Consider the following 575,924-nt stretch of genomic DNA (forward strand, 5'->3'; position numbering starts at 1 on the left):
GTTGAAGATGTAGCTTTGGCCAGGACAAGGGGCCTGCTACTTCAAAGATGACCAGTGGACTTTTCCTCCACCCCCGTCCCCTCCCCTCGCAATTCCAAAATATCCTCATCAGATTTAGTCAATTAACACCACAAAAAAATAATCTTATTTTTAAAATAGAGTTTTGAATGCAATTTGGCTGACAGGTGTCATGATATTACAATGAAAATTACAGAGATATATTTCCTCAGCTGCAGAAACAAAAAGATATAAAGGATTCATACACTTACTGGCAGGATGTAACTATCCATAATTCTCTGACTTTAGTATTTCATAATATTTAACAATGACATGAAGAAATAGATTGTATACCCAAATCTGCAATAATCCTAAAACGAGAAGTATAGTAAATGTCGTAAATATAAGTTGATTGTTATAGACAAATTATGCAAGAGGAGAAGAGTGTAGTAAATGGACCCCAAGAGGAAGCCTGGCGTCACTCTGATTAAAGCATGAGGAAACAGAGCATTTTCCAAATATTGAAAAATGTAGAGCTGTGGAGAAAATATAAGTTTACATAACCACCAAAAGCTTGTGGGCGAGCACCAAAAAAAAAATTAACCAATGCTCATTGAAATGGACATAAAGTGCTGGAGAAACTCAGCAGGTCAGGCAGCATCCCTGAATAACATGGATAGGTGACGTTTTGGGTTGTGACCTTTCTCCAGTCTGAAGAAGGATCTCGACCCGAAACATCAGTGATCCATATTTGCCAGCAATACTGCCTGCCCTGCTGAAATACTCCAGCACTTTATGTCCTTTTATCTATTAACGCGCATTTGGAGTTCTTTGTTTCTAATAATTCTTATGAAATGTTGGTATCTCAAAGAATCTGGATCATGACAGAGAGAAAGTTATATTTCAATTGTATAGAACATTGGCAATGCAAGTCAATTTGTCATTATGTCCTCGGTAACACACAGGTATTGAGCGGCACTTTTGTGTACTGATACTGTTGATCAGTGTTTACACCTTGGCCAGTATCGCTGCACTTTGCGTGTTGGCCTTCTCCAATTTGATCGCTTATACATTCCTTGACCACTGCCTTCAGCTGCTTAGAACAAAACTTAAAATCTTCAGCCTTACTTGTAATGCCTTCCTTAGAGTAGCTCTTGTAACCAATATTTTTTGCACATATCCTGAATCACTCTTGCTCAATGTTAAATTATTGTTTGATCATACACCACAAATCATCTTGGAACAAGTCTCTATGTTAAACAGGTCCTATTAAAATGTAAGTCATTGCTTTAAGAAGTCAATATAACAATAGGATTTTACACACATCACAGGAACCTAATTAATAATTCAGTTGTCTTATTTAAGTCCAAGGACATTGCTGCCAAAGCAAACAGCTACTGCCCATGAGAAGCTGGGATTCATCCGCCTTGAATCACTGTCTAATACAGATTTATCAGAAGCGAGTAGCTCGTTGGACCATTGTGAAGAACTGTTAATAAACGACACATTATCCTGGTGTACGTTACAAGGAGGAACAGAAACAGTTTAACTCACTGTTACCCCATTCCAGCATGCAATGTAATTCCAATCATCTGCCATCTCTCATTTCATATACTTCTGCTCTAAATTATAAGCCCAGTAATCTCTAATCAGTTTTATGTGCTGGCAGCCAGAGAATCGCTCATGGAATTTGGGTGATGGGGCGGGATGATTTGAAGATAGCTGCGCATGGAGACCCCTCACGATAAAAAGGATACATGCCATACGCTGCATACTGCCAGCCTTTAAACTGGCCGGCCACTCCTACCACACCGCCGATCACCAGAACTAGAATAAGGAAATACAAATGAAAAAGAAAATTGGGTTAAACATGGGGGGAAAAAGCCAGATTACATCCCCAGACCCAAATATCATCAAACTCCGGGGTTGTTGAAAATACGGATGGAATTACTGCACTGGGAACTGGTAGCTTCATACAAAAGACAAATTCTGACATTCAAGGTGAGCAGATGAATCCCAGTGTTTAGTTTGTTGTTTAAAGCAGAGCAGAGACATGCCCTTTTACACTGGGACAACGACAACCCCAGGCATTCCCGCTCTGTAGAGGCGAGGGGAAGTTCGCCACTTGGTGCATATGGAAGGTTGGCGGGTTCACCCTCCACACCTAGTGGAGGACTAGTGGACACAAGTTTAGCGGAGTTTGGCGAGTGGCCGGGTTTACTCACTGAGGCCGGCGGCCAGCGCCTGCTCGTTTGCCCACATTGCCCACTCGATCTGCCCCATGGTCAAGCGCGCTGCCTGGCTCCCGGTCCGGTTCGGTTCGGTCCGATGTGATGTGGTCACGGCGGCTCCCGGGCTGAAGCTGCGACCCAGCACCGGCGGAGCTGAGCTAATTGATGCTGTGTTGCAGCAGCTCACTGAAACTCAGCGTCATTTCCCCCTTTGCCCTCTCGCTACGTGACCAATCGCGACTGCAACTGGGCGTTGTCAACACACACGACTACGAGAGACAGCAGAAAGAGGAAGCGATCCCACATACACGGCTGGGCGGGCTGGCCAGCTCTTCACCCGCTCAACTACACTCACTTCCTCATCGCCCCTCTCAGTCAGTGCTGTCTCGAATGGCGCTCAACAGGGTACAAATCTATAATCTTTGGTACAAAGGGCGGGGGGAGATCTTCTAGTTCGCAAAAGAGGAGTTTCCTGGCGATTTCGCCATGAAACTCCTCTTTTGCAAGCTAGAAGATGTCGTTCAGCTCAGGTAGACACACAATGCTGGAGTAACTCGGCGGGGTTGGCAGCCTCTCTAGCTCCAGAGATGTTGCATGTCGTTCAACTTGTTTCCTCTAAAACTCCTGCCACCCGTTTGCTCATGGAGTGAACTAGTGTAACCTCTGAGGTCAGGGGAGTGGGCAAGAGTCACTGGTTCGCACAATGTTAACGCGAGCAATGGGTACCTGAAAATAGACACAAAAAAGCTGGAGTAACTCAGCATCTCTGGAGAAAAGGAACGGGTCGAGACCCTTCTTCAAACTGAGAGTCAGGGGAAAGGGAAACGAGAGATATAGACGGTGATGTAGAGAGATATAGACCAAATGAATGAAAGATATGCAAAAAAAGTAACGATGATAAAGTAAACGGGCCATTGTTAGCTGTGAGCTAGGTGAGGACGAATATGTGACGTGCTAAATAGGTAACTCAGAAATTAAGAAGCACTGTATTTTCCAAAGATGATCAGCCAAAAGAAACGTTCGACCTAAAATAAACCAAAGATACTAGAGGAGCTCTAAAACCTTTGAAATAAACGTTGTTTCTCTTTCCGCGGATGAAACCGAGCTGCTGGGTATTGCAAGCATTTTCTATGTTTTTATATTTTTAATTAAATAGTGACGTGATGCTGTTCAAAGCGTGAAAGCCAATTTGCAGGTGCAGCGAGTGATGAGGAAGATAAAAGATATGTGGAGCTTTTTTTTTTAAACAATAAAAAATGAACAGACAAGGAAGTCTAACTGCAATTTGAATAAGAGGACCTTGGTGAATTTGCACGTAGACGTCGTGCACAGATTTGGATTTCTTGCCTGTGACGGAGTGAAGACTCACGAGGCAGGTTTGGCATGAAAGATGAAATAGATAAGGACAATACGTCACATTTAGAAGAATGTGAGGCCATCTCATTAGTTGACAATGATTGTTACAAAGTATGTAGACTGAATGTAGAAAGGACTCGATTTTGTTTGGGGAGGTAATGTTGAAAGTGCAATGCACAAAATGGGTATTGGAGAATCAACAATCCATTTCTGCGCCATATTTCACTTGGGCAGCTTACAACCCATCAGTATGAATTTTGATTTTTATAAATTCAAGTAACAATTGCATTTTTTTCTCTCTGTCCCCCCACCCTCGTCATCCTACTAGTTTCACTGTCGTTCTGCTTAGTGTCACTGTTTATACACTCACCACCTTCTCTAGTCAACAATGGACCATTGTGGGCACCACCTTTCTTTGATCATGATTGCAGGGTTTGATTTGTTTTGTCATATCTTTCATTCATTTGTTCTTTGTACCTTTTCATACCTCCAGTCTCTCTCTCCGTGTGAAGGGTCTCAACCCGAAACATCACCTATTCTCTCTCCAGAGATGCTGTCTGACCCACGGAGTTACCCCAGCATTTTGTGTCTAAGGCATTCTACAACTCTACCAATTTTCTTTTCCACTGATTTCAAGTGGAATGTGTGTAAAACAATCAGATGATTTATTTCACCAATTTGATTTTGTTGAAGTGAAATTTCATCACTAGTAATTCAAATGTTGTAAGGAATTGTTCCATTGTCAACAGGGTAAAAGTTTCAAGTGAATAACTGAGACACATAACTAAACTTCAAGGATTGCTATGACCTTTGTCATAATGGTTGTTGGCCAGGGTGGGCATTGTTTGCAAGTTGTGCCGAAGGGCCTATTTCCACACTGTATCACTCTATGACTCTATATGAGTTAGCTAAAACAAGCAGTTTCAATTGCAACATCTCAAGTATCATATTAACAAGGAACTTTACAATCATTATGCAATATTGGAAACGTTATGGATAGATCACGCTAACCTGCATCATACACTTAGAAGACTGGAAAAATATGCTTGCATCTATTTTAAAAAATGACATAAAAGGGTGACACGGTGGTGCAGTTGGTAGTGTTGCTGCCTCACAGTGCGTGTAGTTCTGCCCTTGTCCTCCCACATTCCAAAGATGTGTAGGTTTGTAGGTTATTTGGCTTCTATAAATTGCTCCTGATTATAGGGAGTGGATGAGAAAGTGAGATAACCATAGAACTACAGTGAACAGATGATCAATAGCAGGTGTGGACTCAGTAAGCCAAAGGGCCTGCTTCCATACTGTCTTAGAAGTAAACTTAATGACACCGTTCAGTGGCCCCAACATCCGCCATCGTGAAGTGCTTCAAGAGACTGGTGATGGCGAATGTTAACTCCAGCCTCCCTCTGCAGTTTGCCTACCATCACAACAGACCCACAACACACAGATGTCATTGCCCTGGCTCTGTACGGATCAGCTGGCAGAGGGATTCAGACATCTTTAACCTCTCACTACTCCATTCTGATGTCCCCACTGCTTCAAGACAACTATCATCCTGGTACCAAAAAGCAAGACAGCATACCTTAATAACTAGTCATACAGCGTGGAAGCAGGCCCTTTGTACCAACATGCCCCGTCTACACTAATCCCACCTGCCTGCATTTGGCCCGTTTCCCGCTAAATCTATCCTATCCATATACCTATCTAAATGCTTCTTGCACATTGTGCTACCTGCCTCAACTACCTTCTCTAGCAGCTCGTTCCATACACTCACCCCCCTTTGTGTAAATAAGTAACCCCATCGGTTCCTATACTCCCCCCCCCCCCCCCCCCCCTCACCTTAAACCTATGACCTCCTGTTCTTGATTCCCCTACTCATGGCAAAAGGCTCTGCATTTATCTGATCCTTACCTCTCATGATTCTGTGCACTTATCCTCCTGCGCTCCAAGGAATAAAGTTCTAGCCTGCTCAACCGCTCCCTATAGCTCATGTTCTCGAGCCTTGGCAACATCCTTGTAAATCTTCTCTGCACCCTTTCCAACTGGACACCATCTTTCCTGTAACATGGTGACCAAAACTGAACGCAATACTCTATATGTGGCCTCACCAATGTCTTATATAATTGTAACATGGCCTCCCAATTTCTATACTCAATACTCTGACTGATGAGGGCCAAAGTGCCAAAAGCCTTTTTGACCACCCTATCTACATGTGACACCACTTTCAGGGAACTATGTACCCGTACTTCTGGATCCTTCTACTCTACAACATTCCCCTATCATTCACTGTGTAGGTCCTGTCCTGGTTGAACTTCCCTAAATGCAACATGTCACATTTTCCTGTATTAAATTCCCGCAACCATTCCTTAGCCCAGTTGCCCAACCAATTAGGATCCTGCTGCAATTTTTGACAACCATCTACACTATCGACAATACCACCAAAATGGCCAACTTGCTAATTATGCCTGCATGCTCTCATCCAAATCATTGATATAGATGACAGATTAATGGACCCTATCACTGAACCCTGAGGCACTCACTAATCATAGGCCTCCAGTCCAAAAAACCTTTCCATTCTCACGCTCTTGAAGCCAAATTTCTATCCAGTTGGCTAGCTCTCCTTGGATCCTAACCTTCCAGAGCAGCCTACCAAGCTTGTCAAATGTCTTGCTGAAATTCATGAGATACAATCTCCCACGTACAAAACCATCCTGACTTTCCCTTGTCCATCGCGATTAATATATACCATGTTCCTCAGAATACTCTCTAGTAACTTTTCAACCACAGATGTTTGGCTCACTGGCTTGTAGTTCCCAGCCTTTCCCTGCAGCCCTTCTTGAATAGAGGCACAGTCGCCATCTGCCAGCCTTCGGGCACCTTACATGTATTTAATGGCCACCTGCAAAGCTCAGCCAGAGCATTTGCAATTTGCTCTCTACCTTCCTACCATGTCCTTGGATAAATCCGACCAGGCCCAGGAGATATGTCTATCTTCATATGTATCAGGAACTTAGGCACCCCTGACTGTAATACTGACTGCTCTCGAGCCACTTCCATTGACTGCCCCAAGTTCTTTGGTCCTCTTATCTTTATTCACAGTAAAAACAGAGGAGAAATACTTCCCGAGGACCTTACCCATCTCCCGTGGCTCTACAAGTTGACCGCTTTGATTCCCGAGGGGGCCCATTCTCTTTCACTGGACTACTGTCCGATGGCACTGACATCCACATCATGAGGTGCTTCGAGAGACTGGTGATAGTGTACCTTAACTCCAGCCTCCCAGCCAACCTTCATTCACTTTGGTTACTGTCATAACAGCTCCACAATAGATGCCATCTCCCCGGCTCCAATCTCTGGAACATCTATTTATAGACTATAGATCTGCTTTCAACACCATTATCCCATGAGGTGAACAAAGGGGGGAAAAACCTAGGTGGATATGCACGTGTGCGTGGGTGAGAACAGCAGCGGAGTAGGTCCAATTTCAGGTAAACCACACCCTTGGTATTCCCCTCCCACACACAATCACCCATCACTGATTTTTCTTCATCCTTCCACACACCCATTTCCATCTGCCCATCATCCACTCTGCATCTGGTTCCATTTACTTACTTTTATTATTATCTCCCTCCCTATCTAATCATACTGCTATTTACTGGCAATCTTTCCTCTCAGTCCTGATGCATAGTCTTAACCCAAAATATCAACTTACACATTTTACCTTCACAGATGCTACTTGACCCGCTGAGCTCTTCCAGCATTAGACGCTGGGACCTTTCAGACATTATAAATTTTGATAAAACTTTGAAAATAGTAATGTACCTAGTTTGTGCTTTACTTGATATTAAAATAGGATTTTCAAATTAGGAAAATATTATTTGCTAAGAAACTAACATTTCTATTTATTTGATATGCAAGTTTCACTTCAATACATTATTAAAAATGTTGCTACTTCCTTAGAGTATATGAAAATGATACTCTTAGATATACTCTTAATAGACTTACACTCTTAATAAACTGTGCGGATCGGTGGCGCAGCGTCAGAGTTGCAACCTTACAGCGCTTGCAGCGCCAGACCCGGTTTCGACCCCAACTACGGGCGCTGTCTGTACGGAGTTTGTACGTTCTCCCCATGACCACGTGGATTTTCTCCAAGATCTTCGGTTTCCACCCACACACCAAAGATGCACAGGTTTGTAAGTTAATTGGCTTGGTATAAGTGTAACTTGTCTCTAGTGCGTGAAGGGATCGCTGGTTGGTGCGGACGCAGTGGGCTGAAGGTCTTGTTTCCACGCTATGTATCTACACTAAAAAAACTAGACTAAAATTATTCACGCAATAGCATAATCTGTTGATGATTTAATTATATACAAATTCAGTTTTTCCTCACTGTAACTTCTGCATTGCATGGTTTATTTAAATACTGTTTGGCATGTACAGCTGCTCCAAAATTGGATCTAGCACAAACAGATATATACAAAATCAGCAAAAGTATCCAAAATAACAACGTTTTATAGTTCACGGTAGAATGTTGGCTCACCACTATAAATCACCTTACACAAAATAAAAGAGGTAAATAATTTTTCAACATGGTGTAAAGCCCCAAGTAAATCAGAATATGAACTCAAATTGCATATATTGACGCCCATCCCACCTCATCAAATGGACTGATTATTGGCTGGTGGGTGGGAAAGAAAGCACGGCAAATAAAACCATTTATTTGTAAATAACCAGAAATAATAAATATAAAATGCCAATAATCCTGAGAAAATGTACAATAAAAAAAGAAACGGGCATAGGTAACCAATTTGCCAACTTTGCCATTAAACATGTCCTTGAATAACAATGTTCACCTCCGCAAGCACAGCTTTTCCTACAAATGTACCATTAGATTTGGATTTTAGTCAGTAATAGTATTTCAAAACATTCTCTTTTAATAAGTTTTGTATGTTTTTTGGGAAAAAGTGTTAATATATTTAATAAGTGTTGTATGTTCTTTGGGAAAAAGTATTATTCTGATTGCACACATGACCAATTTAACTTTTTGAAAAAAGCAAAATACTGCATTTACAGTTGCAATTGCAAATCCTGCAGTTTATCAGTTATTACAATGTGCATGTAAAGGAAATACAGTAGTTAACTAATTAGACACAGGGATGTTACACTGCTTGTTAAAGCCAAGTGATTTTCCAGATGTGCAGCTTATCGTTTTGCACATCAGCAGAATTCACCCGAGTGAAACACTAATTACAAATTCTACATCCTGAATTTGATTGGGAGCAAATGATTAGTTCTAGTAAGAATATTGACTGGGATTTCATTAGGTTACATTAGAAAGTTTTGGATAAAGATATTGCTGAATGAACACAGCAGTTATTATTGCTGTACTAGCAGCGATTTTGTGCTCTTTATTTTAACTAGTGGATATGACCAGGATTCGGGAATACAAATTTTAAATTATAATAATAGGCTGTGAGTTCTAAGGGGAATGAGTTGATGAACAATATATTGAAAACCATACTTCACATTTCCACCTGTACACGGTGTTAGGACTATATCCAAGCACCATTTGTATTTTGTTGATACAGACTAAAAGCAGTGACTGCATCTTGAACATACAAGTTATATCATACATACAGGTCAAGATTGTTAGTTAACATGAACGTCTTGCAACTTGTCCACGTTTTTGCAAAAAACTGTCCTTCAGTCACTATTGCTTGGCAAGTCCATCTTCTCCAATGAGATGGTGGTTGATGTCTTCTATCAACTGTGGCCCTGGTCCTGCCTTTATAAAATGATACAAACATTTAGAGCAAATATTAAATTCAAAAAAGAACAATGTGCCATGAACAAAGAAACATTTAACTAGTGGTACTCTGCTTCTGAAGGAGGTATTAGGGTCTTTCTACTTTCAATCATCTCCAGAAACAAATACAGGCAGCCTTCAAATTAGAAAGTTTTGAAATTCATTCCAATCCCAAGGTGGAAAAACATCCTCTCAAAGGAAACTATTTCAATGTTATTTCATCTAACCTATATAATTCTATACAAAACAATCTTATTCAGAACAAGATGGGAGATTCTAAATGCATTTCAACTGTTTCTAAAGTTAGAACAGCTCTACTGGTTCTAAAGTTAGTAAAGTAGTATGAAATAGGTGAACTCTTATTCTGGAACAAGGTGCCCTCTGATGCTAGCTACCCCAGATATGGCAAACACCCTCTTAGCACCCATGTTATAAATCCATCCTCATTCTTCCACACTCCAATGAGTATAGGTCCAATTTTCTTGACATGTCAACCCCTTTAATCAACTTAGTGCATCTTCACTGTGCTGCCTCAAATGCATACAAATTCTTCTTCAAATACATAAGCAGTACTCAGCAAAATTCTGTAAAGTTAAAATAACACTTCCCTAATTTGTATGTTGCATATTGCTTTCAACATTCCATTAGCCTTTCTAATTAATTGCTGTATATACATGCTGACCATTTATGTTTCATGTTTGTGGACTCCAGATTCCTTTGTAATGCAAACAAGTTATCGTTTCTATGTAAATAACAATGTTCTTTTTTCATTCTTTCTGAAGTAGACAACCTTGCATTATGCTCCATCTGCCAATGTCTTTCCCACTCACGTATCCTTATCTATATCCCTCTGCAGACTCTTTATTCTTCGCACAACTTGTATTTGCTTTAGGTATTGCAGGTACACTCTGTCCTTCTATTTAAGTCATCAATATGGATTGGAATAGAAGATGCCCAACACTAATTCAAGTGACAACTGGCTAGTTACTTGATTAGAATTCTTACCAGGATTAGCCTGGGACAGCATGCAATGCATATATGTGGTATATAGAAATGACAGGGAATACAAACTATGTGAAAAAACATTTAGCTGCAAGTGAATTAAAAATATTAAAAATATATATATTTTTTTTAAACTCAAAACTCTTGAGAGTCTATTCTATCCTGAGTATTGGAATTATTTATCTAATTCCCAATTTCCAGCAATTTCTCCGTTCTTAGCCTTGTCAGTGAAAAAAAATAATCAATTGTATATAAAGGCAATTTAAAAACAATTATATTCAGGGCTTCTGTATTCACAGATCGAGTTCCAGAACCCCAGTAGTCTGATCAAGAATATTTTGCTTCAACTATCCTCTACTCCAAGTGCTAATTATGTTAAATTCATGCTTCTAATTTGGGCCTTTCTGCTCAGGTAAATCAGGTTTGTATTTGTGCCTCTCATACTTTTATGCACCTTGCAGAAATCATCCGTTTACATAGATAACAATCCTGCTAATCAATCTCACCTTAGAATTAAACTTCTTCACTTTAGGTGACATCATTGTGAATTTCCCCTGCACCCTCTAATGTTATCACATTTTTCATACAACTGTTAACTGATCAGTTTTTCCCCTTACATTTCCCTGCAGTTTTAATCAATGGTTTAGTGAATAAAGTATACCAATCCGTTCTAAACCACCTCATCCTTTGCTATGAGATCTGTAGATGCAGCCTCAGCACCCAACCATTTATTGCACAATCCTCATGCCTTCCATGTCCTCCCCAGGTGCATTAGCTCACATTTCCTGCAATGATTTCCGATGCTACTTCTTTTGCCAATCTGACCAGTCTATTGGTGTGTTCCTGCTACCTTCTTCCTCGCTATTAAGATTGACAATAATGCCCCCAACAATGTCTTTAAAGAAAAGGAATCAAATGATGCAAACCACAAAAAGGTGCTATTACAGAATCCAATTCCACACAGACTGAAGCAGTTAAATCAGGAGGCAAGGCCATGTTCTGAAGATATAGATTTGCTACACAAAGAGCAGACAGAATAAAACATTTTCATGCAGACAGAATCCTGAAACTGGGGAAAAAGCAGGAGAGAGGAAGTAATATTTTAAAGAGTTACTTGAGTATTAATGATGTATCGAATACCACCCTTAATTGGATCCATGGGGATACTCGACTTCAGTGGCTCTGATAGAGGGACTGGATTTACAGGCAAACCTTTCAGGAACCTAGAAAACAAAAGTTGTGAGGAATGTTAGGAGAAAAAACACCGCTCCTTGGTATTCTTCCCCCCCCCCCACATAACAATGTAATCACCCCATATTTCAATTATTTGCATTTTGAAAGCCATATGCATGAAACTAAATATCCAAGAAAGTGAATTGTAGGTTAGGATTGGAATTGCTGAAACAAGAATCTTCAATCTGACAGAGCCTCTGTTCCCAGCATTTCCAGAATTCAAGGTAAAAACTACCCAACTCTCTCCTGAGTATCTGCACGTATCAACACAGACATATCTAGCTAACAGGAATACATTTTTGAAAGATTTAATCGGAACCCGAGGGGTAACTTTAAAAAAATATAAACACAAAGGGTGGTGGGTTTATGGAACGAGCTGCTGGAGGAGACAGGTATTATAGCATTTAAAAGACATTTGGACAGGTAATGGATTGGATATATTTAGAGAGTTATGTGCCAAGTACAGGCAGGTGGGACTAGTGTAGATGGGGCATGTTTGTCGGCATGGGCAAGTTGGGTTGAAGGGCTGCTTCCATAATGTCAACTATGACTTTCTGGAACTAATTTCACTTGGATCAGAAGGCCTGGCTCCAGGTCCCAAATTGGAAATTTGAGCAATAAATCCAGGATGACATGTTAAGACAATATTTTGAAAGCACTGCACTGAGAGGTATCTGCTCTCCGTTGAGACATTAAAGCAGTACCACAATTTCCTCTCAAACAAATAGAGAAGTTTTCATTGCACTATTTTGTGGAGCATAGGAATTCTCATGCAATACAGGAGATGCAACCCTTATAATTTACCTCTTCGCTTCCCACCATCTTTCCTCATAGGGTAGCGGAGAAATCTTCTACGTGAAGCAGCAATTCACTTGTACTTCTTCCAATCTAGCATTCTGCATTCAGTGTATACAATGTGATCTTCTCTACACAGCGGAGGCCAAATGCAGATTGGGTGTCAACTTGGTGAAGCATCCGATTCAGTCCCCGGATGAGAGCTCCCTGCAGCTTGACACATTCATTCTCCATTCCACTGACTAGTCTGTGGTCTCCTGCACTAGGCGAACAAGGCCAAATGCAAACTTGAGAAACAGCACCTTAACTTCTGTCTGAAATTGCTGTAGCCTTCCAGTCTTGTTACTGATTTCTTCAAATTCAGGTAACTAATTTATCTGTATCATTTCTGTTGCAATTTGTTTTTATGTGTAGAGGCAATTTTCCCTCTCCTAATTTTCTTCATAGCAACTCAAGATAAACAATATTTCGTTCACTCAACTGAGTATTCCAATTCCTTCAAACTGCGAAATCCCTTCAAATTCAGCTCATTAAATTCCCTTTACTTCAGATCCAAGGCCTGTTTATTTACAAAATCTACAATTTCTTCACCAGTATTCACTTCAACTCACTGATTTGACTTGCTTTACTACTGTACTTTTCAGAAATCCATAAATTCAAACAAACCTAGTAAATTGTTCAAGAAGGAACTGCAGATGCTGGAAAATCGAAGGTAGACAAAAATGCTGGAGAAACTCAGCGGGTGTGGCAGCATCTATGGAGCGAAGGAAATAGTCAAAGTTTCGGGCCAAAACCCTTCTTCAGACTCAATAGGCAATGTTTCGGCCCGATACGTTGCCTATTTCCTTCGCTCCATAGATGCTGCCACACCTGCTGAGTTAAACCTAGTAAACCAAGCCGGCGCCCTGTCAGGAGCGTGTCCGTTTTTTCCAATTTTTTTTGTTTTTTTAGTATGCTTTAAAGTATGTTTTTTTGTGAGTTTTGTGTGGGGGGTGGTGCGGTGAGGGGGAAACCGCTTTGGTCGCCTCCTCCATGGAGAGTCAACTTTTTCCAGGTCGCCTCCCTCGTGGCCTAACAGCAAGGATCGGCGTGGACTTTCCTGGAGACGCGCCCGGGGCTTCAGCGGCGGGCGCAGCGGGGACTCTCGGCGTGGAGCGGGTGAGCCCTCGCTGGGGCTCGCCAGAGGAGAGCGCTCCGTTTCGCTGGCTCGCTGCAGCCGGCAGTTTGAAGCCGCGGTCTGCACAGCTCCAGCTGGCGCGGCATCCGCAGCCCGGGATCCCTCGTGGGGGACCCGGGGAAAGAAGAAGCTTCCACCGCCGGCCCGCGGCCAACTTCTACCACGTGGACTTACCATCACCCCTGGAGGGGGAGCTTCGACCGCCCTCCCTGCGGTCTGCGATGCTTCTGGCTGCGGCGTTGCGAGGACTTTAAATCTTCGACCGCCGGCCTGCGGCCTACACCATCCTGAAGCCGCGGTCTCCGGTGGGGAAGAGCCGACTATGGACTGACTCTGGACTCTGATCCCGACCACGGGGGGAAATGGAGGAGGACTGGCCAATTTTTGTGCCTTCCATCACAGTGATGAATGCTGTGATGGATGTTTGTGTTCAATTTTTATTGTGTACTGTGTGTTCTTTCTCATTGTATCGCAGCTGATATATTCATTTCACTTGCACTTTATGTGCAATGTGACGAATAAACCCGTATGGTATTGTAAACGGGGTTTTATACCATCCTCCGCAAAAGATGCAATTTCTTGAATTGAAGATTCTCCTGACAAACATTTTTCTATAAATCACCTCACATGACATATTGTATTTTGTTGATTTGTTGGAAGAAATAGCAGATTCATTTAACTTTAAAAAAATATATATATACGAATACACACAACCCTGACATCCTTAGAAATGTCATAATTAAATTTCTGTAACCTTATCGGTTAAGGTAGAACTACTTGTATCATGGTACGAAGACAATTTCCTAATTAAAGTGTACATCAATTTACAACAGTGTTTTTGGATCCATCTGAAACACCGAAGTATAGTCTTGCTATAGTCGGACTATGGGTCCATTATCAGCCAGGGCAGCATTCGGCTAGCCAGGCCGTCTCAGACGTCAAGCTCACCAACCTCGCGATCCGTGCTCCACCCAGCCCCATTGGATTAAAACTTCTCCACTCTTGGACCCCAGTCTTTGTGGTCTGACTGATGCAGAAACATTCCTTGGACTTCTCACATTCCCAGTGGTGGAAGTGTTATATCTCTTGCCAGCTTTGGCCTGTTAATCTCCAAAATCTTATTAAATTCTTCAACTCGTGCTGCCATGATATGCATAAGGCAAAGGACCGATGGAGTGCAAGGTGAGGTTTGGAGGTGAGTTAGTTATAGTGACGGAATAAGGTGAAAGAAAATAGAGTGGGAGGAGGCGATAAGAGATGAAGCTTGGGGAGGGCAAGGAACAAAATTCAAGGACATTTTTGATCGAACTGTGAAATAACTGTACCATGGAATATTCACATTCTGAAGAGAAAAGGATGACATTGGTGCAAGTAGCAGAGCTGCTGCCTTGCAGTGTCAGAACCTACAGTACTATCCTGTGTTCTGGTGTTGTCTGTGTGGAGTTTGCTTGTTGTCCTTGTGATCGTATGGATTTCTCAGGGTGCTCTGGTCTCCGCCCAAATACCAAGGATATGCGATTTAGTAGGTAAATTGCCCATTGTAAACTGTCCCCATGTGTAGGTTTAGGGAATTGATGAGAATAAAATAATGGGATTAACATAGGGTTAGTGCAAATAATCATTGATGGACAGGGCAGGTTATGGGTTTAAGGGCCAGTTTCCTTGCTGTACAACTTTTTTTCCCCCCAATGTAGACACAAAGACTTTGGCATCTTTTTCTCTCCTACCATAATACCATCAACCCCATCGTCCTTCTAATATTTTACCTTCTCCAACCAGCCACTGACCCTAATCCTATCCTGGCAACAGAACACCTCTTGGATTACCATGGGCCAGTTTTCTAATTATGTATCTCTGCACTAAATGTCTTGTTTTTTTGCAGTCTTTTTCTTTGCAGTCTTGTAGAATTTGTAATACTCATGTATAATTTCTGTCTTTGTGTACTATCGGAATCTATGTGGCTGTGTTGCATTTTCATTGTATCTGTCCTTCACCGTACTTGTGCATGTAACAATAAAGCGGCCTTTTCACGGGGCGACTTGACGCAAGAGTTAACCAGAGTTTAACATCGTGGGAACCTCGTGCGATAACAGTACGGCATTCGTGGACCACCGTGGACCACCGTAGCGCTAACGGCAGGTAATCGTGTATCTTGATCACTCGGGAGAAAATTCAAGAAAGTTTGAATTTCTCCAAGAGTGACTTGTACACTTGTGGTTGAGCATTGCAACATTATATGGACGTAGTGGCCAGTGCGATATCCGTAATAACTCTTGCGGGTACCGTGGGAACTCCTGCGAACGGTGAACCCGGAAGCTGGACAGAGGGGACAGAAGGTGAGTAAAAATTGTCTTCTGTGGGATTGAATTTAAAAATAAATAAAAATAAAGATTTGCATCCGCATATGGACATCAACTTATTCATGAGTTATGTTAATGAGATTCAAGAAAATAACTATAATCTTTAAAAGGGACTTTAAAAGGGACTTTACTGAAAGGTTACGCATTTTTATGGTCCGTGAGAAAATTTTCACATGTACTTCTTTGAGAGATACAGGTCTGAGTCCTCGCCGACTAGCGATCGATGCCTTTCCGAAGCAGGGCCCGGAACGCTACCAATCAATGTTGTACAGAGACCCGTGTAAGGAGTGAACTGCACATGCTGGTTTAAACCGAAGACAGACACAAAAAGCTGGAGTAACTCAGCGAGTCAAGCAGCATCTCTGGAGAAAAATAGCTGATGTTTCGGGACGAGACACATCTTCAGACTCAATTCCGATTAGGCTGTCTGAAGAAGGGTTCCGATTCGAATCGCCACCTATTCTTTTTCTCCAGAGATGCTGCCTGACCCGCTGACTTACTCCAGCTTTTTATGTTTTTCTTCCCAGATCTGACTTACCTGCTGAGTTACACCAACATTTTGTGTCCTTCTGTGCGTATTAACCAGCATTAACCAGCGTCTGCAGTTCCTTTAGACATTACCTAACTTCAGATTTTAGAGATATAGCGCGTGGGAACTCCTGCGAACGGTAAACCCGGAAGCTGGATAGAGGGGACAGAAGGTGAGTAAAAAAGGTGGTCTCAATATCGACACGGGAACATGTGTCCTTCGAGGACGTCCCACCTAATTGTCATTGTTGGATAATCTTTTTAACAGGAACACTTGCAGAGATGGCTCCCAGAAAATCTCAAAGAAAGGGGGTAAAGCGTGTCAGAGATGTTTTTGCCATGTTGCTCTATTCAGTTTCTATATTGTTTCAGTTTCTATATCTATATTGTTGCTCTATTCAGTTTCCCAGGGGGTCGGGACGGGACTGGAGTTGGGAGGGAAAGGTGGGGGAGTCGAGGGAGAGGAGGGGGAGACAGATGGGGGTGTCTTCATTTACTAGCGGCGGGTGTCTGTCACTGAAACAGGCAGGTGAGATTTCACATCCACCTTGTGTGTGCCTCTCTCTCTCTCTCTCCCTCCCTCTTACACAGGCTGAGAGACTCTGCCTCTGTGAGTGTACGTCTCTTTCTCCCCCTCTCCCACACACAGTAAGACCGAGGTACTGTGCTCAGTCCATCTGTGTCTCCCACATACACAGTAAAACATGTCTCCAAATGAGCCAATTCAACCAAGGGAGGATATTTATAGTGTGTGAAAAAAAAGTTACATCATTTGTGTCACGTGTAGTTCACGATGTTCATTCAAGATTTAACGCGAAAGCTCGGGAGACGGACAAGTCACTCGCACAAATAACAGAAATGCCGAGTACCGTGGGAACTCTTTATCTACCCCCCGTTATATCGTGCGAGACTCGTGCTGGACCACGACCACTTCACTCTGGTGACATCTTGCGTCAACTCGCCCCGTGAAAAAGCCCCATAAGATTGATTTGTATTTTGACTTGATTGACTGACTATCTGGCTCCTAGTTGCATTCTGTTTTTTTGTGCATAATTCTTTGTGGTACATCTAATCCCATTACGTACTCTGCTGCAATCAATGGAGTTCTGGTATGGATGCAAGTTTCTGTTTTGCAAACCTTGCAGTCAAGGAATAATTTGTCCCGCTGAGTTACTCCAGCATTTTGTGTCTACCTTCGATTTAAACCAGCATTTGCAGTTCTTTCCTAATCATTTGTCCATGCAGTGTACAGCTAAATAACAGTAAAAGTTAAATAACAGTATTCATTTGGGAAAATAATCTACTGTTAAAAGACAAGCACCTGGACAGTTAAGACTTTTCAGATTTTGTCTAGCTGTAGCCTATTCTATAACTCAAGCCGTCCAATCCCTACAACGTTCTTGTTAATCATTTCTGCATCCTCTCACATGCTTCATATTGCAGTTTTGTTTGCCATGCTCCATATTCCAGATACACAGTCTCACCAACAACCTACACAGCTGAAACATTTTGTCACAACTCTTGTACTCATCTGGGCCATAGAACAATTTCGATAGTGACAAGCGTGCAATAGAAAGAGTAAATATTTTGCTTGCATACCAGTATATTTGGCAATTGGTAATGTTATATCCAGCATCTGCCTCTTCCCTTCTACATTAAAAATAAAACTACAGAACATTTTTCCTTAAATACACTGTTGATTTGCAATAGGAATATACCGTTAAAAGACAGCCATCTGGAATTTTTAGATTGTGTCTAGCTGTTGCCAAATAGCAAAATACGTGCCAAGGAAGTGAATAGCAACCGCATTAATTTTGGGTGAAGGCAAATTAAAATGGCTGTTTGCCAAATGACACATTTAATGTTCACAGAATTATCCCTCTACAATTGAGGAACCTTTTATATTCCTGAAACTTAAATATAATTTAGATGAACAAGATTAACCAATTTGCAATACCACTTTCTTGATCATATGATCATGTGATAAGAGTAGAATTAGGCCATTCGGGCAATCACGTCTACATCCATTCAATCATGGCTGATCTATCTCTCCCTCCTAACCCCATTCTCCGGCCCTGCCTTCTCCCAATAACCTCTGACACCCATGCTAATCTCACATACAACTTAAAATTTCTCCAATGCAGCAGAAAATTAAGCCATTATTAATTTAAATAAAATTGACCATAGCTTGTGCACATAATGCAAAGGCAAAGACAACTCTACTTGTCTGTGCATCGAACACTAAAATTAAAGTTTACCATTTGAGGAAGAAGGCAGCTAGAAATTTATGATAAATATTGAAACTGCCAACTAGAGAAGAGTTTTCACTTCCAGATGTACAACTACCCTCCAAAAAAAAAGTAAATGGTTCATTCATTAGACATCAGACAGTAAATTAAAAAGACTGTTGTGTGCAGTGGTAAGAGAGCCACATTCATTAAAAAGTATCCACATTAACAACATACTGTTCACCATTTTCTTCTGGAGGAAAATAATGCTTCACAACTTCTACAAACTTATCCACTTGCTGCTCGAGTGTGAAAATGACTGCATTGGGGCCAGCATCAAACGTGTATGCTACCTAAAAAGAAGGGTAAAGTAGATCAGAAACAGATTATATTTCCAAGTGCAATTCAAAGGTTTTTTAATCCATAGACAATCTATATGTTTAGTTTAAAGAACCGTGCACATCATAAAGAATACTGTCTTTCAACAATTAGCTGTTCATTTCAATGAACTATTGTAACAATAGGGAGCATCAACATGCAAATGTAATGATTGAGCAAATGCTATAATGCAACAGAAAAATTACCATTAGATTCTTAATAAATCAGACAGCAGCCTTTTACCACCATAAATAGAATAAAGTTATATTCAAAGGTAACAGTAATGCTGAAACATATGCAATTTGGATTGTTAGATCAATTACTCCTAACAAATATCTTAGCTGGAGGAATAGATAGCTCTTTTGGAGTTAAATAAAAGTTGTAAGTTCTCTGAAAAAAGTTATTTTGCACAATTTTTCTGCAGTAAATAAAATGCCTGATTAAAAAGTCCATCTTGAATCTGCAACAATTTGGTATACCAGTCTAAATTACATTGCTTTTGCAGGAACAAGATCCTGCCAGTAATCAATGTAACTGCAGTGAGTGGCAAATCAGATGTACACTCTCAAGCACAGAGGGCGGGGGTGGAAGAGAAAGGTTAGAATGTAAGTTGCAAATGTTAAACTTAGTTGGGCTGCTGTTATTCGCCATATTTAAATTTTGATTCCATTCACTCCAAAACAAGAGAATTTCGGAGTTAACTACTTTACTGTCGGTTCACTCCAAGCAGCAACTCCAAGCAGGGAGATTCCCCCCTCCCATTCCCAATCTGACCTTTCTGTCCTGGGCCTCCTCCATTGTCAGAGTGAGGCCCAGTGCAAATTGGAGGAACAGCATCTGCTTGGGTAGCCTACACCCCAGCGGTATGAACATTGACTTCTCTAACTTCAAATAGCCCTTGCTCTCCCTCTCTCTCTCCATCCCCTCCCCTTTCCCAGTTCTCCCACGAGTCTTACTGTCTCCGACTACATTCTATCTGTCCTGCCCACTCCCCTGACATTAGTCTGATGAAGGGTCTCGACCCGAAACGTCACCCATTCCTTCTCTCCAGATGCTGCCTATCCTGCTGAGTTACTCCAGCATTTTGTGTCTCCTTTCTTTTCAGGGTATTGATTTATTTTTGTCAGATAACACCACTTAGCTGGGGCCTGCTGTCTCTTTATTTCACTTTAGACATACATCGTGGAAACAGGCCCTTCAGCCCACTGAGTCCACGCCGACCCGCAATCACCCTGTTCACTAACACTATCCTACACACTAGGGACAATGTCTTTGGAGTGCAGAAGGAAACCAGAGCACCTGGACAAAACCCGACAACTGCATACCGACAACGCCTGTAGTGAGGATCAAACCCGGGTCTCTGACGCTATGAGGCAGCAACTCTACTGCTGCATCCCTGTGCTGCCCGGTGTCATTCTTAATATACAAAAATGAAGAAGATTAAATGAAGTTAACATGTGGCCCTGCTGATTTACTCAGCATTGGGGAATAAGGAAAGGGAAATGAAATTAAACAAATATTCTCTATACACCTTCACAAAAAAGACAATACAAAATTCCCAGAAACAATGGAGCACTATAGGTAAATAATAGATGGGAAACTAAATAAATTACCATTGGTTTAAAAAAACTTGGAGAAATTGAAGGGACAAAATGGTGATAAACGCCAATGATTAAATGAGCTGCATCCAAAGGATCTGAAGATGGCAACTATACAGATAATGATTGAACCAATTGTCATCTTCCAAAATTCTTTAGATTCTAGAACAGCTCCCAGACATTGTAAGGTGAAAAATGCTGGAATCCAATATTCAAGAACTAGATAATTAACATATTTATGAAAATCATATTTGTGGTCGTCATTGGCAGAATGGTGGATAGGTGATATGGTATATTTGGACTTTGCACTCAAGATTACCAAACAAAAATAGGGTACACAATGTTGGAGGTATAGACTGGCATGGATTGGTTAACAGACTTAAGGTTTGGTTAATTGACTAAACAGTAAGAATAAATTGATTATTTTCAAGTTGGAAAGCTGTGAGCAGTGGGTGACCATGAAATCCATATTGAGCCCCGGCTGCTCTAAATCTTTTAACTGGATTGTGATCAGAGATCTGGTTTGCTTGTGGCACGCATTAGATTGCTAAATGGACATAATAAGATGTTTTGAGGGATTTTTTTTCGGTGAAATAAATGTATTCCATCTCCCATGTCATGACTATTTGAATAAATGTGATGTCATCTACGTGATATAAAAATAGAACTGCAGAGCAACTTTTTAAAATGGTTAGTGTGAAAACTGTTGATATTAAGAGGAATCAGATTGTCTTTATATACAAATCATAAGTGGGTGGGCGGCGCGACCGACGTCGCAGCGGCCTCTGCAGTCTGTCTGTGTTTTTTTTTGTTTTTTTGTCCTGTTGAGGGTATAGTTTGTAGTGGGCTTTTAAATGTGTATGTGTGGGGGGTGGGTGGGGGAAACTTTTAAATCTCTTCCCTGCACGGAGACCCGACCTTTTTCTCTGTCGGGTCTCCGTTGACGTTGGGGCCTAGCACCGTGGAGCGGCCTCCAACCGGAACGACCTGGGGGCTCAAGTTACGGAGCCTGCGGAGCTGCGGACCTACCATCGTGGAGCTGGCCAGCTTCGGAGCGTGGAGAGTTCGGAGTGTGGAGAGCTGCGGTGGCACGCGGCTGCAACCCGATGGTGACACTAGGAGCTGCTTTGCGGGGCACCGGCAACGGCGACTTCGCCCGCTCGAATTGCGGGGTTGAGAGTGACCTGGAGCGGGGCTTTACATCGCCCGGCGCGGCTTTAAATTGCCGCGGGTTCCAACATCAATACCCGGAGCAGGGCCTTACATCGCCCGGCGTGGCTTTAAATGGCCGCGGACTTGTTAGCGCCCGCCGGGGGCTTTGACTTTGACATCGGGAGAAGAATGGAGAGCAGGGGAGAGACAAGACTTTACCTTCCATCACAGTGAGGAGGAGATTCACTGTGATGGATGTTTGTGTAAATTGTGTTGGTGTGTGTCTTGGTTCTTTTCTTGTATGGCTGCAGAAACCAAATTTCGTTTGAACCTCATGTGGTTCAAATGACAAATAAATGGTATTGTATTGTATAACGTGCCTAAGTGACATGTTGGTTTTTATTGCATGAAGCGTAAAATACATATAGAACTGTACATGTATATGTCTGAACGGTCTCAACCTGAAACATCACCCATTCCTTCTCTCCAGAGATGCTGCCTGTCCCGCTGAGTTACTCCATCATTTTGTGTCTACCTTCGATTTAAACCAGCATCTGCAGTTCTAGTCCATATTTCTGATAACTCAAGCCATCTCCAATCCCAACAACACCCTTGTGAATCTCTTCTGCACCCTCTCTAGCTTAATCACAGGCTTCCTATTGAACAGTTCTGGTTGCCTTACACAATATTCCAAATAGAGTCTCACCAACAACCTATATAGTTAACACACAACGTCACAACATTTCAGTGTTGGCCGCAGAACAACTTTAGTGTTGAGCTTGTGCTGGAAAGAGGAAATAAATTCTGTCACATACAAGAACGTTTGGCAATTGTAAACATTATATTTCGCAAATGCTGGTTCTTCTATATTAAAATAAAATGCAGAACAGTTATGAAAAACAGAACAGCTTGGCACTAATCCTCAAATTCAGATCATTTTTCTTAACTTTAAACTTTAAAACCGTGTTATTTGAAGGTTAGGGAATAATCTAGGGCAGAAAGTGGAATGTAAGAACAACACAAATTCTGTTTTTCTTGCCCAATTAAAAATCTGATTCTTAACAGATGTCAAATATTTTGCAGCGATCAAATTCTAAATTGCATCGGTTAATTGCAGTTGTTTGAGGTGTACATGTAGTTAGGAAGGGTAACAAATATTTCATGTCCTGAAGCTCAGTTAGAAGTAAGGAATGCAAATAAACTTTTGTTACACCAATTAGTGTCCAATGGTGTTTCAGACTAAAGTTTTAAGAATAGTACAATATCATTTAAATGTTCACAGAGCAATTCAGTCAGAATATGCACCAAACTAGTAAAATACTTTGTTACATCAATTTTCCAAACAAAAAAATTCAAGTATTAAAAATAGTTTAGGAAAGAGAGGGTGATTTTTAGAGTAGGCTTATATACATATATACCTTTTAAATGTCAATGTCAGGAATATCGAGATAACAGTGGTCAACGTACCAGTGTCTCATCAAAGTGAGAGTTATATCTATGTACCAAATTAATGATACATTTGGAAATTTCATTCAGATAGAAGATTGGTGGAAAGGTATCAAGACACGTGGCATGAAACTGGTTGCTGTCCTTCATGGTTAACTGAGCAAACTTTTCAAAATCTCGTTGTTTGATCGCTTCACTCATTTCCATCATTCGTTTTGGAACAATTTCAGCACGATACTGCAAAACAAGAAATTCACACATCAACCAGAAATCATTGGAAATACTCACCAACTACATATTTGGAAAGAATGAATGAAATGAATGAAAACTTAGTCACATGTGACAAGTCACAGTGAAATTCTTTGTGTGCATTGCTTGCCAAAAAATTACAACCCCCCCCCCCCCACCCCATGTTATTCCCCCTTCCTTCACGGCGGTCCCCCCACGCCAGGTCCTCCAAGAGAAACAGCTTTAATGCTTCAAGTCCCATAGAATATAAAAATTCACATTGTTTTGGTTACAAACTGTTTCCCACTAGTTTTCAACTCAAGTTTAGGTTTATTATTGTCACCTATACAATTAAAACCTTTGTTTTGCAAACCTTTGGTATCCAATCAAATCAGATAATACTATACATAAATACAATCAAACCAAACTCATGTACAATAGGTAGAGTGCAACACAGTGGCACAGCAGTAGGGGTGCTGCTGTGTCTGAGGATTCGATCCTCTGGTGCTGCCTATTCGGAGTTTGTATGTTCTCCTTGTGACTGCATGGATTTTCTCCAGGTGCTCCGGTTTCCTCCCACTCCAAAGACATACAGGTTTGTGGGGTACTTGGCTTCTATAAGTTGTAAATCATCCCCAAGTTGCAAGTTGTAGGATGGTATTAGTGTATGGGTGATCGCTAGTCAGCCTGGACTCAGTGGGCCGAAGGGCCTGTTTTCACATTGTATCTCTAAAGACTGAAGGGAAAGATACAGTGCAGAATTGACTCAGTCATCTACTTTTTATTATCTGCTGATTGAGCTACAATCAACACAGAACAAATCCTGCAAGGATTGTGGCTGCCTCAGAGTCTGATGGGTGATTCCGTTATGGTTGCATGCAAAATGAGGAAGTGTGCATGAATCATGTGTCCTCTCAGGTTGATACAAGGAATCTCATAGCACAATTGAAGAGCAGCAGTGGAGCCAACATTTGATGCCTTAGCCACCGTTTACCTCTCATTTAACAGAAAAACAGGCCATTATTATACTGTTGTCTACTGGAGCTTTGTGTAAAATAATCACCTTAGTTCTTAGCCTCACCCACTGAGTTTCTCCAGCATTTTTGTCTACTTTAGTTCTTACAGTGGCCAGCCTTCAAAAATACCTAATTCACTGTAGAGTATAACCCTAGGCCATAGAAGGAGCCATATAAACACAAATCATGTTTCCCTACACATTTCACACCTCCGGTGGCGCTGCGATTTGGCTGCCTCGCCTGCAGCGGGTTTGTTGTTTCAAGAATTTTTTGTTTTTTAAAGTATGGCCAAAAGTATGTTTTAGTGTTTCTCTGATAATAATAATAATGCATTTTATTTATGGGCATCTTTCAGGGCTCTCAAGGACACCTTACAGATTAAGACAAGCAACTTACAAACATATAAACAAAATGAAACAAAAACAAGAAGTAGTAGGGACAGCAACAATACACAAATCGACAAGAGAGCAGCGGCAGCTAGTCGAGCCAGCATTGACTCTCACTTCCGGCAGCCATCTTTGAAACAGAATAATCAAAAACACATTTTAACTGAAGAAGGGTTTCGGCCCGAAACGTTACCTATTTCCTTCACTCCATAGATGCTGCTGCACCCGCTGAGTTTCTCCAGCATTTTTGTGTACTTTCGATTTTCCAGCATCTGCAGTCCCTTCTTGAACACATTTTAACTCTATGTCTTGCGTGGGGGGTGGTGGGTGGAATAGGGGGAAACCGTTTTCAGGCACCTACCTCGATGGAGATGCGACTTTCTTCCTTGTCGCTTCTTTGCCCAACCCCTCCTCACGGCACTACAGCTGGTTTGGTGCGGCCTTTCCCGGAGTCAGGCCCAGAGCTTCAGCGGCGGCCCAGCAGGGACTTTAACCGCGGACCCCCTTGCTGGGGGTTGCCGGGGAAGCGCTCCGACCGTTGGCTTGCGGCCTACAACATCCTGGAGCCTCGGTCTGCGGAGCTTCTGGCGGCAGGCGTGGAGCGGATCTTTCATCGTGGTGTGGGCAACCCCTCAACCCCTCGCCGGGGGTCGCCAGGGAAGAGCTCCGACCGCCGGCCTGCGGCCTTTAACATCTGGAAGCCGCGGTCTCCAGTAAGGAGGTGGCCAATTTGGGAGCTCCGGGCCTCGGGGTGTGCTCGACCTTTCCTGACGTCGGCGTTCCGACCATCCCGACCAGAGGGCTTGAACATTGGGCCGTCTGTAGCGGTGACTAGAGGTTCAGGATCCCCACCACGGGTGAACAAGGGAGGAGGACTGTCTGAACTGTATTGCCTTCCACCACAGTGAAGAATACTGTGGTGGATGTCTATGTTGAATTATGTTGTGTATTGCGTCCTTTTTTAATTGTAACGCTGCATGGTAAATTACATTTCACTATAGTGCATGTGACAAATACATTTGAACTTGAACAGTTGATAAACCACAGCACCAATCATTCACAAAATCACAACTGGTTAACTGTTAATTAAATCAAATAGATCATTCATCAATTATCAAAACTGAAGTCGTTCACCTGCACTTTTGAACAGATCATTTGTCTAATGGTACAGCAGAACGACTTCAGTTTTACCAACAAGATGTAATGGTTAAATCGATGCCAATTTAAATATGGAGTGAAAATGATCTATTTGATGCTAACATAGATGTTGCCAGATTTATTAAATTCAAATATTCAGTTTACAACAATAAAATTTGACATGATTTCTGGAATGATAATACAATAATGTAAACACTATATTGCCATGACCACGAGTTATCTGGAGTTTGCCTCAACCACCATTAAATGTACTATAACTTTAACTTATGCTGCATTGGTACTACTTAAGTTCCTTGTTCTTACATTCTGTGATTTACACCATTTCTTTTAAAATAATATTTTTTATACCAAAGGACAGAGAGGAGGATGCAGTCACCAGTTGAGATTAGGACACAATGACTGGCTGCAAGAAGGACTGATGAATATGGTATAAACACATGCTGGAGCAACTCAGCGGGACAGGCAGCATCTCTGGAGAGAAGAAATGGGGATCTGTATCTCTAAAGTCTAAAGAGTGAAGGGAATGATACAGAGTGCATAATTGACTCACAGTCATCCACTTTTTATTGTCTGTTGATTGAGCCACAATCGATACAGAATAAATCCTTACGGTATTAGTTTTGTATGCAATAACATTTTAGTTAAACAAAAATTCAGAGAATACTTCCAAAGTAAGAATTTCACACCTTCAGTAGAGGACTCGTCTTGACGGTAGTTTGCATCCCAGCAGTACTACTAACCACCTTTTGCTCTGCATTAACCTGAAAAAAAGTGGACCAGAAGATCAGCCATTCACTACCACAAGAGAACAAAACACTCAAAAGGAACTTTATAACAAGAGGAATCAAATATAGGAGCAAAGAGGTCCTTCTGCCGTTGTACAGAGCCCTAGTGAGGCCACACTTGGAGTATTGTGTGCAGTTTTGGTCCTCTAATTTGAGGAAGTGCATTCTTGCTATTGAGGGAGTGCAGCGTAGGTTTACAAGGTTAATTCCCGGGATGGCGGGACTGTCATATGCTGAGATAATCGAGCAGCTGGGCTTGTACACTCTGGAGTTTAGAAGGATGAGAGGATATCTCATTGAAACATATAAGATTGTTAAGGGCTTGGACACGCTAAGGGATGGAAACATGTTACCGATGTTGGGGGAGTCCAGAACCAGGGGCCACAGTTTAAGAATAAGGAGTAAGCCATTTAGAACGGAGACGAGGAAACACTTTTTCTCACAGAGAGTGGTGAGTCTGTGGAATTCTCTGCCTCAGAGGGCGGTGGAGGCAGGTTCTCTGGATGCTTTCAAGAGAGAGCTAGATAGGGCTCTTAAAAATAGCGGAGTCAGGGGATATGGGGAGAAGGCAGGAACGAGGTACTGATTGGGGATGATCAGCCATGATCACATTGAATGGCGTTGCTGGCTCGAAGGGCCAAATAGCCTACTCCTGCACCTATTGTCTATTGAGATGGATAATACACGAATTAGGTTTCAGGTTCATACTAATATTCATGGGCTAGCCTGAATATGAGGATTACTTTTTTCAGAAACTGAGTTTAGTATAAACAAGGTTTCCTTCAAAGAATAACAAAAACAGAAAGCATAGAGAAAGAAAGAGCAACATGCTATTTTCTAATTAATATTCATGAATGCATTTACATTCATGTTAGTACATTCCTTTCTTTGCCAACATAGAAATAATGGGTTCATATTAATAAACAATAGACAATAGGTGCAGGAGTAGGCCATTCAGCCCTTTGAGCCAGCACCGCCATTCAATGTGATCATGGCTGATCATCCCCAATCAGTACACCGTTCCTGCCTTCTCCCCATATCCCCTGACTCCACTATCTTTAAGAGCCCTATCTAGCTCATGATCAAATTATAATATTTATCTGCTGAAGGTCACAGGGACTTGGGTCAATATTATTACCGTTGTAAGAGAGGAAGAAGCAGATTGTATAGCGAAAAGTTTCTGATAAGTTTAGACAATTTTTAAAAATCTGATATCACAGAAGCATGGTAGATTGATGACACAGGAGGTCATTTCCTCCATACCGTCTGTGCCAGTCAAAACAAAACGCCCAATCTAATCCCACTTTCCAGCTCAAGGTCCTTGTAAACATTTTTTTTAATTATCCTGTTTAACTTTATTTTGCATTCATTTTTGGGTGGAGTTCTTATAACAAGACCGCTTATTGCAATCTTTAATTGTCTTTGAGAAGATATTTTTAACCATTTTCTTGGCCACTTTACCTGTGGTTGAAAGTTTTGATATGATTGAGTGCTCTGAGGCAACTTCCAAACAAAACGTAAGACAATGACAGTGCCGTGGGCAGCCCAGAAGGGAAACATAACTGCTTTCTTTCATCTAGTGACGTACGTGATCAACTACCTGTATTATTTTTTTCATTACAGATATTGACATTAGCTATTTTTACTCCTTAGCCATATCATAAAATTCTTTGACTGCTTTGATTGTTTGCTGTAAATACATGTTTTTTATTATTCAAACTATAACACTGTTCTACTGTACTCCAAATAACTGTTTACATGCGTCTTGAACTCTTCAAAACCACAAAAAATCGCCATGTTAAATGATAATTAACAAATATCTGAATCAAGAAGTTCTTTACAAAACAAGATCATTATTTTTGCGTGGTTTATGTTGTGGTTGCTTCAGAAGAGACATTGATAATACACTACAGTGAAATTCATCACCTGTTACTAACACCAAACAAGCACACACATTGGAACATATTTTCAAACTTCAGCTCCATTGAAATCAACAGACATTTTGGTGACAGTACAGCAAATTGTCTATTCGACATGATGCATGTGACTACCAACTGGTGATGAATTTCTTGGCAGTTGTCTGCATAAGTGCACTTGTTTCCTTTTAACATTACCATGACCTCTGGAATGGTCCATCTCCCAATTTGAAAACCTTGACAATGCAACAAGCCCATGCAATCCAACTTCTTAAGTGCAAATTAATTAACTTTGAATAATTTAAAAATATTGACGTTAAGTAGTTCCTCATCAGAACATTATCAGAGTACATATAATTTATATCATGCCTCATTTAAGGGTCCATTTACTAATACAGAGATGCATAGAACCACTTGCCTCCTCTACCCCATCCTTCTCAATGTATAATTAGTCAAACTTTTATTCAATCTTTTACAGAAATATTTAGAGAAAATTAATAGAAAGAAATTAGGCCAATGGTTTCTCGTGCCATATATTCTACATATTAATAACAAGGCACAGAAAAAATGTCATCATATGTTTTCCTTCTGACAAACATTTTGCTGCATTGTGTTCACCACTCTTGTGGAACGGAAGGAACTACACTATGCTATAGAAATTATGACTAGTTTAGTCTTTAATGAAACACTCTCTCCCACACATCATTTTATAGATATACAACAGCTACTCCATCTACTTTATCATTTACTTCTTTACTTGTTGCCTCCTTTTACACCATTTCGTGATTCTGTCATGCATCTGTCCATCAACCAAATCACAGACCAATCTTTATATAGCCAGTCCCCCTACTCTACACCAGTTGAGTGTTTAAAGCTCTGAAGTTGTCTTATTTCAGAGCCTCTTTTAATTTCAAACATGGTCCGTGAAAAGTTTCACATTAAAATTGTTTTTGTGTAGGAAGGAACTGCAGATGCTGGTTTACACTGAAGATAGACACAAAATGCTGGAGTAACTCAGCGGAACAGGCAGCATCTCTGGAAAGAAGGAATGGGTGACATTAAGGGAAACATCACCCATTACTTCCATTCAAAGATGCTGCCTGTCCCATTGAGTTACCCCAGCATTTGTGTGTATCTTCAAAAATAAATCTTACTTGCCTACAACTTACTGTATGGACGCAGCCAATCCTGCACGAAGAATAAAGCAACATATTTTGGATGCTATTGTTACAAGATGCAGTATCTGCAAAATGTAGAGTCAATAAGGTAAATTATCTAGGGCATATTATTACAGAACAAATGACAGATGATGAGGATATTTATAGGCAACGACGCATGCTGTATGTACAGACGAATATTCTCTTGCGTAAATTTGGTGCGTGTGCAGATGTGGTGAAGATGTCGCTATTTAGAGCATACTGCACACCACTCTACACTGCGCACCTGTGGTCGAACTATGGAAAGACAAGTTTGCAGAGACTAAAGGTGGCATATAACGATGCCATGAGAACACTGCTAAGGAAACCTAGATGATGTAGTGCCAGTAATATGTTTGTAGCTGCAGGAGTCAGTACTTTAGAAGCTATCCTAAGAAATCACATGTATAAATTCATTTGCAGGATAAATTACTCTAAAAATGTAATTATTGTGTCCTTGTCAAACATAAGGGTTAGCACTACACGCTACGAGTCCCAGCTGTGGAGACACTGGTATCGTTGTCTCGTTGTAGGACATTGATCATTCTTTTAATCTGGATTTTTAACATGTATTGTGTTTTTTTTTAAATATATAATTTACTAGACTAGTAAATTACTATATACTAGTAAATTACTATATATAATTTACTAGACTAGTTGGGTCCAATGTTCACATGGGAGGGCTGGTCCCCCGACGCAATATTCCACCTCTCCACCAACTCCAATATTGGTGGCCAGTGGGGGGGCTTTCTGGAGTGCTGGTATGGGTTCTTGGGGTGGCAGCTCAGTCCCTCAAGCCTGATCTGCTGGCAGCTCACTCACGGCTGGTGGGCTGGCAGTTGACTCATGACTATTCCTTGAAATTCAAATCCATGTTCCTACCATTTGAAGCAGGGTGCAAGGCCACCAAATTCAAGTGCAGTTTCTTACCACTATGAGCAGGGTGCAAGGCCACCGAATTCAAGTGCAGTTTCATACCACTTCATGCTGGATCCAAGGCCACCAAATTCAAGTGCAGTTTCATACCACTTTCAGCAGGGTGCAAGGCCACCAAATTCAAGTGCAGTTTCATACCACTTTCAGCAGGGTGCAAGGCCACCAAATTCAGTGCAGTTTTATTCCACTTCAAGCTGGGTCCAAGGCCACCAAATTCAAATGCAGCTTCATACCATTTCATGCAGGGTGAAACCACCATAAAACCACACAAAACACCAAACTCACAGTTCAGTAGGCATTCAGTGTGTTCAGTTGATTCACAGCTCAGACAGAGTCATGACCTCTCCCTCCACCATCATGCAGAGACTGAGCCACACCCACACTTCCGGGTTTTATAACCCCTCCCTCTCCCACCGGAAAAGGTGTGGCTTTCAGGGCGTGATTGACAGGAGAGATTCTCAACATTTTTTAAACACTAATAACACTTTTATTTTTCATTGATGGGAAGAATTCTCTGCACCTGCTCAGGAGAGGGTGGACTGAGTAAGATGGCCAAAAATCACAGCCGTAAGTGTAGCATTTTATCCAAAATCAATACACAGTGCAAACAGAAAGTGCATTTGCAGTAGTGCATTTTAACTTCAAGCCAAAGCACCCAAGCCGCCAGTAGCAGTAAGTAGTGCCTTTCAACTTCAAGCCAAAGCACCCAAGCCACCATTTGCAGTAAGTAGTGCCTATCAACTTCAAGCCAAAGCACCCAAGCCACCATTTGCAGTAAGTAGTGCCTTTCAACTTCAAGCCAATGCACCCACGCCACCATTTGCAGTAAGTAGTGCCTTTCAACTTCAAGCAAAGCACCCAAGCCACCATTTGCAGTAAGTAGTGCCTTTCAACTTCAAGCTAAAGCACCCAAGCCACCATTTGCAGTAAGTAGTGCCTTTCAACTTCAAGCCAAAGCTCCCAAGCCACCATTTGCAGTAAGTAGTGCCTTTCAACTTCAAGCCAAAGCTCCCAAGCCACCATTTGCAGTAAGTAGTGCCTTTCAACTTCAAGTCAAAGCACCCAAGCCACCATTTGCAGTGTAGTGCCTTTCAACTTCAAGCCAAAGCACCCAAACAACCATTTGCAGGCAGTGCCTTTTTACTTCAAACAAACCATATTTTCATTTTCAAACCACATTAAGGGTACTCACAGTTGTGTAGACATTTGTTCAGTGTTATTCAGAGCTCAGAGAGACGTGACCCTTAGCTTCATCCATCTTGCAGAGACTGAGTGAGGCACACCCCTTCCTGGTTTTATAGTCCCTCCCCCTCCCTCCAGCAGGGGCAGCAGAGAGAATGGTGAATTTAAAAAAAACATTAATATCTGATTTGTCATCGATGGGAAAAATCCTTTGCACCCGTAAGGCAGAGGGAGGCTCTGAGCAAGGTGGTCAAAAATGACGGCCGTAGGTGGCGCCGTTCTGTCGGAAATCGCAGCACAATGGGCCAAAAGCAGTCAAGATCAGAGATTTAGTAATATAGATGATGCTTTTATAAGTGATATACTAAGATTTTAAATGTGTTTTATGATATTTTTTAATATGCAATGCATTTTTATATATTTTTTAAAGGCTCCTTGTCTGGACCTCGAGTCCGTAATAATAATAAAGTAATAGAGGCATTCCCAAAACAGAAGGTAGACAAAAATGCTGGAGAAACTCAGAGGGTGAGGCAGCATCTATGGAGCGAAGGAAATATAACTTCCCGAAACAGAAGTTCTTTACTCGGTTTCTGCACTCACCACTAATACAAGAAGTCGAAGCTCAGGCCAGTGTGTTTCTGGTTCAATCTGCTGAGCGATGCTATCACTTCCATCTTCTTTCACTCCCATAATCCACTGAACAAACCCTCCATACATGCTTCTACATGCACTTCCCGAGCCCTGGCGAGCAATCTCTGATAGCTCCCCTTCTAAACCATACAGCTTGGCAAGTGCATACACTGCAAAACAAAAGTAACATGATGTAATCTATAAGACATAATATACCAGGAATGGATGGATGTCAGCAATATTCCCGTATCAAAGTATTAAAAGCACCACACAATTGAATTATTTTCTCTCCATTTGTGCATTTGGTATTGCTGACAACCCAAAATTCAATTTTCTTATACAGGCCTTACTATAACTGTATTTTGACTGTAGTTAAAGCTCATGATATAAGCTCCAGAAAACAAAGGACCGCTGCATGCTAAAATGTTTATAAAGAATTTCCAACTTACTTACCCAGGCAAGCATAACCAGCTGCAGAGGATGCCAGCCCAGCTGCTGTGGGGAAGTTATTTACAGAGCAGATATGAACTTTATAGTTGAGAGTTAAGGTGTTGGAATTTTCATCACCACTGTTTCTTCTTTTTCTTGCCAGACGACGGACTGGGAGGGGAAGAAAATCCAAATTCAAGCATATTTGCAAACCCAAATAATTATGCGACGACAGAGTAGTTATGCAACTACTGTTTAATGGCATCAGAACCTTGCCAGAAATCAACTATGTCTGAAATTGATATGCATGCAAATATGAAAGACAATTCAACCAGCAAAGTGTGGCACATTTTGGAAATTGTAAAATTTAAAAAAATAAATTGGACATAGTCAGATACAGTATCTTTTACTCAGCAAGACAGGCAGCAGAGACAAATTCTGAGGTCAATTACCTTTCTTCAGGAAAATGTTTTGGTTGCAAAGACAGAGGCATGTAGAGGACTTAGGTAATACTTGTGACAGGCTGGAGAGCAATAAAAGCTGAATGGCAAAAGTGGTGTGGGTGGTAAAGGGTTGTTAATCACAGCTGATCTGTCTGTATAAGACGAATGACGGAGAACAAAATAATTGCAAGAACCATGAGACGCAGACACAGCAATTGCTGGAAATAATCAACAGGCCACAGTGTAACTGGAAAAAAAAGAAACAGAATTAAGAATGCAGGTTGTTTAAGAAAGAACTGCAGATGCTGGAAAAGGTAGACAAAAATGCTGGAGAAACTCAGCGGGTGAGGCAGCATCTATGGAGGGAAGGAATAGGTGACGTGTCGGGTCTTCTTCAGACTGAATGTCAGACGCAAGCTATCTAAGAATGCAGGATGATGACTCTACATCCAAACTGATACAAGCCAGAAAGACATCTATATTTTAGAATTTAACTGAGTCCTAAGGGAATGCAGATGCGATTTGTCAAATTTATTCAAGGTTTCATTGGAATGGTGCAATGGAAAGAGGTGCGAGTGGGAGTGGAAAGCACAAGGTTACCTGTGCAGATTGAATGAAGACATTCTGCAGACTGTCACTCAATTTGAAAAAAATATTTATTTAACTGAATTACAGATTTCCATGATTGAATGTATAGTCTGCAGCTGCATATTGCACATCTCCGAAGACAAATACAAATGACTGAATAACCATACGTATTAAGGTTGGCTTATTATTGTAAAATGTACCAAGATACAGCATGCTATCCAGTCAAATTAAACTATACATGAATACATCAGCCATGCTTAAGTAGAAAAGTAAAAAGAAAAAAAATGTAGTGTATATCATAGTATTACGGCAAGTACAGAGAAAGTGCCTTTAAAAAAATGCAAGGTCTGCAATGAGGTAGGCTGGAAGATCAGGACTACACCCTAGCTTATGAGAGGACTGTTCAGTAGTGTGATAACAGTGGGGAAGCTGTTCCTGAATATGGAGTACATGCTTTCAAGTTTTTGTACCTTCTGCCCAAGGGGGCAGGGCACTAATACAAGAACTCGAAGCTCCCACCACTGGGTTTCTGGTTCAATCTGCTGTGGGATGCTATCACTTTCATAATCTATCACTCACATAATCCACTGAACTAACCGTCCATACATGCTACGGATGAAAATATTCCTCTATTATGATGTCTGCTTTCCCAAGGCATGGCAAAGTGTAAATGGAGTCAATGGGAGTGGGGAAAAGAGGCTGGGTTGTGTGATGGATTGGACTAAATCACAATTCACTGCAATTTCTTGTCTTGGGCAGGTCTGTTGCTAAACCTGGAATATCTAACAGTGAAGTGCCATCCCTAGTACTTACCACGGGAATTTACTTCAGTTATCCTAACAATCTAAAGCGATTCCTCCTACATATATAAAACCAAAGCTCAGCTGTGATCGGAGCAACGTCGTGTACAGTTGAGGCACAATTTTCTCTGTACAAAAAGGTCCACATTCCTGAAACTGAACTAGGATTTAGTCTCCGTCACCAAACATCCATACCTGCTTATCCCCAAAAAACTGAACTGGAAAAAGTGAGATATATTGTAGTAATATGTAGAAGAATCAACACCCAACACGCAGCAAGCACCAGCAGAACATATTCTAATGTGATAGGCTACTTAGATTGATATACACCTTCTCGTAAGCAAGTCTGCAGCCTTGGGTTTCCGATATTCTCCTCTTTTCCATTTATCCATATTCTGTCTTCCTTGAAATGTCGACTTGCACCAACTGTCGTTGTACTTTTCAACTGAAATGACAGAAACCAGAAAGGACATGCAAATTAAATCATTTGAACAACTTAAGATCTCAATTGGATATGATCCATCACACAGAATTTTTACAGCAAATATTAACATTGCTATTTGTTAGAATATTGAACTCCATACCAGTTAATACAATAATTTGTTCAAGTGATTTTCTCATAATTAATTAGTTTAACATCGATCAACACATCGCTAAAGGGTCCTTCAGTTATCATTCCTTCATTAAAAACAAGGGAAAGGTTTGACTTTAGACAGTGCTTTCAAAACTCAAAACCTTCAAACTGTATTTTATCCTAGTAATTTCTTTAAGCATTTGTGTGACAATGTAGGAAATGTTGCACACAGAAAATTACCATTATATAAAAGTGAATTACCATGATAGAAAACTGATCTGTTGTTAAACAAGTGATAGTACAAAGGTAAATCTTTATTTAATCTTCTCCTTTTATGACTATTTTCTGTTAGTATGAAAACAGTCAGCTACAAGGATGGAAGGATACCTTCCTAAGGATGAGATGGGCAAAAGGTTTGGCACGAATTAGGTGGATTTAATTCATGTTTCTCTACTGTCCAACTCGATGACAACATTGAAACCATCTTTTATTTTTTATGATGCCAAAGTTTCAACATGTTTCAATCCAACAGGTTGAACACGTTCAAATAAATTTCTAACATGGTGTTCCCGTCAATAAAAGTACTGCAAAAATAGGCTGGGATTTAGAATTCAACAATCAATATCATGGGTTAAAGACTAGATAATGCACGAGTCTGAAGGGTCTCGACCCGAAACATCACCCATTCCTTCTCTCCAGAGATGCTACCTGTCCCGCTGAGTTACTCCAGCTTTTTGTGTCTATCTTAGATAATGCAGGAAGCAAGATATTAAATTGCTCAAAAACTGTGTTTATTTGAAGGTGTTCAACCTGTTGGACTGAAACATGTTAAAATTTGCACCATTTAACAATTATGTTCAGACTGTACAGGGAATGTAACAGTGCAGCAAACACACATAGGAAACTGTCTGATGGAGACAGCCAACAAATATTCACTACCACGTGTGACAAATTTACCCTTTCAATGTCTTCACTCACCTTAAACCTGTGCCTCCATCTCCATTGACCACCGGGTGGCGCCACAGTGGCTGTATCGCCAATTATCTCTCGTCCTTTTCCTTCTTTGTTGTTTTTAGTATGTGTTAAATGTATGTTTTAATGTTCTTCAGCTTGTTTTATGCGGGAGGTGAGGGGGGTGGAGGGAGGGTGTTGGGGAAAACTTTGTTTAATCTCTTACCTCGACAGATTTTTTTTTTTTCTGTATCGCATCTCCGTCCGCACTGCGACCTAACATCGTGGAGCTGGCAGCCTCTTGCTGGGGACCGACTTTGGGGAGCTCCAACCGCAGGAGCCTGCGGACATTAACACCGTGGAGCTCACTGGTTAGCGACCCATTTATATCAATGGTCGATGGTTGAAAGGGTCAAGAACTTCAAATTCCTGGGGGTGCACATCTCTGAAGATCTTTCCTGGTCCGAGAACACTAACGCAATTATCAAAAAAGCTCATCAGCGCCTCTACTTCCTGAGAAGATTACGGAGAGTCGGATTGTCAAGGAAGACTCTCTCTAACTTCTACAGGTGCACAGTCGAGAGCATGCTGACCGGTTGCATCGTGGCTTGGTTCGGAAATTTGAGCGCCCTGGAGAGGAAAAGACTACAAAAAGTAGTAAACACTGCCCAGTCCATCATCGGCTCTGACCTTCCTTCCATCGAGGGGATTTATCGCAGTCGCTGCCTCAAAAAGTCTGGCAGTATCATCAAAGACCCATACCATCCTGGCCACACACTCATCTCCCTGCTACCTTCAGGTAGAAGGTACAGGAGCCTGAAGACTGCAACAACCAGGTTCAGGAATAGCTACTTCCCCTCAGCCATCAGGCTATTAAACCTGGCTCGGACAAAACTCTGATTATTAGCAACCACTTTCTGTTATTTGCACTACCAGTTTATTTATTCATGTGTATATATATTTAGATCATGGTATATGGACACATTTATCTGTTTTGTAGTAAATGCCTACTATTTTCTGTGTGCTTAAGCAAAGCAAGAATTTCATTGTCCTATACAGGGACACATGACAATAAACTCACTTGAACTTGAACTTGACTTATGTAGTTTTATGTACAGTGTCCCATAATGTTCGGGACAAAGACCCATCATTTATTTATTTGCCTCTGAACTCCACAATTTGAGGTTTGTAATAGAAAAAAAATCACATGTGGTTAAAGTGCACACTGTCAGATTTAAATAAAGGCCATTTTTATACATTTTGGTTTCACCATGTAGAAATTGCAGCAGCGTTTATACATAGACCCCCCATTTCAGGGCACCATAATGTTTGGGATACAGCAATGTCATGTAAATGAAAGTAGTCATGTTTAGTATTTTGTTGCATATCCTTTTCATGCAATGACTGCTTGAAGTCTGCAATTCATGGATATCACCAGTTGTTGGGTGTCTTCTCTGGTGATGCTCTACCAGGCCTGTATTGCAGCCATCTTTAGTTTATGCTTGTTTTGGGGGCTAGTCCCCTTCAGTTTTCTCTTCAGCATATAAAAGGCATGTTCAGATCGGGTGATTAACTTGGCCCCTCAAGAATTGACCTTTTTAGCTTCAAAAAACTCCTTTGTTGCTTTAGCAGTATGTTTGGGAACATTGTCTTGCTGCAGAATGAATCGCCAGCCAATGAGTTTTGAGGCATTTGTTTGAACTTGAGCAGATAGGATGTGTCTATACACTTCAGGATTCATTATGCTACTACCATCAGCAATGTATCATCAATGAAGATAAGTGAGCCAGTACCTTCAGCAGCCATACATGCCCAGTCCATAACACCCTCACCACCGTGTTTCACAGATGAGGTGGTATGCTTTGGATCTTGGGCAGTTCCTTCTCTCCTCCATAATTTGCTCTTGCCATTACTCTGATATAAGTTGATCTTTGTCTCATCTGACCACAAGAGTATTTTCCAGAACTGTGGTTGCTCTTTCTTGGCAAACTAACCTGGCCATCCTATTTTTGCGGCTAACCAGTGGTTTGCATCTTGCAGTGTAGCTTCTGTATTTCTGTTCATGAAGTCTTCTGTGGACAGTGGTCATTGACAAATCCACAGCTGACTCCTGAAGAGTGTTTCTGATTTGTCAGACAGGTGTTTGGGGATTTTACTTTATAATAGAGAGAATTCTTCTGTCATCAGCTGTGGAGGTCTTCCTTGGCCTGCCAGTCCCTTTGCAATTAGTAAGCTCACCAATGCTCTCTTTCTTCTTAATGATGTTCCAAACAGTTGATTTTGGTAAGCCTATGGTTTGGCTGATGTCTCTCAGTTTTATTCTAATTTTCGTTCATGTTGATAAACAGCAATAAAAGTTTCCAAAGGTGATGGAAAGACTGGACGAAAGACTAGGTGCTGAGAGCTCGCTTATATCTGCCTTAAGGAGGCATTTAAACACCCTTGAAAAATTACAAACACATACATTATGGTTCCCTGAAATGGGGGGACTATGTATAAAACAGCTATGGTGAAACCAAAATGTATAAAAATATCCTTTAATAAAATCTGACAATGTGCACTTTAACCTCATGTGATTTTTTTTCTATTATAAATCTCAAATTGTGGAGTAGAGGCAAATAAATAAATGATGGGTCTTTGGCCCAAACATTATGGAGAGCACAGTAGTTGTGTGTCTTGTTGCTTTTTTTAGTATGGTTGTATGGTAATCGAGTTTCACTTTACCTTAATCGGTGCAAGTGACAATAAGTGAGTTTTGAACCTTTGAAGAAAAATAAAATCTTTATATCCTATTTTAGCCGCTCTCAATTTTGTAAACTTCTATAAGTCACCCCATCAACCTCATATTTCAGCAATCCAGCCTATATAATCCCTCCTTATAACAGTCCTCCATTCCAAGCTATACTTTAGCGAGTGTCTCCTGCACTCTCTCTATTACGATCAGATCCTTCTAATGGTGATCAGAACCCTACACAACACTCTATATGCGGTCAGACCAATGTTAATAATTCATAGGCAGATACAAATTACACAGAAAGAACACCCTATTATTTTAGGAAACAATTCACAACATCTATATTTATGTATTCTCAATTAGAGGAACCAAATGGAATTTCTTCAGACAATGCTAAATTCAAAGTCAGCTGCAATATTACCAAGTTTGGCAGGTTACAGAGTTTATTGATATATGCTACAAAATATCACTTTCGATTCACTCGTATTGAAAAAGTATTCCTTAATTAATAATCTAATTATAGTCGACTTCAATAGTCCATTCCCCTTTCTTTGGAAATCCCAACAGTTCAGCATTTGGCTCACCTGGTGCTGTATCCCACACTTGTATTATACTCACAGGGGCCCCATTTCCCAACTTCTTTTTCAATTCCCAGGGCCTCACTGGAAAGTTTATTATACTAACATGTAACACCTAAAAGTAAATTAAAAGTGCACACACTCCCCGACTTAAGCAACGGTTACATTGCGTAAATGCAAGCCAGATTTTACACGCCAGAATCCTTAAGACCAGACAGAAACAAAGAACTGCAGATGCTGGTTAATACACAAAACAACACAAAGTGCTGGAGTAACTCAGCAGGTCAGGCAGCATCTCTAGAACATGGAATTGGTAACATCTCAGCTCGGGAGCCTTGTTCAGACTGAATCACCTTAAATCTAACAGTTTCACCTGAACCTTAGATGCCTGTAATGGCAATTTCTTAACATTCCAATGTCCAATCATTGATTGCCATTACTACTCAGGGATGTGGTGGAGATATAGTTTACCGACTCGTCGATAGCAAAAACGAATCTTCCAGTCATTGTTTCTTGATTAATTAGTCTTTTATTGAAGTTATACAAAACAAAGAAATGATTCGTATAACTTTTCGTTCGTACTAACTGTTTAATCCGTGTCGTGTAAAGTACAAGTGAGTCTTATGGTAGTGATTGTGGTAAAAAAAAACTGTTGTCTTCACCATCCCTCGAGGATAAACTGAACTCCCAATCTATGTGTGTGCAGTAGCCTCTTCAGATATAGACACTCCCTTCTACGTATCAAATCCCACCCACAAGCATACAAAAAAGATAAAACTAGAAATATCTAGAGATGGCTATAATATACTAACTTAAGCATAAATGGCTCCTACAATGCCAATGCATCTGGTCAGCACCAGCGAGTCCTTCTTCACCGGCTGCCGCACTGTCTGGATGACATGGTTGTTGTTGTTGTGGCTCACAGTGTAGCCCCCGGCTGACAGCGCTTTCTTCAGGCCACCGCTTCAGACAGGACACACTTGGTCACTATGGGGCTCCCTCCCCCCATATTAGCTGCTGGTTCGTCATGTCAGCCATCGCTTTGTCCACTCCGCCCGCTCCCACTTCAACCGCCACCTTCTCCTTCTCCCCTGGAGTCGGATTCTATCGTGGGAGAAGGCAGCAGTGGAGGGGGGAGTGATGGAGTGGCCATAGTGACGGGCGGAGGAGGAGAACAGAATGAGTGAACAGTGAGGAAACAAAGCAATAGTAGCATTTCAATTAGGGCCCTGGCTGTGGTCAATTAACATAGAGCCAATGGCCAAACCAAAGAAATTGTCAGCCTGGCTTACCACTGCGATAGTTTCATTAATTAGATCTCCAGAGGACCACTTGATTGACGATGAAGTAAAGAACAAATATATATATATATATATACAAATGGTTTTGATTTAGTCGTGTAAAGTTTCAATCACCTTCAAAATCTTTGTAACCTCAAAGCTTACCTGATCTTGATGTAAAGTTACACTCAGTGAGGAATTAATTGGTAAAATCAAGTCTGCATTTCGTTTCCCCCCTATGTGCAAGAAATAAAATAGTTTTAGGTTCTCATGATTTTTATTTTTTTTTAATCAAAAACCCCAAAATTATGGACCATACCAGAGAAATCTTAGATTTAAAAACGCATTAACAATTAAAAATAAATAAATACTGTTACTTTACGTGGGGCAGCGCAGCGGTAGAATTGCTGCCTTACAGCACCAGAGACCTGGGTTTGATCCTGACTACAAGTGCTGCCTATACGGAGTTTATATGTTCTCCCAGAGACCGCGTGGGTTTCCTCTGGGTGAGTCGCTTTCCTCCTGCACTCCAAAGACATACTAATTTTTAGGTTAATTGTCTTTGGTAAAGACTGTAAATGGGCCCTAGTGTGTAGGAGAGTGCTAGTGTATGGGGATTGCTGGTTGGCATGGACTCAGTGAGTTAAGGGCCTGTCCCAGTTGGGTGTCATTTGCGCGTCATCATTTACGCGTCACGTGGTGCGCGCATAGTGCGCATTGCGCGTGCATGGTGCGCCATGACGTAGGCAGTGACGCGCGGTCGCGCGCGGCGTCCCATTTTGGGATGGACAAAATCTTCACGCACATTCTGCATGACGCGCAAATGATGCAAAAGTGGGACAGACCTGTTTCCGTGCTGTGTCTCTAAACTAATCCCTTACATTTCACTGTTCATCCAATGTGACATTGGTTGTGCTAACAGATTTCCCAGGTTAAGTGGTGGGGAATTGGTTCAATGATGATGTTTACTCCGAAAATACTGACTAACAGCTGGAAGAGGTTGTGGACGTCCTCATTCGAGCTGGAAGGTTGTACAGGAATTTCAAACTTCCCGGATCATGGGCAAAAGCTCCATACAACATTCTTTGCAACTCCCCACAATAACCTGAGCTACAATTTGATCGCTATCCTCTGTATTTCATTAACAACCTGTTCATGGACTATGGAGGAACATAAAAAAACCTAACCAAACCCACATTTCCCATTCTATCCTAGCAGTATCCAGGGATCAATCTTGCCAATGCCTTTTATTCCACTGACCACTCATCATTCTCCCTTAGTTACTGCCTAAGAATCATTAGCTAGCTCTCTACTTCCCTCCAAAAACATCCATACTCTATTAGAGGTATTCAAATTCACCATTCATCAGCCATATCCAAACTGGTTTTCGCTATGGTTTGGACCTTATCACCAAATCATGTTTTAGTCTTCAACTTCCCTGGACCCCTCCTATTTTGGTGACCTCATCTTCTGTCCTTCCAGATTTTTTTAATTGTCTATTCTCCACCTGAAATTTGCATCTTTGTATCCTACCTCCTTTATTTTTTTTACATCCTTCTAATGGAAATATGTCATTTTCATCAATTGCAATTTCAGTCTGAGTTCTTCTTGCCCCTTTCCTTCCAATTAAATTTGGTTTTCAGGCATATCTGCATCTCCTTGCATATATGAACTTTGGTATCTACATTCCCTTAATCACACTATTAAATTTCAATATTTCATTTACATGACAACATTTGCCAAATTCTCTGCTTACTCCCAGTTACACATTGTTTACATCTCTTTCAATGTCACTTTCTCCTATGTCTCAGAGGTTTTCCCTGCAGTAGTAGGCACATGTTTAATAGTTCCTCAAACTAATCCATCAGGTCTTTGGCTAGAAAATGTTACTACACCACCACTGTGATCTGCCTCACCACCCTTATCAATGCCTTTCATGCTTTGGCACATAGTGACGCAGCAGGTAGAGCTTCTGCCTCGCAGCGTCGGAGACCCAAGGTTCAATCCTGACAGCAGGTGCTGTTTGTGTGGACTTTGCATGAGTTGTATGGTCATCCCTGTGACTGCATAGGTTTTCAATAGGTGCTATGGTTTCCTCCCACATCCCAAAGATGTCAGTGTTTACAGGTTAATTGGCCTCAGTAAATTACCCCTAATATGTAGGGAGTGGATGAGAAAGTGAGATGACACGTAGCGTGAACGGGTGTTTGACGTGGACTCAGTGGGCTGAAGTTTCCATTCTGTATCTCTAAACTAACCTAACACTAACCTAACTCTGTTACCCATTCCTGACCAATGCCCTTGCTGTGGACACTCTTTGCTTCCTCAAGTACAAATGGGTGCAAAGTTAAGGCCATTCAATGGATATTCAACAGACTTGTCAAGAACAAGCACTATTGGGCCACAACTCCTCATCTAACCATCGACTGCTTGGACAATACTAAAAAATGCTAACTAACCAGCTGTTAGTTTGTATTAAGCACAACCTTGCAAACGATACAAGCCAAAGCTGCTGTTCTTTTCAGGGAAAATAGCAACCCAAAGCAAACAGAAAGGAAACTTAATTGTTTTAACTATTTTTTTCAAAAGCTTGGCAACTTAAGTTATTAAGAATGCGAACCGTAATAGGAAAGCATATGTAATGGTTCAGTAACTACCTGATAACAGGCATTATCTAGTTATACATTGCTCCACAAATATTATTGGGTGGAATTTAAGATCAGCAACAAAAAGATGATCCTCTCTCGACGTGAAAATGAAAATGCTCACAAACCCTATGGACTAAAGCTTCAACTATGTTCACTTTGAATCCAACACCTCATAAGGGACACGAGATCATCAAATCAGTTGAACAGCCAATTGATTTGAAACTGTTTTTTTCTGATAGGAAACCAAGTAGTGAAAAGCAGTGTTTGCAATTTAATCATTTAGATTATTTTTCTGTAAAAGTTTGGTTATACTCATGGCATTGAGGCCAAGTCAGAAATAAACATTGAAAAAAAGCAATTTACAATAGGTATATTTGACTCCACTTTGTAAAATTAGATTTTCAGTCAGTTTTGTTCAAACATAATCATAGCACCTTAACCTACAAACCTGCAAGTCTGTGAAATGTGGGAGGAAACCAGAGCACCCAGAGAAAACCGATGCAGTCACAGGGAGAATGTACAAACTCCACACAGACAGCACCCTTAGGCAGGATCGAACATGGGTGTCTGGCACCGGGAGATAGCTACTGTACAGCTGCGCCACCATCATAGTCAGACAGCATAAAAATAGACCCTTCAGCGCAACTTGTTCATGCTCACCAGAATATCCCTTCTACGCTAATCCTACCTTTCTGCGTTTGGTCCATATTTCTAAAAACTTTCCTATCCATGTATCTGTCCAAATGCTTTTTAAGGGTTGTTTAGGTACCTACTTGAACTACCTCCTCCAGCTTGTTTAATACTGAAAACACTGCCACTCAGGTTGCTATTACATCTTTCCCCTTTCACCTTAAACGTATGCTTGGTTCTTGATTCCCCTACTCTGGGTAAAAGACGTCCGTTTACCCTTTCTATTTCCCTCTTGATCTTATGCATCTCGATAAGATCACCCCTCATCTTCCTATGCTGCAAGGAATAAAGCCATAGCCTGTGCAACCCCTCTCTATAGCTCAGGCCCTCGAGTCCTGGCAACATCCTCGTAAATCTTCTCTGAACTCTTTCCACCTTAATGATATTCTTCCTCAAAATTGAACACATTATTCCAAATGCTACCTCACCAACATGTACAACTGCAACATAATATCCCAACTTTTACACTCAACACTTTGACTGATGAAAGGCAATATACCAAAGCCTTCTTGACCCTATCTCCCAGTGACGTCACTTCATGGTATGATGGATTTGCACTCCTCTGCTCTACAACACTCCCTTCGGCCTTACCATTCATTCTGAAGATCCTGCCCTGGTTTGGCTTCCCAAAATGCAACACCTCACACTTATCTGAATTAAACTCCATTAGCCACTCCTCAGCCCACTTGGCCCAGCTATCAGCCTTCCCATTCTCATACTGACCTATCTGTCCTGGGCCTTCACCATTTCCAGAGCAAGGCCATGTGACATCTGAAGGAAACGCACCTTATATCCCACCACTACAACCTCCAAATAAGCTCTGAACTACATAGACTATTATTGTTATTATTGCACATAGGGTGGGAGATTGCAACCTTCACGTGGTCCACCCTGTTTCGACGAATGCAATCAACCTGGCGTGCACAAACAGAACAAGTTGTCTTACAACTTTAGGCTGTGCACACCATACGCAAGAAGCAGAAGATTATTGCACTATTATTGTTTGTTTGTTTTTTATCTGTATGTTTGTGTGTATATAGACACAAAATGCTGGAGTAACTCAGCGGGACAGGCAACATCTCTGGAGAGAAGGAATGGGTGATGTTTGGGGTCTAGGCCCTTCACATCTGTGGAGTCTGAAGTTCCTTGGAACCATCATCTCCAAGGACCTGAAATGGGAGGGCCACCACCGACTTCCCCCCCCCCCCCCCCCCCCTCCCCTCCCCTCCCTCCCCCCTCCCTTCCCCCTCCCTTTGATGAACTGTACACTGCAAGGGCCAAGAAGCGAGCGGGTAAAGTAATCTCTGACCCCTCTCACCCTGGCCACAAACTCTTTAAAGCACTTCCCTCTGGAAGGCGACTCTGGACTTTCAAAGCTGCCATAGCCAGACATAAAAACTGCTTTTTTTCCCATGAGTAGTAGCTCTACTCAATAACCAAAGTCTGTAGCCTGATTTTGCTCTGGTATTTTATTTCATTCACATGTTTAAACTAATGTTTTATTATTAATGTTTTATGTGTTATTCTTAATTGTTACTGTATGTCGTGTTGTTACTTGTGAGCGGGGCACCAAGGCAAACTCCTTGTATGTGTATATACTTGGCCAATAAACTTATTCATACATTCATGGTTCAGACTGATGGTAGTGAGCGGTACAGAGATAAAATGTAGTCCATTAGTTTCACAATTCGCAACTCTTCAATCAATTTGTCTCGCATCCTCTGTCTTTTCCTTTCTAGCCTAGTTTGTCCAACCTTCATCTGTATCTATTCACCACAGACAATCAGACTGAAGAACGGTCCCGGCTCGAAACCTCACCTATCCATGTTTTCAAGAGATACTGTCTGACCCGCTGAGATACTCCAACACTTTTTAATACTTTATACAGTTATACAGTTCCTTGTTCCTGCGATAGATGCTAAAGCAGGGAAGATGGTCATTCGGTTTGAAAAAGGTGTCACATTTAATCCCACGTTCCCGATACAATATAATTTGAGCACCTCAACATAACAGGTGCGCTGATGAGAAAAAAAATAGGAAGCGATAGGAAATACTGGGAGCAAGACGAAGCCAGTCTTAGGTTCAGCGTGGATACATACTCACAGTATTTTATCACAGCAATATTCACCGGAGCCGTGCAGGTAACCCGCGCAATGTTGCCGTCCTCAGCCATCACCACGGCAGGGCTGGAGAGCCGGTTGTGCGGGGAGGGTCTGCAGATGCGGCTTTACACCGAGAATAGACACAAAATGCTGGAGTAACTCAGCGGGACGGGCAGCGTCTGTGGAGAGAAGGAATGGGTGCCGTTTGTGTGGGTGGGGGGGGGGGGGGGGGGTCGAGAACCTTCCTCACACTGACAGCAGCTGGGACCATGGAGCGCGCGGCGCCGACAGTCACGCCATCCCGCCTCCTCGCCGTCGCTGCACGGCGATTGGCTGAGGGCTCGCACCATGCAGACCACCCACCAATAGGCGACCGCGTCTCGTCGGACGGGACAGCCATCCACCAATAGACGAGGGCGTTTCATCGGACGGAACGGCCATCCACCAATAGGAGACGGCATCTCATCGGACGGAACGGCCATCCACCAATCAGGAACCGGGCCAGCGTCACCACGTGGTGTCGGCAGCCGTTGACCAGGGCGGGTGGGCGTCGCCGCCGCCGCGAGAGGAGGGGAGGGGAGTGATGTCGACGCGGGGTGAAGGGCACGATGGCCCCCTCGCTGTAACACTGGTTATTGTTGAAGATTCAGGTCGAGACCCTTCCTCACGCCCGGAACGTCACCCATTCCTTCTCTCCAGAGACGCTGCCTGTCCCGCTGAGTTACTCTAACTTTTTGTGTCTGTCTTCGATGTAAACCTGCATCTGCAGTCCCCTCCTACTGAGATTGTTTAATGATTGGGTCTAAAGGGGTCAGGGTCTTGATAGTGAGGAAGGGGCTTCTGGCAAGCGTGTATATAGTGGCGGTGCACGTTTGGTAGTCTAAGGCAAAGATCTTATAGGATCTTTGGTCTAAGGTGTGAGCTGGGATTTGCAATTTAGCTGATTAGTGTCGTTTTGGTCAGGCAGCAACTGTGGAGGGAAGGAATAGTTGACGCTTCAGGTCAGGATCCTTCTTCGTTTTAGGTCGAGATCCTTCGAAATGTCACCCATTCTTTCTCTCCAGAGATGTTGTCTGTCCCGGTGAGTTACTCCAGCATGTTGTGTCAATCTTTGGTGTAAACCAGCATCTGCAGTTCCTTCCTACACACTATGTCTTACGCCAGCCTTCGCTGTCAGACTGGTTATTGTTGAAGATTCAGATCAAAGATCCTATAATCTTTGATTCAGATCGAGACCTTGAGGGTCCTGACCTAAAACGTCACCCATCCATGTTCTCCAGAGATGCTGCCTGACCCGCTGAGGTACTCCAGCACTCTGAGAGACGTCACCTCTCCGTGTTTTCCAGAGATGCTGCATGCAGGACCTGCTGAGTTACTCCAGCACTTTGTGTTATTTTGTGTATTAACCTGCATCTGCAGTTCTTTGTTTCTACGGGTTATTGTTGATTTTCGACTGCTGATAAAGTTGAGAACAGGCTGAATCTTCTCATGTTTCTACAGTTGTTCAATTACTTGCAGCTGCAAATGACATCAATCTCTTGTTGGACTTGAGCGACATTCGAAGTGCAGCGTGAGTCTCAACCGTGCGTTAAACGTGGTGTTTTGCCACACCTGGATGGTGCCAGCACAAAACTATCCAGTGGTGTGGGATAGACAGGTGTAGGAGCTCATGGTGGGCCTTGTCATGTTCTTGACAGCAACACCAACAAACAAAAAAATAAACGTGTAGGAAGGAACTGCAGATGCTGGTTTACACTGAAGATAGACACAAAATGCTTGAGTAACTCGGCGGGTCAGGCAGCATCTCTGGAAAGAAGCAATGGGAGACGTTTTGTGCCGAGATCCTTCAGACTGAGAGTCAGGGGAGAGGGAAACTAGCCTGGACAAGCCGGGAAGTCAGAGTCATGTTTTTTTTACTTCTCCAGTGCTTTTAACACGATTTGGCCTGCACTGCTAGCGAGTAAACTGACGAAGATGCAGCTGGATGCTCCATTGGTGTCCTGGATCACCAACTACCTAACTGGACGACCACAATATGTCAGGCTACAGAACTGTGTCTCGGACATGGAGGTGAGCAACACAGGGGAAGGTCTTCTCTCCCTGTTTACCATCCACACCTCGGACTTCAGATATAACTTCCCCGCCTGCCATCTGCAGAAGTTTTCAGATGCCTCTGTAATGTGGGCTGCATCAGTGAGGGGAGGGAAGCTGAATACAGAGATGTAGTCAACCACTTTGTTGAGTGGTGTGGGCTGAATCACCTGCAGCTCAACACTGACAAGAATAAGGAGTTGGTGGTGGACTTTAGGAGGAGAGGACACCCATGCCAGGGGGTTACAATGCTATGTCTCCATCAATGGTGTGGATGTGCAGTTTACCAGGGAGTACAAATACTTGGGAGTGTACCTGCACAGTAAACTGGACTGGTCCAGGAATGCTGAGGCCCTGTACAAGAAGGGACCGAGCCCACTACTTATTGAGAAGGCTCCGCTCTTCAACGTCTGCAGTGAGATGCTGAAGATTTTCAACCAATCAGTGGTAGCCAGTGCCATCTTCTTCGCTGCCGTGTGCTGGGGCAGCAGGGCGAAGGCTGCGGGTGCCAATAGGATCAACAAACTCATCAGGAAGGCTGGCTCCGTCCTGGGGCCTGAGTTGGATTTGTGGGAGGTGGTCTTGGAGGGAAGGATGCTCCTCAATCTGCGGAGCATCTTGGACAATACAGCTCACCCCCTCCATGACACACTGGTGAACCTGAAGAGTACCTTCAGCAACAGACAGGGCAGTACTTTACAACTCCTCCCCCTTCTGTCATGGGGTAGACGGAGACTGATTCCCCCCACCTCCTCAATCATTGCACATCCGCAAAGCCTTTCCACTCACTTTAATTTCATGTATTTTGTGACTTTTATGACTTGGCAGATTAATTTTCCTCCTGGGATAAATAAATTTCTATCGTATCATATGAAAGGGTAAGGTGTAAAAACAATAGATTAAAGCAAATACTGATAAGGAAATGTAGAATGGTTTATTGTTAGCTGAATGGAAGGTGACAACGAGGCATACAATCATTAAAATTAATTAGAAGGATGGTGAAACTAGTTCGAGAACTACGGTGGGGAATGGACAGAGAGAGAAGGAAAGCAAGTGTTACTTGAAGTTAGAGAAATCAAATTCATACCGCTGGGTTGTAAGCTGCCCAAACGAAATATGAGGTGCTGATCCTCCAATTTGCGTTGGGCCTCACCCTGACAGTAGAGGAGGCCTAGGACAGAAAGGTCATTGTGGGAATGGTAGGGGGAGTTAAAGTGTTTAGCAACTGGGAGATTGCGTAGGCCACGGTGGACTAAGTGGAGGTGTTTACTGAAACGATCGCCGAGCCTGCACTTGGTGGCAAGCAAATTACATTTTGTAATTTAGCAATTTCATGTTAATTTGGATGACTTATTTCAAAATCTCGAATGGGAGAGGGGGCTGGCAAAGAAAATGGTTAACATTTGCCAGCTCTCGGCCATCCTGAGTATGGCTTCCATCCACTGACTTAATTTGGCTGGCTGTGAGGTAAGAAAAGGAGAAGAAATCTGGCAATGTATTAAAGAGTCCTTTACTATATTATTGTTTGGTTATTTTTGGCTTTCCTTTATTATCCCTACATCCACGCAAGTATCTGGTGCCTGACCTGTGACATTCAAAACATTCAAACCAGCCTAATTCAGATTAGGGATTGATTTAAAGACAATGCTATTGCATATCTACTGTTAATCGGGTAAACCTGTAACAGGTTTGAGTCATAAAATAATAGTCTGGAAATAGGCCATTGGGCCCAACTTGCCCACGCCAACCTAAATGCCCAGCCACACTAATCCCACATGCCCGTGCTTGGCCCATAACCTTCTGAACCCATCCTATTCGTGTACCTGTCCAAATATGTTTTAAACATAATGATAGTACCTGCCTCAACTAACTCCTCCGGCGGTTAGCACCATATACCCATCACCCATTGTGTAAATAAGTTACCCCTCAGATTTCTATTAAATCTACCCCCCAACTTAAACCTATGTCCTCTCAATTCCCCTACTCTGGGCAAAAGACTGCATTTATCTGATCTATTCCACTCATGATCAGATCACCCCTCATCCTCCTGCACTCTAAGGAATAAAGTCCCTGCCAACCCAACCTCTCCCTATAGATCAGGCCCTCAGGTCCTGGCAACAGCCTCGTGAATATTCTCTGCACCCTTTACAGTTTGACAACATCTTTCCTATAACATGATGACCAAAACTGAGCACAAAACTCTAAATAGAAGTCAAGCGATCCTGAGCAGTATAAGGAAGCCCACCATGAACTCCACAAAACCATCAAGGATGCCAAGAGACAATAGCTGGCCAAACATGAGTCCCAGCATACTCAGACACAGGTAGCAAGTTCTGAATAAGATAACAGGTTGCAAAGCAAGGTCAGGCAACATCATTGGTGATAGTGCAACCTTACCTGACGAACTGAATGCTTTCTATGTTCACTTCGAGCAGAAGGCCAACAAGGTGACTCCTGGCCCTTCAGACTGCAGTGTGCCTCTCTCCAGGGTGACGAGCAGAGGTTAGATCAGCCTCCCTAAGGGGAAACCCACAAGAAGCAACTGGCCCAGATGGAGTTCCTGTCCATGTCCTTAGTAGCTGCAGGGACCAGTTAGCGGGAGTATTCGCAGACATCTTTAATCTCTCTTTACTCTGTTCTGGGGTAACCTCCTGCTTCAAGAAGACCACAAACATGCCAGTGCCGAAGAAAAGCAAGACCTCGTGCCCAAACGACTACTGTCCAGTGGCATTGACATCCACCATCATGAAATGTTTTGAGAGCCTAGTTATGGAACAAATTAAATTCAGTCTACCCAGCAGCCTTGACCCACTGCAGTTTGCCTACCGCCACAACAGGTCCATGGACAATGCCGTCTTCCTAGCCCTACACTCAGCCCTAAAATACCAGGATAAGAGAAACACCTACGTCAGACTCCTATTCATAGACTACAGCTCTGCCGTTAATCTATCTATACATAACAAACTCTGATCTTGTTATCTTCTGGTTTGGCGGTCATTCGATTTGCGCAAAAACGGTACGCGATAGCGCTACAATTTTTCACCAGCTTACTCATCTTTCTCCTGTGCTGCGATTGCAGCAAGTTTCGTTCCAATCGGTGGAAGCTGGTAAGAGTTATCGAGGTTTAAAAATCTTTAAAACTGCATGCGCAGATCGCGGATTGGTTCCTCCTACTGTCACTCCGCGAGACGGTCCGCCCCTTCCTGCACCATCGCGTCTTTACTGCAGCTGCAGGAGGCTGGCGGAGGTCTCCAACCGGACACAATCTTCGGAAGGAGGGACCGGAAATGGCCTGACCCAGGCCAACCCATCCCTGCCCAGCCCGGCGAGGAGTTGGAGATGCCACTGACGTCGCCAAACGGAAAGTGGAGACTCTGATCCCGGCGGAGGAGAACGACCAGCGAAGCGACCAGCGCCCGCTGTGAGTCCCCATCAAACCGCCAACCCCTTCCCCTCGCTGGCTCCTGCCCCCCCTCCCCCGTGATACCACACTCTCCCCCATGGCTCTTCCCCCATCTTTTCTCCGAGCTCTCCCCCCGCCCACACACCATTCCTCCCCACAACGCCGCCCCCACACCCCTCCCCCCCACAACCCCTCCCTCCCACAAACCCCTCCCTTCCACACAACCCTTCCCCTGCCCACAAACACCCCTCCCACATATCCTCTCCCACAACCCCCCCTGCCCACACACCCCTCCCTACCAGACATCCCTCCCCTCCACAACCCCTCCCCTCCACAACCCCTCCCCCCCACAACCCCTCCCCCCCACAACCCCTCCCCCCCCTCAAAACCTCTCCCTGCCCACACACACCCCTCTCCCACACACCCCCCAACCCCCACCTCCCACACAACGCCACATCCCCCCGCCCACAAATCCCTCTCCCCCACAATCCCCCTCTCTCCCACAACCCTCCCCACCCCACCACAAACCCCTCCACAACACCCCCTGCCCACAACCCCCCTCCCCCCCACAATCCTCCCACCCGCACATAACCCCCGCCCACACACACACCCCTCCCCTCCACACCCACCGCCCACATACACCCCTCCCCCAAACAACCCCCTCTCCCCTCCCACAACCTCCCTCCCCCCTCACAAACCCCTCCCGCCCACATACACACCTCCCCTCCCAACCCACATCCCCCCCACCACACACCCCCCGGGGTGACTGGGACCCAACAGATCCCACTTAGTCTAGTACCATTATACTATCCAAGCTTATCACCAAACTCGCAGCACATGGTGTCAGTACTCATCTCTGCATCTGGATCCTCGACTTCCTGACCAACAGACCCCAATCAGTGAGGATAGGGTACAAATCATCCTCTATGATAATCCTCAACACGAGGGCTCCGCAAGGATGTGTTCTCAGCCCCCTTCTTTACTCCACAACTGTGCAGTCTAGTACAGACTTAATTCCATTTTTAAATTCTTTTTTTTTTATTTTTTTAAAAAAATTTATTAGAAGTACGGTAAATTACAATAACACACAACACATATATCTTAATACATTTTTTGTACCGCTTCATTTTTTTTTTTTTTAAAGCTTTAAGAAAAAGATAGAAGTAAGGAAAGTAAAGAAGGTGCGCAAGAGTTGTGAAGTGCAGGAGAGTGTTGGGAAAAGAAAGCCCCTTAGAAAAGAAGTTAGAGAAGGAAGTAAAGTAAGAAAGTAGACCCTAGAAAAGAAAGAAAAAGAAAGTAAGGACAATCGCTCTATTATAACATTAAACTCCGCAGAAAGACTACCAACCAAGTCTGTTTTTGTTGTTTTATCTCCCAATTCCATTTTTAAATTTACAGACGACCACCATTGTGGGCCAGATATCAAATAACGATGAGACGTAGTATAGGAAGGAGATTGAGTACCTGGTGTCGAGACAACAACCTTTCTCTCAATGCCAGCAATACAAAGAAGGTAGTGGTTGAGTACAGGTAGTGAAGCAGTACACATACCCCAGTTTGCATTGACGGAGACGAAGAAGAGATGGTTGAAAACTTCAAATTCCTGGGAGTCAATATCGCCAACAACCTCTCCTGGACCACCCATATTGAAACAACAAGCCAGAAAGCACATTAACACCTCTACTTCTTTGGAAGGCTTAGGAAGTTTGGCATGTCCACTACAACTCTCACTAACTTCTACAGATGCACCACAGAAAGCATTTTATCAGGATGCATCACAGCTTGGTTTGGGAACAGCTCCATCCAAGACGGCAAGAAATTGCAGCGAATTGTGGACGTAGCCCAGACCATCACACAAACCAGCCTCCCTTCTATTGACTTCACTTATACCTCACGCTGCCTCGGCAAAGCGAGCAGCATAATCAAGGACGAGTCACACCCTGGTCACTTCCTCTTCTCCCCTCTTCTATCAGGTAAAAGGTATAGAAGTGTGAATACGCACACCTCCACATTCAGGGACAGTTTCTTCCAAGCTGTTATCAGGCAACTGAATCATCCTACCATGACTAGAGAGCAGTGCTGATCTATTGTCTATCTCATTGGTGATGGTGACCCTCGGACTATCCTTGATCGGACTTTGCTGGCTTTACCTTGCACTAAACATTATTCCCTTATCATGTATCTATACACTGTAAATGGATCAATTGTAATTGTGCATTGTCTTTCTGCTGACTGGATAGCACGCAACAAAAGCTTTTCACTGTACCTCGGTACACGTGACAATAAACTAAACTAAATGTGGCCTCACTAATGCCTAATACAACTGTAACATGGCCTTCCAACTTCTATACTCAGTACTCTGACGAATGCCAATGTGCAAAAACCCTTATTGACCACCCTATTTACTTGTGATGCTACTTTTAAGGAACTGTGCTGCTCTGCTAGATCCCTCTGCTCTACAACACTCCCCAGAGCCCTACCATTCACTGCGTAGGTCCTGTCCATGAGAGATGTCCAAAAATGCAACACTTTTCATTTCTCTGTATTCAATTCCATCCACCATTCCTCAGCCCACTTGGCCAACCGATCAAGAACCTGCTACACTTTTTGACAACCATCTTCACTATCTGCAATACTACCCACCTTCGTGCCATCTGCCTACTAATCATGCCGTACACTCATTCAAATTATTGATAGAGATGACATACATCAATGGGTCCAGCAGCGAACCCTGGGCCACACCACTGGTCACAGGCCTCCAGTCCAAAAATCAACCTTCTACCATTACCCTCTGCTTCCTTCCATTAAGCCAATATTCTATCCAATCAGTTATCATTGGATCCCATGCAATCTAACCTTCCGGAGTAGCCTACCTAAAACACGATTATAATACCTGCCCCAACCTACCACCTTGCCAAATGTCTTGCTGAAATCCATATATATGTCTACAGCTCTGCCCTCATCAACCTTTTTGGTCACAACTTCAAAAAAACTAATTCATATTTGTGAGATACAAACTACCACGTACAAAACCGTGCTGATTATCCGTAATCAGCCCTTGTCCATCTAAGTGCATGTGTATCTTATCCCTCAAATACTCTCTAGTAACTGTCCGACCACAGATGTTAGGGTCACTGGTCTGTAGTATCCAGTCTTTTCCCTCCAGCCCTTATATAGAGCACAACATTTTTCTCCCCTCCAGTCTTCTGGCATCTCACCCATGTTTAATAAGGACTCATAAATTTCAGCCAGGGCACCTGTAATTTCCTCTCTAGCTTCCCAGTGTCATCGAATATATCTGATCATGCCCGGGAGATTTGTCTACCTTCATATGAGTCAGGACCTTCAACACCTCCTTAACTGTTATGCCCCTGTCCCACTTAGGAAACCTGAATGGAAACCTCTGGAGACTTTGCACCCCACCCAAGGTTTCCGTGCGGTTCCCGGAAGTTGCAGGTGGTTGACGGAGGTTGCAGGTAGTGGAAGCAGGTAGGGAGACTGACAAAAACCTCCGGGAACCGCACGGAAACCTTGGGTGGGGCGCAAAGTCTCCAGAGGTTTCCATTCAGGTTTCCTAAGTGGGACAGGGGCATAATACTGACTGCCCTCAAGATGCTCCCATTGACTGCCCCAAATTCCCTGGTTGTTATGTCTTTCTCCACAGTGAAAACAAGAGAAATACTCATGGAGGACCTTGCCCATTTCCTGTGGCTCCACCCCACGGTTGACAGCTTTGATTCCTGAGGTGTCCCATTCTCTCTCTGGTTACCCTTTTCCCTTTATGTACATACAATCTCTTGGGATTATCCTTAATATTACCTGCCAGAGTTATCTCCTGTCCCCTTTTTGGCCTCATAATTTCCTTTTTTGGCCTATTCCTTAGTTCCCAAAACTCCTCCAGGGATACACTTCATCCCAGTTGCCTATAACCTGCCCCATGCCCCCTTATTCTTGGCTAGAGCCTCAATTTACTTCATCATCCAAACTTCCTTACGCCCACCTGCCTTGCCCTTCACTCTAACAAGAACATGCGTGTCCTGGACTCTTGTCAGCACACTTAAAAACACTCCTGCTTCCTGACTTGCCTTTTCCTTCAAACAACCTGCTCCAATGAAATTGAGCAAGTTCCTGTCTATTACCTTCAAAGTTGGCCTGCCCCAATTTAGAATTTCAACTTGTGGGCCCATTATGTCTCTATCCATAACTATCTTAAACCTACTGTAGTAGAACAGTGGGCGCTGGTCCCAAAAGCTCATCCACAAATACCTAATGCACCTGCTATTCCCAATTTCCCAAGACAAGATCAAGTGTTACCTTCTCCCCTGTAGGGCCCTCTGCACGTTGCCGGGAGGAAACTTTCCAGAACACATTTGACAAATTCTGCCCCATTTTCATAAGTCATACGAGAAGTAGGCCATTTATTCCATCGAGTCTACTCTGCCATTCAATCATGGCTGATCTGTCATTCCCTCTCAACCCCATTCTCTTGCCTGCTTCCCATAACCCTTGACACACTTACTAATCAAGAATATGTCAATCTCCACCGCAAAAATACACATTGTCTTGGCCTCCACATTCTATGGCAATGAATTCTGCAGATTCACCACCCTCTAAAGAAATTCATCCTCATCTCCTTTCTAAATGTAAGTCCTTTTATTATGAGGTTGTGCCCTCTGGTCCTAGACTCTCCCACTCATGGAAACATCTATACCTTTTAGACCATTTTGGTGCCAGTCAAATTGGGAAAGTTAAAATCCCTTACTACAACAACCTTATTAGTCCTACAGCTGCCTGCAATCTCCTGGCATATTTGGTCTTATTTCCATTGACTATTTGTGGGCTTGTAGTACACTCCCAACAAGGTGATCATCCCTTCCTTGTTTCTCATCTCCATCCATACATCCTCACTGGCCAGACCGTCAGTAGTGTCACCTCTGACCGCTGCCGTGACATCCTTCTTAATCAATAACACAACTCCCCCTCCTCTTTCACCCCCGCCTCTGTCTCTCCTGAAGCACCAGCAAGTTCATTCAAATGTGACCCACTCATTGTAAGTAACTGTTTATTGGAACAAGCAATTTAAGCACTGAATTTCATAGTCCATTACCAGGAAGGATCTTTGTCTGAACTCTATATACTGTATATCAGGCAATCATTAGAAAGTGAGCAATGATTTACCTTCATTTTTAACTTGTCTAGCTACAAAAAATGTAAATGGTATAATTTGTTACTTGCATTTGGAAAATTAATTCTATATTTTCATTTTCTTTCAAGCTGTCATCTCTACATTGTTCCTGGTCTGCAAACATTATTACAACCTGGATCACGAGGATATTGCTGCGAATTGCAGGAGTTATCACAATCCAGCACATCAGTTTTCCTTTTTTGACATAATAATTAGGTTGAATAGTAAGTTATAATAATAGAGATGTAGCTATGTGGTCAAATATGGTGATACTAGGAAGAGTAGAACTTTTAGAAGACTTAATTTACGTATGTTGTTAAGTTTACTAGCTTCAGAGTTTCTCACTTTTGTGCCATGGATTGATTTGCATATGGAAAGTATTTTGGAAATTACAGTTATTTTCATTGTAGCTGAAATTATCAACTATTACAGCACAGGGAAATAGCTGCTGCCTCACTGCGCCGGGCTCTATCCTCTCCTTGGGTGCTGCCTGTGTGGAGTTTGCATGTCTCCCTGTGACCACGGGGGTTTCCTCCAGGTGCTCTGTTTTCCTTCTTCATTCAAAAAAATGTGCAGGTGTGTAGGTTAATTCACCTCTATAAATAGCCTCTAGTGTGTACGGAGTGGATGAGAAACTCGGAAAACAGAGAACTTGATGAATGGGTGATGAATGGTCGGCATGGACAGTGAGATGAAGGGCCTGTTTTCATACTGTAATTCTAAACTAAACTAAGAATAAGACCATTAATCCATCATTCTTGTGTGAACACCTTGGTCAAATTATCGGATAAATCCTCCCCAATTAATAAAAGAAACAAGAGAATGATAGTATTTTGTTTAATTCATTGTCATAAAGAGAGACATCAGGAAAGTTGAACAGTTTATAATGGAGAATTCCACCGTCTAAATTATATTTCCTCCTGGAAGTTTTCTGAATACATAGATTCTTGACTGGTTGAGCATTGAAAATAGATCCTCCATTTCTCCAAGCCACTCACAGATAAGTCCTCGGAAGAGAAAGAGACATTTATCATAACTGGACTCGAACATTTCAGAGCAGAGCATTTTAGTTTTGTTTTATTTAGTAAGTTAACTGTCTAAAACAATGCAATAAATTTTAAAATATGTTAATGTTATCAGATGTTAATTTGATCTTTTTGTTCGTAATTTTTCTTCTGGTTTGTGTATTTTTGATGCCATTTAGGGTAGCAGGAAGGGATGGGTATCAAGTATAAGCTTACGATCCAGAAGACAAAAAAATAAATCAAAATCAGCACATTGTTTGTTTGCCATAGGAACTGCATAATATAAAAGATAGAATGCTAGAAATTGTGATGTAAATGAAAATACCAAAATACTCTGCGGGTCAGGTAAAATTTGTGGAAAAGGAAACAAAGTTTCAGATTGACACCTTTCATCAGAATTGTAAAGAAATAGCAGCAGAGAAGATTTTATGTTAGAAGCAATTGTACAAAAAGAAAATGATCGACATAACAGTTATACAATTTTCGTACTGCTTCAGCTTTAACATTTTATGAACTAATAACTAGATAGGAAAAAAGGAAAAAAAGGGAAAGAAAGAAGAAAAGAAAAAGAAAAGAAAAGATTTCAAGAAAAGCAAGAAAAAAAATCCGGAACTAACAAAGGTGTAAAAGAAGTGGAGATATGTCCAACTACCCTTCCATACGCCCGCTCACCTGACCCTACCATCGATTTTGAGTTTGTGTTCAACCTTTATGTTGTTGAAGAAATTCAATAAAAGGAGACCATATTTTTGAAAATTGATCTGGTTTGTCAGTCAAGACACACCTTATTTTTTCTAGATGTAGTGTCTCGGTCATTTCTGTGATCCACATCTTCACTGTGGGGACTGTTATCTCTTTCCAGAATTTAAGTATAAGTTTTTTCGCAGTTATTAAACCGTAGTCGGCGAAGCGTCTTTGAAATATCGTTAGATTAGGGCAGCCCTCTGACATTCCTCATATTATTAGTTTTGGATCTGGCTCCAATTGAGTTTGAAGTGTTTTAGAAATAATATTAAATATTTCTGTCCAGAAGTTTTGTATTTTTATACAGGATATAAAAGTATGAGTTAGGGTGGCTTCTTGAAAGTGACATTTATCACAAAGAGGAGATAGTTGAGAAGATCTTGTTCAATTTGGTCTTTGAATAGTATAACCTGTGCAATACTTTAAATTGTATCAGGCAGTGCCTGGCATTTAAAGAACAGTAATGTATGTATTGTAGGCTTTCATCCCATATATCCTTCGAAATGGGTAAACCTAACTCGTCCTCCCATGCTCACCTATAAATCTCAGAAGGTGGAGTGTCAATATTTAGAAGGGTGGTATAAATGTAAGATATCAACAGAGAAGATTTTAATGTGTCAAGCAAAATATCAACTGCTTTTTCTTTTTGCTGACAACCATATGTATTGGGTGGGGAATAAAAATAATAAAATTAATTACCAATTTATTCTGATTCACTGCGAATATTGAACAGAAAATACTGACATTTTAGACATAATGTGCTTTATATGCAAAGGAAGAATTATTTGTTCTTTTTGGAGGTGGAAAGTAACTATTGCCATTACACCAAAATAGCATCTTGGTCAAGTTAGTCTGGTTTGGTCGCCGAGGAGGTTTAGCAAACCAACACTAGGTGGCACATAACACTAAAATTGTAAAAATGTACTGATTACTCCCTCTAGACAGAACAATGATAAGAGTTCTCCTAGTCCTTGCCTTTCACCCTACCAGCTTCCACATCCAACACATCAATCTCTGGCATTTCCACTACCTACAATGTGATCCCACCACCCGTTATGTCTTCCCATCCCCACCCCCATTCGTAGAGACCACTCCCTCTGTTAATCCTAGATTTGCTCACCCTTTCCCACCCAAACCACCCCCTCCCCAGGTATTTTTTCCTACAGCTGCAGGAGATGTAACACTAGTCCCTGTACCTCCTCCCTCAGCTATAGCCAGGGATCCCAGCAGTCAATCCAGGTGAGTCAGAGGTTCACTCTAACCTCATCTACTGTATTCAATGCTCCTGATGTGGCCTCCTTTATATCGGCGAGACCAAGTGTAAATTAGGCAACCGTTTTGCCTAACACCTGCGCTTGGCTGCCAACGTCTGCTGGATTTCCCCATTTTAATTCCCCTTCCAATCCCCATACTTACCTTTAAGTCCTGGGCTTCCTCCATTGCCAGAGTGAGGCCAACTTTAAACTGGATGAACAGCACCTCATATTTCGCTTTGGTAGCTTACAACACAATAGAATTAACAATTTATTCACCAATTTTAGGTAAACCCCACCCCTTTTCTCCTTCCCATTTCCCCCTCTCTTCCCTATAACCCACCTATTTCTCCCTCCCCCATCCCCTTCCACATATTCCTTCCTCTGGCTTCATATTTCACCAATACTTATTTCACTTTTTTTTTCTGTCTTTTCATCTCTGCCCTTTAGCCAACCATCTGCCAATTAACCCCCTCCTCATCTGTATCCATCTATCACTTGGCAGGTTTTGTCCCGCCTCCATCTCTGTTCTCGCTTTCTCTCCTCCCCACTATTTAGTTTAGTTTAGAGATACAGCGCGGAAGCAGGCCCTTTGGCTAACCGAGTCTGCACCGACTAGCGATCCCCGAACATTGACACTATCCTACACACTAGGGACAATTTACACATACCAAGCAAATTAACCAACAAACCTGTACATCATTGGAGTGTGGGAGGAAACCGAGGATCTCGGAGAAAACCCACGCAGGTCACATGGAGAACGTACAACCTACCGAAAGATAGCACCCGTAGCCGGGATCTAACCCGGGTCTCTGGCGCTGTAAGGCAGTAACTATATCGCTGCGCTACCCTGCCATCACTATAATTAGACTGAGGAAGGGTCTGACCTGAAGCTTCGCCTATCCATGTTCTCCAGAGATGCTGCTTGTCCCACTGTGTTTCTGCGCACGTTTACTGTTTTTTAATTGAATAAGTAGCTTGTTTGATTCGTTATCATCTGGATAATGACTTTATCCTCTTATCTGGTTTACTGGAGACTTTACTTTTTCAAAAACTCTGAATTTTGCTTATTTTAGTTTCTTAAATGTTTTATGTGATTTACAACAGTAAGCAACTGGTAGAACAGCTGACAAAAAGGAGTGCAGCTTTTGGCATCAATAACAGGGAAAAGATTTAAAAGCCGTTCCTATGAAGGGACGGAAATACATTTTAAAAAGGTTGCCTGTATATTGGTGAGCCAGCTTTATTGAATAGTCCATCATTGCAATTCATTAATATCAATAGTTGTTCATGTTTTACTTGTCAGCTTTGAAAACCATACATTTAAAAAAAAACTGTTGTTCAACTTTTGGCTTCTATGGTCATAGCTGAGCTTCACACATGTCCTAAGCCAGCTTCTGCATATCTAGGAAGAATCCGAGTTTGGGAATTCAGGCTTTTTCCGTTCTCTCCTATTTGTCATGGGTATCATAATGTAGTTCTACATTCATCCTGTGTAATTTGTACAATCTGGAATCTTTTGCATTTTAACTAGGCTTAGGAATTGCTGGAGCTATGTGATTTTAACCAAATAAAATATACTTAGGTAACCATAGTGTTTATCTTTTTTTTGACACTTGATGTGAAAGGTAGTGTACATTTCCTTGGAATGATGAAAGTTCCAAACCTTTCTGCATAGGTACATGGGTTTCAAAACAGTAGCATTAGTGCAGCTAGTGAATTACAGTTTTGCTCAATCATCACTCCTAATACAGATAAATAACTCATACCAACAAAATCAACAAGTACAGGTCCACCACCATTTCCCCCCGCAACGTTTGGACCTTCTGGCACTTCCTTTAATCCAAACAAATGACGAGTACATTTGAAATCTCCCCCGGAAATCCCCCAAAAATGTGGAGTCCAAGCCGGTGAGGCGACCAATCCTGACCTCATTAGGACTTCCGTGTCGATCGATGGGTGAAATTTGCACCCTGCAGCCGGGGCTCTGAAACTCCAGCTCAGCCGGAGCTGGCAGATCCGTACCCATTATCGACTGCCATGGCCAATGTTACGGCCTGATGGTTTGACAGGGCGATCTGATGGTTTGACAGGGCGATCTGATGGTTTGATGGGGGGCAGCCCTGATGGATCCACGGTGGGGACCTGATGGTTTGACGTTGGGGGGTAATTAGTAAGGGTGTCAAAGGTTATGGGGAGAAGGCAGGAGAAAGGGGTTAAGAAGGGAAAATAGATCAGTCATGATTGAATGGCAGGGTTGATTTGATGGGCTGAATGGCCTAATTGTGCTCCTATTTCATATGGTCCAGGACAAGTGCATTGTGGGGAATTTAGAGTGATGCAGCACAGAAAAGGTCCGACAGGCCTCCAGGCCATGGCAACCATAAATTATACATCTGTAGTGAACCCATTTCCCAGCACTTGGTCTGTAGCCTTATTCACCTTCGCAATACGTGTACTTGTCCACATACTTAAATATTATAAGAATAAATTCTTCTACTACCCACTCAGGAAGTATGTTCCAGATTCCAACCATCCTCTGAGTGAAAAAGATTAACCTCACATCTTACCTAAAGTCGTCCCCCGTCAAACCTCTTTCTCCTCTGGTTTTTGTCACCCTGCTATGGGGAGAGGTTTTCTACTATCTACTGTAAGAACTCAGTGAGCCAGGCAGCATCTGTGCATAGACAATGTTTTGGGTCAGGACCCATCATCAGACTGATGGAGTAGAAGAATGATGATTGATAGAAAGAGGTGAGGGGAAGGCATGGGGCAGGAGCTGGTAAGTGATAGGTGGAACCACTGCTGAATTCCTCCAGCAGTTTTTGTGCAAGATTCCAGAGTCTGTAATATTTTGTGTTTCCTACTATCTACCTTATCTGTGCTCTCATAGTTTGTGTATATCACTCAGGATGCCTGTGATGAACCATGCCTCTCTTCTCATAAGTGAAACATACAGGTAACATCCTGGTAAATCTCTCCTCTATGCTCCATCATCCAATGGTTTCCTTCCCAAGGTGTAGTGACCAGTTAGGCCACAGTGTAGTGGCCTAACCAATGTTTTCTAAAGCTGCACCATAACCTCTGCTCTTGTATTCTATGCCCCAGCTCATGAAGGCTTTATAATAGTGGTGATGGAGAGGGACATTCTATTAATTTCATAGTCTGTCAAAGGATGGCTGCTTCACTGACTGTCGCTGGAGAATGTCTGCAGCTCAAGAATGGAGTGGAAGTCCTGAAGCTGCTGTCAGGTTCAAAGTGCAATGATGTCAAAACAATTGCTTAATCCTAGCTAATCTCTCTTAGCAAAGAATGAATTCTCTCTCATCGTATTCATCGAATAGAAAGCTTAATCTTAGGTTAAAAAATCTAAAGATGATAGTTTTAAGATTTAGAATGAATCCAGTTCCGGGCCACATCATACTATTAATGAGTCATTAATATGCTTAATCAGCTTGCTCCTTATTACCTGATGCTGTTTCAAGAACCTCCATTTGATATTGTGAACAATTAATGGAAAAAGTTATTCTGCATGAAGCAGAGGACCTTTGGTTTTGGGTTATTATTGGATTATTTTCAATGAACATTTCTCTATCATCCGTGTTCATTAAAGAAACAATATTGAGCATTTTAAAAATGGTATCATCTCAATGAGATACGAGTACTGGCCACAAATGCTGGGCGCGACCTTGCCAGGTTCAGCATTTCAATACAAAGGCACACTGGTGGGGTCACAAGATTGTGTCTCCGGCTCCATTGCCAGGATATAAATCACAGCACCGGCTTTTTTTTAACCCAGTTTGTCAATGGAGGTGGAAGTATACTTAAGATCCTGGTGAATAAAAATAACTTTTTTTATTATCCATCTTGTTTTGTCCTGTTATTTTCCATTTTTTTCCCTCATTCATTATAAGGAAACTTTTACAGGACTCAAAAATTAAAAAAAATATGTTGCAGCTTGAGTCAAAAAATAATTATGTCAAAAAGGGACAACTTCTGCGATCAGAATTTGCAATCATAAACCTGTTTGTTTATGGTTGGAATTCCTCTTCGATCTCACAATTTGATTAGAGTTAAACATCCTGGAATTGTTCAGTGGAATAGAGAATGAATCTTTTTGCTCTAATTATTTGACAGCATGGGTCCTTTTCCATGCCCTGCCCTGTCTCCACGTTTCTGCCTTTGTCAAAAATTAGCATAACCTCAGAACCTCTCAGTATTCATGCTTGAAAGGTTCCCCGCAGCAATGTATTGATGGTGTATAATGGGCACAAAATGGCTGGATTTTTGCATGAAATGAAACAGGTTGCACAAAAGACTCTCAATGGAAATGAAGAACATTGATGGACATTTTACCTTCTTTAAAATGGGAATGAGCTGAAGGTTACATTTCAGCCTTTAAATTCCACCACAGTTATTTTCATCGTACTCTCTGTGTTGCTTTTCACTCTAATTTTTATCATGCTCTTTTATTTTTGTTTGAAATTAACCCCTTGCCCATAATTGGAATGCCTTGAAGGAAATTAGCATCCTGAAGAAGACCCCAATGTTTAAATGATTGCTTCAGCTGGCATTTACCATCTCCTAGAAACTAGGCTGTGTCAATCTGAGGTCATCCAAATGTAGAACAAAAAATGGTCGCTGCAAGAATGGGTAAGATGGTGAGGAAAAAGTGGAGATTGCCAATAACCATATTCATAACTTTATTCAAAATTATTCATCGGGATAAATATAGTTGATGAAAATGTAGCCCAAATGAAAAAGAGAACAAAATCTGAAAGATATCACAATAATCCCCACACAATATTCTACGCAGTAATCTAATCAGCATTCCAAAATTGAGAAAACAATTGTAAGATTCAGGGTATGAAACAAAAATTGATAGTGGTGATAAACTCTTGACCCTGAAATATCTGTCTAATGATTGAGACAAATGTACATCGTATTAAATTGCAGCACCTGATATTTGTTATAATAACATTTTGCATTGCATCCAATCGCATATTAAATGCACCATATTATTCCAACAGCCAGTCTTTGTATGATTTGTTATTTCTGTTCTCACCCAAGTGAAGACAATATGTTGATTTGATTCAAGACAGTAAGAATGAAATTGGCTTTGATGGCAAGAGAGTTTACATAGCGTGCAGTGTCGTGGAATTGATTTGATGTGGGAGTTTTACTTGGTAATTCCTTGAAATCAGCAGTTGCATTATGAGATCGATGCAACATTATATAACTAGATATCATTTCTGATAGTAACTTTCAGCATTTGGAATCTTAAAATTTTTGTTAAAATTAAAACACTTATTTTTACTGCACCTATATCATTCTTCCCAGCTTTCTCTCAACAATCCATATAACCTTTAAGAATGAATGACCTTATTCATAAAGATGAATGCTTCATTCTGTAGAATCATAAACATTTGTTTATAATAAAAACAGCATCTATTTTTTTATAAATCACAACCTTTTGCTTCATAATGCATAAACATTTAAAATTTTTGAATATTTCACAATTTGATTTTCCAAAGTTATTGCAAGTCTGTGATGAGCCTTTAGTTCTGAATATGAACTGATAACGTTGGAAAATCAAATTGTGAAATATTCACAATAATAAAAATGTTGGGAGTACTGTATCTGTGTTTACTCTACAATGCAAAAATATACATGGTAATTTAAGATCTTTCATGGAATGCTCAAGTTAAGTCACTAAAGGGTTAATTGGCTACTCCAGTTTTTAAAAATGCAGTTATATGATTATAGTGAAAAACTAATGATGAAGGATAAGTGTTTGAAAGAAGAAAACATCGATACAGTATAAAAATAGTAGTGATTTAGAGACCAGAGAGAAACAAGAATTATATACCACAAAGATTCTGGGGCCAAATGACCTATTTCTACATTGTATTATCTGTGTGATTCTATGTTTGTGAAGAGTGAATGAATGGAAGAAATTGTGGAATGGAGGAGAATAGGGAGCCAAATGTAACAACATAAATGAAAGAAGAAGGACAATGAGGTGACAGAGAGCAGCAACTTACGAAGGGAGATGGTTTGGGGGGGGGGGGGGGGGAGCAAAAGAAGGAAAGCTTCGAGTAATTTAGCACGTGGGAACCACCAGTTTGATGAAATACGGGAGTACAAAGCTACATTCTTTCAAAATTGGGCTTTACTTAATTGTACCCTTGAGTTTCCCTTAAAAAACTTTACATATCAACAACAAGTTTTACTTCGTTAAGCATTGCAGGACTATTGTGTAAGTGATGGGGAGTTGGGGACGGCCAATGACTTGCGTTGTACAGCGTAATTATCTAGAGTGAATAGGCTCCGAGAGACTGCAGGGACCTCCATTCTGTCCCTTTCTTCTCCGTGAGTGCCACGGCAGTGCAATCTTGGCCAACGAACGTAAACAAACAGCTGTTGCCATGGCAAGGATTCCCTTTAAAATCCTTTTTTTGGTAGCTGTGTCTGTGCACACTGAAAACCCTTAATGCCATAGAGATGGAGGAGGATGAGAAAGCATCCACAATCTGATAAACTTTGTACAGACAGTCACAAAGCACCTGCAAGTAAGATGAAATCTTAAAACTGTGCTGTCCTTAGAGTGGCCGAGGTGAGGAGGAACAATGTGAGGGGGCTAACAGATGAAATGTGACTGAACGTTTATTTAAATGCAAAACCAAATGAAGTGTAACTTAGTTTAGAGATACGGGGTGGAAACAGACCCTTCGGCCCACCAAGTCCATGCTGACCAACGATCATACATTAGTTCTATCCTAAACACACTAAGGACCATTTACAGAAACCAGTTAACCTACAAGCCTGCACATCTTTGGAATGTGGGAGGAAACCCGAGCACCTGGGCAAACCCACGCGGTCACAGGTCGAATGTACAAACTCCATACAGCCAGCACCCGTAGTCAGGATCGAACCCGAGTCTCTGGTGCTGTAAGGCAGCAACTCTACCGCTGTACCACTGTGCCACATTGTTAACTTTTGATGAAAGAACAATTGATTTGAAAATCCCACTTGAAAAATTATTCTGAGTTACATGAGTAATGTTGGATTCATTTGTATGTGGTATCTGTTTACATAGAGCGTAGAATATGGCAAAGTACAGCACATGAACTGGCCCATCAGCCCACAGTATTTGTGTTTAACACGATGCCAAGATAAACTAATATCATCTGTCTGGATAAGATCCATAACCCTCCATTCCCTGCAGATTCGTGCTTATCTAAAAGCCTCTTAAATGCCACTGTTGTATTTGCCTTCGCCACCACCACCACATCAAGCACTCTCCATGTAAAAGAAACATGCATGAAACCTACCAAGACTGACAACATCTACGTACTCTCTGGCATTGTACCCCCTGGAATCAGAAGAGCTGTCGCTAGTCAAAAACAACGCCTCAGACAATCAGAGGATGAAAGACACCCCTCTACATGACCACCCTTTGCTACCTCAGTGTTTGAAATCACACAGAGGTTTCCTCTCTTCTGTCCACCCCACGGAGTGCAGTGCATCCTCCAGAAGGCTCAAACTCTGGGAAGAGAGACTAGAGAAATCTCCGGAAGACATTCACATGGCAATCGATCGATCCGAGAAACTCCCACCAGCTTCCGACCGACCGTAGATAACCTGGCACAGTCTCAACAGACAGCGGACAGGGGCGGGGAGGAGCAAATCGAAGATGCTGGAGTGGGGATGTACTGAAGATGCGGCAGTCTGCGAGTGCAGACGGGGCCTCCAGACTGTGAAACATCCCCTGAGCTGTGACATGCTGCACGACACATGCACTGTAATGGACCTTGCAGAGGCCAGCGATGTGGGGCACTAAAATTTGCTCGCTATTGGCTAACAGTTGTGTGATGACACAAAATAAAATAAAATGTAAAAAAAATGCCCCACGCGTCTCCAGTAAACTTGCCCCTGTCGCCTTAAAGCCATGCCCTCCAGTCTTTGACATTTCCACTTAATTGAATGCAGTCTTGCTGTAAAAATATTGAATTAAATGGAGTGTCTTTTTAGACAAGTCGTTATGGCTTTCAATGAAACATAAGATCCATAAATGTGATATTAAATAACTGGGGGTTCGTGAGTTCTAATTCGTGAGTCGGTTTTAACAAAGAATTTAAGATGCTAAAATAAAAGATTCTATTCATAGATTGTAATAAGAAGAATAAACAGCATAAAGATATAAGCCCAATTCTAACTTAACTAAGTTGTTGATGAAGCCACTGTTGTTAGGTACAGCGCTAGTTTTTCACAACATAATTTTCCAGTAAAGCCAATGGAAAACATTATTAGGTGAAATATTAAAAGGACAGTCTGCCCAGGATGTCGGAATCTACCTACACTTCAAATTAGAACTCACCTTCCTGGTTTGCACAGATCATTTAAATATTCAGTAGAATAGGTGTAAAATTCAGTAAAGCCCTGTAATATTCAATTCTCAATGCATCTCCCAGCTTCCCAACGAATGTCCAGGAACCCAATGTGTAGTTTGGCGAAGTGGCTGGAATGGGAAGGTACGGATTTAAGGTAATCCCAAAAGGTGGAAGATAAGAATAAAACAGCTTTCTCAAAGAATAATTAGAATTAAATTGTTGAGAAACATCTCTGAATAAAAGTCAGTCATGATGCTCACTCAGCCCTCGGAGTCCATGACGGCTCCTTTTAGAGTAATCCAATCATTTACACTCAGTGCCACTTTAATTTGTCTAAAAGCTAAACCCAATTCAATATATTTTACAGCAAGAAGAATACCCTGAATTATAAAAAACGTGTACACTCAATACTATTCATATTGAATTATTCATATATATGTATATATGTATATAATATTCATATACATGTATATATGTATGTAGTTTGTTTGTTTATACTATTCTTATAACAAATGTAAAGCACTTTGGCCAACGAGAGTTGTTTTTTAAATGTGCTATATAAATAAATGTGACGACTTGACTTGAATTGAATGGAATCTCATCATCTATCTAATGTCCTATCTACATTGCTGTGTAGCTCTGCAACTTTGAATCACTCAAGTGTTTATCTAATTTATTTTTGAAATTATTAATCACATCTGCTTCCAGCTTCCAGAGAGACAAAAAGATCCTGGTTGTTACAAATCACTACAAAAAAGAATGTTCTTCTGCACATCTTCCCGAGATCTACTGCTCAAAACCTCACACACACCTTCCCTAGTCCTGACACCATGAACTAATGAGAAGTAGTCGAAGGTAGTCGTAGATAGTCTTCATCATAGTTGAAGGGAGGGGTCGAAGGAGATCGAAGGAGATCAAGGGAGGTCGTCTTCACTCTCCACTATTCGGTGTCCAATTTTCCCGAAGTTAGTCGTAGTTAGTCGTAGCTAGTCAAAGCTACATTGTCGAAGGAGGTCTTCAACATGTCATTTTTTTAAACTCTTCTAAACTCGCCAATTAGGTCGCCCTAGTGGGACAGCCCTTTAGACTGTATTACTCTATGTGAGATAGGACAATGCAGAAGCATTGACGGAGCAGTGCTCAAACACAATCATATATATGTCAAGAATCATTCCCGCCATTCATCTTTCTTTCCTGTAATCCTTGCCACATGATTCATTTGTCCATGAGTGGATTTTCACAATAATGAACTCTTATACAGCAGAAACCACACAGCCCATCACCTGACTATGAAGCATAATTTTGCTGGGTGCGTACCTATTAGCTACATTTGATGGATTGTTATTGCACATGTTTTGTTTTCGGCTGTTTGATTGGTTCTGTAATCTGTCACTGAAATCTTGCTTAATCAAGGTTTCTGTTTAAAGATGACATCCACTTTGAGGGCAGAAAAAGGGAATAGATTCCTTTTTCATCTCTCCTTCAGTTGATCTTCAGCTGTTGCACTGTGATTTAGATAGGACAATATGGCATTATTGGGCTAATGATGATTGAGCGATAGAGCATGGAAACTGGCCCATCAGCCCATTGAGTCCACACTGACCATTCATCTCCCATTCATATCTATATATAACTAAAAGTCTTCATCTTGTTTGTGTGTGTGCCAATCTGGGTCTCCTATCTTCTTCCAAACGCTAGGCCACAGCCTTCCCAATTTCACACATCCTACCCACATATCCCCCCTGGTGGTGATAAACATCTTCCCGTCGTATTTCCACCTATATTTCCGAAGTTATTCATCGTTGAAATTTAAAAAACAGCCAAACCCGCCTTCTCACATACAGCTTCCAGCCTTCTCACAGTGATGATGTCACAATGCCTCTCACAGTGCACCAATCACAATGGGTTCTCAAGCTGGCTGCCAACTGCCACAATGTCATCATAATGGGACGTTGCCAACGGTAACGAGGTTGCTGCCCCTCTACCAATATCTGAAGGGGCTACTCATCAAGTTCTGGTTGCATTTAGGTCCCACGATCCTGGTGTTTGGGCACAAGGCATGGAGTGGGGAGGGCTGATCGGGGGGTTGGGGAACACACACGCCCCCCTCACCCCCCTCAAACCCCCCACCCACACACCCCATGTCCCCCCCACACCCGCCCCCCCTGCCCCCGCACCCTGCATGAGAAAGAATGGATGGAATGGAAGAAAACTAATGGCAAGTGATCGCAGTTTTCGGTGAAACTGTTGCTTAAGTGCGTGTGGAATGAGTTTATGGATTTTAGACACAGAAGTTTAGTTTAGTTTGGTTTAGTTTTGTTTATTATCACATGTACTGAGGTACAGTGAAAAGCTTTTGTTGCGTGTTAACCAGTCAAGAAGGGTCTCGACCCGAAACGTCAGCCATTCCTTCTCTCAAGAGATGCTGCCTGTCCCACAGAGTTACTCCAGCTTTTTGTGCCTATCTTCAGCAGAAAGCCAATACATGATTACAATCCTTCCATTTACAGTGTATAGATACATGATAAGGGTATAACTTTTAGTGCAAGGTAAAGCTAGCAAAGTCCGATCAAGGGTTTAAGAAGGAACTGCAGATGCTGGAAAATCGAAGGTAGACAAAAGTGCTGGAGAAACTCAGCGGGTGCAGCAGCATCGATGGAGCAAAGGAAATAGACAACGTTTCGGGTCGAAACCCTTCTTCAGATCCGATCAGTCCGATCAAGGATAGTCCAAGGGTCATCAAAGAAGTAGATAGTAATTCAGCACTGCTCTCTGGTTGTGGTAGGATGATTCAGTGGCCTGATAACAGCTGGGAAGAAACTGACCCTGAATCTGGTGGGGTGCCAGAAAGGAAAGGACGTGGCTCTACAAGAGTTATCCAAGTGCTCTGGTTGAGCTCCCTCTGAATCTGGTTTCTGGGATTTTGCAGGACAGAGCACTCAGTCTGACCTGAGGTCGCACTCCACAGCATCATCCAGAATCATGGCTTTTGCAAAGCGCTGGGAAACTCTGCCGAAGCCCATCTACAAGTAGATTGATGAGCTCTCAAGTTGTTTTTAATGCAGAGAGGCTTTGTATCTCTAGTGCAAATGCTCAAAGGCTGTGGAGTGGAGCAGGTGTAAGCTCAAAATACTGGAATCATTAAAGAGGCAGCAGTGATACGATGCAACAGAAAAGGTTTTATTTGTTTTCTTTATATTTTGTATAGTTATTTCTTCACCCACAGCGCAAAAGCAACTACAAAAGCTTTTCATTGGCTGTGAAACACTTTAGGATACCCTGACATTCTGAAAGATGCTAAATAAGTGTTTCTTTCATTCTTTTTTATTTAATTTGTATTTAGTGACCTGTTCTTTTCTGAAATCATCATTACGCTTTATTTTTTGATGAAAAAAAGGCACAAAGCGCTGGAGTAGCTCAATGGGCCAGGAAGCATCCCTGGAGAACACGGATAGATGACGTTTCTGGGTAAGGGCCCTGCTTCAGGGTTCTTTGATGTATCAGTTTGCAGAAAAACACAGAAATTAGCAAATGTGATTGATAAAGTGAAGGCTATAGGAAGTTAAATGTAAGAATAATAAACTGTATAACATTGAAGAAGGATTTTCTGCCTGATATGATAATGGCAACCAGCCTAATCCCGCTTCACAATTGATAACCTGCAGCCTCGTAGTATGGAGATCATTAAATGTTCATCCATGTACATTATACTGTAAATGTGATGGACATTACTGCTTCCTTTGCTCTTTCAGGCAGTGAGTTCTAAACCTGCACCTCTTCATTTTTTCCCCCCTTCAACTCCCCTCTAACTGCGCAACTCCTCCAGTTCAACATCTGAAGGAACATTGCAACACAGACCAATAGTGTAAAATGTTACAAAGAATGCATTTTACAACTATTTTTAAACATAATTCTCCAGCAAACGTTTGAACAACATAGACTGACCCACACAAACCGTGCAGAGTTTGGTGATGGGTAGGCTGGGTTTGTTCTCACTTGAATATAGGAATCTATAGGTGACCTTATAGAGGCTTATAAAATTACTAGATTAAGTGGGACCCGTTGGGTCCCATGTTCACACGGGAGGGCTGGTCCCCCAATGCAATATTCCACCTCTCCACCAATTCCAATATTGGTGGCCAGTGGGGGGGGGGGGGGGGGGGGGGCTTTCTAGAGCGCTAGTATGGGTGTTGTGGGCAGAAGGGACTGGTTTTTAGAGGGCTAGTATGAACATTGTGGGCCGAATGGATTCTTCGGCTGGCAGCTCAGTCATTCAGGCCTGGTGGGCTGGCAGCTCAGTCACTCAGGCCTGGTGGGCTGGCAGCTCAGTCACTCATGCCTGGTGGGCTGGCAGCTCAGTCATTCAGGCCTGGTGGGCTGGGAGCTCAGTCACTCAGGCCTGGTGGGCTAGCAGCTCAGTCACTCAGGCCTGGTGGGCTGGTAGCTCAGTCACTCAAGCCTGGTGGGCTGGCAGATCAGTCACTCAGGGTTTGTGGGCTGGCAGCTCAGTCACTCAGGGTTTGTGGGCTGGCAGCTCAGTCACTCAGAGCTGGTGGGCTGGCAGCTCAGAAACTGCCAGAGTTTCCACCCAAAACAGGTGAGAGACTCTGTGAGAGAGAAGGGGGAGAGGGTGGAGAAACAATTTTAGACATTTTTCATCTATTTCTGCAGATCACAGCAATGAAGGAGGAAAGTCTATCCTGGCTTGGATCTCACAGGGAGCCAATGAAAGGAGGGAGAAAAATACTGGGGTGAGGTTTAATACCTGCAGGGGGAATACTTACTGATGGGCCGAAGGGACTCTTCCTGGGCAAGCACAGGCCTGATGGGCTGAAGGTACTCGTTTAAAAAAATATCTGTGTGAAATCTCAGTGAAAGGCACTTTTTCTGGACTTTTCCTGCATTTGGGCCAAAATACTCTGGGCTAATATGGGCATTTTGGGCAAAAGGGACTGGTTTCCCCGCTAATAGGGGCCTTGGGGACCGAAATGAGCGGTTTCAGGCAGGCCAAACAACACATTTCCTTTTCATTTCATTGCATTTCATTTCCATTGCCATTTCAGTTTCAAGCACAGGGCAGGCCATACAACCCATATCATTTTTATTAAGGGCTAACAAATGATTCATTGCAAGTACATTGCAGACTCACGGTTCAGTAGACTCACAGTTCAGTTGACTCACAGCAGAATCAGAGGTGTGGCTTCTCCCTCGCGATCTTCCAGAGTGACTGACTCATGTCCAGGCATCGAGGGTTTTATAGGCCTGCCCACCCCGCCCCCCTGAAGGGGCGTTTCCTTCATCATGGTGATTGTCAGGTGAGAGGACCAATCAGCTTAATCTCAAAAAAAATTTAAACACTCATAACTTTTTAAATTTTCATCGATCGGAAAATCCTCAGGGCTGTCTTAGCGGAGGGGACTGCGAGCAAGAAGGCCAAAAATCATAGCGATAGAGGGTAGCGTTTTTTCTAAAATCAATAAAATCAAACGCAACCCCACTTTTTAAGAAGGGAGGGAGAGAGAAAACGGGGAATTACAGACCAGTTAGTCTAACATCGGTAGTGGGGAAACTACTAGAGTCAGTTATTAAAGATGGGATAGCAGCACATTTGGAAAGTGGTGAAGTCATTGGACAAAGTCAGCATGGATTTACAAAAGGTAAATCATGTCTGACGAATCTTATAGAATTTTTCGAGGATGTAACTAGTAGCGTGGATAGGGGAGAACCAGTGGATGTGGTGTATCTGGACTTCCAGAAGGCTTTCGACAAGGTCCCACATAAGAGATTAGTATACAAACTTAAAGCACACGGCATTGGGGGTTCAGTATTGATGTGGATAGAGAACTGGCTGGCAAACAGGAAGCAAAGAGTGGGAGTAAACGGGTCCTTTTCACAATGGCAGGCAGTGACTAGTGGGGTACCGCAAGGCTCAGTGCTGGGACCCCAGCTATTTACAATATATATTAATGATCTGGATGAGGGAATTGAAGGCAATATCTCCAAGTTTGCGGATGACACTAAGCTGGGGGGCAGTGTTAGGGTGAGGAGGATGCTAGGAGACTGCAAGGTGACTTGGATAGGCTGGGTGAGTGGGCAAATGTTTGGCAGATGCAGTATAATGTGGATAAATGTGAGGTTATCCATTTTGGTGGCAAAAACAGGAAAGCAGACTATTATCTAAATGGTGGCCGACTAGGAAAAAGGGAGATGCAGCGAGACCTGGGTGTCATGGTACACCAGTCATTGAAAGTTGGCATGCAGGTGCAGCAGGCAGTGAAGAAAGCGAATGGTATGTTAGCTTTCATAGCAAAAGGATTTGAGTATAGGAGCAGGGAGGTTCTACTGCAGTTGTACAGGGTCTTGGTGAGACCACACTTGGAGTATTGCGTACAGTTTTGGTCTCCAAATCTGAGGAAGGACATTATTGCCATAGAGGGAGTGCAGAGAAGGTTCACCAGACTGATTCCTGGGATGTCAGGACTGTCTTATGAAGAAAGACTGGATAGACTTGGTTTATACTCTCTAGAATTTAGGTGATTGAGAGGGGATCTTATAGAAACTTATAAAATTCTTAAGGGGTTGGACAGGCTAGATGCAGGAAGTTTGCTCCCGATGTTGGGGAAGTCCAGGACAAGGGGTCACAGCTTAAGGATAAGGGGGAAATCCTTTAAAACCGAGATGAGAAGAACTTTTTTCACACAGAGAGTGGTGAATCTCTGGAACTCTCTGCCACAGAGGGTAGTCGAGGCCAGTTCATTGGCTATATTTAAGAGGGAGTTAGATGTGGCCCTTGTGGCTAAGGGGATCAGAGGGTATGGAGAGAAGGCAGGTACGGGATACTGAGTTGGATGATCAGCCATGATCATATTGAAAGGCGGTGCAGGCTCGAAGGGCCGAATGGCCTACTCCTGCACCTAATTTCTATGTTTCTATGTAATATACAGCGCAAAAAGGAAGTGGTCAAGATGAGACTTTTAGTTATAGAGATGATCTGAGGGACAACTTTTTTACGCAGAGGGTGTTCCGTATTTGGAACGAGCTGCCACAGGAAGTGATGGTGGTTTTGTGAACTGTAATGACATTTAAAAGACACTTGGACTAGTACATGGATAGGAAAGATTTGGAGGGATAAAGAATTAGCACAGGAAAGGGACTAGTTTGGTTAGGCAACTTTGACTAGCTGGGCCAAAGGGCATGTTTCTGTGTTGTATAGCTCAATTACTCAATGAGTAGCTTCAGGAGAGAGAGTGGCAATCTTTTTCCCAGGGCAGGGGAATCTAAAATTAAAGGGTGCAGGTTTAAGGTGAGAAGGTAATAATTTAAGGGAAATCGGAGTTTGGTTTTCCACACACAGGGTGGGGAATATCTGGAATGAGCTGCCAGAGGAGTTAGCAGAGCAAAATACAATTACAATGTTTAAAAGGTATTTGGTCAAGTTCTTGGACATAAAGGGACATGGGTTTAATATAGGCAAATGGGCATAGCGTATACACACACCCCATACCACATGTGCATACTCCACACATGCACACGATTATCACACGTGCACACACAAAGCACAGATGTGCCCGCATAGCATGTGTGCACTCAGAGCATGTGCACATACAACATGTGCACACACAACACATGCACACGCGTGCACACACATGCACATAAACATAGAGTGCGCACACACACAGTGCACACACAAAAAAACACACAGACAAAATGCATGGACGCACACAGCCAGACGCAATACACACACACACATACACACAAACACACACAGTATCTGATTTCATTCTAACAAGTGCATACATACTCTTCATTCACTCCATGCTTGCCAGACCAATCTGCGGTATTTTTATACACAAACACACACAATGGAAACTATTTAGCAAGGGTTAGTGGAAGGCACAGCAAGCTCATAAATAAATATATCCGAATCAGCTTTCAGCAAGTTCTGGATATTTATAACACAGTATTCCTTCAGTCGGTATTTGAGATCAAGTCTACACATCTGAATATTACAATCAGATTTTCCAAGCTGAAATCTGAGTTACACCGTAGTCTTTTAAATAAAAATAAAGAAAATCATCACGTGTTTAACTGCTTATCTGCAAAGTCAAGTTTGGTTTAGTTTTGTATAGAGATACAGTGTGGAAACAGGCCCTTCGGCCCACTGAGTCTGCACTGACCAATAATCACTGGAACACCAGTTCTATCCTACACACACTAGGGACAATTCACCCAAAGTCAATTAACTTACAAACCTCCACATCCTTGGGATGTAGGAGGAAACTGGAGCACTCGGTGAAAACCCGCACGGTCTCAAGGAGAACGTGCAAACGCCGTACAGACAGCACCCGTAGTCAGGATCGAACCCGGTCTCTTGCGTTGTAAGGCAGTGACTCTACTTCAGTCTGAATAAGGGTCTCGACCTGAAACGTCACCCATTCCTTCTCTCCAGAGATGCTGCCTGACACGCTGAGTTACTCCAGTGCTTTGTGTCTATCTTTGGTATAAACAAGCAGCTGCAGTTCCTCTTTATTATACTAGTCTAAAGGAAGGTCTCCACTCATGAGCCCCTGAGGACAGTCGTCAAAGACGAAACTTCCTTTAAAAGCACAAGTAAAGAATTTAATTCCCTTCTATTCCCTGTCCTTTTCCCACTATTTTAGAAAACACTTATTATATTAATTGCCTTTTGTCACAAGGAGAACACAGAATTGTTGGGCAAATCACCTGATCCGTTGAGAAGAGTCTGTGATGCCTGTGCTTTGGGTCACTTCATCGGTTAAATCTCAGTTCCCTGCCAAATTGCTAGGATTATACCACACAATCTTTTTTACAGAGGTATTTTTAAATTAAACAGAAATAATTAGCTAAGGCATATCATTTCTCTTTTGCTGTTCTGCTTTACGACGTGAGCAGATATTATTCAGTTACCACAATGGTACAATATTACTCACTAACTTGTGCATAATTGTTCCACTTCTTTGTCGAATGTATGGTTTATATCTCGACACATTGTGGCAAATGTTTAATATGGTGAGAAGTGGCTTTTCAATATGAGTCCAAATCCATGCCTGGAGTTACCTGTAGCTCTGGCTGAATTCAGTAGTAAAGGCTGCAGCAAAGCAAAACCAGTTCCTTCTGAACTGATCAGCGTTAAGACCCTGTCCCACTGTACGAGGTAATTCAAGAGCTCTCCCAAGTTAAAAAAAAATCAAACTTGTGGTAAGTACGTAGAATGTACGTAGCGGGTACGTCGGAGCTCAGGACGTCTCTTAGCGGCTTGTAACGCTAACGGTAGGTACTCGGGAAACGCGGTAAGCTCGTGAAGATTTTTCAACATGTTGAAAAATGTCCACCAGAGCCCCGAGTACCTACGAGCGGCTATTATGGTAATTCTCCGAGTTCGAATCAGGGGAAGCTCGGGAGAACTCTTGAATTACCTTGTACAGTGGGACAGGTCCTTTAATGAACAAAGGAGGATAAATGAGATAATGGTTGAAATGACAGACTGTATCATTGGTCTAAGAAGTTTTGAAATATTGGTCGAGTGGTCACCAATAGTTTTAAGTGTGATTAATGTAAGAAGGTTCTTTACGGTGATAGAAACAAAGGAAATAATACCAACAAGAAGTGGTTGCTAAAACAGGGGTTTGCTCAAAGATTTAGTTTTAAAAGAAAGAGTTTAGATGAGGGTAGGATGGTGACCAGACGTAGGGCACTTCCAATGGAACCAGTGTAAATATGCAAAGAAAGAAAAGTGAGCACAACAAGATGAGCAAAATCCTCTGTCAGCCCATATTGAAGCAATTGTACCTATATAGCTATAAATGAAAAGCAAGTTATACCAACGGATGGGGCAGCATCTATGGAGCGAAGGAAATAGGCAACGTTTCGGGCCGAAACCCTTCATCTGAAGAAGGGTTTCGACCCGAAATGTTGCCTACTTCCTTCGCTCCATGGATGCTGCCTCACCCGCTGAGTTTCTCCAGCATTTTTGTCTACCTTCGATTTTCCAGCATCTGCAGTTCCTTCTTAAACATACTAACGGATGGGTTTGGCACAGTGGAAGTGCATTCATAAATAATACAATTCCCACTGTTCAGGGTTGTACAGTTTTCATGGAATGCTTTCACTCATTGGAAACAAGATTTCAGTCTGACAGGATATATTGGTCACGTTCTTTATCCACACTCCCACTTCAGTAGCAGGTCTCTGTCGATTTGTAGTCCTTATAATAACAGTGGCCTCACACCATGTCAGGTTATATAGAGATTATTGGGTACAAGCAATACAACATCTCACTTAAGAGTTCACTTCTCCCCATTTATTTCCTAATTCTGAGCCCCCTGCCTTCTTTCCCTGTAATCCCATCTCAGGCTCCTATCCTTGGCAGTTTGATCCCCTGTCCCCTCAAACCAGTATTGATCAAAGCTAAGTAAAAATGAACACCTTCAACTTCATTGATGGCTGGTGTCAGCTTTTCAAACACCAAAGATAGACACAAAATGCTTAAAAGGTATTTGGTCAAGTTCTTGGACATAAAGGGACATGGGTTTAATATAGGCAAATGGGTATAGCGCATACACACACCCCATACCACATGTGCATACTCCACACATGCACACGATTATCACACGTGCACACACAAAGCACATGTGCCCGCATAGCATGTGTGCACTCAGAGCATGTGCACATACAACATGTGCACACACAACACATGCACACGCATGCACACACATGCACATAAACATAGAGTCCGCACACACACAACACACACAAAAAAACACACATACAAAATGCATGGACGCACACAGCCAGACGCAATACACACAAACACACACAGTATCTGATTTCATTCTAACAAGTGCATACATACTCTTCATTCACTCCATGCTTGCCAGACCAATCTGCGGTATTTTTATACACAAACACACACAATGGAAACTATTTAGCAAGGGTTAGTGGAAGGCACAGCAAGCTCATAAATAAATATATCCGAACCAGCTTTCATCAAGTTCTGGATATTTATAACACAGTATTCCTTCAGTCGGTATTTGAGATCAAGTCTACACATCTGAATATTACAATCAGATTTTCCAAGCTGAAATCTGAGTTACACTGTAGTCTTTTAAATAAAAATAAAGAAAATCATCATGTGTTTAACTGCTTATCTGCAAAGTCAAGTTTAGTTTAGTTTTGTATAGAGATACAGTGTTGAAACAGGCCCTTCGGCCCACTGAGCCTGCACTGACCAATAACCACTCGAACACCAGTTCTATCCTACACACACTAGGGACAATTCACCCAAAGTCAATTAACTTACAAACCTCCACATCCTTGGGATGTAGGAGGAAACTGGAGCACTCGGTGAAAACCCGCACGGTCTCAGGGAGAACGTGCAAACGCCGTACAGACAGCACCCGTAGTCAGGATCGAACCCAGTCTCTTGCGTTGTAAGGCAGTGACTCTACTTCAGTCTGAATAAGGGTCTCGACCTGAAACGTCACCCATTCCTTCTCTCCAGAGATGCTGCCTGACACGCTGAGTTACTCCAGTGCTTTGTGTCTATCTTTGGTATAAACAAGCAGCTGCAGTTCCTCTTTATTATACTAGTCTAAAGGAAGGTCTCCACTCATGAGCCCCTGAGGACAGTCGTCAAAGACGAAACTTCCTTTAAAAGCACAAGTAAAGAATTTAATTCCCTTCTATTCCCTGTCCTTTTCCCACTATTTTAGAAAACACTTATTATATTAATTGCTTTTTGTCACAAGGAGAACACAGAATTGTTGGGCAAATCACCTGATCCGTTGAGAAGAGTCTGTGATGCCTGTGCTTTGGGTCACTTCATCGGTTAAATCTCAGTTCCCTGCCAAATTGCTAGGATTATACCACACAATCTTTTTTTACAGAGGTATTTTTAAATTAAACAGAAATAATTAGCTAAGGCATATCATTTCTCTTTTGCTGTTCTGCTTTACGACGTGAGCAGATATTATTCAGTTACCACAATGGTACAATATTACTCACTAACTTGTGCATAATTGTTCCACTTCTCTGTCGAATGCATGGTTTATATCTCGACACATTGTGGCAAATGTTTAATATGGTGAGAAGTGGCTTTTCAATATGAGTCCAAATCCATGCCTGGAGTTACCTGTAGCTCTGGCTGAATTCAGTAGTAAAGGCTGCAGCAAAGCAAAACCAGTTCCCTCCGAACTGATCAGCGTTAAGACCCTGTCCCACTGTACGAGGTAATTCAAGAGCTCTCCCGAGTTATAAAAAAAATCAAACTTGTGGTAAGTACATAGAATGTACGTAGCGGGTACGTCGGAGCTCAGGACGTCTCTTAGCGGCTTGTAACGCTAACGGTAGGTACTCGGGAAACGTGGTAAGCTCGTGAAGATTTTTCAACGTTGAAAAATGTCCACCAGAGCCCCAGTACCTACGAGCGGCTATTATGGTAATTCTCCGAGTTCGAATCAGGGGAAGCTCGGGAGAACTCTTGAATTACCTCGTACAGTGGGACAGGTCCTTTAATGAACAAAGGAGGATAAATGAGATAATGGTTGAAATGACAGACTGTATCATTGGTCTAAGAAGTTTTGAAATATTGGTCGAGTGGTCACCAATAGTTTTAAGTGTGATTAATGTAAGAAGGTTCTTTACGGTGACAGAAACAAAGGAAATAATACCAACAAGAAGTGGTTGCTAAAACAGGGGTTTGCTCAAAGATTTAGTTTTAAAAGAAAGAGTTTAGATGAGGGTAGGATGGTGACCAGACGTAGGGCACTTCCAATGGAACCAGTGTAAATATGCAAAGAAAGAAAAGTGAGCACAACAAGATGAGCAAAATCCTCTGTCAGCCCATATTGAAGCAATTGTACCTATATAGCTATAAATGAAAAGCAAGTTATACCAACGGATGGGGCAGCATCTATGGAGCGAAGGAAATAGGCAACATTTCGGGCCGAAACCCTTCATCTGAAGAAGGGTTTCGACTCGAAACGTTGCCTATTTCCTTCGCTCTATAGGTGCTGCCTCACCCGCTGATTTTCTCCAGCATTTTTGTCTACCTTCGATTTTCCAGCATCTGCAGTTCCTCCTTAAACATACTAACGGATGGGTTTGGCACAATGGAAGTGCATTCATAAATAATACAATTTCCACTGTTCAGGGTTGTACAGTTTTCATGGAATGCTTTCACTCATTGGAAACAAGATTTCAGTCTGACAGGATATATTGGTCACGTTCTTTATCCACACTCCCACTTCAGTAGCAGGTCTCTGTCGATTTGTAGTCCTTATAATAACAGTGGCCTCACACCATGTCAGGTTATATAGAGATTATTGGGTACAAGCAATACAACATCTCACTTAAGAGTTCACTTCTCCCCATTTATTTCCTAATTTTGAGCCCCCTGCCTTCTTTCCCTGTAATCCCATCTCAGGCTCCTATCCTTGGCAGTTTGATCCCCTGTCCCCTCAAACCAGTATTGATCAAAGCTAAGTAAAAATGAACACCTTCAACTTCATTGATGGCTGGTGTCAGCTTTTCAAACACCAAAGATAGACACAAAATGCTGGAGTAACTCAGCGGGTGAGGTGGCATGTGTAGGAAGGAACTGCAGATGCCGTGGTTTAAACCAAAGATAGGCTGGAGTAACTCAGCGGGACAGGCAGGTTCTCTGGAGAGAAGGAATGGGTGACGTTTCGGGTCAAGACCCTTCTTCAGACTTCGAGCACCAACTGGTTTTGGTGCAACTCAATCAACAGTCAAATAAACTGAACGAAGGAAGAAGACGTATATATTGGCTCTGCCAACTCATACGCATGGCTGTATCATGAACCCTAGCAACATTAACAGGCAAGTTACTGATGCTACTGAATAGCCTTGTTTATCAAGCCATCATCTTGATAGCAGCCTGTTTAGTCTTTGGTTGGATTTATTCCCACAGTTAAAGGATGATTGAAACCTGTTGCTCTTAATCACAGGTGTTCCCGTTGGCATTCAGCTCATTTGCAGTCTGTTTTTGGAGTCTCAGCAGCATATGTGGTTCCACACACGGCTGCCAGTGGTTTATTCTTAGGCGTGGAGGTCTGTCGACACGGGTCATGGTATAATTAGCAACAGAGGAACTATTTTCAAACCATCACCTCTAATAACTACAAGGCTAGATTTACCTCATTCCAAAAGTAGGTTATATTTAGCAAGTAGTAAGCATCTAGTGGAGACGATTCATTAAAAACAGACCTTACATTGGCTGTATCCCTGGATGCTCCACACAGCTGGATACTATCTATTGCTGGCCTGCAAAACCAAGGCTAAGGGTATTTATTAATAGTATTTTTCCATAGTAAATAATATGCGAACTGTTTGACATGCTGAGATTGATATCCATTTTGCTTTAAACCCAAATGAAAAGTTGTTATTGGTTTCGTAAGAAGTAAAAGGTTTAGATTTGAATTGAAATCAACATTACATTAATGAAGGTTGCACTGTTAAACTTAACTTTTTAAACATTTAACTTAAAAGGATTGGAAATATTTCAATTTCTACAGACTTTGAGCTTGTTCCTCAAAGAAACCATCCTCTCCTTTAAGGACGGAGTGAGCTTGAAGGAGTCAAGGATAAGAAAAGCCGTTCAGCTCTTTGATCTGGCCCTTAATATTCCTTTATACTCACTTTAATTTCCAATCACAATTTTTAATATTTGTTATATATGATTCCACTTGCTTACTAGGCTTTTATCCTCCAATGTCTGTGTTACACGCACATCAGTATTATTCACTCTATATAATTACCATGCAAAAGAACCTTGCAAAAAGATATTTCTTCATTTTGCTTTTTATAGATTACTCATCAATGAAAGATTTATGGACATACAATTTGTCTTTAAACTGTTGACAAAGTCAATAGTGTTCTGGGTTACTGGACCAGCCTCTAACTTGAGCAGACTCAACATCAACTCTCCAACGCCCATCAACCCTCCCAGACAGTCACGAGCTTCCAGTGGGAATCATCCTTCCACAAGCTACAACCTCATAGTTGCTTTGACTTTTCTCCATATGACTCACAGTGGGCGCAGCGGTGGTGCAGCGGTAGAGTTGCTGCCTTGCAGCACCAGAGACCCGGGTTCGATCCTGACCACGGGCGCTGTCTGTATGGAGGATAGAACTAGTGTACTGGTGATCGCTGGTTGGCACGGACACGGTGGGCCGAAGGGCCTGTTTCCACGCTGTGTTTCTAAAACTAAAACTAAAATTAAAAACATAAACACGATTGACTTGGTTGATCCATCATTTCAGCCCACTTTACACACAGAAATAATTGATTTGTGTCTTTTGACTTTTTTTCTCCCTTATCCACATCAATGACATTTAATCTACATTAGACCTCATCTACTGTGTCTGTTGTTCAAGGTGTGGACTCTTATACATCTCGAGACCCAACGCAGACTGGACGATTGTTTCATGGAACATCTTCGCTCAGCCCGCCTGAACCTACCTGATCTCCCGGTTGCTGGACACTTTAATTCTCCTTCCCATTCCTACACAGACCTTTCTGTCCTCGGTCTCCTCCATTTTCAGAGTGAAGCTAAACGCAAATTGGAGGAACAGCAGCTCATATTTCGCTTGGGCAGCTGACAACCCAGTGGTATGAATATTGATTTCTCTCACTTCAGGTAGCCCCGGCATTCCCTCTCTCTCCATCCCTCCCCCACCCAAGTCACACTAGCTTCTCATTTTCACCCTACAAACAGCCATCAATGGCCTGTTTCTTTTATCATTGTTACTTTTTTTGCATATATTTCATTCATTGTCCTTTATCTCTCCACATCACCGTCTATATCTCTCGTTTCCCTTTTCCCTAACTAGGCTGAAGGGTCTCGACCCGAGACGTCACCCATTCCTTCTCTCCAATGATGCTGCCTGTCCCGCTGAGTTACTCCAGCTGTTTGTGTCTATCTTCAATTACATTTCTGTTGCCTTATGTGTTTCCAGTTTCCTTGCCGCAACCAGCTGATCTTCATTAAGGACACCCAATTATTTACACTCTCTAATCATATCTGGATGACCTTCAGGACCTTTGTTTCATCCTTGAGCAGATGTCCACTGAGTTCTCCTCCATGACCATCTTTCTTCACATCTCTGAACACATTTTCAATGTTCCCTTGTGATGGAAACTTTTCATATTTTCCTTCAGCTGTGCTGGCTCGCAGAGCAATCCCTTCCATCACGTCCCCCTACTTATTTCCCTGCGAGTTCTTATTCTCATGTTCATCCCCTCCACCCTGGTTCTCCTGCCACCCATCAAGGGGAACGCAGTAGCTAAATAACCTAACAACACATCTCTGGTATACAGGAGTAAAGTGGAACGCCTTGGTCAAGGTTGAACCCAGGTCACTGGAGCTGTGAGGCAGCAGCACTAACTGTTACACCATTGTGGATCCAAGCACTTATTTTCACTATGAAAAATGTATGAAATATGTTTTGTTTCACTCTTACCCAAACCTCCTCCCTCACCTCTTTTTCTGGTGTTGACCATCATTTCCTGCTATCACCCACAGTCACAATGCTTTTAGTAACTCTCCTGTCTATTTTGACCTAGTTTTCATCTTTATGCGGTCCATCTCTAACTCTTTACTTCTTTGTGATTTCTCTACCTCTTATCTCCATTTCAGATGACAGGTTGGTGACCAGGATCCATTACAACCCCACAGACCCCCATCCTGCTTCCTGGAAGGACCCTATTCCATTCTCCTAGTTCCCCCATCTTCTCTGCATCTGTTTCCATGGTAGTGCCTTTCACACCACAGTTTCTGATATGTTTTCCTCTTATCGGAACACAGATTCTCCCTTATGGACAGTATTCATTCTATTTCACACACTATCTCTGACTCCCATCTCCCCATTTGCAGAACCAGGATAAAATCCTCTATATCCTCACTTCTCCAGACACATCCCCTCTCTTCCTCAGTCACTATTCCAAAGGGATCGATCATTCCCTCCAGGATGATTCTGTCCACTCACCCATGTCCGTTCTATTTCCCATGCATACTCGTTGGCCTCTCTCCTAGTGAGTTACTCCAACACTTTGTGTCTTTTTTTGGCAAACCAGCATCTGCAGCTCCTTGTGTCTACAACTTCGATCTCTCTTCTTCCAGGAAGACTAACAGGTGACAAGCACCATGTTAAAAGTTCTGGCCACAGTGAAGATGGAGCAGCGTGACTCACAGTTCACACACTATGGCTAAAACGATGCAAGGTTGTTGTGTATAGCCGCATAAAAGACTGAGAATCATGGCCCTTTTAGTGCATTGGGAACTTGCATGAAGTGCACAGGAAAGAAATCAATACCCAGTAGCATTGGAAGAAAATGGTGTCTCTCCATATAGTGCCGCTCAGCAAACAATGAATTTCTAGGTGGTTAAAAGATGTTACAGATTTCACACAATTTCATTCAGCTTTATTTAAAATATAGTTTTAATTCTTCAATTATTATTATTATTTTTATTAAAAATGTCTGCCCTTTTTACCACATGATCTAACTATATTTAAAGTTATATGTAGGCTTTTCTCATGTTTAATGTTTAAAATATATCAGTGGACTCATATGTACTGCCTTGACCTTCTCAGTAAAACATCAATGGCTCCAGACTTTCCTTCCATCGCCTCTTAGCTCATTCTCATTCTGCATCCTATCCAAAAACGACAGCGTAAAACCTGCCCCTCTCACAGGTCTAGCCCCAACCCCCCTGTAGGCAGGTAACATTGAAGTACTCGAGCACTGAGATGATCTGGGGGGAGTTTAGTTAGTAACTCTTCAACCCGTGTTATCATTTACTAAATGTAAACTTTTTCATAAATATCTACCTACCTACAGCTGTTACCAGATGGAATGTAGTGGAGAAAAGAAACAAAATGAATGAAATTGAAGGGTTAATATGTGAATTGCAGGAATCATTATTTTATTTGAAGCAGTAATATTGTCTTAAACAGCAAGTAAAAGGCTTCCAAAAATACAGCATGTACAAGTAATCAAACTGTGGAACATCTTTGTGGCCAAAGCTGAAGCAGTTTAATGGACTGATGAGAATATAGTCTTGATCCTTTTCCACCTGGCCCAGCCAGACTTTGCCTCCATATTATTATAATTATCATTTTAGCCCATTATCAGTTTAGAATCTCAAAGATATGAATGCAATCAGTATTATTACACCAATGACTGGTGCTAGAAGTTGGCACATGTGGATCTTTGCTGAGCATAGGGTTTAACTCAATTGAATGTCTAAATTTGTTTGAGGGACTTGTCATTACTCAACGCATGCGTAACACCAACAAGGTCACAGGGAGAACGTACAGTGCAGACTGCCCCGTAGTCAGGGTAGAACCCAGGTCTCTGCCTCTGTAAGGCAGCAGTTCTACTGCTGTGCCACTGTGCTGCCACTGTGGTGGGGTGAAGAACTGGTAGAACATCTTTGAAGTTATTTCCATGCAAAGTGCACATTTCCCCACTCGCACACACACACACACTGTTCATAATTAAGGGTCCTGCTGAGTTACTCCAGCATTTTGTGCCTATCTTTAGTCTTGGTACATCTTTGGCTCATGTTAAAATATTCTCAAGAATTCTACTGTTAAACAGGCATTTTATTGAACTGCTATTATGTTTATATTACCATTATCACATAGTAAAAAGTACATGACAAGTGAAATGATGTTTTCACAACCTAATATGCAAGAAAATCACAGCGTCATTTATATTTACATTATGTACAGTATTTGCACATGTCCATTCTCCTTTCATTGAAGTTCCAACTGTTGTTTTTGTCAATTTAAAGTCATTTTTTTAAGCACCATGGACTACATTTATTTCCAATGTTGCTGCCTCCGAAAGTGTGGTGGTTGTTGAGTTGACTTAGATTTATTGAGGTATAACAGTTAGGATTTTAGTCTGACTTCCAGCATGAGCAGACTGTAGCAAGAACAAAGGCAGTCTTTTGTAAAGTGGAATATTGGCTTCTTCTCTCCAAAGTGTGCTGGAAAGCACAATCAGATGTCTGAAGAAGGGTCTCGACCCGAAACGTCACCCATTCCTTCTCTCCAGAGATGTTGCCTGTCCCGCTGAGTTACTCCAGCATTTTGTGTCTAAGCACAAGCAATCAGAAGCAGGATTTAAGCATTCCAGAACCACTTTTCCTTCAGAATAATATAGACGCGAACTTTGTGACAATGTGTCTGTAAAACAGAACCCTCCATGACATTGTTTTTTAATGAAATGTTCCAACTAAATCCTTGTATGTAGGTATTTTAAATGACCAAAGAGTGAACTTAACCATGGATTAAAAACCTTACAGAGTACAGCAGTGTTTTAGTGTTGGAATAAAGCCTGCTAGGTAATCCATAGTTGCAATCCATAGGAAATCTAGATGCAAACTGGCAAAATAAAAAGTACCCATCACAAGTATTGAAAGTTAAGTTTTATAAGCTGATGCAAGTTAATAAAAAAACATTCTAATAACCAAACCCAAAACTTTATGGAATACTAGACCAAGGGGGACCATTTGGGTCCTGTCCCCTCAACGCGCGGTTGCGGGGGGGGGGGGGGGGGGGGGGGGGGGGGGGTGGCTGTGGCATCACACACACACTAACCACCCCCCAAACACACAGGGGGGGGGGTGGGGGAGGGGGATGGAGGGGGGTTGTAAGAACCCAGGCGCACAATTAGACAGGCCAAAGGGGGCCATGAAATACCTTTGTTGAGTCAGTTGAAAGCAAATCCCAAACTTCTTAAACCCATATTAAAAACAAGGTGGTAACCAGGGAGAAGGTAGGACTACTCAAGGACAAAGAAGGGAATTTATGCTTGGAGTCTAGGCAAGATTTTCACCAAGGAGAAGGATATTGTGAGGTCAGTGTGAAGAATGTCAAAACGCAAGGATAGTTTGAGATTAAAAAGGAGGATGTGTTGAGGCTCTTGAAGAGCATTAAGGTGGATGTTGTCAACATGGATTTTAGTAAGGCATTTGATGAAGTCCCCCATTGAAGGCTGATCCAGAAGATTAAGACGAACAGGACTAACAGTGACTTAGTCGTATGGATTCGGAACTAACAGTGACTATCGATAGAAGACAGAGCATTGTGAAGGAAGGACAATACTCTGGCTGGAGGTCTCTGGCCAGTGGAGTTCCACAGGGATCTGTGTTGGGACTGATGATTGTGGTATATATAAATGACTTCAATATAAACGTAAACTGAATGGTTAGTAAGTTTGCAATTGACACCAACATTGTTGGGGTCACAGACTATGAGGAAGACTGTCAAAGTATACAGTGGGATAGAGCTCAACTACAAAAATAGGCAGACACATGGCAGATGGAGTCTAATCTGAACAAGTGTGAGGTGTTGTACTTTGTGAGGTCAAATGCAAGGGGAAAATATAACATTCACGGCATAACCCTTAGCAACATTGGTGCACAGAGTGATCTTGGGGTTCAAGCCCATAACTCATTGAAAGTGGCAAAACACAAGTAGATAGAGTGGTAAAGAAAGCATATGGTATGGTTGCTTTCATAGGTTGGGAAATTGAGTATAAGAGTCAGGTAGGCATGATGCAGCTTTATAGGGGTTAGGTTCGGCTACATTTGGAGTATTGCGTGCAGTTCTCTTCACCCATTACAGGAAGGTTCTGGAGCCTTTGAAAAGGGGCAGAGGGGGTTTAGAAGAATAATGGGTGGAATACAGGGTACTGGCTAGAGGCTGGACAGACTTGGATTTTGTTCTCTGGAATATTAGAGGGAGTGGGGCAACCCGATAGAAGTATATCAAATTATGAGACATAGATAGTGTAGACAGCCAGAACCTTGTTCCTAGCATGGAAATAATCAAATAATAAAGGATATAGTTTTATAGTGAGAGGGGCAAAGTTTAATGGAGATGTACAAGGTTTTTTTCCCATAAAACAGAGGGCGGCGAATGCCTGTAACACGCTGTGGGGTGATCGGTTGCAGCAGACACAATAGAGGTATTTAAGAGACTTTAGATAGACATGCAGATATGCAGGGAATGGATGGATGTGGTCTTGGCAGCATGTTCAGCACAGGCAGTGTGGGCCAAAGGGCCTCTTCTTGTGCAGTAGTACCACTCTATGTTCCATGGACAAAATGGTTTTATGTCATAACTAATAGAGTCAACATTGATAGAGCTTTAGCCGATTACATCTGCAGGTCTCCATTAGGGTGAAATTATTTTGAGAATTAACAAACCAACAAGTACAGCACTTCTTAACCATGTTCAATGATATAATACTAAAATAATAGGCCCTCAACACTTTGCAAAACTCCAGCCTGCTATCAAATCAGAATGTAATAATATCACAGAGTTTGCATCAAGATAAGGGGCAGCATCCGGCTTCCTTGTGTTTGGATAGAAGAGACATTCTGGAGAAAGTCTTTGAGCAGCTCTTGCAATGATATCTCTTCACATCCGAGTGTGTCTGCAGATGTGCGCGCAGGTTTGAGCGATCTGCAAAAGCCCTGCTGCAGTGTGGACAGGCAAACGGCTTCTCCCCTGTAAAGAGCAAAAATATAAATCAGGGAGGAATGTTTCACATTACCCTTAGCAAGAAGGATGTACGATTTTAAAAAGATACCAGGCTATGGACATCACAACATTGATTTTCTTTTGACTCAGAAAAATAACCATACCCCATCCCACAGTACACCATTGGTGAATGCCCAATCCCCTGTTATGTTTAACAAATACATAAATAAACAAACTATAATAAAACCTGTGAAATAATTTGCTAAAACACCACTATAAACTGTATACTATATCATGCACTTTATAAAGCCATTTGCTTTTGAGTGGCAAATATGTTGAAATCCTAATTGAATTCCATATGCATGGACATGAAATTAAATTCAATCCAGAGAAAATGTCAACGCTCTACTGCATCTTGAACATTTTCTATTACCAGTCAGACATTCATAATATTGGAGCTCCATCTTCAGAATTTAGCCAGATGCCTCCGGCAATCCTTACAGCAGGTATGTTGCTTGGCTATTGGACCTGCTTTGAAAATAGCATGACATGAGAGGTCTGTGCTGCTCTGCCAGCAAGCAGTACTTTGGGCAACTTCAAAGGTCATCGAAATAGTTAAAAACAAAACAAAAACTCAAATTAAGATTCACTTAATTTTCAACAAATCACAATTGCAGCTCTTGCTATGAACTGTGTTACATAATTTAAATGAGGTGCTTGCTATCTATCCTACATGCCGATTCACAGCTGGATAATGGTAATCCATGTGGGGAACTTGGAGATTTCGTAGCAGAATGATAGAGGAACATAACCGCAATGCCCATTGCTTCAAACACATTATGGCTCCAGTAGAGTAATATCATGTAGTATTGAAGTACACCAATATATTTCTGAGTCTGTCTTAGGAAAGGACTATTTTTCTGCAGCAGGCATTGTATAGATGAATCAAGCCAGCAGTTGAAAAAAAAAGATAGACACAAAAAACTGGAGTAACTCAGCGGGACAGGCAGCATTTCTGGAGAGATGGAATGTGTGACGTTTCAGGTCGAGACACTTCTTCAGACCTGACCCGTCTCGACCCGAAACGTCAGCCATTCCTTCTCTCCAGAGATGCTGCCTGTCCCATGGAGTTACTTTTGTGTCTATCTTCGATGTAACCAAAGATACCAGAGGAGATACTACATCCTCTAGTATCTTTGGTTTAAACCAGGATCTGCAGTTCCTATTTACACAAATGAAAAAGGTTACATTTTGTTTTCCCTTAAGCAAAAGGTTAAATCTACACTTTAATAGTCTTTTTTCTTAAATTGGAAACCCTGATGGTGTTAATGCAAAATTCTTGCAGCACAATAAGTGTAGAGATAACATTTAATTTAATTAACATGTACTTTATATCCAATCATTTTTGCCTCCCCAGTGTTTACCTTCAGGGCAGTCCTTTGTCAGACTATATGTATGAGCCACACAGTGAGTGCCCTCGGTGGCAAAGAAGACATCACTGCTGCGCCTCCGTCCTGTTCTCATCCTCATTTTCATTGATGAACTTTTCAGCAGGTCACTGAATAATAAGCAGTGGGAACTTGGTGGTTTTTCACCCCTTTCCCTGACCCTAATGTTTTATTTGTACTTACCGGTATGTGTTCTGATGTGCCCCTGGAGGAGCCATGGTCTCGAGAAGGCTTTGCCACAGATTTTGCAGACACAGGGCAGAGTGTGAGTCCTTATGTGCATCTTCAATGCACCCAGGCTGACATATTCCTTATCACAATACTTGCAGTTAAAATATTTTGTAGTCTGTGATTCACAATGCAGCTGTCTGTGTTTAGAAAGACCAGATGAAGTATTGTATGCCTTGTGACAATGAAAACACTCAAACCTCTCCAGGATTGCTTCAGCAGTACTTTCAACCTCAAGGGTTTTCTCCTGTGTTTCACCGTCTCCTTTAAATGTGCCATTGTTTGTCTCCCTTCTCTTGGCTCTTTTGGAAAGGGACAGGCTGAGGTCATTCACAGTGTTCCTTAGTGGGGTGTTGCTGTCCCTGACAGCCAGGCATTCCTTCACACTGATCTCCAGGCTCGGCTGGCTGCTGAATGATGCTTGTGTTCCAATCTCAGCATCCAGGGGCAGGGGCAGGGGCAGGGGCAGGCACATTTGGAGACTGATCGGAGCCCTGTCCCACAGTGCTGGTGGGTCACAACTGATGGGGGCGAGAACCTCAGGCGGTGCCATCAGTGGAAATGTCAATCCCTCGTATAAATATGGCAAAATAGCCGAGGCTGCAAAGAAAGCAGAGTCTCAACTCGTGCAAGTCGATAGAAATACTAACTGGTGAAGCATGAAAAAGGATTGCCTTATCCATAATTAACAACCAGATCAAATAATATTATTTCACCTAATCATTGTGTTTAAACAAGTTTTCCAGTCCCAGCAATGAAGTATTTTTAAATGAATGGTAGTGAAAGTCTTCTTTAACAGGTAAAAATAGAGAATACAGAAGTACAATTCTTTGTGCTAACTAAACACTTTTCCCCAAGAGGAAATTGATGGCCATTGAAAAATCAAATCAAATGCTGTTTGTCAATCTCTTTAAATCCCGAATCAAATCCCGAATATCTTTACAAAAGGAATGGATCTATCCACCACTCTGCTTGCATGCATTGATTTTTGTACCAAACAGTTAACTCCCTTTGTCATTCACACTTCCACCACCACCACCACCCCTTTGCAATTCATCTATCCCGATGCGAAAAACAGGCTGTGCTGCCTTCCCTTTTGTGAGGTAAAAACCCTGGGCAATTAGCAAAAAATTCTACAGGAAATGATTCACTTAAAATAAGAGACCAACGTACCTCAGAGTGGTCCCCATAAGCCAAAATGGGAAGTCTAGTATGGAACAGAAAACAAGCCACTAAAAATAAACGACACGGGGGACTTCTGAAGGAAGAAGTTTGCTTTACAGTAAAGCGGTTTTTGTTTTAGTAGGGGGCGGCAAACAGAATACTTCAGAAAGCAGCCCAAACATGCTTGTTGCTTATTTAAGACGAATACCAGCCTGGTGCTGGAGGGCGATCCTGTGAATAAGAATGGGGACCCGCATGCAAGGCGATGCACCTGCTGAGTCGCGCTTTATCTAATAAACCGCGCTCTGAAAACTATTTACTCAGTGATTCTACCCAGAAGAATTTTTACTCTTCGATTGTGACAGGGAAAGCGCGCACATCACTGCACCAATATCAAGGCAGTGCAATTACATGTTTAAAGAAATTGACAAAGTTAATGAGAACATTCTGTCTCAACAGAAGCGAACAAGTACATTATACTCCAAACTAAATGTTTAAAAGTCAAAGAAATACAGTTTATTTGCACAGCTAATAATAACAATGTGAAATAAATCACAGTGATGTCCTTACCATTCTGGATCTCCAGTTGGCTGTAGTTGGGTTTCTTGGTGCTGCAGTGTTTCTTGATCAGGAAGGAACGGGGCATGACTGTTTATTCCCCCTTCTCCCACCGGGACGCACACAGCCTGAATGAAGTGCGCTCCCAAAGCAGCGATGCCCCAGCTCAGATCTCAAGACGGGGGAAATTAAAATAATGACAGGAATAACCAGTGCATCAGCAGGACGCGTACAGCGAGGCCGCCCCTCGCATTCCTCAATGTGGAAACTATCTGGGCAGCAGGTGCCAGCGGTCAGACCTTGTGAACATGGACCTCACGCCGGCCCAATTACACACACAGCCCTCCACACCAGGAGGAGCTAGCGCCTGTCGATCTGCGCCCTCAGTCCCTGCAGCAGAACAGGTGGATCTCAGAACCACAGCCCGGCACTTGGTAACGGGACCCTGCTATAATGGACTGCAGCGGGCGAAGCACTCACTGCACGCTGCACATGCATTACAGGTGCCGAGAGTCAAGAGTGCTTTATTGTCACGAATGTGTAGGGAGGAACTGCAGGTGCTGGTTTACACCGAGGACAGGCGCAAAATGCTGGAGTAACTCAACGGGACAGGCAGCATCTGCGGTGACCCTTCTTCAGACTGTCAAACTTCAGTCTATCTTCGGTGCTTTGTTGCATGTGTCCCAGGTAGAACAACGAAATTCCTACTAGCAGCAGAACAGTTGAATATGTAAACATAGTACACTGCAAACAATATGATCAAGGAGAAATAAAAGTTCAGTGTGTGTATATGTACACAAATACAGTACATAAATATTAAATATATATATGTCCATCTTATATATATATCTAAGCTGGAGTAACTCAACGGGTCAGTCAGCATCTCAGGTGGAAAAGAGAGAGAGAGAGAGACACACACACACACACACACACACACACACACACACACACACACACACACACACACACACACACACACACACACACACACACACACACACACACACACACACACACACACACACACACACACACACACACACACACACACACACAAAACAAAAACAGACAATAATAGTGCAAAAAGACAAATCAGCATTTTCAGTGTTTATTCATCCTATCAGTCTGAAGAAGTCTGGACCTAAAACATCACCCTGCATAGATGCTGCCTGACCTGCTAAGTTCCTCCAGCACTTCGATAGACAATAGGTGCAGGAGTAGGCCATGAGGCCCTTCGAGCCAGCACTGCCATTCACTGTGATCATGGCTGATCATCCACAATTAGTGTTCAAAAGGGAACTGCAGATGCTGGAATATCGAAGGTACACAAAATTGCTGGGGAAACTCAGCGGGTGCAGCAGCATCTATGGAGCGAAGGAAATAGGCGACGTTTCGGGCCGAGTCTGAAGAAGGGTTTCGGCCCGAAACGTCGCCTATTTCCTTCGCTCCATAGATGCTGCTGCACCCGCTGAGTTTCCCCAGCAATTTTGTGTACCATCCACAATTAGTACCTTGTTCTTGCCTTCTTCCCATATCCCTTGACTCCGCCATCTTTAAGAGCTCTAACTCTTTCTTGAAAGCATCCAGAGAATTGGCCTCCACTGCCTTCTGAGGCAGAGAATTCCACAGATTCACAACTCTCTGGGTGAGAATGTTTTCTGTTTTCTGTTCCGTATTTTATATATATTTTTAAATTGTTCATTGGTTTAGTTTAGTTTATCGTCACGTGTACCGAGATACAGTGGAAAGCTTTTGTTGCGCGTTAACTAGTCAGCAGATTACATGATTACAACTGAGTCATTAAAGTGTACAGATACATGACAAAGGGAATTACATGAATAACGTTTAATGAAACATCGGGCCCACCGTAGCGGCAACTGCGGAAGCCTCAACAGGCCCGACTATGGGTGGACAAGGGGATGGGGACTGGACTTTGTGCCTTTCCTCACAGTGGGAACCATTGTGGGGGGATGTTTTTTATGTTTAATGTTAAATTCCTTTACATTGTTATGTTGTATTCTTATTAATGTGCTGCAAAGGCAACTGGAATTTCACTGCACCAATTGGTGTATGTGACAATAAATAAACCTTTGTACCTTTGAATGGAATGAAATGCATTTTCAATGCTTTTGGAAGATATTTATATCTTTTGACTAGTTTTCTTTTACATATCATTTTGTAGATACTTGCATACGTATAATAAAAATAGATCCGCTAAAGATAGCTACAGCGAAATAAAGTGCTGAGAGATATTTAAAGTCATAGAATGATCATCATCCAATGATGAAATAGGCCAGTTGGCCTAACACGCACATGCTAACCAAGATGTCTATCCACGCTCATTCCTGCATGTGTTTGACTCATATCCACTGAAACATTTCCTATCCATGCACCTGTCCAAATGTTTTTTAAATGTTGTTTTTATGCCTGCCTCAACAACTTTGTCCAGCTGCTCATCCAGTAATCCAGCCCTGTTATTCTTAGGTGTGCCTGTACCACCAGTCCCTGTGGCTGATGTTAAGGTCTGAGAGTGAATCCATGGACAGCAACTGGCCTGGATAGAGTCCCTCAGGACTTGCTGAGACCAGCTGGCAGGAGTATTCACAGACATCTTTGATTTCTCACTACTCCATCCTGAGGACCCCACTGCTTCAAGAAGACCACCATCATCCCAGTGTCATCGAAAAGCAAGCTAGCGTGCCTTAATGACTGCTGTCCTGTGGCTCTGACATCCACCATTGTGAAGTGTTTGGATAGATGGCGATGATACTCATTAACTCCAGCCTCCCAGCCAGCCTTGGTCCACCGCACTTTGGTTACCATCGCAACTAGCCCACAGTAGATGCCATCCACCTAGCTCGAACCTCCTCTCTGAAATGTCTAGACAACACGGACATCTATGTCAGACGTCTATATGGACATATAGTGTCAGAGAAGGGTCCCTTTCTCCTGACTCAGTCTGAAGAAGGGTTTCAACTCGAAATATCACCTATTCCTTTTCTCCAGAGATGCTGCCTGTCCAGGGAGCATTGACCAGGGAGTTATGGTGGGAGCGGTCTTTGCGGAAAGCAGACAGGGGGGGGGGGAGATGGGAAGATTTGGCGAGTGGTGGGGTCACATTGGAGGTGGCGAAACTGACGGAGGACTATTTGTTGTGTGTGACGGTGGAAGGTGAGGACTAGGGGGACTCTGCCCTTGTTCCGAGTGGGGGGATGGGGTGAGGGAGCAGTGTTGCGGGGTATTGAAGAGACCCTGGTGAGAGCCTCATCTATGGTATGGGAGGGGAACCCTCGTTCCCTGAAGAATTAGGACATTTTCGACGCCCTGGTGTGGAACACCTCATCCTGGGAGCAGATGCGGCATAAGCAGGTTGGGAAGAAGTGTATTCTAGATAGCCATGGGAGTCAGTGGGTTTATAGTGGATGTCGGTCAAAAGTCTATCACCTGCGATGGAGATAGTGAGGTCAAGAATTGGTGTGGAAGTGTCAGAAATGGTCCTGGTGTATTTGAGTGCCGTATGGAAGTTAGAATAGTCAGCTCAGGGCAGAGTATCTCATCTGACAAGACATTTTACAAATTTCTGGACCTATTATTGAATGTAACAAATTTAGCTTTTTGCAACCTTGACAAGTGTCAGCTTAACTTTATCTTGTTTGGTTGAGTTTCTGTTTGTTTATATCCTTCTGTTCCAATGAAGAGTTCTTAAAGTAACTGTGACTTTGGCCCACATCCACATCCTATCCCATTCAAGGGATACAGTCTCAGAAACTCCAATTCCACCCCTTCTGCTTTTGACTTTGAATTAGTTTTGAAATATTATGTACGTAATTATGATTCTTCTGACTGACTGTGGTGGTGGGGGAGGGGGGGTGGGAAGAAACCAGGAGATGCAGGACAAAGCCTGGCTAATGAAGTGAAACCTCAGCTGTCTGCACCTATCACTTGCCAAGCTTTGTCCTCCTCCTCTCCCCCCCCCAATCAGCCTGAAGGCTCACGACTCCCCAAAACGTCACCTATCAATTTTTGCCAGAGATGTTCCGTGACTCTCTGAGTTACTCAAGCATGAGGTGGCACGGTTTCGGCGCCAGGGATGCGGGTTCGATCCTGACTGCAGGTGCTAGTCTGTATGGAGTTTGTACGTTCTCCCCGTGACCCCGTTTTCTCCGAGATCTTCAGTTTCCTCCCCCACTCCAAAGACGTACGGGTTTGTAGGCTAATTGGCTTGGTAAAATGTAAAGTTGTCCCTAGTGTGTGTAGGATAGTGTTAATGTGCGAGGGTCGCTGGTCGGTGCGGACTCGGTGGGCCGAAGGGCCCGCTTCCGCGCTGTATCTCTAAAACTAAAAACAAATGTAATGATTCTTTATTCCTATTCCGAAACCATTATCTCTGAAGTCCTCCCTTTTCTCATCGTCACATTTGCCCTTCAATGAAGGCTGCGAAAAATATCAGGATTTACAGCATAGCATCAGGGCTATCACCATCTCTCAATGCCTCTTGGATCCTCTCCTCCACGGTGAGGCGACTTTTTCCATGGTGTCTCCCTCGTGGCCTAACATAGAGGATCAGTGCGGCCTTTCCCGGACATGCGCCCGGGGCTTCAGCAGCGGGCACAGCGAGGGCTTTTGGCGCGGAGCGGGCGAGCCCTCACCGGGGGTCGCCGGAGGGGAGTGCTCCGTTCGCTGGCTCGTGGCAGCCTGAAGCCGGGGTTTGCGGAGCTCCAGCTGGCGCAGGGTCCGGAGGCGGGGATCCCTCGTTGGGGACCCCGGAGAAGAGCTCCGGCCGCCGGCCTACTTCTACCGCGGGGCGCGGCGGGGACTTACTATCCGGAGCGGGGTCCCTTGCCGGGGATCCCTGGAGAGGAGCTCCGACCGCCGGCCCTGCGGTCTGCGGTGCTTCTGGCTGCAGCGCGGCAGGAACTTTAAATCTTCAACTGCCAGCCTGCGGCCTACACCATCTGGAAGCCGCGGTCTCCGGTGGGGAGGCACCGATTCTGGACTTACCTTGTCTGCACATCTGGACGCCCGCAGCGGCGACTGTGGAGGGTTGTGGTCCCGACCACGGGGGAAATGGAGGAGGACTGACCAAATTTTGTGATGAATGCTGTGGTGGATGTTTGTGTTAAATTTTTATTGTATTGTGTGTTCTTTTCTTATTGTACCGCTGCTGGCAAATTCATTTCACTGCACATTATGTGCACGTGACGAATAAAACTGACTTGACTTGATCTCAACATGTACATACGGCAATTTAATACTGCATAAGAAAGGGTTCCCTCAAATATTGGGAAGACCACAATTGCATTCCTCAGTTGGCTCCATTCCATCACCAACAAGTGCATCCCTCTTGCCTGACAATGACAGAGACAAAAACACATTTGCATTCTTGTAATTGATTCTACGTTGAGCTTTGGCCATATACTTGCAATCACAAAAAATGCCTTTATTTGATGTTCATAGGTGATAGGAACAGAATTAGGAAATTCAGGCCATCGTCTACTCCGCCATTCAATCATGGCTGATCCATCTTTCCCCTCTCAACCTCATTCTCCTGACTTATCCCCTAACACCCAGAGTAATCAAGAATCTATCTCTGCCTGAAAAATATCCATTGACTTGGCCTCCATAACCTTCTGTGGCAATTAATTTCAGATTCACCACCCTCTGACTAAATAAATTTGCCTCTGTAATATTGTCCAACCCTGCTCTTCTGTTTTTGAATCCCTTATTCATACTTTTATCATCTCACGTGCTGCTGGTGGGTTAATTGGAATGTAAATCACCCCTTTGAATTGTAAATTGCAAAAGAACCACAGAGGAATTGCTGGGCATGTGAGAATGAAGGTTCTGTAGATCTGAATGGGGGAAGGGAATGAGCCAGCTCATGGCCTCCATGCACCATGATAACAAGTAACAAGCCGTGGTTCCCACCGACTTGATTATCCACAACCCTGCAGTCTGTTCTGATGGAAAGTTACTGACATAAAGCATTAATTGCATTTCTTTCTCCATAGATGCTGCCTAATTTAGTCGGAATTTCCATTGTTTTCATTTACAATCTCAATTTAGATTCATTTATCTTCCTTCCACTTCCTGCTGAGCAAAGCCTGAAATTTAAAACTCCCAACTTAGTTTTAAAATTCACTCGCAGCATCAATCCTCCACAACCCTGTATTCTCCTCCAACCATCCAAATGTTTGGAAATCTGACCACTTGGGATTTCTTAACAGGACATGCTCTCCCTGGGGTGGTGATGCCTTTAGCTGTCAACCCCACAGTAATAGACTTAGTTCTCAGTTCATATCCTTACTTCTGGATTTACTTCCCACAGACTTTGCTTTCCTCCTTAAAGACAGTGCACTTTGTGACTCAGCATTATTTTTCAAAAAATGTTTGAAAAGCCTTGTAATGGGCCTGTCCCACTTAGGCAACTGCAGGAGACTATGCAGTCACATGTCCGCGGGTGGTTGCCGGGTAGTCGCCCTCATGGTCGTGAGGAGTTCCTGCATTCTGGGAACTAGTCGCGGCCTCATTTAAGGTGGCCGCAAATTTGTCAACACGTTGAAAAATTAGCAGCGACCAGAATGAAGCCGCCATGGAGAGTAGCGAGAATTCTCGTGCCGTAGGTGCAGTGGTAGTAGGTTGCCAGATGGTCGAAGGTTTGTCGTAGGTTCTAGCCAGTGCTGACCGGTTAATTTCATTGGCTCATTGGGGAAAAAAACGTACACAGTAAACCAAGGATAACCGACCGGTAATGTTAATGTCCGCCGAGCTTCACAGCCGTGTATCTGGCTTTTTAAAAGTAGTTTCCACTCCTTCTTTTAAAGGACTTACGTGACCCTTCCCGCCCCCATAACGGGCTGGTGAACGAAGGTGTGTGTGTGTGTGTGTGTGTGTCCGACAGTCGCCTGAAAAATCGCCTAAGTCGTGCAGCCCCATAATCTTTCATTTTATTAATAGATGCTTTACAAATGCATGTGGTTGCTAGTGGATCATGGCAGTCACATATTCAAATATCTTGGTTTAATTTGAGCCTTTACAGGAAGCAGAAATGCCAAATGATAAGTGACAAGGCAAAGGGACAAGGCAGGAGAATGGGGTTCGGAGGGAGAGACAGATGAGCCATGATTGAATGGCAGAGTGGACTTGATGGAACGAATGGCCTTCTTCTTCTTCTTGCGTATGGCGTGCACAGCCTAAAGTTGTAGGACAACTTGTTCTATTTGATCTTACTTGATTGTGCACGCCGGGTTGATTGCATTCGTCGAAACAGAGCGGACCACGTGAAGGTTGCAATCTCCCACCCTGAACGAATGGCCTAATTCTGCTCCTATCACTAATGACAATTAAGTCAGAATATCCAAGTTTCCAAGCAGTAAAATCTTTGCTTAATTAGGACAGTTGTAGTTAAAATATCTTGGGATTAAGTAATAAAAATGAAACAGATGAGTTGCTGAACAATCAAAATTTTATTTACAAATTGTCCAAATGTACACACTAACTTCACACAGCAACAAACAATTCCTAAAAAACTAGTTTGAAAATGTGCACTGTAGTACATTAAAAATATTAGAAAATTAGACAAGGTTTGCTTTACAGTTTAGCATAAGATTTCTATAATCATTTTTTGCTGCTTGATGGAAGAATGTGGACTCTACATCTCACAGCTCTGCAGTCAGAGGATTACTACTGAACCGGAGTAAGTGAGGAAATCACACCAACATTAGCTCAGTGGCCTTGCCTCAGTGAAATCCACAGCTCGTTTATCATCATTGGCCAGTCCCCAATGGATAACTTTAACTATTTTTACATGCTTGTGTATTGGAACTTGGCTTACATTAGAAGACAAAACATTTGTAAAACTTAAAGTATAATTGAAGCCAATTTAAAATTCAAAATTGCATGTCTAATTGAAAGGTCAAAACAATGGGAAGAATCTTTTTAACATTACAATTCCTATTCAGATACAATCTACAGTGTTGAAGATGATGATGAGCAGCTAGCAAAGCGTTATTGGTAACGAATACCCACATTTATTTTTGCTAGTGAGCTGCAAGCCAAAAAGGTAATGCCCAAAAGAAATTAAATATAAATTTTAAACTTTAATAAATTAAGATATAGAAGAAATATAACTTATCTTGTACACCTGTATATTTGCAAATACAAACTGCAAGCCACCAGCAAGTTCTACCGGTGATCTCAACAGTTTCAAACACTGATCTCCACATTAATTAAATCGTTTTCACACTCTAATATAACCGTAACACCTTTTTTTGAAATGATGAGCTGGAAATTTTCACTTGTGCTCAGTTGGTTGGGGATTAAACTATGGAGCAGAATGAATGGGGTTTTTTTTGTAACTGTTAGTTACATTTTCCCTTCTGTTATTCCACTTCAAACCAAAATCCAACAATTCTCGAGAGTCTGAATATTAAATACCTGGCCAGCTGTATGGATTCTTGGTTCCTGCCATCCAAGTACAAATGTTGATAATCACCTAGATTGTCAAATTCTCCCTTACTGTGAAGCACTACAGAAATTCGTCTGAAAACCTTCTGTACTAAACAACATAAAAACCTTCAAGATTTATTGTAACTGAAATTTTCATTCCATGCCTTGAAACTAAGTCTATCCACAGCTGAGACTGCCGATATCTCTGATTACTTCTTATTCACTGATGTGCTGCATGTGATGGATCTCAGCTGACCTGTTATTAATTACAAATGCCTCAAGGTTTTGCTTCCTTTCACTCATTTATCACCGCAACAAGAGTGTAGGCATTTAAAATTATAGCAAGTTTCTCCCAATGGTTTTTAAATGTAGGTTTAACCGTTCTTCCCAATCACTAACTACCCTGTCTGTAGCTTTAAAAATATATTCACTCAGCACTTGCTTCATTTTTTTTTTGGTTCAGCCGCTTCTTAATGTGGAAGAAACCTGCTAAAATGATTTATCTGACTCGCGTGAATCTAACTGGTTATTCGTGTTCCCCCTTGAACATACAAGAGTCACATTATTTCAAAACGATAAGGAGATAACAAAAGATTCACCACCCAGCAAGGAATGGGCTCGAGATGACATTACACATTAATAGAATGTAAAAGGCAAGAACAAGGTAGAAAAGAAAACAATGTTTTCAGAGCTCGAATTTCATTCTGTGAGGTCTCCTTACCACATTTTATTTCTCTAATCAGTTAGTTATACAGTTACGATTTACTAGCCGAAACTTTGCAAATCCAAGACCTCAAATTTCATGCATCACAGTATTAGTTTGGCAGAAACTAAGCATGGGAATGGATTTAAACTACTTCCACAAGTGGAAATAAACTTACTTACTTTTACCCTCATATGTCTCTAATCTTTAAAACACCATCTGCACAATGAAAAAAATCTAGCCATGATAAACTGATTCCTTGAATACAAACACACCATTGGCATTTTGAACTGGAATTAAAATAGAAATAAAGTGATGTCACCTCCCAGTTGTTAGTGGGAGTCATGTAGGTTTAAGATTTATCTCCTATTCTCATTAACATCATAGAAAAAAAATCTCTTGCATTTATAGTGGTCAAAAAAGTGTACATATTTTCAAGATTTGGTCCTGAAAGAGGATTTTTCGTGGAATTGTATGACCCTGCATAAGCATAAGAACATTTATCAACATACCTGCTGCACGTGCACAGCCTGCAAAAGCAACAAGGTTGTTACAACTGCAAAGACAGGTTATGAACTGGGGAGAAATTGAGATGGAAATTGAGCTACAAAATCTTTTCCAGATTAGTCAGGAGTCAGTAAAATGTAGTATCAAGGAATGACAGTGGATTATAGAGTTTGAAAATAATTACTGGCTTCCATATAGAACTCACATGTTAGGCAGTCATTCAAAGATCATCCAAAGTGTTGACTTTCATGCAGGATGGGTTTAGGACATATCAGCAGTGACTCTGATTAAGATATAGTAATCCCCAAAGCAGTAAAAAAAAATTAAGTATGCGTGACTTTCAGAATCAGATCAAAGCTCAATAAAGGACTGCATGGCCATTCATCTCTGCTACAGCTGGAATGTTTCTACATATACGAAACGCTGTTCATGAATTAGCAATCCCCTTATGTCCTCTCACAGCAGCATATGGAATTGGCTTGGCTAAAGCAATTGCTAACCACCAGGATATTCATCGGATGAGTTTGTGCGGTATATTCAATCTTCTTAAGCCATTTTAAACATCTACAATAATTATTTAATAGCTTCCTCTTCCTTGAACTTTGGAATTAAATTTTTAATTTGCAGATAAGACCAGAACTAGAATTTGTCATTGTTCCTTTTACATTAACCGAGAACAACCAAAAACATTGTTAAATAGCAGCACAGTAGTAGCATGAAATACCATGGGGTACTTTGCTACATTAAGGCATCGTCCAAATACAAGTTGGTACTGATATATATATATATATTAAAAGGAATGCATTATCAATTTATATTTAATACCCATTTCAATGCAAGCTCTGTTAAGAAAATGAAAGTAACAAATTATGTCCTTGTGATACAATGGTGCAAGGGTACAGGATTACTGAAAATAAACCCAATAATTCTGAATTTTCTCTGGTAATGGAATCTTAACGTAGTATTCAAACATATGAATTATCACAAAATCAACAGCGAATACCGCATTCATTAATTGAACAAGACCATACACCATTGCTGCACTAATAGGGATAACAATGTGAGTTAGAGTAGATATAGCCTTTGTGTCAAATTTTTTGTAACATTTAATTCCTGTTGCGAAGAATAACGATAGAGGGATCCTGGCAATATTCTTCAGTGCCTGTCCATATCACATTCACAATGTTGGAAATATGATATCAACTGTGACAATGAAGCTTTCTCCATTCATTTCCATCACATCGCCAAAGAGGAAGGAAAATCTGGAGGAATTATGAGCTATTAACATGGATGTGTCCATGTTTGGAAAATAAAGCATATAGAATGTTGTAGAAATAACTCAAATGGTAATAATGATAACAAGATGAGAATAAAATACATTATCTCATGGGATAAAGATGCAATGTCAGAGGTTCACCCATATCCTTTGGAACAATATTACAAGAGCATACAACAAGAACCAATTATTCTCAGATATGCACAATGATTTCCTTAGCTAGTTCCTTCAGACCATGACGGGAAAAGAATCAGTTGGTTATCCACAAGAATGTCATAGCAACAGTTTTACCCAAAATTAAAGCTATTCTTTACTCCCTAAAGATTAAGGTTTAACAGCAGCTGAAAGCTTTCCCCTCTGAGCCTCCACTGAAGTTCTGCCTCAGAAATCTACACCCTGACATTTTGGAATGAACTGTGAAACCTGTCCTTACCAGAGATATAAAAAATATATGCATCTGAGACGAGTCTCCGAGCTTTGGAAGGTTTCAGAGGAACCATTTTTCGGAATTAAATATTTGACAGACGTTATCTCAGGCAAGTCTGGGTTGCTTTTGATCGTTCCTATCCAAAGTTGGGTTTAGTCTGCCAGCGATTATGCACCCTCTGATTTTATGTTCTATTGTTTTTATGTCTGTCTTTAATTTTACATTTATATTTGGTGAGATAAAACATCAGTACATCTGCTGACATTGGTGATGAAACAGTACACATTCACACATGTGCATCCACATCCATGCACGCTTTTTGCATAAACCAAAGCTTTCCATTCACTTTTGAGCTTTTGAAGAACTGTATACTTTGGTCATTTGCTGATAGCATTCAGATAGTTAAAGTCTGGCCTCCAGAATACGGTTTTCATTCTTTAAGCAACCGGGCTATGTGCATCGCATCTCTAAGAAGTAAAATAAAAGTCAGTCGGATCTCCTTCACGAATAGAATTAAAACTGGATTGAAGCATCTGCTAATAAATACAATTTAAATTTGGGTTTATTTTCTGACCGTTTCCCCTCCTGTGGTTCAAGGCACTTAGCCTCATCTACATAAAATTAGGTAGATCAACATTGTTTTAATTTCCTGTGGAAAATTGGTGATTATTTAAAAGTGGTTTATTTGATGGATTGATCTGAAACAATCATTCAATTAATTCCATTACTTGGACAGTAATTGCCAATATTTTATTTGCTTGGCCTGATAAAAAAAATTGGGCAGATTACAAGTTTTGATACATTTTATTGGAAGTACTATAAGAATTACACCCATTAAAAACTGGACATATTGGATACATATTGTGGGATAAAATTGCCTGATCTTTGACAAGGCACAGTACTGCCCTAAGGTCCATGCTGGTTTTGTGCGAGACCTTGTGCTACACATTTTGGTCTATCAGATTAAGATCCTTAGTGTTTTGGGAGGTTGCCAGACATGTTGAAAGTATCTTCTGTGCTCCCAAATACAGTCTCTCTCAGCGATTGTTGGCAATAAAATACTGTAGGTGCTCTTTAAAGAAAGATCCACCTATACGTGCTATTCATTCCAGAGGACATTGATATGATGCAAATGCTACTGTTCATTTAATCATGCATGCAGCTTCCAAGTCTAAGGACTTTCAGTACCAACTCATCTTGGACTTGGGATAAGGGCTGTGAATATGAACAGGCATTCCCAGATATCGCCAAAAGCCAAAACAGTCAAAAATATAGTTGCAGTACCCACGAATGACATGGCAAAAAAAGGCATTTCAGTTATCCAATATATCCAGAATTAACGTCTGCAGGTTCCTGCAACATGAGAGTTTTACAGCAGTTCCCAAGAGCTTCATTGGTATTCATAAACTCCATCTTTTGTAGCAGGATTGGGCAAATATTGACAATTGAAATCTTGGAAACTGCTGATATCTTCATTCAAGAGCAAGAGGTAACACAGAGTTACAACTTAAATAAATATTTAAGAATAAACAGGCTTCCATACATAAAAGATCTAAATATCTGGCACTTTGCAAATCATTGGGTTCAACACCATTCAGTGATACTGCAACATCTGAGGTAATCAACCAATACTGCCGACCATATTTTTCATTGAGATAACAGTTAGGAGGCTAAGCGTTTAAGAAGGATGATGTTTTCCATGGCAGTTAGCTAAATAGAGACAAATTCATGTCATGGGTATGCACCCCTCAACCCTGTTTACACTAAATTTACAATCTATTAGCTGTAAAATTCGAGCTCTGATTTGCAGGAAAATAACACACATGGTACATGAAAGATTCTTTCATTCAGTTCTCAACTTTTCTATTCCCACCTGTAACTGTTTTTAAAATATCCTTTCATATTTTAAAATCCACAATGACCTCCAAATTAAAAATAAACTTAAAATTAAAGATCCCCTTCCCTAACTATGTAGAAATATGTGAGTAAAGTTGTACCCAATACATCTTAACATACACGAGTGATCTTTTAAAAAAAGATTTGAGTAGAGGCTGTGACTGGCTGAGCTACTATAACCCTACAGGATGCTGGGCAAGTGAGCATGATCTGTGCTCAAGTGCGAAAAGCTAACTTGCATTGAGCATGAGAGCGCCCTATGGAATACTTGCAAGTGGGCCAGACATTTCCTCTTCCTCTGTACATATGAAGAAGTGACCTGTGCAAAGGATGACAGCACCTTCCTGAATGCTGGGAGAGGACGTTGCGTTTGCTCAGATGAGAGAAGGTGACTTGTGCAGAGGATGACAGTACCTTTCAGAATGCTGGGAAACAGGTGCCCTTTGCCCAGGAGAGTGAAGTTAACCTGTACAAAGGATGTCCACTGAGATCTCTGTGAAGATAGCGGTTTCATTTCTCAGTGAGTGAAAGTGCTATTGCTGCATGTAATGCTGCATCTTCATCAATGCTGTAATCCTGCAAAGGAAAATGACAAATGCAGGTCATTCTGACACCTAGTGGTAGAAAGCACACACAAGCACTTCCTCAACACCAGCAAAAAAAAAGAATTCATTCTGCAGTTAGAGACGTGAAACTTGCATAAAACGTGCGAGCTGGGAGATGGGGGCGTGTATATGAGAGATGGGGAAGGAGAAAAAGATGCAGAAAAGCTGCTTGTAAAATCAAAATACAACCCCGCAACAGAATGGAAAATGAAAATATTTATCAATGATTCCAGACCATGAGAGGTGTAAGCTTTTCTGAAGAAATAAATACATATTTCCGAATCGTACACATGCTCCTCAAACAGCTAGAAGCTGATGGGTTGTGAAAAACTTTAGGCCCTTATTTCAGCACTGTCCACGGGACTAGTGCAATTACTTGGTAACCATTTATTGAGATAAACAGGCATCTGAATAAATACCATTTTGTATTCCACTGTGTAGTCAAATTCCCAAATCTTCCACCTGAGACACGTCTTTGGCCCAGTCTCCTTTTCTCACATAGACTTTGCCTCAGTTTCCACCACTGTTATTATGATTTTGCAAACACCTCCTCCAGCACCAACATGATTTAATTCAGTGAGAACCTTAAAGTCATTTTGTCAAATCCCACATTCAAAAGTAAATGATAAAATGTTCATTTAAATCAACAACCATGCAGTCTTCCGACCTTTCTGGCTGCACTGAAGCACTTAACTCAAATGTTTATAGAAAGGGATGTAGAAGAGAGGGAAACCATGGGTGAATCCAACCCTGCAAGCCTGACATCCATACACACATGCACTTTCCACCAGTCACTGATCATTAGTCTAGAATATGACAGCTAACCTTTCCAACCCTAATTGCCAATTCATCGAACTGAACAGCGAGCAATGATCAAATCTGATGGTGCCCTGACCTCTAAGAATCGAGAATTTTTTATACTTGACTACGCATTTCTAAACCAAGCTACTGACATTTTCTAATTACACTTTTCACTATGATTATTGGTATTGGTTTATTCTTGTCCCGTGTGCTGAGATAGTGAAAACTTGCTTTGAACGCTAAATCCAGGTAAATCGTCCATACACGACGACAATCAAACCAAACATGCGTACAACAGTGTATGATATCTGCAGATGGGGATAGACCCGTCCATGTTCGCCTGAGATGCTGCTTGATCTACTGAATTATGCCAGCACTTTGTGTCCATGCGCGTACAATAGGTAGCGCAAAATAAGAGAAAGGAAACGAGTACCGAAGACAATGTTACATAGAAAATGCACATAAAAATCATGCAAGGGCTCAGCGACATAGATTGGGTGATCGAGAATTCATTCTTAACATACGAGAGGCACAATCAAGAGTCTGATAACAGCAGGGATAGAATCGGGTGGTACATGCTTTCAAGGGTGTATATCTTCTGCCTGATGATACAAAAGCTTGAAAACATGTCCCATGTAATGAACTTGTGCTTACCACGAATGTATCATAGGAGAACTTGTGCCTGTGAAGCAAGTGTTGGAGAAAATTGGCACTCTTGTAACTTGGATCTCCCCACGGCATTGCCACACAAATTGGACATACCTGCACAAGCAGGGGAAAAAAATGAAGGAGGAAATAAAATGATGAGGACCAGTTCATTTTACTTGTTATTTCTTAATGTGTTGTGCATTTGTTCAGCGGTGTCAATGCTAGAAGCATTCCTAAAGCATAAGCAGGACTGGGTCAATTCTGAGTGTTTTCTTAACCCCTGCTTCCAGTAACACGCCACACAAATGCACTTTGCCCTTCTCACCACCTCTCAAAATTGTACACACACACATATATATATATATATATATATATATATATATATATACATATATATATATATATATATATATATATATATATATATATATATATATATATATATATATGTATATGTATATGTATATATATGTATATGTATATGTATATATATATATATATACATATACATATATACATATATATATATATATATATATATATATATATATATATATATATATATATGTATATATATATATATATATATATATATATACACACACATATATATATATATATATATATATATATATATATATATATATATATATACACACACACACATATATATATATATATATATATATATATTTATATAGCTATATATTCATATATAAATATACACTGTTTTGTTTTCTCGTTTATAACATTGTCTACAGAGTACTATGTTTACATATTCTGTTGTGCTGCTGCAAGTAAGGATTTCATTGTTCTAACTGGGACGTGAGAGAATAAAACACTCTTGACTCATGTCACTAATGTGTGGGATAAAACGAGTGTATGGTGATTGGTGGTTGGTGTGGACTCGGTGGGCCAAAGGGCCTGTTTCCACGCTGTATCGTTAAATTAAACTAAAAACACTAAATCCAGAGGAAATCTAAAGAAGGGTCTCTATCCGAAACATCAACAAATTTCTTCTATCCAGAGATGCTGGCTGTTCCATGGAGTTTCCCCGCACAATTAAAGCATGGAATAGTCGTCACCCTACCATAGTTACCTAACCAGACGCAACTAAATTTAAGGTAGCTCTTTTTTGCTTTTTTGCTTAAGTCCAAGTCAAGAGCACAACAGAATATGTAAACATAATACAGAACAGGAGATAAAAGTTCAGTGTGTTTATATACCACAGACCATATATATACACAATAAACAGATAAAAGTGCAATAGGCTATTATTGTTCAGAGTTTGGTGATGGACCCTCCACCATCTTCAGTTTAAATTCCATTTGGAATATTTTGGAGGACCAGGAAACCAAGAAGCAAGAGTTACTCCAGCTCCAGGGAGTGATTCTGCGTTGGGTTTCAGCAGTCACGGCAAGGCGGCGACCGGACAGCAATGGCGGCCAGATCTCCCACAATGCAAAGGGAGGGAGAAAGTGCCCGGCGCCGACCAGTTGCCGTGGCAGTGCGCATGTGCAGGGCGGCCGATGATGTGCTGGCCATGGTTGTGCACATGTGCAGGGGGAGGATGTGCAGGCCGTGGCAGTGCGCATGTGCAAGGCGGCTGGCCGTGCCGGCGGATGAGGAGCGGCCGGAGAGCGGAGACTCGGCGGCCCGGTCATGGATGGCAGGCGGAGGCGGAGTGTGAAAGAGAGAGAGAGAGAGAGAGAGGGGTAGAGAGAGGGGCCAGCTCAGAATTGAACGGTAAGTATCCCGGGTGCTTGCCAAGCCGGGCAAAATGACACGGATTTTAGGTTGCTCAACATGGCCATTGGCAACCGTTAATTTCGAGCCCTGCTCAAGAGTTAGTTCTGGCATCCCAGAACCACCCCCCTCAATACCTGCTCTCACCACCTATGCTACCCGTATCTGCTAAATAAAGGAAACTACAGATGATTAATTCACTCAAACAAATGCTAAATACTTACAGCCAGCCTTAAACAAAGAAATACACATAACACACTTTATACACTTCCTTTCTGCCCCCAACTGACACTGTATCTTCTCCACCAAAGTAACATGACCTACACATTCTATTTAGATATGCCAAAAAATCTCAACCTTTAGTTAATCTTAGTAAATAAGAAGCTGGAGGCTCACCACTTTGTTGGGATCACTGCGATGATTTTCCATGCAATGTTTGACTAGTTCCTGTTGGTCAAGGTTTCGTGCCCCACAGTATGGGCAGACAAATGTGGATCGGTTTGGAATATTACTGAAAGAGAATTAGTAGGCTTTAGTAAATTGTGAACATACATTTGTACAAGACATCGGTGAGGGATTCTGTTCAGTCTGCTCTGTTATAGGAAAGGTGTTGTTAAGCTGGAAAGAGTGCAGAGAAGATTTAGAAGGATGTTGCCAAGACTCGATGGCCTGAGTTTAGGGGAAAGTTGAGCAGACTAGGACATTCATTCGAGTGCAGTAGGATAAGGGGTGTTCTTATAGATCATGTATAGGATCATGAGAGGGATAGGATAAATGGAGTCTTTTACCTAGACTAGGGGAATTAAGAATGGGTGGACATTGATTTAACGTGAGGGTGGAAAAGATTTAATCGGAAACCGAGGGCCAACGTTTTTTACACTAAGGGTGGTAGGTAAATGGAACGAGCTGCCAGAGAAGGTGGTTGTGGCAGATTTATCACAATGTTTAAAAAACATTTGGACAGGTACATGGATAGGATAGGTTTAGAAGGATATGGGTGCGTGTTGGTCGGTGTGGGCACGTTGGGCTAAAGGGCCTGTTTCCACACTGTATGGCTCCATGACATTTACTAACATGTCCACTGTATTTGCAAAGTCAAGGAAAGGATTGTATCTGGGTTATTACAGGCCTTTTATCCCCTTCTACTTTGTAGGCAGTGCAGGCTCGAAGGGCCGAATGGCCTACTCCTGCACCTAATTTCTATGTTATTCAGGAAATTAAGATCACATAAGGAGGAGAAATTAAAGACAATTGCCAAGTGAAATAGCTGGATTATCTGTTTCTGAATTCACCAATTGCAAAATGATATTAATAAACATAGTTTATATCTTGCAGCACGCAAGTCATTAACTAGAGAGAACACAGAAGGTTACAGGTGAATTGTAAAGTATTTTTCTTAACCAGAGGATCAAGGGAAGATCAGGGAGAAAGAGCTCTGTTGTAAAAGGTCAGGAAATCACTGCTCGAGAAAAGATGGCAGAATATTATTGTAATTCAAAAGATATCTAGATAGATATATCTCATATGTACAGGTCAATAGCCGGCGAAGGAGATTGGGCTGAATGACCCCTCCATGCCATAAATGTCTACGATCTGCTCACTCCAAACTGGATTCATCCCAATGCTCACACTATTCGAGCATCTACATTTTTACTTACATATATTGAATCTTTAGCATCATTCTATCAAAGAGTTTCACTTCGTCATTGAGCAAATAACAAAGTGCTGGAGGAACTCAGCATTTCAGGCAGCATCTGTGGAGGGAATGGACAGATGACTTTTGGGTTCAGACCCTTTTTCAGACTGATTGGACTACTCCACTTTGCTTTTTGCTCAAGATTCCGGCAGCAGTGGGTTCTTATGTTTCCACTTCTTCAATGCCCCACTGGGTCTTTATCTCAATACACAAAGAATTCAAAATTCTGATCCTTCTTTAAAAGTTTCTTTGCAAGTCTGTACCTCTTCCAACTGCCAGTACACGCAACATGCGCACGCTCTCTACTTCCTGCTGACATGCAATTTCCTCAATCTTTGTTACACTTCTGTCGCAACTTTCAGCCTTACATTGAAAAGGTCTCGGTGTTGATTTCGATACTCCTGGTTCATCTTAAACACTCAAAATTTTACTTTCATTTATTTGTTTTCATTTATTTTTCCATAGATTCTCCCTTCAATGCTCAGCTAGATTTCCATGCAAGAAAGATACCATGGTAAATAAAGTATAAAGTTATTTTTTTGCAAATATATTCAAACTCATGGAAAGTTTGTGTTGAAAGTCACAAGCATTTTAATAATGTTTTTTAATAAAAACTTGACATGGCTGTTTCGTAATTTTTTTTTCTTCAGAAGATTTAAAAAGCATTTCCCATTAAATGAAGATGCATGAGAATAATTTATACATTTCAGTTAACTCCTTCTCCAAAATACTTAAGCTGTACTCTTAGCATGAAAGTGATCATACTCTGCAGGTATCAGTAGTAACTGGTAGTTGAAATGCTTTGCAGTTGATAACTCTAATAGTGGGTTAACTCCAATAACCTCTTTGGACGAGGCAATGTTACAACCAGTAGTGCAGATATCTTACCTGGGAATGGGCTGTGTAGTAGGAACAACAGGTACAAACTTTGGACAGTTGTCCATCTGTTCTTGAACTTTATAGCAGGAAGAAACGTGAGTCCGCATCTTCACCAGAGTCACCTTGTACAATGATACACAGATTATGCACGTCAGTCAGAAATTGTGTAGTTAACAACATAGAATAGTACAACAGCCAACAATGTCAGTGCCAAACATGATGCCCAGCTAAACTAGTCTCTGCCTGCACGTGATCCATATTTCTCCATTCCCTGCATAATCCACGTGCCTTCCAAAAGCCTCTTAAACGCCACATTGTATCTGCTTCCAACACCAACCCTGGCGGTGCGTTCCAGGTACCTGTCACACTTCGTGTAAAAAAAGTCCTGCATATTTCCTTTATACTTTGCCCCTCTCACCTTAGAGCTATGCCCTCTGACATTTCTATCCTGGGAAAAAGGTTCTGACTGTCTACCCCATCTATACCCATCATAAACTTCATATACTTCAGGTTTCCCTTACAATCTCCAATGCTTCAAAGAAAACAATCCAAGTGTTTCTAACTTCTCTTTATACTTAATACCCAGCATCCTAGCAAACCTCTTCTGTACCTTCTCCAAAGCCTCCAGAACTGGACACATTCATCCAAATGCAACCCAACCAAAGTTCTAGAAAGCAGCAGCATGATTTCCTGAATCTTTTACTCATTGCCCAAACTGCTAACGGCAAGCATACTATATGCCTTCTTTACCCCTCCATCATCATCTATTGCCACTTTCAAGGAGCAAAGGACTTGGACCACAAGATCCCTCTGCTTATCAATGCTGTTAATGGTCTTACCCTAACTGTATATTTTCCCCATACAATCAACCTCCCAGAATGTGACAGTTCACACCTGCTTGTATTAAACTCCATCTGCCATTTCTCTGCCCATATCTGTATAGAACTATATTCTACCGTATACGTTGACAGCCTTCTTCATTGTCCTCAACTAGACCAATTTTGATGTTGTCTGCAAACGTAGTAACCGAACCATCTTCATTTTTGTACAAGTCACATATATATCACAAACAACAGGGGTACCAGCACAAAATCCCACTGGTCACAGATCTCCAGCCAGAATAACACCCTTTCACCATTATCCTCTGTCTTCTATGGATGTCAGTTCTGAATCCAAACTACCAAAGCACCATGCATCTTAATATTCTGGATTAGTTTACCTTGAGAAACAGCCGACCATGAGTCGCACATGCAAGAATTTTTTATTTTTTTCTTGTTTCAATTTTAATTAAAAGCCATGTTGGGTCCTTTTGTTGGAAATTTGTTGCTTAATTTAGGGAAGTCACGTAATTACTGTTATTGAGTCTTGGTCACACAATCCATCTTTCATGAACTTCCTCATCTGAACACCATGGACCTTGATATGGCTCATTCCTCACTAACAGGGGATAACATGATCACACCAGGCGCCAAAGAATAACTCTTACACAACTATATTTACCCCACGGACAAAAATATTTTCCCACCAGTTTCTGTATCTGAAAAATAAAGAGAAAAATCACTGAACGTTGAGATGGTGGAGCATGCATAAGCTTGCTCCAAGGTCAATTTCATTTTTCTAAGCAAACTTGAGCCTATTGCAGCTATTTGACTACAGCTGACTAGACAAGGGAATTAATTTCTTAGAAATAATAAATAAATTTGTCATGCCTATAAATTATAGCTTGTCAAGCTTGCATAATGACAAAGCTGAAAAACGTAATTATTGCTAAGTAAGATATTGGATGCAAAGAAAGTATTCACAATGTTTAGAGTATACCCAATATGATTTGCCAATGAGTTATGGAGGGAGCGGTCTCTACGGAAGGTAATGTGACTTGTGGTTGGATCATATTGAGGTTACGGAAATGTCAGAGGATGATGTGATGGAGGCACAAGCCGCTAGGCCTCCTGTACATCGGCACGACCAAGTGTGGATTCGGCACACGACCCGCCAAGCTTTACCTGATCTCCCTGTTGGTAACCATTTTAACTCCTCTTCCCATTCCCATACTGACCTTTCTATCCTGGACCTTATATTGCCAGAGTGAGGCCACATGTAAACTGGAAGAACAGCACCTCATATTTTGCTTATATAATTTACAACCTAATGGTATGAACACTGAAATCTCCAAATTTAGGCAACTATACCACCCCCTCCCCCCTTTGGAACTCTTCAATTTTTTTGTCTCACACCTACTGTCTTTTCATCTCTGGCCTTTGTCTAGCTGTCTGCATGAAAACAAAAACCCTGTATCAACTTATTACCTATCAAGCTTTACCTGCCCCTCATCTCTTCCAGCTTCCAGCTTTCCCTCCCCCCCCCCCCCCCCCAATCAGACTGCATGTGGCAAGCGCTACCAAACCGGAAGCGGGGGCCGCGCGGAGGTCGAGTGAGTGACGTGAAGTTCGAGCGAAGTCCGCGCGTGACGTACGGCGTCAAGACGCTGTGTATGCCCGTCGAGGCGGTGAGTAAGGCCTCAATGCGGCTGCGGGCCGGTAGGCCGTTGCCGCGCGGAATTTTTGAACACTGTCAGTTTTTCGGAGCCCCGCGCGATGTCGGGACCAGCTCCGCACAACTCCATACGGCTCCGGCGATCGAAGTGGGACCGGCCCCGCGAGGCCGTACGGCTCAAGCGACCACGTTAGGTCGCGCTTGCCGCATGCAGGCGCATGCTCGTGGGACAGGCCCTTTATGCAACAGGACAATAAACTATTTTAGAACTGTAAACTGCACTGGCGAAATATGAATGAACAATCCACTTTATTAATCAGATTTTTAAAACAATGTGATTTTTATTTGGAGGAACTTGCTTTGTTTTAAATTACCTTTTTATTGCATCCCCGACACGGAGCCTTATACGACGACAGCTGTTTCTCCACATTAGAGGCCTTTTCCACCTTTTTGGGGTCAAAGGGCATGCGGCAAAGTGGGCACAACGGTGACACAACTTGGAGGCAGGGTTGCAAACATTCCCCACAGAACCTGAAAGATAATGGATCATTGTTAGCCAGTAGTTTACAAGGTGCTTATTCAAAAGCGTCATTCGCAAACAAGGAGATTTCACTCTGCAGCTCAGCAAAATCTAACAAAACACCCCATTAGCAGGTTACTATACAGGTTGAACACTGATTTTGAGGCAACTGATAGTCCGTCCACCATTGTAATCTGCACAAAATTACGGGAGTTCAGTTGAAGCTCTTTCTGGTCGTGTCCCTCCGTCATGAAAGAACCCACTATGCTCTCAATCTCCTGTCCTAAATATTTCATAAAGACGATACAGTAAACCCTCATTTTAACGACCCCCTTATAACAGATGTTGGATATAACGGACGGACCTGCCGACCCATCCCCAGCTCACACTGCGTCCCTGGCCCCGGCTTCCGACCCCACTCCCAGCACAAAGTGCCCTTCATCACCCACCTAAGGACACAAAGTGCTGAGTAATTCAGTGGGACAGGATCTCTGGAGAACGTGGGTAGGTGACAAAGGGACCCTTCAGTCGGCTACTGTGTTGTTTCATGTTATAACCAGGCACCGAAGCTGTGTCTGCAGCCGCGAGCCCGTCTTCACCGGTTCACACGGCTTTTGTTGCGATTCACACTGTAGCTCTTCAGTGTGCCTCCTCGCACTGTGGGGCTCCTCCCTCCCCTCTCACCTGCTGTAGCTTCAAAGGTGAAGTATGTTGGGGGGGAGAAGGAGGGGACGGTGACCCGAAGGTCGGAAACCGGGCTCCCCCCCACTCCCCCCACGATTAGTGGTTTTGGCGCCTGGTTTTAAAGTACAACGACACGAGGTGCTGGAGTAACTCAGCTGGCTGAATCAATCTGAGAAAGGGTCCTGATGTCTCCTCTCCGTGTTCTCCAGAGATCCTGACCCAGCCAAATTTTGGTGGGTGAAGAAGGGCTCACTGGTGCACCTTGCACGTCGGGAGTGGGGTCGGAAGCTGGGGCTCTAAACGGCCGGGGAGATGATGGGAGCTGGGGATGGGTCGGCAGGTCATTCCATTCACATTCAGTTTACATTTTATATTTATTTTATTTAAGTATCTGGCACTCCGTGGTGCTTTAGGGAAATGGGAGGGTTGTCATTAGCGAGCCAGGGGTATAATGTCGTTTCATTACCACCTCTGTCGGTCCAGAAAAACAAATAATCCAGAAAGGCTCTGGAACTGAGGGTGCCGGAAAACCTGTATTAAGCTTATAAACAAAAATAACATTTCTAAAACCCTTTTCTGCAATGTCACATATTACAAAAAGAGATTTACCATGCCAACGATTCAAATTAGAGCAAGAAACTAATATGCAAGTAATCTGTTTGAGTAATATTGATTGAGGAGTAAACTTTAGTTAACAAAAAAAGGACAGTGCTGGAGTAACTCAGCGAGTCAGGCAGGGTCCCTGGAGAACATGGATCAGTATCTGCAGGTCCTCTTTTTCTACAACATCTGCAGTTCCTCTTTTCTATGACCCAGGCATCCATGTTCTCCAGGGATGATGCCTGATCCACTAAGTCACTCCAACATTTTATGTCTTTTTTTTTTTGTAGACCAGCATCTGCGGTTCCTTGTTTTTACAAACATTTGCTAACATTTCTTTCAGGCCCTCGAATGAGCCAATATAGAGACAAAATGCTGGTGTAACTCAGTGGGTCAGGCAGCATCTCTGGAGAACATGGAATAGGTGAAGTTTCAAGTCGAGACCCTTCATCGATGTTTAGTTTAGTTTATAGAGTTTATTCAGGCAAATCATATCATACATAATCACATCAGGTTGTGCAAAAGTGAAAATAGAGTGCCGAATATGATGTTACAGTTACAGGGAATGAGCAAATTAAACAATTGCGAGGGCCGCAACAAGATAAATTGGAAGATTGAGAATTAATTCTTCACATTTGACGATATCTGCTCCACAGTGGGATAACAGTGGGGAAGAAGCGGTTGTTGAATCTGGTGTGTTGTGCTTTCAGTTTTGTATTTTCTATTCGATGAGAGGAGAGAATGACTGGGGTGCGAGTGAACCTTGACTATGTTGGCTGCTTTCCAAAGGCTGTGTGAAGTATAGATGGTTGGGCGGAAGGTGGGGGGAAGGGAAGGCTGGTTTGCATGGTGGACTGTAGAGGCACTTCTATGCTTTCTCTTGGCTGCAGTGTCAATGGAGTTGGACCAGGACACATCATTGGTCACGATTACACCTAGCTGTCATTCCTTGATACTACTTATATCTAAAAACTGTTGATTCTTGCCTTGAAAAGACAGTAAATAAGCTTCTACATCTCCCGTAGTAAGAATTCCATAAATTCACTGCCTTCAGGGTGAAGAAATGTCTCTCGTCGGTCCGAAATGGCTGACCTTGACTTTAACATCATGATGCCTAGTTCTAGATACCACATAACAGCTTGCATCATCGACAAAATGTGTGTGTTTAAGTGAAATCGCCTCTCAATCTTCTAAACTCAGGAGATTACATGCTTTTTTACTTCTTATGGCCAATACAATAATCCCACCATCCCAGGAATATACCTGGTGAACATTTGCTGCACTCTGTCCTTCATACATACATCCTTCCGTTTACACAGAGCTCCACCCTGTACACAATATTCCTTATGCAGTCTCACCTATCCGATTGGAACAAGATTTGCCTTCTCTTGTACTCTGATCCCCTTGATATTAAGGGTATTTGCCTTCTTAACTGCTTATTGTACCCGCGCATTGACTTCCAGTGATTTACTTACATCCAAGTCCCTCTTAATACCAACATATTTAAATCTCTCATCACATTATAAAATAAATCAGCTTTTCAATTTTTCCAGCAAAGTGAATTTTTCCAACATTTTCCATTGGTCATTTTTTTGTCCATTCAATGAATCTGTTCATATTCCCCTGAACTAAGTTGGCATCATAAAATGTTCACATGCAGATTACACAATGCTTCTTAACGGGAACATTTCAGGTTTTCATTTAGAGTCAAAATTCAGAAAAAAAGCGTATTCGTTAAAATCTAATGGGGGCAGCCATATACATTTCATTTTCCTGAACAGCACAACGATGGGATTCAAGCTGGAAAAAGACCCACTAAAATCGATGCATACCTATTTTTAAAAAAGCCTGTTAGAGTTCAGCCTGTGGTTACTGCCTTCATTGACAAGGTGGCAAAAACATATTGCTGATGTGAGTTTTCTCTGGGATTTACACAACAGATGCTCATTGCATACCAAAGTTACAGGATTCAGCAGTACAAAAAGCACAAATGATTAGTCATTGAGGTCAATAACTGCACTGCAGTGTTTTCTGGACAATACTTATGTAACAGTGAGACAGAGTCACAACTAGTTCAGAAAACTACTAAAAATCCAAAATATGGCTGCAGTATCATTATTTTACAGCATCTTTCATTAGGAAAAACACATCATGTCACTCGATAGAGGAAAAGCAAGTAAGTCTTTGTGAAAGGGAGATGCCCAAATATTGTAAACCACTGCAGCAAGACTTTTAACGATGAAGACAGCAGATATAGTTTCTGCCCTCCAATGTTCTGCTCCAGAATGCTCTTCAATATTTTTTGCTATAAAGGTGCTTCCACTGACAAGGGTTAACGGCGAGCCCAATTTCCTTCTGAACCAAATATCTTTAAAATCGTACCATTATGGAGAAACACCAAATATAAAAACCAAAAAGACACACCAGCGGTGCCTTTCACAAATCCATTAACGTTCAAAATGCTCAACAATTGGCGAAATACTTTAGAATGCACTCTTTATTATAGAAAACATGGCCTGCCAATTTGCAGATGACAAACTCCCACAAATGTCAATGCTAATAATGAACGGCTGATCTACTTTAGCATGGTTCAGTAAGGTTAAATGTTTGGCATGGGAGGATTCCAACTGATTTTATCAAACAAACATACTCTTGAAAGTTTTAGCTTTCCAATTTAGCTTTGTACACTTAGTACAGTACTTTTTTTTTCCACCATCTCAAATGTTCTCTTCTTGTTCCTGGAAACAATGAATGCTTGTCAGAGTATAGTTCTACATACAGGTCATTGGTGGCGACAAATATCATGCCAAACTGCTTACAATTGTGCCCTCCTGCTGCTCAGACCAAGCTCAAACATCTCTCACATTTAAAAATACAAACAATCAAGAGCTTACGATAAAAAAAAGTCTCAAAGAGGAGCATAACTGTACCTAAAACAGAGCTTCAGAAGTAATTAATTAGCCATATTGGCAATTAATTAGCCTGTCGGCAGCGTGTCCGTCTTTTTTCAACTTTTTTAATTTTTTTAGTATGTTTAAAAGTGTGTTTTTAATGTTTCTTTGTGTGTTATGTGTGGGGGGTGGTGTGGGGGGGTAAGGGGGAAACCGTTTCGGCCGCCTCTTCCATGGAGAGGCGACTTTTTCAGGTCGCCTCCCCCGTGGCCTAACAGCATGGATCGGTGCCGACTTTCCTGGAGCTTCAGCGGCGGGCACAGCGTGGACTCTCGGCGTGGAGCGGGTGAGACCTCGCTGGAGGGGAGCGCTCCGTTACGCTGGCCCGCGGCAGCCGGCAGCCTGAAGCCGCGGTCTGCAGAACTCCAGCTGGTGCGGCGTCTACAGCCCGGGATCTCATGTTGGGGACCCGGGGGAAGAAGCTTCCACCGCCGGCCCGCGGCCGTCTTCTACCGCGGGTGCGGTATGGACTTAACATCACCCCTGGAGGGGAGCTTCGACCGCCGGCCCTGCAGACTGCGGTGATTCCGGCTGCGGCACGGCAGGTACTTTAAAACTTTGACCGCCGGCCTGCGGCCTACACCAGCCTGAAGCCGCGGTCTCTGGTTGGGAAGAGCCGATCCTGGACTCACCTTGAATTTGACTTTGTCCCTTACCATCTGGACGCCCGCAGCACGGCTGTGGAGGGTGGTGGTCCCGACCACGGGGGAAAATGGAGGAGGACTGGCCAAGCTCTGTGCCTTCCACCACAGTGATGAATGCTGTGGTGGATGTTTGTGTACATTTTTTATTGTGGTTGTGTTCTTTATTATTGTACCGCTGCTGACAACCCAAATACCACCGACCTTGGTTGTGTGGCAATTAAATTATTTCTATTCTATTCTATATGTTATCACAGCAGTGGTGAGAAAACTAAGGTAGATGACCAAGGAGTTAACATCCAAACTGTATAGGCTGCACCTTTTGGTTGGGCGGGAGGAAGTTGAAGATTGGTGCTTGGGGGCAGAATTGTTGGGCGAGACTTGGTAAAAAAGCTATGTATAAGATGTGGATGCATGTTTTCTTTCTGGTTCGGATGGTGTGGGTTTGGTAGATTAGCCTGGAGGCCAAGGAAGACTCTGAGGCTGCCAACTGAAAGGTACAACCTGCAAAGGTTTGAGGTGCCATTCTACAAGTCTTTGGGCGACCACACCTATTATACTGTGTATAGTTCTGGTCCCCTAGCTACAGAAGGATGTCATTAAGCTGGAACGGATTCAGAATGATTCACCGGGACTGGAGCTTGGGCTATAAGGAGAGACTGGGGAGGCTGGGGCTTTATTCCTGCCGCAGCCTAGGAGGCTAAGCGGTGAACCTCCAGAGGTTTATAAAATCATGGAAGATTCTCTTGCTTTTCTCCTGTAGCCCTGCAACTTGTTCTCTCACACACATCCACAAACTCCCCTTTATTTGTTTTTCAATTTACCTTCACTGAGGGATAACATACAGTAGCCAATGGCACATCAACAACAAGCACATCTTTGGGACAGAGGAGAGCAGCACACCTGCAACACCACAGGAAGAATGTTTAAACTCCATACATTTAATAACCCACATTGGACTTGGGTCGCTGGAACCAGGGGCAGTAGTACAAACGGTTGTGCTGTTTTGTTATCCCTTAAAATTGTCCAAAATCATTTTTAGGATAAGCAAACCAATGTCAGCAGCATCCACAACATGTAGGCCTTAAATTACACTTGGCTGGCTACAATGGACAAGCCACATCGCTCACACACCTAACACCAGGCCCTTGACACTGACACTCTATTCCAAGCTGCAAGATGGCAAGAGATTACCAGGAAGACAGAGGAAACAATGAAGGTGGCTCACAAAGCTTTTTTTGAAAAGTTTAACATGCCTGTAGCGGCGCCTGCTGGTATCGAACCCGGCGTTCGGAAGCCGCGGTCACGTGACTCGGGAGGGGCTGCTGTTTTCGCGCGGTTTCACTTTCGCGCGGCAGTTGTGTGCTGACCACCGTTGTGGCCAGACGTGTTTGTAAGGACCTGTGAATCAAGAAGTTATTTTTGAAATAAATAAGTTAATAAAACTTAGTTGTCGTTCTTGCGACCGCCAAGGCCCAGATTCACAGAAATTCCTGGCTCATGACTGTTCAAAAGGGAGATGGAGCATGAAGGAGGACTTTGATAATGCCCATTTGTCATCTGCACATAAAAACCATGATCCGTGAACAATGCAAGGAATGAATCGTCTTCCAAAAGCAGCTCCTGCCCCACCCAATGCGGAGACTGTAAATTTCACACTGGCCTCCGCAGAACCCAATGAACTAGGATGGAATGAGGTTACCTGCTTCCATTAGGTCTGCTCAAAATAACAAATAGATAAAGTCAGAAAACGCTTCATTTATTTCAAGAGCATGCTGTCCTACAATCTTGTTAGCTTAGATACAAACTGAAATTCGATGGTACCATCCTCAAAAGCAAGATATCTATCATAGTAATACAAACAAATTGCAGATGTAGGTTTATACCAAAGATAGACACAAAATGCTGGAGTAACTCAATGGGTCAAGCAGCATCTCCGGTGAAAATAGACGTGACGTTTCCGGCTGGGACCCGAAGTACTGCTAAGCACATGGTGGGAAAAGGGCTGATTTAAGATTTTATTTATTTATTGTCATGTGTGCAGAGGTACAGCAAAAAGCTTTTGATGCGCGCTATCCAGTCAGCGGAAAGACAATACATGATTAAGTTTAGTTTAGTTTAGCATGGACAGCATAAATACATGCCCTTCAGCCCACTGAGTAATCACTGACCAACATTCACCCTGTACACTAGTTCTCTCCTACACTCTAGGGACAATTTACAGAAGCCCAAATAACCTACAAACCTGCACGTCTTTGGCATGTGGGAGAAAACTGGAGCACCCAGAGAAAACCTACTCGGTCACAAGGAGAATATGCAAACTCTGTACAGACAGCATGCATAGTCAGGATCGAACCCGGGTCTCTGGTGCTATAAGGCCCAAACACTACCTCTGCGCCACTGTGCCGCCAACCAGAGATAACCAGAGAGAGAATAGGGTCCCTCATGAATAAACGTAATCAACTGGGTATGGAGCCACAGGAGATGGGCAAGGTCCTCAATGAGTACTTCTCTTTTTTTACCACAGAGAAAGACATGAAGACCAGGGAACTTGGAACAGGCAATGGTCGTGTCTTGACAGCAGTCAGTATTACAGTCGAGGAGATGCTGAAGGTCCTAATGTGTATCAAGGTAATCTCCTGGGCCTGTTCAGATATACCCAAGGACATTGTGGGAAGCTAGAGAGGAAATAGCAGAGTCACCATTAAATATGGATGAGATGCTGGAAAACTGGAGGGTGGCATATGTTGTGCCTCTATTTAAGAAGGGCTGAAAGGAAAAGCCTAGGAGCTTAAAAGCCTATTGGCCAGTCAGTCTAACATTTGTGGTCGGAAAGTTACTAGAGAGAGTATTCTGAGGGATAAGATACACATGCATTGAGATGGACAAGGGCTGATATGGGACAGTCAGCATGGTTTTATATGTATGAGATCTTGTCCCATGAATCTGATTGAGTTGTTTGAAGATGCTGCATGGTAGGCTGCTCTGGGCTGGAAGGTTAGATTGCAAGAGATCCAAAGACAGCTAGTTGACTGGATAGAAATTGGCTTCATGGATGGAAGCAGAGGGTGATTGTATAAGTTGTTTTTCAGACTGGAGGTCTGATTGGTAGTGTGCCTGAGGATTTGGTGCAGGGAATCTCTATATCAATTAGCTTGTGATGTATATTATGCTATATCAATGAGATGTCAGAGAAGGTAGTTGAGGCAGGTACTAACACAACATTTAAAAAACACATGGAAAGGATAGGTTTGGAGAATATGGACCGAATGCAGGCAGGTGGAATTAATGCAAGTTGAGCTTATTCAACACTGTATGAATTACCACTAAGTTACTCCAACATTTGTGTCTATCTTGGTCTGTCACAGTCACGGTCACAATGACGCAGCGGTAGAGTTGCTGCCTTACAGCGAATGCAGCGCCGGAGACCCGGGTTCGATCCCGACTACAGGTGGCTGTCTGTACCCGAAGGGCTAGGTTTCTGCACTGTATCTCTAAATTAAAAGAATATATATATTTGGATATCTAAGGCCATTTCCCGCTTCCATTATACAAGAAACTACAGATGCTAGTTTCCAAAAAATAGACACAAAGTGCTGGAGTAGCCTTGTGGGTCAGGTAGTATCCCTAGAGAACATGGAGAGGTGATTTTTCGGGTCAAGAAGGGTCCCCATCCTAAAACAAAATCACATATTCATGCCCTCCAGGGATGCTGCCTGATTTGCTGAGTTACTCCAGCACTGTGTCTTATATCCAGATCTGTAGTGAATCCATAGGAGTTACAGCTATTAAAGATTAGCCATTGCTAGAAATTCAGCAAACACCTTGACATGCAAGATATACAATACACCCTCCTTTTTAAAAGACCCCTTGGATATAGACCTGCCGAAGCCACGATGTACCAGTGAGCACTGTAGAAGACATGATTAGTAACATTGCATTACCACGCAAAGGGGTGGTATTGTAGATAGAATAGATCATTCTAAAAATTACAGCAGGATCTTGATCAGTGATCAGAATCTTGATTACGAGGATGTTGCCAGGACGAGAGCCTGAGCTATTGGGATTTTATCCCTTGGAATGCAGGAGGATGTGCTGACCTTAGAGTGTAAAATCATGAGGGGAATAGATGGGGTGAATGTACAGAGTCTTTTACCCAGAGCAGGTGAAGCAAGAACCAGAGGACATAGATTAAAGATGGCGAAGGATATATGGAACGAACTGCCAAAGGTGGTAGCCGAGGCAGGTAGTAATACAACATTTAAAAGACATTTGGACAGGTACATGGATAAGAAAGGCTTAGAGAGATATGGGTCAAATGCAGACAGGTGGGACGTGTAGATGGGGTATCTTGGTTGGCATGGGCACTGTTGGGCCGAAGGGCCTGTTTCCATGCTGTATAACTTTTAAATTTTTTATTATTTTAATTTAGACTTATTAGTCACCCATATTTGTGTAAAAGCTGAGCATTTAATTATTCTCAAAGCCTCCATCTTATTAACAAATTTGTTTATATTTATGACTTACTAGACTAGACCTGTCACACGGGAACACAACCAGTTCCCCAACGCAATATTCCACTACTCATCCGTTCCCCCAATGCAATATTGCACCACTCACGCAGAGCCCACAACTGCACAGGCGCGGCTCATTTCCCCTCATCCCCCAGCATTCCCTCCCTCTTCTTTCCCCTCCCCTAATCCCTCCCTCGCCCCTCCTTTTGCCTACCCTCCGTCACTCCCTCCCTCCATAAAAAGCAGCATCTGCAGCTCCTTCCTCCACAGGTAATTCATTGTCAGCTGTGGTTTAGATCCCGTTGACTTGACGATTGGACCAATTTGTGTGTGTGTGTGCACGCGCGCACACGCACAAACTGCTCATCCACCCTGCAACCCGACTCTCCCTCCCTCTGCCGACTCCGGCTCAGCTGCCGCTCGGCTCGTCCCCGCCTTGCCCACCCGCCTGCTCGCTGGTGCCGCCGGTCCGCGGAACGGGGGGGGGGGGGGGGGGATTGAAGTCGGTGTTCATCACGATGGGGTTCTCCACGAGTTTCGATGAGCTGGTGGAGAAGATGTCCTCCGAGAAGGCCATGAGGGCGAGTTACCGCAGCGGCGGTGGAGACGGACCCGGGGGGACGGGTAGACGGGACCGCCATTGCCGCAGAGGGTGGGCGGGGGAAGAGGGAGAGACTGGACCAGGGCCTCTACTGAACCACACCTCCCCGCGGCCGCCGCCGGTGGTGGGGGAAGACGACAGACAAGTTACTATGAGGTGGGGAGAGAGGAGATTGTGAGTGAGGCGGGACAGGCCGCTGCCAGTGGGGATGGAAAGTGCGTCGCCATCCCGGCCATGGCATTGACCGACGGAAGATACCAATCTGCGTGGCGCTGAATGAAGGAATCTGAGCACGCGCGTTTTTTAAGATTTTTAAACCTTGATAACTTTTACAATATACCACCGTTCTGAACGATACGTGTTGCACTTGCAGCACAGGAGAACGGTGAGTAGCCTGGCGAAAAATCGTAGCGCTATCGCGTACCGTTTTTGCGCAAATAGAAAAACTGTGCAAAGCGGAAGAGCACAAGATCAGAGTTTTAGTTGTGTATAGATGGTTGTGAACCCAACATTGATCCTGTGGTGCACCAATAATTACTCTGAACAAATTAGAGAATTGTACATTATCCCTAATCTCTGTCGTACTGTTCATCCAATTTCTTAACTACGCCAATATTTTCTCGTCAATTCGGGAGAGTTATAATTTTACATTATAGCCATTTATGAGTGACTTAACTAAATGCTGAATGAAAGGTCCTTGATTATTTTTTGAATGAATAGTGCACAGAGAATGTCTTCAGATATTATTTAAGAAATCGGATTGAACAGGCACAGGTGACAGTTTACAATTCCATCCTGGCTCTTTCAGATTGTTTCAAGATGTTTCGTGACTCTGTCTTGAACTCCAAACAAATGATTTTACAATATGATGTTTGACTTCATGGCTTCTTATTCTAAATATTGCTAAGCAGCAAAGTAATATGCATAATTTTCCAGTCAAAAGAATCACTTCCAAATTAAAGGAAATTTTGGAAGGTCAGGATATCTGCACAATCCTTAACTTTTTTTAATAACCAAGAGATGAAAACATCTGGTCTGTTGTTGCTCCTCAGTGTCATTACTTATTACAATAATGAAGGTGGTCATACAACCAAATCAGATCCATTCCAGCTCCCAATACAACAATACTATCAGTCTCATTCCCTGAATCCCTTCAACTTACCAATACTAAGGAGAAATTGATATCAGCTAGTGAATCTACTGGCACATCTTTGAGGTGGGGAAATCCACAGTTACAAGGAGAAGGTGCAAACCCACTTATAAAGTATTCGATGCGAGCATTGAACTTGGGTCTCTAGAGGCGTGAGTTTGCAACACAAACTGATGCTCCAACCTGCCACTTCTGCATACTTTGTTTTTTTTTAATAAAGTTTAATTCTGATGCTACCATCTCCGATCCAACATTATTTTCCTGACACCCATGTCTTATAATATAAATGCAATAATTCAGTATGCCTATTATATCCATATTTTGAATTACCATATCATCATTTGGCCCTCTATATTCCTGGCCAACTTTTGCTTAATTTAATCAGGAATATACTTTGTGTTGACTTCCAAGTTTCTTTTCATGTTCATGCTTTGTATCATGTTATCACCCTTTCCTGCACAGTGCATGAGGATGTTGCCAGAACCTGAGGGGCTTAGCTATAGGGGGAAGTTGAGCACGCTGGGACTTTATTCCTTGGAATGCAGGAAGCTGAGGGTTGATCTTACAGAAGTGTATAAGATCACGAGGGCAATCGATAGGGTGAACGCACAGATACTTTTATCCAGGATAAGGGAATCAAAAACAAGAGCACATTTGTTTTTAAAGGAGAGAGAGACGAGATTTAATGCAACCCAAGGGGCAACTTTTTCACTCAGAGGTTGGTAGGTAAATGGAATTAGCTGTTCAGGGGAGGTAGTTGAAGCAAATACTATAACAGCATTGAAAAGACACCTGGCCAAGTACATGGAAGGAATGGTTTAGAGGGAAAAGGGCCATGTGCAGGCTAATGTAACTAGCTTAGATGGGGCATCTTGGTTAACATGGAGGAGTTGGGCTGTGCCGTATGACTCTCTTGATTAATCCAGTCACCAGGATCTATTGACATTTTTGCTTTTATTTACCATTTATTTCAGTTTTAGTTTAGAGATGCAGTGCGGAAACAGGCTCTTCGGCCCACCGTGTCCGCGCCGACCAGCGATCCCCGCAAATGAATACTATCCTACACCCACTAGGGACAATTTTTACATTTACCAAGCCAATTAACCTACAAACTTGTAGGTTTTTGGAGTGTGGGAGGAAACCGAAGATCTCTGAGAAAACCCAAGCAAGTCATGGGGAGAACGTACAAACTCCGCCCAGACAGCACCCGTAGTCGGGATCGAACCCGGGTCTCCGGCACTGCAAGGCAGCAGCTCTACCGCTGCGCCACCGTGACCGCCCTTTGTACTGCCCTTTATTTCATCAGTCACTTGTGGATTTTATTTGCAAATTGAGCTTTTATCACCTTTAGGGTATAAATTGATCCTGGATCAAACTAAAATTGTTTTTGTGAACTTCTCCCACCTAGCTTATGTTGTTTACCCATTAACAGATCTTCTAAGTTTAGCAGTAACAGTTTTACCACACTGCAAAGAAGTCATCTCTGCATATATCTGAAATCTCACTAACTTTATCACATTTCTCTTTCAAATGAAAGTTACGATGAACACAATCACATCGTGATAACTACTTGATAAGTATTCACACATCATTAGCACAATAAATATAGTTCATTATCAATTGCTAGATCTAATGTAGCCTGCCTTCTTCTTGGTTCTGAAAAAATGTTGCACACTCAAAAAAACTTATTCCTATCCATGTAAATGTTAAACCCCCCATTTAGCTACCACTATTTTTGTCAAGTGCAAGAACATTGTCTGAAATGTTACATTCTATCACTTCTCTGCCCCTTTCAGGGAGCGTATACACTAATTTCCATGAGCTATTAATTCTCTTTACTTCTCAGTGTTACCCGAGTCTCAAAGCATGCCTAGCTTCATAATATTTTCTCTCGTCAATAGATGATTTTATCTCAGCAAAGGCAATCCTTCCTCATACAAAATTCCTTATCTTCCTTGCCGACACTATAAAGCGTGAAGGTACACAAAAATGCTGGAGAAACTCAGCGGGTGCAGCAGCATCTGTAGAGCGAAGGAAATAGGCAACGTTTCGGGCCGAAACCCTTCATCAGACTGATCGGGGGTGGCGGGGAGAAGAAAGGAAAAAGGAGGAGGAGGAGCCCGAGGGCCGAGGGATAGGAGGAGACAGCCCAAGGGCTGAGGAAGGGGAGAAGACAGCAAGGGCTAACAAAATTGGGAGAATTCAATGTTCATGCCCGCAGGATGCAGACTCCCCAAGCGGAATATGAGGTGCTGTTCCTCCAATTTCCGGTGTCACTATAAAGCGAGATATTAATTTCCTAGTTCTAACTATCCTGCATTCTGCATGCGATTCCCTCCAGATTGCAGACCACGCTGACATGGAAATATGTCATAGGTCCTTCATTTCTGCTAGGGCTATACACTGGGACTCCTATCCAAAAGCTCTCTGGGAATAGTTCCTCCTTGACTGTGAGGTCTGTGGTAGTGGCACAATTAAGGGCAGGCACGAAATGATGGCTTTGCCAGATCTACTTTTTGATTGAACTTATATACTTTTTATGTTGAGAAGCCTGATTTTATTTTAGAAGATCTATAATACATACACATACCTGGAACAAAGGTACAACAGAAGAGTCAAACTTACTTTTTGTTTATGAAAGGAGAAACAACCCGATAAAAAATTATCCTTGATTCTCACCAACATTTGTCACCCTTGGGTTCTTTGCAGCGATGACATAATCATATACCGGGAAAAGCCTTCTCTAACAGATTATTTTATCTACTTTTTGTGGTATTAGATAAGTGAAATGTGGGTGTATTAAAAATGATTTTGCAATAGATGGCAAGGCATTAACTCGTCAGCTTTATTTTTACGAGTCACTAAAGTACAGCAAATGCATGAAGATGATATCCCTGGCACAAAAAAAAAGGTTTTTGAAGGGGTTTGTTGCCAAGGACAGCCAAGCAATAAAATTATAGCATACAACTGTAATATTAATCATTTTTTGTGCTGGTAATTATTCATTAAATATTCATAAAATTATTGCATTTTAGGGCATTTGAGTTAAGTATTTTATGATTTTCAACCTGTTTTGTTTCCCAAGAATGGGCGAGAATACACAACTGTATTTTCTCAGGTCAGATTTTCCTTCCAATTTATGGGTACTCAGCCACGAGGGCAAACAGTGCTTATTGGTTCTTGTTTTTTAAAATTATAGCCATATCTCTGTGTCTCCCTCTCCCCTGATTCTCAGTCTAAAGAAGGGTCTCGACCCAAAACGTCACCCATTCCTTCTATCCAGAGATGCTGCCTGTCTCGCTGAGTCACTCCAGCTTTATCTTCAGTTTAAACTAGCATCTGCAGTTCTTTGTGAAACAGTGCTTATTAGTTTACACAATTACTTTACTCCCACATTTTAAAATCTTCTCCCTGCGTTCTCTTGTATTGCATTGTGATCAATGAGCATTTTAGGATATCATTTAGGTGCCAAAGTTAAATTATTGTTCTAATTTCATGTGTTTAAAGAGCGAATCTGAAGATACTGCACGCTGTATCATATGCAGTCTTTGTGCCTTCAGTTTATCATTTACAGGCACAGCAAATTAATAACATCACTCCAGCCCTGCATGGTGATGTGGGAGACATAATTCAGTTCCATGTTTTCTGAAATGACGTGGAAAATTTATCTTAAGAGATACAGCATGGAAACAAGCCCTTCGACTCAGTGAGTCCATGCTGACCATCGATTGCCCATTCACACTAGTTCTATGTTTTACATCCATTAGGTTCAATTTACAGAGTCCAATTAACCTGCAAACCCGCATGTCTTTGCGATGTGGGAGGAAACTGAGAACCCAGAGGAAACCCACGTGGTCAAATGGAGAATGTGCAAACTCCAGACAGACAGCACTTGAGGTCAGGATCAATTTTGGTCTCTTGCGCTGTGAGACAGCTGTTCTGCCAGCTGGGCTACTGGGTCGCCCTTGGCCGTAACTAAATATATATTGTGTCCCCCTATTATTTTCTTTGCTCACAGTACATGGTTAACACACCACTTCACACTATTACCTGCCCAATTTTGATTGTTACAGCTTGCAATTGGATACCCAGGTGTTCTTATTATCATTCAAATAGATATAGGCCATATAATCCCTTAAATTTGCTCTGCCATCAATCATGCATGATACTCTACCTTAACTCCACTTTCGCACCTGATCCTAATTATCCTTAGTTCCGAGTATCCAAATAATCTAGAAATCCCAATCAATCTTGAATAAATATGCACAAGCTGAGCATCTATAACCCGATGGCCCTCTGAGTAAATACATTTCTCACCGTAGTCCTAGATATCTCTGAAGCCCAAGCAAACATCCTTTCAATGTCAAAAAGAGAAAGCTGTTAAGGGAACACAGTGGGTCAGGCAGCATCGGTGGAGAGAGATGGATGGTCAACAATTTGGGAAGAGACCATTCCTGTGCCCACCATCCATCAAGCCGCTGATATTGCAAGGGACTCTCACCACTCTAAATAGATGACCCAACGCATTGACTGTCCACTGCCTTCCACAAATGATGCCTGCCCCACCTCGTTCCTCCAGCAGCTTTCCTATTTTGCACCAGGCTACAGCAACTGCAGTCTCTTGGGCCAGATTTTCATTCTTATTCAAGCAAAGAGGCCAAAATAATGAATAGTACTCCATGTTCTTCGATATAATATTTGCAAATCTGTCACCATTTGAAAAAAAAACTTTTCCCTTTGAGTTTGTCTTGCATTGTACAACGTATATGCATCACAAGTGAATAATTTGGTTAATGTGCAAACACAGCGCATTCTTTGCAGTGAGAAAATGGTGCAGGCACTTCCGTGCATGTACAGCAGCATGCAGAGTATGTCTTGATAATACAGATCCCTACAAATAATAATTGACAGCCTCTCAACTAAGATGCTACCACATTAAAAAAAATACAACATCGGCCATTCACACAAAACTGTACTTTAACAAAGCACCATGCACAGCATTTTACCATTTAAAACTACTAATAGCTTTATCCAGAGATGCTGCCTGTCCCGCTGAGTTACTGAGTTGACAGATGCTGCCTGTCCGCTGCGTTACACACCAGCATTTTGTGTCTACTAATAGCTTTGTTGTAGGAAGGAACTGCAGATGCTGATTTAAACCAGATACACACAAAATGCTGGTGTGACTCAGCAGGACAGACAACATTTCTGGATAGAAGGAATGGGTGATGTTATGGGTCAAGACCTTCTTATAGCTTTGTTTTGGAGTCAGAAAGAGATGATTCTTAAAAGGGCTTAAATAAAGAGGCTAAAAGAGTGCTCAACTGTACTTGTTACTCATTTCCTACTAGGCCTTCAGCACAGCTAGGAGCAAGAGGAAATGGTCAGAGGATCATTATGGAGAGAAAGAAGGCCAACATCTTTGGGAACGAGCCACAGTCCTAACTACATGTCAGTTCCTCCAATTGTGACCATGCTGACCAGACACTTTAGGGGGTACACCTGTAATATTCTACAGAGTGTGACCTTGCATTTGGTTACATCAGTGACAGAGTGGCTATGACGAGGGCACAATTCTAATTTAATTTTCAGCAATGGAAACATTAGCAGAAAGGAGGAGGAGGAGAGGTCTCACTAACAAGAAAGGCCTGCTATGTATGTGTGCCAGACTGGCCCACCTCACAGGCCAGAGATATCCCTCTCTTGCTGACTTGGGGAATCAACACTGATCAGGAAGAATGTCACTACATGACTCATTGTTTACTCTCATATGGATCACAGATGTCACAGCTATAATTGAATCATCTTTTTAGTCTATCACTAAACCTGATTTCTAGGATACAGGAACAAATGATGCAGAAAATTCAGAGTGCTCCCTGATATAAAAGTCCATGAACTGGCTCTGCTGTTTAAAGCACAATGAATAATGATCTAACCCATTCAGCAAGGTAACAGCAGCTTCACCTGAAACACTGAAGGGAACCGCTCCATAATTGCTTACTTCACTCAATTGACAAGTTGCACTAAGTGCCAAATATATGAATGACCTTGTGGAAACATCACACTTTCACCTATTGTCTCTGCAGTCACAACATATGCTATATGGTTTGAAATGGTATCAATTCAACTAATTTGTTATTAAAGATCTACAGGTCCACCATATCCAGCCACAAGTGGCGGTACATAATTCAACAGCTACAGGGAAGGTAGCACACATCTCCAGCCTTGATGTTTGTGTGGTTGGGGTGGGGAGGGGGGGGTGAGGGTGAGGGTGAGGGGGTGAGGGGGCAGTTGGTTCTAACAAGTCACTGCTAAATACAAGGCTGAAGCATCTGCAACCTTATTCAGCCAGAACTGCCCAGCAGACGCTACATCCTGTTTAAGATCCCCAACATTAAAGCCAATCTGAACCCAATTGAATTAATTCCATGTGTTGTCAAGAAACAGTAACGGATACTGCAAAGAATGCAGAACTAAAAAAAACAACCCATCCCAGCTGTAGAACTGAAGAGCTGTGCTCCAGAACCAGCTGCCTCTCTAGTCAAGTTGTTCCAGTATTGTTGCATCAATGGTAAATAAAACTATCTGTTGATGCGGAAAATTGGCAACACGTCCTGTTCACAGAAAGCAGGACCTGTCTAATTACCACCCAAAATTGTCTGCTCTGTTTCATTGGCATTGCGACAAAAGACGAGGATGACAACACTACCAAGTAGCACATACACACCATTGACCTGCAGACTATGGCCAGTGAGTTTTGTTAGGTCCACTCAGTGCCTTATCGCAATTTGATCCAAACATGGATTGAAGAACAAATTGCAGAGAGGAAGCAGGAATGACTGCTCTTGATACAAAGATAGCATGGCATCAAGAACCCTGAACTGAAGTAAATTGGCATCAAAGGTTAAATACTCTCTCTAATGGCTGAAGTCATATTCCATTCAAAGAAAGAAGGTTGAGGTCAGTGGTCAATCATCTCAACTCCAAGGCATACTGCAGGAGTTTCTCATGGTATTGTCCTTGGCACTTTCATCTTCAGCTGTGTCAGTAATTACCTTCCTTCAATGGTAAACCCGGAAATTGGGAATGTATACAGATGACTGTGGAACATTCAATTCCATTTCAGGGATAGGCTAACACCCAATACTCACAATAGGCTCGCCGACTCCCATTGCTACCACGATAGTCACCATTTCATTCTCCAAGTTATGGAATGCATCATTTATAATTATGAATTATTTCTTTGTAGAAAGATTGGGGAATTAAGCGCCATCTGCATCTGGTACAGAGGAGGAAGATCTGGGATAAACCAGCCATGATCATATTGAATGGCGGGGTAGGATGGAGACAGGGAAGGTTTGAGAAGCCAAACTGCGTGATACTGCTCTTATTTGCATGTGTTCTTGCATTTATTTATTTGCAATGGGTGTCACTCTCAAAATCCATGTAAAATGTTCCCATTTTCCTACTGAGTCCTTCACAATGCAATTATTAATTGACCTCGTTTCATTATATACAAATGCTAAAACTGTGTGTTTTCTAGTTCCGTTTCATAATATATTTATTACTCCAGTAAACTGTTCGATATGTATTCATTAGTACTATTCTGAAAATGTAAAATAAAAATACATCCCTTGGATTCCTGGTGTTTATTTGTAAATATGTACTTGTGAATAATTAATGTATGTTTGCTAGAGGAATTCAGTATACTAATTAAATGTTGAAAACCTTAAGTGTAATAGAAAACTTGAAAACACTGAAGGAACTTTGCCGTGCTTGAGTCTTTATTTTTCTTAATGCCCTGTATGAAAGCATGTGTGATATGAAAACTCAGCTAACCACACGTACAAATACATTATCAACTGATAATGAAGATAGACACAAAATGCTGGTGTACCTCGGGGTCAGGTCAGGTAGGAGCTCTGGAGTAAAGGAATAGGTGACGTTTTGGGTCCAGATCCTTCTTTAGGCCATCTGAAAAGTCTTGACCCGAACATCACCCATTTCTTTTCTCCAGACATGCTGCTTGTCCCGCTGAGTCACTTCATGACTATGTGTCCATTTTCGGATTAAACCAGCATTTGCAGTTCCTTCCTAAACATGAACTGATAATGGTTGTTTCTGTCATTATCAGTCAGGGGCACTTCCCTTAAAACATCCTGGAGACACAGAATCTACATTATTTCAAAATAATACATGTTGCTTCAAATGATTAAAAGCAAAAAGTGAAAACAGATTCCTTGGTTTAAAGATACAGCATGGAAACAGGCCCTTTGGCACATCAAATCCACAAAGACCATTGATCAGACGTTCGCACTAGTTCTTGGTCATCCCACTTTCTATACCGACTCCTTACACACAAGGGGCAATTTACAGAAGCCAATCAACCTACACACCCACATGTCTTTGGAGTGTGGGAGGAAACTGGAGTGCCTGAAGGAAACCCAGTCACAGGCAACTCCGCACTGGAGATCAGGATCGAACCCAGGTCTCTGGCGCCGAGGCAGCTGCTCTACCAGTTACACCTCTGTGTCAATATATGAATATATAGTAAGAAACAATTAATTTCATAAAATGTATTGAAGCAATTGAGGGTACATATTTTATTGAGAAATCCTATATAACTGTATTACCTATAGAGAAAACTGATTTTGTTATCGTCAGATAAATCCTGTTGAGAAATCAATGAAAATGGAATGCAGACATTGCAAAATCAGTATATAATGACAAATAATCTCATCACGTATTAGTTTTTTTTCCCTTTGAGGCAATCAATACCTTATAATAAACAAATTAGAACAAGATATCCACACTTTCTTTTCCCAAGTGTCACCTTTGCATATTTGTTTTACCTCTCGTTACTCATTGTCACAGAATATTTCATACTACTCTTTGCCAATTTAATCCACTAATTCCTGGATCTCAGCTGCTCAAATCAGTATCCATTGAAAGATCTGTCAACTCAGTTCGTCAGAGCATTTCATACACACCCTTCTGACAGCACGACATAGAACTGTGAGGATCCATTTAGAAACTTAAAATCGGCTAGATGATCAGCAATACTTAATTGGGATCAAGACTAACAGAAAGTCAGATTTCCAGCAATTTCTGGTTGGTTTTGGACAGACTACAGCCTGTGTTCACGGGTGTAGTATTGTTTATAATTTTCTGCTCGTCGCTAAATTAAACGGGTTTTCATAAATGCACGCCGAGCAATGGTTATTTTGTATCAAGGTTTGTCAATAATCAGATATATGGGAAGGTAGAAGAAACAACAATGGATTTACATATAAAAACGCACTGGCGCTCATGTGAAACACTTGTTATAAGCACCACGAACTTCAAAATTACGGTCACGTTTGTTTTTAAACACGTCCACAAAACAGGAGGGTGTGATATTTCAAAAATTAATAAAATAAACATCAAATCTTCCATAAAAACGCTGTCTCGGATCAAGCAGTAGGTGTCTAAAGGCCATTAATTGCACCGCTGTGTTGACCTAACAAGCAGTTAGAAGCCTCCGTGTGGTCTGGCCGTGCATCCGAACATGCACCACCGATCCCACAGTGAAGATGACGCCATCGAATTAGCTTCACAAGAACTTCACGACATCCTCCACAAAACGCATTTTAAGCAAGACAGGAAACCGCAAGTTCCTGTGGAGGGGCAAGATGACCTTCCTCCCGCCGGCTCATTGAAGGCTCGTTGCCGGCAAACACAGGTGAACTTCCCCCCGGCTGCACACACACACACACAGCCATTGTCTCATCCCCAGACCGCCACTATTTGTCTACCGATCCACACACACACACGGCTCCCCGTCACCAACTCACGCATGTCCGCAGCTTGCTATTGACACCGGCTTGTAGTACACCTCCAGGCAGATCGGGCAGCTGTACGTGTCGGCCAAGTTATCCCCCGATGCCGCCGCTTGTTTTGTCTGATTCCCGGAGACGAAACTCCGAAACATCGCCATCATCTACCTTCCACAACCTAAACAGTCATCATCAGCCCGCGACATTCGGGCGGCCCCGCGTCATCACACCGCGTCGCCCACAACAACCCGACGTCATCGACGGTCTGGAACCCAACCTGTTTCTACGGAAACGCCGACATTTTGCTTTGTCAAACCCGTGTTGTTATCAGCAGACGCGGCCACGCTGCAGAGGAGCGGCACTGGTGGACGGGGCTGCTCAATGCGAACAGCGCAGCGTTTTAACGAAAGACACTTGCAAAAAAAAAAAATAATCAAGTGTTAGCAAGGAGTAATATTTAATCGGTTTCTTCCGATTGATTCATCGGCTGGCGCTGGTGAGCGGACCCGCGCCATGTGTGAGGTGGAGGACGACTATCCGGGAGAGCCGCTGTACGAGGCGGTGGCGACGACGGTGGCGGTCTCGGCCACGAGGTGGGAGCGGCGCGCAAACCGCATTCATTCTCTCAGCGCTTTGTGTTGGCTGGGGTGGGGTCGGAGTGGATGGGTAGGGTAGGAGGGAGTAAAGTAGGGTAGGGGGCGGTGGAGTAGGGTAGGAGGGAGTGGAGTAGGGTAGGGGGTGGTGGAGTAGGGTAGGAGGGAGTAGGGTAAGCGGCGGTGGAGTAGGGTAGGAGGGAGTGGAGTAGGGTAGGGGGCGGTGGAGTAGGGTAGGAGGGAGTGGAGTAGGGTAGGGGGTGGTGGAGTGGGGTAGGGGGGAGTGGAGTAGGGTTGGGGGGAGTGGAGTAGGGTAGGGGGCGGTGGTGGAGGGTAGGAGGGAGTGGAGTAAGGTAGGGGGCGGTGGAGGAGTGTAGGGAGTGGTGGAGTAGGGTAGGAGGGAGTGGAGTAGGGTAGGGGGCGGTGGAGTAGGGTAGGAGGGAGTGAAGGAGGGTAGGGGGTGGTGGGTTAGGGTAGAAGCATAGAAAATAGGTGCAGGATTCGGCCCTTCGAGCCAGCACCGCCATTCAATATGATCATGGCTGATCATCCAAAATTAGTAGGTACACAAAAAAGCTGGAGAAACTCAGCGGGTGCAGCAGCATCTATGGAGCGAAGGAAATAGGCAACGTTTCGCTCCATAGATGCTGCTGCGCCCGCTGAGTTTCTCCAGCTTTTTTGTGTACCTTCGATTTTCAAGCATCTGCAATTCCTTCTCAACAAAATCCAAAATTAGTACCCCCGTTCCTGCTTTCTCCCCATATACCTTGATTCCGTTAGCCCTAAGAGCTATATCTAACTATCTCTTGAATACACCCAGAAGCAAAGCAAGAATTTCATTGTCCTGTCTGGGACACATGACAATAAACTCTTGAATCTTGAATCGGCCTCCACTGCCTTCTGTGGCAGAGAATGCCACAGATTCACAAATCTCTGGGCGGTGGGGTAGACGGGGGCAATGCTGTTAATCCCGTCTGATTTTTGTTATAAAAAAAACGGCTGCATATCACATGGTGAACAGATTTAACGAGGGAGTTAACTTTTAATTTATGTTCATCCAGCAAGAATTCACTTAAAAACACAGCGATTTTGCAAATGCATTAAAATAGAAGCTGGCAGAAAGCATGTAACTAAAAGGAAAAAAATATTGTGCTTATTTTAGAAATGGCAAAGGCATTTGGTAAATGCCAACCAAATTTTTTTCACTTCTCAGAAGATGTAAATACAGTAAACTGAGTTAAAATAGAAGTGAATGGATTCATGTCAGTGATGGTTTAATGGCACTTGTCATTAACATCGTTGTGGAGAAAATAAGGGAACTAAAATTGCTCTGAAAATGGGTCTCGACCCAAAACATCACCCATTCCTTCTCTCCAGAGATGCTGTCTGTCCCGTTACTCCAGCTTTGTGTCTAAAATTGGACTTGACTGGTAACAGTGTTTTCTTCCAGTTTTGTGAAACTGTCTTAACAGATATTTTGATCCTGATCTTGTATGCTGTCTGTGTGGGGTTTGCAATTTTTCCCTGTGACCAGTTGGATTTCACTGGGGTGCTCTGGTTTCCTTCCACATCACAAAGATGTGGAGTCTTACAAGTTAGTTAGTTTCTGTAAATTGCTCATTGTGTGTAGGGATTGGATGCGAAAGTGGGATAACATAAAACTTGTGTGACTGGATGATCAATGGTCAACGTGGACTCATTGGCCCGTTTCCATGCTGTATCTTTAAATTGTTAACCAATTGTTGGCAACATGTTGGAATCCAATACTAAGGACATTGGTAACAAGGCTTTAAATAAAAAAATCTTTGGTCACACTCTGACCAAACAGAGGCAGTATCATTTTATGAAGAGAAAATTGCTTTTGACTAATGTAGGGGGATTTTTGAGAATTAACTGGCAGGGTATTTTAAAAGGAGCAAGTGAATACATTTGCATAAAAACAAAAAATGCTGGAGACACTCAGGAATGGGTAACGTATCAATTGTTTCTCCTACCATCGATGATGCTTAATCAGCAGTACACTCTGCTCTTATTCTGCTGAGTGTTTTTGGTTTTCATTCACAGTTGATATGGTATATCTTATTTGGCATTCGACAAGTCATTTCACCAAGGCCATTTTGCTTGCATAAGAGTGCACAGTTGTAATACTTTTTTTCTCAAGTTAGCAGTATATTACACAGAGTATTTCAGGTAGTCATAATTTAGATTAAAAAGCAGTGTGGAACAAAGTTTTCTGTGTATTGATGGGAATTTGAGCAGCAAAGAAGATGCAAAAAGTTTGCAAAGAGATATAGGTAGGTTACTGAAGTGGATAAGATGACTGACTGTGCTGGTGACTAAGGCTACAAGGACAAGTGAGAAACAGAAAATCCTACAATAAGACAAAAAGCAGGAGTAACTCAGTGGGACAGGCAGCATCTCTGGGGAGAAGGAATGGGTGATGTTTTGGGTCGAGACCCTTCTTCTGATTCTATATTCTTCATAGCCCTAGACTCCCATAAACCCCGACTCTCCTATTGATTCAATGACTCCACTGGTCTTTGGAGAATCCTCTTCCATAAAATCTATGTCCTCGAGGAGAAAAGTTTCCTGTAGTTTACCTTATTTATTATACCCCGTAATGTTATATGCCTCCATCTATTAACCTCCCCCAATCCATGGTGAACAAACCTAGTTTCTCCAGTCTCCTCATAAACACAATTCTCCATCCCATGCAATGTCATGGTGAATCTACTCTGTACTCTTTTAATGCTGTCATGTCCTTCCTATAGCATGCTGTGTGCTGCCAATACAAAGGATGTTGACTTGTACTTCATGGCCCCTCTGTTCCTCAATACTCCATTAGTCCCTACCATTCTTGGTGTATAGCCTCATCTCATTAGTTCTCACAAAATGCTATTTTTCAGCCCATTTCAACAACACTACTATCTGCAGCCTAAGACTACCTATCATACTATTCACAACCCTGCCAATTTTCATGTCATTTCCAAAATTATCATACCTCCTGCATCCATGTTGAAGTCATTCACTGGGTATCCTGATCCTGTGGGACACCACTTGTTACAGACATCCACTCACAAAAAAAGTCCTCCTACATCACCCTCTGTTGCCTATTGCCAAACCAATTTTGGTGCCAGTTTGCCAACTTGCTCTGGATCCCATCTAGGACCTTGTCAAAGGGCCTTATTGAAGTCAGCATAAATCACATCTACTGTCCTGCCCTCATTGATACATTTTGTCTTCAAAGATTTGAATCAAATTGATCTGAGATGATCTGCCCTTGACAAGGCCACATTTGCCGACTCTGATCAGTACCTGCTTTTCAAAATGATCATTAATCCTCTGCTTCAGAATTGTTTCCAGTATCTTCCTTGCTACTGATGTTAAGCTGTAGGAACAAGGATGTGTTGATGCTGGTTTATTAAGGAAAGCCACAAAATGCTGGAGTAACTCGGCAGGTCAGGCAACATCACTGAAAAACGTGGATAGGTGACTTTGGGACAAGACCCTGATGTCAGGCAGACAATTCTACAGTTGTCGGGCTTTTCCATGCCATCTTTCTTGAAAAGGATGATCGCGTTGACTGTCCTTTTGTCATCTGGTATCTCAATTGTATCTGGTGAAGATTAAAATCTCAGCTAGAGCCCCAGCAATTTCCTTCCTTGTAGCAGCCTGGGATAAGTTCCATCCAGAGCTGGGGAATTTTTATCCACCTTTAAGCCCACGATGGCATTCAGCACCTCTTATTTATGGAGCGCTGCACTAAACATAGAAACATAGATAATTCCTTCATTAATTCTCCAGCTGCAAAATCTGTTTCCTTTGTTACTACCAATGAAAAAATAATAAGTTAGGACCACACCTCGATGTTCTGGTTCCATGCCCAAGTATTTCATGGGTCCTAGTTTTTCCCTGCTTATTCTTTTGCTCTTAAGGTAAACACAAAATGCTGGAGTAACTCGGCGGTATAGGCAACATCTCTGGAGAGAAGGAATGGGTGACATTTCGGGTCGAGACCCTTCTTCAGACTGTTGCTCTTAAGACTTTTGCTCTTAATATATATATTGAGGTCCTTCAGATTTAATAATTTGCCTGTCCCTCTTAGCCTTTGTAATTTTGTTTTCTTTATGTGCCTCTACACTTTTTATATTCTTGATAGGTTCCCCCTATCATTTGTTCCCTAATCCTGTGGATTTGGTTAGACGATGCATCTGTATAATTCGAGTTAGTGTTTTATTCCCATATGTACCGAAATGGAACAATTAAATTCCTACTTGTAGCAACACAAAAGATTTGTAAACACAGTACTCAACAGATAATACTATAAACAGACATTAAAAAGTTAAATAAATAAATAAAACCGATGTATCCAAAAAACAAAACAAAGCCCCCCGTGCAACCAAGGCAGAGGTTAGTTTATAATAGTGCAAAACAGATTTGCTAGTTTAATTGCTGCATTGTGGAAATAGTTTTTAATGGAGAAATCAAGTAATTCTGACCTATATACTCACTTGCATTTCAAAGATTGAGAGTTCATTGAGAAATATAATATTCAAAAAGCTTGCAAGTTAAATGCTGTGCTGTTGATTCCTTTAACTGAAGAACCTAGAACAGCTGATGTAGTTTTGGGATGAGGAGTTGGACATTTGGAATTATGAGGAAATTTTTCTTTATAGGGAGGTTATACATCTGGAATTTACTTTGGAAGGCTGTGGGTGTTTAATTGTTCTGCATGTTTACAGTTGAAATAAATGAATTTTTGGACTCGAGGGAAGAAAAGTTGGCAAGGCACAGAGTTAGCTTTGATCATGATCATATTGAACGTCAAAGCAAACTGTTGGACCAAATTGTGTTTTCCCTATGTTTCAATTGATCCTTGATTTTAAAATATTTTTTTTGTTGCATTTTGATGAATTGCCAGAGACCACCATTGCTTTTTCTAAAGGGAACATATTCTGATAATAGAGCTATTCCTTGCTAATTGCATGAGATTGTTTGTGTTTATGATATACTTTAGTCACTGAGGGCATATATTCACATCCTTCTGAAAACATAGGAGCTGGAATGGCAATTTGATCCCTCAAACTGTTACATCACATATCGTAGATCACAAAGTGTTGGAGTAACTCAGCAGGGCATGCAGTATCTTTGGAGGATATGGAGATGTGACTCTTCGATTCGGGACCATTCTTCATACTAAAAGGGACAATGTATTGAACCCTTGAACTGAAAAAGAGTTGGTTAATAACAAATGTAAAAAACAATTTGTAAGCTCTATAGCTAGCTGATTTTGCTGACTTACTACAGCGCTTTGTATTCTACACAAGATTCCAGCATTCGCAGATCCTAGTGTCTTCATCAATTGGCATAATTTATATACAGATATCAATTGTTTGCCTTTATTTTGTTCCATTTCCTTGATACCCTGAACTAATAACAAAATTCTATCAACCTTGGTAATGAAAACTTCATTTAATTGAACATCGCCAGTCTTTCGGTGAAATGACTGAGATTTATGTTAGACAAAAATGCTGGAGAAACTCAGCGGTGAGACAGCATCTACTGAGCAAAGGAATAGGTGACATTTCGGGTCAAGACCCTTCTTCAGACTGATGTGGGGGGGAGAAGAAAGTAAGAGGCAGAGACAGCAGGCTGTGGGCTGGGGAGGGGATGGAGGGAGAAAGCAAGGACTGCCTGAAATTGGAGAAGTCAATGTTCATACCACTGGGGTGTAAACTGCCCAAGCGAAATACGAGGTGCTGCTCCTCCAATTTGCGGTGGGATTCACTCTAGCCATGGAGGAGGCCCAGGACAGAATGAAGATTTATGATGGTCTTTCTGTGGTTGTGCCATGCTCAATCTAGAGCCACATCCAGGTAGCATTTTGTTATTACATTGTGGACTTAAACAAACACAACATTATCCTGTTGTACTCTCCTCATAGCATTCTGTTTTATGTTTTGAAGTAATTGAAACCCAATATTGGGAAAGGCGTCCAAAGACTGGCCAAAACTATAGTGCTTGAGAGCTATTAACTTTATTTTCTACTAAATAATCATTGTTCACTTTTTTTTCTGTTCATGTTTTCCATGCATTGTCCCTTTCTTCCGTTACCAACTTTTTAAAACTATCATACTAATTTCTTAAAGTATTAATGTTTGTCCTTGATAAAAGTTATATTTGTTCAGAAGTTTCATGGAATATCTGTAAATGATGAAGTTGTTCATAATTTATAATATAAATTCTATTCTGCAGTGTTGTACAGAAATGTATGAAATGCAAGACCAATTCAGCAGTGTTGGTCATTCGAGTGGGAGATGCGTTTTGCAAGTAAGTATCAAATCTTATTACTGAAAATGTCAAAACGTGTAAGGATTGTTTGATAAACAATTAATTGACAGTACAGAAGAACAAAATCCAGCTACAGAAATGATTTGTGGAAATGACAGATGGAGTTTAATCCGAGCAAGTGTGAGTTGCTGCACTTTGGGAGGTCGAATGTATGAGGAAAATATACAAGTAATGGCAAGACCCTCAATGGCACAATGAACAGAGGGTTGTTGGGGTTCAAGTCCAGTACTCCCTGAAAGTGGTAACACTAATAGATAGAATAGTAAGTAAGGCCTATGGTACGCTTGCCTTCACTGGTCAAGGCAATGAGTATATGAGTCAGGAAGTCATGATGCAGTTTTTTGTAGGACGTTGGTTAGGCCACATTTGGAGTACTGCATGCTACTCTGGTTGCCCCAATACTGGAAGGATGTTGAAGCTTTGGAAAGGGTGCAGACATGTACCCTTTCTGGCATTAGGAGGTGTTGGTTGCAGGGATATGTTGGATAGACTTGGATTGTTATCTCTGGAATGCCAGGGTTAAGGGGAGATCTGATAGAAATATATAAAATTGTAAGAGGTAGATAGGGTAGACAGTCAGAGTCTTTTCCCAGGATGGAAACATCAAATACTAAATGTCATATGTTTTAGATGAGAGGGGCAAAGTATGAGGTAAGTTATTTTTACACGGTGCCTGGCTCACACTGCCAAGGGTTGTGATGGAGGCAGACACGATAGTGGCATTTAAGAGACTTTTAGATATGTAGGGGTTCGGATTATGTGCGGGTTGATAAGAGTTGGACTGTTCGGTACAGACATTATGGACCTGTTCCTGTGCTGTACTCGTATTAATACAGGAATAGGCCGTTTCACCTCTTGAACATGTTGCTGTTTAATTAAATTGTTTATCTGCATCTCAAATCTAAATTAAATACACTTCAATCATGACAAAAAATAAATAGATACTTTTACGTTGATATTGATTGCACATTGGCATTGAAGTAGGCCATTTAGCCAATGTTGGAGCAATTCCACCTCCCTACTCATCTCCCTGTAACCCATTCCCTCACATCTTCCCCACCCGGGAATTATCCTAAATCCTGTCCGCACTTTCACATTTTATAGTAGTCAATTTACCCAACGACCAGCACATTTTTGGGGATATGGGAGAACCCAACAGTCACAGGGAAGCATGTTGAATCTGCAGACAATGAAAATACATTTTTCAAAATTTAGGTATAGAAATGAAGTAAAAATCGACATGAAATAAATATGACTGATAACAGTTTGTGAAGAGAGTTTAAAACATGAAAGAATAAAACGGGATTGTCCAAAAGGGAATAAAAATGAAGGAAGCATGTTATTTCTAGGCACCAGTACATAGCAAAATGGAATTATAAATATTAGTTTTTACTGTGGCAATAAATTGGCTTTAAGAATAGTTTAGGAGTATTTGCAGGATAATAAGTTTTCCAAAGGATGCTGTACAAAATAATTTATAGATTTAAAAAGTCATTATAAATAAATGGTATATAATACAACAGATCGATAGATTATTAAACTATGAGATTAACAAAGTATGAAGTATATTCATACTACACAGATGGTCCCTTCGGCCCAACACATCCGTGCCGACCTTTTTGCTCATCTGTACTAATCCAGACTTTCCTAAACTTTTCTAAGCCTCATAAACAGTAATTGTATCTGATTTCACCCCTTCCTCTGGCAGCATGTTCAACCAACTGTGCAAAAAAAAAAAGACCATCCGATTATCTTTAAAGCACTTTCTTCTCTCACCTTTAATGTTTATCCTCTTGTTTTTCATACCCTTACATTGGAAAAATGATTTTTACTTTCTACACTATGTCATACATAATCATATACATTTCTATCACTCCTGGGATCCAGGGAAAACAAACCCAGCCTATCCAATCTTTTCCCAACACTAAATGTCCATCAATCCAGTTGAAAGAAGTTTTGTCATGTATGGGTACAGTGAAAAGCTTTGCATACTTTGCTTTCCAATCAGATGTACTGTACATAAATACAGTAAAACTGTATGTACTGTACTGTGCATAAATACAGTAAACTGCAAAATATTCATCAAGCTGAACGGACCACCTGAACAAGCCAAAGTATTAGTCATTAGGGACCAGGATGAACTGGATAAATACCAAGGTGACAAACCCGAACAAGGTAATGGAATACACTTAGTAGCAAATAAAGAATATATAAAATAAAAACCACAACCATGATAATTCCTGACGAAAAATATATATCTCTATCAGGACTAGAAACCTTTGCCTATACAGAGCATAACACACATGACGTCGAAAATGATATTGATCCAGAAAATAATTTACTTAACAATATCAACAACAGCTGCAGTTATTACACAGATGAGCAATTCAATATAACTTTCCAATCAGAACATAATATATCAATTATCCACTTTAATAGCAGAAGTCTATATGCCAACTTCCGCACCATAAAAGAATATTTAAGACAGTTCAAGAACCCATTTAACCTTATAGCAATATCAGAGACCTGGATCAGCCCTGAGAAAGGTGTGGACTTTGACATGGATGGCTATGAACTGAATTATATAAACAGAAGGGAAAAAAATGGAGGAGGTGTGGCGTTCTATGTGGATAAAAGACTGAAATATAAGGTGGTGGAGAACTTGACAACTGCTGTTGACGACTTGTTGGAATGTATTACAGTAGAAATTTGTATGGAAAAGACCAAAAATGTTATTGTGAGCTGTATATACAGAGCTCCTGGATCCAGTATTGAAATATTTAAAGATTGGATGGAAACCATGTTTACAAAATCATTACAAAAGATTATGTTCATCTGTGGGGATTACAATATTGACCTGTTGAATCCAAAAAAGCATAAAATGACAGAAGAATTCATCAATACTATGTACAGTATGGGTTTATATCCTAGAATAACCAGACCGAGTAGAATTACTTCTCATTGTGCGACATTAATAGACAACATATTCACAAACATTATGGAAAATAATACAGTAAGCGGACTATTATACAGTGACATCAGTGATCATTTACCTGTTTTTATTGTTTATCACTGTAGTTATAGGAAACCTAGGAACACCAGTCATTTCAAATACAAAAGGGTGAGAACCGAAGAAAACATAAATGCATTTAAGAATGAATTACTGAAACAGAATTGGAGGGTAGTATATGAGGGTGAAGATGTCGACAAAGCATACAATGGATTTCTAAATATTTTTAAATCACTTTATGACAAAAACTGTCCTGTGAAACAATATAGTGATAGACAAAAACAAACAAATAGTCCATGGATCACTAAGGGTTTAAAAAATGCCTGCAAAAAGAAAAACACACTATATAGACAATTCATAAAATATCGAACTTCAGAAGCAGAAAATAAATATAAAAAATATAAGAATAAATTAACTGATATTATGAGGATATATAAGAAAGAATACTATAATAAAATGTTAGAGAATAATAAAAACAATATGAAAGGTTTATGGAACGTGCTAAATAGTATTATTAGAAATGGATCAAAAAATACAGGCTACCCTGAGTATTTTATTGAGGATGAAAAGACAATAAATAATATGGATGATGCGGTTAATGGTTTTAACAAATTCTTTGTAAATGTGGGACCAGATTTGGCAGAAAAAATTAATGACCCAGAAACAAAAGAAGGGGCAGATACTGATCTTTGGGATAGATATAATAGCTCTATCTTCCTTAGAGCAGTCGAAGGAAAATAAATCATAGACACTGTAAGAAAATGTAAAAGCAAATCCTCTACTGATTGGAATGATATTGACATGATTATAACAAAAAACGTTATTGAAGAAATTGCCGAACCACTAACTCATATCTGTAACTTGTCTTTTCAATCCGGTAAATTTCCGAACAAAATGAAAATAGCTAAAGTAATACCATTATATAAAACTGGGGATAGACACCATTTCACAAATTACAGGCCTGTTTCTTTACTCTCCCAATTCTCCAAGATCCTTGAAAAACTTTTTACAGAAAGACTTGACAATTTCATTGAAAAACATAAGCTTTTGGTCGACAGTCAATATGGATTCCGGACAGACAGATCAACATCTATGGCACTAATGGAACTAATTGAGGAAATCACAAATTGCATAGATAATAAAAAACTTGCAGTGGGAATATTTATAGATTAAAAAAAAGCATTTGATACCGTAAATCACGACATTTTACTCATGAAACTGGATAAGTATGGCATCAGAGGGGTTGGACTATAACATAAGTATAGAAAGAGTATATGAAAATAAATTTCTTGGTGTGATCTTAGACCACAAAATCTGCTGGAAACCACATATAAACCACATCAAAGCAAAACTGGCAAAGTCTATAGCAATATTGGGAAAATCAAGACACATTCTGGACCACAAATCATTACATACTTTGTATAATGCACTCATATTGCCATATCTGAGTTACTGTGTGGAGATATGGGGTAACACCTACAAAACCAACCTACAGCCATTACAAAAAAGAGCAATAAGAATTATCAATAACGTTGGATATCTTGAACATACCAATTTATTATTCTTAAAGTCACATACACTGAAGTTCACTGATCTGGTTAAATTTAAGACTGCGCAAATCATGTACAAAGCAAGAAATAATTTACTTCCAAGAAATATACAAAAACTGTTTATGGAAAGACAGGGTGGGTATAATTTGAGAGGGGAACATAATTTTTAAAAACTCAATGTCAGAACAACTCTTAAAAGTATGTGCATAGCAATCTGGTGTGAATTTGTGGAATGGTCTGGAACAGGAGATAAAACTTAGCACAAGCACAATTCAGTTTAAAAAGATGTACAAAAACACTTGTTTAAAAGGATATTGGGATGAGGATAGGTGATTGTGATATTTGATATACTGATTGTATTGGGAAGGGTGATTATAGGGTGATGGGTTGTAAATATGACTAAGATACTGTATAGTATTTGCAGGTTTTTTCTTTTCTTTTTTTTTCTTTTTTGTATGGCTTTGTAAATATTTGATTAGTGTTCAAATGTAAATAATTTGGTGTACATATAGTGGCTGCTGTACATATGGTGTACATATAGCTGCTAAATTTGTATGAGATAATTACAAGCAGTTGAATAAGGGGTGGGAATTAATAAGCTTTGGCTTCTTCCTGCTCGTTTTCGGACACATATGATTTCATTTATTTATAGATATTGTTTATGACACTTTATAAATATTTGTGTTTTGTTTTTTGTATGCTGTTTCACATTTGCTTTTTATTCTTTTATTCTGTCCGAAATAAATAACGAATAAATAAATAAATAAATAAAATACAATCGCTTCTAATTCAAGTACAATAAATCGAGCAAGGGGTAAATCGATACAGAGTGCAGAATATGGTTCTCAGCATTGTAGTACATCAGTTCCATAGGCAAAGTCCAATGTTCATATTGGGATAGAGGTGAATCAGACAATACCCTAGCTAATGGAAGGACAGTTCAGAAGCCAGATAACAGAGTGAAAGAAGCTGTTCCTGAGACTAGTGTTACATGCTTTCAAGCTTCTGTACCTTTTGGAGGGGAGCAGGGAGAGGAAAGAATGACTGGGGTGGTGATTCCTTTTCTCACTGATTGTGGTCTGGGGATCCAGTGGCAGAGTGGGGTGGTGATTCCGAGGACCAAGAGTTTGATGATCAGTTTGGATAGCATTAAGGTGTTGAAGGTGGAGTCCAGGAGTACCATTGCTGTCTTGGAGTTCCAGAGATGATTAGGGCCAGGGAGTTGGCGTCTGCTGTGGAATTATTATTACGTTAAGAAAACTGAGGTGGATTAAAGTGGTCTGGGAGACTGGAGATAATGTGCACCATTATTAGTCTCTTGAAACACTTCATGATGTTAGTGGATGCCATTAACATGACTAATGGTGGTCAATAAGGCACGCTGCCTTTTCTTTGGCATCAGGATGATCATGGTCTTCCTGAAGCCGGTGGGGACCTCCGAATGGTGCAGTGAGAGGTTAAAGATGAATATCTCTATTCGTGATATGCACGGGTCCTGAGGGTGTGGCCAGGGACTCCCATCTGGGTCTGGACCTGGAAAGTCCAGATCCGACAAGTCAAGTAGTATGTTTTGGGGGAAGAGCAAATGTAGATTGTAACTTAATGAGAAAAACTATCAATTTAGGATTGCAAACAGAGGGACTACTAAAGGATGAATTCCAGGTTTACAAAATAAAAGTCAGAGGAAATGAGAATATGGGTAGTAATCATGAAGGCACCGAATTATGTGTGTATGATGCTGATTGCATTTAAATATGAGAATTTGTTACGGTTTTGGGCATTCCATTGAAGATGGGATATTGAAACCAAATTTAAAAATATTGAGAACGGTAGCAGGAGTTATGAAGGAATGTTTGAGATAATTATGGGTTTCACAAAAGATTTTCATATTATTTTGAGAGGAAATGAAGGGTAAACACGGGTAATTGGTCATGGAGGAACAACTTAAAATAAATTATCTTCATTTTTTTATGATTGCGTTTTGCATTACATTTAAATAGTGATAAAACTGTTGATTGTATAGCACCAACAATATTTGAATATTCAGAATTATTCAGTCGGAATTGTTCTTCTTTTCATTCAGATCTTGCTTCAAAGAATATTTTGTGCACAAATTCCGTGCCATGCTAGGGAAGACACGGTTAATTTTTCCAGGAGAACAGGCAAGTAATTGAAGTAATTCTTTTTTTTAAACTTTTTTTAACGTAAGAATATCCTAGCACTAGATTTAAATTTGAAGCAACACTGTTCAGTTAAAAGAAAAGTCAAATGTGATAGACCGAATGATACCTGGGTTTTGGGTTAAATTTGCCTTTTACATGCAAGTCTTTTTGCATGTAAGAATGTAAGTCTACTTCTGAGGAGTTAGTACTAATCACTAATTAAATTAGTAAGACAAAGTAATCACAATTTGATAGTAACAGAATCAGAAGTTCACAGGTGACTTTTATTTTCCATTTCTCTTCATAATTTTGGTTGCTTGTTTTGTCCAGGTCCTGCTCGCATTATCTGGTGGTCCGACATCCAGTGCAATGCTTTGTCAGGTTCAAGAGGTAATATATTTTAATTTCCTGCTAGGTTCCTTTCTCAACAAAGGCTCAATGTATGTGGAAAATAAGTAAAAAGCAATAACTTGTTATGGATTCGATCTCTCATATTAATGTGAATGTAGTACTTTAAGTGCCTGTTTCCTTGTTATATCGTTAAACTAAACCCGTTTCCATCGATATGGGAAGGAGAATGGAAATGGCTACCAACCAGGAGCTCCAGCAGGCCGTCGTGGACGGAGCACATATGTTTGCCTAGTCTATACTTGTTCTCGCCAATGTAGAGAAGGCCATATTCAGAGCACTGAGGGCAATAGACCATGCATCTTTCACTACCCATCTGAAGAAAAATCCAGACCCAAAGGGTTATGTGTCCTTTTCCCACCATAGATGTTGCCTGGCCTGCCTATTTCATCAAGCACTTAATTTGTTTGCTTTTGCATTATCTTGCACATTTAGAAATTGAAGCTTGAACTCTTTAGTCTAGGTCATTAATATAGATTTTATTTTTAAAACCTATGGCTCTAACATGGAGAGACAAGGAACTGTAGATGCTGGATTCTTTAGCAAAACACAAAGTTCTGGAGGAACTCAGCGGGTCAGATAGCATCTCTGGAGTCTGATGAATGTCCTGATCAGAAACGCAGTCTGTCCATTCCCTCCACAGATGCTGCTTGAATTGTTAAGTTCCTCCAGCACTTTCTATTTTCGGCAATAGCCCAAACACCTGGAAAACACCACTGTTCACTTTCCTCCAGTCTGAAAAACAACCATTCATCATATCCCCGTTACTTAGCCAACTTCATATCCATACTATCAATGTCCTTTCATGATGATGTCTGTTATATAGCACCTTATCACAAGCTTTCTCAAAATCCCTGTATAGCAAACCAATTGTATTCACCTCATCTGCTCTACCCGTGACCTCATCAAAATGTTCTCTGTTGTTATGAATTAAAGTGCAATATTTCAATTAGTCAGTTGACTCAAATGATACAAGATGCAAATAAATAAATGATATGAATGAATGGTATAAATGAACACAACTGATACATCTCCAATTTTACTTTAACGTGTGGCTGAAGTTAACAGCTATGAATGTAACGCAATGTCAATAGAACATTTGAAATTTCAATACGTTAATATATTCTTGATTTAGATATTGCAGTACATAAATTGGCTTTGTATTCTTAGTAAGTAGATGTATATTCGCAAAATATTGTAAATTCCTATTTCTCTTTTAGGGTTTGGCCAGAGAAGCTCCAAAAAAGTTGCGCTTTTCACCTGGGATAGTGCATATAGACGGTACAGTATGAAATATATTCCATCTGAATAAAAAGTCATCAATTAAAATTTTTTAGTGTGACCACGTGTCAGTTGAATTGCAACCACGTGTACATTTCAGCAGAGACTAAATGGAATTGGAAATACTAAATCTGATTTATTAACGATAAGGAAGGGATTTTGAATGATTGTGAATTGATCTCTAACAGAGTGGAAACCAAATTTAATAAACACAGTTAATGCTTGACGTTAAAGGATAAATGTTATAAAATGGGTCTGCGAGAAATGGTGAAAAGGGGATGGGATTTTTGAGAAGGTATGAGTAAAAGTGAGCTTTGAGCAGGCTGAAGACCACCAGTGTGAGGGGAGGATGAATATCAACAAATCCCAAGGTTTAATTTCACATTCATATCTAATGCTACAACAGGATACTGCTCAACTGGGAAAGTGGGCAAAGGTATGGCGGATGGAATTTAATTTGTACAAGTGCAAAGGGATGCATTTTGGGAAGTTAAATCAGGGCAGTAAATACATAGTGTCTGAATCTTATTACTGGGTGCCTGTAAAGCTGCATCAAGTAAGAATTTGAATTGTTCCTGACCCGTTGCATAAAACAAGTAAATTATTTGGGCAGTGAATGGTAGGGCTTTGGGTAGTGTTGCTAAACAGAGCGACCTGGGAGTACAACTGCATAGGTCTCTGAAAGTGGAAACACAGAGTGACTGCTCACAAAATGGTATAGCTAGCTTGTCTTCATCGGCCGGGACATTGAATACAAAATTGGAATTTCATATCATAGTTATATAAAATATTGGTTAGGCTGTGTTGCATGATTGTGTGCAATTCTGGTTGCCAGACAGCAGGAAAGATGTGATCAAGCTAGAGAAAATGCAGAAAGGATTCACAAGGATATTGCCTGGATTGGAGGATTAAGTTATAAAGAGAGATTGGATAGGCTGGGTCTGTTTTCCCTGGACGAAAGAAGCTGTGACATAATAATGAGAATCTATACAATACAAACTATATAGAGAGTCTACACAATTATGAGAATGTCATGGCGGCACTCAGAAAGGACATAATGGAGGGTTCACAGGGCTCTCACTTAACTTTTTTTCCCTGTTGCCAGCCGGGCAACCTCGGCAGCTTTTAGGTTGCCAAATGACAGTTTAGGTGGTCATTTAAGATGGCTTGCATGACACGTGCGATAATGTGCTCGGACGAAGTGCATAGTTACCAGTCGGAATTATGCTCAATGAAGCATTCACATAATATTTCTGCTTCAAATAAAGTCACAAACTAAACATATTCACCAATCAGGACATGATATATACCACAATGACATGCAGCAAAATTATAATACAGCATCTCATCTCTTTTTACACGTTGCAATTAATGCAATTTCTATTATCTCTTTCCACTTCCAAACAAAAATGTGGTAGGATTATTCAGCGCATGATCAACCTCGGTGAGACCAAGCGCAGGCTTGTCGATCGCTTCGCACAACACCTCCACTCAGTTTGCAATAACGAACCTGATCTCCTGGTGGCTCAGCACTTCAACTCCCCCCTCCCATTCCGAATCTGACCTTTCTGTCCTGGGGCTCCTCCATGGCCAGAGTGCGGCCCACCGCAAATTGGAGGAACAGCACCTCTTATTTCGCTTGGGTAGTTTACACCCCAGCGATATGAACATTGGCTTCTACAATTTCAAGTAGTCCCTGCTTTCTCCCTCCTTCCCCTCCCATTCCCAGCTCTCCCACAGCCTACTGTCTCCGCCTCTTCCTTTCTATTTTCGCCCCCCACCCCTCCCGACATCAGTCTGAAGAAGGGTCTCGACCGGAAACGTCGCCTATTCCGTCGCTCCATAGATGCTGTCTCACCCGCTGATTTTCTCCAGCTTTGTCTACCAACGGGATCCCACCACTGGCCACATCTTCCTATCTCTTCCCCTGTTGGCTTTCTGCAGGGACCGCTCCCTGCCTCCCTCCATAATTCCCTGGTCAATTCGTCCCTTCTCACCCAAACCACCCCCTATCCTGGCACTTTCCCTTGCAACTGCAGAAAATGCTACACTTGTCGCTTTACCTCCCCCCTTGACTCCATTCAAGGACCCAAGCAGTCTTTCCAGCTGCGGCAGAGGTTCACCTGCACCTCCTCCAACCTCATCTATTGCATCCGCTGCTCTAGGTGTCAGTTGCTCTACATCGGTGAGACCAAGCGTAGGCTTGGCGATCGCTTCGCCCAACACCTCCGCTCGGTTCGCAATAACCAACCTGATCTCCCGGTGACTCAGCACTTCAACTCTCCTCCCATTCCGAATCCAACCTTTCTGTCCTGGGCCTCTTCCATGGCCAGAGTGAGACCACTGTAAATTGAAGGAGCAGCACCTCATATTTCGCTTGGGCAGTTTACACCCCAGCGTTATGAACTTTAACCTCCAATTTTAGGTAGTCCCTGCTTTCTACTCCGCTTCCCAGGTCTCCCTCAGCCCACTGTCTCCGCCTCTTCCTTTCTTCTTCCCGCCCCCCCCCCTCCCCCCCCGCCCCTGCACCCTGACATCAGTCTGAAGAAGGGTCTCGACCCAAAACGTCGCCTATTTCTTTAGCTCCATAGATGCTGCCTCACCTGCTGAGTTTCTCCAGCATTTTTGTCTACCCATTGACACAAGTTCTGTTATCCCACTTTCCTCACCCACTTCCTGCACATTAGGGGCAATTTTACAGAGACAAGTTAACCTACAAAGCCAATGCATCTTTGGGATGTGGGAGGAAACCCACATGCTTGCAGGGAGAAGGAGCAAATTCAACACACAGTGCCCGAGAACAGGATCGAACACAGATCTCTGGCGTGTGAGGCAGCAAGTCCACTAGCTGTGCCACTATATTTTATTTTCCAACACACAAAAAATTATACGTAGATAACTTTGGTTACTAAAAAGAAAGAAACTATCCATTTTCAGTCTTAAATCTCTAAGTGACGCTATGCCCCCCTTTACAGTATGTTTTAACTCAGTTCAAGACTATGGGGCAGTACATTGGCCATAAAGTTGCTGCCTAAAATTGCCAGAGACCCGGAATTGATCTTGAATATGGGTGCTGTCTGTATGGAGTTTTGTTTTCTCATTTATAACATTGTTTACAGAGTACTATGTTTACATATTCTGTTGTGCTGCTGCAAGTAAGGATTTCACTGTTCTAACTGGGACGTGAGAGAATAACACACTCTTGATTCTTGGCTTACGTCGCTAATGTGTGGGATAGAACTAGTGTACGGGTGGTCGGTGTTCGGCGTGGACTCGGTGGACCGAAGGGCCTGTTTCCATGCTGTATCTTTAAATTAAACTAAAAACAATAAAACCAGAGGAAATCTAAAGAAGGGTCTCTACCCGAAACGTCACCTAATTTCTTCTATCCAGAGTTGCTGGCTGCTCCATGGAGTTTCCCCGCACAATTAAAGCATGGAATAGTCTACACCCTACCAAAGGTACCCAACCAGACGCAACTAAATTTAAGGTAGCTCTTTTTTCCCAAGAACCCTTTTTTGCTTAAGTCCAAGTCAAGAGTCAAGAGAGTTTTATTGTCATGTGTCCCAGATAGGGCATTGTAATTCTTGCTTGCTGCAGCACAACAAAATATGTAAATATAATACAGAACAGGAGATAAAAGTTCAGTGTGTCTATATACCATAGACCATATATATATACACAATAAATAAACAGATAAAATGAAATAGGCTGTTATTTTTCAGAGTTTGGAGTTTGGTTGTAGTGAGTCCACTCCAGTTTAAATTCCATTTGGAATATTTTTGGAGGACCAAGAAACCAAGAAGCAAGAGTTACTCCAGGAAGTTACTCCAGCTCCAGGGAGTAATTCTGCGTTGGTTTTCAGTGGTCGCGGTGACGTGGCGACCCAACAGCAATGGCGGCAAGATCTCCCACAATGCAAAGGGAGGGAGAAAGTGGTGACGACGAACAGTTGCCGTGGCAGTGCGCATGTGCAGGGCGGCACGTGCGCACAACCACGGCCGATGATGTGCGCATGTGCAGGGGGAGGATGTGCAGGCCGTGGCAGTGCGCATGTATAAGGCGGCCGGCCGTGCCGAGCGGAGAGCCAGAGCCGGACACAAATGGCGGGCGGAGATAGAGAGTGACCGAGAGAGAGAGAGAGAGAGAGATAGAGATAGAGAGGGAAACACTCAGGATTAAACGAGAGGTGTTCCGGGTGCTTGCCAAGCCGGGCAAAATGGCATGGCTTTCAGGTTGCCCGGCGGGACTGTAGGTTGCCATTGGCACCCGGGCAACCGTTAATTTTGAGCCCTGGTTCATCCTCTCCGGCAATAAGGGCAGAGCTCAAAAATATGAACGTGTAATCACTCTAATGGGATTTTATTGTAGGCCACCCAATAGCCAGCAGGAGATAGAGGAACAGATATGTAGATAGATTACTGAAAGCAGGGTTGTTGCAGTAACTTCCCCAATATTGACCAGGAACTACTTAGTGCACAAGGCATAGCTGGGGCAGAACTTGTTAGGTGTATTTAAGAGAGTTTCCTAAAACAGGATTCAGGGGATCCTAGGGGAGTCGGGAGATATGGGGAGGAGTCAGGATCAGGGTACTGATTGTGGATGATCAGCCATGATCACATTGAATGGCGGTGCTGGCTTGAAAGGCCAAATGGCCTACTCCTGCACCTATTGTCTAGGATGTGGATAGTCCAACTTGAGCAGGGTCCACATTGGACCTTGTGTTGCCAACCAGTGATGTTTCAGTGGCAAAGTATTTTGGGAATAGTGATCACAACTCCACACGTTTTAAGATAGTTTTGAATAGGGATAGGTCTGGACCTCAGTGGGGGGGCGGGACTAAATTGGAGTAAGGTAGATTGCAACATTATTAAGCAGAAGTTATGGAGAGTAAATTAGCAGCAGTTGTTATTGGGTAAGTCCAAACTTGATGTGGCAGTTGTTTAAAGGACAATTGACCAAAATGTTCCGTACCTTTATTTTCCAGCAAGAAGGAGGGATAAGAAGGGCAAGGTAAGGGGACTTTTGATGACCAAAGAGAATATGAATTTGCTTAACAGGTAAAAGCAAGTGTATGTAATTTTTAAGAAGATGAAATTGGACAGGGCATTTGAGGAATATAAAGCAAGTAGAAAATAATCCAAGCAGGTGGTTAACAGGGCTAGCGGGTGCATGGAATGGTTGTGAAGGCAGTTACAATAGTGGTGTTTAAGAGGCTTTTCAATTGTCTCATGGATAAGTCAGATTGAAGAAAGTCCCAGGGCTCATTATACATACATTAAAAACAGGGAGAAGGTAGGACTGCTCAAGGATAAAGGGGGGAATTTGTGCTTGGTGTCAGAGGATGTAGGTGAGGTACAAAATGATTACATGTGTGTTCACAAAGGTGAAGGATAGATCAGTGTGAAGAATACTACTATGCAAGGGTAGTTTGAAATCAATAAGGAGTTGGTGTTGGGGCTCTTGAAGGGCATTAAGGTGGATACATCCCTATAACCTGATGGGATCTATCCCAGGTTATGAACAGAGGCAAAAGAGGAGATTGCAGGATCTTTTGCAAAGATGTTTACATCTTCTCTAGCCAAAGGTGAGGTGCTGGTGCATTGGAGAGCAGCCATTGTTGTCCTTTGTTTAGGAAGGGAAGTAGAGGTTAGGGTTAGGCACGTAGATAATGGAGGGGTAAGGATCATCTACAGGCATCGTGTTTGGCGCACACATTGTGGGCCGAAGGAGCTGTTTCTATGCTGTACACTGTTCTATGCTTCTGCCATAACTGACCACTATCAATTATTTCCAATGCATAGTAAATAGACAATAAAAGAAAATGGTGAATAAATGCAAAGGGAAGTAAGAAACACATTTTATAAAAGAAACTGTGAAACTAAATTATCGAGGAATATAAACAAAGTAATTTAAAGATTTAAAAAATAAGTCGGGACTGAAAAAAGACTACCAAAGAACATGCAAGTTAAACACCGATAATATCAAAATAACAGAATTATTATTATATTCTGTGTCTCCCTTTGACCCAGGAAAGTAACAAACTGGGCAAAATATTAGAAATAAGACAGACATAGGTCAAATAGCACAAAATCCAATCTCAATATAGGAATAGTATTTAATATGTAAGAAAGAAGTGCAGGTGCTGGTTTAAAACAAAGATAGACAAAAAAGCTGGAGTAACTCAGTGTGACAGGCAACATCTTTCCAGAGAGAATGGGTGACGTTTCAGGACGAAGGGTCTTGACCCGAAACGTCACCCATTCCTTCTCTCCAGGAATGCTGCCCGTCCCGCTGAGTTACTCCAGCTTTTTGTGTCTAAGGAATAATATTTGATGTCTATTAATAATAATAATAATAATAATGGATGTATCAATTATTTTTCATTTTGTGTCTTATTGCGTTGGAATTAATGGATTGTGGTAAGTTGTGACAGAAACAGACCATGTTGCGGTGGTTGAAATAAACAAGTCACATTTGAAATGTAGTACAAGAACTTCCCAATTCTCCTGCCTCCCTACAGAAGACAGTGGAGGCCAATTCGCTGGATGTTTTCGAAAGAGTTAGCTCTTAGGGCTAACGGAATAAAGGGATATGGAGGAAAAAGCATGAACAGGGTACTGATTTTTAGGTGATCAGCCATGATCATATTGAATGGCAGTGCTGGCTTGAAGGGCCTACTCCTGCACGTGTTTTTCTATGTTTCAATCACTGACTGTTGTATCTTTCCTACTTTACCTGCAGAGGGAGCTGTATGTGGAAGGAGCCTAGAGGAAAGACAGGAAACTTTATCACAGCTTGAACGCATGTTCCAGGCTTCAGGATTTTCTTACCATATAGTCTTTTTAGAGGAGGTAATTTTATAAAGTTATCCTAAACATTACGACATTGTAAATGTTTTTGCAACTTTTCTCCAGAGATGCTGCCTGACCTGCTGAGTTACTCCAGCTTTTTGTGTCTGGCTTCGGTTTAAACCAACATCTACAGTTCCTTCCTACACACTCAGATTCTGTGTTGTTTTTGACCCTGTAAAATAATTTACATTAATTTTAAAGTATTTGGGATAAAAAAACAGACTGCTTTTATTCTGCAGGTGTTCAAGTTGCCAAATTCCATGTTACACAGTGTATCCTGCAGTCCAGCTAGCCATGGCGAAAACTACAAAGAGGCAGTGGATGGTTTCCTACAAAAACAAAGAGAGACTCTGGTTCATGCAGAGCAAAAGCCTACAGCTGTGGAGCAGTTGAACTTCACCCATGCAGAAGATCCGGTTCAAAGAAAACTTGGTCAGCTCAGTATTGATGATGTATTTACTGACCTGAGTTCTGGAAGCACCTTGACAGAAACTTCCACTCGTGCGAAATGCAAATTTACCCTGGCACAAACAGAAGCAGTAAAGGAACTGTTCAGTTCAATAAAAACTTTGACTGCTAAAGAGGAATTGCTGCAAACATTACGGTAAAAAAAATCTTGAATATTACAGTGTAGATTACATATTTTGCTTATTAATTAAATTATGATCTGCCGCTGCAATCTTCCCCTAAGTGATGTTGGCAACTGCTTCTACAATACAGAAACAGGACTTTGTGCTCACTGAGTCTACACTGAATACCCAATTGCACCGATCCTACAATAATATCAATTTATTCTCTCCATATTCCCATCAACTCCCCCAGGATTCTTCCACATATGTGCACACTAGGAGCAATTTACAGAGGCGCATTAACCTACAATCAACATGCTTTTGGGATGAAGAATAACAAAGAGTCCATGGCAATCCCACACAAGTCATAGGGAGAATGTGCAACTCCATGCAGCACCAAAGGTCAGGATTGAACCAGGATATGATTTGTGAGGCAGCAGATCTCGTAACCACAATCCTTCTCTTCCAGGAGAAGCAAAGTGCATTTTGGTTAAAAGCACTTAAAGGAAGCAGTCTCTATAGACCGTGGAAGTGAATTTTCACTTTATTTTGCAATTTTCAAAGAAACTTGCACTTTAGAAAAAGTTATGGCAGCCCGCAGTGAATCTGTGGGCCTTTTAAATAGGTTATTTTCATATTTCCCTCATTTTGTTTGTAACTTACATTTCTCAGCCTCATATACATGTCCAACTTCTTTTTGGCTTTATAAAATTGGCTTCCAATGGGTATTCGGGTAGACTCCCAGAAATTGAATGGAAAATTAATCTTTAGCTCTTGTGTAGAACTTTAGCCAATGATTTTGTCACTAGTCCCTTAAACCTCTCATCATCTTCAACTGTTATCAGATCATCCGTTATTAACTTTTAATGTCCAAAGAAAAAGTGTCCTATATTTTCACTCTACCTTCATAACTGAAGTCACTCTTGATAACATTCCAAAAAATTCTCCTTCACTCTTTCTAACTTTTACTCTCCTAATGCTGCATGTTTTACCTGTCCAGTGGTTCCATGGGTGCAGATTTCTTGGATATTGCCTGAGTGACCAATCTTCATGTCAGTCTGGACAGTTGAGTGTCAGTATGCGACGTGGGCAGTCGTTGCTAAGCACAATGCATTCATTATCATTCAAGTGCACTTTCAAACATGAATTGTTCTTAAAATATCCTTTTCCAACTGCACCTGTAAACTAATGCAACATAATGACTGAATTCTTGTCTGCAAAGTGCTTTTTTTTTCTGATCATTGCCAATATTACATTTCTCAAATAAAAATGCATTTCTCAACAGACATCATCTGCTTTTGTACACTGCAAGGATCAATGGCTACACAAAAATAATGATGGGAGACAGCTGTACCCGATTGGCTGTAAAACTGCTGACTAACATTTCATTGGGACGTGGAGCCTCACTTGCCATTGACACAGTAAGGAGTACCTACAGTATCTAAAAAATCACTTGCATTTTTCTGGATTTTAATTTAATGTAAAGCTATTATTTTTGATTGGCTAGTTTATTACACAGATATAAATGACAGGATCACACTTACATCCCTCAAAAATTTTAATATTGTTTAATTTATGATATTTTTAATATACCTAGATCCGTGTTTTTGCTCTTTAAATTACGCTGGTGTTGTTTAATCCATGGGAATTCTTACATTGAAAATGTTAAGTAATATTAAGATCTCTGGTATTTACTATATTACATAAGTTTTGTCTTAGTGTTGGTCCTTTCTCAATACAGGGTTTTTCAGATAATCGTTACGGAGATGTCATCATTGTACGGCCAATGAGGGAATATTCGTCTAAAGAAATTGCTTTCTACAATAAGCTGTTTGATGTTCCTAATGTCTTTACCCCAGCATTGGATACAAAGGTAAGATTATCCATTGCATTAAAAGCTTCACTATCTGGCGATTATAATTAAATCCATTCGTAAAGTTTAATGCACCAGTGAACGTATATAAAGTGAGAGTTATGCACTATGCCTAATAATTTCTGTAGTGAAAACTAGTTTAAAATTTAATGGGTTCCATTCAGTAATTTTTTTTACTGCATCTATACTGTCTCTGTTTTATTGATTGTTACTATCTATCAAGAGGTGAATTGAAAAATATTACACTAAATACGGATTGCATATGGATATTGATGAAGGCACAAGAGACTGCAGGTGCTGGAATCTATGACAGAAAGGAGGAGTGGAGCTGGAAGAACTCAGCAGGTCTGGCAGCATCTGTGGAAGGAAGTGGGCAATCACGTTTTGGGTTGAGACCTTCATCTAGAATGAGAGTAGAGAGGATGAAGCCAGTATAACCAGGTAAGGGGAGACGGGTTGGAGCAAATGCAAGCAAACCGTACGTGAACACAGAGTTTGTCAGGTGAGGGTAGGAAGAATGGAGGTGATTACAGATGTGAGATCATAAGTGAAGAATAAAAAGCTCCAGATTCTGGATAGGGAAGGACGGTGATGAACAGAAGTGAATAAGGAGAAGTGGCAGATGGGGAAAACTAGGAATGGTGGAGGTGAGTAGTAGTGGACAGAGCGAGGGCAGTTATCTGAAACTGGAGAGTTCTGTGTTCAAGATTTGGTACACAACCCTGACAGAATGTGAGGTATTATACCTCCAGTTTATATATTTGGCCTCAACTGGCAATGTAAGAGTCAGGACAGACACGGTTGGTTTGGGAATGGGAAGGGGAATTAAAACGACTGGCAACCAAGAGATCCAGAGACACATGAAACTGCAGATGCTGCAAACTTGAGCCAAACAGAAAGAGATGGAGGAATTCGGCAAATCGGGCAGCATCTGTGGAGGGAATAGGCAGATGACGTTTCAGTTTGGGATCCTTCTTTGGACTGATAGTAGTTTATTTTCAGTGTAGTTTTGTTTATTGTCACGTGTACCAAGGTACTGTGAAAAGCTAGACATCAAATGCTGGAGTAACTCAGCGGGACAGGCAGCATCTCTGGAGAGAAGGAATGGATGACATGTCGGGTTGTGATCCTTCTTCAGTCCGAAGAAGGGTCTTGACCCGAAACGTCACCCATTCCTTTTTTCCAGAGATGCTGCCTGTCCCACTGAGTTACTCTAGCATTTTGTGTCTAGCTTTGGTGTACACCAGCATCTGCAGTTCTTTCCTGCACATACTGTGAGCAGCTTTTTTACATGCTAACGTATCAGCGGAAAAAACTACACATGATTACAATCAAACCATCCACAGTGTACAGTTACAGGATGAAGGGAAAAACACTTACACCTCCTCCAACCTCATCTACTGTATCTGCTGTTCTAGGTGTGAACTCCCATATATCGGCGGGACCAAGTGCAGACTCGGCGATCGTTTCACTGAACACCTTTGCTCAGTCTGCCTGAGCCTACGGGATCTCCCAGATGCTAAACACTTTAACTACCCCTCCTGTTCCCACACTGACCTTTCTGCCCTGGGCCTCCTCCAATGTCAGAGTGAGGCCAAACGCAAATTGGGGGAACAGCACCTCGTATTAAGCTTGGGCAGCTTACAACCAAGCGGCATGAATATTGATTTCTCTTAACTTTAAGTAACCCTTGGTTTCCCTCTCTCTTCGTCCATCTCCCACCCTAGCTTTGACTAGTTTAATTGTCCTGGTTAATTTTATTATTTGTAAGCCTCGTTGTCACCATCCCCTCAGCCAACAATGAATCATTGTACATTTCCTTGATCATCGTTTGCTTTGATCTGTCCTTTTCACATCGTACATGCTCTTTGTCCCCTTCCATTTCTGCAGTTTTTCTCTCCAGAGATGCTGCAGCATTGAGTTACTCCAGCATTTTGTGTCTATCTTCAATTAATATAGACAATAGGTGCAGGAGTAGGCCGTTCGGCCCTTCGAGCCAGCACCGCCATTCCATGTGATCATGGCTGATCATCCACAATCAGTACCCTGTTCCTGCCTTCTCCCCATATCCCCTGACTCCGCTATCTTTAAGAGCTCTATCTAACTCTCTTGAAAGCATCTAGAGAACCGGCCTCCACCGCATTCTGAGGCAGAGAATTCCACAGGCTCACAACTCTCTGTGTGAAAAAGTGTTTCCTCATTTCCATTCTAAATGGCTTACCCCTTATTCTTAAACTGTGGCCCCTGGTTCTGGACTCCCCCAATATCGGGAACATGTCTCCTGTCTCTAGCGTGTCCAAACCCTTATTAGTCTTATGTTTCAATAAGAAAACCTTTCATCCTTCTAAATTCCAGAGTATACAAGCCCAGCCGCTCCATTCTATCAACATATGACAGTCCCGCCATCCCGGGAATAGTTTGTCTGTTGAGGTGGAGACGGATCAAGAAAGGGGAGAAAAGAGTTGTAAATGGTCCAAGTAAATTTATGGGAAGGATGAAAGTTAGTAGCAAAACTGATTTTTTTTTTTTTAAATGACTTGTTCCGTATTGGTGCAGGAGGCAGCACCAATACTATAGATCAGTGTAGCTGGGATAGCCAGGAAATGGTGCAGAGTTCACTTGGAACAACGATCGCTCTACGTAGACATCATAGAAACAATCAATGCTTGGGCTCATGGCTATACCTTTAGTTTGAAGGAAGTGGAAGGAATCAAGAGAAATTAAGGGTGAATGTTAGTAGAAGGATATTTTATGGATCTAAGGCATTTTTAAAGGGATCTGGTGTATGGGGACTGGACCTCTATGGTAAAGATATGGTGGCGGGGGCTAGGGAAGTGGAAGTTGTTAAAATGGTGGAGAGCATATGACATGTCCCAGATGTAAGTGGTAAGGAACTAACAAGGGGGTGGACAAGATAGATTTAAGATATGAGGAGATAGATTCGGTGGGGCGGGAGCTGCGAAATACAGTGGGTCTACCAATGCATGCCTGTTTGTGAATTTTGGGTAGGAAATAGAAACAGGCAGTGCAGGTTAGGGAACTCGGGTTGGAAGGTGTGGAGGGGTGATCTCCTGAAGTGTGAAGATCTATGATGATGCGGCAGACAGAGGCCTGCTGTTCATTGGTGGGTTCATGGTCCTGGGGAGATGAAGAAGTGTCAGCTGCCGTCTGGCCTCTGCAAGGTACTGGTGACACCATCCTCGTCTGCAGTTTTTTTGATAAGGTTGAGATTGGTGTGGAGAGCTGTGTTTATGCAAAACTTTCCACCCACTAGAATTTTGAATTTCATTCCTTCTAGTTCAGTAAGAAGACATTGAATAAACAGTCATTGTTCTGAGCAACATGTAAAATATCTGTTCTTTTCTTTTGTAGGCCAGTGATAAAGCTAGCATCCATCGACTGACTGAGAGTTTTGTGAACAAATTGCAGGCTGATTTCCCATCCACTGTAAGCACTGTTTACAGGTAAGGATTGTGCTGTTCCCTACCTTGTATAAATGCTTTCCTACATCAAGAGCTGTACTTTGTGGGAAAAATGAAACTAGAGGTGCAGAGGAAACTGGACTAGAGATACTACTTCCTATTTTTTCTTTCCATGCATGGATGATTTTATCCCTCTATTTGAACTGTACTGTTAAGTAAGAACATCTTTCATTTTTACTAATGTAATTTCTACATGCCAAAACGAAGTAAAATATACGATGGTTAATAGTAAACTCAACTACTTTTTCATGTAGGACCAGTGAGAAACTGAATACAGCCTGTTCTGACTTGTGTGGAGCTGAACAGCCAGATAAATGTTTGCTGTGCCTCTGCGCTATGAACAGTAAAATAGGTAAGTTATAAATAGTAAAAGATTGCTTTTTTTTAAATGCTTGCCTGGATGTTTTGGTTTTAAAAACAGTTATTTTCCACCTTTCCTTATTTCCTATCTTTTCAATTTAATTCCTTAAAATGCAAATTATTCCTAACATGGAAAAAAAATAGGCCTTTTATGCACTGCTTCTTAGATTCTCCTGCGAAATATAGAAAGTAGATCACAATTAAGAGTCGCAGACTGAATTTATTGTTTAAATTGCATAAATTGTAAAAAAAAAAAAAATACTATTGTATGTTTTCTCAAGAGGAAGCCTCAGCGTTTCATGCCACCCTAATATCAGAAAAATTGTCACTCAAGCAAGTTCCTGATCAGATGCCAGAGGTCCCTGAGCAACCCTGCTGTGGTGGTGGTGGTGATGGAGAGGAAAATAATGGAAAATGCTGTGATATGCAATCAGAAACAGCGTGCTTTTCAACAGACTGGTAGGTGTTTATGAGCAAGGAAATGTTTTAAGATGGTAGAAAGAGTATTGAAATCTGCAGCCTTTTTTCCATTATCCATTTGATTTTAATCCTTATCAAGGTGGAAAATTATTTCAGTCATAAAAACATGTTCATCCTTTGAATTTATCAGTGCAGAAGAACTTGGAGGACTAGGAGTCTAGTCCAGTTCCTTCTGCACCTCTACAGTTTTATGTTCATCCTTTGAATTTGCCAGACCTCTGTTGCTGTACTGAGAAGAAAGTTAATGGAAATATGGTACAGTTCTTCGGACAACCCGTAATTCCTATTTCTTTTTATTTATATAGTATCCAAATAAAGGTGAAAAAAATCAATATCATCCACTTAAGCTTGAGAAACGATTGTCTTTGACCCTTGTCACTGACATTTTTCTGTAGCTGTAGAATTTCATCTGGCTTTCTCGGCTGTAAATCTATATTTTTCAGACTTCAGGAGGTCTTTAGGCTTCTCTATCAAGAACTGCATTTACACCCATGTACCTCAGCCTGTTTCAACCTAGCCAGTCAGTACTGTAATTGGCATCCTGTTGGTCTGCCTAATACCCACTAAATAAGAAAAGACAAAGTGCTGGAATAACTCAATGGGTGTGGCAGCAAGTCTGGACAATATGAATAGGTGACGCTTTGGGTCAGGACCCTGCTTCAGACTGAATGTTGTTTGGGGGTGGGTGGATAGCGGAAGGAAGCTGGAAGAGGAGGGGCAGGATAATGGGGTAATGGGTGGATATAGGTGATGTAAGGTTTTAACAAGCGGATGGTTGGACAGATGAAAAAAAACAAGGTGTGAGACAAAAGGATTGAAGAGTTGCAAATGTAGTCAGCTACCCTAGTATGAGGTGCTGTTTGTCCAGTTTGCCCGTGGCCTTACTCTGGCAATAGAATAGGCCCAGGACAGAAAGGTCGGTATGGGAGTGGAAAGAGGAGTTAAAATGGTTAGCAACCAGGAGATCCAGTAGTCCTTGGGGACCCACGCGCGAGTGTTTGGCGGAATGCTTGCAGAGTCTATGTTTGGTTTCGCTGATGTACAGGACAGGAGGCCATGATGGGAACACCGGATGCTGTAGTTGAGGTTAGAGGAGGTGCACGTGAACCTGCATCTCACCTGGAAGGACTGCTGGGTCTCTGGATGGAGGTGAGGGAGGAGGCAAGGGAACAATGTTACATCTCCTGTGATTACAGGGGAAAGTACTTGGGAAGGGATGATTTGGATGGGTGAACCCAGGAGGTGTGGAGGGAGCAGTCTCTGGGAAGGGGTGGGGATGGGAAGATGTGACGGGTTGTGCGGTCAAGTTGGAGGTGACTGAAATGTTGGAGAATGTGTTTGATGCAGAGGCTGCTGGAGTGAAAGGTGAGGACCAGGATAACTATACTTGTTCCGTCAACAGCAAGAGAGAGCGAAAGCAGACCTACAGGATAGAGGAGATATGATGTGGGATCCATCTATGACAGCAGCAGGGATTCATGTTTACTACTGAAAGGAATCATCTAGGATGTGCGTAGGCTGGAAGTCATTCAAGACTCAGTTGCTTGTATCCTAACTTCAAGTTATGTTAAACTATTACACTGCCATACATTCATGAATATTAGCTTATTCTCACTTGTGTTCAGTTCCCTCTGTGGCCTTCTTCCTGCCCCAAAACACTTTCCAATCCAAATCATTTCATGCATTACTTATTAGCTTTGCAATAATACTGCCAGCTGTGTCTTTGGGCATTTGTCTATGGAGTTCTGATGAATTACTCTTTTTGCAAAGTTTATACCCTGTTGTTATAATATTAGATATTGTGGAACAGTGTAAGTTTGCAAAATTACTCTTATAGCAACTTTATAAAATACATTGTACATTTCTTTGTGTTGTTCATGTCAATAGCAAATTAGAGAAAGTTTAAGATAATTAGTTAAAATGTATTTGTTGTTTCAGTGGGAATAGAACCACCAATCTCCTTGCACTGCTTTGCTACAGTTGTAGACTAACTATCAAAGATATGGTAAGTCATATTGTAAAAAAATGCAACTTCCCAAATTTGTTGTTACAAGCAATGTTGATTTAATAAATTAAAACATTTCCCCATCTGGTTAGGCAATATCTGTAGAGGGAGAGCCAGTAATACTTGGGACTGATTAAAGTAAAATTTGTAGAATAATGTTTGACATGGGAGATCATAGTTGAACTCGTATTATGAATTCTGATGTAATAGTTATGCAGAAACCATTTAGTAGATTGGGAGAGACCTAGGGTTGCAGGTATATAGTTCCATGGAAGGGGCGACAAAGGTAGACAGGTAGTGAAGGTGGCATTTGGCATGCTTTCTCTTAATCGGTTGGTAGCTGGGATCAAGCAGGTCGCTTGTATACTTCCACATCCTATTTGCGTGTTCTTTTTGCTCTCGAGAGAAATCAGGAGGGCAAAAAAGCACGCAAAATAGTTTTGGCAGGCAGGTAGAAGAGATTCTAAAAGTATATTTAAGAGTCAAGCAGGAAGAGACTCGGGCCCTAAACAATCAATGTGTTAATTTATGTGCTAGGCCACAGGAGATGGGCAAAGACTTAATGAATACTTCTCGTCTAGATACTGCAATGAAGGTTACGGAAGCCAGGGAATTAAAAAAGGGAGTAACGATGTCTTGAAACATATCCACGATACCAAAGGTGGTGTTGGTGGTCTTAAAAAACAAAAAGGTGGATAAATCCCTGTGGCATTAAATATATCCCAGGACTGAAAAACTATAAGAAGCAATTAAAGGGCCTCTGATGGAGCTATTTGCATCATAGATAGCAATGGGAGAGGTAGCAACCAGAAGGCTAGAGCATGGCTCATGTGGTGCCTTTATTTAGGGAAGGCTGCAAGGGCAAGTCAGGGGACTGTAGGCTTGTGAAACAGCTTTAAGTGGTGGGAAAGCTTGTGGATGCTGAGAGACAGGATCTACCTGCTTTTGCAAAGGCAATGACTGTTCATGGATAGTCAGCAATGTCATCGCGCATTGGGAATGGCATTGCCCAAAATTGAATTTTTATTGAAGAGGTTTGATGAGAGCAGGGCAATGGACAACAAAGAGCAAAGCCTTTGACAAAGTTCCGCATGATAGGCTGCTATGGAAGATTAGATCACCTGGTATCCAGGGTCAGCTAGCCAATTGGATACAAAATTGCCTTGGTGATAGGAGTCAGGGGGTGGTAGTAGAGGGCTGTTTTACAGACTTGTGGCATGTGACCAGGGTGCTGCAGGGAATAGTGCTGGGTCCACTATTGCTAATCATCTGTAGAAACTATTTGGATGGGGGAATGTAGTTGACATGGTTAGTGAGTTTGCAGATGACTTCAAAGGTGATGGTGTCATGAACAGTGGAGATTATCCATGATAATAACAAGGTCTAGATTAACTGGGATAGATGGCCAAGGATTGGCAAATGGAAATTAACTCTGATAAGCGTGAATGAATACAGTTTGGTAAATTAAACCAGGGCAGGGTTTACTCAGTAAATGGCAGGGTCCTGTTGAATGTTGTAGGACAGAGACCTGAAGTACAAGTACATCGTTCCTAGAAAGTGGCAACAGGTAGACAGAGTAGGGAAGGTAGTATTTCGCAAGCAGGTTGGCTGGGTGGCAGAAGGTGAAAAGTGGCAATAAAGGGGGCTGCTAGTGAATAGCAGTGTTCTGCAGGGGTCGATGCTGGGGCCGCTACTCTTCACGGTAAAAAAAAAAAGATTTGGATTAGGGAATAGAAAGCTTTATGACCAAATTTGCAGGTGATATGAAGTTAGGTATGAAGGTGATATGAAGGGGCAGGCAGTGTAGAGAAAACAACGACTCTGCAGAAGGACTTGGACAAGTTGAGAGAGTGGGCAGATGAGTGGCAGATGGAATACTCCATAGCAAAGTGTGGAGTCATGCATTTTGGTTGTAGGAATAAAGGTGTAGACTATTTTCTAAATGGGGAGATAATTCAGAAATCGGATGTGCAAAGGGACTTGGGTGTGTTGGTGCAGGATTCAGAAAAAGTTAATTTGCAAGTTGAACCGGTAGTCAGGAAGGCGAATGCAATGCTAGTATTTATTTTGAGAAGGCTAGAGTACAAAACAAGGATATAATGCTGAGGCTTTATAAGGCACCAGTCAGACTGCATTCGCAGTATTGCAGGTAGACACAAAATACTGGAGTATCTCAGCGGGATAGGCAGAATCTCTGGAGAGAAGGATTGGGTGCCTTTTCGAGTTGAGACCCTTCTTCAGACTGATGGTTCAGATCTTTGCAGTATTGCAAGCAGTTTTGGGCCCCAATGTGGAGAGACTGTAGAGGAGGTTTATGAGTGATCCCAGGAATTATTGTGTTTACATATGATGTGTTTGAAGGCACTGTACTTGCTGGAGTTTAGAAGGATGAGAAGGGACCTCATTGAAACTTACTGAATAATGAAAGGACTGGATAGAGTGCATCAAGAGAGGATGTTTCCACTGGTGGGAGAGTCTAGTACCGGAGGCCATAACCTCAGAATAACAGGATGTACCTTTAAAAAGGAGATAAAGAGCAATTTCTTCAGTCAGAGGGTGGTGAATTTGTGGAATTTATACATGTTAATTTCTACATGGTGAAACCAAAATGTGTAAAAATTGCCTTTAATAAAATCTGACAATGTGCACTTTAACCACATGTGATATTTTTCTATTACAAATCTCAAATTGTGTACAGAGGCAAATAAATAAACGACGCGTCTTTGTCCCAAACATTATGGAGAGCACTGTAAATGTACTTAAATCTCTTGATCAGAACCTAATTTTCTCTTGTCGTCCGGGGTTCCCTGCTCATGCCAGGCTTGCCCTTCATTCTTACAGGAACATGCTGGCTCTGATCTCTCTTCATCTCATGTTCAAAGCATCCCACTTGCCAGGAGTCCCTTTACCTGCAAAGTTTATGTCCAATACTCTCAAAATTGGCCTTGCCCCAGTTTAGGATTACAACTTGTGGTTGGGTCAGTGTTTGTATTATATTTCTGTATTTTCTTAACCTATAAGAATACTCTTACCATTGGCCCAGCTATGTACTAATAAAGATTAATTTTGTCTTCATTTGGTTATTACACTCTAGGTATCACTGGATCTGTTACCACAATATGTCCTCTCTGAAGCAGAACGCAGGAAACGCAGGTGATTTTTCTTTTAAATGCAATGAATTACAATGAAGGATAAAGTTAAATTAACTGGGGTATTTATAAAAATAATTTGATGATATTAGATTAACTCCATATATACTTGAAAAAATGTCATTCTACTTACTATGAACCTTCGTGCTGATGTCATTAGTTATCAGTGCCTTAGGCATTGATTACTAATTAATTTCTTATTCTAATTAATGTTCAATGTTTGCTTTATGTACTCACTTTGCCTATTGTGCCAGTGTGGTTTTATAACAGGTAGATTTATTGAGTGAGATCTAGCATTCACAAAAACTAAGCAGTGGACTTGCAGCTGATATATCATTGAAAAGGAACCTTTTACTGTCGGGGATAACTTTGTTCCGCGTCACAGTTAAAACGTTGAAATGAAAATTGACTATTGACTAATTGAAAATTGACTAACAGGTTTATTCGTTCACCAGCAGAGTTGAGGGCAATTCTCATTAATAAAGTCGCGCTCCCTGAAAAGCAATGTATGATTTTGCATGTATAAAATCTTGTATGTAGCAGCATGGTCCCTGACTTCGACAAAACTTGGGCTAAAACAAAACCTTCATCCTACTCATTTTTCAGCCAATTCTAGAAATCACCGCCGTCTACTGCAAATCAAGGTTGCTAAAAGAATTAGTAGTGAAAGATCAGCACTGTAGGCTTCGTGATAAATCCAAAATAACTTGCCTTAAAATCTCCAAATCAGATTACTATCTGTGATATCGAACTTCAAACAGTGATGTTCTTATACAGGCTCACTTCAGTTTAAAAGTAGTGACTGAACAAATGCTGCTGTATATTTTTATATTTGAACACAATTAAGAAACCAAGATGTTTTACTGAACGAACTATGCCCAATATTTAGAATGTCAACAATCACTGAAATTACAGTGGGGTAGAAGGTTTCTAGCAGCTGATTCATTGGCAACACTGAGGATGCAGAGATCTTGTAACATACCAGCCTGCATAAGAAGTACTGAATTAGAAGTTTGAACTGATGAGGAACTAAAATTAGGATTTAATGTTTATTATTTCTTGGGCTGAACTGATATTGAAGATTGCACCTTGAATGTAATAATAATTGATGTATTGTTTGTTTTAGAGCACAGGTGAAGGAACAGATCGAAGAGTTCCTGTTGGCTCCTGAGAAGGAGACAGATGTTGCTAGTTCCTGACCCGTCAGCCTGAATTTGCTATATTGCAGATTATATACTGACTGTCCAATTAACCCAGAAGCAAATGTGTTATGAATAAACCATGAATTGTAACTTGCCTTCTCATTTTGGCACTTAAAGTTCAGATAATTAGATTTCCACCTTCAGTCCTAAGGGTTTGCATTAAGAACTCCAGTGCAGATTGTCCATATATTATTCATAATCACAAACCTCATTTTGACTTATAGTCATGTTTTGTTTACCTATTTACTTTGTGCTGCTCTTGTCAAACATTAAATCATATTTGTAAATAAATTTGAAATATTAAATTCAAAATTGTTCCTCAATTTAGAATGGTGAGATTTTCTATTGCATTAGTTTTGAAGATTGTGTTGTTTTTAATGTGTTATTTGCAAATGGGTTAGATGTGTTATTCTGTCTGTCAGATTGATTTACTCCTATCTTGAACAGCATTCTTATTGAGCTCAACTGGGTGGAAAGAGCACCCGTCATTGCTCCAACAACTAAAGTTCAATCCTGGTCTCTAGTGCTATAGCTAGAGTTTGCATGCTCTCCCTGCAGCCATGTGGGTTTCCTCTAAATGTTTGAGTTTTCACCCACATTCCCAAAAATACATGGGCTGGCAGGTTTTATTAGCGACTGTAAATCGCCAATACTATTTAGATGCTTGGTAGAATTGAGGAGGTGGTTAATGGGAATTTGTGTGTGGGGGGTAGTAAGGGAATAAAATTGTGCTTAGTCAGCACAGAAGGGTATGTTTCTGTGTTGTATTACATCGATGGGTTAATTAAATACTGAATACAGAATTTAACTTGATCAAAAGGAAAGCAAATTTCAGAATTTGTATGTGTCTTCTAGCAGTACTCAAACCAGATATGCCATTTTCTTCAAAGCTTGAATAAACTTTGTTTACAAGCATTATGTATTTCTATAACTTGGTTTTTACTAATAAGCATTTCTAACCATTTTGAGTGTAGATATTTTCTGCAGAGCAGCAACATCTTTTCCCAGGAATTGTGCAACCTTCTGGAATGAACTGAAATGTTCAAAGTCATGCAAATTGCTCTCTCAAACTTCCCATTATCACACCATCTTGCTTGCCTTGTTTCGATAACATTTCTTCTCTTGGGTCTTAACCAATCTCCATTTGGTCTCATCTTGCATCTCACTCCTTCCACAATTCGGAGGAAGGGAATGTTAGCTTGTTTCCTGTTCCACAGATTCTGCAGTTGTTGGAAGAACTCAGCAAGTCAAGTAGTTTTATTTCTTTATCTTAATTTTCCCAAGTACACCACCTGGTATGTCACTGGAAAAAATGAAAATCCCACATCCTATAGAGCTGCTTAGCATTGGGGTAATTTAGGGCAGGATAATAAATGCGTACTTTGCTAGCAACATTCCCTACATTAATGAAAATAATTATATAGAAGTAAAGATTGGATTGTGTGAACTACAAGATGGGTAATTTCATAGTTGTAAACGTCATGCTTAAAATTTAATTTTGTCGATAAACCTGGTGGGGCTGATGTCTACCAAAGTGTTAGGTCAAGGATAACAATTTGGTGTAAGAATGGGTGATTTGGAGTTAGAAAAGAGGACGGTATTCCCCACAATTTCTTAATGTTTGAGTCTGAAGAAGGGTCTCGACCCGAAACGTTGCCCATTTCCTTCACTCCATAGATGCTGCCGCACCCGCTGAGTTTCTCCAACATTTTTGTCTACCCACAATTTCTTAATGTCACTTGTCTTGTCAGAGTGAATGGTTTATCTATTTCACAAGAAATATCTGACAAGTCACGAAGATGTTCTCATAGTGTCAATAGGCAGGTACACACCAAATTGTAAGGCTTGGATACCAGCATTAAACCGTGTAGGAAGGAACTGCAGATGCTGGTTTACACTGAAGATAGACACATAAAGCTGGAGTAACTCAGCAGGACAGGCAGCATCTCTGGATAGAAGGAATGGGTGACATTTTGGGTCGAGACCCTTCTCAATCCGAAGAAGTGTCTCGACCCGAAACATCACCCATTCCTCCTATCCAGAGATGCTGACTGTCCTGCTGAGTTACTCCAGCTTTTGTGTCTTATCTCCAGCATTAAACCATTCACAATATGTACAAGCTAACAGCTGCATTAATATGGATGCAATTTGGCCCACCAATCCTCCACCGTGCCTTATCACATCAATGTCTGCTCTGCCTACTCGACTGACTCTTGAATCTGCTTTCTAACCCAACTCCCTAAATTTATGTTGCAGAACTGCATCTCTTTTCCTGTGCACTACGACTACTTCCCACTTCTAAATGCCCTGTAGCCAAACTAAGACGTTCCTGAGACACAAGGAACTGCAGATAGATGTTGGAATCTTGTATAGAACCCAAAGTGCTGGAATAACTCCCCTGTAAAGATAAGGAAATAGATAACATAGAACTAGTAAGAACGAGGGATTGATAGTGAGTGTGGACTTGGTGGACTGAAGGGTTGTTTGCTGGCTCTATCTCTAAACTAAAGTAAACATGGTCATCTAGGACTCCCCCAAATTTGCATATATTACAGGAGGAATGTTGTAAGGGTCTAAGTTCTATTGCCATTCCTTTGGACTCAGAATTTAGTTATCTCCCTTTAACTTAGTCCTGGTTCCACAAAGGAGCGACTTTCTACTTTAAATACCAACTACTATAATTCAAGAAACTGAAAGAGTTCATGAGGGGTACAAAATATCAAGCGTTTTGATACCCACCAGTGAGCTAGCTCCACCACCATGTATACATTTACTTCAGTGAATGAAAGAAGCAAAGTAGAAATACCCTCCTGTCGTTACTCACCAACACACTCCTCAAAGCCCACACTCTGCAATCCACTGTGCAAAAGCATGTTGTGATTTCTGCCTCTCCTATTTTATCTCCCCCCCCCCCCCCCCCCCCCCAAAAAAAAATCAGCTCTAGCCCAGACAGGTGAGGTTAATTACAGGCCACAATTCCAATTGTAAAGAGAGGTCCCTCATTAAAGGTACCATGTTCACCTGCTCACCCAAAATCTGCAAGCTTCAGCATAAAGAAAATGCTGCAATATTTTAACTGTAACCAAAATACTAGTTGTGTCATAAGATAAACTTAGTAAAATAATGGAGCAACAAATACAAACCTGTTGGAGCAACTTCGCAGCATCTCTGGAGGGAAATGTACAATTGACGTTTCAGATCAAGCTCCAACATCTACCCACTTCCCTCTACAAATGCTACCCAACCCACTGAGTTCCTCCAGTGGGATTTTAGTTGATCCAGATTCCAGAATGGGCAGTCTTGTGTTTGTGTGGATTAGTACTAGATTTTTCACACGTTAGCCTATCATGTCACACGTTTTATTCCATCTGAATCTGTAGGCATTATGTTATTTTCCATCTTCATGCATTCACTTTGATGCAGTATTTATGGTTAATAAAATATTCTTTATCAACTTTGGTGCACTAGCAGGTTCATGTAAGATACCAAGTCAAATTGTGTGCATTTTACTATTCCATGTAACAGAGATTTCATGACAGAATTATAAAGTTATCGTCATACGGCATAGAATCAGGCCCTTCGGCCCAACCTGCCTCTACTACACTAGTCCCACCTGCGCATTTGACCCATATCTCTCTAATCCTTCCCGATCCATTTGGTAATAATTATCCACATATTTATATTTAGAAGATTCTAGAATTTGCCAGAATCATATTAATTCAGTTGAAAAGGGAAAGGTAAGCCATTGTCCATTAGGTCATGGTTAATTTATTAATAAATTATACCTTTGCACACTGTTACTGAACTTGCATCGCAACTGAAATTTTTGCCTAAACATTGCTACTTTATCAAATTTTGTAACTGATATTAATACAATTTCAGCTCAGCATATCTCAATTTTGGAATCAATGAGAAATAGTTTTTTTTTAGTTTAGGGATACAGCACGGAATCAGGCCCTTTGGCCCACTGAGTCCTCGTGGACTAGCGATCCCTGCACACTAACACTATCCCACACACACTATGGACAATTTACATTTATACCAGGAGGAAACCAAAGATCTCGGAGAAAACCCACGCAGGTCACGGGGAGAACATAAAACTCTACAGACAAGCACCCGTAGTCAGAATCGAACCCGTGTCTCTGGCTACACCACCGTGCTGCCCAAATATTAGAGAAATGTAAGAGAACTTCTCAAACCAGATTCGAGACGAATTGTGTTTGAAATTGCATTAAGGGCCTGTCCCACTGTACGAGGTAACTCAAGAGTTCTCCCGAGTTTTCCCCTGATTCGAACTCAGAGAATGTCCGTAGCGGTTCCGTAGGAGTTCGTGGATGTCTTGTAGCGGCTGGTACGAGTAAAAGGTAAACATTTTCAGCACGAGTATTTTTTTACTTGTGGACATTTTTCAGTGTTGAAAAAAATGTTGCGAGTTTACTGGATTTCCCGAGTACCTACCGTTAGCATTACGAGCCGCAACGAGACATTCACGAACTCCTACGGACCCGCTACGGACATTCTCCGAGTTCAAATCAGGGAAAACTCGGGAGAACTCTTGAATTATCTCATACAGTGGGACAGGCCCTTTATCCCCCTTATCCAGCAACAAACTTAATGCCTTTAAACATTAAACACAAGGCAATTAAAGTCATGTTACAATCACCAACACATGTATCCCCGACTGGATGGTTTGACGGCCCCGTCCGTGGGAGAATAAGGAAATAAGATAAGACTTTATTGCCTTCCATCACAGTGAGGAATGTGGAGGAGCCGCTGTGGTGGATGTTTATGTTAACTTTTATGTAGTTGTGTTACTGGTTGCTTTTATTCTGGTATGACTATGGTAAATCAAATGTCACTGTACCTTAAATGATACACGTGACAATAACCGTTGAACCATTGAGATTGTATGCGATCATTTTTCATCCCAATCGAGGAATCATGTTTTATTCTCACAATAGGAAAGTATACAACCGTAGTCATTCAAAGGACTTCTTTAATTTAGAAAAAGGTATCATTTTTATCATTTTCATTTCCTTTACAAATATTCTTCATTTATATATAATATATATATGGATATCCAGTAATTAGAATCAACTGCGACTTGACCTTTAGTAAAAGGTTGGATGACTGGGTTGTTGCACAAAAGCCCCATTGAACATTAAAGCTGCTCAAAAATAGTAATTTTACAATTATTGCAGCCAGATTAATGAGAATCGCAGGCACTTTTGAGAAATTGCACTGGGCCACAAATTCATCAGTTTGAAAGTGTGTAAAATAAACATGATGTTCCTTTGGCATAGCTATGATGTCCCAGTGCCACACTGCTAAAGGTGTAACCTCACTAAAGCAGCCCGGCTTCAAGAATTCAATCTGACAAACATTCAATGATTCTTCTCAACGTGTGACGTTTAATGAAGGTTCCTCAGGGAGTGTTTCAAGTCATCAATAATATTTTTGTATAAATGATCTTCTGGTAAGCAGGTTTTCCAAAAATAATCTATTTAAAAATATCAAAAATGTATCAATGATGTACAAGGTCTCCATATCCTTGTGATTTCTTTGCAGAACTGAACGTTGTGAAACTTTTGTCGGTCAGGAAGTAGAACCGTATAGTCAGTCTTCTTCACGTTTCACCAAGTCCCATGAAACAGGTAACAGGTTTAGCTTTCCCAGTTGACCTGGATAAATAACCTGCCCTGCAATTCTGACTCAAACTAAATGACTAGCCAAAGTCAGTATTTGATTAAAAAAAACACATTTTTGATGCAAGCAGGTGGTAAAAACAAGACAGCCCAGTTTCTTCCCCATTCAACACGCAGTCTTCAAATATACGACACTGCCACTGGTTCATTTCAGGGTTTAAATCCAAATCCAGGAGTAGTGTTTGCATACCATGGCATTACGTTCATTTCATTAAAACTAGTGAAGGAAGATTGTTCTCCAAGGAACAAATATAATCAGCTAAAGCAGGCACGAGAGATTTGTGACAATCTGAGGTAATTCTGTGTGCAGGTCAATCAGGGTTCAACTTGGCTCAGTGAAGAGGAAATGGGAGAGTGGCAGAGAAAGAAGGGACCAAAGCAGAAAGAAAGAAACTCGCTTCTTAATCCTTCTCTCTAGTCCACTTGATCATGGTTTCAGGTGACCTGTACAAGAAGATCAGTTTGGCATAGAGCTCTTCTTCCACATCCAATTCTCCGTTCTCTCTCACAAGGAAAATATCATGGCAGAGTTTTAAGATACGATTCACACAAGGCAACTCCTCAAACATGATGGAATAGGAGATTTCACTGAAGAAGCCTCGCACGAACTTCCCGACAACCAACACAATTGAGATGTAGAGACCCATTATTCTGAAAAATAAAAAAATCCAAGGTAAGTTTATCCAATTTAGCAAGTCTCTCCTTTAGAAATATGATCATTATTAGAATGTCTATCCTTCATCGCAACAGTCAATCCTTTAAGAAATATTTTTTCATTCTCCATCTCTTGGATTAAAACAATACTATTAATATTAATTTCATTCTCAGTCCTGCTTACCAACAAATAGTTGTCCAGTTTCTTTTGATCAGAAGGTTGTGGGTTCAGAAAGAAGCACATAACTTTTCACAGCACTACTCCTACTTTAATTTAGTTTAGTTTAGAGATACAGCGCGGAAACAGGCCCTTCGACCCACTGAGTCCACACCAACCAGCGATCCCCGCACACTAACTATATCCTACACACACACGAGGGACAATTTACACTTATACCATGCCAATTAACCTACAAACCTGTACGTCTTCACAGCTAAAATTATACATTTATACACAGCTAAAACTAAAATAGAAGACAGTAAAATGATAAATTACCTAGATAACTAATCTACCAAAACTGGATATTTTAGAACAAGAGGAATTAGGAGCTCAGATCACGTGAAGAAATAAGAGAAACAATAAAAGAACTGAAAAATGGGAAGGCACCAGGTCCAGACAGTTTTAGTAATGAATTTTATAAAAGATTTCAGGAGTTAATGGTCCCACGGTTATTTAAACTATATACGCATGCTTTTACCGAAAATAAACTACCAGAAACACTAGCAGAATCTACAATCACGTTTATACCAAAAAAAGATAAAGATCTAGAAGAACCGGGCTCATACAGAGCCATATCACTTTTAAATACAGATCAGAAAATTTTAGCAAAGACTTTAGCAAGAGTAAATATATTAATAAATAGATAAATCCGGACCAAACGGGGTTTATACCTAAAAGACAATCATCCAATAATCTGAGGCCTTTTTAATATAATGTATTCATATAAAACAGAAAAGGAAGATTTATCAGTTGTTTCTTTGGATGCAGAGAAAGCATTTGATCAGGTAGAGTGGCAGTATTTGTACAAAGTACTCCAAAAATTTAATATGGGAGATAATTTTGTCAGATTGGTAAAATTACTATATGATAAACCGATGGCTAGAATATTAACTAATAATATGTTATCTCCAAAATTCCAATTATCGAGGGGCAATAGGCAGGGATGTGTATTATCAGCCCTGCTATTTGCACTTATGATAGAGCCTCTGCCTGAAAGGTTAAGAATGCATCCAAATATTCAGGGATATAACACTAATGACTCAAATAACAAAATTTAATTATATGCAGATGATATACTTTTAAATATTACAAACTCACAAACGAGTATCCCGACCTTATTAAAGTTAATAGAGGAATTCGGTTCTTTTTCAGGATACAGAATAAATTGGAATAAAAGCGAAATTATGTCATTAAAGCCGCAGAAAGCGAATCACCTATTAAAATTTCCATTTAAAATTGCAACAGAAAATTTTAAATATTTGGGTATCCAAATTACTAGAAGATATAAATCATTATTTAATGCTAATTTTATGCCACTATTAAACAAACTGAATGACTTGATTAAATTCTGGAAAACGCTTCCGTTGTCATTAATTGGCAGAATAAATGCTATAAAAATGATATTTTTACCACAAATAATATATTTATTTCAATCCATACCAATATATATACCAAAATATATATATTAGATTCTAATATTACCAACTTTAGTTGGGACTATAAAGTACATAGAATTAAAATAAATCATTTGTGTAAACCCAAAGAGGTCGGGGGACTTGCACTTCCTAATTTTTTGTATTACTATTGGGCAGTGCATATCAAGAATATAAGTCTGAAGAAGGGTTTCGGCCCGAAACGTTACCTAATTCCTTCGCTCTATAGATGCTGCTGCACCCGCTGAGTCTCCAGCTTTTTTGTTTACCTTCAAGAATATAATTTACTGGTTGGACAGTTCTTCTCAACAGATGGAATGGATAAAAATGGAAAAAGAGGATTGTACTCCGTGCGATATAGGAGCGATCCTCTTCTCCCCGATAAAATTGAATAATACATTATATAAGAAGAATCCAATTATACATAATACAATACGAATTTGGAAACAAATAAAATTAACTTTAAAATTAAGAAATCTATCAGTGCTAACACCTATAGTGAACAATCCGGTATTCAAACCATCTCTTATGGATAAAACATACAGACAATGGGAAAGATTGGGAATTAAAAAGATAGGCGACATATACGAAATGGGAAATCTGTTATCATTTCAACAATTAAAATTACAATTTAAACTGAATAACAACCAATATTTCAAATATCTACAGATATGTGACTTTATGAAGAAATATACACACAGATTTCAAAGTATAATCTCAGATTCATTGGAAGAAGCAATGAATATAAATGTGGATTAATATCATACTTATATAATAGTATTTTAAATAGAGAATTACCATCAACAGAGGCATAGAAACATAGAAAATAGGTGCAGGAGTAGGCCATTCGGCCCTTCGAGCCTGCACCGCCATTCAATATGATCATGGTTGATCATCCAACTCAGTATCCTGTACCTGCCTTCTCTCCATACCCCCTGATCCCTTTAGCCACAAGAGCCACATCTAACTCCCTCTTAAATATAGCCAATTAACTGGCCTCAACTACCTTCTGTGGCAGAGAATTCCAGAGATTCACCACTGTGTGAAAAATGTTTTTCTCATCTCGGTCCTAAAAGATTTCCCCCTTATCCTTAAACTGTGACCCCTTGTTCTGGACTTCCCCAACATCGGGAACAATCTTCCTGCATCTAGCCTGTCCAACCCCTTAAGAATTTTGTAAGTTTCTATAAGATCCCCCCTCAATCTTCTAAATTCTAGCGAGTACAAGCCGAGTCTATCCAGTCTTTCTTTATATGAAAGTCCTGACATCCCAGGCAATTAGAGAAGACTGGGAAAAAGAACTAACGATATTAATTTCGAAAGAAATATGGGAAAAGTATTTGATATATATACATAAATGTTCGATTAATGCTAGACACAATTTAAATCAATTTAAAATACTTCATAGATTATATTATTCAAAAACGAGGTTGAATAAATTTTACCCAAATATCTCTCCCATCTATGATAAATGTCTTTCTCAAAATGCCAATATTACACATTCTTTTGTTTCTTGTACAAAACTTCATAAATGTAGGTGTGATATTTTTGATATATTCACAAAGCTATTTAAGATAAAATTGGAACCTAATACTGAAAAGATTCTATTTGGAGTAATGGGAGACGGGAACAAATTAAACACATCCCAAAACTCATTTTTTAATTATGGGTTAATAACAGCAAAAAAACTCATACTTACATTTTGGAAAAATGCTACTATACCAACGCTTAAAATGTGGATTAGTAATATGTTGGACACAGCACACCTGGAAGAAATGAGACTCCTCCTAATAGATAAACGACCAATTCTTAACGAGTTGGTCTCCATTTATTGGTTTCTTGGATTCATGTGGTGCAACAGTATTGTAAAAATTAAATGTTTCAGGTATGGGTGAAAGATGATCAACAATATAAACAAGCGTCTATTTGATAATCTCCCTCCTGCTCACTTTTCTCGCTTATCCCTTTTCCTTTTTTATCTACACACACTACACTTTTCTTTATTCTTTACTATCTCCCCCCTTTTTTTTTCTTATTTCTCTCTTTAAAAAATAAAAAATGAAGTTGTACAGAGAATGTATTCTGTCAACATATATTAGGCACCTGTAAAAAGGTACCACTGTATTGTACTTGCTTCTAATAAAATATATATATATATTTTTTTAAACCTGTACGTCTTCGGAGTGTTGGAGGAAACCAAAGATCTCTGAGAAAACCCACGCGGTCACGGCGGGGGGGTGTGTGTACAAACAGCGCCTGTAATCAGGATTGAACCTGGGTCCCTGGCGCTGCAAGCACTGTAAGGCAGTAACTCTACCGTTACACCGCCGTGCCGCCCACGTATGTAATGTTTTTGAATAAGTGACTTACAATTAACTTCCTGGATGTTATTAAAAATATATAAAAAGGGCCTCAAACATGTTGGCCCAACACTAGGAAGTTGATGTGCTAGGGATTTCATTTTACAAAGGTACACATTACAGCATGGAAGAAAGTGGGGGTACTTGGTAGTTGCTGAGGAGAACCCGTCAATTGTAACTCTTCGCATCTGTGATGCAGAGGCTTTCAATCGAAAACGTTAGTGAAGGCATCTGAAGGGCCTGTCGCACTTGCATGCGATTGCAAACGTTTGGCATGACGAAACGTGGTCGCTTGAGGCGTACGGGCACCGTATGGCCGCGGGGGGCTGGTCCCACTTAGAAGCGCGGAGTTGTGCGGGACTGGCTGTAGCGCCCAGATCGCCTGCGAGCCCTGGGACTAGCTGCAGTTCCGCTGTCCGGTCCCGAGCTACTGAGTGAGTTGCTGGCATGATCCCCCACCCCCTTCTTCTCAAAACTCCTGCCCTCCCCGCAACTTTACCCCTAGCGGCCCAGCCGCGCTGACCCAGGCCAGACTCCCCACACGCTGTGGAAGGAACTCTCCCAACCCCCCACCCCAGCGGCGCTGTCCTTTTACAGCTGCTGTATTGAGGGATAGCCAAGTATATCTTTCTCGGCTAACAATCTAACCTTCGGCCTCCAAGACGCAGGTAAATTTTCGGGCCTTATCTTAGCGTCTTCATTGCTGGGAAATACGGTAAATACATTTTGAGATAAAATTGAATCAAATTATAACATAATTATAATCATAATTTAGTATTTAATAATTTCCATTTCCCGGGTCTCTGCTGCTGCAAGGCAGTAGCTCTACCGCAGCGCCACCATGTGTTGTGCTGTTCTACATTTTACACTCTCACTGCTACCATTACTGTGTGGGATCCTGTCTCCAGTTTCAGTGACACGATCACCGTGGTTCCACAACAATATCATTTCAAAAGTACAAACAAAATAGAAATTATATGCTCAGCTCCATTCTCCTCCTCTATGCTGCTGCAGTGATTTGTACGAGCAATGTAACCTCAGCAGGCATTCCGCATTCCAGAGATGTAGACTTTGGCTATGAGAGTCTTACTGGCTTATTCAATGGATTTTCAATGAATGGGATACACTCTGGTCGAAGATTCATCACAATGTAGAATCTATACATAACTAAAAGTCTCATTTTGTATGTATGTATGTTCCCGAAATACAGCCAAAACGGTACAGGATAGCGCAACAATTTTAGGGGCGCCTAACTCACCATTCGCCTGCGGTGTGCAGTAGCAAGTTTTGTTCGATTTTACAAAGTTTTTCCCTATATAAACTTTAATTTACTTTATACCGTGAGCGGCACTGCGCTCCCACTTTCCGGGCCCGTCAGCTACACCTGCACAGTTGGGAGAAGGTTGCCGGGCCCGCCGCGATTTTCAATTCGCCATTTTGACTGGCATCGCAACGGGAATCTCTGGCGTCATAACAGACACCCAACGAGTCCACGGGTCGTCTAGTCTTTTATTAAAACTTTGCACGATAAAAGAAAATGACATTTGTAGTTGCAACGTTTATGACAGAGACGTACCCGTGTCCAGCGAGGAAGCCAAGGCTTGGTGGGCTGACCTTGTCACTAAAGATGACCATCTGCAGTTCATTACACTCGTTCTGTTTACACTCCTCAGTTTTGGCCTGGATCACCCACCATTCCAAGATTCCGTCCGGATCATTTGCATTCCTGCCAACGTGCCTTTGCAGTTCCATCGTCACGTTTAGATAATTGTTTTCATGCTCTATCAATAGTGAAACATTGTTAAAGAGTTACTTTGGAAGAGGAAGTATCATCTCATCAAGTCTAACTGGACACCTTCGATTTTTCTTGTCAATATATATTATTACAATGGACCAAACCCCCACAGAGTACTTACTACCAGCTCCTTCATTGCAGAACTCTATCACTGTACAATAGTGACATATTATTATTTAGTGTGTAGGAAGGAACTGCAGATGCCGATTTAAACCGAAGCCAAGACACAAAACGCTGGAGCAACAGCGGGTTAGACAGCATCTCTGGAGAAAAGGAACAGGTGACATTTCGGATAGAGACTTCTTCAGAGTCAGAGGAAAGGGAAACTAGAAACATAGATGGTAATGTAGAGAGATATAAAACAAATGAATGAAAAATATGCATAAAGGTAACGATGATAAAGGAAACAGGCCATTGATAGCTGTGGCCTGGGTGAAAACGAGTTATAGACAATGAGACTCAATAAAACGGCTTTGAAGCTGGTGCAACTACTCGCTGGGGAGGGATGGAGAGAGAGGGGATGCAAGGGTTACTTGAATCAACATTCATACCGCTGGGGTGTAAGCTGCCCAAGCAACATATGAGGTGCTGTTCCCCCAATTTGCGTTGTGCCTCACTCTGACAATGGAGGAGGCCCAGGACAGAAAGGTCAGTGTGGGAATGGGAAGGGGAATTAAAATGTTTGGCAACCGGGAGATCAGGTAGGTCCAGGTGGATTAGTGTGTCGTGATCCACACAATCAATGTACGTGTCCAGTCGCAAAGTCAATGGGTGAATTCAGTGTCAGTTCTTCTTTGAATCAGAAACCCTATGTTTCACTCACCTGGGTTTAATGTGTGATGTATTATTTATTTAAAGATAACATTCGATCACACATCTTGACAGTCATGAAAATCAAAACTGTAAATCTGTTTATCAACTGGACAACAGAGGAACGGTCCCATTCACTTTTAGTTTGTTTGGATTTATTTAATTTCTTTGAGGAACATTGACGAGTAGTTCAATTAAATGTTCATGAGACAACAATGTTCCAAAGAAAAATGAAGACTGCCCGGTGAAAATTATAACATGCAATTTATTCCCATCAATCAGCAAAGGATTTAGTCGGCAAACAGTTTCAATCGCCGTTTTTAAAACAAAAGAATCCCAAGGAATAAAATATATACCTGAATTTATCTGTTCAACAGGATTGGCATCTGGGCCATTTGGAGCTCTGATGTACTTTGGCAGCATATGTGAGATCAATCTGTAACAGTTGTACAGAAATATCAGGTTAACATACAATCCTGCAGTTGCAGCACCTTTAATGGAGAGGAATGCAGATTGAGCATGGTACAGAAAGTTCTAGATGTGGACACCATGACATCGTTCACTAATCCAGAGGATTATATTTTGTACAATCCATTCTGTAAACTTGCCTCAAAATAAGAGTGTCATTCCAAATATATAATTAACCATCACATGTTAATTTTCATTTGAAAAAATGTCAATGGGTACCCGTTTGCAAGCCTGAAGGGCCTGTCCCACTTTCACGATCTTTTTTATTCGTGGACATTTTTCATCAGGCTAGAAAAACGCCCCGACCTACTTGATGCCACGAGTACCTACGACTAGCATCATGACCTACCTATGACCTCCTACGACCTCGTGACGCCCATGCTGTGAGTATGAGTCAAGGGCAAACTCGGCAGAGGTCGTGAATTAGGTCTTGAAAGTGGGACAGACCCTTTATTATTTGGTCACAGCCAACTTTTACTCTAGTTTCCAACCTCTCACCATATTCGGTGAAACGTTGCCTAGTCTCTGCTTGAAGTGTGTCAAAGAAACTGTTTTGCCACACCCGTGCTTGGTCTGCCTAGGCCTGCTGCATCTCCCGGTCGACAAAGTGAGTTGAAATCCAAGGTAATAGTGCAGTCAGTGGTGGGCGGATCAGAAAAAATGAATAAATACATAAAGGCATACACTGGTTCCTTGCGCGTTCCCAGGAGAAGACCGGCCAACTGCTCACGCACAGGGTTCTCCGGTTCCAGATCAATATTGTGCTTCTCGGATGCGTGTTCATGGACTCCACCTAGACTCAAGTCTCTGCATAAAAAAACACCAAATGTCCATCTTAATAATCGAGGAGAATACACAGGATCGATCACAGGAAGCATGAACAATTGTACTCTGATCACGTAGGTGGTCAAATGATTAGAAAGTTAATTGCAAGTTAAATATTATATTGCACAATAATAGATCACCATATACATTAAAAAACATTTTAAAATCATATTTAGTTAAATCGTCCAAACTGCTTTAAATTAATTTCAAGTATTTATTTATATAATGATTCTGTTTCAGTTTTAAATATTCTTAATAAATATAGATTTTTAATATATTTTAATCAGATGGTGTTTTTTATTTCTTTCTCAGCAATTATTTTGGTGAGGCTTATTCTGTCTTTTCTTCCCCAACTTGTTCCATTAACCTCTCTCCCCATGCACTGGTTGCGGAGGTGGGACTGCAGCATACGTGGCCATGATCTGCAAACTCCCTCTTTCATGCCCAGTTTCTCCAGCATTTTTGTCTACATTGGTGAGACCAAGCGCAGGCTTGGCGATCACTTCACCCAGCACCTCCACTCGGTTCGCAATAACCAACTTGATCTCCCGGTGGCTCAGCACTTCAACTCCCCCTCCCGTTCCGAATCCAACCTTTCTGACCTGGGCCTCCTCCATGGCCAGAGTGAATCCCACCATAAATTGGAGGAGCAGCACCTCATATTTCGCTTGGGTAGTTTACACCCCAGCGGTATGAACATTGACTTCTCCAATTTCAGGTAGTCCCTGCTTTCTCATTCTTTCCTCTCCCCTTCCCAGCTCTCCCACAGCCCACTGTCCCCCTCTTCCTTTCTTCTTCCCCCCCCCGAGCCCCACATCAGTCTGAAGAAGGGTCTCGACCTGAAACGTCGTCTATTTCTTCGCTCCATAGATGCTGCCTCACCCGCTGAGTTTCTCCAGCATTTTTGTCTACCTCCTCTTTTATGCCCGTGATTTGCTTATGTACAAATATGATGCATGGACTCCTGCAAATTTCAGTCACATCCAAAGCAGCACGGTGGCGCAGTGGTAGAGCTACTGCATCACAGAGCAAGAGACCCGGGTCGATCCTGACTACGGGCGCTGTCTGTACGTCCGTTTGTTCGTTCTCCCCCTGACCTGCGTGGGTTTTCTCCGAGATCTTCGGTTTCATCTCACACTCCAAAGACCTAGTTTAATTGGCTTGGTATAAATGTAAATTGCCCCCAGTGTGTGTAGGACGGTGTTAGTGTGGCTGGTTCGCTGGTCGGTGCGGACTGGGTGAGCCAAAGGGCTGGTTTCCACGCTGTTTCTTTAATCTAAACTAAACTATACTAAACCCAAGGGACTGAATTGGCGCTGTGTGTTTTCTGGTGTAAGTGTGGGCTAAGAATGAGGTTGATGTGGGCTTCAGGAGAGGCTGAGTGCTGACAACCATGGTCTGAGGGCTGGAGCCTAAGCTGGGTTGGTGAGCAAGACTACGGTCATGGAATGGGTGAGGGTGGCTGCAAGGACTGGGTCTGTGATTGGGGCTCATTCTAAGCGAGGCCGGGAAGGTGGAGATCAGAGCGATCATTGGATTATCCCCGGCTGAGCAGATCGGACGAATTTCCTGCCAATAAAATTGATATTAAAAATGATCTTACCTCTGAAAATTCCACATAAGGCGAAGCGTCATCACGGATTCATCGCTTTTGAGTTCAGCAATCATTGCCTGGCGACTGGGTGGACTCACACTCCACAATGACCCCGAACTCCCCTCGATATGCGCAGTCATGATATCCTTATATCCATAGAGTGAAATAAACTGCATAGCAGCCTTCAGGGTGGGAGAGGAGAGAGAATGTTTGGATGTCAGGAATTCTGGTGCAGAATCAATGAACCCCGAACTTTGCCGAATACGTTACTAATAAAAGATTTTATGTATATGCTTGAAATAAGAAAACTAATGGCTGATATCCTGCAGCTCGGCCCTTGCTCCCCCTCACCTCAGTCGCAACAGAGACAGTCCCCCATATTCCTCACCTTTCACCCCATCAGCCATCGCATACAGCACATAAACCTCCGCCATTTTCGTCACCTCCAACGGGATCCCACACGAGTCACATCTTCTCATCTCCTTCCCTCTCCGCCTTCCGCAGAGACCATTCCCTCCGCAACTCCCTGGTTAACTCATCCTTTCTCACCCAAACCACCCCCTCCCCAGGTACCTTCCCCTGCAGCCGCAGGAGATGCAACACCTGTCCCTATACCTCCTCCCTTGACTCCGTCCAAAGACCCCGACAGTCCTTTCGGGTGAGGCAAAGGTGTTGCACCTCCTCCAACCTCATCTACAGTATCCGCTGTTCCAGGTGTGGACTCCTGTGAGACCGAGCGCAGACTCGGCGATCGTTTCGCTGAACACCTCCGCTCAGTCCGCTTTGGCCTACGAGATCTCCCGGTTGCTAAACATTTTAACTCTCACGCTGACCTTTCTGTCCTGGGCCTGCTCCATTGTCAGAGTGAGGCCCAATGCAAATTGGAGGAACAGCACCTCATATTTCACTCAGGCAGCTTACATTTCCTTGTCCACCATCCGCTTTGATCTGTCGTTTTCACATCTCACCCTTCCATATCTCTCGTTTCCCTCTCCCCCTGACTCTCAGTCTGAAGAAGGGTCTCGCCCCGAAACGTCACCCATTCCTTCTCTGGAAAGATGCTGCCTGCCCCACTGAGTTACTCCAGCATTTTGTGTCTGTCTTTAATGACTGATTAACATCTTAAAACGTCACCACATTCCGGTACAGCCCAAATCCAGCTTTTGTGTCACAACTTCCATGCAAATAGACTGACTTGCTATAAACAGCCCTTAATCCTGCCCTGTGATGAGCGGCCCAGAGGAGCACTGGGATACGAGTCCTAACTAGTCACGTGTGTGTGTACCTGTATCCCAGTGTTTGTTTCACAGAACAGAAATGGTGGGGGATTTCGTGAATAGGAACTGATCATGTATTTTACCAAAACAGATTATGGAATCGTTTCTGCCTGTTGCAATGAGACTCCTTCTCACCCGCTTCACTGAGTGCACCTTTCTTACGCTCTTCCCCTTCCCTCTCCCCCATCCCAATCCAATGCAGAAAGAGTTCATACACTTTTTGATGCTTCCAGCTCACGTTGACAAGCCCTGGCCCCATTGGCATGCTCTGCCTCTGTTTCTCCATGTGCAAGCATGAAATGAAGGGGAAGTGAATGTGGGATACAGGCTGGTGCTGAGTATGAGGAGATAAGAATGGCCAACAGAAGGTAGAACACTGCTGGCCATGACATGGGATGGGGAAGAGATGAACCTGGCCCATTATGGCAATCACTGACACAAACCAACCTCCCTTCCATTGACTCCATCTACACTTCACAATGCCTCGGCAAGGCCACCAGCATAATCAAGGACCCGTCTCACCCTGGTCACTCCCTCTCCTGCCCTCTCCTACCAGGCTAGAGGAACAGAAGTTTGAAAACGCATATCTCTAGATTCAGGGACAGTTTCTTCCCAGCTGTTATCAGGCAACTGAACTGTCCTCTCACCGGCTAGTAGTAGGTTGTGGTAGGATGATTTAATTGCCTGATAGTAGCTGGGAAGAAACTGTCCCTGAATCTGGAGGTGTACTCCCAGGGAATTTGTTCGAGAAGATAGAATGTTCTATGAGGTAATTATGGATGGCAATGAGCTCTAGACTTGGCAGAAACATCCACATTGTATAAATATAATTATGCTCTTAAGTGGGATAAACCAAAACAAAACGGCTGCTTTTACCAGCCATTCTTGGTGAAAACATAAGGTTGGATGCACAGAACCTCTTTGAGTGCCGAGTCCAGCTGGAGAGAGGAAGGTCAGATATACAAGCATCTTATGTGAGTATAGAAGTTGGGAGGTCATGTTGCAGTTGTATAAGACGTTGCTGAGGCTGCATTAGGGGCATTGTGTTCCGTTCTGGGCACCATGTTATAGGAAAGTGTTGTCAAGCTGGAAAGGGTACAGAGAAGATTTACAAGGATGTTGCCAGGACTAGAGGGTTTGAGCTAAAGGGAGAGGTTGAGTAGACTGGGACTCTATTCCTATAAGATGAAGGGTGAACTTATTGAGGTGTATAAAATCATGAGAGGCACAGAGTCTCTTGCCCAGATTAGGTGTATCGAGGAGCAGAGAACATAGGTTTAAGGTGAAGGGGAAAAAGATTTAATAGGAATCTGAAGGGTAACATTTTCACACAAAGGGTGGTGGATGTATGGAACAAGCTGCCAGAGGAGGTAGTTGAGGTAGGAACTATCCCAACGTTTAAGAAACAGTTAGACAAGTACATGGATAGGACAGGTTTGGAGGGATATGGACCAAATGCGGGCAGGTGGGACATGTACCTGGGAAATGTTGGCCGGTGTGGGCAGGTTGGGCCGAAGGGCCTGTTACCATGCTGTATCTCTCTATGACTCTATTTCCAGCCTGTCTCCTACATTCACAGGGAAGTACCTGCCTGGGAGAAGACTTCACCAGATGTTTTCTACAGAACTACAAGCAAATGGCAGGATCTTTACAGGGCTTTCTCTTTGCTGGTGATAGCTGGATGGAAATGGCACTCATGTGAACGGGTTGTATTTAGTTTGTACTATTGCATTAACATAAAACAACATGCTTTAGAAACTTACTGGATTGCGTTCAAACATTGAACAGAGGTTATTATAATCCTTTTGGTCGAACGGTTTAAGTGAATGTTGCTGTGCACTCATTGTAAACAGGGGCTGCAAGTATAAGAGTAAAGAAATGTTTGTTATATTTCTTGAATCACATTTGATCAACATTGCAATTTAATATAAAGCACCATTTTCCTTTCAAGCACAATCCACACGATCTGAGGCAGCGGTAGAGTTGCTGCCTGACAGTGCCAGAGACCCAGCTTCGATCCTGACGACAGGTGCTGCCTGTACGGCACTTGTACACTCTCCCTGTGGAAGTGTGGGTTTCCTCCGGGCGCCCCGGGTTCCGCCCACATTCCAAAGACATGCAGGTTTGTGGGTTAATGGGATCGTTGGTCGGTGCGGACTCAGTGGGCCGAAAGGCCTGTTTCCATGCTATATCTCTAAAACTAAACTAAATACCAGGCAAAGTACCAGGGCTTGAGTCTCACTGTAAACTGTCACGTTGGTACAGGGGAACTGTGTCTGTGCTAGTACACAGAGGCCAAGTAAACCCATCTCTTGTGTTACCTGGAACGACCACTCACGTGAACATTACAATAATGTCATCCATGGTGGGGGGGGGGGGGGTGTCCCTGCATGACCCGAGGACCCCAGGGAATTTATGTGTGTGTGTGTGTGTGTGTGTGTGGGGGGGGGGGTAAAAAGGAAAAGGAAGTGGCCTAGTGATGAAGCAGGTTTTAAATTGCTGCAGCAACAGCTGGAACCACTGTAATCACGTATAGTGTTTTCTTTGACTGGATAATACACAGCAGAAGCTTTCCACTGTGCCTTGGTAGACTTGACAATAATAAACCAAACTAAAAAAGGACTTTGTTGTGCGAGAAAATAGAATGTTCCACCACATCTGCAGGCGGGGTGTTCCAAACTCCCAGCTGTCTATACCTGACTCGCACTTCCTCCCAAAATTTCTCCCATCGTCCAGAGTTCCGTACTCCTACCTGCCCTGCTCTTCAATCGAACAGGAACACGCAAACTTGGAACTTCCACTATCACACGTCTAAAAGTATCCCAGCTTTCTTTGCCTGCACACAACCAACGCTCATCGGCTTTTGCAAATTCCTGTCCAACACTTTGCAAATTGACCCAGCCCCAATTTAGAACTGGTGGAACAGCCCTATCCGTATCCATAACTATTTTAAAGCTATACAGAACAGTGGTCATTGATCCCAAAAGGCTGACCCTCCGACACTTTGGTTGCGTGTCCTGCCCTATTCTCCAGGTCAAGCTGTACCTTCTTCTTTAAACATCCCCCTACATATTGCATGAGTACACGTTCCTGAACACACCCTCCCTAAGCCCTTGGCACCATGGCAGTCCCTTCCATGGTGATCTCCTTAATCAATAAATCAACTGGGGTCAAGGAAAGAGCGTTCACGTCGCGACCCTCTTTCCACCCACATGCACAAGAAGCGCAAGACAGACACCATTATACGCAGATGCAGAGAAGTGTGCTCAGCTCTGTCTGAACAACTTCTCATCTTGTTTAAGAAGGAACTACAGATGCTGGAAAAATCGAAGGTAGATAAAAATGCTGGAGAAACTCAGCGGGTGAGGCAGCATCTATGGAGCGAAGGAATAGGTGACGTTTAAGGGTCGAGACCCTTCTTCAGATTCTAATCTTGTGTGTGGACTCGATAAGAAGAAGAATAAATCAACTATCCCTTCACTTTTAAGCTACCAGTCCTATCTCTGTAATGGCTGTAACATCCCAGTCACACGTACCTCAAGATGGCGCCCAACGCAGGCGACCATTTGCGTGCTAGCCACAGATGTAGATCTACAATCAATTATTACAATTGCTCCACACTTTTAAATCTCTACTCCTACAGATTTATACGCTGTGAATGGCTGCATTGTAATCACCTATAGTCTTTCTGCTGGCTGGTTAGCAGGCAACAAAAGCTTTTCACTGTACCTCGATACACGTGACAATAAACTAAACTAAACACGACTGTATCTCTCCACACCCTGAGTTGATCCACCTTACCTGTTAATCCAATCATCTTTCCTCCACCTTGCTGTGCTTGTGCCGACCTTGTCTACTGAACTTGCAGTCACTGAATTTGTAACGACTTGTGATTTTCTGTCGTTACCAAACCTTCCCCAGCTAACAATTATGGTTATATGGTTATATAACCAAAGCATGGTTATATGGTTGTTATGAACTCCACCCTTCCTGAGGTCTTCTGTTGCTAGTCCGGTTTTGTTCAGGCCTTCTCGACCTTTCAGTCTGAAAAAGGGTCCCGACCCGAAAAGTCACCTATTCCTTTTCTCCAGAGATGTTGCCTGACCCGCTGAGATACTCCAGCATTTTGTGTCTATATATGATTTTCCAGTTGGCTATGGGAAGGGGTTTCAAGAGACAGGACTCATGTTATGAATTAGCTGTCCAATATATTCTCTCATCCTTTGTGCCTGGATATTGCTGGTAGCTGCTAACCTGTTTACCAAAGGTAGGCAGCATGAGCCAAACACATACAGTACCTGCACCAACGATGATGCTGAAGCAAACTGGAGAGAATCTTCAGAACAGCAATGCATTTGATCAGTCAGCAGCATTTTACCAAGTGCTGCATCTGAGGCTGGTGCAGTTTAAGTTTAGTTTAGTTTAGAGACTGCTCTCACCCCAACCATGGACTGTTTACCCTCCTACCATCCGGGAGGCGCTACAGGTCTCTCCGTTGCCGAACCAGCAGGTCCAGGAACAGCTTCTTCCCGGCGGCTGTCACTCTACTCAACAACGTACCTCGGTGACTGCCAATCACCCCCCCACCCCCCGGACACTTATTATCACTTATTATTATTTATTTAAATCATTTGCTATGTCGCTCTTCCAGGGAGATGCTAAATGCATTTCGTTGTCTCTGTATTGTACACTGACAATGACAATTAAAATTGAATCTGAATCTGAATCTGAATCTGAGATACTATACGGAAACAGGCCCTTTGGTCCACCGAGCGGGTAAGATCATCTCTGACTCCACTCACCCTGGCCACAAACTCTTTGAATCACTTCCCTCTTGAAGGCAACTCCGGACTGTCAAAGCCGCCACAGCCAGATATAAAGACAGCTTTTTTTTCCACGAGTAGTAGCTCTACTCAATAACCAAACATCTGTAGCCTCCTTTTGCTCTGGTATTTGATTTAATTCGCATGTTTAATCGATAATGTTTTATTATTAATGTTTAATGTTTTATGTGTCATTCCTAACTGTTACTGTAGGTCATGTTGTCACTTCTGGGCAGAGCACCAAGGCAAATTCCTTGTATGTGAATATACTTGGCCAATAAACTCATTCATTCATTCATTCATTCAATCCATGCCGACCAGCGATCCCCGTACACTAGCACTATCCTATGCACACTAAGACAATTTAGATTTATTCCAAGCCAATTAACCTACAAACCTGTACGTCTTTGGAGTGTGGGAGGAAACCGAAGATACCAGAGACAAGAACCATGCAGGTCACGGGGAGAACGTACAAACTCCATACAGACAGCACCCATAGTCAGGATTGAACTTGGATCTGTGGCACTGTAAGGCAGCAACTCTAGTTGAAACATATTCTCAGAAACATTTTATTAACTCAGCTAGTCATCAATGACGGCTCTCTGACACCTAGCACTGGCTGACTATAGTGATGTGGCGAAGAAATAGGAACGGCTTTAACTCTCAGCTAGGAAGGAGGAAGGAAAATACATAATATGCATAACCAGCATGGAAAGTGTGACAATGTGTTTACCTTTGGCCTGTCCATTGGCTAAACCCTGTCAAGATTTTGGAAGCAATTTTACTTTAATGCTGTAATTAGACATTTCTGGACAATAAAGTTACCTGATAGCCACCAAGTTGAACTGTGACTGTCACATCGACCGGGTGATTCACTACACCGACTACCGATCTGACCAACGACATGAAGAGAAGAGGAAACCAGATGATGCAGATGAGGAAAAGGATGATGAGGCCTCCCATGCCATACTTGACAATCTTCTTTTTCTTCTGACCCTTAGGCTGTGGATAACGCTACAAAAATAGAAAACGCTTGTTACACCGTTTTGCCAACTAACAAGCACTGAATAAAATTTCTGTTGAATCCATTCCTACTTCTGTTTGATATTGTAACCATTTCAGGCAGAATAGATTCCTGTTGTCATACTATTAATGAGGTAATAATGATGAGGCCCTATCAGTCTGAAGAAGGGATTCGGCCCGAAACGTCACCTATTTCCTTCGCTCCATAGATGCTGCTGCACCCGCTGAGTTTCTCCAGCATTTTTGTGTACCATGGAAAGTAACTAGTTGGTGTTGAAGACATTCCACCAATTCCATCCCCAAAATGGTTCCACCCTGCTTGTCTCTCCATTCAAATGCACTCTCTGTGGCAATAAACATTAATAACCAAGGATGTGGACGCCATTCCTTGTTTTGTTATCCTTTTTATTGCTTGTGTACTCGCCCTTGATCTTATTCCAATGCTTAACTCTGCATATCATTTTATTTTGGTCATTTGACATGAACTACAAACTAACTATGGAACCTGTGGAATTCATTGCCACAGACGGCTGTGGAGGCCAAGTCGATGGATACTTTTAAGGCGGAGATTGACAGATATTTGATTGGTACGGGTGTTAGGGGTTATGGGGAGAAGGCAGGAGAATGGGATTGAGAGGAAAAGATGGATCAGCCATGATTGAATGTCAGAGTAGACTTGATGGGCCAAATGGCCTAATTCTGCTCCTAGAACTTATGAACTAACCAAGTCACATTGCTGAAACATGCACTGGCTACTCAGTCTTAATGGGATACTGAGTTGGATGATCAGCCATGATCATATTGAATGGCGGTGCAGGCTCGAAGGGCCGAATGGCCTACTCCTGCACCTATTTTCTATGTTTCTATGTTTAATGCTTTTGTTTGTGGATAGATTGTGCGCTCACGGTAACTTCGGACAACTAATGATCTGCAGGTAAAATATTAAATAGGCAAAGGGTGTGCCTGATTAACGATTGGTGGCATTGTAAGAGTTGATTTATTTGGTATTAATGTGAAAACATTTTTTTAATTCATTTTGGTAGGAAAAGTGAAGAAGCATTCTATCCAACAGACAAGCTATTGCAGAACTCCAAATATACAAAGGGCCTTGGGGGGTCTTACTGTACCTTATTATGTGAACCTTATTATGGAGGCACGTCACCAAATTAGCAAAGCCAACAGAATGTTTGTGCTTAATGTGAGGCAAGTTGAATGGAAAAGTATTCTGTAATATAGAGCACTGCTGAGGCCCCATCAGAAGTATTCATTGTGTTCAGAATTGGTCTTCTTTTTCAAGCAGTTCAGCAAAGTTTTATTCGACTGCTACGCGGGATGGGCAATCTGTGTAACAAGGACTGGTTAGGTTGCCTAGGCCGGCCTCACTGGAATTTAGGAAAGCTGGAGGGATTTGATTGACTCACAAAACATGATGAGCGGTCTTAATAGAGCAAATGTGGAATGGATATTATATGTCGTGAGAGAATCTAGAATTGAGTGAAAAAAATGTTAACCCATTTAAGACAAAGACAAGAATATTGGGTAGGATCTTGGGTAGAAACTGCATCTGCAGTTCCTTCTTAAACAATAAGACAAAGACAAAGTGATATTTTTTTCTTTCAGAGGGTCTTGAGCATTTGGAACTCTCTCCCTCAAGGGGTGGCAAAAGCAGAGTATTTGACTATTTTTAAATCAGGGATAGATGGGTCCCACGTGTAGGAAGAAACTGCAGATGCTGGTTTAAACTGAAGATATACACAGAAATCTGGAGTAACTCAGCGGGACTGACAGCATCTCTGCAGAAAAGGAATAGGTGACGTTTTGGGCCGAGACCCGTCTGAAGAAAGGTCTCGACCCCAGACGTCACCTATTCTTTTTCTCCAGAGATGCTGTCTGTCCCGCTGAGTTCCTCCAGCTTTTTGTGTGTATTATAGATACAGTAGATTCAAGATTCTGGAGAAAGGTTGATGGGATTATGTGGCGGTGTGGAGCTGAGGTTAGGTCAGGGCCGAGGATCGGGTGTCCTGCTCCAGCTCCCAATTCGCATAGTTGTAGAATCAGCTGGTGCCGCAGTTGAGCTGTATTTATACCCCTGAATACGTGGATATTGGGCATAGAGGGTCAAGAGCAGACCAAATACCTTTTCTGTCTCACGGCTGCACTTGATTATAAATATGTTGGCGTAGATGTCCTCCACGCACATCCAGTTTGACAGGGAGAGCGTGGTGTCTGTGCAAACCCAGTCCATCACAGCACGGAGCTCCACCAGAAACGGCACCAGGCGGAAACTACAAAGTAAAGAGATAACCTGAAAGTTGATAATGGCGACCGAACAAAAACACATGATATCGATCCTCTGAAATATCACAACGACATAATGCCCCTGTCCCACTTAGGAAACCTGAACGGATACCTCTGGAGTCTTTGCGCCCCACCCAAGGTTTCTGTGCGGTTCCTGAAGGGTTTTGTCAGTCTCCCTACCTGCTTCCACTACCTGCAACCTCCGGCAACCACCTGCAACCTCCGGGAACCATGCGGTTCCCGGAGGTTGCAGGTGGTTGCCGGAGGTTGCAGGTAGTGGAAGCAGGTAGGGAGGCTGACAAAAACCTCCGGGAACCTCCAGGAACCGCACGGAAACCTTGGGTTGGGTGCAAAGTCTCCAGAGGTTTCCGTTCAGGTTTCCTAAGTGGGACAAGGGCTTAATAAAATTAGTTTATTGTTTGTAATCCATAATGAGCATTTTGTCATTCAGATACTTATATTTATATTACTTCAGATACAATATATACAGCTCTATTTTTTCCGACCTACCCTTGGAAGAGAAAGAGGTTGACGTGATTGTATTTCTTGGTGAGGAAGTTGCCGAGGATGCGGGTTGGGTATCCACAGCGGATCTGGTACGCCGACAAGGCAAAGTAGATGCATTTCACAAAATACCACAGCTGCACCACTGTGTTCTGATTAAACATTCTGTTTGGAGAACAGATACATGAAATAAGCATGAGGTCAGAAGTGATAGGAGCAGAATCAGGCCATTCGGCCCATCAAGTCTACCCCACCATTCAATCATGGCTGATCTATCTCTCCCTCCTAAACCCCATTCTCCTGCCTTCTCCCCATAACCCCTGACATCCGTACTAATCACGCATCAATCTATCTCTGCCTTAAAAATATCCAATGACTTGGCCTCCGTAGCCTTCTGTGGCAAAGAATTCCACAGATTCACCGCCTGACATCACATCTGATGTCTTATCAGGATAGCGAACAATTACGTGAACAACTAATTAACCTGGTGTTGAGTTACGTTGCACTGACACATATTGTCTCCACAATTTGATTGTGTGTGGGATCCAATCACTTTAATGAAATACTTCATTGGTTATCTGATGCTGCAGCCTCAGAGCTCAATATTCTAAACATTTTGCCCAATTTTCATTTCCATTTCCCATATTTTAAGGCAACAGTGTCTTATTTATAAATGTCACCGTAAAAATATAATGCCACCCTAAAACTCTGACAAATTCTTAATGGCTGTGAAAAGTAATTTAGATTTTTTTAAGCATAAAATAGATTTTGCACAAATGTACATTTTACAAACTTGGGTAGAAAATGCGTTTCAGATCAACAAACAAACTGTGAGTGAACGTTGCTGGCATCTGCAGTAGTGGCAGAGCATTGCTACAATTCACACATATCAAAACTGAAGTCCTGGAAATCTAAACTAAAGACAGAAAATACTGGACAAGGCAGGTCAGACTGCATCCACCGGAAGATAAACAGAGTCAATGTGCAGGAAGGAACTGCAGATGTTGGTTTAGACACAACAAAGCTGGAGTAACTCAGCGGATCTGGCAGCATCTCTGGAGAAAAAGAATAGGTGATATTTTGGGTCGAGACCCTTCTTCAGACTGAGAGTCAGGGGAAAGGGAAACGAGAGATATAGACGGTAATATAGTGAGATATAGAACAAATGCATAAAAGATATGCAAAAAAGTAACGATGATGAAGGAAACATACATTGTTATCTGTGAGCTAGGTGAAAACGAGTTGCAGACAATGAGACTCAACAAGACGTTTTTTAATCTAGTACGACTTGGGTGGGGGAGGGATGAAAAGATGGGGGTTACTTGGATTAGAGAAATGTTTCAGAGTCAGAGTCAATGTTTCAGGTAGAAGACCCTCCCTCAGAACTGGGAAGGGTATCTGATCTGAAATGATGACTGTGTTTCTCTTCCCACAGATGCAGCCTGGCCTGCTGTGTCTTACCAGCATTTTGTGTTTTTTACATCAAAATAAATTGTTCTTAATCTTTTGCTTACTTTTCTCCCATTTCCTTTCAATCTCCACCAAATGTTCCAGGTACTTACCGCTCTGTGACTACGGGTATGATGAAGAACATCCAGATATGTATCCCGAGCACAAGGATTATCTGGAAAACGAGCTTTCCCAGTAAAGTTTTGCGCAGGTATAAAGCACGATCTATCACCATTGTGGAGAACTGAACAAGCACCATCACCAGGAAAGCTTCAGGAACCTGATCATCAGACAGTGTGGATGCAATGTCGGCAGCTGCTGAATACTTCTGTTCAAGCACAAGTGTGGAAGAAAAATCAAAAGATGCTTAAAAGGTTATTTACAGTTTGACTGCAGAAAGTAGTTACCCATTTGGTATAAAACGAAACCAGGAAGCAATGCAGACTAGAAAGATCTGTCAATGAATTCTAGGAATTGATCTTATTCCCACTGCCTTTACTTGACAGATATTTGCATTAAAGCCCTGTCCCACCGTACGAGTTCATTCAAGAGTTCTCCCGAGTTTGCCCTGATTCGAACTCAGAGATTTACGTTAATAGCCGCTCGTAGGTCTATGGGCTCTTGTGGACATTTTTCAACATGTTGAAAAATCTTCACGAGGCTTCCCGAGCTTACCGCATTTCCCGAGTACCTGCCGCTAGTGTTACGAGTCGCTAAGAGACGTCCCCGAGCTCCGACGTACCCACTACGTACATTCTACGCGCTTCCATGAGTTTGATTTTTTTTTAAACTCGGGAGAGCTCTTGAATGAACTCGTACAGTGGGACAGGGTTTTTAGGATGGCTGTAATATCTGGGAAAATGGATGGTGAAAAGCAAGCCCCATTTAAACATATTTGTCACACCTAACCCCAGATTCTAGTATGTTTAAGAAGGAACTGCAGGTGCTGGAAAAATCGAAAATAAACAAAAAATGCTGGAGAAACTCAGCGGGTGAGGCAGCATCTATAGAGCAAAGGAGTAAACGACGTTTCGGGTCGAGACCCTTCTTCAGACTGAAGAAGAAGGGTCTCGACCCGAAACGTCGCGGACTCCTTTGCTCCATAGATGCTGCCTCACCCGCTGAGTTTCTCCAGCATTTTTTGTCTACTCTAGATTCTAGTATGCTCATCTAAAAGCTGCCATTTGGAAGTAAGGGACAAATAAATATTTTGTAAGTGCATATTGAATTAAATCTAATTTATCTGTGAATTCGAAAATTTAGGGAGATACATCGCTATAACAAACAGGAATATTCTTTTTTTTTTTAACATGGAGATTAAAATCATAATGAAACCATGTTATTCATTCCAAACACTATTTTATCTTCAGGGACTGAATGAACTACTTTGACCAGGGAGTTCCAGGGTAAAGTTTCAGCTCGGACTGGATCTGCTGATGGGGTTGGGATTTGGGAATCCCAAGGATTTAGGAGAAGAGATCAAAGGAAATGAAAATAATTTGCAAGGATTCCAGGCTTTCAACAAACACTGAATGGATCCAGACACAGTGTGGCTCCTAATTGCTAAATCAACATTCATGGCTGAGGTTCAATCATGAATATGCCAACTTAATAGATGAATGCCTTCAAATGTGAAGGAGATGGACGAAGATATTAAAAAAATAAACTTATATGCTAAAATGTAAAATGGTAGAAACTTACTCCAAATGCCCAGAATCCAAAGATGATAATCACAAAATCTACCACGTCAGCCAAAAACATGAGTGCGTATACATCCGTTGCCGCACGGCATTTTGTATGTAGAATGCTGTAGAAATAGTTGCGCAGAGGCCTACAAATACTCTGCACCCTGAGAACACAGCAAAATAGAGAAATAAATGAAATAAAACAAAACAATGATAGACGTTTAGGCATAAGACATTCGTTTAGAATATTCACAATTAATACAGGGAAGTAAAACTAATTGGCTGCATTGTAATGTCACAGCATGGAGGTAATAGTGTAGGTCGGAGTAGTTACAAGGTATCTTTATTTTATTTGGTTCTGACTTATGCCAAAGTTAGGCCTGGTTCTTAGAACAGCGTCGACCATTACTCGATGAGTGCAGTCTCACAGCAAGGCATATCAGATTCCCAAAGAAAGGCAGACACAGAGAGATGTGAGTGGATCACCAACATCCTGACAGACAGGAACTTTGGTTGAAAGCAGCATCTGCAGTTCCTTCTTACACCTATCATCCATACATGTGCATAGCAATCTGTGGGGTGAATTTGTGGAATGGTCTGGAATGGTCTGGAACAGGAGATAAAACTTAGCACAAGCTAATTCAGTTTAAAAAGATGTACAAAAACACTTGTTTAAAAGGATATTGGGATGAGGATAGGTGATTGTGATATTTGTTATACTGATTGTATTGGGAAGGGTGATAGGTTGCAAATATGACTAAGATACTGTATAATATTTGCGGGTTTTTTCTTTTCTTTTTCTTTTTTTCTTTTTTGTATGGCTTTGTAAATATTTGATTAGTGTTCAAATGTAAATAATTTGGTGTCCATATAGTGGCTGGTGTACATATGGTGTACATATAGCTGTAGCCTCAATTATATTTCAATTAAAAATTACTGTTAATTTTGTTACAACCTTATACACCTGCAAATCATGGTATGTTTCACACTTTAATTGTGTGGACTTTGGCTGCACTTACATCTTAAAAAGGAAGTTTTTCAGCTTCATCCAAAATTCAAGTAGTTTCTTGCTCGCCTTTTCCTTTTTGGTGCGTTTCTTCCTCGGCTTTCGGGATGAACTTTCCTTTACTAAAAGAATCATTTTCCAATCAATCAATTAATCAAATAATTTTCCAATTGAACTTGTATTCAACTGGAATTTCCCAAATAAATGTTCACACCTGGAACTAATTATGGTATTTGTTTGTGCACTCATCATATGCCCTATTATTACTGGCCCATAACACAATGCATTGAAGATGGATCACAAGTACCTGTTGGGATTGCCCCTGGTTAGAGACTCAAATAGGGTCTGAGGTTAGACCGAGTCTGCAAGTAGGTGGCAGTCAATGGAAGGAGGTGGGAGATGAGGCGAGGATCGATGGGCCAGTTAAGTCAGATGGTGGGAGAGATTAGTATGAGACATGGACCATTGGAACACCAGAGTAGCAGATTATAAAATTAAACATGCAAAAGTTACTGCAATGGTTTCAGGGAGCTGAAGAATTTGGAGGAAGATGCTGGCAATGAAAGAGAAATGGTAGTGGAAAGAGGATTGCTGATCCCGACATATTTACATCTTTTCTTACACAAAGAGAATAATGCTGAGCACTGAGTCCAGAAATGGTCCCGTTAATAACTGAAACATTGCAAGCTACTTCTAAGTTTAATTCCCCAGCAAAAAGCAGTGACATTCAGTTGCCTTTCCCAAAGACTTTTCCTCTAGCTCTTTACTAGCCTTTTGCTAATCATGGAATGTCCAAAACGTTCGCACCTTTGAGCTCTGTACCATTGATATGATACTTTTGTTTTCCCATTGACATCAAGAAAAGCAATTTCACCCCCATTCTACCATGTTCAAGTATATAATTGATGAATATGTCAATTTTACATGAAATCACAAAGGATCTTATTGCAAACAATACATTTTGTTTATTAATTTAAAGAGCTATATTGCCAGTTTGTAAAATATCACAAAACTTAGCATTTAACATAAAAATCCGTTGTAGAACAAAAATGTAATCTTACTATTTTAACACCAAAGGTCTAATGTTTCAATTATCATATAACCATGGATGTATTTATTAGTTACAGACAAAAAATGAATATGTCAGCGATATATGTATCGTTGCTCATTTGTATTAACAACAATGTGATAGAAATCTCTCCTGAAAGTTTACATTTCTTTATTGAGAATGTGCCTCTAATTGGACTTTGGATGTTCACTTCCAGAAAGTTATGTGTTCCAGTCTAATTGCCAGACCTAACACGCAATCCACGCAGAGACAAAAACGTTGCTAAATTCTTATAATTGGAATGATATATTATTGCTCTCTCAAAGCAAACTGAGAAGCAAAGCACCGACCCCCAGCGGCAACAAGGAAAAATAAGACATTTACCCAAACTTCAAGACTATAGATGGCAATTTTGTGCTACACCCATACCCTGTATCTGGTGTAACTCAGATAGGCACAAACTCAAAATAAAACAGCTCGTAGATCACTGGTCTAGTCTACTGAACAAGTTGCTTTTTTTGAAGGCCTTAACAGTGCGCCAGGAAACACTCTGAGAGAACCCAAAGCGTTTCAAAGATTCACAGTACCTACAGCATTTTTATATTCTCATGACACAATGGTTACTTGTGGCTTTGAAATAAGTCATCATCGATCAATGTCTCTGTAAACTTTCATCTTTGTCTTTCTCCAAAGTTATTTCTAACCTTATGTTTCCTGTTATTTGGTATACCACTCCCCCTCATTTGTTCCAAAAATGTTGGTATCTCTGTATGGAGAAGTGATGGGCCAGTTTATTTTTAAAAAAAAGGCTGTTCATTGCTGGGTACAGTGACAAAGAGCAGCTGTAATCTCAAGATTGCCACGGATAAGAACCAAGACAGAACTGCAAACAACTATCTCCCCTCAAAAGATAAGGAAGCCTGCTTTTCACCAGTGTATTCGTTTTAGCTATTTTAATTAAACAGTGCTGTGAAAGCTAAATACATTGACACATCTATTTATTACCTTCCTAATATCATGCTGCCCATTTTTCCCATCATGCTTCCCTAGTATGTGAGCTCCAGGGTTAAACAGACTAGAACCTACTCCTTATAATTTCCGACAACAAACACAAAAGCTAAAGACAGCCTCGACTCACAGAACCCATAAGACTTGAGAATAGATATGCTGTATAACATAAGTGACTGAGTTATTCACGCACTTTGTTTCCTTTTCTATCACATAAATGGTGCTTAGTTTAGTTTAGAGATATAATACGGAAACTGGCCCTTTGGCCCATCGAGTCCGCACCGACCAGTGAACCGCGCACACTAACACTATCCTACACACACTTGTGACAATTTACACTTATGCCAAGCCAATTAACCTACAAACCTGTACGTCTTTGGAGTGTGGGAGGAAACGGAAGATCTCGGAGAAAACCCACGCGGTTACGTGGAAAACATACAAATTGCGTACAGACGGCGCCCGTATTCGGGATGGAACCCGGGTCTCTGGCTCTGCAAGCGCTGTTATGCAGCAAGTCTACCGCTGCGCCACAATGCCGCCAGTCTTTTAAAATGTTCTGCACTTATCTATTATTGAACTCAGATATGCGTGCTAGATTCTAGGAATCCAAAACATCACTAAATACTACACTATCAGTGTTATTATGTAGTGTTGTTATTATAACATCTAACCTTTGGTTTGCTTCCTCCTCCTGAAGAGAAAGCCAGGCTTTTCCACTTCCTGCTCTGGTTGCAAGACAGAAATGTGGTCGTCTTCAGCCACAGCATCATCCAGGTTCACAGCTGGTGGTTTTTGCACGGCCTCCTTGTCTTTTGCATTATCCTTTTTCTTTTGATCCTCTTGATCATCCCATAATCCATACCGCTAGATATTAGTGTAGAGAAATGGTATATTTACGTGGTGGAGAAATCGATGCTTTCCTTACTTTAAATAACGCATATTAGCAAAATAAAAAAAAACAATATTCATATATATATATATATAGAGAGTGAGAGTGAGAGAGAGACAGAGAGAGAGACAGAGAGAGAGACAGAGAGAGAAACAGAGAGACAGAGAGAGAAACAGAGAGAGAAACAGAGAGAGAGAGACAAAGAGAGTGAGAGAGAGATGGAGAGAGACAGAGACAGACAGACAGACAGACAGAGAGAGAGAGTGAGAGAGAGAGACAGAGAGACAGAGAGACAGAGAGACAGAGAGAGAGAGAGAGAGAGAGATAGAGAGAGGGAGATGGGGGGAGAGGTGAGGAGACAGAGAGAGTGAGAGAGAGAGTGAGAGAGAGACAGACAGAGAGACAGATAGAGAGGGAAAGAGAGAGAGAGAAGAGAGAGAGAGAGAGACAGAGAGTGAGAGAGAGAGAGAGAGAGAGAGAGACAGAAAGAGAGAGACAGAGAGAGGCAGAGAGAGAGGCAGAGACAGAGAGAGACAGAGACAGAGAGAGACAGAGAGAGTGAGAGAAACAGAGAGAGAGAGACAGAGAGAGAAAGAGACGGACAGAGAGAGACGGACAGAGAGACAGGCAGGTGTGTGTGACTAGTGAGTATAGAGATGATTCACCAGAGGCCAGGCCAAGACACATCCAAAATGAACCCTCAGTTTATTTGCACGAATCCGCTGAGATGCAGGCACTCATTGGACATTACTAAGTCAATACTATCTCAATTTTTGACTTCTTTTACTGAAAGACCATTAAAATGAGTTATCTTTTCTTCATTTCACATTTCCATCCATCACATTTACAGCAGTCTTTATGGGCCTCGTTGATGATTTAACGTCCACTTACTACTGAAAACAGAGTATCTGCGGGCCCTGGCAATCAGTGAACCAAAGCAGCCTATTTACAAAGCACATTTGTGTAATGGCAACATTTCTTATCTCAGTGCAAACAATTGTTTTATCAACAATATTGAAAGTTAATAATGACTGACCTTTAGCAGTGACTGATGGAACAGGAGTGCCAGAAGTTGTATCAGATCATATTTAACATAACTCTCCATTTTCTCCAAGCCAAGGATTCGTGCTGGGAAAAATGGTTTGTCTTCATTAAGTAAAGCGACATGGGGGCTGTTCCACGGGAAGAATCCAAACTGGAACAAGTATTTAATGACCACCATCACCTGTGAAGCCAAACAAAAGCACGTCGTATGAACCTCGACATTTATTCTTTTATAAAACTCACAAATATATTTGACACTGAACAAAATGAAAAGAAGTAAAATCTCAGAGATCACCAATGAGAATCTTAACAAAACAACATTTTGCAGCCAAGGAAATGATTTTAAATTATGGTCAACGTTGCAGAGAATCGTAGCAAATGAATTTGCAACTTGGTCTCACAAAGAATATTACTTGTTTTTCCCAGTTGACTTTAGGATACATATTGCTGAAAGAACCAGGAATACGGCTGCTCCTCTATAAGCAACACCTCTGCGTCTTTTACTTTAGACTTTACTTTAGGCTTTAGAGATACAGCGTGGAAACGGGCCCTGCGGCCCACCGTGTCCGCGCCGACCATGTTCATTCCGTACACTAGCGCTATCCTATACACTGGGGACAATTTTACAGAAGCCAATTAACCTACAAACCTGTCCGTCTTTGGAGTGTGGGAGGAAACCGGAGCATCCGGAGAAAACCCACGCGGTCGCAGGGAGAGCGTACAAGCTCCATACGGACAGCACCAATAATGAGGATCAAAGCCGGGTCTCTGGTGCTGTAAGGCTGTAACTCTATCGCTACATCACTGCGCTGCCCCTAGCCTCCACCTGACTGGAGCAAATGGACAGTGGTTTTAAAAATCGCACCTGGAGTGGCTTTCTTTGGACGTGCACGGCCCAAGTGTCAGCCAGAGCAACTGGCACAAGCATCAGGCTTGAATTTACCATTCTGTGAGACAAAAGTAGGTATCCCATCTCTCAGCCAATGTAGATTACGTGGTACAAATTTTAATTCATGAAAAATCTCATTTGGACAAACTCCATACCTCATGTTATTATCAAAACAGAGGAAAACTGCTAACGCCACTGTTTTTTAAGCATATAAAAATATGTTAGTGTACATAAAACATCACAGCACTTAAATCCGTAGCATGATAAATATGCAAAAGTCTCACAGTTCACCTCGGTGTAGATGATTGCCGTCATCCAAAACCGTTTACTGGGCCTGGGGATGGAGAGCATTGCCCAGAGGAACATGAGGATTGGAAGGAAGAGTGTGATTACAGAGGCCGACGTCAGATTGTTCAAGATAATGATGAAGTAGCAGGCCAGATCAGATTTAGCGGCAACAATGTAGTACATTGCAAACAGCAGTTTCAACAAGCGATTCTGGGAGTCATAAAACTTCTTCGACTCTTCCAATTCTTCAATGTAGTAGTGGCTTAAAAAATGGAAAGCACAGGTATTAAAGGTAACATTTGTACCATTCACTGTCACCTAATCAAGAGGGCATCCAATGACAAATTTCTAGTTTCATCACAATTTTACAAGAACTTTGACATCTTTAATGCACTCAGCTCGGTGCAACAGTTGCCTAGTCTACCTTGGTCTCATCAGTGGCCACATCAGGAGCACCGAACACAGTAGATGAGGTTAGAGGAGGTGCACATTTAACACCTGTCCCTATACCTCCTCCTTCACACCCATCCAGGGACTTCAGCAGTCCCCTCAAATAATAATAATAATAATGCATTTTATTTGCTGGCGCCTTTCTGGACACCCAAGGACACCTTACAGGACATAAAATCACAATACATTTATCAATATTAAAATCAAGTTGATTAAAAACAAAAACAAAAAAACAAAAAAAAACAAAACACACAAAACATTTTAAGTCATTAAAATCAGGGTGAACATGGTGGAAGTTATGTCGGGTATGCTAATCTAAACAGGTGTGTTTTGAGTTGTGATTTGAATTGATCGATAGTGTCCAGGTGACGGATGGGAGATGGGAGAGTGTTCCAGAGACGTGGGGCAGAGCAGCTGAAGGCTCTGGCACCCATGGTGCTGCGTCTAATGAGACAGACAGACTCATGTCCGCCTCATCTGAAATCTTGCTAACCATTTTAATTCCCCTTCCCAATCCCATTCTGGCCCTTTCAGTCCTGGGCCTCAATGTCCTCCTGCATTGCCTGAGTGCGGCCACATGCAAACTGGAGGAACAGCATTTCATATGCGTTTAGGTAACACGTTAGGATTAGCAAACTCGGCATATCCCTTTCAATTTCTTTTTCTTTCTTTTTTTCTTCTCTCTTTTCTCTTTTCCACTCTTTTTCTTTTTGCTTAGTTCACATCACCGCTTCTTTTCTTTTTCGAGCTATACAATACTTTCTCTCTCTATATTTCTTGCTTATCTTACCTTTTTTTTTTCTACTATTAAATTTAAAATAAGAAGTTGTACATGCAATGTAATATGTTATTCATGTCTTATATTATTATTATTGTACATCACTTCACATAATAAAAACAATTATTTAAAAAAAAGAAGAAAAGATTAACAAACTCATCAGGAAGGCTGGCTCTGTCCTGGGGGTGGAGTTGGATTCATGGGAGGTGGTCTTGGAGGGGAGGATGTTCCTCAAACGGTGGGGCATCCTGGACAATACAGATCACCCCATGCGTGACACACTGGGCAACCTGAGGAGCACCTTCAGCAACAGACTGGTTCCACCAAGATGCAGCACATAATGCCACAGGAGATTCTTCTTCCCTGTGGCTATATTTTGTACTGTACAACTCCTCCTCCTCCTGTCGTGGGGGTAGACTGAGACTGACTCCATGCCCCTCCCCTCCCCAATCTTTGCACATCCCCAAGCCTTTCCACTCATCACTTTAATTTCATGTTTCATGTATTTTGTCTTTCTATGACTGTTGGCAGATCAATTTCCCTCCTGGGATAAATAAAGTTCTATCGTAATCTACAATCTAACGGTATGAACAAAAATTATAAAGTGCTGGAATAACTCAGTGGGTCGTGCAGCAGCTCTGGAGAATATGGATAGGTGAAGTTTTAATTCAGGACCCTTCTTCAGAGATTGAATTCTTCTATTTTTGTCAACCGACCTACAACACCCCACTGTCTTTTTCCCCACTCTCTCCCTCTCTCTCTCTCTCTCTCTCTCTGTCTCTCTGTCTGTGCCCCGCATCCATTTCTCCCTTTCCCCTATATCTCTACCCCTAGCTTCACATTTCACGTGTCTTCTATCCTTGTCTCCTTATCTCACACCTTTTGTCTTTTCATCTCATGTCTTTGTCCAACTATCAGCTAATCAAACACTCCCCTTACCTGCATCCACCCATCAACCGGAAACGTCACCCATTCCTTCTCTCCAGAGATGCTGCCTGAGTTACTCCAGCATTTTGTGTCTACCTGTCAACCTTTGCTCCCTCCCACCCCACTACAACAGTCTGAAGAAGGATCTCAACCCAAAACTTTGCATATCCATATTCTCCAGAGATGCTATCTGACCCACTGTGTTACCCCAGCACTTTGTGCCTTTCTTTGAGGAAAGATAATCCATGAATTCCTAAGACAAGACAAAAACGAAATCAAGAACTGTAACCAAACTTTTCCCCGAAAGAAACTGCAATCCATTATCTTTCATTGAAAGTTTTTGTTCGGATCGGGCAAAACGTCACATAAATGTCAATTTCTGCAAACGGGACTATTGAAAGGGATATTTGTCACCCATTTCATGTCAATGTAATTCAAGTTAGAACATCGGAAAGAATGATGAACACAAAGCAATTTTGGTCAATCTCGGCAGTGCAGCGTAGGTTCACGAGATTGATCCCTGGGATGGCGGGACTGTCATTTGTGGAAAGATTGAAAAGACTAGGCTTGTATTCACTGGAGTTTAGAAGGATGAAGGGGATTCTTATAGAAACATATTAAATTATAAAAGGACTGGACAAGCTAGATGCAGGAAAACATTTCCCAATGTTGGGCGAGTGCAGAACCAGGGGCCACAGTCTTAGAATAAAGAGGGGGCCATTTAAGACTGAGGTGAGAAAAAACATTTTCAACCAGAGAGTTGTGAATTTGTGGAATTCCTGCCACAGAGGGCAGTGCAGGCCAAGTCACTGGATGGAATTAAGAGAGAGTTAGATAGAGCTCTAGGGGCTAGTGGAGTCAAGGGATACGGGGAGAAGGCAGGCACGGTTTATTGATAGGGGACGATCAGCCATGATCGCAGTGAATGGCGGTGCTGGCTCGTAGGGCCGAATGGCCTCCTCCTGCACCTATTTTCTATGTTTCTATATCCATAAGGTTTCAATAAGACCAATTCTGTACCTGGTTGCAAGCAGCTCGCTGGCAGTTTTAGATCGGGCGATGGGATAGACATTTGTCTCCTCTGAGACTGTGACAGATTCGGCCGATTCCAGGGAATCTACAGCCAGACTTTGTTCTTCAATTCCTTTGATTTTACTGATCTCGGGAACTGCTTTACTCTTGTCACAGGTCACCAAGGCTTCTTGATCTTCTTCCGAATTACTGAATTGAAAAAGTACATGCAATAAACAGAGAGTGGGAATACCATTGTCTTCACAGCTGATCTCTATTGTACATCATTGAGCCGACTCGTCTCCTCTCATGAATTTCTGCTCCCTCTGCAGCAGGCGGTCCATGTCCCACCCTCCCCACCCTGAACCGGGGACGGATGTTGACTAAGTCCCATCTGCCACCTTCCTCTGAATGGCTCAACTTACCATCACACTGAATAACATCTACTTTTCCCCTAAAATTGAAATTTGGGTAAACGATAGAATGGAATGCGATTAAACTTTATTTTCAACAGAGAATTCACGATGATCTGGAATTTACTCCCAGAAATAGCGGTGGAAATAGAATCAGTGTCTTCAAAAAGACTTGTGGGAGATTAGCTTAGTTTTAGGTTAGTTTTCGTTTAGAGATACGTTATTGGTGCTAATACACAAGGCCTTGGCCTTTTGGAATTGAGGCATAAACAAAACGTGAAGAGAACCAAAAGGTTGCTTGCCCACTATAATACACTGTTTTCCTGTTTCTTGTTGGAGGATCCCTCTGGGTCCCAGCAGGAAGTTTGGTTTATCCCCAGTCAAAGCTTCCCGCCTCTCAAATCCACCCCCAGTGTTGCCCAGTGTGCTTGGGAACACCATGGAATCTAAAATCCTATTCCCACTAACAGGTCATGCATTCTTCCTACCAGGTCTCGTGGCAGAAACAGATTCTGGTTCCATGCTCGATGACTCTAGGTGAGTGAGGCTAGGCCATTAAACCTTTCTCTGGAAGGTCGCAGCGCATTTTGTCTGCATCACTCAACCCTTATCAAGGATCGTCACCATTCTTAAGATCGCCTTCACTGACGAAAGTAGAAATCTACATCGCGAAAAGCTAGGTAAAATGCCTATGAAATTGTACTTCTGCACCTGCCTTGGTGCGGTATTGAGTTGTGGACTACTTCCCGCTGTTATTTCTTCAGGATCCATGTTCTGCTGCTGTGGCCGATTGTCATCTTCTGATGTCTCATTAAAACCAGCTAGAGGTTCTTGCATTCCCTCACCCTGAAGAGGCAACAATATAAATAAATATCATGTAGTGGGAATGTTAGAAGACTACAAGAAGCGGAACAAATATAAATCATATTAGATTATTTTTGGTACTGGAGAAAGGTGAAAATTCATGTCCAAGTCTTAAAAGATTAACTTTATTAAACTATTTTAAAAAATACAATTGATTCTTGTACCTACAGTCAATTAAAATCAATCAATCAATCAATTTTATTTGTATAGCACATTTAAAAACAACTCACGTTGACCAAAGTGCTGTACATCAGAGCAGATACTGATCAAAGCCACTAAAAGATCGATTTAAATGGCTACACAATCATTTGTTAACATTGTTAAATTGAGAAGATACATTTTGAATAGGATTTATTTGTAAATGTTTCATTTTAGAAAAAGTGTCTATGACTATGTCACCTTCAAAGAAAAGTGGTTCATGTACTAACCTGGGCAAGTTTCTGTGTCAATAGATAGCGCTCTATCCACAGAACAGTGAAGGTATCAAGATATTGCTTTGCGACAGTGTTTAGCCATTGTGTCAATCCATCAACCATGGCTAGGAACAGGACCCAGAGAAATCTCAGAATATACGTTAGACGCTGTATTGCATTAGCCTTAGCTGTAAGACAACGAAGCAGGTTATCATTAGAATCAGTGAAGAATTCCAGCACAAATCAAAGAATGAAATAGCACAAAGAGAGGCCAGTTAGCCGACCTTGCCTGTCCCGGGAACAATCCAATTGGTTCCCTCTCCTGCCCTTTCCTCACAACCCTAAACACTCCTTTGCTGCTATGATTGTTCAAATGCCTTTTTTTGTTAATTGTCATTGATTCTGTCACATGTTCCAAAACCTAACACAAGCAAAAATCCCTTTCTTACATGAACTGTGTTTTTGTTGCCAGCCATGTTTGTCATCAGCATAACGCCAAAAGGAAGATATATCCGGTCCAAATATCCATGTTGGAGCAGTTCCAACAAAGCTACTCCTAATATGTTTCTATTGGGGGGCTGAGGAACCCCAGCCTCACTGGGGTCTTAACATAATTGCCACAATGTGAGTAAATCTCATCTGTTCCCCCTCCAAAACCTTCAAATCCTTTCTATTGTTATTCACCAAAATCACATTACTCCTTCTGGTTGACAATATTTCTTAATTTCTTATTTCTTCAATATTTCTTATTTATGATGGCTTATGATAACATTCCCCCCCCCCCCCCCCCCCCCCCCCACAGTCCTTGTACAAGTTATAACACATGTAGACAAATGTTGCCCAGGGTATGATATTTTCTTGTAATTTCAGGGTAAGAAATTAATCTCACAGCAAATGAGAAAAATAACTGCACAAGATTCGATTTTGATGGTGTGATGTTTGCTGGACTGTGTGGGGTGGGAGGACCCGTTGCTCCTCCCGTGCTGCAGGCGGCGCTGCACAGGACAAAGGGAGATGTTTTGTATATAGTTTTTCCTGTCTGTAGACAGTGTGAGTGTTGCAGCCATTTTGAGTTGTCTTGCTGCCAGCATTGAGTAATATATTAAAGACTTCTGTTGTACCTTGAAGACTCTCATGTTTCATGCAGACCTAGAATAAGAACATGAAAGATGGCAGTAGATGTTTTGTCCTTTTTGCTCACAAAAAAATAGTATTGACTATAATATTATTTTTTGGTTCCGTAGCTCCCCCTAACCAGAATGTTTCCTGGACATCACCTTACTCTCAGTAATGAGCTGAATCTGAGAACAGAGGACTGTGCATCAAGATCTACAGATTACATAAAACGAGAGGCATAGATAAATCACATCGAAAGGATATAGCTAGATTATTGACAAACAGATAGAAGGACAGCAGACAAATAAGGTGGCAGCTGGATGATCATCTAAATAGCAAGCGTTCAGGAGGGGATAGCAGGGTGATATCTCAAGGCTTAGGAGACCAGCCATACATTAACAGTATCTTTTCTGATGTGATGAAATTTTATCTTTACCATGAAGAAAATTTGCACCAACGCCCTTAATAGCACCACCTCAAATTGGATTACTTGGACCTCAGAAAGGCAGATCTCGGCCTTTCACTGAAAAGCGTTTCACTGTACCTCGGTACACTTGGCAATAAACTAAACTTAAAAACAAAACCTCCTATTGTGTAAAGTACAAGCTTTATGGGGTTTCCTGTTTCTACTTGCATTTAATTTCTTCTTCTTCTTCTTCCTCCTCTTCGTCTACTTCCTCCACTTCTTCTTCATTTGAGGGCTGTTGCAAAGCTTCATCTCTTTCTTTTACTCCTGCAAGGGATGAGCAGTCTCAACATTTTGTATTACTTCACAGAAAACATTGCCTGAGCAGTGTTAAAACTCTGTGTAAAAAGCTGATAACATAATGAGAAGCTGTCTAGTTTAATAACAGGAAGCATACACCTCCCTCAACACAGTTCACTGATATTCTGTTGGGGTTGTTTTCATACAGTGGAATCATGTTAGAATTCTCAACACTTTAATGTGGAAAGAAGCATCGATGCTTGCAATCGAAAGTTTGGATGAAGAAGAGTCGCCCATGCCTCCATTCAAATGGCAATCTTCCTTACACTTACAGCACTATGAGAATGAGCTTCGAACATCTACTTACAGGGTACTGGAGTCAAATTGAAAAGTGTAGAATGGTACATCTGTAGATAGTACATTGTACATAATACATCATATAGTACGTAGTCTGAAAGGTCTCGTCCCAAAATGTCACCTATTCCTTTTCTCCAGAGATGCTGTCCAACCCGCTGCATTACCCCAGATTTTTGTGTCTATCTTTGGTTTAAGCCAGCATCTGCAGCTCCTTCCTGCATATCATATGTGTATCATACGTGTAATGAAACCAATGCCCCCAAGTCTATGTAGTTTGAAGCTCGTTTGGAGGGAGTCCATCAAGTTTTTAATAGCTTGATGGTTGTAGGAAAGAAGCTGCTCCTAAACCTGGACGTTACAGTTTACGGGCCCCTGTACCACCTTCTCAATGGCAGGAGTGAAATAAGAGCGTGGCCAGAGTGGGGTGGGCTTTGTGACGATGCTGACCGCTTTTTTGAGGCAGCGATTCCTGTGGATTCCTTTGATGGTGGGGAGGTCAGCACCTGTGATCCACTGGGCAGTTTTCACCAAATCAAAAGGGAATATGAAAGAAGAATTTGAACGTATTCACATGGTCACTGTCAGTTTCTGCAAGAGTTTGTTTGGAGTATATATACATATATAGTGTTTACAGAGTGCAATGTTTACAGATCTGTTGTGCTGCTGCAAGTAAGAATTTCATTATTCTGATTCGGGACATATGACAATAAAACAATTCTGTGGAAATATGTTGTAGCGCAAGCAGAAAGTTTGGCTTGAATATAACGTTCGCTTATTGAAATTAAAATTAAATTGATTTTCCTTATTACTAGTCTTTTTCCAAGTATTTAGTATTTGAGATTAATGCTTTATTGCTGTTTATTTCTATTTGCTCATATTCACGTTCATCCATGCGATCGTTGCACATAACCTGGCTGTAGCTCTGAGGGAGTGTTTGAGCCTAAAGAGCTGCCAAGCCTTGAGCCTCGCCACACAATGTGCTGTGTGGACCATCTACTTAGCCTTTTCCCTCTCCAATGGCATTCAAAAATGTCCTATATTTGTATGCTATGCTCCGTCACAAAAGGCAGATAAAGTAATTTTTAAATAACTTTTTACATTAAGAAATGTGCATAGTTTCGATTAGTTTAGTTTACAGACCCTTCGGCCCACTGAGACCGCACCGACCAGCGATCCCCGCACATTAACACTACCCTACACACACTAGGGACAATTTACATTTATACCAAGCCAATTAACCTACAAACCTGCACGTCTTTGGAGTGTGGGTGGAAACTGAAGATCTCATAGATAAACCCCTCGCAGGTCACGGGGAGAATGTACAAACTCTGTACAGTCAAGCACCTGTAGTCAGGGTCGACCCCGGGTCTCTGGTGCTGTAAGGCAGTAACTCTACCGCTACACAACCGTGTCACCATAATGTAAGTGGGATCTCAAGGTTTGCAATGATATTTAACCTGCAACGACAGTCTCACCTTTTAGTGACCGCCTGTGTGTCTCAGCATCATGTTTAAATTTCTGAAGTAGCTTTTTATGCTCTTTTCTATTCTTTAAGGCCAATTTTGCATTTGTTACCCAGGCTTGGTACGCCATCTAGGAAAATGAAAAAAAACGTAAGTAACAGCGTGATTAATTACAGCAGGTCGATTAACACCAGCTTAAATTGATTATTAGCAAAACCTGACACTAGTGATGAAATTCACCACTGCCTTCAATGTGTCAGCATGGCCTTTAGCTGATAGAGGAAAATAACATAGAAACATAGAAAATAGGTGCAGAAGGAGGCCATTCGGCCCTTCGAGCCAGCACCGCCATTCAATGTGATCATGGCTGATCCTCCACAATCAGTACCCCGTTCCTGCCATTTCCCCATACACCTTGATTCCGCTAACCCTAAGGGCTCTATCTAACTCGCTTCTGAATGCATCCGTGAATCGGCCTCCACTGCCTTCTGAGGCAGAGAATTCCACAAATTCACAACTCTCTGGGTGAAAAAGTTGTTCCTCAACTCAGTTCTCAATGGCCTACCCTTTATTCTTAAACTGTGGCCCCTGGTTCTGGACTCCCCCAAAATCGGGAAATGTTTCCTGCATCTAGCTTGCCCAATCCCTTAATAATTTGATGTTTCTATAAGATCCCCTCTCAGCCTTCTCAATTCCAGTGAATACAAGCCCAATCATTCCATTCTATCAACATATGACAGTCCCGCCATCCCAGGAATGAACCTACGCTGCACTCCCTCATTTGAAAGTAAAAAGTTCAGATTTGATGCAAATTGGGTGGCAATGTTCCCTGCCCCCCTACATCCTTCGGAGACCTCGGCTACTGCAGATAGTGGTAAATGCTACCTATGCTCTGCACGATATTCTCTAAATTTGTTGGGATAGCGAGAGAATCACTATCAGTGTCCTCTCCCCAGCCAACATCCAAGAGCATTGAGGCTCCAGTTGCTTCAGCCAACCATGCTCGGCTGGTCATGTTGTTCTCAGGCCCAGCTGTCCTAACAGGCAGTCTATTCTGAACTGTGTCACAGAAGAGATTATTGGGTGGACAGAAAAAAATCTTCACTACCAACATTCAGACAAAAAAACCACTACGTCAGTCTGAAGAAGAGTCGCGACCCAAAATGTCACCCATTCCTTCTCTCCAGAGATACTGCCTGTCCCGCTGAGTTACTCCAGCATTTTGTGTCTATCTTCAGTGTAAACTAGCATCTGCAGTTCCTTCTTACACTTCGTATTTATCTCTAGTTCGTCATCATTGTTTCCATAGAATTTGACGACAGATTTGCAGAGTGAGACATGATTACCATCCGAAGTGTTCCTTGTTTGTGAGGTGGAAACTTGACATATATTGTGCACATACAGATGATCATTGTGGCCTGAGCTCCATCATTCTCTGATACATCATCTTAGCATACAAACGCGGGCAGGTGGGACTGGTGTATACAGGACATATTGGCCGGTGTGGGCAAGTTGGGCCAAAGGACCTGTATCACGTTATGACACACCTGTGCAATCCTCACTTAAAGTTCAGCTCTGTTGTACAGTACCTGGAAGGCACTGTGTTTGGGAGGCTTCTGCTCTTCCTGCACACATACTTCATCTTCCTCACTGTCCGACTCAAACAAATAATAGTCTCCAGATTGAAGCACTGCGCAGATAAATGCAAGAAAGACACAAATCATTACAGAGGCGGCAATGGTGCAGTCAATACAGTATGTTCAATGAGAAGTAACCTCAGTCAGATGTTAACAATATGCCAGTTATTCTCTGAAAGAATTGGTTGTATCGACATTGTTCCATCAATTGTACATCTACTTTTCCCAGCCTGCTCTTTTTACAAGCTTCAAGTACAGTTATAAAACAACATCCATGTACAAAGTATTTCAGTGCTTGGGGCAGTGAAAGCTACTTAGTACAGTGAGTTACTAACTAGGCATTTAAAAGTGTGGAGTTGAATTATACAGCGCATGTAGTCGAAGTTCACAAGCGTTCTTTTTGACAAAGATTTTGCGACATTTTTGAAATGTCTGATGTATAAAATTCTTGCACTGTAGACAAAGCCTACAGCTGCAGAGTGCACTTCACTTCTAGAAAGACATCTCTGAGCACTTTACAGAAAAAGGGAAGGGTGGTATTAAACTGATTTGAAAGCAGGGAAAGACATGTTGAGATGGAGAGAATTCCTGGGTCATGAACTACTCTGATGTGATATCATGTAAACTGTGGTCTGCATGAACCAGGCTAACACTGGCTGTAGGCATGTGTCTATTAACAGGGTGGTCATGAATGACACTGCAAACGTCACAGAAATACAACAAAAAATAAAGCTTGATCTCACAAAGTGAAACGTCAGTTGTGCTGAGATCAACATCGATCAAGGCTTGGATAGAGTGGATGTGGAGAGGATGTTTCCACTAGTGGGAGAGTCGAGGACTAGAGGTCATAGCCTCAGAATTAAAGGGCGTTCCTTTGGGAAGGAGATGAAGAAGAATTTCTTTAGTCAGAGGATGGTGAATTAGAAGGCAGCAGAGGCCAAGTCAATGGATATTTTTAAGGCTGAGCGATAGATTCTTGATTGGTACGGGTGTCGGGGGTTACAGGGAGAAGGCAGGAGAATGGGGTTAAGAGGGAGAGATAGATCAGCCATGATTAAATGGCAGAGCAGACTTGATGGGCTGAATGGCTTAATTCTGCTCCTAGAACATGACCTGATGAAAGTGTATTAGTTATTGGTTGCTTGAAAGGCCAAAAATTCCACTGAATTCTTACAAGATTCTTACAGGCTTGACAACTACCTGCAGGTTGGAGGATTCCCTGGGTGAGAAGTCTGGAATCAGGCGGGTCACAGACTATGAATGTGGAGAAATATCTTCATTCAAATAGTGGTGAATCTTTGGAAGTGTGCATCGCGGAAGACAGTGAAGTCACTGAGTTCTTCCAAAATGGAGATGCATAGATTTTGGCGTGGTAAGGAAATCGTGCGATACTGGAGACTCGGGAAAATACATCTGGTGTTGAAAATCAACTGTGATGTGAATGTTGGGTGGAGCAGGCCCACAGGGCCAGGTGGCCTATCTATGCTCCAATACATTAAGCCTTAGTCTTGGATCTGCGTCTTGTTTTGTTGTGAAGCCGAGAGCACAGAAGCAGGCCCGACTATGGGTGGACATGGGGATGGGGACTGGACTTAGTGCCTTCCCTCATAATGGGAACCATTGTAGGGGGATGTTTTTTATGTTTAAATTTCTTTATTATTGTTATGTTGTATTCTTTTTTATGTGCTGCAATGGCAATCCGCATTTCACTACGCCAATTGGTGTATGTGACCAATAAAGAACCTTTGAACCACAGCAACTGAGTAGCTCAGGATGGTTTTAATGCTGCATGTTTTGTTGGTAGTTTATTTTACACGCAGGTCATCTAGTTTGTTGCAAGTCCACTGCAGCTTCGCTGATTGTCCCGCTGGTTCCACGGACAGCGCGGGTTCACAGTGATCAGAGGTGTTGACATGAGTAAGCTCTGTAATACCAAAACTAAACGCACCACGACTGAGCATCAAGGGAAAAGTAAACAGAGTCTGAGTAAGTGACAGTGTGTGATAAAAGTCACAGGAAATACAGTAAACCCTCGTTACAACGGACCTTAGAGGGGGAATGGTGTTCGTTATTGCCAATTGTACTTTATAACCGAGTAAGGTATTATCACTGTTTGTATTTGAAACAAACAACTGCAGATGAAGGTTAATACACTGCAGGATACAAAGAAGGAACTGCAGATGCTGGTTTAAACCAAAGATAGACACAAAAATCTGGAGTAACTCAGCGGGACAGGCAGCATCTCTGCAGAGAAGGAGTGGGTGACGTTTCGGGTCGAGACCCTTCTTCAGAGACACAAAGTGCTGGAGTAACTCAGCGGGTCAGGCAGCATCACTGGGGAACATAGAAACATAGAAAATAGGTGCAGGAGGAGGCCATTCGGCCCTTCGAGCCATTCATTGCGATCATGGCTGAACATGGATAGGTGATGTCGGGACCTTCTTCAGGCAGATTCAGTCGGCTGAATTACTCCAGCACTTTGTGCAGTTTCACTTTTAAACTAATTGCCGATGCCGCTGGGCTGCACCAACGAGCCCTTCCTCACCAGTTCACAAACAGTTGTTACGGCTCACGTTGTAGCCCCTGGGGGACAGTGCTTTCTTCAGGCCGCTACCATCAACAATGTGCTCGGTCAGCATGGGGCTCCCTCCCCTCTCACCCTCTGCCGCTTCCAAGGTGGAGTATGTCGGCGACTGCGGGGAGCAGGAGAATGAGGGGGGGGGGGGGATAGGCTAAATGGAGTGAATGATGGGAGGAGGAGGGGGCAGTCGTGTGGGGAATGGACAAAGCCACCAACGCCAGCAAGAAGCAGCAGGTGGGAGGGGAGGAAGCCCCATGGTGACAGAGTGCATCCTGTCGGTAGTGGCGGCCCAATGACAGCTCTGCCCCCAGGGGCTACAATGTGAGCCGCAGCAACAGCCGTGTCATCGGACTGAGCGGTGGGTGAAGAAGGCGGTCACTGGTGCATCTTGCGAGTCGGGGGTGGGGTTTGAAACCGAGGCAGGGAGATGGTGCGAGCTGGGGGTAGTATCGGCAGGCCCATCCGCTACATCCGAAACCCTTTATAAAGGAGTCCGTTAAAACGAGGGTTGACTGTAAAGGAGTTCATCATCAGATGAGGTCCAGGCAGATGTGGTTAAATTAAATCCAGCAGAATTGTACAATGTTTCCCTTACGTGAAACAGTGAGCACACACGACACACACCGAAGAGCAATGTAGCTGAAGTGTTTATTTAATGTCACGACCAAATTTTAACCAAATCTTCTCACTTAGTGAACTACAGGTTTAAATAAAGCAAAAGCATCGTGGCACTGGGCCAAACAGACTGGGCTATCAAAAAGACACTAAGCAGTCACACACATTAAATACCTTTCGTGTGGTTTGCCCAGGGATGCCACCATTTCCTTTTCTCCTGGGACTTCTCTTTCGTTGCACTTTGTTCTGCCATACAGGAGACAAGCATGTTGTTTCCACATCAGGAATCTCCACAAACTTAAGCTTGCAACATGACTTACTGAGGCAGGTTTACTGCCGCTTTCCCACCACAGAATTACAAAAGGAACAAGAACACATAAGGTTACCAGTAATTATTTTCAACCGGCTGTGAGAGGGGTGCTTGAAGCAGCACAAACCCATGTGAAGCTGATACATGCAGCTTCAAGTAGGCGACAAAAGCATTGCAAAAAGCAATTCATGCCATCAATGCACTTTGTCAATGTTGGTCGCTACTATCAAGGAGCAATGCCATAGCAGCTTGACTTCCATGCACATAAGGACAACGTTTTGCAAACAGATTGTACCTGCAGAGTAACAGCAGCTTTCGAACATATTCAGCAGCTGGAGCATGTTGAACATCACAGCTTGCCACAAACAGGCCCGAGGTTAGCAAACAGCGGCAGACGCACACTAAATCATTGCCAAAACGGTCACATGTTTTGCATAATAGAAAATCAAAGGCTGGCACAAAGCTACATGTCCTCCCTTTCACCAGCAAAGGCAACTTAAAGAGCACTACCGCTGGGTGAATGAGAGGAACAACATTTGGACCATCAGTAACAATGCAGATTTTAAACAAAGAGCTATGGGTGTGAGTGAGGTAATGTATGTGTATGTACACTTGGAATGCTGCCTGTGGTTCTTGTCCCCAAGTTGAAGCATATTTGTTTACAAAAATAAGGATTCGACCAGAGCAGAGAGAATGCGACAATCTGGAAAGATTGTTACTACTGAACACATTTGCACTAAAAATAAGTTTGCAAAGGGATCCAACACTGGTCATCAGTGATTTCAGAGGCTGGATATGGGGACATGATTTCCAATAGAGAGCAAGGCTCAAACAAATGACACACTATGTAATGGCTGTTCATGGATCAATGCTTGTTTATCAAATATCTCACATAGTGAGAAAGCACAAGTTTCTGAAATGTAGAGTGCTGGCTGACAACACTAGTTAATAAAAAATCCATGAGGAGGCTTGATGGAGAAAATAGAATGTGAATGTGAACAGTGGAATGGGGCTGAATGGGAAGGGGGTAGGTGGGATGAATGGGGAGGGGGTAGGTGGGATGAAAGGGGAGGGGGTAGGTGGGAAGACATAATTAGAGTGGAGGTGACGGATGTGGAGTATAATTATTTGCACATACCAAATAGATTAAATGTTTAAGAAGAAACAGCAGATGCTGGAAAAACCGAAGGTAGACAAAAATGCTGGAGAAACTCAGCGGGTGAGGCAGCATCTATGGAGAGAAGGAATAGGTGACGTTTTGGGTCGAAGAAGTCTTAAAAAGGGACTGGACCCAAAACGTCGCCTATTCCTTCTCTCCATAGATGCTGTCTCCTCCGCTGAGTTTCTCCAGCATTTATGTCTATATAGATTAAATGGTTTGTTTCTGAATGGATTTAAATGGTTTGTTTGACCCAGAGGATTCTACTGCTTAGAGATTCTTATGCACCTTTTTAAGACTAGCCTGGCAGGCCACAGTTTCGATGGTGGGTCAAGTTGAAAAATTCAGATGCACCTATTTGCAATTGAAGAAATTATTGTTTGAGACTGAAGTTGGTTTCAGGGGTGGAGAGAGCTTGGTGCAAGAGCAAGATGGTGCTGGGTCAGGCCTGGGGTGGTGCCTGAATGGTTCTGGGCTCGTGATCAGGGCAGCGGACATAGGAACAGCACGGTGGCGCAGCGGTAGAGTTGCTGCCTCGCAGCGGCAAAGACCCGGGTTTGATCTACGGTGCTGTTTGTACGGAGTTTGTACGTTCTCCCCCGTGACCTTGTGGGTTTTCTCAGAGACCTTCGATTTCCTCCTACATGTCCAGGTTTCCTCCAAAGACGTTTTAGGTTTGCAGGTTAATTTGCTTGGTATAAATATAAATTGTCCCTAGTGTCGGGTAGTGTTAATGTGTGGGGATCGCTGGTTGGTACGGACTCGGTGGGCCGAAGGGCTTGTTTCCACGCTGTATCTCTAAACTAAACTGAAGGATGTCGTAACCTGAGGATGACCTGTGGGTGGGGGGGGGGGGGGGGGGGGGGGGGGAGAAGCAGTTGAAGACAGGGGCTTCGTTAGGGGAATTGTTGGGTTGGGAGTGTTGGGGTGTAATGGTGCAGTGTGGAGGGGCAGGGTGTCTGAGGCAGAAGCTAGAACGGCATAAGGGAGTAACCTTACTGTGAATCCAACCCTGCACTCTGATGTGAAGGTCTGACTGTTCTAGGAATGTCAACACCAGTGTTACATGGGGACAATGAGACCCAAAACCCTCACCCTACTCCAACCGGAGTGCTGCATGTAATATGACTACATCCCATGCATAACTATGCAGCGATCAAGATGGGAATCAAGGGTGGCGTGCCTAGGATTTACCTGGTAAAGCAGTTAGATTTTTATGAAATAAACTGGGAAAAGTTGTGACCATGTTTCACTCTGGAAAAAAATGATGTTAATTTGCATGATAGGAAAATAGCCTATGCCAACAAACTCCGAATCACGTGTAATCCTATAGGGGTCTATTGGCTCAGAAATATATTTTACAGTGTTCTAGCAAAATTGTCAATGGGGATCCTGTTAAATTTTAGTGTACTGAAAATAAAAAGAAAGTTCCAATGATAAATCACAGTTTAGTGTGATGAACTTAGATGTTGATTATGAAGTTTGCAGGCAGAGAGGGGATTTTGAGTAAAACACGAATCCCTAATCTTCGGATGACAAAATAAGACGAGGTACTTCAGTGAAACACCATAGAACTGTGTAACAGCGTCCATCATGAAAATCAGAACCTCAATAATATAAAATGGGAAGAAGGGAATATTATTCAGAAACCTCTGCCCTCTTAAAACAGGGATCGAGTAATAGAGATGGGGTCAAAAGGGAAGCAGCAATGTCATTATTAATCATTTCTTTTGTTGTATTCATTCATTCATCATCGTTGAAAACATTAGCGACCCAGTGGTGCTGGTTTCCAATGGGAACGGTGACGGACGCACCACACATCTCTGTCCTCCAGTTCCTGCGGACTTCCGCCGCTGGAAGTATAGGATTTTGGTGGGTGTGCTTTATCATCGTTCCTTACAATGGTATGTACGACCGTGATCGCAACTTCTACTGAAGTGTGGATGGCCGTTGGCTCACTAGAAGTTCATCCGCCCTTTGACAGGTCTTGCTATTGGTCCTGCTGGGGGTCCACAGCCCCCTCCTCACCTGGCAAACCAGGTGGGGGAGACGGTTTAGTCACTGACTATCTGACCATGGAGCAGGTAGCACGGGGTTACATGGTACCCGTGGCGGGGGAAACTCTCCCCGACCTGACCTGAGAAATGATTTAGTTGTAGAAATGATTAATAATGACATTGGAATCATAATGATTGTGTAAACTTGTAATTAAACTCTATGTCCCCCGCATTAAAGCTTGTTTGTGATAAAGAATATGATATTCAGGCTAAACATGGATTAAGTGCTTATCCAATTCCTTTTAAAGTGACACTTTAATGAGCCACTACCCAGATGGGCACTAGTAAAGCATTCCGATTTCTAATAAAATAAGATGGTGTACTCTTTTCATCCCGAGTTTATTGACATCCCAAGATCTTCCTGAGTTTATGAGCAGCCTTCTGCATCACCCTTATACTGTTATCAGCAATTAATATTTTAAGTGTTTTAGCTCAAACTGAAAAGCAAAATGCGAGCATGTCAACTGCACAATCTTAGAAACAAGGAAGCAGAGAATCTAGTGGAAATGAATTAAAACATAGAAAGGACAAAATGAAGACTGCACAATAATGGTGTGGAAGAAAGCAGAGGTGAACACGTCAGATTCATCGACAAACCAATGACAGAATGCTAGCAGTTAACATGCTCAGAAGATGATTGAAGATCACCACCCTGATGTGGATCAAAGATTATTTTGGAAGAAGAAGAATTTAGAAAATCAACCTACAGGATGTTCTTCTGATAAAGTGGTGATTAAAATGTAAAATGCTTTCCAGTATCCATTAATAAACTGTAGGAATGTATTTTATTAATTTTTAAATATTATATCTCATACCATAATTTGGAACTTGTTGAATATCAACTCTAAAATAGCACCTGGCATTTATATTGTACTTTGCTGATGAAACAAACAATGTTTCTCAGAGACAGGGGAATAGAAAGTGGCTGACAAGACAGAAGAGGCAATATCAGAAGGGGTAAACCAAAATTGCTTCTTTAAAAGCTTTCTTCCAGACCACTGAATCAAAATGTTGCCGATAGACTTTTAAAAAAGATATAAGCCTTGGAAAAAATTCTGATTTTTACCAATATCACAAAGTATTAGCATAAGCGATGTACACTGAGGAGAATTCGATGATGGGAATGTGAATCTTGAGTACATCCAGAGACGTTTCCATTTTGCATGAGAAAAAAGTTAATTTTGAATTATTCTTAGCTAATTACTAGAAAGGTTTATTAAAGGCCATGGGCCAATTGTATATAATAGCAATAAATTTGACCAGAAAATTGCAGAGGACGTGGAAGACACTGAATAATATTATTTGGATACATAACTCACAATTATTTTCCTCTTAGAACTAACTCTCTTTAATCAGTGCAGAACTCACTGCTGGTGCGCTGGCAGTTCTAAAAGGGACCACCTACACCAGATGTAGTTCTGGACTACATCATTATGGACTTCCATGCCTATGTACTGCAGTATAGGGGTATGAAATGTACTGGAGAACAACCACAGTGCACCTGATATCTCAAACCACCACAAGGATAACCACCAAGCCAAAGGGCATTCCAAACTGCCATTCCCAAACATCATGAGCTGCACTTTGCATCAGCACCCTATGTTTTATGAATGGGGTCACCAACCTTCACTTAAAGACTAAGCAAAGGTGTTTCTTTGAATTTTAAATAACGTTTTAATTACTTTTTATGATTCGGTGCATTGAAGTAGATTTGTACATTAATTAAAATAAACAAATACAATTATATAATTTTTTTCCAGTGTTTGTGAATGTCTCCAATGATCAGTTAGAAAGCGTACAAGAGGCCATTAACATCACAGGTTGGGGCAGCCTTTGGGTGGGATTTTACATTCAGCTGCGTGCTGAATAATCCTGGCTCACCTTCACTATATAAGGGAGGAATGTGAGAGTGGTTAGTGAAAGGGACAAACGGGGTGCCCTGAACTCAATGGGATCCTGAACAGTAGGTTGGAAGGTAAAGAAGAAAGTAAGACATAGTAGCAGGAGGAGCCTGCTCCATCATTCAATATGATTGTGGCTGCTCTTTTACTTCAGTGCCATGTTTCTGCACTAACTATCTTCCTCAATTCCTTTGATACGTAAAAATAACTATCGATCTCTGACTCAAATATATTCAGTGACAGAACGTGAAAGCAACCACGGTAAATTATATCAAGTGTCCAGCACAATCAGTAGATCCACAACATAGTCATATTCACAATGGTAAAATAACATTTGTGCATTTTAAACCTTTGGTAAATAGGTATGCCAGCTAATTATATCAAAATATTCAATTAATAATCAATGATCAAAGTATTATCAAAAATATATTATTCAATTGAGAAACAGTGAGACAGATACATGGCTAGGGCAGGTTTGGAGGGATATGGGCCAAGCGCAGGGAGGTGGGACTAGTATAGCTGGGGCATGTTGGGCAAGTTGTGTGGGCAAGTTGGGCCGAGAGACCTGTTTCCACACTGTCTCATTCTACGACTCTATTAGTCAGCTGTTTTTTTTAGTTTTAGAAGAATGCATATATCAGATAAATGTGTAAATATTGTATTATTCGTTGCCTTAATATGATACCAAAAATGGGATGCTTTTGATCACTATATGGTTTCAGCACAAACTACAAAGCTTTGAGTAGCCAATGCATGCGGAGCACACACAAAACAACAGAGCGCGACGAGATACATATTGAACATCATGCTGGTCATACCAAACAAGCATTAGGTTGCGGCTGCCATCGTTGCGATCATTAATGCGGTAATCCACGCGGCATAAACACAACTTAATACAGTTGAAGAGATTTATCATGAAAAACAGAACTAATCTACTGAATGCATTCAGTGTTTGGTAAAGCAACACTAACAGTAGTTCATCACACAGCACACTTCTATCTGTAGTTTTATTATGCAGGAGCATATTAACTATTCTGCTTCATTTTATTTAATGACTCAAACATTTACTCTGTCTCGTATTTCTGCACCTTAAATTGTACCTTTATCTTCTTCATCTTTTTCACTGGGATCATTGGGATTTCTTTCACCTCTCCTGTATTTCTCCTGTTTTCCCCGGATTCTCTCCATTCTACCAGACAGAAAATGTTACCGCAAATAGTCAGGTGAAAAGCAATAGCAATCATTACCAGGCACGTAATTACTGAAGCTTCAAGACACTTATCAACCAAATTCTGCTTCAGGCATAAAAGAAGATGTGAGACCTTCATTTTACTTTATCTAGGCAGACCTTATTTTATCTATGCCTCTATATCTAGGAAGACCAGATCTTATCTAGGCCTCTTATAAATTTGAAGTGTAATAAAGGCATGACCATTTAACAGTCACATTGGAAAATGGTACCTTGGCTTTTAATTTGCTAATTTAAAACTAAATAGTTTTCCTTATTATGCAGGAAGGAACTGCAGAAGCTGGTTTACACCAAAGATAGACACAAAATGCTAGAGTAACTCAGCGGGACAGGCAGCATCTCTGGAGAGAAGGAATGGGTGATGTATCAGGTCAAGAACCTTCTTCAGACCTGAATGTTCTTCAGTCTGAAGAGGTGTCTCGACCCGAAACATCACCCATTCCTTCTCTCCAGAGATGTTGCCTGTCCCGCTGAGTTACTCTAGCATTTTGTGTCTATTGTTTTCTTTATTGGTACTGCGGCCATACCTTAGCATTGAGTTTAGCATTGTGATTGGGTCCTTAACCATCTTGTACCACAGGCTAGATTATACTGAGATTATAAAGTGGGAGAGAGAATTTAAAATACTATACACTCCCATTTTGTAAGATCTAAGTGTCCTCAATGTGGGAAATCATGAAAGCACTTGAGCAGACATTGCACATAGACTCAGTCATTTATGCATCGGTTGGTAAAGAGACAAATAAATTAATTTCTATGTCTCCAATGTTGTTGAACTAATAATGGGTAATGAGTCAGAGTACAGGTGAGAGACTGATAATCTGATTGAATGGTGCCAGGACAACAATCTTTCTCCCAGCGTTAGCAAGACAAAGGAGCTGACTTGACTTCAGGAAGGGGAAGCTGAGGATCCATGAACCTGGTTTCATTGCTGGAATGGTGTGATGAGAGGCAACAGCTTCTATCTCCTGGGAACCTGAAGATCTGTCCTGGGCCCAGCACGTTGATGCAAACAGACAGACAGCTCATCAAGGCTTCTACTTCCTTAAAAGGTGGCTACAGAGAATGGAAGACATTGCCTGGTCCATCACGCCGACTGACCTCTCCAGCATCGAAGGGATCTGCAGAAGGTCAGTAAGGCAGCCAGTATCATCAAAGACCCACATCACCCTGGGTATTCTCTCATTTTGTTACAACTATTAATAAGGTGGAGTAGGAGCCTGAAAACCAAGAACAGCTTCTTCCCAGAAACCTCCAGGCTCTTGAACACTGCACAACACTAACCTCTACCTCAGCAATGATAGTCTTCTATGGACTGTGAAACATACGTTGCCTATTGGTTGTAAAACATACTTCAGTTTTGCACTATTATGGTTATCTATTATCACTGTTATTAACTACTGTATTAATTACCGTATTCTTCATTAGTAAATATTTATTTGCGTATTATTGCATTAATGGGCCAGTTAAGTTGTCACAAGTAAGAAATTCATCGTTCCAATGCTGAAACACATTACAATTGCACTCTCTTGATAATAGAACTGAAGCATTTTATGGTTCAGCTAAGCTTACCATACTCCTTACCTGCTACCCAGTGCTCCTACAGTCACACATGATTTGAGTCTCATTATTGGGGTCAACAATTTGGTGTAGATCTGATGGCCTGGCTTGCAAGAGACGAGATAATGCACAGTATTTTCATGTATTGATGATGACAGTCGATGCCGATGGTGGCAATAATGAAACTCGAGTGAGGATTCTGTCCATTTGGTTTCAGAGAGACCATGGCCCTGGACCTCAGCTAGAACATTGATCGGAAGACCACCAACAATCTTCCACGATAAGCTGACGGGGCAATGCCTGAGGGAAACAAATGTAACATCCTCCAGAGCACTGGGCTGGCTATCCCTGTAGTTTGGATCTGTCAAACTCTGCATTGGGATAAGTAGTCTTGGCCTCATGGGCGAAACACTCACGTTCCATTAGACAGACAAAAACAAACAGGTGTAGGTTTTCCACAACTTGAACCAGAAAATTCTGCCCTTAATAATGTCGGAAATTCAGCTGACTAAAACAAGCCCTTCAGTTGCAAGTCTAAGTAGAAACATAGAAACATAGAAAATAGGTGCAGGAGTAGGCCATTCGGCCCTTCGAGCCTGCACCGCCATTCAATATGATCATGGCTGATCATCCAACAGTATCCTGTACCTGCCTTCTCTCCATACCCCCTGATCCCTTTAGCCACAAGGGCCACATCTAACTCCCTCTTAAATATAGCCAATGAACTGGCCTCAACTACCTTCTGCGGGAGAGAATTCCACAGATTCACCACTCTCTGTGTGAAAAAAAGTTTTCCTCATCTCGGTCCTAAAAGATTTCCCCTTTATCCTTAAACTATGACCCCTTGTTCTGGACTTCCCCAACATCGGGAACAATCTTCCTGCATCTAGCCTGTCCAACCCCTTAAGAATTTTGTACGTTTCTATAAGATCCCCCCTCAATCTTCTAAATTCTAGCGAGTACAAACCGAGTCTATCCAGTCTTTCTTCATATGAAAGTCCTGACATCCCAGGAATCAGTCTGGTGAACCTTCTCTGTACTCCCTCTATGGCAAGAATGTCTTTCCTCAGATTAGGAAAGTACTACAATGGCATTAACAGATTCTGTTTTCGGCTTCCCAATCAACCATTCTGAAAACATGCCAACATGCCCAGTGATCAGAGAGATGGCAGAGTTCTATGCAGCTGACTTACTGTCTCTTTATTTGTGCTTTGGACTTCATCTCAGTTTCACACAGGAAATTCATGTTTTTGATGATGCTGGCATTGAATAGTTGGAAGCCCCTAAGGATAAAGAAAGACGTACATTACAGAACTTAGTTGACATTTAGTACTATTGCTGGACAAAGTCAAGATTCTAATATGTGTTATGGCCTGGTTGCTTTCAACTTGTTTGCCAAAATGGGACACACCTAGTTTTCCATGTATTATGTGGCCGGGATCCATACATGTTCCTGAATAGCTTACAACCCAACCATATGAACACCGAATTCTCCAATTTTAATCTAATTTAACTACAAACTACCCCTCCCCCTTCTTCCACCCCCTCGCATTCTGCAGGAATTAAAATGGTTAGCAAATGGTACATCAGTCTTGGTGAACAGAGCACAAGTGGTCGCAAAACAGTCGTCAAGTCTACACTTGGTGTCCCCTACGTACACCAAGGCCTACTGGATCTCCCCGTTGCTGAACATTTTAACTCCTCTTCCCATTCCTATCCAGACCTTCCTATCCTGGTCCTCCTTCACTGCCAGAGAGAGGTCACATGCCTCACAATTCACAACTCTTCAGTCTATTTTGTCTTTTCACCTCTGGGCTTTGTCCTATTAAAAAACTCTCTCACCAGTATTCACCTATTACCTGCCAGGCTTTGTTCATGTCCCTCCTGTCTTCTATTTCCCCCACCCCCCCACCCCCACCCACAATCAGTCTAAAGAAGCATCCCGATCCAAATCGTCACCTATCCACATTCTCCAGAAGTGCTGCTTGACCTAAGAAAGACACAAAAAGATGGAGTAACTCATCGGGTCAGACAGCATCTCTGAAAGAAAGGAATAGGTGATGCCGCCTGTCCCGCTGAGTTATTCCAGCTTTTTGTGTCTATCTTCGGTTTAAACCAGCATCTGCAGTTCTCTCCTACACATTTCATGCTGCTTGAGCTGCTGGGTTCCTGCGCCACTTTGTGTCTTTTTTTGCAAACCGGCACTTGCAGTTCCTTGTTTCATCCATTTAGATAATGCTCTGCCTTTCTGTGTTTTCTACTTCTGGGTAGCTTCACATTTATCCACACTGCACCGCATCTGCTCATTCAATTAGCATTTGGTGCCTTGATGCCCCTTGTATCCCCCTCACTAAACAGCGGGGGAATAAGACAGGAGTTATTAGAGAGCTTTGAAACATTTAATTCCCTCATTAATATATATTGTGAATTGCTGCGTGCAAGCACTGATCCCTCGGGCCCTTAGTTTCTGCCTACCACTCCGGAAGACCTACTTAATCCAAGTTTTCCAATTTTCACCACACCTTTGGCCTTTCTCTCAACCAATTCATGTTAAATGCTCAAAAAATCCCTTTATGTTTTATCAATTACTATTTCCCTTTCAGAAATCGATATCGATTTCATCTAAAGCTTCTGATATTCAATATCTGAAACACCTTCCTTCTTGCAGAAACATGGCTTGCCCACTGTTGCAGTTGATGGAGCCCTCACTCACAGTCCCTCCATTTCCTACACATCAGCTCTTGCACTACCACCACTCCCCAGACAGAGCAGAGACATGGATCCTCGGCCCTCACCTTTCACCTCACCAACCTCAGCATCCAGCACATCATTCTTCACTGTTTCTAATGGGATACCACCACCACTCACATCTTTCCCCCCCCCCCCCCCCCCCCCCCCCCCCCCCCCCCCCCACCCCCTTTCAGGTTTCTGCAGCAATCCCTCTCTCTGAGATTCCCTGGTCTGCACCTCTTTCCATGATCATCCCTCCCTAGTGCTTTAACCCTGGGAGGTGCAACACTCCCTCACCACCATCCAGGATCCTAAAGGGCCTTTCAAGGTGAGGCAGAGATTTTCTTGCACCTTCACCAACCCGTCTGTTGCATTTGAGCCTTCTTGCTGTGGCCTTCACTAGATAGGTGTGGACTAAGGCACCAGGGCTCTGTCCACAATGGTCATATTGAGCTTATGATTGCAACTCATTCCCATTCCCACAGACGCTCCCCTCCTCAGCCTCCTCCACAGAAGTGTAATATAAGTAAGTGGTTGTTCCTCTGGTTACATTCCACTTGAGAAGCCTACACCCAGCTGCATGAACAGACACAAAATGCTGGAGTAACTCAGCGGGACAGGCAGCTTCTCTGGTGGGAATGAATGGGTCACGATCACTGAATTTCCTAATTTCAGGTAATTCACACCCTCAGTGTTCCTTTCCCACTCCCATTAGTCCACGCAAGGTCTATCTCCCTGTATTCGCCTTTCCAATCCCCCCCCCTACTTTGCCATTACAGGGACTTATCACCCTCCCACCCCTGTGCCACCGGCTCATCACACACACACACCTATCCATCTGGACATCCTCTGCCTTGGTTCACCACCCCTTTGCCCCCCCCCTCCCCACCGTCTAATCTCCCCCCCCCCCCCCCCCCCCCCCCAACCTATCTAATGTTTGCAGCAACATGCCCACAACTGAAGCAGCCTTTGGTGACCATCAGAGCATCCATTGAGGATCAAAACCATTTCTAGGCCGTTATCAGCACCAGTATTTTGCAGGACACATTTTTACTTTGTACCACAGTGACGGTGTTGCTGTACCTGGAGGCTTGCAGCTTGGAGGCTCTCATGTCAGCCGTCACGTGGATAAAATAGTAGCTGAGGAAGACTCTGCGCTGAAGCAAAAGGAAAAAGAAGCAGATGCTGTCCCAGAGAACGCCAGCTTCACCCACGGGCAAACTACACCCTGGATTCTTTAAATCATTCTCTGAAAAAGGACGAATGGGGATACAATGAAGTCGGCATTAAAACCTACTGGAAACAATGGTGCATTTTGTAAATAGTGGAAAATATAGTTGATCAGTAGTTTCAACACAGCTAACATACAATCCTTAAAGGGCCTGTCCCACTTGGGCGTCACGCAGATGGCGCGCAAAGATTTTGAACATCCCAAAATCCTGGGGCGCCGCGCGCGACCGCACGTCACTGCCTATGTCACCACACACCATGCGCGCGTAATGCTCACCATGTGCGCATCACGTGCGCGTCATGCGTCGTGACGCATAAATCATGTCGCGTAAATTACGTGCAAATTACGCCCGTGGGACAGGCCCTTTACTGAACGCTCAGCAATGCGAAGAAGGACAACAACATATAATAGGTGCTATCATGTCTCTACTATTTATTTCATTCCCCTTACATGTTTTTCCTCTACATGCTCAATTTTTGTAAGGTGTCCTTGAGACTCTTGAAAGGCGCCCATAAATAAAATTTATTATTATTATTATTATTATCACATTTGAAATAGGTGTTTCACCTTGACCACTATCACAATATAAGCAGCTTATACGACTCTTCTTATGGCTCACTGCTTTCCTTTGATTTTACTGTGACCAAACACATCTCAAGCACTGATGACACTGACCTTGAACAACAGCAGATGATTCACAATATTAAAGACTTTTTTTCTCTGCAACACAAGAACATGCAAATGAATGGTTTCTGCTGGATTCCATAGGAATAACTTTCTTGTGGAAGGCAGCACAAATGAGCAATGGTGAATCTGCAGCCTGTTTGCTTGATCTTGTTTTCCATTGTGAAGCAAGTTGGACAAGGCATGGAATTGATGTGGATTCACGACCACACATTCTGTGTCACTTGTCAAGCACAGTTCACCCATTTGCCTCAAACAAACTTCAATAACGGTGCACAAAAGAAACAAGCTCTTACCATTATAGTAGCCTTTGATAGTGCAGTGCAAACTTAATAACTGGATCATCCAACAGAAGTTACTTTGGAGCTGCTTCAAGAAGACACAGGCCAGGAGCTGCAGAAATCAGCACACATTACTACCTTAACTTTTAAACAACCTCATCTTGAAGTAATACTCAACATTTGGGGCGGCACGGTGGCATAGTGGTAGAGTTACTATCTTACAGCGCCAGAGACCCGGGTTCCATCCTGACTACAGGTGCTTGTCTGTGTGGAGTTTGTGCGTGCTCCCCGTGACCTGAGTGGGTTTTCTCCGAGATCTTCGGTTTCCTCCCACACCCCAAAGATGCACAGGTTTCTAGGTTCATTGGCTTGGTATGAATGTAAAATTGTCCCTAGTGTGTGTAGGATAGTGTAATGTGAGGGATCGCTGGTCGGTGTGGACGTGATGGGCCGAAGGGCCTGTTTCCGCGCTGCATCTCTGAACTAAACTAAAAAAAGAAATATAATGACACAGAGCACGAACAGGCACTTTGGCCAACGATGTCTGCGCCAAACTAAACTAATCCACATGAGATCCATATCCTTTCATACCCTGCATATGTATGTGCCCATCTAAAGTTCTCTGGAATATCACAATTGTATCTATTTCCATCACCACCCTGGCAGCAAATTCCTGTCACCTACAACTCTGTGTGAAAAAATACTGTTCCGCATTTCTGCTTCAAACTTTCCTCCCCGATGACCTTAAAACTAAGTCCACTAGTATTTGGGATTTCCATTCAGGCGATAAAAACTCTGACCGTCTATCCTAACAATGCCTCCCATCATTTATAAACTTCTGTCCTCAGCCCCCAATGCTCTAGGCTAAACAATCTGACTTTGTCCAATCTGTCTTTATAGCTAATACCCATTAGTCCAGGCACTTACAGTGGATTCTGCACACTTCCATTTTGGGGACAAAAACAGGAAAGCAGACTATTATCTAAATGGTGGCCGATTAGGAAAAGGGGAGATGCAGCGAGACCTGGGTGTCATGGTACACCAGTCATTGAAAGTAGGCATGCAGGTGCAGCAGGCAGTGAAGAAAGCGAATGGTATGTTGGCTTTCATAGCAAAAGGATTTGAGTATAGGAGCAGGGAGGTTCTACTGCAGTTGTACAGGGTCTTGGTGAGACCGCACCCGGAGTATTGCGTACAGTTTTGGTCTCCAAATCTGAGGAAGGACATTATTGCCATAGAGGGAGTGCAGAGAAGGTTCACCAGACTGATTCCTGGGATGTCAGGACTGTCTTATGAAGAAAGACTGGATAGACTTGGTTTATACTCTCTAGAATTTAGGAGATTGAGAGGGGATCTTATAGAAACTTACAAAATTCTTAAGGGGTTGGACAGGCTAGATGCAGGAAGATTGTTCCCGATGTTGGGGAAGTCCAGGACAAGGGGTCACAGCTTAAGGATAAGGGGGAAATCCTTTAAAACCGAGATGAGAAAAAGTTTTTCACACAGAGAGTGGTGAATCTCTGGAACTCTCTGCCACAGAGGGTAGTTGAGGCCAGTTCATTGGCTATATTTAAGAGGGAGTTAGATGTGGCCCTTGTGGCTAAGGGGATCAGAGGGTATGGAGAGAAGGCAGGTACGGGATACTGAGTTGGATGATCAGCCATGATCATATTGAATGGCGGTGCAGGCTCGAAGGGCCGAATGGCCTACTCCTGCACCTAATTTCTATGTTTCTATGTTTCTATGTTTACAGCAAATTATATATTTGTAATGTTTAAGAAGGATCTGCAGATGCTGGAAAATCGAAGGTAGACAAGCTTCTTATATCTTTGTAATAATCACTGTGACTGTTTTACATTGCTCTCAGACGTCATTATTGGGGGGGGGGGTCCCTTATTTAATAAAATGATCACTAACATTAAACCACATAACATAGTTTAAGAATCAATAGTTACTTATTTCTAATTGCTCACTTATTCACAGAGGCAATATTTCCAATAACTATCAACATTTTCTATTACCAACATTAGCTGGTGAAATGCAATAATATTTTTGAAACCAAGAAAAAAGTTGTATAAGTTTATCAGTTTAGAACTGTATATAAATATTTATATTGCAATGTGCAGTATAAACATGTTTTACATATTGGCATAATTATAGATATACATATTGAAGTAAAGACCCTGTCCCACTTTCCCGAGTTACTTACGAACTCGTGGAATGTCGGTAGCGAGCTCGGAGGAGCCCATAGGAGGCCGTAGATGTTTCGTAGCGGCTCATAATGCCAGCCGTAGGAAGTCGGGGCATCAGGTAAGTCGGGACATTTTTTCAACATGTTGAAAAATGTCCACGAGTTAAAAAAATAGCCCCGAGTACCTACGGACGGCTATTACCGTAATTCTCCAAGTTCGAATCAAGGGGAAAACTCGGGAGAGTTCGTGAATATCTCGGGAAAGTGGGACAGGGCCTTAAGCCTGGGATAATTGAATTTTGTACCAATTAAAATTTGCCAGACATGGATCAGGTTTTATTTTTATTTAATATTCTTAGTTCTTGTATCAGATTTAATGAAATTGATTTTAGTCTCTCTCCTGTAATGTGACATTATAATCATAAGTATTCAGTGATTTATTCAGTCAGAAAAGCTTACATTGAATCTGCAAACAGTTCTTCAATGCTACACACGTCTGTTTGCACCACTTGCTAAATGTCAAAGCAATGGTAATTCAATCAATAATTTTCTCATTTGGTTTAGTTTAGTTTAGAGAAGCAGTGTGGAAACATTTAGTTCAGAGATACAATTTAGTTTAGTTTACTGTATCTCTAAATGTTTCGTTTCCTACACACAAGGAGCAATTTACAGAAGCCGATTAACCTATAAACCCGCACGTCTTTGGAATGTGGGAGGAAACCGGAGCACCCGGAGAAAACCCAAATTGTCACAGGGAGAACGTACAGCCTCCACAGACAGCACTCATAGTCAGGATCGAATCCGAGTCTCTGGCTGTGAGGCAGCAGTTCTACCGCTGCGCCACTGTGCTTCCCTTATAAAAGATGCGGAGGACTGACAATATAAAGAAACATTCCTATGTTGCAACTCTTTGCATCCCATTTCAAAATTAAAATCGAAACACTTAAAGCCCTGCCCCACGGTACGAGTTCATTCCAAGTGCTCTCCCGAGTTTAAAAAAAATCAAACTCGGGTACGTCGGAGCTCGGGGACGTCTCTTAGCGGCTCGTACCGCTAACGACAGGGACTCGGTAAGACTCGCTAACGGCAGGTAAGCACGGGAAGACTTGTGAAGATTTTTCAACATGTTGAAAAATGTCCATGAGAGCCCCGAGTACCGACAAGTGGCCATTACCGTAAATCTCCGAGTTCGAATCAGGGCAAACTCGGGAGAGCTCTTGGAATGAACTCGTACCGTGGGACAGGGCTTTTAAGCTTCTTCCCAAATTATCTGCATTTGTTAAGCCAAAGTGTAAAACCTGCTTTAACATTAGGGTGAAGCTGTTCACTTCACAACCCATACACTGGGCTTTATTTTTCAGTTTTCTTTTCTATATTTCCTTGATGTTTTGGTCATGGAAGGACTCACCGAGAGCATATTCTTTGCAATCATCACAGTAATGTTGTACATAATTAAGCAATCCCAAAAGTTTAAACGATTCGCTGCTGGCTTCAGTAAAAGTCTTCGACCGAGTAAAAGCAAATAGAAGGAAGCAAGGAGATAGCCCAGACCAAATACACTTATTCGAGTGGAGCCGGCTGCGAAGATGACTGCTGCCACGAGCCAGAAGAGATATCGGAAGACCACGGCTTTTATCATGTCCAGGTAACATCTGCAGGACAGAAGAGACTGCATATGAACTAATCTGTGTCGGAAGGAACTGCAGAAGCTGGTTTACACCGAAGATAGACACAAAATGCTGGAATAACTCGGCGGGTCAGGCAGCATCTCTGGATGGACGGAATGGGTGACGTTTCGGGTTTCTTCAGACTGCCAATGTCTGAAGATGGGTCTCGACCCTAAACTGCTGCCTGACCCGCTGAGTTACTCCAGCATTTGTATGAAACGGGTCTTCCACATTCAATTACAGAATATACTGCCACAGCAACCAATTGCAATCAATAAAGATAATTACAGTATAATTTTATTTAGTGTGCTGATGAAATGTGCTGCAAATCATAATCATTTTGTCCCACCGATCTTTTCCCAGTCATTATATTGCAACTCCGTCAGGAGCAAACATGGAGCTAAATTTGTGAGGTTGGACAACTGATAAAAGTGCTAAAACAAATCTATTTTAATTAGCTTACTATAAGAGCATTACTTTATCACCAGAACAAATATTAAAAGTCAACATTGGTTTCTAACACCTAAAAAATGTTGTTGTCAAATCAGGAAATGCAGAGCAGCCTGTATCAGACTCACCGACAGTAAAAGAAGTTTGGCACTGGGTTCAGATCCTTGCCCGTCATGGGATCTGGGTTATCTGTATTTTCACCAGCTTTGGTGTTAACTTCTTCCTTCCTTTCATCAATAAATACTTGCCATTGATGGGATGAACACATCAGCAACAGAAAGTCATCTGCAGTTAAAATGAATCATTAAACTGAGAACTGATTATTTCAGCAAATTAAATAACAAAAGGCAATATTCAACTTAGATACCAGTATCCACTGGATTCTACCACAGAAATCCACTGGACTGCAACATTTCAAACACTGCAGACATTTGATTCTGAGTGGCAACAAGTAATACATTAAAATGTACTCTCCCCACTTGCTCTTTCATTGTTATTGTTCACCTGGCCTACCTGCTCTTCCCCACTGACAAACACGTTATAGGTTGATAGCTTGCCCTGGTTAGCATGTTATACAATCACTAATGGACAAGTACATGTTGCCTTCTACTTTGCTTAGAACTCCAGAATCCATCAAACTGCACATGGGGTGCATCGTGTAAACCAGGGTCGGCAACCTATGGCCCCCGGGCCGAATGCGGCCCGTAACCCAAAATCATCCGGCCCGCAGGCGGATTTTTTTCCCCGTGATCATCCGGCCCGCCGAGCGCCGAGCGAGGTCGAGCGCCACCGAGTACAGCCGAGCGCCGAGCTATAGCTGTACCGCATCATGCGCAAAGCCGCTGGCACGGCCGCACACCTGCTGCGAACACGTTTAAGAAAGAACTGCAGATGCGGGAAAAATTGACGGTAGACAAAAATGCTGGAGAAACTCAGTGGGACGTGCAAGGATTGCATGAGGCTGCCTCACCTGCTGAGTCTACCTATGCATATCCCATATTCCTCCATGCCCTGCATAAGCCCATCCAAAAATAATTTAAATGCACTAACATATCTGCTTCAACAACCACCCCCCGGCAATGCGATCCAGGTATTCTCCACCCTCTGTGTAGAAAACCTGACCCGCATATCTCCTTTAAACTTTTCCCCTCTCACCTTAAAGCTATGCCCTTGAGTATTTGATTTTTCCATCCTGGGAAAAAGCTTCTGACTGTTCATCCTATCGATACCTCTCATCATTTTATATATTTCTATCCGATCTACCCACAACCTCCGGCATTCCAGAGAAAACAATCCAAGTCTGTGCAACCCTCCCTGTAGTTCATACCCCTAATCCAGGCATAGTTTTGGTAAACCACTTCTGAAATATTTCCAAAGATGTGCTTTACCAGATTTTAAACAATAATAGCAGATTAAAATGTCTAATTTGGCAAGTTATTTACATATTCAAATAAAATAATCAGTACTTTGAGGTCCACTGGTTTGGCTCACAGCAATAATTCCAACATTGACTGCAGCCTAAAAAGACCAAATCAACAAGTGGTTCACAAGAAAACCATCAAAACCTGTTTTTATTCACCTGAATCTGGCACCAAGAACACATTCCTCTAACTTAGGATGGTGTAAATCCTGGCCAAAACGGAGCAGGAATAGAACCAAAATTTAGCAGAGGATTCATGCATTGCAAGGCCATTTTGGTCAAGTCTGTGTTTCTGTATATAAAAAGACAAGCTGCTGAATGGTGCCAGTAAGTCTAAGGCCCAGATCAGTGTTGCAGATAAGAAATGTATGAGTGTCTGTTCAATTGTCAGAATGAATAAGATAGACAGTTACCCTGCTGTTTGTTGATTGGCCAAAGCCTTGGCAGGTTTGTTTTGAGTTCCAGGGTAAATGTTGCATTATTCAGTTAAGTTCAAGAAGCTTCTCCAAAAAACAATTATGGGAGACTCTGTAATTAGTTTGGGGAACTGTCTATAAAGTATTGATGTGATTAATATGTTTAATTGGACTGTAAAGAGACCACCCTATGTAGTTCGGCCCCTCAAGGTTCGTGGACCTATAAAAGGTGGCTCCATCTTAGATCGATGTCGATCTTCTGGAGGGACGCTTGGGACTGCGTGACTTTTTGGAGTGTGTCTGCTTGCCGAAGCTGAAGGGCTTGGTCAGGCAGAGACAAGGATCGAACCCGCGGTGGTTTAGATATCGTGTCGGGGAATTTGCTGTTCAATCTAAAAATAAAGTTTAGTTGTTCCAGTGCTTGACAGTGTTTTTTGACTGAACTAGATTGGGGGGTAAGCTTGAGAAGAGCGTATTTACAGCAGCACACTGCAGCAGCAGTAGAGTTGCTGCCTTACAGTGCCAGAGACCCTGGTTCGATCCTGACTACGGGTGCTGTCTGTACAGAGTTTGTACATCCCCCTGTGTGACAGTGTGGGCTGTCTCCATGTGCTCCGGTTTCCTCCCACATTCTAAAGACGTGCAGGTTTGTAGGTTAATTGGCTTCTGTAAATTGTCCCTTGTGTGTAGGATCGAACTAGTGTACGGGGGATCGCTGGTCGGCGCGCACTCAGTGGGCCAAAGGGCCTGTTTCCACGTTGTATCTCTAAACTAAACTAAAACTAAACAAGTTTTCTTATTTTCCCATTTTAGAACTGAAGGTGTGTTTCTGAAAGGCTTACATAGTGAATTTATGCAGTGAGATTGAGATGGCAAAGAATTTATGCAGCACAAGTTCTTGAGTACCTCATTAGCACGACAGATCACACCTGACAGATCCCAGACATCCTCCATTAGAGGCAGCTAAATGGTTTGAGGAGCTGGGATTACTTTGTGAATATAAATAATAGTCACACTTAAGTGGGAAGGGAGAGAAACATTTTGACGGTTAGTTACTAAAACTCACTTGATTCACACATCTATTTATCTGGCACACAAACAGTGCAGGCACATGACTGAAAATCATTCAGCTATCACTGGGGAACTGGTATGTTTGATAGAGAGAGGGAAAAGGGAGATTTAGACAGAAATATAAAAGTATAAATGCTGCTAACAGCACTTTCGGCCACACACGATGAAAGAGAAAAAGAGTTTAATGTTTCATGTCCAGGATCTTTCATCACAATTAGGAATGGTGACAACCAGAGTATGACTGGCAAATCCAGTAATAGTCATAAAGTTCCTTAAACCACTTAACTCTGAATTTATAGTGCAAATGTCAAATTGTTTAGAGACTCTCCTGGGCACTCCAGTGAACTGAAATGCCTGAGCTGATTTTATTAAGGGAGGCTGGATTCTGTCAGATTTTAAATATTGCTGAATGAAGGCAGCATTGAACCGGCCAAAGTTTGCAGGTTTAGAATTAAGAAAAGCACTAGATATCTGATATACGTGCATTGAATTGACACAAAAAAAAATCACACAGTCCATCACTGGTTTTTAAAGTGAGCGATATATTTTATACTTTGGCTTTTACACTAAAGACTTAAACTGTTTCTATTTGCACACTGCAGGGCGTGTCCCACTTGGGCGTCATTTGCGCGTCATTTACGCGACAGGCCGGTAGTAACTGTCGTGCGACAATCGTCTAGCAGTACGACAGTCGCGTGTCAAGTACTCTTGAGTGCCCTGCTTCTTTTGACAGCCATTTGCAATGTCGTTCGTGCTTAGTCCGATCTCCGTGGCAAGGATTTTCCCAGTGAAAACATTTCAAAACTACGCACGCTTTATACCCGGGTGGTCACGTGGTGCGGCGATCATATGACGCGCGAATGGCGTACTGGCGACGCATGGTTATGGATGTTGACACACGGTGACGCATAATAAATTAGCATAGGCCATGTTCGTGCGCCATCGTGCGTAACCATGCGTCACCACGCGCTACACGTATGGCGTCAGTACGTCAGCGTACACCATCAGTACATCAGCGTGCGCAAGGGATACGTCACGCAGGTGGCGCGCGAGGATTTTGAGCATTCCAAAATCCTGAGGCGCCGCGCGTTACCGTGCGTCACTGCATTTGCCACCATGCCTCACCACGTGCCATGCGCGCGTCACGACGCGCCAACCAATTTTGTCATGGACGCGCAAATGACGCCCAAGTGTGACAGGTCCTTGCATCTGCCATGAACTGTGTGCCTCGGGACACGTGTGTGAGAAAGTGGGAAAACAGGAAGACAAGGACTGGCACTCAGATTCCAGGTAACTGACAAAGTAATCAGTCTGGAGAAGCTATCTAGACTCCGGTTCTATCCTGACTACGGGTGCTGTCTGTACGGAGTTTATACGTTCTCCCCGTGACCACATTGGTTTTATCCGACATCTTCGGTTTCCTCCCACGCGCCAAAGACGTACAGGTTTGTAGGTTAATTGGCTTGGTTGACTTGGGTCCCCTGGCACGGTATGTGAAGCCAACAGTTTTGAACTTGTGTTTTAGGATGGACAGTGATTTTAAATTAGATCATCAAATAGGCGCGGTAGTTAAGTCCAGCTTCTTTCATTTAAGGCAGCTGGCAAAGGTGAAGCCCATTCTTGAGCGGCAGCATTTTGAAACAGTAATCCATGCCTTCATTACATCTAGGCTGGATTACTGTAACGCACTCTATTTTGGAGTTACTCGATCTTCCCTGGCTCGTCTCCAGTTGGTTCAGAATGCTGCTGCTCGTCTCTTAACTGGAACACGTAAGAGGGAGCACATAACGCCAATTCTGGCCTCCCTCCACTGGCTGCCAGTGTACTTTCGAGTTCATTTTAAGATTCTTCTATTCGTTTTTAAATCTTTAAATGGTCTCGCCCCGCCTTACCTCTCTGAGCTGCTTCATCCCTACGCTCCTGCCCGGTGCCTCAGGTCAGCTGATCAGCTGCTCCTGGAGGTACCGAGGTCTAAGCGGAAGCTCAGAGGGGATAGAGCCTTCTCTGTTGCTGCTCCGACATTATGGAACACTCTGCCGTTGCACATCAGACAGGCCCCCTCACTGTCCATCTTCAAAACCAGTCTGAAAACCCTTTTCTATTCCTTGGCTTTTGACCCTGCATGAGACTTTGCTCCTGTTTTAGTGTTTTTAATGTTTTTTATTGTTTTTACTCTCTCTTTTAATGTTTTATTGTCGTAATAATTTTTGTTCATGATTAGTCATGTACACCACTTTGTTGCAACAGTGGTTGTTTTTAAAGTGCTCTATAAATAAAGTTATTATTATTATTATTATTGGTAAATGTAAGCATTGTCCCTAGTGGGTGTAGGATTGTGTTAATGTGCGAGGATCGCTGGTTGGCGCGGATCCGTTAGGCCAAAGGGCCTGTTTCCGCGCTGTATCTCTAAACTAAACTAAAGTTCTTAATTAATAACACCACCTTACAAGTCGATGGAAAAAGATACAACAATTTGTAATGCATTAATCAAATATGTCCGGTTGCACTCATTTTATTAATTTTGACAGATAAAAGCCTTGTTGATTTTCATCAATGTGAATTTTCAAGATAGAAAATTTGGGTATATCAATAATTCATCCCTATAATGTTCTTTAGTCAGTAACATAATACCTGTGCGGAAAAAAAAATGAATGTACAGACAAATTCAATTCATTTGCTTCAATTTCTTATGAATTGTGAGAATGTATTTTGTTGGTTTATGAGTGTGAGCTGAAATTAATATTTATCAATATTTAATGTTAAAAATAAAAAGAGCCTGATCCACCTAAGTCGCGAGTTTAGAAGAGTTTGCCCTCGATTCATACTCGCAGCATGGTCGACACGAGGTCCTAGGAGGTCTTTGTAACTCTCCTTCATGCTCGAGTAGTCCCCGCGTACTCGAGGCCTCAGCTAGGTCGCGGCGTTCGTTTCAACATGCTGAAAAATGCCCGCGATTAAAAAAAGGTTGCCATGAAAAAACTCGATATTTTTTTACTCGTAGGTTTAGTCGAGGTAGGTTGTAGTAGGTCGTAATGCTATCGTAGGTAATCGAAGGCAATCGAAGGTAATCGAAGGTAAAGCTCGTTGAGATAAAAAAGGTAAGTAAACCGACCGGTAATGTTAAATGCCCGCTAAACTTTATTAAAAACTTTGTTCTGGCTTCTTAAAAGTGTCTCCACTCCTTCTCCCCCCCCTGCTCCCCCCTTCTCTCCTCCTCTCTCCCCCGCTCTCCCCCCGTCTCCGCGCTCTCTAAAGGACTTACTGTAACTGTGCCAGCCGTCTTTTACCTTCCTGTTCATCGCGGGTGTGAATTTCAGACAGCGCTCCCCCACTTTCCCTGGCCCCTGCCTTTGCGATGTGTGTGTGTGTGTGTGTGTGTGTGTGTGTGTGTGTGTGTGTGTGTGTGTGTGTGTGTGTGTGTGTGTGTGTGTGTGTGTGTGCGATGTGTGTGTGCGATGTGTGTGTGTGTGTGCAGATGGTCGTTCCGGCTCATGGTTTCAATAGACAATAGGTGCATGAGTAGGCCATTCGGCCCTTCGAGCCAGCACCGCCATTCAATGTGATCAGTACCCCGTTCCTTCCTTCTCCCCCTATACCCTGTCTCCGCTATCTCTAAGAGCCCTAGCTAGCTCTCTCTTGAAAGTATCCAGAAATTTAATCGCTGATGGTCGATCCAGCTCAAGGTTTTTCAGGCGAGTGTCCTTGAGCTTGAAGGTCGAAGACAGTCACTGAAAAGTCGCGTTAGTGGGACTGATCCATTATGCTTCCATCCACAACATGTAGACCACTGGACAGATACAATGGAGCAGAGTTCTTGTGACATGTATCGCGCAAAACTGTTTGGTGCAAAAAAATGTAGCAATTGTTGAGCTGAAGCCATCTTGTGCATGATTTGGTGGCGGCTCTACCTTACTCTAGCCATTGCTGGGCACAGCTTGTGTCTACCTACCTCAACATGCTGATAGTGATCCTCATAGCGATTGGTGATCTCCTCACACACCTCAATTGTCTCCCTTCACCCAACCCTTGTCTTCCAGTCCAATCTCCTGCCCTTCTTATCAACTTCATGTCCACCCTTACAATCATCTGCCCTCCCCCCCCCCCCCCCCACCTCCTTGACCAAACCCAATCACTTGTTCACCTGCACCCCACCGAACGAACTCTCAACACTGGTGCCCACCAATAAGTTACTCCAGCATTTTGTGTATTAACCAGCATCTGTGTTTTTATTGTTTCTACCTAGTTTTAAGGCGATTCCGCGTGTAACATATGAAAGGGTCTATAGAACATAACTGTGATATAAACTTGGGAGTGCCTGTAATCACAAATTAAACCAAACCCCAACTTTCAACCTACATGTCACCATCTCCACTATGTCCCGTATACTTACCCCATCCCCTTCCCACACTCCTCCCTGTTTACAGCCCAAATGATTTCCTCCCACTGCTATCATCTTTATCATGTCAGGGTTTCCTGATGAAGGGCATCTGTGTGCTCAGAAACTTGTGAGGATTATGGTTCTTGTGTCTCCCACAAAGCTGCTGTAGCCTCTCCCTCTGCACCAGACCACGTTACTATGTCCTTCCAGCTGTGTTACGCTCTAGAGGCTAAAAGCTGTAAAACGTTGGATAGTACGAACAGATCACATAAACCGTAAGAAACTCTAAACGATTTAAAAGGAGAAACTGCTGCAAGTGCAGAGCGTATCAAACGCGATCCTCATTGAGAACAGGCAACCTAATTTTGTTATGTCGAACATGGACACAAAATGCTGGAATAACTCAGCGGGACAGGCAGCATCCACATTTCGTCTGCCCCACTGCCAAATCTCCTCAAGGTATGCCTGCTTTGAAGAAGTTCTCCTCCTGCATTTTGTGTCCATCTTCAGTGTAAACCAGCATCTGCAGTTCCCTCTTACTACTGGTTTTATGTTATGCACTAATTCAGAACCAAGGTTCTTTTGTTGGATATTCTGGTACATCATTAGCAATAGAAAGAAAAGCATTCAAGGCCATTCTACAATTGAGGAGAACACATTAATCTCTGTGACTGGTGAACGTGAATCAAACATGGATGCGTACTTACAGAAAAGATGTATGGAGCTAGGGGTAACCACAAAGTCCGGCAGATAGAACCATTTAATGAGGCTAGAGTGAATGGTGATCGGGGATGGCCATCTCCATGGGTAATCTGTGGATTCAAGTACAATTCTGCTCACTTCATTAAAATCATTTAACATCGTAGCCTGATATTTGTAAAACTAGAAATCTTATAAATCACCAACCCTCAGTTCACCAACATCATAAAGAGACCACAAACATCCTGGCCAGGCAGAAGCTTGCTGTCTGCCCATCACCCCAAAGGCACTCAGCATTGTTAAACAGTCTTGCAGTAGAGCTGTTTCATACTCATGGTGATGTGGTCAAAACAGAATTCGGAAAAATACTCTGGTGTGAAATAGCTTTGAACTGGATAAACCAGATGCTCCTTGGAGGAAAAAGGATTCCATGTCCTTCCAAATGCTGCCTCTGCCTCTCCCTCTCATTCCCAGGGCTTGGATCTTCACCCAACACCCTGCATGGCACTGATCTCTTCCTGTGCCTTCATTCCCATGGGATCTACATCCAGCGGTTATCTTGCTGGGAGATTTGGAATGGAATCTTTCTAATGGGAAATGCAGGTTAATGCAGTACAGGCTTCAGATGCCTAGCACAAACTAAACCATGCCTGAACACATCAGCAGCCAACTTGATAATAAAGAGTGTGACAGATCTCTGAAAGATATGAATATCAATCTCTCTCTTTGTTTCAATATCACATCATTGCTTGCTAATAATACAGAGCAGTGGAGAACAAATGTCCTTTCTGTCCAAATATCCGTGCAGATGGCTATGGAGATGACTATATTGGGGAAATAGTATTGAAGGTCGTACATAATTCCTATCTACGTATAAGAATAGTGTGGAGGTCAATTTTTCACAGCCCAAGTACCAAAGATCATGTCACACCTGCCAGAACCACAATGGGAATTGGGCCCAGGTTAATCACAAAGACGTCAAGGTGCAACTAATTGGCTCAGCTTCAATACCATGGCATTGAGCGTCGATGTGGGCAAACGTCATTAAGAAATTAGAGGGTATCAGCACAAGCCTTATTTTCCGTCCTTTAAAGTGAATGGAACAAAAGACAATCTCACTGCCTGGTATCTGGTTTCTTCCTGCAGAGTTTTGTCCTCTGGCCTCCAACACTGGGTCACAGGGAATTATTGAATTGATTTTCACATGCTCCAGGTTCCTGCTCTGGTAGCGGCAGCTGTCGTTCCAATGCTCAGTACCTCATGGAATTTACTGGTCATGAGAATAGCTTCAGCAGAGGTCAAACTGCCAACATTCTCATTCAAGAACATATATCATATTATTTTAAATAATGTTTATGTCCCTTCGCTGCATGCTCTTCCAAACTTGGCTTCATAATCAAACCGTATAATCATCACTTATAAAGTCATTGGGCTATAGAGCGACTCTCCACAATTTTCACATTAGTTAGGAGGCCGCATTAATGTTGCAGATAATCAAGATGATTATTTAAGGAATATATTTAACCTTATTGCTTTAATTGATTTTTGTGTGTCATATAAAAGAGTATTTTGGATCAAGATACATTTATACTTGGTCCTCAATGCAGGGGTTTAAAAAAATCAGAGCCAAATTAAATCAAAACAAATTGGGTTCAGACTTGGGGACATATAAAGTGCACTCCATGCTTAGGAATGGTCTAAAATTACAACCAAACATGTGGCCGCGAGGTGTTAATTTCCACCATCTCTGCGTGAAGTGTTCTATTACTGGAATTTGAAAATTCCACGAGTCACCTGAAACTAAAGATGTAATGGAGGGGTTGCCTTGACCTTCCGAGAGACATTGCCACTGAGTTTACAGCAGCCCACTGGACTGGCATCTCCTCTATCACTAAAGCACTGTGTACCATCTAATACACCGCAGCATCTTACTCAGGGACCTTCAGGAGCTCCTCCCCAACCCATGGCCTCCACCTCGAAGGGCAGGCATGAGGCACCGCTTCCTGCAAGTTTCCACAAAATCACACATCATCGCGACTTTGTCATCAAACTGGGAAACACCTCATAGCACAAAGGGGGAACCTTTGTCACCTACACCAGCATGGTTCAACAATTGGTTCACACCACCTCAAGGGCATTGAGCAGTTCACATTAAGTAGTGGCCTTGCCGACAACACCCACATCCCACCTGACAATTGTAGATAAACTCAATACCTAGACAGAGGGCTGGAGGAATTCCGAGGCACAATAGGTATTGGCACAGCAGGAAAAGGGACTGGAAGATGCAGTACTTGGGCCAGAGTCTGGCTATCGCCTGCCGTCGACGTCTGGTCACAACGGCAATCAACCAGCAAGCGTGAATGATCGCAAGGAAGTTCATCCGCTGCCCAATCACATTGACTGTCATAATGAGGCAAACCTGTGCGACAAAGATATAGATGAGAGAACAATTAAAGGAAAACACACCTCATAAAACAGCACCTCATATTCCGCCTGGGTAGTCTGCGGCCGGTGGGCATGAACATTGAATTCTCCCAATTTTGCTAGCCCTTGCTGTCTCCTCCCCTTCCTTAACCCTCGAGCTGTCTCCTCCCATCCCCCCGCCCTCGGGCTCCTCCTCCTCCCCTTTTTCCTTCCTTCTCCCCCCCCCCACCCCCTATCAGTCTGAAGAAGGGTTTCGGCCCGAAACGTCACCTATTTCCTTCGCTCCATAGATGCTGCTGCACCCGCTGAGTTTCTCCAGCATTTTCGTGTACCAAAGAAAAACACAAGAAGCTTTGTCTTTGGGGATCGGTACATGGACATATATAATGTGTAGGAACAAAACATAAATAGTCTGAAGAAGGGTCTCGACCCGAAACTTCACCTATTCCTTTTCACCAGAGATGCTGTCTGACCCGCTGAGTTACTCCAACTTCTTGTCTCTATGATGCTGACATATGAGGCAACACCTACAATTTAAATCCATGATATTATTAAATTACTTATGACAATTTGATGATATTAAGAGGGTCTGCTTGTGCATGTTAGTCCCCAATACCTAATCATTTTATTGTTGCTGGAACAAGTGAACTCTCCCTCAGGGTAAGTGTTTTAAGTTTTACCATGGCCTTAGCCAAAGATATTGAGAATACTGTTCAACAATAGTAACAGCCACGGCAAAATACAGTAAAGCTAATTATTGAATGCTGAAGGTCAGTTTTTGGATGAAGAAATCATGATGTTAAGAATGTTATAGCATGACCATTTTTTTGTTCAATAGAGTCGTGAACCGGGTTATACAACAAAGAAACAGGTCCTTTGCCCCACTACATCCACGATGACCCACCCATCTATATTCATCCCATTTCTTGAATTTGGACTCTATGCATGTGACACAAGGGACTGCAGATGCTGGAGTCTGGAGCAACACACAATCTACTGGAGGAACTCAGCAGCTCCAGCAGCTTCCATTGGGAGGAAATGAAATGTCAACATTTCAGGTCAAAAGCCTACATCAGGAATAGAAAAATAGGTGGAGGAGTAGGCCATTCGGCCCTTCGAGCCAGCACGCCATTCAATATGATCATGGCTGATCAACTAAAATCAGTACCCCGTTCCTGCTTTTCTCCCATATCCCTTGATTCCTTTAGCCATATGAGCTAAATCTAACTCTCTAATCTAACTAAGAATGTATTCTTACTGTATCTGAGTAGCCAAATTTAATTTTTCTTTCCAACAAAACCACCTTAGTTCCTTTTGATAATTTAAAAGTACGCTATTTACATGCGTACATGATTAGTGGCATTTCACAATAGACAATAGGTGCAAGAGTAGGCCATTCGGCCCTTCGAGCCAGCACCGCCATTCAATATGATCATGGCTGATCATCCCCAAACAGTACCCCGTTCCTGCCTTCTTCCCATATCCCCTGACTCCGCTTTCTTTAAGAGCTCTATCTAACTCTCTCTGGAAAGCATCCAGAGAATTGGCCTCCACTGCCTTCTGAGGCAGAGAATTGCACAGACTCACAACTCTCTGGGTGAAAAGGTGTTTCCTCTTCTCCGTTCTAAATGGTTTACCCCTTATTCTTAAACTGTGGCCCTTGGTTCTGGACTCCCCCAACATCGGGAACAAGTTTCCTGCCTCTAGCGTGTCCAATCCCTTAATAATCTTATATGTTTCAATAAGATCGCCTCTCATCCTTCTGCATTCCAGAGTATCCAAGCCCAGCCGCTCCATTCTATCAAAGGCGGTGGAGGCCGGTTCGCTGGATACTTTCAAGAGAGAGCTAGATAGGGCTCTTAAAGATAGCGGAGTCAAGGGATATGGGGAGAAGGCAGGAACGGGGTACTGATTGGGGATGATCAGCCATGATCACATTGAATGGTGGTGCTGGCTCGACGGGCCGAATGGCCTACTCCTGCACCTATTGTCTATAACATATGACAGTTCCGCCATCCCGGGAATTACCTACCTCTAAACCAAACTTGTAGAAGAAGAAATTGCTGAAATACTTGGCACAGCTGGCAACACTTTGATCGAGGTGCTGCCGAGTGATCTCTGGGAATAATGTACTGGTGGTGGGCCTGGCCATCTGGTTATACTTGCGGTAGTGCTCCTGGTGCCGGTACACAGTTATCTCAAAAACTAGTAACATTAGCAGAAGAAGATGATCCTGGAAAAGGTGGAAAACAAAGTGTAAACGCATTATTTCACAGAGATCTCTCTGCCACTGGAAAAAATGTCCACAATCTTGACTGAGCAAAAAGGGTTTCCCAGCATGCATTCTCAATGACTAAATTTATGATCTCAACGACTGAATATACGACTGTCTTATAATCCTGGTATGCAATGCCACTGTGCTGTAGACTCTGACAGGATAAAGGGAGGCGAAGGGTCATTTGGGCATCTTTTATTCCTGATGTTCTCATGGCTTAAGAACCAGATGGTTCAGCACGGCAGACTGAGAATTGATAGTAGATACCAAATGGAAAACATACAAATGCTATTCTCCGAATGATCACAGCTTTTCCAGCTGTCCTTGATTCCAAAATGGGCTTTGTATAAATGACAGGGTGGAAGTTGGCATCTAGTGAGCAACATGAATAGCAGATGGAAGATGTGTATTCACATCCATTCAATAGTGACGGAAGGATGGGGGCCCAAGGAACATTTATAACCAGAGGCTGGACAGAGACACCACCCGCTGGTGGGGCAATGCCAACTCCAGGCTAGTCAAGAGCCCGTGTCCTGAGTCAGTTCAAACAGCTGCTGAAATAATTATTTTGATCTTGGGCTTTGGCTTTCATTGAGAACAGTACAACGCTTGAACAGGCCCTTTGGCCTACAATGTCTGTGCCGAACATGATACTAATGTACCTGTCTGTACATGATCCCTAGCCTTCCATTCACTGCATGTCCATGAGCCCATCTAAAAGTCTCTTAAACACAATTTGCTAATGTGGATGTAATCATAACTCAAGGTAAAAATCAGCTGAAGGAATGGTCATTACATTTTTTCTCATGAAGGACAGAGAATCTAGGGCTTGAAACTGGGAAGGTGGGGGGAAGAGATGGTGGGCAGCCAGGGCTTTAGGTAGACTAAAAAGACTACAATTTTAATCTGCAATTTGAGAGGGAGAAGGTTAAATCAGAAGCGTCAGTGATGCAGTTGAACAAAGGGGACTATGAAGGCTTGAGAGAGGAGCTGGCCAAGGTCGACTGGAAAAGGACTGTAGCAGGAATGGCAGTGGAACAGCAATGGCAGGAATTTCTGGGCATAATCGAGAAGATGCAGGATCATTTCATTCCAAAGAGGAAGAAAGATTCTAAGGGGAGTAAGAGGCAACCGTGGCTGACAAGGGAAGTGAGGGATGGAATAAAACTAAAAGAAAAGGTGTATAACATAGCAAAGAGTAGCCGGAAGCCAGAGGATTGGGAAACTTTCATAGGACAACAGAAGGTAACAAAAAGGGCAATACGGGGTGAAAATATGAAGTACAAGGGTAAGATGGCCAAGAATATAAAGATGGATAGTAAAAGCTTCTTTAAGTATGTTAAGAGAAAAAGATTAGTAAAGACAAATGTGGGTCCCTTGAAGGCAGACACGGGTGAAATTATTATGGGGAACAAGGAAATGGCAGAAGAGTTGAGCAGGTACTTTGGTTCTGTCTTCACTAAGGAAGACACAAACAATCTCCCAGGTGTACTAGAGGACAGAGGATCTGGGGAGACAGAGGAACTGAAAGAAATTTGGGTTAGATGAGAAATAGTATTGGGTAGACTGATGGGACTGAAGGCTGATAAATCCCCAGGGCCGGATGGTCTGCATCCCACGGCACTCAAGGAGGTGCCTCTAGAAATCATGGACATATTGGTGGTCATTTTCCAATGTTCTATAGATTCAGGATCAGTTCCTGTGGATTGGAGGGTAGCTAATGTTATCCCACTTTTCAAGAAAGGAGCGAGAGAGAAAATGGGAAATTATAGACCAGTTAGCCTGACATCGGTGGTGGGGAAGATGCTGGAGTCAATTAGTACAGTGGTAATAACGGCGCATTTGAATAGCAGTAAAAGGATTGGTCCAAGTCAGCATGGATTTATGAAGGGGAAATCCTGCTTGACTAATCTTTTGGAATTTTTTGAGGATGTGACAAGTAAAATGGATGAAGGAGAGCTAGTGGATGTAGTGTATCTGGACTTACAGAACGCCTTTGATAAGGTCCCACAAAGGAGATTAGTGGGCAAAATTAAAGCACATGGTATTGGGGGTAGGGTATTGACATGGATAGAGAATTGGTTGGCAGACAGGAAACAAAGAGTAGGAGTAAACGGGTCCCTGTCAGAATGGCAGGCAGTGGCGAGTGGAGTGCCGCAAGACCCGGTGCTGGGGCCGCAACTATTTACAATATATATTAATGATTTAGATGATGGAATAAAAAGTAACACTAGCAAATTTTCAGATGACACAAAGCTGGGTGGCAGTGTGAACTGCGAAGAGGATGCTAGGTGGTTGCAGGGTGACTTGGACACATTGAGAGAGTGGGCAGATGCGTGGCAGATGCAGCATAATGTAGATAAATGTGAGGTTATCCACTTTGGTGGCAAGAGCAAGGAGGCAGATTATTATCTCAATGGTGTCAGATTAGGAAAAAGGGAAGTGCACTGAGAGCTGGGTGTCCTTGTACATCAGTCACTGAAAGTAAACATGCAGGTACAGCAGGCAGTGAAGAAAGCTAATGGCATGTTGGACTTCAAAACGAGAGGATTTGAGTATAGGAGTAAAGATGTCCTTCTGCAGTTGTGCAGGGGCCTGGTGAGACCACATCTGGAGTATTGTGTGCATTTTGGTCTCCTAATTTGAGGAAGGACATCCTTGCTATTGAGGCAGTGCAGCGTAGGTTCACAAGGTTAATCCCAGGGATGGCACGACTGTCATATGAGGAAATATTGGAAAGACTGGGCTTGTATTCACTGGAATTCAGAAGGATGAGAGGATATCTTATAGAAACATATAAAATTGTAAAAGGACTGGACAAGCTAGATGCAGGAAAAATGTTCCCAATGTTGGGAGAGTCTAGAACCATGGGCCACACTCAGACTAAAGGGGAGGCCATTTAAAATTGAGATGAGAAAAAACTTTTTCACCCAGAGAGTTGTGAATTTGTGGAATTCTCTGCCACAGAAGGCAATGGAGGCCAATTCACTGGATGAATTAAAAAGAGAGTTAGATAGAGCTCTAGGGGCTAGCGGAATCAAGGGATATGGGGAGAAGGCAGGCACGGGATACTGATTGTGGATGATCAGCCATGAATGGCGGTGCAGGCTCGAAGGGCCAAATGGCCTCCTCCTGCACCTATTTTCTATGTTTCTAAGACACTCCCATTGCATAAACGGATACGTCTAGAAATTTCATTACATAATACTGTTTTTACCCAGGGCAGGGAACAGAAAACTGAGAATGACCACTTCCAATTGCTTGACCTCACTCTGGAGATGAATCATGCACCTCTAGCCCTGCACCATCTCTGACCTTCCAATTATTCAGCATCATCCCATGTATCCTCATTTCCGTTCTGTCACTGTGCGGTTGTTCTTTGATGATTAGACAGTGTTTAGAGTCATAGAGTCATATCGCGTGGAAACAGGTTCGTCGGCCCAACTTGCCCACACCCTCCATTATGTCATCTACACTAGTCCCAACTCCCTCCCTATGCCCAGATCCTTCTGAACCTGTCCTATCCATGTACCTGTCTAATTGTTTCTTAAATGTTGGGATAGTCCCTGCCTCAACTAGTTCATCTGGGAGCTTGTTCCATACACCCAGCATCCTGTGTGTGAAAAAGTTACCACTTAGATTCCTATTAAATCTTATTCCCTTCACCTTAAACCTATGTCCTCTGGTCCTCGATTTGCCTACTCTGGACAAGAGACTACACGATCTATTCCTCATTTGCAGTTAGTTAGATAATTAAACAGCCTTTGACCCATGCATCTACAAGTGAACAACGTTCAGGCTGGGCTCATCTGGTTATTAGCATTCAAGTCAGGCAAGCAAATTCACTATAGCAGGTCAGAATCTAGGTACTCTCTATGGTGGCTCAATGCCCGACTTCATCATCTACACGATACATAGGGAGAGTTATAAAATACTCGCCATTGTTTAAATGGGTGCATTCACAGAAACAAGATGATTGACACTAGCTGTTTGAGAAGGGACTACAGATGCTGGAAAATCGAAGGTAGACAAAAGTGCTGGAGAAATTCAGCGGGTGCGGCAGCATCTATGGAGCGAAGGAAATAGGCAACATTTCATCCCGAAACGTTGCCTATTTCCTTCGCTCCATAGATGCTGCCGCACCCGCTGAGTTTCTCCAGCACTTTTGTCTCCCCTCTGGTTGACACTAGCTATGCTTTTGAATGACATTCCCAGACCACAATCCCTTTCCACCATCTGTGATGTATTGCAACAACTCAGAGACTTTTATCAATGTTAAACCCAGGCAGCCCTTCACCAAGAAGAACAATAGGGTGAGGGGTGATCTTATAGAGGTGTAAAAGGTCATGAGAGGAATAGATCGCGTATTTGCACAGTCTCTTGTGAGTAAGGGAAGAGTAAGGGAATCGAGGACCAGAGGACAAGGGTTTAAGGTGAAGGGGAAAATATTTAATAGGAATCTGAAACACACACAAAGAGTGGTGGGTGTATGGAACGAGCTGCCAGAGGAGGTAGTTGAGGCTGGGACTATCCCAACGTTTAAGAAACAGTTAGACTGGATAGGATAAGTTTGGAGGGATATGGACCAAACACAGGCAGGTGGGACTAGTGTAGCTGGGACATGTTGGCCGGTGTGGGCGAGTGGGACCGAAGGGCCTGTTTCCATGATGTATCACTCATGACTGATAGTGACCGGTGTTTGATCGCACCATCACAAAATGTTTCCCTCCAACTCACACCCATCCTGACCTGGATGCACAGTTCATAAGATCATGTTAAAGGAGCAAAATTAGGCCATTCGGCCCATCAAGCCTTCTCCGCCATTCAATCATGGCTGATCTATCTCTCCCTCCAAATCCCATTCCCATTCTAATCCCACTGGAAGACGCACCATCACCACCCACGAGCATTGATGAAACAAACAGTTTTACCAGCGATCATGCCTTACAGTAAAGTTAAAATAGCCCTTACATGCTAATAGAGTGTATTATGGGCCAGAGTAATTTAAAACAGCGTCACTCGAATTTCACGCTAATTGGCATAGACTTTAATGACTCACTTGGAGGTAGGCAAGAACAGGAAATTCTTTTCTGAATCCAAACCAGTTGGCCGGGTCTATGGGCCCTCTGTACAGACCAGAATGCATGATTTCATTCGCTTTTAGATTAGTCTCATTTGGAGAGTGCTGCAGAGAAAAATATTTCAATCTAAACAAAACGTGTGCGAATGAAACATAAATGGCAACACTTGCATATGCTTAGATATACCAAAGATTACAAACTTCAGGTGATGAAAGCAAGGGGAAAAAAATAACAAGACAAGCTTGAAGAGATACACATTTTCTGAAGACCTTCAAAGCCATGAATAAATATGGTTATCAGTGTCAGATAAATCAATTCTAACAACACCTATATTTTTTTAATTGGAAGAGCAAATTGTGAATGTATTGTATCATTGAAAGCAATACGTGATGAAAAAATTGCCACAAATGCACTTTTAACCAAACTCATGAAGAACCAGCACCCAAATCAATGGCTCATCCATCATGTGTCCACTAAGCGTTCTTGTGACAAGGTTTAGATTTATTATTGTCACATGTATCGAGGTACAGTGAAACGCTTTGCTTTGCATGCTATCCACGCAGATCAGATATACCAGACATAAATACAATCAAGTCAAATTGAAGCACAAGAGATTGAGCGAAGGGGAAGATATACACAGGGCAGAACATAGTTCTCAGCAATGTGGCACTTTGTAGTGCATCAGCTCCAGAGACAAGGTCCAATGCCCTCAGGAAACATCTTCCAGATGTTGGGGGAGTCCAGAACCAGGGGCCACAGTTTAAGAATAAGGGGTAAGCCATTTAGACTGGAGATGAGGAAACACAGAGAGTTGTGAGTCTGTGGAATTCTTTGCCTCAGACGGCGGTGGAGGTCGGTTCTCTGGATACTTTCAAGAGGGAGGTAGATAGGGCTCTTGAAGATAGCGGAATCAGGGGATATGGGGAGAAGGCAGGAACGAAGTATTGATTGTGGATGATCAGCCATGATCACATTGAATGGCGGTGCTGTCTTGAAGGGCCGAATGACCTACTCCTGCATCTATTGTCTATTGTAGAGGGATGAGAATATAGATGGAAATTTACAGAGTTTATCTTGTGTTTACAGTATATTCAAAGAGAAAACTTAGCTGAATCTTTTTCTGTGACCATCTGTGAATTATTCTCTATACATATCAAATGTACAAATGAGCTATTTCCTACCGCTGTGCAGTTGCTGGAATATTCGGTTGGGTTTACAATCTTCAGCTGATACAGCATTTTGCAGACCACAATGATGCACACCCAGAGAGTGGAAATGCAGGAAGCCATTGGTCGGAACTTGGCGAACGGCATCGCAAGTGCCCAGAGGACGATGAAGAGAAAGTTCATGACTGACGGCTTGAAAACAAGGAGACAAAAATTAGGAAAATGTAGTTTGTTTTCCTGAAACCTGCCAGTTAAAGTAATTAATTTATTAGTTACCTAACCAGCTCCCGTTATGTAACGGTGGCACAGCAGTGAAGATACTGCAGACTGATCGTGACATTTAATAATAAATGTGGGGCAGCGGTCGAGTTGCTGCCTTACAGGGCTTGCAGCACCAGAGACAGAGGTTCAATCCTGGCTATGGGTGCAGTGGTAGAGTCGCTGCCTCACAGCGGCAGACCCGGGTTTGATCTCCAGGTGCTGTCTGTATAGTGTTTGTGCGGTGTTTGTACGTACTCCCCGTGGCCGCGTGGGTTTTCTCCGAGTTTTTCGGTTTCCTCCCACACTCCAAAGATGTACAGGTTTGTACATTAATTGATTTGGGTTTGTACACTTGGTATAAGTATAAATAGTCCCTAGTGTGTGTGGGATAGTGTTAATGTCCGGGGATTGCTTGTCGGCACGGGCTCGGTGGGCCGAAGGGCCTGTTTCCGCGCTGTACTTCTAAAGACTGAAAAAATGTTTTTTTTTTTATTATTCATTATCATAATCAGTGCAATATTCAGAAAATGAAATTGCACTAGCATAGGCATTGTGAATTTTTGATTTACGTGCAAGTAGGAGATAACTCGACAAGGTTTATTGCTTTGTGACATAATTCTCAATTGACACAATCTTTGGATACCATTGCTGAGACATTCATACCTCCTTTAATGCGACCCACACACTGAACAGTGCCACCAGCTTCATCATATGTAATTCAAGGAGCCTCCAAATTTTCACTTGGATGGAATTCAGGACTTTGGAGAATTTCAGGAAAAGTACCAAGAGGCGGTCAATAACCAAGCCCCATTTATTGCCAGCAACTGCAATAAAACAAGGAGAGAATTGTTGGCAGACCATCTTGGTATGAAATCGGCAGCATGAGCAACACAGATAAGCTGCTTCTGTCACAACAACCTAGACATTCATGTGAAGGAAGGGACTGCAGATGCTGGTTTAAAACTAAGATAGACACAAAATGCTGGAGTAACTCAGCGTGACAGGCAGCATCTCTGAAGAGACGGAATGGGTGACGTTTCGGGTCTGAAGAAGGGTCTCGATCCTAAACATCACCGATTCCTTCTCTCCAGAAATGCTGCCTGTCCCGCTGAGTTACTCCAGCATTTTGTGCCTATCTTCGGTGTAAACCAGCATCTGCAGTCCCTTCCTACACATTATACGTTGATTTTGTTACACATGTAAAAACAATGTACAGTCAATATTGTAGTGTACAAAATGGAATTTTGTAACAAAATGTACACCTATATTAGTTGGCACATCAAATAATGCAGAATTCTAGGCACATGTTGTCACCCAGCAGGCACGAGAAGCTAGAGATGACAGAAAGGTGAAGTCTTGTCTAAGTTAATAGCAGTATTAATTTCAACGTGATCTCTTCCCATCCCAGTCACACCTTCCCATCCCCACCCCGTTCCACGTACTGCAGAGATCAAATTCCTTGGTTCACTCAGCCATTCCCAACCAACCTACCCCCTTTCCAGGTCCCCATGAGATGTCACACCTGTTCCTCTATCTCCTCCTTCACCTCCATCCAGGAATGCCTTCCAGATGTGCCAGAGGTTCACGTGCACCGCTTCAAACCTTGTCTACTGCATTCGGTGTCAAACGTCACCTTTCCATTCTTCCTCGGATGCTGCCTGACCTGCTGAGTCAGTCCAGCACTTTGTATTTTGCTCAAGATTCCAGCATCTGCAGTTCTTCCTGCCTATCTGTATTTCTTTATTTCCTGCCCACTAACCAGCCAGACTGAGGGCATTGACCAGAGGGAAAACTCATGGCTGGACACTACCTCTGAGGACATTGCTTTAAATGCCCAGCCAATGATGAAGGTGGGTGCAGGATGCAGTGGCTTCGAGCAGAGCAATCGAAGGGAAAGGTGGAAAAGAGGGATATGCAGATTGAAGAGAAAGGAGAAAGTGGAACAGAGAAAGAAAGAGATGTGGGGTTGAAAGGGAGTAAATTGAAGCAGTTCAAGGCAGCTCACTCACTACCTCCGCTCTAAAGACAATGAGGGATGGTCATTTAAATGCCGGCTCAGCCCGTGAAGCTCACATCATTTAAACAAATAAACTGAAAGTAAAGATTAAAAAATAGTCTAGCAGTGTGGAAGAGAAAATGGAGAGGGGATAGAGAAAGACAGCGTGAGAGCGCGAAGTGGGAATGAGAGAGAGAGAGAGAACGAGAGAGAGAGCAAGGGAGAGAGAGATTGAAAGAGAATGGCATACACACAGTGGGAAAGAGAAACAGACAGAGGAACAGGAATGAAGCAATGATGAGACTCTAACGATGTATCAAGGAGCATCACAGTGATGGGGAGCAAGACTCCGTCTTTATTAACAAATGGCAGCAGAAATTTCAATGAAAATCTTAGAAAGTGCGAATAGGGCCGGTCCCACCAGCATGCGACTGCATGCGGCTAGCGCGACCTAACGTGGTCGCTTGAGCCGTACGGCCTCGCGGTGCCTGCCCCACTTCGATCGCCGGAGCCGTATGGAGTTGTGCGGAGCTGGTCCCGACATCGCGCGGGGCTCCGAAAAACTGACACTGTCCAAATATTCCGCGCGACAAAGGCCTGTCGGCCCGCAGCCGCATTGAGGCCATATGCAGCGCCTAGACGGGCGTACGCAGCGTCTCGATGGCGTACGCAGCATCTTGACCGCGTACGCCTAGCGCGTGCCGTTGCGTGATGACGTAACCGCCTGACGCCGTGCAACGTCCAAATTCAGTCGGCCCGCCTCCTGCCCAGCTGATTGGTGAGTATGATGTCGGGACCAGCCCCGCACAACTACAGACGGCTACGTGGTTGGAAGTGGGACCGGCCCCGCGAGGCCGTATGCCTCAAGCCACCACGTTTGGTCGCGCTAGACGCATGCAGTCACATGCTGGTGGGACAGGCCCTTAGGAACAACTAGCCCGGAGAGCTCTGGAATAGCAAGATGTACAGTTTAAAAAGACATTGCTGAGGGTTGCAGCAGCAGATGAGCCATGGCAGAGGCAGATGTAAGCGGGTGTAGGCAGTGGTGGGGATAGAGCGAACACAGCTGGAAGTTCACTTTGTGGGTCAGACATGTTATCAAAGTTGTAACGAGACTGGTTCAGCTTGAGCCAGGTGTCAGCACATGGCTGGAGTTACTGGCATTAAAGGAACCTTCTAAGCAAATGGCTCTGGTCTTCCCACTTACTAGCCACAAGGAATTTTGGTCTTTCAGGACTGCGAGACAAATCCCAGAGAATCCTGCAGGGTTGCTCTGAGGTTGAGTTAGAAGTTATCATTGTATGTGCAGAATATCGAGTGTTTTCAAATGAAGTAGGAAAGAAATGAGCTTCCTCACCCAATAGACAATAGGCAATAGACAATAGGTGCAGGAGTAGGCCATTCGGCCCTTCGAGCCAGCACCGTCATTCAATGTGATCATGGCTGATCATCCACAATCAGTACCCTGTTTCTGCCTTCTCCCCATATCCCCTGACTCCGCTATCTTTAAGAGCCCTATCTAGCTCTCTCTTGAAAGTATCCAGAGAACCGGCCTCCATCGCCCTCTGCGGCAGAGAATTCTACAGACTCACAACTCTTTGTCGGAAAAAATGTTTCCTCGTCTCCGTTCTAAATGGCTTACCCCTTATTATTAAACTGTGGCCCCTGGTTCTGGACTCCCCCAACACCAGGAAAATGTTTCCTGCCTCTAGCATGTCCAAACCCTTAATAATCTTATATGTTTCAATAAGACACATATAAAAATCCCATCCAGCGTTCCACATTAACATCTGTTGCCTTGGGTTCCTCTGTGTGAATATATCTATTATTTAACTTGCCGAATGTTAAGTGCTGAAGATGATTTTTCAGATGTGAAATCTTATAATACTTATATATGACCAATAACAGATATTTACTCTTCAATCGGTTACTGGTTCATGTCACCAGAGAAGAATCCTTTATCAAATGTGAAAAGGGATATAAAACTAAAAGGAAACTGGTGCAAATACAAATACATACTTTCTCCTTCAAGCCTGCTCTCCTCTGCCACTGGGCGTTCATTGTCCTCGCTGTCTGTGCCTTCCGCTGCCCCGTTCCCAAGGAGTTCAGCCGCTCTGCATTGCAACAAAATCACCTTGAAATATTTCTTCCTTTTAGAACATTTATTATTGCGCAAATAAATGAACTGTTCAGTATTGCTTTTTTGACAACCATCATATTTATGTAGGTCATTGTGGATTAAACACGGGCAGGTGGGACTGGTGCAGCTGGGCCTTGTTGGCCGGTGTTGGGCAAATTGGGCTGAAGGGCCTGCTTCCACGCTGTATCACTCAATGACTATGTGAATAGGTGATGATATTTGTACTGATAAACTGCTTGCCATTTACCCCCTATCATTCTGCTGCATTCATCAATAAAAGATGAATATCAGCAGCATATTAATTTCAAAGAAGGAAAGAGGCGCGTCCACCAACATAGTTTATTTTTTATCACAAGATCCTAAGATCATTAGTGATAGGAGTAGAATTAAGCCATTCGGCCCATCAAGTCTACTACGTCAGGTACACAAAATTGCTGGAGGAACTCAGCGGGTGCAGCAGCATCTATGGAGCGAAGGAAATAGGCGACGTTTCGGGCCGAAACCCTTCTTCAGACTCAATCTGACGTCATTCAATCATGGCTGATCTATCCCTCCTTCCTAACCCCTTATAACGGGATGCAAGCAGAAGCCTCCACGTGGCGCACCCCGGGCAATGCTGACGACAGAAACTGTATCCCAGTGACTGATTGAAGCAGCCAATTCTGCAACCACCGACCGTCAATCGTCACTGACCGACCGGAAAGACGTGATATAGAAGGTGGCCGGACACGAGGAAGAAGAACCCCTTATAACAGTAGCTTGGCACGGATGAATTGGGCTGAAGGACTCGTTTCCACGCAATGTAACTTTACGACTCTAAAAACCAGGACCCACCGCAGTGCCAGATCATCACAATAAAAATGGCACTCAACATTTTATTGGATAAAAAATTGGGATTATTTGATATGGCTGTCCCTCTCAGCTTCATGGCTGTTTCATTTATGACAGAAGAATGGGAGAATATTAATCCCATACACCCACCACCCATTGTGTGAAAATGTTACCCCTTAGATTCCTATTAAATCTTTTCCACTTCACCTTAAACCTATCCTCTGGTCCTCGATTCACCTACTCTGGGCAAGAGGCTATGTGAATCCACCTGATGTATTCATCTCATGATTTTATACATCTCTATAAGATCACCCCTCATCCTCCTGCGCTCCAAGGAATAAAGTCAGTCTACTCAACCTCTCCCTATAGCTTACACCCTCTAGTCCTGGCAACATTCTCATAAATCTTCTCTGTACCCATTCCAGCTTGACAACATCTTTCCCATAACATGGTGCCCAGAACTCAACACCATACTCTAAATGTGGCCTCACCAACGTCTTATACAACTGCAACATGACCTCCCACCTTCTATACTCAAGTTCCTGAATTTTCTACTTGTCTGTACTCATCCAAGGGTCATTGCAATGGGACAGCACGACACATTAACAAAGAACTGCCAATACTGTATTCGGGTGGCGTTTCTTAACCTTTCAACAATCTTGCACAAAACTGTGGCCTCTGTTGCAAGGATAACATTTCTGTGTAATTAGTGCATTTTTATCTATGTTTTACCTCAACCAGACAGCCGGTTCCAAAATTCATTGCAACAGTTACTAATAACTTTTACAAACACTATTAAAAGTAGCCACAGTGGTGTAACCATATTGTAGCAAGCTGTGGGTTAGTATCTGTTGACCAAATCTCAACTGTGTTATGAGGGAGCGTTTGCTGGTTGAATCTTGGATAGAGGAAGGTTCAATAATGATATGGCCAACCCTGAGCAGTTGTGAAGCTGAGTGCAACTGATAACAGAAAAGGAGTCATCTGTAATTAGATTGTTACTGCACCAGTCATACACATGCGAGGACTGATAGTCCTGACCCACGGTACGAGTTCATTCCAAGAGCTCTCCCGAGTTTTAAAAAAAATCAAACTTGTGGTAAGCATGGAGAATGAACGTAGCTGGTACATCGGAGCTCGGGGACATCTCTTAGTGCTAACGGCAGGTACTCGGGAAGACTCGCTAACGGCAGGTAAGCACGGGAAGACTCGTGAAGATTTTTCAACATGTACTCATCCAAGGGTCATGTTGAAAAATGTCCACGGGAGCCCCGAGTACCGACAAGTGGTCATTACCGTAAATTTCCGAATTCGAATCAGGGCAAACTCGGGAGAACTCTTGGAATGAGCTCGTACCATGGGACAGGGGTTTAACAGTGTCAAGGCAAAACATCACACAAATCAAAACAGGAATGTGACTAAATTGATAAAGCAATAAGAATAACAATACTTACTCCTCAGAACGCGCTACTAAATTTTCCTTCAGCCTAAGTATGCAAAAAAAGCAAACAATGGAACTTGATAAATGATCTTATAAATGATATCATTATAAATGAAAGATGCACTTAAATTTAAAGAAACAAATGTAGGAATGTTACATATGGCTAATCTTCCCATCAACGTTCTAATTGCTAGTTTAAGGTTACCAATGATCTGGGTTCATTTTAAACACATTTTTCGACGAGAACAGGAAGGCAGTTAAATTCTCAAAAAATGTTATTTGCCCAATGCAATGCCATGGGTGCTTCCTGTGTGGAGTTTGCACGTTCTCCCTGTGTCTGTGTGGGTTTCCTCTGGTGGCTCCAATCTCCTCCCTCATCCCAAAGATGTGCGGGTTTGTAGGTTAATGGGCCCCTATAAATTGCCCCTAATGTGTAGGGAGTGGATGAGAAAGTGGGATAATATAGAACTGGTGTGAATGGGTGCTCGATAGTTGGCGTGAACGCAGTGGGCCGAAGGGCCTGTTTCCACACCTTATCTCTGAACTCAACAACATTTGGAATTCCTACTTTATGCCCATGTGGTGAATTGAATATATACCTCACTGTCAGCACTGGAGATCTGTCTTACAGTAATTTCAGAATTACCTTCTGTATGATAATCATTATCTGATAAAGGAGATGATTCTGAAACTACTGTAAGACTAGGATTTCCAGTGCTGATAGCGAGGTATATTTTCAATTCACCACATGGGCATAAAGTAGGAATCCCATAGTCTATAAATGACACTTCATACTGGGAGATATATTAACTTAAAATCAGTCTGTACTTCAATTCATAATCAACAGGGCATAACTTAGTCCAGGAGATTCAGGGTCAAGTCAAGTTGAGTTTATTCCCGGTGGCTCAGCACTTCAACTCCCCCTCCCATTCCGAATCCGACTTCTCTGTCCTGGGCCTCCTCCATGGCCACAGTGAGCACCACAGGAAATTGGAAGAGCAGCACCACATATTCCGCTTGGGCAGTCTGCACCCTAGCGGCACAAACATTGACTTCTCCAATTTCCGGTAGCCCTTGCTGTCTCCTCCCCTTCTCAGCTCTCCCTCAGCCCTCGGGCTCCTCCTCTTCCATTCTCCTTTCTCCCCCCCCCCCCCCCACCCTACATCAGTCTGAAGAAGGGTTTCGGCCCAAAACGTTGCCTATTTCCTTCGCTCCATAGATGCTGCTGCACCCGCTGAGTTTCTCCAGCACTTTTGTCTACCTTCGAGTTTATTACCATATGCACAAGGTGCAATGAAAAACATGCTTGCAGCAGCATCACAGCATATAGACTCAGAAACCTTCCATTGTAGGTTTCCTGTCATTAGTGTAGAAACATTATTGGACTAGATCCATTTACCATCAGCATTAATTTATTTTTGGGTAAGCAACCCAGGTGTGTACAAGTCTTACCGTTGCAGTGGGCCACTTCCCTTTGTGGGTACGTGCTCCAAGTCAGTGATCTGCATGAAACAGCGGTGGAAGTAGTGCAGCTGCAGAATACAGGACAGCAGGAAAAAGGCAGGGATCAGGATGCTGGAGAAGAGCTCACTGACACCGAATTTCTCCAATCCCATATCACCTAACCTGGATTATCAAAAAAATAACATTTATCCAGACTAAGTATATTGAAAACCTCCTCAATAACAATATGCCTTGTCTGCCCGTCTTGCTTTTCGACATGAATGAAAACCCTTTACCTACTGCAGTTACCGCAGGCTGGAAACACCGAGGCGTCAAGGAGATTTGAGGTTTAGTGACTATGGAGTGTGTGCCACTGTACACAATGCTCGGCCTTGCCCAAGTCACTGCTGTGCTTTCCGATGTTCATGCATCCAAGGCAGCTCATTGTTAGGGCAGTGGAGGGTTTGTAAACACTTTCAAATCTAAACCTTGTACTGCATTCAGGAATAAAACCATCTGGCTGTTGAAGGATAGCACGGGCTTGGGGGATTTATGGACCAAATGCGGGCAGGTGTGACTAGTGTAGCTGGGACATGTTGGCCGGTCTGGGCACGTTGGGCCGAAGGGTCTGTTTGCACACTCTATGACTCTCTAATTATCAACAGTCCCTTAAAGTCGTGGAGGAAGGAACTGCAGATGTTGGTTTAAATTGAAGATAGACACAAAATGCTGGAGTAACTCAGCGGGACAGGCAGCATCTCTGGAGAGAAGGAACGGGTGATGTTTCGGGTCGAGACTCTTCTACAGACACGAGGCATCGTCTATTCCTTTTCTCCAGACCCGCTGAGTTACTGCAACTTTTAATGTCTATCTTTGACTTAAACCAGCATCTGCAGTTCCTTCCTACACATGTCACTGACGCAGATTGGTTTTTAAATATGTTAGTTTCATTTTCACTGTTACTGATATTAGGTTTTTATTTTGGATATATTTAATTGATTGAATCTAAATTTCGCTGATGCTGTGGTGGGATTTCAACTCTGGTCAATAATCCTCGTCTCTGGATTACTGGAGTAGTAACATAACTATCCTATCAAAATTGTAAAAATTAAAATCTCATCTCTTTGTTAATTCCATCACCATACTGTTTAAAGCAGAGAAATCCAAAAGATGAATTGCTTTTGTTTTAAATGATTTGGTTTTGGAATTTAAAAAAAAATATAATCTTAAATCCCTGCTCCGATTGGACTAATTGGATAGGATTTATTTCAAGAGGACTAGAATATAAAAACTGGGATGTAATACTGAGGCTTTATAAGGCACTGGTCAGACTGTATTTGGAGTATTGTGAGCAGTTTAGGGCCCCATATCTGAGGAAAGATGTTGGAGAGGGTCCAGAGGAGGTTTATGAGAATGATCCCAGGAATGAGTGGGTTAATATATGATGAGCGTTTGATGGCACTGGGCCTGTGCTCGCTGGAGTATAAAAGGATGCGGGGGAGGGGGTCTCATTGAAACTGACCAATTCATGAAAGGACTGGATAGAGTGGATGTGGAGAGGATGTTTGGGAGTGTCTAGGACCAGAGGTCATCGCCTCAGAATAAAAGGACGTGGCTTTAGGAGCCAAGGAGGAATTTCTTTAGTCAGAGGGCGGTGAATCTGCGGAATTCATTGCTACAGATGGCTGTGGAGGCAAAGACAATTAATTTTTTAAGGTGGAGATAGACAGATTCTTGATCAGTACGGGTGTCAGAGGTTATGGGGAGAAGGCAGGGTTGAGATGGAAAGATAGATCTGCCATGACTGAATAACAGAGTAGACTTGATGGGCTGAATGGCCTAATTCTGCTCCATGAACCTATGAACATTCCAACCATCTTGACCAGAATGGAACCACACTTATTCCTTTCATCTCCAAAGAAAACTGTAATTCGGCAAGCTTTCATATCCTACGAAAAATCTTTTTAAAAACATTTTAAAAATAATACATTATGAAAACAAAATCACATAGAACAGTAGAGCACAAGAACAGGCCCGTCGGCCCACCTTGCCTGTACCAGACATGATGTCAAGATCAACTCTTACTGCCTGCATATATTCCATATCCACATCTTTAGAATTTTCTCATTATATGATCGATGAGCGTGAGGGGGGAGGGGAAGACAATGGGGACCCGACGTGGGGGGATCTGATGTGAGGGACGGTGGGAGAACAAAGGGGGACCCCGTGTGGGGGAGGGGGGACTCTAGCTTAGAGCCCTCTACCATGGGGATAGGTCTGTGTTTCTTTGTCCGTTTGTTCATTTGTTCTGGTGAAGGCGCTGCGCATATTGTCTTTTTCTTTTTGATTTCCCTTTAAATTTCAGGTTTTTGTGTACCGTGTGCGTTGTGACTGTCGGCAGACCAGTTTAGTTTAATAAAGTTTTATCGTATCGTATAGACCTAATAAAGTTTTATCGTATCGTATCGTATATGTCTGCAACTTACGAAAAGCAAGTTTACTAATAGGTTTAGGTTTATTATTGTCACTTGTACAGTGTAAAGCTTTGCTTTGCGTGCAATCCAATCAGATCAGATAATACTATACATAAATACAATCAAATAAAACTCAAGTACAAAAAGGTAGAACAAAGGGGAAGATACAGAGCGCAGAATATAGTTCTTAGCATTGTAGCACACCAGTTCCATATAATCTTTTTGACCTGTCACAGTTCAAGCATTAATCCTACAAATTAGCACACAAAACAGTTAAATTATCTAGAATTGAAATGGCACATACTGTTTCTCTGTTAATCCTGTAATGTTCATCCAGTAATGTGGGAAGTCATCAAACTGAAAGGTGTACACTGAAATGAGCACCAGCATTGTGTAGGCAACAACTAGCCACCAGAACAGTTTCAGCAGCTTCCGCCACAGAAAGTAACAGACCTGGCAAAATGAACAGCAAGAATGTGACATTAGCAAACAGCAGCAGACATTCAACACTTCAGCAGTAGAGGCTATTTCTAAAGTGCATGAAATAGCACATTATTACACACCTAATTTTAGTTTAGTTTAGTTTAGAGATACAATGTGGAAACAGGCCCTTCGGCCCACCGAGACTGCACCGACCAGCGACCCCCGCACATTACTAGTGCTACCCTGCACACACTAGGGACAATTTTACATTTATACCAAGCCAATTAACCTACAAACCTGTACGTCTTTGGAGTGTGGGAGGAAACTGAAGATCTCGGTGAAAACCCTTGCAGGTCACGGGGGGAACGTATAAACTCCGTACAGACAGCACCCGTAGTCGGGATCAAACCTGGGACTCTGGCGCTGTGAGGCAGCAACTCTACCGCTGAGCCACCGTGCCACCCATTCTTTCACAGGATTTGGATGTCCCTGACAAAGTCAATATGGATGCTCATCATTCATTCCCCTTTGACCTGCGCTATTGCTAATCCACACCAGAATCCACACGGATGCATCCGGAGTAGGAATAGCAGATTTGCTTCCATTTATCCAGATAGGGCTTTTACAGGAAAAATGTCAAATGAACAGGTCACAGAACTATCCCCTTTAATCTTCCAAATCCATCTAGAGGCGAGCACACCAGAAGCTTTCCACCATGACACACATTTACATCAAGCCTTGCATGCATTTCATGACGATATTTTATGAAATTCCTCTCTTTATTAAGACTGATTTCTGATGGGGTGAGGTTCTTTGCTGTTAATTAGTCGTTACTATGTTCTCACCTGATAGAATGACAGGCAAAGGAGGAAAAGGAACATATAAACAATTTTATAGACCACTATTCTTCCAGCGAAACTGACCACGAAGAACATCCCTCCACAAATGTAAATCCAGTACTTGGCATAGAAACTCATGACGAGTTCGCCAAGTAATTTCAAAACATCGTTCTTCTCCTGACCTGTAACAGGAACAAAAAAATATTCAATGAAAACTTGTACGTTGCTGAATTCAATATTTGGGGATCATGCTGGATGTTAATTGAAAGCAACAACATTTTTGTTTGGAGTAAGGTAGAATATGGTCACATTCTAGCCTGAATGGTCAAACTGTTCTCCATATCTAGTCTGCAGTAATGGTGGGGAGGGGGGAGGGGGGAGGGGTGGATTTTCTCTGATAGTCGAATTATAGGGACAGATTGGTCAAAAACTAAAGGGCCTGTCCCACTTAGACGATTGTTTAGGGGACTGCCGGTGACTGGGCTGCTGCCACATGGTTGCCGGGGTGTCGCCTGTATGGTCGTGAGTAGTCTCCTCAGTCTCCCAAAGAGTCGTAGCATTTTTCTGGTCACCGCTGGATTTTGAAATGTTTAAAACCTTTCAGCGACAGTCGGCGACCGTGGGCTTGTCGTAGCTTGTCTTCCCCTGACGTAGGTGCTGTCGTAGGTTGTCACCAGGATGGCGTAGGTTGTCGCCGGTGCTGACTTCGGTGAATTCCATTGTCGCAGTCGCCAAAAAAATCGTCTATGTGGGACAGGCCCATTAGTCCAGTCGCTGTTTTTTTGGCGACCTGCTACGACTATGACAGTCGTCGGCAGTCGCCTAAAAAATGGCCTAGTGGGACAGGCCCTTAATGCATTATTTAAACTAGGCGAGTGTCTGCTTGAATGCAATCGTTCTGTTTAGGAGTGAGAGCTGCAAGCCTTCCATCTGAATCTGCCCATTTGAAATAAAGGTTCATCAATCCACCAGTCATAAACTTGGATTGCTCACCTTCTGTTGCTGGACACTAACTAATTGTTTGCTGAAGGCATTGTCCAGCGTAGTTGAACAGAAACAGGTAATGATGAGTACCAAAGGGAGATTGATAGTCTAATTGAATGAATGCATGAATGTATACAGTACATATTATATGCAGTTATGTTTCCTCTTCACTTGGCACTTAATTTTTCTTAAAAAATGAGTTAATCAATGTGAGCATTTCTGGCTTGAGCTGAATTTATTGTCCTTTAAACCTGAATTCGGGACTCGCTAGGCTTTTTCAGATATAGATAATTGTCGATCCCATTGCTGAGAATCTGGAGTTACAGAAAGGCCTGATTGGTCAAAGTTGACAGAATTCCTTTCTTGAAGGACAAGCTAATTAACCAATTAGTGAAATAGATGGAGTTGTTTAACGAATATCGGTTACATGCTCATCGTTACTGACGATTACATTTTATTCCAGGTTTATGGAATGTTAATTCTCTGTTCCCTTTGACAGGGTTCGAACGTCGGTTTCTTCGTTGATTGCCCAGGCCCCTGGTTCTAGAAACTTAATTTTGTCAGAATGATCAGAAAAGGGAATGCTGTCATCTCTCTCTGGATGAAGATGTTGGTGGCAGAGAAGTCCATTACCCACCTGGTTCAGGCACAGTTACTTCCTTCAGCAGGACCTCTTTGTGCTTCAAGCATTTTTCTTTGACAAATTGGCGCAATAAGAGCCAAAACGTGAGCGTATACAACAGCTGAGGATAAAAAAAAGATGAAGTAGTTAGTGAAGACCCAAGAACTGTGTTGCTATGAAACGTCACCTAATCATTCCCTCCACAGTTGCTGCCTGACCTGCCGAGTTCCTTCAGCACTTTGTGATTTGCTTGAAATAGTAAGTGTTCATCGATTTAGCTGAAGGACTTTAAGTGAATGCAGAGCAAACAAATTACTTTTGTAATGGAGAATAGAATGTTAACATCTTTCGGTTTTCTGTTATCTCCAGTGACTCCTTTTGTAAAAAGTTGTGAGTGCAAGATTAGGATGAATTCAGTGGCAAAATAGCTCCGTTGTTAGCCCATCCCAAGTTATGAGAAATTTGGGTTAAATCTTGGAGCTCTTCAGAGATCGAGGCAAATAAGGATGGAGGAAGATGGCTGATAAGATAAGTTTAAAAGAAAATCCCGAAGGAAGAGAAGAAGGATTACAAGAGGGGAATTGCAGGGCACAATGACAAGTACTTGGCACGTGTGCAATGGGAAGGTGAAGGTTTGGGAGATGGCACAAATACACAGATCCAGTGGGGAAATGCTTCGCATTACTGGAACAAATCATAGAGGCAGAGATGGGTCATGACTTGAGTACAATGTTTAGAAATTGAGAATTTAAATTTGAAGTGTTGGGAGGCAAGGTGAGATCTTGCAAGCTCAAGGAAGCAGCATTTATGGGGAGGATGAAGACAGGCAACCATTTTCAGGATATACTGAACTTACAAATACTGGAGTTTGCGAGGCTGCCAAAGGGCATGTTGTAATAAACACGTCCGAAGCCCACAAGGGAACAGAAGGTGGCACGGTGGTGCAGCGGCACAGCTGCTGCCTTACAGCGCCAGAGTCCCGGGTTCAATCCTGACTACGGGTGCTTGTCTGTACAGAGTTTGTACGTTCTCCCCATGACCTGCGTGGGTTTTCTCTAAGATCTTCGGTTTCCTCCCACGCTCCAAAGACATGCGGGTTTGTGAGTTAATTGGCTTGGTGTAAATGTAAAATTGTCCCTAGTGTGTGTGTGTAAGGTAGTGTCAATGTGTTGTACCTTGATGTGCGTATGACCATGTCATTACATGGTGTCAGAAGTGGGATTCGAAACCACGTCTCCAATTGAAGACCAGAACTATGTATTGAAGCGAGTCATACACATGTCAAGGTACAACACATGTTTATTAAAGTTCACTCACAGCATTCTTCTGCATGGTGTTACAGTAGGCTAGCAGCTACTCAGACTTCAGCAGACTTCTGGTAATATAAACCGCATGTAGGCGGAGCTTCTACTAACAAGCACTACAATTGGTGAGTAAGAAGTAACCAATCTACAATGAATGAACAAACTGACCATGACGCCGAGGCTGAGGCAGTGATCCTCCATGTGGGCTAGGCCCAGCTGCTTCAGAACCACAAATCCGATTTTGGTTGGAAGTTCTTCAGTCAAGTCCATTCCCCAAACATAGTGCAGGCTGCACAGCAAGATCCCATACAGCAGAATGAATGGCGAGCAGAACAAGGCAAGGTGTCGCCGGCTACGGACAATCCAGATCAGGCAAGCCCAAATCAAAAGCACAAAGGTTAGCCAGCTGTGAAACGTAATACTCCAAACCTGGGGGAAAAACATATTCAATCACTCAAAAACATACATGACAAAGTGATCTCTAAACGCTTTAAAAATTAGCATAAAAACTGCCCAACTTGTGCATTATCCATCTTAAAGGCGCCCACTGTCATTTTGGATCCAACCTCCTAAAAAACTAACACACGGTTCAGAATGGTCAGGCTTGTTTGTGTTGCCCTGGGCCACATAGAGCAGCAGTGCTGCCTAATCATTAACTGGAATCGACATTGCTTGTTATCCTATCTGTTATCAGCATAGATGCTTCAGGGACTGAATACAAGCTCTCCAATGACACCAAAAGTCAACCTTAGTCTCTTAAAAGAGCAGTGCATTAATGTCCTTGACGACAGACAGGTAGAAATGTACTTGTGCTCACGTTACTGGGATGGGATTTGAGCCCACAACCTTCTGAATAAAGGGAGGAATCAATGCCACTAGTAAGTCATAGTGCATGACAACACGGGATGGCACAGTGGTAGAGTTGCTGCCTTGCAGTGCCAGAGGGTACAGGGTTCGAACCTGACTACTGGTGCTATCTGTAACGAGTTAATACCTTCTCCCTGTGACCAGGTAGGTTTTCACCGGGTACTCCGGATTCCTCCCACACTCCAAAGACATAGAGATTTGTAGGTTAATTGGTATGGTAAAATTGTAAATTGTCCCTAGTGTGTAGGATGATGCTAGTGTACGGGGTGATTGCTTGTCGGCAAGGACTTGGTGGGCGGAAGGGCCTGTATCCAGGATGTATCTCTAAAGTCTAACATTGGAGATGTTTTGAAGGATTTGTTCACACCTTTGTTTGTTTTCCCCTAATATTCCTCTTTAACTTCACAAACCCTGCAGGTTTATCTGCAGATCATCCATTCAGAAACGTTTCTCTTTCTTGACGCAAGTCCCTGCCATTTCTAGCACTGAGGACATGAACATGATTTGCCTTTTAAACATCATCCTTCCAGGTGACAAAGAGACATTTGATCCAGAATGGTGTCTCAGACACCAGATAAAACGTATCCATGCAGTGTAAACTTCCGCAAGGGGGCTGGGGAATACTGTGTGAAGAGTGCAGCCTTGACAGGGAGAAGATGGCAGGCTGGTCAAGCCCATTGAAAAACTGATGGGCATTCACAAGGAAATGCCCTGGGTACCAAGTAGCTTGATGATAAATGTGCAAACCATGGTATGACAGAGACTGCCTTCAGCTTCAGCCAAAGCTTCAGACCGTGCATGGAAACCATTCTGTCCAGCAGGGACCAGGAGAGTACCAGAGCATCGCACATCCTGTGGGAGGTGCTTCTCACTTGCACAGCTACAGGGGCTCGCTCTGCTGCAGACAGACAGCCTTTATTTTTTTTAGGTTTTAGTTTTAGGTTGAGATACAGCGCGGGAACTGGCCCTTCGGCCCACCGAGTCCGCACCGACCAGCGATTCCTGCATATTAACTCTGTCATACACACACTAGGGAAAATTTACATTTATACCAAGCCAATTAACCTACAAACCTGTACGTCTTAGGAGTGTGGAAGGCAACCATAGATCTCAAAGATCGCTGCGCTGTATCTCTAAATTAAACTAAATGGAAACCCAAGCAGTGAGAAGTGATCGCATCAAATATTACCTGGTGGAACAGATGTTGAACCACTGGGATTTCTGAACAGTGGATTGTGCATGTTTTACTGTATGCTGGTGAACAATACATGCGCGATTACAATCTCTTTCTTTACATCCATTCAAATGGCTTTAAGTAAAGGTCTGCTTCATTGATTAGAGTAATAATAGCAAGTAGTAACAGTTTATAAGAGCAAATGAAAAATGTTGTGGCTTCAGGCTTGGTCGCTAAAGGTAAATGAGGCACCAGGACACGAGGAATCGGGTTGAGGGTATAGTTGAGTAATTGGCAGGGTGGAGATGGAGGGGAGTGCGATCAGGTAGAAGCAGATTATGTATCTGACAATATAATAAACATTGTGATAAGTTAGCACACACTGCAAACAAAAGGAGCAAAGATTATGGGGTACTTACCATCATGATGATGAGAGCGCAGATGTAGCTCTGTTGCATCATCACGTGCCCGAGGCCATGAAGCAGTGAATGGGAGTATCTCGGTGCAAGTGTGGGAGGGTGATTCACTGCAGAGAACAAACAGAAAAATGTAATCTATATATTACTAAAACTCTCATCTTGTCTGTGAGTGAGTTTGCGTGTTTGTTTGTGCTCGTTCTTTTCATGGCCTGAACTATGCCAAAATGGTACACGATAGCACAACAATTTTTGGACCACCTTACTCACCACTGTCCCGTGGTGTGGTATATCATGTTTCTTTCAGATTGATGTTATATTTTACAAGTTATTCACATTTTTAACTTACAAAATCACAATTGAGAAAAATTTCTTCCTTCTGCACTGGCATTAACAGCTATGATGTCACAATGGGATCATAGCCTGGCCCGCTACAATGTTGCAATCCCAGGACACTGAGTCCTGCCAGCCCTAGCAAGTGCAATTGCATTTTTAATAAAGTTTAAAATGAGCGAGGGTGAATAAAGGGAAATGAGCAGCCACTGCGCAATTGGGGGCATGGGTGAGTGGTGCAATATTGTGTTGGGGAAACGGGTTGCATTGGGGGAACAGGTGAGTGGTGGAATATTGCATTGGGAACAGGTTGTGTTGGGGGACCAAGCCTCCCGTGTGACAAGGACCCAAAGGGTCCCACTTGGTCTAGTCCTTTATATAATTACCATTCATGAAGCAATAAAGAATATTACTGCCTCAACATTGAATAAATCAATACCGTGCATTATTTCCAGACACCCGGAAACCATGATGGTAATCAGTATTATTTTCAGCCGACTTAGAACCTATGCCTTGACCATGATCCCACAGATGAACTCCAAGGCACCATCTCCAGGACCATTACTGATCTTATCACTTCTGGTGATCTCCCCATCACACCAAACCTTACAGTTTCCTCGCCCCACACTGCTCACTTCTATCTCTTACTCAAAACCCACAGACAGGGCTGCCCAGCAGACCCATGGTTGTTGCCTGCTCCTGCCCCACCGAACTCAGCTCCAAATACCTTGATTCCTTCTTCTCTGCCCTTGTCCAGTCCCTTCTGACCAACATCCGAGACACTTCACAAGCCCTTCAACACTTCAATAACATTCAATCCCTAGGCCTTTGTTGCTTCATCTTTCATTGGACACCCAGCCCCTTTACGTCTCCAAAGCCCCATCAGGAAAGTCTCAGGGTCCTCCAGTTCTTTTGTGAACGGAGACCCAATCAGTTACCCGCTACAAAGACTCTTCTCTGCCTGGCCAATCTTGGTGCCTCGCCCTCAACAACCTCTCTTTTAACTCCTCTCACTTTCTCTAAGGTAAAGGTGTAGCCACGGGCACTAACATGAGCCCCAGCAACGCCTGACTTTTTGTTGGTTACTTTGAACGGTACACGAGCGTACAGCTTTCCGAACATACACCGGCACCAACCCCAACTCTTCCTCTGCATCCTCGACGACTGCTTCAGGGCTGCCTCCCGAACCTGTGTGGAACTCATTGATTTCATTAACTTCACCAACAACGTCTCCTAATCTGAGGAAAGACATTCTTGCCATAGAGGGAGTACAGAGAAGGTTCACCAGACTGATTCCTGGGATCAGGACTTTCATATGAAGAAAGACTGGATAGACTCGGCTTGTACTCGCTAGAATTTAGAAGATTGAGGGGGGATCTTATAGAAACTTACAAAATTCTTAAGGGGTTGGACAGGCTAGATGCAGGAAGATTGTTCCCGATGTTGGGGAAGTCCAGAACAAGGGGTCAAAGTTTAAGGATAAAGGGGAAATCTTTTAGGACTGAGATGAGAAAAACATTTTTTACACAGAGAGTGGTGAATCTCTGGAATTCTCAGCCACAGAATGTAGTTGAGGCCAGTTCATTGGCTATATTTAAGAGGGAGTTAGATGTGGCTCTTGTGGTAAAGGGATCAGGGGTTATGGAGAGAAGGCAGGTACAGGATACTGAGTTGGATGATCAGCCATGATCATATTGAATGGCGGTGCAGGCTCGAAGGGCCGAATGGCCTACTCCTGCACCTATTTTCTATATTTCTATGTTTCTATGTTTCCCCCCTGCCAACAAATTCACCTGGACTATTTCTGATACTTCGCTCCTCTTTCTTGATCTCTGTCGCTGTCACAGGGGAACAGACTATCGACTGACAACTACTGTAAACCCGCTGACCCACATTTATCTGGAGGTAGACAAAAATGCTGGAGAAACTCAGCTGGTGAGGCAGCATCTATGGAGTGAAGGAAATAGGCGACATTTCGGTCGAGACCCTTACTACACTTTGCCCGTCCCTGCTTCTTGCAAAGATGCTACCCTCTCATCTCATAATTTCTCATCCCTGCCGCAACTACTCCCAAGATGAGGCTTTCCATTCTAGGACATCCAAGATATCCTCTTTCTTTAGTAAACATGGATTCCCCGCTACTCCCCCATTCCCCAGATGGAACAAGAATAGTCCTATCCTTTTAGCCCACCAGCACCCGCATCCAATACATCATTCTCCGACAATTGCATCATCTTCAGTGTGATCCCACCACCGGTCACAGCTTCCCACATCCACTCTTTTCTGTTTTCTGCAGAGACCGCTCCCTCCACAACTCCTTGGTTCACTCATCCCTTCCCACCCACACACCCCTACACCCTCCCCAGATACTTTCCTCTGCAACCGCAGGAGATGGAACATCTATCCCTATACTTTCTCCCTCACATGTATCTAGCAGCCCTTCCAGGTGATACAGAGGTTCAGATGTACCACCTCTAACCTTATCTACTGCATCCTGATGTGGCCTTCTTTACATTGATGAGACTAAACGGGACTGTTTTGCCAAACACTTGCGTTTGGGCCACCAAGGTCTGCTGGACCTCCTGGTTGCTAACCATTTTAACATCCCTCCCCATTCCCACACCGACCTTTCTGTCTTGGGCCTCCTCCACAGCTAGAATGAGACTGCCCGCACACAAGCTGGAGGAACAACACATCATATTCCGCTTGGGTAGCTTGCAATCCAATGCCATGAACAATGAATTATCTAATTTCAAGTAATTAACCAACAACCATTTCCTCCATCGACCATCCTCTTCCATCTATATCCCTTCCTTTGAATCCACATTTTGTGCTTCTTCTCTTCTTATCTCACAGCCGTTTGCCTTCTTCCCATCTCTGGCCATTGCCCACACATCTCCCAATCAAACCCCTCTCCTGTATCCACCTACTACTTGTCCAGCCCCCACCTCTATTCCAACTGTCTCCCCCTATTACAATCAGTCTGCGGAAGTAGCCCGGCCAAAACTGTTGCGTGTCCATGTTCTTCACAGATGCTGCCTGACCCATTGAGTTTGTCCACATTTTTACAACCTAGTTCTATATTTTCACATGTTTATCAAAAAGCAGTGATTTACACAAAGCATTGGATAAATATAGTCATGCAATAGGGCCTTCAAGCCCGTGCCAGCCGTCATAAACTACTGAAAGCACAAATGTAGAAGATATAATTAACAAGTAACCATGACAAATCAGTGTATTGTTTACAACTGAGTAAGTTCAGCCAAAATCCACTATACACTACTTGGCTATTGCTCACTGTCTAGTAGTGCAATGTTACTGCTTAACTGCCAGATAAATATTACTGGAACGTTCAATCTCAAAGAAATTCATCATGGAATTGTTTTAAATTTTCAGAAAGAATCATAACTATTCATCTTATAAAACTGTTCAATCCATCAGCCTGAGTGCATTAGTAGTATGGATGGTCAAGTATCTTAGCCTTGCCAATGGGGAGAGGCTGTGGCCCAGTTGAGCTGGGTCATTCCAGGTCAATGTCTGATCATCAGAAGTAGAAAACTATTTGGTTTTGAAACTGAAGGTCTGGGTTTAGATTCTCCAACAGCATAGAAAAATGTAATTTGTGTGGGAGTTGGCTGCTATCACCGGGTGCTAGCAAAGCTAGTGAAATGGAGGAGGAGTGGCCAAATTTTGTGCCTTCCACCACAGTGATGAATGCTGTGGTGGATGTTTGTGTTCAATTTTTAGTGTGTTTTTGTGTGTTCTTTATCATTGTACCGCTGCTGGCAAATTCATTTCACTTACACTCTATGTGCAATGTGACGAATAAAACCATATTGTATTGTATTGTACGCTCTTCTTGACGCCCTTGTCGTCCTAACTGACCTGCAGCTTGCAGCTTCTGTTCCCAATGCCCTACATGGAGCTACAATGGCAGAAAAGATGTACCCTCACATTGAACAAACCCATGTGAGGCACCAACCACACTGATGTGTTCAATTTGCTTTATTAATGGTTATTCTACCACGATCAGGCATGTTTTACAATGTCTACCAATTGTATTGGGCACCCACGGTTATGTTTCATTTATACGCAAATGTAGCTTTTGTTTTGCATGCATGTGCAGCACTTTTTGGTGACCATTAGCAAAGCTAGTAGTAATTGCCCATCATTAACTACTCTTGGGAAAGTGCTCCCAAGAATGCTCACAAGTTCACAGGTTACTGGAGTAGAATTAGGCCATTCGGCCCTTCGAGTCTAGTCCGCCATTCAATCATGGTTGATCACTGCCTTCTCCCCACAACCCCCGACAACCGTTCTAATCCTGTTGGGCCAGGAGCTCCAAAACTTTGACCCAGCAATAATAAAAGACTGCAAATATATTTCTATGTCACGATGTTGAGAGATAGCAAAAGAAACCTGGTCAAGGTGGTGGATTTTGGAGATCCTATCGAATAAACAGTAAATTGACAAAGTGAATCCTCGTAGATAATACTTCACCAAAATACGCCAGCAAATGTGAATGTTCGAGGTACTGAGTGGATTGGGTGCTATCAAAGCAAGTTATTCCATGCTCAATGCTGTTGGACTTCTTGACTACATTGGGTATTACCTTTGTCCATGCAAGGGAGGCCATGTATCACTTGTGGGTGGATAGAGACAGATTGTAAAGAATTAAAAGGTTATTCATCAGGCTTTCATCAGTCAGAGTATTGAGTATAGTAGTTGGGTCATGTTGCAGTTATATAAGATGTTAGTGAGGCCGCATTTAGAGTATTGTGTTCAGTTCTGGGCACCATGTTCTAGGAAAGATGTTGTCAAGTTGGAAAAGGTACAGAGAAGATTTACGAGGATGTTGCCGGGATTCGAGGGTTTGAGCTATAGAGAGAGGTTGAGCAGGCGAGGATTCTATTCCTTGGAGTGCAGGAGGATGAGGGGTGATTTATAGAAGTGTACAAAATAGTGCGAGGAATAGATTGGGTAAATGCACAGTCTTTGCCCAGAGTAGGGGAATCGAGAACCAAAGGATTAAGGTGAAGGGGGACAGATTTAATAAGAATCTGAGGGGTAACTTTGAGCTGCCAGAGGAGGTAGTTAGGGCAGGTTCTATAGCAATGTGTAAGAAACAATTAGACAGGTACGTGGATAGGACAGGTTTAGAGGGATATGGGACAAACGTAAGTAGGTGGGACTAGTGTAGATGGGGCATGTTGGGCCGAAGGACCTGTTTATCGCACTGTAAGACTCTATGACTCTATTCACTTAGCCACCGACTGTTAGAGCAGCCGCATGATTTGCCCATTGATCCAGTTACGTTTCTAGTCAATTGTGACCCCGACCCATTCTTGTCCCACCCTCGAGATATTGATTGTGGGAAAAATCAGCAATAATAATCGGGCGCTCTGCAGATAGTTAGATCTGGGAAGATCGGCGGGGAGGCTGGCTGGACTATGGTACCTTCCTCAACTTTGGTGCCATTGTGGAGTTATATTGTGTCGTGGACTTCTGTGTTTGTGCTTTAAAAAAAAAAAAAGTTTTATTTATTTATTATTAATTTTATGTTACTTGACTGTAAGGAAAATCCATTTCGTTGTCTCTGATGAGATAATGACAATAGATTGAATACAATACAATACAATACAATACAATTTTCCTTGTCGGAGATGCTCCTGTCTGGAACAACTGTGGCCGGAATGATGTGTCACGCATCCGCCCAAAACTCTTCCAAAACTATTCAAATACTTACATATCTCGAATAAACTCCTTGAGGAGCACAAACTGAAATACACGTTCAACCAAAAACAAAAGCATATCATCCATTACAAGTGTTACATTTTTAATGAACACACTAATTATCTACAATGGCCATGTCAGATTCGCTGTGTCTTATATCAAATTCTAACTTACAAGTTTCAACTGCATCCGGCTGCCCTGGTACACCAATGACGTGCACAGTGACGCTGTCTCCTTCACCTGTGATCCCCACCGGCAGGTTGCAACATTGGCTGGAAATCACCATAAAAATTATAGGTTAGGAATCAATGAGGCTGAGTAATTTGACAGTACTGGAGTATGGATGCATAGTAACATGAGCTGGTAAGATATAGACGAGAGGCACAAAATGCTGGAGTAACTGCGAGTGACCCTTAAGATCCAACCTGAAACGTCAGCCATTCCTTCTATCCAGAGATGCTGCCTGTCCCGCTGAGTTACTCCAGCATTTTGTGTGTATCTTCGGTGTAAACCAGCATCTGCAGTTCCTTCCCACGCAAGATAGACAATAGACAATAGACAATAGGTGCAGGAGTAGGCCATTTGGCCCTTCGAGCCAGCACCGCCATTCAATGTGATCATGGCTGATCACCCTCAATCAGTACTCCGTTCCTGCCCTCTCCCCATATCCCCTGACTCCGCTAATTTAAAGAGCCCTATCTAGCTCTCTCTTGAAAGCATCCAGAGAACCTGCCTCCACCGCCCTCTGAGGCAGAGAATTCCTCAGACTCGCCACTCTCTGTGAGAAAAAGTGTTTCCTCGTCTCTGTTCTAAATGGCTTACTCCTTATTCTTAAACTGTGGCCCCTGGTTCTGGACTCCCCAACATCGTGGACATGTTTTCTGCCTCCAGCATGTCCAAACCCTTAACAATCTTATATGTTTCAATGAGATGCCCTCTCATCCTTCTAAACTCCAGAGTGTACAAGCCCAGCTGCTCCATTCTCTCAGCATATGACAGTCCCGCCATCCCGGGAATTAACCTTGTAAACCTACGCAGCACTCCCTCAATAGCAAGAATGTCCTTCCTCAAATTAGGGGACCAAAACTGCACACAATACTCCAGGTGTGTATTGTGTGCAGTTTTGGTCCCCTAATTTGATATATATGATTATGTTTCCTACAAGGCTTGGTTCCTGGCCACAGTCCGGGAGTTAGACAGGCACCAAGCACAGGTCATTATTTTCCCCATGGTGAGAAAACAAAAGTACAGAAAACAGGGATTGTAATAATAATTGCAGGCAGGCATTCAGGAGTCCCCAATGGTAGAAAAACCAGTTAGCATGTCAGGTCTATGACCAGTCATACACATGTCTATACAAAAGACAGAGGATGGTCCAAGATATCTTCATGTAGACAAAGCTTTGTTCAATATCTGCCCAAATAAATATTGTGTAGCATGAAAAGGATAAGACAAAAGTGCTAACTATGGTGCGGCACGGTGGCCCAGCGGTAGAGCTACTGCTCTGCAGCACCAGAGACCCGGGTTCGATCCTGGCTACGGGTGCTGTCAGTACGGAGTTTGGACATTCTCCCCGTGACATGTGTGGGTTTTCTCCGAGATCTCCGGTTTCATCCCACACTCCAAAGACGTACAGGTTTGTAGGTTAATTGGCTTGGTGTAAATGTAAACATGTCTCCAGTGTGTGTAGGGTAGTGTTACTGTGCGGGGGCTCGCTGGTGGTTGTGGACTCGGTGGGCCAAAGGGCCTGTTTCCACACTGTATCTCTAAACTAAACTAGACGTAGTTTAAACATTTAACACTAACTATTTCTATTTTTAGTTATATAAGCCTCAGATCACAAAATAATTTCTATATAAGCTAAAATTAATTATTTTAGCATCTGCTCGAGGCTTTAAGGTCAAAGCTTCAAGAGGGCAGCACGGTGGCGCAGAGGTAGAGTTGCTGCCTTAAAGCGCTTGCAGTGCCAGAGAGCCGGGTTTGATGCTGACTGTACGGAGTTTGTTTGTTCTCCCCGTGACCGCGTGGTTTTCTCTGAGACCTTCGGTTTCCTCCCACACTCCAAAGGCGTTACACAGGTTTGTAGGTTGATCGCCTTTGTATAAGTGTAAATTGTATGTGTGTAGGGCCTGTCCCACTTAGGCGATTTTGTAGGCGAGTGCAGGAGACTCTGCGCTCGCCTCATGATCGCCACATGGTCGCCACATGGTCGCCACATGTTCGCTGATGGTCTCTGGTGAGTCTCCTTCATGGTCGCGAGGAGTTCCCGCATTCTAGGAACTAGTCGCTGCCTCAGTCTGGTCGCCGCAAATTTTTCAACATGTTAAAAAAAAATTTGCGACCAAAAATTTGTCGCCGTGGAGAAAATCGATAATCCTGTTGTCGTGGGTGCAGTTGTAGTGGGGTTACCATGTAGTTGTGGGTAGTTGAGGTAGTCGTAGGTAGTTTTAGTTAATCGCCTTTGCTGACCGGGCATTTTCATTGGCTCATTGGGGAAAAAAAACATAAGCACGAGTTGTCGGAACCAAGGAAAACCGACCGGTAATATTGAATGCCCGCCGTAAAAGTGTCTCCACTACTTCTCCCCTGCCCCCACCCTCCCCCCTCTTTTAAAGGACTTACCGTACACTGTGCTAGCTGTCTTAACCTTCCTGTTCATCGCGGTGTGTGTCTGTATCACCTTGGCTTTGCACCGTGTGAATTTCAGACAGCGCTCTCCCCCGCTTTCCCTGGCCCCGTGTGTATGTGTGTGTGTGTGTGTGTGTGTGTGTGTGTGTGTGTGTGTGTGTGTTTGTGTGTGTGTGTGTGTGTGTGTGTGTGTGTGTGTGTGTGTGTGTGTGTGTGTGTGTGTGTGTGTGTGTGTGTGTGTGTGTTCCACTCTGACAGTCGCCGTTCCAGTTCACGGTTTTTCAGGCGACTGCCGTGAACATGACAATCGCCAGCAGTCCGTTGAAAAATCGCCTAAATGGGACAGGCCCTTTAATGTGTGGGGATCGCTGGTCGGTGCGGACTCGGTATGCCAAATGGCCTGTTTCCCCGCTGTATCTCTAAAACTAAAACTAAAATCCACCTTAGTTCTAATTTACAGAAATGGGTGCATGCAATAATGCAGTATTACATCATTTGGTTACCATCATTGAACAAGGTAATTGAGAAAAAAGGGTTGACGAATAGATCAGAGGACAAAAACTGGCATGAAGTTCCAGTTTTAAATCTTTTATATGGCTATTGAATGTGGGATGTTAGATCTAATCTCTTATGTACTTGTTTGCATGCAAGAACAGTTTTATTAACCAATATAAGCTGAGCATTGCTTACTTTAGCTTCATCTTCAGATTCATTCTGTTTCATTGGCCAAGGCTCAAGATTTACCAGTTCAACATCCTCGCCATTCTTCCGAGCCACATCCTTTTTGAAATGACACAAAAGCACAGATTGGTCATGTCAGCTGTTCATGCACATTGATAATTATCACATGGTTTATCAAATGTTTTATAGAATCTAAGCGTTAGTTAGGTTGGCACAGGAGTACCTGCCGTTAGCGTTATGAGCCGCTAAGAGATGTCCCGAGCTCTGACGTACCCGCTACGTACATTCTACGTGCTTACCACAAGTTTGATTTTTTTTTAAACTCTGGAGAGCTCTTGAATTAGCTCGTACAGTGGGACAGCCCCTTAAGTGATAATTACTTGGTATGAAGTTTAAGATAACAATGTCAATTTACAAACAAACATAACTCGTCCACCACACTAGAATTAAAATACTCTGCTCCCGCTGAATCACTAGACTACTTAGCTTGCAGCTGCCTTTTAATTCCAATACAAAATTCACAGGAATGTTTGTTGCAGGTAAAACTGGTGAATGAAGACAACTGCCCTTTTCGTGTTATAGCCGCCCACTTTATTAAAGTTGACAATGTATTTTGAAATTATTTCAATTGGTTACTGAGATTTGTCGTCTTTTAAGAAGCCACTCATGTCAGGAATGAAAAGTGAGAAAAATTGCAAAGAGGCAGTAAGTAATGCAATCTAATTTATGGCCAACGAGCAAAGAGGAAAGAACAGTGAGGTTCAACTACTATTGTTTGAACATTAAAGTACGTTGCCATTAAACTGTTCAATTTGCACTTACTGTGGGGCCTGGTTTTTTCTTCAGCTTCAACAGTGATGCTACAGAGTAATAAAGTAGCAGCAACACTGCAAAGTTTGCAAACGCTGGCCATGTATGATTCACATTGAGGACAAGCTCATGAGGATGGCTGCAGTTTGAGTGGATAATATCCTTCAGGCCAAACAATCTAAAAATACAAGGATTCAAATTATTATTGTACCCAAAATGATTAAATGTTAAAAATTGAACAACAATCTATACTGTAAAATATATTTTTTAGTAGAACTTAGGATCCACCTTATTCTCATACTAGGCAGTGTTAAACCTTGGATTCACAAAACAGAGAAGAAACAGAGACCTGTGTTTATGAAAGAACTGCAGATGCTAGAAAAATCGAAGGGAGACAAAAAATGCTGGAGAAACTCAGCGCGTGAGGCAGCATCTATGGAGCGAAGGAAAAGGCGACGTTTTGGGTCAAGACTCTTATTAAATTCCAACACAAAATCATGGAGGGAGGTCACAGATGGAGAAATACTTCATTACGGACTATGTTAGGTCGACAAAAAATGCTGGAGAAACTCAGCTGGTGAAGGGTCTCGACCTGAAACGTCGCCAAATCCTTCTCTACGTAGATGCTGCCTCGCCCGCTGTGTTTCTCCATCATTTTTTGTCTACCTTCGATTTTTCCAGCATCTGCAGTTCTTTCTCAAACATTACAAACTGATACTGAAGATGGCGGCATTATGGCCAACAAGTTGCTGCAGCAAAGACCAGATTCCTGGAACCCCAGAACAAGCTCTGTGGAAGAGGAGTCATGAGGGTGCTGGTGGGTTCCACCACAGCAGAGCTGGGACCAATTTCTCCAAGGGCAGGATTTAAACTGACTTGCTACTGGCCTAGGCTTGATGTAACCAATGTCCAATGGCCGAACGCTTTGAGAACTATGGATCCAAAGCCACAAAAAATATTCTGATTATTTCCAGTTCCGCAGTTTGCATCCATATCACCTCTTGTGTATCACAAGCTAAAATATCTCAGATTTTCCCTTTCCTAAGATGCTTGCTGAATATTTCCAGTCTTGATGGTCCAATTCTATACTGTCTGTCCTCACCTTCTCCATCATGATCTGGTTTGGCTCAGTCACCAAGCACGACATCCGGAGGCTGCAGCGAATCGTTCGATCAGCAGAGAAGGTTGTTGGCTGCAACCTTCCTCCCCATTGACGAACTGTACACTGCAAGGGCCAGGAAGCGAGCGGGTAAGATCATCTCTGACCCCTCTCACCCTGGCCACAAACTCTTTGAATCACTTCCCTCTGGAAGGCGACTCTGGACAGTCAAAGCCGCCACAGCCAGACATAAAAACAGCTTTTTTTCCACGAGCAGTCGCTCTACTCAATAACCAAAAGTCTGTAGCCTCCTTTTGCTCTGGCATTTCATTTCATTCACATGTTTAAATTATATTGTTTTATTCTTAATGTTTTAATGTTTTATATTTTATTCTTAATTGATTACTGTATGTCGTGTTATTACTTGCGAGCGGAGCACCAAGGCAAATTCCTTGTATGTGTATATACTTGGCCAATGAACTTATTCATTCATTCATTCATTTATTCATTCATTCATTTTTTGTGGGGTTTTTTCAAGTTGTCAGCACATGCAGCATTTTGTTTTGATTCAATACTTTGGGGCAGGTCTCAGTGGCACAATCCTGCCATCTACGGCCACCACACTCACCCAATTACCTGGTCCAGATGCTCTGGCCTACTGTGCAGGCCCAAAGCCACCTGGACTCGATCAACGTTACCTGAGCAACGGCAGGTGCTGTGCATCCGAGAATGCGCTGAAGATGTTAAACCTCCAAGATGCCCCTGAATGTTTGGCCAGCCAATGTCAGCATGGCTGCAGTTGGGGTCAAAGTTTTAAGGGTTTGGGATTTTTTTTTAATAACACTATGAAAAATTAACGAAAAATCATTAAACAAAACTAACATTTTCAGCAAAGGGACTTCCCCACCCCTTTCCTTTCTTTCCCAAAGCCCTATAATCTCCATTGAACTCTTTGGGGTCACAGATCATACACTAATTCTAATCCAGCACTAGAGTACTGCTCAACATCAATACTGGGATGTTTGCGGATAGGACAGGTTTGGAGGGATATGGACCAAACGCGGGCAGGTGGGACTAGTGTAGATGGAACATGTTGGCGGTGTGGGCAAGTTGGGCTGAGGAGCCTGTTTCCACACTGTATCACTCTATGGAGTGTCTTCCCAATTCTATGTGTGGCATTTCAAAACATTTTCTGCCAATTGTTGCCAGTTTTCCACATTTGACTGCACATTTGTGGAAATCCCAAGCTGACACCATTTAAAGAGCAAATACCAGCAGTCTATTTTAATTTAGAGATACAGCACGGATACATGCCCTTCGGCCCACCGAGTCCACACCGACCAGTGATCTCCGCACATTAACACAAGCTTACACACACTAGGGACATTTCACACTTCTACCAAGTATACAAACCCAAGCTGATTAACCGACAGACCTGTACGACTAAGAGCCTCCAGCTTTTACCAGCAAGAACCCAGCCTCACTCTTGCTCTGTGCATGAATAATGTTGAAAGTATGACTGACAAAAATCAGCAGAGTGCAGTCAATGCAAAAAAAAAAAGAACTGGTGGAATAACCCAACTTGCATCTTATAAAAATATTAATGAGCATAAAGAAATTATATCTAGATGTAATCTCAAACATGATATATATAATAATTATAAACTTTCAGATTCACTAAGGAAGCAATGATTTTGGCATGCTTATTGTCTTATATTTCACAATTTTTCTGTATGAAATTTCTCAGATAATTGGGCGAAGGAACTTGTGTACATGGAATCCAAATATTTCCACAGGAATCCCTGAATGATTATTTTCACTTTGAGTCACAAGATGGCACCATCAACAAGAGCACATCGCAGCTTGAAAGTGAGACAATTACATTTTTTCCCCTCCAATCGATATAAAAGCTTATTCATGGCAAATGTAAAACCCATCAACACCTTCACCAGGCAGATATAATAGTGGTGTTTAATAGACAATAGAAAATAGGTGCAGGAGCAGGCCATTCGGCCCTTCGAGCCAGCACCGCCATTCAATGTGATCATGGCTGATCATCCCCAATCAGTACCCCGTTCCTGCCTTCTCCCCATATCCCCTGACTCCGCTATCTTTAAGAGCCCTATCTAGCTCTCTCTTGAAAGCATCCAGAGAACCTGCCTCCACCGCCCTCTGAGGCAGAGAATTCCACACACTCACAACTCTCTGTGAGAAAAAGTGTTTCCTCCGTCCCCTTATTCTTAAACTGTGGCCCTTAGTTCTGGATGGTTAAGAGGTTTGCAAAGAGGCACATGAAAGTTCAATGAATAGATGGATATGGATCATGTACAGACAGATGGGATCAGTTTAACTTGGCATCATGTTCGGCATAGACATTGTGGACCGAAGGGCCTATTATGGTGCTGTACTGTTCTATTTTCTATCTTCTGTGGAATTACCAGAGTGGAGCTATAACCTTTGCTGCTCCCACCTGCGAAAGCACTAATCCCTTCGTAATTTCTTTAACAATAGAGCATTCATGGCACAGACACTTTGGGCCTGAGCTTAAATTGTATAACAATGTTTATTTAAGCACCATACAACCAAATGTTTACTTAACTCGGAGTGAAACACAATGCACATTGGATGAGAAAATTATTATGGTTTTTGCAAGTGCATCTTTTCTTCACTCAGAATCCCCATTCTCCTGCCCCCACCACCCCCACATCAGTCTGAAGAAGGGTCTCGACCCGAAACGTCACCTATTCCTTTGCTCCATAGATGCCGCCTCACCCGCTGAGTTTCTCCAGCATTTTTATCTACCTTCGATTTTTCCAGCATCTGCAGTTCCTTCTTAAACATTGTTTCCTGATCTAATCCTTTCCCCTTTTTTTCTTCTTCCTTCTTGGATCTCCCTGGTTGAATTTCTGAATAACTTGCAAAAACCCAGAAATAGCTATTATCACATTCCACTGCAGGTGGCATGAAAATGTTCAAATGCATACCACTGTAATACTCAGCCTGATGCTATCTAATTTCAACACCAATGTAAATGCAATCATGTTTCATTCATGCCTTGTCAATGCATGCCCTGGCGATTTACTGAAGTGTTTCCAATCCTTTGGATGAAGTTACAGTACATCAACAACAAAAGCCTGGAAGAAATTGAGCGTTATTCTTGAAAATATAATAACGGGACCACAACAGAAGGTGTGAGATAAAAGGAGTACATTAAGGCACTGCTTGAGAACGTGTGCTGCCAGTTAATGCAATCATACGAGGCAGAAGAGCAATAAGAATTAAAGTATGTAACACTTGGAAATTTGACTTAAGAACTAACAGTTGCTCATGAGTCAGCACTCATGTGATTCACAATTTGCAAACTCTCATTCTGTGTGTTTGGTGGGAAAAAAAATCCTCTTTAAGCAGTTCAAAACATCACTTCCCAGCCAAAAGTAAAAGACAGGTGATCCCATGATCTGCTGGTACCAGCCTATAACCAAGCCCGAAAGCGGCCAAGTGTGACTCACTCCTTAATTATTTCTCTCCCTGAATGGAAATACTTTGCTTCAAGTGTGCCAAGTGCCCAGCTGAAACTAAAGATTTCCATCTGAGGAACTCTAGGCGCAAAGACTACTGTGTAGAAATGGTTTGGATTGTAGCGGTTATCAAAGCACAGCCTTCATTTCTGTTATACGTTGTCAACCGAGCTCTTCGCTGGTCAACAACCGGGTTGCTACGACTGTCCTCAACGTTGCTGTAGTAACGGGCTATTAATAATTTAAGGCTGACGCCTAGGGGGGGAGATATTGGGGAGGGAGGGGTAAGAGGGAAAAGCAGTCATGTGAGGTATCGTAAACTGACCCAGTAACTAAAGGTGAACTCAGTAAACTTTGGGAGGGAGGTTCCAACACGATCCTATCCTCAGTTCATGGGCCTACCTTTCTGCCGGCCACCTCAGGTGCTGACGTATCTGATACGGTGTAAGCCTTGAGGTGTTCACCAGTGTGAGAACTAAGGTCCAAACCTCGATGGCTCAGGCCCCTTCTTGTCATTAACTGACAGACATCCACCATAACTTTCCCTTTTACTGTCCTTTTCACTTCCTCACTCAGTATTCCTTTTTCTAATCCTTTATCCTGATATAGTCTTTTCTCCTTTTCACTTTTTATTTATTTCCTTCATCTCCTTTCCATCTTACTGCCTATGTCCAACAAATTCTCTTTTTCATAACATAAATGCATCAATCTTGTCTCTGCTTTCAATTCCTTTGGTCAATTGGTGAAAACCAGTCTCCCATGTGTATTTAAGTGAGTTTTGAGGGGTCATGGGCATCTAACAGCCTCCCTATTAAGGCTATGCCTAGGATCATTGTAGTCCAAGATGGTGGACAATAAGCATGGCTTCATGTACAAGGCTGCATCAAGCATCCAGCTGTGATAAATCACACTACAGTCAATCTCAAAACTCACTGACTTCATCCACTTCACCACTCAAATTCACCTGGACCATTTCCGACATCTCCGTACCGTTTCTAGGTCTCAGCATCTCCATCGCAGGTAACAGACCACTGACCGACATCTACTACAAACCCACTGACTCCCATAGCTATCTTGGCTACACTTCTTCCCACCCTGCTTCCTGTAAAGACTCTATCCCCTACTCCCAATTCCACAGTCTACGCTGCATCTGAGCCCAGGATGAGGTGTTCCATACCTGGTCATCCGAGATGTCCTCATTCTTTAGGGAACGGGGGTTCCCCTCTTCGATTATAGATGAGGCTCTCACCAGGGTTTCCTCTATATCCCACAGCTCTGCTCTTATTCCCCATCCACCTTTTCGTAACAGAGTCCCCCTTGTCCTCACCTTCCATCCCATCAGCCGTCGCATACAACATATAATCTACCGACATTTTCACCACCTCCAACAGTATCCCACTACTGGCCACATTTTCCTATCTCCTCCCCTTTCTGCTTTCCGCAGAGACCGCTCCCTCCGTAACTCCCTGGACAGTTCATCCCTTCTCACCGAAACCATCCCTCCCCAGGTACTTTCCCTTGCAACTGCAGGAGATGAAACACCTGTCCCTTTACCTCCCCCCTCGACTCCTTCCAAGGAAGAAGGGTCTCGACTTGAAACGTCGCTTCATCCTTCTCTCCATAGATGCTGCCTCACCCGCTGAGTTTCTCCAGCATTTTTTGTCTACTTTCGATTATTCCAGCATCTGCATTTCTTTCTTAAACCATTGGGATCTCTTGTTTCAAGTTTCTGCTTTCAATAAATTCTCAGACAACTCGTCTTCTGTGGCAATTATAACTAATATGCATTAATTCCTATTAGCAGAGTTTAAAAGCAGTAATGTCATACTAACTTGATAATCCTCAACAGATGATCACTATTAGTTCCCCTTATCTTATTTGTTGACACCGATATTGTAACTGCACTATAGATTTCCTGTAGTTTCACACCTGGCTTCCATTTGTAATGGGGAAAAGCTATACGTGAATAAAAACAGAACATGCTGAAAATACTCAAGAGGTCCGTCAGCATCTGTGGAAAGAGAAACATTCAATGCTTCATGTTCAGCACCCATCATTAGAACTGAGAAAGAGAGACAACAAGTTAGTGTAATTAGCAGAGACAGAAGGGAATTTAGTTTAGTTTAGAGATGCAGCAGGGAAACAGGCCCTTCAGCCAACCAGCGATCCCCGCACATGAACACTATCCTACACCCACTATGGACATTTTTACATTTACCAAGCCAATTAAGCTACAAACCTGTGCGTCTTTGGAGTGTGGGAGGAAATCGAAGATCTCGCAGGTCACGGGGAGAACGTACAAACTCCGTACAGACAGCACCCGTAGTCGGGATCGAACCCGGGTTCCCGGCGCAGCAAGCGCTGTAAGGCAACAACTCTACATCTGTCCGCCCTACATGTCAGGATTGACATGTAGAATAGAGAGAATATCAATGATAGGCTATGTACAAATGATTAAAGTTGGCACCTCGAGGTAGTTGAATGTTCTATTTATGTAATGTTCTGCTAAAGCAGGGCTGTGGGACATGCCCAGTAGGTCAGGCTATACTGGCAGAGAGAGAGAAAAACGGAGCCAATGTCTCAGATGGCTGACAGCAGAAATGCCGGTTCTTGGAGTGGCACAATGGCGTAGGGATAGAGCTACTGCCTCACAGCGCCAGAGACCCGAGTTCGATCCTGACTACGGGTGCTGTCTGTACGGAGTTTGTACATTCTTGCCATGACCTGCATGGGTTTTCTCCGAGATCTTTGGTTTCTTTGGTTTCTTTGGTTTCCTCCCACACTCCAAAGACGTGCAGGTTTGTAAGTTAATTGGCTTAGTAGAAATGTAAAATTGTCCCTAGTGTGTGCAGGGTAGTATTAATGTGCGGGGATTGCTGGTCGGTGGGCCGAAGGTCCTATTTCCACGCTGTATCTCCAAACTAAACTAAAAACTGATACAGACAGGAACAAGGAACAAGGTATCTACATATGCCTACAAAGGGCTCTCGGATGACCACTGGAATACGCTGGCCGGTAAACCTGTAATATTTTAAGAGTTTATTTCAATCAATCAATCATTCAGTTTTATTCGTCACTTGCACATAAAGTGCAAGTGAAATGAATTTGCCAGCAGCGGTACAATGAAAAAAGAACACACGAAAACATAATAAGAATTTAACATAAACATCCACCACAGCATTCACCACTGTGGTGGAAGGCACAACATTTGGCCAGTCCTTCTCCATTTCCCCCCGTGGTCGGGACCTCAACCCTCCGCAGCCGCCGCTGCGGGCGTCCAGATGAGTAGACAAGATAAAAGTCCAGGTAAGTCCTGGTAAGTCCTATTTAATTTAGTCCTTTTTAGTGATACCAGAGAATGACACCAAGACAAGCAGGTGTGGGAAGAGATGAACAAGTGACAGAGTCTGCAACCAGCCTTATCAATTCAGCATGTCCAGCTGCAGAAAATGCTGACCATGTTTCTTTACTTTTAGGCTACACATTGGAAAAATAGCAATGATTTTTCAGACTGAAAGCTTAATGGACCGGCTTCAAAGCACCACTGAAGCAGACGGGAAATGGCAAATGACCATAACCACTGTTGAATATAATTTATTCCAGCTGTAAGTAGCAATGAAATTAGTGTTATTCCTAATTAATAAGATGCTGAGCTACATACATCAAGAATTTGTCCTTGTAACAGCCAGCCAGTAAATAAAGAAAAATGAACAGAAGTTGAAATACTCAAATCAGTTCACTTTCAACCTGTAACTAGAAAATCAATGGTTGATGTTTCGGGTCGAGACCCTTCTTCAAACAGACAATTGCACCCATTCCTTCCCTCCAGAGATGCTGCCTGTCCCGCTGAGTTACTCCAGCATTTTGTGTCTATCTTGGGTTTAAACCAGCATCTGCAGTTCCTTCCTACATACTAAACAATAGTTTAGTTTAGTTTAGAGATACAGCGTTGTAACAGGCCCTTCGGCCCACCGAGTCCGCACCGACCAGCGATCCCCGCACATTAATACTATCCTACACAAACTAGGGACAATTTACATTTACACCAAACCAATTAACCTTCCAATTAACCTTGTATGTCTTTGGAGTGTGGGAGGAAACTGAAGATCTTGGAGAAAACCCACGTGATCACGGTTAGAAAATACAAACTCACTACAGACAGCACCTGTAGTCAGGATCGGACCAGGGCTGTTAGTGCTGTAAAGCAGCAACTCTACCGCTGCGCCACCATGCCGCCCCTTGTAATACTGTAAACTTAGTCTAAAGACAGTTGATGCTGATTAGTAATTCAGGTCATGGATGCTTCCTCTTCCTCTCCTCAGACGCAGTCTGACCAGCCGAGTCTAACCAGGATTTACGGATTTTGTTATTTCGGCAAATTCTGAAAATATTGTTCTAGGTATAGGTTTATTTTTATCATGTGTACCGGTGTACAGTGCAAATGTTTATTTGTAGCTACCTAGTCAAATCATACCTTACACGTCCATTCAAGTCATACACGTGCTTGTACAACGAGAGAAATACCAGAGTCCAGAATGTAGACTTATTATATTATATAGACAGCATTATAACGTTACAGTTACATGGAAAGTCAGATAGGAAAAAAGTGCAAGGGCTGCAATGAGGTAAGTTGGAAGATCAGACTATTCCCTTAGCTTAGGAGAGGACCATTCAGTAGACTGATAACAGTGGGGTAGAAGTGTTCCAGAGTCTAGTGGTCCATGCTTTTAAACTTTTGTATGTTCTGCCCAACAGGAGAGGGGAGAAGAGGGAATGACCAGGGAGTGAATACTCCTTGGATATGCAGGCTGCTTTCCAGAGGAAACCTGGTGGTGATGCAATTAATGAAACCTCTGATAATCACAGCAGCTCAGCCAAGCTAATTTGGTGGCCTTTTATTTCTTATGCCATGTTAAAAATGTGCTATTTTATTACTTTGAATATCTTGTCATTGCAAAAGAATGTGAATAATATGCAACAACTCTGATAATCAAGAATCTGATACTTTAGAAATCTGGATTTGCCTGGCATGTGGCTCATTCATTCATCCCTAATGTGAGCTGGGGCTTGAGAGTGCAAGTGGGGCGTGCAACCACAGCCCGGGATCTGAGTCAGCGGAGTTAATCTGAGCTTTGGGAATATCAAAGGCCGGGAACATGATTAGGTTTACAGCAGCCGCCAGGGTCCTGAGTGCTTGTATATTTCCCACTTCCTTTAAACCCACAGAGTTCCCAGGAAAGTTCATTGTTCTGCTGTGCGACCTTACCAATGTACCTCGAAAACCACTTTGCCTTCCTGTTCCCTACCATTGCATGTTTGCTCTCCACTTCCTTATTTACATCCAGATGACTTAAATGAGAGACATGGGAGCAGCTTCCAAGTTTAACTGAGGACACCCAGGCCAATCTAGCTGCTGGACTATTGATGCCAATACTGCTTCGTTTTTGTGGTCAAACATCCGGAAAAAGTAAAAGCACCTTTAGTTGGTCACCAACATCAGGAAAAGTAAAAGCATCTTTTGTTGGTCACTAACATCAGGAAAAGTAAAAGCATCTTTTGTTACCATACATTTTGTCACCATAAATACCCTGCCTTTGCTACCAACTCCATCACTATGCACTGCCTTTGTTTGAACTATCTCAATATATGTTAAATGTCCAGTTTTGGAACACCATGCTCATCTTAGCAACCACCATCAAGACGGAAGACACAGCCAAAATAATTATCTCTTCATCAGGAAGATGCCTAAAAATCCATCAGGCGAGAATGAAATGCTCGGAGAAGGAGAAAGAGGTGCAGCGCACAGGCCTTGAACCTGGTGAGACGCAAGAGGAGCCCGGCCGGGACTCACCCCACAGAGCCCAGTCCCTCCACGCACTAGAGTCTCCCAACCCCTGCAGAATAGTTATTAAGATGACTGAACCGTGGGGGGTTGTTGCTGGGACACAAATCGGGGCTTGATCAACCCCGGCTGGGTCGTCTGGGCGAGGGTGTCTGATGTTGTGAGACCCGAAACACCCGATGACCCCAGGTCACATCACTGAGGATGCGTCCTAGCGCATCTAGAAGATGTATCTTTTCCACCCTGTTGCAAATTACTTCTTCTATCATTTTTCCCAGCACAGGAAACCCAGGAGAGGGGAACTTTCCAAAGCTGTACCAAAGATATTAAATATGGACATCATTCAAAGTACAAGGTATATTTTGTACAATGCCCGCCATGCCAATACAACTTAAAACAGTTTGGAATCATTTTGGTGGATATAATGACCACATACATTCATCTTTTAGTTAATGCATTTCCTTACCTCGACCAGAGTCCATCAGAGGGGAACATCTCCTGGATAAATGCAGTCTGATAGATATACAGGCAGATGATATGGCCTGCAGTGTAAAACGCAACCATAACACATATTGTGTTAAATCCAATACGGCTCATTGGAAAGTGACAGGCCCACCATGTGCAAATTCCAATGAAAAGCAAATAATAAACTCCAGAGAATGCAGATGGAACTGTAATTCCTGCAAAATTAAAACAACAGAAACAGCATCAATATTATTACAAAGTAAACATGCAGCAAGATATCTGTAATGGTCTTACAGTAACTTCAATATATTTCTCAAACTTTATTTCTTCTGCTCACCTGGTAGTCACCGACCTTAACATCACTTTTATTCAGTTGTTGGACATATTTGTAAAACATACTGTATCATCATTCACATGTAATAACTAAAGATACATTGCTGCAGATATTCATTATAATTCACCTTCAAAATTTAGTTCCATTGATGTCAATGGAAGCAAATTCTAGAGACAGAGTATGTTTAGTTTAGTTTAGTTTAGGTTAGAGATACAGCATGGAAACAGGCCCTACGGCCCACCGAGTCCGCACCGGCCAGCGGTCCCGCACAGTAACACTATCTTACACACATTAGGGACAATTTATACCAAGCCAATTAACCTACAAACCTGTACGTCTTTGGAGTGTGGAAGGAAACCGAAGATCTCGGAGAAAACCCACGCGGTCACATGGAGAATGTACAAAATCCGTACAGTCAGCACCCGTAGTCGGGATCAAACCCGGGTCTCCGGCGCTGCAAACGCTGTTATGCAGCAACTCTACCGCTGCGCCACTGTGCCTCCCTGTCCTAACATATAATCGGGTTTAGTGCACCTGACCGAAGAAGGGTGTCCACCACTTCAAAACAAGAGCACAGTCTCCGAAGTACAGAGGTACTTATCAGTTATCAATGCGGATAATAATTTGTTTGTTTAATAACCGTGACCAGAATCAGGTTCAGCAGCAACCAGACTGATACATCATACATGGACTTTGTTCCATTATCTGAAAGGTAGCGAGTCATGCAGTGCAATGGGTGACTCAACAATCTTCACTGAAATATTTACCAGCTAATGCCAAAAGGAGAATGGCCACAATTTTCCCTGTCGCTTCAAGAAGCTTTTGTGCCGCAGTTCGCAGCCGTGCCAATGCGGCCAAACGGGCTTGTCTCCGTCTCTCCTGCTCAGCTGCATCTTCTTCATCCTCTGCTGCGTCTTCCAACTCAGAACCTTCCTCTTCCACATCCTCCTAAGTCAAACACAACAGGTATAATTAGATAGGCACAAAATGCTGGAATCTCTGGAGGGAAGGAACTGGCGACGTTTCGGGTCGAGACCCTTCTTCAGACATTGTGGAAGTGAAGTCCAAAAGGATGTCGAACATTCCAAACAAATAAATGCAACGTTAACCTGCAGCTCAGTAAATGTCACAGCATTATGTGATAGCACAATTGAACTAACCAAAGGTGTTAGCTGATTTATTTTGCTATAACACTACCGATAAGCTAAACACATTAGTAAAACCTGTATATATTACTGAATAGCTCATGTAGTTTTCCATGATGTATGGGATATGGGCCAATACTTACAGACAACTGTGTTAGGGAGGTCCTGCCTTTTCCGGACTTGCAGTCTAAAGCCAATCCCAATGCAAGATTCTTAGATCGGACGCAAGATGCCAGACAGAACGTCACAGGAGATCCTTCCTTCCTGTGGCTATCAGACTTTACAGCTCCTCCTCCTTCTGTCATGGGATAGACTGAGACTGACCCCCCCACCCCCTCCCCCCCCTCCCCGATCTTTGTACATCCCCCAAACCTTTCCACTCGTCATTTTAATTTCATGTTTCATGTATTTTGTGTTTTATGACTGTTGGCAGATCAATTTTCCTCCTGGGATAAATATAGTTCTATCGTATCATATCGCAACAGCAGGGCCCAACGCAATGGCATCAAATGCGTGCGTTAGAACAAACCAACCCTCACAAAATAAATAAAAAAGCACCAGCCGTCTCTGCCACGCTCTTGTGCTTAGACAACTGTCAAGATCTTTGAATGCTCCTGATTATTCCTGACATTCGGAAACATTAAAGAAATATTGGTGCATGTTCAGTTGGCAGATTCCCCAGAATAGCTACTAATGCAATGGAGCCGTCCAACATGAGGGCATGGCCATGGAATTCCCAGTGAAGTGCAGCCAACAAATTTGGGATTTGCATATTCACATCGGAATCTCAAGCAATGCACCATGTAAATTAAAAATGCTGACCACTGCACCTGCACCTGCAGGCATTACGCAGCAAATACTAGCCCATGATGTGTAAGTAGGAACTGCAGATGCTGGTTTAAACCGTAGATAGACACAAAAAGCTGGAGTAACTCAGCGGGACAGGCAACAACTATGGAGTGAAGGAATGGGAACGTTTCGGGTCAAGACCTTTCTAAAGTCTGAAGAAGGGCCTCGACCCAAAACGTCACCCATTCCTTCTCTCCAGAGATGCTGCCTGTCCCACTGAGTTACTCCAGATTTTTGTGTCCATCTTCTAGCCCATGTTGTGTCCTATATCACATTAAAAGATACAGCACAACCAGTTATTTGGGTGTTATTTTAGAGGTATGACACTGAAAAGCCACAGAGACTATCTGTTAATTTGGCACCGGATGTGGTAAGCCTGAATTTATCAAAACATGTGTAGGAAGGAACTGCAGAATAGAGGCTGGTTTAGGACGAAGATAAGACACAAAATGCTGGAGTAACACAGAGGGACAGGCAGCATCTCCGGAGAGAAGGAATGGGTGGCATTTTGGGTCAAGACCCTTCTTCAGTCAGGGGAGAGGGAAACGAGATATGGAAGAGTAAGGTGTGAAAACGACAGATCAAAGTAGACGATGATCAAGGAAATGTGGAATGGTTCATTGTCAGCTGAGGGGAAGGTGACAACGAAGCATAAATTCAGTAATATTAATCAGGAGGACAGCATGTTCGATAATGGGCCTTGTAAATTATAGGCAGCAAACAATACAACATTTTTAAAGTGTGTATACTGTATAATTCTCCCCTTCTTTCATGATTAGATCATTCATTTATAAACTAATGAAGACAAAAATTATCCCATTTTAAATGTAAAGACTACTTTTGAAAATGATGTTAAAATAGCAGACTCCCCCAGGTGTTTCAGCTACAAGTTGCGATAGTGAGCCAGCCCTGTTGATCATAATACAAAATCTGTCATTGCAGGGATTAATATGAGCTGCAAGTGATTCATCATTATAATCTGCATACCTTCAACTAACAAGGATCCCCTATATACCTGCTTATACAGAGGTTCACCTGCACCTCCTCCAACCTCATCTATTGCATCCGCTGCTCTAGGTGTCAGCTGCTCTACATCGGTGAGACCAAGCATAGGCTTGGCGATCGCTTCGCCCAACACCTCCGCTCAGTTCACAACAACCAACCTGATCTCCCGGTGGCTCAGCACTTCAACTCCCCCTCCTATTCCGAATCTGACCTTTCTATCCTGGGCCTCCTCCATGGCCAGAGTGAGTCCCACCGTAAATTGGAGGAGCAGCACCTCATATTTCGCTTGGGGAGTTTACACCCCAGCGGTATGAACACTGACTTCTCCAATTTCAGGTAGTCCTTGCTTTCTCCCTCTTTCCCCTCCCCTTCCCAGCTCTCCCTCAGCCCACTGTTTCCGCCTCTTCCTTTCTTCTTCCCGCCCCCCGCCCCCCATCAGTCTGAAGAAGGGTCTCGACCCAAAATGTCACCTATTCCTTCGCTCCATAGATGCTGCCTCACCCGCTGAGTTTCTCCAGCATTTATATCTACCTTCGATTTTTCCAGCATCTGCAGTTCCTTCTTAAACATATCAACCGTGCTTTATTGTCACATGTGCACTACATAGTGACATTTTGTTTGTGTGGACCACACATGCACAAGTCGCCATATTTTGGCGCTATTTACAAATAGTCCAAAGACCGGGCCACACGCTGAATGTACTGGAGTGGCTCCCGATCCAGGCAAGCCCCAGGCTGCTACAGGGCCTTCTCATCGCCCTCGACCGGCTCGGCCCACCAACCGCACATGTTGCAAAACATAATGTTTAAGAAGGAACTGCAGATGCTGGAAAATCGAAGGTACACAAAAAAGCTGGAGAAACTCAGTGGGTGCAGCAGCATCTATGGAGCGAAGGAAATAGGCAGGGTTTCGGCCCGAAACGTTGCCTATTTCCTTCGCTCCATAGATGCTGCTGCACCCGCTGAGTTTCTCCAGCTTTTTTGTATACCTTGCAAAACATAATCATTTGTTGCAAATTATGTTATTTTTCCAAACTATCTTTCTAGAAACAGAAACATAGAAAATAGTTGCAATAGGCCATTCAGCCCTTTGAGCCATTCAATATGATCATGGCTGATCTTCCAAAATCACTACCCCATTCCTGCCTTTTCCCCATATCCCTTGATTCCAATAGCCCTAAGAGCTAAACCTAACTCTCTTTTGAAAAGATCCTGTGAATTGGCCTCCACTGCCTTCTGTGGCAGAGAATTCCACAGATTCACAGCTCTATGGGTGAAAAAGTTTGTCTTCATCTCAGTCCTAAATGGCCTACCCCTTATTCTTAAACTGTCCCCTGGTTCTGGACTCCCTCAGCATGCAGAAAATGTTTCCTGCATCTACCCTGTCTAAGAACTGTATATGTTTCTACAAGATATCCTCTCATCCTTCTAAATCCCAGTGAATAGAAGCCCAGTCTTCCCATTCTTTCTTTCATCATATGTCATCTTATCTTACCCTTGATTTCTCGCACTGGCTAAAAATTCATGATATATACAAATTTATTCAAAGTTAGTGAATTAGCTTCATTTGATATCTGACTGGTTGACTTCACTAACTCGTTCACTCACTCACTGTTAGATGTAAAGTTTTGACATAATGAGTGTCGGGATATCCACAATCACCATTAGATTTCACAACAAAATTCTGCGAAAAATACAGCAATGCTTTCTGATTGATCCTGAAATGAAATGAATTATGTGTTCTTTAAAATATTCCCTTAATATTCTGGAAATAAAAAAACTGCAAATCATAATGGGAACCACTTCCTCATCCTTTGCTTAATGTGTTCATTGTTATATGTGTAACAGTTCAGTGTTGAATTTGTGGATAGCCCAGACCATCACACAAACCAACCTCCCATCGACTCCATTTATACTTCACGCTGCCTCGGCAAGGCCAGCAGTATAATCGAGGACGGGTCGCACCCTGCCCACTCCCACTGGACAAAAGGTATAGAAGTGAGAAAACGCAAACCTTCATATTCAGGGACAGTTTTTTAACCAGCTGTTACTAGGCAACTGAATCATCCTACCACAACCAGAGAGCAGTCCTGAACTATCTACCTCATTGGTGACCCTCAGGCTATCCTTGATCGGACTTTACTTGCTTTACCTTGCACAAAACGTTATTCCCTTATCATTTATCTATACACTGTGAATGGCTCGATTGCAATCATCTATTGTCTTTCCACGGGCTGACTTTAGAGCTCCCCCCCCCTCCCCCAATCACCATCAACTACACCACAGTCACATCTGTGGAGTCTTTTAAGTTCCTTGGAACCATCATCTCCAGGGACCTTAAATGGGGGGCTACCATAGACTCCACAGTCAAAAAGGCCCAACAGAGGATGTACTTCCTGCGGCAGCTGAGGAAACACAATCTGCCACAGGTAATGATGGTCCAATTCTATACTGCCATCGTAGAGTCTGTCCTCAACTTCTCCATCATGGTCTGGTTTGGCTCAGCCACCAAGCACGACATCCGGAGGCGGCAATGAATCGTTCGATCAGCTGAGAAGGTTGTTGGCTGCAACCTTCCCTCCATTGACGAACTGTACACTGCAAGGCCCAGGAAGCGAGCGGGTAAGATAATCTCTGACCCCTCTCACCCTGGCCACAAACTCTTTGAATCACTTCCCTCTGGAAGGCGACTCCGGACCGTCAAAGCCGCCACAGCCAGACATAAAAACAGCTTTTTTCCACGAGTGGTAACTCTACTCAATAACCAAAAGTCTGTAGCCTCCTTTTGCTCTGGTATTTTATTTCATTCACATGTTTAAACTATAATGTTTTAATCTTAATGTTTTAATGTTTTATTCTTAATGGTTTACTGTATGTCGTGTTGTTACTTGCGAGTGGAGCACCAAGGCAAATTCCTTGTATGTGTACATACTTGGCCAATAATCGTATTCATTCATTCATTAATTCATTCAACAAAAACTTTTCACTGGACCTCAGTACACGTGACAATAAACTACACTGAGCTGAAGAAATTCAATTAATTTGCAATTTAACCTTTTTTGAACATACATCTTTGCAAAGAAACACCAAATACCAGATTTACCTCAGAAACTTTTTCCACACTAACGATGGAGCTACCATTAACATGAGAGAAATCGGCATCCATGTACAGATGCAAGTGAATTGCAATTGATGGAGAAGAAACTACTGCGATTTGTTTTCATCAATTAAGATATTGTTTGCCCTGTCTGAAACCAAGAATTATTTTTGAATCACTTTCTTACATTTATATATTTAAAAAATCAATCTGTCACACAATTCCATCTTGTAGAGGGTCCTGACCTGAAACACTGTCTGTCCATTGTCCTCTACAGATGCTACCTGATCCGCTGAGTTACTCCAGCACTTTATTCCTTTTGTACAATGTTTTTAGTTAACAGAGCAGTGCAGCACGGAAATGGGCCCTTTGTTTTACAATGTCTGAGTCGGCCAAGTTAAACTAACCTCCTCTGCCTGCACGTGATCCATATCCCTCCACTCCCTCGATGTGAAGGTAAAACTCTTCAGTGTTACTGTCGTATCTGCCTCCACCACCACTTCTGGCAGCGTGTTCCAGGCACTAACCAAATACACTGTGAAGAACTTGCTTCTCATGTCTCCTTCAAAAATTCCCCCTCTGACCTTAAAGCTGTGCGTTGTGGGTCTTAAAACTATGCCCTCTAGTCTTTGACATTCCCACACTGGGAAAAATGCTCAGACTGTCTATCCTATCTATTATGCCTCTCATAATTTTAGATATTTCTATCAACCTCCAATATTCCAGAGATATTGTTTTAATGTCAGCCGTAAGGTTAAGTTAAATCATGAGTTAAAAATTCTCTCTATTTGTTGCCCTATGGATCATAATACTATCTCCATCCAAATTCTTCCCTGTTCTGATCTGAAACTGGAAAATTTATGTGGGTGGATTAAGTCAAACTGTTCCACATTCACTACTGGGCCTCAGTAGACCAGTTCCTTGCTTGTCCATTTAACGTCTGATTAAAAATACATTTATTACCCAAGCAACTGCGACGCAGTGTAATCAGATATAGGTTATGACACCACTGCGGCAGTACAGATAGCTGAATTGTAGATCGTAAATGGTGGGTTGTACTGTAGAACGAACAATCTTGGATTGCTGTTACTGCAACAACAATAAGAAAATGATCACAAACTTGCTTGGGCTGCTTTGAGTTGTTTTATTGGGCTTGAGTACAAAGCTGGAGTTACATTACAAATCAATCCCCACTCTCTTAAGCAATCTTTTTATTTGATTACACAATTGATTGACTGGTAGCAGTCAAATACACAAAATGCTGCAGTTTGGTTTTTGTATATATGTATGTGTGCTTGTGTGTGTGTGTGTGTGTGTGTGTGTGTGTGTGTGTGTGTGTGTGTGTGTGTGAGCGCGCGTGTGTGTGAGTATGTGTGTGTGTGCGTGTGTGTGAGTATGTGTGTGTGTGTGCGCATGTGTGTGAGTATGTGTGTGTGTGTGTGTGTGTGCGCATGTGTGTGAGTATGTGTGTGTGTGTGTGTATTTGTGAGTGTGTGTGTGTGTGTGTGTGTGTATGTGCGTGTGTGCATGTGTGTGTGTGTGCGTGTGTGTGTGTGCGTGTGTGTGAGTATGTGTGTGTGTGTGCGTGTGTGTGAGTATGTGTGTATATATCCACACACTGAACTTTTTTTTCTCTCCAGCTTTTTGTGTCTATCTTCGGTTTAAACCTGCAGTTCCTTCCTACACTGGTACTGTCACTCTGCCTTCATTTTATTGATATGCCGGTTTATTTTGTTGGATATTGTATACTGAAACATCTATTTAAAATCAGCAGTGGGATAATCCTGCTTTTAACAAGAAGAGCTTGGATTTCTGTTAGTACAGCTTGCATACATTTTCTTATCACTAATATGCACAATTGTCCTTCACTGACCGGATGGGAAGAAGCTGCTGAGTGGATGCCTGTGGCCCAGGTCCTTGCGCCTGGCTACCAGGTTGCCTGGATGGCCCAGAGCAAAGCCCCACCTGCAGAGTTAGTTGCTGAGCAAAGCCACACACTGCCCCAGCGTGACTGTCTGCAATGCCTCTTCATGCCCCAACCATTCTGAAACTTTCGAAGACAAGGGAACAATGAAAAATAAGCCCAAAATAAACGTCAAAAGCATTGGGAAGCAAAGTGCTGGAGTAACTTAGCAGGTCAGGTAGCATCTCTGGAGAACATGGATCGGTGACCTTTCAGGTCGAGGCCATTCTGCAGACCTGTCCAAGTTCTCCAGAGATGCTGCCCGACATGCTGACTTACTCCAGCACTTTGTATCCTTCTGTGTATTAACCTCTTTGTTTCTATATCCCATACATTGGGCTGGAACTTGCTGGTTACCTGCTGTCAGGTGTTGCTAGAACAGCCCCCGACCTGGGTGATAAAGGCTAATCTCACTGGCTATCCACAACTTTGATCATCAAGCTGTAATAAGGACATGCACCAAGCACTAAAATGCTGACAACCCGCTCCTGAATGCATCTGATGAAGTTTCACAGCAGGTAACGTTGCAGGTAAAGCTTTGGCTTCTGACATAACAATCAGGATTCTCAGTTTTTATCCATCTGGAGCAGCACGGTGATGTTGCTGGTCGATCCTCTGCCTCACAGAGCGAGAGGCCCGGGTATGATCCTGAACTCAGTTGCTGCCTGTATGGAGTTTGTAAGTTTCATCCAGGATCCTCCCACATTCCAGATATGAAAAAAGACACAGAGTGCTGGGGAAACACAGCAAGTCACACAGCACATGGAGAACATGGATAGGTGATGTTTCAGGTCGGGAGCCTTCCTAAGACTGCTAGTAACATGCTATATCTTTCAAGCAATCAAATATGGAGACGTTTAAAATCTATTACAATCTCTAAATTCAGGATTATCAAGAACACGCTCAGTAATCTGACTCAGTTCTGCCAGAAAATCACTAACATTTTCTCTGGGAATGCAGATTTGTCTCTTAAGTGGATTGGGGCACAATACTGCCAAGTACGACTTGGGTGGGGGAAGGGATGGAGAGAGAGGGAATGCCGGAGTTACTTGAAGTTAGAGAAATCAATGTTTCATTCAGCTGGGTTGTAAGCTGCCCAAGCGAAATATGAGGTGCTGTTCCTCCAATTTGCACTTGGCCTCACTCTGACAATGGAGGAGGCTCAGGACAGATCGGTCAGTGTGGGAATGTGAAGGGGAGTTATGGTGTTGGCAACCGGTCTTGTCTGCTGGCTGGAGCCAGCAAGGTTTTCATTGACTTGTACGTTTTAATGGAGATAGAAACATAGACAGAAATGAGAGCAGAATAGATTTCTTCCCTTCTGGATATCGTTTGCAATGAAAATGTTCTACATGTTGAGTCTATGATTTGATAACACTATTAAAGGACAAAACACCATTTGTGGCTCTCTAGACATACAGGAAAGCACCAACACGTCATAGGCATTTGCTGGAGTTTTGTACTGAAAGCTTTGGTTTATATTGCAACCCCTGAACTCGGGCTCAAACTTCATTGGCAAACACAGCCGAACTGCAATCTCCCTGAAATCTTCCTGAATTCCTATCCTGAAAACACCACTATACCTTGTCCTCACTATCAATGCTCATTACAGAATTCTTTGCCACAGACGGCTGTGGAGGCCAAGTCAAGATATTTTTAAGGCAGAGAGATAGATTCTTGATTAGTACAGGTGTCAGACGTTATGGGGAGAAGGCAGGAGAATGCGGTTAGGAGGGAGAGATAGTTCATCCGTGATTGAATGGCGGGGTAGACTTGATGGGCCGAATGGCCTACTTCTACTCCTATCCCTTACGACTAGCACCAGTACCGAACACATGTAGAAATATAAGATCCCGATTCATCACAACCTGCTCCAACCCTGCAAGCTGTTCACATTGCTATCTCCTTATTGTTTCATTGGGTTGTCCTCCACAACTAGGTGGTGCTGTTTCAAACACAATTGCACACTCAGCGCCCATTCAATAGTATTTGTGTCACAAGATTCTCATGTGACAAACACTTGATTTTAGTGGCATTTACATGATAAATGTCAACCATTTCTGCAGCTAGGCTAATATCCATCCACACATTTAGGTCACTATCTTGTTTTGGTTAAAACGTGTTAACCTTTACCATGCGAAGGAAGGAATTGCAAATGCTGACAGCAACTCTGGAGAGAAAGAATAGATGATATTTCGAGTTGAAACTCTTCTTCAGACTGAGAGTCAGGGGAAAGGGATACAGGTTGCAAAGAATGAAACTCACCAGGATCCGAACTTGGGTGGGCCTGTGTTTGAGGTCCACATGGTCACAAATCACAGTGAAGGGAAAGCTTGCAGTTTGAATGTTCTCCCGTCAAACAGCATCATTTCAGAAGGAAAGGGATAGCAAAAGCAGTTTGTCCTTTAGTTTACTTAGAATGGTAATTGTTTGAAGATGAAAATCTCACCAGAGAATGTTAGATGCTGCATTGTTGTTAATGCCACATGGGGAATGTTATGTTGGATAAGAGCTTCTAGTGTTGAAGGAAGGTCAATGTTGTTCCTTTGTTTAAGAAAGGAAAGGGCCGGTGGAAGGTCACATGTCAGTTTAAACTGGACTGGCAGGTGGATGGTATCCAACGCAGGCCTGAGGCAGGTGACAGGCTGGAAGTTTTAGTTTTGGAGATACAGCATTGAAACAGGTCCTTTGGCCCACCATGTCAACGCTGACCGCCTATCACCTGTACATTAGTTCTATCCTACACCCTAGGGATAATTTACAGAAGCCAATTAACCTACAAACCTGCGAGTTTGGTTTAGAGATACAGGCTCTTCAACCGATTGATTCCGCGCCGGCCAGCGATCCCCAGACAATAGCACCCTCCTGCACACTAGGGACAATTTACAATCGTTACAGAAGGCAATTAACCTGCAAACCTGTGGAAGACAACCGGAGCACCCGGGGGAAACGCATGCTGCCACGGAGAGAACGTACCAACTACGGACAGGCAGTACCCGTGGTCAAGGTCGAACCAGGATCTCTGGCGCTGTCAGGCAGCAAATACACTGCTGCGTCACTGTGCTGGCCTAAACAGCACCTACACCCTAAACGCCACTGTGTTCCCCAGCCCACACCTGTAGTCAGGATCAAACCCAGGTTTCTGGCTCTGTGAGGCAGCAACTCTACCACTGTGCCTCTGTGTGGTATGGAAGGTGATGAAAGAAAGTTCAGTGGACAGAATAGGCAGGAGCAAGGCAAGGAGCGAGGACTGAACTGCATTTATTTTATTGTGAGAGATCTGACAGTTAGTTTAGTTTAGTTTAGAGATACAGCGCGGAAACAGGCTCTGCGGCCCACCGGGTCCGCGCCGACCAGCGATCCCCGCACATTAACACTATCCTACACCCACTAGGGACAATTTTTACATTTACCAAGCCCATTAACCGACAAACCCGCACGTCTTTGGAGTGTGGGGGAAAACCGAAAATCTCGGAGAAAACCCACACAGGTCACGGGGAGAACGTACAAACTCCGTACACACAGCACCCGTAGTCAGGGTCGAACCCGGGTCTCCGGCGCTGCATTCGCTGTAAGGCAGCGACTCCACCGCTGCGCCACCGTGGCCGCCGTTGCGGTCACTGCCGTTAAAGTGGATGAACTCAGGCCGTGCATGGGCACGTGTGGCTGGGAAATTATAGCCATTATGGACACCTGGCCAAGACAGGGACAGGACTGGCAGCTTCATGTTCCAGGGTACGGGTGCTGAAGGTGAATCAGAGGCCGGGGTAAATGAGGAGATGGTGTTGCTTTACTGATTGAGGAGATTGTCACAGCAGTAGTCCAAGATGACAACACTGATGGTACTGATATCTAGGTGGAAGCGAGAAACAAAAAGGGGATGATCACGCTGTTGGGAGTGTACTACAGGCCCCCAGATAGTCAATGGGAATTTGAACCCAAGATCCTTCCGTATATTCATGCTGTTAAGGGTATTGCCATTAATTGTATAATTTTCCCATATATGCGACTTCGCAAACACCTCACACTTGCTCAGATTGAACTGCATCTGCCATTTCTCCATCCATTTCTGTAGCTGATCTATATTCCTCTCTATACTTTGACTCTCCTCACAGTCCACAACACCAACAATCTTGGTTTCCTTTTATAAACTTACTAGGCAAAACATCCTATGTTTATGCCCAAGTCATTTATGTATATCACAAAGAATTGGTTTCCTTTTATAAACTTACTAGGCAAAACATCCTATGTTTATGCCCAAGTCATTTATGTATATCACAAAGAACAGCACGGATCCCAGCGGAACTCCAGTGGTCACAGTTGTCCAGCCTGAAAAAGGCCCTTCAACTACAACCCTCTGTCTTCTGTCAGTAGGTCAGTTCTGAATCCAGATGACCTGATCACTGTGAATCTCATGCATCTTAATAGAGTCATAGAGTGATACAGCATGGAAACAGGCCCTTCAGCCTAACTTGCCCACACCGGCCAACGTGTCCCAGCTACACCAGTCCCACTTGCCAGCGTTTGGCCCATATCCCTCCAAACCTGTCCTATCCATATCCCTGTCTAACTATTTCTTAAACGTTGCCTCAACTACTTCCTCTGGCAACTTGTTCCCCTTGTGAAAAAGTTACCCCTCAGATTCCTATTAAATCTTCTCCCCTTCCCCTTAAACCTATGTCCTCTGGTCATTGATTCACCCACTCTGGGCAAGAGACTCTGTGCATCTACCCGATCTATTCCTCTCATCTTCCTGATCAGCTTACCATGGGGACTTTATCAAATGCCTCAGTAAAATCCATGTAGACAACATCTACAGCCCTACCCTATCGATCACCATTGTCACCTTCTCAAAAAACTCGATCAAATTAGTAAGACATGACCTGCTGTGTACAAAGCCGTGCTGTCTGTCCCTAATTAGCTGATTCTCTTCCAAATGGGAGTAAGTCCTATCCTGAAGAATCCTCTTCCATAGCTTCCCTACCACTGATATGAGGCTCACTGGCCTAATTCCCTGGATTCTCTCTTCGTCCTTTCTCAAACAAAGGAACAGCATTGGGCTCTCTCCTGTAGCTAGAGAAGATGCGAAGATCTTCGCCAAGGCTCATGTAATCTCCCGCCTAAATAACCTGGATAGATCTGAATAAGGGGTAAGCCATTTAGAACGGAGACGAGGAAAAACCTTTTTGCACAGAGGGTTGTGAATTTGTGGAATTCTCTGCCTCAGAAGGCAGTGGAGGCCAATTCTCTGGATGCTTTCAAGAGAGAGTTCAATAGAGCTCTTAAAGATAGCAATGTCAGGAGATATGGGGAGAAGGCAGGAACGGGGTACTGATTGTGGATGATCAGCCATGATCACAGTGAATGGTGGTGCTGGCTCGAAGGGCCAAATGGCCTCCTCTTGCACCTATTGCCTATTGTCTATTGTGTATTGATCCCATCTGGTCCTGGAGCTTACCTTAAAAATGTACCTTAAAGAGCCCCAACCCCACACATCCTTGTGTACAAACTGCTCTTACATTTAGTAGGGGTGGCCTTCTCAATGAGGGAGTTTTATGGACCTCAAACACAATTATAGGTGGACTGGATTTCACTTGCATTCTTCATTAAAATAAGTCTCTGAATGTATTGTATTGTATTGTATATCTTTATTGTTATTTTACTGAGTACTCACATACCCAGAGGTATGATATCGGTGGGTATAATTCCAGGATTGGATTGAAATTAAATGTCTCCCAAAATATTTCTGTCTTTTGATTTTACCATAATACTTTAGCTGCAGTGTAATCAGTAAAGTATTACTAGCAGAATATTCACACGGGGTAAGGTGCAGGCACCACTGCGTCAAATGTGAAAGCGAGAAAGGTTGACCATCTTTCTTCAGATGTCACTGCTTCTACATGCAGAGATTAAGGCGATCGACTTTTCCATGAAACGCGTGGATGAAATCACAGACGGAATGTGGAGTTATATTTCATGCATCAAGAGCTATAACGTTTCACAGCTCGAGCTGGGAATATGTTGCATGCCTGGTGCAATCATAAAAATGGGAATTTTATACACCCTGAGATGTTGTGCACAATGTTTAAGATAATCAAATGAATTACATTCTATGTGCCCATGACGTGTAGGGACAAATGTACAGTTACATTTTGGCTAATGCAATAAAACTCGGAAAAGGACGCACTTCAAGTCCACAGTATGTTTTTTTGCTGAACATTAAATTCTGTAAAAATCTGCTTACCCACCACACCACCTCCAGGTCCCTCAGATCGGCCGACTTGGGGTTACTGAATATCCCGCGGTCTAGGCATAAACTCAGGGGCGACTGCGCCTTTGCAGTTGCAGCTCCTAGACTGTGGAACAGCATCCTTCTTCCCATCAGAACTGCCCCCTCCATCGACTCTTTTAAGTCGAGGCATAAAACATTAAACTCATCTTTACCCTCAAGCTTTTCTTGAAGTCCTCTGAGGGAGGGCTATATGTATGTATGTATGTATGTACTTAATCTATGAACCACTGTTGTATAACGTTAGTACCTCCACCAATGTAAAGCACTTTGGTCAACGAGAGTTGTTTTTTAAATGTGCTATAGAAATAAAAGTGACCTGACTTGACTTGAGTATGTGTTTCCCATTGATTCATCTTGCTCCAGTTTCAGTCGCTGTTGGAATAACTTGGTTAACAGTATGAACTAGAGTCACACAAAGTTGTCATGGCAATAACCTCTAATTCACTAACCTGTGAGCTCCACACAGGCTACAGAGACTAAACGGCCTGTCCCACTTACACGGCCTTTACAGGCGACTGCCAGCATCCATCATAGGTCGCCGAAATTTTCAACATGTTGAAAATTCAGTGGCGACCAGAAAGACGCTAAGACTCTTTGGAGGTCTCTCACGACCATAGCAGACCGCTCACCACCATACAGCCTCTGGTCGTGAGAGGTCTCCAAAGAGTCGTAGCATATTTCTGGTCGCCGTTGAATTTTCAACATGTTGAAAATTTCGGCGACCTATGACTTGTGCCGGCAGTCGCCTGTAAAGGTCGCGCAAGTGGGACAGGCCCTTTAGTGTAGTCTTTAGGTGTTGAAGTAAAGAAGACAACTGTATCCCAGAATACAGATGCAATTTGCCTATTCTTCAATCACATACATTTTGTTTGGATGGCTACATATATGAAATGAAAGCTATATGAAAAAGAAAGAAGGAAAACTAGTTGAAAGCCAATAGTTTAGTTTAGTTTAGTTTAGAGGTACAGTGCCGAAACAAGAGCTTCGACCCACCGAGTCCGCACCGACCAGCGATCCGCGCACATTAACACACGCCTACGCACACAAGGGACAATTCACACTTATACCAAGTGTACAAACCCAAGCCAATTAACCAACAAACCTGTATGTCTTTGGAGTTTAGGAAGAAACCAAAGTTCTCAGGGAAAACGCATGTTGTCACGGGAAGAACGTACAAACTCCGTACAGAAAGCACCTGTAGTCTGGATAGAAAGAGCTGTAAGGCAGCAAGTCTACCGCTGCATCACTGCACCGCGTAAGTTTATTTGCTGCATTGACTATAGACGGGGGAATCTTGAAATTTAATAACCACATCACCATTATTTGGGGTTAAACTCCAGTGTAAGAAATTAAGTTATGAACGTGGATATATAGATCACAATGGCAAACTTTGATTGGGAAAGACTAGCTGTGCAAACGTAAGGCAAGGCGAGGTTCATCACCACCTAACCAACTCCAGAATCAGGACGTGTGAAAGACTGTATAAACACACGCAATATCATTGTTCCAGCATCAACAGAATTTTGCTCTTGTTTCGAAAACATTTTTGTGAATTGGTTTGGGTGGACCATGAACAATGGCACAGTTGTGTTCACTGGATTTGTACATTCTGGTGCCATAAATACTCTGTGTGACACGTTGTCATCTTGCAGGAATAGACACTATGTTGACAAGTTTATTGACAATTGTGAAATGCAACAGAAAGTCTTTATTGGAGCTTAACTCATTTAAAATGTCGGTGGGATCCAGGTTTAGTCTTTAAGACTCCAGTCAATGACTGACCATAAACAGGATGTGGTGGCTGAGTAAAGGAAGGACAGGTAGAGAAATGTAGATAGAGACAAGTCAAGCTTGAAACCTCAACATGAAACCTCACAAGCAAAAGGCTCAACTTCACATGGACCCTGGATTGCTAGAATGAATTTGTCGAATAGGCCTAAATTCTCTGGCGTTGAGAAGAATGAGAGTGAATCACATTGGGTAGATGGTGTAAGGCTGGCATTTGCATGAGAGTCCAGAACTAGGAAGCATTGTGTCAGAGGAAGTGTCAGACATTCAGAACGCTGTTGAGGAGGAAGTGCTTCATTCACAGACTTCAAGGCTTATGAAAGGTTGGGATTGTCTACATTGCTGGTGATTAGACAAGGAGTACATCCATCCCCTGTGAGTGAGGAATGGGGAGGTGTGGGGATGAGGAGGGAAAGTGGAACTGAGGTGTAGGATCAGCCACATATCTTTCAAATGGCGGAACAGGATCAAAGGGAAGATTTTGCTACAAGCCCTTGGGTTCTTGTGACCTTCTTCCATCTGACATGAGGAAATTTAAAAAAGCCTCCTAAATGGCCAACTGGTCCTCAGTTTGCCATTTGAAGCTGGTATGGCCAAGGAAACAATTTACAATTGCAGACCGGGCCCAATCCCCTCAACAGACTCCGATCTCCTTACCTAACAAGCGAGCCCTTCAGCCAAGCCCTCCATCTGATTGACGGGTAACTGGTGAAACTAGCCTGCCGCTGTTATTTTCCAATCCACATCCACAATTTCAGCCTGGGTTTAGTGTTGCGTCATCATCACACCCAGAAGCCAGCTAACGTTAGCTAACAACACTTGACTGACAAGTAGAGTCAGGTTTCAAATTCAGCACCTTCTAAGGAGAAAAGTCCAGCAAATGTTAGATCCATCTCACCGGCTGAACAGTCCTTTATGGGTCTGTCCATGAATCTGCCTTTGGTCTGATAGCTATTCATGGAGGAATTTCCAGCCATTAAACCCTTATTATCTTCTACCTTCAAAGCATCGGTTACAAAAAATCTTGGGAATGTTATGTTCTAATATACACATTTTTTTGTAACTGCAACCGGCCCCTTTGATTGGCACCAAGCTAAAATGAAACACCTCTCTCCATAGAGAGGCTCAGAGCACGACAGTGAGTTAACCCTCGACATTCGCCTTCCAGCTGTCAGCTCCGAATATTAGGGAATATCCAAGAGCTGATTACACGTCTTATTTCTTTTGTTTGGGATGTAAAAAGGAAATCCTAATAAATTGAAATATAAAAGCTAATGAATAACGTATAATACTCATATGAATAAAGCTCATGAAAATATTACTTTTTAATTTTTAGCTTTTAACTGATGTATGTTCAGAGAACATGCGGTGGCGCAGCGGTAGAGTTGCTGCCTTAAGGGCCTGTCCCACTTTCACAACCTAATTCACGACCTTTTTTACTCATGGACATTTTTCATCATGCTAGAAAAATGCGCCGACCTACTTGATGTCACGAGTACCTTCGACTAGCATCACGACCTACCTACGACCTCGTGACGACCATGCTGCGAGTATGAGTCAAGGGCAAACTCGGCAGAGGTCGTGAATTAGGTCGTGAAAGTGGGACAGGCCCTTTACAGCGCCAGAGACCCAGGTTTGATGCCGACCACGTGTGCTTGTCTGTACGGAGTTTGTACCTTCTCCCTGTGACCGCGTGGGTTTTCTCTGAGATCTTCGGTTTCCATCCACACTCCAAAGACGTACAGGTTTCTTAGGTTCATTGGCTTGGTATAAGTGTAAACTGTCCCAAGTGTGTGTAGGATAGTGTTAATGTGCAGGGATCACTGGTCGGTGCAGACTTGGTGGGCCGAAGGTCCTGTTTCTGCGCTGTAACTCTCAACTAAACTAAATAGTTCCTTTCACAAATTTCTATATACTTCTCAAATGATGATACTTACTTCCTCACTGCTGACTGCGTCCTTGCTCAGGATTGACTTCTTTCTCTTAGTCAAGCGACTACAAAAAACTAGCGTGATACAACTGATGATAAATATTCCCAAATCTGGAGCCACCAGTCGAATGCTGTTTGCAATATCATTCAGATTGAGCCTAGGGGGAAAAAACGAGAAAAAAATCAACAACCATGTTTCTTTAGCAATCATTTAAATAATGTGGCAGGGAATAAACTGGAGCATAATGAGTTACAACACTACCTTTTTACAATGAATTTGACTGCGCAAATCATGTACAAAGCAAGAAATAATTTACTTCCAAGAAATATACAAAAACTGTTTATGGAAAGACATGGTGGGTATAATTTGAGAGGGGAACATAATTTAAAAAAACTCAATGTCAGAACAATTCTTAAAAGTATGTGCATAGCAATCTGTGGTGTGAATTTGTGGAATGGTCTGGAACAGGAGATACAACTTAGCACAAACATAATTCAGTTTAAAAAGATGTACAAAAACATTTTTTTAAAGGATATTGGGATGAGGATAGGTGATTGTGAGTGGGATATTTGTTATACTGATTGTATTGGGAAGGGTGATTATAGGGTGATGGGTTGTATATATGACTAAGATACTGAATAGTATATGAGGGTTTTTTATTTTATTTTTATTTTTTTCTCTCTTTTTTGTATGACTGTATATATTTGATTAGTGTATAAATGTAAATAATTTGGTGTACATATAGCTGCTGGTGTACATATGGTGTACATATAGCTGCTAAATTTGTATAAGATAATTATAAGCAGTTGAATAAGGGGTGGGAATTAATAAGCTTTGGCTTCTTCCTGCTTTTCGGACACATACGATTTCATTTATTTATAGATATTGTCAGTGGCGGACTGGCCAGGGTGTCAGCTTGCCCGATGTCAAGTGGGCCCCTGATGAAGTGGGCTCCCTATATCAAGTGGGCCCCTGATGAAGTGGGCCCCCTTTGCCTCCTGGCAACCAATATTTTTAGACCCAGTCCGCCACTGGATATTGTTTATGACACTTTATAAATATTCTTGTTTTGTTTTTTGTATGCTGTTTCACACCTGCTATTTATTCTTTTATTCTGTTCGAAATAAAGAATTGAATTAAAAAATAAATAAATAGAATCCAAACCATAATGGTGAAAATGAATAAGCTCTCCTGGTGAAAGCAGTTTCGGCAGTCAAAATGCAAATGAAGATTTACAACGTTAAGCCAGCTATGAGGAGCTGTTTATTTTACCCGCAGAGTATGAGCATGCAAAACAAAATAAAGACACTGATGCCCAGTGCTGTTAGAGATTTTATGGGATATTTTAACATTTTACCATGCATCTTTGTTATTTGCCTTGGCAAATGTTAAGGTGATCTCAGCTGACCAAATTAGTAAGGATACATGGCGTGGTGCATTATTGACTCAGCAGGGAGGTAACAAATGGTAAAAGGCCTTTCAGCAAGAATTAGTCAGTGATTACATATAATGTGGCATTCATTTATAGGTGTAGAAACAGTGAACTGAACAGATGCGCCACTCAGAAACGCTACAAAAGAAAACGTGCTGAATGGAAATGCCAATGAAGTACAGTGTGGATACACCTATCACAATACAAAATCTCCAGGAGGTTTACCAGGTTCCAAACCTAGATACATGAACGGCCAAATTAACCGTGCAGGTAGTAATAAATATTTTCAAAACAAAAATGAGCACGTGGAAAATTTCATGGAAGAAAAACAAGAATGAGAAATTCATTGAATATATCCAATAGTTCATTAAATATATATCCAATTTTACTTAGTCTAGCGAACTGTCCACTACAAACATGTAGGAAGGAACTGCAGATGCAGGTTTAAACTGAAGATAGACACAAAGTGCTGGAGTAACTCAGCGGGACAGGCAGCATCTCTGGAGAGATGGAATGGGTGACGCTTTGGGTCACGACCTTTCTTCAGACTTCCTCTACAAATAAATGATTGAAGTATTACAATACCATTTTCTACTTTTCAAGTTACTTTAGATGGCTGGAAACTGGCCCAGCTTAACAAAATTTATTTTTGCTGTTTGCCTCCCCGGAGTGAATATTGGCAATCTGCCACCTCATTGCTACAATGCTGCAGCTTAAAACAGCAGCCTCACAAAACATTTGCACAAACCCTGCTGCTGCTGCAGATGTATTATTGTCACTTCACTAAGTACAAATTTCAGGTCTGGCAATTGCAGCAAAACTCCGCTAGTTCAGGCTGATCGTAGAGAAACCTGGATATGGAAATGATTTACAAGTCAGCCAGAAATTAGTCATAAATTAACCGTGAGGAATGAGAACGCAATGTTTGGACTGACTGACTACACAACCTCAACCCAAGTCACTCTCGTCCCCCTCAGTGCAGGTTTCCCAGCATTGTGTGGAATCAGGCGGGAAGGCTGAATACCGGCGGTGAGGTTAGAGAAAGTGCATGTCAACGTCTGCTTCAGCTGGGATGGACTGGAGGGGAAAGGACCTGGGGAGCTGGTGGCTTGGGTGGGAAGGGCTGAGTGAACCACAGAGTTGCGGAGGGAACGGTCTCTGCAGAATGCGGAAAGGCGTGGGTGGTGACTGGTGGTGCGGTCATGGTGAAGGCGGCAGAAATGTCGGAGATGCTGGGCAAGGGATCTGTCTGAGATGACAGGGGAAAGAAAACACCTTTATTAAAAAAACGAGAATATCTCAGATGTCCTAGAATAGAAAGCCTCATATTGACAGCAGGTGTAGTGGAGACTTGGAAATTGAGAATAGGGCCTAACGTCTTTATGAGGCAAGGTAAATAGTGAAAGGTCTGGATAGAGTGGATGTGGAGAGGATGTTTCCACCAGTGGGAGCGTCTTGGACTGGAGGTCAGAGCCACAGCATAAAACGCGTTTCTTTAGGAAGGAGATGAGGAGGAGTTTCTTTAGTCAGAGGGTGGTAAATCTGTGGAATTCATTACCACAGAAAGCTGTGGAGGCCGTCAATATATGCTTTTAAGACAGTGATGAATAGGTTCTTGATTAGTACGGGTGTCAGGGGTTACGGGGAGAAGGCAGGAGAATGGGGTTAGGAGGGAGAGATAGATCAGTGCATTGAATGGCGCAGTAGACTTGATGGGCCTAATGGCCTAATTCTGTTCCTATCACTTATGAACTTAAGGTGGGAGGAGGTGTAATCCAGATAACTGTGGGAGTTGGTGGGTTTGTAGTTGATCGTCTGTCTGTTGCAATGGAGACAGAGATCAAGAAAGTGTCAGAGATAATCCAGGTGAATTTGAGGGCCAGGAGAAAGTTAGTAGTAAAGTTAAGCCCCTGTCCCACAGGAGGCCTAAACAGCAACCTCTGGTGACCTTGCCCGCCACCCAAGGTTTCCATGTAGTCACCGGAGGTTTTGGTCACTCTCCCTAATGGTCGAAAGTGGTTTCCACGTGGCCGAGGCTTCATCTAGGTTGCTGCTATTTTCTCATCATGTTTTAAACCGGCCTCGACTAAAAATAGGTTGCCGCTTTAAAAATAGATAATTTTTTTGTCGCAGGTCTAGTCGAAGCCGGTTTTCTTCATAGTCGAGGAAGGGTTTCAACGTATGCGTGGGAGGTGGTAGGAGGTTGCAGGTCACCTCGACCTTGATTTATTTTTGGGTGGCGGGCAAGGTCACCAGAGGTTGCTGTTTAGGTCTCCTAAGTGGGACAGGGGCTTTAGTGAAATTAACGAGTTCTGCATGTGTGCAGGAGGTAGCACTGATGCAGTCATCAATGTAGCAGAGGAAGAGTTGATGGTGCTAATGTATGTTTGGAACAAGAAGTGTTCGACATAACCAACAAAATGACAGGCATCGCTGGAGCCCATGCGAGTGCCCAGGGCTACACCTATAACTTGAAGAAAGAGAGAGGAGTCAAAAGAGAAATTGTCGAGGTTGAGGACAGGTTCTGCCAGGTGCAGGAGAGTGTTAGTAGAGAGAAACTGATTGGGGCCCAGTTCAACGAAGAACCAGAGGGCCTTGAGACCTTCCCAGAGGTGGATGAGGAGCTCAGGGACTGGACGTCCCCCGGTACATATGAGAAACTGAAGGTTATTGAAGAGTTGAAGAGCATGTGAGGTGCCTTGGATGTAGGTCGGAGCGGTCTGGACAAGGGGGGGACAGGATGGAATCAAAGAATTTGGAGGTGAATTCAGTGTGTCTGGAGCAGGCAGAAACTATGCGTCTGTTAGGGTAGTCTGGTATGTTGGTTTTAGGAAGATGGAAGCGGGGAGCATTAAGGTTGATGGCGATGGAGGAGAGATCACTAGATCAACCAAATTAGATTTAAGTGTAGAATCGAGCAACTGTCTATATGGTGCCAGCACAATAACCTGGCCCTCAACACCAGCAAAACCAAGGAACTGATTGTGGACTTTGGAAGGAGTAGGGTGGGGACCCACAGTCCCGTTTATATCAACGGGTCGATGGTTGAAAGGGTCAAGAGCTTCAACTTCCTGGGCATGCTCATCTCTGAAGATCTTTCCTGGTCCGAGAACACTGATGCAATTATCAAGAAAGCACATCAGCGCCTCTACTTCCTGAGAAGATTACGGAGAGTTGGTTTGTCAAGGAGGACCCTCTCTAACTTCTACAGGTGCACAGTAGAGAGCATGCTGACCGGTTGCATCATGGCTTGGTTCGGCAACTTGAGCGCCCTGGAGAGGAAGAGACTACAAAAAGTAGTAAACACTGCTCAGTCCATCATCGGCTCTGACCTTCCTTCCATCGAGGGGATTTATCGCAGTCGCTGCCTCAAAAAGGCTGGCAGTATCATCAAAGACCCACACCATCCTGGCCACACACTCATCTCCCTGCTACCTTCAGGTAGAAGGTACAGGAGCCTGAAGACTGCAATGACCAGGTTCAGGAACAGCTACTTCCCCACAGCCATCAGGCTATTAAACCTGGCTCGGACAAAACTCTGAACATTAATAACCCATTGTCTGTTATTTGCACTTTATTAGTTTATTTATTCATGTGTTTTGTAGTCAATGCCTACTACAGTGGCTTGCAAAAGTTTTCATACCCCTTGAACTTTTCCACATTTTGTCATGTTACAACCACAAACGTAAATGTATTTTATTGAGATTTTATGTGATAGACCAACACAAAGTGGCGCATAATTGTGAAGTGGAAGGAAAATGATACATGGTTTTCACATTTTTTTACAAATAAAAAACTGAAAAGTGTGGCGTGCAAAAGTATTCAGCCCCCCTGAGTCAATACTTTGTAGAACCACCTTTCACTGCAATTACAGCTGCAAGTCTTTTGGGGTATGTCTCTACCAGCTTTGCACATCTAGGGACTGAAATTATTGCCCATTCTTCTTTGCAAAATAGCTCAAGCTCAGTCAGATTGGATGGAGAGTGTCTGTGAACAGCAATTTTCAAGTCTTGCCAGAGATTCTCAATTGGATTTAGGTCTGGACTTTGACTGGGCCATTCTAACACATGAATATGCTTTGATCTAAACCATTCCATTATAGCTCTGGCTGTATGTTTAGGGTCGTTGTCCTGCTGGAAGGCGAACCTCCGCCCCAGTCTCAAGTCTTTTGCAGACTCTAACAGGTTTTCTTCCAAGATTGCCCTGTATTTGGCTCCATCCATCTTCCCATCAACTCTGACCAGCTTCCCTGTCCCTGCTGAAGAAAAGCATCCCCACAGCATGATGCTGCCACCACCATGTTTCACAGTGGGGATGGTGTGTTCAGGGTGATGTGCAGTGTTAGTTTTCCACCACACATAGCGTTTTGCATTTAGGCCAAAAACTTCAATTTTGGTCTCATCTGACCAGAGCACCTTCCTCCACATGTTTGCTGTGTCCCCCACATGGCTTGTGGCAAACTGCAAATGGACTTCTTATGCCTTTTTTTCAACAATGGCTTTCTTCTTGCCACTCTTCCATAAAGGCCCGATTTGTGGAGTGCACGACTAATAGTTGTCCTGTGGACAGATTCTCCCACCTGAGCTGTGGATCTCTGCAGCTCCTCCAGAGTTACCATGGGCCTCTTGGCTGCTTCTCTGATCAATGCTCTCCTTGCCCGGCCTGTCAGTTTAGGTGGACGGCCATGACTTGGTAGGTTTGCAGTTGTGCCATACTCTTTCCATTTTCGGATGATGGATTGAACAGTGCTCCGTGAGATGTTCAAAGCTTGGGATATTTTTTTATAACCTAACCCTGCTTTAAACTTCTCCACAACTTTATCCCTGACCTGTCTGGTGTGTTCCTTGGGCTTCATGATGCTGTTTGTTCACTAATGTTCTCTAACAAACCTCTGAGGCCTTCTCAGAACAGCTGTATTTATACTGAGATTAGATTACACACAAGTGGACTCTATTTACTAATTAGGTGACTTCTGAAGGCAATTGGTTGCACTGGATTTTATTTAGGGGTATCAGAGTAAAGGGGGCTGAATACTTTTGCACGCCACACTTTTCAGTTTTTTATTTGTAAAAAAATCTGAAAACCATGTATCATTTTCCTTCCACTTCACAATTATGCGCCACTTTGTGTTGGTCTATCACATAAAATCCCAATAAAATACATTTACGTTTGTGATTGTAACGTGACAAAATGTGGAAAAGTTCAAGGGGTATGAATACTTTTGCAAGCCACTGTATGTTCTGTTGTGCTGAAGCAAAGCAAGAATTTATTGTCCTATCAGGGACACATGACAATAAATTCACTTGAACTTGAACTAGATGGTATTTTTAACCTTACAGTGAATGCAAGTCTATAAGTTATTGTTGCCAACTTTATTCAAAATTCAACGTAACTGTGACTAAATCATTCCAGCTGTCATTTCCTGGTGCAATTGCAAAATTGGACCAAACAATTTCTGACCTTGGATAATAACCAAATGATTTGCAAAATGCTAATTTCCTCCCTTGCTGGAAGAAATCGGGGCTTCCGGATGACGATCACTGAAGAGTCTTGCACAATCAGGAGCATCTCACTCTATTTTGTTAGTTGTATTACTATTTAGAGGGACGATTCGTTGAGATCAAGGGGCCTGATGGGCCACAGCTTCAGAACTTGTTACAGACTGCCCTGGCACCTCCAATTCCACAGGCTGCCCCAGCAAACAGTGCGTGCTTTCTCCGATATACCGCTGCAATGGCTACCCCCTTGCAAATAGTCTTGGGTCCGCAGCAATGACAGCTCTTTCCAACAGCGACATTTTTCTTTGTATTAAGATGCATATGATCTGATCTAAATAAGGGTACATTTGAACTCACTATCACGTTTCAGCTTATTTCTAACGACAATGTTAAAGGGTAAAATAAAAAGGAAAATCTGAATGTTTGGGTCTGAACATTGACTGTCTTGTGCCTTTTCCAATTCATTGCTGTATTGGTGGATGTTGATCCTCTGCACTATAGTTCCATGGCCCATCCGTGGCTGCAGTCTGGAAGATGACTCCACTAAGATGACCTTGGCGAGCTGCAAGAAGATCTTACCCAAGATAGGCTGAATCAAGATTGCTGCCCAGGGCGATGTTTGGTTTAGTTTAGTTTAGATCTACAGCACGGAAACAGGCCCTTCGGCCCATCGAGTCCGCGCCGGCCAGTGATCCACGCATATTAACACTATCCTAAGGGACAAATATAATTATAACACTATAAGGGACAATTTTACATTTACACCAAGCCAATTAACCCACAAACCAGTACTTCTTTGGATTGTGGGAGGAAACCAAAGATCTTGGAGAAAACCCACGCAGGTCACGGGAAGAAGGTACAAACTCCGTACAGACAGCAGCCATAGTCAGCATCAAACCCGGGTCACCGGCGCAGGAAGGCAGTAGCTCTACTGCTACGCTACCATGCCGCCCTGGTTGAGAAGTACATGAGTGCTTGTACTCCCTTGTACCTCTCGTGCTGCCTGAGAGGCTGTGGTGAATGCTGACTGAGTGAACTGATGAGGGGACACATCAGTGGCACCCTCTCAGGGGACTGGGTGGACAAGGAGGCAACACTGCATTGCAACACTACCCGACTGCTTCTAGTTCCACAGCCTGACTGATGCAGAATCAGGTGCCTGGATCCAGGGGCTTTGATCCTCACTGCACAATCTGAGCAGGGCGCTGCTCGTGATGAAGAGGGGTGTGAGCTGTGGTGTTCATGCCCTTTCACCGGCAGAAGAGTGAACTGCCGATGTCCAACGCTACTTTGTTCAAGCAGAAGCGGCACCTCGTCACGTGTAGCAAAACAGACCCCCCCCCTCCGTGTTCACTGTGAGCTCTAATCTGTTCATGAATGGTTCCTGATGCTGACCTTGTAGAGCTTCAACCTGCTGTAGAATGACAGAAACCAAACCACCAGCTGGATCATGGTGAGGCCATGTGGTAACGGAAAACAGGAAGAGGCCACGTAGTCCCAATCAGCGGCTCCACAGCAGCTGCCATCTGGTCTATATTCCAGTCAATGGATATTTTTAAGGCAGAGATAGATAAATGCTTGATTAGTGTGGGTGTCAGGGTTATGGGGACAAGACGGGAGAATGGGGTTAAAGCCCTGTCCCACTGTACTTCATTCCAAGAGCTCTCCCGAGTTTAAAAAAAAAATCAAACTTGTGGAAGCACGTAGAATGAACGTAGCGGGTACGTCGGAGCTCGGGGACGTCTCTTAGTGGGTTGTAACGCTAACGGCAGGTACTCGGTAAACGCTGTAAGCTCTGTTGAAAAATGTCCACGAGAGCCCCGAGTTCCTACGAGCAGCCATTACCGTAAATCTCTGAGTTCGAATCAGGGCAAACTAGGGAGAACTCTTGAATGAACTCATACAGTGGGACATGGTTTTTAGAAGGGAGAGATAGATCAGCCATGGTTGAATGGTGGAGTAGACTTGATGGGCCGAATGGCCTAATTCTTCTCCTATCACTTATGACATTGACGTTATTTGCTTGCTGGTTAAATTAATTGGATGAGTTGTCATGTTTATCAGACAATTAGAACAGATAATGTTGGAACCACTGAATAGTCAAGCAGAATCTACAGCGAGAGAACCAGTCATTGTTTCAGGTGCGGGAAGGAACTATAGATTTGTGGTTCTGTGATGGATTTGTGATTTGTGAATCAGACTCCTGCAGATGCTGGTTTACACCGAATATAGGCACAAAATGCTGGAGTAACTCAGCAGGACAGGCAGCGTCTCTGGAGAGAAGGAATGGCTGACGTTTCGGGTCGAGACCCTTCTTCAGACTGAGTGTCAGGGTGAGAGGGAGACCAGAGAAATGGATGGGTAAGGGGTGAAAACAACAGATCAAAGCAGACGATGATCAAGGACGTGTAGAATGGTTGGCTGAAGGGAAGGTGACAACGAGGCATATAAACAATAAAATGAATCAAGACAGTGAAACTAGTCGGAGAACTAGGGTGGGGGAGCGACGGAGAGAGAGGGAAAGCAAGGGTTACATAAGTTGGAAAAATCAATATTCTGGGGTGTAAGCCGTTTCAGGTGAATGAATTTTTAACAGGACTTCTGTCTACTAAAACGTTGGGCAAGGTAAGCTGATGCAGAAGATTAAGGCAGACGGGATCCATGGAGACATAAAGGGTGTTTTCACACAGAGGGTGGTGGATATATGGAACAAGCTGCCAGAGGAGGTAGTTGAGGCTGGGACTATCCCATCGTTTAAAAAGCAGTTAGACAGGTACATGGATAGGACAGGTTTGGAGGGATATGGACCAAGCGCAGGCAAGTGGGACTAGTGCAGCTGGGACATTGTTGGCCGGTGTGGGCGAGTTGGGCTGAAGGGCCTGTTTCCACACTGTATCACTCTATGACATGATAGGCAGCTTTCAAAGTTGGCTTCCCAATAGAAAGCAGATAGTAGTGGTGGAGGGATGTTGTTCGGACCAGATGTCTGCTACTTCAATATTTGATGTGATATATATATGTATAAATTATTTAAATGAACATGTAAATGGACTGTTTGACAAGTTTGCAGACAGCACAAAAGAATCAAAGTTGTGGATAAAAATGAAGGTCATTCAAAGATTCAGCTGCATATAGATAATGTGTGCAGAAAATGGACATACAGTGTTTCATCCAGATAAATGTGAGGTGTTGGATTTGGCAGGTCCAAATTAAAGGGAATGTATACAATAAAAGGCTGGAAATTAATATACAGGATCCTGGGGTGCAAGTCCATTGCCCCTTGATAGTGGCGACACAAGTGGATAGGGTTATAATGGAGGCATATGGCAAACTTGCGTACTTGGGCACTGAGTTATAAAAGTTGGCTGTATAAAAGTTGCAGCTGTATAAAACTTTGTTAGGCCACATTTGGAATATTGTATGAAGTCCGGTTCACTGCACTACAGGAAGGATATGGAGCCTTTCCAAAGGGTGCAGAAGAGGTTCACCAGGATGCTGCCTAGATTAGAATGCATTAGCGACAAGGAGAGGTTAGACAAACTTGGACTGTTTTCTCTTTTCTCGGAGGCTGAACAGCAATTTGACAGAAGTATATAACGTTATGAGAAACTGCCAGGGAGGACCTTTTTCACAGGGTGGAAATGTCAAAGACTAGAGGACATGGATGCAAGGTGAGAGGAGAAAAGTTTAAACAAGACCTGCAAGGCACCAAGTGTGTAGGTGTGTGGAACATGCTGCCAGGGGTGTGGTGGAAGCAGTCATGAAGGCAACATTTAAGGGGTATTTAGACAGACACATGCACAGTGAGGGAATTGAGGCGAGATGCCACGTGCAGGCAGATGTGAAGTTTAAACTAGCATGATGGTCAGCGCAAGACATCGTGGGACAAAGGGCCTGTCCTGTACTGCACTGTTCCACGATCTGTGGACGATTTCACCAACATGAAATATTCCTGTTTTCACTTAGATTTCCAGTATCCTCAATATTTGTAGTTAATAGATCTTCTCAAGAAAGTATGTTAAACGCTTTCACACGCCAGAAATCTGGAAATGTAAGTTTTAGTGTTAATGTTAGAGGGAGGAAGTGTAACGACTGAATGGATGTGAAAGATACTTTGAAATTGAGTGTTGGTTCACTAGTAGCTGCACACAACGTGGCTCTGTAGTTGGTGAAGGTTTTACAATGTGTACATTTTCCCACATGTGGGATGCACCAGTGCCATTCGTTTGATGTTGAGGCTTTTCCACTTCAGTGACATATTTGGTCAGGCAGAACAAATTAAGTAGTCAACCACAAATCCCATCAATGAAACAAGCTGTATAATCTCTTCCCGAAATATCAAATGTGCAGGAAAATAGCCAGCAGCTGTAACTTGTCACAAAAACTGCACTTTGACACAAGCCCTGATGAAGGGGGCGGCTGGCTTGAAGATTGAGCTGCGACCCACGCAATGTGGAAACATATTTCAATTCAATTAAACAGCTTTGTAACAGATGATTTTAATTTCTGTTAGAGTTTCTGTCACATTTTGTATACCGTCCAGTTTTGGATTTAACTCTAATGGAAATAAAGCACATTGCTCAATCTTCTGCTTATCATGGATTTGCTAATAAAGCTTCTGAAACGTGGCAAAATGTGAAGTTGGGACTTTTTTCTGGACTAGTATCACCATAAAACACATAATTTGTCATGACAAAGTCCAAAACATATGATCTACTTTAGATTTCTCCATTCAGTGAGATTCTGCACTAGAATGTACAGAAACAATTCCTTGGATTAGAATACAAATAATCTTTGATTTACAAACATAAGATTTACAATCGTTTACTATAACTCTATTAACTCTTTGGGGATGTATATCTTTGATTTATAAAATTATTTTGATAGTGCGCCACTCACAGTTGAAAACAAAACGCTTTTCAAGATGCTTTTTGATCAGTCATTGATTTATGAATTTTCATTTGAAACATTTTTCAGGAACACATCCATTTTATAATCTGAGGAGTAGCTGTAATGCTTTTAACATAGTAAAATGTCCCAAGAGAATTCACCGGATCGTTGTACAACAAAATATGGGAAGGCAAGTAAAGGGCCTGTCCCACTTTCACGACTTAATTCAAAACTTCTGCCGAATTTAAAGGACCTTAAAAAAAACAAATCAAGATTGTGGTAATCTACGAACTCCTACGAGTATGTCTACATAGAAACATAGAAAATAGGTGCAGGAGTAGGCCATTCGGCCTTTCGAGCCTGCACCGCCATTCAATATCATCATGGCTGATCATCCAACTCAGTATCCTGTACCTGCCTTCTCTCCATACCCCCTGATCCCTTTAGCCACAAGGGCCACATCTAACTCCCTCGTAAATATAGCCAATGAAATGGCCTCAACTACCTGCGGGAGAGAATTCCAGAGATTCACCACTCTCTGTGTGAAAAAAGTTTTCCTCATCTCGGTCCTAAAAGATTTCCCCCTTATCCTTAAACTGTGACCCCTTGTTCTGGACTTCCCCAACATCGGGAACAATCTTCCTGCATCTAGCCTGTCCAACCCCTTAAGAATTTTGTAAGTTTCTATAAGATCCCCCCTCAATCTTCTAAATTCTAGCGAGTACAAACCGAGTCTATCCAGTCTTTCTTCATTTGAAAGTCCTGACATCTCAGGAATCAGTCTGGTGAACCTTCTCTGTACTCCCTCTATGGCAAGATGTCTTTCCTCAGATTAGGAGACCAAAACTGTACGCAATACTCCAGGTGTGGTCTCACCAAGACCCTGTACAACTGCAGTAGAACCTCCCTGCTCCTATACTCAAATCCTTTTGCTATGAATGCTAACATACCATTCGCCTTCTTCACTGCCTGCTGCACCTGCATGCCTACTTTTAATGACTGGTGTACCATGACACCCAGGTCTCGTTGCATCTCCCCCTTTCCTAATCGGCCACCATTCAGATAATAATCTACTTTCCTGTTTTTGCCACCAAAGTGGATAACCTCACATTTATCCACATTATACTGCATCTGCCATGCATTTGCCCACTCACCAGCCTATCCAAGTCACCTTGCAGCCTCCTAGCATCCTCCTCACAGCTAACATTGCCCCCTAGCTTCGTGTCATCCGCAAACTTGGAGATGTTGCATTCAATTCCCTCGTCCAAATCATTAATATATATCGTAAATAGCTGGGGTCCCAGAACTGAGCCTTGCGGAACCCCACTAGTCACTGCCTGCCATTGTGAAAAGGACCCGTTTACTCTTACTCTTTGCTTCCTGTCTGCCAGCCAGTTCTCTATCCACATCAATACTGAACCCCCAATACCGTGTGCTTTAAGTTTGTATACTAATCTCTTATGTGGGACCTTGTCGAAAGTCTTCTGAAAGTCCAGATATAACACATCCACTGGTTCTCCCTTATCCACTCTACTAGTTACATCCTCGAAAAATAAATCCATGCTGACTTTGTCCAATGATTTCACCACTTTCCAAATGTGCTGCTATCCCATCTTTAATAACTGATTCTAGCAGTTTCCCCACTACCGACGTTAGACTACCTGGTCTATAATTCCCCGATTTCTCTCTCCCTCCCTTTTTAAAAAGTGGTGTTACATTAGCTACCATCCAATCCTCAGGAACTACTCCAGAATCTAAAGAGTTTTGAAAAATTATCACTAATGCATCCACTATTTCTGGGGCTACTTCCTTAAGTACTCTGGGATGCAGCCTATCTGGCCCTGGGGATTTATCGGCTTTTAATCCATTCAATTTACCTAACACCACTTCCCGGCTAACCTGGATTTCACTCAGTTCCTCTATCTCATTTGACCCCCGGTCCCCTGCTATTTCCGGCAGATTATTTATGTCTTCCTTAGTGAAGACAGAACCAAAGTAGTTATTCAATTGGTCTGCCATGTCCTTGTTCCCCATGATCAATTCACCCGTTTCTGACTGCAAGGGACCTACATTTGTTTTAACTAATCTTTTTCTCTTCACATATCTATAAAAGCTTTTGCAGTCAGTTTTTATGTTCCCTGCCAGTTTTCTTTCATAATCTATTTTCCCTTTCCTAATTAAGCTCTTTGTCCTCCTCTGCTGGTCTCTGAATTTCTCCCAGTCCTCTGGTAGGCTGCTTTTTCTGGATAATTTGTACACTTCATCTTTTGTTTTGATACTATCCCTGATTTCCCTTGTTATCCACGGATGCACTACCTTCCCGGATTTATTTTTTTGCCAAACTGGGATGAACAATTGTTGTAGTTCATCCACGCAGTCTTTAAATGCCTTCCATTGCATATCCACCGTCAACCCATTAAGAATCAATCGCCAGTCTATCTTGGCCAATTCACGTCTCATACCCTCAAAGTTACCTTTCTTTAAGTTCAGGACCCTTGTTTCTGAATTAACGATGTCACTCTCCATCCTAATGAAGAACTCAACCATATTATGGTCATTCTTGCCCAAGGGGCCACGCACAACAAGACTGCTAACTAACCCTTCCTCATTACTCAATACCCAGTCTGGAATAGCCTGCTCTCTCGTTGGTTCCTCTACATGTTGGTTTAGAAAACTATCCCGCATACATTCCAAGAAATCCTCTTCTTCAGCACCCTTGCCAATTTGATTCACCCAATCTATACGTAGATTGAAGTCACCCATTATAACTGTTTTACCTTTGTTGCACGCATTTCTAATTTCCTGTTTGATGCCATCCCCAACTCCACTACTACTGTTAGGTGGCCTGTACACAACTCCCACTAGCGTTTTCTGCCCCTTAGTGTTTCGCAGCTCTACCCATATCGATTCCACATCCTCAAAGCTAATGTCCTTCCTTTCTATTGCGTTAATCTGCTCTCTAACCAGCAACGCTACCCCACCTCCTTTCCCTTTCTGTCTATCCCTCCTGAATATTGAATATCCCTGGATGTTCAGCTCCCAGCCTTGGTCACCCTGGAGCCATGTCTCCGTGATCCCAACTATATCATAGTCATTAATAGCTATCTGCACATTCAACTCATCCACCTTATTACGAATGCTCCTTGCATTGAGACACAAAGCCTTCAGGCTTGTTTTTACAACACTCTTACCCCTTATACTATTATGTTGAAAAGTGGCCCTTTTTGATTTTTGCCCTGGATTTGCCAGCCTGCCACTTTTACTTTTCACCTTGCTACCTATTGCTTATACCCTCATTTTACACCCCTCTGTCTCTACGCTCACACATTTAAGAAACCCTTTCCCTTTAACTCCATCCTCCACTATCCCATTCGACACCCTACCCCCCTTATTCAGTTTAAAACCACCCGTGTAGCAGTGGCAAACCTGCCTGCCAGAATGCTGGTCCCACACCTGTTAAGATGCAATCCGTCCCTTTTGTACAGTTCCCCCTTACCCCAAAACAGATCCCAGTGATCTAAGAATCTAAATCCCTGCCCCGTGCACCAGTTCCTCAGCCACATGTTCAGGTCCCGTATCTCCCTGTTCCTGCTCTCGCCAGCACGAGGAACTGGAAGCAAACCGGAGATAACAACCCTGGAGGTCCTGCTTTTCAGCATTTTTCCGAGCTCTCTAAAGTCACGCTGCAGAATATTCATCCCCTTCTTTCCGACATCGTTTGTGCCGACATGCACTACCACTTCCGGATGTTCACCTTCGCCGTTGAGGATTTTCTGCACTCTGTCCGTGACATCCTGGATCCTGGCACCAGGAAGGCAGCACACCATCCTCGCATCCCGTCTGTTGCCGCAGAAACCCCTGTCCGTACCTCTCACAATGGAGTCTCCCACTACAATGGCGTTGCCTGCCTTAGGCCTTTTTGGTTTTGGCTCAACAGCCCTATTCGCATCGCAAGCCAGTCCGCCGCTCAGTGTAAACACGTCTTCTGTCCCGACAGCTTCTAAGTGGGTGAACCTGTTCACAAGAGGTACAACACCCGGGGACGTTGGCATTCCATGCTTCCCTCCCTTTCTCACTGTCTCCCACCTTCTCTCTTCCAGTACCTTAGGTGTAACAATCTTACTGTAGGACTTGTCGAGGAACGACTCCGTTTCTCGGACGAACCGGAGGTCATTCACTTGCTTCTCCAGTTCCCCAACACGGTCCTTCAGGAGCTCTACCTGGATGCACTTTTCGCATTTGTAGCAGCCAGAGGCACCAGCGGTGTCCTTGACCTCCCACATACTGCAAGCATCGCACTGAATCAGCTTGCCTGACATCTCCTTCTTTCGTCTCTCCCTCTCAAGCGTATTGCGTGGTCTCCTCAGCCGAAGACTCTCGAGCCAAAGACTCACACTTTACTCACAGGGCTGCTCACTCACTGCCGCTCCCTAATAGCAGTCTTGCTTAAATTGACTGATAAATTGCCTGATTTACCAATTTACAAACCAAATTCCTCAGTTTTCAACTGTTTTCCCAGCACTGACTCACTTCTCTCCTCCCACTCGGGCTAGAGCCAATCAGTCTTATCTCTTGCTAATCTCCTCCTGCTGTTGCTCCCAAACCTACAGCAGTTCTGAGTCTACGAATTCCCACGATTATTTCGACGCCCTCCTTACGAGTAAAAGGATGCAATTTATTTCATCCCGACCATATTTTTACTCATGGACATTTTTTATCAGGCTGGAAAAAACGTCGCGACTTACCTGATGCCACGAGTACCTGCGGCTGGCATAACGGGCCGCTACGATATATCTACGAACTCCTACAACCTGCTACGGACTCGTTATGAACATTCTGCGAGTTTGAATCAAGGGGAAAACTCAGGAGAATTTGTGAATAACTCGTGAAAGTGGGACAGGCCCTTCAGATTGAAAAAATATATGATTGAGGAGGTGTCATTAAAAAGGGGCGTGATTGAAATTCACAAGATTTGGAGAAAGCTCTAAAGATTTAGGCACAACCGTTAACAGAAGACCAATGAAAATCAGGAATAAGCAGCAGATGAAATTGACAGCAATGCAGACGTGTGAGAGGGTTGCTAGGCTTGTGGGGATAACAAACACAGGTTGAAGCATAGCCATTAAAGGGATCTGAGACCTGGGTTGCTGGACAAGTGACCAATGCACCAGTCATACGTCAATGTGAGTGGCTGTGAGTTAGCATAAAGGCAAAAGAAAAAATGGACGAGATCAAGTTTAATGGATAAACATTGATAATGGATTTGGATAATGGCTAAAGTTCATATTGGACTAAAGTCTTTAGCCCTTTGCATTTTCTTTATATTTAAACATCATAATTCCTGCTATTCACAATAACAAAACTTAACATTCATATTGTAAGAGCACGTTTAAATTACCATCATCACCTATATTAACTATTTTCATTCATACTTTGGTAAATAAATTATGCTTTCTCAACAAACCTACACATAGATGAATATTTGTTAAATATGCATCAAAAATACGCACCTCTATAGTGATGCAATTAAAGGAAAAGTATTTTGGTTTACTTTGGGGTTCATTTCAGAGAATGCATAAAGTATATATTATAAATGATAATTAAATCACTTTAAACAAAATTGCAGTCTTGCTAATTCTTATCCATATAGTTGTACCTGGTAACTCCAATGTGTCTGGACAGGGTTTCCCATGTGCTGCCTGCAATAGAAAAGGCTATTGTTACAAGTAGTAAGCTGTTTTACCCACATTTTATTTATTACGCCCACAAAAAGCTAATTGTCATTTGTATGATTCATATATCACTTCCTAAAATACAATGTTGGCATTGTGTTTATTAAATCTTTCTTCTAATGAAGGTCACATATTTAGTCAAAACAAAATCTCTGCTTCATAAGCTACATTTTATTCTGTTTCTTATTGCTTTTAATTATTACATGGATAACTCCATCCTGTTATCTATAAATTAATTCAGGCTGCTGTCTCCGACAACACCACTCATTTATTAACCATAGTTAAGTGTGTTTTGTGAAATCTAGGTATAATTTTTCAATGTTATTGAGTCAAGAGTCAAGAGTGTTTTATTATAAGGGGGGAGTGAGGAGAGGGAGGGAGAGAGGGGAGGGGGAGAGAGATGGGAGAGAGAGAGAGGGGAGAGGGGAGAGGGGAGAGGGGAGAAGGGGGGAGGGGAGAAGGGGGGGAAGCAGGGGGGGGGGAGGGAGGGGGGAGAAGGGAGGGGAAGAAGGGAGGGAGGAGAGGGGTAGGGGGAGTGAGGGGGAAGAGTGGGGAGGGAGGTTGAGAGGGGTAGGAGGGAGAGAGGGGAAAGAGGGGGAGATGGGGTAGGAGAGAGAGGGGGAAGAGTGGGGAGGGAGGGGGAAGGGGGGAGAGGGGGGAAGAGTGGGGAGGGAGGGGGAGATGGGGTAGGGGAGAGGGGTGGAAGAGTGGGGAGGGAGGGGGAGAGCGGTAGGGAGAGAGAGGGGGAAGAGTGGGGAAGGAGGGGGAGGGGCAGTCTATCTATTCCCCACTCCCGATCACCCCCATTCCTCTCCCTCTATTCCCACACTCTCACTCCTCACCTCCCCCATTCCCCCCTCTCCCTCCCTACTCCCTCCTCTCCCTCAATCCCCCCACTCTCCCTCTCCCTCCCCCGGGGGACGGAGGGGGGGGGGGGGGGGGGGGTGGTGAGGGGTGTTGACGTAACTCGGCCTCGCGACGCCCGTAACTGCCGTTGATAACTGCCAGCTGACAACAGCCGTTTAAAGCCGCTAAGGCAAGACGCGTTCGCCCATGAGCAAGTGTTGACAGCAAAGAAGCACCGGCTTCTGACTCTCTGGAAACCCACAGCTGGAATGAGCGTGCGGGGGATGGGAGGGGCGGGGCATCACGAGCTGCGCCAGCATTGAGGAGAAGGTTCAGCGCGAGAGGCGCCGTTGACCCGAGATCTGTAGAACAAAGATCCTATAGCGGAACGGAGCTGTAGAATCTTTGTTCTGCAGAACTTTCTCGATCTTTCTGCGCCTTTAATCCACAGCGGCAGGGGGGGGGATGGGGCCAGGAGGCAGGTGGGCCTGGATTGGTGGTGGGCATTTGGGCATTGTGACGTCAGCAGCTGGCAAGCGGCGGTTATATTTTAAAAAGTGAGTTTTATGAACAACTTTATTCAAAATCGGGGGAAATAATTGACCGAATTTAGAGAGGAGTGCAATTATGAAATCGTAAGTAAAATCCCTAACGAAATTGTAAAAATCTCCGCGTTTTTGCGTCTGGTTTTCGAGAAAATTTGTTTCAAAAGCAAAATGACACATACACACACACACACACACACACACACACACACACACACTCACACACACACACACACAGTTTTAATAGATACTAGACCAAGTGCAGACCCATTGGGTCTGTTCCAGCAACGCACGGTTGCAAGGGGGGGGGGGCGGCCTGACATCATCGCGCAACGCCACGCGCTAGGCGTACACCGTCAAGACGCAGCGTACGACGTCAAGACGTTGCGTACGACGTCAAGACGCTGCTGATGTCAGGACGCTGCGTACGCCCGTCAAGACGCTGCGTACGCCCTCAATGCGCCTGCAGGCCGACAGGCCGTTGACGCGCAGGAGTTTCGGACAGTGCAAGCCCGCGATGACGGCAAAAAGCAGCGGGGGACCAGCCAAACTGTGCCTTCCGTCAGCGTGACAGAGCCGGGTGGCAGCAGCAAAAATTGCTAGCGAAATGTGAAAATTTTCAGCTTTTTGGAGGGGAGCCGGGCAGCAGCAGCCGTTATGGTGGCTGGCCAATAGGAGGCGAAAAAAATGAGTGAGTGGAGGGGAAGGATTTTATTAAAAATGTGTACATAAAAACGACGAAATTTAATGAGGACTGGATAAGCGAATGTAAAAGTGAAATCGCTAGCGAAATGGAAAAATCTCGGAGTTTTTGCATGTGGTTTTGGCGGACCAAGGTATCAAAGGCCAAAAATCTAATCTGAAAATCTAATCTGACATACACCCACAAACAAACAAACACACACACACACACAGAGTTTTAAAAGTATACTAGACCAAGTGCAGACCCGTTCGGTCTGGTACCCAAACGTGCTTCAGACCCCGGTTGGGAATAATGTTGGTGTTTTTCGAGCAGAGCCGGGCGTCAGCAGCCATTATGGTCGCTGGCCTGCAGGAGGCGACAAAATGCTTCAGACCCCGAGTACTGAGTTATGGTGGGTGGCCAGCAGGCGGCGACCAAATGAGTGAGTGGTGGGGGGGCGGGGGGGGGGAGGAGTTTATTAAAAAATGCGTACATAAAAAAGTCCAAATGTTTTGAGGAGTGCATGAGTGAATGTAAAAGTGAATTAGCTGGCGAAATGGAAAAAATCACGGCGTTTCAGCGTGTGGTTTTGGCGGACCAAGGAATCAAAGGCCGAATCTGACACCCACAAATAAACACACACACACACACACAGAGTTTTAATAGTATACTTGACCAAGTGTAGACCCGTTGGGTCTGGTCCCCGAACATGCTTCAGACCCCGAGTACGGGGGGGAGGGAGTAATCAATGAACAACAGCCTGACATATGAGTTTTTGTTGTCCAAGTGGTCCAGAGCGGAGTGAAGAGCCAGCGAGATCGCATCCACCGTTGATCTGTTATGGCGGTAAGCGAACTGCAGTGGGTCCAGGATTTTGTCGATGTAGGAGTTGATTTGCACCAGGACCAACCTCTCAAAGCACTTCATCATCAAAGACGTTAGTGCCACTGGTCGATAGTCATTGAGGCACGTCACCTTGTTCTTCTTGGGCACTGGTATAATTGATGCCCTTTTAAAGCAGGTGGGAACCTCAGACCTCAGAAGTGAGAGGTTGAGAATGTCCGTAAAAACTCCAGCCAGTTTGTCCGCACAGGTTTTTAGAACACGACCGGGTATACCTCAAGTTAGAATTCAAGTCGGGTGTTGAGCAGCCAGGTTGTCTCTGCGTCAATGTCTGCCAGGCCCTGAGCTCCATTTGGTGGGTGGTAGAGCAGGCACCCCAGAGATGACATGGTAGAGCTGTCTGTTGTTCTGCTCCACATTCACAGGCTGGGCTATGGCGGAGCCCCCATCTCCACACGCTGGCATTGAAACGCCCAACTCCAGTACCAAGTCTGTTGAGCTTCACCCATGCTCCTCTGGGGAGGTCCGACCCTGGACAGCTTTTATCTGGTGAAGAGATGTAGCTGTGTAATGGAGATGAGGCTGCCCTCCACTCCTGTGACCAATTGGTGGCTATCCAGTGTGCTTTTGTCTCAGTTGGCTGGATGGATGCTAGCAGTTGTTTTCCATGTGGAGCAAAGGGGTGACGGGACTTCAGTCGGGGTAGCCTCTGCTCTCTGCTGATAGCCTGATGGAGGAGGTGATCTGGGTCCATGGCACGACAAGAAGGTGCCAGAGTTGCTGCTTGCCTTCAGATCCCTGCAGGTGGAATGCCTGCAAGTATAGGGAGCTGCTCGACTGGAGTAGGTTGAAGGCACCCAGTGATGGTTCACAAGGTGCTGTTCAGGCTTGTGTCTACCAGGCTAGTATGTCACTGCTTCTACTCCATACGGGTGCACTGTACTCAGCTGGGGCATACACAATAGCTAAGGCAGAGGTGCAAAGAGTTGATGGACTGGCTCCCCAACTTGTTCCTGCCAGGTGTCGGATGAGGCCGCTATATGCCATGACCTTGTCGCGGCGACCAGCTAGGTGTTGATGAAATGTAAGCGACCTGTCCAGCTTTACGCCGAGGTAAGTGGGTGTTTGTTGGAAGTCCATGCGCCTGTTGTTAACGAAGACAGCTAGCTCTCGCTTAGCTTCCTTGTTGTTTAGATGGAATGGTGTTGACACTGTTTTGCCTTTGTTCAGCTTTAGACGCCACTGTCATAGGTATACTGCCAAAGTGCCCACGTCTTGACTCAAAGAGCTTTCGATTGTCTTCCACTCTTTGTGTCTCATCAGGATGGCTAGATCGTCAGCACACCCATATTTTCCAGCGATGGTCTCTGGGAGGTCATGGATGTACACATTGAAAAGCAGCGGAGCCAAGACGGATCCCTGTGGGTCGCCATTCTTCAGTCTACGTAGCCTACTCTACTGTCCATCACTGGTCTTAAGCACAAAGCTGCGGTTTGATATCAGCTCCATCATGTAGAGTACCATGCGCCTGTCTGGCAGCACCCGAAGTAGCTTTGCAGTTAGTCCCTGGTGCCACACGGTGTCATAGGCAGCTGTCAGATCTATAAGAACAGCTCCTGCCTTCTCATTTGCCTCAAAGCAGTCCTCGATGTCTTAGGTGAGGAGGGTTACCTGGTCCGCAGTAGATCGACCACAAGGTGATTTCCAGAAAGGGAGGCATTGCAGATCAGGCAATGGAGGTGAGTGAAGGGAGAGGAAACCATGCAAACACTCTGATGTTAAACCTGGCATCACAATAAAGATTTACTCAGAAACCCTTTCCTAGAATTCATGGGAACTCACATTAATAGGAGATAATAAAGTAGAAGTATGTACATATTCATACATCCAGACATTTTTCCAAAAACTAAACTTTATTCATAAAATTTGCAAATATATCGTGCAAATATATCGCGCAATATGTCATTATTCCAGCATAAGCCATATCATTCCATTTGCTTACATGATTTCCATTAAATCAGCATGACGTTAACTTTCCATTCACAGTACATGATCTTCCAGCAGCAGTCGATGTTTGGCCTAGTTTACGTCCCTGGGAACAACTCGTGGAGTACAATATCACGCGACAGACAGCTGGGAAAGCTCAGCAAACACTGTGCCTACATTGCTCCGTGCTCCTGGTCCCAGCCCCACGCGTTCTTGATTAGACACTGGCAAAGGTGTATTCCAAACAATCGATGGATGATGGTTACACTAGTGCAGCGGGAAGTAGCGTTGAGACTCCAGTCCCAAGTAGTGATCCTATGGAGGATCTGACATAGAGGGTCCTTCTCACAACCCATCAAGTAAGGCCTTCATGCATATTTGAAAGTTCTGATAAGGCATTCGGCCAAATGACTGGTCTGCCTCAGTAACTGCCCAAGAGCATCTACTGCTAAAAAAAAGACACACATTTCTGGAGTAGCTCAGCATCTCTGGAGAACACGGATAGGTGACGTTTCGGGTTGGGACCCTACTTCAGACTCCTGTCAGCATCTACTGTCTCCTTTCTTAACAGGGCCTCAAGGGCTTTCCATGCAAATCACTTCCCCACTGACTTCTGATCAAAGGTGATCTTCTGCACAAACATTTCTTTGAGATGGGTTGGATATCACCGGGGATGTTCCACGGCATGTTAGAAATCACAGACATATTGCCCAAATATCACCAGGGAGCAGGGATGTGTATAATGTTCTAGCAAAGCCACTAAGGCCACACATGTGGAGGGATTGTCATCTTAACAAGATCTGATTGCTTTGGTCCAACAGCATGAAAAATAGGCAGCGCCAACTAGTGGCTGGAGGCTGCAGCTGGGGCCTCACGAGGACAACCCTGGTGCCAAGAAGTTTCATGAGCACGGGTGGCAGAGCAAGAGAGAGGTCAGAGATCAGGGTGTGCAGAGGGTGGGAGAGTTACCGAGCCGTGGATTGTGTCGCAGTTTGTGGGATGCTCACAGCTTCCTCATGGGGCCCAGGGGGGGGAAGCATTGCTGTCCGCAGATGTCACTGTATTTGCAGCAGGAGAACTACAGCATTCCCACAGGCACTCTGCTAAAAAGGGGACTCTTAATGTCAGGATTTTCCAATGGGAAGAAAGTTCACCAGAGGCAATCGGTGTGGGTGACAGGTTCACAAGTTCACAAGTTATAGGAGACGAATTAGGCCATTCCGCCCATCGATTCTACTCTGCCACTCAATCATGGCTGATCTCTGCCACCAAATCCCATTTTCCTGTCTTGTCCCCATAACCCTTGACACCCGTTCTAATCAAGAATGCGTGGGGCTGGGACCAGGAGCAAGGAGTAATGTAGGCACAGGTGATTGAATCTCTACATGGAAACTTGAATGTTTAATTTTTATGATGGTCATGATGATTGAATTTGTTGTGCCTCTCTGTATTGAAATATGTGAATGGGCTTCACAAAATGAATTGCCTTTGAAAAGTGCTGGTGAGATATTCACCAGATTAATGGCTACGATGCAATGTTTTGAAGCAAGCAGGTGAATTATTAAGATGTTTGCATTTTATGTTTTGTCACAAGTAGAAACAAATGATTTAAAAACCACACAATGGTTCGACTGAAAATTGTAGGCATCTAAAGTGGAAAGAACGGTTAATGTTTTCTGCGTTGCTCTGTGTGAGAATTTAGTGAAACCATTAGGATGAGTTACAGCCCTGTTGACACAAGAGCACTTAAAAACTGTTTTCGAAAGGAATAGGATTACCAATAGTTGGAAGTAGTTTGGACGGCTTAATCACCTGGTATTCTCAACTGATGATGTTTAATCAAGAGATTTCTGCAAACGTGGTCACATTTATGTGTAGGAAGGATCTGCAGATGTCAGTTTAAATCGAAAATAGATACAACATGCTGGAGTAACTCAGCGGGAAAGGCTGCATCTCTGGAGAGAAGGAATGGGTGATGTTTCAGGCCTGGTCCTCTATCCAGAGATGCTGCCTGTCCTGCTGAGTTACAACCTGCTTTTTGTGGTCGTATTTATATTATTCTGAGTATTTTTTGTGTGATTTTATTCCAGGTACCGGGAAACCGCCAAGGACAAAGGTGTCAGAGATGGTGGAGTTGTCTACACAGGTGCTCCAGACTGTCCCACTTAGGAAACCTGAACGGAAACCTCTGGAGACTTTGCGCCCCACCCAAGGTTTCTGTGCGGTTCCCGGAGGTTCCCGGAGGTTTTTGTCTGTCTCCCTACCTGCTTCCACTACCTGCAGCCTCCGGCAACCACCTGCAACCTCCGGGAACCGCACGGAAACCTTGGGTGGGGCGCAAAGTCTCCAGAGGTTTCCCTTCAGGTTTCCTAAGTGGGACAGGGGCATTAGGAAGGAATTCCAGTCATTGGGCCTACACTAGCTGAAGGCCTGGCCTCCTGTGCTGAAGTAATTAAAATCAGGGACTTTTAAAAAGGCACAAGTGTAATTTGCGTTGTTGTAAAGCTGGCCAGAGACGTTCATCGGACAAGCACGAGTTTGTGCAAGATTATCAGGATATGTAGAATATCAGGATTGATTTAAGATTATTATTCTGAAACTCATAGGTTTCAAGTCTTTACATTTAAATCAAAATATTCATAATATAAATTTGTTAAAAATGTAATTGGTTATTAAACAATAATAGAGTAGATTAGCAATTAAATACCGACACAGATTCATATATTACCATTGCATGTTTAAAGAAGTTGCATTATCTTTAAGCCAAGGGAGGAGGTGGCTGGTTTCATAGATTGGTTGCAGTTGTGAAGGGAGGTTTATGGCCTATCATGTCCATGCAAGGACAGTCCACCCTGTTTTGACTCCCTGCCCTCTCCCCATATTGTTGAAAAATGGAGGCCATTCACACAATGGTGGAAGATCTTTATTACTGAACAGCATGCTGTGAAACTTTAACTTAATCTCTATTCTAACTGGGTTCTATTGTTCAAGGTACACAAAAATGCTGGAGAAACTCAGCGGGTGCAGCAGCATCTATGGAGCGAAGGAAATAGGCAAAGTTTTGGCCCGAAACGTTGCCTATTTCCTTCGCTCCATAGATGCTGCTGCACCCGCTGAGTTTCTCCAGCATTTTTGTGTACCTTTGATTTTCCAGCACCTGCAGTTCCTTCTTAAACAATTCTATTGTTCAAGCACTATTTTGTTAGACCACACTGGAATTTTCAGTGGCTGTAACAGCAAATCGCAGCACAAACTGTCTCTCCCTGTTGCTACCACCACAAGAGTGAAATATAACCACTGTTGCATTGTTAGTTTACCTTTCATTCTTCTACTGGTGCATATTGAAAACACCTTTGACCTTCACAATAACCTCAATCATACAAAACAATTTGTGCCGATGCATAAGTATAGACCAATACTTGGGGCACAGGTCTCCCTGGCTGCAAGTCACCTTCATGTCAGTAAGGTCTCACTTTTACATTCGGAAACACATGATCGAGGATTTAATCTCCACTCCGGAAATCTAAACCGAAAACCTGAGATGAGACATCACTGCGATGCAGAGCAATACTGCTCTGAGATACATTCAGTTCCATAAAATAAAGGCTTGTTTGCACATGTAGGTGAGGTAATAGAGCCCATGGTTGGGAAGTTCTTCCAACTTCGAGTCAACTTCTGTACCTCTGAACACTAACAAACACTTACACCCTCTGGTCTCATTGCTGGATGTGGGCTTCTGGTGGGGCAACTTGGTCATTAGCCATTATTGGGCATTAATACAATAGAACCAACCTTGGATAGTACATTCACGGCCATTAAATACTTAGAGACACTCTACTCTGAAAGGTTGTACATAAATGAGTTGTTCTTCATACTTTCTTTGCCTGCCCCCTTCCAAAGGGTGATATTTTTGGTCTGTGGTTGCTTGCCCCTGAAGGGTGAATGGGCTATTTCCAACATGTGCACATGGTTGGGAAGATTTTGTTAAGGATATAGAAAATGATCTCCCAATCTCCAACCAATCTATCCTTCAGTGTAATAATCACAGCGCATGGGTTAGTGTGGTGAACTCACTTGTTACGTTTGGCTTTGAGATTCAGCGCGGAACTAAGCTCTTTGGCCCACCAAGTCCGCACTGTCCAGAGATCCCCACACACTAACTCTATCCTACATGCACTAGGGGAAATTTACATTTATACCAAGCCAATTAATCTGCAAACCTGTACGTATTTGAAGTGTTTGAGGAAACCGAAGACCTCGGAGAAAAGCCACGGGGAGAACGTAAAACTCCATACAGACAGCACCCGTAGTCGGGGTTGAACCTGGGTCTCTGGCGCTGCAAGGCAGCAAATCTGCCGCTGCACCATGGTGCTGCCTGGTCTTGGGATTATCATATTTTGTGCAATATTTATGCAAACTGAGCAAGAGAACTTTACCAACATTTATTGGACCACTTTCTAGTACTTTTGCTTCAGGCACTCCATGTATTATGTGCATCAACAGTTGGAACGCTTGTTAAGATATTATCAAAACAATTAGATGTTTCACTCGCTGAAGCAGATCTTATCCAGGGAGAGGAGACCTGCTTGGAGTGATTGAAAGGAAGCCTGTCCTTACTTGGACCAGTTCCAGATAGTCCAAGGAGTCCATGTTCTTGTAGACTGGTGATCAATGATGTACTATGGGAATTGCTTTGCTGACACTTGGTACCAGCTTTGCATCCTCATGCACCGAGGGATGCAAGCAAAGTGAATAGCGGTACTGCCCACCAGTGCATGCCATGTTGAACACTGCAGCATGGTGCAGACATCACAAGGGCACCATAAGACACAGGAGCAGAATTAGGCTAATCTGCACATCAATAGGCACAAAATGCTGGAGTAACTCAGTGGGACAGGCAGCATCTCTGGAGAGAAAGAATGGGTGACGTTTCAGGTCATGACCGTTCTTCAGACTAATCAGCCTACCTCATTGGATAACTATCTTTAATCGGACTTTATCTTTCCCCAAATATTATTCCCGTTATCTGTATCCTGTGGACAGCTTGATTGTAAATATGTCTTTACTCACTGGCTAGCATGCAACAAAAAGCTTTTCACTGTACCTTGGACAGGTTGGGTGAGTGGGCAGATGCATGGCAGATGCAGTTTAATGTGGATAAATGTGAGGTTATCCACTTTGGTAGCAAAAGCAGGAAGGCAGATTATTATCTAAACGGTGTCAAGTTGGAAAAGGGGAAATACAACAGGATCTGGGGGTCCTTGTTCATCAGTCAATGAAAGTCAGCATGCAGGTACAGCAGGCAGTGAAGAAAGCGAATGGCATGTTGGCCTTCATAACAAGAGGAGTTGAGTATAGGAGCAAAGAGGTCCTTCTGCAGTTGTACAGGGCCCTAGTGAGACCACACCTGGAGTATTTGGTACCCTAATTTGAGGAAGGACATTCTTGCTACTGAGGGAGTGCAGCGTAGGTTTACAAGGTTAATTCCCGGGATGGCGGGACTGTCATACGCTGAGAGAATGGAGCAGCTGGGCTTGTATGCTCTGGAGTTTAGAAGGATGAGAGGGCATGTTATTGAAACATATAAGATTATTAAGGGTTTGGACACGCTAGAGGCAGGAAACATGTTCCCGATGTTGGGGGAGTTCAATTTTGGGGGAGTTCAATTCAACTGAACCAGGGGCCACAATTTTAAGAATAAGCGGTAAGCCATTTAGAACTGAGATGAGGAAACACTTTTTCACACAGAGAGTTGTGAATCTGTGGAATTATCTGCCTCAGTGGAGGCCGATTCTCTGGATACTTTCAAGAGAGAACTAGATAGGGCTCTTCAAGATAGCGGAGTCAGGGGATATGGGGAGAAGGCAGGAACGGGGTACTGATTGGGGATGATCAGCCATGATCACATTGAATGGCGGTGCTGGCTCGAAGGGCCGAATGGCCTACTCCTGCACCTATTGTCTATTGTCAATTGTACATAGGTACAAGTGACAATAATAAACTAAACTCATTTGGAGGATGTATTTTTCACTCTCAACCCCATGCTCCTGCCTTCTATGCATAACCTTTGAAGTCCTAGGGCTAGTGGAGGATGGAGTTAAAGGGAAAGGGTTTCTTAAATGTGTGAGCGTAGAGACAGAGGGGTGTAAAATGAGGGTAGAAGCAATAGGTAGCAAGGTGAAAAGTAAAAGTGGCAGGCCGGAAAATCCAGGGCAAAAATCAAAAAGGGCCACTTTTCAACAAAATTGTATAAGGGGTAAGAGTGTTGTAAAAACAAGCCTGAAGGCTTTGTGTCTCAATGCAAGGAGCATTCGTAATAAGGTGGATGAGTTGAATGTGCAGATAGCTATTAATGACTATGATATAGTTGGGATCACGGAGACATGGCTCCAGGGTGACCAAGGCTGGGAGCTGAACATCCAGGGATATTCAATATTCAGGAGGGATAGAGAGAAAGGAAAAGGAGGTGGGGTAGCGTTGCTGATTAGAGAGGAGATTAACGCAATGGAAAGGAAGGACATTAGTTTGCAGGATGTGGAATTGGTATGGGTAGAGCTGCGAAACACTAAGGGGCAGAAAACGCTGGTGGGTGTTGTGTACAGGCCACCTAACAGTAGTAGTGAAGTTGGAGATGGTATCAAACAGGAAATTAGAAATGCGTGCGACAAAGGCAAAACCGTTATAATGGGTGACTTCAATCTACATATAGATTGGGTGAATCAAATTGGCAGGGGTGCTGAGGAAGAGGATTTTTTGGAATGTATGCGGGATAGTTATCTAAATCAACATGTAGAGGAACCAACGAGAGAGCAGGCTATTTTAGACTGGGTATTGAGTAATGAGGAAGGGTTAGTTAGCAGTCTTGTTGTACGTGCCCCCTTGGGCAAGAGTGACCATAATATGGTTGAGTTCTTCATTAGGATGGAGAGTGACATTGTTAATTCAGAAACAATGGTTCTGAACTTAAAGAAAGGTAACTTTGAGGGTATGAGACGTGAATTGGCCAAGATTGACTGGCAATTAATTCTAAAAGGGTTGACGGTGGATATGCAATGGAAGACATTTAAAGACTGCATGGATGAACTACAAAAATTGTTCATCCCAGTTTGGCAAAAGAATAAATCAGGGAAGGTAGTGCATCCGTGGATAACAAGGGAAATCAGGGATAGTATCAAAGCGAAGGATGATGCGTACAAATTAGCCAGAAAAAGCAGCATACCGGAGGACTGGGAGAAATTCAGAGACCAGCAGAGGAGGACAAAGGGCTTAATTAGGAAAGGAAAAATAGATTATGAAAGAAAACTGGCAGGGAACATAAAAACTGACTGCAAACGTTTTTATAGATATGTGAAAAGAAAGAGATTAGTTAAAACAAATGTAGGTCCCTTGCAGTCAGAAACGGGTGAGTTGATCATGGGGAACAAGGATATGGCGGACCAATTGAATAACTACTTTGGTTCCGTCTTCACTAAGGAAGACATAAATAATCTGCCGGAAATAGCAGGGGACCGCGGTCAAAGGAGTTGGAGGAATTGAGTGAAATCCAGGTTAGCCGGGAAGTGGTGTTGGGTAAATTAAATGGATTAAAGGCCGATAAATCCCCAGGGCCAGGTAGGCTGCATCCCAGAGTACTTAAGGAAGTAGCTCCAGAAATAGTGGATGCATTAGTAATAATCTTTCAAAACTCTTTAGATTCTGGAGTAGTTCCTGAGGATTGGCGGGTAGCAAACGTAACCCCACTTTTTAAGAAGGGAGGGAGAGAGAAAATGGGGAATTACAGACCAGTTAGTCTAACATCGGTAGTGGGGAAACTGCTAGAGTCAGTTATTAAAGATGGGATAGCAGCACATTTGGAGAGTGATGAAATCATTGGACAAAGTCAGCATGGATTTACAAAAGGTAAATCATGTCTGACGAATCTTATAGAATTTTTCGAGGATGTAACTAGTAGCGTGGATAGGGGAGAACCAGTGGATGTGGTGTATCTGGACTTCCAGAAGGCTTTCGACAAGGTCCCACATAAGAGATTAGTTTACAAACTTAAAGCACACGGCATTGGGGGTTCAGTATTGATGTGGATAGAGAACTGGCTGGCAAACAGGAAGCAAAGAGTAGGAGTAAACGGGTCCTTTTCACAATGGCAGGCAGTGACTAGTGGGGTACCGCAAGGCTCAGTGCTGGGACCCCAGCTATTTATAATATATATTAATGATCTGGATGAGGGAATTGAAGGCAATATCTCCAAGTTTGCGGATGACACTAAGCTGGGGGGCAGTGTTAGCTGTGAGGAGGATGCTAGGAGACTGCAAGGTGACTTGGATAGGCTGGGTGAGTGGGCAAATGTTTGGCAGATGCAGTATAATGTGGATAAATGTGAGGTTATCCATTTTGGTGGCAAAAACAGGAAAGCAGACTATTATCTAAATGGTGGCCGACTAGGAAAAGGGGAGATGCAGCGAGACCTGGGTGTCATGGTACACCAGTCATTGAAAGTGGGCATGCAGGTGCAGCAGGCAGTGAAGAAAGCGAATGGTATGTTAGCTTTCATAGCAAAAGGATTTGAGTATAGGAGCAGGGAGGTTCTACTGCAGTTGTACAGGGTCTTGGTGAGACCACACCTGGAGTATTGCGTACAGTTTTGGTCTCCAAATCTGAGGAAGGACATTATTGCCATAGAGGGAGTGCAGAGAAGGTTCACCAGACTGATTCCTGGGATGTCAGGACTGTCTTATGAAGAAAGACTGGATAGACTTGGTTTATACTCTCTAGAATTTAGGAGATTGAGAGGGGATCTTATAGAAACTTACAAAATTCTTAAGGGGTTGGACAGGCTAGATGCAGAAAGATTGCTCCCGATGTTGGGGAAGTCCAGGACAAGGGGTCACAGGATAAGGGGGAAATCCTTTAAAACCGAGATGAGAAGAACTTTTTTCACACAGAGAGTGGTGAATCTCTGGAACTCCCTGCCACAGAGGGTAGTCGGGGCCAGTTCATTGGCTATATTTAAGAGGGAGTTAGATGTGGCCCTTGTGGCTAAGGGGATCAGAGGGTATGGAGAGAAGGCAGGTACGGGATACTGAGTTGGATGATCAGCCATGATCATATTGAATGGCGGTGCAGGCTCGAAGGGCCGAATGGCCTACTCCTGCACCTAATTTCTATGTTTCTATGTTTCCTTACTAATCAAAAACTTATCGATACCTGCTTGAAAAATACCCAATGTCCTGGCCTCCACAGCCGGCTGTGACAATGTGTTGCATAGATTTGCCACCCTCTGGCTAAAGAAATCCTTCCTCATCCCCATTCTGAAGGCATGTCCTTTTTTTCTGAGGCTATTCTACTTGGTTCCAGACTCTCCCATTACTGGAAGCATCCTTTCCTCATCCACCATACCTGGGCCTTCGAGGGGGAAAGAGCGCTTGAGTATGTTTGTATGTTTTTGAAGAGGAACTTGGTGCAATGAAATGTCCTGAGACATAATTCCTGTAAAAAATGAGTTGACATCACAGTTTCAAATCCTTAAGTCATCTAAAAGTTACTCATCAATCTAACATCTATAATTAAGTCACCTAAACAACTGAGAGAGTCTTTGGCTCTCCCACCTCTGGACACCAGGGGTTGGGATTTGTGTAAAAGCCTCAAATAGTTTTCAGTAGCGGTGCATAAGGATAAAACATAAGTAACATGATGTATTGTAAGTGAATGTACTGAATTGCTTGGTAGCATGAATGAAGATAATGACTAGCTGATTGTATATATTGTAATGCATAAAAAGGCGATCCCTGTAACTCTAATGTACTAAATTAAAAAAAATAACTACAGATGCTGGAAATCTTAAACAAAAATGCTGGAGGTACTCAGTAGGTCATGCTGCATCAGTTGTGAAGAGAAGCTTTATGGGAAGACGGTACATTTTGTTTTTCTTCCCTGATGTGTTGAGTGTTCTGTTTTCATCACTACCGCCCGAACTCGCCACACTCGTAGCTCACCCGGATACAGAGAGACCGCGCTGACCCAGTCTTCCCGCGACAGGAGACTGTGCCCAGGGCCGGCGTTAAGCCGATTTGACCGATTGCTCCCAATTGGGCCCCGCGCCTAATGGGGGCCCCGCACTAATGTTCAGTATTTCGTACGGAAATACGAATTCTCTTTGTTAAATAAAGATTTTTTTAAATTCGCCATCCAGATTTTTTTTAAACGAACATGCATAACAACCGCTGCTCGGCCATCATACACAAACGATTTGTTAACTAGTGCTGTTAGCACTTCTTAACGGTAAGTAGTTAACACCTTGTTATGCGATGTCATGAATCTGCATCTATCCACATTCCTCAGTAAATGTTATAGTGTTTTGAACAAGTATTAATGACGCCGTGTTCAAAAGGGAACTGCAGATGCTGCAATATCGAAGGTACACAAAATTGCTGGGGAAACTCAGCGGGTGCAGCAGCATCTATGGAGCGAAGGAAATAGGCGACGTTTCGGGCCGAAACCCTTCTTCAGACTCATTTAATGACGCCGTGTTCCTTTGAATAAAATTCACGCGGAGGCATTAATACTTGTTTAAAACACAATTACATTTACTGAGGAATGTAGATCGATGACACGTTGAGAATTTCATTTAACTCACCATCATGAGTGAGGGCCCCGGACCGCGAGAAGGGGCTTCTTCCTGGTGTGCAGGTTAGTCATTCACCTACCGACCCACGTTGTGTCTCTCTGTCTTTTGCTCACTCCCTCCCTCCCTCTTTCTCTCGCGCTCTCTCTCCCGCTCCCCGTCTCGTCTCTCTCTAGCTCTCCTACTCCCTCTCTATCACCCTGTCCCCTCAGCATTCCCGGAATCATTGATGTTTAGCGGTAGACAAAAATGCTGGAGAAACTCAGCTGGTGAGGCATTCGCCTGGCCCGCTGAGTTCCTCCAGCACTCTGTGTTTTTTGTTTGGCTCTGAAGTTGAAGGTGGCTCAGCGGGACGGGCAGCGGCTCTGGGGAGAGGGTTGTGTTTCTGGTCGAGACCCTTCTTCAGACAATCACAAGTACTCTCACCGACGCGAGTTCAGTTCGGTCTGAAGAAGGGTCTTCTCTCCAGAGTCGCTGCGCTGCCTGTCTGCTGAGTTAATCCAGCTTTATGTCTATCTTCAATTTCAGAGAAATACAATTTCTCACGGGGGGCTTATAACGTCTCTAAACCCCTCTGGGACCCTCTGAACACCTCTAAACCCCCTCTAGCCCCCCTATTTCCCTCTATTCCCCTCTAAACAATTGTAAACACACCTGAACCCATCTGAAGCCCTCTAAACATCTCTAAACCGTTTAAACCCCCTAAGGCCGGCCATGCACGCACACACACAGACGCATACACACAAACACACACACTCAGTCACACAGACACAGAGACACAATCGCATACACTCATAAACACACACACACACATTCAATCTTTCAAAGTGCCGCTCATTTTATTAGATGTGACACTTTCATATAGTTTTTCAAAATTTTAGTATATCAAGCATTTAATGTTTTTTTTGGTTAAAGACGAGCATACTACACGAAATATAAACATACATAAATTTTTACTTTTCTACAGTAGGGGCCCCGCCATCAATTTTCTAATTGGGCCCCGCAATTCCTAGCACCGGCCCTGACTGTGCCACACGCAGTCACCAGGCCCGTTGTGCTGAGTGCTGAGCCCTTCCCCTGCATCAACCCTGCTGACACCCCACTCCTAATAAAAGGACTTCCAAGTGTTTTCAAGTGCCTCATAACCAGAAACCTGTAAGCACTTCGCATCGGCATCAATAATTTAAAAATAATCTCAGATAATAGCCTACGACTGTCAAGTACATTTTATATGCCTTTGAGAGTTAATTCTCCAAATGTTGATTAAACCAATTGACAAGTGCAATTGTAAAGTGATCCGAACATCGATTTTGACACAGACTTAATGTGTGGGGCAAGGAAATTTAAACAATGTCAGCTAATTAAACATGGTGACCTTTGGTTATTTGACCAGTATTAGAAAATCAATCTAAGTAGAACTCATAGAAGCATTTAAACGTTTTATTATCCTGACTGCAGCACCTTACATACTCGGTCACATACCTGCTCTTTTTCCTAAATTAACTCACAAAGCATGCCTTGTTTCACAAACTATATGCCCACTGAATCATCCGAGAGTCTAGTCAGACATTACCCTGAGTTGTATGTTCCATTCCCATTTTTGAAGGGTCCACACCACAGGTATTTGAACCAGGTGATTTTGCACTTTTAGAAATGGTTGTCCTGGTATCAGATGCAAAGCTGTGATGGGAGATTGCAACCTTCACGTGGTCCACCCTGTTTCGACTAATGCAATCAACCCGACTGCACAAACAGAAGATCAAATAGAACAACTTTAGGCTGTGCACGCCATACGCAAGAAGATGCAAAGCTACCTTTCATCCCAGATCTCATGACCCAAGCCTTGGGACAGACAGACTAGCTAGGAGCTAGCCTTCACATTGTGTCTGCAGCAAGCTCTGTGCGACAGATTAAACCTACTGTGTCTGAAGCAGCTGCTCCATTGCAAATGGATCTACAAATTGGTCCCGGGGCAAGCAAGTCTGTGAAGGTAAATCTGCAAAATAGCCAAAAGACAAGATAACCTTCCCTACCCAACTTGAAACGGTAATAAAAAGGCATAGAATCAACCAAGGTAGTACAACACAAACAGACCATTACTGCAGAATTCTGATTCTTCCACTTTTCAAGTTGCAATGGTGAACCACACAGAAACGATTCCATAGGGTTTGATTTAGATGGATCATTTTTGGGATATCGGAAGGTAACCCTGAATTAAACGTGTATCAGAAGAATTTACTCAATTACGGGCTAATAATGGGAAAAAAGCTCATACTTAAATTCTGGAAAAATGCGCCCACGCCAACAATAAAAATGTGGACATCAAATATGTTTGAAACATTACAACTGGAAGAGATGAGATTCCTCTTAGCAGGTAAAGCAAACCAATTCCAAAAGACGTGGTCTACGTTTATGGACCTATTACAAGCATGAGGTGCAATAGTAATTTTTAAAATAAATAAATAAATAAATGGTATCAGGACCTGGCAATGGGAGGTAAAACAACAAAAACAGACTTGGTTGGTAGTCTTTCTGCGGAGTTCAATGTTATAATAGAGCGATTGTCCTTACTTTCTTTTTCTTTCTTTTCTAGGGTCTACTTTCTTACTTCCTTCTCTAACTTCTTTTCTAAGGGGCTTTCTTTTCCCAACACTCTCTTGCACTTCACGACTCTTGCATATTTGTAGGCGTATTTGCCAGCATGCAACATATTACCATCACCCATCTCTCCTTACTTGCACAACTGTGTCGCAAATGGAAATTAAAATACCACTTTTTTTTAAAAAACCTTTCTGAGTAAATTTTAGATGACTTAAGGATTTGAAACTATGATGTCGCATCATGTTTACAGAAGTGATGTTTCAGGACATTTCTTCGTACAAAGTTCCTCTTCAAAAAATACCATCCATCCACTCAAGTGCTCAGTCTCCCCGACATGGGAATGCCAGGTCAATGATCAAGGTTTTTTACCCAATTCTCAAGTTGGGTTGGAAAATGAGACTGACTCACAAATTAGGCTTTGTCACCCATCTGTATCCCGGCATCCATTTAGAACTTAATTATTTAAATATGTTTTTTTCCATTGACTTCTAGGTATGAGCATCCAAAACAAACAAGTGAACAATTATTTGAAATGCCAAACAGCAGCATGAATAATAATAATAATAATAATAATAATAATATTCATAAAAATCATCATAACAATATTTTATTAGCCAAGTATATTTTGCAACATACGAGGAATTTAATTTGCCACACAGTTATACCAATAAAAAGCAACAGAACACCCAAAATACATTTTAACATAAACATCCACCACAGTGACACCTCTACATTCCTCACCGTGATGGAAGGTGAAAGAAGGTTCAATCTCTCCCCTTCTTTGTTCTCCCGCAGTCGGGGGCCTCGAGTCTTCCGTTGATGGGGCGATCTTGGCTCCCGTAACCGGCGGCATTTGGGCCCTTGCATCGGGGCGATCAAGCTCCTGCATCGGGGGGAATCTCAGCTCCCTCACGCCGGCGTACGGACCCCAGGTCGGGGTCGTTTGGAGCTTCCCGGCATCGGTCTCAACCCGAGACTGCGAGCGCCTCGATGGTGAAATCCGCAGGCCATGGTTGGAGCGTCGATCCCAGGCAAGGGATCACAGGCTCCGATGGTAAGTCCATGTCCCCGAGATGGGGTTCAAAGTCAGTCCCGACCAGCTCCATGATGTTAGACCGCATCTCTGGCAAGGTAAGAGATTGAAAAAAAGTTTCCCCCGACCCCTTCTCCCATCCCACCCCCCACATAAAACAAACCAGGGAACATTAACACAAACTTTTAAAACACACTAAAATAACAAGAGGAAGCTAAAACAAAAAGACGAAAAGACTGACAGACTGTTGGCGAGGCTGCCATCGTGTGGCGCCTCCTGGTGGTATAATGGATAATAAAATTAATTCCTACAGAGTAAGACTGAGCCAACATCGGTCTAGAAAAAAATCTTGCATTCTCTTGTATGAGAATGCTTAAACATCTCACACACCCCATTCCCAAGCAGTCAACATTGGGAGCATGGTGTTAAAGACGTCTATACTTTCTCATTCAGTAGAATGTACTGTAAGATATTTTCTTGGTCATACATGAATTTCACCCTTTTTCATACATCAACGTTGACTTAGTCTCCCTCTTGAACTAAAGATCATTATTCATGTTTTGCATAATTGATTTCCATAAATCATATCCCTAATGTTTAGTCTTCCTCATGGTATATTCTTGGCATTTTTACAAAAATTATTTCTTAAACTATGCCTTCATCTTGTCAATATTGTGTGGCTTAATCAGTATCAAAAACACTTCATGTAAAGTTATTTGAACTAATATAAATATTTCAAAAAGGTAAAATAAAATGCAAAAGTAACTTAATAACACCCTGTTCTTGATGTAAGAGAAACCACATCAGCATTACGTCACCCAGTGCAACTGAACAGTTGGCCTCATTTCATTATTTTTCTAAGTGATCATGTGAGGCGGCAGCAGGTAGAGCTGCTCCCTCACAGCACCAGAGACCTGTGTTCAATCCTGACCTCGGGTGCCTTCTGTGTGGAGTTTGCACGTTCCACCTGCGACTTGCGTGGGATTCCTCCGGGTGCTCCGGTTTGCTCTCGCTTCCCAAATAAGTGTGGATTTGTGGGTTCGTTGCAAAATTGCTGCGAACGTGTCAGGCAGGAGTGGATGAGAAAATGGGATTACATAGTACTAGTGTGAACTGGTGGCACAATGGGCTAAGTGTTCGGCTGGCAACCGGAAGGTAGCCGGTTCGAATCCCGCTTGGAGTGCATACTGTCGTTGTGTCCTTGGGCAAGACACTTCACCCACCTTTGCCTGTGTGTGAATGTGTGTGAATGTGTGTGAGTGATTGGTGGTGGTCGGAGGGGCCGTAGGCGCAGATTGGCAGCCACGCTTCCGTCAGTCTGCCCCAGGGCAGCTGTGGCTACAGAAGTAGCTTACCACCACCGAGTGTGACTGAGGAGTGAATGAATAATGCGATGTAAAGCGCCTTGAGTATTAGAAAGGCGCTATATAAATCCCATCCATTATTATTATTATTATTATCGATGGTCAGCTTGAACTCGATGCATGAAGGAGCCGTTTCCATGCTGTATCTTTCAATGAAACTAGATAAATCATTCAAAACATATCAATGTTTAAACCAAAATACATATGACTGAAAAGGAGCGGAATTTTCTTGTAATTGACGGGAAAAGCGCACAAACTATGAAGAGGATATGTAAAACTATGTAATATGTGAGGTGGCTATTGTTTAAACCAGCTGAGTCATCAGTGGTATATGGGGCCAACTTCACCTTCACATACCCTTCCAAGTCTCACACACGAGGTGCCAGCCTTCCAGAAGAGTCCACAAACCGACAATACTTAAAGATTAATTATTTGATGCATTTATGAGTACCTCAGGTATAAAGCCATTAGAACATTAAAACATTTGCGAAATTTTCCATTTGTATATTTTATTTATTTGGTATAAAAAGTGCTGGGGAGAAAGGAGGTTTGACTGGGTCATGTTTTGGGAGATGGAGCTCTAGTGAAAAAACATGGAACGCTATGTCCAACTGGTGCCCAACCCAGCCACATGCTTGCATCCATCCGGAGACACACCCCGACAGTCGTTTCGGGTGAGGCAATGGTTCACTTGCACCTCCGCTAACCTCATCTACTGTATCCGTTGCTCTTGGTGTGGGCTCCTATATATCGGCGAGACCAAGCGCAGACTGGGCGATCATTTTGCTGAACACCTTCGCACACTTCGCCTTGGCCTACGCATTCTCTTGGTTGTCCTTTCTGTCCTGGGCCTCCTCCACTGTCAGAGGGAGGCCCGGCGTAAATTGGAGGAACAGCATCTCATATTTGGCGTAGGCAGCTTACAACCCAACAATATGAATATTGGTTGCGCGAATTTCAAGTAGCCTCTTGCGTTCCTGTCTCTCCCTCCCCCACCCTAATCGTCCTGCTAGGTTCACTCTTTGCTTCCCTTCATTATCACCTCTTCCACAGCCAACAATGGACCATTGTGGGCTCCACCTTTCTTAAGTCATCAGTGCTGGCGCTGATTTGTTCACTACCTTTTCATGCCTCCAGTTATGCTCTCCCCTGACTCTCAGTCTGATCAAGGGTCTTGACCCGAAATGTCACCTATTCGTTTTCTCCAGAGATACTGCCTGACCCGCTGAGTTACTCCAGCATTTTGTGTTTATCTTCAGTGTAAACCAGCATCTGCAGTTCCTTCCTACACAAAGCTACCCAACCTGGATGGTTATCACCGTGGTTGTATTGGGTTAGATCATGGAACACTCTACTTGGCAATGTTGTGGCGATCATCAGTATCAGATGGATGGCATTTGTTCAACATGAAGGTCCTTCATCTTTTTAATCAAGGGCTGCTGTGACCGGGTAATAAAGGCCTGCAATGCCCACATCACGAAGAATTAAAAAATAATCATACCAACAAATATTTTGATTTATAAATTAAAGCAAAGGGCTAATTAATCGCCACAAAGTGTTTTGTAAGTTATGTGGAAACGTTTCCATGTTGTTAGCATAATGATGTTTTTACAGTCAAAGAATACTCTTATGGGAGCTAATCTTAGGCCCTTGAAAGACCTGTGCTGGCCCACTGGAAATATATCACAAACCCCCTGCTGGACCCCCTGCAGTTTAGATCAGTGGATGACGCAGTCAACCTTGGCCTGCACTTCATCCTCCAGCACCTCGACTACCATGGGACCTATGCAAGGATTCTGTTTGTGGATTTTAGCTCTGCATTCAACACCATTGTGCCAGAGCTACTACACTCCAAACTCTCCCATTTGACTGTGCCTGAACCCCTCTGTCAGTGGATCATCAACTTCCTGACAGAGAGGAAACATAGAAACATAGAAAGTAGGTGCGAGAGTAGACCACCAGGTCCGTCGAGCCCGCACCGCCATTCGCTCATGGCTGAACACTAAACGGACACACTTACCCACAAACAGTAGACACAAGACACAGAACACAAGACACTACCCTCCCCTTTATATCGCTATCACCCCTCTCCACCCCAAGAACCGCGTGATCTCCTGGGGGAGGCAAAAAAACGGATAAAAACCCAGGTCCAATTCGGGAAAAAAATCCGGGAAATTCCTCTCCGACCCCAATCCAGGCGATCGACACTTGTCCAGGAGATCACTCAGGTCTTACTATACTAACCATACCTAGGTCCATATCCCTGCCCTCTCCCCGTAGCCCCTTATCCCCTTGGCAGCTAAAAAACCATCTATTTTAGACTTAAATATATTTAACGTTTCTGCTTCCACTGCTCCCTGGGGCAGTGAATTCCATAAATTAACCACCCTCTGGGTGAAGAAGTTCTTCCTCATCTCAGTTTTAAAAGAGCCCCCCCTTATTCTACGACTATGTCCCCTAGTTCTAGTTTCCCCGATCATTGGGAACATCCTCGGTGCATCCACCCGATCAAGGCCCCTCACGATCTTATATGTTTCAATGAGATCGCCTCTCATTCTTCTAAACTCCAAAGAGTAGAGTTCCAGCCTACTTAACCTTTCCTCATATGTCCATCCCCTCATTGCAGGAATTAATCTTGTAAACCTTCGCTGCACTGCCTCCAGGGCTAGTACATCCTTTCTTAAGTATGGACCCCAGAACTGTACACAGTATTCCAAATGTGGTCTCACTAATACTGTGTACAGCTGCAGCAAGACCTCCGTGTTTTTATACTCAATCCCCCTAGCAATAAAGGCCAAAACTCCATTGGCCTTCCTGATTGCTTGCTGCACCTGCATACTAACTTTTAGTGATTCATGTACTAATACCCCTAGATCCCTTTGCGTTGCATTACAACGCAGCTCCTCCTCATTTAGAAAATAACTTGCCCTATCATTTTTTTTCCCAAAGTGAATGACTTCACATTTATTAGTATTAAATTTCATCTGCCAAGTTGTTGCCCACTCACCTAGCTTATCTATATCCTTTTGCAGACTCTTCCTATCCTCCTCATCCTCTACTTTTCCTCCCATTTTTGTATCGTCCGCAAATTTTGATATATTACACTTGGTTCCCTCCTCCAAATCATTTATATAAATTGTGAACAATTGGGGTCCCAGCACCGACCCTTGCGGAACCCCGCTAGTTACCGGTTGCCATCCCGAGTATGAACCATTTATCCCCACTCTCTGCTTCCTATTTGTTAGCCAATCCTCTACCCATGCTAATATATTACCCCCAATCCCATAATTTTTTATTTTTAGCAATAGTCTCTTATGTGGCACCTTGTCAAAAGCCTTTTGGAAGTCCAAGTACACCACATCCACCGGTTCCCCTTTATCCACCCGGGTTGTTACTTCCTCAAAGAATTCGAGCAGATTCGTTAAACAGGACTTCCCCTTCACAAAACCATGCTGGTTCTGTCCGATGAGGTCATGTTTATCCAAGTGCCCCGTTAGTGTTTCTTTAATAATTGTCTCTAACATTTTACCCACCACCGATGTTAGACTAACCGGTCTATAGTTACCCGCCTTCTGTTTACTTCCTTTTTTAAATATAGGTGTTACATTGGCCATTTTCCAATCCACTGGGACCGTTCCTGCCTCCAGGGAGTTTTGGAAAATTATCACCAATGCATCCACAATCCCCACCGCTATCTCCCTCAAGACCCTTGGATGTAATCCATCAGGCCCAGGGGATTTATCCTCCTTCAGTCTCATTAATTTCCCTAATACCACCTCCTTGGTGATCTTAATAGTATTTAGCTCCTCCATTCCTACCGCCCCCTGTTTATCCAGCGTTGGAATATTTTTTGTGTCTTCTATGGTGAAGACTGATACAAAATACTCGTTTAATGCCTTTGCCATTTCCATGTTCCCCACCAACAACTCTCCAGTCTCACCCTCCAATGGACCAACGTTCACCTTAGCCACCCTTTTTCTATTTATATAGCTATAAAAACTCTTACTATTAGTTTTTATGTTGGAAGGAAGCAGCATGTGAGGCTGGGAAAGCACTTCTCGGACCCGCAAACCCTTAGCATAGGAGCACCGCAAGGCTGCGTACTCTCCCCTCCCCTCTACACTCTCTACACCAATGACTGCACCTACAAAGGCTCCTCTGTCAATCTTCTCAAGTTTGCGGACGACACAACCCTGATTGGACTGATCCAGGATAAGAAAGAATATGCCTACAGACAGGAAGTGACACAGCTGGCGACCTGGTGCCTTCGTAACAACCTGGAGCTCAATGCTCTTAAGACGGTGAAATTGATTGTAGACTTTAGGAGAGCTCCCCTTCCCCCACTCACCATCAACAACACCACAGTCACACCTGTGGAGTCTTTTAAGTTCCTTGGAACCATCATCTCCAAGGAGCTTAAATTGGAGGCCACCATCGACTCCACTGTCAAAAAGGCATAACAGAGGATGTACTTCTTGCGGCAGCTGAGAAAACACAATCTGCCACAGGCAATGATGGTCCAGTCTTATACTGCCATCATAGAGTGGGTCCTCACCTACTCCATCATGGTCTGGTTTGGCTCAGCCACCAAGCACGACATCCGGAGGCTGCAGCGCATTGCTCGATCAGCTGAGAAGGTTGTTGGCTGCAACCTTCCCCCCCTTGACGAACTGTACACTGCAAGGGCCAGGAAGAGAGCGGGCGGGTAAGATCATCTCTGACCCCTCTCACCCTGGCCACAAACTCTTTGAATCACTTCCCTCTGGAAGGCAACTCCGGACCGTCAAAGCTGCCACAGCCAGACATAAAAACAGCTTTTTTTCCCCACGAGCAGTAGCTCTATTCAACAGCAAAAAGTCTGTAGCCTCCTTTTCCTCTGGTATTTTATTTCATTCTTCACATGTTTAAATTATAATGTTTTATTTTTAATTGTCTACTGTATGTCGTGTTGTTACTTGCGGGCAAAGCACCGAGGCAAATTCCTTATAAGTATACACACTTGGCGAATAAAATGTATTCAATTCAATTCAAAATCTCAACTGATGGTGTTGATCCCTGCACATTGTATACACTTCCTGTTAATGTTATACAGCAGGATTCCTCTCTGTGAGCTTGCAGGGATTTTCACACCAAGTCACCAGAGGAAAGCATTGAAGAAACAGTTGAAGGATGTGCATTCTACACACCAGATAAGGATGTCAGCTGTGGAGAGGCTGTATCCTCAAAGAAACCCTCGTGCCTGATTTCATATCTGGCAGAAACATCTTAATGTTGACAATAACAACAAATTCTTGCATGAATTGCTAAGTAAGCTTTCCTGATCCTCTTCAGATAGTGTTGTGCGAACGTATACTTATAACAAAGAGCCTTGCTCGAATGCTTCCTCCATTAAACAACTTGGATGGTGCCGCACACACGCCTTAAATCCTTGCAGTTTTTGCCTGGCTCAAGGGCCTGTCCCACTTTGGTGGTTTTTTCGGCGGCTTGCCGGCACCCGTCATAGTTGCAGCAGGTCGCCGAAGATTTTCAAAATGTTGAAAATCCAACGGCGACCAGAAAAAGGTACGACTCTTTGGGCGACTATTTACGACCATACAGGCGACATGTCGCGGGGCGACGCCTGTTTGGTCGTGAGTAGTCGCCCAAAGAGTCGTACCTTGTTCTGGTCACCGCTGGAGTTGCAACATTTTGAAAAATTTCGGCCACCTGCTGCGACTATGACGGGTGCCGGCAAGTCGCCGAGAAAACCACCAAAGTGGGACAGGCCCTGTGCATGCTGAACTCTAAGGTAGGAATAAACATGCGACATTCTGATCCCACAACGCACATGGCTCCACTCTGCCCAGCAGGGGCACAGTTCAGCAACCCAGCAACTGCATACGCACAGGTTTCGTTAGATTATTCTGCTGTCAGGGAATCCACTCCATGGGATAACTTAGTAAATTCAACAAAACAAAAATCAAATGTTGTCTGTTCATTATGTTGATAAGACTAGTAATTTATTATTTCACAATTGCTTCACATTCATTTTCTGTGGACTCCAACTCTAGCCTCAAGGAGGCTCTTCGTGTGATATCCAATTCCTGCTCTCTCTTCTCAGAAAAACATCCAGCTACAAACATTTAAACAAATCAATCACCAAAATTGTTTGCATGTTAATCAAAAAGACAAAGTGTAACCAGTAGACGCCCTTAAAAGCATTCTTGGAAAAATATCTACAAACAGAAGATAGACATTTCGTTTCTTCAGACTGAAGAAGGATCTCGACCCGAATAGTCACCCATTCCTTCTATCCAGAGATGCTGCCCATCCCGCTGAGTTACTCCAGCATTTTAGTGTCTATCTTCAGTGTATACCAGCATCTGCAGTTCCTTCCTATGTACAAACAGAAATGTAGTTCACTTCTGATTCCAGGTCCCCCCCCGGGTATGAATTTATGTACAGCCCGCTCACACAAACGAGCATCTGGGAGACCGGCGGGATGGATCTCGCCAGCTGCTGCAGGGCTGTGGACATCTTCGGCCATGTGCCCAGGTTCGATCCCGACTACGGGTGCTGTCTGTACGGAGTTTGTACGTTCACCCCATGACTGGTGTGGGTTTTGTCTGCGATCTTCGGTTTCCTCCCACACTCCAAAGACGTGCAGGTTTGTAGGTTAATTGGCTTGGTGTAAATGTCCCTAGTGTGTGTGGTATACTAATGTGCAATAGGGATAGCTGGTCAGTGCAGACTCGGTGGGCAAAAAGGGCCTGTTTCCGCACTGTATCTCTAAACTAAACTATTCGTAGCCCAAGCAGCTTACAGGAACAGAACCTTGCGGTAAACCTGGAAAAGACCTATGCATGTTCCAAAATTCTGTACTTAAAAACAAATCCAAGTAACTCATAGGAAATGATTGGCAGAATATTATAAAAAAAACATTTTTCAAAACATTTCTTTTAAAAGAGCAAATGAGAGCATACCATCGCAAAGAAGTAATAAAACTGAATATTTAGTTGTACTTACAATTATAGCCCAACAAATCCTCATCTTTCAAAACATACAGGGCGACCTGAAAGCCTCCTTGCGCACACAGGAAGAGAATGCTTGTTCCCAGCAGTGCCTTGAGCAGACGACCAGTGTGGCCTGAAGGAAGAAAATGCAGTCAAAACCAAGGAATTATTTTAGACACTTTACATACACCATTCCCTGATGGGTTGGGCAAATAAACCAAATGTTCTGCCTGATGCAAAAATACACAGGAAAATATCCTCAAGCCACAGAAACAGATACAGGGTTAGACAGGTACATGGATAGTGTAGGAAGGAACTGCAGGTGCTGGTTTAAACCGAAAATAGATACAAAAAGCTGGAGTGACTCATCGGGACAGGCAACATCTCTGGAGAGAAGGAATGGGTGATGTTTTGGGTCGAGACCCTTCTTCCATGGATAGGACAGGTTTGGAGGGATATGGGCCAAACGCAGGCAAGTGGGACATGCTGGTCGGTGTGAGTAAGTTGGACCGAAGGGTCTGTTTCCACACTGTGATTCTCAACATCATTCAGAAACACTTCCTGGATTGCATTACCAGCTGCTTATCCCTTTTTGCAGTAAAACCACACCTAGTGATCACTAATTTTATTTTTTACAGGAACATGATCTGCCATTGTTCCAACTACGAGCTGGAGTACGGGTGAAGGACGAGGACTAGGTCAACAGATCAGAGACAGAACTCATGGTTGAGACTGGCTTCTATCCAAATATTACCGGAGAGGATACGAGGCAGGAGATATGGTAACTCTATTTGTGGGGTCCACAGCCCACAGAGGCAACCATATTCAGCCAGAGCCTTCAGCTTGGTCCTTGTTAACGCTGCACAGGATTGTTACTGACATAATAGAACCCACTTTGTGCGTGAATCTGCCACTTTGTCCAGCAAAGTATTGCAACGTCCTGAAAAAGCCAGCAGGCTACCCACATGGTTCCAGACCATGGTTCAGCTTCATTGAGGTGCGGCTTGTATTTAACAACTTTCTGACCAGATAAATAATAATATAAAGATCGACACAAAATGCTGGAGTAACTCTGCGGGACAGGCAGCATCTCTGGAGAGCAGGAGCGGTGATGTTTTGGGCCAAGACCCCTTTTCAGACTGAGTCAGGGGAGAGGGGCTCTGGAGATATGGAGGGGTAAGGTGTGAAAACAACAGATTAAAGCAGACAATGGAAAGGAAGTGTACAATAGATTGTTACCTGGGGGGGAAGGTGACAACGAGGCATACAATCCGAAAAATTGAAGGGCCTGTCCCACTTGGGCGTCATTTGCGCGTCACGCAGATGGCGCGCAAAGATTTCGTACATCTCAAAATCCTGGGGCATCACGTGTCACTGCCTACATCACCTCACACCGTGCATTTGTAATGCGCACCATGCACGCATCACGTGTGCTTCACGGTGCGCGTGTCGTGACGCGTAAATGATGTCGCGTAAATGACGCGCAAATAACGCCCAAGTGGTACAGGCCCTTAAGCAGGACGACAGTGAAACTAGTCAGAGAACTAGGATGGGGGATGGAGAGAGAGAGAGAGAGAGAGAGGGAAAGCAAGGGTTACTTGAAGTTAGAGAAATCATGATTCATACCGCTGGGTTGTAAGCTGCCCAAGCGGAATATGAGGGTTAAAGTCAGTTTAAACAGGCCTTCCCATTCTCTTCAGATGCTGAGCTACTCCAGCACTTTGTGTTTTACGCAAGATTTCAACGTCTGCAGTTCCCTGTGCCTCTGTGATCTCTCCACTTTCATTCTCTATAGTCACACACTTGCACTTGTCCATAACAACATATTGTCAATCAATGCTCAGAGCAACGTTAACAACCTACGATCTAGGAGCGATCATTTTTTCCCCAATAAAGCTGAATAATATGTTATATAAGAAGAATCCAATTATACAAAATACAATACGAATCTGGAAACAAATAAAATTAACTTTAAAATTAAGAAATTTATCAGTGTTAACACCAATAGTGAATAACCCAGTATTTAAACCATCTGGTATGGATAAAACATATAAACAATGGGAAAAAGTGGGAATTAAAAAGGTAGGTGATTTGTATGAATTGGGAAATTTATTATCATTTCAACAACTAAAATCAAAATTTAAATTGAATAACAATCAATATTTTAAATACCTACAGGTATGTGACTATGAAGAAATATATACCAAGATTCCAAAGTATAATTTTAGACCCACTGGAAGAAGTAATGAATATCAATGCGGAGTCAACAAATTAATATCATACTTGTATAACAGTATTTTAAATATAGAATTACCATCAACAGAGGCAATTAGAGAAGACTGGGAAAAAGAATTAATGATAAAAATCTCAAAAGAAACATGGGGAAAATATTTGATACATATACATAAATGTTCGATCAACGCTAGACATAACTTAATTCAATTTAAAATATTACATAGATTATATTATTCCAAAACTAGGTTGAATAAATTTTATCCAAATATTTCTCCCATTTGTGATAAATGTCTTTCTCAAAATGCCAATATTACGCACTCATTTGTCTCTTGTTCAAAACTTTATAAATTTTGGTGTGATATATTTGATATATTCTCAAAGCTATTTAAGACAAAAATGGAACCTAACACTGAAATGATTATATTTGGAGTAAGTGGAGATGGGAACAAATTAAATACACACCAAAACTCATTTTTCAATTATGGGTTAATAACAGCAAAAAAACTTATACTTAAATTTTGGAAAAATGCTAATATACCAACATTTAAAATGTGGATCAGTAATATGCTGGACACAGCACATTTGGAAGAAATGAGACTCCTCCTAATAGACACACAAGACCTATTCTTAAGGAGTTGGTCCCCATTTATTGATTTCTTGGATTCATGTGGTGACATAGTATCATGAAAACCAACAGTTTCAGGTATGGGTGAAAGATGATTTAGAATATTAAAAAAAAAATAATCTCACTGTGGCAATGGAATAATCTCCCTCCTGCTTTCCTTCTTCACTTATTCCTTCTCTTTCACTTTTTCTTTATTGGTTTTTCACTCACGCTCACTAATCTATTCTTCACTTTTCACAACCTCTTTTTCTTCTCTCCTTTCTCACTTCTCTCTTTAAAAAAAAAGGGAAGTTGTACAGAGAATGTAATATGTTAACATCGTTTTTGTACAAATGCATTGTACTCACTTCTAATAAATAAAATATAAAAAAACAAAAAAAAACAACCGTACGATGTATGATCAATAATGCAAATTACATTTCATGCCTGCAATAATGTTTTTGTGCAACATAACCTGGTTCTGACAAATCTATTACTTTATTGACAGCCAGTTTGATACTGATTTGCCAGCCCTCCCCTGCGCCTCTAGTTATGACAGAGGGGAGAGCAGGAATAGGGAACGGCCAACATTCAGTTTACAACCATGTTAATGGAAGTAAAATGTTGCGAAGTGTACTGAATAACGGAATCGCTTGAAAAATATGTAAGAAAGAACTGCAGAAGCTGGTTTAAATTGAAGGTAGACACAAAAAGCTGGAGTAACTCAGCGGGTGAGGCAGCATCTCTGGAGAGAAGAAATGGGTGACGTTTCAGGTCAAGACCCTTCTTCAGAATAATTGGATTGAGTAGAACTAGCATAGATGAATAAAAGCAACATCATGTTCAACTAATCTTCTTATGAAGATTCTTGCAGAATAGATTATAGATAACAGGTTGAATTTTCAGAAAAAACTCAAAGAGGTCCCGGACACACAGAAGGGGAATCAGCACTTGTGGAACTGGGGCTAATATACTAAACACAGTTTGGGAAGCAGTTATTCTTCTAGATTCCAGCCCATGTTTCAGCTTCTAAACATTGAGGTGCGGGTAGCAAAGAGTGCCATTGAGAGTATGAAGGAGGATGTAAAAGAGGCTCCACGAAGATAATTAATGCTGAGTGAGTGGGCAAGAAAATGGCAGATAGAATAAAATGTGGGAAAATATAAGGTGCGTTTTGATGTACAAAGGAGACTAGCGGACTATTTGCTAACCGTTGTGAGTTTGGATAGAGTTGATATTCGGAAGGACAAAGGGTGAGCTTGTACAGGTGCAGCAGGAAATTAGGAGGGCAAATATTACGTTAACACTTACAAGAGAAATTGAACGCAGGAGATGGAAGTCTTGTTGCAATTCTCTTAAAAACTTAAAATTCTTGCAGGGGTCAACAGGCTGGGCCTGGGAAGGATGTTTCCCTTGACTGAGCAATCGGGGCACAGTTTAAAAAATAGAGGTCAGCCATTTAGTACAGAGATGAGGATAAAGTAACCAAGGTGGTTGAAGTCTGAATAAGGGTCTCAACCCGAAAGGTCACCTTTTCCTTCACTCCGTAGATGCTGCCCCACCCGCTGAGTTTCTCCAGCATTTTTATCTACCTTCGATTTTTCCAACATCTGCAGTTCCTTCTTAAACAAAGATGGTTGATAAAGAAACCTAGAAGGTTGATACGGGCAAGGCTGTAGACCTAAACTATATGGACCTCAGCAAGGCCTTTGGTAAAGTTCTGCAAGGTAGGCTACTCTGGAAGGTTAGATGACATGGGATCCATGCAGAGCAAGCTGACTAGATGCATAATTGGCTTGATGGTAGGAAGCAGAGTGTGTCGATGGAAGGTTGTTTTTCAGACGGGAGGCCAGTGACTAGTGTTGTGCCTCAGGATCTGTGATGGATCCATTACTGGTTGTAGTTTACACCAACGATTTGGATGGGAATGTAGAAATCATGATTAGTATGTTTGCAGATGACACTAAAATAGGTGGAATCATGGACAGTGAAGCTGGTCGTCAAGAATTGCAAGGGATCTTGGTCAGCTGGCAAGCGGATCAACGAATGCTGAATGGAGTTTAATTCAGATAAGTCTTAAGTTCATAAGTGATAGGAGTAGAATTAGGCCATTGGGCCCCATCAAGTCTACTCCACCATTCAATCATGGCTGATCTATCTCTCTCTCCTAACCCCATTCTCCAACCTTCTCCCCATCACCACTGACACACGTACGAATCAAGTGTGAGGTGTTGCATTAAGTTAAAATTAAATTAAATTTCTTTATTTATATAGCACATTTTTAGTCAACTTGCATTGACCCCAAAGTGCTTCACATAATTACATTCACACACACAGGCAAAGGTGGGTGAAGTGTCTTGCCCAAGGACACAACGACAGTATGCACTCCAAGCGGGATTCGAACCAGCTACCTTCCGGTTGCCAGCCGAACACTTAGCCCAAATTAAGGGAAGTGAAACCAGGACAGGACCTTCACAATGAATGGAAAGGCCCCGCCGGTCCCTTTTAAATCTTCCCCCTCTTATCTCAAATCTAATACCTCGTATTAGGTTCCCCTACCTTGGGGAAAACACTGTGGCTATTCATTTTATCTATGCCTCCAATAATTTTATAAACATCTATTAACTCATCCCCTCAGGCTTCTAAGGGAGAATAAAACCCATTCTCTATCCAGCCTCTCCTTAAAACTCAAAACTTCTACACCAGGCAACATCTTCAAATCTTTTTTACATCCTTATATGTTAATGAGAGGGTGATTAGAATTGTACACAGTACTCCAAATGTGGCCTTATTAATGTCTTCTACAGCTGCCATATGATGTCCCTACTCCTGAAGTCGTGTTCACCCAGCCCACAGTTAACAATGGAACGTTTCCTTAATCATCGTCACTTTTTTGCATATCTTTCACTTCTTTGTTCTACATCTCTCTCGATTTCGCCATCTATATCTCGTTTCCTTCCCCCGACTCTCATTCTGACGAAGGTTCTCGACCTGAAACGTCACCCGTACCGTCTCTCCAGAGATGCTGCCTGTCCCGCTGAGTTACTCCAGCACTTTGTGCCTGTCTTCTTGTACTCACTACTCTGACTGATGACGGAAAGCCTGTCAAATGCCTTCCTCACCATCCTGACCTGTGTCGTTACTTTCATGGACTAAGTGTGTGTACCCTGTCATCCCTCTGTCCTGCAGCACTCCTCAGTCTCCGACTATTTAATGTGCAAGTCTTCCCCTGGTTTGGCTACCAAAATGCAAAACCTAGAATTTATCCAAATTAAACTCCATCAACGGTAGTGATCATGGCTCTGTTATCATCTCAGATGCTGTCTGTGTGGAGTTTGCACATTCTCCTTGGATCTCTGGGCTTTCCTTGGTAGCATGCTTCCTCTCCTGAAGGGCATATGGATTTAGGAGTACAAGTACAAAGTTCCCTATAAGTGGCATTACAGGTAGAGAGACTGAAGGTGGCATTTATCAGTCCGGCAATTGTGTAGAACAGTTGGGACGATGTTAGTAGGCCCCCTCTCGGTCATGACTGACCATGGGTGAGGCATCCTGGTCGGATGCAACCTGGGCAATGTCATATGGAGGACAGGCTGTTGCCCATGCAGCACGTGCCCCCTCTCCACGTCGCTGATCGATCCAAAGCAACAGCAGGGCCGTTACAGTTTGGCACCAGCGCCATCGCAGGAGCTGCCAGAGCGAGGTTGTAGACAACGACAAACTGCCTTAGGGGCTCCGACTCATGAGGTTTACTCCTGGAGCCTTTTCTATGACTGGATATGGCCACAAGGCAGTGGGGGTTTTAAATCAGAGTTTTCCCTCTCGTAGATGGACTGCCTTCCCAGGCTGACGAGCCCCATCTGCCCGAGACTCGTGGGGGCGGGAGCGTCTACCTTCCCGTGCAGGTCTATAGCACCTGCCCACTGCCCAGAGGATGATGTTACACTTGTATAAGACATTGGTAAAGCTGCACTTGGAGCATTGTGTTTAGTTTTGATCTCCTTGCTACGGGAAAGATGACATTCAAGGGCCTGTCCCACTTAGGCTATTTTTTAGGTGACTACAGGCGACTAGGCTGTCGCCACATGGTTGCCGGGGTGTCGCCTGTATGGTCGTGAGTCATCTCCTCAGTCGCCCAAAGAGTCGTAGCGTCTTTCTGGTCGCCGCTGGATTTTCAACATGAATTTTCGGAGACATTCGGCGACAGTGGGTTTGACGCCAATGAGCGTAGCTTGGCTTCTCCTGATGTAGGTGCTGTCGTAGTTGTCGCCAGGTGACCTAGGTTGTCGCCGGTGCTGAGTTCGGGTTTTATTTGTTGTTAATGTAATGATTCTATTTCAAATTTTGTGTCGAAGGGGGGGTCCAGTCGCCGTTTTTTCGGTGACCTGCTACGACTATGGCAGTCGCCTAAAAAATAGCCTAAGTGGGACGGGCCCTTAAGCTGCAAAGAGTGCCAAGAAGATTTACAAGGAATTTGCCATGTCTGAGCGAGAGAGAGAGATGGGCAAGCTAGGAGTTTATTCCTTAGAGCTCACACAGATATAGATATAGATGAGGGGAATAGATAGGCTGAATGCACAAAGTCTGCATCCCAGCCTAGGCGAGACCAAGATCAACAGGGCATAGGTTTAAGGTGAGAGGAGAAAGATTTACTAGGAGCACATGCCCCTCATATTTTTTATATAAACATCTACAAGGTCATCCCCGCAGGCTTCTATACTCCAGGAAGAACAAAGACCCATCCCATCCAGCCTCTCCTTAAAACTCTAATCTTCTAAGCCAGGCAACATTTTTTACATCCATTCCAGGTTAATGACAGGGTGACGAGAACTGTACACAGTACTCCAAATGTGGCCTTATTAATGTATTCTACAGCTGTCACATGACGTTCTTCCTCCTGAACTCGTTCTCACCAGCCCACAGCTAACAATGGACATCCTTGATCATCGTTACTTGTTTTTGCATATCTTTCACTTCTTTGTCGCCTGCTATATCACTCGTTTCTATAAAATCATGAATGGAATAGATAGAGTGAATGCAGAGTGAAGTCTTTATCCCAGCATAGGCAAGACCAAGAAATATAGGGCATAGGTTTAAGGTGAGAGGAGAAAGATTTAATAGGAGCCTGAGGGGGCAACATTTTTTTACACACAGGGTGTAACGAACTGCCAGAGGAACTAGCTGAGACAGGTCAAATAACAAAATTTAAATGATATTTGGATACATACCTGGATAGGAATGGTTTAGAGGGATGTGGGCAAAAACAGGGCTGAAAGGGTATCATGCTCAGCATGAATAAGTTGGGCCACAAGTTTATTTTTAAACTTCGATCTACAGTTAGCAATGTAATGGAACTGAATCATATACAATGACTGGTCATTTCACAACTCGTGCCGAGTACTGTTCACCAATATTTAATTTGGTATTCTCACCTAAACTGCACAGCAAAATAAAGATACATTTAAGAGGGGTGTCATGGTGGCACAGCGGTAGAGTTGCCGCCGTACGGTGCCAGAGACCCGGGTTCCATCCCGACTACGGGTGCTGTCTTTACGGAGTTTGTACGCTCTCCTCGTGACCTGCGTGGGTTTTCTCCGGGGAGCTCCGCTTTCCTCCCACCCTCCAAAGACGAACAGTTTTGTAGATTAATTGGCTTGGTGAAATTGTAAATTGTCCCTAGTGTGTGTAGAACAGTGCGCGCGCGGTTGGCTGGTCGGCGCGGACTTGGTGGGCCGAAGGGCCGGTTTCCGTGCTGTATCTCTAAACAAAACTAAAAACTAAATATAACTGCAGTGTTTCCCGGTAAATGAGGAACTGAATGAATCATGATGAAGGGAAGTGTCAAACAATACGGAACAAGGTTGTGATGATTCAGTGCCAACACAACCACCGGTCACTGTTTGTATTGAGAAATACTTCAATCCCCATATTCGTACATAGTTACACTGCCTAACACCACTTTTGTTGATTCCAATAGGATAACTTGACATATTAGACCCGACTAGCTGGGCTCTGAGGCTCCAAAACACCAGGTGTACCAGCCAGTCAGTAAGTTTAGTTTATAGTCACATGTACCGAGGTACAGTGAAAAGCTTTTGTTGCGTGCTAACGATTCAGCGGAAAGACAATACATGATTACAATCTAGCCTTTTACAGCATATAGACACATGATAAGGGAATAACGTTTAGTGCAAGGTGAAGCCTAGTAAAGACCGATCTAAGATAGTCCGAGGGTCACCAAATGAGGCTTTGTAGAGAGGAGTTCAGGACTGCTCTCTGGTTGAGGTGGGATGATTCCGTTGCCGTTGGGAAGAAACTGTCCCTGAATCTGAAGTAGACCTCTGTGAGTCCAGAACCTGGGGTCACAGTCTTAGAATAAAGGGGAGGCCATATAAGACTGAGGTGTGAATTTGTGGAATTCCCTGCCACAGAGGGCAGTGGAGGCCAAGTCACTGGATGGATTTAAGACAGCCTTAGATAGAGCTCTAGGGGCTACTGGAATCAAGGGATATGGGGAGAAAGCAGGCACGGGTTATTGATAGGGGACGATCAGCCATGATCACAATGAATGGCGGTGCTGGCTCAAAGGGCCGAATGGCCTCCTCCTGCACCTATTTTCTATGTTTCTATCTACTAACAGATCAATATTCAGGCATTGATTATACATTAATTGACTATCATTTATTGTATCATTAAACAAATGGGGAAGGTGAAAGCTTGCTAAAAATATATCTTTTTTGCTTTTCAACGTTAGAGCTTGACACCTTCCTCTTTACCGTTCCTTCTGCACCTCTGTGCGTGTGTGCAGGAAGGAACTGCAGATGCTGGCTTACACCGAAGATAGACATAAAATGCTGGAGTGACTCAGCGGGTCAGGCAGCAACTCTGGATAGAAGGAATAGGTGACGTTTCAGGTCGAGACCCTTCTTTGTCAGACGGCTTTTTGGATGAGCCACAGGGACAAGGGTAGTGGTGAAGTTTCACAATAAAAGCTGCCGCTAAGACAATTAAAATAGCCTTTAACGATCACATCTCCTTACCATCTCTCCGTTCCAGCATTGAGAAAGACATTCATGCCAACGGTGAGAAAGTACCAGACAACTTTTGCTATTGCAAAGGAACCTTCTGAAATGTGTAGTTGTCACCTTCCCCTAGCTAACAATGGTCCATTCTACATATTCCCTGAAACTTCATCCCCTTAGATGTCTTGTTTTCACACCTTACACTTCCTTATCTCCATATCGCCCTCTCCCCTGACTCTCAGTCTGAAGAAGGGTCTTGACCGGAAACGCCACCCATTCCTTCTATCCAGAGATACTGTCTGGCCCGCTGAGTTACTCCAGCATTTTGTCTATCTTCTGAAATACTGATCATTGTGTCACCCAACAGGACCAACGTAGCTGTGAGCACTGATAGGAAGAGTGGCTATTGCTGGGGGTGTGGGCAGGGCACTCCAGGTGTGGTTTTTAAGAAGGATGATCCCACACTGTACAATAAGGCCGAGTATAGTCTCCGTAAGGCTATCATGGCTGCCACGAGAGACTTCCAAATCAAGCTGCAGACTCAAAATAATCAAGTGGATGCCAGGAGAGTGGCTAAAATTGTGGGCTACATGTCTGAAGAAGGGCCCTGACCCAAAACATCACCCATCCATGTTCTCCAGGGATGTTGCCTGACCCAGCGAGTTATTCTAGCATTTTCTGTCTCTCATTTGTGTAAAAACATCTGTAGTTCCTCGTTTCTACTCTATGCTTCGACATCTCTACCAGATGAGCTCAATCCCTTTCACGCACGTTTTGAACAAACAAACAAAGCTCCATCTTGGCGCACCCCCCCCCCATCTCCCACTGGCTCAGCAAGTCAAACTCAGCAAGCCAAGCATCATCTGTGAAAAGAGAAACGGACAGTGTTTTGGGTCCACGGATGCTGCCTGACATGCTGAATATTCCATCGTTTTCTGGTTTTTTTCTCGTTCAGATATTCAGCATCCGCAGGTCGTTTGATTTTTTTTCTTTTCAGGAACTATGACATCTTATAACCTACATTTGCAGAATCTCACCACCAATATCCCATGTATTATGCTTTATTCAGAACCAGCTTTTGAGTGTTTATTAGCAAATTCTATTTCAAATTGGCAACAATCCTTGCAGTGCTCTATAAAACATATATAACCAGAGAGCGTCCTGAACTAGTATCTACCTCACTGGTGACCCTTGGACTATCCTTGATCAGACATTGCTGGCTTTACCTTGCACTAAACATTATTCCCTTATCATGTATCTATACACTGTAAATGGTTCTTTCCACTGACTGGATGGCACACAACAAAAGCTTTTCACTGTACCTCGGTACACATGACAATAAACTAAACTGAACTGAACGTTACAGATGGATTTATGCTTGAACCATCTTGTTCAAATGTGTGGGTAACATGGTCAAGGCTAGTTCTCTCGCCAGCTGCTTTGAGACCAAGATTTTACACCATCAACACACAATGCAAGAGTATTTTCAAATCACAAAAGGCATGGTTAAGTGCGAACCAAGTTTGTTCTTGCACCGTGTTTGATTTGGATTCCTGGAGCCAACACTGAGGCAGCTCCAAACAGCGGCAGTTGCTTTTATGTGGGATTTGTGACTTCTGAACATATCTGAGGAACCTGGAATAAACTTGTTGATTTGCCACACCTGGTTACCAAAATCATTCTTTCCTCTTAATTACGGTGAATTTATCTTAATTTAAAAACTTAACAAAACAATCTACATCTGCCTTCATGGTTAAAGACATATTTAGCAATGCGACCACTAGGAGCTGTCCCTTAGAAACCAAACAACTGAAAAATCTGTTTTCATTCGGAGGGATAAATGTTGCCAATAACAAATCATTATACCTTACAGAGATATTATTTTTGGAACTCCTCCGTCTACCAGATGTTGCAACTGGAGCCCATTTCAACAATGCATTCACACTCAAGAGTTGGACTGAAACACACAGCCTTATTATTTAGATGTAGGAAAACAATTATAAAAGCTTAAATAAAAATATCAATTTTCATTTCTAATCCCCTCCAGACAACCTTCACATTTTGTTACAACTAACATTTACCATCGTCAAGGACTGCTCTCACCCCAGCCACAGTCTGTTTACCCTCCTACCATCCGGGAGGGTAAACAGGTCTCTCCATTGCCAGACAGCAGGTCCAGGAACAGCTTCTTCCCTGCGGCTGTTACATTACTTAACTCTGTACCTCGGTGATTGCCAGTCACCCCCCCCCCCCCCCCCGGACACTCCTACCCCCAGAAATAAATTGCACTATGACGACTGTATGTACATATATATATTTATTGCTCATATTCTATGTTCGCTCTTCTGGGGAGATGCTAACTAACTGCATTTCGTTGTCTCTGTACTGTACACTGCACAATGACAATAAAGATTTGAATCTGAAACTGAATCTGATCCCTTTATTTATCAAAGAAGGGTCTGAAGAAGGTTCTCGGCCCGAAACGTCACCTATTCCTTCGCTCCATAGATGCTGCATCATCCGCTGAGTTTCTCCAACATTTTTGTCTACCTTCGATTTTTCCAGCCCCCCCCCAAGTCTATAGAGTTTAATAGCCTGACCAATATTGGGAAGAAACTATTCCTGAACCTGGACATTACAGTCTTCAGGCTCCTGTACCTTCTTCTTGATGGCAGAAGTCAAATGAGAGTGTAGCCAGGGTGGTGTGGGTCTGATGATGCTGGCTGCCTTTTTGAGGCGGCCACTCCTGCCGATCCCTACGCTAGTGGGGAGGTCAGTGCCTGTGATGGACTGGCCAGTGTTCGCCACTTTTTGCAATTTGTTTTGTGCATTTGAGTTGCCGAACTAGACTGTGATGCAACCAGTCAACATGCTCTCTATTGTACACCTGCAGAAATACAGGAGAGTAGTTGTTGACATACCAAATCCCCTTAATCTTCTATGGATGTAGCGACGTTGATGGGGTTTCAATATGATTGCATCCTTGTGCTGGGTCCAGGACAGATCTTCAGAGATATGCCATGCCCAGGAATTTGAGGTTTTTGACTCTCTCCAACACCATTCTGTGGATCCTGCACCTTCCTCTTCCACAGTCCATAATCAGTCCCTTGGCCGTACTGACATTGAGAGCAAGGTTGTTGTGCTGCACCATTTGGTCAGTCAAACGATCTCTCTCCTATGCTTTGACTCATCATCACCTGTAATTCATCCAACAACGGTGGGGTCAGGAATTTGAAGAATGAAGAGCTCAAACTGTGTCCGGCTACACAGTCCATGAGAATAGAGTGAGTAGAACAGGGGACTGAGTAAACAGCCTTGAGGTGCTCCTGTGCTGATGGCTATCGAGGGGGAAGTTTTGCTGCCAATTCGTACAGACAGTGGTCAGTTACTGAGGAAGTTTAACAATCCACATGAAAAATTTTGGATGATATGTATCCTTTCCTTTAGTTATCTTAAAAACACACACACATTACTTGCATATCTGTATGCCCATTGGTATGTTTGTTATTTACAGTACTTCATGCTAGCGTATAAATCATTGCAGAATAGATTAGGACCAATAGCTATAATTACAGTCAAATATTCTGCTCCTGTATAAAAATCATGAAAATAAATCCAGATCAGTTATCTTCTTTCTGCAGGAATTTGGAACCAAACTGCTCCGGAGTTCAAAAATTAAATGATTGAGTTTTTTTTAAGCACCAAAGGAGGTGTAGAGTAGAGAATATATTGAGAGGTTGCATCATTGCCTGGTTCAGCAACTCTCAGGCCCAGGAATGAAGAAGACTGCAAAAAATGGTGAACACTGCCCAGTCCATCACAGGTACTGACCTCCCCACCATCAAAACGATTGACAGAAGTCACTGCCTCAAAAAAGCAGCCAGCATCATCAGAGACCCACACCACCCCTGACCACACACTCATTCACTCCTGGTATCGGAAGAAGGCACAGGAGCCTGAAATCTGTGTTCAAGAAGGAACTGCAGATGCTGGAAGATCGAAGGTACACAAAAATGCTGGAGAAACTCAGCGGGTGCAGCAGCATCTATGGAGCGAAGGAAATAGGCGGCGTTTCGGGCCGAAACCCTTCTTCAGACTAATGTGGGGTGGGGGGGAGAAGGAAGGAAAAAGGGAGGAGGAGGAGCCCGAGGGCGGGGGGATGGGAGGAGACAGCTCGAGGGTTAAGGAAGGGGAGGAGACAGCAAGGGCTAGCAAAACTGGGAGAATTCAACGTTCATGCCATCTGGACGCAAGCAACCCAGGCGGAATATGAGGTGCTGTTCCTCCAATTTCCGGTGTTGCTCACTCTGGCAATGGAGGAGACCCAGGACAGAGAGGTCAGATTGGGAATGGGAGGGGGAGTTGAAGTGCTGAGCCACCGGGAGTTCAGGTAGGTTATTGCGGACCGAGCGGAGGTGTTCGGTGAAACGATCGCCCAACCTCCGCCTAGTCTCCCCGATGTAAATCAGCTGACATCTAGAGCAGCGGATGCAGTAGATGAGGTTGGAGGAGATACAGGTGAACCTTTGTCGCACCTGGAACGACTGCTTGGGTCCTTGAATGGAGTCGAGGGGGGAGGTGAAGGGACAGGTGTTGCATTTCTTGCGTTTGCAACGGAAAGTGCCCGGGGAGGGGGTGGTACGGGAGGGAAGGGAAGAATTGACAAGAGAGTTGCGGAGGGAGCGGTCTTTGCGGAAGGCAGACATAGGGGGAGATGGGAAGATGTGGCGAGTGGTGGGGTCACGTTGGAGGTGGCGGAAATGGCGGAGGATTATTTGTTGTATTTGCCGGCTGGTGGGGTGAAAGGTGAGGACTAGGGGGACTCTGCCCTTGTTGCGAGTGCGGGGATGGGGACAGAGAGCAGTGTTGCAGGGTATGGATGAGACCCTGGTGCGAGCCTCATCTATGGTGGCGGAGGGGAATCCCCGTTCCCTGAAATCTGTAACGTCCAGGTTCAGGAACAGCTTCTTCCCAACAACCAAAGGGCTATTAAACACTACAACCTCCAAATAAGCTCCAAACTACATAGGCTTGGCGGGCCTTGTTTTTGCCTTTGCACTGTTATTGGTGTCTTTTGGAGAGAAGGAATGGGTGACGTGTCTGAACAAGGATCTCGACACGAAACATCACCCATTCCTTCTCTCCAGAGATGCTGCCTGTTCCGCTGAGTTTCTCCAGCATTCTGTGTCTATCTTAAGGATATACTTCAACTTAGTTTCCATAGAGGACAGGTTAACAAAGGGGAAAACAATGTACTGGATTTATTGACAGGAAACTTTTCTTCAGTGAAGACAGTGCTGACACATCCAATAAGGTGTGTAATATAATGATCACCCGCAAATCATGAACTGGAGTATAACACTGGCCTCTTTACAATTGAACCCGTGTTGCCTTAGGCAAACTACAAATGCCAATGGACAGGTCAAATTGACAGGCGTGGGTTCGAACTTCTTCACATTATCACCGAGTCTTTGAATTCAGCAGATTTACTGAGATAAAAGCTGACTCATGTTTTTTTCCCCATCAGTACGAAACAAAACAGATCTGCAATGTGCTTTCGTGATTGCAGAACACGGAGTTTGCGAATAAAAGAAGTGATTTCATGTCAATTAAAATATTTAATTGTCCACTTAAGTTTCACTGTAAAATTCTCTGAAACTTTACAGCTTTGTACCGTGGTAAACAAGTAATATAGTGTTGTACACAATGTGCCTGAAGCAGGAACCAGCAGGAATTGATTAACTGTCGTTGGGTGATGCAGAACTAGTGGAGCCTATTTGGGAAGGTAGGTCAGGGTACTCTGCTCAGCCACAGTGTGCCACGCCTAAAGAGCATGGACATCGTTGGGTAAGAGTAAGGGATGTGTTACAGATGTGAAATATGGGCTGCACCTCAGGAGCCACCTCTCCCCAAAGGTGGCACAATGTCACAGCAGTTAGTGCTGCTGCCTCACTGCACCAAGGAAAGAATTACAGTAGATCCTGATAATAATAATAATAATAATAATTTGTTTATAGGGACAGTGCATATTAATGAACATTTGCATGTAAATATGCGAGATTGTAGCCAATCAGTAGCTAATTTCCGTCTCTAGTCTAGATCTCAGGTATTGTGCCCGTGAGGTTCGTGTGTTCCCCCCTGTGACCGTGAGATTCTCCGCTGGAGACTCGAGCTTCCTCTGACATCCCACAGAGATGTTGGTAGAGCAATTGGTTGCTGACCCTAAGATGCCGGGTCAGTGGGGAATTGATGGGCATGGGAAAGAAACCACAGTTGCAGAAATACTGGGGATTAAGAAGGGTGACTGAGGCCGATGGGATTGGTGTGTTGTGCGCAAACACAGACCCCATGGGACAATGGTCTTCTCGGTTTTGTAGTAATTAAGTAAAGTGGCTAATGTAATTCACCACCACCTTCTATGCAACAACATAGCCTTTGGTCTCAGGTTCAGAAAAAGACATGCCACCTCACTCACGTTCTACATTGATGACTGCCTTCCAAACTGCTTTGAAATTTGACGTCTACAACTGGCACCTCAGGATTTGATAAGATACCAGGTAATTTATCCCTCCTTGATCTGAAGTGCTACCCAAGTCTTGGGCATGTTTTTAGTACAGAAACATGGCACTGAGGTGAAAGATCACCCAGGATCTTCTTGAATGGTGGAGCAGACATCATGGTCAGCATGGGCAAGTTGGGCTGAAGGGCCTGTTTCTCTACTGTATAACTCTATGAATCAGGCACGTGCAGCCAATTGGCAAACTTGCTATTTTGTTCCTTATGTTCTGAAAAGCTGAAACAAAGTCCTAATTTGTATCATCGATCTGTAACATTAAAGGGCCTGTCCCACTGTACGAGGTAATTCAAGAGTTCTCCCGAGTTTTCCCCTGATTCGAACTCGGAGAATGTCCGTAGCAGGTCCAAAGGAGATTGTGGATGTCTCGTAGCGGCTCGTAATGCTAACGGTAGGTACTCGGGAAATCCGGTAAACTCGTGACGTTTTTTCGACACTGTGAAAAATGTCCACGAGTAAAAAAATACTCGTGCTGAAAAAAATGGTTACTTTTTACTCGTACGAGCTGCTACGAGTAAACGCGGGAGAACTCTTGAATTACCTCGTACAATGGGACAGGCCCTTAACTCTGCTTTTCCCATCACAGATGCTGCCTAACCTGGTGAGTATTTACAGCATTCCCATTTGTTTTTTCTGACCTGGGATGTTGATCTGCAGGATGGTTTGTGTTCTTGCTTTTACTGGACTGGTTCCTTTGATATAAACTTCAGCGTCTGATCGCAGAAACCTAATTAAAGAGGCGATAAATTCCAATGTCACGCCAGCAACTTTCAGCAAATGATTGGAACACCAGCTACCAGGTTGCAAGCAAGTGACAGTGCAGGATCACTATGGCTGGTTGATCATGAGCGATGTGCCAGGTCTGATTTGATCTTTTCCTCAGTGAGCCAAAAGCTGTGCTGGTGCATTGAAAATGTGGGTGAATCTCTCCATCATTGTCTGTAATTAGGTTTTGTCGATTGGATCAGTCAAGCAGTTTAGTTTATTGTCACGTGTACCATGAAAAGCTTTTGTTCCGTGCTAACCAGTCAGCAGGAAGACAAGGGTTTGAAGGAGTCTGAAGAAGGGTTTCGGCCCGAAACGTTGTCTATTTCCTTCACTCCATAGATGCTGCCGCACCCGCTGAGTTCTCCAGCACTTTTGTCCTCCAGCAGGAAGACAATACATGATTACAATCAAGATGCATGATAAGGGAATGACGTTTAGTGCCGGGTTACGCCAGAAAGTAAGAAGTGTTGCTGTGGGTATAGAGATTTAAGAGTGTGGAGCGATTGTGATATGTGTCTGTAGATCTGCTTCTGTCGATCGCACGCAAATAGTCTCCTGGGTTGGGCGCCATCTTGAAAAGGACAGGGGGGTGCAGCAGTTCAGCAGATGTAGCATTCTGGAGCATTAGCCTTGTACTGGTGCAACAGCTTTGAGAACCTTGCACCCAGATAGCAAAGAAGATAAGCAAATGATGCAGGACTATGATACAGGGCCTTTCAAGAAGCTGGAGTGGGGAAGGAACAGAGTGGGGCTGTATAGTTGGGATCGATACTGTCCTCTATAGGTGTGAGCACGAGTCTGGAAGTCTCTGACTGCCCAGTGCCATTTTCTTAGACTGGGGTTGGAGTTGGAATGAAAAGATCTAGTTGTAGTGTGCTTTTGGAAACCCATGGCATAGATGGGATGAAGGAGGAGGTTCAGCTGAAGCAGTACGAGAGGCAGGAGCCAATTAAAGAGCCGAACCTCAGAAGTCCCAATCTCTGGATCATGATCATGTAAAACATGTAAAACATGTAAAACATGTAAAACAACATGTAAAACATGTAAATAACATCAGAGTTTTGAATGTGTGACAGTTAGAGAAAAACTTTGGACATACAAAGTAGGAGGCGTAGGCCAGAAATGGCAAGAGAGTGAATGGTGTCGAGCAACCTGCAGGTCCGTGCACTCAAGTTACTAGAAATGTAACTTTCAAGTACGGCTTGCAATTCGAAAAGTAAACAGAATGTTGTCCTGTAATGCAAGAGGAGTAAAGAGTAGAGATTCTTGGTCCAATTATATAGGGTTCTGGTGACATAGCACCTAGAAAACTAGCCTCCCTAATTCATAAGCTCAAAAGTGATAGGAGTGGAATTGGGCCATTTGGCCCATCACGTCTACACCGCCATTCAATCATGGCTGATCTATCTCTCCCTCCTAATCCCATTCTCCTGCCTTCTCCCCATAACCCCTGACACCCGTACAAATCAAGAATCTATCTATCTCTGCCTTAAAAATATCCATTGACTTGGCCTCCACAGCCTTCTGTTGCAATGAATTCTACGAATTCACCACACTCCGACTAAAGAAATTCCTTCTCATCTCCTTCCTAAAGGAATGTCCTTTAATTCTGATGCTATGACCTCTGGTCCCAGACAGCAAGAATTGACTTGTAATAGAGAAAGTGCAGCAAAAAAATCACCACACTGATGCCACAGATAGGAAGTTTGCTTGATGCGGAGTGATTGAGAAAACCAAGCCTTTAATATGAAGAAGTTAGAAGAATGAATGGTGATGCTTTTGAAACAACAACATTCCAGCAGAGCTTGACAGGGTAGATGGAGGAATCCTGTTTCTCCTTGTTTGGATGAACCAGTGTAAAAATAAGGGAAGACCATTGTAAACTGATGAACAAAATATCCTGTGAACGCTCTTCCCAAGTGTGTTGTGGAGGCTCAGTTGCTGCACATCTTCAAGACGGTGGCAGTGATTTTTGGTTATAAGGGGTGTGGGATTTGTGCAGAAAAGTAACGTTGAGAGAAAAGTGGATCCAGGATTTTTATAGACTGGCGGAGCAGGAACAAGTAACCAAACTCCTCGTATTTCCAAAGTTCTTATGCTGGGAACCTGAAATAACTTCCTGATGAGAGGTCATGAATCTGACACATTGGCTGGGTTTCTCCCACCATAGATGCCGCCCAACCCGCTGGGTATTTCAAGCATTTCTGTGGTCTGCAGGCTGGTTTGTGTTCCAGCTTTTGCTCGACTAGTTCCTTCAATATAAACCTCAGTGTTTTTCTGATTGTGGAAACTTAATTAAAAAGCCAATAAATCCCAAGGTCACTAACGCATCAAATGAATCAAAAATACTAGCTCTAGGCTTCGTGTTGAAGAAAGAACAGCAGATGCTGGAAAAATCGAAGGTGGACAAAAATGCTGGAGGAACTCAGCGGGTGAGGCAGCATCTATGGAGCAAAGGAATAGGTGACGTTTCGGGAAGAGACCCTTCTTCAGACTGCTGTTTGGTAACCTCTTCCGCTTTAGAACTACATTCCAATGGTCCATACTGATCTCACACAGAGAGTGGTGAATCTCTGGAATTCTCTGCCACAGAGGGTAGTTGAGGCCACAGTTCATTGGCTATATTTAAGAGGGAGTTAGATGTGGCCCTTGTGGCTAAAGGGATCATGGGGTATGGAGAGAAGGCAGGTACGGGATACTGAGTTGGATGATCAGCCATGATCATATTGAATGGCGGTGCAGGCTCGAAGGGCCGAATGGCCTACTCCTGCACCTATTTTCTATGTTTCTATGTTTCTATGTTAGAATGCACTCCCCCACTCGTTGATATCTACAATAGCTGTTCCCAGACAGGGAAGCTTTTGGTTTTTAAATAACCTCTTGACATAATTTATAACATTTCCTTGGTGTAGCCATTAAAAAAAAGTCCAATTTAAAACCTCCAGGAATAGAAATTATCTGAATGTCAACTCAATTTATTTTTCAACTTAGATTTGTTGCGATCTAGTTTCCAACAGATACACATCGTTTCCATCTGTACTTCACTTGAGTACGAGATGCTCTTTGCCGTCCAGTTATTTAACTGTGCAGCAATCTGGGCAACTATTGCAGCCAGAGCAGAGCATGCCAGCTGGGCTTGCTTTCTGCAGTTTAACACGCAATTTAAACGTCTCCAAGCGTTTGGTTCCACAGGCCCACAAAATACTTGCAGCTTTTAAAGTTCATAACCAAATGGTGATCAGTTACAAGTTCATAGGAACAATCCTTTTTATCCATCTTTGAAAGGTCTGCCGTTTCTTTTTTGACTTTTGGCGAGCGTGTTAAGGGCCTGTCCCACGAGCATGCGATTGCATGCGGCAAGCGTTACCTAACGTGGTCGCTTGAGCCGTACGGCCTCGTGGGGCCGGTCCCACTTCGATCGCCGGAGCCATATGGAGTTGTGCGGAGCTGGTCCCGACATCGCGCGGGGCTCCGAAAAACTGACACTGTCCAAAAATTCCGCGCGGCAACGGCCTGCTGGCCCGCAGCTGCATTGAGGCCTTACGCACCGCCTTGACGGGCCTACGGAGCGTCTCGATGCCGTACACAGCGTCTTGACGCCGTACGTTACGCGCGAACTTCCCGCGGACTGCGCTCGAACTTCACATCAACTCGTACGGGATCACTTAACCTCCGCGCGGCCCCCGCTTCCGGTTTGGTCGCGTTTGCCGCATGCAGTCGCATGCTCATGGGACAGGCCCTTAACATTTGACAACAGCAAGCAGACACCAAAATGAAAATTGTTTATTGAAAAAGAAAAATCCTTGATCTGAAATTTCAATTAGTAAATTAATTGGGGTTTTCCGAACTCTTGGCATCTCAGTCACGGAGTGAAAGAGCTGTGAGCCCAGACTTAGGCCCTTCAGCCCACCTTGTCCATGCCCACCCACCACATTGGCATAATAGGCTAGTCCCATTTGCCAGCATTTGGCCTGTTGCCCTCTAAACCCTTCCTATCCATATATCTGTCCAAATCTATTTTAAAAGTCGTAATTCAAGGTTTCAAGGACAAGGTCAGTTTATTGTCACATGTACCAATTAAGGTACAGTGAAATTCAAATTACCATACAGCCATACTAAAAAAAAGCAACAAGACGCACAACTATATAAAAGTTAACATAAACATCCACCACAGTGGATTCCCCACGTGCCTCACTATGATGGAAGGCAATACAGTCAAATCTTCCTCTTTTATTGTATCCGCTTCTACAGCATCTCTGGCACTCATTGCAGATATGGACTCTCCTCTGAATGAAAAAATTGCTTGAGGTCCCTCTTAAATCTCTCCTCTAACTACCATAAGCCTATGCCCTCTAGTTTTAGAATCCTCTACCTTGGGAAAAGTATTTCACTTTATCCATGCCGCTCATGATCCTGTAGGCCCCAGAGCAGAAGCATCCACGTGGCGGGGCTGGAAACTGGAAGTATCCTGAGCTAATTCTGCTACTACCATCATCTACTGCGACAAGTGATGGCTCCCACTGATTGTCGCTGGAAGCTTGCGTCCTTTTCAGGAGGAACGATGACAGCGAGGTCAACATTTGTAACAAGATGGACACGAAAAAAAGACGAAGATGATCCTGTACACCTCTATAAAATTACCCCTCAGCATCCTACACTCCTAAGCAAAGGTCTATCCAACCTCTCCCTGTGACACAGGTGACATCCTGACAAACCTCTTCTGCACCTTTTCCAATTCCAACTTGATATCATTATTCTTGTAGCAGGGCAACCAGAACTGCACACAGTACTCCAAGTGTGGTCTTACCAATGATTTGGACGGCTGCATCATGATGTCCCAACTTCTGTACTCAGTGAAGATCCAATGAATGCAAATGTGCCTCACCGCACTGTCCACCCGACTGTCTAATTATGCATCTGTTCAATAATAGTACAATGTTACCCTCCCTGCTTGTGGATGATTGAAGATTTCAAAGCCAAGTGTCTCGTTATTATGTAGGAAAAATACCTGCAAGGCATCTAGACTTAGAGGTTCAATTCAATTCAATTTATTTGTCATTTGGACCCCTTGAGGTCCAAACGAAATGTCGTTTCTGCAGCCATACATTACAAAACAAAAAGACCCGAGACACAACACAGTTTACACAAACATCCATCACATCGCTGTGATGGAAGGCAAAAAAAACTTATCTCTCCACTGCACTCTCCCCCCCGATGTCAGAGTCAGAGTCAAAGTCAAAGCCCCCGGCTGGCGATGGCGATTGTCCCGCGGCCATTAAAGCCACGCCGGGTGATGCAAGGTCGCGCACCGGGTCTTGTTGTTAGAGCCCCCGGCGTGCGCTCGCAAAGTCCCGCAGCCATTCCAAGCCGCGCGGGGCGATGATGTAAGGCCCCGCTCAGGTGCTCTTCAACCCCGCAACTCGGGCGGGAGAAGTCGCCGTTGCGGAAGCCCCGAAAAGCGGTCTTCCAGCAGGGATCCGCGGGCTCCCGGTGCCGCCGTCCGCCAAACCCGCAGTTGCAGCCTCCGAAACTCCGGGGGTCAGGTGGCAGAAGTGCTCCACCACAGCTCCACCCGCTCAGGACTCGGCCAGCCCCGTGATGGTGAGTAGTCGGCAGCTCCGCAGCTGGAACCCCAGGTCGTTCCTGTCAGAGGCCGCTCCACGTTGCAGCCCCAACGACAACGGAGACCCGACAAAGAAAAGGTCGGGTCTCCCGTGCAGGGGAAAGATTTTAAAGTTACCCCCTCCCCCCCACACCACCCCCACCCCCCCACACACATACCCCAACAAAAAAAATAACAAAAACTACATAAAAACAAGACAAAAAATAATAGAAACACAGACGGACTGCAGAGGCCGCTGCTGACGAAAGTCGCGCCGCCCACCGAAGGGGAAAAGATTTAATAGGAATCTGAAGGGGTAACCTTTTCACACAAAGGGTGGTGAGTGTATGGAACAAGCTGCCAGAGGAGGTAGTTGAGGCTGGGTCTATCCCAACGTTTAAGAAGCAGTTAGACAGGTACATGGATAGGACAGGTTTGGAGGGATATGGACCAAACACGGGCAGGTGGGACTAGTGTAGCTGGAACATATTGGCCGGTGGGCAAGATGAGCCGAAGGGCCTGTTTGCACGCTGTATCACTCTATGATTCTATATCCAATGGCGAAATTCAGGATCAAATTCAGGAGGAGGGATGTAGGGATTACAAGGGCTTGTAAAAGCATTGGGCCTCAAAAGAGGATGAAGAGATATCAGAAAAATAATTTCCAGAGAATGGAGCTTTTCACGGCATCCAAACTCCAGACACTCCCCGATTTACGTAAGGGTTTTGTTCTGTAAAACTTTACACAAGTCAGATTTTACGCAAGTTGCAATCGCCGTACACAAATGACACAAAGTGCTGGAGTACCTCAACAATCAATCTGAAGAAGAGCCCCGACATGAAACATAACGTATCCATGTTCTCCAGAGATGTTGCCTGACCCACTGAGTTACACCAGCACCTTGTGTCATTTCACATTCTCCCTGTGACCTGCGTGGGCTTTCCCCAGAATCCCCGGTTTCCTCCCACATTCCAAAGACGTACAGTTAATTGGCTTGGTATAATTGTAAATTGTCCCTAGTGTGTGTAGGATAATGTTAGTGTGAGGGGAACGCTGGTCGACGCATTCTCGGTGGGCCACAGCTCCTGTTTCTGCACTGTATCTCTAAACAGAACTGAATTATATTGACTGATCTGGATAGGATAAATAAAGAGAGGATTTCCAACAGAGAATTAAATGGTCAATTGAGAGGAATATAATTTGTCAGGCCCTGGGGAAGGAGCTGTGGATTGGAACTGATGGGATAATTGGAGCCAGCACACGGCTCAAATGGGCCAAGTGGAATTGTTACATCACAGAAGGAAACTGTGTTTCCAAGTAGGAACACTCCAGATGCTCCAAGTGCAATCTTCCACAATCTAGATTTTGGAATTATAGCGCAATTTTCCAAATCTGAAATTAATTATTTCACTAATCAAGAAAACAGAACGTGGGAGTCCATGAATTTGCTTGACATCTGTTGCTGGAAACTATTAGTTTCAATAAGTAAGGAAAGAATGGACTAAACACCTGGAACGATCGAGACATCTCTAATGCGCGGGACATATTTGATAAACCATTCTGTTGAGATCACCTAAATAGTGGTCTGTGTTCTGTCTGCTGTTGCTATCTATATGAACCGTAAAGAGCCATTTGATTTTTAAAAATCCATTTGATGAAAAATCTCTCAAAAGAGGGCATTAGCAATATTTGAAGTTCATCAAATTGAAAACCAGTTATGAACCGGTCAAAAAATTGGATTGGGAGCAGGAGACAAATAGATAATGCCTAGACTTCCCACTACTTGATAATGAGGCAGAAAATCACTTCTCCAAGTTTTCTTGGTGACCCACTGATAGGTATGGTTGTAAGTAGAGTATGTAGAAAGTTTACCATAACATGTGCCAAACATATTTTGAATATCTTCTCATCCTAATCTTAAATAGCTGGACCTCTTATTCCTAGACAGGGGTGCCTGGTTTGTGGCACTACACAACCAAGCGGAAACAAAAGTTATCCCCATATCTATCCTGTCAAATGCTGGCAAAATATTTTTAAAATGTTTGCATTTTCAATGAGATTGTATCAGATTCTGAAAAAAACACTTGGAAGTATAGGCCCATTCTGTTTAAAAAAAAAGTTATCACCAAGAAGTCTCCAGCAGTCACACGCCATTTTGCCGTGGAAATATATCAGTGCATCTTCATTGCTGTCAAGTCGAAATCCTAGAACCTCCTTGAACAGAGCCTTGTACTGAGCATTATTTTTGCCAAAAGGACAGAATAGTTCAAGAAGATGCAGGCCAAGTTTATTTATGTATACGTTGGTGGGTGCCTGAAATACAGTGCAGCCAGTGTGTGTGGGCGATGCAGATATGATAGTGGCATTTAAGAAGCTTTTAGAGGGCCTAATGGATATACAGGGAATGGAGGGGTATGGAACATGTGCAGACAGATGAGATTAGTTTATCTTGGCATCATGTTTGGCACAGACATTGTGGGCTGAAGGGCATGTTCCTGTGCTATAGTTCTCAGGTGACTCACTACCACCATCTCAAGGTAATTAGGGATGGCCAATACATGTTTGCTTTGCAGGTGTTGCTCATATAAATAAGTCAACATTGACAAAACGTGGAATAACCACTGCAGTCACTAACAAGGAGATTTCTGCTTGAAATAAAAAGGAACTGCAGGTGCTGGTTTATACCAAAGATCGACACAAAATGCTGGAGTAGATCAGCAGCGTTAAAGCCCTGTCCCACTGTACAAGTCCATTCAAAGAGTTCTCCCGAGTTTGCCCTGATTCGAACTCAGAGATTTATGGTAATGGCCACTCGTCGGTACTCAGGGCTCTTGTGGACATTTTTCAACATGTTGAAAAATCTTCACGAGTCTTCCCGAGTTTACCTGCCGTTAGCGAGTCTTCCCGAGTACCTGCCGTTAGCGTTACGAGCCGCTAAGAGACGTCCCCGAGCTCCGACGTACCCGCTACGTTCATTCTACGTGCTTACCCCAAGTTTGATTTTTTTTTAAACTCGGGAGAGCACTTGAATGAACCCGTACAGTGGGACAGGGCTATTACTCAGCACAGGCACTCTGATCGAGGGTCCCGACCCGAAATGTCACCTTGCCATTTTCTCCAGAGATGCTGCCTGACCCACTGAGTTACTTCAGCATTTTGTGTCTCGCTTTCAGTTTGATATTTCTTGAGCAGTTGTTAACTGTTATACTGTTTCATCAGGGACTGGATTGTTTTTTATTGTTATTATGTGTGAAATGTTTTAAGTTTCATGTACGATGCTCCGGTATTCCCTGGGAAACGTCTTCTCATTTTGCACTGTGCAGCTGTTGCTTTGCAAGATAATAATAATAATAATAATGGATGGGATTTATATAGCGCCTTTCTAATACTCAAGGCGCTTTACATCGCATTATTCATTCACTCCTCAGTCACACTCGGTGGTGGTAAGCTACTTCTGTAGCCACAGCTGCCCTGGGGCAGACTGATGGAAGCGTGGCTGCCAATCTGCGCCTACGGCCCCTCTGACCACCACCAATCACTCACACACATTCACACACATTCACACACAGGCAAAGGTGGGTGAAGTGCCTTGCCCAAGGACACAACAACAGTATGCACTCCAAGCGGGATTCGAACCGGCTACCTTCCGGTCGCCAGCCGAACACTTAGCCCATTGTGCCATCTGTCGTCCCAAGATGACAATAAAGGTTGATTTAATTACGATAGTAATGCTTCTGTCCCACTTAGGAAACCTGAACGGAAACCTCTGGAGACTTTGCGCCCCACCCAAGGTTTCCGTGCGGTTCCTGGAGGTTGCAGGTGGTTGCCGGAGGTTGCAGGTAGTGGAAGCAGATAGGGAGACTGGCAAAATCCTCCGGGAACCGCACGGAAACCTTGGGTGGGGCGCAAAGTCTCCAGAGGTTTCCGTTCAAGTTTCCTAAGTGGGACAGGGGCATTCGGCTTTGATTTAGTTGAGTTTATTGTAATGTGCACCAAGGTACAGTGACAAGCTTTTTAGTTGTGTCCTATCCAGTCAGCAGAAAGGCGATACATGATTACAATCAATCCTCTCACACTATCACAGCTACAAGATAAAGGGAATAACATTTAGTGGTCAGGAAAGATGACTGGAAAAGGAAGACTAACTTTCTGTTGGTTCCACAGAAACTTTGCACTAATGTAAAATAAATGATGTTCTTGGTTTAAATCATTCAGATGAATTGAAACTATTCCAAGTTCTGGTAAAATTAGAACAACCCACGGGATGCTTTATTTCCACCTTTCGTACCAACCGCAGAAAATCTACCTCCACAGATAACACGGGCATTTTGAACGTAGGAAGGTGGAAAGGATCTAGGTTTTGCATTCCAATCCTTGTGAAGCAGCACAACAGGCGCTGATGAAAGTGCATTTACCTCCAGAGATTTTCCACTGGAAAAAGCATCATTAATTTTGCTGATTTTAAAGGGAATGAAATTTAAATCCATAAACCATAGTTTTATACAACCTGACCTTCCAATAAAGTCAAGTTACATTTTGTTTAATATAAACACTACCAACACTACCAAAAACATGAATGGCCTCCTCCTGCACCTATTTTCTAAAGGAGTACGCACACTTAAATGTGTCATGCAAGAGACTCAGAAAACTTTCAAAAACACTCTTTTGTGGCTTCCTGCTGTTGAAAGCTTCATCAAAAAAAACAATATTAATTTCAAAATTGAGATTTGCTTAAAAACAAGTTATTTAAAAGAGGTTTTACTGGGATTTGTCAGCAAACAAACAAAATAACTCAGTAGGTAGATAAAATTGCTGGAGAAACTCAGCGGGTGAGAAAGCATCTAGGCAGCGAAGGAAATAGGCAACGTTTCGGGTCGAACCCCTTCTTCAGACCCGATTTCGACCCGAAACGTTGCCTATTTCCTTCGCTCCATAGATGCTGCCTCACCCACTGAGTTCCTCCAGCATTTTTGTCTACCTTCGATTTTCCAGCATTTGCAGTTCCTTCTTAAACAAAATAACTCAATACTTCTCAGCACAGGTGCTCGTCAACCCAAAACATCACCCAAACATCCTTCCCTCCAGAGACGCTGAGTTACTCCAGCAGTTTGTACCTGTCCACGTTCTCCAGAGAAGCTGCCTGACCCGCTGAATTACTCCAGCAGTTTGCGTCTGTCTTCGGTGTAAACCAGCATCTGCAGTTCCTTCCTACAAATACCATGTGAGCAAGGACAGCCAACAACTTCCCAATTCCCCTTGGAATCTAACTGGGAGAAAGGCCGAGGGTCTCAATTGATTGGTCATTGCCAAACTATGGGGATGAAAGGCAGTGATGAGCTAAATTCCATTTTATAAAACATATTTGTCATTTATTTAGTATTTCTAATTAACCAAATACTTTAGAAACTTTGAATTCATAATTTTTCCATTTTGAGTTTAATTGTTTATTTAATTTTTTTAAAAGATTTAAATGACCTTGACTGCTAGACATTCAAAATTAGGAAAATTGTTGATATTTGACAGAAGACAAATCTGAAGTAGACTTCTCCAATCAGAGCCTTCTGGAGGGCTTTTGTGAAAAGGGCTTATTCTGATCCTCCTACATCAGCATATTTTGATCATTAAGGTTCTACCAAGATTCAGGGTTTCTCAGGCACTTGGGCCGGCAAATTATTGAAAACCCAGAGTAGATGTTCAGAAGAATCTCAGTTGGTACAAGCAAGTCGTGGTCACATTCTGGAAAACCCGGACCATGATCCTTCCTTTAGTGGCAGAGGTTTGCACAATGAGGACAAAAAGAATTGCAGATGCTGGATAACAAAATGCTGGAGCAACTCAGCAGGTCAGGCAGCATCTCTGGAGAATATAGATAGGCCAAGTTTTGGATTGGGGCCCTACTTCAGATGATTGTATTAGGGGGAGAGAAAGCTGGAAGAGAGGGGGTGGGGATGGGAAGATAAAGTATGGCATGTGATAGGCGTATACAGATGAAGGGGTTTTAATTGGAAGATGGGTGGACACAGGCCAGAGACAATGGATGAAGACAAAAGGCGGTGACATACGAGAAGAGGCGCGGAAAATGAAGCCAGAGGAAGTGGTACAGGTGGATGGGGGTAAGGGGAGGAGAAAGGATTGTTGTTGGTTTGTTCCACAAAATTGGAAAATTCAATGTTTCTATTGGGGTACAAGCTACCAAAGCAGATGGAATACAAGGTAGTGTTCCTCCAGTGTGCATGTGGCTTCATTCTGGCAGTGGAGATGGCACAGGCCAGAAAGTGGCGTTCAAATAATTAGCAACTGGGAGATCCAGCAGACCTTGGCGATCTGAACACAAGTGTTTGGGGAAATGGTCGCCTTTATTAACGCTTAGCCTCGCCGTTGAAAAGGCTCAGGGGCACAGAGTGCAGCAGATGAGGTTAGAGGAGGTGCATGTCAACCTCTGTTTAACCTTGTTGGGCTGCTGAGGTCCCTGGGTGGATGGGACGTTACAGGAAAGGGGACAGGTGGTACATCTCCTGAGGAAAGTACCTGGGGAGGGGATGGTTTCAGGGATAGGTGGGAAGGGATGAGTGAACCAGGGAGTTGTGGAGGGAACGGCCTCAATGGAATGAAGAAAGGGGTGGAGGTGGGAAGATGCAACTATTGTTGGGATCACATTGCAGGTGGCAGAAATGTCAGAAAATGACGCGTTGGATTCGGGAGGCTGGTGAGGTGAAAGGTCAGGATCGGGGGAACGCCATCCCTGTTCCATCTAGGGGGAGGGGTAACGAGAGCAGAACTACAGGACACAGCAGAGAAGCGGGTGAGAACCCACCTCTGACAGCTGGGGGGGGGGGGGGGGGGGGGGGAGAAGAACCACGTTTACTAAAGGAAGAGGATAGCACAAATGTCCTAGAAGGAAAAGCATCTTGGGGGACGGAGAAATTGAGAGTATGGAATGGTTCTTTGCAAAGGACGTGATGGGAAAAGGTGCAGATAACTGTCGGGGTCAGTGGTAGATGTCAGTCGATAGTCTGCCCCCCATGATGGAGGTAGAGAGATCGAGAAAGGGGAGAGAGGTGTCAGAGAGTGGTAACGTTGATGAAATTCTGCACAGGTGCACGGATTAAGGTTTGTCCCATGCCAGGGGATCTGCATTGTCTGATTCAGTACAATCGTGCATTATGCACTTTGGTTCTTGTTTAAGGTTAAACATTCAGAACTTACTTTACATAACAGTTTAGTGACAGAACACCACCTTAAGTGGGTCCCATGCTTCAGGTCATCTCCGTGTGGATAACAGAATTATTATTGAATTATTGTTCTTCTTGTTGTATGACTGCAGAAACCAAATTTCGTTTGGCTTCATTTGAGGTTCAAATAACAATAAACGGTATTGCATTGTATTATATATCAAGTACAATGGGCCGCATATTGCTTTTTATTTTTAATTATGTCGGTTTAATTTAATGTTTTTAACATTGAGTAAATAATGGTGGCATTTCAAAGGCATTTGGGCAGACACGTGGATAGAAAGGGTTAGAGAGGAATGGGCTAAATGTGGGCAAAAGGGACGAGCATCGAGGTTGACGTGGACGAACTGGGCCAAAGGGCCTGTTTCCAGACTGTGTAACTATATTGCAGATGTTATGACCAAATTTCATTGATCTCTTTAAACATGTTAATAATCTTAATACTTTGTTCATTACTTCCTTCATTTTACTAGCTCTTTAGATATTTAACAGCTTTTTTTTTTAAACTATCTGTTTGGAAACATTGAAAAACTATTAGATTTTAATAGCCTTAAATGTTTCTGGACAGAGATATTATCGTTGTGTGTACCGAGATACAGTGAAGAACTTTGTTTGTGTGCTATCCAGTCCAATTATACCATACATGTGTGCAGTCACGTCATTCAAAAGCACAACAGGTAATGCAGAGAAAAAGAGTGCAGTATATGTATCTTTACAATGTAATGGGGCTGTCCCACTTGGGCAACCTAATTGGCGAGTTTAGAAGAGTTTGAAAAAATGACATGTTGAAGACCTCCTTCGACTATGTTGAAGACCAGCTTCGACTAGCTACGACTAACTTCAGGAAAATTGAACACTGAACAGTGGAGAGTGAAGACGATCTCCTTCGATCTCCTTCGACCTCCCTTCGACTATGATGAAGACTATCTATGACTACCTTCGACTACCCTCGATTACCTACGACTAACATGCCGACCTACTACGACTAAACCTACGAGTTAAAAAAGTATCGATTTTTTCCATGGCGACCTTTATTTACTCGCGGGCATTTTTTAACATATTGATAAAAACGCCGTGACCTAGCTGAGGCCTCGAGTACAGGGGGACTACTCTCGAGCATGAAGGAGAGTTACGAAGACCTCCTACGACCTCGTGTCGACCATGCTGCGAGTATAAGTCAAGGGCAAACTCGCCAGAACACGCGGATTAGGTCGCCCAAGTGGAACAGCCCCTTTTACAGCATTACTGCAACAGTTAAAGTGCAGATAAAACAAAGTGCAAGGGCTGGGAGATCGAGACTATATTCATAGTTTATGAGCAGACCGTTCGGTAGTCTGACAACAGCAGGGCTGACGCTGATCCCAAGTCTGGTGGTTGGTGCTTTCAGGCTTTCGTATCTTGTGTCCAACGGGAGAGGGAGAAGAGGACATGATGTGACGGTATAAACGATTATATTGGCTGCCTTCCCGATGCAAGATGAAGTGTAGATGGAGTCGATGAGAGGCTGTGTGATGGACTGAGTTATATGCACAACTCTCCACAATCTCTTGCAGTCTCGGGCAGAGCTGTTGCCAAACTAAGCGTGAAATTGTTTTGTTCAAATCGGTAGAAGTGAAGAATAATGGACATGCTGTATTTTCCCCAAAGCAAGAGGCCATCTGGCTTATTAAACAAATTATTCTCTCGCAATCTCCTACAATAGCCAAAGCCTGCCAGAGCAGCTGTAATACTTTGCAGCCAATGCTGTGTATGAGCTGCCAGTGAGATTTTCCATCAAGCAATTTATTCCATCTTCCAGACCGACTTCAGCGGCTGAAGCCTTCACCATTCAGGTGTCAGAAGTACTGTAGGATTTAGTGATGTCAGAACAAGCATAGCATGCCATTTGGCCACTGTAAATGGCCAGTAACCTCCATGTGTGTGTGTTCAACATACTCATAGAAGTCTCAGACTCAAAATATAAAAGTGGTGAACCAGTGTAATCAGCATGTGTTCGCCAAGTGTTCATAAGTTATACGAGTAGAATTAGATCATTCGGCCCATCAAGTCTCCACCGCCATTCAATCATGGCTGATTTATCCTTCCCTCTCCACCCCATTTTTCTGCCTTCTCCCCTTAACTCCTGACACCCATACTAATCAGGAATCTATCAATCTCCACCTTAAAAATATCCATTGACTTGGCCTCCACAGCCTTCTGTATCAGGGTATAATGCAAAAAGGGTCTTTAAAAAACTTCCAATGTATAGCATAAAATCACATCCAGCAGAATTCGTAAACATCAAATTAGCCTTTTAGATCATCAACCAGGAAGGCCAAGGTCCCAGATTCGCCAATAACCGAAATCACTCCAGTTTGGCTGTATAATTGGCTGCACACATGCAGCTTTGCACGCTCAGCTCACAAAGCAACATGGATTATAACAATAAAAGGTTTCATTTCCTTGAGTGTATTTACCGAGTATCATTAATGCACAACTGCATCCAGTTTCCTGTCCACTGGTAGATTCTGCTGGGATTGCTGGGATTTCATGCCCATCCTGTTGCCATTTCCCAGGCTACCAGCCCAGCTGCTGTGGCCACTGCAGGTGGCTAGCTTTAGTAATGATATGTTAATTTATGTCTAGATCCTATGAAACAACTGCAATGGCATGTTGGTACATTCCTAAAGGAATTTAATTTTTTTAAATATGCCTCATTTGAAGGATTACTGAATGGACTGCTTTTCTCTTGACACTTTGCCAACAGCTCAAACTTGCCATTTGATATTTTTATGTAGATTTATGAAAATCCTTGACCCAGTTTGAATGTTTTAACTCAACATCAAAATATCATCCCCACAACCGGGTCGGCACAGTGGCGCAACGGTAGAGTTGCTGCCTTACAGGGCTTTCAGCACCAGAGATCCTGGTTCGATCCCGACTACGGGTGCTGTCTGTACGGAGTTTGTATGTTCTCTCCGTGACCTGCGTGGGTTTTCTCTGAGATCTTCAATTTCCTCCCACACGCCAATGACATAGAGGTTTGTAGGTTAACTGTCTTTGTATAAATGTAAATTATCCTTAGTGTGTGTAGGATAGTGTTAATATGCAGGGATCGCTGGCCGGCGTGGACTCAGTAGGCCGAAGGGCCTGTTTCCGCGTTGAATCTCTAAACAAAGCTGAACTAAATTAAACAACAAATTGAATTAGAACAAGCATAACATAACTTGTTGAGTAATTTAAAATATAGTTTTACAGTTTCTGGAATTTAATCTGTCACCATATGATGGATAAACATTTGGATTATAATTCAGTTCCAGTCAATGAAAATTAAATTATATTCATCAAGGACATTCTAAATGTCAGTGTATCAGTATTTAAAATGTGATTCAACAAGCCACTGGTTAGCGGATCGCAGAGTTCCTGTAATTTTTAGTAACGGCATTTTGATATTAAAAAAATAATCAGCACTTACCTCTCACAGTGTGTTCACTGGGACCAAAGAACAGTGGAAGCAGCAACAAGTAAAGCAGGTAAATCAGAGACAAGGCGTTGTAGCGAAAGAGGCAAGCTGTAAATGGAATATTAAAAAAATGTTACATTCCTATTTCTACATAACACTTAAAATAACATAGTTTGCAAATAGAAATTAATTCATACCTACATCAGGTTATTCTCCCAGAAATGTGATAGTCATTCGTTTATAAGATAAAAGATACTGAAGGCAGCAAGATTAGGTTTGTGCTGAAGTTGGACACAAAATGCAGGAGTAACTCAGCAGCATCTCTGGATAGGAGGAATGGGTGACGTTTCGGCTCGAGATCCTGAAGAAGAGTCTCAACCCGAAATGTCATCCAATCCTTCCGCTCAGAGTTGCTGCCTGTCCCGCTGAGTGACTCCAGTATTTTGGGTCCATCTTCGGTGTAAACCAGCATCTGCAGTTCTTTCCTAAACATTAGGTTGGTGTTTTAGTATTGTCCTCCTTCAATTACCACAGTGTTATCGCAAATAAACATTTGCTGCTATCAACTACTGTGCTCTTCTACTCTTCAGCTAATACAGCATTTGCAGATATATTGGTGGAGAAATCTGACTGTTTAGAAATACTGGTGTACTCGCCTCTACACATTCGAATGATCTAAGCATTTAGTGCTGGCTGCCAGGGACTTCTCCCTCCGTCTATTTTTTTGTTGTTGTCATTAATGGTTTCACATTATGACATTGTCAATTAATTTCACCCACATATAACTGCTGAGGACATCGGGCACCCATCACCACCGTGAATCAAACTAGAAAACTGGTCCTTCTTAGTATTAAACCAGCATGGAGCATGAAGATAGAAAATGGTCACTTTGCACATCAGAACTTTGAAGAACGTAGAATACCAAAAATGTTTAACTTTGCATTATTGCACTGGCAGCTCAGGGGATGAGGAAAAAGCAATGTTGTTAGTTATACTGGAATATTTTCCACTGCTGACAGAAATAGGAAAGAATTCTCATTGGTGATCTCACCCAAGAACCAAAAGAAATTCATATAAATGCTCCACCTGTCTCACTTAGTTTCGTTTAGTTTAGTATATTATTGTCACATGTACCAAGGTAGTGAATAGGTTTTGTTTACATGCTATCCAGTCAAAGAAAAGATGTTTGTGTGGACTTTAGACATACAGCGTGGAAAAAGGCCCTTCAGCCCACTGAATCCTCACCGACCAGCTATCACTCCATAGACTAACACTATCCTACACACAGGGACAATTTACAATTTTACCAAAGCCAATTAACCTGAATGTCTGTGGAATGAGGGAGGAAACCGGAGCACCAGGAGAAAACCCACGTGGTCGCAGGGAGAACGTACAAACTCCGTACAGACTGCACCCATAGTCAGGATCAAACCCAGGTCTCTAGCGTTGTAAGGCAGTAGCTCCACCGCTGGCACCACTGTGCTGCCCCAAACAAAAGAAGACAAATTGAGAATGTTTTACACATCTCTTGTATCCCGAAAATAGCTTAAATTAATTTACTACTATTTTATTCTGAATCGTAAAATATTCTATCCTTTAATAAATATATATATCCTTCACAGATTTGTTTTCTTCTTCACTGAGAAACAACGTGGAGGGAACCAACAATTAATTCATATTTTCTAAACATAGAAAAATATTCTAAACTTTAAAAAAGAAACAGCTTTGGCAATAATTTCAGAAAGTCACCACCATTTAGACCGCTTTTTAAATGAAAATATACAGGCCATCCCCATGTTACGATGCCCAGCTTATGGACACTCTTACATTCGAGGAGAGATTTAGGAAAAAGATTGTGCTGAAAATTATGAGGGGGAAAAGACAGGGTGAATTCCAGGCTAGGGGAATCAGGAATCAAAGGACATAGGTTTAAGGTGAGAGGGGACAGATTTAACAGTAACCTGAAGGGCAACCTTTTCACTCAGAGAGTGGTGGGTTTACGGAACGAGCTGCCAGAAAAGGTGGTTTAGGCAGGTGCAATAAAAGGCATTTAAAATACAAAGATTTGGAGGTACATGGACCAAACGTGGGCACGTGCGACTAGTGTCGATGGGGCATCTTGGTCCGCAGGGGCAAGTTGGGCCGAAGGGCCTGTTCCTTGCTGTATAATAATAATAATAAATTTTATTTATGGGCGCCTTTCAAGAGTCTCAAGGACACCTTACAAAAATTTAGCAGGTAGAGGAAAAACATGTAAGGGGAATGAAATAAATAGTAGAGACATGACTAGTACACAAAGTAAAGACAGAATTCAATACAAAACACAATATGAGGCAATTAATGCACAGATGAAAAGGGAGGGGGACGTGGGGCTAAGGATAGGCAGAGGTGAAGAGATGGGTCTTGAGGCGGGACTGGAAGATGGTGAGGGACACGGAATTGCGGATCAGTTGGGGGAAGGAGTTCCAGAGCCTAGGAGCTGCCCTGGAGAAGGCTCTGTCCCCAAAACTGCGGCGGTTGGACTTGTGGATGGAGAGGAGACCGGCTGATGTGGATCTGAGGGATCGTGAGGGTTGGTAGGGGGAGAGGAGGTCAGTGAGATATGGGGGGGGGGGCAGATGGTGGAGGACTTTGTAGGTGAAAACTATGGCTCAATATACAAGATCATACAGGTTTGGTAAGGTTAAATAGGGACAAATTGCACTCACTAGAGGCTGGTCCAAGCAGAGGGAAGGAGGGGCACTGCTTTAGGTGAAGAAAACGCAGGCGGTGGATGTGAAGGAAATGTGTGTTTCTGTCCAGTAATGATCTGGAACTCACCACCTGTGGAGGTGGTGGAAACAGAAGCAAGCCCAGCATTCAAAAGAGAATCGAATAAGTGTTTGAGAAAATAAATGGCAAGGATTTGGAGAACAGGGCTGATGTTTAGCAAAATGACAAGGATTCTGCTATCATTAAAATATGAGCATTATCATCTCTGGAGTCCTGGATATTATCCACATTTATATAAAATAAAATGTGGTTTGGCAATGTCAGCTTTTCACAACAGACCAGTGAGCAGGTAGAGACACAAGGGTACATTGGGGCTGGGTGTCATAAGCAAACATATAAAAGAAGGGATTGGCGACGTTTCAGGTCGCGACCCTTCTTCAGACGGGGCTGAAGTAGTGTCTCGACATGAAACATCGCTAATATCTTCTCTCCGTAGATGCTGCCTCACCCGCTGAGTTTCTCCAGCATTTTGTGTCTACCTTCGATTTTACCAGCATTTGCAGTTCCTTCTTAAACATATAAAAGGGTCTCGACCCGAAATGTCACCAATTCCTTCTCTCCGGAAATGCTGCCTGTCCCGCTGAGATACTCCAGCATTTTGTATCTGCATAGAATTAAATATACTTTGATTTCCTCTCAATCCTTGTGGAGCTAAATACTAATTTTATGAGCAGACAAGCTCAACCAGATGGAAAAGCAACTCACACGTAATAAACTAAAGGTGGTGTAAATCACAGCCATGATATGCAATGAAACACACTAATCCGAGTAAAACCACTGCACATTTATTGGGGCAGAACTGCTAAAACCAGAGATATCAAAATCCATATAATAATGAAACAATCGTGTCTGACATGTAGCAGACAGACAACCACTTTTAATTTTAATGACTTTTTCTTCGAGTTTCCATTAGCTGAAGAGATATTAGCCTGGACGTTCAAGGGAATGAAAGAGGGCGCCAAGTGTGAGATGGGCAAAGTGGAAGACTTCCAATTACCATGTTGGTTATTAGAGTCATGGAGCTCGAGAGCACAGAGACAGGCCCTTCACTCCAACTCATCCATGTAGCTCAACCAAGCTGGTCTCACTTGCCTGTGCCTGGCCCACAAAGCTCCTCTATCCAAGTGTCTTGTAAATGTCAGAATTGTATTCACCTCGACCACTTCCTCCGGAAGCTCACGTATACATAACCACCCACTGTGTGAAAAGTTGCTGCCTTTTAAATCTTTCCCCTCTCACCTCAAACCAATTCCCTTGAAGCTTTTCCTAAATGAAGGAATAATAGGGTAGCAGAGTTACGCAGTGGTAGAGTTGCTGCCTTACAGCGCCAGTGACCTGGGTTTGATCCTGACTACGGGTGCTGTCTATATAGAGTTTGTACATTCTCCCTGTGACCACGTGGGTTTTCCCTAGAGCATGGTTTCCTCCCACATTCCAAAAACGTGCAGGTTTTGTTAATTAATTAGCTGCTTTAATTTGTCCCCAGTAGAACTGGTGCAGGGGTGATCATTGGTCGGCATGGACTCGGTGGGCCAAAGGCCCTGTTTACACGCTGTATCTCTGAACTAGGCATCATGCTCAGCACAAAAACCGTGGGCCAAATGGCCTGTTCCAGTGCTGTACTGTTTTATGTTCTAGGTTATCATGTGCAGCTGAGAAAAACGCACTATGCAATTAAATTTCTGGACAATGAAACCTCCAGCCACCACACATGCTTATTCGAATATTAAAATCAGTAAATACTTTGAAGGGTGGCTCCAACAATGCACTAATACATTATTTTATTATTTTCTATGCCCTGATCACAAAAATACTAATCAGATCTGATCCTTCACTGCACTCTCAGTCTAAATGGGAGAATGGAAGATGCATAATATGGCTTTCACCCCCCCCCCAACAACTTGCTCAACATTGCCCAAGTTTGGCCTTTTCTTGGACCACTCTCTTCTAGATCTGTTTTAGTTTCATTTGCTTTACAGATGCAGCATGGAAACACGCCCTTCGGCCCACCGAGTCCGCACCGACCAATGATCCCCGCACACTGACACTTTCCCCATACTAGGGACAAGTTATAATTTTACCAAGCTAATTAGCCTGCAAACCTGTACGTCTTTGGAGTGCGGGAGGAAACCAGAGCACCTGAAGAAAACCCACGCAGGTCACAGGGAGAACGTACAAACTCCATACAGACAGCACCGAGAGCCAGTTCAGGATCAAACCCGGTACTCTGGCACTGTAAGGCAGCATCTCTACCGCTGCGCTACCATTATTCAATCATTAGTGAATGGAAAACTGGACCAGCCTCTTAAATACAGTGGATATATGAGGTGGTCAGAAACTGTATACGCTGCATTGGCCAATTCAACTTCCAACCCATCCACCAACCTTCCTGCCATCTACAAGACCCAAGTCAGAAGGCACAATCCCAGCGTTGGTGATAGACCAGCGAAGTCTAAGTTATGATGAAAGACTTTGAGCCTCCATATGCATCAGGCCCACTGATTAGAGGCAGAGCTCTTGATTTAACATGACCACAGACCAGACAAGTGGCACTGTGAATGGAAGCTATTCTTCACTTATGTAGGAGCTAAAGCAATTCTCCACGCCAGTACTCCAGCTGGAAAACTCCCAGAAATTTCTTCCATCCATAAATTAACCGGTTTTGTCAACACCTATCTCAAAATGAAATAAAACATTTTTCTTTAGCAGTTAATGAGGTTGATTAAAGTGCCAGATCATTTGGAAAATATGTTTTTGCACATTATGAAAACAGAAATGCAAATGTGAAGAGAGCGTACACCCTGGGTAAGTGAATTCGAGAAAGTAAACAAAAGGGCCAAATAGGCCATATTCAGGGCAACTACAATGGATATTTTGACGACACTTTAAAAAAAAATGTGTTTCATCCAGAATGTTAGTGGCTTTCAGGTATTCAGTTTTCAAACTTCCTACATATTTCAAGGACAAAATATATTTTAGTTAGCAAATTGGCAGGAACAATCACAACCCCAAGAATTAAAGGGTCTTTCATCCAGAGCAGGAAGATGGAAAATTCTCCACTGGCCTTTGGCTGCTGTGAATGATAAAAATGAATCAGGAAGCACAAGTAGTAGGGAGCAGGGATTTTTTCCTTCTTTATGGAAAATGTGAGTGAGTAGTAAGACATTCCTTTGTTTGTTGCATGCACTCTCCCCTCTCCCCGCTGTACAACTAAAAGTAATTCCATCCACATGTGATGTCCAATTTCAATAAAAGAAAAATTCAAGGAATCCCGTGCAGCACCTGAGAACCGATGACTAACTCAGCGCATCAAGTATACACATATGCATTTACATATGCCTGTGGTCTTGCCCTTTTATAACTGAAAGGAAACAGAACTATCCACCCTGCCACAAACCATTTGCCAAAGATAACTGTATTCCTATTTGGAGCTCACTTTTGATTCAGCTGTAATAGCTGTCAGGCGGAATTTGCAGCCCAACTACTTGCTCACTGACGTCTATTTCTGGGTTTTGCCAGAATTACCTGGTTCCAGATCTCTTCATAGTCTTGATCGAAATATCAGCTGATGTTCAGACTGATCGCCCTTGATTCAAGGCAGCATTTGACCAATGCAGCATCAAAATGCCCAGTGAACTTAAGCCATTCGATACCAAGGTGGGAGTCCCCGAACTAGCACGAAGAAAGATGGTTGTCATAGAGTCGTACAGGAGGGAACAGACCCTTCAGTATGTTCATGCTGACCGTGACATTTATCCATCCGGGGCCTACTGGGGCTTTTAGATTCACTGTAAATGTTGCAAGAATACCATCTACAAGATCTTGTCAGGCACTGCATTCCACATTACAGACGCAGAAGGGTGCAAATAACTCCTTCTCAGCTCAACTCTAACCCTGGTAATCATCATCTTAAACATATGCCCTCTGATTTTCTCCTCATGGAGAAAAGTATCTTATTATTTACCCTATTCATACCTCCCATCATTTCATAATCCCCCATCAGGTCTCCTCTCGGCCTCCACTGCTCCCAATAAAACAGGGCCAGCCTTTGCAGTTGCCAAGGGGTGGTGTGATGTGGGAGGATGGGGTGCAGGGCTACCACTGAACAGAAACTCAAATCAACCAGCGGCTGCGAGAATAAGTCAGAAGCTGGGAACATGCGGTGAATTTCACTGCACATCTTGTATGTGTATGTGACAAATAAAGTTGACTTGACTTGACTTAATTGAATGACTCCTCGAGGATCACAAATCCTTTCCACCATAAACTGGGCATGTCAGGAGTACGGACAAATATTCTTCGTTGGCTGCACAAACAAAGTTGCAAGCACCAGGAAACTATCCCCTGCAGATTTACCTCCGAGTTCCACACCACCTTGCTTTGGAAACACAATGCTATTTCTTCATCATCACTGGATCTCCATCCTGGAACTTTCATCCCAACAGCATTAAGAAGGTATCTCATCCGGAAGAACTGCAGGAGATCAAAAAGGCAGCTCACCCCCCACCTTCTCAAGGGCCAAGTGGGGATAGGCAATAAATGATGACACAAAGTTCTGGAGTAATTCAGCATATCAAGCAGCATCTCAGGAGAACATGAATAGGTGACATTTCGGGTCGGGACACTTCTTCAGACTCACATGGATAGGCAACGTTTCGGATCGAGAGACATGAGTCTGAATAAAGGTCCTGACCCGAAAGGTCACCTATCCATGTTCTCCTGAGATGCTGCCTGACCCACTGAGCTTGCTCCTACATTCTGTGTCCTATTTTGTAAACCAACACCTGCAGTTCCTTGTTGCTACATGAACAATAAATGCTGGCCTTGTCAGGAAAGGTAACATCTCTAAAAATATGAATAAATGAAAAGAGCTAAACACCTTTCATCAATTACGACTTGCCATTCTCTCTAACGCACGGTGTCCCAATACACCTGCAACATTGCCACCAATCTGGCAAAGTGCAACATTTCCTGGGGAATATCCTGTCCACAAGGCAGAGCTCATTTGTCCAACGGCCACTCTATTGTGTTCCTCATCACCAGCATGTGAGAAAAGCTCTGATGAAGATCATCAACATGAAACGGTAACTCACCACAGTTACTACCTGATCTGCTGAGTAATTCTAGTATTTTCTAGTTAAAAAACACCTATTTGGTTTAAATCCTGCCCCCATGTCATTGTGGACTACAGAAGGTCTAGGGGTGGCACGCACACCCCATCCACAGGTGGAACGTGTTTCCAGCTTCAGGTTTCTGGGGATCAACATCTCTGATGACCTCTCTTGGACCCACAATACCGCAACACTGGTCAAGAAGGCTCACCAGCGTCTCTTCTTCCTGTGGAGACTAAAGAAGGTCCATCTGTCTCCTCAGATTCTGGTGAAGTTCTACCGCTGCACCATCGAGAGCATCCTTACCAACTGTATCACAGTATGGTATGGCAACTGCTCTGTCTCCGACCGGAAAGCACTGCAGACGGTGGTGAAAACTGCCCAACGCATCACCGGTTCCTCACTCCCCTCCATTGAGTCTGTCCAGAGCAAGCGATGTCTGCAAAGGGCGCGCAGCATCATCAAGGACTGCTCTCAACCCAACCACAGACTGTTTACCCTCCTCCCATCTGGGAAGCGCTACAGGTCTCTCTGTTGCCAGACTAGCAGGTTCAGGAACAGCTTCTTCCCTGCGGCTATTGCACAACTTAACTCTGCACCTTGTGATGTGGCACCGGGGTAAACACTGTGACGGAGAATGTTGAACTATGTTTAGAATTAACACTCAACAAATAAGATTGAAAATCGATTACCTTTAATATTTTAATTATCTAATATTTCAATATTTTATTAATGTGAATTATTAAACTTTTTTTTAATTAAGCAGTTTTCGTATCTTTTAATTACCTCATTAAGGGATAATATATGTGACATTTAATCTATAAACTAAAAAGATCTAAATAAGAAAATTCTGTAAAATAATACTGGAGAAAAAGAATGAAATGGTTTGAAAACAAGGTCATGTTGTCCATTCACTGTAGCAAACATCTGTGCAGTAAGGATCTAGATTGTTCCAGGTTTTTACAAATTGTTTTTATTTTAAATACCTGAAGAACTTTTCCTCCCTCTTATTCAAATTTCTGGTCAAAACTCTAAGCTAGAACTGCCAGCTAGTCGGGGCTAGAATGGGGATCATGTTCCATATCTGAGTTTCGCCAGAGGATTATTCTGAGGCAAATAATAAGCCACTGGAGGAGTTAGTGGGTCAGGCAGCATCTGTGGAGGCAGAGGGATAGTTAATGTTTCGGGTCATAGAAAGTAGTGCAAGAGTAGGCCATTTGGCCCTTCGAACCAGCACATGCTAAATCAGTTGATCATCCTAAATCAGTACCCCATTCCTGCTTTCTCCCCAAGTCCCTTGATTCCGTTAGCCCTAAGGGCTATATCTAATTATCTCTTGAAAACATCCAGTGAGTTGGCCTCCACTGCCTTCTGTGGCAAAGAATTCCACAGATTCACAACTGTGTGGGTGATGCATTCCTAGATTGATGTGGGGTCCCGACCTGAAAGGTTGCGTCTCCACAGATGCTGCCTGACCTGATGAGTTCCTCCAGCTGTTAGCTTTCTGCTCCAGATTCTAGCAACTGTGTTCTCTTGTTTCTCTGGCATATGCTAAACACTGTTGCAGAGAAAATTAAATCCATTCAATTCAAATTTGCTCCTTTCGTACTGAAGGATGCAAGTCATATTTGATTACAAAAAACGACATCCAATATTTATAAAAAACAGATTGTTTGACAATGTAGAACACTGATTATTACAGGAATAACTATTATGAAATTGGCAAACAACTTATATCGTCTTTGATCCACTCTTTACAAGTATGCAGCACAGTTTATGTAAGGATGCAGAAATGAAAAGATTTTCAATAACTCAAATGTCACTCATTTTCAATAGCAAACAGTTGGAATATGGTATAAAATAAAACCCAGCTACTAAATGAACAACAATCCGTCAAACATGCAGGTTCCCATCCTGTGGTTTTCCTGGGGCGTGGGGGAAAGTACAAGAATTCTCCGTAAGTAACAAGGGCGGCACGGTGGCGCAGCGGTAGAGTTGCTGCCTTACAGCGCTTGCAGCACCAGAGACCCGGGTTCGATCCCGACTGCGGGTGCTGACTGTACGGAGTTTGTATGTTCTCCCCGTGACCAGCGTGGGTTTTCTCCGAGATCGCCGGTTTCCTCCCACACTCCAAAGACGTACAGGTTTGTAGGTTAATTGGATTGGTATCAATGTAAATTGTCCCTAGTCTGTGTAGGATAGTGTAGGATAGTGTAGGATAGTGTTAATATGCAGGGATCTCTGGGGGGCCGAATGGCCAGTTTCCGCGCTGTAACTATAAACTAAACTAAACTAAACTAATTGTCAATTTGTAGATTTGTGGGCATTTGTTATTGGAGGAGGCAACTAAGGGGAAAGGCTGACCAGACATGGGAGCTGGTGAGGTGGATGACCAAGTCAGCTGGAGGGTGGTATCGGTTAGGGCTGATGATACGTGCAATTGGCATTTAGGAACAGTTTTCTGGTACATCTGGAAGGGGGAATGCAATAAAAAGATATTATTACATCTACTAGTGACAAAATTAGAACATCCCATTCTTTCCTTTGGAATATTATAAACTTTCAATGGAACAAACATTTTGTGGACATTCAGCTAACCCTATTTGACCAACAAACACATTTTAACTTCCCTTAAAATTAATAATATCAACAACATTGGTCATGAATGACTAACTCCACTTTCCACAAAGATGTTGGGTGTATTACTCCAGTACACTGCTTACGTTGCAGCTGACATGGGTGCTAACCTATCCACTGAGTTGGAGCGAGAGGTGTTGAGAAAGGGAAGCAAAGGGAAGAATCAGAGTGTGTAGGCAAGTACAAAGGGGCAGCATTGTGGATTGAAACCTTCAAGCTCTGCACAAGTGTCGGAACCGTACCCATGCATTTGTCAATGTACTGGAATTGGAAATGAGGGAAAGAATCTGGACAAGGTTGATGACAGGATTGTTCCACGATAGAGGCAGGCATTGTTCGACATATACAGGTGCCCAAGGCTGGAGAATTTAAGAAGCAATCATCTAGTATGAGAACAGTTCAGCCAGGAGACAGAGGCTGGACTTCCCTTCAAGGAAGGAGTAAAGAGCCCGCTGGCCATCCCAGGAAATTGGACGCCCTTGGTGAAAATAAACCCGTCAAGGTCAGGACACTCTTCCAATGGCTGCTGGTGTTAGAAGTGCCATGGATGTACATGAGACAGCATAGATTAAACGGAGAAAGGAATAGGTGTTCTGGACAATGACATTTGCAGTTCAACCTGTCACAGTACCCAGTTCGCACTATGCCAGTACAATTAACCTACAGTGGCAACCTTAACAGTGTTTCAAATCAACGTGGTAGAAATCACACAATTGGAAATCAATAGGAAATCAAGATATGAATATCAATGTGCTTAATACTAAATATTTAGTAGCTTCTGCATATATTTACCTTGTCTAGACTGGCTTAATCTTACTTATTTATGACGCATCTTCTACAAAGCGTGGTTCCCACAAGTCTGAAGACACTTCCAATGACTTATGAAGAAATATTCCACATGGAATGACACTGAGCAACAATTTCCATAAGTGGCCCAGCTTTGAATTCCACCTTTGCTACTCATCTTAATTAAGGTGCTAGTGTAGCGGTGCCTGCTAGCGCACGCAGATATTGAACCCGGCGTTCGGAAGTCACGGTCACGTGACTCGGGAGGGGCTGTTGTTTTTGCGCTTTTTTCCCCTGCGCGCGTTAGTTCAGTGCTGACCACCGATGTGGCCAGACGTGTCTGTTAAACCTGTATGCTGCAACTTAAACTTTCGAATAAAGCATTGTTGAAAACTCCAGGAGTCGTTTATCAGACCACTAAACTAGCAAGAATATTAGAACCGCATGAAATACAAAGTTTTACTTTTGCTGATCTAAATTATTTAGTAACCAAAGATGATATGCTTTTATTGTAACGTTCATGGTCACTGGATGTCACCTGTAAAACATTTCACATTGAATCAATTCTAAATAGCGAAGATAGACACAAATGCCGGAGTAACTCAGAGGGTCAGACGGCATCTCTGGAGAAATACAGGTAGGTGACGATTCGGGTCGAGACCCTTCTTCAGACTGTCTCGACCCGAAACATCACCCATTCCTTCTCTCCAGAGATGCTGTCAGACCCGCTGAGTTGCTCCAGCATTTTGTGTCTATCTTCGGTTTAAACCAACATCTGAAGTTCCTTCCTACACATTTCCAAATAGTGACTGACAAACACATCAACACTTAATACAAACACAAAAAGTCATTTATTTTGGATGGTGTTGGTTGAGGGTTAATGTTGACCAAGAATTGCAAGGGTGAGGTGCTGCATATTGGAAAGTCAAATGTAAGGGGAAAGTATACAGTTAATGTAAAAATCCTTAACCGCATTTCTGTACGGAGGGATCTTGTGGTCCAAGTCTGTAGAATATTATGCATAGTTCTGGTCATCCCATTGCAAGAAGAATGTGGAGACTTTGGAGAGGGTGCTGAAGAGGATTATCAGAATGCTGTTTGGATCAGAGGGTATTAGTTAGAAGAGTTTGGGAAAAGTTGGAGTGTTGTCTCTGAAGCACTAGAGGCTGAGAGGAGACCTGATAGAAATAGATACAATTATGGGAGGCATTAATAGAGTAACAGCCAGAACCTTCTTTCCAGGGTGAAAATGTCAAAGACTGGAGGCCGTAACTTGAAGGTGACAGGGGCAAAGTTTAAAGGAGATGTGCGGAACAAGTTGTTGTTTTTTTCCCCCCAGAAGGTGATGGGTGACTGGGAGGCGCTACCAGGGGTGGTACTGGAGGCAGATATGAGAGTTGAGATTAAGTGGCTTTTAGATGGGGCAAAGAGGTCCTTCTGCAGTTGTACAGAGCCCTAGTGAGACCACACTTGGAGTATTGTGTGCAGTTTTGGTCCCCTAATTTAAGGAAGGACGCTCTTGCTATTGAGGGAGTGCAGCGTAGGTTTACAAGGTTAATTCCCGGGATGGCGGGACTGTCATATGCTGAGAGAATGGAGCGGCTGGGCTTGTACACTCTGGAGTTTAGAAGGATGAGAGGGCATCTCATTGAAACATATGAGATTGTTAAGGGTTTGGACACGCTAGAGGCAGGAAACGTGTTCCTGATGTTGGGGGAGTCCAGAACCAGGGGCCACAATTTAAGAGTAAGGAGTAAGCCATTTAGAATGGAGACGAGGAAACACTTTTTCTCACAGAGAGTGGTGAGTCTGTGGAATTCTCCGCCTCAGGAGGTGGTGGAGGCAGGTTCTCTGGATGCTTTCAAGAGAGAGCTAGATAGGGCTCTTAAAAATAGCAGTCAGGGGATATGGGGAGAAGGCAGGAATGGGGTGCTGATTGGGGATGATCAGCCATGATCACATTGAATGGTGGTGCTGGCTCGAAGGGCCGAATGGCCTACTCCTGCACCTATTGTCTATTGTCCGTTGTCACATGGATGTGCAGGGAATGGAGGGTTATGGAAGGTGTGCAGGCAGATGATATTAGTTTGGCTAGCATCATGTTCGGCACAGACATCCTGGGTGAAAAGGCCTGATCCTATGCTGCACTTTTCTAAGTTCTGCGTTCTAATATTGCCATGAGAGATTTTGCATTCACTTGATTGTTCAAGGCAGGGGTTTAACATCTGAAAGGCGATACTTCTAACACGTAACAATAGGACATGATATTATTTATTGACCATGGGTCAACATATTGCTGTTGCTGGTACACGCAATGTTAATCCCGAGTTCATATCAAGCTAGTTGGTTCCAGACAGAACAGTCGGCATTGCTCTAGAACTGATCTATGTTTTACATTTAGTCTCGGATAAGTAAGTAACTAAGTAAGTAAGTAAGTTTATTGGCCAAGTATTCACATACAAATAAGAATACAAGAAAGAAATGGAGAAAGAAATAGGCCAAAGATAGAAACAAAAAGCTGGAGTAACTCAACGGGTCACACCGCAAAGAGGTGCTGTCTGACCTGCTGAGTTACTCCTGCTTTCTGTGTCCATCTTTGGTTTAAACCAGCACCTGCAGTTCCTTCCTACACAAAGGAATTGGCCATATGGCCTATCAAGTCTGCTTCACCGTTCAATAAGATGATGGCATATCTGTTCTTGGCTTGGTTTCACTTTCCTGTTTGATCTCCATCTCTCAAATCCATGAAGGTCTCAGACTTGAATAAGCTAACTCTGCCTTCACTCTGCGGTGGGAATTCCAAAGATTAACAGCTCAGAGATGAAATTCATCCTCATCAATGTTAAATGGGTGGCCCCTTATCCCAAAACTCTAGTTCCCGAATGCCCCTCTAGAGTAAGCGGCCTCCGAGTTTGTATCCTGTCAAGCACTTAATAATATCAACACCAATCAACTGGGTAGCACAGTAGCGTACTGGGAGGCACGGTGGCGCAGCGGTAGAGTTGCTGCCTTACAGCGCTTGCAGCAGCCGAGACCCGGGTTCGAACCCGACTACGGGTGCTGTCTGTACGGAGTTTGTACATTCTCCCCGTGACTGCGTGGGTTTTCTCCGAGATCTTTGGTTTCCTCCCACACTCCAAAGACGTACAGGTATGTAGGTTGTATAAGAAAGAACTGCAGATGCTGTTTTAAATAGAAGGTAGACACAAAATGCTGGAGTAACTCAGTGGGTGAGGTAGCATCTCTGGAGAAAAGGAATGGGCAACGTTTCGGGTCGAGACCCTTGTTTAGACTGATGTCAGGGGAGTGGGCGGGTCAGATAGAATGTAGGCAGAGACAGTAGGACTGGTGGGAGAACTGGGAAGGGGATGGAGAGAGGAAGCGAGGGCTATCTGAAGTTAGAGAAGTCAATGTTCATACTGCTGGGATGTAAACTACCTAAACGAAATATGAGATGCCCATTTATTTTCTCCAGAGATGCTGCCTCACCCGCTGAGTTACTCCAGCATGTTGTGCCTACCAGGTATATAGGTTAATTGGCTTGGTGTATGTGTAAACTGTCCCTAGTAGTTGGATAGTGTTAATGTGCGGGGATCGCTGGTCGGTGCAGACTCGGTGGGCCGAAGGGCCTGTTTCCGCTCTGTATCTCTAAACTAAACCAAACTAAACTTAAATTCTCCCTTCATTCTGAAGAATGATCCTAAGGTGTTTGTACATCATACTCTGCTATTAGAAAATTGTGAAAAACTGCAATGGAGAATATTGTCCTTTTTATTTTCTTGGAAAGTGTCAATATTCGTATAATTTTCCTGCAGTTTTATAAGTTTTGTTCCTTAAATTATAACCCAGTTTACAGGGAACAGAGAGTTCTTTGAACAGGTCTGATGATTTTTCCTTCTATTCTTATAGTCGCTGGCTGCCAACTGGTACTGTGCTCCAAAGATCTACTTTTCAACTATCCAACTCAAATCCAGTATTGAAGTGGACACGAAAATGCTGGAGTAACTTAGCGGGACAGGCAGAATCTCTGGATAGAAGGAACAGGTGATGTTTCAGGTCGAGACCCTCACAGTCTCTCAAGATATGCTGCCTGTCCCGTTGAGTTGGAACATTTTGTGTCTATCTTTGATGTAAACCAGCAGTTCCCTCCGACACATTCCAATATTGTGTAATATCATTGCTGAGGTGACCCGTTTTCTTGTCAAAAACATTTCATTGTACCGGTGACGCTGTGTTAACCTACATATGAAAAACAAAACTGAACTGATACTGAAGCATTCCAATATTGTTCCCTCATGTCCACATCCACCTCACACTTCAGACGTTGACTGAGCTGCAAGATCTCCAGGGAACAAGCATCTAAACCCTGGACTGCTCCACCAGGTCACCAAACATTTGACATTGTGACTGGTGTAAATGGAGGGGGAAAACAAGCAGGGCAGCCAAGTGCCTTCCAAGCACAAATTACCATCAGGAATAGAAATATGAACATGTGAATCATCCATCATTAACATATTCCCACGCACGGGGACGAATCTAAACTGATCTTTACTCAAATTAATGTTAGACAGATGCACTCATTGATATTCCAGCAATTAATATATTCCTGCCAAGTTTACAGTGCTTTTTAAATGAATCATTTCCTCCGAAATGAGATTCACCCAGTAGAATTGACCATTACCTGATCTTAAATCAAAGTGTAATGTAAATAGCCCCAATACACAGCGCTCACTATAGTATCAAACTTGAATATCACATAGCTTAAACATGATTGGGGATGATCAGCCATGATCACATTGAATGGCAGTGCTGGCTCGAAGGGCCAAATGGCCTACTCCTGCACCTACTGTCTATTGTAATGGGAGCCAGCATAGCTTACAGAAACTTGTTTTTTCTTTTTTATTATGAATAAATCTAACAAGCAAATATAAACAAAAAATGAAGTGACCTCCTTTGTTAATACAAATTATTCCCCCATAAACCCTGCTCCCCTGTGCCCCACCTGGGTTTGCACCTATTTCTCCCCTTCACTTCCACTAACATTCCTTCCTCTAGCTTCACAATTCAAAACTCTTCAATGCTTTTGTCTCACACCTTCTGTCCTTTCATTTCTGGCCTTTGTCCAACCATCTACCTATCAAAATTCCCTCCTCACCCGTGTTTGTCTCTGACCTGCCGGGTTTTGTCCTGAACCCTCCTCTCTTTCAGCTTTCTTTTGTCCCTATTACAATCAATCTTCTTTCTACACTCCTGTTTACACTTTCCTTCAACCCCGCGGTTATGATGTTTGAAAGAGCATACCACTACATGGCTGTCCAAAGGGGGGGTGCCTTGGGTGCGACCGCACCCCTCTTTTTTCGGGGAAAAAAAATCAGCGTTTCCACTTTGGAAACGGCCAGTTCTCCGTTCTCCCGTCGCCGGGCGGGAGTGGCTGAATCTGAACCCAACGGCTGTAACCCCAACACCAGACGCCGCTGCGGCGGAGCCCGCTCCCCTCGCCTCGCCCTGCCGCCGGGGCCCAAGCCATCTTCCCCCCACACCACCCCCGCTGACCCCCGCTGGGCCCACGCCATCCCCGCTGCGCTCATGCCACCCCCGCTGGACTCATGCCACCACCGCTGGGCCCACACCACCCCCGCTGGGCCCACGCCACCCCCGCTGGGTCCACGCCACCCCCGCTGGGTCCACGCCACCCCCGCTGGGCCCACGCCACCCCCGCTGGGTCCACGCCACCCCCGCTGGGTCCACGCCACCCCCGCTGGGTCCACGCCACCCCCGCTGGGCCCACGCCACCCCCGCTGGGTCCACGCCACCCCCGCTGGGTCCACGCCACTCCCGCTGAGTCCACGCCACCCTTGCTGACCCCCGCTGGGCCCCCGCCACCCCCGCTGGGTCCACGACACCCCCGCTGACCCCCGCTGGGTCCACGCCACCTCTGCTGGGCCCACGCCACCCCCGCTGACCCCCGCTGTGTCCACGCCACCCTCGCTAACCCCCGCTGAGCCCACGCCATCCCCGCTGGGCTCATGCCACCCCCGCTGGGCCCGCTGGGCTCATTCCACCCCCGCTGGGCTCACACCACCCCCGCTGGGCCCGCGCCACCACCGCTGGGCCCGCGCCACCACCGCTGACCCCCGCTGGGTCCACACCATCCTTGCTGACCCCCGCTGGGCCCAAGCCACCCCCGCTGGGCCCACGCCACCCCCACTGGGTCCACACCATCCTCGCTGACCCCCGCTGGGCCCACGCCACCCCCGCTGGGTCCATGCCACCTTCATCCCCCCCCCCCGCCCGCTGGGCCTGCGCCACCTTCATCTTCGCCCCTCCCCCCCGCCAGAAAAAGGGGGGGATGTGAGAGGGGGGAGGGGGAGAGATAGAGGAAGGGAGGGGAGAGAGAGATGGGGAGGGGAGAGGGAAAGGGGGATTATCTTTAGTGAGATTGCAAAATTAAGTTATGTTTTAGAGCTATTATATTTTCTCCTCCATATGAATAATTTTAAACAATATCAAATAATGTCAAACAATTGGAACTGCTTTCTTTTCCTTGATAACAACACTGAAAAATATGAATTCGATAGTTTGTGACATAAATACGCATTTTAATGGGATCATTATATACAGATGTAACATTTCCATTTCGAGATCGGGGGGAAAGGGGAGGGGGTTGGAGGCAAATATGCGTCAAGCCATTAGCTTAATCGTTAAAGAGTTAAAAGATACCAATAACATCAAAACCGTTTACCGTAGTGAAGTAGAGGAGCTAGTAAGGTGGTGTGAGAACAACAACCTCATACTTAACATCTCAAAAACTAAGGAGCTGGTTGTTGATTTCAGAAAGAAGGCCACCCCCCTCCTCCCTCTCTTCATCAATGGAGAGGTGGTTGAGAGGGTCACCTCCTTTAAGTTCCTCGGGACCACCATACATCAATCCCTATCATGGGAGCTCAACACCAGTCTCATAATCAGTAAGTGCCACCAGCGACTCTACTTCCTGCGGCAGCTCAAAAAATTCAGGGTCAGTCGACCAGCCATGACCCACTTCTATAGGTCTACCATAGAAAGCATACTCACATTCTCCATGCTTGTCTGGTATGATCACACAACCTCGCAGGATAAGATTCGGCTGGAGAGAATAGTGCGCCGAGCTTCTAAGATCATCGGTTGCAGCAGACTTCCCTCAGTGACATCACTTTACTCAACAAGACTCACCAGAAAGGCCAAAAAAATCATAGCAGACCACTTTCACCCGGCACATTACCTCTTTAATCTCCTCCCATCAGGAAGGAGATATAGAAGCATTAAAAGTAAAACATCTCGCTTCAGAGACAGCACCTACCCCCAAGCCGATATTTCAGATATTTGAATTTGCACTAATCACTCTGCACTTTCTTTTGCACTTACACTTACGCTTAACATGACGCTGCTGGGTACTGTCCTTCCTGTATATATTGTCCTTCATACGGTATTGTCTGTATTATTTATTGTGGTGTATGTGGTGGTTGTATTGTACTGTATTGTATCTGTCTGAGAGCGAACCAAGACACATTCCTATCAACTTGTTGACATGGCAATAAACTTCATGAATCTTGAATAGCCTAATCGATAAAGAGCTGAGAAGAGGAATCAGAGCTGCCAAGGAAAGGTACTCTGAGAAGTTGAGGAGCAGGTTCTCAGCTAATGACTCTTCTTCAGTTTGGAAGGGCATGCAAGAAATCACCAGCTATAAGAGGAAAGCCCCCCGCTCTTTGGACAATCGTCAGCTGACGAACGACCTGAATGAGTTTTACTGCAGGCTTGAAAATCAGAAACGTAACCCTGGTGCCCCTTCCCCAACAAACACAGCCAGACCCCAGTCTGCAAAGAATGGACCCTGCACCCTCTCCTTCCCATTCACCACTTCACACATACTTAAGACAAGACACCAGTATGAAAAGTGGAACCTTTCCCACCCCAACCAACACTTCACACCCACTCACAGCCTGACCTCAGTCTGCAAAGACTGGGCCCTTCAACACCCACCCCACTCCAATCACCACTTCACACCCAATTACTCATTTTTAACCAGTCCCTGCAAAGATGTACTGTCCCTGCCTGCTTTAAGTCTCCACTATTGTCCCTGTACCCAAAAGGGTAAGGATTACTGGTCATAATAATATAGAAGCTGGGATGTAATGTTAAAATTGTACAAGGCATTGGTGAGACCAAATCTGGAGTATGGTGTACAATTTTGGTCGCCCAATTATAGGAAGGATGTCAACAAAATAGAGAGAGTACAGAGGAGATTTACTAGAATGTTGCCTGGGTTTCAACAACTAAGTTACAGAGAAAGGTTGAATAAGTTGGGTCTTTATTCTCTGGAGCGCAGAAGGTTAAGGGGGGACTTGATAGAGGTCTTTAAAATGATGAGAGGGATAGACAGAGTTGATGTGGACCAGCTTTTCCCTTTGAGAATAGGGAAGATTCAAACAAGAGGACATTACTTCAGAATTAAGGGACAGAAGTTTAGGGGTAACATGAGGGGGAACTTCTTTACTCAGAGAGTGGTAGCGGTGTGGAATGAGCTTCCAGTGGAAGTGGTGGAGGCAGGTTCGTTGGTATCATTTAAAAATAAATTGGATAGGCATATGGATGAGAAGGGAATGGAGGGTTATGGTATGAGTGCAGGCAGGTGGGACTAAGGGTAAAAAGTTGTTCGGCACGGACTTGTAGGGCCGAGATGGCCTGTTTCCGTGCTGTAATTGTTATATGGTTATATGGTTATAATGACTACAGGCTTGTCGCACTGACCTCTGTAGTCATGAAGACAGTTGAAAGGCTTGTGCTGGCCAAGCTGAAAAATATCACAATCCCTCTGCTGGACCCTCTGCATTTTGCATATTGGGCCAATAGATCTGTGGATAACGCAGTCAATCTGGGCCTGCACTTCATCCTCCAGCACCTAGACTGCCATGGGGCCTATGCGAGGATTTTGTTTTATTGATTTTAGCTCTGCATTCAACACCATTGTGCCAGAGCTACTACGCTCCAAACTTTCTGAGTTGACTGTGCCTGAGCCCCTCAGTCGGTGGTTCACCAGCTTTCTGACAGACACAAAGCAGCATGTGAGGCGGGAAAGCATATCTCGGACCCGCAAACGCTCAGCATAGGAGCACCGCAAGATGCGTACTCTCGCCACACCAATGACTGCACCTCCACAGACACCTCTGTCAAGCTTCTCAAGTTTGCGGATGACACAACCCTGATTGGACTGATCCAGGATGGGTATCTTTTCAGTTTGACATCTTTCCTATAACATGGTGCCCAAAACTGAACACAATATTCTAACGGTCTCACCAACGTCTTATACAACTGCAACATGACCTCCCAACTTCTATACTCAATACTCTGACTGATGAAGGCCAAAATGCCAAAATACATTTTGACCACCTGATATACCTGTGACACGACCTTCAAGGAACCATGCAACCATCAACCATTCCTCTGCCCACCTGGCTAATTGATCCAGATCCTGCTGCAATCTTTCACAACCATCTTCACTATCTGTAAAACCACTCACTTCTGTATCATCAGCAAACTTGCTATTCTTGCCCTGTTCTGTGACGTTTCACAGAGTGCTGGAGTAACTCAGCGGGTCAGGCTGAGTTTAGAAGTTGGGAGGTCATGTTGCAGTTGCATAAGAAGTTGGTGAGGCCGCATTCAGAGTATTGTATTCAGTTCTGGGCACCATGTTATAGGAACGATGTCATCAAACTGGAAAGGGTACAGTGAAGATTTACGAGGATGTTGCCAGGACTAGAGGGCCAGAGCTATAGGGAGAGGTTGAGTAGGCTGGGACTCTATTTCATGGAGCACAGGAGGATGAGGGATGATCTAATAGAGGTGTATAAAATCATGATTTGAATAGATATGGTTGAGTCTTTTGCCCAGAGTAAGTGAATCGAGGAGCAGAGGACATAAGTTTAAGGTGAAGGGCAAAATATTTAATAGGAATCTGTGGGGTATGTTTTTCACACAAAGGGTGATAGGTGTATGGAACAAGCTGCCAGAGTAGGTAGTTGAGGCAGGGACTATCGCAACAGTTAGACAGGTACATGGATAGGACAGGTTTGGAGGGATATGGATCAAACGTGAGCAGGTGGTACTAGTGCAGATGGGACATGCTGGGCCGAAGGGCCTGTTTCCACACTGTATCACTCTATGACTCTATCTTTCCCTCTCAAACTCATTCTCCTGCCTTCTCCCCATTACCTCGGACACCCGTATCAATCAATAATCTATCAATCTCCTCCTGAAAAATGTCCATTGACTTGACCTCCACAGCTGTCTGTGGCAATGAATTCCACAGTTCACCACCCTCTGACTTAAGAAAGTCCTGCTCATCTCCTTCCTAAAGGAATGTCTTTTAATCCTGAGGCTGTGGCCACTGGTCCTCGACTCTCCCACTAGTGGAAACATCCTATCCAAATCCACTCCATCCAGGTTTTTACCAGGCTGGGACAGACGGCAACAGCTTCACACCGTGTCCCAAAGCTTGTGTCCTGTCCTGCATCACCCAAGGCAGCAGAGACGTTATAGGAGAGAGCAAGCACTGTAACAAAGTAGCTCACGATGGTTTGGGTAACATTCATGAATGTCTATGCATGTCACATCATGAATATTACTGAAGAACGGTCTTGACCCGAAATATAATCTATACCTTTTCTCCAGAGATGCTGCCTGACCCACTGAGTTACTCCAGCACTCTGTGACATGTCACCTATCCATGTTCTCTACAGATGCTGCCTGACCCGCTGAGTTACTCCAGCACTCTGTGAAACGTCGCCTATTCATATTCTTCGCAGATGCTGCCTGACCCACTGAGTTACTCCAGCACTTTGTGACTATTTTCCCCTCACCCATCTGCCCAAGCCCACTCTCCCCCCTCCTTTCCTATGTTCCTTTCCACCCATAAACCTCTCTCTGCCTTTACATTTCACTTCTCTTTCAAATCTGCTCTACTTATCTACATGCATTTTTCTTCTTCACTTTTTAGTCAAAGAATGATGCAGTGTGGAAACAGGCCCTTCAGCCCAACTTGCCCACACCGACCGACATGTCCCATCTAAACTAGTCCCATTCACACGCGTTTGGCCCATATCCATCTAAATCTGTCCTATCCATGTACGTGTCCAAATGTCTCTTAAACATTGGGATAGTCCCAGTCTTAACTACCTCCTCTGGCAGCTCGTTACATACACCCAGCACCCTTTGTGTGAAAAAGCTACCTCTCAGATTCCTGTTAATTTCTGAAATATTGGTCATAAATTTGGTGCAAAAATGCTCCAAAATAAGGTTCAGAATGCATCAGAAAGCATCTAAAATCCCTGAGCTTCCAGGGCCCTTAAGTGGGCCCTGGACCCTGGCATAGAGGGACTTCATGCTTCGCACTCGTGATGTGCGCAACGCGCATATTATTTCACATTAGGTTTTTTGTAATCCTGTCATGCCACCCCCCTTTTTGAAAAGCTTCGTACGGGTCTGCACTAACAACTGAAATATTCACAAACATAACCGGGATGGAAATCATCCAGTTTCCTGGCACTGCATTACATTCAGATTCTATCAAATACATAACCCATATTGACACTCCCGCAATACTGAGGAGTTCCGTATTTTCATTAAATTGAACTCCCATCTGCCGATTAAGTGGCATGTCACAAACTAAAATCATACTGAACTGTAGGTAATGCAAAAACCCATTTATACATTGTACGCTTTTGTAAACTCTACTAAGGTGGTTGACTTGGTTCGTATAAAGTTGGTTGCTGAATGCAAGTCAGAGTATTGGGGGATTTCTTTATAATGGTTTCATAAGATCTTTCCAATGCACCTGTATTAAAACAAACAAAGCATAGACACATAAAGCTGGAGTAACTCAGCGGGTCAGACAGCATCTCGAGAGAAAAGGAATAGGTGACGTTTTGGGTTAAGACCCATCGTCAGACTGTCTGGGGAAAGAGGAACGAGTGATATAGATGGTGATATAGAGATATTGAACAAATAAAATCAAGAAATGCAAAAAAGTAACGATGATCAAGGCAATGGTCCATTGTTAGTTGTGGGCTCGGCGATGACGACTTATTAAAAACTAGTCCAGCCACACAGCATTCTTCCATTCTGCAGTAACATGTCAGCTTAGACCATGCACATGTTTGTTCCTCAGCCATATTTATTCCCCCTTGCTCTTCAGAAGCAAGGGTCGCAGTTTAAGAATATGGGGTAGGCCATTTCTGTACACAGTATTAGTGAGACCACATTTGGAATACTGTGTACAGTTCTGGGGTCCATACTTAAGAAAGGATGTACTAGCCCTGGAGGCAGTGCAGCGAAGGTTTACAAGATTAATTCCTGCAATGAGGGGATTGACATATGAGGAAAGGTTAAGTAGGCTGGAACTCTACTCTTTGGAGTTTAGAAGAATGAGAGGCGATCTCATTGAAACATATAAGATCGTGAGGGGCCTTGATCGGGTGGATGCACCGAGGATGTTCCCAATGATCGGGGAAACTAGAACTAGGGGACATAGTTGCAGAATAAGGGGGGGCTCTTTTAAAACTGAGATGAGGAAGAACTTCTTCACCCAGAGGGTGGTTAATTTATGGAATTCACTGCCCCAGGGAGCAGTGGAAGCAGAAACTTTAAATATATTTAAGACTAAAATAGATGTTTTTTTAGCTGCCAAGGGGATAAGGGGCTACGGGGAGAGGGCAGGGATATGGACCTAGGTATGGTTAGTATAGTAAGACCTGAGTGATCTCCTGGACAAGTGTCGATCGCCTGGATTGGGGTCGGAGAGGAATTTCCCGGATTTTTTTCCCGAATTGGACCTGGGTTTTTATCCGGTTTTTTGTGTCTTGTGTCTTGTGTTTGTGGGTAAGTGTGTCTGTTTAGTGTTCAGCCATGAGCGAATGGCGGTGCGGGCTCGACGGACCTGGTGGTCTACTCTCGCACCTACTTTCTATGTTTCTATGTTTCTATTTCGGACTGAGATGAGGAAAAAAAATTTCACCCAGAGAGTTGTGAATCTGTGGAATTCTTGGCCACAGAAAGCAGTGGAGGCCAATTCACTGGATGTTTTCAAGAGAAAGTTAGGTTTAGCTCTTGGGGCTAAAGGAATCAAGGGATATGGGGAAAAAGCAGGAAAGGGGTACTGATTTTAGGTAATCAGCCATGATCATATTGAATGGTGGTGCTGGCTCAAAGGGCCGAATGGCCTACTCCTTCACCTGTTTGCCTATGTTTCGCTATTCAGGGAATCAATCATGACAAATACCACATGATCTAAACCACTGAAGATCAGGCGTTCAGTATGAAACATCAACTTTATACACAGACACTTGTATAGTATATACACTTTATACTATTAGCAGGTAATAGCTCTTCAATATTCTTATATTTGTGACCTCATTTGAAACAGACCCTCACAATTTTCCACCTTTATATAAAAAGCATTCAGAAAAAGAATGTAGTCTCTATAGAATGAACCATGTTAATCAATCTTATGCAGTTTATCAATGCAACTAAATATTAAACACAAATATCAGGTTACTTAATGAGACTTCTTGGACATATTCCTTTCCCACAAAATTGCAACCGATTTTATTCAGACATTGAGATCTTTAAAACTTATTTTTTTAAGTCATTTGACTTTTCCTGAAAATAAGTTCCAAACAGCGCAAATACCCAAGTAGAACATGACCCGAACAGAGAGCTTACTCAGCTCCTGCAGCATTCAATTGCTTCTACACGTAATTAGGAGAGACCGTCGGTTTGTGGATTTGGCAAACAGCGTGAAGTCTTTTAACTCGAAATTATTTTCACATCCGAATGGAAAATTACTATTTTTTTTAAATGAATGCTACTTGCACTAAGTAAAATATCAAGTTCAACCTTTGACATTTTACGTAGCTCTACAATGTAAAACTCAAAATGTCTCTATAAAAATGTAGGTGTGTTGTTTTACCTAGCTCCTGACTGCTCTTGAACCGTTATTCTGTACTATTTCAACTAGAATAGGGAATGGTTCCATGTCCTGGCTAACATTTATCCTTCAATCAATAATTCCTTATTTCAAAGGGGAGTTTTGGGGTTTGTGTGAGGGAATAAGTCACAAAGGTACAAGAACACATGGTACAGGAAATGGGACTACCAAGATTATATCCTAGGAGCCAACATGGAACCAAATGGGCCAAATGACCACCATGTATTGCTGTACACAAGATGTAACAGAACCAATTACCCGAATTTATCTAATTATTTTGTGTGATTTGGTTGCCCCTTTTCCGCAAATTATATTAGAGATGTCCCTCCCATATCCAAGTTGCACCAGCTTCTCGTTAACACCCAACAAACAGCTAACAATGACCTGTTTCCTTTAACATTGCTACTTGTTTCATCTTGCACATCTTTCATTCATTGATCTTTATCTCGCTACATCATTGTCTATATCTCTCGTTTCCCTAATCCCTAATCAGTCTGAAGAAGGGTCTCGACCCGAAACGTCACCCACTCCTTCTCTCCAGAGTTGCTGCCTGTCCCGCTGAGTTACTCCAGCCTTTTGTGTCTACCTTCGGTTTAAACCAGCATCTGCTGTTCCTTCCTGCACAATAGAGATTGCAGTTTCCCTGTGGCCAAATAGCTTCTGGACATTCCCCATTAAAAATGTTATGCAATGCACAAAGGCAGGTTAATTCTTACAGTTGTTTAAGAAGAAATGCAGATGCGGAAAAATCGGAGGTAGACAAAAATGCTGGAGAAACTCAGCGGGTGAGGCAGCATCTATGGAGCGAAGGAAATAGGCGACATTTCGGGTCGAGACCCTTCTTCAGACCCGAAACGTCTAAAGAAGGGTATTGACCCGAAAGTCACCTATTTCCTTCGCTCCATAGATGCTGCATCACTCGCTGAGTTTCTCCAGCATTTTTGTCTACCTTTAAATCTTACAGTATTTGTTTCAGCATTCCGATGTGTGTAACCTACAGTGATAATGTGCCTCAGTTAAATCAAACTAAATGGCTGACCCAGGAAAGAGAGTTTTTGGCACTGAAAATGAACAACACAATGCCAGGCTGGATGTGAAATGGGTCCAGAACAATCATGCAATAGTGATGGGGGAAATTCACATGCAGAGAGGTAATTTTCAACAGATTTACATTCATGCCCCTTCGTTCTATTTTCTGCTACCAACAAAGTCCTGAATCTTTTACAACAAACAAAGGCCAGTGGGGGACTTCCAAGATATCAAAGGCCAGCCAGATCTTAAATATAATGACATAAATCATGAAAGACTTTTGGGGAAGTTCTTTTTCTAGCTGGGCAAGAATCCAAAACTCTGGAGACTGCAAGGAAGTTGGATCTGTAGGACTCAAGCTGTACAATTCCTCTCGTTTCCAGATGCTGCTTTGACAACAGTATCAACACAGTAGCCTCCACATGTGTGTTAAAGACGCCTGGTTCTACATCACTACCAACTCCATTTGAACAAAAGATTTGTCTCAGGTTTTCAAACTCCCTGCCTGACATTAAGATGTAGTTGACTCCAAACAGAATTGTGGTCCTTACCCTCTGAGCTTGAGACAATCAATATTGCCCTCTTTGTTCTCCACGCCACACAGCTCTGCCACCCACCAATAGCCTGTGCAGCAAACCTCCGCAGTGCCAAGACCTGGCATAAGGCCCGATGTCACGTATAACACGACTGAGTATGAGACTAGGACATTGGATAAGATGAACAATTGACAGTCCCAAGTTAGAATTCATATTGACTGTGTCATTTCCCCTGCTAATTCCATGTAATCTTCTTCTTCTTGCGAATGAAACATAAATAGACCAAAGGAATAGTTAGATCTCAAGCCAAGTGTTGTTGTCTCTGCGTCAATGTCTGCCAGGCCCAGAGCTCCATTTGGTGGGTGGTGGAGCGTGCACTCAGAGATGACATGGTAGAGCTGTCTGTTGTTCTGCTCCACATTCACAGGCTGGGCTCTGGAGGAGCCCCCATCACCACACGCTGGCATTGAAACCCCCAACTCCAGTACCAAGTCTGTTGAGCTTCACCCATGATCCTCTGGGGAGGTCAGACCCTGGACAGCTTTTATCTGGTGAAGAGATGTAGCTGTGTAATGGAGATGAGGTTGCCCTCCACTCCTGTGGCCACTTGGTGGCTATTCAGTGTGCTTTTGTCTCAGTTGGCTGGATGGATCCTAGGAGTTGTTTTCCATGTGGAGCAAAGGGGTGACGGGACTTCAGTTGGGGTAGCCTCTACTCTCTGCTGATAGAGGAGGTGATCTGGGTCCATGGCACAACGAGATAATGCCAGAGTTGCTGCTTTCCTTCGCATCCCAGCAGGTGGAATGCCTGCAAGTATTGCCTTACATGTAATGAATAACTGGAACATGGTTTTATTCATCACTCCTCTGGTGTTTAAATAAGTTATTAAATTATTACATTATATCAACGTATAACTGCTGTAATTGTCATTATTGAAGGATGTAATTCTGAAAGCAAATTACTGAAGACAAATACTTTTAAAATAAAATCACAGCAGACCTCATTATGTGAAGAAAATCTACCTGAAAATCTGACAGCTCTTTTGTTTCAATTGGAATGTTGTAATATGGCAGCAATGTTTAAAATGGTACAAAAAGGGAAGGCAGAAGCAGATCTTAAACAGAGAATGAATTAGAGAAGCAGATGAAGGAATGGGCAAGGGCAAGCAAGGGAAACATCTCAACAAGGTGAGGAGTCGATGGAATTGTTTCCAGCGCTTCCATGTACAGCTGTGTCAATATTCAATATTAGAGGGTGAAGTAATGCAGGAGAAGAGTAGATAAAGGTAATTGCAAACTATTCATTCACTGGTCAGGTCAAAGGTTTGAACTCGCTCAATGTAAACTGAGATATGCATTACTTCGAGGGGAGAAGAGGGAGTGGCCAGGGTGCGACTCGTCCTTGATAATGCTACTGGCCCTGCCGAGGCAGCGTGAGGTATAAATGGAGTCAATAGAAGGGAGGTTGGCTTGAGTGATGGTCTGGGCTGCATCCACAATGGCTGCAATTTCCTGCGGTCTTGGTTGGAGCTGTTCCCAAACCAAGCTGTGATGCATCCCGATAAAATGCTTTCTACAGGGGATTGGTTTTTCTTTTGTGTGTGTGATATGCAAAGTGTTGATGGTCCAGGCTTGTTATACAATCAAGTGCAGAAACTGCATGCTGCTTGCAAAATCAGATGTGCAAACTTTACATCAGAATCACAATCACAGTGAGGGGCCTTAAAACAGTGACCCCCCCCTCCCCAACAGAATCAGGACATCAGATTGTCAGAGGAGGAGTCCACTAACTGTTGCATTGCCATGACAACCTCTGTGCCACCCTCAGACCCACAACCTCTGCCCACAAGGGCACCATGTGTATGGAAAACCACTGTAAACCTTAGCGTGGTGTGTCATGGCCACACAGAGGTGCCGATTGTTTTGAGAGATCCATTTTCTGTTCCAAAAACCATCACATGGTACATAAAAACCTTGCACTGTGTCATGGAATTTGTAGATTCACAGATTCAAGCCCAGCCCAAGAGTTCAGTTCAGAGTCTGAGTTTTACCATACAAAGCCGTCTTGTTCATGATGTCAGCTTTTGGACAGAATACCAGAAGCCACAACGTGAAAAGTTGCATGTGTTCTCCTGGTGCCACGGCCAATATTCTCCTCTCAATCACCCCATCCGAAAAGTTGTTGAAGTTTCATCATAAATACTGTGACAGAAATGTATTGTCCACACCTGGATACAGTTGCCCCCGTAACCGTGACGACAAAATGAAAAGGCATATTGTTGTCTGGGTGGCACTGTGCAATGTGTTGAAGTCCTGCATGAATCTAACTTCAATTCAATCTTAATTGTGGTTCAAAATCCAACATCTCCCCATGGGGATGCACAGGGTGAACCTGGGTGCAAATTTATTAAGTACCCCACTAGAATTCTACAGGGCTGCACTAAAGATCCAGAGACCCAAGTTCAAATCCCATCATGGTGCAGAATTAAAACCCAGTTTAGTCGCCGAGGTAAAATTTTCAATAAAAAACACTCTGGCTTCATTAAGGCCCTTCAGGAAGCAAATCTGTTGGCCTTAGCGAACTTGGCTCAGATGTGACTGGGGCCATCTTTACATAGAAACATAGAAAATAGGTGCAGGAGTAGGCCATTAGGCCATTCGGCCCTTCGAGCCTGCACCGCCATTCAATATGATCATGGCTGATCATCCAACTCAGTATCCTGTACCTGCTTTCTCTCCATACCCCCTTATCCCTTTAGCCACAAGGGCCACATCTAACTCCCTCTTAAATATAGCCAATGAACTGGCCTCAACTACATTCTGTGGCAGAGAATTCCAGAGATTCACCACTCTCTGTGTAAAAAATGTTTTTCTCATCTCAGTCCCCTTTATCCTTAAACTGTGACCCCCTTGTTCTGGACTTCCCCAACATCTGGAACAATCTTCCTGCATCTAGCCTGTTCAACCCCTTAAGAATTTTGTAAGTTTCTATAAGATCCCCCCTCAATCTTCTAAATTCTAGCGAGTACAAGCCGAGTCTATCCAGTCTTCCTACATATGAAAGTCCTGACATCCCAGGAATCAGTCTGGTGAACCTTCTCTGTACTCCCTCTATGGCAAGAATGTTCTTCCTCAGATTAGGAGACCAAAACTGTACGCAATACTCCAGGTGTGGTATCACCAAGACCCTGTACAACTGCAGTAGAACCTCCCTGCTCCTATACTCAAATCCTTTTGCTATGAAATTTTTACAGTTGATTCCTGACTTCCAGAAGGACTCCTGAACTCATGATGACTCCTGACATGTTCCTACTAGCTGCTCACCAACGTCAGCTACACATGAGTTTTACAGTCTTGCTACACCTTTCAAAATGACTAAAAACCTGTCCCGCACATCGTTTCCTAGTCTGAACAGAAGAATAGTGACAATAGAAAATAGACAATAGGTGCAGGAGTAGGCCATTTGGCCCTTCGAGCCAGCACCGCCATTCAATGTGATCATGACTGATCATCCCCAATCAGTACCCCGTTCCTGCCTTCTCCCCATATCCCCTGACTCCGTGATCATCAAGAGCCCTATCTAGCTCTTTCTTGAAAGTATCCAGAGGACCGGCCTCCACCGCCCTCTGAGGCAGAGAATTCCACAGTGTGTGCTTACCTGGGCTTGCACAAACGTGAATTTGATGAGGCAATCAAAATTTTAAAAATGAAACATACTCTCAGCGTAGTAGGAGTATCAATTAACCTGCAGATTTGGTCTTCAGCTGGGGAAAGTAATGCCTCCAAAACTGTATGCAATTAAAATTCAACTGTAAAACTAAAATGTAATGGCAGAGATATTTCTCACTCGATCATGTCATTACCAAACTATAAGTTTGATGTAGACAGATTCAATTAACATTGCTGGGTGAACTAGTTATTACCCTGTACCTGCTGACAGCAATCAAGCAAAGCAAAGCAAAGCAAGGACATGTAATCTACTTAAGCAAACATTCCTGATTATGGCCAATGGTTCTGAAAATATCACTGTTCTGCCATTCTCGCAGAGGTAATTCCCAGAATAACGTGGACCTAATGCAAACCTGGGGTTGGAAGTGAGTGTTGCCCTTGTATTTGTCATCACACTCCATATAGAGAACAGTAAACCATGCTCTTCTTGGGATTCAAGTTCAAGTTACATTTATTGTCACATGCACCAATTGGTACAGTGAGATTTGAGTTACCATACAGCCATACAAATAAAAAGCACACAATACACGATAGAATTTAACATGATCATCCCCACACAGCGTTTCCCACTGTGAAGGAAGGCAATAAAGTTCAGTCATCTTCCTCTTGTTCACCCGTGATCAGGCCCTCTGAGCCCTCCGCAGACGCCGCTACGGTGGCCCGATGTTCAGGCCCTCTCGCCGGGATGATCGGAACTCCGACTTTGGAACGGAAGAACACTCTCAGTGGCTTGGAGTTTCCGAATCGGCCGCTACTTACCGGAGACCGCGGCTCCCGAAGTCCACAGACCGAGCAGGGCAGAGATTCATCGCTGGCGACCCTCGGCAAAGGGTCCCAGGACTCCGCGATGTTAAAGTCAGCGCCGCCCGCGGCTAGAAGCTCCGCAAACTACAGCTCCACGATGTTAAAGCAACAGGACCAACACTCCGGAGCCTCAACACGGCGATCCCCGTTAAGGCATCGCCCGCTCCGTGATGGTAATTTAGTGTTGTGCCGCTGCTGAAGCTCAGGCCGGTCTCCAGCAGGAAAGGCCGCACCAATCCAGATGGTAGGCCACAAGGGGGGGGGGGGGGGGGGGGGGGCGAAGATGCGACTCGGAGAAAAGACACATTTCCTACCAGGAAGTGACTGGGAAACAGTTACCCCTCTTCCCCTCCCCCATCCCCCACATAAAAAGGTCGAAGAAACATCCCAAAACATACTTTTAGACAGACTAAAAATAACATAAAGGGTGAAAGGACGGACAGACTGCTGGCGAGGCTGGCGCGCGCGGTGCCACCCGATGACGATGGATTCCTCCATGTTATGCCATTTTGACCACATAACAGATAAGTCCTGGTACAAGACAAGAGACCCCTGTAGTTCAATGCAGACACTCAGCTCTGGGAATGGGATAGTCAAGTTATTAATTATTTCTGCTAATTTAAGGTTGCTAATAACATAATGCTGTGGAGGCCAAGTCAATGGATATTTTTAAGGCAGAGATAGATAGATTCTTGATTAATATGGGTGTCAGGGGTTATGGGGAGAAGACAGGAGAAAGGGGTTAGGAAGGAGAGATAGATCAGCCATGATTGAATGGTGAAATAGACTAGATGGGCTGAAAGGCCTAAAGGGCCTAGTCCCACGAGCATACGATCTGCATGCGGCAAGCGCGACCAAACCAGAAGCGGGGGCCGTGCGGAGGTCGAGTGAGTGACATGAAGTTCAAGCGAAGTCCGCGGGAAGTTCGTGTGTGACGTACGGCGTCAAGGCGGCTGCGGGCCGGCAGGCCATTGCCGCACGGAATTTTTAAACACGGTCAGTTTTTTGGATGTCGGGACCAACTCCATACGTCTCCGGCGATCAAAGTGGGACCGGCCCCGCGAGGCCGTACAGCTCAAGCGACCACGTTAGGTCACGCTAGCCGCATGGTCGTGGGACAAGCCCTTAATTCTGCTCCTAATTCTGGTCCAAAGTAAACTTATGAACATAAGTGTTCAAAGACTTCAATTTTTATTTTTATTTGTGATTTTAATTTGTGATATATTCTCTGGTAGTTTTTTTCCGGAATGACTTCAACTAAAGTTAATATTTACAAACCATAAAATGCTTCACCGCTTTCACACAAATACTGCCCACTGTTGAAGGGCATTCTAAAGACAAGACTTCAAAGTCACAGCACCCACAATAAATCGTCACTCAGAGCCCAATACCCAAGCATGAAGGTGACTGCTTTAGTCCAAGCAGTACTGGCCCTTCATGTGTAGTTCAGGAGGTGACAAGATCCAGCAATTCAGGCCAGGTGATGGACACAAAAAGCTAGAGTAACTCAGCCGGTCAGACAGCACCTCTGGAGAAAAGCAAATAAGTGACGTTTTGCGAAGAGATTTAAAGAAGGGTCTCGACCCGAAATGTCACTCATTCCTTTTCTCCAGAGATGCTGTCTGACCTGCTGAGTTACTCCAGCTTTTTGTGTCTATCTTTGGTTTAAAACAGCATCTGCAGTTCCTTCCTACACAATTCAGGACAGGAGCCAGGTCCAGGAAGATCCTGTCCCACATTTAATTTGATCAAGGTAAATAAACAGGGTGAATAATTGGGGGACGTGCAAAGGGAAATGGGTACTGAGAGAATGTACACAAAAATGCTGGAGAAACTCAGCGGGTGCAGCAGCATCTATGGAGCGAAGGAAATAGGCAACGTTTCGGCACGAAACGTTGCCTATTTCCTTCGCTCCATAGATGCTGCTGCACCCGCTGAGTTTCTCCAGCATTTTTGTGTGCCTTCGATTTTCCAGCATCTGCAGTTCCTTCTTCAACACTGGGACTGAGAGAATTACTGCCACCATTTCACGACATTGAAAATGGAAAGGGCCAGACAGATTTCCGAGGCACAGAATTTCTGCACAGAATGGGGAGACATGTTGGCTTGTTCATACATTGTTTTTGATGTTCTAATTATTTAGAAAATTATCAAATATCAGAAGGAATCTCCTTTATTTTGAATTCTAAAATAAACAATATTCTACACGATTGGCTGGATCAGGAAGTTGTGGCTTTTGTAAAGGTTTTAGAAAGCAGCCAGAAAAGTATAGCTGAAGTAATGTAACATGAAACAGCATGCTGTTTTTATATTCGAAAAGGATATAAAATTAATTCAAAAATAAATGCTAAAGTAATTATTTTTTAAATAAATGTATAGAAATGTTGATGTTTTATAATATATATATATATATATATATCATTGAATCAGTGACGCTCTACAATTGAATGATCCACCCAAAACAATAATAGAAAATTAATGGATAACAAAACAATGGAAATATTAATCACCTCCAGGCATTCATGGTCCACCCAGCAAGTAAACACAACAGACAATGCAAAGGTGACTCAAACCATTTTCTTTGGAAGATGGGCCATTTCCCCCACAGAGATGGTGCTTTAGAAACCTGTTATATTTGGCAACTCTGCACTGGATAAAATGAGGGTGTGTGTGATTGAAAAGATCATTATCGGGCATGGACATGTCATCGCATCTCTGCACCACCGAGATCCCAGGCTGCACCAACGGACTATAAGGGGAAAGATACAAAAAGAGCCTTTAACAGATACAACAAATGAGTCAGAATGGCTCTTTCACGGCTGGAGAAATTGATAACCAAAAAGACTGTCATAAAATGTGTGGATTTTATGTTTTTTCCTATCTGTTATTGAATTACCAGGAATAACCTTGAAAATATGTTATATTTTTGAAGTAGAATTAAGATGAAACCAAGTACCAGTTTTTTTTCTCAACAGTATGTAAATACTGATCACTGTTCTATTCTGTTTTGCAGTGTTTTGCACATTCCACAGGCATTGCCACTTTTCATTTCACTGCACATCTCGTATGCGTATGTGACAAATAAACTTGACTTGACTCGATTGATTAGAATATTTGGGAAATTATATGAATGGTACAATATTATTTTGGTTTAAGATTGGCTCAATCAGTCCAGTTAGTATATGTCACAGTCGTTACAGACTTCATAAAGAAATGTGTGGAGGACTGCATCCCTACAAAAACCTTCCGAGTGTTTCCCAATCAGAAACCTTGGATGAACTTTGAGATCCGCACTCTCCTGAAGTCCAGACACAGGGCATTCACCTCCGATGATACAGTGGCCTACATGAAGACCAGATACGACCTTGGTAAGGCCATCAGAAAGGCCAAAAGGGACTTCTGCTCCAAACTGGAGGACGAGACAGATGTTCGGCAGCTGTGGCAGGGTCTGAATGCAATCACCTCCTACAAGGCAAAACCAGGAGGCAGCTCGAATGCCGGTGTAACATCACTCCCTGACGAGCTCAATGCATTTTACGCACGCTTTGACAGGGAGAATACTGATGTGCCTTCCCGATCCCCCATTCGCTGCGATGGCATTTCAGCCTCAGTCACAGAGGCCGATGTCAGGAAATCCTTCAGAGGGGTGAACCCCCGAAAAGCACCTGGTCCTGATGGTATACCCGGCCGTGTTCTAAAAACCTGTGCGGACCAACTGGCGGGAGTTTTTACGGACATTTTCAATCTCTCACTTCTGAGGTCTGAGGTCCCCACCTGCTTTAAAAGGGCATCAATTATACCGGTGCCCAAGAAGAGTAAGGTGACATGCCTCAATGACTATCGACCAGTGGCACTAACGCCGGTGGTGATGAAGTGCTTTGAGAGGTTGATCATGGAGCAAATCAACTCCTACATCGACAAAAACCTGGACCCACTGCAGTTCGCGTACCGCCACAACAGATCAACGGTGGATGCGATCTCGCTGGCCCTCCACTCCGCACTGGACCACTTGGACAACAAAAACTCATATGTCAGGCTGTTATTCATTGATTACAGCTCGGCATTTAACACAATCATCCCCTCCAAACTGGTTACCAAACTCGCAGAACTGGGTCTCTGCGCATCCCTCTGCAACTGGATCCTCGACTTCCTCGTCCACAGACCACAGTCTGTTCGTATTGGTGGAAATGTGTCAGCCTCAATAACAATCAGCACGGGAGCACCTCAAGGCTGCGTGCTCAGCCCCCTGCTGTACTCACTCTATACCCATGACTGCGTAGCGAACCACAGTGCGAACTCCATCATCAAGTTCGCTGACGACACCACTATTGTGGGGCGTATCACTGATGGGGATGAGTCAGAGTACAGAAGAGAGATCGAGCAACTGTCCATATGGTGCCAGCGCAATAACCTGGCCCTCAACACCAGCAAAACCAAGGAACTGATTGTGGACTTTGGAAGGAGTAGGAGGGGGACCCACAGCCCCATTTATATCAATGGGTCGATGGTTGAAAGGGTCAAGAGCTTCAAATTCCTGGGCGTGCACATCTCTGAAGATCTTTCCTGGTCCGAGAACACTAATGCAATCATCAAAAAAGCACATCAGCGCCTCTACTTCCTGAGAAGATTACGGAGAGTCGGATTGTCAAGGAAGACTCTCTCTAACTTCTACAGGTGCACAGTCGAGAGCATGCTGACCGGTTGCATCGTGGCTTGGTTCGGCAATTTGAGCGCCCTGGAAAGGAAAAGACTACAAAAAGTAGTAAACACTGCCCAGTCCATCATCGGCTCTGACCTTCCTTCCATCGAGGGGATCTATCGCAGTCGCTGCCTCAAAAAGGCTGGCAGTATCATCAAAGACCCACACCATCCTGGCCACACACTCATCTCCCTGCTACCTTCAGGTAGAAGGTACAGGAGCCTGAAGACTGCAACAACCAGGTTCAGGAATAGTTACTTCCCCTCAGCCATCAGGCTATTAAACCTGGCTCGGACAAAACTCTGATTATTACCAACCACTTTCTGTTATTTGCACTATCAGTTTATTTATTCATGTGTGTATATATTTATATCATGGTATATGGACACATTTATCTGTTTTGTAGTAAATGCCTACTATTTTCTGTGTGCTTAAGCAAGGCAAGAATTTCATTGTCCTATACAGGGACACATGACAATAAACTAACTTGAACTTGAACTTGAACTTGAAAGAATTTTTGTAGCTATGGTACGACTCAGAAATGGCAGAATTTATAAATGCAGAAAGTGGAAAAGCATACAAAAAAATGTAGAACAGTTTTAACATTAAATTTTAACATTGAAATAGATTGGCAGAAACAAACATAGTCGCAAATTCCTTAAGTGTGTTCAGTGCAGTTTTCTACAATAATTTGTTCTAGGGTTTAGCAAGGAAGAATGCCACATAAGGTTTAACAATGAGTTATGTGCCAGATTCAATGAAAGCACAAAAGCTAATGGACACTTAATAAGCATAAAATGATGGTGTTCATGTAACATTTGAAATACAGAAGCAGATACTACAATTCTAAATTCAAGTTGAGCCATGTTCAGTAGGATTACATACTGACTTCCCCAGGTAAACTAGATAAAAACATATCCAGGGAAATGTGCTTAAGAAGAAATTTGATAATGATATGGACCGGTTTACAACATGAATGATTAGTCTTAACTTGAAAAAAATCTGCCATAGTTAACGAAGGGACAATGTAAAACTAAAATAAAGCACACAAAGGCAAAAGGCTAGCATAAGTCCAAGCAAAGTGCAAAGCTGCAATGGACAAAATAACAAAACAAAGGAATGGATCCCGGGAATTAATGGGTTAACATATGATGAGCGGTCTCTACTCATTGGAGTTTAGAAGAATGAGGGGGGACCTCAATGAAACTTACTGAATAGTGAAAGGCCTGGATAGAGTGGATGTGGAGAGGATGTTTCCACTTGTGGGAGAGTCTAGGACCAGAAGCCATACAGTGCCCTCCATAATGTTTGGGGCAAAGACCCATCATTTATTCATTTGCCTCTGTACTCCACAATTTGAGATTTGTAATGGGGAAAAAATCATGTGTGGTTAAAGTGCACATTGTTAGATTTTATTAAAGGCCCTTTTTATACATTTTGGTTTCACCATGTAGAAATTACAGCCGTGTTTATATATAGACCCCCCATTTCAGGGCACCATAATGTTTGGGATACATGGCTTCACAGGTGTTTGTAATTGCTTAGGTGTGTTTAAATGCCTCCTTAATGCAGGTATAAGAGAGCTCTCAGCACCTAGTCTTTCCTCCAGTCTTTCCATCACCTTTGGAAACCTTTATTGCTGTTTATCAACATGAGGACCAAAGTTGTGCCAATGAAAATCAAAGAAGCCATTATGAGACTGAGAAACAAGAAGTAAACTGAAAAATTCTCCATGAGTAAAAATTGGTCGGCATGGTTCCTTTGAACTCGTAGTGTAGTGGAGAGGGGTTGCTAGGCAGTCGAGGGCAGCCGTAGGCAATTTCCTTCGCTGACCGGGCATTTAATTGGCTCATTGCAGTTTTCTGGACCAAGGAAAACCGACCGATGTAAAATGCCTGCTAAATTTTATTATTAGTTGTCTGGCTTCTTAAAAGTGTCTCAAAATCTTAAAAGATTGTGAAGACTCGATCTCAGGCTGCACCTAGAAGTTACAGGTAGACATTTCAAGAGAAATATTAGGAAACACTAAAATAAAGTGATGGAATTTTTGATTTTGATTTCTAGGCTCATTGTGCTTCATGCTCAAATATAAATATACAGAGGAGGCCATTCGGCCCATTCGGGGGGGGGGGAGGAATCCAACCAGTCCCATTCATGCCCTGAAGCCATGCTCATTGATCTTCACGAGTTAAATTAATTTTCTTTTGGAATCATTGATTCATTCTTCTTCTATCAAGAGTCAAGAGTGTTTTATTGTCATTTGTCCCAGGTAGAACAATGAAATTCACTGTATACAATATGATAAACGAGAGAGAATAAAAGTTCAGTGTGTATATATACACACACAGTACACACATATACACACACACACACATATATATATATATATACACACACACACATATATATATATACACACACACACATACTCAAAACACAAACAATAAGAGTGTAATAATAACAATTATAATAATAATAGTCTATGTAGTTCGGAGCTTATTTGAGGTTATAGTGTTTAATATCCTTATGGGTGCAGGGAAGAAGCTGTTCCTGATCCTGGATGTTACAGTTTTCAGGCTCCTATACCTTCTTCCCGATGGCAATGGTGAAATGAGTGTGTGGCCAGGATGGTGTGGGTCTTTTCCTTTATGGCATAACCACCACTGCATAAGAATGGTTCTTCCCATATCCCCCACTGGTACCTTTGTCCAAACCCTTAAAAATGTACCCTCAAGTCCTTCTACCATTAAGCTAAATGGGAACAAATGTTACCTATTTTTACTAAACTTATTGCAATGCTGTGTAGCTTCATCGAATCTCCCTTTTTTAAATCCAAGGTGACAGTGGGGTGAGATTTTGTTAACCTACTTTTTGTATAATACTATGTCAAATGCCAACCTTAAATTGAAAAATACTATATCCACTGTACACTCTACATCAACTGCTATCTGTTATCTCATCTAAAAATTCAATTGGGTTAATCAAACACATTTTCCTTGGACAAATTCATGCTGGCTCTCCTTGGTTAATATAAACATCTTCATCTTCATCTTAATTTTTTCATGACCATTTCTTCCAGAATGTTACCCACCACTGATGTTAAAACATTCAGCCTGTTTGTTACATTGGATATCCTTCCACCCATGCTTGAACTAAAGTGTATGTGAGCCTTGCCAATCGTGTGGAACTCCACTACACACAGTACATACAATCATCTTACCCAACTCCACCTCCAGTTCCCTTATGCAATGCATCTGCTTTCTGCTGACTGGTTAGCACACAACAAAAGCTTTTCACTGTACCTCGGTACACGTGACAATAAACTAAACTAAACTAAACCTAGACCAGGCAACTTAACTGCTCTAAGCAGAGTCAGCAAAGGCAGTATATCTTATCCAGCAATAAGTCCAGATACGACCTTGGTAAGGCCTTCAAAAAGGCCAAAAGAGACTTCTGCTCCAAGCTGGAGGATGAGACGAATGTTCAGCAACTGTGGCTGGCTTGAATGTCATCACCTCCTACAAGGCAAAATCAGGAGGCAGCTCAAATGTCGGCGAAGCATCACTCCCTGACGAGCTCAATGCGTTTTACGCACGCTTTGATAGGGAGAACACTGATGTGCCTTCCTGAGCCCCCATTCGCCCTGATGGTATTTCAGTCACAGTCACAGAGGCCGACGTCAGAAGATCCTTCAGAGGGGTGAACCCTCGGAAAGCGCCTGGACCTGATGGTATACCCGGCCATGTCCTAAAAACCTGTGCGGACCAACTGGCTGGAGTTTTTACGGACATTTTCAACCTCTCACTTCTGAGGTCTGAGGTCCCCACCTGTTTTAAAAGGGCATCAATTATACCGGTGCCCAAGAAGAGCAAGATGACGTGCCTCAACGACTATCGACCAGTGGCACTAACGTCTGTGGTGATGAAGTGCTTTGAGAGGTTGATTATGGCGCATATCAACTCCTACCGCGACAAGAACTTTGACCCACTGCAGTTCGCTTACAGCCTCAACAGATCAATGGTGGATGCGATCTCACTGGCTCTCCACTGCGATCTGGACCACTTGGACAACAAAAACTCATATGTCAGGCTGTTATTCATTGACTACAGCTCGGCATTTAATACCATCATCCCCTCCAAGCTGGTTACCAAGCTCTCAGATCTGGGTCTCTGCGCATCCCTCTGCAATTGGATCCTCGACTTCCTCATCCACAGACCACACAGTCTGTCCTTATTGGTGAAAATGTGTCATCCTCGATAACAATCAGCACGGGAGCACATCAAGGCTGCGTGCTCATCCCCCTGCTGTATTCACTCTATACTCATGACTGTGCAGCCGGACATAGTGCAAACTCCATCATCAAGTTCGCCGACGACACCACTGTTGTGGGACGAATCACAGATGGTGGTGAGTCAAGAGTACAGAAGTGAGATCGACCGATTGACCAAATGGTGCCAGCACAATAACCTGGCTCTCAACACCAGCAAAACCAAGGAACCGATTGTGGACTTTGGAAGGGGTAGGATAGGGACCCACAATCCCATTTATATCAACGGGACGATGGTGGAAAGGGTCAAGAACTTCAAATTCCTGGGCGTGCATATTTCCGAAGATCTTTCCTGGTCACAGCACACTGATGCAATCATAAAGAAAACACATCAGCGCCTCTACTTCCTGAGAAGATTACGGAGAGTCGGTATGTTATTTAAATCTTATTAAACCAATGTGTGCTCTCACACCTGAAATAATTGAAATAACTATTTGTTAATAGGGCATTTCCAGATCCACTGATTTTGGAAAGACAGTTATGGCAGCGTTATCATTTTTGAGTTGTTACTTTGATTCCACAACACAAATTATTATTCTCAAATATCTTCGGATTTAAAAAAAAGAACTAGCATAAACAAAAGCAGTGTTTTGAAAAGGTATATTCTTCCAACACACCAAGAGTTAATCACAAAAACCATTGATGAATGAGGTTACTTCATTTTTATCTGACAACTAAGTGACTCTGTAATAGCATGTGTGCTCATTCTTCTTTCTCAGCTAAACCTGGGCACGTTAGTACAGGCCCCTAGAGACAGATCCTGGCTCAGGCAGGTCTTCAGTCAAGCACAACAAAACAAATCTGAAGAGTGAATGAGACAAAATTTGCGAGCAGAGTGTATTTAATTTCTTAAACTCCAGACATATTTTCATTACCTTCATTTTACAAGCTTTAGAAGATCTCAGGACCCAAGTCATTCTAGTGCAACTAACAGACTCAGCCTTGCCAGCTCTGGTATTGGTTAATGATCTCATTGAGCAAGTATTTGATTCATTTTGCCAACAGGCACAGTTTCTTATTGCTGGATTAAAGTTAAAATAGAAACTCTTCAACTAAAGCAGAACAGAGTATGAATTCCTTTTAACATTTAGCATTGCTTTGTTATTTAATACAATGATGGCCATTGCTCCCAGAACAGAACCTGGAAGTGATCGGGAGATCAGACGGGATTTGGGGAATGGCCGACAAAGTTAACGCTTCAGATGAATAACCTATACCTAGCACTTGAAATCCGTTCGATTTAACACATCTTTAAAATGACAAAAAGGGATGATGGCGAATCTCTTTCAGCAATATCAGCAGGCCAGTATTCCTTTTTGAAACTGATTACCCCAACACAATGTTTAAAAAGAGAAATAGAAAGTAAAGGTGCAATCTTAATTTAATAAATAACTATCCTTAAAGAGAGACATCACCATCTTGTTGCTAATTAACCAGAGTCAAGAAAGGACATGTTGGAGCCCTGTCAACTGACCTCAGTCAGACTAACGACAACAAACAGAGACATCATTTCCTGTGCATCATCTTTCAGGTTTCGCAACGCCATTGCCACTTCAAGTTCTGAGTTATTTTACTAAATTAAGAGTGCACTTTCCATTTCTCTCTTTTTTTTTAAATGGCTTCATTTTAAAAAAGGAATATTGGCGAGCTTATATCACTAAAAGAGATGCATCACGATCCCTTATTGTCATTTTCAACGTGTGTTAAATCTAACCATTTCACTGTCCTGTGTAGGAAGGAACTGCAGATGCTGGTTTAAACCGAAGATACACAAAGAGCTGGAGTAACTCAGCGGGTCAGACTGCATCTCTGGAGAGAAGGAGTCTGAAGAAAGGTCTCACCTATTCCTTTTCTCCAGAGATGCTGCCTGACCCGCTGAGTTACTCCCGCATTTTGTGTCTATCTTCCATTCAACAGTCCTATTGCCTCTCCACGTTCGGTCGTGTACTTCTCCAGATTAAAAAATTCAACAAAGCAGACGATCTGGGAAGAAAAATGGGGCACAAATGATAAACTCAAGAAGAACAGATCTTGATGAAGAACAGGCCAGTTGCTACACTCTGCTTCCTGCATTGTGTTTGCCCAAATGGCACTTTTATCGGCTTGTGCTCATTGTCAGTTTTGACGCACTGGTTAAATAATGTTAGTTTGATCAATGGCTCAAGAATTATCTTTGAATTTAAAATGAATACATTCCCCAATGACGTGCTGCACTGTTAAAATGGTCATTAAATTCTAATGCAAGTCTTTCTCGTTTGTTCATTCATCCAAATTATTTGGAATTCTAGTATTTTGTGTCTATCTTCAGTGTAGACCAGCATCTGCAGTTCCTTCCTAAACATAATAGCCAAGAGTGTGGGAATCTGACCAGCCTAATGACAGCCAGGTTACAAAGAAGATGTTTTGCATTGTGTGTCAACTGAGTTCCTGTATGTTTTGGAACAGGTGTTAAATCTGCATTCTTTGGGACGACAGATGGCACAATGGGCTAAGTGTTCGGCTGGCAACCGGAAGGTAGCCGGTTCGAATCCCGCTTGGAGTGCATACTGTCGTTGTGTCCTTGGGCAAGACACTTCACCCACCTTTGCCTGTGTGTGAATGTGTGTGAGTGACTGGTGGTGGTCGGAGGGGCTGTAGGCGCAGATTGGCAGCCACGCTTCCGTCAGTCTGCCCCAGGGCAGCTAAGGCTACAGAAGTAGCTTACCACCACCGAGTGTGACTGAGGAGTGAATGAATAATGCGATGTAAAGTGCCTTGAGTATTAGAAAGGCGCTATATAAATCCCATCCATTATTATTATTATTATTATTATTCTTTATTCTGAAATATAACACTATAACTACTCGAAATATAAAAATTCGATATGGATGGCATTGTTGTAAAATCAACCAAACATAAATGAATTCCTTTTTTTAAATAAGTGTCTGCACCGACCAGTTCACCAGTTGATACACAAATGATAATTGACCGTTCAAAACAATTTGAATTCAAATCAAAATAATCTAACAAGTACACAAGGAACTTAAAAATGGGTAAACATAGAACGCTCTAGCACAGGAACATGATCTTCTGCCCACAATGTCCGTGCAATAAACGTGAGGTTATCCACTTTGGTGGCAAGAACAGGAAGACAGATTATTACCTTCTGAACCTTCTGAATTTCATAGTCGGCAGGGCAGTACTCTGCATATCACCAACTTGGACAATTTTACATTTTATCAAGCCAATTAACCTACAAACCTGTACGTCTTTGGAGTGTGGAAGGAAACCGAAGATCTCGGAGAAAACCCACGCATATCACGGGGAGGACGTACAAACTCCATACAGACAGCAGCATTTGTCGGGATCGAACCCGGGTCTCTGGTGCTGCATTTTGCTGTAAGGCAGCAACTCTACCGCTGTGCCACCATGACCGTATTATCTGAATGGTGTCAGATTAAGAGCAGGGGAGGTGCATCGAGACCTGGGTGTCCTTGTACAGTCTGAAGAAGGGTTTCGGCCCGAAACGTCGCCTATTTCCTTTGCTCCATAGATGTTGCTGCACCCGCTGAGTTTCCCCAGCAATTGTGTGTACCGTCCTTGTACATCAGTCACTGAAAGTAAGTATGCAGGTACAGCAGGCAATGAAGAAAGCTAATGGCATGTTGGCCTTCATTGTGAGAGGTTTTGAGTTTAGGAGCAAGGAGGTCCTACTGCAGTTGTACAGGGCCCTGGTGAGACCGCACCTGGAGTATTGTGTGCAATTTTGGTCTCCTAATTTAAGGAAGGACATTATTGCTATTGAGGGAGTGCAGCGTAGGCTCACCAGGTTAATTCCCGGGATGGCGGGACTGACATATGATGAAATAATTGGTTGACTGGGCTTGTATTCACTGGAATTTAGAAGGATGAGAGGGTATCTTATAGAATCTTATAGAAACATATAAAATTCTTGAAGCATTGGACCCGGTAGATGCAGGAAAAATGTTCCTGATATTGGGGGAGTCCAAAACCAGGGGTCACAGTTTAACAATAAGGGGTAAGCCATTTAGGACTGAGTTGAGGAAAAACTTTTTCACCCAGAGAGTTGTGACTCTGTTGAATTCTCTGCCACAGAAGGCAGTGGAGGCCAATTCACTAGATGTTTCCAAGAGAGTTAGATTTAGCTCTTAGGGCTAAGGGAATCAAGGGATATGGGGAAAAGGCCAGAACGGGAATCTGATTTTGGATGATCAACTATGATCAGCTATTGAATGACGGTGCTGGCTCAAAGGGCCGAATGGCCAACTCCTGCACCTATTTTCTATGTTTCTATGTAAAAATCATACTTTTTATTCTCATATGTCAAATGCAAGTTGGAGGAACAGCAGCTCATATATCGCTTGTGCAGTTTACAACCCAACGTTATGAGTATTGATTCTCTAACTTCAAGTAACCCTTGAATCCCCTCTCCCTCGACACTAGCTTGTCATCTTGCTTAGTCTCATTAACTAACTCATTTTCATCTAGCCCACAGCTAACAATTGCCTGTTTCCTTTATCATCATTACTTTTTTGGCATATATTTCATTCATTTGTTCTATATCTCCCTATATCACCGTCTATATCTCTCGTTTCCTTTTCCCCAGACTCGCAGCCTGAAGAAGGGTGTCGGCCCGAAACGTCACCCATTCCTTCTATCCAGAGATGCTACCTGTCTCGCTGAGTTACTCCAGCAGTTTGTGTCTAACTTCGGTGTAAACCAGCATCTGCAGTTCCTGCCTATACATACTCTTTATAAGGTTACACGGTGGGCAGCAAGTTCAAACAGGTAACAAGCTTCATCATTCATGGTTTCATCTTCCCACTCATGTTTAGCAGGAATCCAAATCCTTAACTGAAGGCTTCCAGCAATAAGAGATTATACACATGGAAACATTAGACATACATTGGTTGTACTGAGTTTTTATTTTCACCTATAATATTTCCAAGACAGACTTTCCTCCTCCTCCTCATCAATCTACTCGCTCACGTTCCCATGCCGGACAAGAATGTGAATTGGGCAACGTAAATGCCAGCATTCTTCACTCCTCTGCCCCACCCCCACCCACCGCTGCTCCACATCAACCCAGGAGACGAGACACCAAGGGAACAGACTAATAGTTTGTCTATTTGTAAACCCGCAGCGAGGGGAAGCTGATTCCTCTCAGAGCAGACTGACAAAGGTAGAAGGAGAAGGTATAATCACAAAATATTGTGTTTTCATTCCGTTTTATAATAAAGTTGAAGAATGGGAAAAATAAAAAAAATAAAAAACTCAAGAGGTGTGGAGCAGCAAAAACATTTCTGGAACCTCTGGTACAGAAAAGCAAAGTTGACTCACGACACAGCAGAGCATGTTCAAAAGTAGTACACTCGTGCATTTAGTTTGCAGTCTTGCAAAATGTCACAATAGCAAGAGGTGAGCTAATTAGCCAAGGGTAAACTCTAAAAAATTCCCACACTTTTTAAATCACTTTTTTAGTATGCAAGAACTTCTGAACAATTGTTCCCAAATGAAATGGCAGTTTTTGTCCCAAATTCTTGATTTGAATGTAATTACATGTTTTATTAGCATTAGGTAACCCTTAACTGACATATATGCATGATTCATCCACATTAGTCGAGCTTCATGACGTCAGTTTAGCTCACAATAATACTGCTATTGTAATTTTAAAAATAATAAAAATCACTTGGTATAGCAGTCGAAACTTTTCACTGTTTAAATACCTCCCGCAGTGTGAAAGCATTTTAAAACAATTTAAAATACTAAAATTAGTGTCTCAATAACTGTTAGGAAAGAATCAATAAAGCTTCCACACCAATGGAAATATTCATGCACGTATCTTTAAAGACTGAATTAAATGGCATCAATACAAAACAAGATTTTGTGATTGAACAAAAACAATAGTGGAAACAACGCTCACCATTACCATGTGGCATAAACCAAAGAACAATAGCAGACGATTACAAATGCCAGAAGTAAGAAATAGAAACAGAAAACGCTTCCCAAACTCTGGACTTCAGCAAACATGCAGGAGAAACGACTGACATTTCTGGTTGATTTATCTTATTTTACCAGTTTTGATGAAAGAAAAATAGTTTTAAGGTACAGTAAAATGCAGTAAAATGCAGGGAAGTGTGTAAAGGGCCTGTCCCACTTAGGCGATTTTTTAGGAAACTGTGGCGACAGACACTGTCGTAGCGTGACGCCGGAAAACACGGCTTTTTGCACCCACCCCACGACAATGTCCATGACAAACTACCACCTAGTCGACGTCAAGCTACGACAAGCTACGTCAACCCGTGACACAATTCCTCGCCACTTGGAACGTCCACCTACGACCACACCTACGACAACCTTCAGCCACACAGGCAACAACCTATGACACCAGAAGTCAACTTACCTCCACCAGCAACAAGCTACGACAAGCTACGACCCTGTCGGCGACAAATGAAGACAACTGAAGACTTCTCTTGAAGCCGGAACTGTCGCCGGTTGACGTAGGATGACGTAGGTTGTCGCCAATAGAATTCACCGAGGTCATGGCCCGGCGACAACCAACGTCACCTGACATCATCCTGTGAACAACCTACGACAGCACCTACGACAGGAGAAGACAGGCAACGTCAAGCCCACTGTCACCGAAAGGTTTTGAACATTTCAAAATCCAGCGGTGATAAGAAATAAGTACAGGGCCTGTCCCACTTACGCGACCTTGGCTCACAAATCACGCGACCTCGTGGTCGCTTGAGGCGTATGGACACCGTATGGCTGCGCGGGGCCAGCCCCACTTAGAAGCGCGGAGTTGTGCGGGGCTGATCCCGAGATCGCACGGGGCTCCGAAAAACTGGCAGTAGCCAAAATCTTTGCGCGCCAACCTGTCAGCATGCAGGCGCATTGCGGTCGTACGCAGCGTCTTGACAGCATACGCAGCGTCTTGATGGCATACGCCTAGCGCGTGGCGTTGCGCGATGACGTCACCGCCCGACGCCGTGCGACGCCCAAATTCAGTCGGCCCGCCTCCTGCCCAGCTGATTGGCATGACGCAAATGACGTCACGTGCGAACTTAGCGCGTACTTAGCGTGAACTTCACATGAACCCCGCTTCCGTTTGGTCGCGCCAAACGCATGCAATCGCATGCAAGTGGGACAGGCCCTTTACGATACTTGAGGAGACAACTCACGACTATACAGGCGTCGCCCCGCGTCACGCCATGACCGTGTGGCAACAGCCTATTTTTTTAACCTTTTAGACAGGCCTTTTAGAGGGAACACTTACATAGAAATTGGGCAAACAGCAGGTGCACAGAAAATCACTGAGTCCCAAATCTTGCAAAAACTCACAATCTGACCCACCATTCAAATACACTAAACGGTGAGGTGATGCTGTACATCATCAAAAATGACCTAAACATGCAAACATGGTAGAACACCTCCATTTCAGAGTCAGATAAATTCAATACAGATTGTTCTCAAATTGTGGAGAGACTCGAATTCACCAAGTTCTGTGCTATGCCAATATTTAATTCTCAATGTGCATTATTGAAATAGAGTCAGAGTCATAGAGTGATACAGTGTGGAAACAGGCCCTTTGGCCCAACTTGCCCACACTGGCCAACAAGTCCCAGCTACACTAGTCCCACCTGCCAGCATTTGGTCCATATCCCTCCAAACCTGCCCTATCCATGTACCTGTCTAACTGCTTCTTAAATGTTGGGATAGTCCCAGCCTTAACTACCTCCTCTGGCAGCTTGTTTCATACACCCACCACCCATTGTGTGAAAAAAGTTACCGCTCACATCTGATCAAGATATTGCGCGTCAACCAAATCTCACTACAAATTGCCATCTTGTCCCTCTCTTGGGGTGAAGGAGGTGAAATTACTGTGCAAAATTGAATGACAGTTATCAGTTCAAAATGGGTCTGAATCAGTACAACATGGCAGCGCTTGGAAGTAGGCATCATGGCAGGCTGCACAGTCTCACCCTTGGCCTTTACAATGGCCATGGAAGTCATCATCAGGGCCTCAAAATGGGTGGTGGGCGGTGAACGAACCAGGGCTGGGCTCTGTCTGCCACACTGGCCAACAGGGCATACATGGACGACATGACAACACTAACCACTACTGCAGCATGCACCAAGCGGCTACTTGGAAACCTGCAGGAGAACATCAAGTGGGCCCGAATGAAAATCAAACCAAGTAAATCTCGAAGCATCTCCATAGTCAAGGGGGTGCTTAGGGACACAAGGTTCTGCATCGGTGACGACCCAATACCAACAGTGTCTGAGCAGCCAATTAAAAGCCTGGGCAGATGGTACAACGCAAGTCTCAAGGACAAAGAGCAGGTGCAACAACTAAGGCAAGAAATTGTCAACGGCCTGGAGAACATCAATCAGACCCTACTGCCTGGGAAACTGAAGCTCTGGTGCCTACAGTTTGGACTCCTTCCTCGGACAATGTGGCCACTGACCGTTTATGAAGCCCCAATAACAACTGTGGAGAAGATGGAGCGAACCATAACTTCATACGCGAAGAAATGGCTCGGGGTCCCACGATGTCTAACTAACATCGGCCTATATGGCAAAGGGGTCCTGGAACTACCTCTCACTAGTCTAACAGAGGAATACAAGTGTTCTAAAGTAAGACTCCAGATGACACTGAGGGACTCTAGAGACAAGACCATCAGTGCTGTTGCGCTGGCCCTAGTAACTGGCCGGAAGTGGACACCATCTGATGCAGTACAGCAAGCTTCATCAGCCCTGAGACACAAAGACATCATGGGGCAAGTCCAGCAGGGAAGAGGAGGCTTTGGCCTTACGACAAGTAAACCAACTTGGCGAAAGGCCACAACATCAGAGCGGAGGACATTGGTGGTCGAGGAGGTGCGGCGACAAGAGGAGGCCGCAAGAAGTGCAAAGGCGGTCTCTCTTGCCAAACAGGGGCAATGGATGCAGTGGGAAGGTGTGGAGCGGAGGAAGATCAGCTGGAAAGAACTATGGGAAATGGAAGCAAGCAAGATCAGCTTCATCATCAGAGTGGCTTATGACGTGCTTCCATCACCAAAGAACCTCCATCAGTGGTACGGCGAGGATTCAACCTGTGCCCTCTGCCCAACTCCAGCGACCCTCAAACACATCATGGTAGGCTGCAAGACCAGCCTCACGCAAGGGAGATACATGTGGCGGCATAATCAGGTACTAAAAAGCCTGGCATCAGCCCTTGAGAACAGGCGGTGTGCGACCAACTCCTTGCCTCCGAGAGCAAGCAACCCCCCCCACCTAAGGGCAACAACCTTTGTCCGAGATGGACAGAAAACATCTAAACATCCTTCCACCAGATCAGAAGAAGGAAACCTATGCAGGGCCCGTGACTGGAGGATGCTGGCGGACATCGGCCGACAACTAATTTTTCCACCTGAAATTGCTTCCACCAACCTCAGGCCAGACTTGGTGTTCTGGTCCCCTTCACAGAAGACTGCTTACATCATAGAGCTCACAGTTCCATGGGAGAACTCTGTTGAGGAGGCCTATGAGCGTAAGAAGCTGCGTTACGCAGAGCTTGCAGCAGAGGCAACGCAGCGTGGCTGGAACACCGAAGTCTATCCAGTTGAAGTGGGATGCAGAGGATTTGTTGCGTCATCTACCATCAGACTGCTGAAGGAGCTTGGAATCCACGGTCAGGCTCTGCGGAAGACCATAAGATCACTCTCAGAGGCGGCTGAACGAAGCAGCCGGTGGATTTGGCTCAAGCGGAAAGACCCATGCTGGGCCCCAAGTACGTCAGGGTGAATCTTTGGGATGGTTTGACACGGGACACGCGCTGAGGGCTGATCATCCTGCAGCAGGCCGCCCTTGTGGAGGGTGTATAGTGTTAAAAGGCCGAAACACCCAGTGATGCAAGGGTACACTACTGATGATGTGTCCTGTGTCCAACTGTCCTGAAGGTTACCCAGGCCAAGATATACGTATCCCCCCCCCCGCCCCCCACCGATGTTGAGCGTCTACCACTCTCAACAATCAACGAATGTCGTGAAATGCTCCCCACCTATTGGCACAAGGGACTTCTTAACATCTTGTCCTGTGTACTTGATTCTTCTAGCATCAGTTTTAGGATGGGAATTAGGAGAAAGATGTCTCTCAGGATTTTAAAAAAAAGAATGGATTTACTTTATTTCAATAAAGGCTTCATTGTTCAATTGATTTTACAATTAGAATTGTTCATTTACTTTTACCGATACCTGCATTATTAAACAGATATTGAACTTGAATTAAATGGTTGCAACCAAAAATATTTTGCCCAAATCGATGGAAAAACTATCTGTCTGCCTATCAGCCACTGTACACCTTTGCATCCTGTTTTCATGGAAAATGACTGCAGTAAAAATGAAGTGCCACCCAGCCTGATGTAATCCTCCCTGGCATATGTCTAAAACAATATTTTTGCAATCAATATTTCCTGCCGTAACAGCAGGAATTTGTATCCACCCTTTTTGGATGGTCAAAGAAAATTCATCCGACTTTGGTCATTTCTATTGCTATTTGTAATATTTACCCGAGTGGTAGTTTCATTAGTAAGTGAGGCACATTCTGCAGAGACCCTGTGTTCACAACTGCATATATCAAATGGATAGTTTGGGTTTACTGCCAGCCCTGTACTTTTCACCATTTTGGCTTTCTATTTGGAAGGGCAGCTTATTGCTCTATCAAAAACCCACTCTCTTTACAGAATGCCCCAACCCCAACTTAGCTAAATGTGAAGGAAACCAAGACAGTGCCTCTCACTGGCAACTAAAGGGCCTGTCCCACTTGGGCGTCATTTGTGCGTCACGCAGGTGGCGAGCGAAGATTCCGTGAATCTCAAAATCCTGGGGCGCCGCGCGCGATCGCGCGTCATTGCCTACATCATCGCGCACCATGCACGCGTAATGCACACCATGCGCGCCATCACGTGCGCAACACGACGGTGCGTCGTGACAAGTAAATGATATCGCGTAAATGTCGCCCAAGTAGGACAGGCCCTTACTAGTAATTTCAATCCTCACGCCGTGATCCCCGGTAGCAGTAGAATTAAAAAGTCATATTTTTTGTTCATTATCCAGCAAATGATTCAAATTCTGTCAAAGTGAATGCAATCTCCAGTGATCACTGATCTCCCAATAGTGTAAACATGCCACAGTGATAGGGCACATCCATTGCAGTAGCACCACGGGTGTCAAAAAGTGTCAGTCAGATACCAAACGCTTAAGCATCCCAGATTAAGGACACAAAGTGCTGGAGTAATGCAATGGGTCAGACAGCATCTCTAGCAAACATGGATAGGTGACGTTTCGGGTCAGGATCCGTTTTCAGTCTGAAATCCATGTTCTTCAGAGATGCTGCCTGACCGCTGAGTTACTCCAGCACTTAGACAATAGACAATAGACAATAGACAATAGGTGCAGGAGTAGGCCATTCGGCCCTTCGAGCCAGCACCGCCATTCAATGTGATCATGGCTGATCATCCCCAATTAGTACCCCGTTCCTGGGATGTCAGGACTGCTAGTATCAGTTATTAAAGATGGGATAGCAGCACATTTGGAAAGTGGTGAAATCATTGGACAAAGTCAGCATGGATTTATGAAAGGTAAATCATGTCTGACGAACCTTAGAGAATTTTTCGAGGATGTAACTAGTAGAGTGGATAAGGGAGAACCAGTGGATGTGTTATATCTGGACTTTCAGAAGGCTTTCGACAAGGTCCCACATAAGAGATTAGTATACAAACTTAAAGCAGACGGTATTGGGGGTTCAGTATTGATGTGGATAGAGAACTGGCTGGCAGACAGGAAGCAAAGAGTAGGAGTAAGAAAGGGCTGAAAGATGGCAGATGGAGTTTAATGCTGATAAATGTGAGGTGCTACACCTTGGCAGGACAAATCAAAATAGGACGTACATGGTAAATGGTAGGGAATTGAAGAATGCAGTTGAACAGAGGGATCTGGGAATAACCGTGCATAGTTCCTTGAAGGTGGAATCTCATATAGATAGGGTGGTAAAGAAAGCTTTTGGTATGCTAGCCTTTATAAATCAGAGCATTGAGTATAGAAGCTGGGATGTAATGTTAAAATTGTACAAGGCATTGGTGAGACCAAATCGGGAGTATGGTGTACAATTTTGGTCGCCCAATTATAGGAAGGATGTCAACAAAATAGAGAGAGTACAGAGGAGATTTACTAGAATGTTGCCTGGGTTTCAACAACTAAGTTACAGAGAAAGGTTGAATAAGTTAGGTCTTTATTCTCTGGAGCGCAGAAGGTTAAGGGGGGACTTGATAGAGGTCTTTGAAATGATGAGAGGGATAGACAGAGTTGATGTGGACAAGCTTTTCCCTTTGAGAATAGGGAAGATTCAAACAAGAGGACATGACTTCAGAATTAAGGGACAGAAGTTTAGGGGTAACATGAGGGGGAACTTCTTTACTCAGAGAGTGGTAGCGGTGTGGAATGAGCTTCCAGTGGAAGTGGTGTAGGCAGGTTCGTTGGTATCATTTAAAAATAAATTGGATAGGCATATGGATGAGAAGGGAATGGAGGGTTATGGTATGAGTGCAGGCAAGTGGGACTAAGGGAAAATAATTGTTCGGCATGGACTTGTAGGGCCGAGATGGCCTGTTTCCGTGCTGTAATTGTTATATGGTTATATGGTTATATGGAGTAAACGGGTCCTTTTCACAATGGCAGGCAGTGACTAGTGGGGTACCGCAAGGCTCAGTGCTGGGACCCCAGCTATTTACGATATATATTAATGATTTGGATGAGGGAATTGAATGCAACATCTCCAAGTTTGCGGATGATACGAAGCTGGGGGGCAGTGTTAGCTGTGTGGAGGATGCTAGGAGGCTGCAAGGTGACTTGGATAGGCTGGGTGAGTGGGCAAATGCATGGCAGATGCAGTATAATGTGGATAAATGTGAGGTTATCCACTTTGGTGGCAAAAACAGGAAAGTAGACTATTACCTGAATGGTGGCCGATTATGAAAGGGGAGATGCAACGAGACCTGGGTGTCATGGTACACCAGTCATTAAAAGTAGGCATGCAGGTGCAGCAGGCAGTGAAGAAGGCGAATGGTATGTTAGCATTCATAGCAAAAGGATTTGAGTATAGGAGCAGGGAGGTTCTACTGCAGTTGTACAGGGTCTTGGTGAGACCACACCTGGAGTATTGCGTACAGTTTTGGTCTCCTAATCTGAGGAAAGACATTCTTGCCATAGAGGGAGTACAGAGAAGGTTCACCAGACTGATTCCTGGGATGTCAGGACTTTCATATGAAGAAAGACTGGATAGACTCGGTTTGTACTCGCTAGAATTTAGAAGATTGAGGGAGGATCTTATAGAAACTTACAAAATTCTTAAGGGGTTGGACAGGCTAGATGCAGGAAGATTGTTCCCGATGTTGGGGAAGTCCAGAACAAGGGGTCACAGTTTAAGGATAAGGGGGAAATCTTTTAGGACCGAGATGAGGAAAACATTTTTCACACAGAGAGTGGTGAATCTCTGGAATTCTCTGCCACAGAAGGTAGTTGAGGCCAGTTCATTGGCTATATTTAAGAGGGAGTTAGATGTGGCCCTTGTGGCTAAAGGGATAAGGGGGTATGGAGAGAAAGCAGGTACAGGATACTGAGTTGGATGATCAGCCATGATCACATTGAATGGCGGTGCTGGCCCGAAGGCCAAATGGCCTACTCCTGCACCTATTGTCTATTTTCTATTGTCTATTGCCACTATTCTTCTGTTCAGACTAGGAAACGATGTGCGGGACAGGTTTTTAGTCATATTGAAAGATGTAGCAAGACTGTAAAACTCATGTGTAGCTGACGTTGGTGAGCAGCTAGTAGGAACATGTCAGGAGTCATCATGAGTTCAGGAGTCCTTCTGGAAGTCAGGAATCAACTGTAAAAATTTCATAGCAAAAGGATTTGAGTATAGGAGCAGGGAGGTTCTACTGCAGTTGTACAGGGTCTTGGTGAGACCACACCTGGAGTATTGCGTACAGTTTTGGTCTCCTAATCTGAGGAAGAACATTCTTGCCATAGAGGGAGTACAGAGAAGGTTCTCCAGACTGATTCCTGGGATGTCAGGACTTTCATATGAAGGAAGACTGGATAGACTCGGCTTGTACTCGCTAGAATTTAGAAGATTGAGGGGGGATCTTATAGAAACTTACAAAATTCTTAAGGGGTTGAACAGGCTAGATGCAGTAAGATTGTTCCAGATGTTGGGGAAGTCCAGAACAAGGGGGTCACAGTTTAAGGATAAAGGGGACTGAGATGAGAAAAACATTTTTTACAAAGAGAGTGGTGAATCTCTGGAATTCTCTGCCACAGAATGTAGTTGAGGCCAGTTCATTGGCTATATTTAAGAGGGAGTTAGATGTGGCCCTTGTGGCTAAAGGGATCAGGGGGTATGGAGAGAAGGCAGGTACAGGATACTGAGTTGGATGATATTGTAAATCTGCAGTTCCTTGTTTCTACATGCCATATTAATGGAGCTTTGCAGTAACTCTTCATTGTCTCTTCCCTTAATGTCACTTAACTACAAGATTATTACGCTATGCTTCCTCACTGCATCTTAAATAGCCTGTAATCTCATTGGTCCTTATCCTCACTGATCTAGAAAACTCTCTCACACAATCTGCCCTTTGTCCTTCATATTGTTACTACTAATTTAGTTTGTCCAGTCAAAATATGGATTATAATTCTTCTTGATTGCTGCAGTTGTTGTGCAAATCTCCAAATTCCTGACGTAGACAAAAAATGCTGGAGTAACTCAGCGGGTGAGGCAGCATCTATGGAGAAAAGCAGTAGACGATGTTTCGGGTCGAGACCCTTCTTCAGACTGATGTCGGGGGGTGGCGGGAAAAAGAAAGGAAGAGGCTTAGACAGTAGGCTTTGTGGGAGAGCTGGGAAGGGGAAGGGAAGGGGAGGGGAAGGGGAGGAGGGAGAAAGCGAGGACTACCTGAAATTTGAGAAGTCAATGTTCATACCGCTGGGGTGTAGACTTCCCAAGCAAAATATGAGGTGTGTTCCTCCAATTTACGCTGGGCCTCACTCTGGCAATGGGGGAGGCAAAGGACAGAAAGGTCAGATTCAGAATGGGAGAGGGAGTTGAAGTACGGACTGTGCGGAAGTGTTGGGCAAAGCGGTCGCTGAGCCTATGCTTGGATTCGCCGATGTAGAGAAGGTGACACCTACGACAGCGGATGCGGTAGCTGAGTTTGGAGGAGGAGCAGGTGAACCTCTGCCTCACCTGGAAAGACTGTTTGGGTCCTTGGATGGAGTCGAGGGGGGAGGTAAAGCGACAAGTGTAGCATTTCCTGCAAGGGAAAGTACCAGGGGAGGGGGAGGGGGTGGTCTGGGTGGGAAGAGATGAATTGACCAAGGAGTTACGGAGGCAGCGGTCTCCACGGAAAGCATAAAGGGGAGGAGACGGGAAGATGTGGCCAGTGGTGGGATCTCGCTGCAGGTGGCGAAAATGTCGGAGGTCCAAATTCCTGATTCATTGTTTGCCCTACAGCACTCGTATGGTTTGGGAGCCCACAAACAACTCCCACCATGGTGTTTCTTATTACCATCCAAAGTGATTCCTTTACAACATAGAACAATACACCACAAGAACAGGCCCTTCCAGAAACAATGTCTGGACCAAACATGATGCTACGATCAACCCTTATCTGCCTACACACAATCCATATCCCTCCATTCCATGTAGATCCAATCGGTCATCCAAAAGTCTTTGAAATACCCCAATCGTATCTCTCCACTCCACCACCCCTGGCAGCGCATTCCAGGCACTCGCCATCCTCTGTATAAAATGTATCCCACACATCTTTAAACCTTGCCCCTCTCATCTTAACGCTACACCATCTAATATTTGATATTTCCATCCTGAAAAATAATTCTGACTATCTTCCCTATCTGTGCACTCATAATTCTATATACTTCTATCAAATCTCCCTGCAACTTCCGCCATTCCAGAGAAAACAATCCATGTCTGTCCAACCTCTCCCTGTGGCTTCTACCCTTTAATGCAGACATCATTCTGGTAAACCTCCTCTGCACTCTTTCCAAAGCGTCCACATCATTGCTGCAATAGAGCAAGCAATACTGCATGCAATGCTCCAAATGTAGCCAAACCAAAGCCCTATAAAGCAACATAGAAACATAGAAAATAGGTGCAGGAGTAGGCCATTCGGCCCTTCGAGCCTGCACCGCCATTCAATATGATCATGGCTGAGCATCCAACTCAGTATCCCGTACCTGCCTTCTCTCCATACCCCCTGATCCCTTTAGCCACAAGGGCCACATCTAACTCCCTCTTAAATATAGCCAATGAACTGGCCTCAACTACCTTCTGTGGCAGAGAGTTCCACAGATTCACCACTCTCTGTGTGAAAAATGTTTCTCTCAACAGCATCACTTCCTCATTTTTATACTCAATGCTCCAATCTATGAAGGCAATTATATGTCTTCTCATCAATTACTGAGCTGTAAATGTTTTATATCTGCAATGCTCAATCTTTTCCATCCTGGCTCTCTTCTAAAAGTCAAATATGCTGGAACGTTTAATTGCCAACCTTGGTCATCCTGCATCCATAATGGATATTAGTTCATAGCCATCTATTTAATTTTTATTTGTATAATTAATTCCTTCACTTGTCAAGAATGCTACATGCATCCATATTTCTAAAAACCTTCATTTATGTATTTGCACTAATTTTCCCTGCGCTGATAATAAATCGATCCATCAACCGTCTCATATTATCTGTGTCCTCTTGTTTTAGTTTGATTATCATTGCACATTGCACTATTAGTCTAACCTGCTGGATTACCCAACACCCACCTCTATTCTTCTGCTACCAACTAGTGCTACAGGAAGTTACGTTTCCAGATGATATTGCTCTTCAGCTTTTGTTTTCTAGACATCAACACAGACACAGACGTGTAATCCTTCAATCTACACGCTTTCACAAAGTGATATGCATTCTGGTAAGATGCTGCCTACACAACTTCCTTTAGCACCAGAGTTGCATCACAACTGGCAGGACAGGAAGACCATCCTCCCACAGGAAGCCACCACTTCAGCTGATCAATCTGTTTCAGAAACACTGAAGCAGTCATTCAAGAAAGTCACATTCAGACATTAACAGTGAAACAACTTCAGATTTCAAAACTGATAATAAGACTTTCTAAATTATTACTTCAATAAAAATAACTCATCAATCTCATCAGTCTGAAGAAGGGTCTCGACCCGAAACGTCACCTATTCTTTTTCTCCAGAGATACTGTCTGACCTGCTGAGTCACTCCAGCTTTTTGTGTCTATCTTCGGTTTAAACCACCATCTGCAGTTCCTTCCTACACATCAACCTCCTAAACATATTTATAACCTTTTCCCAGTATTGCCACTTTCATTTCACTGCACATCCCGTATGTGTATGTGACAAATACACTTGACTTGACTTGACTTATTGTTCTGTCACAATTCACAGAAGATTCCAATCTGATTTAATACTTTGACTTGGAGACATAGGAGACTGCAGATGCTGGAATTGTGAGCAAAATACAAAGTGCTGGAGGAACTCAGCAGGTCAGGCAGCATCTGTGGGAGAATGTCCTTTGAGAGGCAACATTGAATTATGCTCGTTAGAAATATACTTCAATGCTGGAACGAAGAGGAAGGTATCTGGGAGGGCTGAGGGAAAAATGTGGTCATCTTGCTTTCTTACAGAAACTTATTAGAGACACAAGATTATTGACATATGAGAGATTATCAACAAATGCTGAGGTAATGCATGGATTAAAAAAGAAAAAGAAAATTCCTGAAAATAGGTTGGCCCAGCATCTGTGAAGAAACAGATTATATTTCAGAGTGATGACCTTCCAATCAATTTGTTAACTATTTCTCTCTCCATAAATGCTACCTGATCTGCCGCACTGTCTCCCGTTTATTTCAGATCTCCAGCATTTGCAGAATGTTGTTTTCGTGCTAAGAACCTCAGCATAGAAACATGAAAAATAGGTGCAGGAGGAGGCCATTCGGCCCTTCGAGCCAGCACCGCCATTCATTGTGATCATGGCTGATCGTCTACTATCAATAACCCGTGCCTGCCTTCTCCCCATATCCCTTGACTCCACTAGCCCCTAGAATTCTATCTAACTCTCTCTTAAATCCATCCAGTGACTTGGCCTCCACTGCCCTCTGTGGCAGGGAATTCCATAAATTCACAACTCTCTGGGTGAAAAAGTTTTTTCTCACCTCAGTCTTAAATGACCTCCCCTTTATTCTGCCAAAGCACTGGTGGAGTTCAAAAGAGAGGCATCAATGCACATCAGCATTTGATCACTCGGAGTAAGAATGGGTTTTTATGGATAGAAACAAAGTTGATATGAAGAGTGACACAAAAAGCCGGAGTAACTCAGCGGGTCAGGCAGCATCACTGGAGAGAAGGAATAGGTGAGTTACTCCAGCTTTTTGTATCAATCTTCAGTTTAAACCAGCATCTGCAGATCCATCCTACACATTTAATATGAAGAGTATTCTTTACCTCCCAGAAAGAGGAGAAAACCCCTGAATTTCCTGACAAAATTGAAGAGTCTTTTACACCCGCCTTTGTCATTAGTTCGTTGAATAAATTTAATTTAGATATTTATTCAATTGGTTTCATTTAAGCAAGATAACTGTACAATTATAATTCTCTTCTGCCAAAGTTATATTCTTGACTAACTTGAAAAGGTCAAGCAAACCTTTCCAAACTGCAGCACAGACTTGGCACAAACCCCTTCATCATGAAAATAGAAGGACATCAGATATCGTAGAACAAAATTAACTGATTCTGTGCCGAGGCCTTACCAAATTAGTGGACCCTTGGCTTTGAATAATTAAGAGAACAAATTATATAATCTGAAGAAGGGTCTCGACCCAAAACGTCACCCATTCCTTCTCTCCAGAGATGCTGCCTGTCCCGTTGAGTTACTCCAGCTATTTGTGTCTATTTTTGGTTTAAACCTGCATCTGCAGTCCCTTCCTCCAGAGATGCTGCCTGCTCCGGTGAGTTATTCCAGTATTTTGTGTCTATCGTCGATTTAAACCAGCATCTGCAGTTCTTTCCTACACCACCTACAACTCATATAGGCCATTGTCTACCACAGTATAGGATGATGACAGAACACATCAAATTCTTCCATAAGAAAACTTAAGTCTAATTCGTCCATAAGAAAACTTCAAGAAATTAGAGTGCAAAGCGACAAGCATCGGGTTGTCCAGTCCCTATGCTTTTCCTCTGTCCCCCCCCCCCCCCCCCCTCCACCAAAGCAAACCAGTTGCCAACAATTGTGGAAGGAAGGATAAACTTGTGAAAGATTTACTCAGCAGGCTAGGCCTTTCACTCTCTTATCTTTCCAGACACATACAGCAAATGAGAATGAAACCAAAGATACTGTGTTCATCAAAATGTGCAAACAAGCGGCAATCACACAAATAACCTCCATTTGCCAGCCGTTGATGAGCTATCAGAACCAAGCAGAATAAACAAAGAAAAGCATCCATGTATTCTGAGAAATATACAGGTCTAAGGGTTTAAAATACAATAACCAGTTTAGTCCATTCATATTATTGCTACCTAACAAATTATAAAGCCTTCTCATTTATTTTTCTCATGCGACGAGCAATCAAAAATGATGCTGCCTATCAGAATTTGCCTTAACTAAGCAACAATGGACTAGGAGGTACACAAAAAAGCTGGAGAAACTCAGCGGGTGCAGCAGCATCTATGGAGCGAAGGAAATAGGCAACGTTTCGGGCCGAAACCCTTCTTCAGACTAGAATTGTTTCTGTGTTTGGAAAGATATATTAAAAGTAAAGATCAAAAAACTGGAGTAATGGGCCTGTCCCACGTAGGTGATTTGTTCAGGCGACTGCCGAAAAATTTTCAACATGTTGGAAATGTTTCAGTGACGGTGGCGACAATTTAGGCTGTCGCAGCTGTTGTCATAGGTTGTCGCCAGGTTAACGTAGGTTGTCGCTGGTGTTGACTTTGGTGAATTCCATTGCCCTGGGTCGCTGGCAGTCGCCTAAAAAATCACCTGATGGGCCTGTCCCACTTTGGCAATTTTTCAGGCGACTGCCGATGACTGTCACGTCGTAGCAGGTCAGCGGCTGGAACGGCGACTGTCAGAGTGGAACACACACACACACACATCGCTTCCTTCACCAGACAGTTATGCAGGCCGGGGACAGGGCAAGTAGGGGGGAGCGCTGTCTGAGTGAAATTAACATGGTGCAAAGTCAATGTGATACAGACACACACCACGATGAACAGGAAGATTGAGGCTGTACTTATGATGGTGAAAACACAGTGTACGGGTAGGGTCACATAGGTCCTTTAAAAGATGGGGGGAGAGGGCGGGGAGAAGGAGTGGAGGCAACTTTGAAGAAGCCAGAGATACACGGCTGTGAAGCTCGGCGGACATTAACATTACCGGTCGGTTATCCTTCTGAAAACTACTGTTTACGTTTTTTTTCCCAATGAGCCAATGAAATTCACCGGTCAGCACCGGCGACAACCTACGACAACCTACGACAAACCTTCGACCATCTGGCGACCCACTACCACTGCACCTACGGCACGAGAATTCTCGCTACTCTCTACTCTCCAATAGTTTCGCGGCTTAATTCTGGTTGCTGCTAATTTTTCAACATTCAAATTTGCGGCGACCAGAATGAAGCCGCGACTAGTTCCGAGAATGCGGGAACTCCTCACGACCACGAAGGCGACTACCCAACAACTACTCGCAAACATGTGGTGACCGTATAGTCTCCTGTAGGCGCCTAAAGAGTCGCCTAAGTGGGACAGGCCCATAAGTGGGTCACGCCCATAACTCAGCGGGACAGGCAGCATCTCTGGAGAGAAGGAATGGGTGACGTTTCGGGTTGTGACCCTTCTTCAGTGTCTATCATTGGTTTAAAGCAGCATCTGCAGTTCCTTCATACATATTAAAAGTATATGTAGGTTGTGGAGAGGAGAACCTCATGCGAGGGATGACGAGGATGGGGAAAAATTGGATTGTAAATCAATGAGGAAATCAGATACTCACTGCATTGGAGAGGACAGAGGAGACTGCTTGAGCATCAGTGAAGAAAGCATTACTGGTATCACTCTGGCTATGACTGGACAGATTAAAGAACAGAGTCCGTGGCTCCACACAAATAAATGACTATTATTAATTTATAAAGAGCAATGGCTGTGAATGGGATGACCAGTCTGACTAAGGGTCCCGACCCAAAATGTCGCTTGTCCATGTTCTCCAGAGTAGCTGCCTGACCCGCTCCAGTACTTTGTGTCCTTTTGATTAAATCACTCAAAGATACAAAGTGTATTCTGCTGGTGACTTGTGCTGGTGTTAGCCCTTCACTGGAGCCATCTAGACAAACCTGTTTCACAGCTTTTTTTATATTATTTTTTGAAGACTTTATCCAATCCAATACTTCTAAATTATAGACCCAAAGAAGCTGGAGTAGCCAAGCGGGTCAAGCAGCATCTCTGGAAAAAGGAACGGGTGACGTTTCGGATGGAGACCATTCTCCAGACTTCAGACTGTCTGAAGAAGATCTTGACACGAAACGTCACCCATTCCTTTTCTCCAGAGATGCTGCCTGGCCCGTTGAGTTACTCCAGCTATTTGTGTCTATTTTTGGCTAAAACTAGCATCTGCCGTTCCTTCCTACGTTTCTAAATTTTACTTCGGAGTCACGTGAGTGACTACGTGAAGAAGCCCGCCAGGACGCATGCATGTCATATCGCTTTCAAGCTTGCGAAACGACAGGCGGGGTGGAGCGTTCCCCCGCAGCGGTAAGTTTGAAACCGCGACCTGCAGGTAAGTGATTTACTCTGCGGAAGTTTTTGTCCCCGCGCTGTTTTTACACGGGGGGGGAAGCTGGACAAAATAGTGTCCACAAGTGCTGCGAGTGAAGCTGGCTGAGGAGGACCGCGAAGTTGCGGGAGCCAGCAGCAGCTGAAGGCACAAGCCCCGTAAAGGGATCAGCTGTGCCGACGTTTGGTCCCGCGCCGGCCAGAACACCACGGCCGGGCGGGAGACTATTCAGATGGGGCCGTTGACTATTGACAAGTCGAAAACGGCAGGAGGCGGGGTGGAACGACGTTTCCCCCGTAGCGACAATTTAAACCAGGACCTGCAGGTAAGAGCTGCGGTCTTTTTGTGTTTTCCCATGCTGATTACAGGTGGAGAAACCAACGGGCTGCGACAAAGCTGGTGGGCTAGCAGCGGCCAGCGGCACTTGAATCACCTATAATGGGATCAGCTGTGCCCGATGTTGCCTCCGCACCGGCCAGATCCACTCCGCGGCCGGGCGGTAAGGCGAGACAAAAAACAAACAAGGTCGTGGACTCAGAGGAGTCCGACTTTGAACAACCGCGGCCAGCGACCGTGAGCACTGGAGCCGGATGGAGCGGTGTGTGGAGCATTTGTTCCAACGTGACAGACTCCGGGAGATGGAATCGGGTCACAGTGGGCCCTATGATGAACCCACAGCAGTACCTCTTGAAGGGCTGCACAGTGCTTCTACCTCATCAGAGGGGAGCACTGCGGGTCAGTTCTGGGCTGACCTGGAAGAGGGGTCCGCAGAAGGAAAGACAAGTGTGCAAGGGGTGCAGGAACGAAAGAACCTACTGGACATGGTGTCCAATTTCATACAGCCAGACCAGACTGGTAAAAATCTGGAGCCAAAGCTAGCTGCCAGTATAGACTATATGTCTCTAAACCAGTTACAAGAACAGGCTGTACTGGACACCACATCAAGACACATAGCACCCCTACGCACCCACCAGCAGAACAAGAATGACTGGTGAAAGCTCGAAGGCCGGTACTTAAAACATGAGCCTTTTTTAGGCCATGGCCCAGGCCGGCCTTCTTGGAAGATGCGCGGACCTCCAACGCCAACCAAACCACAAATCCAGGCACCAGCGCAACAACAGCAGCGAAGAACCTACAAAAAGAAGTAAACCTGCCACTGGTAACTTTGGAGGTAGGTGGGTCTGGTTCCCTACAAAATACAGGGAGCATGGAGGTTGGTGGGAGATTACACTCTTTTCTGAATGCATGGAGCATGTTAACAACCGATACTTACATCTTAAGCAGTATCCAGGGATATACAATAGAGTTTATACACAAGTACAGCCCTCCAGTTCAACATATACCGAACCGAATGTTCGTGCTTTCTGATAAAGAAAAATCAGAAGCGCAAGCTGAACTGGAGCGGCTTTACGGAAAAGGTGTAATTGACACGATCAACACGATCAACACGAACCATTAGAATTCGTGTCCAATATATTTACCAAAAACAAAAAAGATGGTGGTTGTCGCATCATCATAGATCTGACAAAATTGAATACATTTGTACAATATATTCACTTCAAAATGGAAACCTTTGTTACTGCTAAACAATTAATTTCCAAAGGTTACTTCATGGCCAGCATCGATTTAAAAGATGCTTACTATTCAGTGCCTATACGAGGTGACCACAGATGTTACTAAAAATTCAACTGGATGGGACAACGCTGGCAGTATAAAGCACTGCCAAATGGTCTATCATCAGCCCCCAGGCTGTTCACAAAATTTTTGAAACCAGCCCTAGCGTTTCTACGGAAACGAAAACACATGATCATGGCATATTTAGATGACATACTCATTGTGGGCAAAACTTTGGAATTGGCCAAACAAACCGTAACAGCCACAAAACAGTTATTTGAAAAACTGGGATTTATTATACATCCAGTTAAATCTAAACTAACGCCTTCCACTACTATGGACTATTTGGGGTTCACCATTGACTCAGTTCACATGTCGGTGACTCTGCCTAAGGGAAAGGCTAGAGATTTAATAGAGGCTTGCAATAACCTCATTGACATCAGAAAACCATCCATCAGATTGGTAGCAAAAGTAATTGGCAATATGGTGGCTGCCTTTCCAGCCACACAATTTGGACCTCTACATTACCAAAACTTACAGAGAGCAAAAATACAAGCACTCAAAATCAATGCAGGTCACTTTCACAGACCTATGAAACTACCAATCAAAGCTAAAATGGAACTAAAATGGTGGATAGATAACATCTGGCTTTGTTCCAATCTAATCATTGTCAGTAACCCTTCCATGGTACTACAAACTGATGCCAGTGCACTTGGGTGGGGAGCCACCAATACCATCACCAGCTGTGGAGGTAGATGGACTGCTCAGGAGGCATCATTATTACTCACACTGGGCATAAACTACCTGGAAATGTTGGGTGCATTCCATGGCCTAAACTCATATTGTACTGGGTCATATCACCAGCATGTTAGACTACAGATAGACAATACCACCGTGGTAGCATACATTAACCACATGGGTGGAAACAAATCGACATCATGTGACAATCTGGCTAATACAATTTGGCAATGGTGTATCCAGAGAGATATTTGGATATCAGCCACTTACCTACCAGGAAGACTAAATTTAGTGGCAGACACCAGGTCACGCAAATTTAATGAAAACACCGAATGGATGTTGAATAAAAAAGTATTTGCTGATATTACAGCAAGATATGGAACACCAGATATCGATCTATTCGCATCCAGACTTAACCACCAGTTAGCAAATTATGTTTCATGGGAACCAGACCCTGGGGCAGCGGCGACAGATGCATTTTTGCTGCATTGGGGGAAATTGTTTATTTACGCATTCCCTCCTTTCTGCCTCATCAGTCGGGTATTAAGGAAAATACAACAAGACTCTGCGTCTGGTATTTTGGTAGTACCCGATTGGCCTACTCAACCATGGTTCCCAATGGTACTAAACATGGTATTAGAACCATGTATCACCATCCCACATAGACCAGCTTTATTGCTACATCCCGTAACAAGGGATAGCCACCCATGCCATAACCATTTGAACTTATTAATTTGTAGAGTTTAAAAACACCTCTACTACAACTGGGACTGACGGACCGAACAGTGAACATGATCTCGGCGGCCCAAAGACAGTCAACCAAAAAACAGTATCTGGTCTATATCAGGAAGTGGGAGATGCATTGTCACAAAAACAACATCACCCACAGAGACATGAACATCCCGTCTGTTCTGGAATATCTGGCAGGCCTCCACTATGATGAGGGGCGCAGTTACAGTGCCATCAACTGCGCCAGAAGTGCCCTATCGACTTACCTATGGCAGGGGACAGAGTGTTACTCTGTTGGGACTCACCCACTGGTAACAAAACTTATGAGGGGAATTGTAATACTAATCCCCCAAGATCCAGGTACTCCCAAATATGGAATGTAAGTATTTTCCTGAAGATACTCAGGAATTGGTCTCCAGCAACAGCTCTGTCCCTACACAGACTGACATTAAAAATAGTCATGCTAATGGCATTGGTCACGGCACAGAAAAACAGTCATGCTAATGGCATTGGTCACGGCACAGAGGGTACAGTCACTGCATAAACTAAGACTGGACAACATGACTTCCTCAACTGAAAATATTACGTTTCATATCTATGAATTAGTAAAGCAGAACAGATAGGGATCAGCAGGCCTCAATATACAATTTAGGTCATACCCAACAGATGACCGTCTCTGTATAGTAAGACATTTGTCGTTATACATGGAGAAAACGAAAATCATAAGAGGCAATGAGAAGGCACTTCTGGTCAGCCACAAGCAACCACACAAAAGAGTGACGGTCCAGACCATCTCAAGATGGCTGAAACAGGTGCTAACACAGGCTGGGGTGGATACGAATATTTTTAAATCTCATTCCACCAGGGCTGCAGCTACATCGGCAGCGATACAGTTGGATGTACCAATGGACCAAATCCTCAAGGCAGCAGGATGGTCAGGGGAAAAAAAAAACATTCCAACTATTTTACAACAAACCAGTAATGAAACCTGGAACGTTTGCAGAAACAATTTTAAGTTCTGTAAATTAATTTAAACCCATAAAAAGGGGTTATAATTTTGTGTTAATAAATTTTATAATTTCAATGTCGAATTCATGTCCAAATTATGTTAACACAATTCCTCCTACAGTCATCAAGGCAGACGTGATGCATGGACTCGTTTCCACGGCATGAAATCACAGAGCTTTAAAATCTTCACGTAGTCACTCACGTGACTCCGAAGTAAAATAGTAAGATTAAACGAGAACTTACCAGTTTGAAGTTTGATCTGTATATTATGAGGAGTTACGATGAGGGATTACGTGCCCTCCGCTCCCACCCTTGATCATATACTCAACTGGTATCTCTTCTCTAATCTTACTATGTTTAGTCATTACAGTTATCTGTGATTTCACACCGCTGCTTTGAAGAATGACACGCATGCGTCCTGGCGGGCTTCTTCACGTAATCCCTCATCGTAACTCCTCATAAAATACAGATCAAACTTCAAACTGGTAAGTTCTCGTTTAATCTTACTATTATATTCTACTATTCTTTTACAATGATCACTGCTCTCTGCAGTAATCTCCAACTGAAAAGATAAACAGAAAACTCACTGTCGAGCTTCTACTAAAGAATCTTTCAGGAGCCTGTTATCAGTAAACTGCATCTCTACTTATTAAAATAACCAGGGGTGTTCTGTCAACAGCAGACCAGACACTGAAAATTCCACATACGGTAAAACAGAACCATGTCTTAACATGCCCTGTCAATTTTACACATCTATTAAGATATCTATCATTGTTAATGCCAATAGCGAATAACCCTTTATTTAAACCATCTCTTATTGATAAGACATATAACCAATGGGAAAGTCTCGGAATTAGAAGGATCGGGGATATGTACGATATGGGAAACCTACTATCATTCCAACAATTACAATTTAAATTGAAATTGAAAAACAACCAATATTTTAAATATCTTCAGATTTGCGATTTCATGAAAAAATATATACAAGGTTATCAAAAAATAACCTCTGAAGTATTGGAAGAAGCAATGAATATTGAAGCTGACTCACAAAAATTAATATCATATTTATATAATGGTATTCTAAATATAGACCTACCATCGACAGAGGTACTTAGAGAAGAGTGGGAACGGGAACTAATGATAAAAATCACGAAGGTTACATGGGAAAAATACTTGATATATAGTCACAAATGTTCAATTAATGTAAGACATAATCTAAATCAATTTCAAATTGTACATAGATTATATTATTCAAAAACAAGATTGAACAAATTTTATCCAAATATATCCGCCACTTGTGATAAATGTCTAGCCCAAAATGCAACTATAACACACTCCTTAGTTTCCTGCATAAAACTTTATAGGTTTTGGAATGATATTTTTGAAATATTTACAAAATTATTCAAGACAAGAATGGAACCTAATACTGAAATGATTATATTTGGCGTAATGGAAGATGGGAATAAATTGAACACATCTCAAAATCTATTCTTTAACTATGGTTTAATAATAGCAAAAAAATTAATACTTAAATTTTGGAAGGGTACATCAATACCAACGCTTAAAATGTGGATTGCAAGTATGTTGGACACCGCTCATCTTGAGGAAATGCGATTCCTCCTAATGGATAAATCAGACCAATTCATAACGAGTTGGTCTCCATTCATCTTTTTTTTGGAATTATATGGTGCAACACAATTGTAAAAAATAAATGTTTCAGGACTGGACGAGGGTTGGTCAAGATTATAAATAATGATCTCCTTTTTTTATTTTATTTTATTTTTTCTATTTTTTCTTTCTCAACTTTCTTCATTTACTCGTTTTCTTTCTTCACACACTATATATTTCACATCTTTCTATCCTTTACTATCTAACTTCTTTTTCTTGTTCTAATCTTTTTTCAATGTAACAAAAAAAAAAAGAAGTTGTACATAAAATGTATTATGAAAATATATATTAGGCACTTCTAATAAAATAAAAAATAAAAAAAAGTAAAAAAACAAAACAAATCATCTCAAAACAAATAAACAGGTCCACAGCAGACACCATCTAAGCGCATCTCTGAAACACGTGGACAACAAGGGCTTCTGTGTGAGCCTCCTATTTATTGACTATAGTTTAGACTTCAACATGGCGGGCCACAACGCACAAGTCGGAAGACAACGGGGGGAAAAGCGTGCCCAACGTCGCCCTCACCCTGATGGCCACCTTCGTGTGTGGCTGCAGCAGGCAGAGCGTAGAGCCAAGGCACGTGGGCACCAAGTGTCACGACCTGCTGAGGTTCTACCTGTCCCCGGTGTTGCGAAGGATGGGCCTGGCACAGATGCCACGCAATGTGCCAGCCAGCTGGACATTGCCGCACCATCTGTCGTTGGTGGAAAGGTTCTTCCGGACCAACACCTTTGACCACAAGTCCATCGGGCAGTGGTCAGCATGGAATTTCCTTGCAGGGAAAGGACTCGATGGATCCGGTGGCGTGGTTCCCAGAGCAGACTGCCCAGCTTGTCTGGCAAAATGCCTCATCGCCAGAACTCACCAACAAGCACCAAGACCTGGCTTGGCTGGCGGTGAGGGGAGCCCTCCCAGTCAGATCCTTCCTGCACCGTCGGAACCTCACTGCCAGTGCACGCTGCCCTCGGGACGGCTGCTATGTAGAGGAGACGGCTGCCCACCTCTTCGCAGAGTGTGGATTTACAAAGCGAATCTAAAGAGGTTTGCAAGGGTCCCTGACACGATTTATTCCGAACAGCTCCGTCACAGAGGACTCTGTGATTTACGGACTGTTCCCAGGGACACATTCAGAGACTGACAGCAAGTGCTGCTGGAAGGTCATCAACTCGGTGAAAGACGCTCTTAGGTCTGCCCGAGCGTTGTTCACCACCCAGCGGAGCGAGATGTCCGTCGGGGAATGTTGCCGACGGGCCCGCTGCAGACTGCAGGAGTACGTGCTGAGGGACGCACTGAAGCTCGGTGCAGCCAACGCCAAGGCTCGGTGGGGGAGGACCACAGTCATGGTTCCTTCCGCTGCTGGACATGGGGGGGCAGGGTGTGGTGGAGACGCCCCTCAAAATAGCAGAAGGGATTCCACACCAGTGGGCCACATGAGTGGCAATGGTTGGGGGTAAATTTGTGTAATTTGTGTAAACAGTATTGAATGTATAGCCCCCGAGAATGTCGGATGGAGTCTTGTAAGGATCATGTATTGGATATATTTATTTCTCGAATAAAGTATATTTTGAAGTTAAAAAAAATAATCTTATGCAAACTCATCTCCAAACTCCTGGACTAAGAAGTCAGGTCTGGCAGCTGAATACGACAGCACTGTGGCGGGCTGAGTCATGAACAAAGGCAAGATGGAGGACAGGAAGGAGATAGAGAACTTAGTGACATGGTTCAGGACACTAACCTCTTCCTCAATGTCAGCAAGAAGATAGACCTCGGCATTGAGTTGAGGAAGCATGGTGGAGTATATGCCCCAATCACCATCAATGGTGCAGACGTGGAAATGGTCGAGAACGTCAAGTTCCTTGGCATTAATATCATCAATGATCTGTTGCGAACCAACTGCATTGATCATTGATCCAATAGCCAGGGCAGCACACTAACGTGAGGGGAGTGAGGAGATTCAGCATGTTTCCAGTGACTCTTGCAAACTTCTACAGATACGCCATAGAACGCATCACAGCTTGGGAACAGCTCTATCCAAGATCGCAAGAAATTGCAGCGTTGTAGGTGTAGCCCAGTCCGTCACACAGACCAGACTTCCCAACTGACTTCACTTCCACTTCTCACTGCCTGGGTAAAGCAACCAACACAATCAAAAACCTGTCCCACCCCGGCCTTTCCTTCTTCTCCCTGCTCCCGTCTGACAGAAGGCACAGAAGCTTGAAAGCGCGCACCGCCAGACTCAGGAACAACCTCTTCCTCTGTTATCAGGCTTCTGAAAGGTCCTTCCATAAGTTGGGAAACTGTCAGATTCAGTTCTACCCCATTGTGGGTACTGGACTTTGCACAAGAAACTGGTGCACTACAATGCTGAGAACTATATTCTGCACTCTGCATCTTCCCTTTTGCTCTATTTATCATACTTGAGTTTGACGTAGTTGTATTTATGCATGGTATATCTGCTGTGTTTAGATAGAATGATTTTCCACTGTACCTCGGTACACGAGGCACTAATAAACGTTATCAAATAAGTTATTTATCACAACTTTAAGGCTGTAAAATTTCCCTCAAAGCAGTCAGATTCATTGTCCTTTATTAATTCAAATCAGATAAGATGGATATTAGCACTTTCTGGGTCACAGCTACAGTATACTTTCTTTCAGGATATCTCCGGATTGATATTTGACAATTCTACAATGATGAAGCAATCACAACTCCCTTCAATAAGTACATAGAACTGGTAATACACATTGTGTAGGAAGGAACTGCAGATGCTGGTTTAAACCGAAGATAGGCACAAAATGCTGGAGTAACTCAGTGGGACAGGCAGCATCTCTAGAGAGAAGGAATGGGTGACATTTCAGGGTCGAGACCCTTTTTCAGTCCCGCTGAGTTACTCCAGCATTTTGTGTCTATCTTTGGTAATACATATGGCCAAGTTAGAGACCAATAAAAGATTTATCACTGAGTTTTAACAGAAATCTTCAAAGTACAACTTTCTACTGCAAAGTATTTTCATTGATCATTGAAGTGAAACTTAGATAAAATCCTAAGGTTGCGTGCCAAGTACCATTGTGCCGTAGCAATGTTCAAAGCACCAAAGAACGTAACAAAGGTGTAGATGGCAAGAGTTGTCTTCGGGTTCAGAGGGACATAAATCAGCTGTACCATTAGGCAGAGGGCTGGGAGATGGAACTGAATCCAAACCAGTATAATGTACAGCACAAAGGTACACAAAATTGCTGGAGGAACTCAGCGGGTGCAGCAGCATCTATGGAGCGAAGGAAATAGGCGACGTTTCGGGCCGAAACCCTTCTTCAGACTGATGGGGGGTGGGGAAAGAAAGAAGGAAAAGGGGGAGGAGGAGGAGCCCGAGGGCGGGCGGATGGGAGGGTGGGAGGAGACAGCTAGAGGGTGAAGGAAGGGGAGGGGACAGCACAGGCTAACCAAATTGGGGGAATTCAATGTTGATGCCATAAGGGCGCAAGGACCCCAGACGGAATATGAGGTGCTGTTCCTCCAATTTCCGCTGTTGCTCACTCTGGCAATGGAGGAGACCCAGGACAGAGAGGTCGGATTGGGAATGGGAGGGGGAGTTGAAGTGCTGAGCCACCGGGAGGTCAGGTAGGTTAAGGTGGTGTTCGGCGAAACGGTCGCCCAACCTACACTTGGTCTCACCGATGTAAATTAGCTGACATCTAGAGCAGCGGATGCAGTAGATGAGGTTGGAGGAGATACAGGTGAACCTTTGTCGCACCTGGAACGACTGCTTGGGACCTTGAATGGAGTCGAGGGGGGAGGTGAAGGGACAGGTGTTGCATTTCTTGCGGTTGCAACGGAAAGTGCCCGGGGAGGGGGTGGTGCGGGAGGGAAGGGAAGAATTGACGAGGGAGTTGCGGAGGGAGCGGTCTTTGCGGAAGGCAGACATGGGGGGAGATGGGAAGATGTGGCGAGTGGTGGGGTCACGTTGGAGGTGGCGGAAATGGCGGAGGATTATGTGTTGTATTTGCCGGCTGGTGGGGTGAAAGGTGAGGACCAGAGGGACTCTGCCCTTGTTGCGTGTGCGGGGATGGGGAGAGAGAGCAGTGTTGCGGGGTATGGATGAGACCCTGGTGTGAGCCTCATCTATGGTGGCGGAGGGGAATCCCCGTTCCCTGAAGAACGAGGACATTTCCGATGCCCTGGTATGAAATGTCTCATCCTGGGAACAGATGCGGCGTAGGCGGAGGAATTGGGAGTAGGGGATGGAGTCTTTACAGGGGGCAGGGTGGGAAGACGTGTAGTCCAGATAGCCATGTGAGTCAGTGGGTTTATAATGTATGTCGGTCAGGAGTCTGTCCCCTGCGATGGAGATGGTGAGGTCAAGGAATGGCAGGGACTTTGGGATGTCAAATACTGGCAGGCTATGTCATAAACCTGATGTACAGAGACGTTGGTGTGAAAGTTGAACGTTCCCTGAAAATGGTAACACAAGATAGCAAAGGCAGCATTTAACATACTTGTTTTCATAGAAGACATTGAGTATTAGAATTGTAGTGCCATCGGTACAAATCATTGGTTAGGTCGCACTTTGAATATTTTCTGGTCTTTTGAACTTTTCTGGTCGCCGCAGTGCAGGAAAGATGTGGTTGCGTTCGGAAAAGTGAAGAAGGGATTCGCCAGGATGTCGCCCAAAATCAAGGGATTGGATAGGCTGGGTTTGTTCTCAGAAGACGAGGGGTGACTTATGGAGGTTTATCAGATTATGACGGACACATATACAGTATATAGTCAGAATCATATTGTCATAAGTGATAGAACCATAATTAGGCCATTCAGCCCATCAAGTCTACTCCACAATTCAATCATGGCTGATCTATTGCTCCCTCCTAACCCCAGTCTCCTGCCTTCTCCCCATAACCCCGTACTAATCAAGAATCTATCTTTCTCTGCCTTAAAAATATCCATTGACTTCGCCTCCACAGCCTTCTGTGGCAAAGAATTCCACAGATTCACCGCCCTCTGCTTTAAGAAATTCCTCCTCATCTCCCTCCTAAAAGAACGTCCTTTAATTCTGAGGCTATGCCCTCTAGTCCCAGACTCTCCCACTAGTGGAAACATCCTCTCCACATCCACTCTATCCAAGCCTTTCACTATTTGGTACTTTTCAATGAAGTCCCCCCTCATTCTTCCAAACTCCAGCGAGTACAGGCCCAGTACCATCAAACGCTCATCATATGATATTTTCCCAGGGCAGGTGAGTCTAAAACTAAACGGGGCAAAGGTTGAAGGACAGAGAGGAGAAATGTAACAGAGATCTGAGGGGCACGTTTTCCCTCTTAGGGTACATGGAACAAGCTACTAGAGAAGGTTGTAGATGCAGAAGCAATGTCAACGATTATAAAGGTATTCAGCCAGGTTCCTGGCTAGAAAAGAAGTTGAGGGAGACGGGTGTAATGCAGGAGGTAACTGGGATTTGCCTGGGGAGGCATCATGGTCTGCATGGACTAGTTGGACTAAAGGGCCAGTTTATATGCTCTGCTGCTCTATGAATCCAGAACTCAATTTAATCATTTGGCAAACCAGGTAAGGTTGGGAAGGAAGGTGGAAACCAATTGGAAATAAGCCACAATCAGCAGAGCACTTGAATAACTACTTACTGACAATGCAATTGCAGAGGACCCACAAAAACACATACACAAATGGTCTGTGCTAACACCCTCATTTACTATCTATTAAAGTGTAAATCGGGTTAAGGATAAAAGTACCAGATTTGACTCAAACTGGATCTTGTTTGTTCCGGGCAGATTAAAATGATGCCCTTGGCCTGGCTCTTAAATATGGGTACTAACAAAATGCCAAATTATACAAAACTTTGAGAGAGTCCCTCAGGATTGAGGATTACCTGTCTCCATGCAGTACGAGGCAAAATGCAAACTGTACCTTTCCAAAGAAGGAAGAGGAGGAGGAGATGGTTGATGGAATGGATGGGTAATAGTTTGTGAGGTGGGGTACTCCTTCTACTGTTTACGCAGGACTTCTGCATGTTCCCAAAACATGGATTTGAGACATTCATTGCGCCTTCCCCCAAAAGCTCCTCTACTTTGAGTAGTTACTGGCCAGGAGTTCACAAAAGTTGGGAAGGATGTTGCAAATGTTCCCCAGAATCTTTGACAACATCAATGACTATTTTCCTCCATTTCCCTGATAATCATTCACTGTGACAGAGCTGAAAATAGAAAATCTGTTCTGGGAGTCTGGCAAACTATGTGGCCTGCCCACAGGAGACAACCAAATATAACTAGAACCTCAACTGCAGGAATATTGGCTGGGTGAAGACACGAACATTGGTTTACTTATCCTTCCAGTGCAGTTGGAGGATTCTGCAGAGACATCATTGTTTATATATTTCCATTACCTTGAGCTAATTCAGGAAAGCAGGGATGACCACTGCGTCTTAGTCCATGTTTTTTTTTTGCCAGATTTGAGGTCTTCATTTTCATACATCCTTTTAATGTTAGAATCATATGTTAGAATCAGAGGCCCTTTGCCTGGAAGTGATTGCCAAACAGCAGACCAAATGCCTCAACTTCCTCAGAAGACCAAGAAGGTTCAGCACGTCTCCAAACACTCTTCCCAATTCTCCCAGCCTTGTCCCATTCCCTTCCAATCAACTCCATGTACACTTCACGCTGCCTTGGGAAAACTGCCAACATAATGGAGGACTATTTTCGCCCTGATCATTTGCTCTTCCTCCCAATCCTGTTGAGCCTCAGATACAAATGTTTGAAAACACATTTCACCAGACTCAGTTCCCCCACCACCCCATTGCTATCAGCCTACTGATCTGTCCTCACATAAGCTCGGCTGCAGTTCCGATCTTCCAACCTACCTCAATGAAGAGCTGGTATGTTTTCTCTGTAAGTGTCACACTGCAATGTTAAAACGCTATATTCTGGACCTTGGTGCTTTGCGTTTAGCGCCACCTGTTGTACCGCACGCATGCACTTTGTTGCACTTTGTTGTGTATAGTATAATTTGGTTCGATAGCACACAAGCAAAAGTTTTGTATTGTATCTTGTTATATGTGACAATAATAAACCAAGGACAATATCTTAGCCCAACTCATCCATGCCAGATGTATTGTGCAAAAGGCATTCTGTCTGGATGTACCACAATTTGGTTGGTAACTGCTCTTACAGAAGGCAGAAAATGAATCATTTACGTTGCCCTCTGTGTGAAAACAAAAACTCTTCCTCAAATCCCCTCAATCTCCCACCCACAACCTTAAACCTCTGCCCTTTAGTTATAGACACCTGCTAAAGGTGCTGAGTACCCCCATAATGCCGTGCTGGAGGACCAGCCTAGATCTGTGTGTTCTGGTTATTGATGAGTAACTTGCACTCAGAGCCTTTTGATTCAAAGGAAAATTGTAACCACTTAACCATGAATTACTGCATAATATAACTTGTGAAAAGCTTTTAATGCAATGTATATGCAAGTGCAAATAATTCTAAATACCAATAATAACCAAACCAGTTGGTTTTATATTTAAGATTTTGAGTTATTTATATCAGTTATAAAAGGTCTGCTGAAACTGCTCACATATTACTCATGAAAAGCAAGATTGGATTGATTTAAACGTGTTAATTGAATGCATTTGTTTCTGATGGCAGGCTTTTCCAGTTTAAACCACCTCCAAGCACACTTCTCGTATTCCTCATAAACTGCAGTTAATTTATTCCTTCACATATGAAGAATATAATTTTATCTTGACAGTTTTATTATATTTTGCATTCACCATAGATACTAATGTAACACAGATACAACATCCATAATAAGAGTTTCTAATATTCATTATTTTTTAAAGGAAATGCTGACAAACTCATTTGAATCATTGGTTCCATGAGCCCACAATGAGGGAATTAGAGTCCAAAATTCCTGGATGATTCAGCGACACACAGGCCTGTTAATTCAACCTCTTAACACAGCCATAAGATTTAGTCACCGTTTCCACCACGAAAAAAACAAATGACTTAAACATGTAGGGGAAAGGTGGGAAATACATGGAACAAATAAAGAACGGATGCTAGTGGCATAGATTATTGTCTTCTGCAGCAGTCACATCAAATGCTGTCTGGCTGTGATGCCTGATTAACATAGGACATAAACTCCGATCATCTATGAAAGTTACAGTGTAGCACAATATCAGAAAGCATGCCTTTGCTCCGAGACGGCAAGGACAGATATGACAGCAGGATTAAAATAGGACGTTTTCCCATTATAAATGTATAACCACAGGTGGCCGCTGGAGTGAAGGCTCTTCACGCAACCATAGATGAAATATTACTGTCCACCTCAGACTAAAACCGGTGCTCCATACTTTCACAATGCTCCTCTGTCAACATCTGAACATACTGTATCACAGCCGAACTTTACATAAAACGTTGCAGCACAAATCTACCCTGGTTGAGAGGGTATTGGTCCCACGAAAGCATTATGACATCTCATACCACCCTCCTACTTGCACGTACCCAAAGGTGCCAACTGGAATGACTGCATTAGGAGTAATGGACAATAGACAATAGGTGCAGGAGTAGGCCATTCGGCCCTTCGAGCTAGCACCGCCAATCAATGTGGTCATGGCTGATCATCCCCAAAGTAGGAAGGAACTGCAGATGCTGGTTTAAACCGAATATACACAAAAAGCTGGGAGTTACTCAGCGGGACAGGCAGCATCTCTGGAGAGACGGAATGGGGTGATGTCTCGGGTCGAGACCCTTCTTCAGACTGGTTAGGGATAAGGGAAAGGAGAGATATAGACGGTGATGTGGAGTGATAAAAATATACATTCTGCTTATAAAAAGATACTGCACATTAAAGGGGGGAAGACAATAGTGCGATTCCAGCGCCATTCGTGGTAAAGTTAGAGAGAGGAGAGTTTCAGGGACCATAGGGTTACCTTGAATTCACAGAACACAAATATTAAACTCCTGCTTTCTATTAGACCAACAACATACACATAAACTTTAAGGTACAGTGAAACATTTTTGTTGCGCGCTAACCAGTGAACAGAAAGACTACATAATGATGTGTGTCGAGTGTATTTTTGAAATGAACAAGAGTTTAGCTAACTGCTTACTTGTCGTGACGGGAGCGCAGGGGTTAAGGAAGGGGAAAGAAGCTGAAATGTGCGCTTTTAAAAGAAACGCTTCTTGCATTCCCGAGAGGGGGCACGTGGTGACATCAGTGGAAAAAGTTAGTTGGTGCGCGGACAACTTTCCTCCAGATGCAGCAGGAGGAGGCTCGGTCACTCACTCACTCACTCACCCGCCAAGAGGGAGAGCGGCAGCAGCAGCCAGTAGCACAGGCAGCACAGCACCTGCACCTCCATCCCGCCGACTGTCCACCTCGCACCAGTCAGGAGACCGCGGCCAAAGTCATCGCCGCTGTGAAGCGCTCCTCTCACTCGGGCTCGGCTGTCATCGCCCAGGGCGCCGGGCAGCGCCAACACGTGTGTCGGCTCGCTTCATCCACACAGTCCCGCCGACTGCTCACATCACACCCACACCGCGGCTTACACGTCAACGGGCACTCCCGCTCTCTGCATCTCCCATCGTGGGGGAAGAAGTGAGGAGCATTTGACAAACTTTCTGTGGCTGGCTCAGGAGAGCCCAGCCCAGCCCAGCCCAGCCCCTCCCCGCCCTGGCTCGTCCAGCACCGGGGGCGGGTCTGCTGAGCCCGCTCACCTCGCCCCCTGCTCGCTCGGTCCAAACCTCTCTCTGCCCGGCTTGTTCCTCTCGGTGATTGCCAACAAAGTCCGGGCAAGCCAACTCACATTTACTGTTCAGTAACTTGCTCGGCTGATTGTGTTCAGCCAGGGTTGGCGCTTCTAAATGCTGCAGAAATGTGCAACTTCTGTGAAACACAGGAACGCCACTTACGTCAAACGTAGCTGCTGCCTCATTTATGACTCCCTTGACAGGAAAGCCTGACAGATGTTAGATTGGTTTCCACTTTGAAATGATATCGCCACCTACTGAGAGAACGACTCGTTTCTTTCAAATACATCTCAGACCAAAGTACTGCCAACTGAACTAGGAACAGCTTCCCCTTGCATTCCCCTTTAGATGGTCTACCCTTATAGTTGCGAATAAGAGCACATCAACCCGCTGTCTCATCCTGTAGGCTTTTCAATGTACACGCACACGCACTTCCGACCATGTGTAAGGTGCTGGTTTAAAACCGAAAATGGACACAATAAGCTGGAGTAACTCGTGTTTAAGAAGGAACTGCAGATGCTGGAAAATCGAAGGTAGACAAAAGTGCTGGAGAAACTCAGCGGGTGCAGCAGCGTCTATGGAGCGAAGGAAATAGACAACGTTTCGGGCCCGAAACGTTGCCTATTTCCTTCGCTCCATAGATGCTGCTGCACCCGCTGAGTTTCTCCAGCACTTTTGTCTAAGCTGGAGTAACTCAGCGGGACAGGCAGCATCTCTGGAGCGAAGGAATGGGTGACCCTTCTTCGGACTTATAAACAATTCTCCTAATCGCAGACTGTGTAAACAAGATCACATCCAAAGGGTTTCGACTCGAAACGTTGCCTATTTCCTTCGCCTCACCCGCTGAGTCTCCCCAGCATTTTTATCTACCTTCGATTTTCCAGCATCTGCAGTTCCTTCTTAAACATCACATCCAAATCTGTTGGCTTCGTCCTTATTCCAAAGCACATCATCCTCAGTATTCGCTGTGCAGTGGCTTTCTGTACAGCAACGCCTTACAGTTAAAAATTCCCTGCTTATAATTGCCATTGTTTTCTATTATATTTAATTTAAAGATCCCATCTTTATTTTCAAATCACTCTACAGCTTTGCCCCCCCCCCACCCCCCACCCTACTGATCGCACCTTACGCGGTCCTGCCCAAAATCTTCATATTTCTCCAAAGTCAGCTTCTCAAATATTCCCAGTGTTCTGCAACCCATGGCTATGAAAATCGCAAAAGCTGCCTTCAGCTGCCGAGGCACAAGGAGCGAGAGCTCCCTCGATGACCATGGCTAACTCTTTGAGATGCTCCTTCAATTCTCTAGTGTCACTCTGGGTGACCGCATTAAATATGCTACATCAATTAAAACATGTTTTTTGCCGTGCGAGGCCTTAATCCATCCTCTTCAGGAAGGTTCCACATTACCTTCATTGATTCGGCACTGCATTCCACAATACACCATTGTATAGCGGTAGAGTTGTTGCCATAGTACTTACAGCGTCACAGACCCTGGTTCGATCCCGACTACAGGTGCTGTCTGTACGGCGTTTTTACGTTCTCCCCGTGTCCGGGTGGGTTTCCTCCTACACTCCAAAGGCGTACAGGTTTGTAGGTTAATTGGATTGCTAGACATGTAAATTGTCCCTAGCGTGTGTAGATAGTGGTAATGTGCTGGTCGGCACAGGTTCAGTGGGCCGAAGGTCCTGTTTCCGCATTGTATCTCTAAATTAAACTATATCATACATCAAGCAATGGCTGTCGGTCCTGGACAATACAACCATCTCATGATTTAACTGCTGAAAGTATATTTCAGTTGCTTTATTAAACGTGCAGATTCTTCCTTTAGTTTAGACTTGGGCATATTGAATAAGTAATTTCAATTGATGGCATTAGAATACTTTAGTGTCAAAACCAGGTCCATTTAAAAATGTGTGAGATTTCATTATGCTGAAATGTGCTGCATTAAACTGGTCAGTGGTGGACCAGGAGAGGTGTATTCCTCACACACACAAGAGATCTTTACAATGCATCCCTGTTCCTGTTTGTCTTGCACTCTTTTGCTGGTCGGGACACTCGGACTTTTCGTTTAAAAAAAAAAAAAAAAAAAAAAAAAAAAAAAAAAATCTTCTTGCATTTCATAACCTCAGGTTGTTCATTTGTAGTCGGTTATAGGCTTACAGATAGGGGTAGACATTGTTGCAATGTGGGACATGCCATTGTCAAAGGTTGAACTCATCTATGGACAGTGATTCAGTGCTGTACCTCTGTCTACGTTCCCTTGCCTGGTCAGTTCATCTGTGACATGCTCTTGTGCTTTAAAATGGGAAAAGCAGACACTTGATTAGTATGGGTATCAGGGGTTATGGGGAGAAGGCAGGAAAATGGGGTGAGGAGGGAGAGATACATTGAATGGTTGAGTAGACTTAATGGGTCGAATGGCCTAATTCTGCTCCTATCACATAACCTTATGACAAGTTAGAAGGCAGATATCATGAGCCCAGACATATTGACTGCCTTAGTTTTGTTGGAGAACACGGAGAGGCTACGTGTCGGGTCAGTACCAGTATCCATGCTCTCCACAGATAATGCCTGATTGTTAAGTTACTCCAGCACTTTGTGTCTTTTGCGTTAAACCAGCATCTGCATTTCCTTGTTTCTGCCTTATTTTTCTGCCAGTAATGAATGACACAAGTAGCATAATTTGAATGGAGTCACCATGCTTCAGTAGACATGCATTCATTGTCTATTGTAAAACAATCAAAGGGGAACTTTGTGTCCTTATTTTTCAGATGCCCAACATTTCCAAAACCAATCCTTTGTTTAATTCCTTCAGCTGAAGGAAGACAATTTTACATCAATAGTCAAAAAATCCCATTGATATGCCCCCCCAAAGGATAATTAGTCATCAATTTGTTCTTATTGTCTTTTTGTGATGTTGAAAAGCATTTTTTTATATTGTCTGACAGATCGTAAAGAAATCGCAAATGAAAATTGTAATATATCTAACTTAAATTTATAAATCCTGGGTAAAATTCAAACAACTAACAAACAAAATAAGTACCATATTACTGTCAGCATGGTGCAGAATTTTCTTCCCAGTTGAATCACTCAATTACAAGGAATGTGCTTTAATTAATCCCACAATTGAATCCATAATCTTCAAATTAGGATAGAAAATGGCAGTAAGATAAATGACTTTTTGGCTGGGCAGCAAAACACCATGTAAGAATTCTGGGGGAACAAAATGTAATGGATAATTTATAATCAGTTGAACTAACAGGAGGTTATCAACAGGAAGATGAAGCACGCCACCAAGTGGTGAAATCAGGTAAGGTTATCAGCTGCCCATGGAAATGAACCTGTAGTTGTGGCTTCTGTAGAAGGCAGGATAGGAGGACATCATTCACTGAATAATATTAATCCTGAGGAAATATGTTAGGGAGGACTCAAAGAAAATAAGAGGCACATGAATGCCATAATTGAAATGGTATTGAACGTTGATCCTGGAAAAGAAGATAACAGATATTAAAAATACATATTTCCAACCTATGGTGCATAAGAAAATAATTACGTTTTTTCATACTGGTTCAATGGATATTTATTGTCACATATTCAATTCAACCTTACATAGTGAAATTCATTTTGCATATAATGCGGGATCCGCCATGTTTGGTGTGGAAGATACATCTTCTAGATGCGCTGGGACGTATCCTCAGTGATGTGACCTGGGGTCATCGGGTGTTTCGGGTCTCACAACATCAGACACCCTCGTTCAAGCGACCCAGCCAGGGTTGATCAGGCCCCGACTTGCGTCCCAGCAGCAACCACGGATCAGCCCTCTTAATAACTACTCCGCAGGGGTTGGGAGACTCTAGTACATGGAGGGACTGGGCTCTGTGGAGTGAGTCCTGGCCGGACTCCTCCTGCGTCTCACCAGGTGCAATGTCCCAGCCTGGCCAAGCGTAGCCATGGTGACCTCCGCCTCTGCAGGCCGCATCCATTGCAGGCGCTCAGCCTCCTGGATCAGCACCCGGTCCAGCTGAGCCCCAGGCTGCTGCAGGAACTCCAGCATCCACCGTCGAGGCACTGCACTGCCTCCCACAGCCGGTCTGCTTACCGGCCCTCTGTCAGACTCCTTCCACTCTGGGGGGGCAAGGAACGGATGACAGATTGAGGAATCTAACTACCAGGTCAATGAAGATAAATTACTGATCATATTCAATGATACTTTGGTGATAAATGTGATGTAATTTATAACCCAGAACAGAGCAACAAAAATTGCGAGAAAGTTGTTACCAATGAATCATATTTGGGAATGTAAATCGCTCAGGAAAGCAGCATAATGGGATGTAGAAGAGCTTGTTAAGAGAGCGCAGCAGCGGTTGCACTTTCTGAGCCGGATGAGAAGAGCTCGCCTCCCTCATCCCGTCCTCACCACTTTCTACAGGGGCACCATAGAGAGCATTTTGAAAGCTGCATCTCTGTTTGGTTTGGGCACTGCAAAGCCTCTGACTTAAAGTCCGTGCAGAGAGTGGTGAAGACGGCTGAAAAAATCATCGGGACTTCTCTTCCTTCAATTCCTCCACATTGCGTGCAAACATTGCTTGTCCAGGGCCAACAGCATTATAGAAGATCCCACACATCTACATCATGGACTGATCACTCTGCTGCCCTCGGGCAAAAGGTATCGCAGTTTAAGAAGCAGAACGGCCAGGTTTGGCAACAGTTTCTTCCCCCGAGCCATCAGACTCTTGAATTCCATATAATGTGCCGTCACTATTATCTATTTTATCTTTTTATCTATTTTATCCTTTTGGTATTTTATGTTGCACGGTGAGCCAGATGGAACAAAATTTCATTCAGACTTGCATTTGTTGGTGTATTTTTGAATGACAATAAAGTCTTTGATTGATTCAGAATTACAGCTCATTCATGCAGAGTTGGAGATTTTCTTTTTGTAAAATATACAGTTGAGATTTGCCGATAGCATGGAGGGAACGGATAATTAAGTTACAAAAGGGTTGATGGTCCCAGATAAGAGGGTGACAATGGTCAAAATAAGAAACAAATGACGAATTTAAAGGAGGTGCAAATAGGTTTAAGCAGAAGAGCACAGGAAGCGGGAAAAATCTGGCAGAGAGCTTTCTTGACCCATAAATGTGGGAGCAAAATATTAGATATTTGACAAGATGAGGAAGTATCATTCAAAGGAGCAGCCCACACCTCCACCATTCCATGTGACTAATGGAACAATCTGTCCAGGAAAATGGTTCAAGTGGCTGACATAAACAAACATAAGAAAGAACTGCAGATGCTGGAAAAATCGAAGATAGACAAAAATGCTGGAGAAACTCAGCGGGTGAGGCAGCATCAATGGAGAGAAGGAATAGGCGACGTTTCGGGTCGAGACCCGTCTTCAAACTCAAGACTTCAGAAATAGTTGGCCATTTGGCCAAAGGCTTCAGACTTCAGAAATAGTAGGCCATTTGGCCCATTGAACTTGTTCCACTATTCATCAAGATAGTGACTCGTCTTCTACCTTAATGACATTTTCCTTCATTATTTCTATTGCTCTTTATTCCGTTAATATTCTGGACTTTATTAATTTGTCCTGCATGAATTCAATAACTGAACCGCTGCAGCGGGTAAATAATTTCAAAGATTCGCCACTCCCTTTTCTCCTCACCTCTCAAACCCCTTTTTTTTAAGACTGTGATCCCCTAACTCTGGACAACAAGGCTAATTCCCGGGATGGCGGGACTGTCATATGCTGAGATAATGGAGCAGCTGAGCTTGTACACTCTGGAGTTTAGAAGGATGAGAGGGAATCTCATTGAAACATATAAGATGGTTAAGGGTTTGGACATGCTAGAGGCAGGAAACGTGTTCCCGATGTTGGGGGAGTCCAGAACCAGGGGCTACAGTTTACGAATAAGGAGTAAGCCATTTAGAACAGAGACGAGGAAACACTTTTTCTCAGAGAGTGGCGAGTCTGTGGAATTCTCTGCCTCAGAGGGGTGGAGGCAGGTTCTCTGGATGCTTTCAAGAGAGAGCTAGAGAGGGCTCTTAATAACAGCGGAGTCGGGGGATATGGGGAGAAGGCAGAAACGGGGTACTGATTGGGGATGATCAGCCATGATCACATTGAATGGCGTTGCTGGCTCGAAGGGCCGGATGGCCTACTCCTGCACCTATTGTCTATTGAAACATCCTCCCTATATGTGGCCTGTTAAGTTTTGAAAAAATGTCCAGGTTTAAATCAAGTCTCTTCTCACCATTTAGAAAATATATCCAACCTTTGTGTTTTGTTCACCTGGGTAGATGGCCTCGTATCTTTCCAAAAGACAGAGTGCTGGTGTCGCTCAGCAGGTCAGGCAGCTATTCTGGAGAACATGGATAGGTAACATTTCAGGTTGGGACACTTGTTCAACTGAAAGGTGGCAGAGAGGAGGGCCAGGACAAAGGCCAGCAGTTAATAGTCTGACACAGGTGAGGAGGGTTATTTGATAGGTAGATGGATGGTTAGACAAAGCCCACGGAAGGATTAAAGGGATTGTGAATTGTGAAGCTAGTGGAAGGAATGTTGGTGGAAGGAAAAGGGAAGGGAAGAAATAGGTGCGAGTCCAGGTGGGGCACAGGGGAGGGGTGGGAGTAGAAGGGGGAGGGGAGGCTTATGTAGTTAACTAAAATTTCAGAATTCAATGTTCATACCTTTGGGTTGTAAGCTACTCTAGTTGTACTCGAGCGTGAGCGTTTGGCAAAACAGTCGCCAAGTCTATGCTTGGTCTCGCCGACATGCAGGAGGCCACATTCCATGCCACTGAGGAGTCACCCGACGCCGGAGTTCCATCTTCCCGGCAAGAGGGCCTGAAAACATCGGACTGGCTGCGGAGGCCACAAATAAGTCCCGACCTCGGGTGATCACAGAGGAAGAGGACTGAACTTTCTAGTGCCTTTCCCCACAGTGGAAAATTTTGATTCCGTTGTGGGTGGACGTTCATGTTGATTTTTTCTTTTTTAAATTTTTCTATGGATGTACGGAAACTTAATTATTTCCTTTATGTAAAGCACTTTGGTTTCAACGCGAGTTGATTTAAACGTGCTATATAAATAAAATGTACTTACATTGGTAACACTGGATGCAGTAGACAAGATGCACATGAACATCTGTCTCACCTGGAATGATTGTTGGGGTCCCTGGATGGAGGTGAGAGAGGAGGTATAGGGACAGGTGTTACATCTCCTGCGGTTGCAGGGGAAAGTACCTAGGGAGGGGGTGATTTGGGTGGGAGGGGATGAGTGAACCAAAGAGTTGCTGAGGGAGGAGTCTCTGCGGAAGGCAGAAAGGGGTGGCGATGGGAAGATGTGACTGGTGGTGAGATCACTTTGGAGGCAATGGAAATGTCGGAGGATGATGGTGTTGAATGCGGACACTGGTGGGTTGAAAAGTGAGAACCTGGGGAACTGTATCTTTGTTCCATCCGGGTGGAGGGGGAGTGAGAGGAGAACTGCAAGACACAGAGGAGATATGGGTGAGGAATCGATCTATGACAGCAGTGGGGAAATCATTTACTAAAGAACAAGGACATCTCGATTGCCCTAGAATGAATAGCTTCTTCTTGGAAGCAGATGCAGCGGAGACGGAGACATTGAAAGTAGGGTGTAGCGTCTTTGCAAGAGGCAGGGAGGGAGGAAGTGTAGTCCAGATAACTGTTGGTGTAGGTATCATCCAATAGTCTGTCCCTTGTGGGAACAAAGAGGTTAAGAAAGATGAGAGAGGTGTCAGAGATAGTTCAGGTGAATTTGTGGGCAGGGAGGCAGTTAGTTGTAGAGTTAATGGTCAATGTTCGGGTGCAGGAGGCAGGCCCGATGCAGTCGTCGATATAGCAGGGAAAGAGTTGGTGATGGTGCCAGTGCATGAGACTGTTCAATGTAACCATCTAAAAGGCAGCATAGCTGGAGCCCGTGCAAGTGCCCATGGTTACACATTTGATTTAGAGAAAGTGAAAGGAGGGGTTGTTGAGGGCGAGCATTAGTTGAGGGCGAGTATTAGTAGAGGGAAATGGATTTGGTCTCTGCTCAAGGAAGAACCGGTGGGTCTTGACATCTTCCTGGAGGGGGATGGAGATGGCCGTGCGGGGCTGGGGAACAATGAGGTTGGAGGTTGAGAAGGGGAGATCGCCAGAGGTGAAGAGATTGGAGGTAGACACAAAATGCTGGAGTAACTCAGCGGGGACAGGCAGCATCTCTGGGGAGAAGGAATGGGCGACGTTTCGGGTCGAGACCCTTCTTCGGACAGAAGAGATTGGAAACAGTCTGTGAGATGCTGGCCTGCTGTTCAACTGTCAGGTCATGGTCAAGAGTTCGGCATGAAGAGGTGTCCAAGAGCTGGCGCCTGGTCTCAGCATAGGGACCAAGCGTAGACCCAGCGACCATTTAGCCTAACACCAATGCTCGGTCTACCAAGGCCTGCAGGATCTCTTGATTGCTATCCATTTAACTCCCCTTCTCATTCCCATACTGACCTGTCTGTCGTGGGTCTCCTTCATTGCCAGTGTGAGGCCTTATACAAACTGGATGAACAGTACTTCATATCCCACATTAACAGCTTAAAGCCCAACAGTATGAACATTGAATTCTGAAAATGAAGGTTACTGCATAACCCTTCCTCGTTCTCCCACACATCTCATCTCGACCAAATCTCACCTGCCCATTTTTGGCCCGTATCCTTCGAAACTTTTACTTTCCATGTACCTGTCCAAATATCTTTTAAATGTTATTTTATTACCTGCCTCAAGTAACTCCTCTGGCAGTGCATTCCATATACCCACCACCCTCAGAGTCAAGATGTTGCCCCTCAGGTTCCTATTAAATATTTCAAGATTCAAGAGAGTTTATTGTCATGTGTCCCTGATAGGACAATGAAATTCTTGCTTTGCTTCTGCACAACAGAACATAGTAGGCATCGACTACAAAACAGATCAGTGTATCTATATACCATTATTTCCCCCCTCATCTTAACCTATGTCCACTGGTTGTTGATTCCCCTACTCTGGGTAAAAGACTACATTCACACAATCTATTTCCTTCATGATTTTACACACTTCTATAAAATCACTGCTCAGCCTCCTACACTCCAAGGAAGTACAGGCCTGCCCAACCTTTCACTATAGCCCAAGCCCTCGTCCAGGCAGCATTCTCATAAACCTTCTCTGCACTCTTAGCAGCTTAACAACAACCTTCCTCCTGGGTGACTTGAACACAATACTCCGAATGCAGCCTCAATATCTTGTACAATTGTAAAACAACATCCAAACTTCCATACTCAATACCATGACCGATGAAGGCCAAATGTACCGAAAGCCTCTTTGACAACCGTATCTATGTGTGACGCCACTCTTAAGGAACTATGTATCTGCATTCCTAGACCCCTCTGCTCTACAACACTCCCCAGGGCTCTACTGTTCATTGTGAAGGTCCCGCCCTGGATTGATTTCCCAAAATGTAACAACTCGCACATATCTGCATTTAACTCTATTAACCTCAGCACACCTGCCCAGCTGATCAAGAATTTACTGTAATTTTTGATAACCATCTTCACCATACACAATATCACACACTTTAGTGTCATCTGCAAACTCACTAATCATGCTTTCTACATTCCCATCCAAATCATTGACATAAACCACAAAGATCAATGGGCCCAGCACTGATCCCTGAAGCACACCACTAGTCACTGGCCTCCAGTCCGATAGACATTCTTGCACCATCACCTTCTGCTTCCTTCAATGAATACAGTACTATATCCAGTCAATAGACACAAAATGCTGGAGTAACTCAGCAGGACAGGCAGCATCTCTGGAGAGAAGGAATAGGTGACGTTTCGGGTCGAGACCCTTCTTCCTTTGACGCTCTTACAAAACATGAACCTATATATCTCCATTTTTAAAACATCCAAAGGCAGACTCCAAAGCCATCTGCGGCAATGAATTTCACAGATTCGCCACCCTCTGACAAAAGGAATTCTTCCTCGTCTCCATTCTAAAGGTACATTTTCCCGTCGATGTAGATAGGTTGGTGGGTCCTCATCCTTCCTCTTCCAATATATTCTATGTCACATCCTCAAAGAACTCAGTAGATTAGTCAAACATGATTCATCTTTCATAAATTCATGCTGACTTTGCTCAATTCCATTATTCTTTTCAAAGCATTTTGTATTAAATCTTTCAAGATTAGATCCTGCCAGTTTCTCTAAAAGCAACATTAGACTAACAAGATGATAGCTCCCTGTTTACCCTCCTTTTTATAGTGAAGTAACATTTGCAACAATTCCATAATCTGAAGGTATTAATCACAAATCAAGGCTAATATGCAAGGATGAAAAATGAGATTCAATATGACATTGTGTACCATTGGTATGGATTGAAATGGGATGGCGAATTAAATATAACATGAACAGTATATCGGCACAGACTAATGTAAACATCAACTTTGGATGAAAGAATATCAGCTCCAGAAAGAAACCCAGCAATTTGACCAAAAAGTGCTAGTCTTCTAGGTGAAGGTGGTGAAGACAAGAGGATGTTGTCCAACAGCACTCCACATGGACTAGGAGTAAACACAGTGGTATACGAGTGAGGATTTACGAATGTAACTGAGGAAAAAAACATTATAGGGGGGTTGCACGTAAGGTCACTGGTTCATAGGGCTTGACGCACGGAGCCACTCAATCCATCTGGAGGACATCCGTAACATCCGGTATATGTTATTAATGCAAGAAACGCGTACTTTCCTACCTGTTAAAAAACACCAAAACGTTGAATTTTTGCGCTGAAAAAAATTGTGGAAGTCGGGGTAAGTGTGAGAGACATGTACCCAACTTTAGAATTCCAAAAATGAAGCGAAATGAAGGTAAAGAGAAGCGAGAGCTGAAGGGAGAGCAGCAGCTAAAGTGCTTGGCGAACATATCGAAATTGAAAATATTGGGAATTATCGCGTTTGCTCACTGCATTTCATCAAGTAAGGCATTATTTGTATTTTTTCTTGATTCCTTTGGTATCTAAAAAGTCTCAGAAGTGATAAATCTGGTTGTACATTTTTCTTCAGATGCGTTTTCATTTTGTAATGTAAAAACCCACTTGAGAACCATGGGCGATTAAAAAAATTTACAGCCAGATTTATCACTTCTGAAACTTTTTAGATGCCAAAGGAATCAAGAAAAAACACAAATAATGCCTTAGTTGATGAAATGCAGTGAGCAAACGGCCAATGTTCGCCAAGCACTCTGGCTGTTGTTGTCCCTTCAGCTCTCGCTTCTATCTACCGTAATTTCTCCTCACTTTTGGAATTCTGAAGTAGGATAAATGTCTCTCACGCTTATCTCGATTTCCATAATTATTTACAGCGCAAAAATTGACAATTTCGTCGGGTTTTGACGGGCCCGCTACGCTGGAAACAATGGTGAGTGCCTACCAGCAGTTCATCGCGTGTAATCCACTTGGAGTAGCGCAGCAACAGCACGGGTCATGGGTCGTGACCCGACTGCCGTGAAACATCCCTATACAAGACCGCCCTCCCTTGTTTATATTTGCACAGTATATTTTCGTGTCTTTTTTGTATTTCCGCATGTCTAGTGAACTGAGTATTTATATTATTTTAAGAAATAAAATAATATTGTTAAAAAAAGTGTGTATGTTTATACTCTGTTACTTTAAGAGACCTAACAAAAATGTGTAATTGGAAGAAATAACATCTATACATCTAGATGCAGCGCTGAAACAGGCCCTTCGGCCCATCGGGTCCGCGCCGCCCAGCGATCCCCTCACATTAACACTACTCGACACACACTAGGGACAATTTTTACATTTACACCAAGCCAATTAACTTGCAAACCTGTACGTCTTTGGAGTGCTTAACGAGATGTTAACAAATTATTTGCAGTTAACCATATAACAATTACAGCACGGAAACAGGCCATCTCGACCCCTCTAGTCCGTGCCGAACACATAATCTCCCCTAGTCCCATATACCTGCGCTCAGACCATAACCCTCCATTCCTTTCCCATCCATATAACTATCCAATTTATTTAGTAAGGGGAACTTTACTTATTATAATAGTAAGGGGTATTGAGATAAATTTATTTTTGAAATAAACAACAGAGCAGGAAATATAATCAACAAAAACAAAACACAAGATTACCACAATCCTTCAACCTCACAGAAATGAAGAAACAACCAAAGATCCTATAGCGGAGCAAGATAGGCTCCGCTATAGGATCTTTGGAAACAACTCTCAGGAAACGTTTCGCGTCAGAGGAAGACTGTACCATTGCAAGTGTGGTGAAAGAATTAAAGCAGGGTCTGATTCCGAGTAACAAATTGACAAAAGAGTTGCGATATTTTAAAACATGGGACATGTTTCCTGTTCAAACTCTACTTCCATTGCATGCTTCAACGTGTCGTTTTTATGCCTTTGCATAAAAATGCACGGGGTTTTATTTGTAATCTAATCGGCACCAACACTGCAGTAAAATGGAGCGATCCACTGAACACGTGTTAATTTAGCGCGAAAGTTCGGAGCAAAGATTAGTTCGGAGTTGTTTGCGGGGGAAAAAATAATATATATATATATTTGCCGGGTTGCGGGCGCCAGATGGAACGTTGCCCGGGAGAGAGGAAAGTAGCAAGATTCTAAACCGAGGGAATCGAACACGATTTGGAACGCTCAGCTCCCAAAGCTCCATTCCATTCCCCGGGGACCACCCACCTCGCCGGCTGCAGCCCCGGCCGCGGTCACAACCCGAGGTGTAGCTGCTAATTGAAGTTTCTAATTCTATTTCAGTGCAGTTTTTTTTGGCTGCTCCGTTTCCCATCTGGTGCCATGGCGCAGGCCAGACTAACCGACTATTTCCCCCAGACTAAAAAAACGAAGAGGGAGACGCTGCCTGTGAAACTGCGGAAAGCGGAGACTGCGGAAAATGGAAGCATTGCCGGCGCTGGGTCGCTTGCAAAGGGACGGCGGCAGCAGCGAAGGAAGGTGATCGAAAAACCTCCGACAGCAACACAAACTCGCATTTCGAGCAGGGAAAGCCCTCTCCCAGCGCTTGTCGTTGGGGAAGTTTTTAAATCGGTGCCTACAGAGTGGGACGGAGTTTGCACCACCCCGAAGCAGGAGGCCGAGAAGGGAGTCTCCACGTTTGCGTGTCTTGTGACCCCGTCCGAAGATGAGCAAACAGCCACCGAGTCTGGTGTGGGATCGGCCGGGCCTGGGCCGGGTACCGCCGGGCGAGATGGGCATCGGACCCGCACGGCCAAGAAACGGGGCCGCTCCGATTCGACCGAGGAAACGAAGCCGCCGCGGGCGGCAGCGGATCCGGGCCCGCAACGAGCTCCATCTGCCCGGAGATGTCTGGTGCTGCAGCCGCAAGCGGCAACAGATCGACAAACTGTAGCACTGCCACGTCCAGAGACTTCCCAGCCCACGGTAAGCGTGTGAATTGGTTGCAGTTTATGAAATGGAGAATGAAACGAGTCTGCGATTTGAGTTCTTGCACTTCTAATGACACAGAAGGGAGACATTCGGCCCATCGGGTACATGTTGGCACCCGACGGGAAAACCCGATTTCCCATCTGCTTCCCTGAATCCTTCCCTGATGTTTCCCTCGTTGCCAGGAGTGGTGGTGGAGATACGATAGTGGCATTTTACAGGCTTGCAGATAACCAATATGTAATTAAAAAATGAACCGCAGATACTGGTTTATACCAAATATGGACAGAAAATGCGAGAGTAGCACAGCGGGTCAGGCAGCATCTAGGGAGAAAATGGATAGGTGACGTTTCGGGTCGAGACCCTTCTTCAGACCGTGTAGATATCTTGAGAACAGGCACATGACGTGCCGGGAACGGAGGGATATGGATCACGTGTCGGCAGAGGAGATTGGGTTAACTTGATATAATGTCATTAATATTGTGGGTCAAGAGTCAAGAGAGTTTTATTGTCATGTCTCCCAGATAGGACAATGAAATTCTTGCTTACTGCAGCACAACGGAATATGTAAACATAATACAGAACACGAGATAAAAGTTCAGTGTATTTATATACCATGGACCATATATATACACAATAAACAGATAAAGTGCAATAGCAATAATATACTGTTTGATGTTGGGTTGTGGGGAAGAGGCTGTTCCTGAACCTGGATGTTCCAGATTTCAAGCTCCTGTACCTTCTTCCCGATGGCAACAGAGAGATGAGTGTGTGACCAGGATGGGCAGCCTTTTTAGAGGCAGCGACAGCAATAGATCCCTTCGATGGTGGGGAGGTCAGAGCCGATGATGGACTGGGCAGTGGTCACGGCTTTCTGCATTCTTTTCCGCTCCTGGACGTTCAACTTGCTGAACCAAGTCGTGATGCAGCCAGTCAGTATGCTCTCTACTGTGCACCTGTAGAAGTTCGAGAGAGTCCTCCTTGACATACGGACTCTCCGTAATCTTCTCAGGAAGTAGAGGCGCTGATGTGCCTTCTTTATAATTGCATCAGTGTGCTGGGACCAGGAAAGATCTTCGGACATATGCACGCCCAGGAATTTGAACTTTTTGACCTTCGTCCCGTTGATATAAATGGGATTGTGGGTCTCTATCCTACCCCTTCCAAAGTTCACAATCAGTTCCTTGGTTTTGCTGGTGTTGAGAGCCAGGTTATTGTGCTGGCACCATTTGGTCAATCGGTCAATCTCACTTCTATACTCTGACTCGTCCCCATCAAAGGTTCAAAGGTTGAATTTATTGTCACATACACCTAGGTGTAGTGAAATTCTTTTTGCCAATGCAGCACATAAAAAAGAATACAAACATAGCAATAATAAATAGCTTCAACATAAAAACATAAAAACATCCCCCCACAATGGTTTCCATTATGAGGGAAGACACAAAGTCCAGTCCCATCCCCAATGTCCACCCATAGTCGGGCCTATTGAGGCCTCCACAGTTGCCTTCACGGAGGCCCGATGTTCCAGGCCGTCCTCGCCGGGTGATGGTGTTCCGGCGTCGGGAGAGTCCTCTCAGCGGCTTGGGAACCCTGGAACGGCCGCCTCCCTACTCGAGACCGTGGCTTCCGGAGCCGACAAGGCCGCGCCGAATGGAGCTCAACTGGCGATCTCGTCGCGAGATCCCAGGCTCCCGATGTAAAGTTCAGCGCCGCAGCTGCGATGTTTTTAACGCCGGTCCCAGCTCACCGGAGTTCCAGCGCGGCGACCCAGGCAAGGCACCGCCCGCCCCACAATGGCGCTCCAGCGCTGCACCGCCGTCCTCACACCCGCAGCTCTGCCGGTGCCAGTGCCGCCGATGCCGAGGCTCAGGGCGGTCCCCTCGCTCCTCGGACCCGCAGCTCCGCAGCCGCCGCCGATGCCCCGGGCGATCCCCTCAGGAAACGCCGCTCCAGGCCCGCTGGTAGGCCGCGAGGACGGGTTGAAAGTGCAGCCAGGAGAAAAGCTGCATCTCCGACCAGGTAGGGACCCTGAAAATTAGTTTCCCCCTTCCCCCCCCCCCCCCCTCCCCCACACATAAAAAAGCTGAACTCCTCAAAAACAAAACACTAAACTAACTAAAAATAAGAAAAAAGATGAAAAAACAGACAGCTGCAGGCTAGGCAGCCATACCCCCTACGGCGCCAGTGATACGTCCCACAACAGTGCTGTCGAATTCTAGGTATGTTCTGGTGCTGTATGATGTAAATGCCCATAAACTCCCCATGGGATTCTTTTGCCACTTCATTACAGAAGCCAATTCACTGGACACCACATCTATTAGGAAAAGCATAGAGTGGATGTGGAAAGGATGTTTCCACTGGTGGGAGATTAGGACCAGAGGTCATAGCCTCAGAATTAAAGGGCGTTCTTTTAGAAAGGAGGTGAGGAGGAACTTCTTTAGTAAGAGGGTAATTAATCTGTGGAATTCATTGCCACAGGGCTGTGGAGGCCAAGTCAGTGGATATTTGTAAGGCAGAGATAGACAAATTCTTGATCACAATGGGTGTCAAGGGTGTAAGAAGGAACTGCAGATGCTGGTTTACACCGAAGATAGACACAAAAAGCTGGAGTAACTCGGCGGGACAGGCAGCATCTCTGGAGAGAAGAAATGGGTGACGTTTTGGGTCGAGACCCTTCTTTCGACCCGAAAGGTCACCCATTCCTTCTCTCCAGAGATGCTGCCTGTCCCGCCGAGTTACTCCAGCTTTTTGTATCTATGGGTGTCTAGGGTTATGGGGAGAAGGCAGGAAAATTAGATTAGGAGGCAGAGATCAGCCATGACTGAATGGTGGAGTAGACTCAATGGGCTGAATGGCCTAATTCTACTCCTTTAACTTGTGAACTTGTGGGGATGTAGGAGGAAGCCCATGCAGGTATGGAGAGAGTGTGCAAACTGCACGGACAGCACCCAGGATGCCTGAAGATGCAAGGCAACAACACAAACATTTGCACTTTGTGGCAGCTTGAGGGTGTAAAACAAATATTAAAACTAGTATTACTATTTGTCAGACAATATGATAATATACTCTTCAGAAAATGCCAGGTGTGCCCAGCAGGTCAGGTCCATGACATTGACAAATGACCATGGTGGAATTTGAGGGTGAGAAACGTGGTCTGAATTTAGTTTTGAAGTTAAGGCAATTACAGTGGTCTGAGGATATTTGGCTAAAGTAAACTGGGAACATGAATAAAGGATCAGAAGGTAAATGGCCAAAGGTGGACATTTCATAAATTTCAGGAAAGGTATGTTGTATTCTATAAAGAGAAAATGTATTTTGATAAGGAAGCCCCACCATGGCAAACTGAGGAATGCTTTTGTAACTCAGCATCTCTGGATAGAAGGGATGAGTGATGTTTCAGGTTGAGGCCATTTTTCAGACAGAGTCGGGGGAGAGGGAGGCACAGAGATAAGGAAGGGTAAGGTATGAAAACAAGACATCAAAGGGGATGTCGACCAAGGATAATTTAGAATCCTTCCTACAGAAAATGTGAAGGTTTGTAGTAGAAACAAATAACTGCAGATGCTGCTTAATACACAAAAGGACCAAAAGTGCTGGAGTAACTCAGCAGGTCAGGCAGCATCTCTGAAGAACATGGATAGGTGATGTTTCAGGTCAAGATTCTTCTTCAGACACCTTTTCAAGTTTGTAGTTGTCCAGAAGAGTCAAGATACTTTTTATAAAGCTGTGAATAGCTCCATCCAAGACAGCACAACATTTCAGAGAGTTGTAGACATAGCTAAGACCATCACGCAAAGCACCTCCAGTTCCATTGACTCAAGGGCCTGTCCCACTTGGTGCCGGCATCATTGACTTCATCAGGTCACCGCGGCATGATGGCGTATTGACGCATGGTGTCTCCTCAGGTGTTGCAACATTTTTTGTCGCCGCTGGATTTTGAAATGTTCAAAATCTTTCGGCGACCCTTATACATCAGTCACTGACGCCGGCAGTCGCCGAAATAATCGCCAAGTGGGACAGGCCCTTAAATCTACACGTCACAATGGCGCAGCAAGGCCACCAACATAATTAAGGACAAGTCACACCCTCTTCTCCCCTCTCCTATCTGGCAAGAAGTACAGAGAAGTGTGAGGTCGCATACCTCCAGATTTGGGGACAGGTTCTGTTATCAGCACTTTGTGTCTTTTGTATTAATAAGTGGTCAATCTCTTCATAAAGCCAGGAAATTCCCAACATAATTCACACTCTTAGCACCCCGAGCGTTTACCTCCTTTAAAAATAGCATCAAAGGTGATGGATCATTCAGCCACGATCTTATTGAGCGTGGAGTTCTCTGTTTATTTCTGCTCCTTTCTCTTGTGTTCTATAAACAGTTAACATTTCAGTTTGGGGTTGAAACACTTCCATCAGAGCTCTGGTTTGTTGAGTATTACCAAAAAAAACCCCTCTTTTCACATTGTGTGTGTGTATTGCATTGTTAAACCTTTCCTTTCCATGCACCTAAACAAATGGCTTTTTAAATGTTGTTATGACCGGCTTTGTCCACTTTCTCTGGCAGCTCATTCCATGTACCCACTACCCTAATAGTGAAAATCTTTCCTCTCATGACCCGTTTAAATCTTCCCCCTTTCACCTTATTCCTATCTGCTAACTTTTGATTCTCTTTCTGTGATCAAGACTGCATTCACCTCTGCCCCGCGTGGTTTCACACACCTCAATTTGGTGCTACTAACGCGTCTTGGTGCCACCTTTAGGATGCATCTGCTCAAGGGGCAACAATTTCACGGAAACGGATGTCCAAGTTTCCTGGATTGCAAGATTCGAGCAAGAGAAGCCAACAGGTAAGAAATTGAACCACACAACCTTGTTCTGCATTCTGAAGCGACGTCACTGGTGTTTGATGAATAATGAACAGTTATGGAAAGCCCAACATTACTAATTTAGTGCCATATTTTCAAAAACTAAGTATGAAAGGAATTTATGATGTAAAAACTCATCTGCAACACGTTTGTTCTATAGACGGAGACCGCACCTGGAAAGGAGAGTCTTTGTTCTTTAAAAAGCCGATTACAAAGAATTCAGAAGCTCAGCCAAGCAGCTACTTTACCTGCTCCTGCTGAATTGGGTACTGATGCCAAGAGTCGCCTTAAACGGGTTCGAGAACTGGGATTGAAGGTAGAAGAAAATAAAGAGTGTAAAAGCACAGCTGGGCAGGAGAAGGAATCAAACGTGGGTGAGAGGTGAGGAAAAGAACAGTAAAAATCCTCAATAGAACAGCATAAAAATGCAATATTAACGGTCCTTGGTTGCTGGATAGCTGAACGCAGCAGTCTTCATTCTTCATTTCCTTTCAGGGTGAAGGCACCAGCCTACCAGCGTTTCCACAACCTCGCACAGGATGTCCCACCAGGCTTGACCTTGCCTTTCAAGTACAAGGTGCTGGCAGAGATGTTCCGTAGTATGGAAACTATTGTGAGCATGATGTTCAACCGTTCCGAGACCGTTACCTTTGCTAAAGTGAAACAGGGTGTTCAGGACCTGATGCGGAAGTGAGTATGTGCCGAAATTAGCAGGCGGTGCGCATTCAAGAGATTTGTCTGCCTCTGCTACCTTGACTTGAGTCCTTAGCCATCACAAGCTAATCATTAAAAATAAACTGCTCACGGAACTGCTGTAGTGTTTCTTTACAGTAAATACTTTTAATTGAAAGCTTTAATTTATTTTACATTGTAAATTGAGAATCACTTTATAAAAAATGACAATTTGGAAGCTTTGTGGTTACTAAGTTGACACTTGGAAACAATTTCTTGAAAGTGGTTATTTACATTGAAATTTTAAAACGAACAAGAGAAAGCATTGAAATCTTAAGTTCAGACGTAAGCTGTTTAAGATGCTTCGTTCATTATGTCACCTGGATAATTTTGCAGCGATATATCAAATGCTTACAAAACAAATAATTAATTATGATATTACCTTACTAGCAAATGTTTATGTTCAAGAAGGAACTGCAGATGCTGAAAAATCGAAGGTAGACAAAAATGCTGGAGAAACTCAGCGGGTGCCGCAGCATCTATGGAGCGAAGGAAATTTCCTTCGCTCCATTGATGCTGCCGCACCCGCTGAGTTTCTCCAGCATTTTTGCCTACCGAGCTAATGTTTATTATATTAGCCTACGAGCAATTAACCTTGGAATATTTTTTGTAGAAAATTTGAACAGCGAAATATTGGACAAATTAAGACCGTTTACCCATCTGCGTATAAGTTCCGGCAGGAAAAGGGAATTCCGACGTGGAGTGACTCTGTGAAGAAATCCATCTACCAGCTCACCATCGATCCTGTTTTTGAAGGAGGTAAATAAATGCTCGTGACGCTAAGAGTGTGAATTATGTTGGGAACTTTCCGGCTTTTATGAAGAGATTGACCACTTAATCGCTGTAACTTCAGTAATATCGTTTTGTTGATTAAAAAGAAAATTGAGTCTGTGTCTTGTCCTGCTTTGTAGACTGCCGGTGAGGTTAGGAAAGAAGCCTGAATCAAAGCAGCAGTTGTATTATTTCTGCTATTTTAGAGGCACCAGAGACTGGTTGCTGGTATGTGTAACAAAGAAAGGGCAAACAGCTGGAGGAACTCTGGGTCACGCCACATCTGTGGAGAGAAATAGAGTGTCAATGTTTCCGGTTGAGACCTTTCATCTAGAGTGAAAGAGTAGAGGGCAAGTGGCTGAATTAGATCTTTTAAAGGGGTCATTCTTTGGAAAGTGAACCAAAATGTCGCGCACAAATGTGGCCAGATGTCATCACATGAAGTAATGCATTAAAACATTCTTGTAAGAGATGAATCTTATTCTTTGCTATTTTCCTACCTACAGGACTATAATGCATGTCTGCTAAAGATATGAACATTCTGTGTTTTTTTTTTAATTCACAGAGTTTGTAAGATAAAACTGTTATGAAATAAATGCTTCCGTGCGAGGCACACACGTGACCAGTCATATTTGACCTCTGACCCCAAACAAACATTGTCAGCATAACAAAAATGTCACTTGATAAACTTTGAATAAAATATGAATCGTAAATATAGTACAAAACAATATACCTGTAATGCTTTCAGAATTAGAAGAGATGTACTCCGCAATTTTTCGTATTTTGGTCACACACGTGACTATGAATGGGCCTAAAATGTTTTTAAGTTTAAACATTTTTAAATGCCATTTTCCCCTCTCTCCCATCCAAGAGGATAATTCTGAAGCACAGACACAACTAACAGCCTCTCGCATGCTTCTACGCCGTCGGATTTTCAGCCGAAACCTTACCAACATGGTAAAGCAATACCACAAGGTAAGCTGTTCTGCCTTGTCTTCAAGTTGATTCTGGCCATTGCAGCCGTGTGGATCAATGATCTGTGTTGGCAGCACACTGGTGTTGTTGCTAGTTTCTACTCATTGCTCGTTTTTGCCTCTTCTGGTCTGCCTAAGGGTGGTCTGTGTCAATCTTGGAAGCAATAGGAAAGATTTCGAGGGATATGGGTCAAATGTGGACAAAAGGGACTGGCAGCCCAACATTCTAGGGGATCGCTGTTTCAGACATGTGCTCAGCTTAGATGGAGCAGATTGGTCAGCAAGGATGCGTTGGGCCACAGGGCCTGTTGCCGTGTTGTATGACTCAATGCTCTGACTCCTGCTGATCTGTGGGCCCATGGCTCTAAATTAAATTTTGGAGTGAAGGTGGTTGAGTAAATCAGCATTGGATGGCATTTAAAAAAATAGCAGCTTAAGAATTGGCCCAAACACAAGAGTATTTTTTTGACAAGTTTCTTAAAGCAAATGTCGGGTAGATTGTGATGTGATTTATTTTTATTTTTTGATTGGTTTGCATCTAACAATAGAATTTATTTTGTATAATTTTTTTATTTCAAACTTTTCATTTACTTTGGACACCCATTGACATCTACAAATATAAATCTGAAGAGAATCAATTTTTAATCTTGTTTAACTGCTTGTCACGGAGTGAATGGGGACGCGATGGAAAAGTGAACTGTTATTGAATGGAGTATGTTGAATTTAAAATTAGCTCATTGTCTTTATGCTGCCCAGTGGAGAACTGTGCCAGGATCCCGTTGTGTTGCTCTTGGTCTTGTATCATCCAGTTTACTTTCTAAAACAGTGACTTGTTTTCTATCTTCGCCAGCCTTTTGGGCCGAGAGTGCTGAATGCTTTACCACAGTAACTCTCCCAATCCTTGAATCCATTACTTTAGGTCCATAATAATCTAACGCATAACTTAACTAACAATCCAATGAAAACGCCACTATTGAACAAGTGGTGAACAACACAATGAACAATTTGGCATTTGGCAATTTGGGTGGGGGGTGGGGGGGGGGGGGGGGGGCGGGGAGAAGAAAGGAAAAAGGAGGAGGAGGAGCCCGAGGGCTGAGGGAGAGATAGGAAGGGGAGGAGACAGCAAGGGTTAACAAAATTGGGAGAATTCAATGTTCATGCCCCCAGGATGCAGACTCCCCAAGCGGAATATGAGGTGCTGTTCCTCCAATTTCCAGTGGTGCTTACTCTGGCCATGGAGGAGACCCAAGACAGAGAGGTCGGATACAGAATGGGAGGCTGGAGTTTCCTCAGAGCAGTGTCTCAGCTTGGCAGGTGTCTGACCTACAGTCCAGTAGTACTGGAGGTTTGCTAATGCTGTGCCCTTATTTAAGAACGGCTGCAAGGATAAGCCAGGGAACTGTGGCCCAATGAGCTTAACATCAATGGTAGGCAACAAGTTACTGGAGAGGGTTCTGAGGGATGCTGTGTATGTATTTGAATAGACGGGCTAACTAGGGATACACAGCATGGTTTTGTACATGAGAGATTGCGAATCTGAATTTTTTAAAGAAGTAACCAAAAAGGTCGACAAAGACAAATCCATAGATGTTGTCTACAGGGACTTCAGCAAGGTATTTGATAATGCTCCACATGGTAAGCTGCTCTGGAAGGTAAGATTACACAAGGGAGCTAACCAACTGGATTGAGTATTGGCTTCATGGAAGGAGGTGATGTGGAAGGGTGTTTTTCAGACTAGAGGCATGCAACTAGTGAGGTGTCTCGGTGCTGGCCCACTGCTGTTTGGGGTTTATAATATGGATGAGAATGTAAACGGCATATTAGCAAGTTTGCAGATGACACTAACGTGGGTGCTATCATTAAAAGCAAAGATGCTTGTCAAAAAAGCAGGATCTTGTGCTGTTGGGCAAGTGGGCTGAGGAATGTTTAATGCAGGTAAGTGTGAGGTGTTGCATTTCTAGGGGTTCGAAGGTCTTTTATTGTCACGTGTACCAATTAAGGTACAGTGATATGCACATGCCAAACCAGGCATGTGCATATCACTGTGTACCATCACAGTGAATGACAGGCCCCTGGGGAGTGTTGTAGGGCAGAGGGATGTAGGAGTGCAGGTACATCATTCCCTGAAAGTGGCGTCATAAGTTCTGCTCTTATTTTCTCCTTATGCTCCACACGTTTTCCTTTACTCTTGCTTGCATGGTCTCAAAAGCAGGAAGGGTGGATAATAAAAGCTGGCTATGCCAGTGGGATATACCTGTCTGTGTCTTCCAATTTGCCATGTTTTAAGAATTTCTGCTTTGGTTCATCGGTGAGCAATACTTGTAGATCTTGCTCTTTTTATTTGTCCTATTCGGTTCCCTAAATAGCTTTTAAGTTGAATGTTAACTCCTCTAGTGGGAAAGGGAGTTTAGTTTAGATATATTGCGTCGAAACAGGTCGTTCGGCCCACCAAGTCCACGCCGACCAGCGATCCCCGCACGTTAACACTATCCTATACACTACGGACAATTTATAATGTACCAAGCTAATTAACCTCCAAACATCTTTGGAGTGTGGGAGGAAACCAGAGATCCCGGAGAAAACCAATGCAGGTCACGGGGGGAACGTACAAACGCACAGACAAGCACCTATAGTCAGGATCGAACCAGGATCTCTGGCGCTGTAAGGCAGTAACTCTACTGCTGCGCCACCGTGCCTCCCTTGGTATTTGCCATCTCCAGCTCATTCCAGTTTCATGTCAGTGCGACAACAGTTCTTGCTTTTTGAACTCCATGATTGTAGAAATTACATTTAAGTCCAGAGCTGTGAAACTTTGAAAGGTTCTAAGATGAAAATGTGAACCTGAGAAAAGAAACTGAAGAAGGGTCTCGATCCGAAACGTCACCCATTCCTTCTCTCCATCGATGCAGCCTCACCCGCGTTTTGTGTCTACCTTCGATTTTATCCAGCATCTGCAGTTCTTTCTTACACAAAACTTTAAAAACTTATTGAACAATAACTTAATTATTTCTTTTATCCCTAAAGGCATTTTTGGCTTCTCTTCACCCTCCGATGCATATTCCAGATAACAAGCTAACACGATGGCACCCACGCTTCAACGTGGATGAGGTTCCGGACATCGATGCTGCAGAACTTCCACAACCTCCTGATTTTGAAAAGCTGACGACTGCTCAAGAAGTACTGGATAAAGCTCGCAGCATGATGACACCAAAGGTATTGATACACCGCCATCTAATGGATTAAAAAATTCATCCTTGTGGACGTTAATAAGGCAAGAACGCGTTAGGTCTTTGTGAAACGGCGTGAGTGGGGAAAAGCTTCCTTAAGGTTCTTTACTAAAGGTGACCCTTGCGTTACAGCCAGTTATATAACAGAAATTTGTGCTTACAGAATTTACAAATCACGTGCCAAACATTTGGGATACAGAATCAAATTTGCTCTTATTCTAAATAGATATTTTTTTCAACCCTCATTTCTTAGTGCATTTGTAGATGATGCAGCTACACATAATGGAAAATGGTGAGAGGCTGTTTTTGGGATCACAAGTAATGTAGAGCTTGCCTGCATGGAGAGGTACTTGTATGGGTCTGAATTTTGTTCTTGTGACTTCTATTGTTTTCAGATGGAGAAAGCTCTTGCTAACATGGCCCTAAAATCTGTTGAAACTGCCATGGCTGCTACAATGGAACAAAAGCAGCTAAATGTCGTGAGTCCGCGTCCAAGTCCTTCCAGTGCACTGAAAGGGGTTTCACAGAGCCTGCTCGAAAGGGTAAGCTTGTCCACCAGAGATTTTTTAAATAATTTTGATTTATGGTCTCATATTTCCATCTGACCTTCTAATTGGGCAACATGGTGGCACAGTGGTAGAGCTACTGCCTTACAGTGCCAGAGACCAGGTTAAGGGGGGGGACTTGATAGATGTCTTTAAAATTATGAGGGGGATAGACAGAGTTGACGTGGATAAGCTTTTTCCATTGAGAGTAGGGAAGATTCAAACAAGAGGACATGATTTGAGAATGAAGGGACAAAAGTTTAGGGGTAACATGAGGGGGAACTTCTTTACTCAGAGAGTGGTAGCTGTGTGGAATGAACTTCCAGTGTAAGTGGTGGAGGCAGGTTCGATTTTATTATTTAAAAATAAATTGGATAGGTATATGGACGGGAAAGGGATGGAGGGTTATGGTCTGAGTGCAGGTAGCTGGGACTAGGTGAGAGTAAGTGTTCGGCACGGACTAGAAGGGCCGAGATGGCCTGTTTCCGTGCTGTGATGGTTATATGAGACCTGGCTTTGGGTGCTTGTCTGTACAAAGTTTATACGTTCCCCCCATGACCTGCGTGGGTTTTCTTCGAGATCTTCGGTTTCCACCCATACTCCAAAGGCATACAGGTTTGTAGATTAATTGGCTTAGTATAAATGTAAAATTGTCCCTAGTGCGTGTAGGGAAGTGTTAATGGGCAGACATTGCTAGTTGGTGCGGACTCGGTGGGCCGAAGGGCCTGTTTCCGTGCTGTGTCTCTAAACTAAACTAAAAAAACTAAAATTGATTTTGTAGAATCAGAAGCATGAATATTAATATTCAACTCCTTTTCAGATCCGTACCAAAGAAGCACAAAAAATTCAGGCAGTGATGATGAGGAGTCCTGCTCAAACCGAGCGTCTTCATATGATGAGGAGACTCCCCGAGATAGCAAGAATCTTGCGTAATGTCTTTGTGGCAGAGAAGAAAGCAGCTTTGAATATTACAGTAGCATGCAACAGAATGATTGACAGCTATCGATCTTCAATGCCCCTGGGTAAATGCATAAAGAATGACTTCAAATGTTGATAATTTACTGCATTTAGCTGTTTCATACTTGATTGTTGCAAATTTTGAAATCCAAATCAGCTTAGGAGAGTAAGTGCGGAGATGATGGGTGAACTGAGTTTGCTACAAATTGTGACACCAGTCTCCTGTTCTCTGACATCAGATAAGAACCGTAGGATCAAGTTAGATGGTTGGCATGTTCAATCCTTGTGCACTGGGTTGAGTTTGAGGGAATGTGGAAATGTGCACGTTCTAAAGAGGACATTTAAAGGTTTGGTCTGAATTGAAGGAAACTGCAAACTCACTTTATTAGAGAGAATCTTATTGGATAAATCTTTGCCAACAAGTGCCGAAACCCATCCGAGTGTGACTCGAGAGAACTGTTTGTAATTGAGTAAAGATGTCAGTTATCTTTGCGATTCAGGGTAGTCCTGGCCTCAAGCAGTTTGGCTACACGAGTAAGGCATGGCTGTGGTTTCTGGTGCAGTCAGATTAGTCAAGTGAATGGCCAGTAATTCTGCCACATTCACTCCCTTTGTCTTCAGGACATGGAGGTGAAGATTTACCAGGGCAAGTAGCGGGAATGGAGACTAGGCTATCATATGGACAGTGGGTGTGCATCGTTCAGAGGGGGAAAGATTGGAGTGAGATAGGGGAGTGGAGAAGTTGAGGCGGTTGACGTCGCGGCAGCAGTTCTGAATGAAGAGTTCCAGAGCCGGGACAGTCTGAAGAAGGGTTTCGGCCCGAAACGTCGCCTATTTCCTTCGCTCCATAGATGCTGCTGCACCCGCTGAGTTTCCCCAGCAATTTTGTGTACCTATCATATGGACAGGTTTGTTTGATCAGATTGATGATCCAAAATGTCACTGTAAATGGGGAGAAGGATGCGAAGCCAAAAGCATTTGAGAGAAGTAGAATCAAGGAACTGCTGATACTGGTTTAGGAAAGACACAGAGTGCTGGAGTAGCTCAGTGGGTCGGGCAGCATCTCAGTTCGGACCCAAAACGTCACCAAATCCATGTTCTCCTGCCCAGTCTTTAAACCACTTTAGTCTCAGCAGATGTCAGTGAATTACAGGAGAGCTTTCACCATAAACGGCACAATGCCGCAGTGGTAGAATTGCTGCCTTACAGCGCCAGAGACCCAGGTTCAATCCTGACTCCGGGCGCTGTCTATATGGAGTTTTGTCAATTCTCCCATTAACTGTATGGGTTTTCTCCAGGTGCTCCGGTTTCCTCTCGCACTCCAAAGACGTGCAGGCTTGTAGGTTAATTGGCTTCGGTAAGTCGTAAAATTGTCCCTAGTGTGTGTAGGTTAGTGTAGTGGGAGATGCTGGTTGTCGCAGGCTCGGGCCGAATGGCCCGTTTCCACGCTGTATCTCTAAAAGATAGCCATGAAAAGAAATTGGGAAGCGAAGGAATGGTTTATTGTAGAAGATGGATGTGAACTGAAGATTTAGGTCATCAAGCAATTTTGCTGCAATAAATAACATGAGTGTCAGGAATAGACAAACTTTTTGGTAGAAGAGGTAAACCTCTAGGGAAAGAAATGGATACGAGAATGAGACAACGTTGAGATACACAACTGTTGCAAAGGGTTGGGCATACTGAAGTCATTTTTAGAGATTTTGTAATTGTATATTAAGTAAATATTTGAGTAATATTAAGTAAATATTTGATTCAATCTGCAGGGTCACTTGTCCATTGTACAGTAAGATTGGAATACACTAAGTAGCTTTTTCAATTTCAGGTGACATGGAGAAACATCTGCGGTTACTGGCTGACATTGTTCCTGACTGGCTGAGTGTACATATAATCAGGAAGGATGTGTACCTGAAGCTGAACAAGAACGTGGAGTTGTTCACGGTTGTGGAGAAAATTGAAAAAAAGACAAAGGACGAGGAAAAGGCATGATTTTTTAGAAAGCTTTTAAGCAAGTTCTGCACCGAACCTGAATGTTAAATGTAAAAATGTGTATCTGTATATTTGATGGGAAACACATCTGGAAACTTGAATGAGACCGATTGTGGATTTACTGATCTATATTTTTCCTAGTATGTTTGCTTGACAATTAAGTATTTGGAAGGCTTTGTTTTGAGAAATTGAATACTTGCTTTTTATTGGGATTACTAATTGTCAACTTAGAGGTGAGGGGAATGAATTCCTCTTGCTCTGCAGTTTCAAAGAATAAAATTAGATCTGTGTAGAATTTAATAGCCTTCCAGGAGCAGTGGTTTCTTTGGCTTCAAACAGTAACATAATTGTTCAAAATTTGTACTTTGAATATCTATTGAGAACCATTAATGTTAAACTGAAAATCAAATGCGTGTATGGGGAGTGATTTTAAGGAACAATTTGATTAAATATTTTACTTTTTGATTGATTTTTATGTTGAATCTATGAGACAGGCTAGAATGTAGAATTTTATAATTTGCATTGTCACCTTGAACAGAAATGAACGCAAGTTCAGGTTCTTACAGTATTTCTTTGCAAACATGCTGCTGCTTGTATTTCTGCCATTAATTGTGAAAGTAGTCATTATCCTTGGTCAGCACTGTTTTATTATTTCATGTTAAAACATTGACAGGTTTTCTAGGATCTTGTCACCAGTTCCTTCAACTGTTCTACAGTTTAACTGCAGTATATACTTGTTGCAAGGGAAACAAAATGACAGTGACATTGGATATTCCTAAATCGGAACTTATTTGATACCTTAGCCAGAACCCCATGTAATCATTATAATTTGTCCTTACTCACTATGCCCACTTAACGGAAATGCAATGTTATTTATCTTTGAAGTGAATATTAGCTATTAGAAACATAGCTTATTCCTGAGGTAAAGGAACAAAAATGCTCCAACTGACAAGAATAAAACTTGAACTTGGGCCTAGTTTGAGTAGAGCAGGAGCAGCAGGTACAACCTATTAAGTGGAAAGGACAAGAATCGTTTTCTCTGACTGGAAGGGAGCTTAACATATGTCTAGTACTTGTTTGGTGGGGAGATCCACCCATTGCAGATGCTGAAATGATCTGTAGAGGAAGGGGCCCTGTAGGGCCTGGAACAAATGTTCTATAATGCAACACCCTCCTCCCAGTGGTTGTAATGTGGGCATCAAGGAAAATGGAAAAATTGCTATTGTAACAGTTGGAGGATGTTGGAAATGTGCATGTGAATCATTGTCTAACCTGGAAGGAACATGTAGGTTTCTGGATGGTAGTGAAGGGGGATAGAGAACAGTGTAGCTAGCGCCTCCTGCTTTTACTGGGAAAGTAGCAGTAATGAGCAGACCAAAGAGAGAGTGGGAAACTAGCTGGCTGAAATGAAAATAGTATTTCCCAATTTCATTAACCATGCCTTCTGTTTCCTATTTCCCCCACCCCCCTCTGTCCATCTTACTTTTCCCTCCCCCACCTGGTTTCATCCACACATTCTCTTCTGTCTGATCTTCACCTCCCCCTTACTGTTTCCCGTTGTCATTTGCATCCATTCCTCACCTGCCCTTTATTTCCCTTGACTGCTTCCACCTATCACCCAACTGCTGCTATCTCCTCTGCATTCCTCCGCCAGTCTGCTCTATCTGGTTGTCATCTTTTTCCCCCTTCCCCTCGACTGGCCCTTTCCCTTCTCCACTCAGTCCTAGCACAGACTCTTAAGCAGGAACATTAACAATTCTGCTTTCCTCTTTCCCCACCCCAACCCACAGGTGCTGCTCAATCCACTGAGTCCCACCAGCAACTTGTGATTTTCTCCAGATTCCAGCTGCATTGGTTTCCTGTTTCCATATTATATCAACTTTATTGATAAATAAATGCCTGGGTCTTAAAATGGGCAGTAAGTGCACAATTAAGGCTTGCAATCAAATTTGGCCATGTATTCAGCATCATCAGTCAATTTGACACCAGATCTCAAAAGCAGGCAACTGAACACTAGAGACAATGAAGCTGTCCTGGTCTGGAAAAGAAAATCTCAAAGGTTTCCCACACAAAGAGTTTAACCAGGACTCAGCAGAGTCTCAAGTTCAGGCATGGTGGTTTTCAGCATGTTCATGGTTCATACACTGCTTCAATTGGGCCGGGTGTTGCAAAATGAATCAGTAAAGATCAACACCCACTCTGCTCCCGATGATTAGAAGACAAAATTAACTACATTTTACATAATTTGAGGCCGTTGTGATTCTGGAAGACAGCGCTGCTTAGAACTGCACGAGTGAATAGAGGGGCACACAATTCAGTTTCTTTATTCCACTCAGGTCCTTAAGTTCCACCACCACTAAGCATTCAAGAATCTCAGCTCCCGCTTGTTTCAGCAAGTTGCAGGCAGCTCCCAGTGTACCTGCACCATAAACACAAATGAATCCGATTCAATCATTTTTTTTATCAAGAGCATTATACCTACTTGAGAATTAAAAATGGAACATTTTACGAAATCATTGTAGTGTTCTTTAAACATAAAATCCTAGAATTTGCTTACAAAATTAAAGAATGTTAAACTGCACTGATGGAATTATCAAACGATTTGCAATATTGTCAGTAATGTACCGGTGGTCTGCTATGACACAAACTGGATATAATGAGTGGTGAATTGGGGAACGTTATTTATTATAGATACAGCATGGAAACAGACGCATCATTCCACGCCAACCATTGATCAACCGATCACACTAGTTATTTCATCCACTCCCTACACACTAGGGGCAAATTAGAGGCCGGTTATGCTACAAACATGCACATCTTTGGTATGTGGGAGGAAACCGAGACGAGAACTTGCACACCCCACACAGGCAGCACACCAGGTCTCTGGCGCTGTATGGAAGCAGTTCTACCACCTGATCCACTGTGCTGCCCATACGTGGGATGAACTGGTTATAATGCTATTTCGATTGGGAATTAGAGAACCACTTTGGAGGTTGACAAACAGAAAAACGTTGTCCTGGATATAATCCGTACATGGGCACAAGCCTATATCCGTGACCCACAGTAATCTCACACCATTGTCTCTCAACAACAATGCTGCTACTTTAAGTCTGGCTGACCACTGAAGTTGCCAGGCAACAGCTTCTATTGCCACTTGTGCAACTATACTCTATTAAACAATGTAACGTAGTCTTCTGAATCTTTAGCTTGGAGTCGCAAAAAAAGTTAATGCTATTGAAAATCCTGTGAGGAGAATCCTTTGTTATTACAAGTCTAAAACTCCAGCCCCTTACACTTCCCCCCCCCATTGACAATTGTCTTTATAACACAACGTTTCTTAGGGATACCACTATCATCTTACAGAACATCCCATATCGAAGAAAAAACGTAAATGTTCAGATCAACTTATAGAGCGGGTTGAAGGCACAAATGAATGTAATTGCAATATAGAAAGTGAACTGTATCTTGTACCTCCAGTAGCAAGTAAATCATCAATGATGACCACTTTCTGCTGTGGTTGCACAGCATCAGTTTGCATCTCAATTTCAGCCTAGGAAAGAGAAAAGCGCCTTTCAGAATATTAATGCATAAAGACAGTCGTATAGTAAAAGAAGATATTTCCCCTTTTGTTGAGAAAATGCACAAAGGATTACCTCTCCATATTCGAGACGGTAGCTCATGGAATAAATTTTACCCGGAAGCTTTCCTTTCTTTCTAATTGGTACAAAGCCAATTCCAAGTCTTTGTGCCAGAGCAGGACCAAATAGAAATCCACGTGCGTCCAAACCTGTGGGACACAAACACTGTGTTACTACACAATGTGTAATATAGAGCAGGTCCAAGAACATAGAACTACAGGAACAGGCACTTGGGACCACACATGATGCCAAGTTAAACTGAAATCCACTGCCTGTATGTGCTCCATATTCCACCAAAATGTGGGAGCAATAAATGGGTGAAAATGTAGGCAGTGACGAGAGGGGGACAAATGCAGTGAGAGGAAAAGATGGGGGATTGTATGTAGGCTTCCTCAAATTGGGGATTTTGCTGGCCATACCACTGGATAGGAAGCTACCCAAGCGGTCGGTATATGAGGAGTTGTTCCACCAGTGTGGGCATGGCCTCACTGGAGAAGGTCCAGGACAGAAAGGTCAGTATGTGAAGAGGAGTTTAAATGGTGAGCTATTCAGATATCCAGTAGCATTGGCAGACTGAGCACGTGTTCAGTGAAGCGGTCACCTAGTCTATGCTGGTCTCATCAATGTAAAGGAGGCCACATCAGAAACACCAAATGCAGTAGATGAGGTTAGAGGAGGTGCACGTGAATCTCTATCTCACCTGGAAGGACTGCTGGGAGTGAGGGAGGAAGTTTAGAGAGGTTTATATCTCCCGTGGGGAGGGAGTATTTGGATTGGGATGGGATAAGTAACAATGGGTCTGTCAAGCCCTCCTGCTTGTGGATTTTAGGAAGCAGGTAGAAACGGGCAGTACAGGACTGGGGAACAATAAGGTTGGAGGCTGTGGAGGGGCGTTTGCCAATCAAGTGACAAGATTGGTGATGGTCTGGGTGATGACAGCATAGTGTGCATCTGTGGGATCGTGGTCAAGGGCAGGGGTGCCCGGGAGCTGGCCACCACACTCAGTCTGATGAAGGGCCCCAGCCTAAAATGTCACCCATTCATATGCTTCAGAGATGATACCTGACCCACCAAGTTACTCCAACACTTCTTATCTCCTTATAGGTGATATTCTCTAATCCTGGACACATCCTGGTAAATAACTTCTGCGCTCTCTCCAAAGCTTTTGCATCCTGCTTGTGAAGGGGAAACCAGAACTGCAGCTTACCAATTTCTTAAAGCTGCAACATGACCTCCTGACTATTATACTCAATGAAGGAAGCATACCATATGCCTTCTTTCCACTTTATCTATGTTGCTACTTCCCAGAAACTATGGACTAGGATCTCAAGATCCATGTGTATATCAAGGCTGTTAAGGGTCTTGCCATTAACTGTATACTTTCCCCTTACCTTTGACTTCGACCGCCGGCCTGCGGCCTACACCATCTTGCAGCCGCGGTCTCCAGTAGGGAAGCACCAATTCGGGACTTACTTTGCCTGCACATCTGGCCGCCCGCAGCGGCGACTGCGGATGTTTGTGGTCCCGACCACGGGGGAAAATGGAGGAGGACTGACTGAACTTTGTGCCTTCCACCACAGTGATGAATGCTGTGGTGGATGTTTGTGTTAAATTTTTTATAGTGTATTGTGTTCTTTTTTTTATTGTACTGCTGCTGGCAAATTCATTTCACTGCACTTTATTGTGTATGTGACGATATAAATCTGACTATTTACCTAAATGCAATACCCACACTTGCCTGGATTAAACTCCATTGCCATTTCTCCACCCATATCTATAATTGATCTATATCCAGTTGTATCCTTTTGACAGCCGCCGTCTCTGTCTACAACGCCTCCAATCTTGGAGTTGCCTGTAAACCAACCTGTCTACATTCCCATCGTCATTTATATACATTACAGTGGTCCCAGCACACATCCTCGTAGAACACTTCATCCATCATCTTTGTCACCTCCTCAAGAAAAATCAATCAAGTTTGATGAAGCATGACCTGCCCCGGACAAAGCTATGCTGTCTGTCCCCAAGAAACCCATTCTCTTCCCAATGCAAATAAATGCCATCCTCTCCCATGGGTTTCCTACCACTGTTATAAGCAAAGATCCTATAGCGGAGCAAGATAGACCACTCCTGCTAAATGCAATGGGCTGACCTGTAGTACGCAACAGAGCGGAATGTGGGCCATTTTTTCATCCATTTCCATAACCCGACCCGACTCGCAGTGTAATCAACGTTACGGGGGAACAGTTTGTGTTAATAAATAAAAATTCTGAAAATTAGAAGATTTTTACCAAAGAACTTTTATTTTTACAAGGATGTTTCCGTAACCGGCTACCTTCTCCGCACTAGTTATCTTTGCTAGCTATGGGATCTTTGGTGCGGAGACGGAAGCCGGTTACGGAAATGGGGCCAAAAAGTAACCATGAATCTGCCCATGACTGTACTACTTCTTTTTCGTCGAGTGGTCTATCTTGCTTGCTATAGGATCTTTGGTTATATGGCTCACTGGCCTATAATTTCCTGGATTCACTATTTATTTCCTTAAATAAAGGAACAACATTGGCTACTCACCAGTGCCCCAAGACCTTGCCTTTAGCTAGAGACAATACAAAGACCTTTATCATAGTCTGCAATCTCCTCTTTTGCCTCTCAATAACCTGGGAGGGAAATTATCAGGCCCTATGGATTTATTAACTTTAACAGACAAACAGGACTTTTAAAAGAGAACACAAAGACCGATTCAATTTTGCAGCTGAAAGCAGTTTGCACCCTGGAGCAACAGTTCCTAGTGCGCATGTAAAAAGGGAGGCAGACACTAGTGGAGTTGCTTGTTGAGAGCCGCTATGTGGAGGTGAAGTGCTTTGTGGTGGGAAAGTGCAAGGCTTTGGCTCGAGAGGCTCGGTGGAGCATAAGGGGTGAGGCTATGACACGAGAGGCTTTGTGGAGGGTACGTGTGAGGCTTTGGTGAATAAGATGGTACAATAAGAAACAGAGTTTATTTTCTATCGTAAATCTTCCTGGCTGGTGCAGTGGAGATGGCTGCAAGGACAGAGGCACGCTCCTCCTGCAGGATGTGGGAAGTCAATGAGACTTCCGGAGTCCCTGAGGACCAGTCGTGAGCTTCAAGCTTCTGCTCCTTACAGACTACGTTATGGAACCGGAGCAGCAGCTTGATGACCTCAAGGTTATCCGGGAGTCTGAGGAGGTCACATGGGAGTCGGTGAGGTGGTCACACTTAGGGTACAGATAAAAAGTATTTTGGTGACCACCAGAAAAGTGAGTAGGCAGAGAGTTTAGTAATCCCCTGTGGGGTCACTGCATGACAGCAGGGCTGCTCCTGTAGATACTGTTGGGGGGGGGGGGGGAGTGACTGCTCCTAGGGGAGCAGCAACATCAATGAGATTAGTAGTGGTGACCTGACCACAGCAGGGAAAAGTGAAGCCCCAAGAGCAATAGTGAAAGGAGACTTGTTAGAGGGACAGACATCAGGATCTATGGCAGCAAACGAGACTCCCTGGTAGAAGGAATTAAGATGTAGACCATTTTTTTTTAATGGGGAGAGTATTCAGAAATTGGAGGAGCAAAGGGACTTGGGAAGTGCTGGTGCAGGATTCCCAAAGGGTTAATTTGCAGGTTGCATCGGTAGTAAGGAGGGCAAATGCAATGGTAACATTCATTTAGAGAAGACGGAAATATAAAATTGTACGGATGTAATGTTGAGGCATTGTAAGGCACTGGTCAGGACATGTTTGGAATATTGTGAGTAGTTTTGAAGCTCCATATCTGAGGAAGGATGTGCAGGCGTTGGAGGGGGTCCACAGGAGCTTCTTGAGACTGACCCCAGGGATGATTGGGTTCTTCTTCTTGTTGCGTCTGGCATGCACAGCCTAAAGTTGTCGGACAGCTTGTTCTATTTGATCTTATTTGATTGTGCACGCCGGGTTGATTGCATTTGTCGAAACAGGGCGGACCACGTGAAGGTTGCAATCTCCCACACCAGATGATTGGGTTAATGTATAATGCCCCTGTCCCACTTAGGAAACCTGAACGGAAACCTCTGGAGACTTTGCGCCCCGAACAAGGTTTCCGTGCGGTTCCCGGAGGTTTTTGTCAGTCTCCCTACCTGCTTCCACTACCTGCAACCTCCGGCAACCACCTGCAACCTCCGGGAACCGCACGGAAACCTTGGGTGGGGCGCAAAGTCTCCAGAGGTTTCCGTTCAGGTTTCCTAAGTGGGACAGGGGCATTAGTATAGTTTGATGGCTCTGGACCTGGACTCCCTGGAATTTAGAAGGATGAGGGGATCTCATTGAAACCTGCCAAATAATGAAAGACATAGAAAGAGTGGATGTGCTGACGATGTTTCCACGAGTGGTATTCTCGGACCAGAAGGCACAGCCTCAAAATAAAAAGACGTACCTTTAGAACAGAGGTGAGGAGGAATTTTTTTAGCCAGAGGCTGGTGAAGCTGCAGAATTCCTTTCCACGAAGGTTGTGGAGGCCAAGTCATTGGGTATTTTTGAGGCGAGATTGATTAGTATGGGCGTCAAGCATTTCACGGAGAAGGCAGGAGAATGGGGTTGAGAGGGAAAGATAGATCAGCCATGATCGAATGGTGGAACAGACTTGGTGGGCCAAATGGTCTAATCTTGCTCCTGTGACTTATGGTCTTATCTTCATGTCACACTCTTGAAGGTTCCCCCAAACTCACTTCAACAAGCACTCTTTTGAAACAATCTCTGACTTACCCAGAATTAATTCCGTTTGGGGAGACTTCTTTCTCAAATGGTCTTCAAACAAGTCAATAACTGCAACAAAGGCTTTGGGATCTTTCAAAATGGGATTGATGTCTCTGGAAAAAATAGGTGGGAAATTAAATGCAGCAGCATAAAGTATTGGAAATGCCATCAGTGGAGAGTACAAGAGATCATATTGGTGGTGTAAGTAAGATTTCTGTTCAGCAGACATGAATTTCAGGTTCTGAAAAGGGTCATACCAGCACACTTGTTCCCGCTTGCTGGGTATTGTTCTTGTTTCACCATCTGCAGGTATACTTTGGCATCAACTATAAACATGCACTTTCATTAAACTAAGCAATTATTGTACATTTGTAGATTTTGACTGCGCACTTCTATTTGATATTATTTGAGAAATTGCAGCGAATTGCAGACGCAACCCAGACCATCACACAAACCAACCCCCCTTCCATTGACTCTATTTACATCCCACACTGCCTCAGCAAGGCCAGCAGCATAAACAAGGATGGGTCGCACCCTAGCCATCCCTCTTCTCCCCTCTCATATCAGGCAAAAGGTACAGAAGAGTGAAAACGCACACCTCCAGTTTCAGGGACAGTTTCTTCCCAGCTGTTATCAGGCAACTGAATCATCCTACCACAACCAGAGAGCAGTCCTGAACCACCATCTACCTCATTGGTGACCCTCGGACTATCCTTGTTCGGACTTTGCTTGGTTTACCTTGCACAAAATGTTATTCCCTTATCATGTATCTAAACATGGTAAATGGCTCGATTATAATCATGTATTGTCTTACCGCCGACTGGATAGCACGCAACAAAAGCTTTTCATTGTACCTCGGTACACGTGACAATAAACAATGGTTGGAATGGCCATGATCACAGATACATGGGTTAAGAATTCAACAATATTACAGGCAGGCAATACAGAGCAAAACAAAAAACGTCTAATTAGGGATGCAGCTATGAACCTGGTAAATGCATTTCCTTCATCCAAATTATTATTAATATCAAAGATATAAAGACATATATTAAGATGGAGCTGTTTTCACAAAGTCTGGTGGCAGGCCAATTACGTAATTTTACACTTAGCATCTGTGACATTTCAGTAACTTGCAGGAAATGTTAAATATTGCAATATGTTAAAGTTTCACTTAAATTTGCTTTCAGCTGGCAACCAATTCTACTTCACATACAAAACGGAAATATTACAGATGTAACTGAGGTATTAATGTCAAAGCATCATGCAACTATTTAATCTATTTTGTTCTAATTATTAATCAAAATCACAAAACTAGACATGACCAGAGAACACTATGAGTTCCATACTCAGATGCAATTTATGTGAAAATTGGCCGTAGTGGGTGTAGGATAGTGTTAATGTGCGGGGATCGCTGGTCGGCACGGAGCCCGTGGGCGAAAGGCGTGTTTCCGCGCTGTATCTCTAAACTAAACTAATTGTAGTCTCACAGGCAGCGGCATTCTTCATAGGGCGTCGATAAGATGCTCCTTTCCCATGATTTACTTATAGAAATGTAAAATGTACTGCAGTTACTTGTTCAAACTATTCCAGCAACCAAATGCTCAATCATTACCACAAAGACAAGAGAAGCAGGCACATGGGGAGGTGCATGTTTTCCTCCGAAGTAACATTTCATCCTAAATGGAATTATTTTGTCATTCTTTCATCATCACTGGCATTAAATACTGGAAACGCCCCACCTATGGGAGTACTTTCAACAAAATGACCACCGCAATTCAAAGCAGTAATTCAACACAAACTTCTCAAGAGCAACTGAAGACTGGCAATCGAAAGCTGTCCTTGCCAGCAACAACGGCATCCTATAAATAAGGAAAAGATTCACAGATAGAAAAAAGGATAGCAGCAGCAATGAAAGGTGGACGTACAATGTTTACTATCAACCGAGAAAATGGAAGCGCAGAGGGCTAAATCGTTAACTAATGATTTCATAGAGAACCACTAGCAATATGCAGTGTAGGTCTCTGTGTATTCCAGACTTCTGTGCCTGCATAACATAGTGCAGAAGCATGAAATGTGTTGCAGATCAGAAGCCGGGAACATCTGATCTCATGCTGTGGACCCAAATTCATGGTTGTTCCCAATCCTGCTAAGGTGATGGGTTGAATATACTTGGTTTCCGGTCCCTCAACTTCAGACATTGCTGGCATATGAAAAAGGCAAACAAAGCTAATTAGTTTGTGTCTTCCACTTTATTTTAATTAACTTTAATATTTTTATTAACAAGTCTTTTTAAATACATTTTCAATAACTTATTTTTGAAAGTATTTAAATGCATTTTGACTGCTTCCAAGTATTTTTGATCATGAGAAACATTTGGAGACCGTGGGAGAGGCCTTCTGATGACACCAGCTGAACCAGGGTCTTGGTTGGAGCAGAGTAAAGCCTCGTCTCATCTCACAGTTTGGGTGCCCTTCAGGACAGTCCTAGCAACAAGGTATATTGAGACCTGCATGTTAGGAGAAGCATGTGCACCTCTGTCCATCCTGCAGGAGGTGGAAGAGAGGCTCCTGGCCAGATCAAGCCTGATGCAGCCCATTATCCCACTGGGAGAAATTACAATTCAATAGTTTTTGTTCTTTTATGAGTTGACACCAAACAAAAGTATAAAAACTGCCAGAATTGTTCTACAAATGCAATGGTGAAAAGCTCCCATCCCCAGCTACGAAATAGCTGAAACATCCCCACTGGCGCCCTTGGGAGAATTAATGTTTACAGAAACGTCTCAATTCACTGAGGTTTTAGAAATCAATAATATATCAGAATATATCCTCAAATACTACATTTCAAAAAATTACGCATCATTTTCATGTAAAGTACACGTGAAACCAATTTCAGGCCATCATTGCCATTGCAAACTAATGGAATATTTGTAAAATATTTGTAAAAAAAAAACTAATATCTGAAATGAGAAAAACACATACTAGAAAACAAGTGTGTCTACTTGGAATCAACTCTGCTACTTTATTAAAACAAGTAAATAAGTACTATACAGTGAAAACTTCAGTGCTTTCAATAGCTATTATAGATTATTTCAATATTTTTGTTTGAATGTAGCTTATTAAACAATACTGATTAATGTTTCACTATGGAGATGAACCTTTCACATTTCACTGAAAACTTCTACTTATGTCTTAAATTTCTAATGTTTCATACGATACGATATAAGTTTATTTATCCCAGGAGGGGTCATCAGTGGGTGGTGAGGACCTTCCCGTAGAAAAAGGCATTGAGGCGGAAACTTTTGGGGAAAAAATGAATGTTATGTATTTACAAAATAATTTTGAAGAAACCTGATATGATAGAAAAGCTCTACATCATGGCGGACCCGGAACTCGTTGAGGTGGAGGCGGAGGGGAACAAAGTTGAGGCCTCTGTTGAGGACAGACTGTATCGGAAAGGGGAGGTCAGGGGGGATGATGAAGACACGACAAGGGTGGGGGCGGAGGCCAAGTGAGGTTTGATGGGTGGACGGTGGGTGTTCAGAGAAGAGGGGGGTTGGGGTGAGGACTATTGTATGGGTGGGTGTGGTCGGGGTAACCTGGTTAAAAGAGGGGGAAGGAAAAGACCCATCATTATTGAGATGCCTAGTACAGGATGGGGGAGCAGTAGGACCCAGGAGAGTCAGACAGGGATGTTAGTGCCATCGCTCAATAGTCATTGAGGCATGTTACCTTATTCTTTGAAATAGTTTAGTAAAGACAGAAGGGATAGCAGATGCTGTAATCTTGAGTAAAACGCAGTGGTGGAGTAATTCAGCATGTGGAGGGATTGGACAGGCGACATTTTGGTCAGGACCCTTCTTTAGTCTGATTGAGTAAGAACTTGATAACTTATCAGTCACTGATTTCCCAGTACCGATGAACATGACCTAAAAAGCAATGACCTAAACAATTATTTACCAGGCATTTATTTACCAGACCATCATGAATTATTTACCAGACATTACATGATTTGAGCCATTATGACATTGTGAAAAATAACTTAGACCTGGAGGGTAACCTTTTAATTTATTGTGGTAATGCAGAGATCCATGTTCATTTAAACAATACTTTGCACTGCAAGGCATGGATTTATAAAAGATTTATAAAAGATTCACTGCTAATACTGTTGCACCATTACAATTAAATATTTTTCAATGGCCAAATGCAATTCATTTCATGATGATAGAGAAAATATTTTGGAAAAGGATCAGAAGTGGAGTGATATCTAACCTCAAAACTGCATAACCTTCATTGGCACTGCAGTGCTTAAAAATTACAATGGCCCACGAAAACAAGTTATACAAGTTACACGAGTGGATTGATTGTTGAAAATGATAACTACAGGATACAAAAATCTGGTTTATATTTCTGCTGCCAATATTTTCAGTGCCAGCAACTTACTGATGCAGCATTTTATTTAAAACCTAGTCACTCATCAAAATGCTCGGCAAGAGTGAAGAAAATTCACCATAGAAACATAAAAAATAGATGCAGGAGTAGGCCCTTCGAGCCAGCACCACCATTCAATATGATCATGGCTGATCATTCAGGCTTTCCCCCATATCCCTTGATTCCCTTAGCCCGAAGAGCTAAATCTAACTCTCTCTTGAAAACATCCAGTGAATTGGCCTCCACTGCCTCTGTGGCAGAGAATTCCACAGATTCATAACTCTCTGGTTGTAAACAGTTTTTCCTCATCTCAGTCCTAAATGACATACCCCTTATTCTTAAACTGTGACCCCTGGTTCTGGACCATGTCCACTGGGTGGCGCCAGCAATGGCTGCCTCGCCAACAGCCTGTCTGTCCCTTCCTCCTTTGTGTTTTAATTGTATGTGTTAAATGTATGTTTTTAGTATTCTTTAGCTTGTTTTATATTGGTGGGGGGCGGCGGGGGTTGGGGGAAACTTTTTCTAATCTCTTACCTCAAGGAAGATGCAATTTCTTTCTGTATCGCATCTCTGTCCGCACTGCGGCCTAACATCGAGGAGTTGGCGGCCTTTGCTGGAGACTGACTTTTGAGAGCTCCACCACGGGGAGCATACAGGACTTTAACATCGTGGAGCCCACGATCCCTTTGCCAGGGATCGAACTTGGAACTCCAATCGTGGGTGCTTGCGGACTTAACATCATGGAGCTCGACCGACTTGGGAACTCCAAGCCGCAGGAGCTTCGACCGCCCCGACACGGGTGTTTAGATCGCCCAGACGCGGAAGCTTCGACCGCCCCAACGCGGAAGCTTCGACCTCCCCAACGCGGGAGCTTCGACCTCCAGCTTTGGGAGCTTTGATCGTCCCGATCTTTTTTGCTTTCCATCACAATGAGGAATCCGCTGTGGTGGATATTTATGATAACTTTTATGTAGTTGTGTCTTGTTGCTTTTTTTCCGTATAGCTGTATGGTGATTCGCATATCACTGTAGCTTAATTGGTACCTGTGACAATAAAAGACCTTTGAACCCTTTGGACCACCCCAACATCGGGAACATTTTTCCTGCATCTACCCTGTCCATTCCTCTAACAATTTTATATGCTTCTATAAAATCCCCTCTCATCCTTCTAAATTCCAGCGAATTCAAGCCGAGTCAACCCATTCTTTCATATGTCAGTCCCGCCATCCCGGGAATTACCCTGGTGAACCTACGCTGCACTTCCAATAGCAATAATGCCCTTCCTCAAATAGGAGATCAAGATTGGGACTAGGGCTCTGTACAACTGCAGAAGGACCTCTTTGCTCCTATACTCGACTTCTCTTGTTATAAAGGTCAACATGCCATTCAGTTTCTTCACTGTCTGCTGTACCTGCATGCTTACTGTATAGACTGATGAACAAGGACCCCCAGATCCCGTTGTACTTCCCCTTTTCCCAACTTGACGCCATTTAGATAGTAATCTGCCTTTCTGTTTTTGATACCAAAGTGGATAACCTCACATTTATCCGCATTAAACTTCATCTGCCATGCATCTACCCACTCCCCCAACCTGTCCAAGTCACCCTGCATTCTAATAGCATCCTCCTCACAGTTCACACTGCCACCCAGCTTTGTGTCATCTGCAAATTTGATAATGTTACTTTGAATCCCTTCATCAAAATCATTGATGTATATTGTAAATAACTGTGGAGAAGCATGTGCACCTTTGTCCATCCTGCAGGAAGTGGAAGAGAGGCGCCTGGCCAGATCAAGCCTGATGCAGCCCATTATCCAAGTAGACACACTGGGAGAAATTACAATTCAATAGTTTTTGTTCTTTAATGAGTTGACATTAAACAAAAGTATAAAAACTGCCAGAATTGTTCTACAAATGCAATGGTGAAAAGCTCCCATCCCCAGCTACGAAATAGCTGAAACATCCCCACTGGCGCCCTTGGGAGAATGAATGTTTACAGAAACGTCTCAATTCACTGAAGTTTTAGAAATCAATAATATATCAGAATATATCCTCAAATACTACATTTCAAGAAATTACGCATCATTTTCATGTAAAGTTCACAAGTGAAACCAATTTCAGGCCATCATTGCCATTGCAAACTAATGGAATATTTGTAAAAGAAACCTAACTAGTATGATACTAATATCTGAAATGAGAAAAACACTTACTAGAAAACAAGTGTGTCTACTTGGAATCAACTCTGGTATTTTGTTAAAACAAGTAAATTAGATAAGTACTATACAGTGAAAACTTCAGTGCTTTCAATGGCTATTATAGATTATTTCAATATTCCTTTTTGAATGTAGCTTATTAAACTATACTGATTAATGTTTCACTATGGAGATGAACCTTTCACATTTCACTGAAAACTTCTACTTATGTCTTAAATTTCTAATGTTTCATACGATACGATATGTTTATTTATCCCAGGAGGGGTCATCAGTGGGTGGTGAGGACCTTCCAGTAGAAAAAGGCATCAAGGCGGAATCTTTTAGGAAAAAAATGAATGTTATGTATTTACAAAATAATTTTGAAGAAACCTGATATGATAGAAAAGCTCTACATCATGGCGGACCCGGAACTCGTTGAGGTGGAGGCGGAGGGGAACAAAGTTGAGGCCTCTGTTGAGGACAGACTGTATCGGAAAGGGGAGGTCAGGGGGGGATGATGAAGACATGACAAGGGTGGGGGTTGGGGTCAGAGGAGGGACGAATGGACGGAGGCCGTGAGGTTTGATGGGGGGGGGGGATAGGGATGGTGGGTGTTCAGAGAAGAGGGGGGTTGGGGTGAGTGAGGACTAGTGTATGGGTGGGTGTGGTCGGGGTAACCTGGTTAAAAGAGGGGGAAGGAAAAGACCCATCATTACTGAGATGCCCAGTACAGGGGGGGGGGGGGGGATCAGTAGGTCCCAGGAAAGTCAGACAGGGATGTTAGTGCCATCGCTCAATAATCATTGAGGCATGTTACCATACTCTTTGAAATGGTTTAGTAAAGACAGAAGGGAGAGCAGATTCAGCATGTGGAGGGATTGGACAGGCGACAATTTGGTCGGGACCCTTCTTTAGTCTGATTGAGTCTGAACTTGATAACTTATCAGTCACTGATTTCCAAGTACCGATGAACATGACCTAAAAAGCAATGACCTAAACAATACCCTTCATGAATTATTTACCAGACATTACATGATTTGAGCCATTATGACGTTGTGAAAAAGAACTTAGACCTGCAGGGTAACCTTTTAATTTACTGTAGTAATGCAGAGATCCATGTTCATTTAAACAATAATGATGTACTTTGCACTGCAAGGCATAAATTTATCAAAGATTCACTGCTATTACTGTTGCACCAGTACAATTAAATATTTTTCAATGGCTAAATGCAATTCATTTCATGATCACAGATAAAAGATTTTGGAAAAGGATCAGAAGAGGAGTGATATCTAACCTCAAAACTGCATAACCTTCATTGGCACTGCACGAAAACAAGTTATACAAGTTACACGAGTGGATTGATTGTTGAAAATGATAACTACAGGATACAAAAATCTAATTTATATTTCTGCTGCCATTATTTTCAGCGTGAGCAACTGTTACTGATGCAGCATTTTATTTAAAACCTAGTCACGCATCAATATGCTCGGCAAGAGTGAAGAAAATTCACCATAGATATTCACTGCCTCGCCAACAGCCTGTCTGCCCCTTCCTTCTTTGTGTTTTAGTAGTATGTGTTAAATGTATCTTTTTAGTATTCTTTAGCTTGTTTTATATTGGTGGGGGGGGGTAGGGCGGCGTCGGGGGTTGGGTTGGCGCCAGCACCAAGCCTTGTGGCACTGCACTAGTCACTGCCTGCCATTCTGAAAGGGACCCGCTAATCCTTACTCTTTGGTTCCTGTCTGCCAACCAATTTTCTATCCTTGTCAACACTCTGCCCCCAATACCATGTGCCCTAATTTTGCCCACTAATCTCCTTTGTGAGACCTTATCAAATCTAAACAGAGTAAGCTCGAAAAATCTGCTATCCATCTTTCCGGTTTGAGCTAGGTGTCAGGAATGCAAGCTGGTTGTGCAGCCTGAAGTTGTGCAAGTTCAAAAACACCAGGAGTCAGGAGCATGCGTACGTTTATGACTCAAACTGCTCCACCAAATTGGTCTCGTCTGGTTGTATATTTCACTTTGTTCTGACAAGTTGAAAGAAAGTTCTATGTTTCCTCACACTATGGGGGGCTCAGTTTCCTGCTCCCTTTGAACTTATGGTTTGAATGCATTATTATGCTAGCGTGATTTTCAAAAAAATGTGTTGGGGTATTAATAAGAATAACATCCAATACTCCAAAAAATCTGGATCTGGATGTAGTATGCTGAAAAGCTCTAGGTAGAGCATCACTCAGCACTGGACAATTTTTACATTTACAAAGCCAATTAACCTACAAACCTATACGTCTTTGGAGTGTGGGAGGAAACCGAAGATCTCGGAGAAAACCCACGCAGATCACAGGGAGAACGCACAAACTCCTATTAGATCTGTTAGAATGGCATCAGCAAAGACTTGAGGGTGCCAAAATAGAGATGTTATTCTGGAATATAATAAATGAATGCATTATTGAAGTTACAAAAATATAATTTGATCACAAATTTACAATTATCTCTTAAGACATTATTTTAAAATTGCAATATTTCCTTCATCATTCATTAATTTGAAGTATTTTGCGCCAAGTGTCTTTTGAGCTGTCATTGATAAGAATAATGTCACAGAAAATCAATTTATATTAAGACAGAATTTAGTTGCAAACATGCAGTCCCAATGATCATTTGTACCACCTCTCCATTATTTCCACTGATCTATCACTGAACAGGTTGCTCTGTGAATGTCTGAAGAAATTACTGCTGCACATGTTTAACTATTGCATCTATCATTTTTATTTCATAGCAAAGTCAATTAACTTCCATTCAAGTAGCTTACTTTCTGATCTTAGTACATTCCAAATATGTTAACAGCCAATTAATTACATTTAAAAAGCAGTTACCAATGTACAGCTGAATATAAACAGACTATTTATTTCCAATTGACCAGCATTCTTTTTTTTCAGGAGGAACTAAATGTATGAGTTGTGAAAGTCAATAGCGGGTTTTGGAAGACCAACTAAAAATATTACTTAACGTAGTACAGTATCTATTGAGATGCATCAAGTAAATGCTAATCATAATCATACTTTATTAACCAAGTATGTTTTGCAACATATACGAGGCATTTCATTTGCCATATAGCATACTAATAAAAAGCAACAGAACGCACAAAATACATTTTAACATAAACATCCACCACAGTGACTCCTCCACATTCCTCACTGTGATGAAAGGTGAAAAAAAGTCAATCTCTTCCTTTCTTTGTCCTCCAATGGTCGGGGACCTCTAACCTATCGTTGACGGTACGATCTTACTCCCGCAGCTGGCGGCGGGCCTCCTCGTCGGGGCGATCAAGCTCCTGCATTGGGGGGGAGGGAAGCGGGGAAATCTCAGCTACCCTGAGCCGGGCGATCTGAGGCTAGTTTGGGGCTAGTCGAACATTGCGCCGTTTTGGAGCTTCCCGACTCAGTCTCTCCCGAGACTGCGAGTTCCTTGATGTTAAAGTCCGCAGGCCGCGGTTGGAGCTTCGATCCCAGGCAAGGGATCGCAGGCTCCGATGGTAAGTCCACGCCTCGCGGTGGGGCTCAAAGTCAGTCTCGAGCAAGGCCTCCAGCTCCACGATGTTAGGCCGCAGAGCGACCGGAGATACGACCCAGAAAACAATCGCATCTCTGGCAAGGTAAGAGATTGAAAAAAAGTTCCCCCCCCCCCCCCACACATAAAGCAAACCGGAGAACATTAACACAAACTTTTTAAACACAATAAAAATAACAAAAAAAAAGACGAAAAAGACAGACAGACTGTAGGCGAGGCTGCCATCGAAGCGCCACCTGGTGGTAAAGTAAATAAGGATACATGACTGCACAGAAAAAACATCAAAGACCATTCAAGACAAATGGTAGCAATGTTACAAAATTTTGAGATTTTAAAAATCAAGTCTGTAATTTATCCCATCAGATAAAGCATAAAAATAAGTTTAATTTGACACCTAATTCACTTTCATATCTCAAGTATTTAAAAAGTTATGGCCATTTTCATACTCGGAAATGAGCATCTTGTTCCCTATTGATTTTCTATGGACATAACAAAAAAGTTGTGATCGTGAACAGTCAAAAGCCCATAACTTTCTTAAAAATTAAGAGAACTGAATGAAATTTTCAGTTATCATAGATTGAAGCATTCTGAAACAAATATAAAATAATCTTACTTGGATGACCTGAAATTAAAGCATATAATTAGTTAGTTACCTAATTGTAGCTAATTTCAGACTTCAATTACTAGATCTAAACATCTATCCATTTCTTAATAAATTATTAACATTTTTAAATAGCCTAAATGTCCAAATAATATTCACAAATAATTCACAATAAAACATGATTTTTAAATCTCATTTACATTAATTTATAGACCAAATGGAAGGAATTCAGTGTTCAATTGCTGTAAATAAATGCCCATTTAAATCAGCTTTCCAGTGGGTCCCTGTGGAACGCGCTGGTTTAGAACGTTCACATTGCGGTAGATTTGTGCCCCAAATGCCGAGAAAAATACTGCGCGATATAATGGGCCCAAATTGAGCTACTCGCAATATTAAACTTTGTATAAAGGGATCTTTAGAAGCCCTTTTTAATGTAAAAATATACAACCTAGCTTCTGCTATTTGCTTTATGAGACCCTGCGGTTGCCGTTGGTCGCGGGTTTAGAGATTGATTTTTAAACTACTATAACTATTATTCAAGGCCTTTAAACCTAATAATAGCTTTTGCGACGGGGTCTTCCAGCGATTTCCCGTTAATAATTAACTAGGCTGAACATCTTCGATTTGAACAGCCTAGAGAAAATCGCGTTTTAAACCCGCCCCCTCTAAACGGCGCCAAAATCGCGCACACCCGCAACGGCAGATTTTCAAAGACGCTTCAGGTAGGCTTTGCAACATACCTACAAATGGTATGTCAGAGTTTATATTCCACACATATTCCCTCCTCTCTCTTTCTCTAAACAACGTGGCAAAATGTTCTAACCTATGCTCCCTCATGTGTTTACCTCTCAGCCAATCCTTGATCAATGTTAGCTGGGTAAGGAATTACCTGCTGGATTTATTGGCAATATTCCCTTTTAGATTCATCACAGTGGCACAGCCATTGGAGCTGCTGCTTCACAGGGCCACAGAACCAGGCTCAATCCTGACCTCGGATACTTTTTGTGTGCAGTTCACCTGTGACCATGCTCTATTTTCTCTCGCATCCCAAAGACATGTTGGGTGGCAGGTTAATTGGCCGCTGTTAAGCAAAAAATCCCCCTAATACGTCGGGAGTGGTTGCGAAAGTGGGATAACATAGAACTAGTGTGAACTACTGATCAATGATCGGCGTGCACTTGGTGGCAGTAGGGCCTGTTTCCATGCTCAATCTCTAAACTAAATAAAGTTCATGGGAGCAGAATTCGGCCCATCGAGTCTACTCTGCCATTCAATCATGGCTGATTCCATTCGTTAATAATGGAATAAAGATGACTTCCGGTGGCTGCTATGAAGCAGTGAAGGCAGCTGCACTGAGCTCTCCTCCAGACAAATCGTGTTTAAAGTCAACTCCCATGCCAGGATCGGGTTAAAAAATCTTATCAGGTTTGCTGAACGTCGAGGGTACTGACTCCATCAAACGGTACCGGTGGATTTGGGATTTAAAACGATCTTATCGTAAAAACTGGATGAGAAAGAGAAGAGGTCAGAGAGGACCCAAGAAGACTACAATCAGTTTCCAGCTCCAAAAAGCTCTGGATGAGCTTAAACCACCCCGGAACTCACTTTTGAAAGTCTGGAAGAGGGGCTGGAACCTCAACAACCTACAAGCGATATGGCTGCGAGAAGTGATACAAAGGAGAAAGAAATGAAAAGCTGGGAAGAAACGGTAAGAGCTAATATTCTTAAAGACATTACTAAAGATCTTCAGAAGCAATTTGCCAAAATGAATTCTACAATTCAGAACAACTTCTCCACTATGGAGGGCAATCTTTCTAAGAAAATTGATAATAGCTGCGACGAAGTAAAAGAGCTTTATGTAGCCCTGAACCAGCAGTTTAAAGATTTGGAGTCCAGGACTGCGAAGGAATTAGAAAGTATGCAGAAAGATTATAACAATAAACATGACACCCTGCTGAAGCAATTAACAGACTCGGAAAAATTGATGGAAGAGATGGATGGTGAAATGGAACAGATGAGCCAAGAAATACAAGGGCTGAAAAAACAACACGATACGAATTGGGAGCTAACGGATAAACTGAATGAGAAATGTCAAGATTTAGAGGCCAGGTCAAGGAGGCAAAATTTGAGAATAGTAGGAGTTAAAGAGGGTGCTGAACACAGCCTTCAAGTGCGTGATTTTATTACTAATCTACTTAAAGATGTTTTCAAACTTCCAGAAAAACCAAAGATAGATCTGGCTCATCGAGTGGGTCGCTTCCAAAAACATGATAATGCTAAACCAAGGCAAATTATTGTAAAGTTCCTGGATATTTCAACTTTGGAAACTCTATTAAAGAAGATAACCTATGGAGAAAATCTTAAATTTACTGATAATATCGAAAGATTCTACAGGGATTATCCTCGGGAAATTTTGGTAAAAAGACGCGAGTTTAAAAGGGCAAGCAGTATTTTATATGGACATTCTGAAGTTCGTTATGGCGTGATCTATCCAGCGAAAATGCTAATTACGTTTAATGCTAAGCAACGCTCATTCACGGACCCGGACTCTGCTTGCAAATATGCCCAGGAGATTTTAAACAAAATTCAAGGAGGAACATAAACATTTTATCTGTGGAACTTTGTTTTTTCTGTTTCAATTAAGACACTAGAATGCTTCAGGCGGTTACCAGACAGGCTTATCTGGCAAGAATGTGTTGTTCAATAACAGAGGCCGAATTAAACTTCTGAACTGAAAGCACAGATGGAAGCTCAAGGTCGCAAGCTCGTCACCAAACCCCTCAGCACGGAGAACTATGAGACCGTCTCCTTTTGAAATGGCCATGATATGAGGCATCTGTTCCACACTATACTATTATTTATATATATAACTAACTAACTAATTAACCACTTACGCGCAATAAACTCAACTAACGTTAAAGGCGTAATGTACTATACTAACACGACTAACTATATAGCAGGAAGGATGGGGGAGGTTAGACATATATTTTAAATACTAAATACTAATTATGAATTAATTAACATACAGGTAAATGAAAAGTGTAATTATTGACGAGGTACTTTAACCCATAATTTCTTTTATTTTAATCCAAATCTTCTACCTTCTCTTTTATTTTATTTTAAACTGTTCAGCGATTAACTGACCTGATATGATAATTTTGGTAACAATTAGAGGGAACCGACTAACGTTGGGTCAAATTCTAATAGGGGGATAAGGCCCAGTGCATAATCTCATCGACGGAGGTCAATTTAAAAACAAACCTAGCTACCTTAGGTGGCCTTTTTGTAATTTATCGCTTTTTTGATAAATTACATTCACTTTTTTTGTTTATTCACAATTATGTGTTGTATGACTTAATAATTTTTATGTACACTTTATTTTATGTTTTTCTCTTTCCCTTAATTATGTTTAATAGTGTCAGGAGATGTAAAACTACTGTAGAAATTATGAAGGACAACTCTGGATTCGGGATTCCGAGGTACTTGGCTGCATCACATGAATCATACAGTCTGGTAATAATAGCCAATGCAAGATAATAGTCGAATAAATATCGGAGGTCTCACCTTCTGTAGTTGGAACATCAGAGGTGCGAATGAGCCAATTAAGAGGGGTAAAATTCTGGCACAATTAAAATCATTAAATATGGATATTGCTTTCCTACAAGAGACACATCTGAAACAACAAACTCAGATCAGATTAAGGGCAAATTGGATAGGTCAAACCTATTACTCCTCATTCACCTCTAAAGCAAGAGGCACGGCTATTATAATTCGGAAGGGTATACCTTTTAAATTAAAGAAATCTATATCTGATAAAGAGGGAAGATATGTTATAGTCACGGGAGAAATTTACAATACACCATTAACTATGATAAATATTTCCGCGCCTAATTTTGATAACCCACAATTTTTTAGGAAAATAATAGATTTAATCACAGAGCATAATTATCAAAATATAATAATGGGGGGAGATTTTAACTGTGTTATAGATCCATACTTAGATAAATCAATAAAGCTAGGGAAGCGTCTTGTTAAAACTAAGACCTGTGAATTTTTAAATACTTATATAAAAAATAACATAGCTGATATTTGGAGAATAGCAAATCCAAGTGGTAGGGAATACTCATTTTATTCATCAGTTCACAAAACTTATTTGCGAATTGACTATTTTTTATTGGACACAAAATTAATCCCGTATACGAATAAACCATCATATCATAATAGTATTATTTCTGATCATTCACCATTGACTTTTATACTTAAAATTGAGGGAATGCCGAGTATAAAACCTTTTTGGAGATTCAATGTACATATATTAAATAACCCGCAGGGTTATGAGTATATAAAAGAACAAATAAAACTTTTTTTCGAAATAAATGACACGCCGGGTATTTCTGCACCGCTATTATGGGAAACCTTCAAGGCATATATTCGCGGTGTCATAATTTCTTACCAAAGTTTTCAAAATAAGGAAATTAAAAGAGAACTTCAGCGGATAGAACAGAAAATAAAACTACTAGAACTGGACAATGCAACTGACCCAACCATAAATAAACATAATAAGATAACTTTATTGAAATATAAAGTCAATAGAATACTATCGGCTAGAGTAATAAGATTATTCCAAATTACAAAACAAGCACACTTTGAATTTGGGGATAAGCCACATAAACTACTTGCGAGGCAACTGAAGCAACGAGAAAAGGAAAAAACTATTACTAAAATTAAATCGGATAAGGGTGAGTTTTTAACACTGCCTAAGGATATTAATAAGAGGTTTGCCCAATTTTATCACAATTTATATACATCTAAAATAAATACAGATGTAAGTAAAATTACAAATTTTTTAGATAATAGCAAGCTCCCAAAATTGGATAGTTTAGAACAAGAGCAATTAGGAGCACGGATTACTAATGAAGAAATAAAACAAATAATAAACTCACTGAAAAATGGGAAGACCCCAGGACCAGACGGTTTTAGTAATGAATTTTATAAAAGATTTCAGGAGTCAATTGTACCAAGATTATTCAATTTATACATGCATGCTTATACTGAAAATAAACTACCAGAAACCCTAGCAGAAGCAACAATAACACTTATACCAAAAAAGATAAAGATTTAGATGAACCGGGTTCTTATAGAGCTATTTCACTACTAAATACGGATCAGAACATTTTAGCAAAGATTCTAGCTAGAAGGCTAAATAATTATATTAACAATTTAATAAATACGGATCAAATGGGATTTATACCCAAAAGACAATCATTTAATAATTTGAGAAGGCTTTTCAATATAATGTACTCTCATAATGAGGACAATGAAGATATTTCAGTTGTCACGCTGGATGCAGAGAAGGCATTTGATCAAGTAGAATAGCAGTATTTATACAAGGTACTCCAAAAATTCAATATGGGAGAGAATTTTATTAGATGGGTTATCGTAAACTACTTTACGATAGACCTACGGCAAGAATACTAACTAACAATACGCTATCTCCAAAATTTTACTTATCAAGGGGTAATAGGCAAGGGTGTGCCTTATCACCATTGCTATTTGCCCTTATGATAGAACCGTTGGCCGAAAAGATTATAAATCACCCGAATATTCACGGATATAACACTAAGGACTCAAAGAATAAAATTTCACTATATGCTGATGATATCCTTTTATATATTACTAATACACAAACGAGTATACCCACCTTATTAACACTAATTGAGGAATTCGGCTCTTTTTCAGGATATAGAATAAATTGAAATAAAAGCGAAATTATGTCTTTAAAACCACAGGATTCGAGACTTACTAAAATTCCCCTTCAAAATTGCAACAGAAAAATTCAAGTATCTGGGTATTCAAATTACGAGAAGACACAAATCATTATTTAGTGCCAATTTTATACCACTATTAAATAAACTGAATGATATGATTAAATTTTGGAAAACGCTTCCGCTCTCATTGATAGGTAGAATTAACGCTATAAAAATGACTTTCTTACCACAATTAATATATTTGTTTCAAGCGATCCCAATATATATTCCAAAATATTTTTTCAAAAAACTAGATTCCACTATCACTAATTTTATATGGGATTACAGAACACATAGAATTCAACAAAAGCATTTGTGCAAATCTAAAGAAGTTGGGGGTTTATCATTACCTAACTTTATGTATTACTGCTGGGCAGTGCATATTAAGAACATAATGTACTGGCTGGATAGTTCCACTCAGCAGTTGGAGTGGATAAGAATGGAGAAAGAGGAGTGCTATCCGCACGATATAGGAACGATCCTGCTCTCACCGATAAAATTGAATAGTATAATATATAAGAAGAACCCAATTATTCACAATATAATAAGAATTTGGAAACAAATAAAAGTATCCTTGAAATTAAATAATTTATCAGTACTAACCCCACTATTGAACAACCCCGCATTCAAACCTTCTCTCATCGACAACACATATCAACAATGGGATAGACTGGGGATTAGGAAAGTAGGGGATAAGTATGAATTGGGCAAACTGTTATCATTTCAACAATTAAAATTTAAATTTAAATTGAAGGATAATCAATATTTTAAATATATACAGGTATGTGACTTTATGAAGAAATATACACATAGATTTCAAACTATATTTTTAGACCCTTTAGAAGAAGCAATGAATATTAAGGCTGATTCACAAAAATTAATATCATACTTTTATAATAATATATTATATAGAGAATCACCCTCAACAGAAGCACTAAGGGAAGATTGGGAACATGAGCTGATGATAAAGATCTCGAAGGATAGATGGGAAAAGTATTTGATGAATACACATAACTGTTCTATTAATGCAAGACATAATTTAATTCAATTCAAATTATTACATAGACTATATTATTCAAAAACGAGGTTGAATAAATTTTATCCAAACGTCTCTCCCAGATGCGATAAATGTTTGTTTCAAAACGCTAATATAACACATTCATTTGTAGGATGTACAAAGTTGAATACATTTTGGAGTGATATATTTGATATATTTACAAAGCTCTTCAAGTCAAGAATAGAACCCAAAATGGAATGGATTATATTTGGAATAATAGGAGAAGATACCAATTTAAATAAAGACCAAAATGTTTTTTTTAATTATGGGTTAATAATTGGAAAGAAATTGATACTTAAATTTTGGAAAAATACAACCATACCAACTGTTAAAATGTGGATTAGGAATATGATGGACATAGCACGCCTTGAAGAAATGAGACTCCGACTAATAGATAAATATGACCAATTCTTAAGGAGTTGGTCTCCTTTCATCGACTTTTTGGAATCATGTGATGCAGCGGTACCATAAGGATTGCTGATTTCAGTTCATGACGTGGATAGATTTACATCTCCGAATATAGATTTGAAAAATTCTCTTTTAAGGGGCCTTCTCTTCTATTTCTACTTTCCACTTTTTCTTTTTTCTTTTATTTTTTTATTTTTTATATACACACTTCACGTTTTTCTACTCTCTACCATCTATTTTTCCACTTTTTCCCCTTTCTATTGTCTTCTTTTTCTTGTCTTGCTTACTTCCTTCTCATAACATAAAACTAGAGGTTGTACATGGAATGGATTACGGTATGACATAGTTGGCACCTAAAATTAGGTGCCACTGTATTGTTTTGTACTGTATTAACTTCTAATAAAATAAACAAACAAAAAAAAACAAAAACAAAATAATGGAATAAAGATAAAGTCTTGCCAACTACTGAAGTCAGGCAGAGCTGCTGATAGTTTCACCTCTTTTGCCTCGCTCCCTTCTTGAACAGCGGAGTAATATTTGCAATTTTCCTGTCCTCTAGGAACACTCCTGACCCTAATGATTGTTGAAAGATCACCACTAATGCTTCCACAATCTCTAAAGCTACCTCTTTCAGGACCCTGGGGTGCAGTTCATCTGGACATGGTGACTTTTCCAACTTCAAATCTTTTAGCTTCTCAAGCATCAACTCCATAGTAATAGCAATTCAACTAACTTCTGCCCCCTGCTCTCTTGAATTTCTGGCACCTTGATGGTGTCTTCTGCTGTAAAGACTCACGCAAAAAACGTAGTCAATTTGTCCGCCATTTCTTTATTCCACAACACTACTTCTCCATCATCATTTATCAGTGGTCCAATGTCCACTCTTGCCTTTCTTTTATTATTTATTAATCTGAGGAAACTCCTGGTATCCTTTTTATATTATTGGCTAGCTCACCTTCATATTTCATCTTTTCTTCCCTTACTGACTTTTTAGTTGCCTTTTGTTGGTTTTTCAAAGCTTCCCAATCCTCTAGCTTCCCACTAACCTTTGCAATATTATATGCCTTCTCTTTTAGTTTTAGGCTGTCTTTGACTTCCCTTGCCTGCCACGGTCGCCTCGTTCTCCTCTCAGAATCTTTTCATCGGAAAGAAAAAGATCGAGCAACTTCTCCTGCATCTTACGATTTACACCAAGAAACTCATGCCATTGCTGCTTCGCCATCATTCTTTCCAGGGTCCTTTTTTCATTCAACTGTAGCCAGCTCCTCCCTCATGCACTCTACAAATTCCTTCTCTTGGAACCCAGGACCAAGCTGATTTTCCCAGTTTACCTGCATATTAAAATCCCTCATGCCTACTGTAACATTGCCATTCTTATTTCCTGATGTAATTTGTACTCTACATCCTAGCTATTGTTCGGAGCCCTGTATAGGACTCCCATTAGGGTCTTTTTACTCTTTGCAGTCACCTAATTCTACCCACGGATTCTACATCTTCTGATCCTATGCCACCCCTTGTTAAGGATTGAATTTCATCCCGTACCTGTAGAGCCACACCACCTCCTTTGCCCACCTGCCTGTCTTTTCGATACGACATGTATCTTTGGTACTATGAAACCAGTACAGCCTGCTTCACAGTTGGATTGTGCGTAACCGAACTAGAACCTTGCCTAGCCAGCACAAGTAGGTTGTGTGGATACCCAGTAGGATTCAAAACTCAACCCGACAAATGACTATAAGCTATCAATATAAATCACAATCAGTAATGGCCCTGGTCAATACCAGCTAAACATAGGATTAATGCAGCTTCACAGATGCAGGTCTGACTTGATTTCATATATTCTCATGTCACCTCTACAATGCCAACATCTCTAACCCAATCCTACCCTTCCAAAGCCTTTCACTTCAACAGACATGCAGCCAATTTAGTGACTTTAAATGGAGACACAAGAGACTGCAGTCACATGATAATCTTGCAAGAAAACAAAGTGCTCAGGAATCTCAGCAGGCCAGGCAGCATCTATGGAGGGAAGTGAACAGATGATATTTCAGGTCGGGACCCTTCTTCAAACTGAACATTACCTGTGTCGTTCCTTCCACAGATGTTGCATGGCCTGCTAATTTCCACTCACATTTTGTTTTTTACTGACTTTAAATGTTTATCCAAAGAGAAGATTTCCTGATTTCTTTGTCTGAGGATGGGCATAAAGAACAGCGAGGCAACAAGCCAGTTACTCTGAAGTTGTCTTCTAGTTTTCTCCCCACCCCTCACACTAACCCTCCACAATTAGCCTTGCCTCACATATACATAGTTACACAGCAAGGGCGTAGAAACAGGCCCTTTGGCCCAACTTGCCCACACCGGCCAACATGTCCCATCTAAACCTGTAACACCTGTCTGCATTTGGCCCATATCCCTCTAAACCTGTCCATCTATGTACCTGTCTAAATGTTTCTTAAACGTTGTGGTAGTACCTGCCTCAACTACCTCCTCTGGCAGCTCGAGCCATACACCCACTACCCTTTGTGTGAAAAAGTTATCCATCAGGTTCTTATTAAATCTATCCCCTCTCACCTTAAACCTATGTCCTCTGGTTCACGATTCTCCTACTCTGGGCAAGAGACTCTGTGTGTCTACCAGTTCTCTCATGATTTTGTACACCTTTATGGATTAGAGTTTAGTTTAGTTTAGAGATACAGCGTGCAAACAGGCCCTTCGGCCTACCGAGTCCGCACCGACCAGCAATGCCCGCACACCAACGCTATCCTACAAACACTAGGAACAATTTACATTTATACCAAGCCAATTAACCTACAAACCTGTACATCTTTGGAGTTTGGGAGGTAACCGAAGATCCTGGAGAAAACCCATGAGGTCACGGGGAGAACGTACAAACTCTGTACAGATAGCACCCGTAGTCCGGATTGAACCCAGATTTCTGGAGCTGCAAGGCAGCAACTCTACCGCTGTGCCACCGTGAAGATTAGCCCGCATTTTCCCACACTCCAAGGAATATAGACCCAGCTTGCTCAATCTCTCCCTCAGGCCTCAAGTCCTGGTTCTTGTGTCTATCTACCTGTATTCCTAGATCCCTCTGCTCTACAACGCTCCCCTGAGCTCTACCATTCACTGTGTAGGTTGTGCCCATATTAGTGCTCCTTAAATGCTACACCTCACATGTCGCTGTATTCATTTCCATCCACCTGCCCAACCGGCCAAGATTCTACTGCAATATTTGACAACCATCTTCATTATCTAAAATACCACCCACTTTTGTGTTATCTGCTAACCTGCTAATAATGTCATGTACATTCTCACCCAAATCATTGATATAGACAAATAGCAATGGGCCCAGCACCGAAAACCTGAGGCACACTACTAGTCACAAAGCCACCAGTCCGAAAAGCAACCTTCTACCATCACCCTCTGCTTCCTTCCATGAAGCCCATTTTCTATCCGTTCAGTTATCTCTTCTTGAATCCTTTGGAATCTAACTTTCCAGACCAGACTTACATGCGGAACCTTGACGAATGCCTTGGTGAAACCCATGTATACAACGTCTACAGCTTTATCTTCATCTACCTTTTTGATATCCTCAAAAAACTCGTGATAAACGATCTCCCACATACAAAACCATGCTGATTATCGCTAATCAGCCCTTGTTCATCTAAATGCATGTATATCCTATCCCTCAGAATACTCTCTAGTAACCCTCTGACCACAAATGTTACTCACTGAGCTGTAGTTCCCAGCCTTTTCCCTGAAGCTCTTCTTGAATAAAGGCACATGCCACCGCAACATTTGCCTCCAGTCTTCCAGCACCTCACCTATATTTAATGACGGCTCATAAACCGCAGCCAGGGCTGCTGCAATTTCCTCTCTAGTTTCCCAGTGTCCTCGGATATATCTGATCAACCACTGGAGATTTGTCTGTCTTCGTATGCGTCAGGATCTTCAGTGCCTCTGTGACTGTTTTACTGACTGCTCTCAAGACACTTCCAGTGATTACCCCAAGTTCCTCCCTCCTCCAGTCTTTCTCCATGGTAAAAACAGAGGAGAAATATTATTTGAGGACCTAGCCCATCCCCTGTGGTTCCACAGGGGTTCCACAGGGGTCCCAGTCTCTCTGGTTACCTTTTTTCCTTTTATGCACATAAAATCTCTTGGGGTTATCCTTAATGCAATCTGCCAGAGCTATCCCCTGTCCCCTTATTGCTCTTCTGATTTCCTTTTGTTAACTTCCTCCTTAGTTCCCGAAACTCCCCGGGAACACACTTGATCCGGTGCCTCCTTCTTACTCTTGACCAAGGCCTCAATTTCCCTCGTCACACAGGCTTCCTTAAATTTGCCTGTCTTCATTCTCTAACGGACGTCCTGAACTCGTCAGCACACTTTTAAAAAGCATCCTAAAAAAAGACTACGTGTCCACCCTCATGAGGCAAATGCCTGAACAATCTCCTCCAGCAGTGACACTCCGCACACCAGAACATTACTGGTCTATATTATAGATATATTATCTCATATTATGCTGTACTATATTATCCGCATTCATTCCGTTGATCTCAGCACCTCAACAAGGCACTGGGGCAATATCACCAACCAGCGGACGCTTTCTCTGCAACAAGTCTCCAAACCCACTGGCAATATATATTCCCAACACATGCCACTCGGGCCATGTCCTAACGCGACTCACCAACAGACTATTTCAAACTCTATCACGGGAAGAGGTTACTAGATGGGACTGTTACAGAATATTTAAGGGTGTTCTTGATGAAACCTCGTGTGAGCACAAAATTGAGTATTCAGGACCGCACCACGAGCATCTACCAGGGTACCAGGAGCTCGGTGTACACGGCAATCGGAGCACTTCCCCTCCAAAACTATCGCCAGCCACCACCCGGCTCATCTATGGCGAGTCTGTCGTCCTCCAGCCCAGGGGAGGCCCCTGACATCACCGCCTGAGGTCGGCCTTGCCCTTGTCCACCGGCGGGACACTCACCGAAACAAGATGCCCTGCTTGGGGAAGTCGGGGTAGGCCTTGATGCTGCAGTGCACCAGCCGCAGCTTCTCCTCCAGCTTCTCCGCGCTCATCCTCCCGCTGTCGCTGTCGCTGTCGCCGCCGCAAAGCGTCTCCCTGTCCCTGCACAGAGAGAAGAGGAAGCGGGAGCGCTCGCCAGCGCCCCCTGCTGCCCGCCCATTGGGAGATGGAGCGCTCCTCTCTCGCTGCTGCCAAATCTAGTATCTTTGCTCGCTGCTGAGAGGGCAGGGGCTGAACCAGGCCCGCAAGTCAACTTTGGAGCAGTCTCCACCAACAGGGATGTCATTAGGAGCTGAACCAGGCCACAAGTCATCTTTGGAGCAGTCGAAATGTGTAGGGAGGACCTTCAGATGCTGGTTTAAACTGAAGATAGACACAAAATGCTGGAGTAACTCAGCAGGGGCAGGCAGCATCTCTGGAGAGAATGGATGGGTGACGTTTCGGGTCAAGACCCTTCTTCAGACTGATTGGAGTAGTCTCCATCAAGTTCAATGGCGCCATGAGCACCCAAGGTTGGCATTGATGCATTTGGTAAAATAGGTAAGCCGTTATGCAATGTAGACACAAGGAACTGCAAATATTGCTAGCTAGAGATGCTGAGTTAATCCAATATTTGGTGAATATCTTCAATGTAAACCAGCATCTGGAATTCCTTCCTATACTAATGTTGAACCCTACTTATAACACAAAGTGCTGGAGTAACTCAATGGTAGCATTTCTGGAGGATATACATAGGCAACGTTTCGGGTCAGGACCCTTTTTCAGCCGTTCTACAACATCATATCCAACCAAGTGATTCATACACCGGCTATATACAGAAACATTTGCATTTACCTGACTTTGACATCTTTAATGTTGCAGACTCCAGCTTCAGCATCAGCAGAAATTTAGATTAATGCAGCAAAACGTCCCACAATATTTAAATGGTACAAAGAATGACACCAAGCCATGTGAGTGCTTATTTGGGTAGATGAATGCTTGGTAAAAGAATATGGTTTTTAGGAATGTTTCAATGGATATAATTGTAGAGTCAAATTTGGGGCCACGACTTCAGGTGTTCAGAACTCGACTGCATCATTAGTGAATCTGAAAAAAATGAGTCTAGAATTGGAGAGTTGCGAATTCAAGGGTTCAAATAGTACAAAGGCTGGAAACAATTAAACACGAAAGTTTCTGGAAACCTCACATCGTCAGAAAGCAGGTGTAATTTTGGGTGAAATCCCCCTTCATCCTAAATTCCGATGAGTACTGGTCCAGAGCCTTCAAACGCTCTTCATACGTTAACCCAATCATCCCCAAGATTATTTTTATATACCTTCTCTGGACTCTCTCCAAAGCCAGCACATCCTTCCTCAGAAATAGGGCCCAAAATATGCCCATAATATTCCAAACGTGGCATCACCAGCACCTGAAAAAGCCTTTTATATTCTAGTCCTTTCAAAATGAATGCTAATGTTGCATTTGTCTTCGTTACCAGTGACTCAACCTGCAACTTAACCTTTTTGGAATCTTGCACCAGCACTCCCAAGACCCTTTGCACCACCAATTTCTCAATCCTCTCACCATTTAGAAGACAGTCTGCACCTTTATTCCTTCTACCAAAGTGCATGGCCATACATTTTGCTACGGTGTATTTCATTTGCCATTTTCTTGCCCACTTTTTTTCTCAACACTACCTGCCCCCCGTCTATCTCGATATCGTCTGCAAACTTGGCCACAAAGCCATCAATTCCTTCTTCCAGATCTCAAACATATAATGTGAAAAGTAGCAGATGCAACATTGACCCCTGTGGAACACCACCGGTCATAGGCAGCTAACCAGAAAAAGACCATTTATTCCTTGACTAGGTAAACAAAAATACTGGAGAAACTCAGCGGGTAAGGCAGCATCTTTGGAGCAAAGGAAATAGGCGATGATTCGGGTCGAGACCCTTCATTATTTTCCTTCTGCCAGTCAGCCAATTTTCTATCCATGCCAGTAGCTAGCCTCTACTAATACCATCTACATGCAGAAGCTTGAAGACCAAAGTTGAGGTGATGTGGTTTCAATGTTTACCCATTAATCGTGTAGATTAGTTCAACTTCTTCTTAATCAATCTCTCTTCCATTCCTGTTTTCTGGTTTTGAAATGATTAATTAGGTCAATGATCAGATGACAAAAGCATGAGTACTAACTGTTACAGGAACATGATGAGAAAGGGATATCAACACACCTTCCGGAGGTTCCAGCAGGTGCCGCTGAAAAGATGACGCCAGATCCTCACGGGTCAGAGGTGGAGCCTCGCGGGTTGGAGGTGGAGCGTTGTGGGTCGACGATGCCCGCGGCCATCGATGCCTGGATTGGCGCCACAGAAGCGCCCGGAGAGGACCGGTAGTGATAGTGGAGCGCCCTCAGGGACCGCCCTGAGGGAGGGGTGATGGACAATGGAGGACCTGTGTGGGGGGACCGCCATGATGGAGGGGGGTGGGGGGGGAGGGGGAGAACAAAGGGAGACCTGGCGGGAGGGGGGGAATTTGTAACTTTTTAAGCACCCTTTATGGCTGATAATTTGCATACCTTTGCAAGGTATGCAAGCAAATAATTTCATTGTGACTTGTCTCATGTGACAATAAAGAATTCAATTCAATCTCTGGAGAGAAGGAATAGGTGACGTTTTGGGTCGAGACTTCTTCAGACTAGAGATATGGATGGGCAAGGCGTGAAAAAACAGATCAAAGCTGACGATCAAGGGTCATTATTGGCTGAGGGGAGGCTGACAGAGGCATACAAATAGTAAAATGAATCAGGAGGACAGTGAAACTAGTCGGAGACCTAAGATGGGAGATGGACTGAGAGTGAGGAGATGCAAGGGTTACTTGAAGTTAGAGAATTCAATGCTCATACCGCTGGGCTGGAAGCTGCCCAAGCGAAATATGAGGCGCTGTTCCTCCAATTTGCGTTGGGCCTCACTCTGACCACAGGTAGACCATCAGGAGACCTGGGATGGGAATGGGGAGTGTGCAGGAAGGGACTGCAGATGCTGGTTTACACCGAGGATAGACACAGAAAGCTGGAGTGACTCCGCGAGCGGGGACCAGGCAGCATCTCTGGAGAGAAGGAATGGGTGACGTTTGGGGTCGAGAAGATCCTTCTTCAGTCCCGGGGAGGTGGGATCACGTGGGGACGCCATCTTCCAGCCGAGGGCGACGATGAAGCGGGAAGAGCGGGCGGTGAGGCGGCGCAAGGAGCCGAGGCCGTGCCGAGCGGAGCGTGAGTGTGCTGGGGAGAGGGGTGGCCGGGAGACGGGGCTGCGGGCGGGCGGGCGGGGCGGGTCGGGTCGCCAGGCCAGGCGGGGATCCGCTGGGGAATGGTTCCCCCGCCGTGGGTAGGCCGGTAGGCAGGCAAGGCCGGCCGGCCCGGGGACAGGGTCTGCTCCCCTCATCAAGTCTCAACTCCCAGACTCGCTGATGCAACTAAATCGGGACATGGTTGTCAGGGTGGCTAAAGTTATCCCAGTGGTTGAAAGGGAGAAGTCTAGCCCTGGTTGAAAGGGAGGATCAGCGCTCTGATTCCGGGCGGTGAGTGCAGGAAAATACAAGGATTAAAACGCAGCAGACTGGGGTCCCAGTTTTCATTGGAGTGAGGCAAATTGAGATAGCAATTCAGACATTGAGGTAACATTAACGTTTCAAACTTCTATGAAAAATTCTCGATTTGATTTGTCTACAACTGAGGAATATCGATTACATCTATGATTTTAAAAATACACCTCATATGAGAATGCAGTTTTTGCATCTACAAAGATGCTTCAAAAACCAGACACAAGCGAGATTCGACTCGCCTTTAATGTCTATCAATTATAACTTCAAGATTGAATTCCGATTTAAATTATACTCTGTCGAAAAGCGTGCTCCATTGTTTTAACTGTAGATGTATTTAATTTTTTTTTTTTTAATGTTATGGTGCTTGGTTTCTTTCATATGAAGATGAAAACAAACTGATACGTGCTAGGTAAATAAGGAACGATAAAGCAAGAAAGAACCAGTTTAGGACTTAAGATAGTTCTGTCAACATATGATATAAGTTATGGTTGAATAGATTGGATTGGATTTCCTATTATTTTTGTGGTTTTTATGAATAGTTTGTTTAAAACCTATACATGAATGTGTATGTGTGTATAGATAGATAGATATCTATCGATATATATATATATATATATATATAAACTTAGGAACATTACTTTTGTCTTTGCACTATTAATGTGTGTGTATGTACACACACACAACGATAGTGCAAAGACAAAAGTAATGTTCCCAAGTCTAGGTGGTTCAAAGCTTATTTGGAGGTTGCAGTGCTTAATAGTGTGATGGTTGTAGGGAAGAAGCTGTGTAACACTACGGTAATATTCCACAATCTTTAATTGCCAGCTAATTGCAATCTTTAATTGCCTTTGTCCCCTCCCCTCATGAATTTATCAATCAGAAGGCACAAACAAATAGGGAATCTTTTACCTGAAATGATAACATTATTTCTCTTTCCACACTTGCTGCCAGCTCTGCAGCTGCTGGAACTCTGAAATCTAAAAGGAGCTTTCCCATTTTATTTATTTACCACACTGTTGGACCTATTCAACTAAGGAGAGTATCCAGCAAGAAAGGCAGCATCTGTGGAGGAAAATTGACGTACAAGACCCTCCTTCAGACTGATGGCGTAGGAGACAGAAAGGTGGGGCAAAACCTGGCAATTGACTGGTTGATGCAGGTGAGGGGGTGGTGGATGTGATTGGCGATGGGTGGAGGTAGTGATCAAGACTCGTTTCCCTTTCCCCTGACTCTCAGTCTGAAAAAGGGTCTCGATATGCAAAAAGTAACCATGATCAAGGAATCATACTTTCAGATATGGTAACATTTTTACTATTGCAGTTGCGTTATATATGTAGAAGCTGCTCCCAGGTTATAACGGGGTTTTGTAAATCAAACTGTTTATGTAAAAAATGAACTGAAGTAGTATATGGAGAAGATCACAGGAACAGTTGTGACGAGAGAGTAAGTAGGCGTGGGAAGAGCAACCTTCAGCCAGCCTCATTGTCATGTGTCCAAGATAGGACAATGAAATTCTTGCTTGCTGCAGCACAACAGAATATTGTAAGTATAAATACAGAACAGTTCAGTTCAATATACACATAAATAAATAGATAAAATGCAATGGGGCTGTTACGGTTCAGAGTCTGTTTGTTGGTGAGTTTAATAACCTGATGGCTGTGGCGAAGAAGCTGTTCCTGAACCTGGATGTAACATATTTCAGGCTCCTGTACCTTCTACCCGATGGTAGCGGAGAGATGAGTGCGTGGCCAGGATGGTGTGGGTCCTTGATGATGTCGGCAGCCTTTATGAGGCAGCGACAGCGATAGATCCCTTCGATGGTGGGGAGGTCAGAGCCGATGATGGACTGGGCAGTGGTCACAACTTTCTGCATTCTTTGATTAGTGGCAAGTGCATAATATGTGGAGCTTGCATATGTAAGTATAAAAATGCTTGCCATGAAATTGGATAATTATCTGCAGAAGCTCACCAGATCCAAGACTATGCATGTATAGAATATTATCAACAGAGTGAGGTCAGATCCTTTCATACTTGAGAATTATATGATCTTCAACAGTTGAAGATCCATGCCTTGCTTATCAAAAGTTTCATAACTTGTTTTGGGTTGTTTTTGTTTCACCGTACAAAGTGATGTATTCATTTTGAACTATTGAGATATCAAACTATATGCAGTAAAACTCTGATAATACAGCAAACTTGGGATGTTGTGCTGGACTAGTAGATTTTGCAGATTGTTGGATGTTTGGTTAAATCCCCAACACTTTTTATGATGTCACTGAGTATTATAATAAATTCTCCTTCGATCCCAGTCATAGTTTTTGGGACCTGGTGAGACTCGGGTGGGATGGGTTGGCAGGAACCCTTACTTGATGAGCCAAATGCAGAACCATTGGCATTTCCAAATAGCCATGAGGCATATTATAAGAATTGTACTACAGTACCTCAAAACATTTTAATTTGCTTTCCTTTTACATGTTACAAATTATTAGAATACATTTCCTAGTGAATCTGATATGTTTTATGGGAGTATAGGAACCAGGGCCCCAGGGAGTTGGGAGGGAGAGGGCATACTGGTGCTTTTGTGACTCAGAATGGGTGCAAGACAAGCATGCCAAACCATTGAAATTCTTGAAAGGTCTACTGGTGGATTATTGAGGGTTTTACTGCTTAATAAATTTTTTACATGGAATTTTCATCAACAAGGTTTAATGAACATATTGAAAACTATCATATGAGATTATGAATGTATGCTAATCTATCTGAAGAGTAATGTCCTGCATCAATCCATAACCTTAACTTGATTAGTCACGAAAACTGCAGTGGGGTAAACCCTACTGTCTGTTAGTACCAGGGGTTGAGAAAATAAGGTGAAAAAATAAGAAAATATTAACAAACTAGCTTGGTGAGTGTTTAGATGAATATTTTCATGATACCATGCCTATAACTCCAGTCTGAAGAAGGGTCACGACCCGAAATGTCACCCATTCCTTCTCTCAGCCTGACCCGCTGAGTAATGGGCCTATCCCACTTAGGCGACTGCAGGAGACTTTGCGGTCGCCACATGTTCGCGGGTGATCGCCGGGGAGTCGCCTTCATGGTCGTGAGGAGTTCCCGCATTCTGGGAACTAGTCGCAGCCTCATTGTGGTCACCGCAAATTTTTCAACATGTTGAAAAATTAGCGGCGACCAGAATGAAGCCGCCATGGAGAGTAGCGAGAATTCTCGATCCGTAGGTGGGTCGCCAGGAGGTCCTAGTGGGTTGCCAGGAGGTCGAAGGTTCTCGTAGGTTGTAGCCGGTGCTGACCAGTGAATTTCATTGGCTCATTGGGGGGGAAAAGAACGTAAGCATTAGTTTTCAGAACCAAGGATAACCGAGCGGTAATGTTAAATGTCCGCCGAGCTTCACAGCTGTGTATCTTAAAAATGCTCCCCCCTTCTCCCCTCCTCTTTTAAAGGACTTACCGTACACTGTGCTTTAGCGGTCTTAATTACAGCGTCAACCTTCCTGTTCATTACGGTGTGTGTCTGTATCACCTTGGCTTTGCACCATTCAGACAACGCTCCCCCCGCTTGCCCTGTCGCATGCCTGCATAACAGGCTGGTCAAGGAAGCGATGTGGTGTGTGTGCGTTCCACTCTGACAGTCGCCGTTCCAGTTGCTGGTTTTTCAGATGACTGCCGGCAACTTGACAGTCGATGGCAGTCACCTGAAAAATCGCCAAAGTGGCACAGGCCCATTACTCCCGCTTTTTGTATCTATCTTCGATTTCAACCCGCATCTGCAGTTCCTTTCTACACATTGCAACTCAAATGACAGGAAAGCCTAATTGACAAATATTTTGGATAAAATTAACAGCTCAGCAATATAGTCTCTGACAAAACATGCTATGTTTGCTGGAGTTGACAGCCCAGATAGTTAAGATTGCATAGTGAAAGCTGTGTAGGAATCTGATTGCATAATATAGAGTCAAATTGGTCCAATGTACAAATAATTGTGTTTGGCTAGTGGTTTTTAAGTTTACAAGGATAACTTGTGCATCTGCATTTTTTTGTATAATTGTACTTTTTTCGCAGTTTTGGGAGGTGGGGTGGCTATAAGAAAATGTACTTTTCATAGATTTTTCTCTTTTTCTGTTTTCTACCACAGGCGATGCAGTGAAACTGAAGGATTGGTACAGAACAACCATTTTGTGATTTGATTGTTTGAAGGTTTTCCTTTCTTAAACTTGAAGAATATTGAATAACTAATTCAACAGTTTAGAAAGCACCATCAAAATGCAAGAGTTGTCAATTTCGATTCTTCAGAAGATCCTGTAAATTGAGAACTGTTTGTGCAGTGGTGCTTCAATCTATAGGGATGGAGGAGTGTGTGAACAAAGAGGAAGCTGAAGTTGATGGAACAAAATCCACTAGTTGCCAAGGAAATGAAGAGGACATTGGTAAGTTCATTTTAAAAGTACAAAAAAATAATAGGAACAGAGATTTCTGGACAACTGCTGGACACATGATAGATCGAGCAGCATCCTGCTCAACTGGTTGAGTTCTTTGGCAATAAAGTACAGATGGGCACAGGGGCGGAAAACCCGGTGGGGGGCAGGGGGGACAGTCCCCCCTCTGTTTTGAGAGGTGGGGGACATCCCCCCCAAGTTTTTGTAATCCGGATTTTAAAACCCGGTGAAATCTCCGCTTTCCGCGAGACAGTGGGGGTGGGACTGCTGATCGAGGGCGCTGATTGGACGAGAGAGACGTCGGTCAGCAGGCAATGGGAGCGGGACATGATGATTCAGCGTGATCACTGGAGGAGGAAGGAGTGGGGGGGGGGGGGTGGGACAGAGCATAGAGTGCGGTGATTGGAGCAGGGAGACGTGCCAAAACACTCTCGGCACAGACCTGCGCCTCATCCACTGCCAGGATCGATCCCGGCCGGGTCTCCGGCGCTGTCCCGTCCTCACCCGAGTGCACCCCCCCACGGGTGGCCAGAGAGGTCGGGAGTCAGACGCGAACGGTGCCCCCAGGCCCACAGCCAGCGCAGAGAAGCAGCGCTAAACCCAGCTCAACTCTGCCTGTCCCGCCAGGTTAACCTGCCTGGGCTTGCGGGAAATATGGCCAGCGCGTTGAAGCAGCGCCGGTGTCCCGTCAATCCAGGCAGGGCTGTAGGTTAAACCGGTGGGACAGGCAGAGTTGAGCTGTATTTAATGCTGGATTGAGCCTCCGAAGCCTCGCGCATGTATGTGTGTGTGCGCATGTGCGAGTGGCCGCTAAAAAATTGTGTCCCCCCTGTTCCCCGGTCCCCTCCATATTTTGATAGTGATTTCCGTGCCTGGATGGGCATACAAAATTGGCACTGCTGTTTTCCCATTCGTGTAGGCTGCTGACATTCGCCAGGATCTCATACAGTTTGACTTCTTAGCAATGGGGAAGCAAAATCATTACCCAGCAAAATGTTTATATGCTGTTTAGATAAATATAGATATATTTTATTTTATTTATTTATTTATTTTTATAAATATAGATATATTTTATGTGGAAGAATAAAAATGTGCAAGGCTGATGTCATTTTTATTCTGGAAGCAAGAAACAAGGAACTGCAATGCTGGTTTGAAAAAAAAAAAAGATACAAAGTGCTGGAGTAACTCAACCAGTTAGGCAGCATCTCTGGAGAATATGGACAGGTGACAATTCGGATCTGAAGAAGGGTCCAGACCCGAATCGTTACCTATCCATGTTCTCCAGAGATGCTCCCGAACCTGCTGATTTCCTTCAAAAGTTTGTGTTTTTCTTTTTTGTTCTGTTGGATTTTGACTTTTAAAATGATCATGCAATTTCAATGTTAATGAACATTTTTTAAATAATATTTTATAATATAGATTTTTTGTAAATATATTTTTTATGAGATCTTCATACCAGTTTCTAATTTTCATATTTCTTTCAAGTGAATTGTAATGCTGCAGCACAGTATTCAGAAGAGGAATTGTTGCCTAAAGAATCAAAAGATCATCTTTCACCCACTAGTAGATTGGTGACAGCACTAAATACACAGTCTGAGGATAGCCAGGTAAAGTTTACACCTCACAGTTTTGTAAACAAATATTTTATGCACTCTTTCTCCTCTTTTCATCTTCAAAACATAATTGAGTTGGTTTGCATATAGTTCTGCAGTCAAGAACTATATGCAAATATAGTTTTAACCTGTAGTTTTAACCTGAGTAGCAAATGTCACCAAACGTCTTGGTCATGTTGAATGAGTGAATGTGAGTAAATGTGAGTTTATCCAATTTGGTGACACAAACCGGAAAGCATTTATTCTAAACTAGACTAAGTGGGACCCATCGGGTCCCAGTCACAGGGGAGGCCTGGTCCCCCAATCCAACCCATCCCCAATGCGATATTCCACCAGGGGGTGCGGGGGTGGTGTGGGGGAGGCGGGGGTGGTGTGGGGGAGGGGGGGCTGGTGGGGTGTGGGGGAGGGGGGGCTGGTGGGGTGTGGGGGAGGGGGGGCGGCATGGGGGAGGAGAGGAGGGGTGGCGTGGGGGGGAGGGTGTGGGGGGGAGGGTGTGGGGTGGTGGGGGAATGGGGGAAGAACGAGGAGGGGTAAATGGGAGGTGTGTGGGGGATGGGGGGAAGGGGGTGGTGTGCGGGGGGGGAGGGACTCCACTCTGCGACCACCGGCCTGCGGAACCACACAGCGGCTTACCCAACCACACAGCGGCTTACCCAACCACACAGCGGCTTTTCCGACTCCACACAGCGGATTTTCCGACTCCACTCTTGCGGACTCAATCAGCACGGCTTGTTTACTCAACCCCGCCTCCGGGGATTTATTCTCCAGCGGGTGCCGGAAGGGGCATTTCCTTCATGGTGACTGTCAGGCGCGAAGACCAATCTGCTGATCTCATGATTTTTTAAACTTTCATAATTATTCTCATATTTCTGCTTGGAGCAGAGAGAACAGTGAGTAAGGTGGTGAGTAAGGTGGCGATATGGGGTACCGTTTTTGCACAAATTTAATTACAACGCAGACCAGAAGTGGTCAAGATGAGAGTTTTAGTAATAGTATAGATGGTAACAGATTAGGCCGGAGGAGATGCCTGGTGACTTTCTACAGCAAATGATGAAAATAAGCATGCACAATACTTATGAAGGCAAATTATATGTTGGGCTTCATAGCAAGAGAAATTGGGTACAGGAACAGGGATGTGTTAGAATCGTTTACAGCTTTGGTGAAAACACACCGTGGACATTTTGTCTCTTTGTGTAGCAGCTAAGGAAGAAGTACAGTGAAGTTTTGAACTGATTCCTGGGATCGTAGGAACGGTGCATGAAGAGAGATTGGGATGACTGAGCTTTTATCCACTAAATTTAGGAAAATTAGAAGAAACGTCGTTGAAACTTATAAAATCCAAACGGATCTGGAAAGACCAGATGCAGGAAAGATGTTCCCAATGAGGGGTGGAAGTTACAACCTAAGAATACAAGATAATCCATTTAAGATTGAGATAAGGTAAAATGTCTGCTGCCCCCTGTGGAAGGTGGTTGAAGTGAAATCATTGTATATTCAAGGAACATTTGAAACAAATCAGGGTAAAAGAGATAAGGAACATGCTACGGAATTTGAACAATTGTATTGAAGTATGGAGTGGAGTAATGGGCCGAAAGACCAGGTTTTTGAACTGCCTACTTTTCTATATTAGCCAATTGGGAACACTGGATGTAGTAGATGAGGTTAGAGGAGGTGCATGTCTCACCTGGAAGGACTGCTGGGGTCCCTGTATGGAGGTCAGGGAGATGATATAGGGACAGGTGTTACATCTCCTTTGGTTGCCGGGGAATGTACCTGGCGATGGGGTGGTTTGGCTGGGAAGGGTTGAGCGAGGGAGTGATTTGTGGGGCAGGTGAAGATGGGAAAATGTGACTAGTGGTGGGATCATGTTGAAGGTGTGGGAAATGCCGGAGGATGATGTGTTGGAAGCGGAGGCTGGTGGCGTTGAAGGTGAGAACCAGGGGAACTCTATCCTCGTTCCATGTGGGAGGAGAGGGAGGGAGCAGAACTACAGGAAAAAGAGGAGATCCAGGTGGGGAATCCATCTATCACAGACGGTGGGGGGTGGGGTAAACCATGTTCACGAAACAACGAAGACATCTTGGATGTCCTCGAATGGAAAGCCTTATCTTGGGAGCAGATGCGGTGCAGACGGAAGAATTGAGAATAGTGGATAGCATCTTTGTTAGATGGAAGGAAGGGTGGGAGGAAGTGTAGTCCAGATAATTGTGGGAGTCTAGGTTTGTAGTAGATGTCACTCGATAGTCTGTCCCCTGTGATAGAGACAGAGATCAAGAAAGAGGAGAAAGGTATAGATTTTTTCACGTGTTTGTTGCCGTAGATTCATCTCTGCTGACCCGGCTGATATTATACCATCTAGTTTGTGCATCCGTTTGTGCAGCAGCAATGATTTTGATTTGGTGATTCTTTTTTAAAACCCTCTTCTTATTTTCAAATTGCCTTTCCTTCTGTGTCACCAGCCTGCAGATGTCTTGTATCCCTACACTTAACTTTCATGGACATATCACAATGAAACACTCTTGACTCTTGAAAGTTATGGCTTCTATATTGTTTTTATTGATTCACTGTTGAAAGCCAGGTTATCTGTTGCCTGTGGCTGCAGCTCTGGAATTTGTCCACAAACTCTCTGCTTCTCTCTCCCTCCTCCCATCTTAAGAAGTTGTTGTTGGTTCTATTCTGTCCTATTATCTCAAGTTGCTTGATGTCAAATCTTATGAAGTCAAAACTGCCATGGGAAGTATTATTTATGTTTAAAAAAACAATGTATTTATTTTGCAAGTAATTAGATGAAGAATAAGATAATTGTTGGGTTTAATTTAAATTTTGATATATATATATATACTAGACCAAGTGCAGACCCATTGGGTCTGTTCCCCCAACGTGCGGTTGTGGGGGGGGGGAGGCGGCATGCAGCGTCACACACACTAACTACCCCCCCCCCCCCGCACTCACGCTAATTACCCCCCTTGATATTATATTAATATTATTAATTTGCTCCTTTTACCCCATAACCACCCTATCTACTGACGCATAGCCCCCAACTTGCAGTCGCGTCTAGAGAGGGGGGGGAGGGGGTAGAGAGTGAGGGCAGAGAGAGAAGGGGCAGAGACAGAGAGAGAGGGGCAAGAGGGAGAGGGGGTGGCGAGGAGGAGAAGAGGGAGGGTGGGTGAGGGGAAGGGTGGAGGGGAGGAGAGAGAGAGGGTGAGAGTGGGGGGGAGAGGTGAGGGGAGGGGGAGAGGTGAGGGGAGGGCGAGAGGTGGGGAGCAGGGAGGGTGGAGGGAAGGAGGTAGGGGTGTGTGGAGGGGAGGGGGGTTTAGGGGAGGGACGGTGGGGGAGGGGATGGAGGAGTGGGAGAAAAAGAGGGGGGGAGTGGAGAGAGAGAGGGGGGAGTGGAGAGGAGAGGGGGGGGGGGGGGGAGAGGAGAAGGGGGGAGGGAGAGGAGAGGGGGGGAGAGAGAGTGTCTTTTTATTTCAACCCAAACCCCCCAAACAACCATTTGCAGGCAGTGCTTTTTTACTTTAACCATGTTTTCATTTTCAAACCACATTAAGGGTACTTACTCACAGTTGTGTGGACATGTGTTCAGTGTTATTCACTGCTCAGAGAAACGTGACCCTCTGCCTTCCTCCAGCAGGCACACCACTTCCTAGTTTTATAGTCCATCCCCCCTGCCGCCAGCGGGGGCAGCAGAGAGAATGGGGAATTTTGTAAAATCGTTAATATCTCTGTCATTTTTCATCGACTGGAAAATTCCTCGGCACACATGCGGCGGAGGGGGGTTCTGAGCGAGGTGGCCAAAAATGGTGGCGGCGTTCTCTCAGAAATCGCAGCACAGATCACCAAAACCACAGACTTTTAGTAATATACTAGACCAAGTGCAGACCCGTTGGGTCTGTTCCCCCAACGTGCGGTTGTGGGGGGGGGGAGGCGGCATGCCGCATCACACACTAACTACCCCCCCCTCCCACACTCACGCTAATGGAGGGGAGGAGGGGGGAGAGAGAGAGAGAGAGAGAGAGAGAGAGAGAGGGGTGGGAGGAGAGAGGGTGGAGGAGAGGGAGGGGGTGATTGGAGGAGAGGGAGGGAGGGGGAGAGGAGAGGGGAGGAGAGAGGGGAGGAGAGGGAGGGAGGAGAGGGAGGGGGGGAGAGGAAGAGGAGGGAGGGGGGAGAGGAGGGGAGGGGGGAGAGGAGAGGTGGGGGGGAGAGGAGAGGAGAGGGAGGGTGAGAGGAGAGGAGAGGGAGGGGGGGGAGAGGAGATGGAGGGGGGGGGAGGAAAGGGAGGGAGGGGGAGAGGAGAGGGAGGGGGGAGGGAGGGAGAGAGAGTGCCTTTTTACTTCAACCCAAACCCAAACAACCATTTGCAGGCAGTGCTTTTTTACCTCTAACCATATTTTCATTTTCAAACCAAATTATGGGTACTCACAGTGCTGTAGACATTTGTCAGTGTCATTCAAAGCTCTGATTGAGGCACACCACTTGCAGAGACTGATTGAGGCACACCACTTGCAGAGACTGATTGAGGCACATCACTTCCTGGTTTTATAGTCCCTCCCCCTCCCTCCAGCAGAGGCAGCAGAGAGAATGGGGAATGTTGTAAAAACATTAATATCTCCATCAATTTTCATCGACGGGAAAAATCCTCGGCACACATGCGGCGGAGGGGGGCTCTGAGCGAGGTGGCCAAAAATGACGGCCGTAGGTGGTGGCGTACTCTTGGAAACCGCAGCACATAAAGCCAAAACCGGTCAAGAACAGAGTTTTAGTAATATAGATAGATATATAGAAGTTAGATAGATGCCTGTCATGCTGAGTTATTCCAGCATTTTGTGTATCTTCGGTGTGAACCAGCATCGGCAGTTCCTTCCAACACATGTTTACATTTAAGGTGGGTTGCAAAGTCTATGTCTTGGGAACTGTTAAACGGTTAAAATTTAAGAATTGTTAAATATAAAATTTACGAGTGGAAGCTAAAACAAAACTTGATTTATAAATTCTTGCTTTGATAATTCTAGCAACATGCCGGCGTCGGAGATACCAAAGGGTTCATTTGCAGTGCCTGTGGCTGTACATTGAGTTGCATTAGTTCATTGGATAAGCACATGTGGATCCATGATGGTGAAAAACCATACCACTGTGCAGTGTGTGGCCAGTTATTCACAACAAAGGACAACATGGACAGGTCAGTTATCTATTTTAATATCAGTCCATTTAAAAATATGATCTACCATGATAGCATCATTGTTTGGATGTTAGCATTGCTTATTTATTTAGTTTTTTGATTTATTCGATTGTTTTTAGGTGTTTTGATTTTAAAATATTTGAAGTTTTATATTTTTAATAGTCTTGGATTACCTGTGTTTTATGACCTATTGTACAAATGTCAGGTCCTGCCATGTCTATTTTATAATTCTAAATTCCATTGCTTGAGGATATTTCCCTGTCCACTAAGATTACAGTTGCCTGTTTTTCATTGCTATTAGATGGGCATCCCTTTGTTATTCTGGAAGCGTGGGGATCCTTAAGCTTTTCTTTTGTAAGAATTCATCCTAGCTGACTTTTGGGATATTGAGTGAGAGTGGTGGAAAACCACTAGCCATTAGCTTCACTCTTTTGCTGAACACTCCGCAAAATGACACTTCAGGTTGTTTCTACCTTTCACAACTCCTAAGCCCCTTTCCTGGCCCTTCATTCTTCCATTGCTTGATCCAGCTGCTATGGTCAGGCAAACGCCTCAGTTGCCATGCTGTGAGACAGAGAGGTTGAGAAGGAGTTTCTTCCCAGGGGCCATTAGGACTGTAAACTCCTATCTCACCAGGGACTAACTTTATTTGTACCACTCTATTGCTTTTTTTTAAATTGCTGTTTTTTTCCCTTTTTCCTTCTGCCCACAATATTTAATATGTAAAAGAATATGTAATTCTGTTCCATTCTGTTTGTAGTTTGTTTGTTTGATTGTTTGTTTGTTTGTCTTTTTGCACAAAGTCCGCGAGCATTGCAACTTTTCATTTCACTGCACATCTCGTATGTGTATGTGACGAATAAACTTGACTTGTTCTCTCTATTTATGGCACTTTCTAGAAACCCAAGGTAACCTGCACCAATGTTGGTGATTTTTCCGTGCTGCTTTGTGTAAAGTTCCCAGTTCTCCAACACATCCTTTCCAATGTTTCTCGCTTCCATACCCAAGCGTCAAATGTGCTCCTTTCTTTCCTTGGGTGAAGAATCCAACCCACTATGGTTTCAGGCTGTGATTTTACCCACTTCTAGAACTTTTATCCTCAATTATCGTCTCACTCTGATCATGGTCTTCCTGTTGGTTTATGAAGTAACTTAACCTTCAAATGTTTTTGAACATTCGCGGTGCATGTGTAAAGGACGAGCTGCTACATTCTCACTGATTTCACTTTCTGATCTTAAATTTACAGTCTGAAGTTACCTGATGGAAAATCAGTAATAAAAGATAACATTGAGGGATGTTTTATTTCTGAAGATCCAGAATCATTTTGGAATACTATGGTAGTTGCAGGGATGCTGTTTGTCTGTGAAACCTGTGTGGAAGCCCAAGAGACCTCGGTTCATAAGTGGATGGTCCGTAGACAAAATGAGCCTTTGCATGCTCGTTTGCAAAGACTGGAGCGTGAAAGGACTGCAAAAAGATATAGACGAGCTAACGAATCTGCAGGTGAAAGAGAAATACGGAGACTGAGAGATCGAGAGGCTAAACGTCTGCAGAGAATGCATGAGTCTGAAGATCAGAGGGCAAGAAGATTACAACGTGACCGGGAGGCTACGAGAATGAAAAGAGCTAATGAGACTCCAGATAAACGACAGGCACGACTTGTGCGAGAAAGGGAAGCAAGACGGATAAGGCAAAGTTTACAGAAAATAGATCCTGATCTATCAGTTCATATTTCTTAGTGGCCCACATCAGCTCAATTCCTTCCAGCTTCATGTACCTCTTCCTGATATGGAAAATGAAGATAAAGATGTGAAACTGGGGCTTTATATTTGTTCTGAAATGATGCATCTAGAATACGTTCCTTCAGTTTAACAACTGCCCGAATCATCATGCAATTTGGGTCGGATGGACAGCAATATAGATACAGGATGGAAACAAAGTAAAGGACACAAAATTAAGATAATTTCCATAATGGTAAATTGACATAATTGCATAAAACTTTAAAATACACTTTTGAGATGGTGATCTCAAGTTCAATGGTTTTGTTACTTTATTTAATTCTAAACCGGAATTATATGAACCATTCTTCGTGTGTTAAGTTATTTCAGTGCGCTTTCAAATGAATGTTGTGCTGAATTCTTCTATGTTATTTGGACTTTGGCTAGATTTTTTAAGATCACAAACAAGATGAAGTTATTGATCCTAAATATTATCTACTTCTGAATCCAGCAATGCTGCTGCACTTAGCAAACATTTTTTATTTTATTTTGGGCAAATAAGATTTCCCTTTTGAAGCAAACAATGGATATCCTCATACCATAAGTACCATTTTCTTGTAATGGACTACTGTAATTTACTGACAATGAAAATCGTGACAGGCTTGCTAAATCTCTGCTGGTATTAATAATGCAATTCAGCTTTCAATTTGATGAAGTGCTTATGAAAATCAATCCAAGTGTTTGTGGAAGCATCATCTTAATATTCATAATATAAAATGCAGGTCAGGCAGCATGCTGCAGTTCCTTTTTTATTACATCTTAATATTAATTCTACGTACAATACTTGTAATCATATGCACTAATTCACAAGGCTAAAATATATTTTGTGGATCCTGGGTTTCTTGATCCTGTACATGAAACTTATTTCTTGACCTGAAAAATTATGACCAAAATGGTTTGATATTTGATGCTCAATCATGGTATTGACAGGTTGAGCTCCTCATTAAACAAAAATAATTATATTATTTAGTAATATCTTTGTAAATGTTCATTTAAGTGTTTAAAAGTAATGGACTTAATTTGCTCATTGAGTAATATTTGTAATACTGTGGTTTACTTAATCAAAAAATCAAATCCAGTAGTGTTCTTATTAATATAGAATGGCTGATACTGTGTCCAAATATATCCACACGATTCATATTTTATGAATCACTTTGGAATAGGAATATTCATTCATTTGGCTGGGTACATGCACACTTCACCATACGTTGCCAAAAAACATTAACATGCAAGTTAACGGCTGCTGGAAATGCTTGGGCTTCCAAATAAGTAAACGTCAACTTGCTCTAAACATGTAAAATGCAGCAATGGAATTTATTTCCTCTAGGGACTGTGCAATTAAGGCTTTAGTTTGTTTGCAATGTTCTACCAGTGGCATCAGCATTGATGTATTGAACACAAACTATCAATAAAACAAATTACAGCTATCATTAGGCTAGCCTATCCTGCTAATTAGTTAGATGTGGCCCTTGTGGCTAAAGGGATCAGGGGGTATGGAGAGAAGGCAGGGATGGGATACTGAGTTGGATGATCAGCCATGATCATATTGAATGGCGGTGCAGGCTCGAAGGGCCGAATGGCCTACTCCTGCACCTATTTTCTATGTTTCTAATGAATGGTAATATTCAAAGTACATTTCTTCACGTGAACCAACACTGAACTCCCTCAATAGCAATAATGTCATTTCTCAAATTAGGAGACCAATATTGCACACAATACTCCAGGTGCAGTCTCACCAGGGCCCTGTACAACTGCAGTAGGACTTCCTTGCTCTTAAACTTAAACCCACTCGCAATGAAGGCCAACATGCCATTAGCTTTCTTCACTATGTGAATCTATGGAATTCATTTACACTGATGGCTGTGGAGGCCAAGACATGAGGTAATTGAGAGGTTCTTGATTAGTACGGGTAATTACTGGTTGGATCATAGCCAATTCTGCATAATGTCTTTGATCTAACTGATGCTGGAAGAAGATGATAAGGAGCCCTTCGGAAAACACTTTCTGTTCCTTCATACAGCAAAACCATGCATGTCCTCAGCAATGGGCAGTTCACTCAGTGGTGCCCTATTGAATAGGTAACTCCTACAAGACAATGGGCTGTGTCCTGTTTGACAATAGGTGCAGGAGTAGGTCATTCGGCCCTTCAAGCCATTTAATGTGATCATGTCTGATCATCCCCAATCAGTGCCGCGTTCCTGCCTACTCCCCATATCCCGACTCTGCTATCTTGAAGAGCCCTATCTAGCTCTCTCTTGAAAGTTTCCAGAGAACCGGCCTCCACCGCCTTCTGAGGCAGAGAATTCCACAGACTCACAACTCTCGTGTGAAAAAGTGTTTCCTCATCTCCGTTCTAAATGGTTTACCCCTTCTTAAACTGTGGCCCCTGGTTCTGGACTCGCCCAACATCGGGAACATGTTTCCTGCCTCTAGCGTGTCCAAACCCTTAATAATGTTATGTTTCAATAAGATTCCCTCTCATCCTTCTAAATCCCAGAGTATACAAGCCCAGCCGCTCCATTCTCTCAGCATATGCCGGGAATTAACCTTGTGAACCTACGCTGCAGTCCCTCAATAGCAAGAATAGCTCAAATTTGCAGGGCAAAATTGCGCACAATACTCCAGGTGTGATCTCACTAGGGCCCTGTACAACTGCAGAGGGACCTCTTTGCTCCTAAACTCAACTCCTCTTGTTATGAAGGCCAACATGCCATTCGCTTTCCTCACTGCCTGCTATACCTGCATGCTTACTTTCATTGACTGATGAACAAGGACCCCAGATCCCATTGTACTTCCCCTTTTCCCAACTTGACACCATTTAGATAATAATCTGCCTTCCTGTTTTTGCTACCAAAGTGGATAACCTCACATTTATCCACATTAAACTGCATCTGCCAAAGTTGACTGGAAAGATACCCTAGCAGGGATGACAGTGGAACAACAATGGCAGATATTTCTGCAAATAATACAGAAGGTGCAGGATCAACTCATTTTAATGAGGAAGAAAGATTCCAACGGGAGTAAGGGGCGAATGTGGCTGACAAGGGACGTCAGGGATAGTATAACAAAAGAGAAGTACAACATAGCAAAGATGAGTGGGAAGCCAGAGGATTGGGTAACGTTTAAAGAGCAACAGAAGATAACTAAAAAGGCAATACGGGGAGAAAAGATGAGGTACGAAAGTAAGCTAGCCAAGAATATAAAGGAGAATAGTAAAAGCTTCTTTAGGAATGCAAGAGGAAAAAATTAGTTAAGACCCTTAAAGACTGAAAAGGGTGAATTTATTATGGGGAACAAGGAAATGGCAGATGAGTTGAACAGGTACTTTGGATCTGTCTTCACTAAGGAAGAAACAAATAATCTTCCTGATGTACTAATGGCCAGAGGATCTGGGGTGACGAAGGAACTGAAGGAAATCCACATTAGGCAGGAAATGGTGTTGGGTAAACTGATGGGACTGAAGGCTGATAAATCCCCAGGGCCTGATGGTCTGCATCCCAGGGTACTTAAGAAAGTGGCTCTAGAAATTGTGGACGCATTGGTGATCATTTTCCAATGTTCTATAGATTCAGGATCAGTTCCTGTGGATCGGAAGGTAGCTAACTTTATCCCACTTTTTAAGAAAGGCGAGAGAAAGAAAACAGAATTATAGACCAGTTAGCTTGGCATCGGTGGTGGGGAAGAAGCTGAAGTCAATCATAAAAAATGAAATAGCCGCACATTTGGGATCCGCACACTGAGGGATATCAGTGACTTGCACATGGACTTCGCTGACACCATCCAACCCTTTGGCAGCCCTTTCAGCAATGCACCATTTCCACTTAACATTAGAGCTCTGTTATGCTCTCCCTACTCGATAGATGGGGATCTCCGAAAGGATCCATGTCATGACAGGGAGGTCTGGTCACATAGGACTTTGTTGTGTCCCATCTGTATTTTCTGTTCCTAACAGTACCCAACAGTAGGAGTATAGCTGTAGCTTTCAAAAGGTGTGTAGCATCTGGCAGCTTGCGTGACCAAAAGCCCAGAGGAACTGTGCGGCTGTTTTGTCACTGCCGGGAAGTCAGATTGTTACTAAGGCTTGCCGTTGAAATGAGGTGAGACGCATACGTTGGACAAGCAGCAAAGCCTGAGACAGCTTCCCTGGCAGTCTCAGAGGCCCCTTGCTGTTTTGGGCCCCGTTCAAAACATGCTTCCTTTTCAATGACAGCATACAGGGGCAGCAGCAGGGTTGAAAAAGGTAGCCCATTGGGCAAAAGGTTTTTGAAGTGCGAAAATGCCCACCTCCAGATTCAGGAACAGTTTCTTCCTTATCTGGCAACTGAAGCATCATACCACAACTAGAGAGCTGCCCTGAACTACTATCTACCTCATTGGAGACCCTCGGACTATCTTTGGCCTTTACTGGCTTTATCTTGCACTAAACGTTATTTCCTGTATCATGTACCTACCTGTACACTGAATGGCTCAATAGCAATGATGTATTGCCTTTCCACTGACTGGTTAGTACGTAACAACAGCTTTTCACTGTATCTTGGTACTCATGAAAATAAACTAAACTAAAAAGCCACTATAGTTCAAGTGGATACACATGACCATTACTGTGTATCTACATGATCAGTTTATTTTAACGAGCTTATTAACACGTAGGTAGCTGTTTAATCCATATGGAGTTAGTTATTGTCCTTGGCATAAGTTGGTATATTCAGGTATCATGGCCTTTCATTCCCCTTTGACAAAGTTTGAATGTGCATCGGTGTGAAGTCTGCCAACAAATGAAGAATCGTCTGTGATTTAAATGGCCTTTTGCACACTAAGCTTGAGAATGGCCCAGCACAGGTTTGGCAGGTTGACTACATTGGACCACTTCCTCTGCAACAAAAATACAAATATCTTACATAGAAAATAGGTGCAGGAGTAGGCCATTCGGCCCTTCGAGCCTGCACCGCCATTCAATATGATCATGGCTGATCATCTAACTCAGTATCCTGTACCTGCCTTCTCTCCATACCCTTTAGCCACAAGGGCCACATCAAACTCCCTCTTAAATATAGCCAATGAACTGGCCTCAACTACCTCTTTTAACCAGTCAACATCTACTCTGGTCTTTTGATGGCCATCCCTTCCGTAAAAGCAGACTGGCAGAACAGCCTCTTACCCTACGAGAGACTCTCTTGAAATACAGCCTAATAATGGGTCCTATTTTTCAGGACAGCAGGTACAGGAATGGACATCCGACAATGGTGTGCATTAGTTGCTATACATTCCCTACTAACCCCAAGCATCAGGCCTGATTGAGAAAATGAATGTTCAACTTAAACAATGGGTTAAGCTCCTCAATCATACGATTAAAGGATGTTCATTTGTTTTGTCTCGTGCTCTACACAACTGTTGGGCAGATCACCAGTACAGAAGATGTTCAACCCTAACAATACAAAGCCTATTCCCACTTGTGCAGTGTGTAAGAGTGGTAAGGTATGGATAAACTACCCAAACTACCCTCAGCAAACAGGTTTTTGAGCAGCCTGCCTGTTTAGATTCAGGAAAACCTATGCAGTGCACAGATATCTAATTGGAAATAAGAACAGATGTTTTACAAATAAACCATGGATGGTAGTCATGGCACATGTTTATGAACGATATGTTCATGGCTGTTCCTGCACCTATTTTCTATGTTCTTTCCTATCAAGTGGATTGAATTATTGAATCAAGAGATGCACCATTTTGTGCCCACTAACCTCCCTGACATTCCTCCTTTAATTGGTGATTGGAAAATAATCAGAGTTTAAACAAATTGTTCACCAGTGAACTGATCATAAAAAAACATAATTGGGCTCACTTGGAAGAGCTAGTAAATCACAAGGCCTCAGATCAAGCAGTCTCAGGGACACATGGTAGTGATACAAGGTAAACTCTTCTTCCCAGAATCATCTGAGATTAGCCCCATCCTGATATAAATAACCCCTGTTCCTATTAATATATGGGATAGAGTTTTGTTTTTTTAAGTTGACTCTTGCTTGTAGATTAGGTAAGAAGCAGGGACTTATTGAGTATACAAGTGCAAGATATGAGTGAGCTCCCTGGGCTTTGTCTGGGACAGAGATTCACAACGATACCAGGACTCTCAAGTTCTCCAGACCAGCCTTCGTAAACAGGAAGGATAAAAGGCCACGAGACAAATTGCTACCGGCCACCACTTGTGACAGTGAAGCCTTGCCAAGAAGAGGGCTGAAGAAATTTGTTGTTTTACTTTTTTCCTGCATTTTACTGTAACCCTGAGATTAGCTTTTTCCCATCATTTATGCAAATCTTCAGAAGCCTTCTTGCATCATTACAGCATGGTGATGTAAATAATGGTGGAAAGGAAAAGAGATGTACAAATATTTTAAAAAATGACTCATTTGACACCCATGATGCAGACATTGATTATGGCAGAAGGACACATTTTATTTCAAAGAATGTACAGGATATTAATGTCATAAGTAATGATTGTGTGCCATTATTGAGCCACTGAATAACCATCCTGAGACAAAAGTAAAATGTAGAGTTTATATTATGCAGTGTTTACATACCAACAAATTAATGCAATACAGAGGTTAGACTCGACATAAAAAATACAATTCTTTCGCAGTACACAAAATTAACAGTAAACGGCATAAAAGATCACAAAAATACAAATATACAAATCTAAATGTTTTAGTCTTTTCTCTAGAAAAAATGGTTACAAAAACACAACAAAATATAGATTAATGCTTTCAGGGTTGCTGATAGAAATGCAGTGATTCCAACATCGAGATTTGACCAATACCTATGTAGCTGGAGCAGTATTCCAATCCTGAGACTGATGCTTTATTTATTGCCTTTTGCAAAACATTCACCCTGACCATTTCTAAAGATAAAAGTGATGCAAAATGATGTAAGAAAATCACAGGCCAAATTTTCCTTACCAAACACTAATTTTATAAGCAAGATAATGTCTATTCATTAATTGGGTTTGAATCGTCTAACAGAAAAAATGAATTCGACTTAAGATAATTTAAATGCCAATGAAATGTCTGCGTGAAGCAGTTAATTAAAATTGATTACATTTACATTAGAGTTTGACATTTGTACCATCTCCCTCGTTTGCATTGTAAGTTAATATTAATTCTATCAATTGCTGTAATACTCAAAAGCACAATTAATGGAAGGAATGTCTAGTTAGTATACATGTCACTGTAGGGATGATTACTTGAAATGTAATTAAATTGATACCACTTTTGATACAGGTATTGGTTAAATCCTACAACCAGAAAAGAGCACTTAAATTACAAAGTGTATTCAAGGGTGTCTGGAGTTATGGGGAGAAGGCAGGAGAATGGGATTCGGAGGGTGAGATAGATCACCCATGATTGAATAGCAGAGTAGACTTGATGGACCGAATGGCCTAATTCTGCTCCTATCACTTATGACCTTGTGAAGATCAGTGAATAAATTGATAAGTGGAGGCAAATTCTATATTGTGAAATTTAGACTGATATCCATCACTATTTGTACATTTGCGATGTTGCCCGAGGCATCAGTATGAGCGTGAATGTGATATAAATGATTAAACAAAACTCTGGTTGTTTAGCAGAAAACTTTTACATTTTATCTTAATATTAATAAAACATATGAATGCATGCCTGCAATGGGTTGTATATGGGATGTAAGAGCATAATATGGAAGATGATGGAAAGCTGAAGTAAAAGCAAATGACATTGAAAATGTTTAGCAAGTCAAACAGTATCCATGGAGGGAGAAACAGACTTAACATTTCAGGCTGGTGACCTTTCATTGGGATCTGCCTGACCTGTTGAGAATTTTTCACATTTGCTGTTTCATTTAAGATTTCCAGCATCTTCAGTATTTTCCTTTTAAAATGTGTCTCTCTCCCCACAAAGCGGTCGACCTGGTAATTATCTCCATTATTTGTCTATTTTTATTTCAATGCTTTGACCTATAGTTTCACTAATAGTGTGAACATAATTGCAACCTCTACAGTGTTTAATAGCCATACTTGACAACTGTAGATATTGGAGAAGAGAAAATGTGCAAATCTTGGAAGATGTGAATGGGAACAGTGAATAATAAGCACAAATCTCAGATTTTGAGGATTGAATACTAAGGCAATTGGTCAACCTAATTGTCTTTGAATAAAGAAATTCCATCCTTCCTCCCATCTCAAGATAGGTTACATTGTCTGCATGTATGGGTCGTCTCAGCCAATTACATTCCAGAGAAACATCCACAAAGAATTGCAATAATTTAACTCCACTGCACTTGTATACACATTGACAATGTTCCAAGCTGATCATAATATTTTAAGCTATTTTACTTTATGATTTACAGAATTTTCCTTCTGACCCGCACAGACAGGTTGAAAACTACAGAAAATAAAACCTGTCAGCATCCCTTCTGAGAAATTTGAAACCAAAAATAGTTTAGTGTTTTCTTTATCTTCTTTACACATTAAAATAAATTGCCATGATGTACCAGGAAACAGATAGCCAGTTTTCCAAATGGAACAAATTTAATAAACTAACTGTTATGATCCATTAGATAATTATTGTAGTCTTAAAATGTAATATCTAATACTTGGACTGACGTTTCCTGTTGTAAATTATCGTACACATTAAAAAAAAAAACATTTTAAGGTATACAGTATTTACTGCAAATGTCAGTAAACGCTACAAACTTTCAAATGGGTAATTCTGGAATTCTGCAAGGCTGCCTCATCAAAAGGGATACTGTCAACTTCAATTGTGAATGCCGACCATCCTGACAAACAGATACTAACAGAAGGTGGCAACAAAGTCCCCCCCCCCCCCCCACTGGGAGTTAAATGGGATTATCTCCTTTATCAAATAGGTTGAAAGGAAATTTCCATGCATCAAAAAATTCCTATAGCGTGAACATAAAACTATCATTTTTTAAACATTAAAATACATTATACAATCAACAGAATGTTATTAAGGAGGTAAACCTTACCAATTGATTCAATTTGCACTTTTGATAATTTGAGAAATGTTCTAGCATAAAAGAACTTTCTGTACATTTGAATGCAAATAACCTGCAGAAAGAAAATGCACCATCCCAGGGAACGAGTTGCAAAAACAAATTAAAATCCCGCTATGTCTTGTTTAGAATACATCTTATTAAATTGAGCTCAAAGGGTTAAAAGAAATCAAGCAAACAATCAAGAACAATTCTGAACGATCAAATGTAAATAATACAAATTTGCAAAATAATTTTATTTGGAATTTTTTTTAATTTAAAAATAATAAAGGCAGTCAGAATTAATGTTATCTATCAGTAAGAGCTGATAGTTCTGAAAATATTAAATTGTTTTTCCTGCTGGTGAAGAATATAAAAGATGTAGTTTCTAATGTAGACATATAGGAATTTTTTCATGGAAGATTTGGTTACAGCAGTTATTTTACATTTGCATCCAATGGAGGTTTACACAAGTAAAACTGCTAAATTTACGAGACCATAACTGCTTAAATCTTTAACTTTGGTATAATTCTTAAACTTTAACATTTCCCTTTTATCATCTTCCCCATGTCAGTTTCTAGCACATGCACACCCCGTGTAAATGGGTAATGTGGTTAAGATACAAATACTGCATGATTTGGGCAATCATTTACTTCCAGTGACAACACTAAAATGTTCAAAAAGTGACTCCAAGTATCACAGTTGGCGGAGGGCTTACTGTCCCTCATGAGCATAATTAGACTCAATTACTGGTGTGCTAGTAAACATGCCACATCTTGGATTTAAATATACTTTTGCTGCAAAAAAGACTACAGCCTCACATACGTGAATGATCTTGAATAAATAAATGTGCTAAAACACTCATGGTTCAGATCATGCTGTGTTATAACTTGATTAGGAATTTGGTAGGTGGGGGAGAGGGAAAGCACACCGTCAAGATTACTGAAGATGCAACAGTTAATTTAAAATTCAAAAGCCAACTCTTATGTCCAATAAGGAGTGCAAATATTAATGATTTAACACAGCAATGTGGATACCGAGCTCACTCCATTTCTGATGCCACTTATCAAATAGCATTTCATAAAATGAGTAAAATAACCACATTTAATCAGATGAACATGAAATGTATTGTGCATAGGTTCCGCAATATATTTTAAAATCTGTTATTAAATGCATACTGAACTATGAAAACCTACTATTTCTTTCCTTGTGAAAATTTCAGCTAAACTGATGTTAGTTTAAGTTAAGGTCATGGGAGATTACATTTTACATTTCAACTCAAAGTGCATAAACACATGTGAACATCAAGCAGAAAGATCATCGGTATGCACAACATCAGAGAGTACATTGGGCAGTTTAGTTAAGAAGCTGGTAAGGAATGATGCTTACGGCATCAGCACTGTCAATTATATAAAAAAGTGCTAGGTGACAAAAATTTTAATACAAAATATAGGCAAACTAAGGTAAACACAAACATATTTTAGCACTAGTTCTAATTCTAATATTCTTTCATATTACCTTCATAAACATGTGTAATTAGTCTTATGCTCTGGGGTCCTCGATCACCAACAGGATAAACTAATTCTCATAGTAGTGCACCAACTATTCTCAGAAATAGAAGACTCCAAAATCCCTCAGTCACTTTTCATCTTTTTCTCAATATCTTTTTATCCATCATTTCAAAAATAAAATTATTTTACAGTTCATCTATTAGTTGCTACGTCCTACTTTGTTTTTCCAATGGCACAAACCTATAAACAGCAGTTGCAAAAACAATACAACTTTAAAGTTTGTCCTCACTACAACTGAATGTCAGCCATTCGGTTCAGCTGACTTATCCAAAGACTAACTATTTTTTTTTAATAAACCATGAAACAGAACTAGGCAGGAAAAAAATTTGAAGATTAAATACTTTTCTAAAACAAATGCATGTATAGAACTTGAGCATCATGCAGCAAGGGAAGCAGTATAGGGAAGAGCACACTATGGTACAATTCAATCAGTCTTTATCTAATCAGTACAACATATATCAATGAATCAAATATTGGGAAGGATTAGATTAGCTATACACTTTATGTAAAAGATATAGCAATGTCACTCGTGGAGCAACATCACACACCCAATCCCTTTTTGCATGCAATTATATTCACTTTTTCTCAATTCCTCATGTCTGCTCAAAGCAATACAATTGAACAATTGTTGCACCTCAAGAGCATTCTGTTAAATGGAATTTAAAATCCTATTATATGCAGGTTCAACTTGCGTACACTCTTTAGAAGTATATGGATTTAAAACTTGTCAATGGCTACCACAGGACATCATAACATAAAGCCTCTACAGCCATCACTCTTATTTAAGAGTAATTCTAAATATCAGCAACAATACACAGCAGAATCATTCAACTTTTGGTGCTCACATAATAAATGTTTGAGCTACTCTATTTAGGCTGTAAATCAGACTAATTTAGTACAAAAACACAAACACCTTAAAACATAGGCATTCAATAGTTTGATCCTCTTTTAACAGTTGCAAAATAATGTTCTTAATATTTACTTACCTTTTTGATTATGCTTATGCACCATAATCATTAAATTACTTTAAATATCTTAAATTTAATTAGAAAATCCATACATTTGACCACAGGTTGCACAAGTCAACTTCCTGTTTTGTGACAATTTAAATTTAAACCACTGGACTTTAATGAAAAAACTGGATCACACACAGCAAATCTTTTGTTCACTCACTTAACTGGGACAGACCTCACTATAGAGAATAGTAATGGTCCGTTGAGTTTTAAACAAAAAAATGTAATTAATAACATTTGTGTTTTAACTAGACAAGAAAAAAAGGCATTGAAACAAACTCCTATGAAAATTACGATGACCAATAAATACAAAGTCAAACCTCTTGCAAGTGAATGGACCTTTTCATTTGCTAACCAGCAAACCTTTTAATCAATTCCTGGCTTCTGTAATCACGATTGCATGTCCCCAAATACTGTCTGCCTTCTACACAAATAACTGTCCTTCTTGAAATGACATTAACAAATGTCTTTAACTGATAACATCAAATCAATATTATACTTAATGTAATATTAAATTTGCTTTGTTGAGAATGAAGTAAAAAAAAAAAAACAAGTTTCTCAATTGGGGAAATGAAAATTAATTTGTATTGTGTAACATATATCAGGCTTATGTACAAATTTTTATTGCAGGTACTTCAAGAGTTTAATTTTTCATTCTTTCATACAGGATCACCAAATGCAGAAAAAACATGCACTGCTTGGAACATAGTACAGAATTTACTGGATATCCCTTAATTTGTAAAAGCTTTGCAGCATCAAATCAACCCAAATGCTCTTCAAAAATATGAGCTGCTAAAAGCATCCTCATTATTTAAAAAAAAAAAATCATCCTGCCATATGCTCCGTTGCTACTAATGCTTCAGAGCCCGATCTAAGCTCTCTTATGCTGCAAGTCATTTGCATAAAATTTCATAAGTACATTTCAATACATTAATATAACTGGTCAAACACTGTCAAAGGCGGTGCCTTAATTTATATTCCGCAAGGATCATACAGTTACTTTCCAGCGTTTGAACGTCCTTCTATTGAAAGCTTGACTTCCTGTGATATGAAGGATGGTCGGGTGGACATTTTTGTCTCCTCTGACTGAAAACTCTCTCTTTGGAACACCGGAGAGGTCCAGCGACTCTGGTAATTTGGGTGGCTGGGAACTCCGGCGCTTTCAGAATCCGTGTGCAAATGCTGCATGACCGAGTCCTTAGAATAATTTCTAATCTCAGAGTTTCTACGTATGTGGGCTGAAACCTCTGGAGGAGTTAAGACAACCTCAGATGTAATCGTGGTCCTTGACTCAAAAGGTGAAATGGCATTGATTGAAGATGCTGGCTGGGTAGAGCTCCTGCCAGAGGATTGCGCGCTGAGTGATATACAAATATTACCCACTGTAAGCCTTTGACATGAGAGTCCAAAGAGGTGTGCAGTGCGGTCTGGGTTACAAGAGGACCAACCCTGGCCAAATACAAAGAATGGGTGCTCTGGAGGGACCTCTACACTCACCTATAACACAGGAAAAAAAAATCACAATATCTCACCCCCACAGTAAATTTCAGTCATGAAATAAAATAAATGTTATTTCCTCTTGTTAACCACCCACACTTTATCTTTACTATTACTAAACTTTCCAAGCTGCATTTAGTTTAGTTTAGAGATACAGGGTGGAAGCAGGCCATTCTGCCCACCGTGTCCGCGCCCACCAGCGATCCCCGCACACTAAAACTGTCCTTCACACACAAGGGACAATTTACAATCTTTACCGAAGCAAAAGAGCCTACAACCCTGTACGTCTTTGGAGTGAGGGAGCAAATCGGAGCTCCTGGAGAAAACCCTTGCAGGTCACAGGAAGAACGTGCAAACTCCGTACAGGCAACACCGCTGGTCACAATCCACCCCGGCTCTCTGGCTCTGTAAGGCAGCAACTCTACCGTTGCGCCACTGTGCCAGCGTCATAAATGTTTAAACAAAAGAAAAGCTAAACTTTATTGTATCATCCATTCTATGGGCAAACCAAATACCTTGTCTCTCTGTATGGTGTCTGGTAATCATACGGGTTTTAGTCACAAACTCACTACTTAGAAGGACAAGAGCAGCAAGTGAGTTCGATTACCTCCACCTACAATTTGGCTCCAAGTCAAATACTATCTTGTCTTGGAAATAGGTCACTCGATTAAAATTCTGAAACTCTCTAGCAGAAGCATGGCAGTAGACAGTCTGCCATATTTAAAGAGGGCAGCTCAAATTGCCTTCTCAATTAGCATTGGCCTTCCAAGTAAACTACACATCCCATTAATGAAAACAAAGTGTAAATGGTACTTGCTTGGCAACTATTATTTTTAATCCAACACGTATATCATTGAGATTACTTGCAACATACTGAGGACTCACCTTTGCTTTATGTTCTCCTACAGAGAAATGGAGGATGACATAGCCGGCTCGCTGGCTCTCCTCAACGTCAATGAGTGTGCTGGAGTCAATTTTTAACCCAGTGCTAATTTCTGCGCTATGCACAAAGTCCTGTGCTTGCAAGTCTTCTACACGTTTCAGTTCCCCATTTGCTAACTGGATGATAGCACCTTTCATAAAGTGTGATGGAATATGCGTAGTTGGGGACTGCTGGACAAGGACAGGCTGAAGAACTGGTACAGTGGGCTGTGATGCTGGAACTGGAACCACTGTACAAACACTTGTTTGTGCACCAAGAGGCCTGTGAATTATGGGTTCTGTAGTTACAGCAGCAGCATTAACCAAGGAATTTGCAAGAACAGGGGCAGCAACAGGCATTAATACTGGCTGCCCACTGGCTAACACCATTGTTTTATGCAAGTGCCCACGTTGATCATCCAGCATTTGCCTTTTGAGTCCTGTGGTAACATGCTGTTGTGCAGGCAGATATGTAGATTGTGGTAATTCTTCACTAGAACAAAACTCTGCAAAGTTCTTACCTGGAATGATTTGCAAGTGGTGTCTTAATTGCTCTTGACTTTTGACTGAATTTTGTGAAACTTTCACATGACTTAAGAGTTCTTTCCTAACAACTACAGGACCCTGAGATCCTTGTGCATTCAAACTCCCAACTACTTGCTGGACTTCTAGGTCGGTGTCCGGTGTGCTCCTTTGTGCTGGAGAGGTAACCTCATTCCTTGGTTCTCTATGAAAAGGAAAATGGGGACTGCCTCTAGCTCTCTCATTTGGCGAGCAGGATAACTGCACATCTTTTCTGCCAACATTATGGGGTGCCTGAAGTTCTATAAATCTTTCTTGTCGTGGCCATTTCTCAAACTTTTGATGGTTTGAAGCTCCTTCACCTCGGTTTGTTGAGACTTCCAACATAGTTTCAGCAATTTCTTTGTCTTTTGCCACCTGAAAGCTATATCTACTTTCATGAGAGGTATCTAGATTCGGTACTGCTGTAGTAAATGACGTATATGACGGCGATAACAGCGAGGGTTGAAAATGAACCCTACCATGGGCCATACCTTGCGACAGTTCTGCTGTGGAGAAGTGAGCCAATGGTCCTTGTGGAGTCAAATTTTGTGCAGGAGAACCAGTGGCTTTGCTATAGGTTTCTGTAGGAGAAGACGCCATTGGAGGAGGAGTAACAGCCTCGGCCATCATGGAAGGATACGAGATAAGATGGGATAAATGAGAGGTGGGAATGCCCATGGTAGAAGAAATTAGTGGATTTGGCAGAATCCCATGAGACACATACGGAATCGTATATGGAGCTCCTACAAATTGCAGTGAAGCATGGGGTAGCTGGGTGTAATGAACAGGCATATATGGAACCCCATGGTGCTGAAGAAGCGGAGATGCAATGCTGTAACCTGGTGAGAGATGCCCCATGTTCACCAATGAATTTTGAGCATTTAGTGAATAGCTTGCAGAAGGTACAGCCAATTTGTACATCATACTATATTGATCCACTGCCACTCCAGGAGAGCTTGCACCATTATCAGCTCTCACTCCATATCTCAGTGTTGTTTGATTCTCTTCAGCAGCACTTTTAGCCCAATCAGCATCACTCACAGTAGTAATATTGGATGGCAAAGTATTATTTTTTAAGACCTCCTCACCTCCAGTACTATTCTGCAGAAGTTCTCGTTTCTTTGGTGGCAGGCATTCTTGATTTCGCTCATAAGCAGGTTTCATATTGTACTCTGGAGTATTTTTGTTTTTACTTATAAATATCACTGAGGAAAGTCAGTGGGAGAACAAAGATATCCTGGAGCTCTCCTCAAACCACGCCGACAGGAGCCTAATGAGTCAATGGAGAGAAAAAGTACGTAAGTGATAATAAAACCAGCAAAGGAAAAAAATGTTTCCATTAAAAAAATATGCATTCTCAAATTAAAGTAAATAGTTTTTCAAATTAGTTCTACTCAACAAATTGATAATTATCATTGGCAAAATTAATAAATGTCACTGCTTTAGTAAACAGAGTGCGTATCAAAGATAGACACAAAAAGCTGGAGTAACTCAGCAGGTCAGACAGTATCTCTAGAGAAAAGGAATAGGTGACATTTCAGGGCAAGCCCTTCTTCAGACTGTGAGCTAGGGGAAAGAGAAACGGAAGATATATACGGTGATATAAAGAGATATAGAACTCCATTCAAGGATCCAAGCAGTCGTTCCAGGTGAGACAGAGGTTTACCTGCACCTCCTCCAACCTCATCTATTGCATCCGCTGCTCTAGATGTCAGCTGATCTACATCGGTGAGACCAAGTGTAGGCTTGGCGATCATTTCGCCGAACACCTCCGCTCGGTCCGCTTAAAACAAACCTGATCTCCCTGTGGCTCAGCACTTCAACTCCCCCTCCTGAGCCTCTTCCATGGCCAGAGTGAACACCACCGGAAATTGGAGGAGCAGTACCTCATATTCCGCTTCGGCAGTTTATACCCCAGTTTATAACCCAGCGGCATGAACATTTACTTCTCTAATTTGCGGTAGCCCTTATTGTCTCCTCCCCTTCTCAGCTCTCCCTCAGCCCTCTGGCTCCTCCTCTTCCTTTCTTCTTCCCACCCCCCCCACCCCCCACCCTACATCAGTCTGAAGAAGGGTTTCGGCCCGAAACGTTGCCCTTTTCCTTCGCTCCATAGATTCTGCCGCACCCGCTGAGTTTCTCCAGCACTTTTGTCTACCTTCAATTTTCCAGCATCTGCAGTTCTTTCTAGAACAAATGAATGAAAGATATGCAAAAAGTAATGAAGATCAAGGAAAGATGGAGCCCGCAATGTTACTTTTTGCATATATTTCATTCATTTGTTTTATCTCTTTCTAAATCACTGTCTATATCTCTCGTTTCCCTTTCCCCTGACCCTCAGTCTGAAGAAGGGTCTCGATCTGAAACGTCACCTATTCCTTTTCTCCAGAGATGCTGTCTGACCTGCTGAGTTACTCCAGCTTTTTGTATCTATCTTCCTACACAGCGTATATCCAACTTTTTCCAAACTCTATATTGCCTCAATGAAATGTTCTGGCTTCAATCTTTATGTACACCTTTTGAGGCTTTGGTCAGGCTTTGAGCCACTCAATAATATTATAGCTGAACATTCTAAATCAACTTCACTTTCCTGCCTAATCTCCATATCCCTTCATTCCCTTGATGCTGAAAAGGATCACTGATAATAGTCTTGATAATGATTATCACACCACTCTGGTAGATACGTCAGATGATTAACAACACTGACTTTCTTCTGACTGTCAAGTGGCCAGCCACTGTGTTCTACAATACACAATTATATTTTCACCAGCAGGGAAACAGTCCTTCAGTACCAATCCTGATGTCCTCTCAGAATCTTTTTTTTAATATAAACTACTTTTCATAAAAATACTAGATAAATGAACCATTTTTTCTCCCAATCGTAAAGCTCAGCTCCTAATATCCCAGGAATCAATCTAGTGAGACATGGTTGCAGTCCCTCCCTTCTTTAGGGAGTGACAGCTAAACTGTACATAGTACATCAGATATATCAAAGCCCATCAAATGTTCCTTACTTTTCTACCTTAAATCTCTTACCATAAAGAATATGACTGGCTCTCAGTCTGAAGAAGGGCTTGCCCTGAAATGTCACCTATTCCTTTTCTCCAGAGATACTGTCTGACCTGCTGAGTTACTCCAGCTTTTTGTGTCTATCTTTGATACGCACTCTGTTTACTAAAGCAGTGACATTTATTAATTTTGCCAATGAAAAATTTCAATTTGTTGAGTAGAACACTTACACTTCTAAATGATTGTTGTATCTGCATCTCAGCTTTGTGATCATAAAACAATCTACAAATTACTCTGAATTCCAGCATTTAACAGTTTCTTGCCTTCTTAATAAAAATAAAACCATTCTTTCACATGGTAACTATTAAAATGGTTAATATCAGACTTGATTCATGGATAATTCACCCTCTGGACATTTCACGCTATATACAATGAAACACTGCTAAATACACATGCAGCTGCAAGGAAGTAGATATGACAATAGGGAATACTGGCAGGTGTCCAAAGAGAATAAAACACTGGCCAACATTTTGAATTCACACTGTATTGAAACAGTAAACAACTTATCCACTTCTGGACATTAACAGTCACATTTCAGATCCGAGATGTAAAGTACTCTTTCTAAAGGTAATAAGATGTCCAATCTACCCTCATTTTTGGCCTTCAATGCTCCAGTGAGGATAGTTTGTAAATGGGATTAAGAATTAATACAGCGGATGGCACAGTGGCAGGCACAGAGGTTTCTTTATGGCAGTTCTGTTCCCCTTTTTCCATATATTCTAATTTTACATTTTATTTGGATCACGATCTCTCTCCCTCTTTGTTTGTCAGAACAGCAAGAGACTTGGAAAGGAGCTTGCAGGTGGTCGGGTTCCCACACCCAAGATCCACATCCTGTTGGATAATAAGAGTAGGTGGCTTGGGAATTGTTGTAAAAGAAAGGAAGACAAAAGAGATTACAACTTCTGGACTCTGGAACAAAAATCAGAATACTGAAAGAAATCAAATCAAGCAGCAGCTGCAAAGACAAATATGCAAGCCAATGTTACAGTTGAGACCCTAAATAAGGACTGTAAATGTATTACTCAGTATAGTTTATTACCGTCATATGTACTGAGGTACAGTGAAAAGATTTTTTTATTGCGTGCAATCCAGTCAGCATAAAGACTACATGATCAACACCGTTCACAGTGTACAAGATACAGGATAAAGGGTATAATGTTTAGTGCAAGATAAAGTCCAATAAAGATAATTCAAATGTCTCCAATGATGTAGATGGGAGATCAGGACCGCTCTCTAGTTGGTGGCATTTAGAAAAAAAAGACACAAAGTGATGGAGTAACTCAGCAGGTCAGGCAGCATCTCTGGAGAACAAGAATAAGTGATGATTCGAGTCGGGACCTAAAGTAGAGTATATTGAGATATTACTTATCTGGAACCCAAATAAGGTCAATAAGCATTAGGGGTGATGGGTAAAAATGGCTTGGCATTATTTGTAACATGGCAGGTGTCATATGGCTGACCTCAAGTTTAAGGGGAGATGATTGAGACACACTGGCCAGGACTGTATACGAACAGTTTCAGCAGCAGAAACAGAATCTGCTAACGTTACAAAGATAGAAATTGTGTCTGAAAATGAAAGAGGTTGCAAGACAAATATTCCATTTCTTAGAGATGCCTAGGAGAGAGATGGGATTAAAGTTAGAACATTGTATACGCTTGTAACAATGGTAACGCTTAGGGACGACAGATGGCACAATGGGCTAAGTGTTCGGCTGGCAACCGGAAGGTAGCCAGTTCGAATCCCGCTTGGAGTGCATACTGTCGTTGTGTCCTTGGGCAAGACACTTCACCCACCTTTGCCTGTGTGTGAATGTGTGTGAGTGATTGGTGGTGGTCGGAGGGGCCGTAGGCGCAGATTGGCAGCCACGCTTCCGTCAGTCTGCCCCAGGGCAGCTGTGGCTACAGAAGTAGCTTACCACCACCGAGTGTGACTGAGGAGTGAATGAATAATGCGATGTAAAGCGCCTTGAGTATTAGAAAGGCGCTATATAAATCCCATCCATTATTATTATTATTATTATTGTAACCCATTCATAGAGAGACTATTGCCTGATATCAATTATGCCTACAATTACTATATGTTGATTACAATTACTACAGCCTGAAAAAGATGTCACAAATTTTAGTTGTACCCATCAAACATGCATAGTACATTGACAGTTATAGCTTACCCATGAGAGTGTCTGAGACCATTGAGTGCCCAAAGCGCAGATATGTTGCGTTTCCCAGCTTTGGCATCTTTCACCTTGAGCACAAATTTTTTTTTTAACTCAAATATAGTTCTGATATAAATGATATGCAACAACATTTTCAAATGCACCATGTCATATTTCATTCATAATTTTACATTAAATCTTAGAAATAACATGAATTACCACATAGTGAACCTTCAATTGTTTAAGAATATTTAAAATAATGCCAATCTTTTAATCAACTATGGTAGAACCAAACAAAGCAATTTCTGCCATACTTGTAAAGATGAAAAGCAAAATTGAATCATAATAGACAGATCAATTTTTTATCAGCGAAGATTTCAATAAAAGTCTAAGTCTAAGTCATATACAAAATGTAAAATGTAATTTGATTTCTGAAAAAACAAATCAGTACAAATATGTAGTTGTTGCTTTCATATCCAAATATAATATGTAATGTAAACAACAAAGGTGAATGGATGATCGCCAGAGTTCTTTGGTAAAGAGGAAGCAATTTATACAACACAAATATTTATATAGAGTCTTTAAGGAACAAATATGTCATGAGACACTTCATAGGAATGTTATAAAGAAAATTTGAATCAAATTCTGGTTGCTGCAGTTTAGCAAGGATGTGACAGTCCATGAGTGGGTGAAGGAACGGTTTACAAAAATTGTTCCAGGCATGAGTAATTTCACTATAGGACTGAAAACAAAAGCTGGAGGTTTTCTTCTTGGAGAAAAGAAGGTTGCGAGAGGATTTGATTGAGGTGTGCAGGATTATGACAGGTTTAGATAAGGTGAAGAATGAGAGGCAGATGATACAAGGATTGGGGAACAGAATTTAATGTGTAGGACGGAACTGCAGATGCTGGCTTAAATCTAAGACAGACATAAAAAGCTGGAGTAACTCTGCAGGTCAGACCGCATCTCTAGAGAAAAGAAATAGTGGAAGTTTCAGGTCGAGGCCCTTCTTCACATCTGAATAGGTGATGTTTCGGGTCGAGATCCTTCTTCAGACGTGAAGAAGGGTCTCGACCTGAAACGTCACCTATTCCTTTTCTCAAGAGATGCTGTCTGAATCGCTGAGTGACTCCAGCTTTTTGTGTCTAACACAGAATTTAAAATTGGCCAAATGACGCAAGAGGCTTGTGAGAAAAATCGTTATTTAAACTCAATAATTACAGTCTGGAACACACTTCCTGAGAGGATGGTGGAAAGAAATTCAATCAATGCTTTGAAGAACTACTGGAAAAACACTTCAGAGAGAATAATTTTCCAGGATGGGTGGAAGTGCAGGGATTTCTCTACTTGAAGCCAGCATAGATTTTTGGGGGATAAACACAAAAAGCTGGAGTAACTCAGCGGGACAGGCAGCATCTCTAGCAAGAAGGAATGGGTCATGTTTCGGGTCGAGACCATTCTTCAGACTAGATTTTTTCAATTTTTAGGGGCCAACTTCCATCGGGAGGCGCCAGCAATGGCTGCCTCGCCAACAGTCTGTCTATCATTTCTTTCTTTTGTGTTTAATAGTATATGTTAAATGTATGTTTTTAGTGTTCTTTAGCTTGTTTTATGTGGGTGGTGGTAGTGGGTGGTGGTGGGTAGTGGGTAGTGGGTTGGGTGGTGGGTAGTGGGTGGTGGTGGGTTGGGCGAAACTTTTTCTAATCTCTTACCTCGACGGAGATGCGATTTTTTTCCGTATCGTATCTCCGTCTGCACTGCGGCCTAACATCGAGGAGTTGGCGGCCTTTGCTGGAGACCGATTTTGAGTGCTCCATCACGATCGCCTGCAGACTTACCATCACAGAGCCCGCAACCCCTTTGCCAGGGATCGACCTCGGCGCTTGCGGATTTATCTACATGGAGCCCGCGTTTTCTGGTTAGAGACCAACATCGGGAACTCCAAGCCGCGGGAGCTTTGACCGGCCCGACGGATGGTTCGTCTGCCCCCACCGTGGGAGGGAGTCGAATGGGCAAATGCATTATACACAGTCTCCTAGACGAGGAACGTGTGGTCCAGAGACAAGGGGGTTTCGGGAGGAGTGTAGAATTTAGGGCCGAGGTAGTTGATGGCAAATTGACAAAGGTAAAATAAGAAAATGAATGAAAGATAAGAGGCCAGAACCATAAGAGTACAGCTTCCTATCAGAGTTGTGTGGCTGAAAGAAATTATATAGATAGAGAAAAGCAAGGACCCAGGGAATTTAAAAACAAGAATTAAAAAAAGGAAATATGACAACTAGAAGCTGAAGTAGGCTAGGATAATGGGTGAGCCGCACTTTGTTTATGCGTGGATTTTGGATTGGCTTTTTCTTTTGGATATGGTCCGAAACGCAGATATTGAATTTGTCAAGGATTATCATAGATTTGACTTATTTAGTCATTCAATTTATCGAAGATATTCAGCATCTTCAAAAAGAGAAAAACAAAAGTATATTATTTCCAAATGTCATCCCTTTTCATAACTTTCCTGACTTAGGCCCAAATTCGGAGTTCCGCAGGGGTCGTTGCTGCGGCCTCTACACTTCACGTTGTACATTAATGATTTGGACTAGGGGATTGAAGTCCTTGTGGTCAAGTTTGCGGATGATACGAAAATAGGTGGAAGGGCAGGGACACTGCAGAAGGACTTGGACAGGTTGGGATAGTGGGCAGAGAAATGGCAGATGTAATATAGTGCAGCAAAGTATGGAGTCATGCATTTTATTGATAGGAATAAAGGCATAGACTATTTGCTAAATGAGGAGAGAATCCAGAATTCGGAGGCACAAAGGGACGGGAGTGCTTGTGCAGGATTCCCAAAAAGTTAATCTGCAAGTCGAATCAGTAGTAAAGAAAGCAAACTCAATGGCAGCATTTATATTAAGAGGACATGCATACAAAAACAGGGATGTGATGCTGAGAATAGACAGAAAAAGCTGGAGTTACTCAGCAGGACAGGCCCGAAGGAATGGGTGATGTTTCGGGTTGAGACCCTTCTTCAGACTGGTTAGGGATAAGGGAAACGAGAGATATAGACAGTGGTGGAGAGATAAAGAACAATGGATGAAAGATATGCAAAAAAGTAACAATGATAAAGGAAACATTACATTGTAAGCTGTAGGGTGAAAATGAGAAGCTAGTGCGACTTGGGTGGGGGAGGAATGGAGAGAGAGGGAATGCCGGGGCTACCTGAAGTGAGAGAAATCAATATTCATACCACTGGGCTGCAAGCTGTCCAAACGAAATATGAGATGCTGTTCCTCCAATTTGCTGAGGCTCTAGAAGGCACTGGTAAGGCCACATTTGGAATATTGTGAGCAATTTTGGGCACCATATCTGAGGCAAGATGTGCTGGCTCTGGAGAAGGTCCAGCGCAGGTTTACAAGAAGAATCCCAGGAATTAGTAGGTTAACCCATGATGAGCATTTGTCGGCACTGGGCCTGTACTCGCTGGAGTTTAGAAGAATGTGGTGGGGGACCTCATTGAAACTTTCAGAATAGTGAAAGGCTTGGATAGAGTGGATGTGGAGAGGATGTTTCCACTAGTGGGAGAGTCTAGGACTAGAGGTCATAGCCTCAGAATTAAAGGACGTTCTTTTAGTAAGGAGACGAGGAGAAATTTCTTTGTGGTGAATCTGTGGAATTCTTTGCCACAGAAGACAGATATTTTTTAAGGCAGAGATAGATAGATTCTTGATTAGTACAGATGTCAGAGGTTATGAGAGAAGACATGAGAATGGGGTTTGGAGGGAGAGATGGATCAGCCATGATTGAATGGCAGAGGAGACTTGATGGGCCGAATGGCCTAATTCTACTATCACTTATGACACTATTAGTTCAGAAATGCCTGAAAATACCTACAAGCAGGGATAAAGATGGGGAAAAAAGTATCTTAAAATTGGAATAAGATCATTTAAACTCGCATAATGATGTATATGTTTGAAGATTAAACTCTAGACTTAAAGAAAGGCACATGCAATTTACAGTCGGCAATTGATTTCATTAAAATGCTATCAAGCACTCACTTTTTCCCCCTGTTTTCATGTAACTAAGACAAAAATTTGGGGATTGTAGGAATACCATAGGCATTGGTGAATGGGCCTCAACTTTATGACTTGGATGAAGACTAAAGAGACAGCAGATGCTGGAATCTAGAGCAAAAACAGAATGCTGAAGAACTCAGTGGGTCAAGCAGCATCTCTGGAGGCAAAAGATACAAAAGTTGACATTTCAGGTCAAGACCCTGCATCAGGACTGAGAGGGAGCAGAAAAGACAGCAAATTAGCAGAAGGGGATAGAGGCTGGCAGGTGGCTGGAACCAGGTGGGGGAGGGAGAGGAAGCACAGAGGCTGATTGGTGAAGCCAGATGGGGAAGGGATAATGGAGTGTGTGTGTGCGCGCGTAGGTGTGTGTGTGTGTCTGTCTGTGGGTGTGGGTCTGTGTGCGTGTGTGTGTGTCTGTATGTGCGTGTGCACGCGCATAGGTGTGTAGGTGTGTGTGAAGCACCGGACTGAAAATGGAACAATTCAATATACACGCCACCGGCTTGGAAGATACCACAGCAAAAGGTTAAAGTTTGTCTTCCAATTTGCATTTGGCCTCCCTGTAGCAATGGAACAGGAAGAGGATACAGACAAGTCAGCGTAGGAGTGGGAAGGAAAATTAAAAGCAACCAGATATACCACCGAACCCCTACACACTAAAAACCATCAGCCCATCTAGTTCCACCTATCAGGTATCCATGTCAATTTCATCCCAACACCTGGCTACTCAATTTCCACTGGCACACCGGAAAGTAAAGTGTGAAGGGGACATAAGGAGAAGTAATGTAGGAAAGCATGCTATTGTCCATTTTATCATTAAAAAAAACTGTATATTACCTAAATTCTTCAGTGTCCCGAGGGACAGAGGGAGTTGCACACTCTACTGAAGATCAACACAAAATGCTGGAGTAACTCAGCGGCACAGGCAGCATCTCTGGACAGAAGCAATGGGTGACATTTTGGGTCATGACCCTTCTTCAGACTGAAGTTGCTCCAGCATTTTGTGTCTAACTTTGGTGTAAACCAGCATCTACAGTTCCCTCCTACACATTCAGATACTCTACTGCATGGTTTACAAAAAGGTAACATGCAAGAACAATAAGTAATTAGGAAAGTTAATTGAATGTTGTCATTTATTGCTAAGGGAACTGAATTCAAATGTAGGAAGGTCTGCTGCCATAATGTAGGGCAATGGTGAGGCCACAACGAGAGCACTGCGTGTAATACTGCAGGACCATACTAATATCTGAAAGTAGCAGGTTGTCTTATTGGGAAAAAGATGGACAGGCTAGACTTGTATCTGATGGAGTTTAGAAAAGTGAGAGGGGAATTTATTGAAATAGACAAGATCCTGAGGGGACTTGACATGGTTGATGCAGAGAGACTTCCTTTCATGGGAGAATCAGAGACTTCCTCTTGTTGGCGAATCTGGAACTGAGTGTCATTGTTTTTAAAAAAGGTAACCCATTTAATAGACCTGTCTGCTAAAGGTGGGAGAAGTCTTGATTAAATCCATTAATTTAATTAAATAAAAATACCTTGATTAAAAACATTAGCCAAAAAAAAAATCACTTAAGAAAGAGAGAACAAACGGGAGAGAGGGACAGATATGTTTGAATGTTCATTTAGCTTACGGGAAGTGCAAAATTTACAGATATCTACCAAAATATGTAAGTGAAAAGGATCATTCTTGGGACATCAGCATAGTACACTGATATATGACAATGGAAAAGGAATGAATGGCAAATTAAATTCCATTTCTTTATATGTGAAGCACATATTTTGCTTAATTATACTTTTGATGGGAAATTGTTTTCTGTTCTGAAAAAGCAAGGATTTATTAAGACAATAAGAGAGGATATAGTAGAGATGCTGCCGAATGTGTACAAGTACAAACCTGAAATATTGAAAAGATTTGAACTATCACCGTACTTTGCTTTTGGATGAGTACTGAAGCAATTTGATAGCAATTTAAAATTATTAAGGAATGAGATAGGGAAGAGTTGGCAACTCCTTCAATATTTTATCACAAGCTGGAAAGTAAAAAATGTAGATGCTGGAAATCTGAATTTTCTGAACAGAAAAATGGAAATGGAAATCGTTCTGTTGAAAGCCCCTCATTCTGATACGTTAGATTTGTTTTGTTGTACGAGCCGCCAGGAACACCCGATCTGGCCCAAATCCTGTCACACACTTTATGATTGACATCCATGCACTCAAACAACTTGTGGAGGACAAGCAATAGTGTTTTTCCAAGTCTGAGGATATCCCAAAAATTGATGTTGAGAAAGAGATGAAAATAGATTGTTTTGCAGTGATATGGGAATATAGAGAAAGGGGAACACAATTAAAAAGAGACCATGTATGGATGAGTAAAGAGATAATTCATTTTCAGGGTCACTGATTGAATCGCAGATAATCTCCATCTTTAAGATAAGGTTAGATATATATATAGCCAAAGGAGATGAAGGAGTACGTGATACAGGATGAAACTGAATATATAGAAATATTGGATTGAAATGCCTGCTTCTGTGTCATAATTCTACGTACAACAACAATAATTAATTATTGTGGCACGGTGGCGCAACGGTAGAGTTGCTGCCTTACAGTGCCAGAGACCAGAGTTCGATCCAGACTATGGGTGCTGACTGTACAGTGTTTGTACGTTCTCCCCGTGACCGTGTGGATTTTCGACGAGATCTTCAGTTTTCTCCCACACTCCAAAGACGTACAGGTTTGTAGGTAAATTGGCTTGGTATAAGTGTAAATTGTCCCTGGTGTGTGTAGGGTAGCGTTAGTGTGTGCGGGGATCGCTGGTCGGTGCAGACTCATTGGTCGGAAGGGCCTGTTTCCACGCTGTGTCTCTACACTAAACAAAACAACAATAATCTGAATTTATGAAGCAACTTTAAACTAGCAAATTTTCCAAAGGTGGTGTTATCAAACAAAATATGACAATGAAAGGGCAAAAACATAGTAGAAAAAGAAATATTTTAAGGAGCAACTTAAATGAGCCGAGAGAAATTGCATGTTTGACAAAGCTATTAATGTTTTAAGTAGATAACTGAGGCAAGGTTACAATCAATGTTATGGAGGAGGAAAAAGATGGTTGTAAATTATAGGGTCGTAAAGCATGGAAACAGACTGATGATCAAACACCCATCTACTACAATTATCACCCTAAGATGAAAAATAACACGCGTTGTAAGTAGTCTGGATCATGTACACTGATAAGGGAGAGTAAAACATCCAATGGCCTTGGAACAGTTTTTATGGTAAATACCAAAGACAATGGCTTCAATATTTTGATTGTTTGATTACAAAGACTTTTTCACCAATACCGACCGGATGTGGCTAGTAGTATGACCAATCAGAAATAAGCAAATAGACCAACTGAAGTGATAAGAGGTGCAACTGATGATATCAGAATACACATTAAGCATGTGTATATAGGTTTGTAATATCCTAGCAATCCATTTGTAGAACCCATTTCCCTGCTCATTAGGCCCATCTCTAATTCAAGCAGAAGCTCTAGCAGAGGTTCCTGCCGAGTACAGGGCCTTCTGCTTCCAAATGACATGCTGCCCACAGAAACTACCCGCTAAACCAACGATGGATCCCAAGGGATCTTATCACAATGGATACAGGTTGGAGGTTTTCATTGATGGGTGACTCTGGAATGAAGAGTCACTATTTAAAAATTAGGTTATCTATCTGAGACAAACTTGTGGCATTTTTTACTCTCCCTGAGTCTCGAGTATTTAAAAGAGCAGCGGAAATAGACCTCTTGAAATAAGAACAAGACAGAGGTTGTTGGATTCCAGAAAAAAGGGGTGTGAAAGATGGATGTACAGGAATGTCACTTTGAGCTTACTACTGAGTTTACTTGGCCACCATTTTACGGAACAATATTCTAGACTTGCAGGGTCAAGTGGTCTAATCCTGCTCCTAATTTGTCGCAAAAGGGCCCTGACCTTAAATGTGATCTATCCATATTCTCTTGAAAATTGGCAATCTTAGAGAATATCAGAAGTAACAATACAGAAACAAGAAAATAAGTTATGAATATTGTGAGATTGTCAGTACTTTTCTTCAATGACACAGTGTGAAAACCAAGGTGCACATCTTTGCTTCTCACTTAGTTAATTTTGATCCTCTATCTCAGAATAATAGCACACTCATATAATTACTTCACTTTAGAAATAAATACAGTATGTCCTTAACTGCAGGTCCTCTGGTATGTAGCAGACTATGTTAGATTTGACAAACAGCCTTCCAACGTTGATTAAGGCTTCAATGTATTTATACACACCTATAATCTGTCAAGGATGCTAATCTGGTTAAACATTTTCGGACCAGTTCTTTGCTACCTTCTTTATCAAGAGCCAATTTAGCACAGGCCAGAAATCCAATCAATTACGTATTTAACGTTTGTACTCGGGACTACATTCCCGTTATGTTACCAATTCATCGGGACGCTACAGTTGATGTTTTACTTTCATGCTCCATTAAAATTATTTGCATCATTACAAACAAAACCAAACTTCAAAACCGATTACTGTCTATGTAAAACTTACGCGTTTATTTTAAAAGTTAGTTCCCGGAACAGACACTGTCCCTCTAAAACCTGGCCGAACGGAGAGCATTTTGCAAATCTCAAAGTTGCCGACAGGCCCAGCAGGAAATTGGATTCCACTTTCAGATTTTTAAACTTCACCAAACAGGCTGTCAGAGCCCATTTGTTGTCGCACTTGTTTCTTTACCTGCAAATCTCACCCTGCATCTAAGAGCCTCTGGGAATTCATTGGTTTCTCCTTCTCCGCGATCGAGCCTTTGATTTTCTTTCGCCCGCAAATTAGAAACTCAGAGAAAAAAAAACTTTACATCGACAAACACCCGGGCGCGGGCTGATGGCGTCACCCGTGGTCCAGCCTTGGGGAGCTGCGGCCACAGCGCCACCAACAGCACGGGCGGACCGGACCGTACCGCACTCACCTTCTGTGTGGGAAGGAAGTGCAGATGCTGGTTTACACCAAAGATTATAGGATCTTTGGTTTACACTGAATAATAATAATAATAATAAACTTTATTACGGACTCAAGGTCCAGACAAGGGGCAACATTACATTAAAAATGCATTGCATATCAAATATCATAAATACATATAAAATCTTGGTATATCACTTATAAAAACATCATAGTTTATATATTTTTTTAAATATATAGAAGATAGAATAAATGTTGTAATGGAGTTACTGAAGGTAAATCTTAAAGGCTAATCAACAATTAAAAAAAACTATCTCCAATGTTGTATTATTAGTAAATTATTCCATTCTTCTTTATCATGGTTTTTTTCCCTTTCTTATTCTCTATCTATTAAAAAAAAACTAGAAACAGAGTCAATATACAACTGATAAAATTAGCAATGTATGACTGACTGATATACATGAAATGTTTTTATTATGATATGTACTTGCTTCTAATAAAAATATTAATTTAAAAAAAACACAATTAAAAAAGTATGGCTGAAAGAGATGTACATATGAGATAAATAAAGACTGGATTTATTACAAAAAGGAAATGTGAGATACGAGGATGGAATGGTTGTTATTTGAAATTATTGAATGTAGTAATGAATATCAAATGTTGTAATGCAGAATATGAGATTGTGTTACTTGTGCCATTCCTTCTCTCCAGAGATGCTGCCTGTCCCGCTGAGTTACTCCAGCATTTGTGTCTACGGCGTTAACTTTATGCCGGCACAGGCAACTTTTTTCTGCAGGCCTGCATTGGCGCCTGATAGCACTTCAGTTCAAAATGTGTAGGAAGGAACTGCAGACACTGGTTCACCCTGGAGATAGACACAAAAAGCTGGAGTGAGCTGTAATCAGCATCTGCAGTTCCTGCTTGCACATTACTCTGAAGATAGCTATCTTCATCAGTTCAGTTTAGTTTATTGTCACGTGTACCGAGGTACAGTGAAAAGCTTTTATTGCGTG

General features: G+C 42.9%; 10 protein-coding genes across 14 annotated transcripts in view; 3 read left to right on the forward strand and 7 right to left on the reverse strand.

Moving 5' to 3' along the window:
* LOC116982461 (cytochrome b-245 light chain) overlaps positions 1 to 2,480 on the reverse strand; it is a 15,207-nt gene extending 12,727 nt beyond the window's left edge. Inside the window, exons 1-2 of the mRNA XM_033035695.1 lie at positions 2,223 to 2,480; positions 1,755 to 1,824 (exon numbers count right to left, since the gene is read on the reverse strand). Of these exons, the coding sequence (XP_032891586.1) occupies positions 1,755 to 1,824; positions 2,223 to 2,280 (128 nt within the window). The 5' untranslated portion in view covers positions 2,281 to 2,480. The remainder of the gene's footprint in view (positions 1 to 1,754; positions 1,825 to 2,222) is intronic.
* A 5,448-nt stretch (positions 2,481 to 7,928) lies between these two features.
* On the reverse strand, positions 7,929 to 46,836 carry mvd (mevalonate diphosphate decarboxylase). Its single transcript, XM_033035694.1, has 10 exons — positions 46,539 to 46,836; positions 41,263 to 41,333; positions 35,311 to 35,425; positions 33,174 to 33,320; positions 32,691 to 32,890; positions 26,762 to 26,836; positions 23,309 to 23,524; positions 18,951 to 19,066; positions 11,507 to 11,615; positions 7,929 to 9,369 (listed from the first exon to the last, which is right to left on the reverse strand). Exons 1-10 carry the CDS (start codon positions 46,606 to 46,608, stop codon positions 9,295 to 9,297), a joined length of 1,194 nt encoding a protein of 397 aa, XP_032891585.1. The 5' UTR covers positions 46,609 to 46,836; the 3' UTR covers positions 7,929 to 9,294.
* A 43,132-nt stretch (positions 46,837 to 89,968) lies between these two features.
* On the reverse strand, positions 89,969 to 93,906 carry snai3 (snail family transcriptional repressor 3). Its single transcript, XM_033035697.1, has 3 exons — positions 93,581 to 93,906; positions 91,802 to 92,446; positions 89,969 to 90,197 (listed from the first exon to the last, which is right to left on the reverse strand). The coding sequence occupies exons 1-3, from the start codon at positions 93,654 to 93,656 to the stop codon at positions 90,016 to 90,018; spliced, it is 903 nt and encodes a 300-aa protein (XP_032891588.1). The 5' UTR covers positions 93,657 to 93,906; the 3' UTR covers positions 89,969 to 90,015.
* A 7,109-nt stretch (positions 93,907 to 101,015) lies between these two features.
* rnf166 (ring finger protein 166) lies at positions 101,016 to 137,381 on the reverse strand. Its single transcript, XM_033035700.1, has 6 exons — positions 137,188 to 137,381; positions 116,068 to 116,224; positions 113,210 to 113,322; positions 111,022 to 111,136; positions 108,886 to 108,993; positions 101,016 to 107,401 (listed from the first exon to the last, which is right to left on the reverse strand). The coding sequence occupies exons 1-6, from the start codon at positions 137,331 to 137,333 to the stop codon at positions 107,336 to 107,338; spliced, it is 705 nt and encodes a 234-aa protein (XP_032891591.1). The 5' UTR covers positions 137,334 to 137,381; the 3' UTR covers positions 101,016 to 107,335.
* A 26-nt stretch (positions 137,382 to 137,407) lies between these two features.
* Positions 137,408 to 173,416, forward strand: ctu2 (cytosolic thiouridylase subunit 2). Of its 2 annotated transcripts, XM_033035698.1 has the most exons (15): positions 137,408 to 137,762; positions 144,018 to 144,092; positions 150,757 to 150,835; positions 151,166 to 151,225; positions 152,464 to 152,524; positions 159,269 to 159,378; positions 159,618 to 159,982; positions 161,233 to 161,368; positions 161,689 to 161,820; positions 165,193 to 165,284; positions 165,557 to 165,654; positions 165,944 to 166,121; positions 168,081 to 168,147; positions 171,242 to 171,300; positions 172,423 to 173,416. In XM_033035698.1, the coding sequence occupies exons 1-15, from the start codon at positions 137,683 to 137,685 to the stop codon at positions 172,493 to 172,495; spliced, it is 1,665 nt and encodes a 554-aa protein (XP_032891589.1). In that variant the 5' UTR covers positions 137,408 to 137,682; the 3' UTR covers positions 172,496 to 173,416. The 2 variants fall into 2 exon arrangements, with proteins under 2 accessions (XP_032891589.1, XP_032891590.1); XM_033035699.1 differs by lacking the exons at positions 137,408 to 137,762; positions 144,018 to 144,092 and having other exon boundaries at positions 150,757 to 150,848.
* A 4,058-nt stretch (positions 173,417 to 177,474) lies between these two features.
* Positions 177,475 to 470,601, reverse strand: piezo1 (piezo type mechanosensitive ion channel component 1). Its single transcript, XM_033036504.1, has 53 exons — positions 470,013 to 470,601; positions 392,606 to 392,701; positions 359,127 to 359,246; positions 331,528 to 331,570; positions 314,058 to 314,208; positions 296,750 to 296,930; positions 295,650 to 295,863; positions 284,737 to 284,902; positions 283,924 to 284,013; positions 283,724 to 283,830; positions 280,780 to 280,877; positions 274,543 to 274,649; positions 272,251 to 272,511; positions 270,794 to 270,899; positions 269,179 to 269,354; positions 268,215 to 268,363; positions 265,446 to 265,619; positions 264,007 to 264,039; positions 261,601 to 261,695; positions 258,249 to 258,409; positions 257,340 to 257,516; positions 256,137 to 256,262; positions 250,835 to 251,035; positions 248,593 to 248,797; positions 246,387 to 246,491; positions 238,523 to 238,679; positions 237,686 to 237,929; positions 234,102 to 234,198; positions 232,974 to 233,139; positions 230,354 to 230,443; positions 227,452 to 227,540; positions 221,099 to 221,170; positions 217,681 to 217,781; positions 216,104 to 216,221; positions 214,200 to 214,298; positions 212,465 to 212,637; positions 211,888 to 212,018; positions 210,769 to 210,969; positions 207,597 to 207,855; positions 206,409 to 206,597; positions 205,155 to 205,347; positions 202,441 to 202,549; positions 201,438 to 201,585; positions 199,850 to 200,064; positions 198,294 to 198,452; positions 197,623 to 197,770; positions 195,288 to 195,476; positions 191,403 to 191,495; positions 188,372 to 188,544; positions 186,628 to 186,750; positions 185,832 to 185,911; positions 184,447 to 184,651; positions 177,475 to 178,854 (listed from the first exon to the last, which is right to left on the reverse strand). The coding sequence occupies exons 1-53, from the start codon at positions 470,074 to 470,076 to the stop codon at positions 178,605 to 178,607; spliced, it is 7,677 nt and encodes a 2,558-aa protein (XP_032892395.1). The 5' UTR covers positions 470,077 to 470,601; the 3' UTR covers positions 177,475 to 178,604.
* Positions 470,602 to 483,002: 12,401 nt separating this feature from the next.
* On the forward strand, positions 483,003 to 498,880 carry cdt1 (chromatin licensing and DNA replication factor 1). The gene is made up of 10 exons (XM_033035701.1): positions 483,003 to 483,929; positions 488,687 to 488,773; positions 488,952 to 489,172; positions 489,287 to 489,481; positions 490,137 to 490,282; positions 491,166 to 491,269; positions 494,293 to 494,481; positions 494,891 to 495,037; positions 495,861 to 496,062; positions 497,823 to 498,880. Exons 1-10 carry the CDS (start codon positions 483,327 to 483,329, stop codon positions 497,984 to 497,986), a joined length of 2,058 nt encoding a protein of 685 aa, XP_032891592.1. The 5' UTR covers positions 483,003 to 483,326; the 3' UTR covers positions 497,987 to 498,880.
* On the reverse strand, positions 498,617 to 529,609 carry aprt (adenine phosphoribosyltransferase). The gene is made up of 5 exons (XM_033035702.1): positions 529,419 to 529,609; positions 506,370 to 506,473; positions 501,640 to 501,773; positions 501,458 to 501,536; positions 498,617 to 500,405 (listed from the first exon to the last, which is right to left on the reverse strand). Exons 1-5 carry the CDS (start codon positions 529,508 to 529,510, stop codon positions 500,266 to 500,268), a joined length of 549 nt encoding a protein of 182 aa, XP_032891593.1. The 5' UTR covers positions 529,511 to 529,609; the 3' UTR covers positions 498,617 to 500,265.
* Positions 529,610 to 532,504: 2,895 nt separating this feature from the next.
* Positions 532,505 to 547,070, forward strand: znf821 (zinc finger protein 821). 4 transcript variants are annotated; one of them, XM_033035703.1, is made up of 6 exons: positions 532,505 to 532,707; positions 534,742 to 534,955; positions 537,186 to 537,477; positions 538,972 to 539,093; positions 544,112 to 544,278; positions 545,525 to 546,892. In XM_033035703.1, exons 3-6 carry the CDS (start codon positions 537,396 to 537,398, stop codon positions 546,015 to 546,017), a joined length of 864 nt encoding a protein of 287 aa, XP_032891594.1. In that variant the 5' UTR covers positions 532,505 to 532,707; positions 534,742 to 534,955; positions 537,186 to 537,395; the 3' UTR covers positions 546,018 to 546,892. The 4 variants fall into 4 exon arrangements, with proteins under 4 accessions (XP_032891594.1, XP_032891595.1, XP_032891597.1 ...); XM_033035704.1 differs by lacking the exon at positions 534,742 to 534,955 and having other exon boundaries at positions 545,525 to 547,070; XM_033035706.1 differs by lacking the exons at positions 532,505 to 532,707; positions 534,742 to 534,955 and adding an exon at positions 532,836 to 533,015 and having other exon boundaries at positions 545,525 to 547,070.
* Positions 547,071 to 552,470: 5,400 nt separating this feature from the next.
* Positions 552,471 to 574,840, reverse strand: atxn1l (ataxin 1 like). The gene is made up of 4 exons (XM_033035707.1): positions 574,690 to 574,840; positions 565,878 to 565,951; positions 560,038 to 561,907; positions 552,471 to 559,152 (listed from the first exon to the last, which is right to left on the reverse strand). Exons 3-4 carry the CDS (start codon positions 561,799 to 561,801, stop codon positions 558,652 to 558,654), a joined length of 2,265 nt encoding a protein of 754 aa, XP_032891598.1. The 5' UTR covers positions 561,802 to 561,907; positions 565,878 to 565,951; positions 574,690 to 574,840; the 3' UTR covers positions 552,471 to 558,651.
* Positions 574,841 to 575,924: the final 1,084 nt, after the last annotated feature.

The sequence above is a fragment of the Amblyraja radiata genome, chromosome 17, assembly GCF_010909765.2.
Source record: "Amblyraja radiata isolate CabotCenter1 chromosome 17, sAmbRad1.1.pri, whole genome shotgun sequence".
Taxonomy (NCBI): domain Eukaryota; kingdom Metazoa; phylum Chordata; class Chondrichthyes; order Rajiformes; family Rajidae; genus Amblyraja; species Amblyraja radiata.

Bases quoted from the DNA above. Each gene is read 5' to 3' on its own strand.
- mvd (XM_033035694.1), bottom strand. From the start codon at position 46,608: ATGGCTGAGGACGGCAACATTGCGCGGGTTACCTGCACGGCTCCGGTG. The intron at 41,334-46,538 runs GTGAGTATGTAT...TCTTGCACATAG, and splicing joins TATTGCTGTGATAAAATACT to GGGGGAAACGAAATGCAGAC. The intron at 19,067-23,308 runs GTACGTTGACCA...CCTTCTTTTTAG, and splicing joins CTCACTTTGATGAGACACTG to GTAGCATACACGTTTGATGC.
- snai3 (XM_033035697.1), bottom strand. From the start codon at position 93,656: ATGCCCCGTTCCTTCCTGATCAAGAAACACTGCAGCACCAAGAAACCC. The intron at 92,447-93,580 runs GTAAGGACATCA...CTTTCTTTGCAG, and splicing joins CCAACTGGAGATCCAGAATG to CCTCGGCTATTTTGCCATAT. The intron at 90,198-91,801 runs GTAAGTACAAAT...TGCTCTTTACAG, and splicing joins GCACATCAGAACACATACCG to GGGAGAAGCCGTTTGCCTGT.
- rnf166 (XM_033035700.1), bottom strand. From the start codon at position 137,333: ATGATGGCGATGTTTCGGAGTTTCGTCTCCGGGAATCAGACAAAACAA. The intron at 116,225-137,187 runs GTGAGTTGGTGA...ATTATCTTTCAG, and splicing joins ATAGCAAGCTGCGGACATGC to GTTCTGTGGGGAATGTTTGC. The intron at 111,137-113,209 runs GTAAGATATCTG...ATTCTCTTTCAG, and splicing joins ACTACACAGCCCATTCCCAG to TAATATTCCAAACCGATCCA.
- ctu2 (XM_033035698.1), top strand. From the start codon at position 137,683: ATGTGTGAGGTGGAGGACGACTATCCGGGAGAGCCGCTGTACGAGGCG. The intron at 137,763-144,017 runs GTGGGAGCGGCG...TCTATTCTGCAG, and splicing joins GTGGCGGTCTCGGCCACGAG to TGTTGTACAGAAATGTATGA. The intron at 151,226-152,463 runs GTAATATATTTT...TTTCTCTTTTAG, and splicing joins TGCTTTGTCAGGTTCAAGAG to GGTTTGGCCAGAGAAGCTCC.
- piezo1 (XM_033036504.1), bottom strand. From the start codon at position 470,076: ATGGAGGTGCAGGTGCTGTGCTGCCTGTGCTACTGGCTGCTGCTGCCG. The intron at 270,900-272,250 runs GTCAGTTTGTTC...TTTTATCCTCAG, and splicing joins GCCTCAGCCTCGGCGTCATG to CTGTTGTATACGCTCACGTT. The intron at 188,545-191,402 runs GTAAGTTTCTAA...CCCACCCTGAAG, and splicing joins CAATGTTTGAACGCAATCCA to GCTGCTATGCAGTTTATTTC.
- cdt1 (XM_033035701.1), top strand. From the start codon at position 483,327: ATGGCGCAGGCCAGACTAACCGACTATTTCCCCCAGACTAAAAAAACG. The intron at 483,930-488,686 runs GTAAGCGTGTGA...TGCCACCTTTAG, and splicing joins CAGAGACTTCCCAGCCCACG to GATGCATCTGCTCAAGGGGC. The intron at 490,283-491,165 runs GTAAATAAATGC...CTCCCATCCAAG, and splicing joins CGATCCTGTTTTTGAAGGAG to AGGATAATTCTGAAGCACAG.
- aprt (XM_033035702.1), bottom strand. From the start codon at position 529,510: ATGAGCGCGGAGAAGCTGGAGGAGAAGCTGCGGCTGGTGCACTGCAGC. The intron at 506,474-529,418 runs GTGAGTGTCCCG...TATTTTTTCCAG, and splicing joins AAGCAGGGCATCTTGTTTCG to AGACATCAATCCCATTTTGA. The intron at 500,406-501,457 runs GTACAAGATACA...TTTATGGTGCAG, and splicing joins TGATTTACTTGCTACTGGAG to GTACACTGGGAGCTGCCTGC.
- znf821 (XM_033035704.1), top strand. From the start codon at position 537,396: ATGGAGGAGTGTGTGAACAAAGAGGAAGCTGAAGTTGATGGAACAAAA. The intron at 537,478-538,971 runs GTAAGTTCATTT...ATTTCTTTCAAG, and splicing joins AGGAAATGAAGAGGACATTG to TGAATTGTAATGCTGCAGCA. The intron at 544,279-545,524 runs GTCAGTTATCTA...TTAAATTTACAG, and splicing joins ACAAAGGACAACATGGACAG to TCTGAAGTTACCTGATGGAA.
- atxn1l (XM_033035707.1), bottom strand. From the start codon at position 561,801: ATGAAACCTGCTTATGAGCGAAATCAAGAATGCCTGCCACCAAAGAAA. The intron at 559,153-560,037 runs GTGAGTCCTCAG...CCTGTGTTATAG, and splicing joins TAGGAGAACATAAAGCAAAG to GTGAGTGTAGAGGTCCCTCC.